A 576,716-nucleotide genomic window follows, 5' to 3' on the forward strand; every position below is an offset into this window, starting at 1 on the left:
TGACGAAATTCAAGTCATCTGCATACCTGTACAAAAGGAACAGCTGATACCACTAAATGTGTTTTTCAACTTGTCTGCATCAAAGGATGAAACTGATTCCAGCCAGCTTCAGCCATGGGCTTATCTATTCACTGCATGCAAATTCCCAAACAAAGGTTTTGGTAATATTCATGCAATATGAACCTGATATTCACAGTGCAGTAAATTTACTGCTGAATAACAGATGTTAAAAGGAAATTTAGGCATTAGGGTCTAAATCTGGATTTCCAGCCCCCCAAACTGGCCTGGGCTTTAAGTTAGTTAATGTATGATATACATTTGGCATGTGCTCAAGGCTTACTATGTGAAAGCCAACAATCTGTGTTAATCAAAAGACTGATGAATGGAAAAATGGTGTGCAATTTTAAACTGATGAAAATTGGGAGATCAATTTTGATGTCTGAAGTATAAATTTACTGTATTAAGGCAATGTAACACTGAACATGAAGGCATTATAAGGAACAATATGAAGGTATTCAGGTCATGGAGAGAATTGACAAGGCTGTACTTTTATTAATCACTATCCCATTAATCAAATTGCTACTCCATTAGTGAAATGGGGTTATAACAGGAAACAGTGACTCAAAACTAGCCATTTTCACTTTCTATTGTGGAGAGTCAATTTTTTGACAAATACAGACAAAGGCAATGTTTAGTAAAATCTTTCCATTTCTTGTTAGACACTAAGGCTTAACTATGAAACTTTGCATTATTTCACTCAACTTGTATATCCTAAAAAACACCAGCAAATTACTGTGTATTGCAGCTTATAGTAGGTTTGGAGTGGGGGACAAGGAGAGGGCAGATGGCTATGACCCTGAAAGTGTGAAGAAAAAATCCATTAGGGAATGTAATTTTCTATTCCAGCTGCTTTGTAATTATTCTAATGAGCAAGAAATCCAAATTACTTTATAGTATCTTGTGGATTCCTCATGCAAAAAATTCAATATTAACTATACAAGCAGTAATGACACTGAAAACATTTGATAACGAATTTAACAGCAGCTTCAGAAAGACGTTAGGTATCCTTGATTTGGCTTTTCTGCTGGTTTAGCAACAAAACTGTTATCAGTCAAATAAGCATAACTTTGCTAACTCACACATTTTTATACCCAGGATAGAAGTATATAGTGTAAGAACTTTTCAGGATAGCTCCAACATAACTATACCGATGTAAATACTAGTGTATTTGTATTTTTCAAAACTAAACAACATTCAATACAGGCAACAAGTAAATAAATTCATCCATTACACTGGGCTCAGTTTCTGTGATTTTGATAGTCTGAGAAAGAACAGGAGCTTTTAGTTTATGTAAGAGAATGTGTTCTTTTTTTGAGGGTTTCCTATGTAAAATAAATAAAAAAAAAAAATCCCAGGTGTCTACCATTTAAATTAGTGCAGTATATCACTCATCATTACAAGACTAATCATGTAGCATGATTTTATTGAGCCTTTTTCATTAGCTTTCCTTATAGTGGGATTATTCAACTAATCTGCTGGTAATTAACCTTTGTTTACCTTTGTAAAGTTCTGTATTAGAGCTCATGGCACAAGGATGTAGATATTATCTATCTCTAATTACAGAGTATCAGTGGATGAGCTATTGTATAGCAAATGTTAAGTGCAATAGGTATGCTGACTTCAATTTAGAGTTATCTCATCAGAAACAATAGCATTAAGTCAAGCTCCCAAAGAAATCATCCCAGAGTTATTAAAAAGAGTAGAATGAAAGAACCAGATTTTTGAAAGATTAACTTCTTTATGAGCAATCTTGAAGCTGTGAACTAGCAAAGCTAGAGGTTTTGGAACAGTTTAAATCATATCAGTGGGGCTGTAGGAAGCCAAACCAGGTGACAGCCTGAAACAATTTAGATATTAAGGGCCCTAATTAGATGAAAATTCCCTAATCTAGATGTTGTCCCTCTGTGCCGCTTGTCTGATCATCAGCAAGTGAATCACAGAATCAAACAGGTTGGAAAAGATGTCTAAGATCATCAGGTCCAACCATTACCCCAGGACTGCCAAGACCACCACTAAACTGTGTCACCAAGGACAGTGATTCCACTGCTTCCCTGGGCAGCCTGTTCCAATGCCTGATCACCTTCCCTGTGAAGAAATTTTTCCTAATACCCAATGCAAACCTCCCTTGGTGCAGCTTGAAGCTGTTACCTCTTGTAGTATCTCTTGTTACTTGTGAGACTGATCCCCACCTCACTACAGCCTCCTTTCAGGTAGCTGTAGAGAGCCATAATGTCCCCAGTGAGCCCTCTCTTCTCCAGGTTCTTTTCCACCAGGCAGCTTTCCAGCCACTCTTCCCCAAGCCTGTAGCATTGCATGGGGTTGTTATGGCACAAGTGCAGGACTCAGCACTTTGCCTTCTTGAACCTCAGACCACCACCCACAGCCCATTGATCCAGCCTGTCCAGATCCTTCTGCAGAGCCTGGTATCCTCCAAATAAATTATTTCATAAACCTCTGTAGCTGGAAAATAAATTCCTTTTTGTCATTTCTCTGGTTCATGGAATTATATTAAATTCTACAGAAAAACTAATCCAGCTGAAAATACTGAATTAAATATTTCCATCAGGGAAAAAATATCTTCATGATTTACATGATGTCACTTTGTGACAAATTAACAACACTACTTATCTTAAAGAACTTTTAGGTCTTTTACAGTTCTTATGGTGGTTTTGTTCCACAGTTTTATTTCCAGCTTCCATTTAAAATATGAAACTTATTTTTTATACATTTTTAAGTTAAGCTATTCTTGTTCTATAATAGTTACCCATGAAGATTAAAACAAACAAATAAAACACTAGAATTAGCATACACTGAGTGTCCACTGCTGTGATTTTATGCTTAATTAAAATAAATAAATAAATAAATATTTGCAGGTTAAGAAATACTTGTGAATTTGAATCCTTATAAGTATTTATAAGAAACAATATAGGTTGGGTTCCTTATACTGGAATCCACCAAGAGCTCCTCATATGAAGAAAGGGGCACCAGTATTGTTGGCAGAGTGGGAAAACCACATGTGAAACCAGTGAAATGACAGCCTCAGTTTGTTACCACTGGTTTCATGTAGCTAACTGAGGCTGTTGCGATCTATAACTTGGGAAAAGTCATACACAGGCTACAGCTGGCAGGGTTTATAACATGCCTGCACTGCCTTCAGGAAATCCAGGCAGAGCCTTAAAGGTCAAAGCTAAAGCCTTAAGGAGAACTCTCTGCTTCTGTGTGGATTCCATGCTGAACACCTGGATGCTGGGTCTGCAGTGACTTTACTCTGTATAAAGAAAAAATTTGTTCTAGTGAGGCTGACCAAGTTTTTTACATGGTGACTGTAAATCTAGAAGGTGATAGTCCTTTGAGAAGTCCCTATGTTAGGACTGTCCCACAGGTAAGGACAGCATGTCAGGAAGCCACTTTGTGTCATAGGAGTCTTCAGTCATGTGCTCTTCAGTGTTGGATGGTTGGTTGGGGGCCTCATGTTACAAAACAAGTTCATTAAAAATAAGACAGCTAGTTTTTCCTTGCCTTAACTTCTACCCTGAACAAACAATTTAAGTGTTGAAGATGAATACATAACATTATTACCAGAAAGTAGGATTGTACTTTAGCCCTGATTCAGGGATAAGATCTTACAGTCAGGCTATAAACAGAAAAGAGTAGCTGCGTTCACATGATGCAATGTTGTTTAATCATTGACCTTTGCAGCATATTGGCTGTTACATCACGAATTCTGTGACTGAGTCTGTTCTTTCCTAGTTGGGGAACAGAGAAGGGTGGGGGTAGGTATATTCAGAATCTCACTTAATCGTCCAAGAAATAATGAGGCTGCAGGACCGTGGAGTGCTGTTGGGAATCTCACACCCCTTTAGTCAGAATAATATAGCACAAAAGCAGTAAAGCTGTTTTTACTGCAAGGATGCTGGGTGAGTAGAAAAAGGCAATCTCACTGGGAAAATTACTGTTACTATTTCACTATGAGGAGATTGCCACCTTCAGAAGTGAAGTGTTTTCATAATAGTTTATGCCAAATTAATACCCGATTCACAGTGGTTTACAAGTATTAGTGACAGTTCTGAGAATTTGAAGGTGATAAAGTCATAAATGCTATACTATGATGATTGCAGAAATGGTTACCTGCTGTCACTGTAATGGCTGTTATCTAATCAGACACATAATTTGTTTGTGTGTATTAGGCCATTCTAAATCCATTAGGTTTACTGTGATTTACCATAATCTAATTAACCTATAACTTGACTCTTGACCTAGAAAATAATGGTAACTTTATGTACAGTGTAGTATAAATCCACTGTATTCAATAAGCATCTATTTGAAACAAAGTCTCTAAAACCAGAATAACTGAAAATGGATGCGTTTCTGCTGTTGGAAATTACTACATCTTATTGTAGTGGTTTAAGCCTAGCTGCAAACTCAACCACGCAGCTGCTCACTTGCTCTCCCCCGTTCTTCCTTCCCCTGCTCCCAGAGGGATGGGGAGGAGAATCGAAAGAATGTAACTCCCACGGGTTGAGATAAGAACAGCCCAGTAACTAAGGTATAACACAAACGACTGCTGCTACCACCAGTAATAACAATGATAAGGGAAATAACAAGGGAAGAGAATACAACCACTCACCACCCGCTGACTGATACCCATCCCGACCTGAGCAGTGATCTAGTCCTTCTGGGTAACTCCCCCCAGTTTGTATAGTGGGCATGACGTGCTGTGGTATGGAATGCCCCTTTGGCTAGTTTGGGTCAGGTGTCCTGTCTCTGCTTCCTCCCAGCTTCTCATGCCCCTCTTCACTGGCAGAGCATGAGACTGAAAAGTCTTTGATCAGAGTAAGCATTACTTAGCAACAACTGAAACATCAGTGTGTTATCATCAGCACTGTTCTTAGGCTAAAGTAAAAAACACAGCACTGTACCAGCTACTAGGAAAGAGAAAAACACCTGCTACAGCTGAACCCAGGCCATAGATACAGGAACTGTACAGGATTGGTTCTGGTCATGGTATAAATAGGTATACTAATTGAAACATACCTGTCTGGAAAATCTTAAACCAAACAATTACCTAGTACACCATGCAGTTCGCATTAATTCATTCCCTTTAGCTGAAAGCCAACCTGTGACAGATAACATCTCTTGTTTAATGATATCTCTCTTTTTTCTTTCCTAAACTTCATAATATTTTATGTTTATCCAGCTAGTTTACCAACATTTTAATCTGGGAAAAGATGAGTTTCCTACTTAAAATATTTCCTGTGGACCCAGCTGCATGCAGCGTTAAATGGAAACTTGCTTTCTTTATTACTCGGTAATGCTCTTGCATTTAAATTGCTGTGTTCTAGCTGTAGCCATGTGTTAGTATTGGTGAAGTGATTTTTTTTTTCTTTTTCAAGAAAATTCCTTTTAGCAGTAAAATAAAATAACAGCAAGCCATCTCATCCTGGTAATTAAGGTTCTTCTTATATTTCCACTGCTGAATGACTGCTACACATCTGAAAAAACATCTGAAAGTAAAGTTCTCTGTCCTTTTAAGTATCTTAATATACTTTTCTGATTTTCTCCAGTATGCCCTATTTTTCAAGGGATACCCAAGCAACAGTTACATCTCAGTTTTCAGACTAATGTTAATTATATCTGCAACTAAACCTATCGGTTATTTAAAAGGACAGAAATCTCACAGCTAGGGAAAAATACTGAACTGCAGCAGCATGAAAAGGCAAAGTTTGTGTTGCATTAAGTTGGAAAGCAATATTTATAAAATATGTATGTGAAAGGAGTTGATGGGTATCAAAGAATGTATAAACTATTGGTGTTTGTCCATGTAAAGATACATATTACAAAGTGTACCTTTATATGTTTTTATTGTGATTTATCACTGACTGAATAATCTACACTTTGCTAAATTCTGGATATTCTCCATACATCATAGTAAGCTCATAGCAAGATTTGACTGAGCTTTGGCTGCAACCAAAGCTATGAGAGGCTTTGACTAGGAATTTGACTTGTGACTCGGATTTTGACTTCTTTTGATTAGGAATTTGTTTGTAATCTTGTTTTTTGGTAGCAGCCTGAACAACCACCTTTCCTTGCAGTCATTCTTCAGATTAAAGCTTGATGACATTTCATGTCTCCTCTCCTTCCCTCTCCTAATTCAAGTTAATCAAGAAAGAGGGTGGGGACTCCTGTAATAACAGTCCTCTTCTTCTAATGTGACTGTATGGAACCTAACTCAACAAGTTCTTTGAGCTTCATACAATGACAAGTGAGCTCATGTCTGAATCTCATCATTAGTACTAGTTTCCACTTGGTTGGAATCACGAAAGATCCTTGAAATGACAAACTTTCTCATGATATCTTCTATCCCAAAGGTTCTGAAAGTGCTAAGAAGTAAATAAATCATCTTTAAAACCTTATATATCACTTGCAAATATGTATATGGATTGTATGTAGGCTTTTCCTGTGATTTCAGGATGTTCAATATGTTTCTTTCTTTCCTTTTCCCCAATGACTACCTATATTTGTGTCATATAGAAACATATTTAATTTATCTTGTGTCTACATTCTTTTACTGTTTGTATTAAAGGATCTGTTACATTATCAACATTACTGTTCTCTTATTATACCTAATTGGCCTTTTCTCACTCTCAAAGTTGTTCAATAATCCTTGTCAGTGTTTAAAACTTAGATTCTTTCAAGTATAACATTACATTGAACCAAACTGAAAAAAATGCATTATTTTTGACAACATAGTAAATATATTTCACAAGAAAAACTTCATAAAGTATCCAAGCTATGAAATAGAGCTCCTCTTTAGAAGCTGTTGGCTTTTTAAGCTACCCTTCAGTTAACTAAGAGAAAATATCTATGTCTGTCTCTCATGTGCAAGCAGAGAAGAACAGAAACAATTAAAGTTTGTAATAGTGTTACTCTGCATTGCTGAATCAGTCGGAATGACACTGAGAGCAATCATCAACTGCAGCATCCCCGTAAATGGCGTAAGAATTCATAAATTCAATAAAATCCAATGGATTTGGGAGCCAAAAAAGTTATAGGATAAAATTTTTAAAATCCCTTAGAATCCCAGAATTTTCTTTTCTGGAGGTGTTAATCACCTTTCTGCCTGTCCACAGGAGTGTTGTCCACCAGCACTTCAGTGAGAAATCTGCTCCATGAAGTGGCTTACACACACAGTACTTGAGTACAAATTAGTGCTGTACAATTTATGGTTAAATGAACATAAAGCAACAGAAAAGGAAACAGGCTAATTTTTGTACTTGGGAGATGCGATGCCCCTCATCTTTCAGTAGTAGCTTGGATTTCAAAGATATCCTTGTCAATAGCTTAGTCTAATAGACACTTGCAAGGAACTGAATGACTTGTTTATTGAAACTGAAAAGTATTCTTTTCAATAGTTTAAAGCAAAGCAAAAGCCTTGCCTGTATGTGAAAGCTGAATACCCCCTCAAAAGGAAAGCACTATCTGTTAATGAAAGGTGGCCCAGTGTACTTAAATGATTACTCAAGTATATATCCTGCCTGTTAGGCTAAAAGAAATTCAGGCCTGAGGAAAAGACTAGAAATCATTTGCCCAAATGGTTCTTTCTTTCCTCTTCTTCAAAATGTCTGCAATAAACTGATCATATAAACCATCCTTATACTCAGTGAAACAAAATGGGAACCCTAAGAGAGCTATTATTCCTGAAAGGTTTTACACACTAATCTTGGAATGCTATGAACCTCTTCCTGCAGGTTTCTGCTATTTTCCCTGATGAGACCCATGTGCCTCTCATCAGCAGATACAGCCTTTCTCCCCATGTTGGCTGTGTAGGACATCCTGCCATCAGATTGTATGAAACACCTGGAGCATGAACTCTCTGTGTGGAAGAGTGAAGTCTGAAATGACATTTATGTTTCTGGATGAGGAGGCTGAGTAGTAAGGTCACTGCATCAGCTTGCATTGTCCCAACACTAAACACTCTGTTTTCTTAAAGATGAATCAGAAGAAAGTCATATAATTCAGTTTTTTCTATAAATAACAAGAAGATATTAACAGATTCTAAGGCAGAATGAAATTACTAGGTAATTTGAAAGGTCATTAGTGAATGTCTTGGGCTTCTAAAAACTTTAGTGTTTAAAAATTACTTTGAATAACTTAAGGTGGAACTGTGAAGTCAAGCACACTTTATAAGATGAAACTAGTTCTTTATTCATGGTTGTCTTTTCTCAGGTGTCAGAGAAATCAACAGTTAATAAGAATTCTGCCTTGCCTTTTCTTGTTCTTTCCTCTGGCAAGTATTTTTCCATCAATCAAATAATTTGGGCAAAATGAATGGGAGAAACAAGGACCCTTTGGTCTGGTCGCTGGTAAATGCAAATGGATAAAATTGGTTATAGGCTTTCCTTAAGGGAGCAATGTGGTGAAAAATAGTGGACTATAACTGTTGCTATTACTGTACTATGACTGTTGCACTCATTAGAGGTGTAGACCATGTGTTTGCATACTCATAAAGAAGGGAAAAATTAATAGAGGCTTTCTACCTTCTATACAGGTACCAAACTCTCATATGGAAGAAAAACATTCCAATCTCGGGAAACTTTTTTTCTGATAAAAAACTTTTGGTAAATATTAACCAAATTCACAATCTTTTGATAATTTAATCAGTGATTTTGAACAAAGCTATTATTTAGCCTCTCTCAAATTAACCGACTGTAATAATATATCTTGTAAGTAGTACTGTCCCACTCAAAGAAAACTTGCCCACAGTAAAATTGATCTTAAACAGAAGTACACATGAAACAGTACAATTTTTATCCAAAGTATGTTGCATACATTAATGAAAAATGTATGAAATAGTGATATGTTAGCTGCAATAAATATTTAAGGTAATTGGTTTAGATTTAGGCATTTAGATTTTAGCATGCTATTAAAGGATTTTTATTATAGTGTCCTTCTAAAGCCATATCTGAATGTTATTTTATTACAGTAATAAAATATTATGTAAAAGCAATATACACAGCTAGAAGGTAAACAGGATTTTGCCAATTAGGTGAGCATATGATAACGTTATACATAACATTTCAATTTCTCATCTAAGTTTAGCATCAACAAATAATTAACATCTGTGCTAGATTCTCAGATCTTTCATAATGATGTTTCTTGGCTAAAACCTTGAATTTCCAATGCTGCTTATGAGTAAAGTGTATGCTATTACTCATGCGTAATTTTTTTTTTTATTGCTGTAAATGGGAATCTTTATAGTTGTTTCCAATAAGCCTCAAATTTGTGAACAACTGCTTTCAGGTTTCTGTTCCTGGAAACTTCAGAATCGTTTCTGTCTGAATAGGAACTTTCTAAACTTTCTCATGAAAAAATTACTAACAAAAATATATTTTGTAACATTAACACCCAATATTTCTGTAATAAAATAAGCTTTCTAGGTCATGGTACTGCTCTATGAATCATAGAGTAGTAGAATGGTTTGGATTGGAAAGGACCTTAAAGACCATCTAGTTCCAACCGCCACTACCATGGGCAAGGACACCTTCCACTAGACCAAGTTGCTCAAAGCCCCACCAAACCAGGCCTTGAACACTGTCAGGGTGATATCAAGATATTTTTCTGTTTAACTGTGAAGTTCATTGGGATAACTGAGTGTGTGTCTCTGAAAAAATGGGGGTGGCTGGCTAGTTTTAAGGGCAAGATCTGTGGCGTCCCTAGTTCACTGCCAAGGAAGTTTGTCACACAAATACTCCTTCTGCTTAAGAAAAAGGAGAGGAACTGAAACAGCCAATATAAGTTTCCACTGAAGTCCTGCTTTCAATGTGGCAGATGTGTGAGTTTTGATGTGCATTCCAGGCATAATTTAGTTTTCTTCCCAGAGTTAACCAACCCTGACTGCTGTTGTTACGTTTTATCATCAATAGATGAACTAGTGCCTTTTGGAGAACTGTGTCTTGCTCGGCAAAAACAAAGCAACATATTTAACTGATCTAGTGCCCATGTGTGACAAAAGTTTCATTCAAGTGTAATAAGATTTTTATTCTTAACTAAATCTCTCTTCAGTGCTCTCTGTTATATCAACATTCTGTAAAAGATGCTTCACAAGTTTTCATAAAATCATATGGGGAATTTAGTACCTTGGGATTTATAATGCGTTATTGCTGTTAATCAACAGCTTGTGAAAAAATAAAAAAGGAAGGCAAGGGACATTGTATGAGCTCCATGTAACCATTTAAATTCTCAGTCCTGGAAAAGAATGACTGGTGGTCAGCAGTCACTTAGGATGCAATATTAAGTATTATCTGACAAAAAATATCCTATGATAGTTCACGAATTATTTGGCTCAGAACTTCTGTTTGGAGATACATGTGCCAGTTCATTAGTAAAGGCAGGGTGATAGTACTGCCTTGCTATTCAATTGCAGGTACCATAAATACAATTACCATATCAGAGCATGTTAGCTGCTTCAATAATTTCATCATTATTTGGAGATGAGGACGTATAAATGACATGCTAGATACAACAAATCATGGTACATATAAAAAACTGTTTCATAGCTGATAATTTATTTGTTCACTGTTGTTGTATACTACTATTATGAAGAATTAAAAAAAAAAAAAAAAGGCACTGGTTCGAGCTGTAACCTACATAAGTAAGGTTTAAAGACCCGTCTTTAAAAAAATCTTATTCTGTTTTTCAAAATTCTGCCAATGAATTGAGCTAGCCAACGCAACTGACAGCCGTGAGATAGCGTTTTGGGTTTTTTTTAATACTGATCATGGCAGTTCTTCAAGGGTTAAAGAAAGAGATGCTGCAAATTCCTTCCATTCCTTGGCTCCATAATTCTTAAATGAAGATCATAAACAAACACCACCCTTTTTGCATACCATAAATACATAAAATAATCATAAAATTGAAATTTATAGTCAAATAGCACCAAAGATATGAACTTGTAACTAGAGTAAATAGTATTTGAGTATTTGAAGGTTGCACTGTTGCAGTTGTCTCCATACTTGGTCATTGCTTTATCATAAGTCTGCTGCTCTCACCCAAGTTTTGTGTGTGTTTCTTGGCACAAACAAAATTAATCACATCATGACAACAGTCATAAATATACTTGACCAGATATTATAATAGCTTAAGGAAGTATATTTGCTGTTTTCTATATAGTTTCTGTTCTAAAAAGTACCATTTTCATTTATGCACATTGTTGGTATCTTTAATATTATTTACCTTTATTTTAATCAGAAACAATTCTTAAGGTTTGACTTTCTTGTTTTTAATGTAACTTCTTGTTTATAATTTTATTGAGTAAAATTTGATGAATGCTGGTAATAATGCACTATCTCAATTGTGTCTTAGTATATCATCAGTGTTTGTTTTAGCAAATGAATACCAATCTACACATTTTGCATAACAACAGTTTAATATACAAAGAATCCCCATAGTTTATCTGTGGAAACTCTTCAGTAGCCTGTCTGAAGGATAAGAAGAAAGTTTTCACTCATACCTCTGATGTATTGTACTTTTCTTATTCTTAATAAATTTAATCTTTAACAGCTGACTATGCAAGTTTTTTTAGCAAGTAAAACGACATATTTTCTACAAAGTAATTTTTAGTTCCTGATATCAAAACCACTACGTCCCCTTTTAAATAGTGAGCTGTTCTGGAACAAAATTATATGAGATGACTCACTGCTAAATTTTATCTTCTCTGAGGTGGAGTGCCTTCAAAAAGGAGTAGCTGAGAAGGTGCAATTACACATACTTTATTTTTAACCCATTTTCTCTTAAGTTCTTTGCCCACACTTCTCTGCTCTGAGTAAGCACAGTCACTTTTATGACATAAAGCACAGCAGAATTACTAAGGGTTACATTGCACTGACTTTAGGGTTTTTTTTAGAAATCATCTACAACTTTGATCACTTTAGGATCTAAACGATAGAATATTTAAATGAGGCTTAGGAAAAAGTCTTAAAACAAAAGTCCTGTGAACAATATGGGTGAATGTTATGCTACATTGCCCAAATGCTAACTTTGTATCCTCTTGTTCAAGTAATGGTCTTGAGTTTGATTTATATGTCTGTTTTAATATTTTTGAGACACTATAAAAGGAGAAAGTGAAATTTGCATAGATAGTAGTATATGGTGAGTCTTTATATTCAAAGATTATTCCAGGCTTCTGGAGTATCAAATATTCATTTGCTTATTGATAATTTTCTCCTCAATAGCACAAAAACCCCACTACCCAAAACAAGTGGCCCTCTTTTGTCCTGTGTACCTACAGAGAGCAGGAAGATAAAATATTTACTTTCAAGAAAAGAAAATAGTGGGTTATTTGAACTAGTTGTGATACACTGAAAAACTGACTAAGTTGTCAGTGTGCATGCATGACTTCATACAAAGATAGAAACTGCCTCTTAAGTCCCTTTTCACATTTATAAAAATACAGTATGAAGTACCTGTAATAATTGCTGATGAAAGTGTCTTAATTCCTCTTGGGGAAATTGTGTGTCTTTTTCTCAATGTTTTCTACCTTATGAAGAATAAGTGAACAAAACTTTCAAAAATCTTCAGCTTCTGTTGATGCTTTAATATCACAGAAACTTGAAACAATTCATATGATATTCAATAAAAAAAGAGTTTTCTCCTTTCTCACAGTTGTAGGGTTTTTAACCTTTTTTTTCTCCCATTGGTTATGGAACATACATAATTCATGTATTGGATTTGTGCATGTAAGCCTTGAGGGCAAGGAAAGAGTGTTGTTCATATTAAAATAAAGTAAATTTAAATGCCATGCTTTCTCAGTTAAAGCTTCTCTTGCAGAGGAAGAAGTTACAGCTCCATCTTCCCTCATATTCTGGCTTCTCCTTAGTTTGGGAGGTTTAAGTGAAAAGATGTAAATTAATGAAAATGTAAGAATGTGCATGTTCTTTGGAGATGTTATTTTTGTCGTCTTTTTCAACTATGTGGTATGATTTAATGGCTTAAAGTTGAGTTAAGGAAATGGGGATTTCACTTGGTGGTTAATGACTTCTGAAACTGACTTGAACAAATCTTCTATGATGTCCTCATGACAACACTTGTCTTTAACTATGGGTAAAATTAGCAAGTGCTTTGGAAAGACTTAATTAGATCACTGACTGTGGCTGTGAATGGAACTTGATAGACTGTATTTTACAGGGATTTCTCCACTTATTGAAGGCTGGCCAAAAGACTGGCTCAGAATTGGAGACAGATAAGGCCAAAAGCAGGTGGTCAACAACATTAGTAGTTCTGCCTTTGCATAATTACTGAGAATACTGCAGTCACCAAAGTAGGTACAAAGACGAAATGCATCCCTGGTCTGAATGGTGGAGCTTGCAGACGTTGTCCTATCACCAGCAGAGCAGTGCAACCGTGGGAGATGTCTTCTTTTTCTGCTGGCAAAACAGTATTTAGAGATGTGTGGCTTCTATTCTAGCTCTGCAGTTGTGGGGAGGAATACCACTGAAATAGAATTCTGATGTCATACTAATAAAGAAAATTGTCCTTTTCATATCATCTGTATTCCATGATCTTATGTTATAAATCCTTTTTTTTTTTTTTTTTTCCTTGAAACTGTTCATATTACAGGCAGTGCAAGCCCTCTTTAGTTTTACGTTTGTGTCTTAGTCTGCAGCTGTACTGAAAAATCAGTATTCTAGAATGGAAAGTTTTCCTTTGTGGCACACTTTAACAGCTTGGTTCTTTTGTAAGCAAAAGTTTCCTATGTTATGAACAACATGTAACTGTAGATGAGCCATTACTAATTTTAATGAAGCTCACAACTATGTGGAATACCCAGTGGCACATTTCTTTGAGAATAATTTTTCTGGAAATACATTTTTTCATTGAGCTCTCAGCCAATGTGAAATAAGGTTTTACTGATTTACAATGACTGTGACCAGTTTAGAACATGGGTCTTTTATTTCAGGTGTGGTATAACTAACATTTTGAGAAGTTGCTAAGAATGCATGTTAAACTATTACTAGGACAAGAGTTTCTGTGCCAGGGGAGGTTTAGAGTGGATATTAGGAAAAAATTCTTCACTGGAAGCATAGTCAGGCATTGGACAGGCTGACCAGGGAAGCGATGGAGTTGCTGTACCTGGAAGTGTTCAAACACCATATAGAAATGGCCCATAGTGACATGGCTTATTGGTGGACTTGGCAGTCCTGGGGTAATGGTTGTACTTGATAATCATAAAGGTCTTTTCCAGCCAGCTGATTCTATGTTGGAGGGAAGGAAACTTACTGCATCAAAACATCGTTAATACAAAACACAGTCTTGCATTTGTTCAGAATTAACACGTGAAGAGAAGAAAAATGAAGTGCTCAGAATTTCTGAAGTTGAGCCAATCTGTGCTGGTAAAGCACATTCTGAAAAGATTCCAAACTGCTGCTCAGCTGTTTCTACAGCAGCTGGGCAAGAACAGTACATTGAATGCCCAGGTGAAACTGAGGAATGCTTGAATGGAAAAATGGGGTTGTGTTTTCTTTTCTTTCTCAAGTAATGTGTTTAGGAAGACTTCAGTTAGTGTTTATATTTCACCCTTGCCAAATATACAATAGAGCACTGTTGAGAGCCAAAGCAGTTAACTTTTAATCAGTGTTCTAGTCTTGGGACAAGAGTTTCAGTGAAATATACAGCAATGAAAACTAAGCTGAAGCTGCTTTGCCTTGTTGGAATGATGGAGAAGTATGTACTGGGAGGGTGTAGCTTAGACTGTCTGAAGAAAAAATGCCAAGGCTATGAATGGAGCTTCTGTGACTGTCTGACACTTTCAAAATCTGTGTTCAAAAGCACATTTAAGAATTCCACAGTAAGTAAAAAAGAAAATGCTTTAACAAATGAGAAGTAATTAATTCTTTTGAAAATGTACAACCTATGTTAGCAATGAAGATCCTTATAATTTGCCACTTGAATAACTTTGATTATATTTCTCTCAATCATGAAATGAAAAGAGAGTAAATTCCTTCAAGATTCCAAGAAGCAACTATTTAAATAACTCAGACTTACTTTTTGCTGAAATATTAAAAGCACAATTTTTTTCACTGCAATTTTTTTTAATCATCAATTTAGCTTAAAACGATTATAATTTTAATAATTAGATATTATAACTGATAGTGTGGAATGGATTGTGATAGAAAATTTGAAAACTGAAATTATGATCATTTGCAAAGTCCTTTGTATGCAAATCCTTGCCTATATGCAACATTGTATGCTCAGGCTTTGCAGGATCTGGCTGTTGAAATCACTGCTCTGGAAATGCGATAGCGACTTTCTTCCTAAAACTGTTAGATATTCCATGCATTTCTGGTAATGTTGTAAAGTCTTCCAAGAGAAATAGATAAATAAATAAATCATCCAACCTGACCTTGTTCCTGGGGAAAAAATATTTTGGGGAAAAAAATAAATAAAAATATTGAAGAACAAAGCAAACATTAAGTTTCTTGTAACAGTGATGAATTTATATGGTGGGACAAGATGTCCCTTTACTCCTGTGGTTCATAGTCGACCTCTGCTCTTTCTGTCTGTGTTACTTCCATGTAAGAATGATTTCTGCCTCATGAAAATATTTCTTGTAGACTAAATTCAGTTTAGACTCAATATTCTGATGCTGTTGTGTTCATTATAGAGTTTCTGAATGACAGTTTTGAAATGCTGCATATTTAGTGTTTAATGTGTTCTTAATTTTCAGTTGCTTAAAATTAGAATGTGAATTACTTTATATTCTATATGCATAGTAAGAACTATAGTAGGAACCAACACGTCATCTTTAATTGAAAACACACAGAAACACATGCATAGAAGACTGGAAGCAATATCTTAAAATAAGTAGGTTTTGACAGACTTAAAACCTTTCTGAGGAGCTTGATTGCCAGTGCTGTTGAAAACTGATAATCCTGTCAAACTAGTCTTTTCACTGTGTTTGGGAAATAGCCTAAAATTTGTGAACAGAATGCTTTGCTTCTGCCTAAATCATGTTTCAGTGAAACATTCTGAGAATGTGATGTATGTATATTTGGAGGGTTTTTTGTTTGTTTGGACTGTGTGGATAATGAAAATAAAGCAATTATCTGAAGATTATCTTCTTGTCCTTATCAGGACTTATAGGAACTACCAGCTAATAACCTCTGTCTCTTAAGTGAAGAGACTTGAAAGAAAAGTAGGAGGTCATCCTGGAAACTTGAGTTCTAGAGGAAATAGAAGTAGAGAGAAAAAGACAAAGATGTGACTATTGATGTTCTGAAGAATGTGACTGTGAAAGTGAGCCTGTAAAATGTGAAGTTTAGAAGTTTAAGGATGGGGAATTTCCTTTACTCATTCTCTGTTACTTACTTCTAATTGAAATAATTCCAGGTTAGACCAAAAGCACACATTCTTTCTCCCTCTCAACCCAGCGTTATGCCTTTTTAAAATTCCAGTAATCTGGAATCCTCGTAACCCCTATATTTGGGTTCACACGGGAAATTGTGGACCATATAGATGAGCTGGCAGGAAAAAACGCACGGCCTTTGTTCTGTTGAGGAGTTGTTGAAAAGTTATCACTTTTAAAAACTGTGGCTCTGATACATCACCATCTTCTCTCCTTTCAAGTTTCCAATGTGATGTAATTAGGATGTGCTTGTCAGCATGACTGGGCAAAAGCCTATACCACTGCATGATCCTTTTCCCTTGTGTTAAGTGCAATCAATAAAGAGCTTGTAGAAATGGTTGTGGACAGAAGTGCAAAGGGAAAGTATCAGTTCCTGAATATAATCGCTCAGTATTATGAGAAATTAAGTACAGTAAACCTCACAATCAAAGTAACCTGTTTCTTATTGCTTCTTAATATTAAAACATAATACACAAATAAACACATAACAACACAATACAAGCAATATAAACACATAAACACAATATAAGCAATATGCAAACTACAGTGCAAAAACCATAAAGGTATATTTAATATATTCTTTTTATCTAGACTTTCCACTGACATATATTGAACAAACAAGTTATTGTTTGTAAAACAAGCAGCAGGAATATTGAGACATCCCTGGATGCCTGCAGGAGCTGTACTGAAATTTTTTGCATGTAGCTGGCTGCTAAGAAGCCTTTCAAGTTCCCTGGGTCTTGTGGTTCTTGTGGAATAGTAGGGTGTTTTGGACCAGAAGGTGCTTGTTCTTTATGATCCTGATAAGAAAAACATTTTGGCTCTGTAAAGTACCGTTTAAACTGGTAGGTTTTTGAGCAAACACAGTAAAGAAAGAATAATATAGATAATTTTACATCCCTTTAGATACTGGAACCCTGAGTTATGCAACGTTGAGCAGTCTTGCTATCAGAGCACAGAACACTGTGCAGACTCCGTCCATAGAAAGATTTACCTCATTTTGATAATATTTGATTTACTTACAAGAAAGCAAATCTGTTCATCACTTCTACTTTCAGACACGGTGTTCATATAAGAACTTCTAGCTGTGTTTTCAGACAAAAGTACGGTCATGCAGCTCACATAATCATCTTTACCATGTGGGAGCTACCGGCAAACTCCTTTCACAAAGTGCTGGCCAACCTCCTCCTGCAGACAGGGGCTATGGACTGCACAACACAGCCTGAAGGCCCAGGCCCAGAGGTGCCCAGGTTAACTGCTGCATGGGTCATTAATTTCCTGATGTACAGTTGTCTCCGAGTTAGAATCACTGTAACATATTAGTGGGAATTATCACACCCAAACAGAAGATGTCGAATGAAAAAGAGGTTTGTGTTCAAGATAAAAGAATTCTGCTGTGGTGAAGAGTTACAGGGACTAAATCAGTTTTGTGATAAGTGAAACGATTGTCTGATTGCTAGACCAGAATTTATCAGGGAGGAACTGGAACAAAAAAGAAACTAAAAACTTTTTTCACGCTAATGCATACATGTGAATGCCTCTGGGAGTATAAACTTCCTGGCACTTCCGCATCTTAAGCTACTGGTCATTCTATTGCCCTATATTGTGGAAATAGCTATCGTATTATAGTAAAGTGTGAAATAAGATATGAGTGTGAGTATCAGTGCATCATGAATGTCAAAACTTGTAAGGGATCACTATAATTTAATTTTAGGCTATCTTTGTAGTTGGAATGAGATCAACCAGGACATAAACCTTGGTACGGCTGGCTGCACAGCCTAGTATTCTGATCTATCCAAGAGGTATAACCCAGTAATAAAGTTCTGAAGAATAAGGATGCTTTCCTACGAATGCTGATAAGCTGGTTTGGAAAGTCTCTGTTTTGTTCCAAGCTCTTGCTCACAGATCTGTTTAGGAGCTATGTTATTAGCTTTGTCCAGCAAAGCTCCTACTGCAGTCTCTTTAACAGCAAAGTCTGTAAACACTTGAAAATGTTAAAATTTCTTGTAAGCAGTTTCAGGTCCCTCAAGCACTTGCACAAGTTCCACTTGAGCGGTGCAATGTAACTTGTAATTTAAAATGCAATAAATGGACTTATTGCATGAACTTGCTAAATAAGTATCAAGATACATCAGTGCAAAATCTTAAAGAAACCAAAATCAAAACCACAGAAACAAACAACACTGTTGTTCTATTTCTTATTAGATTAATTAAAATGTGATCGCTTCCTACTGAACTGCTTAACTTTGAGGAAGAACTGCAGAACAGCTGCAAGCAGTAATTCCTAAACTTAACAGTCATACAATCCAGTAATAAACTATAAAACCACTTCTGAAAATAAAATCCAATCTATGGAATTTCAAATAAACCAAATAAAACAAAGTTTATCACCTGTCAGACATTGCTTTTAGAATGCTGACAGCTTGGGGTAATTTGTGAATTCTTGACAGAAATTATAAAGCAATTAATATTTCATTGCCCAAGTAAATGTTTAGTGGAACAGATGACAAAAGCAAAGAGTTTAAATAAACAGTAATCTTTTCTGTTATAATCATGCATATCACAATATAGTTTTGGACATAAGATCTCTGTTGTTACATCTGATGCAAGTAAATATCTCCGAAACGTTAAAATACAGCTGAGAAATTAGTTCAGATATGATGGAACGACAGAAGACATCTATATTTAATAATAATACCTAGGGGGTTTTCTATCTTAAACTGTCTAATAATTTGACAGGAAAAAGGCATTCAGTCATCCTTTCTTTATATGCGGTATCTAATCCATAATATCTTGCATAGCCTGCTTTTGTAACCTTCTAGACTTCTCAGACAGAGAGAAATACAAACATCAGAAGAAAGATTATAACTTGAATTTAGTGTTGTAGTTGGAGTGAATAAGGGTGTAAACATTGTAAAACGGAACAACAAGCAAAAGGCCCTGTTCCCCAAAGTACAATGTTCTTTCCTACTGCAGAAGCAATCTGAGTAAGAATCACCCACTTTACCACCAGGAAGGCAGTCTTTTTCTACTTTGTATGTGCAATAGCAAGGGATCACATACGAGAGGTGGAATAACTGGATAAAACTAATGCTTCTCTCTAGCAACTGCTCAAAGTGCTTTGGAGAAGAATTAGAAATTCCAGGAATTAATTCACACGAATACAGTTAATCCATCTGAAATAAAGAAAAAAAGAGTAGAGGCAAATATATTTTCAGAGCAATATCTATGCCTTTGTCTCTAGTGAAAGAACAGATAGCCTCAAAAAATATTTCAAGAGGTACAAACCAAGAGTCTTTAATGCGTTCAGGTTTAAGATTGTAACTTCAATACTTAATTACTATAAAAATAAAATAAATCTAGACTTTCAAAGTTTTGAAAGCAATGATGCCTTTTGCACAAATTCTACTACAGTAGCATATCATATCTTATTTTCTTAATTTACATGCAAGTTCTTAACACTGTCTGTATGAGCTATGCATTTAGAAAACCACTAGGTCTACTAAAACTCAGTTTTCTACTACACAGCTTAATAACTAAAGTCTTTGGGACCTGAAAAAGTTCCTGACGTAAACTTTTCTAGTTGTTTTTTTTTTTTTTTTTGCCTATACAGAGTAATGTGGCCTGATGATTTTGGCAAAACATCTTGTCTTATTTCAGTGTAACTGGTTTGTTTTTTTTTTTTCCTTATGGAACCTACTTGTGTCCTATTTTGTAGATCATATTCCACAGGAGTATTTCTGTCTGTTCCATTTGTAAATCCATCAAAACAGCCATTTTGTGATGACCTTTTACTACAAAGTTAAAGTTCAGTTTATTTGATCTGATAATTTGGTTTGATTTTATATTGTGTAGTTTCCACTGGTAGGTTAGTTTGAGCACTGATTTTTATCTCAAGAGTGTTATTTTTTAATTGACTGACTGTAGGCTAGATTATTATTATTATTATAACTTTTTTTTTAAAAACCCTGGATATATGATTTTTGGTCATCTGTCACAAAGTAGTTTTGTGTAAAGGCTACAGTCTTTGCTTTTCTGATATGATTTCTGTAGAGGGACCTTCCTGCTAACAGAAAGTCAAGCAGCATTATGTATTCTTGAGGGACCAGCTAAAATAAAAATTTCTTGATTAGCATTGTAACTAGAAATATATAAAAGTTACAATTGCAAATGTATTATCCATATATAGGAAATGGTATGTTTTGGGTTTGGGTTTTTTTTTTTTTTTCTTTTTCTTCTTTCTATAATGGTTTTTATTTGTATACAGTTTATAGTGTTAAAGTGTGCCTGCATCCTGGTTTAGGTTGAATCAGGAGTGTGCTTTTGAGCCCCTAGCCACCTAATATACTACACTTTGGTACATGCTGAGAAACAATCTTGGGGTGTGTCATGGTTTAAACCCAACCACAAACCTCATTCACTCACTCCCCCTCACTTCTTGCCCTCCCCCTGCTCCTGGGGGGACGGAGAGGAGAATTGAAAGAATGCAACTTCCACGGGTTGAGATAAGAACAGTTTAGTAACTAAGGTATAACACAAATCACTACTGCTACCACCAATAATAATAATGATAAAGGAAATAATAAGAGGAAAGAATACAACACCTCAACACCAGCCGACTGATAACTCGCCCCACTCCCCCCAGCCGAGCACCGACCGATACCTCGTCCAACCCTGCAGTCCCTAGCCCTTCTGGGTAACTCTCCGTTACATCCTGGGCATGACGTGCTGTGGTATGGAATACCTCTTTGGCTAGTTTGAGCCAGGTGTCTTGTCTCTGCTTCCTCCCAGCCTCCCCTCCTCCCTGGCAGAGCATGAGGCTCAGAAAGTCCTTGGCCAGACCAAACGTTTGAGCAGCAACTAAAAACATCAGCGTTATCAGCACTCTTCCCAGGCCAAAAAATGAAAACACAGCACTGCACTAGCTACTAAGAAGGAGAAAAATGACTGCTGCTGCTGAACCCAGGACAGGGTGTACAAACTGTTCAAATTAAACTAATCCAAAAGAGATATTTTCAGAGTGCATGTAGCATGTTCTCACAGCAAAAGCACGTTCAGTCAATGAAATGATCATAGTCTATGCATTTTGGAGGGGTTTATGTGAACATTCAATCCTCAACAGCTGTTCCTCTTTATGGATCCACTTCTCCTGGGATGACTTCATTGCTCTCTACTGCTTCCTGAGCAGGGGAAGTAAAGAAGGAGGTGCTGATCTCTTCTTTGTGATTTCTAGAGACAGGACACATGGGAATGGTTCAAAGCTGCACCAAGGGAGGTTTAGGCTTGATATTAGGAAGCATGTCTTTACCGAGAGGGTAGTTAAGCAATGGAAGAGGCTTCCTAGAGAGGTGTTCAGTGCCTCAAGCCTGTCAATGTTTAAGAGCATTTGGACAATATTTTTTATAATATGCTTTAACTTCTGGTCAGCCTTGAAGTGGTCAGGCAGTTGGACTACACAATCATTGGAGGTCCTTTCCAACTGAAAAATTCTAGTCTAGTCTAACCTAGCCTATTCATATATTCTTCTGCAACTTATTACTGTAGACACAAATATTCCTAAGAGCCTTCACTGGCTCTAAAACTAATTGACAGAATGGCTTGGGTCCTGGTCCACAATGTTGCCGTTTTTTATCATTCAAAACACAGTGACTGCCTGTAAACTATTTCTGCTGAATGCTAAATCATGTACAGGAATTTCTTGAAGACTGGTAGTTTATCTGGATAAAAACTGTCTGGAGCAATCCTAACAACAATATAGCTGATTAAGTTCAAACCATCTCAGCTTAAAATGGGCCTGAAATGTTTTCTGCGATGCTAATTTACTATTCCTAGCAAAGCTTTATTCAACTGTCGATGCACTGGATGGAACAATTCCACAAAGTTGTTCCTACTCTTAGGCACTCTATTTTGAGGCTGACTACTTATTTGTCAGTGTTAGTAGTGGGGATATAATTAAATGGCGCTGAGAACATGAGGAGGCACTGCGTCAGCAAGTCATAGTGGGTGTGAGAAACACACTGTATATCAGAGGGCAGAGCATGGGCCTCCATCATGGTACTGGTCTTCCAGCTCAGTGACTTGTGTCAGAAGAATGCCCATTTGTCAAAAAAAAAAAAAAAAAAAAGGATGCCAAATAATGCTCAGAGTCATATTTAGTTATGCAGTGATAGCACTTGCCTGAGCCTGAAGTCTTCAAGCTCTTGATCCAAGCTATGATGTAGTATGACTCTTGAGGGGGGAAGATCTCTGGTACATTTGAACAGCAAATGTGAAAGTATATACAGCTAGATATATTATACAGCATTCAGTCTTTTAACAATCATTGAAAGAAATGGATAACACAACACTAGATAAATTAATGGAATGTTATAATATGGCAGTTCTCAAATTTGCCTCTTTGTTCCTTTCCCTCTCCTTTACATAGTGCAATCTAAAGGAAAATGAAATCTCTGCAGTTCCATCCATACATTCCTTTCCCTTGCAGGGAAATGGATATTTGCAGTGGCCCTGCTCCTGTAAGTGATCCTAAATACTCATAGACAGCCATTGTTTTGTTGTATAAAAGCCACTGGCTGACTCATTCCCTTGGTTGTGTAACTACTGATTGGCATTTGTAGAGAAACCCTTTCAGCCAGCCTTCTGGCTTCCAGTTTGCCCCAGACAGAAAACCGCCTAGCTTAGGTCTGACCTACTTGTAACTGACAGCTTGCTCTTTGCATAGGCTTCTTTATTAAAACCAAAGGGTGCCCTCAGACCACCAAGAATTGAACTAACCCCTAAAGCTGTCTTAATATCACTGATGGACTTACAGGACAATTGGAGACATGTAGCATTTCTAAAGTATTTTGTAGGAGAGCAAACTGACCAACTCAAAAAGCCAATATAAATATAATAAATATTAATATGGGAACTAGTCTTTATGGAATAATATTCTCTGTAAGAACATCAATATAAAATATGTTGCTGTTTTTCTTTTAAACGCAACAAAGTTAGAAAATATCCGTAATTAACATGGATGATGTTTCTCCTCATAACCAAGACTTTAAGAGTTTTTATAGTACTGTTTTAAATAATCAAAATTGCTCATTTTCCTAATTTACTTTTGATTTTCATCCTGCATTAAAAAATACCAAATTTTATTATTTTTGTATTTTAATTGTTCATTTGTAGTTTTTTTTTAATTGCTATTGAAATAAAAAATAAAAAGAGATTCATCCTATCTGGCTACTATTATTTCTGGTATATTAGTAATGCTTTCATTTTTCTTTCTTGTCTTGTTTTTTTGGTTTGCCTTTTTTTTTTTTTTTTTTTTTGTCTTTTTTTCTCTGCAGCAACAACCTCTCTATACAATAATACCAAAAGAAAACCGAATGCATAAACAAAGCACTGTATAATGACTAGGTGCTATAGTGTAAGCATATTCTTATATGCCTAGATTTTGCACTGCATAATTTAAAGGACTTCTGAATGCAGATTGATTGGCATGATATTTCTTTTAGTCAGCTCAGCCCTTTTTATTAGTTTTATCCTATAATTCACTGTTAACAGTTGTGCATTCGTTCTGTCAAAAGCAAGATAAAAAAAAAACATTTTCTGTGATTTTTAAAGACTCCGTAAATTTGAGCACTGAGGTGTCTCACTTAATAGGTGGAGAGAAACTCTATTTTTCAGATACCATATCACACTCAGCACCCTATTCTCTGACTTCTTTTAAGGAGTATGTTAAGCTGTGTTATCTACGTCCAGTTTTAGAAGAGAGGGTTTGGTTTTTTTTTCAGATATTTCAGTAAATTTAGCTGGGAGAAGAAAGGATGAGAGAGATGCTTTGTCCTGGAAGTTATTAGGTTTTATGGTCCTACTATGGTAGGTTGGTTAATTAGTCTTGCACTCAGAAAGCCATGAAAGTCTTCTTTTGCCTGTTGACAAAACCTTGTTATGGAGAGTCCCACGTTACCAGGGAAACACAGAGTTAAATTATTTTTTTTTAGAGCACTCAGGAGTCTTTTAGACAGTGTAGATTTAGGCTTTGCTAAGTTATAACTCCTGCTCTGGTCATCTCTTAAAAGGATCAGTAAGGAGCAGGACACATACTAGCATTATGCTAAACTGGCTGAGAAGTGTTTCTTACTAATGCATAGTAGATGGCCTAATATGTGTGTTTAGTTAGAGACAATGAAAACTTGTGGGCATCCTGTGTGGTTGTGCGTCCTTGTTCCTGTAATGAGTAGAAGAACAAGAATTAGCAGAGACACTCCTGTGCTCAGTTTTATGAAGGTAACAGGGGGAGTAATCAAAGACAGCTTAAACCCACCATACAAGGAATCAGGAATGTTTTAGCTTTTAAAATGCTCCACCTTACAGCAGCAATGACAGGTGTACTGACGTCGGTTGAGGTGTGCGCGACTCCAGAGTTCATCAGCCATCCACTTTTCAACAGTTCTTTTGCCCAATGCATAGGGTGCAAACATCACATGGGCTTTTTAGGACTCTCAGCCAGTTAAGAAAAGAAATTTGTAGTGTTAACTTTCAATCACATGTTGATGATAGTAATGCCAGAAGCCAAGAAGCATATTTCTGTTACTGTTCTTCTAGAGTATTAAACTGTAAACAGCTTCAGAAATATTTATAATATCAATTTTGTTTTTCTTAATGAATTCTACTTGCTCTAAGTTTTGAGAGTGAAGAAATGGTTCTGTCTTTATTGTGCCATCTGTTCATGACAAGGGATGGAAATGATTTGAGAATGCTGAGCTTTTGTTGTAAAAGTGTCTACCTAATGTCACCTTGGGGAAAAATAATTTGAAAATACCCTTGAAGTTGGATGGATTAGAATTGTAACAAGGGGAAAGTTATGTGAGAGAGCTGACAGGCTGTTGACCTGCTTTGCTGAAATAACAGTGATAGGAGAAGCTATTTTCAGTGGTTAATTTAAGTTTTCTGACAAGTATGAAGAAATATAGATGTTGAAGGTCAAATTCTGCTAAAAAGTTCAGATATACTGTTTGTGTCCAGGCATCCACCAGCAACTAGAGATCAAACTCTAACGTCTTTCTCTGATTGACAACAGTTTCAGGCTAATAAAATTCCACTTATTTTCTACTTTATTTCTAGATTTGCACCTCAAAGGTATAGTCACCTAAGTGGGTGCAGAAGCTTTCTGCACTGTGCTGTGTTACAATATTACTAATGAGTTTTTTTGCTTGGCAGAAAAGTAATCTTATTCTTGTATTGCTTAACATCACCAATTAAAAATAATAATAATAAAAAATTCTATTCCCTTTATTTTTCGTGTTTTCTTTATAAATTCATTTTCTCTGATAATAACTTTTCCCCCTGTTGCCTCAAAAAGGGATAAGGAAAAAGTTCCCACTGGCATTTGTGAAGGTTTGGGGTTTTTTTTATTTTCATTTTTGTATCCCACACTTTGCACATCATCCTACTGGGCAAGGTCAGGTGCAGAACCTTGCAATCAGGTTGGATACTCAAGAATCTCATGCTTTTGCCTAGTCTTTCCTCTCTTTCCTGCCTTCTATTTATTACTTTCTTTTCAAGCTCTGATTGTGTAGCCTCCCATCCTCAGATTTCCTTTTTTATCAAAATCAACCTAAACTTTCAGATTAATTTCCTGAAAATGTTTCATTTCAAATTAATTTTCTGAAAATGTTTAATTTGGGATTTTTAATGTTACATTTGAAAGGAGGAGGTAACATTTGTTTACAAAACTCCTTCTTTGTTGGAGATACGAAACATACCAGAGAAGATCCAAATCTTCATCACTGCATATAAATACTGTAAATTCAGTTTTTCTCAATCTCTCCTTTTGTGTTTAATTTCCAAGAAAAACTGAAGATCTAAACCTTAAAGACCTGTGTGCTGTATCTTTCTATTTTTCTTCTTTTGTTAGATACAGTAGGTTTCAATTTCTTCACAATTTGAACCACCTCCAGGTGTTATTTGAGAGGGATCATATTCATTAAATAATTGTATAATACAATGCAGCTGAATTTAGGCAGATATGTATTGAATATTTCTGTTTGCCTTTCTCTGACTTGTTCGTTAGCAAGACCCTGACCAGTTTCGTAAGACTTCTTGAAGACCAGTAACTCTATTCAGCTGTAAATCTAAGCTTAAGAGATGCTGCTCAAGTTTCAAAGATAATTCTTCTCATTAAAAAAATAAATAAATAAATAAAAAGAAGGAATAAAAATCTGTGTGGGAAATAAGTTGGTTTGTTAATGGTGCAAAAGCATAAAACTCTGTGTGGATTAGAAAAGCGGACTGTATTCTCCTTTTTTAATTCAGGCCCACACATTTTTAATGTAGATGCATATATAAATTTATTTATATCAATTGGATATAGAGGTATGTTTTTAGAATTTCCTAGGGCCTCTCACATGTAGCTGTAGATGGATGAAAGAGAGTTCATGCTTAGGAGAAGATTGGAAAGCGGAAAAAATCTGCCAAGCATCCTGTGTCTGATATGTATTTCGTTCTTGTGAAATGCAGGCCTTAGAGATGAATGCCAAACAACCTTAGGCTTTTTTGGTCTTCCCTTTTTTCCTGGATTTGACCCTAAACTGTAAATTCCATCTTAAGACTGCCAAGACATTTGCAAATTCATGCCCAAAGGTATGTTATTAGCACTCCAGTCTTCATTTTATTTGTTACATGAGAATTGTTGAGCTTATATTCAGTCAGTACTGAATATTCAAAGAAAGCTGCCTCAAGCCTTCACAGATGTGAAAATAAATTGGGTTTAAAATACAATTATTTGTCCTAGGTAACAAACAACTACCTCTAAGCCTTTGTTTCCGAAGTTGGTTTTACCTTTTCACACTGGTTCAACTCTGTCAAGCAGAGTGAGCTTTTTTTTTATTCTTAGAAGGAAGATTGTACTGCAGGGCTCAATTACAGAACATCTTTGAGTCTCTAATTAAATTGTCTCTATTGTAATTGTATTACTTATGAAAATAAATCTTCCAAATGTCATCAGACATCTGTGAAAAGTTCAACATTTTATTAGGAGTTTAGCTGCAAATTATTAGAGATTCCTGACATTAGGAATTGCACAGGGCTTAGAACAGAGTAGGTTAAATGAGTACTGTTGTGCTATATTTGGTAGAGATTTATCACTGTATAACACTGCTGTATGATGTTTTTCTTTCCCATTCATTTCACTGTTAAAGATGGTTCATTTCAGAGGTGACTTTGTTATAGTTTATTGGGAAGACAGAAGGTAGCTGGGACACCTTAGTCTAGCTGAAGCAGACATGCTGCACCTGCAGTAGTACTCACTGATTTACATTTTTAGGATAGTAAAAGTTCTTGAAACAGAAAAAAAAAAACCAAACAATACAAAATCCAAGCCCATATGCACTGGATCAAAACAAAACACATTTAGCCAACTGATCCATCTCTGCTCCGGTCTATACCCTGTCTAGTAGAACTTTTGCACGATCTGGTAATTTGGGCTGAAGGTCTTCATTTGCAGAGAATTCTATGTATTGGGTAGCCATTAAAGTTTTTTCTGCCTTTCATTCCCTTCTTTTTTCCTCAATAAAAAAATTAATCTGTTTGAATTTTTAAACATGTATGCATTAAGTTTCAGCGCATATAGTGACGCACTGTAGCCCATCAACCACTTTTCAATCCTTTTGTTCCAAGGCATTTTTAACATGACTTTTACACTCCGCAAATTGATATTTCATTTCTGGGCTGGTCAAGAACTCTTTGCTGAGAATCTTCTAGTCCTAGTAATTTGTTGGTGTTCATTTTATGAGTTTGTTTTAAACACTTTTCTAATTACACTTCAATATGACACAGATCTGTTCAGCACCTCTGGAACTGAAATCTTCTGGCATGGGAATCTCCCCAGATTTCAGCACATCAAATAGACACATATTTCCCTTAGCATTCTGGTGTGGCTTTACCTCCTCTGAATGTTTTCTTTATACTTTGATAATCTATTGGTCCTCCAGACTCTTTTCTAGGCTTTCTTCTTGCAGTGCATTTAGAAAATGTTATCATTTCGAAGACTTTTGTGGAGGCTGTTCTCAGTTCTCTTTCTTTTTTGTAAGCTAACAGGGTCTCATTCATTTTTTCTTGTTGGAGTAGGGGAGGGGAGAAATTATGAATATTTTCTATACACATATACATATTTTCTATAGATGTGTGTGTAGCTACATATGAAAATATTTTTCCTCGCGGATGTTTTATAATTTCTAATAAGTTTTCTTATCTTGCTCACTGGTGATAGTGAAAGTTTTTGGTGTGAAATCTTTTTCTGATACATGCAGCATATTACCTCAGAGATTCCAGTTATCTGGGCATTCAGTTGTAAATATCTTTGCAGCTATACATTATACAATGTATATATTATTTTTTAATATATGTATATATATGTGTGTACATATATGTATATAGTATGTACAATAATATACATTATACATTGTATAACTTAGGGTCAAATCCAGTAAAAAGGGGCCTCATTGAGCATCTAGTCAGAAAGCCTGCAGAGCAGTAACAAATATTTCACTGAATTTTTTCAAAAAAATACAAATAATTCAAAGCACCCTGAAGCAATTATCTGATGCTTCTTCAGGAGTAATGACGTGTAGGCTCATCATCCTTTCAAGAGTCAGAGGAGTTGCTTCGGTGACGCCTGTTTCAGAGACAGGGAACTACATAAGATTTCAGAACCCTTCTGAAATGGAGGAGACAGACACAAGGATAAAATTCTGCCAGTCTGCTGTGGTGGTGCTCAGAAACATTTTATGCTACAAAGTTGTTAATTTGTGAAGAAGTTAAGATTACAAAATACAAATGCATCCTACCCTTAGACATCTGGTTGATTTGATAGTTTGTTGCTTACCAGTGGTAGCTGCCTGAAAAATTGTAGAAAGGAGAAATAGTTATTCCCTGTTTGAGAAGTGAGAACCTTTTGCCTTGTCAAGACATACCTCTGTAGACAGAAGACGTGCGTCTATAAATACTGTGTGTGTATGTAGTCATGCACCAGTGATCATCTCAAGCATTACAGCCATCTTTCTTGCACGGAATGGTTCATAGATTAAATATGAAATAACAGTATCCCTTTAGTTTATGCTGTCTATGGAAATTAAATTCAATGACTCCTGAAATCCTTTATTACCTGGATGAAAAAGCAGATAATATTATTGCATATGTAAATGTCTTTGATTAAACAGTAATGACACTAAAGAGACAGATATTATTTTTTTTTTTAATTCAGTTGCAGTTTATTATATAGGCATAACTTAAAAGTTTGAGCAAAGTGTAATAGATTTAAAGCCATCTGTCAAGACACAAAAAAAGATAATTCTATTTCTACTGGTATTTAATAGATTTTTGCTGGACTTTTTTCTCTATGCATCATATTTTCTCATGAAGTGGAATTTAGAAGTAACGTATTATTTATAAAAAAATCAACATTTGTTGCCCAAGGTGTGATACAAAACATTGGCCTTGTAGAAATAAGCTTACTTTCTTGTTTTTCTATTCTTCCTTCAATTTCACTCGTTGTCATTTGGTAACCAAAAAGATAATAATAGTCAGAATGGGATGTTTTTAATTTACTAAGCAGAAAGTGTAAGTATGGAAAGAAAACATAGAATATTTTTGGCTGAGTTTTTCAGTGAAGAGAGCATTATCTTGTTTTGCTGTGAAGTATTCCTGGGTTAATGCAGCTTTTTTCTTGGAGGCAAAGTGAGAGATTGAAACATTTCTGAAATGGGCATGAATTCTTGCTGTCCTGAGATTACAACAAGAGAAAAGAATCATTTGGGACTTTTGAAAAGATGATGAAGTCACTAAAAGTCTAATTCATGCAGAAGACCAGTCAGGAAAGGTACTATTAAATACTGCTTTAACAATGTGCTTATTCTTTTTGATTTTTATTTTTTTAAATTTGCTAATGGACCAAATGTAGATGTAAGTTGAGGTAATGAGTTCTTCAGGCTACTGAATTCTGTTTTGATTTGTTCCTGTTTTGACCAGTCAGTTATGGGTGCTCCTAAGTACTGTCTTGTTTTCTCTACTGAGTTTGTGAATTAAAAAAGAATCGTGTTTGCACTGACGGGACTGTTTCTCAAGATGTGATGGATACTAAGGTTGTAGGTGGTTTTAGAAAGGACTGGACAAATAAACTGAAAGAAAAATTCACCAAAACCTGTTTAGTACAAAGTCATTACAGAGTTTATCTGCTGATTGAGATACACATCATTGTATGAAGAGGGGGAGTATTGCTCTTCTGTGTTTTACACTCATGACTACATATGCAATTTGTGACCTCTAGAGACAAAAGAGTTTGATGGCTGGACTTTCTTTCATCTGTTAGGATTTGTATGTTTGATTGTTGATATCAATTATTTAGACACTTTTGTGAAAGTGTTTTTGAATTTCTATTACCTAATGGTGCTTTATCTTTAAGGTAGACATATGTTCCTTTATTTCTCTTGTGTCTTGTTAGTTTAGCTCATTGAAAAATTGGAAATAGATATAAAAACCAAACATAGCTTATATTAGCTAATTCAACTTTTCAATGTCTGTAGGAATAGTAACCATAGAAATGCCTCAGATTCCTGTGTTAGTGTAACACAGGAATATTGTACTTTTAAAAGAAAGCTGTGGGGAAAGTAAAAAAAATCAGAATTAGTTGCTGCTTTGAAAATGTAATCAGTCCACTTTTCCCTCTAGCAAGAGCAAGTCACTTCATATTTTGTATCTCCGTCAACTATAATTTTTCTTTGATTTTTTCCCCTAATTTTAATTTTACAAGAATTGTAGAACTAAATTAATTCCTGTTCCTGAGCTCTTTGCACCCAGATCCCATGCCTAAATCTAGGTTCATAATGCAATTTTAGAGCTGATGTAAAATACCTGAAAAATCTTGGCCAAAGCATTGCCATACTCTCCTCCCTTCAACCCTTGTTCATTCACATGTACTAGGTCCTAGACATATACAATGACGTACTTAAAATGCTTTATCTCAGTTGAAAATGTTTCAGAACTTCTTTTTTTTAAAGTTCCATTGAGCAGAATGAAGACAATCTTGGGGGGGGTGGGGGGGTGGGAGGGGGGTATTTTGTTTAATTTGGTTTGTTTGGGTTTTTTTAAAACATGTGTTTTCTGATGTAGGTTATACTTAAAAAACATAGTTGAAATTTTAGAGGGCATATAGAATATGTTAGCAGCATGAGCAACAAGACGGGGAATTTAGGGTCTGAATTCCTGTTTTCTAGCCTTTCTATCATCAAAGAAAATGTGGATTTTTTTCTGTTGTAATTTATTGAGATACAAATACTTTTACTTACTGTTAGCTATATTCTTATTTGTTATTTTCCTCAATTTTTTTTAGAATTGACACTATTACAGGAACAAGAAGTGGACAAGCAACTATCTCATTTCAAAGAAGTACTCTAACAGAAAAAAATCCTCCAATCTTCCATTGATTTTCATTGTTGCTTTGTACTTCCCTCTCCTCCCTCTCGATTCAAAGATGATATAAAATAGAGTAATCCATTACTTACTTCAGTCACAAATATTCATTGAAAGCTCAGGACTACTTCATGTTCAAAGACATATCTAATTACATTCTTACCCATATCTCCACAGATATCTATGGGAGATGTCTGTATACTGCTAATTATCTTGGGAAAAAAAAGGCCTAATAGTTCAATTCTTTACTTTGACTTATTTTTATATCCCATCGACTGTTATAATTCGAAGCTCCTACTGCTCTAATCTTCCTCTAAAACTGAACTGCATTTTGAATCTTCAATAGTTGATAAAATTATCAACTACATGCCTTGCTGTAACTTACAAAAAATGATCCCCTCATTCTGATGCAGAAGGATGATATAATCTCTCTTCAAAATATTTCAAGAATTCATGCCAACACCTGGCTTGGAATTGCAAGCAAGAATTTTGAGCACAGCAGCTGCCTTGCAAAGAATGCCAGGGATCCTCAAAGAACTAAAATTATTCAAAAGTGCATCTTTATTAATATTTCGATGTCTTAATCAGCAGTGACACGTCTCAATATGGTACTATTAAAAGCAGCAAAAACGTAGCTTTGAAAACCTTAGCTCCAACTTCAGACTTCATAATACTAGCTGAATGACCCTTTATAATGACTCAAACTCAAATAATCCCTTAAAATATAAAAATATTATCCTGTTTCTACAGGATGTAAATAGGCTTGCTTACAGGCTTGGGAGGTTTTGTTAGGTTTTTTTCTATACAGTGTTTTAGCAGTTTATTGGAATCTGTGTCTGTGGAGTCATTTACATTAAAGCATATTTGTTAAATTTATTGGTATCATCCAACAAATTCTGCTAATTGCTTACATTGTATTAAAAAAAAATAATTAAAAAATGCAATAGATACTTCATTGTTTTCTGGCCTAGTGCTTTTCCCATATAGTTAAAAAAGCAACGTCTAAGTAACGAAAAGCCAATCCCAGCCCAATTTGAATTAGACCCTTACGAATATTTTCATGTATAGATGAACAAAAAAATATCAGCCAGGTGATTTTGTGGGTATTCTCTTAGTGCCTTTGACCAATTAGGTCATTGATTCTAGCTTGTTTATTACATAATATTCAAGTAGGTCAGGTTCGTGTATACATAAGCTATCTGTACACAGCACATGCTGCCTGTTCCAACTGCGTGATGTTGAACATCTGGGCAGAGTAATTTTCTGCTAGTCTGTTGCACAACACATTCAGGAATGTTAAGTAGCAAATAAGCTCTGCCTCAGGATAGTGGTGCTAATGTAGATAATATTGGTGTGCCCAAAGGTATTAGCATGCTTTCTTAGACTCTGGTCCAATACATTTTTATTCATACGGGTAAAATTTTCTCAGTGAGGTATTCCTATGGTAATCAGCAACCCTCATGGCAGTAAAAAAAGTAGCAAAAACCCAACCAGTTATTTGCCACAAAAAATTCCTCCACTCAAAGTTCCTATAGTCAAGAAATGTTTTTTTTAGTGTGGCTCCCTAAGGATAGGAAGTTAAGTCTTGCAGAATCGTGCTTTCTCTTTCTTTCTGTGTGTCTGGGTATCTTCCTCCATACACTTTTGAGTCCATTCACTACTTTGGTTGAAATTAGCAAGAAAGGTAAAAGTTTCCTGACTATTTCAGGCTATATAGCCCTTATCGGCCCAGTAGAAAAGAGAGTAATGAGGCTGAGCTCATACTGAAATCTTAACTTCAATAAATACCAACAATCTACATAGGCAGGACACTGATAATGACCTACCATCATGAAAAGCCTTGCTTAGTATGTACTTAAATCACGTACAATCTAAAAAATTATTTCTAACATGGGAAACCAAGCATCATTATTTCTCTTGCTCACTGAACAACTCTGCTTGAAAAATGGTCACTATGTGAAATAAATTGTATGTTTCTAACTAGAAATACACTGAAAGAAATTTTATGTGTTTCAGTTCCACCAAAATTGCAAATATTCCTGTTTTCCAAAGCTTTATTTGGAAAAAAAACCCAACAAACTTAAGTAATGAGTAGCTGATAGCAGGTTCCTGGGAACTTCTGAACATCCCACTGGAGAAGATGATTCACAAACAAAAACCAAAGAAGTATTAAAACAGTCAGATTTAGTATATGAACTGCATGTTCCTGTAAAGTCAGATGAAAGGGGAAAACAGGAACTGAGCAAAGGTGATCTATTCCTTACTAGTGGAACTACCCTGTGATCCCAGTTACGTATGAGAAGTATGCCTGTGTAATTTGTTTTATCATTCTATCTGGTTCAGCAGGAACTAAACCACCTAAGAAAACAAAATAGAATTTCTGAACAATTTGTTCATTCTCATAATATTTAAATGTTTACTTTGTTCTTCATCTATTTTTTCTATAGTTTTCTTTGTCTTGCTTTCTTACATTCCTCTCTTCTCTCTCAGTTCTCTCCATGTGTTGCAGCAGTCAATTAGCCCTTGGCACTAAAAACCTGTCAAGCAATTTTTGAAATATGCAATTTCAGAAACAAGTTCTTAGGAGGTTGAAGGGAGGAGGAAGAAAATAACCCTTAGTCCTATGACTTCTTGTATCATCCTTACATAAACATTTGCTCTAAAAATTTTGTATCTTGAAAAGACTTATATGTAATGCCATATTTTTTTATTCCACTGTTCTCTACTGAATCTAAAAACGAATATACAAGATTCCCAAAACCAAACTTTTTTTTTTTTTCCAGAATATTCAAGCACTTATGAGTTAAAGAAAAAACAGTTGTAGATAACTATTTACGATCATGTTTTAATAAGGTACACTGTTTATGCCATAAATTGCAAACAAAACTCACAGAGTTTGTATGGATTATCTTCAGCAGAAAAATATGTGAATTATTAAAACAAGTCTTGGTTCCAGCTTCTATTTTGCAAAATATTCTCTCAGCACAACATATATATATATGTACATATGTGTCTATATGCCTATACACATGTATAACACACCCATGAACACATATGGAGACATGTATGAATGTATATGTAAAATAATACCACCTATGACGTTTATGGAACATATATCGTCAATGAGAAAACCTGGGTTCAAAAATAACTTGCAGGTTTGAGAATTTAGTTCACAAATTTGATTCAAAGATTGCACTTTGACTTGGGAGTTTGACTTTGTCCTTTAGAATGAGGTTTGCTCAAACTGGCCAATTCTGTGTGTTTTGTTTCTGTTTGTTTTTTTCCTAATTACACTTGATTTGGCTTAGTTGTTCTAAGTTAAGCTACACTATACTTAAATAGTACAGCAGGTGACCATTTACTTGGAGCTAGCTGAAAATCATTCTTACATCTGCTCTAACATATATATATATATTTAGTGAAGAATAAGAGTCTGATTATATCTTTGGATTGTCCTCATAGCACTTAACATTTTCTTGACAGGCTGAAACAGTGTCATTTGGAAGAAAATTTAGTAGCTACTGGAATTCTTTTGTTCCTACTCCATTATGCTATTCATTCTAAAATGTAGCTTATGTTGCTTTCATTCACAGTGGGCATGCAGTATCTCATTATGCCTAAGAATAACTTTGTTGTCCATATTTTTTAGCATTTGGATTTCAGAAACATTGAATCTTGCTTTTCATCCTTCTTTCAAAAAGATTTGGGAGAAGAAAAGAAGGAACACGGCTCCATCACTGCATTGACAGTGATTTTAGGAAAATAGATATTTCAGATGTGAAGGAAAGACACTATTCAGCTTTAGAGTTTAATTTCATTTCTCTAAAATAGAAAGAACAAAATAAAAACTATTAAAAACAAAAAAAAAAAAAAAGAAGAAAAAACCCCTAAAATCATTATTATCACAATACAATAGTTTTAAAAAGACCTTTAGAAGACTAATTCCAACATCAGATACTTTTGTGATCGTTTTATGGTCATAAACCATCTGTTTATTAGCTCCTTACATTTCCAACAATGCTGTCAGTGTCAGGAGTTTAGTTTGCCATCCGTCTGCCCTTAGTACATGGCTGTCTTTATTTGACCTGAAAAATAGTTTATATAAAGTATAAGAGGAACACTGTTCATGTGACTCAATGACTTATCTGTCAATTTAGTTGGTCATTGACTGGGAACTACTGGACAGAAGCGGAATCATGGGCATTACCTCAGACTTTAAAGATATTTGTTCTATGGAGTCTTTTGGGAATCTATGTTTTGTTTGTTGTTTTTTTTTTTTTATATATATATATCTATTTCAGTTTTCTATTCTATCACTTCTTCATTCTTCTCACTAGAGGGTTGCATCTTGTCTTTTTCCATTATTGCTGCAACACAGGTGTTTGGTTTGGTATTTTAATCCTCCTCAATCTAAATCTGCATCTCAGAATTCATTCCATCTTGGATTCAAATTAGTGTCTCACAATTAGTAACATAATTATAGATAACTCATCAATTTTTTGTAAAGCAAAACTTTTGTAATGAATCACCTCTATCACAGCATTAGGAGTTATCTTTCAGAAGTTTCCTGGTTTTGGAAAAAAAGTACTTTGCTGTCTCAGCTAGGCTTAGTTTCACAGTGTTTCAATTGCTTTATGTACAATAATAATTCAGTAGTTCATCTTTCTGCTGCTTCTTTCTTTCTCACATCCCACTATATCCATGCTTGAATCTATGCAGTGTGTCCTGTGAATTTTGCCTGTGAAATAGTTTTAACTGCTCCTGTTTTCTCACTACCAACATTATCTTTCTTGAGCCTCACTTTTTTCATAATTTCTGTCCCAGATACCTCTGTGGAAACCAGCTCTTATAGAACAGAATTTCAGCCTGGCCTCTAGTAAGAAGAGATTTATTAACAATGCAACTACCTATGTGAATTCAGTTAATGGTTGCAGCTCCAAGATTTTCAGAATCCCTAAGAGAGGCTCTTGCGAGTTCTGTTAAAGAGTCCACAGTGTCCTTTAAAACTTGATCAGCCAGTTGTAAGCCCCTCAAATAAGGACAGTCTCTTTCTGCACTTCAATCCTTCATCTAGTAACCACATGTGATTTATTTTAAGCTCTATGTATGTTATTGTCATGTAATTATCCCAGAAGAGTGGGATAGTTTAACTAGAAAACTATATATAATCATAGAATCATAGAATAGTTAGGATTGGAAAGGACCTCAAGATCATCTAGTTCCAACCCCCCTGCCATAGGCACAGACACCTCACACTAAACTATCCTACACAAGGCTTCATCCAACCTGGCCTTGAACACCGCCAGGGATGGAGCACTCACCACCTCACTGGGCAACCGATTCCAGTGTCTCACCACCCTAACAGGAAAGAATTTCCTCCTTATATCCAATCTAAACTTCCCCTGTTTAAGTTTTAACCCATTACCCCTTGTCCTGTCACTACAGTGCCTGATGAAGAGACCCTCCCCAGCATCCCTATAGGCCCCCTTCAGATACTGGAAGGCTGCTATTAGGTCCCCACGCAGCCTTCTCTTCTCCAGGCTGAACAGCCCCAACTTCCTCAGCCTGTCTTCATACGGGAGGTGCTCCAGTCCCCTGATCATCCTTGTGAAGAAGAGATTTTATTTTACAGCAAGTCCTACAGCATTTACAAGGAATAGAACAATGAGTTTATTCTGGTGATAATTAATGTATACTAGACTTTAATCTCATGGACACAGGACATAAAGACAGAGATTTTGACACCTTAGTGTCTTTAACTCTGTATGCATTTTCTAGTTCTAAGTGTACTGTCTATAGTGTGCAGGTGCTTGTGTGCAATGGTGAAGATACAGCCAGTGATGCATAAGTTCTAATTTTTTTTCCATCTACAGCTAGCTGTGGATGCGACAGTACAGTGGGGCCTGTGCTAGACATATAGTTTGCACGCATACTTGAAATTGAGCTAATTATATGCAGTTATTAAGCCTTAGTATTTGTGTACAGAGTACTCCTACACAATGAATCTAGTGTGTAGGCAAATGAGAAGTTTTCAGATAATCCTGGATTCTGAAGGTGTCTCTGAGTAGTACCTAAAAGTACAGTTCTGAGAGCTGAGTATTTTACATCCTGTATCAAAAGAAAAGGCTTTCTAAAACTTATAACGGTAACTACGGCTCAGCCACACTCAAATGCCTTTTCACTATTAAAAAGCACCTTCTTCAGAAAGTAAAGTGTGTGTGTTGGAGAGACTGTACTTCATTACAGTGTGTCAGTAAAGCAAGACTTCAAAATAAACAAACCATAGAAAAACAAACTATACACACCCTGCTGTCCATGCAGTGAAAACTTGTCCTAAAAATAATCCTGATCATTTTGTCCCTCCAGTTAGACTTATTCTCTTTTGCTCCTCTGCATCTTTGGAGTCAATCCTTAACAATTGCCTCTTATTCATGGGCATTCATAAAACTGATTGTAAGCTAGTTGATACTGACTGTATTCCTTATCTTAAATTCTGATGTCTGTTAGTAGATTCTAGAGTGAGCGCCAGGTGAGCAGAATACAGAAAAAGACATGAAGAGGGGTAGACACACAGAAGAGGAGTTTTGCTTGACTTATAGTAGTGCCAGACAAATATTTTTGTACAGAATTTAATGTCCCACTGGTGTAGGTAAGAAGGCAAAAATGAGCAATAATCAATTTTGATATTTATTACTGTGTATTTTGAGTTCCATTGCCTTGAGCATATTAAATCAGGGGCTCTGTTATTTTTCAGTATTTGTAGACTTGTAAAAGGAGCACAGAAAATGCACACAGCATACATATTTATACAGGTACAATTTGCAAGAATGTTTCATTAGCTAACTAGCTTAATTTTGTAAAGAAAACAGTGATCCTTTGGGGAATAGCAAATGAAAAAAAAATGTCTGTTTTCATTCTTGTGTTTTCCCATGTATGAAAATATTGTTTCTGAAAATAATTATTGAACAAGTAGGAAAGCAAGTTAAAACTCAGAATACTTATGCAAATATCAGTTGAAAAAGAAATCCTTAAAGTGAGCCGTGTGAACCACCTGAAGTGCTGAGAGAACTGAACTAACAGAATGAAACTCTTATTGAACACTTTTCAGCAAAACCAGACGAACATACTAGTCATTATGGTAATATTTATATTTCAGTACCTTGATAGTTTATTGCCAAGGAATTCAAGAATGACATTTTTCACTCACTATTTTTTCAGAGAATGTTATTAATCTTTTCTTAAATTAATATTTCTGTGCATTTAATGTAGTCATGTAACTTGAAAAAAAACAACAAACAACTTCAAAAGAGTGTAATTGGTTTAGTTGTTAAAACATTTAGTGGAAAAAAAGATAAGATCTCTTTAGTAGCCAGAACTTCTTTGAATTTGCATACGTCTATTTGGGAAGGATCCATGCTGATCATTGAGTCAAACTCTCTGCTCCTCACAGGACTACCTAAACCATATGACTAAGAGCATCACACAGATGCTTCTGACAGGCTTGTTGCTGTGACCATTTCCCTGGGGAGCCTGTTCCAATGAATGACTGCCTTCTCAGTGAAGAACTTTTTCTTAACGTCCAATCTGAACTTCCTCTAGCACAACTTCATTCCATTTTCTCGTGTCTGATAACCAAAGAGATCAACACCTCTCCCTCCACTGCCTCCTTTGAAGGAGTTGTAGGTTGCTATGAGGTCACGCCCCAGCCTTTTCTTCTACAACCTGAACAAACCTCAGCCACTTCTTGAAAGTCTTGCCCTCAAGACCTTTCATCATCTTGCTTTCATCTCTTCATTGCATTCCTTTATTGGTCTGTGAAAGCTACTGCTACCCAGAGATCAGTGATGATGATCAGGGAAACCATTGCTGCTGAGAACGCCTCACTCTTGCGAAAGAAAAGTTTTTGTCACGGTATTTCTATTTAAATTTTGGAGCAGATTACTTTCACTGTGTGACATAGAGTCTCTTCAAATGTATGAACAAAGTAACATATGTATACAGCAAAGAAAGCAATTGCACACTAGCTAAAGCAAGAAAAATAATAAATGTTTGGTAGAAAATGGTTTAAGTCATGTTGATGTTCTCAATTTGTATTATGAAACTATTTACTCTTATATGAAGTTAATTTTAATGTCTCCTCTTACCCCTCAATTATGTTACCCTTTTCAGACCTAATATGTAAATTTTTTTTACAGTAAATTGTGGAAAGTCACTTTGGAAGAGCTAGCTGTGGTACATTAGAAGAACACAGTATTAGTTGAAATGTTTTGAGGAAAGAACGTGACCAAAGAAACTATTTTTCTCTTTATACCATATTTTTCACTCCCTTTTCCTGCTACAGAGAAGTGACCAGTACAAGAAAAACTCATGGCAAAGAAATAGGGAGCACTGGAAGGAAAAGAAGCAGAAAGTAAAGATGAGGGGGAAAAAAAAAAAAAAAAAGAATGGAAGAATGTAGTGTTTTCCTGAGAATGCATTACTTCTCAAAGATGGACTATACCATTTATGACTGTCTAAGGTGACAAGGGATGCAGGTTTCAGCTGGGATCACTAAGAAGTTAGTGATTCCTGGAAGCCCTTTAAATCCAGGAATTACTCCAAGTTAATGGTGGATGAACAGCAGGCAGAATAGCTTTCCAGTGATGATTTATTTTATTGCTTAAGCTCTATGAATTTATTTCTTAAAAAACACATTGGTATTTTATTTGATTTAAATGACAGACATTGGCACTGATGGTGAGCATACAGAGCATTTGGACAAATTAGTAAAGAGGTTACTACATCCATATGTGTGTTGCTTCAGGGATTAGTTGAATCTATTCTATGATACAAATGCCTACATTTAAGTATCCCGCAGATTTGAAGAGATTTGTGGGAGTTGTCTATGTTTAGAAAGGACATTTATCAGAGGAATCAAAAACTGTAATAAACCAGCACATTTTAAATCTGAATCTGAATGCTTCTTTCAGTGGAATGTGACTCCAAAGAGCACGTATTGAGGCAAACTGAGATGCCATTTTCAGGACTAACATCTTAATAATTTATCTCTGCAGATTTGTAGCTATCAAAACTTTGCAAATTTTGAATTACTGGTCACAGTCTCCAATAGCTTTTGTCTCTTTTCAAAACTTTAGCATATTAATGCTCTTTTCCATGAATAACCATGTTTTAACTTTTTTGTTGAAAATGGTGATGTTCAAGAAAAATCTCAGAAGAGTACAGACGTGGATATTTTGCATTACAAAGTCCTCTTGTGGGTGATTTGATGCAATAGTTAAGCTATACCTAAGAAGAAGCAGCTGAGGGTATGTCAACATATTCATTTGTAAAATAAAGATGAATGTCAAGACTAACTGCGTAATATTTTCAAAGGGCTGTCCCAGTCAAAACCTAGCAGGTGCCTATGGATCTCAGCCCAGAAGAAATAGAGTTTCTGGGTATGGTGGTGGTTTGCCCTAAAGGGATAGAATTTCTAATGCTAGCCACTGAGATAAAACCAATAAAATCTATGGCTCTCTGTTTCAGAATCTGTCACTTGAATTTTTGGAAATTCTTTGAATTTTTGTATTTTCCACTAATTTCCTTTTGTCTTATTTTTAATTTTTTTCTTCCTTTTCTGTTTCTACAATTTTAATATATTTCAAATTTGTCAAAACTCAAACAAAGAAGATATTTCTACCAAAGTTTTCAGATTTTTGTCTTATGACCCTTTCAAGAACTAAATGAAAGTCCTTTAATTTGTATAAGTCCTTTCAGGACTTAGACTGGGTGTTGACTTCAAGAGTGATGGAGTCCAGTTTCCTGGAGATGGGTGAACAACTCCCTGACCCTGGGAAGTGATGAATGAATTCCTTGTTTTGTTTTGTTTGCATGCATGGCCTTTGCTTTACCTATTAAGCTGTCTTTATTTCAACCAATGAGATGATACCCTTTTACCCTTCCAGTTCTCTCTCCCATTCCACTGTGTGATAGCAAACAAGCAGCTGTGTGAGGCTTAGTTGCAGGCTGGGGTTAAACCACAATATGTGTTCATGGTAATGTCAAGTTTTTGTGTCTGAAATTCTGTAATTAATTTGTCTCATGTTACTAATTTCTGACTCTGCAATCGAATAGATAGCATTGTTTATACGCTTACACAATTTTGTCCTGCAAGTTCCAAATTTACAGTACTAGAAATAGGACAAGTATTCTTCAAATATGTATGCATGTCAACAATAGAGCTCGTGCAGCAAGTCCACTGTCAATTGATTTACTACTTAGACTCCACTAGAAAGTAGTTAGAAGAGCAGCCGCTATTGTATTGACCCGCTTGTAAGGTGGGCTGATGCCAGCCTTATGAAGTTCAGCCATGACAAGTGCAAGGTCCTACACCTGGGTCGGAGCAATCCCAGGCACAGCTACAGACTGGGCAGAGAACAGATTCAGAGCGGCCCTGCAGAGAAGGACTTGGGGGTGCTGGTCGATGAGAAAATGAACATGAGCCGGCTTCAGTGTGAGCTCGCAGCCCAGAAAGCCAACCGTATCCTGGGCTGCATCAAAAGGAGCGTGACCAACAGGTCGAAGGAGGTGATCCTGCCCCTCTACTCTGTTCTTGTGAGACCTCACCTGGAGTATTTATTGTGTGCAGTTCTGGTGTCCTCAACATAAAAAGGACATGGAACTGTTGGAACAAGTCCAGAGGAGGGCCACGAGGATGATCAGGGCACTGGAGCACCTCCCGTATGAAGACAGGCTGAGGAAGTTGGGGCTGTTCAGCCTGGAGAAGAGAAGGCTGCGTGGAGACCTCATAGCAGCCTTCCAGTATCTGAAGGGGGCCTATAGGGATGCTGGGGAGGGTCTCTTCATCAGGGACTGTAGTGACAGGACAAGGGGTAACGGGTTAAAACTTAAACAGGGGAAGTTTAGATTGGATATAAGGAGGAAATTCTTTCCTGTTGGGGTGGTGAGACACTGGAATCGGTTGCCCAGGGAGGCTGTGAGTGCTCCATCCCTGGCGGTGTTCAAGGCCAGGTTGGATGAAGCCTTGTGTAGGATGGTTTAGTGTGAGGTGTCTGTGCCTATGGCAGGGGGGTTGGAACTAGATGATCTTGAGGTCCTTTCCAACCTTAACTATTCTATGATTCTATGATTCTATGAGTTGATGCTGCAGACATAATGAACTTCTGCAGACATGCAGGTTAGAACTCCAGATGTCACAAACTTGTGACTGATTGTATAAGATGGCTAAATGATTAACTTGATGTTTGAATGCATTCAAAAACAGATAACTATGAAATCTGACAGTGTATTCAATGTAACATACACAAAATACACTAATGTGGCATTTAAATTGGTAAAATCTGTCAGTGTTATAAGGGAATGCTTTTCCATGTCTTCTACATCCTTCCACAACTAAGTTTCAAAGTCTTATTTTTCTCTGTGTGATCAAAGATCACTACTTTCCATGGCACCTACCGCATACACTTGATGCTTTCCTGTGAAAAGCCAATGGCAAATGCAGAATTGTCTAAACAAGATTAAAATTGGCTCAGTTCACCATGTAGTGTCAACGTTTCATTTAAAAAAATCGGTTTCACTTTTGAAGGAGATGATTTGAGAGCATCATTCTAGAGAAAACTTACGTAGTGGAAGAAAGTTTAAAACAGCTTTTCCTGTGTATCTACTCTATTGTATAAATCTAAAAATCAGACGGTGTGTCAATAGTAATATTGACATTTGCCAGTTGCTCTTTGATTTGAAGTTGTAATTACAGGCACAATGTATAAGCCTGTGACAGGAATTGTATATGATCTGAATCAAGATACTTAGGATTCTTATATATTCTTGCATCATGGAGAGACAGTGGTATTAAATTTTATGAGGAATTTAGAATTTTGCTGGTAAACAGCATTAGGATGTTGGCTGCTGATGCCTGAATTCAGTTATCACATGGTAAAGGTGATACTGTCTTTTAATAAAGTACGAGTAGATTATGAATAACCAGTGTGGAAAAAAAAAAAAAAAAAAAAACAACGGAGAAACAACTGGTTAATAGAAATGGGCCTAAATGCTATTTCACATTTCTCTCTCTTTCGTTTGAACTTTTGTGGAAGTGGTAATCAGTGCTATGAATGGATAGACATCTGGAATTGCTCCTCAAAAACATTTTGCTCAAACTGAGTGGGTTGCTTCTGTATTAGTGTTCGTTGAACAGTTTCGTTAGGCAGAGCACTGTATAAACCCAGCAGTGTCAAGAATTGCTGACATTGTTACAGCTCCCTTTGTGGCATTTCTTCAGTGATATCATTTCAGGGGTTTGGAGATGAAAAAATCATTAGATTTCTCATTTCTTTGAAAACCTAGCCTTCAAGAAATCTTTAAGAACCTTATTGCTTGACAATATGTTTTAAGAAAAAATATAAAGAGATGATAGGACTTCCAGAAGGATTCAAGAGAATGCTGAAAGAATTATTGAAAGAAAACTAAAAAATTAGATGAATAACAGTGTAATATTAGGAATGGATGTAGTCAGATTGCATATTAGTATTCACATGAAACACCTGGAAGGCTTCTGCTGCTGGCATCTTCTGAGCTGGCTTTGAGGGAGAATAGTGTAAAGTTTTCAGGTGTTCAGTGCTTTCCACTGTAGGTGCAGGAAGAGAGGTTTAATTAGAAGAACTTTGGTTTGCCCCACTATTTCTGCAGTAGTTCTTTGAAAGCAAACATAACTCCATCTGAACACAAAATCTCAAGCTATGAAACTGACATTAAGAAATATTAAAATTCTGTGGCGGGGACTGTGTGCTTTACATTATACAACAACACAATGAAACAGTAGAAAACTGAAAGTTGGAGGGTGGAGGGTTAATTTAGTTTGGGTTGGCTTGGCCTGGCTCAGCTTAGTTGTTTTGGGGGGTTGGAGTGTTTTTTGAGACTTTCCTTATTCAGTTAACTGCTTTTTGTTTGGTTGCTTGTTTTAGGAGAAGTTCTTCAAGGTAGGACTTGCTTGCATTTTCTTTGAGGTTTTTTTGGTGGAAAGAACAGAGCAAATTCTGATGAATTTGAAATCTTTACAACTTAGTAGAAAATAAAGGTACTCTTTGGGACTTGAAATCCATGAAATTTTAAAAAAAAAAAAAAAAAAAAGCACCCTCTGAGAGAAAATCAAATGGTAAGATTTAGTATAGAGAGCCCTTGTAGTATTTAACCTAACAATACTTTCATATAATGTAACTTTCCCCATGTCTGAGACAATGTCTCAGGTAATGCAAAAGAACTATAGTAAAGATGAATTTTATTGTTTACAGGAATGGAGTCAATAACCTTTGCACTTACATATGGCATGCTGTGCCCACCTCAATGATTTTTTTCTCATTTATAAATCTAAGAAATTTCTTTAGTTCAGCTTTGCTCCATGCCTGGCAAAGGCTTCGGAGATACCAATCTGTTTAATGAAACTATTGCCACTATTTGCAAAAGACTTTTTGAGGCTTTTGCTGCTGTTGTTTCACGTTTTAATTTTGTTTAGCCATGGGAAAGGCTCAGAACAGGAAGGGTCTTTTCCCTCTTGTAGCCTGCTCTGTTCCCTTATGTTTTTTTGCCAAATGCAATTCTCAGTCATTATTTCAAATCACTCAAAAAATCACCTGCAGACACACTATTCTCTGAGGCAGACTTCTTGGGGTTTTTTCTTACTTGCATTTTTTAGTTTCTGAGAATATTGGCAAGACTTTTGATTACAGTAATGAGTGGTTCCAGTCTTCCTACTGCTGGCTTTTGGTCTCAAGGGAGCATTCAGTTTTAAAAGTTACTTCTTGGTTTAATCTCTACAGGTTTCATCATTAACTCTCCTTTCAATCTCTCAGTACACACTTTTCAAAGAAGCCTGAATGCCTCTAAAAGTTCAGCTGCTAGTTACTTTGAGATATTTTTCATTTACACTTCTTCATTAACTCTCCAACTACCCACACACAGTTGCATTTTCAGGCATCTTGCCCAGAGACACCTTCATTTTATTTCTCCATCACTTTGACTTGGGTGCTTCATACCTCAGATAAAATCCACTCTGTACCTTTTTTTTTTCCCTTCCTTATTTTTACCCTCCCTTTATAGTGTCATTAGAGGTTTGCTTGTCATAAAGTTTGTTTGACACTGTTTACAAGAATCATGAGATTACAGATATATGTTTATGAAAATGAAAATTCTGTAGCTAATGATAACATTTGGACATTGGCTATAAAATGCCTTCAGTTTTTATTCTTCTAACCTGTACTTAAGGCTGTTTGGGGTTTGATTTTTCTTTAATTTGTGTTAGATTTATAGCCCTAGTCCTCAGTCTCTTCCAGGATGTGTACAGTACCACTGCCAAGTATGATCACTGTGGGCTTCCTGGGCTCTTTGTATCTGTTATCATTTGAGTATGAGTCAGCAATGGTTTTTGTTTGCCAACATGTCAAATGACCAGCTCAATATGTGAGGCTGCCTGATTCCTGATCTTGCTAAATACCTAGTCTTTCTCTGTGCCAGGACAATGTAAGAATGATGACAAAGTAGCTCACATTCTCACATGGAAGCCCTCCCTGGGCCCTGAGCTGGCTTCACTACCTGTAGGCTCTTATCCATCATTCAGCTGATGAAAATGGCTTAATTTAATCATATCTGATTTTGCTGAGAAATGTTTGGATTACTGAATTTTCTGTGTTTTTTTACTATTTGACTAATTTTTTTAAGTCATTAAAGACCATAATGCAGCTGAAGAGCTGAAAACAAATGGAAAAATACTTTTTAGTGTCTTAACTAGTTCTTAACTTATTCAGGTCTTGTATTCTGGCTAGGTATAGCTTTATATTTTGCTCAAATGGCATACAGATGAAGACAGGTGGAGCAGGAGCTATTTATTCAGGTTTCAGCAGTTTATTCTTTCGTTTATTCTCCAACACTGTGGAGCACTGGTGTTGCCACAAAGAGGCAACCTTAAGAGTCCCAGAGGCAGGGCTCTGAAGAGAGAACAGGAGTGATGCTGAGAGATGGCATCAGCAGCTGCTGGTGTCCTTGGGAAGCTGCCGCAGTTTGGCAGCTCCTTCCTTTGTCAGTCTGGAGGAGCACTTAGCCAGACACCCTGTAGGCTGCAGGATGGTTAGGTACAGTGGGCACATGGGGAGATAGTCACAAGGGTGAGAAAAGAGCTGTCTGGAAAAGAGCTGTCAAGATGAATAGATACAGGCAGCTAGGTCTGCCTGCAATAGTTATGTGTCCTTTTTATGTGTCTTCCTTCAGGAAAAGGTGCCTTCTTCAGAATTTTGACACCAGAAAACCAGATATATTAGCTCCAGGTAAAGCTTTCTGACTCCTACTCTTAAAATCTACTCTAAATGAAACTGTAGTTGCACGTTTTTATTTACCCATGAATCTTCCTTTGAGCTTCAGTGACACCAACAAAGAGTTTACTTTTGCCCTCATCTATATTGATGCGCTTCAGATAGTTCTTCAATTATATTAAATACTACACTTATCCTAGACCGTTTTGGTGTTCTGGCTGCCTTCAGGCTTCTATCAGACAACAGAGCAAATAAAGATGAATAAATAGGATTGATTGATAGTGAACATAACACAAAATATCACTTTTGTACTCTGGCACAGAAACTGAGCAATGCAAACACTACAAATAGGTGTTCAGCAAAGGCCCTCTTTGGGCTGGGATACAAGCTTTGTCACAAATTTGTTAAAAACACTACCATTAAAATAAAGTAACAGCGTCATCTTCAGCAATCTTCAAGATTATAATTTTGTGCACTGTAGTCTTTTGTGTCTGATTAAAAAAATCAAATTATCCTCTGGCATATGTATTTAATAAATAGAACACATTTGTTCCTGCTAGCAAAACCACTAGCAAATTACTATAACTTATACATATTTTGTTTTTTTATATTTTCTCACTTGTCTACATGGACAGCTTGCAACCCGCAGGATATTAAGAAGTTTTGGTTTGGATATTTATGACTTCCTTGGTGTGTAAATGGTAGGTATTATTTCTACACTTCTACTGATGGTTTAAGAGGAAAAAACAATTACAAGGATTTTTATCAGAGGCAAAAGAAACAAAACCAATTGAAACTTAATTTGATCTGGGTACCTAATTCTCTTTAAACTTCTTGGAAAATGGGATGCAGCAGGCACACCTCCATAGGGCCATAACTTCATTAATGCAGAAAAGTGTGTCCACCCACAACCTGAAATCCCAAAGGGCCCCACAGTCAAATATCTGCCAAATCAACCAGAGCATTGGATATGGAGTTCATGAAGGCTTAATGTTAAGGATGAGAGAGCAAATGGTATCCGATATGGCATGAAGTTAGAGTGGCAAAGGCAATATCTAATCCAGCATCAAGCATAACAAAAAAAGGTTGACCTTTCAATAATTTTTAATGTTTGAAGCAGATGGGAGGAAGGGATTGATGCAAACCCAGTGCTTTGTGTCCTGGGATTAAGCATTTGTGACCTAAAAGTACTAAAAGACTTAAGGCTGTATTTGCTGTATTATTGAACCATGTGCCTAGTCAGATTCAGGGGCAATATAAAAATAGGAGGACACCGCATATCCCAAAGAGTTTGAATCTTAAAGAACAGAGCAAACAAGCATGCATAGCAGAACACAAAGGAAACAATTTTCATGACAAGAATTGGGTATCAAAGAGCCATGTGGTGATACAGGTCGGATAGGTGACAGGTACACAGCCTGATACTCCAGACTTAATTCCTGTGGGGATTAATTGCAAGGTACATTGGGTTTGCATGGCAAGGTTTTGGTAGGAGGGGGGCTACAAGGCTGAATTCTGTGAGAAGCTACCAGAAATTTCCCCTATGTCTGATAGAACCAATGCCAGCTGGCTGCAAGGTGGATCCACCACTGGCCAAGGCTGAGCCCATCAGCTCAGCTCTGGGAAAATGTATTTATGAAGGAGGGAGAAAAAAATGTATGCAATGGCAACTTCTGCCAGAGATAATAGTGAATATGTGAGACCAACAGCCCTGCAGTCACCAAGGTCAGTGCAGAAGGAGGGGAGGAGGTGCTCCACGCACTGGAGCAGAGATTCCCTTGCAGCCTGTGGTGCAGACCATGGTGAGGCAGGCTATGTCCCTGCAGCCCATGGAGGTCCACAGTGAAGCAGATTCCACCTGCAACCTGGGGAGGACCCCACACAAAAGCAGGGGGATGCCCAAAGGACTCTGTGACCTCGTGGGAAGCCTGTGCTGGAGCAGGTTTGCTGCAGGACTTGTTGACCCCACAAGGAGCCCATGCTGGAGCAGCCTGATCCTGAAGGACTGCTGTTGACGCAGGAGTCATGGACAACGCAGAGACGATCAATGTGATCAAGCGATTGCCAAAGTTTATTGCGTTTACACTGGGTTATATACCAATCTCGTTCTTCCATCTTGTGTCATATCCTTAGATACAGCAATTCCATTGGCTAACATTCAAGGTTAACTTACGTCATAAGCTTAGCAACAACAATTCCATTGGCTAGCATTCTAATATTCAAAAGTTAACAATGTCGACTTGTTAAACACTGCTTGCCAACCACAACCTTTCAACATCTTAATTCTGCTGTTCCGCATCCTGCTTCTAACTATAAAACTATACAGCATCAACAATCTTATTTGCCTCCCCAGACGCTCTGGTTATGTTAAGGCCCAAGCTCTCTTTATTTCAATCAAAGGAGCATGAGTTCTGTCCAAGGTCTCTTGCCTCTGCTCACAACTATGACAAACCTGCCCACAGACTGCGCCCCATGGAAGGGACCCACACTGCAGCAGTCTGTTCCTGCACCCTGTGGGAGGGACCCATGAAAGACTGTATCCTGTGGGAAGGACCCCATGCCAGAGCTGGGGAAGAGTGTGAGGACTCCTCCCCAGTGGAGGAAGGAGCAGGAGAAACAATCTGTTATGAACTGATCACAACCTCTATTCCTCATCGCCCCTGCACTGCTGGTGGGGAGGAGGTAGAGAAAATCAGGAATAAAGTTAACCCCAGGAAGAACGGAGTGGTGGGGGGGGAAGGTGTTTTAAGATTTTATTTCTCTTTACACTACTCTGATTTGATAGGTAGTAAATTAAACTAATCTCCCCAAGTTAAGCCTGTTTTGCCCTGTGATGGTAATCAGTGAGCAATCTCTGCCTGTCCTTATCTCACTCGACTCACTATAGGCTTTTGCTGTAATTTTCTCTCTCCATCCAGCTGAGGAGGGAAGTGATAGAGCAGCTTTGGTGGGCACACGGCACCCAGCCAGGATCAACCCACCACAAGAGGCAAGTAATTAAGTAACTGCATGCATATGAGTGGAATGGCAAATCCCAGCAGCTAGAAGTGTTTCCTGAATCTACATCTGAGTAAGATTTGGATGTGCCTAATCTGCTTCAGTAAGCTTATCTAAATTAGAAAGTAGGACCCCAGGGCCCTCTGTACCAACCCCCAAAAACTGGTTAGATAACGGGCACTGTGCAATTCTGAAAATTGAAGCAAGGTCTCCTCTGAGAGGTTACCACTTGTTTGTCATTACTCACTGACAAAAGGTCAGTGTCTGGAGCATCTGATATGATATGATTAGGATTTTGAGGACCAAGGATAATTTCTATTACACACCATATTGCTCTCAGAAGCATCTTTGGAACAGAGAAGAACAATTTTCCCCAGATATATTAGAAAATACCTCTAATAGTCCAACATAGAGGGGTATTTAGTGTATCTGTCTAAATTTTTTCTTATTCCTTCTTAGAAAATTCTTGTGCATTCCATTTTCTTTCAATAGCTAAGGTTTGGTAACTCATTTACTTTCTGAAACTTTCCATATGATCTGCTACTGTTAGAAATTTGAGCCCTATAATCCTGACTCTCCATAACAAAGACCTTTGTTGTTTCTATCCTTTTAATAATGTAATGCCTAGCTAAAAATCGGTGTACTCCTGAAGAGGTAACTTTAACAATTCAAATTTAAACCACCATTCTCCAAACTGGCACTCATTATCTCTCTCTCCCTAGCTTCCAGATCTTCAGGTTCATAGCAAGAAAATCCTCTGACAGATGATCATCAGAATTGATACATACGATGTGGCTTCTTTTTTTCACTTCAAAGTCTAAATGTTTTAGTTTTCTTTAGTTGTGATGGCATCTAACAGTTACAAGTATTTTTCCGGACCCCTTTTATAGTACAATTACAAGTGAAAGCTTTTGTAGAGGAAGAATTCATCAGATAAGTATGTCAAGTACTACAGAACATGTAATGCAATCTAGACTTCTGGACAAAGAATGTAGCTGCTGAATTAGTAATGTTAGTCTCTTCCAAGTCTTCATCCAGAAAAGCTTTCCTAGGAAATTCTTATGCACATGGTAGAATTATATGATGTACCAAGGATAAAAAATGATACAATGTACTGGTTTTGGCTGGGGAAGAATCAATTCTCTTCATAACAGCTAGTATGAGGCTACGTTTTGGATTTGTGACCAAAACAGCGTTGGTAATATACCAGTGTTTGAGTTGTTGCTGAGCAGTGCTTGCACAGAGTCAAGGCCTTTTATATTTCCCACATTGTCTTGCCAGTGAGTATGCTGAGGGTGCACAAGAAGTTGTGAGGGGACACAGCCAGGACAGCTGATCCTAACTGACTGAAGGGCTATCCCATACCATGTGACTTCATGGAATCATAGAATAAGCTACTTGGGAAAAGACATTTAAAATCATAAAGTCCAACTGTTACCCCAGGGCTGCCAAGACCACCACTAAACCATGTCACTGAGGACCTCATCTACACAGTTTTTGAGCACTTTCAGGGGCAGTGATTCCAAAACTGCCCTGGGCAGCCTGTTCCAATACCTGATTACCCTCTCTGTGAACAAATTTTTCCTAATATCCAATCTAAACCTCTTGTAGCACAGCTCGGGGCGATTTCCTCTTGTCCTGTCATTTGTTACCTGGGAAAAGAGACCAACCCTCACCTCACTACAACCTCCTTTCAGGTTGTTGTAGAAGGCAGTCAGGTCTCCCCTGAGCCTTCTCTTCTCCAGACTAAACACCCCCGGTTCCCTCAGCCACTGCTCAACAGACTCGTGCTCCAGGCTCTTTACCAGCTTTCTTGCCCTTCTCTGAACCCAGTCCAACACAGTGTCTATCTTGTAGTGAGGGGCCCAGAACTGAAAACAGGATTTGAGGTGCGGCCAAGTACAGAGAGATGATCACTGCCATGGCCCTGCTGGCCAGACTGTTGCTGATACAAGACAGGACCTCACTGGCCTTCTTGGCTGCCTGGGTGCAAGCTGGCTCAGGCTCAGCAGCTGTCAGTCAGCACCCCCAGATCCTTTCCTGCCAAACAGCTTTCCTTCCAGCCACTTAATTTCATTGTTCATGCTGAACAATAAAAGCTGAGCAAGAAGGAGGAAGCAGGGGATGTTTGGAGTGATTGCATTTTGTCTTCCCAAGTAACTGTTACACATGATGGAGCCCTGTTTCCCGTAGATGGCTGAACACCTGCCTGCCCATGGGAAGTGGTGAATGGATTCCTTATTTTGCTTTGCTTGCGTGAGTGGCTTTTGCTTTACGTATTAAACTGCCTTTATCTCAACCTGAGAATTTTCTCACTTTTATCTTCCTGATTCTCTTCCCCATCCCACTGCAGAGGGAATGAGTGACTGGCTGTGTGGGGCTTAGCTATCTACCAGGGTTAACACACACAGACAGGAATAGATGGGAATTTTTCATTGGACCAGCTGAAATTGCTGGAAAAGGCACATAGTCCTACAGGACTTAAAACCTGTATTTGCATCTGAAATAGTTGTGGGGTTTTTTTTTTCTCTTCTTTGGAGTTTTTCAACTCTGATGTTGTTTGTTTCAGGTGACATCAGAAGCAGATAAATGCTCTTATGGGCTTTATTAGTCTCCCAGTCTACAGCAAACAGTATCTAAAGGGCTTTCTGCACTTGAGGTTATGGCTTTGATTACTAGCTCTTCATAGATTTTTTTTATATAAACTTCTCCAACTGCTTTTTAAACTCCTGTAGAGGTTTGTCATCCACATCCCTTTGTGTCAGAGTTCCACAGATTAGCTATGAGATAAGAAGCATTCATGTTTTGTTTGATGGGTTGTTTTTAGCTAGATTACTTTGACATCCCTAGTCTTTATTGGACTGCGCCTTCCTTTTTTATTTTCTGAATGTGACATATGATTTCACAGGGATTTTTTACCCCTTATTAGTTGTTTCTTTTCCTAAGCTGAGTAACTCTTGTGACTGCTGTTGATTATTCTAATTTTTCTCTTCTTCCCTTTTGAGTTGGTGGTGGGAGTAAAAGCAACTGCAAAGGACACCCAGGATAACTTTATACAATATTACATAATATCATAATATTTGCTGTATTGTTTTCCTTTTCCTCTTGTAGGCTTTTATTTTCTTTTTTACTGCTCCTGAGTATTGAGCTGACATTTTCATTGAACTATTTATTACAGGCCTACCCTAAAGATCTCATTCCTGCATGACAAAAGTAATCTCAGAGCTCATCACTTTGTATGTAAAATTAGGATTGTTTCTCCTCATGTGCACTACCGTGCATTTACTTATACTGATTTCATCTGCCATTTCATTATTAGGTTATTTCTTCTGCAGTTCAGTTGCACTTGTTTTTATTACCTTGAATAACTATCACCAGCAAATTTTGCCTTCTTACAGCTTCCACCTCCTTTTTTTTTCAGATTATTTGTGCAAATGTTGAACAGTCCTGAAACATCAAGGATCCTGTATCACTCCACTATATTTCTTAGCTAAATGGATTTAAATTTCAATAACTGAAACTACATTAGAATATTTATGTATTTTGCCATTGATTTTTTCCCCTTCTTTAATGATACTTATGCTGAATTTTATTGAGGTGGTCATGTATTTTTCAAACACAGAATTTTTAATAACCTTGAGCAGATATGATCATTCAAGGATGTAATTTGACAGACCTCCTTGAACCACGCTAGATTTTTTTTGTTTAGCTAGATTCTCAGTATTTTTTATAATTGTAGGGACAGGGACAGTTGTAGCTTCATGATTCTCCAGAGATTTTCTTGATGTGATACGATGGTAAGCAGTTATCAGCAATACAAATTCAGAAGCACATTTGGATAGATAGTACTAACATTCATTACGCATTCAGCTTCTATACTGTGTGGTTGTGGGGACAATTTTAGTGTTGGTAGTTTGATCCTAAAGGTCAGTGAAACCTTTAGAAAGACTTGAATGATCCTGATTTCAGAAACATGATGATACTTTGAGTAAGAAAATGTATCCCAATCTAGAGGTCTTAATTAATTAGTTGGACTTAGGAAATCAATTGAAACAGTATTTAGAATTTTAGATTCAGTTGTAAAATTGTTTCTCTAAAAATTGTTACATCAAGGGATGCATTTATGTACACATTTTTTTGCTGATCAGTCTTTCAGTATGTGGTCACTGTAATAATACAACTAGAGTTTACTTACCTATTGATTACTATATTTAGCCAGGCAATTTTGAAATCTCTGTTGCTAAGACAAATGATGAAGGACACTTGGAAGGATCCTTAGAAGGATACTTGGAAGCTTAAAAGGAAGATTCAGTTAAAAGCCCAGGAAAGAAGTGCAAAAACATAGTGGGGTAATAGAATGGTAAGGCTTAAGTGAAGGACTGTCCAAGGTCACAGAAGTAAGCTGGAAAGACAACAATAACTGAGGAAGTGGGCAAAGAAAGCATAATGAAATGCTGTCTTCTACTACACAAGAGGATCTGAACTAAGATCATTCTAGTACAGCTACTAAATACATAGGAGTGGTCTTGTGAAACTCTGGTTAATAAATGTGTGTACATGGATATGTGAGAAGTGTGTGTGTGTATTAAGCAACATCTCATCTGAAAGAAGCAAATTTGACCTGTCATTGAGGATGAGCAATGTAGCAGGCAGACTGAAAAGCACCGTTTCCATTTAGGGGCCAGGGATTTTGAATATAAAATTAAACCAAGGGTCCAAGGGAAGAAGTGCTGCAGGATGGTGAGACACAAGGAGTCTTAAAATATACAGGATTCTGGAAATCTGGCAAGTGCTTAAATATGCAGATCTTGAACAAATCTGTTACAAAAGATTATCTGAAAAGTCTCTTTTAGAAGTATTCAGTTTGGCTGTTTCTCCTATAGGCAAAAGTATGGAATAGGGCATATACTGACAATTTCAGCCAGTTTGGATCACAGTTCAGCACTCAGGGCTGTATTTCTGAATGACAGATGATTCATATTCTATAATTTCTTAGCATTTATACATCTGGGTTTCAGTGCAGCATTTGGCACTTTTGATTGCACCAGATTAGGCTGTTACATTATAGTTTGACTTAGAATGTTATTTTAACTATATATATATATATATTAAATACATTAAATTTGGCAGGTTCCCAAACCTTTACAGTAGCTTTTGTAAGACTTTTCTGTTTGCAAGTTGAACATGTTAGATAATATCTGGAAATGTTCATGACTCTTTTCTGTCTTCTTTTCAGGTTTTCCTTTTGTGTGTTTTTTTTTTTTTTGTTTTGTGTTGTTTTTGTTTTTGTTTTTAAATGTGGATTGCAGAACTTCATGTATTGTTGCAAAATACATACATCTAACCATTATTGCCTTCTCCATAGAGCCTCAGATCACATTTTGCAGCAGAATTTCATTTGTAGTTTGTGTCAACTTGTCTATATGCTGTACATTTGCTCTTTTTATGGTAAAGTCTTAATTCTGCCAATTATGAAGTCTGGTCCTCAGTATACAAATTTTCATTTTGCAAAGCTAAATTCATTTTAGTTTAATCAGTTCAACATACATCACTGTTTTCTTTTATTCCAGACATTGTTCTTTGGTGGGTTTTGGTGTAAAGGTTTGTTTGACTCTTGCTTAGATACATGCAATCAAAATAATAAAAAAGGCTCTGGTGCAGAAAACTGTATATTTTAATGACTAGCTTTTTTAGAAAAATGAAAAATAAATCAAGTGCATTTGCAAACCTTGTTTTGTTATTTTAAGGTTCAAAAAGTACATTCTCATAGCTGTGAATCACAAAAATCTTCAGGTTTCCACATAAACTTTCAGATTACCACATGAATCTTCAGGTTCCCAGAGAACATGGCAGCACAGTCAGCCTAACACACTGGAGGCACAATGAAACAAACAAACAAACAAATAAAACCTAACTGAAAAAAACAGTGGGTAAATGTGAGAATTAATTTATTTTCAAACTTGCTTTTGCAATGAAATACTTGATCACGGCTTTAAACTATTTTGTGCATTTCATTTTCACTAGCCTTTGGTAAACATAACAGTAAAATGAGAAACGTCCCTTTTTCTATTTTTGCTTGCCTTTCTCTTATTCATTCCTTTGCTGAGTGACAGTAGCAAAGCAAAATATAAAAAATAGTGCATAACTGAAGTAATTTTTTCACGCATGTGAAGAAATGATCATTTATTGCCAACACTATAGAATAAAAAATAAACTCCCCAAATGAGGTGTAACTTCAGCCAATTTGATCAAATATCATGTCTGAAGCAGTGGTGAGCATTAGATAGATTGGAAGGGAATTGCTTTGGACACTTTACCCTTGGCAAATCTATTTCTGTGTAATGTATTGGTTCAAAGACCTGTTCTGTTTTATTCCTCCTTTACTTGTCTCTGTATCCTCTATTTTGCCACCACTTTTATCAAAATGTGTCCATGTACTTTACAAAATGGTTTTGCTTAACCTCAAATCTAGTCTTTTTTTCAGAATAAATAACCATAAAAAGTGAAAGATGTTCACTGAATCACTGCATCTGTTGTGTATTGTAGTGATTTTCCCTGTAGTTTTTTGTAGTCCTCAGTGACATACTGTGGATTCCCTATCTGTTTCAACTTAAGTCTCCCTTAAAAATATTCCCTCACTAATACAGTTGGTTACACTTTTTCTCAGAGTAAGAGTTATCGTAGGAGGTGTCTTCAGGTGTCGTTAAATACAGATAGGTTTTTATCCACATACAAACATCCAGAACAAAAGGTATCTTATCAGGAGAGAAGTTCTTAGCAATTAAATTATCTACAGGAGTCTCTGGGTACCTGAGTAAACTTACCTGGGCCGGACTTTATAAATTCTATAATACAGGAGGGGTTTTATTATAATTATTCAGCAGAGCTTCTCTTTATTCGTGATAAAGGAAGATACTTCAGAAGCTTACATAAAATTTGCTTCCCAAGGTACATGGAGCCAAACCCTAAACATGAGCTAAGGAAAAAAGTTTTCCCTAATAATCTATATTGTGATGAACTTTACAAAAGCATTTTACAGGTAGGCAACTAGCAAGTCACTTTTCTGAGTAATACTTAGGGAGATGTTTTGCTTTTTTTTCAATGTCAAGTCTTCGCACAGTATCATCGGGGTGTTTTTTTTTTTTTCCTGTTTCTTTTTACTTTGAATTTTTAGAAATTTCAAAAGAATTTCTTTAAAATGTTAAATACATTTTTTGAAATGTTAAGTTGAGGTTTCATAGGGGACACCTGTGATGGATCATAGCCAACTTCATGCTGGGATAGTCGAAAACCTGATTAAATAAGGAAAGCATTGAAATTCTACTGAAATGGAATAGGAATAGTATACCTAAAAAAAATTTGAGCTATATTTTGTTAATCAGAATGGACAAGCAGTTTTATTGTCTGATTTTCCATCCATCCATATTACACAATATTATACTTGTTTTAATTATTTTTATTGCTTTGAAAAGTTGAAGACCCCAGTTGACAATGACAGTTGATGTTAAAGCTTGCCAAATAAAAAAGACATTTTGAAATTTCTTTTAGAACATCAGGTTTATCTTTCTGCTGTATGTTTTAATGACATTGAAAGGGTTTATTGAAATTTAATGCAAGGCCACTGTAATTTCTTTGTCTTTAAACAGCAATCTGTTTTCTTCTAGGTTCATCTTCAAATGTAGAATGCCACGTCTACCTTGTCACAATGATACAATGCAAAGTATGCACAAATTACATTAGGCCTAAGCATAAAACAATTCTACTACCTTCTATAAAACCAGCTGTTGGGTTATAATTCCTGTGTCATGACAATCTAATGTAATTTAGGGGACACATTTCTTTCAGAATAAAATGTCAAAATGAACTTAAAAACACACCAAGAGAGAACTTTGGGTACATTTGGTAGGCATTACTAGCCAATCCTTAAACTATTCAATGTATATCAAATTAAAATAGTCATTATTTTAAAGTTAGAATTGGGCTGGCATAGATTTTTTGCAGTAGAACACTTAGAAACAAGATATATTTAATGAATAAATGTCTGATATCTTTTTTTTTTGTATCAAAATTTCACTTCTGTGCTTTGCTCTTTTGCTTTCTTCTGCGAGATGTTTACTGGAGCCAACTTATCTAGAATTATGTATATATATATGAATAAATAATCAGCCTACTCTAGAACACAACTTCATCCTCAGTAGTTGCTTGAAGATAATAAGAAAGCAAGATGATTTTACTTTGGGACATTCTGTACCTATATATCCTAACAGGTAAATACATTTTTTTCTCATAGAATTTAATCAATAATAATGAAATTAAAGGAATTAGATGGATGAGCATATATATAGTTCCTTACTTAGTGTCTCAGTTTAATTAGCTTCTGGGTTCCGTCTGTGGTTACCAAAATTTTATTTTCTCTTTCCTTTTTCTCCCTCTACACATTTCTCACTTGGAAACTGGAATATCAAGATACCATATTTATACAAGCATAGAGTGAATGTTTATTGTAACTATTCATTATTATAAAAACAGTACCTTTCCACACAGGCAATACAATAAGAAAATCTGCCAATACTCTTTGCAATATTTAATTTAGAAGCCAAATATGCAACTGAATTGGGATCTCCCTTCTAAGGACCATTAATTGCTTTTGCCTTCAGGCTGTGCTGAAAGCTACAATTTTTAAGATGGCCAAGTCTCACAAGTACTCTTTTCCCTACTCATTGTAGATGAGAAGTAATGCTTTTTATTAAACTAAATAAAACAAACAGTAATATGATTAAAAAAATATTCAAAATTTATTCATTAATTGTGGGAATCGCTGGGAGACGAGCTCATCAGATGATGACCAACAAGTCTCGTTTATTGCTAAGCAGATGGATACTTATATACCTTGCTTGCATGTTTATAGTTTGGTTACAGAGAGATCATTGGCTTATAGATTTTACATGTTACAAGATCATTGGTTCGTAGCTTCTACATGTTACAAGATCATTGGTTTGCAGCTTCTACATGTTACAAGATCATTGGTTTATGATACAGTAACGGAGTTCAACAGAACAGGATACAAAATAGAACCAGGGACAAGGAGTCTGGTCAGTGAGATAAACATTAAGCAACTTGACAGTCACAAACTTAATTATCGTTCTGCTTCTGCCGCAGTCTATCTCCAGGGCGCGCTCATCTTGCTCCCTTGTACTTTTCCATCTGAGATCTGCACCAGCTGCAGTATGTCACCATGACCTTTATCTTTTAACCATTCAGCAACATAGCAACTCTCCACAATTAATATTCTTAAATTTTCTTAAAAACTATGTGTTGCAGTATTTATCTTAATTTTCCATCTATAGGCTTGTAAAAATGACCCACATTCAAAGTCATGAAAAAGACAAGAATTCTACAAGAATTTTGTAGAAGAATGACAACATAAATCTTTATAACAGGAAAGACCTTATTTATGAAATACTTCTCTTCTTTCCTGCTTATTTTTAAGACTTGACTGAACACTCACTTAAAATAAATTACCAATTCATTGAACAAAAGTTACTGTTATTTCTTGAATAATTTAATCAATAGTATTCAACCAGCTATAAAATTAGTCAATCAGCAAAATATTTGTCCATCTGTTCAATCTTATTTTTATTCTAATCTTAAGTAGTATGCAAAAAAATTTCATTAGTTTTAAATGTATTGGCATGCAGATGAAAGGAGCCTTTGATATAATTTTTTGAAGAAAAGAATGGATGTTCCTGATGATTGAACAGTTCTTTAACCTTAACATTGCTCAGGGTACTAATATTTCTCTGTTCAAATATAATCAGTTTGAACAAAACAAATTTATTCTTTTAAAGTAGAACTCCAAGTGAAACATGTTAACCTGAAGAAATATATATAGTTGGTACAAACTATGTTGCAAACCTTCAAATTTTTCAAAAACAGCTTGTTAGAGTTTATTGGAATTTGAAAACTACTTTAAATATGTTTGGGATAAGGATTGAAACATATCGAAAGAAAAAAATAGAAATTGTATGGTATCTTTATAGATAACAGGAAGAGTGAGGCACTGTTTTGCTTTTATCCTCACCCATGGTGCAAGCATTCGAGAGTTCCTGTTCAGGGAATTTTGGCACAAAGGTGGAAAGTTAAGTGTATTTTGGGTCAGATTTCTTTCATATATGAATATTAACGGGTATTTATGACAGCCAGCTGAACCTTCATGCCCTATGTGCTTATGCATTAGGTGAAAGAAAATCTTGTCATTGTTACATCAAGACCTGTATCAAAACCTAGGTCTCCTTTAGTCTGCTGTCTGAGGCTGGTTCTTGATCCAGATTTAGCTAACCATCCCACATGACAATAATAGGTTCATGTGCATCTTCTGTGAACCCAATGCCTGTGCTTGCATACCTATATATAGACAGGAGTACTTGATTTGATCACAACATTAAGCCTTGGTTTCTTTTGGGAAGTACTGTAGCTATATATACCATCTTTACTGAGTTCAAGAAAGATTTAGCCTTAGAAAGTGATTTTTGTAGAGAATGCAGGATAGAAATTATTCATGTTTCTATGAAAATAGATTCTTCTGCCTAATAAGGTTAGAAAGAACTCTGAACTTCTTCATCCTCTCACTGCATGCTTCATTCCTTTTCTTATAAAGTGAGAATAATGATTTCCTACCTTGTGCTCCATAAGAAATTAATGTTTGCAATACTGTATTATACCAGACACTGCAGTGGTATGGTCCATGTACTGGACCTTTCTCTCAACTCAAGATTACCAATACCAGAATCATAGCCCATATTTACTTTGCATGGAGGTACATGCTGCAGTGAACCTTAAAATCCCAGTCCATTAGCCACCCACTCAAGGGAAACATGCTAGCAATTCCTCTCAGCCTGATTTATTCTCAGTGAGACACTGGAGTGGGTGAGCTGAGCTGGATTCAACACCCAAACCCAATTCCTGCAGGTTGGGCTTAACCAAGGTGTCCTAGAAAGGACTAGTTCTTAGCCAGCCCTGTAATAAAAGCAAATAGAACAGGAAAGGCACACTTATCATTCCAGGTAAACTTTAATTTTTCCAGCTCAATGTCACTGCTGATGATCTCTTCAGCAGTCCTCTCCCCAGTTATTTTGTATTCTAACTGAATGGGCTTAGAAAATAACAATTTGTGGGACTGACACACATATATCTGCTAGTCACCAGCTCTGTTAATGCGCATTTCAAAAGCCTTGTCTGACCAGTGGTGACATATGGAGCTGCTCAGGGATGAATCACAAAGGAAACATATGGATTAAACATTTATGGCATTAAGATTCTTACTTAAGCAGAAGGTGGCTTGTGTAGGTCTATAAGGATGATTCACGGATAGTTACCCCTATGTTTTCTTGAGAATGAAAGGAAACTTCATTCTACTGAATGTCGTATTTGCAAGCTCACCACTGCTTCTATATGTGTTTAAAAAGTTCACAAAAAGATTGCTTGGCAGTGTGACCTGGCAATTAAAGTACGTGTTAGCTTGTATAGCTGATGGCATTCCTTCAAACCACACTGATCAGACCTCTTTTCTCTCTAGATGCAGAGCTACAAAAGCAATTTTATGCACAGAAAGGCTAAAGATATATGTACCTTCCCCGGGCTGTATTCTTATTACTGAAGTCATCCAGTCTCTGGCTATTCAATTTTTCAAAAAGGCTGCTTGGTACCTGTTTTTTTTAATGCAAAAAATTCGACTGCAAAATAAACTGAAGACTCTGCTTTCTCTGAGGATATTGAAAGCTGATGCATCAAACGAATGAAAACTCTTATAACTAAGGACAAGGTGGTTTTAGGTCCTCCCACCTACTCCCTGCTATCCAGTTGCTGTGGGAATGAAATAGCCAGTCCTGTAAGAATGGTTTTTAAGTCACTCTGAACAGGAATTATTATTTCTGCAAGGAAGCTCCTGGCATTAGACATTTTTGTAGTAAGAATGCATAAATTGAAAAGCTATTACCTTTCACCTTTGAGGAAAATCATAGCTGACCATGACAAACTGGTAAAATAGACATATTAAAAATAGGAATACAATGCACATGGTTAATTCTCAGCAAGAAATTCCATGAAACTTCTTTGCTTTGGCTTTGCACAATTTAGTTTAGAAACAAGACGAATATGGTCTAAGAGGTCTTTTTGGTTAACAGCTTCTCTACCATCTTTATATGCTGTCGAATTCACAGAAATACTTGTAAATTATTACTACTGGTCATACAGTGTTCTCCGTAGTGTATTATTTTCTTCTAAAGGTTAATATAATAGCAGTCCAATTTTAATGTTACTAAATCATCAAAATTGTAGCATAATAAAAAAAATTCACCAGCAGGTAGCTAGGAAAATGCAGCCCAGGTTCAGTGCTCTGCAGGTTTCTTTGTAAACAACTGTCAGGCACATAATGATGGCATTTAGCAAAGTTAGTTTGAAAAAAAGATAGAACAAAACAATACTTAATATTTTAAACAATAATACAGCCAAGAAGGCCTTTATGCAAAGATTTTAGTTAAGTATAGCTTGCAAAAAGGAAAAAGGTAAGTTAGGAAAATTTTGGCATTATAGGAAAACAATTCAAAGCCCTTAGTGTACAGTTAATCAATTAGGTCTGCATCTACATGAAAAATGCATGTGTAAAATCAGTGTGCCTGAGTCCACACTGTCACAGGATTAATTCTGAAATTTTCATATTTCTGAGTAGTTCTTGGATGTTTAAAATTAAGTCATTAAGCTGTAGGTGTCAAAAGCTACGTAAGTAGGGCTAAGCAACCTGTTATTTTATAAAACTGTGTAAACTTTGTAATTCATATAAGTTTATAAACTTTGAGATTTTATAAAAGTGTCTTGCACCTCTAGTTTTCTCTCTAAATTGAGAGGAACTCACTCTAAATCCAGAAATGAAGGAACAAGAAAGTGTCAGTAATAAGGACAAAAAAGTCTCAGAGTTGTGAATTACACAAGCAGCTCGTCTGCTTTTCACTATGCATCCACTCTTGACCACTGGTGCACATAGAATGTTGGGACAGGTGAATCTTCGTCCTGATTCTTCTTTTCTACTGCTCTTTGACAGTGAATATATCCTGATCTGCATACAACTGCCTTTGAATTTCTGTGGTTTTCAATGCCTTCTAGTAAAGAAAGATTTCCAACATGAGGTTCTTTAAATTCAGTATGAGCATTCACTTGAAAAATTTAGACCACTGGCTTACAATTGTTTGTAAACTCTTGAAAGCAGTCATAATTTTGGGATTACTCCCAAAGTAGTGCAAAAAAAAAAAACCCCGAAGCAAACAAAACAAAACAAGTGAATGGATGTTATCATATGACTGGCAAGGTATCCACTTTAGGAAATATGATCATATTAATAAGAACATTCATTCTGATTCTGTTCTACTTCTTCACAAATATGAAAGGCCCAGTCAGAACATGAAGCATATACGATGCTATCAAAGTGTTACGCAGCTAGCCACACTGCACTTTTTAATGAAAGGCAAGTCATAATTTAGTTCTATATTGATAAAAAGATTAAGAACTGTTGAGAATATGTTTATTTTGGTGTGAAACCATCACTCTTGTTGATCAAAATACAAGAATCCAGTTCTCCTTCCAGAAGGTCATGTCAACAATTGTAACTCTAAACCATGCTGTTCTGATGCACTTCTGCAATTAAAAATGAAAATTTATGTTCTCCAAATGGCATAATCATAAAAAGTCATTACCTAAAATAACAATAATAAAATAATGGATGAGAATAAAACTAGGAGTGCACTAAACATTATGAATGAATTTTCAGTTTGTTGGCTGTAAAAAAGTCTCTGAATCTTTCATTAAATATTACATCTATTTGTAAAATAATTTTGAAGAACTAGTATGAATTGTATTTTTTAGCAATATTTTCATGTGTCAGTCTATTTGAGTGCTATGTTGATTTTCATGTTCAAAACGGAAACAAAAACAGAACCATATGGAGCAGTAAACTATTGCAATTAAATAATCTGAGGGAACGTAGCCAGCCATCAAGAACTGTATATACAGATGCTGTTTGTGTGAATCATGAACACATTTTTCATCATTAAATGAGCACTTTTATGTGAAAAGACGCAAACAAACTACCTGGTGTTACTTCTATTCTCTCTCCAGCTACTTGTTATATTAAGCAAAAAGGGTAGCAGGGACATGCATTGCACAGTACTGTTAGCCACCTGCCATGTTCACATTTAAAGTAATCTTGCATTCTTTTTCAAAACGTTATAAGTGGACTGAAAAATAATCTAAGACATTAGGTTTTGTCCCATATTATTTAAAATTTTTATAAGTGTAATTCAGTGTTTTCTGAAATGCTGGTGCTAAAGTAACTTTATAATTTTATAAGAGAATACAGTGGTTAAACAAAGAGCTACTTATTAGTGTTTTGCAATATTGCCTTAGAGTTTGTTGTTTTATTTTTTAATGTCCAGGGGTACATGTCAACATTCAGCTCACTCCAGAATATACCTAGCAACTCATGGGACTTGGTTTTATAATGAACTGCTGTTTCGGCTGTGCATATTCCTCACTATATAGTAGTACTAGTGAAATCTGGATTCTGATTGATTCTTGTAACACGTTTAACTGATTCTTGGCAATGGAATCATGCAAAGCAGTTTGCATTAATTTGGCTAGTGTGGACTTGAAAAGAAGCTGGCTGCTGATCTCTTATTTTTGCCTGTATTCAGTCTTCAGATAATTATTTTTTCCTGTATATCCAGGGCAATCCATTCATACTGTGAAACACTTTGATTCTATAGTAATGAATGCTAAGCTTTAAACGTAGATGTTTAGTCTTGTATAGATAAAAGATGAATGAAAAGTAAAGTATTATCAACTGTTCATATCCTGGCTTAATTTGTTAGCTCAGAGTATGTAGACTAAAATCCTCTGGAATTAAAAGCCTAATACTTCACTTCTACTTATTATAAGGAATAGGCTGTTATTTTATATAGCTAGCTGCACCCTCAAGGCCATACCTGGCAATCAGTAATAAATAGCTAAACTCTTCTTTGAAAGGTTTACCTTCTAAATAAAAATATGAGAGGAGCAGAGTTTTGTCTGACATACAGCCTCCTGGGTGCCCCTGAAGAGCATAGTTCCACCAGAACCTTCAAGCAAACTTCCTCCCACATAAATTCTTTTCTGTTCTTTGAGCCATCCAAACATCTATGACTTCATCTCTCTATTCTCCTGAAATTTCAGTACCAAATTGCATGTTGATTATGGGGTCTACCTAGATGCTTACATTCTGGCTTCTTGGCTTTTCACTCTGAATTTGCATCCTCTCCAACGCAAATTCTGTACCTTCAAGAGTGAGGAATTCACTGACTCACCATCCTTACTGAAGTTCAGATCTGCAATTCCAAGGGACATTGTAGGATACAACCTTACTGGTCTACTGAAGCTATTACAGATCAATGTATTTCATCACTGTTAAAGTCTAAATTGTCATTTGGCTGAAAATCCTGTCTGCCCATATGGGAACAAGTTCTAAAGTTAATTTGGAATCCTCTCTTCCTGTGCCTTCCAAAAAGAGATCTATAAAGGAAATGTAAACAAATCATCCACATTTTTAGCTGTGTACTGTGCTTAGTCAGAATGGCCAAATAAAGACCAAATCTCTGAATTAGAATGGCCTCCTAAAGTAATCAAATAGATAGTGAAATATTTCTTTACTGAAAAGGAGTCATTGTGTGTTTAGTGTTAATCAATAACTGGGACACTATTGAGACCACTGAAGAGGTTTGCAGTCTTAGTAGATATGAGGTATGATTTGCAACAAGAGGCACAGTAAGTCTTCAGGCCTGGGAGAGTGTCTGAGCCCCAGGGCTTTTATTTGTTCAGATCCTGAGAAGGAGAATCCATGGCTCTTTATGTCAAGATGAAGGTAAAACTTGGGTCTAGTCATGTTTCTTGAAGCGGACACATATATGAAATGTCATAGGAAAAGAAATACAGTTTTGCTTTTCTGACTTCAAAAAGCCATGGTCCCTAAGCCCTAATGCCAGTCTTGCAGAAGTCATGAATGGTAAATTAGAAGCAAAACTGTCACCTAAGCCCCTCTTGAAATGCTCAGAAGTCCACAGCCCTGTGCTGCTCAACAGATCAATCTACCACTGTTAGGGCAGATATACTGCTTCTCAGGAGGTGAATAAATAGTAGTTCTGAAGGCTCAGCTATTCTTGGGGAACTTCTGTCTTCTTTACAACCTTCCAGAACCATTGAGGGCTGCTGCCCTCCCCTCTGGCAGGCTGTCTGAGGAAAAGCTTTTGGACCACTCCCCAGCTTGCTATGAAGGCAGAGAGCAGGGAGTCCTCACAGCAAGGGTCCACAGCAGGTCTGGCTCACCATGATACTACAATGTGTAAAGTATGACACATTGTACTGCCAGCCTCCTAAGTGTGTGACTTTATTTTCAAAAGCTACCAAACAGCTTAAACTGACCCACACCTATTACAAATAAGCGAGATTACAATCAAATGAAATTCAGTCAGACCTTTTGGGCTGCCACAGGAGAGCCCGGGTACTTCTTCATTTCTTTTCTGGTGCTGTTCCTTGATGCTGTTAAGGCAGGACCTGCTTTTGGAGCCATTCTGTGCTTCCTGCTCTCAGGGCCATGATGGCACCAACTCTTTTGGACTCAGGGGCACGACTACTTGTGATGATAGAACTCTGAAGTGGTGTAGTCATGGAACTTAGGACCAGATGAGGGAAAGCAAGGAATAGCCCTATGGGACATCCCCGTTTCAGCCATGAGCTGCTGTCATGCCCAGCCCTGGACCTTCTAGTGAGCATCTAAGGGTTGTGAATGCTCCATCTCTGGCGGTGTTCAAGGCCAGATTGGAAAGAGCCTTGGATGACATGGTCTGGAGTAAGGAGTCCCTGCCCATGGCAGGGGGATTGGAACTAGATGATCTCCAACCTGAACCATTGTATGATCTGTTTGTCTCTTCTTGTCTGGGTGCTCTGGGACTTCACCCATGTCAGAGAAGATTCTGTCACCCTTGGCTCTATCACACTTCCCCTCCGAAGTGCCTGGGGCTGGTGCTCCCTGACATCCCCTACCTATTGCAGTCTTCAGATAGTTTCAGTGCGTATTTTATCATTGATAAGTGCTAAATGCAACAAATTTGTTTGTTATTAGAAAGACAGGATCTTTTTCTCTTTAAATTTCCTGGAAACTTTCCCAAATGGATTGTTTTGGGACCTATGGTACTGACTGAATAGCTGTGCCTTCCATCGATCTTGTTAAATGCACAGCAGGTTGTGGTGTGCTGCATAGACGCTTTGGGGGAATTTTTATCCACGTTGCCAGCAGTAGTTCCGAGCTCTTGAACTTCTGGTCTTTCATATGTCATGCTATTATTTGAGCTACCTTTAAAGATGGTCCAAAGCTGTTCTTGGAAGACATTACTTCAGAAACATGCCCATGCTAAATGTAATAGGCAATTGCTTTAGTCAGTCCCACATGCAGACTACAAGCACAAGGGATGCAGCTTCCAGGCATTTCTGAAGGCCCCTGAAGACCTAATCATTCAATGGAATCATTCATCTGTCAGACTTGGGCAAGTACATTACAGACAGCTGACCTTATAGGATAACAGAACTGAGTCTGCAAAGAGAGAAGGTGAGAATTAAAAGAGTGATGAGACAGAGAATTGATGGGGATGGAATAGGCACATGAAAGTTTTGGGTTCTTTCTCTGACACTGCTGGCCAAGTGTTGAGTTCATAGTCATTCAAAAAGCCAAATCTGCCAGAGGAAGACCGAGGGTATCCTTCAGAAATCTTCCAGCACTGGAAGGCACTGCATCATGTGATAAACCTGCAGGTTTCTCGCTTGGTTTTCTAGCTAAGCATCTGTCATACACAGCTAGGCTTGAACAGAGAAACTACAACCAATATCATACATACTAATTTGATGTGACTAATACTTTAGTATATATGGAAAACATCACCTCTAAATAGTTACTGATGTATTGTTATTCTACAGGCATCTGTGAACTTTTGTGTCTGGAAATCTAATTTTTCATTTTGTTCTTCGAGTAAGAGTGACTGTTTTGTTCAGTTGGTTAAATTCTATTCTGTGTTTTGTTTTACAATTTCAGATGAAAATGGTCAGCCTTTTTTTTTTTTTTTTTTTCCACATAGACTGTATGGTGGTAATGGAGAGGGGAATTAATGACTTTTCTACATTAAGATTTGTGTGATGGAGTGGGGAGAAGGAAGCCACTATAATTGCTGTTCTTTATTGGCTGTAGCATTAAACAGCAGCAAGTGCTTTCCTTTCTTTACACTTGACTGAGTAGATAAGATTCATTGATCTGCTTTCCCTTCTTATTTTTCATTTGCTCTCAGCATCACAGAATGGAAAGGACATTAAGATCATCTAGTTCTAATCCCCCTGCTGTGGGCAGGGACACCTCACACTAGATGATGTCACCCAAGGCTTTGTCCAACCTGGCCTTGAACACCACCAGGGATGGAGCATTTACCACTTCTTTAGGCAACCCATTTCAGCGCCTCACCACCCACAAAGTAAAGAACTTTTTCCTTATATCTAACCTGAACTTCCCCTGTTTAAGTTTTACCCCATTACCCCTTGTCCTGTCACTACAGTCCCTAATGAAGAGTCCCTCCCCTGCATCCTCATAGGACCCCTTCAGATACTGGAAGGCTGCTATGAGGTCTCCACGCAGCCTTCTCCAGGCTGAACAGCCCCAGTTTTCTCAGCCTGTCTTCATACGGGAGGTGCTCCAGCCCCGTGATCATCCTCGTGGCCCTCCTCTGGACCTGCTCCAACAGTTCATGGCCTTCTTAAGTTGAGTACACCAGAACTGCACACAGTACACCAAGTGGTGTCTCATCAGAGCAGAGTAGAGGGGCAGAATCTCCTCCTTTGACCTGCTGGTCACTCTCCTTTTTATGCCTCTTCTATTTGTCTTCTTTTGTAAGGAGTTCAATTTTACTTTATGTTCAGAGATTACTTTTTCCTGACTAACTAAAGTTGAGTGAGGTCACTAGTCAAGTTCTATCTGCTATTGTATCGTCTGGAAAAGCACATTTCTCAGTTTTCCCTTTGTTTCTACTATCAGGTTTTACTCTGTGGTGAATATAGCTTTAGGAAATGGTTTGTTGCTTATTTCAAAAGTGTCTGGTGACAGGGAAAGCTTTCAGGGGTTTACAGAGATAACTTGGACCACTGTTGTACACTGTGGCTGCCCAGTTCCCAAAAAAAAGAAAACCAAATATTGTCCAAAAAATATCCTATTGAAGAGTGTTCTGAATAAAATACAGACATTTGCTAAACCTAGAGACAATGCCGGAGAGAACAAGTTTAATTTGGGGTCATATGTACTCCTGTCATGTTAAAAATGACCTTGTGTATCAAATATCTCAAAACTGGACTGCTCCTTTTGGACCTGCGGCGACAAATAAAGGAACTGTAAGCTTCAGAGTTTCATGAAATAATGTATGCGTGTATCCACTGAGAAACTCAAAGAGTCTTTTCAGTTTGAATGCACACGCTTTGATTCATATTTTCTGATGCCCTGCATGGTGTCTAATGTGAAATTTAACATGCATCTATTAAAAGGTAGTCTTTATTCAGTCCTAGTGCTTTTCAAGTAAATAATGCCTCAGGCTAGAATGACTGGAAAATCCATAATGAAGCTAGAGAGTCAGAGCTATGCTCCATGCCTCTGTAACCAGCCAAAGGTTACACATAAGAGTGTGATATCATTGACTGCTGAGAAAATTAATAGAATTGTGTCAAAAAAGGAATTTTTTGGGGTGCAGGCAAGACATATATATATATATACATAAAAATTAAAATAGATGGTTAGTGATAGCATCTGAAGTATATCTTTAAAAGTTCACATTTTATGTTAAACATTCTTTATTTCTTCTGTGTTCTGGTACAGTCTTTATCATTTATCTTTAAAAGGTATAAAAATAAAAAAATAATAAATATATCTGATGGAAGAAGGAGAAGAATGTAAGGCAGTGGGTGTGAGGCAAGAGAAAGGCTAGAGCAAGTTAGAGATATAATATGTAAGCTGATTTTATAGATTTATGAAGCTGCTTTCCTCCAAGCAACGCCCTGTTTGCTGTTTGGAGGAAAAATAGGTGATTGTATAAATAGAGTAAAGCTGTTTTCATAATTACAGATTAGTTGGTATTGCACACCTTAGCAAGCATCAAGTTTTCTTGTTATACAAGTTTCATTTCATGTCTGGTAACAGAAGAGCTGCTCTGAGGCGCACCAAATTAAGCTAGAAATAATATGAAATAGGCTACTCTTATTGCTCACATTATTATATTGTGTGCTTTTGTAAGTGACTTAAAACAGGAAACTCAAACCCCCCAAAAAATTTATGAGGAGGTTAGTAACTCCTTCTATTTGATCTTAAAAGTTGTGGGTGTATGGATTAAGCAAAGCTATTACTCCAGGAAACAACTATTTTTGTGAACAGTGTCAGAGAAAAAATGTCGATTAGAATTTCAACAATTAGTGCAAAGCTGAAACCACATTTGATCTTGCTTGTTTTCAATGTAAAAGTGATATTATTGAAGATTATACTAATATCTTACTATATTCATTGAGGAATTCATAGTTCTAAATCATGTTGAGATGTAGAGCTATATTAGTCTTCTTACTTACAGATAGTTCCCTTTAAAAACACAGATTCCAAGCCCTTATGTTATTATGTTAGTTTTGGGGATTTTAGGCATAAAAATGCATGGCCATATACACTTCACAAGTTCCTCTTTTCCCACATGACCCTCAGGAGGCATGTGCTGGTTGTCCTCTCTCCTACAAGTTCTGCTCTTTCAGCACAGTGCCCTTTCATTCCAGTTTTCCATGTTTCATTTCAGAGCTCACCCCTTTGCCAGTCTCCTCACTACCTCTACCCTATTTAGCTCCTGACTGCTGAGTCCTTTAAAATCACATGCCCTGAAATACTTTAAAGATCACTAATGAGATGTAAAAAGGAAAATTCACTATAGCTAGTCGATACACAATTTTTGCTCCACTTCACTGATATGAATTTAAATTTTTTTTTGACCTCTGGATCAGGTACACCCTCATTGGTTTAGCTGAGACTGCTGTCTTAGCTACAGAAGACTTACATTTCCTCATTTATTGTTCATGTTAGTTTTCCTCTGAGTGAAAAATAATAAACAAATAGAACTAAAAGAAGAAAGGCAATACAGATTGACCTGCAAAATAGCGACAAAGTCTAGCAATGTTTTCCTAAAATTATTTAAAATAGTCAAGCAAAATGATTGCTTTTTGACCTTAATTTCAGAGGCAGCTATTTGACACAGTTTACTTCCAATTTTTCAATAGACAAGAAACCCGACTATTCAGCTGGATAGCAACTTGCAAAGAGTAGTCTTTCACATGACAGCACATGACTATTTACAGCACAAGTATAATTATCAAACATCTGGTTTCCATAGAAACAGAAGGACATCCACTGTACAAAAATAAATTGCACATTCATTTCAAGGCTAAAGCATCTCTAATTAAGATTCAAGCTCCCAAAACTTGGACTAAATCAAATCAAAGTTGTAGTAATGAAGTACTATGTTTCAATAAAATGTCACCCCCAAAACATCTAAAAAGTGATGAGATTTTGATGTTTGCTTTCAGTAAGCATTTTACAGTCTTTAAATCAAAATGCAGGAGTAAATAAGTATGCAGCTAGAGAAAATTTCAGAAACTTTTCTTTTTGGTTCGCTAATGGACAATTCCCTGTGCATGGCAATTTGTGAGTTGTTTTCTAATTATCAGTCCTCTGTGGGGGATAAAAACTCAGAGAAAACCTTCATTTAAGGTCAATTTTAGGCAGTCATTATCCTGTTGCAAAATTACTGTTAAAGTATTTTTATCCAGGGTTGTTTTATTCTGAGACTGGAGATTCAGTGTTGGAACCGCTACTTTGCAGTAGCTTTACATCAGTGATTGCTGTAGGGTGTATAGCTGTAGAATACATTAAATGCAAATTCAGCAAGTCTGAATTCAGCAATTCTAAGCTCAGAAAAAGTAAAGCACAGACTTGATTTGCCCACGCTATTCTACTGGCATTAACTATTACTTTATTATACTAAATTATTGGATATGAAGGATTTAGTCCAAATAAACATCATTTAGGAAGTCATATTATATAATCAGAATAGTCAGAACTGATTCTTTTAAGATATATAATACAATTCTATTGTGCAAACAAAAACTGGCCTTTGTCAGAATGGCATCAGTTAGTTGTACAACTGTATTTAGGATTTCAGCACTTGGACTCATGTTTATATCCAATAAACTTATTTTACTTTTTGAGTAATACAAGTTGGTTTTGGTGGCAGTACTGTAGCAACAATAAAACTCCACTTCCTTATCCACCCTTCTCAGCCCAGAAAAATTGACAGGTTTTAAAATTTGCCCTGACTGTAATGATCACCTTAGTTAGCTGTTGTCTCCTGTTCAAGCTTTTGTGTGGGCATGGTGGGCCTGAATAGGGAGGGCAGGGTTTTGAAATGGGATGCTTCCATTTTGCATCAATAGCTTCAGATAATTTTATCTAATGAAATTTGCATGGAAGGGTAGCAGTAATAAAGGTCTTGAACTTTTAGTAATTTGCAGGCTGAAAACAACACCCTGAAAGGCATCCAGATACCAACTGAAAATGAAACAGTAGGTAGTAGAGTATTCTCCTTTTTATGCCAAAGGACAGCCATCTTTCACATCTGGTGAAGTAGATGGCAAAGGTCTAGTACTATAGGCTCCATAAGCAATTTTTACAAATTTGTGTTGGAAGGAAGAAAAATATAATTTATATAGCGGGAGCTGCAGCTGAAAAAAGAACTGTGGGTTTTTTGTGAAAAAAAAAAAAGAACTGTGGTTTCTCTACTAAACGGAAATACACCTTACCATGGGATACTGAGTTGAATCATAATTCAAGAAACTGTGTTGTGAATGAAAACTTTGCCTCTTGAAGTTTTGAATTGATTCAGAAACGATATTTCACTCAACAGTTCTACAAGAACTCCTCCAAAAGAAACAGACAAGCAAAAATTTGGACTCTGAGTACTGAGTAATGTATCCATCCATCCATCCATCCATCCATCCATCCATCCATCCATCCATCCATCCATCCATCCATCCATCCATCCATCCATCCACCAAGGCAGCTAGTAGCCCTGCCAGTCTTTTCTGATGTCTCTTCAGGGTGGTAACAGGTCCTGGCTTTGGCTGGGCTGAGTCTTAAGCAGCGATGTTCAACCCTGCTACAGTCTTCACTGTGTAGGGGTAAGCTGACAGTCCTCACAGTCCTTTCCAATGAAATAGATTTGTAGAGCTGAATGTCAGTTACCTAGCTCCTACAGCTGGTGATAAATATGGGGAGGGAGAAGCAGCAAAAATAGAGATTATTTAAAAGTCTAAAGTGTCCAGAAAAATGTCTTTCAGAGATACTCCAGACCTTTAAAATTCAGAAGTCTCAATCTTTTTGAGGGAGAATGAGGTAAATCAAAAAAGATGCAGAATTTGTTTGTCCTCATGACAATTTTAATGGAAATGGAAAAGGAAATTAACCCATTTTCTCATGAAATAAAGATTGTATTCAGTAAGTTGACTCCAAAATGCTGAAGCTTTTAAGTCAACCAAATTGAACTGAAAAGGAAGCAAAATGATTACGCTTTTGTTTATATGCTTCACACATTCTTTTTGACACCAGCATGACGTTCATGTTTTGCACTAGTCAGCGGCATGCTATTTACAGTGTGTTGTTCTTCTGTATGATACATAACAATTATACAAATCAGTAGTTAATGGTTTTCCATTTCTATAAATACTTCATAAAATTGCTTTATTAGGGTTAGGGTTATACTCTTGCTCAGTTGGGTTGTTTCTTACACTACAAGTTTTCCCTCTAGCAGATAGCTGCCCTGTAACTGTTATGTACTGATGAAGTGAGACACTAAAAATTGGATTTCCAGCCCTCTTGCATAATCAGTTCTCCAGGTCTCATTTTATAACAGGAATATTTTTTTAATCACTGATTTCTACTAGATATCAAAGCTTCTTTTTAATTTACTGATCCTAACTTAAAACCCTCTTTTTCTTGTTTTTGTTGTTGTTTCTAATGAGCTTGATGTTGCCAAGATTAAAAGAGGCTTGAAAAAAAAACAGCTTTAAAACAGCTTTGATCTCCTAAGGTGAAGCATATTTTTGTGCAAGATTTTTTCCTCTGAGGCATGATAACACTTGAATTGATCTGGAGGGGAAAAAAAGAAGTAAAACAGGTGGGTGAGAAAAGAAAGAGGAAAGAAATATTGGAACTCATAATGAAAATTAGACCTGCTTATGTTTGGTTTGCATTAACAGCCGTTTCCTACATTTTTAAAACTCAGGAATTCAGGACTCCATTGTTCTAAAATTTCTGAAGAAAAATGATGTCCTGAGCAATGGAATAAGAATTTAGCACACCAAGCTTTTTGTTCTCTTTGATATAAGAAAACACTCTTTTAATTGGGTTATTCTCAAAATTACAAATTGATTAAAAATGAAGAGAAAGAGATGAAATCTTACATTGGGTACATGTGCAAATAATTTCCTGGTTTGTCAGAGACTAGTTAAATGCTTTAATTAGTTTAAATAGTCTAATGCTAAATCTAAGAATGGGATTATAGGGATATAATTATAGGGATATGATTATAGCCATATAATCCCTAGGGATTGTATACATATGCACTATGATTAGTTTCTGTCCTAAAGAGTCTACCAGCAAAATTTAGCCAGGGAACAGAAAAAGCAGTCAAACAAACAAAACTGAATGGCAACCTGGCAAAGACAATCAAACTATCAAACTATCAGTTTTGGTGTAAGGAGTAGCATGAATCACAACATTCCTCTTTCAAGCCATTGTCAGTTGCTGTGTTTGCAATTTTGGGAAAAACAATATTTGAGAAAGGATTTTTAAAAAGTTGTTGGAGGGAGAAGGGTTGTTGGGTTTTTTGCTTGCTTGTTTACTTTGCTTTCTTAGGGAATTCTTCTCCTGCATGGAAGGTGATAATGGTTTACTTGCTTACAAAGGCAGAAAGACTTTGGATTGTGTTCATCACATATCACAGCTTTGCTTTCAGTGTTGGCAATTATTTATAAAGGCATAAATGGAATTAGACGTCTGACTGTCCTTTGTGCCTTTGGAAATCTCACCCCCCCATACATAATTCAGTGCATACCAATTAATTTTTCTCAGTTTGGTTTAAAGATATTGAAATAAAATTACTTTAGAAGGAAAGGGTTGTTAGTTTTTTAATTATTTTCCCTGTCAGATATTAAAATCATATCTTTCTTTCCTTACAGTGGACAAATAAAATTTTTATTTTAGTTCTGTGGCAAGTAGTGCTGTGCTGATATAATAGCAGTGCATTCTCCTTCTCAAGGGGAATCTAGATTCTCTTAGCAAAGTTTGGACCTGAAAAGTTAACACAGCTTTAATACATCTCACAGTTAAAGACGAATGCACTCCCAGCCTGCATTTAGAGCTTAGTAGCAAATGGGGTTTAAGCTTCTGTCATTGTCCCTTGCTTGGATAAGGTTGCTCCTGCTCTTTTCATGTGGCACAGTCCTTGTCAAGTTGCAGTCCTCTTAACATAGATTGGGAAATTGTCCAAGCTTGACCAATTCTGATGATTCATATTGAAATAAAACAAGATCTGATATATTTCCAGAAAGAAAAAATCATTGACAGAGAAGCAAATCAATGTACAAATATGTTACCAGGCTTCATGCTGTAGAGCCTAACTAAACCCAAGTCTGATAGGCAAGAAACATTTCCTCTCAAACCACCACTTCTGAAAATCACAGGTTTTAGGAGCCCGACTCATGACCCTTAAATGCCCAGAGCTGATGCTGCTGTGATTACTGACCTCAGGGCCTTCTTAATGCCTTCTGCATGCAGCAAGGAAAGAGGAGGCAGATGGCTGACAAGGACCATCATCGTTTGTTACTGCATGAACATGGAGGAAATCTCATTTGCCAGGAGGATCTGTAATTGGAAAATTTGCAGCAAGGGGAACAAAGGCTTTGGCTTTTCCTTCTTAAGGTACAGAGAGGTCTCAGGAAATTTCTTTGTGTGGAGATGCTGCTGATTAGAACTGTGTGTCAACACAGTGTTCAGCTGGGCTTGTGCCATCTCAGTTTCCCTAATTAAAAGAAGGTTGCGTTATCAGCAAAGAATTTATAAATGTGAAGACCAAGTTAAAGAAAGAAACAGAAGAATCAGACAAGTTATTAAAGATGTGAATACAGGTACAGGTTATGGCAGAAAGGTCAAAGGCTGAGGGATCCTCAAATGTAAAATTCTGCGAATGTAATGCTTTGCTGAGAATACCTTACCTGAGAATTGCTCATTTATCAGTGGGGCAAGCGGATATGTTTTAGCTTTATGCTGAATAAGCGTTTCTCTGTCTCTCTTAATCCAAATAAAAGCATAATTTAAAGATGAATCAGGCAAATATGTTGAAGAAATTTAATGCAACTGCCAAGTAGCAATTTAATTTTATAACAACCAGCAGAGAGCAGTGCTACTTTGCAGTCCAAATATGATCATATCAAAATCTTGAAAGCTTTTTCAGTAGAAACTTAGCAAATTCTATCTAGGCCTTTTATAAATATACATCTTCATACAAGTTATGATCTTATGTCAATTATGAACTTCTAGTTTTAGCAGGAGTAACTAGAAGCATTCTGGCAAGTATGGAAAAGGAAATAAGTGAAAGAAATTTAATTTCTGCTTGTAGAATTCTTTCTGCATAAGCCATATATTCAAATTTTCTCCTTATTAAATTATATGTTAAATATTTAACTGCTCAGGAAGACTTAAAAAAAAAAAAGAACAATCTACTGTCAATTTGAATTAACCAGTAAATAAGTAGGACAGGTATCATACATGCTTACTAGCACTACTAGTGACGTCTCATGATTTCTTAATGCCCCCACTATCTGGATGCAGTGAAGGTGTCCGAAGTTAAATCATGAAATAGAGAGAATGATGGCAGTTGGAAGAAGAAGAAAAATAATAAAAAAAAATACTAATTGAAATCTTTTTTCCTTCATTCTTGTGGCTTGTTATAGAGAAGGCAAATAAAGTTGATCAGACATCCATGTTACAACATGGCTTCTTTGAGATAGGTCATTCCAGAAAGATATGGATTATCTGAACAAAATTGTTCAAGGTGAAGAACAGAAGGTTTCACAAGAGCACAGATCTTCACAAGGTGCTTCATACAGAATCTAAACCTGAGCAGTACTGTAATTCTAGCCATCCTAAATGACCATAAATAACAGGTTGTGAAATTAATCTGACTGAGCAGATTAAAGGCACTATATATACCTAAAACTGACTGCAAGTAGCATTATTAATCATCTCTCCTTCTTGAGAGGTAAAATTCCCAGCTGAATATTAGATTCTTCTTTTTATTTCCTCCCTCACTATTTTTTTCTTAACTGTAGTCCCAATTTACAAAATATGAAGTGGATTAGAGTTTTTGAAGAGTGGATTAGAGGTTTTCTTAATTTTTCTAAGAATAGTATTAAAACATCTCTATGATCGTTAACCTGCTTTCACGCATTATTATTCATAGGACTCTTTAACTGTTGTGTATATTGTCTTCTTGGGCCATCCTGAGGTACCTGGGAGACTCTTCATCCCAAAAAAATATCTACCAGTAGACTGAATATTTTTATAGATCCCCAGTGACAACATAATTAATTATAAAAAGAATAAAAGGATAAGATGTCAAATTTGTATTGCAGCTCTCAATCGGACTCCTGACTGTGAAAGAGTAATGGAGAATCCTTTTGGCACGAAGGGAGGTACCCTAAATAGGCTGAAATCATCATTAGCACTTGTCACATTCAAACTTGCATGACTGCAGCATTCAAGTCAGTGCTGTGAACACAGAAAAAATCCAGTGATTCCTCTTTATTTTGCATGTCCTTAAAATAATTTAGTGTTTATGGTAATTTGTGGTATCCAGTGCAGCAAAAGGGAATACGCAGATGGCCATATTAACATAGCGTTGAAGGATTATCAAGCTATAAATTAACTAGGTGGCATCCCCACTGTAAAAGGAAGGCTAAGACCCCATCGAAATGGAGGCTATATTGTATATATAAAAAAAATTACATATAATATACATATATTATATATAATATGTAATATAATATAAGTAAAATATTTTATATAATATATATATATAGCCTATATATTTAGGCTATATATAGCCATATATATACGTATATATATACATATATATAGCTGATACAATTTATATATTATTTATATAATTTATAAATATATAAATTTATAATATAATATATAATATATTTATAATATATAAATTTATAAATAATTTATAAATTGATATAATTTATATAAAAATATAATTTTTTTATGAAAATAAATCTTGCCTTTTACTGGCCTTTCTCTAAGTTCAGGCCAAAATTTCTTTTATGCACCTGACTATAATTTAACTCTTCAGCAGAGGCATAATCGTACAGCTGAGCCTTACAGTAAGTAAATGCAAGGTTATAGCATATTTCCTATAACTAATGGATGTAGAACTAAGTTCTTAAGGGACTATCTACACGTACAAAGAGGACATTTGCATGAATGAATATCAAGCCTGTAATATTGTGCTTTTACATTGCTGTATGGTTAACAGTAGGTACTTAACATCTTATTAAGCACAAATCTTCCTTAAGAACTGAAAGGTGCTTCAGGGAGATGCATGCATTTATGCAATAGCAGCAGCTTTTTTGTCCTTCTGATCTGGTAAAGAGATGAATAATCTAGGTTGGAATAGCAAAAAAAGAATGGTACTTGTAAACAAGCATCTGGCAGTTATATAGTATAAAACATGATAATACACTGTAGATAGAAAATGGGCAAAGGAGGTATTTCTCAGTGCGTGATACATTCAATAGTACTGACTTGATAATAGTTAAAAAATACAAGTGTGAAGTACTTCAAAGAGAAACACATAGTATTTGGGTTAGACACCTATTGCCTGATGGTACGTGATCTTAAGTGCAACTAGAGAGATCTAAGCTCTGAACAGAGGAACTGTTAAATCATTTGCCATATGAGTTCTTTTGTCAGTTGACTGGCTGATACACAGTTGCATAACTCTCCTTTTTATCTGAAATTATCTCTGATACATTGATTCTAATGCTCTGTGTGTGTGTGTGAATATAGCTATATACAATGCTTTTCTGATCTGGACTGTGCAATGAAGTGCAAGTAATGATAGGAGCAAGAGAGAGAGGGTAAGCTGAGGTCAGTTGTAGTCACTGCCCTGCAGCTGCAAACCTTTTCAGAAAGGGAATGGATCAAGGAAGGTGATGAGTCATAACGATGTAATTTGTTAAAAAAAAAAAAAAAAAGGCAGCATCCTCAGAGATATTGACTCTGTTGTTAGAATCTTGTCAGTGAAATTTAAGCTGCATTCTGCAGCCTAAAACAGGTTTTATACTGAATTCTGCTCTTTGCCAACAAAGTAGACATGACGGCCCTACAGATGCCTTTTTCAAGTTTTAAAAATATCCTGCATTTATAAATCAAGTGAGATTTGTCCTCCTGACACATCTGCTTTAACCATCAGTCTATAGTTTCTATGATCCTTCTTCTGTTGTAAAACAAAATTCTCAGCAAGACTATCAACTTAGTTATGTCCCAGAACCTGCAGTGTGTCAGCTTTTATGTGAGCTGGTCAGAGGAACGTGCTCCATGTTTCCATAATGTCTGTGATGCTGGCATGGATTTGTACCTGCCATAGGGCAGAAGTCAAAGGTTAACTGCATAACACAAACTGTTTAGTTTCCTGGTTGTTTAGTCTTGTAGTCAATTACTTACCATGCAAAACTTAACCTATTTGAACCCTCCCCATACATTCTGATGACAGTTTCTGTGACCTTGTTGGAAAGACCTACACTTTTAAAATTTCCCTGGTGTGGTAAGGCAAGCAAGGCCTGTGGTAGGTCAGATTGCTTTTCCTGAATGTGTCTCACATTGCTGAATTTAGTGTTGTGTTTAACTATATTGTGTCTTTGCTGAAATCTTCTGAATTTGATGTAAAGGACTTTCTGAGAATCCTGCCACACAGAAAATATGGCATATGTGAATGAACAAAGAGCTCCCAGCTTCTCCTAGTGAGAAGAGGAAGCAGCAAGGACTTTTAATGGTTGCTGTAGCTCAGCTGGAACTCAACCTATTTGTCAGTGAAAGGAAACTCTCCAAATTATCACATTCTCTAGGAACTACTGCAGAAGGGCACTGAAATCAGAAGATGGCTGTAAGAAAATAGCCAAGAAGTAAACTGGAAGGTGATTTCCTCAGATTCATTGCCAGATAATCTGAAGACACCATCTCCCTCTATTTCAATTATTCTGTGGTACCATATGTTGATAAATAAACAGCAAGGCAGAAAATAATTTGACATTGACGGATGTGAAGAAGGGAAGGTTTTCAGTGGTTTTCTGATTTTTAATTTTTAAATCAAATTTTAAGACTTGGTTTCTCCAGAATTACTCTGTGAGATAGGAGTGGATTTTCTAAAGAACTTTGAAGTTGCAAGTATTAAACTGCATAGCATGCCTCTTACATGCCCATGGTGATTTAAATCCAGGTATTCCAGAGAGGTGGAAAGATTTGTAGCTTTGCTCAATATTGTTTTCTTGTTATTGAGACTAAAATTACCATAATTCTTGTGACATAGTAATTTTTTTTTCTTTACTGCTTTTTTTTCCAGTTGTCCATATTCTTCTGAAAATGATCTTGTGGGCCTGAAAGTTTTCGCACTTACAAGAGGTAGAGATAGTTTATTTTGAAAACATAAAATTTGATTACATCATGCAAACAGAATGTTTTCTTCAGTATTAAGCAAGGTCTTATGAAAAGGATCAGGATGTTGACACAGGTCATGGAGGTGACTTTCACTGAATGCAAAAAGTGAGAAATGTTTAAATGCTTTGAGGCAGTCAAGTTGAAACAGTCCGAATTGAGTTTGCACAGTACTCAGCTGCAATTCTTTTTTCTAGTTTGGAATGGCAGTTGTCCAGTTAAAGCAAACTGCATTTCAAATATATGTGACAAATCTCTGGGCTCAAGCTCTCTCAAATTTAGCTGCCTAAACTGTAGCTAGACTGAGCTAGTTAATTATTTTGGTTACTTATTTAGTTGAAGGAAAGAGGTATATTCTTCCAGAAGGCAGTTCATCTGGTCTATTTGAAGAAATTAGATGAATGATTTAGACTGGATGCCTACTATTTAGATACCTAAAGTTAGGCAAAGCAAATTCTATACAATGACAAAAGGAGAGGGAGGACACAATGCCCTGAGCCCTTAGCTCTGGAACGTGTGTGGGATTCGTTGGAAGCTGAGGTTCATCCTATATGTGGAGGTATCCTAAGGTATGCTGCAGGAGTCCCTCTTGCTATAATTCCAGGTTTTGAAATTCAAAATCATCAGATATACATATACATACCTAAATAGGGAAAAATATTCTATTGATTTTATTGTTTTTTAATTTGTATTATAAACAACTACTCTTGCAGAGTCATAGTAAAAAATCAGACTTTTCTAGTTACTCAGAAGAGTATTGATATGCATAAAGTTTACTGCTGACTCCTTTCTTGTGATTCTGCGATAAATATCACTTAGAATCATCAAATCAGCTAGGTTGGAAAAGACCTTTAAGATCATTAAGTCAAACCTTTACCCCAGGACTCCCAAGTCCACCACTAAACCATGCCACGGAGGACCTAATCTACACGGTTTTTGAACACTTCCAGGAATGGTGATTCCACCACTTCCTTCGGCAGCTTGTTCTGATGCCTGATCACCCTTTCAGTAAATAAATTTTTCCTGCTATCCAGTCTTATGCAACTTTAGGTGCAAATTTCACATACCTATTTGTTCAGAATGTTTCAGGCACAAAACAAAGGTTCTTAAACCCCTTCCTCCCATACTGAATTCAGTGACCGTTACTCACTCCATGGAAAAACTGCATGCTGTTTCTAGTTGAAAATTCATGCAAAAAGCTGCTAGTCCTAGGGGGAAAACAAACAAACATATAAACAAAGCCCCAAACCCCTGAGAAGTATAAGAGAAAGAAGTAACACAGAGCCTACACTGTATGCAAGCAGAATTCCTACAATAACTGAACTCTTCTGTTGAGAAACATCATTATTTCTTTCTCGACTTTTGATTATGCTAATGTGAACATAAAATTCAGCTTTGAAATGTGAAGCTGTAACTGAACCCACAGAAACACTCCTATCACTCATACTTCTCTTATTTTGAACAGCATATGAACACACAACTTGAACACTACATTTGTACAAGTGGTATTTTCTTACAAATCAGTTTTCCTTGAGGCTCAGACTGACTTCTTAAGGCAGCATTGATCAATCTAACAAAACTTTTGTTGACTTTGATAAATGTGAGAAAGGTAGCACAACAACTTTAGATTTTTGGGTTTTTTTAAGTGTTTGATATTGTAAATCACACCATACTATCAAATAAATAGTCGCTGCAGGGTAGTCATGGAAGTTATTTATGCTGGTTGAGGTCTTATCTATCTAGTGAGAAACAGACTGCAATATCAAGCTTTCTCACATAAGGTTTTGCTGTGGTGGGTAATTGCAGAACGCTGCTAGGAATGGGACAAACTCTTCTCAAGGCAACTTAAAAAAAGAGTAAGCTAGCATGATCCTACTCCCAGAAGGAAGAGGAGCTTTTTTGTACAGCCTCTTTCTCACCTGCTGGGTCTAACATCAGGAAAATCCCTTTAGCATCTACTTTATCTCCTGAAAACACTTTCTCTTTAGAAAAGACAAAGCCCGTTGCAAACCTTTGATCTTACTAGATTATTCTGTATAGAGTCAGTATGAATTCTAACACACAAAAATAACATTATTAATCCAACTTTATTTTGCAGCCAATGCTGAAGAACTCTCAGCAAGAAGCTATGGAATTGCACAGGTAAAGAGAATAGTGTGGCCTTTTATCACAGCACCAGATGACTGAAGTAGTTGAAATTTACCAACAGGACTATCAGAAAGGTTTTATATTACCTGGTTAAACATAGCCAGAAAAGAGATAAATAGATGTCAGGATAGTGAAAACACTAGGGTAAAAAGTCATTGTCATTGAGACTTCTGTTTATCGTGGACATCTGCAAAAGCAAAGCCTTCTGGTAGGATTCCTACTCTGCCTTTCTCTTCACCATACCTCTAGGTGTTACTAACTCATTCTATTTCTTTTCTGTGTCCTAAACCAGATTCCTTCGAACCTGTTCCTCTCATTTCTCCTCTTTACCCCCAAACAGAAAAATCCCTTGAGAGGTTGATTCACTTCTGTGTCCTTTAGTTTTGGCTGGTGGAGTCAGCTTCATTTTCACCATTGTAGGTTTGCACGGTAATTACAATAACCCTTTAGACAGATGTTTATCCTTGTATAATAAAATGCAGTAAGAACTTCTTTTTTGTTATAAAAGCATCTATCATCATGAGATTCTGAAGGGTCCAGTGGACAGTAATGAATTTGACAAAGAATTACAATGTGTTCAGAGCTAATCCTGGAGTAAAACATTTGGGAGAGTTTTTATTTTCCAAACACTGTTCACCCGAGAGCAATTCTTCAAGGTTGTGAGGACTGAGTTTGTAAGAGAATTTGGCCTTAATTGTTTTCATTTTATCAGTCAGCATATGAAAAATGTGCCCTGTCTACATGAGATAAACTAAACAGCTAAATAATTGAATTTGGCATGCTAGGAATAGAACTGAGATCACTAAACTACTTGATTCCTATGCTTTATTTCACTGCTAAGTCAAACAGCTAGTTTTCTGTCCAGATATGCATGAAAAGTTTTAAATTAAATTCCTGCTGGAATCCCTATTTTGATAAAAGATTACTTTAAAAAAATTATATATCAAAAGACGTGGAAATACATTTCAAAATAAGATGAATGAAGCTGACATCTACAAAACACTTTCTCCTTATTTGACTTCCTTTTAACAATTAAATCATAGTTAAAATGGTTAAAAGCTAAATAATCCTATTAGATAAAAATTAAATATTTGCATTTATTGAGATTTGAAAGTTCCTATGAATTAAAAATGGGGTGGTGTCGTGGTTTAAACCAATCCACACAGGTCGTCCACTCACCCCCCCCGACCCTCCCCACTCCCAGAGGGATGGGGAGGAGAATCAGGAGAATGTAACTCCCACAGGTTGAGATAAGAACAACCCAGTAACTAAGGTATAACACAAATCACTGCTGCTACCACCAATGATAATATTGATAAGAGAAAATAACAAGAGAATACGATACCACCGCCGAACGAGTTCGACTCCCCCGAAGAGAGAGAGTGTGCCCTTCTGGGTAACTCCCAGTTACCTCTCTGGGCAAGACGTGCTGTGGTATGGATTACCTCTTTGGCTAGTTTGGGTCAGGTGTCCTGTCTCTGCTTCCTCCCCTCGTTCCCGGCAGAGCATGAGACTCACAGAGTCCTTGGCCAGAATAAACATCACTTAACAACAATTAAAAACAATCGGTGTTATCAGCTCTCTGCGCAGGCTGAAAGTCAAAACACAGAGCTTGCACCAGTTACTAAGAAGGAGCAAAACGGCTCCTGGTAAACCCAGGACAGGTGGACTTTTAGGTTTTAATTTTTGATCTAATTCAAGTCAGGTGTTTTTTTTTTTTTTCTTTTAAATAACTTCTGCTGCACAATATAACCCTCCTATCTAATTCTACACAAACCCCTATATTAGCGATTAAAGTTTTAACAATTAACCTGCCATCCTTGTGTAATGTAGTAGGTATAGTATATTGTGTATGGTACTTAGAGTACTACAAATGAAACACTGTAATTAATTTTGTCAGTTCCACACCTTTCTCCAAACACCACTCATCCCCACCCATTCTTAGGTATATCTCATTTGTTGCTAGTAAGCTTAATAATGATATACCAGGATAAGAGGGGAATTAACTACCTGGGGGAGTGGCTCTATGTGTCCATGCTGTGCAAGGAGCTCTTGGTTTTAGGAGATTGCGTCTGTTCTTTTGAGAGGCACTGAAAATTGACAGCTAAAAGAAAAGGAGAGGTATGCAGACAACACCTGTGTGTCACCTCTGGAAACATTCAAGGCCAGGCTGGATGTGGTTCTGAGCATCCTGATCTAGTTGAAGATGTTCCTCCTCATTGCAGAGGGTGTGGATGAGATGACCTTTGAAGGTCCTTTTCAACCCAAACTATCCTGTGATTCTATGATTCTATGATGCTTCAGGGTGGGTGCCCATCTGTGTGACAGCTTTGTGCTTCTAAGGGGAGGTCTTGTAGATAAAGGGAGCCAAGCTGCAAATGAAAGATACAATGTCTGAGAGTAGACTACTACATCTCTAGCCAGTGTGATAGATCTTTCACCAAGGGTGTACAGCAGTAGGCTATCAAAAGAAGAAGCTGACAGTGAGAAATGCAAAGGTGCATGAAAGGATCCAGGAGTCATAATTTGAGCTCATTCCACTGACTTGGGGCAGTGTATGAATGATGCTCTGGACAGCTGTTTGGACTGCCCAATAGAACACCTAAGAGGATTTTAATGGTAGCATTCTCCAAAATGCTACCAGTTCCAGGGCATGGAGCATGAAAGGCAGACAAGGATCCAGAGTTGCAGTGCACAGATGAGACCATGTTGTACCAACAACAGACATTTCAGTACATTAGGAACTGGCAAACCTTTTGAGACAAAGGGAACCCATAAAGGAAAGACAGACTTTATTTTAATCAAGGCTGCTGGCTCTGAAAAATAAGGTCATACAGGATTATTTTAAGTAAGAACTGGGAAAATGTTGACAAGCATGGAGAAACACCTCCCTCAGCCTGATTCAATTTGGCAGGGTAACCTGGATGATATTCAGCTCACCTCTGAAAAAGCCAGAAGGGAAATAAACAGAAACAGGGAGGACAAGTTAGTTTGCCTTAAATGGCAGCTGACTAACATGGTAAAGCTAAGCCAAGGGCAAAACTAACAAATGCTAGAAGCCTAAAAAGTAAGATGAGGAAACAAGAAGTTTTGGTAATAACCATCAACCCTGATACAGTAGGCATCTCAGAGACCTGGTGAAAGGATAATTAAGGGGATATAGCATTGGCAGGCTACCACCTTTGAAGGATAATGGAATTAGATGTGCATGAAGGAAAATATATAAAATTTAATAGCATAAAAATATTGTGGGGAAAGAGAAGGGCTATGGAATTCTGTGTGGAAATTACATATTCTAATAATAACAAACAAATGGTACCAGGATGATACTCTGGACTCTTTGATCTGGAGGATGATAGTGCTTAAGTAATGTTGCAAATTTAAGATGGGTTGCAATAGCACGAGATTTTCAGTGTATATATACAGACTCTACAGAGGTAGAGATAAGAGGCAGAGGTAGAGATAAGAGGTAGAGATAAGACTGCTTCCTAGAACAACTAATCTTAGCACTCTCATGAAAGCTGCCATTTAGGCTTTGGTCCTGAGTACTGCACACAACCCAATTCAAATGCTATTAGTTGAAGAGCACTCTGCAACAGCAATCAGAATAAAATTAGGCTTAATATTGCAGTGGGAGAGAACAAGCCAAATAAGCCCCATATACAGACATTCAACTTCAGAAAAAGGAATTACATAAAAATGAAACAATTAGGAAAAATACCCCTAAAATGAATACTCAAAAAACCAAGAAGCCTGCAAGCAGCTTGAGGATGTTTGAAAATACTGTATTAGAAGCCCAGGTAAACTGCTCAGAAAAAGAAATCATAATGACCCAGTAAAAATCACTGTATAGCTAAATGGAAAACTTAAGGAGGGTACTGTACGGAAAGGATTGACTGTAAAAAACAGAAAAGTTGTCCAAACAAGGAGAGCAGTAAAATCTTGACATAACATATGTACACAGGAATTTATGGGAAAAATAAATTAATTTGTAAAAGATGCTCAGACTGATAATAAAGCGTCTTTAAACACCTCAGAATCTGGAAGGGTTAAGGTCACCTTTGAGGATAAGGCCACAGCAAAGAATATCAGATTTATTTTTTGTATAGATGTTTCTACTGCTAAAGATGTTGGGAAGTTTCCAACATCCAGTGCATCTTTTGTAGCGGGTCAGTTGGGAGCTATATCTACTTGAGCTAAGTATACAGGAAGTATTAGAAAACATAGAACAAGTTAGCTGTCAATAAGTCACCAGGATCAGCAGCCATTCATCCAAGAGCTATGAAGGAACTCAAATGTGAAATTGAAGAGCTGCTGGACAAAACGTGTAACCTATCACAGCAGCCACTGAGCCAGGGACCTGGAAGATTGCCACTGTAAGTCCCATCCACATAAAGGGCTCTGGAGAGGATCACTGAGGCTGTCTTTCATCTGTGGTAAGATGGAAGAGCCTATATTAAAGGATGACATTATCGAGCACATGGATAAACACAGCCCGTAAAGAAAGAATCAGCATGGCCTCTGGGAAGGGAAACCCTGCCTTGCTAACTTGTTCTGGGTACATGGTACATGGATATAGCTGCCAAGAAGGGAGCCAGTGTTTTCCTGACCTGAAAAAAAATCCAAGTGCAGGTCATGAGTGTTGCGGTTTAAACCAATCCACACAGCTCGTCCACTCACTCCCCCTCACTTTTCTCCCTCTTTCTTTCCACCCACCCCACCCCCACCCCTCCACCCCCCCACTCCTGGAGGGATGGGGAGGAGAATCAAGAGAATGTAACTCCCACAGGCTGAGGTAAGAACAGCCCAGTAACTAAGGTATAACACAAACCACTGCTGCTACCACCAATGGTAATAATGATAAGAGAAAATAACAAGAGAAGAGAATACAATACCAACACCAAACGAGTTCGACCCCCCCGAAGAGAGAGTGTGCCCTTCCAGGTAACTCCCAGTTACCTCCCTGGGCATGACGTGCTGTGGTATGGAATACCTCTTTGGCTAGCTTGGGTCAGGTGTCCTTTCTCTGCTTCCTCCCGGCCTCCCCTTGTCCCTGGCAGAACATGAGACTCACAAAGTCCTTAGCCAGAATAAACATTACCTAGCAACAACTAAAAATAATCGGTGTTATGAGCTCTGTTCCCAGGCTGGAAGTCAAAACACAGCACTGCACTAGCTACTAAGAAGGAGAAAAATGACTGCTACTGCTGAACCCAGGACAATGGGGAAAAGGCAGAGGCTGTTGGAGCAGTACCAGAAAATGGGCAGGACTGGGAGAATGACAGTGAGCTCATCTTCCTTGAAGTTAAGGCCCCAGAGCAGACTTGCCCACCCTCACACCTGCTCTGAAACCCTCACTTCCATTTTGCCCCAGTTATGATCAGGGGAGGGGGTTGTTGTAGAACTGTAAATGCCCAGGTAGAGCAGTAAGTCTGTGCCCTAGTAGAAATTTAGCATGTGGAACGGAGTTCACTTGTCCCCAGTCACCAGGCCAGACCTCTTGACTCATTTGCCCAGTAAAGGACCATCAAGTTGGTGACTTCACAGGTTTTCACATCCCCCCAGTCATATGTGTTTTTATCTAGATTTGTAAGCACCAACCTTCTTCCGCTAGAGCAAAAAAGACACCAGGTCAAGGGGCAGCCTTGACATTCTCCATGATGAAACGCAACAGTCTTGTTCAAGATCCTGCAGAACTTTACCAAGCCTTCTGCAATATAGTGCCTCTAAGAAGCCCCACAAAGCAGGAACTGATACAGATTCCTATAGGAGAGCTCCGATACTCCATGTTGAATGTTTTCTCTTTATTGAGGGACAAGAGACAAATGACAAATGACAGACTATGTGAAGGATGTTTTGGACCAGATAGAAGTTATCAAAGATGCTCTGTTATGGGACCACACTGCTCTGATCTGGTTGAATTCCACCCTCCAGCGTGGGCACCAACTACAGCAGATGGCCTTCCCTGGTTCTGTGCTATGGAAAGAAACTGGGAATATGTGCTCCAGGTCTTCCACAACAGGGCTACTATGGCTCTCCTACCCAATAAAGGGAGAATCCCACACATTGATAATTCATCCCAGATGCTGGCATGGTCCGTGCCGAACTTGTCCCAGAACATACACCAAAACTCTGCAATCAGATTCTCTGTTCACGAGGAAAAGCAACAAAGAGCTTCTGAGGACATGACCAGAGTGCACGTGAGATCCAACTGGTTCTGAACAAACAATGTGTTCCTTGGCACCCCTCTTCTTCCCTGAAGTATAAAAGTGCCTGCTATGGTCTTTGTGTCAGAAGAAATGGATCCCTGAACATACGGCAGCATCCTATACCCAGAAGCCTTTCAGGGTCTAAATTTGTTCCATATCTTCTCCACTCTCATGAGACCTCACCTGGAGTATTGTGTGCAGTTCTGGTGTCCTCAACATAAAAAGGACATGGAACTGCTGGAACAAGTCCAGAGGAGGGCCACGAGGATGATCAGGGGACTGGAGCACCTCCCATATGAAGACAGGCTGAGAAAGTTGGGGCTGTTCAGCCTGGAGAAGAGAAGGCTGTGTGGGGACCTCATAGCAGCCTTCCAGTATCTGAAGGGGGTTTATAAGGATACTGGGGAGGGACTCTTCTTCAGGGATTGTAGTGACAGGACAAGGGGTAATGGGTTGAAACTTAAAAAGGGGAAGTTTAGATTGGATATAAGGAGGAAATTCTTTCCTGTGAGGGTGGTGAGACATGGTTTAGTGTGAGGTGTCTCTGCCCATGGCAGGGGGGTTGGAACCAGATGATCTTAAGGTCCTTTCCAACCCTAACTGTTCTATGATTGTATGATTCTGATGTTCATTGAAAGGGTGTGGAGTGTTGCAGTGTGTGGCCAGGCACTTCTCTAGCTCTCCAGCTTCTTGCTCAGCTGTTCTGTCACTGTGTCTATCTGCTGCAGGCAATCTTCTTGTTAGTCATGTGTAGTTGCAGCAAAAGAGCATGGCATGTACCTTCCATATATTTCTACATCTCTGGGCTCAAGTCATTTGGGAGACATCCACACATTCCCAAAGAGTTTCTGCACTTACCACAGAACCTGGAAAAGAGTTTTTTATTTTATTTTGTTTTGAGCTTTCCATTCTTTATGTGCAACACCTTTTTAGGTTGACAGCTGGCAAACGGTCAACAAGCTTTTTGGCTATTTTGAGGAATGTGATGGGGTCAGACAAACACACCCAGTAATTTAAGCCTTTTTGTTCACCATCACATTGGATGAAATATGCCTTGATATTACCCAGTTACTTCAAGATCGCTAAGTATGACGAGGTTCAAATGAGAGTATTTATTTATATCAACCACAATTGGCAGTATGATTAAAGCATTTATGAAATACAAGAGCAAATACATTAAAGCCATGCATTAATCTATTACAGTGTGGTTAAATTTGAAATACATTTTTTTTCTTTCTCTTCCTCCTTCTTTCTTTTATTTTGCCCCCCTTCAGCTGACTTGCTCTTTTTATTAAGACTTTCTCATGAAGTCTTAACTTTCCTTAACCAAAGGTAAAACTCTACATGCTCTGCCTAGCAAGACAATGCTTAATAAGATGTATGAGCAATCTGAGTCTGCTGAAACACACACACACAAAAACATATTCTTCTCCCTAGAATCGTTACTTAATAAAGTGTATATCAAAAAGGTGAATAAAATTATGTCAATCTGAGCAGTCTCCAATTTTTGCCAATTGAGAGCAGGCAAGTTCTGTTTACCTGTGTCTGCCTGCATCAAATCAGTTAGTTTGAGTTAAGCTCTTTTCAAAGGGGGTTTGGAGGAATACTTACTGCTATGGGAAACGAACTGACGGAGTGAAGAAAGGGGTCCTTGAATTATTGCATAGTACACTGCAGTTTGGTGGATTGTTTGCTGGAGGAAAATATTCACTACCATTAAGCATTTTGTTGAATTTTAAGAATGATTGTTTCTTATCAGTTCCTTCTATTTTAAATCTAGTGTTTCTTTCCAATAGAAGAAATTCAGCATGAGTTTCAGCCTTGAACTTCTTTTAATTTCTAAGTATAGGTAGGAAGTTTTTAACAATTTGGGTGTCATATAATGGGCAACAATCTTGTACAATTATTGAAAAACAAAGTAGATCATTCACCTTAATGAAGACTTTAAAATATGGCAGGCAGTTTGTGCTCAGGATCAATTTACAGAAACACAGCATAGAATCTTAGAATCATGGAATGGTTTGGGATGGAAGAGACCTTTAAAGGTTACCTAGTCCACCCCCCTGCAAAATGATCAGGGATATCTTCAACCAGAGCAGGATTCTCAGAGCCCTGTTCAATCTGATCTGGAATGTTTCCAGGGATGGGGCATCTACCACGTCTCTGAGCAACGCATTCCAGTGTTTCACGACCCTCTTGGTGAAAAAATTCTTCTTTATATATAGTTTGATTCCACCCTCTTTTAGTTTAAAACCATTACCCCTAGTCCTATCACAACAGGACCCCTCTAGGTATTGGAAAGGCTACAATAAGTTCTCTCTGCAACCTTCTTTTCTACAGACTGAACAACCCCAGCTGCCTCAGTCTGTCTTCATAGGAGAAGTGCTTCAGCCCTCTGATCATCTTCGTGGCCCTCCTCTGGACACACTCCAACAGGTACGTGTCTTTCCAGTGCTGAGCACTCTAGAACAGGATGCAATATTCCAGGTGGGGTCTCATGAAAGCAGGGTACAGGGGCAGAATCACCTCCTTTGACCTTCTTCGTATGTAGCCTAGGATACAGATGGCTTTCTGGGCTGTAAGTGCACATTGCTGGCTCATGTGCAGTTGTCCATCCACCAGTATTCCCAAGTCCTTCTGGCAGGGCTGCTTTCAATGCCTTCATCCTCCATGTGTAGGACCTTGTACCTGGCCTTGTTGAACTTCATGAGGTTCACATGGGCCCAATTCACAAACTTGTCCAGACACTTCTGGATAGCATCCCCTCCCTTAGGCATGTCAAACATGTCACCCAGCATGGTTCCAAGATCAGTGTTTCTATGAAGCAGGCTTGTTTCTGAAAATCAGTCCCACATGATAGACACAATAAAGCAATCACTTGTCTTTCAAAAAATTGATTTTGAAATTCATGATTTCAAAAGAAAGGAAATTACTTGGATACTGAATTCCTTCCAGGATACAGAGAACATAAGTAATGAAACAATGTTCAGAAGAATTAATTTTTTCCTGGGTATTCATTTTGATTCTCACTAGAATCTAACATCTTGGCATGCTGAATACTGCCAGGGGCAGAGATTCTGGGGTAAACCACTCATGAATCATCCAGAAAAGCAATTGTTAGGGGAAAGACCCTGTAAAATGGGATTGCGGAACAATGAAATTAAATTGAATTTAAAATGGAACAAATGTGCTGTGAGAGAAATGAACTTAGCCTTCAACTATTAGAATTTAAGGGCCTCTCTTTTTATTATAAATATACTAGAGACAGAATATTGCTGGTGAAATTGCTCCCTGCAAACCAAAGCTTAAAGAATACGATCTGCAGGCAATCGTAAAGAATGAGTTGACCAGCATCATCTCCCTTACCTTGTTTATATGCTTGAGCACAAAATTCTAGACTTGAGCATAAAAGTCGGTAAGGTCAGTTTAAATGAAATCATAATGAAATTGACAGTTAATCAGAAACAAAACTGAGTGAAAGTCAGTATAAAAGTTTTATGTATGCAATAGGTTGTGAGTCCATATACTCCATGGAATGGAGTTAGAGATGTGTTTGCAGGATATGGGACAACAGAAATACAGAGGTACCAAACAAGGGTACAGATGTGTAGATGACTAAGTCAGAGATTACAGATATTGGCAAATCTAAGCATTTCCTAATTGCAACAGGAGATAAGTCAAAAAGCTGGAAAGCATGCAAGACGAAATCTTTAAATCATGTCACAGGCTGGCTGAGTGATCATCTTTCTATCTTAAACTGATGAAATGGAAGTTTTTTGAAATTGCTCCCAAAATGGCTACCCAGACTTCTGGGGGAAAAAAAAAGAAAAAAAAAAAACAGAAAAAAAGAGAGTTTATAAATGTGGATGAAGAAAGAACAGGAAATACATTCAAAAGCTGTCATTTACTTTGTTGCCTGGATACACTGTGAATCATCGGAAAACTTGGGAAACAGGCTTACAGGGAGTAGTACACTGTAAAGCACTTGTCCTTTATTCATGTTCATAATTTATATAAGTTGGTGCCTTTAGTTTTTTTTTTCTAGTACAGTTATTTAAAGATTGAGCTGCAGCTGGAAATAAGATGCAACTGTCTTAATGAAGTTCTCTTTCAGCATGGATTTAGAATTTGAATAGAGACAGAATTTACACAGATTTGCAGGGTCCTACTGTTAATTTCTATGTTATTCAGGATTATAAGAGTTATACACTTGCTTTGTAATGAATGTGAGATATTCTCAAATGACTTACAGATATTCTTCTGAAAAATTTGGTAGCTACTCTCCAGTAATAAGTGCATTAAAAACCTTAAGAAGAAAAAAAAAAGAGAAAGTATAGTGTAAAAAAATAATAAATATTTTAGCCAGCTACATTGCTGGTTTCATAAATAAATGGTTTCATACAATTTAAGTCTCAACATTGCAAAATTTTTCTTTACATAGGGAATGGTGAAGACTGTGGAGTATCTAGTAGGAAGCATTGGTGCAAAAGTCCTCTTGGCCACAATACTGATACAAGACGGGATGTTATTAGCCTGCTTGGCTGCCTGGGCACAAGCTGCTCATATTCAATGCCAGTTGATCAGCACCCCCAGGTCCTTTTCTAGACACTCCTCCCCAAGCCTATAGCATTGCATGGAGTTGTTGTGATGCTAGTGCTGGACCCAGCACTGAGCCTTGTTGACATATTAAAACTGGCCACAGCCCATCAATCCAGCCTGTCCAGATCCCTCTGTAGAACCTTCCTTCCCTGAAGCAGGTCAACATTTCTGACCAACTTGATGTCATCTGCAAACTTACCAAAGGGTGTGCTCAACACCTGCAACCTTTCTCTCACCCACTGACTAGGTCACCTTGTTATAAGAAGGTTAGGTTATTCAAGCAGCACCTGACTTCATAAGCTCATGCTGACTGTGTCTGATCACCTGGTTGTCCTGTATGTGCCACATGATGGCAATCAAGATGATCTGCTTCGTAACCATCCCCAGCACCAAGTTCAGACTGACAGGCCTGTAGTTCCCTGGATCCTCCTTCCGGCCCTTCCTGTAGATGCATGTCACATTTTCTAACCTCCAGTCAGCTGGGAGCTCCCTGCTTAGCCAGGACTGCTGATAAATGATTGGTAGTGGCTCAATCAGCAATTCCACCAGTACCCTTGGGTAGATCACATCCAGCTCCAGAGTCTTGCATGTGTCTAAGTGGTGCAGCAGGTTGCTGACCTTGGATTATGGGGGCTTTATTCTGCTCCACATCTCTGTCTTCTAGCTCAGGGGCTGGGTACCTGGAGAACAACTGGTTTTGCTATTAGAGACTGGGATAAAGAAGCCATAAACACCTATGCCTTTTCCTCACCCTTTGTCACTGTTTTCTCCTGCATCCCTTAAAGGATGGAGGCTCTCCTTAGCCCTCCTTTTTTGTTAATCTATTTATAGAAACATCTTTTACTGTCTTTTACAGCAGTACCCAGCTTAAGTTCTAGTTGGACTTTGGCCCTCCAATTTTCTCTCGGCATACCTCACAACACCCTTGTAGTCTCCCTGGACTTCTATAGCTCATAAACTCACCTTTTTCTCCTGAGTTCCAGCCAAAGCTCTCTGTTCAGCCAGGCCAGTGGTCTTCCTCACTGGCTTGTCTTTCAGCATATGGGAACAGTGTTCTCCTGCAACTTGAAGGTTTCCTTCTTGAAGAATGTCCAGCCTTCCTTTGCCTCCCAAGGGACGCTGTCAACCAGTCTTTTAAATAGGCCAAAATATGCTCTCTGCAAGTCCAAGGTAGCAGTTCTGCTGACCCCATTCCTCACCCGTCTGAGATTCAAAAACCCTTATTTCATGGTTGCTATGAGAAAGACAGCCTCCAACTATCACATCACCCACAAGTCCTTTTCTGCTCAACAACAGGTCCAGTGGAGTGCCTTCCCTAGTTGTCTCACTCACCAGCTGGGTCAGGAAGTTATCTCCCACACACTTCAGGAACCTCCTGAGCTGCTTTTCTTTGCTGTACTATGTTTCCAGCAGATATCTGGTAAGTTGAAGCCCCCATGAGAATAAGGGCTAGCAGTTGTGAGTTTTCTCCCAGCTATTTATAGAATATTTCATCTGCCTCTTCATCCTGGTTGGGTGAGCTATAGCAGACTCCCACCATGATAACCGCTTTGTTGGCCTTCCCCCTGATTCTTGCGTATAAACACACTCAACCCTATTATTGGCATCATTAAACTCCAGACAACCAAAACACTCTCTAATACACAGGACTACCCCACTGCCTCTCTCTCCTTGCCTGTCGTTTCTGAAGAGCTTATAGCCAGTGATGTAGCCTTTAGTTTATAGCCAGTTTATAGTGAGTGACATCTAACTTGTGTGATACAACTAATGATGCCACAAGTTTCAAGTACACTGTATCACATTGATAGATAACTAGAATGAAGGGTATATGTTCAAAGAGCCTTCATTTATGTATCTTTTTATTTATTTTTTTATTTATTTAAAATAAGATCTGGAAATTACAGGAACTTGTGAATCCTAAGTGATCATCCTTTTGTGAGAAAAGTGTAACAGATTTTTCATGTTATTTTGAGAATGCTTCAGTAATTCAGATGGAGAATCAGTAAAGGTTTGCTCCTGAGTAGAAGATCAGTTGGAGTAGGATATTTCACATCAGCCATCTAACCAGCAGCACAAAGGAAAGTGGTATAAGCAGCACTCACATTTATCTTTTCCACTGCCAGGCCTGTATGACCAGATGCATATTTACAGCCAGGTCAACTGATACAAAGGAGTGAAGATTTAGACTCATGCTTTGAGGACAATAATAATAATATGTTTTATTCACCCTGAAGAAAGGTAAACCAAAAGAGAATATAAAATGAATGCCCAATTATAATGGCATACTGCTATAGGTGAACTACTCATAAGCTATGTAAGTTGCTGCAAACAATTCAGTTGATCAAGCTGCATATTAATGACAAATAGTTTGTCAGCAATGTCAGAACCTTGGGCTCACATTTTTCACTAGGGATGCTCTTATATAGTAGATCTTCCTGGCTAAGAGGAAATGATAAATTTATTGTTCTCAGAATAGTGGCCAAAATATAAATTTGCATTCACTTAACCACAGCTAAATTAATGTATGTGTTCATTTTAAATGTCAGTTCAAGGAAGCATACCCTGGAATAAAAAGCACATAGTTGTGCCATGGAGACACTAATATTTATGCTTTATGAATGATGTCATTCTTAGAATTAAAAATTGGAAACTAGAATACTGTCTTGATTATTACTATCCTCAAAACAGAGCAGGAAGTTGTTAGGGCGGGAACCAGGGCAGGGAGACCTGAGTCTTCATCTGATGCTGCTGTTCACCTATCATGTGATAGCACTGATAAATTATTTAATATCTGCTTCTTTTATTCTATATTATATCTTCATGGGATGATTTCCTGTAGCAGTGTGCTCTGCTCTGGCTGAATCTGTTTCATTTCCTTTGCAGATGGCTCACTGCCATGGAAGATAATGGAAAAATGAAACTGCCAGGCTTCTACCTCCTGACAGTTTCAATAGAATTCAGGGGAAAAAATAGCAGAATTTAATCTTAAAGACTTTCATTATGATCTTTCAGCATGGTATAAACTGTAACAATTTGTCCCTCAAACAGTTTATTTTGACATTATGCTAATTATGCTTCACAAAAAATTTCCTTAAATCTTACACTGGCCTTAGAATGTGTTCAATGTTTTCATAATGTTATGGCATGGGAGAATTTTGGTCAGGGTAAGAAGAAGTAATTTGAGAAATAACAGTTGAATACCAGATTTAGATCAACAGGAGGTATTCATAGCTAGGACAGAAGGGTGATAAGAAAGAAAAAGCCAAGGTAAGTGGAGACAATTTTTATTATTTTTGTCAAATTTAGCTTCTGTTTCACATTAAAAACAAGAATTTATTTTAGCATTTTGCACTAGATCATCCCTCAAAATCAGTTAGGGTCTAAAATCCACCAGGTAAGGGACACCAATAATTCAAATAGTTTTAAGGGGAAATAGTAGGTAGTTTGATTCATAGAATCATAGAATAGTTTTGGTTGGACAGAGACAAGGCTGAGATGAGGATACAATTAATTAAATTTAATGAAAACCCTTAGAAAGTTAGAAAAGCCTGAGTGGGAAAACAAGCAAGCAAGCAAACAAACAAGCAAGCAAGCAAACAAACAAACAAACAAACAAACCCTAATAGAAATCAATCCTGTACATTTTCTTTTATAGCCGTTTAATAGTCAAGTCAAACAAACCACTTAAAGCCTTGAGCTGTGATCAGAGATTTACATACATGAAACAGATTACAGCAAAGAATTCAGGAATTTGACTCTGTAAATGCTGAGACTTCACATCCTTCATAACTCATCAGTCTCCTTTCATTATCCTTTCATAATAACTACATGCTTACAGAAGAAAACTTGGTCATCCCACTGTTCATTCAGTATGTGTGCTACAGCCTCTCCGGTCAGATTCTGTGTACTCTTCCTGTTTTGTAAACTCACTACCACCTTAGGACTCGCTTTTTGATTGGTTTTAGGCTTTATTGTAGCTCTAAATACCATTAATAACTAACAGGACCGTTAGGAACCATCTACACTTTACTGATATTGCAGTCTGAAATATTTCCTTATTTCAAGGCAATGCTGAAAAAAAAAAAAAAAAGTCAACTCTAACATTGGTTATCACTTCTACAAATGTGATTAATTTCCTAGTAGAATATCTGATATAAAAAAAAAACAAAACTTAAAATTCGTTGCTCTTAACTGGGATTGGAGACAGGATCCAAAATAGTGCTTCTGATTTCCCTAGCACTAAAGCTGTCACAAATAGAAACAGCTGTAAAACAGATTCTCATTAGCTACATCTCTCCCCACGGCTTAAGAGTTTGTCTTGTTTTATGGCCTGGGGAGCAGTAACTATTCAGGTCTGTACAGGTCACAGGAGGCCTCCCCTGCCATGGTTCTGTGGAACTGAACCATTGACTGAACAACCATTGAAGAGATGAACCAGCTGAGACAGTCACTGTGAACACCAAGTGACTATCTGCAGCAGGCTAAACAATTCCTCTGTAATGTTTCTGCTGCAGTCTGTGTCATGTTTTAACATAGAAACACACAAAATCCAAGTCGCCCAGTCCTTAGTAATATCGTGTGATAGAATCTATTGAAAAATAACCAAAATCATTAGTCATGACTGAGTATTTCTAGGATGACTTATAGAAGCCATGCAAGTTGCCTTGAACCTCCCCTACTTTGTAGCTCTGTTTAATCTTACAGTGAGGTTAAGGTGTTACACAAAAATTATCTGTTCAGTGCAAGCAGGCTTGTAACAGAACTCTTGAGATGTGACTGTTCTGAATCTGTCCATTGTCTCTAAGATTGGTCAGAAAGCTGAGATGGAATTCCACCTATCTTTTTTTCCCAGAGATGGGTGGGAGGAGTTGAGATAAGACTTCAGTATCCATTGCCTGGGAGAACAGCTTGAGGAGCTGAACTGGGACTCCACTATTCATTGCCTGAGGGATGAGTGGGAAAGAGCTAAGACTCTTCTGTCCATCACTTCGAGGATTGGTGTGAGGAATTGCTGTTCATTATCCCAAGAATTGCTGCAGACATGTCTGTGTGCAGACACACTGTCCTGTGTTCAGCAGTGGCAGTTATTTTTCTCCTTCTTAGTAGCTAGTGCAGTGCTGTGTTTTGATTTTTTGGCCTGGGAACAGTGCTGATAAGGCTGATGTTTTCAGTTGCTGCTCAAATGTTTGGTCTGGCCAAGGACTTTGTAAGCCCCATGCTCTGCCAGGGAGGAGGGAAAGCTGGGAGGAAGCAGAGACAGGACACCTGACCCAAACTGACCAAAGAGGTATTCCATACCACAGCACGTCATGCCCAGGATGTAACGGGGAGTTACCCGGAAGGGCTGGGGGACTGCAGGGTTGGACAAGGTATCATTCGGTGCTCGGCTGGGGGGGAGTGGCGTGAGTTATTGTTCTGCTGGTGTTGAGGTGTTGTATTCTTTCCTCTTGTTATTTCTTTTAGCATTATTATTATTGGTGGTAGCAGTACTGATTTGTGTTATATCTTAGTTACTAAACTGTTCTTATCTCAACCCGTGGGAGTTGAATTCTTTCGATTCTCCTTCCCATCCCCCCAGGAGCAGGGGAAGGGCAAGAAGAGGGGGGGAGTGAGTGGACGGGCTGTGTGGTTGGGTTTAAACCACGACACACACAAGTACAGTTGAAGAGCTGGCTGCAAGACCAGGGAAACTGGTCCACCAGGAGCATGTAATACGTGACATGAAGAACAGAGGTACTCCCCACAACTCGGTATAAAAGGGGGAAAAGGTAAGCATGAAAAGGAGCCATCACCATGAGGATGACTCCAGGACAACACTTCTGCGAGGACACTCTCCACCAATGAAATGACTACTACAGACCCTGAGGGACACCCTCCATGAGACAACGCCATGAGGGCAACTCCAAGAGACACACTCCACAGGGTACCTTCAAGGAGACGATTCCAGAAGAACGCCTCCACGAGGACACCCACCTCCGACGACTACTGTGGACTCCTGGGGGACACTCTGCTCCGATATCAGCTACGAACCCCTAAGGACTCCCACCACCTCTGACAACAGATCACCGGGACACTGGTGGATCCACAGTGGTGACACTCTCTCTCTGTACCCCGAATCCTTGCTTCATTTCCATCCTTTTTCCAACCTGTCCTATCGCTATCACCCTTATTACAATAATTTCTCTTTTTTATAATAATTGTCTTTTTGTAATAAACCAAATGATCAAGTACCAACGGTACTTGACCTTGTTTACATCTTAATTTCACTCTTGGGATCACAAAAAGAAACAGAGTCTGACATTGGAGTTTTCTTCAATTGGACCCTGACATGAGACAACCACACTAAAACTAGCAATGAATAACAAAACACTTGAGCCGAACTTTTGTTTTCTGACCCCAGAGCTTATAATTTATTTTCTCCAGTTATGAATAAATTATGATTTTTTTTTGTTTAGTTTAGACTTCAGGTCATATTTTGAAACAAGCAACAGCCAAAGCAATGCACTTTTATTGTCAGAAGCCATTTTTTCTCCTTTTAACTCCTTTTTCTTCCTTTCTTTTATGCAGAAAACATAACATTCTTTATGTTGATATGATCTGATTTCCAAACATCATTCAAATCCTATTTCATCTCAGTAGCAGATAAATAGATAATGTTCAACTTTTCACTTTGAGTGAATATTCTTAAAATAAATAACTTCCCTAACCAAATTGCTTGATTTGAGTTCTCCTAGTTGTAGCAGCACTTTTTCCTTTATAGAAGTGTAGAAAAATTCTACTGATTTTATTCAGATGCATAGTTGCTTAAACAGAAATAGGACAGTGAAACAGTATAGAGGACTTAGCCTATCCTTGGTTTTGTAATTATTATTTAATAGCCTACATTTCTTGTTGGCAATACAGAATCTTGGGTTGAAAATTGGCTACTTACAATGTAAATCTGAAATCTTTGTCATGTTCTCCCAGATATTGATAATTATTCCTGTGATAACACAGCCCCCTGCCACTTCCCCCCCCCCCCTTCTTTTTTTAGCATGTTGGCTAGTTTTTGAGGGGATAGTGTAATAGAATCAGAGAATCTCTTAGTTTGGAAAAGACTTTTCAGACCATAGAGTGCCACCCTTAACCTAACACTGCCAAATCCACCACAAAACCATGTCCCCAAGTGCCACATCTACCCATCTGTTAAATACCTCTAGGGATGGTGACTCCACTGCTTCCCTGGGAAGCCTCTTCAGTTTTGAACAAACTACTGTACGTAAGAGCCTTTGTGAATAATTTATCCATTTCTTCTCATTAGAAATGATCTGTGAGGTTAACATTTTATAAGTGTGTATGCCTTTTGCATTTCTTCAACATACAGTAATTAAAAAAAAAACAAAACAAGAACTTTTAGACCATTTATTTATTTTCTGTCATATTGTAACACTAAACAGAAAAGAAGAATACCTTACAGAAATGCTAAGGTTTCAAATTTTATTTGGATTTCTTTAGAGCAACTCCTAAAGAAAGTTTTCTCCTGAAACTTGGATATTGGGCTGGATGTACAGTGTAACAACCTGCATTATCTTTGACACTGAACCCACCTTAGGGGATTTACTGGTATGTGTTTTGACACCCTTTTCTATTTTTACATTTGTGTTTCCTTCTCATGCTGTGAGTTTTGGATTTGTCCTGACATGATACTGTACTATTAATAGCCAGAAAATTTGGAGAAGTGACATCACACAGTACAAAAAAGCTTTTTAAGTCTCGGAGAAGTATCCTGGCCATGGGGCTGTTTGCTCTTCTGAAATTATATTCTCCCCTTTTCCTTTTCTTCTACATAAAGTCCACCTTAGACCTGGGAGAACTCTTGCACAGAAACACTCTTGCACACTCTTGCAATTCTGTGCATAATTCCGGTTTTCTCAAAATAGTGCTTTCTCACAAAAAATGTGTAATTGAAAAAATCTTGAGTGGAGCTGGTCACATGACATAACCATTTTATCTCTTCCATCAGGGAAAAATCTTTCTTTTATGTATATACATTAATGTTAGAGTTCTTAATCACCGACTCCAAGAAACATTGATATTAATATAAAATTCTTAAAATGACCATGACTTTATGTTCACAGTAGGAATAGAACCAGTAATTTTTCTTTCAATACTGGTGTTACAACAAATTGTTTGTCTGCAGCAACTGGAAGCCCGTGAGTTCTTTTCTGAACAGTTTACAGTTAATATGTTTTCAATTTAGGTGCCCAATTCTGGTTTTTGTAGCTTTTCCCATGAGATCAGAAGCTAATTTTGGCTCACATGAATACATATCAAGATCCTTCAGCATTTTGCTCCTGTTTATGAAATAGTTGTCTGTTTTGTGAATGAAGTCTTCAGTTAGTCCTCGGAGAAAACAAAAGTAATGATTTTTGTACAATATGTTTGGGAGTAGAAGTTTTTTCTTCTTTACTTTCGTTTTTTCTTCTCTGCACAGATAATTCACAAATTACATTTTTTTCTTAGGATATTAATTGTCCTTTTCTCCTTACCGGGATATCTGAAAAAAAAAGAAAAAAATAAGTATAATCATTCCTTTGGTTCTGTCTAGAAATCAGTATGATCTTGAAAAGTTATTCACTTCATTTTCGTTTGCCATTTATGTAATTGTTCTTCAGCACTCTTTTAAGGAGAAAGCCCAACTAAAGAAACATTGACCAGCTGTATAATGTATTCTGAGTACAATCTTCCTGTTACAAATAATTGTAAAAATATTCAATAGCTTTAATTACTACTGAGAATGGTGAGCCAATTTCTCTCTGTAGAATTCAGGCTGGGCCAGCCACTATTTTTAGATCTCTTCTTGTATTTAGACAGTTGTACTCCCAGTGAGCACTCACATCTGTGTTTAATATGCAAGGCCAAGCCAACAAAGAACTATGCAAATGCCAACTGCTGTCCACTCAGTTTCCTTTTTTGTTTTATTTACTCAGTGGTTCAATTTTGCCTTCAAGGCTCTATTGACTAGTCTGAAATACAGACAGATTTCTAGAAGACACTACCCATTGGTGTCTGCGTGCTTTGATAGGGGAATGAATAATGATTAAACTGCCTTACATTAGAGCAAGCAGAATAACTGCCACTGGAAGAATTTAATCCTTCACTGCTTCAGCACTGGAAACTTGAGGATGAAGGGTGATCACCAACAAAGAGGAGATATCATGCAGAGGAAGATCAAAGTAGGAGGGTAGAAGAGTGGTAGTCAGTTTGCCTTCTGGCTAGCCACTGCAGAGCAGCCCATCTGGATGCCCACCTGAATTACCCTCAGAAAATTCGTAAACAAGGGGGAACTGGTCTATTAAGGAAGATCTTGTGTCCTTTTAGCCCCCTCTCTGTTCATCTAAAATCTTTGTCATGGATGATACTTACATTGAGAACTTGAGAAACAAACCTGGATTTAATACTATGCCACTTATTCACAAGTGCACAGCATATTTCCCTTGGGTGAGCACAATACAAACAAATAGGAAAAAAAGAAAAAGAAGACTGCTATAGCAAGTGATCCAAAGCCAACCATCAGGTACTGTCTTTCCACCAATGTCATCCCTTTCATCAAAGGTTTGTAATATCTAGTGGATAAATACCCTTATTGTTTTCCCACATTCAAGCTTCAAAAATGTGATCCTTTTTCAGAGTTGTACATGGCAGTTTTACATTCACAAGAAATCTTAGATTTGTGAAAAGTCTAGGAATCCTAGGATTACCCTCCTCCCTCCTTTTTTTTTTTTTTGTTATCTACTCCATAGAGAACAATGACTAAAAAATAAATATCATACTGACTTATTTTATTCCTCTATTTAATATTGTATAATGCTAGATAGTATTTCTCTGAATTTTTCTCTGAATTTCTAAATCTTCCCTGAAATGCTAAATTTTTGTACATTGGGTTTTGGGTTTTTTTTCTATTTGAAGTTTAACCTAAGAACAGAAAAATAGCTTTTACTTCTCTGATTCTCCAGAAAGAAGCCATAGGATATAAATGGTATTGAAGCAAAGTACCATAGAATAGAACTATTTCTTCACGAATCTGCGAACAAAAATAAAAGATATTATCAAAAGAAAACTGTTTTTTAAATCAAAATAAATATGCTAAGAATACCATCTTGCACAGTGACATTAGAAAAAGTGTAATTTATAATGTCCTAGGCTCAGCAGTAGCAGTAATTTTTTTCTCCTTCTTAGTAGCTGGTGCAGTGCTGTGGTTTTGACTTTCAGCCTGGGAACAGTGCTGATAACACCGATGTTTTTAGTTACTGCCCAAATGTTTAGTCTGACCAAGGACTTTCTGAGTCTCATGCTCTGCCAGGGAGGAGGGGAAGCCGGGAGGAAGCAGAGACAGGGCACCTGACCTAAACTAGCCAAAGATGTATTCCGTACCACAGCACGTCATGCCCACTATATAAACTGAGGGCAGTCACCCGCAAGGGCTAGATCACTGCCTGGTCGGGCTGGGTATCAGTCAGTGGGTGATGAGCAGTTGTATTCTCTTCCCTTGTTATTTCCCTTATCATTATTATTATTGGTGGCAGCAGTAGTGATTTGTGTTATACCTTAGTTACTGGGCTGTTCTTATCTCAGCCCGTGGGAGTTACATTCTTTAGATTCTCCTCCCTGTCCCTCTGGGAGTCTCTGGGGGAGGGGGGAGGAAGTCGGGGAGTGAGAGAGCTGGCTGCGTGGGCCTGAGTTACTGACTGCACTTAAACCACAACATATAATTATGAGCAAAAGAGGCACTACATTTCTGATAATGTTGTAGTTATTGGAAAGAATCACTGATTTCTTTAGGATTCAGTTAAACATGAAAAAGTAATACTGAATCACTGAGTTGAATTATTTTCTTACCACTGCAGTTTGAGAGCTACTGTTGGCACATCTAGTTGCTCTTCAGGACACTGCAAAAGACAAAATGCTTGCAAAACAAGTTAGTAGAGCAACAGTGCAGGTGAATGGCTAGACAATTCTCCCACTCAGATAACATAAATATCGACTTATTTGTTATTGAATGGAAGGAAGTTTTAGATTTACCTTCTGTCATGCCAGCACAGTGAAGATACCATGACAGCTAGTTTCCTGCAGATTCAAGGTAAATTTCTGAGGCAAGATCAGGGAGGCCAGGAACTGTGTCACATAGTAAAAACCATTTTTCACAGTTCCTCCTAAGTTGGTACTCCTCATGCATCGTCTGGGCAGCTCCTACTGTCATGTTGTAACTGTAAGAAAAGACACCCCCCCCCCCCAAAAAAAAAAAAAGGGAAGATGATTGACAGAGCAAAATAAAGGACATTCTGGCACAATATATTAAATGATTGTCATCAGGCTGTTTCCAGCTCAGTTTATCTTACTCTACTGTTGTACAGAGCAGTAATATTCGACAAAAATGAAAGACTGTCATGAAGTGCCAATCTGAAAAAAAGCAAAATCCAGTGCTCATGCTGTACTTTTCTAGCATGCAGGCTGGACGAAAAAATAGATCAAAGACTTATGAAGAGTACAACTATGGAAACTATAAGGCTTTTCATCAAAAAGCCCAAACTATTCTCATGTGTTGCATTACATTATGGATGATTCCTCATTTTAGTATTGAAAGATGAAGAAGCCAACTCAGTATATGGGACAGAGAGGAATGATGTAAAGACAAAGCCCAGCCAAAGGCTTAATATGCTGTCTTTCTGTTTCTGCTCAGCAAGGGAATAAAACATAACCAACAGCTTAAGAAAAAAGAAAGGCTGTGGTTGATGATTTGGCTAATACTAAATTTCTTACATACATTTAAGGGGGACTGGTGCTTTATTATAACTGTTCATTGTTGATTAGAAAAAGTGATAGCAGGAGTTACAGCTACTGCATAATACAGAGGACTTGAATATTGACCTACTATGCTACTTCATTCCATGGGGTGGTATTCTTCTCATCCAACATTAGCCAACTAAAAATTAGCTGCCTAATCTATACCAGAGGTGGGGGCTCCTTCTGTGGAGACAAATGAACCTCTTCAGTGTGATTTCTCTCATCCCTAGGTAGATATTCACAGTACATAAGATGAATTGTCCTTTGGAGATGTCTTATTCTCTTTGAATATATCTACATGATTATGATAGATCAAGCATTCCCATGTTAGGTGGATAAAGTTAGATATGACGAGATTCATGCTTACGCATTTGACAGTAATGGCATGTCTTCACTGCACAATGCAAATCCATGAAGGTGTATCTTACTAAAAGGCACTTTGGGAATGAAAGCAGAGAAATTTGTGAGGAATAATTCAGCCTGAGAAGAAGACTGATTTGTTCCAGAGAAGGAACTAAGCAGCCACTAATGCACAAATCTCTCCACACTCTCTGCAAGTCACAGCAGTTATGAAAGAATGGGAACAATATCTAATACCTGTGAGGTTTAAGAACATCAGAAGATCCTCTCTATATAAGTTATCATATAAATACATAATGCAGAATACTGGCAATATCTAAGGAGGCTCATTTTATTATTACAGTTCTTTTACCTCCACATTTGAAAAAATAAGTGGTCCTAATTTTTAGAACAGCATCCTACTCCCATGACACATGAACTGTCACTTTGCATTTGCTTAATAACAACTTACCTTTTGCAATAATAATTTACAGTAATTTAAATACAGTATAAAAGGTATCCACTTTGAACAAATTTGAGATGTCACTTTTGCCCAGATGCAAACAGTATTAAAATCTGATTATTTTTTCCTCCAACAATTTGGAATTGAGCTGTTTCTCCGTAAGTGGTGCGTACTCTGTGCATATCTGAACCTAGGGGCCTATGCTCTCTCAGAATATTTTTGGACTGTTATCCCCTTCCCGTAAAACATAAAACAGCAGGTTACTTCTAAAGAAAACTATGTAAGTCAATACTGATATTAGAGTATAAGAATCTCACAATAACGTAGGAACAGAATATATCACAGAAAACCAATAGAATAAGGAAGCTCTAGATATTGTTTATTCTGCACAGAAGACAAAGAAGATGCATTCCATAAAGCACATAAGAAAATTTCATATAACGAATAATATGTAACCAAATGTTGTCCACACACTGCAGTTTTAAAATGGACGTTTATTACAAGCATTTTAAGGATATATAGCTTTGCTTAAATTATACAACAGTGCGACATGAACAGGAAAATTTTTGCAGCATTTTTTGATCTATTATTTAAGAAATCTTGAAAATTCTCTTGTGATTGAAAGTTCATTGGAAAGGTTCTTTCCTTTCCGTTACCTATTTCATGCTGTTTTGACAGATCTTATATGCTCAGCAGTAGTACTGACTAAAACAAAGCTGTAGTTTTGTAAGCAGTAAGCTACTATTCAGATTAAAAGGAAAACCGAAACAGCACTAAGTGTGAGGAAGAATCAAGTTGTTCCAAAGACAATGTTTTATTGTGAAAGTTTTTATCCAAAATGTAGCACTCTTAAGGAATTTATCCCCTTTTTTCACATCTTTTCGGTGCATTCAGTATTCTCTGCATTAAGATCTTATAGTTCTGGCTTTCTCTAGTAATACTGTTGCATCTTTTCATACTTCTAGAAAAGCAAAGGTGCTTTCTCAAAAAATATGAAGGGTGGTTTGGACATTAATGTGTTTTTAAATTAATCTCACAATTTAGCTTTTATTGCTGTCATATTCCCAAGACTACTTTCGATAACCTGATACATTCTTAGGTCAAGTATGACTGGGGAAGCATCTATTTCAATGAATGAATTTAATAGGTAACCTTGGCAGAAGAAAGCTTATGATAAGCTGTCTTGGTTTAAGCCCAGCCAGCAACCCAGCACCACACAGCCACTCACTCACTCACCCCACTTCCTCCCCTTGCTCCCAGAGGGATGGGGAGGAAAATCGAAAGACTGTAACTCCCACGGGTTGAGATAAGAACAGTCCAGTAACTAAGGTATAACACAAACCACTGCTGCTACCACCAATAATAATAATGATAAGGGAAATTACAAGGGAAGAGAATACAACCGCTCATCACCCACTGACTGATACCCAGCCCGACCGGACAGTGATCTAGCCCTTCTGGGTAACTGCTCTCAGTTTATATACTGGGCATGACGTGCTGTGGTATGGAATACCTCTTTGGTTAGTTTGGGTCAGGTGCCCTGTCTCTGCTTCCTCCCGGCTTCCCCTCTTCCCTGGCAGAGCATGAGACTCAGAAAGTCCTTGGTCAGAGTAAACATTACTGAGCAGCAATGAAAAACAGCAGTGTTATCAGCGCTGTTCCCAGGCTGGAAGTCAAAACCACAGCACTGCACCAGCTACTAAGAAGGAGAAAAATGACTGCTACCGCTGAACCCAGGACATAAGACTTTTTTTTACTTTGTCAGTATACTTTTGATCAACAGAGGTGGATAATAGGTGTATTTTAAAAAAGGCTTTTACATAGACAAGCTGTGATCTGACAAAAAGTTTGTAATGTTTAGGGAAAAGCATACATACTATGTGACTTTTCTTCTTCAGCTGGCATGACTCCAAAGCAGCTCCAAAACTGACTTATAAGTCATTATCCTCATCTGCAGCTAATTAAGTATCATAGTTGCTTGTTTGTGAAGGGCCAGACATTTTCAGATTTGGAGAGGTGAGAAGAGAGAAGAGGTTTGAAGTGCTATGCTTGGCAATGTCTAAAAGGTCAAAGAAAAAATGATAACTTAAATCTTGGAATCAACTGTTTTGGTAAACTGGGAAAACATGTTTCCTTTGGCAAACTTGGAAAACATGTTTCCTGTCTGTTCTTAATGTGTCATGAAAAATAATAGTATTAGTGCCTGGAAAACTGGGTCACTGTTGTGGCTGTACTTAAACGCATGAAGACTTTACTCCAAAGTGAACAGTTTTTATTTCAGTCATGGTTCAAGCTTAAGCACTGAAGAATTAGAACACACAATTTTAAGTTTTGAGCTCTAGTTCAAGAGAACACTTTACTTTTGGCCAGTACTCAAATTTATACACTTTTCCAGAAATTCTTTCTTATTTGGACTGAAGGAATTAAGAATCTGCTACAACAACCTGAAAAAGATACTCACTGTAACAGGTGTGTAAATGATAATTACTTGATATTTACTTCCTTATTATCTGATCCAAACCTATAGAATTTAGGCCCTCGATGTTTCTGATGAATTGATGCCTACTGCTTAATGGATTTTTATAGCAGATACTCCAAAACTATCTTAGAAATACCAACCAAGATAAATGTTTACAAGTGGTAAGTTTGTGACTTGATATAGAACATGCAGCATTCAGGACCCTAATGAACTTTAATGGTTGGCTGAAATTCTGGGAATAATTGAAAAATTAAATATGTAAAATTAATCTCCTCTAAGAGGACTTTTCCCCTAAAGTTTTTTTGACAGAGTAGCACAAGTGTAGCTCTTCATTTGCTGTTTTGTTTACACCCACATTGTCCTATAATTGAAATAAAATTCTCTTACACAAAGGCAGTGCTTATTATGAGGTAATGTACTAGAGGCAATTAGCATCACAGGAGCTTTGTGCAGAGCATAATAGTTTTTTTAGTGTCATCCTGTTCATCATTGAATTAGGCAGCTAAAATACATATTTATGTAATTATCAATATTTAATTAAGCAAAAGTCTTTTCTATCTCTATTATAGCATAGCTTGAAAACAAGGAAACTTTAAGAAGGTATTGTCACTGTAATGTCCAAATGGCTGCTTTCTTATTTTGCAGAATGTCATAGCTCCCTCTTTTTCCCTTTAAAGTCAAACTGTATGCATGTGTTTATTTTTTCCATTAATTAAATATGTTTATGATGTCCAGATATGCATCTCCTAGCACTCCAACATCGAGTCCCTGACACTTCGTTCCTGAAAGCGTTATATGTGTAAGACAAGGGGAAATTGAGGAGAATAGGATTAACAACCATATTTAGCTTCAGCAATTTACTTTAATGGACTTATTCCTGTAACAGAATTAAAAATAAGGGCCCATAGACACATAGAATCTGGCAAAGAATATGTGGAAATTTCCTGTTCTCAATCATTTAATAAATTCAATTGAGCTGCTTGCCATAATTGATTTCTTCTCTGGTTTTCCGAATACTCTGCTTTACCCTTGGGGATAAGAGATGGTTCCTTTTGCATCATTCCTGGAAACACCATTTGTTATTTTTATCTATGGATTTATTAATGACACAGACACAAATTTGGAAGCCTTTCACATTTTGAAATTTCACCTCTGTTCTTCATTTCAGCCTGTCATCCAGTGAATTCATCAATGTCATTTATGGTCGTGAATTTTTATGGAAGCCCCAGGCACTGTCATTTTAAGACCAATTGAAATATATTCAACATATTTTTAAAAGTTGACTATGCTGCAGCTAAAAGCTTGAATTACCCTGACTCACCTGACTCACCTAAAGCTTTTAATAATTTATGTTTTAAAAGAGGTTGTTGATGCACTCTATTGAGTTTGACGCTAATGTGTTCGATAAAAAAATCACTCCGAGGATACGGCTTAAGTTTTCAAAGTTACCTCTGATTCTAGGTGTATAAATTAAATGGAAGTGGATAAATGCTTAGGTCAGCCAAGAACTGCACCTATTTCTCACCTGGAATAATCAGGCCAAGTCATGCAAAGACAGCCCCTATAAACTTAGACTAACAGTTAAACAAACCAACAAACCATAAACCTATGTTTTAAAATACAGGATGTAATTGCTACTTGGAACTACCACTCACAATATACTGGATAAGGATTTATTCTGCATTATTGGGCATTGAGGTGAATAACGAATAGTGAGGTAAATAGACAGGGTGCTTGGTAATCTTATCTAGGCTCCCCTTACCATGAAAGATTTGACCAGATGATTTTTTTAGGTCCCTTCCAAGCTTGGACTGTCCTATGAATAGTAGACTACAAGAGGTAGCTGTAGACTTCAGGAAATACCAGCCATACTCATGACAGACTCTCCACTATTTGCTATGTAATATATAATTGAGACCTAAAATCATGGCATGAATATTATGTGCATGGTCACCTTGGGGAATCAAAGACTAGAGAACAGTTTATGCTACTAAAGTGTCCCGATATTCTTTCTTGTTTTAGTACAGAGCTGTCTGAACAGGAACAGGAACAAGTGTATATTCATCTGCTTTAGTGAGATACTTGAATAAAATCACAACTTTTGAAAGAAGTGACTCAATGGCCTGAAGACACATTATTCCAGCCATAGTGAAATCTGTGGAAGAGAATGGCCTGTAAAAAGAGTAAAAAACTCTTTGAAGACCAAGACTTATTATTATCATTTAACATACTATCTTGAGACTCAAAGTTGTACAGTTTACTGGCTTCTGACCCAAATAATGGCTAACAAAGCTGTTTAAAATATTTTTACAGATGCCACTAGAGCATATTGTAGTCTGTCTTTTGAAGTCACATCCTAAAAAGCGTTCATATGTTCATACTCTCTCCAGGATCAGATCCTTAGTCAGGCTGTGTGGACTATGAAAATCTTGGTGGTAGGTCCTCTGTAAACTTCAAAGACTACTGTGTAAAACACAATTCTCTTTATCTCCGTGTTTTTTTTTTCAGTCTGAAATGTGCCAAACAATGCAAGACCCATGCCACCTTCCAAAACAGTAGGTTTTTATGCTGTGTACCAGAAAGATGTCCACATGGTGGGTGCTGCACAGGTGAGGCCTGGCACAGGAGCATGCAGGACTGCAGTGACGCACATCCTGCTGCTGTCATGTGGGGGGACAGCATAGGTTCATTCCACATGGACTCGGTCAGTGTTATTCAACTTGCCAGCTAGAAGGTACCTCTTGAATGAACCATACCCAGGCTTTGTTTTGGTAGGAACTGCTGTTTCCTTTCAAAAGAGGGATTGAACTAATGCTCATGTATCACAAATAACCTTGGGACAAGAACCTAAAAAAAGAGCTGGAGAGCTAAATAACTTGTAGTATGCATATGCCTTAGGCTGCTGGAAGCAGTGGAGATGATAGAAAATGTACCTTTTTCTCACTGTTCACTGACATAAGCCACTGTTCAAAAATACAAAAAGTGAACTACTGGCATCATCTATTCTGCAGCAATACAAGATAGCTTGAAAGAAGACCATGTCTCAGTTTTTAATTGCTCCAGAGTTCTTAGGCTCTGGCATTGTACAAATATAATGGTATGCTTTATTTTAAAGTCTCATATTTAACACAAAGATTAATACAAAATATACAGCTTCTATTCAGTCTGCAGATGAAAAAAGCATAGAAATACTTTCATGCGAAATTCTAGCACCTCCGGTCGTTCTGTTAGCTCTGCAGGTAGGCCAGAAGAGCATTTCTGCCTATTCTTGCTGGTTTTGTTAGGTAGGAAGGTGTCTTGCAGAATATTGTAATTTCAAAATCTAAGATGAGATAACTTAAAATTTGTAACATGAAATATAGAAAAAGTTGAATTTTAAAACACGGATGTCAGCCTCCAGAACCCAATCCAGGCTCACTGAAGTCCAAATGACTTCAGTTGGTTTGGACTATAACTGGCAGTTATTAACTTTCTGTAAAGGGGAAAAAATAAGTGTATGCTTATTTCTGCATTTCAATGTTTTCCTTTGTATTTATTACATAAGGTAATACCATAAGGTTTCAAGCAAAAAGGAAAGTGGTAAAAAGGGCCAAAGACTTATCTGAAATGAGGTGGTCTCATATGAAGCACCCCAAGGAGGAAAAAAAAGATCAGAAAAAGACAAATAGATGATGTGCAAATAAACAAAATGAGGAAAATAAGCATAAAATGAGGCATACGGCATATGGTCACTGTTCATGGTTGCTTCTTGTTTGTCTGGACTATTTCTAGGTGACTGACTGATCATAATTCCTGCTTTTCTTCTATGGTATTCTCAACAGAACATGACCTTACATCTTAGTCATGTTTGCTCTCATTCTTGATACTTTAGGTACAGAAGCATATTTGTATTTCAGTTCTTCAGAGAGTGTTTTAATTCCGCTCTTTCCTCTATCCTTTCAATGCACAAAAGCTCTTCTTGCCTTTCTTGGATAACACAACTTTGTGTTAAAAATAACAGCAATGACGCAGCCTATTTCCTGTTTGCTTGTTTGTAGAAGTCAAATTTTCTAATCAATCTGTTTGCTTAGGACTATTTTCAGAATACCTATTACCTTCATATCTAAACACTTTTATCTGAGCATCTATACACAGCAATAGATCAGATCCATACTTGCCAACAGAATTTCAAAATCCTCATGTCATAGAAATGCAAACTAGATACGTGACAAGAATTCCTAAATGTTTCTGGAAAAGGCACTGATTTTCACAGCTTCAGCATTTTTGTGAATTTGATTGGAAGGCCATGATAGATGTGAGCTATTTGCATTGTTAGCAGACAGTAACATGGAATATTACACAGATGATCACAATGAAATTGAATTTTCTAACAGCACATAAAATGTAACTGAGAATGCTACAAAGAAAAAAAAAATTGAAGAGAAATTTTTATAGAATCACTCTGGCAAGTGTTCCATTTCTAATACCTTTGATACAAGGACAATATCACTGTAATGCTACCGTACAGAGACATATAAATTACTATAAATCTTTGCTTTTACACATATAGGGGTAGTCTATGTGATATGGTATTTCATACTCTGGCTGCCTCCATTCCAGAAAACACTGACGTTCCATGTGCAACCCAGATGCTTTAGCTAAATACAATATCCTACCCCAGGATAAGATATCTTGCACAGGGACTCATTACCTTGACAGTTTAAAACTGCTAATAAAATTATTGCATAATGCAGAGAACAGGACATAACCTAAATCATGTTCAGATACTGCCTTCTAAACCTTGCTGTTGTCAGGATCATTTTGTCTTTCTCTGTGAAAGGCAATATTAGCTTGAGACGTGCATCCTAGCCTTCTCAGTGAATGTGTGGACTCCCTAGTACAGAGGGGATCATGGGCAGAGGAAGGGTTAGAGAACCTGCATCCTGCAGACTGTGTTCTACCCTGGAGTCAGGCAGGTCTAGCCTGACACTGGTGTGCCTTTTGTAGTCCTAATTGCTAGTTTCTCGAAAGAACAAACAAGATTTTGTAGCTAAATAAATATGTATGGAAACCCCTTTATGGCTTTGGATGACAAAAGCCATGAGTAAAATTCTCTTCCACAGATTAGTAACATCCATAGATACAAGCTGGAATTTTATTTTTCAGCATAAATGTTGTAGGACTGAGTCTGTTATTTCTAGCATTCCAGTGAACTGTTTTCTTATATTGGCATGAAACTAACTGTGCATTCACAACCCTCTATATTCATAGTTGTGAAAGGAAAAATAAAGAAGATTTGGTTTTGACTTCTTCAAATGTTTTATTTTTACAAATTGACAGTTTATCATACAACCTCAGATCACATCTCCCCCATGGTCTAAAGTTTTTCAGATCTGACATGGTACTTCCATTCTAAGAAAGTCCCTCAACACAGTCAGTGAGAGTGCTTCACCTTGCACTGTGCTTTTTCACATTCTTAGGCAATGTGAAAAATAAAGTTTTTTCCCATGCTTTAGATTTTGGAAACACAGGAAAAATCTCTTCTGCTTAGTTTTGATTATATTTTCCTGTCCTTCCACAGAGGGCATTCAAGAACTTTGTTTAAAAATATCACTCTATAACTAATTGATATGTTTAATAGCATGTTTATTTGTGTTCCCTTCTTAGTCTGAGCCCAGGGCAAAGAAATGGGAGGTGGACTTCTATGGTCTGGTGAATAGTAAGGTCTTTTATAGAATCATAGAATAGTTAGGGTTGGAAAGGACCTTAAGATCATCTAGTTCCAACCCCCTGCCATGGGCAGTGACACCTCCCACTAAACCATGCCACCCAAGGTTTTGTGCAACCTGGCCTTGAACACCGTCAGGGATGGAGCATTCACAACCTCCCTGGGCAACCCATATAGTTCCCATTACAACTGGGAAAACAGAGATTCAAATATTGCATAGAAAACAGTGAGTTACCCTTCCTGAAGTAATGGAGAAAATTGTTAACACAGTCTACTGCTGAGATGTTTTGCTTTCAGTTAGGTATGTGAAATGCAACTTCAGTTAAAGTAATCTGGCTTTTACTGTCAAGTAATTATTGCTCACCTAACCTTCTCACATTTGAGAAAAAATGTTATCTCCTACAATTTTCATTGGATGATTTTGTTTGGGTTTTCTTCTCCTCCCTAGGTATTTAAGTTCTTACTTGTCTTGCTATATCAACCTCTGTTATGATGTATATGCAAAAATTTAAAAAGTTGTTGGCAAGATGGATTGCTGCAAGGAATGGGTTTTCACATTGTAGGTACTTATGCATATTTAATCCAACTTTGCATTTGTTTTTCTGGGTTTATTTCATGCCAGAAATTCTAGTAAGTAACTGTGAGATAATTATATTCCGCTTTGAAATTGAACCATTATGTACCTTAAACAAGACTCAGCCTGATGGCAGTTTGCCATTTTTACTAGAAGCAAAGCAGCTATTGTACTTCCAAATCCTACAAATCTTGGGGTTTATCATTACCTTAATCATGTAAACAGCCATGGCTCAGAAATGGAGTGTATTTAAAATTCAGTTCTTGGTAGGTCTTCATAAAAATCCGAAGGAGGAAGATCCTATTGGAAGGCGTATCTTTTCACACCAAAGACAATTATATTTTCCTGTCAACCTCACTCCACGTGGTAGCTGGTACCTTCTGATTTCTTCTGTCCTTGTGCAAATAAGCTTATAGCCACTTCTGACTAATGCTATCTATTTCTCTTCGGGCATGCACTGGTTATTCATCATCTGTGAAAAAGCTTCCTGCCTTGAAGTTGAATTCTTAATGATTCATTTATCTGACAGTTCTACTGTTGGCTGTAACACAACTATTGACAAGTCCCCAAGGAAGAAATACTATTCATCTTCTTACTTTCACCAACATTTTCCCAGAGGCAATGGGTTCAAATCAAACTGTATTCTTCTCCGTTTACCTTTAATCTGAAGTACTCTCAAGCTGAGTATGACTGTAGAGGGATCAGAATCAAGACACAAGTCATTTACTGGATTCTAATCATTAACAATTTCCACAGCTGTCATACAGTACCTCAGGTTCAATTGGTTGTACTAATAAGAGGAGTATTTCTGTGCACTGAGATGCAGACTATTCTCTTGTAATTTAGGCAGCCTTCTGTAAGCAGCCTTATGGGTAACTACTCAGGGAATGCTACTTACTACAAAAGGTTTCCTCGAAATTAAAATAGTACATTTGAAATTGAAATAGTGCGTAAATTGCATTAATAAAGTCATAAACCACGCTTAGCCAAGCTGCTTTATGTCACTGGAGAAGTTTTAATCAATCAGATTGTGCTCTCTCGTTAATGTTGTTGCATTCAGAATTGTTCAGAGACCTGTCCTGAAACAGAAGATTGTTATTTCTTTTTACTTGCTATTATTACTGAACATGAATGGTCACAGCAGTTGTGTTTTTTGCGTAACCAGTAAACTGAGAAAAAAATCTCTTCCAGATTTAACATTTACATTTTTTGACTGATTATTTAACAAGGATGCAATGAGGAGGTAGTGTGTAGCTTAAGACCCATGCACATCAGGTCAAAAAAGATATTGAATACTGTTTGTAAAGACACGGCTAAAATCTAGAAAAAATATTGCAACAGTTGGGAGGCATTTTGACTTTCAAGTTTTAAATACATCGTATGTATGTTACTGGGCTGCGGAAACTCTGAAAATCAATTATTTTTAGCACATTAAGCAATATTACAGACTCTTCTGGGCACCACTGGGATTTGAAATTTACTAATTGTCATTCAGGAATGAGTTTACCACCCACTCTGTTGGCTGTATAAAAACTGAAGTACTGCTAGTGAGAAAACCAGTTGAAATTTGTAATCTGGTGAAATTGAAATGTAGTGTATGTGTATTACTTCTGCATTTCAAGTTTCTGCCTGGTTGATTTTTCCAAGTCCAAGCTTTAGCTGGTTGTAAATGGTCAAAATCAAAAAACTTATGGAAATAATACAAAATTTCATATATATGACATAACAAATACAGATCTTGGTTTTAAATCAGTCTGACGATTCTCAGAGCCTAAGGCAATTTGAGTACTTGTGGTTTGGAATAAGTATATTTTTTCTCAGTTAAACACTGTGAGTGTTCTTTCGATAATCTCTACTGTCATACGGAGAACTTGAGGCAGGTGTTAGCTGAAAAATTCCCACTGACTTCAGTGGGCATTAGGAGAGTCTCCAAGACTATGTTTGCACTGCAGGATCCCAAAGAACATCAGAGCCAGACCCAGAAGTGCACCATCACCTTATTTTCCTTCTTTCCCTCCCCTAGTCCTCATCTCCATGGGTAAGAAACTGGGTGATTAGACCAGGAGGAGCAGCATCACGCATCTGTGATTAGGGTGTTGAAGGACTGGGACCCCTGGCATGCCAGGATGCTTATCTGCTGTGCTGTCTAGACATAGCCTAAGTGCACTTGCTCCAACACTCTGACAGCAGTGCTGCAGAGACATTTTTCTTTCTTTAAGAAATAGAAACAGTAAAGCCCTGTAAATGCAACATCCATTTTACAAGGTTAAAACAGAAGGCAGTAAAAGCAAGAGTCAAGAGGTGGTTTATCTCATTTTCTGACAATAGAACTTCAGGATAATTCAGACATCTCATAATAGTACATGGAATATTTTTTTTCAAGGATCAAAAAGGTTTTATACATGTGCAGTGTTAATACATAATAATGCTTTTTTTTTTTTCATCTATGCGCATGAACATTATGTGTAGAGCTGCAGCTGTGTGTATAGTTATCTCTCTATGTATTTATGTGTGTGTGTGCGTCTTGGCTGGATTTTATGATAGAGATCAATACTACTCATTAGAAGAAGAATGTTTTCTTATAGCAGGTATATATTGTTTAAAGCTGCGAGCAAAATGCATAAAAAAGGCACACATTTTTCTCCTGATGATATTATTCACTTATTGCTCCTACTGCATCTACAGATACTGAATTATTTGTTTCATTATCTCTTTGTACTTCCTAATATACAAAATCCTTATCTACAGAGAGGTTTCAATCATATTCAAGTTCTTTCCAAAAAGACTTGTAACATGTTGGCAATTTTCCCATTTGTTGGACAACAGATATTACTGAAGACATCTGAATTAAGATTACTGTTTTAGGAAAAACAGTGGGACAACTGTAATTTTGTTAATATTTTGAAGCAATTAAATAAAGAGGTGAGATTCTTATGAACAGAACATGAAAATATAATTCTAGACTATTCTACATATCTTTTATCTAAAGATGAATAGATTCTGAATGACTTCTTAGGTTCTGAATGACTTCTTTGCCATGGTCTTCATTGGCAAAGGCTCTGACCATACCACCCAAGTCTTGGAAGGCAGACGCAGGGACTGTGAGAATGAAGACCTTGGGCCCACTGTAGGAGAGGATCTGGTTCGAGACCATCTTAAGAACCTGAATGTACACAAGTCCATGGGACCTGATGAAATCCATCTGCGGGTCCTGAAGGAGCTGGAAAATGAAGTTGCTAAGCCACTGGCCATCATATTTGAAAAATCATGGCAGTCAGGTGAAGTTCCGGTTGGACTAGATGATCTTTTTAGGTCCCTTCCAACCCTTGGGATTCTGTGATTCTGTGATTCCCGATGACTGGAAAAAGGGAAATATAACCCCCATTTTCAAGAAGGGGAAAATGGATGACCCAGGGAACTACAGACCAGTCAGTCTCACCTCTGTGCCTGGCAAAATCTTGGAGCACATTCTCCAGGAAGGCAAGCTAAGGCACACGAAAAACAAGAAGGTGCTTGGTGACAGCCAGCATGGCTTCACTAAGGGGAAATCCTGCCTGACCAATTTGGTGGCCTTCTATGGTGGGGCAACGGAACTGATGGATGTGGTAGAGCAGTTGATGTCGTCTACCTGGACTTGTGCAAAGCCTTTGACACTGTCCCACATGACATCCTTGTCTCTAAATAGGAAAGACATCAATTTGATAGGTGAACCACTCAGTGGATAAAGAACTGGCTGAATGGCCGCACACAAAGAGTTGTGGTCAATGGCTCAATGTCTGGCTGGAGACCAGTGACGAGTCGTGTCCCTCAGGGATCGGTGTTGGGACCGGTCTTCTTCAACATCTTTGTCCCTGACATAGACAGTGGGATTGAGTGCGCCCTCAGCAAGTTTGCTGATGACACCAAGCTGTGTGGATTGGTTGATATGCTGGAGGGAAGGGATGCCATGCAGAGGGACCTTGACACACTTGTGAGGTGGGCTGATGCCAGCCTTACGAAGTTTAATCATGACAAGTGCAAGGTCCTACACTTGGGTCGGAGCAATCCCAGGCACAGCTACAGGTTGGGCAGAGAAGAGATTCAGAGCAGCCCTGCAGAGAAGGACTTGGGGGTGCTGGTCAATGAGAAAATGAACATGAGGCAGCTTCAGTGTGCGCTCACAGCCCAGAAAGCCAACAGTATCCTGGGCTGCATCAAAAGGATCGTGACCAGCAGGTCGAAGGAGGTGATCCTCTGGTACACTAGTCCAGAGGAGGGCCACGAGGATGATCAGGGGACTGGAGCACCTCCTGTATGAAGACAGGCTGAGGAAGTTGGGGCTGTTCAGCCTGGGGAAGAGAAGGCTGTGTGGAGACCTCATAGCAGCCTTCCAGTATCTGAAGGGGGTTTATAAGGATACTGGGGAGGAGCTCTTTGCTAGGGATTGCAGTGACAAGACAAGTGTTAATGCGTTAGAACTTAAACAGGGGAAGTTTAGATTGGATATAAGGAAGAAGTTATTTACTGTAAGGGTGGCGAGGCACTGGAATGGGTTGCCCAGGGAAGCTGTGAGTGCTCCATCCCTGGCAGCGTTCAAAGCAAGGTTGGACAAAGCCTTGTGTGGGATGGTTTAGTGTGAGGTGTCCCTGCCCATGGCAGGGGGGTTGGAACTAGATGATCTTGAGGTCCTTTCCAACCCTATCTATTCTATGATTCCATGAATACCGACACTATGACTGTCTTACAGGTTTTGAAATTGAATAACAAGGCAGTTGTGGCAGTTGTGAGTGTTATTACCACAATGCTAGTAGCAATTTTCCTGTTTCTTGCTACAGGTATTTGCATTCCCTTCTCTGAGTCTGTCAAATATCAAGTTACTAAATGCACAATGATTATCATTAACAAGAAATCGGTGCTTAACTATATTTTCCAGTGTGTGGTCTGGGAGTACCTCACCTTCTAAGTTTAAGGAATTGCTGCAGCGATTGTGTTTCATACCAAAAATGAACAGGTAGTGCAACAGTCATATTCACTACCACAGGCAACTCAGTTTGTGTAGGTGTGTATAGCTAAGACATACAAATATTTTCCAGATCCTTAAGAATTAAAAGTGTTACAACATGCTAGACATCTGTCCATAATCCCACCACTGAAACTTATCAGTGTTTCCCACACAGAAGTCAATGAGCTAGGCCAGGAAATTACAGTGCCTGACACTATCTATGTTTCTATAAGAAAACATATTCACATATTATTTCCTTCACTCCCCCTGCTACTTGTTTTCCTTTTGTGTTCTCTTTTCCTGTTTTGTACTGATAGAATATAGCACAGTTTGTTGGTAGAAGGAGAACTTAAGCAGTAATATTTTACCATTCTAGCTACTAAGTCAGTAGTCTGATATAGGTCACTGATGCACAGGGCTTTCCATTTTCATTTTTGTCCACTGCTCATGGGAGAGACGTAAAGAGATTAAAGGGATAATGGGTCTGATGCAAAACCCTGTGTGAGTAATAGCAGGACTGACAACAATTCCGTTTCACAGCAAGTTCTGAGATTTGGGGATTTGCTTTCACCCACTTCAGAACAAGTGGGCATTTTTGCTAATTGAAATTCTTTTGAAATGCTCATTTTCACTATAAAATGTGATCTTTTTGAAACAGGAAGAAGTCTGTTGCTTGATAATCAGAGAAATGGTATGAGAATTAAGGGTTCCATGTTAATCTCCTCTTCCTGATAACATGTGACCAAGTTCTTTATTCCCAAATGAAATAGATCAGTAAACTAATATTTCTCTCATGCAAACCATCAGGAAATTATGTGTACATGGAAAAAAACTTCCATTGATTCTAGCAGTCTTCAAATCAAAGTGACAGGGACAAATATGGCTTCCTTCTTAATTTTCGGCATGTGAAAAAAAATATTAATGCAGCAATTTCTACATTGTAATCCATACATAGTTAGGAACAGAGTTCCTTTACTTTACCAAGACAGTAAAGTGTAAAGTGCTGTTACAGTACAACCACATCAAGTATTGTTTCTTTTAGTACTGCTTTTACTAAAGAGAACTCTCTAATAAACCAAATAATTGACTTTTCTGTAAAATTTCCTACTGACAAAAAGTCTTTCATAGCACTGACCTGGATAAACAAGGTTTTTCTTTGGTGGACTTGGTGGGATTGATTTATGAACTACACAGTAATAATGTTGAGAGATAGTCCAAAATGAATCTTCATAATCTGAAAGAATAAATTCTCATCTTTGACACACCCTTATGGACTAAACAAGTTGCTAGAAACAGTTAAAAACCTTATAACTGGATTTTTCAAAAGAATGAGCAATTTTGCCTCATTTCTGTTCAGATTTTGCTAAATCTTAAATTAAAGAAATCTTAATCCTGAGCTTATGCACCCTTCTGGGTGTATAATTCTTCACCCTTGCTGGGGGCTGCCTACCAGAGCCTGTGGGTAGGATTGCCATTAGCAAAGAAAATGCCTGTAAGAGCCATCAGACTAATTTAGTCTCTTTTTGCTTTTTTTCTTAGACAACTTTTTTTATCACAACTCCACATATTCTCAGCATTTCCAATTGGGTTTGTTCTATGTAGCATTTTGATTTTTTTAAATAACTTTTGTGCATAGATTTACAATCCATGATTATGTAAAATGATGCGGGTGCTTTGATCATTGAAACACAAAATCTTTTGTTCAGGTGTCTAATATGCCTTATATTGTGTACATTCTGTTAAGTAATGGTTTTATTATTCTCATGTGTATTAAATACACCTAGTGAGAATAACTCTAAAAATTTAGCATTCAGTATTTCACAGTTTCTTTACAACTACAATATTTTTCTCTATTCAGAAAAGTAGAGCCCTAACTGATTTTCAGGTATTCATACTATGTACAGGCATGCATGCACCCATTTCCTCATGACCCTCACCACCTGCTATTAAAAATATTACCATTATTATTCAGCAAGAGTGGACATGAGAGATTCACTGACTACAATATCAAAAGAAATCAGAGTGAAGACAGCATCTGAGCTGTTACTACCTGAGCAGTATGCAGCTTAGTGAATCCTGTAACGCAGGAAGAACCCAGGGTTGAAAGCTCTCAGTGTGTCTTGAGACTTTAAGCCCCATTATCTAAGAACTAGTGTTATTAAGCAGGCTTGGGGGAACACAGCTTCATGAAAGATCTTGGATTATTGCCCAGACTAGAGTATCAAGTTCAGGAGGATTGATGGGAATAAATCTAAGTATGCCAGACAGATGCAAAAGGTTTTCTAAGATCCTTTTTAGCTCCAAATGTCAGTCTTCAGAGTCTTTCCAGAGGATCTTCAAGTCAAAGTTGTAGTTTTAATAAAGTACTTAATCACAAGAGACCGGAGTATCTCCTAAGTGATTCTTCTCTGTGATCCTGGAGCATTAAACCATTCTGCGACCACAGGAAACCACAAGCAAAATCTGTATTTTAGACAAGAGAACCATAAAAGCCAGCCAGACCCGTCTGCCTGATGTACCAGGAAGAAGACAAAGAATACGTTATATACGTGGCAGTTCCTTGAACCTCTCTCTTTTTAGGAAAGAAGCTGTATAACAAGAACCGCCATATTTCAGCTTTGACATTTTTTTTTCCCCTCAGCGTTTCAGCATGTCAGACTGTGTCTCTTTCTCCACAAGAAGGCTTCAGGTTAATAGTCTTTTTCTCTTGGCCAGCATGCTAATGTAAAAACTCTAGGAAGTAGCCAGCGCAGGTGTTGAAAGTAAATGATTTATCTATAGGCAGCTGTATATCACGAGCTGCGGCACGTGATTGCTACAGCCTTCAGTTTGACACAAGGGCACAGGGAAGCTTCGATATATATCAGCACCCATCAATACTAGCTTGGATTCAGATGCCAATCAGTCAAAACAGCTTGAATGAGCAGTACATAGGCTGGTACATAGAATTTCTGTCTGGCAACAAGTCAGCTTGACAGAACTGTGTTTTGAAGTATCAAACTGATTATCAGAAAGGAAATACTTCTTTTTTTTCCACTGGTTTTGAATTACTTCTGATTTTACTATGCTAAATAAAAGAAGAAAACATTATAAAAGTTTCCACAGATGTGAAAGGAGCTTTTTCCAAATTTTTATTTCTCTGGAAAGATTTTGAGGTATCAACAACACAGCATTTCCTACCAAATAAAAATGAACTTTCTCCCCATTTCTGGTCTGATATTATCAATAATTTTTACAATGATTTAATTTCTAAAATGCATGTATTTAATATGTTTCAAACTCTGCTACCCTTTTATCAAGCTTTATGCAAATCTTGTAGTATTTTGTTTCTTTTAAGAGCTATTAATCAACAATGGAAAAAAAATGTTCACTCAACCTCAAATGTTAACTCAATATTTTCTTTATAAAATTAACTGAAGTACAGAGTTAACATTTTTTTAAAGCATTCATAATAATATTGACATAAAAACTAACTCACTATTTAGTACCAGTTGGAAAAAATGCCAGGAATTCATAGTAATTTCATAGCCACGCAACTCTACAGGTGATGGGTTTTGCTAAGGCTTTAATAAGTTTGTGATAGATCTGTGACTCATTTACACTTAGTCTCCCAGTAACATCTGCAGCGAAAAATATGGTTGCTTTGAGATGCATGTTTACCTTTTCTTTTAAGCTAAGACCCAAGTTGACAGCTAATTAACCTATAAAAACTACAGTGTCCAACTATTGCATAGGGACAAGCAGTTCGTTTTCATCATGAACAAGCTGCAATTAATACTTGCGCACATATTAAATTATGGTTATTTTCATCACATCTGCAGATCATATCAGATAATTTTGAGAGGTACTACTAAGGGAGAAATAGAATCAGAATACACTTGAGTCAATTTACTCTCCTGAAAACAATAAATAAATTAATTTGCTTTATGTAAATAATGCTTCATTTTTTTTTCTCAGTCAACCTTTAATTATGATAACACAAAGTCTACTAAAATAATTAAATATGTACAGAGGAGAATAAATGAATTGTTTTTACACAAATATTTGTAGCAAAAGAAAGAAAAGTATCTTTATGATATAATGAATAGCTAGTGGGCACAAACCAGGAAAATCTGCAAGTCAGCCAATTGAAATTCAAAAGGAAGCTAATCATCTGAACTCATCTTCCCAGTCACCCATGGCAGAAAATAGGATACATGTTATTTCTAGAGAAAAGGGAATATGAAATACTGCACCAAGATTTTAAGGCTATAACCCTGCAACACTTTTCTTGCAACATTTTTCCCCCAGGGAAACAAATATTAAGGAATTGCTAAAATGATTGGTTAAGTTTATATAGAAAACATCCATTTTGTTTCTTTCCTGTTTGTAAGCAGGGTAAAACTTTCCTACAGATGCCTGGGGTAGTGGAGCTCCCTCTAGGAAGTAGGAGGATAATGCAGGCAGCAAGACCAGAGCACTGGTACGGGACCAAGATGATGCAGATGTTATTCTTAGTTTTAGTAGGTCTCATCTATGACTTGGAAAAAAAAAAACCCACCAGATTTATTTCATCCTATATTTTAGTTCTGTAAAAAATTATTTCGGTGGTCTATATTTATAGAGAGATAATACTTGGAAGATTATTCCTGGAAAAGACAACTAGAGGTGGATAGTCAAAATTCATTCTTAGGTTTCAATGCTGCCAATTATGTCTTACAAGGAACACTTCAAAGGTACCATGTCCTTAGACAAAAATAAGAAATGTTTTGTACAAGAGTTTCTTATACTAATTAAAAAAATACCCATTTCATGATTTCTGAATGAGATGCTGTGGGTGATTTTTTATATCTGTGAGCAAAACAGTGCTGGAATTGCACGAGGGCTTACTTTGCCCTGGAATCAACAGCTCTTGGGAAATGCTGTATCAGAGCTGGAGCTTCAGCTCATTACCTTCATGTTTTTGTAATGAGTAATAATTTGGTACATGCATATATAGCACAGAAAGTCTTTGCAGTAGGAATGTCCTGCAATAGGTTTACTTGAGAAAAGTGGCAGGTCCTGCTTCACTGCAGTTACTGGTGAAGTGTATTTTCTATTTTCATCAACTGCAAGCCCTGAGGGCACTTAGAAGTGCCTTCATCCAGCCCCCCATGGGCCCCCACCCTTGCCCATGGGACCAGGACCATGTTTCAGCTCCACCTGGAGCCATCAGTCCCTGCTGTAGGACACATGCACACATTGAAGGCTTACCTACCTGCAGTTCTCTCATAACCACACCTGTGTCTGGCCATGGACTTCGCTGAATTGGACCCCCATCTGTGGTTTGTCTTCCCAGCTTTACCTTGGACCTGACTTTGTCACTATAGCATCCTAGTCCCCAAGAAGACATTGAGCCTCGCAGCAGCCTGACACCACCCAGGAAGATGCGCATCCTGGTAAGTCATGGCAAAAAAACCCTGGGGCAAACAATGACTTTTTGGACAGACAGCAAACCAAGATGATCTAAAGGCAGGGACAGGCTGTGCTGAGAAGAAAGGGCTATGAGTAAGAACCATGGTCATGTTCAGAAGATGTCACCGAAGTGTGGCTGGAGAAGCATGCAGTGGTGTTGGAAATCATTTCACAGCATCCATGGCTAGGAGAGTTGGGGGGAAGGTCCAAAACTTTGAGACTATCTATATGATGGAAGAGCAATGATGATTATTAAAAATCTGGCGCTTTTGGCTCATTAATGCAGAAATGAAGTGAGTTGCACAACTGTAGGCTGGGATCAGCTTCTCAAGAAACATCAGCAAGTGGTGATTAGCTCGAAGCCCAGAAGGTTTTCTGTAGAATAGGGGTAGGTCATGCACGCAAACCTAGTGCACTGTAGCAGAAAACTATCTAGATTTTAGAAGACTGTCAAACTAGGCCTGGTTCTTTCTTTTTCATGTGCATCACAGAGCATACATACACCTGTGATGTTCCTCACACCAAGAGGCACCTGCACCCTCTTTCTCTACAGTGAAGCAGCCATTCCTGGCATTTCCAGCAAAAGCTGAATTCATTCACAGAGCACCATGCTGCTGTTGTGGAACTGAGGAGGGAAATCCAAACTAAAGCAGCTGCCCTTTCTAGTGAAGGATTGGGGGGATGCTGTAGTGGCTTCAGGCGGCAAGGCTTGCCTCATTCCTCTTTAGGCAGAACCACCCACCGATTTCCTTGGCAGCCACAAAAGCAGCTCATTTTTAACCCCTGGCCCTGTCTGGGAGCTACGAGTGTGAAAAAATATTGAGCATCTGAAAGCATTTGCTGATTAAATAGTCATTGCTCCCTTCATCCTCCCACAGGCAGACACTTGGGCCAGGCTGAAGATGCCGGGTAGATCATGTCCTAATACCCATCTGTCAGGGATTATCTGTAACAAGCATAGTTTTGTACATAAGCCTTAATACCTCTTTGCAGAGTTGTTTCAACTCTGGGGCAAAACTGTGATTTTTATTCCACCCACAAAAACTGTTTCAAGTATATATTAATGCTCTTTAATGCCAGGAACATGGCAATCATTTTATGAACTATGGCTATATCCACATATAGTTCAAAATTTCAAAATGCTTTCATCAATTAAATAATTTGCATATTACATCCCATATTTGAATTCCACTGTGTCATCTTTTCACTACCTGTGAAGATAACAGAAATAAATTCTTTCACATTCTTTATAATCTTTCATCTTTATAGTTTTCTTATGGCAACTTATAGCTGCTACAGAGTGTAAATTAGTTATTCTCAAATAATACTTAGTTATACTCAAATAATACTTATTCGGCTCCCCCAAAAAAAACAGAAGTTTACAGAAGTTTTGAAGTTTACAATGTGTAAAATTGATTTCTAAATGCACAGAGGGTAATTTTTTCATCTTTTGGTGAAAAAATAGGATAATTGTGATAATGCAAAGAAAAATTTTGTTACTGTAGACAATACAGAAAAAAGTAGTTTATCATTTTCTTAGATCCTACTATTTATTGCATATGATTTTTTACTTGATTTTAATAAATTAATTACTAAGGCAGATAACATAGATAATTTCCCTGAAACTAGTTAAAAACCTTTGTTACAATTTTATCCAAACTCTCCTTTAGGTTAAAAATACCCATTAATGACATGCAAGCCAATTATAGACTCACATAAATAATAACAGCACTGAACATGGCATACAAGCTGAGTGTAAAATTTGTCATTAAGGAATGAATGTAAGACTATGAACTTCACAGTTTGCCTTTGAGATTCTCTGCTGTTTGGCTTCAATGTATGTGGGTTTAAATTCTCCAAGCTTTGAGATGATTTGAAAAGCTCAGGATTTCAAAGTAAAATTCACATAGAATTTACAGAATTGCTAATCTCCTGTTTACATGTGAAAAGGGGGATCTTAATGTATAAGCATATTTGGCTCCAGTCTGAACAAACTGCCATGTCTATCTTTGAGTCTATGTGCATGTGAGTTTTAAATGGATTGACAAGAGCTCTTGAGAAATAAATCATGGCACCAAGGAATATTATGGAATATAGCTGCAGCCTTTTTGGCCACCCACAGACTGTAAAAGACTATTTTTGTCGCCATCATTTCCCCAGTCAGATTTTCAGACTACAAGCCATGGTGACAAATGACACACTGTTATATGTAAGTATGTCAGGTACTGGAAAATCAAAGGGGTGTTTTCTGTTTGCTTGTTTGTAGGCTGGGGCTTTTTTTGTGTGTGCGCTTTTTGTTTGTTTGCTTGCTCGCTTGCTTGCTTTTGTTTGTTTTGGTTTGGTTTAGTTTAGACTAGCTGCGGGGAAACATGGAGGAATATGTTCATAGACTTTTCTGGACTTGGTTGTATGGATTATTACCAGTCTGTGAATGGAAACTAAAAACAATGCAAATTCATCAAAACCTGGGAATGAGCTCTGCATTTCTAACTCAGTATAGGGAATACCAAGGTGCTGACAGATGACCCTGTGACCTACTTATTATAAAGCATGTGACACCTGACCTTGAATGAGTTACATTTGCTATTCTAATTGCTACCTTTTCCAAGAGTGGATATTAAGAAGAGATTAATTCTATTCTCATAGAGTCAATGAAACATCCATCAGTGCTATATGTTTCACTTCAATTTGCTTGATAGTCTTCTTAAAAAGATCTTCTTACTGACTGATAATGTCTCTTTATTGAGCATTTTTATGTGAATAAACAAGACCCAGTACTTTGTAGGAATTAAAAGCACATCTAGAGATCTATTAAAGGCACTTTGTAATTAAAAAAAAAGAATGCTTGTAAATGAACATCAACCATGCCTGGTTTCAGGTACCGATTTTTATATGTAAAATAGGAGTATATATTGCCTTCATTTGCAGATTGAAGTGTGTTTCATGTTGTTGATGGCTTAGAACTGATAAAGTCCCATCAAGGAAAGAATAGGTAACAGTGGAGAGCCATGATGAAGTGTCAGGACCTGTGACATGAATGGAGAACCCACTGTTGCGGTAATGTTGGACAAAAAGGTTCTTCCCTCTACTCCCCAAAGCATTTGCAATAACTTTCTCATATATCCATCTTGTTCACTACTAGTAGTGGTTTCTTTCCTGTTGTCCTGGGTTCAGCAGTAGCAGTCATTTTTCTGCTTCTTAGTAGCTGGTGCAGTGCTGTGGTTTTGACTTTCAGCCTGGAAACAGCGCTGATAACACCGATGTTTTTCATTGCTGCTCAGTAATGTTTAGTCTGACCAAGGACTTTCTGAGCCTCATGCTCTGCCGGGGAGGAGGAAGCAGAGACAGGACACTTGACCCAAACTAACCAAAGAGGTATTCCATACCACAGCACGTCATGCCCACTATATAAACTGGAGGCAGTTACCCAGAAGGGCTAGTTCATTGCTCATGTTGGGCTGGGTGTCTGTCGGCGTTTGGTGAGTGGTTGTATTCTCTTCCCTTGTTATTTCCCTTATCATTATTAGCATTGGTGGTAGCAGCAGTGGTTTGTGTTATACCTTAGTTACTGGACTGTTCTTATATCAACCCGTGGGAATTACATTCTTTTGATTTTCCTCCCCATCCCTCTAGGAGCAGTGGGAGGAAGTGGGGTGTGTGTGAGCGAATGGCTGCATGGTTCTTGTTGCCAGCTGGGCTTAAACCACAACACCTATGCACTTTTCAAGCCATAGTTCTCTGCTCTTAGTTTCCCAGCTCTTTCACAGTGAGGCTTATGTGTGACAGACACACGCACCAGCATTCAGCTGCCAAATGTCAGAATTGCTGCCTGCAATCAAAGTGAACTATCCTTCAACTAGAAGAAAAGAGACTGAGTGCTGTAATAATTTTGCCAAGGGAAAAGAATACACATGACCCCTTGCAGATAGGTAGTCAATACAGTTTTACAAAGGATGTCACTTGCTCTCTTGTTGGGTGACATTCTTCCTTTCACTCTCATCTTTTTAAAATAATGCTATTTTATCTTCATGCTTAGCCTCAATTTCTTCCATTTTTTAATGGTGTTCCTCATTTGTCACTCCATCCTTGTTGGTGACTTTAGTGGTGCCAGTCTGCTGAAGATGCAGAACCTACAACAGAAGCCAACAAGCCATCAGCTTAATTATGCAAAATTTCTTATTTAGCATTGGCCATTCTACACAAAAACAATTCTGGCTCACACACTCTGACTTTAAATGTTGCTTCATGTTCTTAACTACATGCTAAGCTTACCTGAAATCTGTTTTCTGTATAAATCTTGTGTTTGTGCTGCTTGAGGCAAAAATACAACACTAAATTAAACTTCTAATCGTGTGTAGAACTGGCAGTCACACTTACTTCATAAAATCATGTGGCATCAGTTTGATAATGATTAAAAGTATTATGCACTGTTTTCACCTTTTTTTTTGGTAGAGTTCATCTTCAGCATTCTCTTACTGCTAACAAAACTTGTAAGTAACACATGCATTCTAATGAACATAAGAACACTTTGAAAGATCCTGACTTGAAAATTATAAAGTTGTAATAATTTATTTTTTCAGTTGTGTCAGGAGAACTGTCAGCTCAAACCATTCAATCTTGTGCTAGAACCACAATAGGGCAGATAACTTGGTTAGCTTGTAGCTATCAAGAGCTCTGTTAACATCAATCAGTATTAAGAAACAGGGAGAAATATGGATCTGTATTTCTAGATGAGAACTGAAGTACAAATCTATTCAATTAGGCATGAAACCTATCACTGCATATTCTCATGCATTTATCAACTCCACACTGTACTCTCCACAGCAACTCTATTATCTTTGCATTTAGCTTGCATGAACCTGTCCTTTTAAATCCTTTTCCCCTTTAATGGCTTGCTGCACGTTATTGAAGTTAGTATTTATAAAAGGAATTCATAAGGAACAGAAACATTTTCGTCTGCACCAGCTCGGTGGAAGAGGGCCCCTTAACTGTAAGACGCTTATGAAAATTACTTTTCATTTCAAGCTGACTAAACGAGTGGTGAGGAAAAGGGCTGACGGACGAGACACGGAAAAGCAAAGCTCAATCTCCTTTTACGGGTCTTTTAATTTTAATCCTCCGTGGTACACGCAGGTTGACTACAAAAAAACATTTCCAAGAGCTAAAACTGGCCCCAGAGGATGCGACAGAGGCCACGGCAGCTCCCCCCATCTCCCGTCCAACCGCAGCCCCCCGACGGGCCGGCTCTACCCGACACCGTGCCGTGGCACCAGCCCTGTTTCGTGCTGCACCCGCAGCTCCTCACAGCGGCGGCCCGGCCAGCCTCCCGGCCCAGCGCGGGGTCCCTGCGCCCGCACGCAGAGCGGAGGAGCGCCTCGCCGAGGGAACGGCCCCGCCGGCGGCTCCCCGCGGGCTCCATCCTTCTCCCTCTTCCCGCGGCAGTCGGTCACCACCTTCTTCCCCGCAGTCTGCGCGGAGCCGAGCTGGCGCCTGCCGGCCCCTGACCCCAGAGGAGAGCTGGCTGTCCCGAGGCAGCCGCCCCTCACCGGCCTCTGCATGTCGGCTCTGTGCACATATATAATGTATTTTATATATATATATATATATATGATATGTATACATATGTCTCTGTGTGTGTGCGTGTTTATCTCACCGAAACGTTACACCGTTACGCGCTGCTCCGCGGAAAGGGTGATGCCCGATGGGTGATGACCGGCGGAACGCTCCTAGGCGAGGATACGCGGGGGCTTTAGGGAGGCACATGGGAGCATCCCTCACCCCTTTTGCCCCATTTGGGCCCCCTCCTTGTCCGACGCAGCCCGTACGAGCGGAGCTCGCCGCGCTCCGGTAAGGGGCAGGGGCCGCAGAACCGCGGCCCAGGGAGACGGGACTTGGGGGGGGGGGGGGGGAGTTCGAAGGCGAGAAGCTCGCGCCCGAGCCGCAGGCTGTCAAAGTGGTAAAACCGGCACCGAATTTCTTCCGAGCATTTCTTCGGTGTGCGCCGTCCCTGCACCCAGTCTCGGCAAGGAGAACCGGCAGCCGGAGAAGTTGAGCGTAAAGGGAGGCTCTCTGAGGCGGAGGTGTGGGGGGGGGACGGACGGACGGACACAACTTTCCCGCTTAGATACGAAGAGAGCAAACAGCCGCAGCGCCCCAGGACCGTGGGACTGGGCTCCGCAGCCAAGCGGACTCCCTGCGGCCTAGGGGGACGCCGCCTACCCCCAGCGGGCCGGCGGCTCCAGCGGCTCCAGCGGCTCCAGCAGCGCCCAGGCCGGGAGCGCACCCCGACTGCCCGCCGGCAGCAGCCCCCTGCGGGGCGCAGCGCAGCGCAGCGCCCCGCCTCACCGACCGCTCGCCCCGCTCCGCCACGGGGGCCGGCCTGGGGGAGGGCTGCGCGTCACCGGATCCCGGGGCGGCTGCGGCGGGGCGGCGTTACGGAGCTCCCCGGGAGCAGCGAGCGGGGGGCAGGCGGGGGTCCCGGGCGGGGCCGGCATCCCCGCTGCTGGCTGCGGCCGCGGTGGCGGCGGCGCGCCGCCTCGCCTCCCCTCGCCTCGCCTGGCCGCTCCCCGCCGCGGAGGGGCGGCGCTGCCTCACCGCACTCCCCCGCCCGGCGCCCCCGCTCCGTCTCCGGGAAGGGCGCGGGGAGCCCTACGCTCCCCCTCGGCGCGGCGGCGGCTCGGGTGCGATGCCGTGTTAGCCGGAGACCGTCGGGAAGGGGCGCGAGTTGCCGGGGCTGCGGTGGCACTATGGGCACCGGGCTGGGGGCGGCGGCGGCCGCACTCGCTGAGCGCTCCGGCTGAGCCCGGCGATGTGCCGGCGCCTTGTGGAAATATTTGAGAAATAGCGCGGAGCGGTCCGAGGAGGACGAGCGCACGGCGATTCACCAGCTGAGAGGAGGTCGTCCGGCGGTGGTGCGCAAGCAAGTAAGTGCTCCTCTGCCTCTCTCCTTTCGCTGCATTACCTTCGTCGCGACTGACTTTTTAAATGCGGCTGCCGCTGGCCCGCTCCTGGTTTGGAGGCAGCGTGGTCGGCGGCACCAATGGCAGTTTTCAGGCGTTTGGGTGCGGAAGGCTGGTGGCTGGGATTGCGGGGAGCCCCGCTCCAACTCCGCCAGAGTCTGCCGCGGGCATCTCGCTGGTGCGGTGCTCCGGGGTGGTGGCCGGGAAGGAAGCGCCGTGTCCCAGTGCTTCCACTTGCAGCTGGGAGAGGTGATGCCTTCTAATAGGCGTTAATATAAAATGTCTTTCTCTTTGCGCTGAGATGTAACTGAATTGTAGGAGTCTCTTAATTGCTTTATATCAGTGCTTCTTGCAGGAGAGGCAGGGTGAATGTTAGCCTTTCCGACCCATTTGAAAGGATTACGCTAGTGAACCCATACTTTTGATTTTTATGCCTTTAACTTTCTTGTGCCCTACCTGGTGATTTCCTTTGAGATGCTGTTGCTGCGAGGCTATGGTTTGTCCAGCCTTGTTTGTTTGCTTAGTTTTAGCCTGTGGGTATTTATTGCTATACTTGATATTGCCATGAAACAAAAAGTTGACTATAATTTATTTCAGTATATGGAGCACAGGTTGCAGGCAGGGGACTAATTCTGCTCTCGGAGGAGCTCCACTTCAAAGGAGGAGGCCCATGGGGCTGTAATCTTCTTGCTAAAAACTCAGAGAGCTCAGAGCAGACCTGTCACAGTGCAAAGAATGAATTCTCCTGTTCAGCTTTCAGCACTGATAGCACATAAGCTAGGTAGCCTGCCTTGCCATATCTATGAAACACCTGTCTCTGGAACACAGGGGATAGAGATGTGAATTCTGGGCAGGTGTGTGAGAAGACAGAACTTCAGACAGCACTTAATTAAGTTTGCTCTTATTGATTTCTTTGGTGTCTCCTGTATGAGCCTGAAAACTACAATCTTTTACAGTGACCTTGATGTATGTTGTGTTCTAACATGAAAGCAGCACAGAATAAGAGCATTTACAGAGACCTATAGCTAAGCTCTGACATTACACTAGGAGCTCAGTCGACTAGTGGACATGAACGTGAACATAGGCTTTCCAGCAAATGTGGTCGTTTCAAGCAGGGGCACTGGGCATGGTGTGTGTGTGTGTGGGAAATAACGTGGGGAAATTACTTCCTGATAGTGATAAAAGTGTAAGTTGCAGTGTTGGGAGCATATGCTCCTACAGAACTGTCACTGTGCGTGAAATGTTTGTTGAGTTTTGGATATTTCAATTTCTAATCAATGAGGTCTTTAACGAAAGGGGTGTGTGGGTATGCGTGACAATCTCAGAGCTTCCCAGGTTAATGCACTTTGATTTGTCAGCAGCAAGAGATCTTTTTATGCACCCAAATACACATTTTTACGTAGATGCAATATTGGCATAATAAGATTAAAAGATGTTGGCATGTCAGTACAGTGTAGGTGTGACTAAGTCAGGTTTATAGCAGAAAGATAAAGTAAGCCTTTCCAGTAATGGTGGATGGGGATCACTGTGGGTAAGCTGGCTGAGGGGAGTGTCATTTGTTTCAGCACAGTTTACTGAGAGTGTTCCTGTGGTTCATATTTCTGATTCTCTGAAGATGCTGCGAAGCACAATTAGAGTCACTGTTGCTAGACAGTGGGATGCAAACTTATCCATTACTTAAAACACTCAGCTGCTTGTGTGTCATATAAAAAAAGTACAGCTTTTAGCAAAGTCTGCCTGTGGCTTTACTGTAGTAATTCCTTCTTTGGTTGCAGAGTGGCAGGCTTTCATTAGGCATGTGCAAGCGAGATGATAAAACACTGAAGCATGCACTGATCTGGAATTCATTCAGGCTATATATTACATTTGAGGTTTCCACAATTACCATAAGTAGCTGCTTATACCTGATTATATAAGTAAATGGGGTTTAAAAACTGTATTAGCTTTGTCACTTCTGAAGCCTGCTACAGAGCTGTTTTCTTCCTTTTCTTTTTAGTCCTTCAAACTAATCTAATGCTATACTTGCTCTTTGCCTGGAGAGGAAGAAAACATAATTTAATGATTTATCATTTGGCTTTTGCAGTATCTTATCCCATAGCTATGAGATAATCTAATGAAAGTCCCCATCACTGAACTAAAGAACATGGTGATCTAGATTTTCACTTACAGCCAGCTTTTCACTCTGTTACATGGCCGAAGAATCAAGTTTTCAGAGGGTCTGATAGAAAAAAAAGAAACATTTCTTTTCCTGTTAGAAACTTGAGAAGAGAAAGGTAATAACTGAGATCTTTAGGGATATAATTAAAATGACGACTTCTAAGATATTAATCAAAACTCTTTCTCTTCACATATTTTCTTTATCTTTTACATGGTACTTTTCAGAAAGCCTTTTTGCATATTTATTCTTTGGTTTAAAATCTGTGTCATTCTTAATTTTAAAAAATCAGGAGTGGCCATCATGAAGTTCATTGTAGGGCTGTTCTAGTATCCTCTTTAATGTTCGGTATCCCAGTTTGCTTATATCTTTTGAACGTGGATTTCTAAAGGACAATGTATGTGACTTCATAGCATGAAGCATGGTCTTAAAACTATGCAAATCTCTTTAATAGAGAAGATGTTGGCTTGATTCAGAAATTTCGGGGCAAGCTCAGAGACTGTTTCTTATCTGATTTTTTTCACATTTGCTCAGACATGCTGCTTGCCTGTCAGGCATAACTTTCATAAACTGACAGAAAGACCTGTAAGCAAAATTAAACATATCAACAGCTAAGCGTGGTTTTCATAGTTAGCCAAACTCAGTTGAGTGTGTAATTTCTATTTATTCATCTTAAATTCAATATTAAGACAAACAAACAAGAGCTGTAGTCTGCTCTGAGTTCTTCGCTCTGAAGTGCTCAAATAAGTACCATTTCTTCATGCTTGTAATTCAGCACTGGTCCTTGTGCCTGAGCTACTAGGAAAACTGTGATTTAGTCAGTATTTCTTACTGGTGGGCATTGCCAGGTCTGCTTGCATGCATTGTTTAAAGGTAAGGAGTTGTAGTGAATGATAAAAAATGTCAAATGGATTTCATATGTAGTCTTTCTTGGCCTTTCTCATGGCTGTGCGTTTGGTTCAGGTTTCCAGGGAGAGGACTGAATGTGAATGGCTGGAATCCCAGTTTGAGTCTGCTGCATCAAGATGTACCTCTGTCAGTATGCTGTGACATTGGCTTGGCATGATTACACAGCTGACCTTCTGTGTTTGCCCTGAGTTTTACCTACCATAACTGGAAGAGTCAGAAAGCCTTACTGTCACTGTGTCCAGCCTAAATTTTCTGCTCTCCTGTTGCAGATCAGAGGAAGGTGAGAAAGTATATGTTAAAAAACCCCACAAAACTAAAACAGATCATGCCTCAAAGATACAGCTCTAATCAACACGAGGGAATGCAGTGGAGACACAGCCAGTGAAATTCACATGTATATTTAATTATTCAAGGGAAAAATTATTGTCCATCTCAAGAGACTGATTTAGTGGATGATATGTCTGCTCCTTACCATATCCTACGTGATATGGTGACAAAGTTGTTTTCCATTGTGCACTTTAGATGTTGCTGTCACTGTTGTTTGGGTCTCTGAGCCTGATCTTCAGTAATTAGCTCAAGTTGGCCAAACGAGGTGGAACGTTCAGTTATGTGATGAGTTTGGAGGTGCAGCTGCCAAGGGCTGGGTTATTTCCTGGGGACTTGCTCTGTACAGTTTATTGAAGTATTGAATAAAGGGAAACTAATCAAGGAGAGTGTTTGGGATGAGTTTAATTCCATCATTTGTTCTTCAGTTTATGTTGGGTAGTGTTGGACCAAACCCTAAAAGTTCTTCACTGTGATACTAATGTGAGAGCAAGAGTAGATTAGAGTTGCATATCTATAATAATACTGCTGGAGAAGGTTAGCTGTGACACTCAGGTGTTCAGAATGACTGTAACAATAAGAGACGGAACAATAAGGTTTTGTGGAAGGCTGTGCTGTACCTTCTGCTGTGAAAAACAGGAGGTCCCCCATGGCAGGAGCTGAACACAGGATTCTGTGATTCTGTGACACATTGCCCTGAAGGAGGAAGTGGATGTTCCTGAAGTGGAACAGCCCTGGAGCAGAGCAGAAGTCCCACATTGGTGCTCGGAGGGTGCTTTTCAACAGCCACTGAAATTCCTGTGTGAGATGTGGTTGAGGTAAAGGCACTGATGTTTTACTGCTTTAATACTGGCACAAATACTGAGTTTGTGAAAGAACTCAGGGCTTCAGAGATGCTGAGTGCAGTTGATTGTTGGCTTAGTTGATTATTCTGCAGATAGTTATCATCTAGATCTCATCTCAAAAGTGTTGGATTTTTTTATTTTACTTTTTTCCCTATGAAGTATTTGTTACTTGCTGTTGGATTTGTGTGTTCCTTCCTTGGCTGGGTGACATTTTGGTTCAAAGGTGTGCTTTTAAAGCTGATGACATCAAGCACTTCTGAACTGTTTGGTGCTTGGAGCTCCTGAGATAATGTTATTGGTGGAGGAACAGTTTATTCGTTGATTTATTCTAAAGTCTGGGTTTGTTATATTTTTTTTTTTTTCATTTTCAGTGTAGTTTTTCAAATAGTGGGCAGTGTACTGGGCTTCCTGTTGAAGGTGGGAGAAATGACTCCTCAAGAAAATTTTATATTGCTTTTGGTCAAATTATTTAAGTAAACTTACAATTAACTGTGAGGAAAGGCTGTTTGAATAAAACCAAACATGCCTTTTTCCCTCCACTTATCGTATTAAATTTATTTAAAGGGATGCGGCTATCCATAAAGAAGTAAGAATGGGAGTACTGTTTATGACATTCATTTTTCTTCCCATTTCTTTCAAAAACTAAGGATACTTTGAAATTGTTCTGACAGATGCCAGAATCTGCTGAATGGTAGTAGTCCTACCCTCTGATTCTTTCTTGGTTTAAAGATCATTTTGCATTTTTATTGAATTTAGATTTAGTGTAAAAATGTCACTGATATCAACAGGTACAACACTATGATCTTGGAAATACTTTCAAAATTTTATATTCATACATAGTTTAGTTGTTAATATTTACCTTATTATAAAGATTTATTCCTAATTACAGAGATCTTTCTGAAATCCTTTTTATGAAATGCTTTGCTATTTCTAAATTTATCTTCATTCAAAATTATGTGAGATTGCTTGTTCTAATTTCTCTATATGGCAAAAGTTTTTGATTGACTATTTTAACAGTTGTGAATAATGAACTGTATGTTTCAGCTTCTGCAACACAAATGGACATTGATTTTCTTTGGCTTGCTTTTGACCCCTGAAGGAGTAAAGCCATTAGAATTATGCTTGTAAGAGAACTCTCTGCTCTCTCTCCTATCATTTTGTACATATTATAAGCAGCCTTTGAGAACTAATCTATGCTAATCAGGTTTTTTTCAAGTGAAAAAGGAGGGGAAAATCATCGGCTCTACAGTTGCCTCGCAGCTCTAGGTTTTATCAGACACAGCTGTCTGCCTGTGTCCATTACTGGTTGGTATCGCAGCTGTATGTTCCTGAATGCAGCAGAATTCACATACAATTCTTCACACAACTGTTTCAATCGGTTAGTAAATGGCAGACATTTATGTGGCAATATAAGGGTTTAGTCCATGCAGAGCAGTTGTCGCCATGTAACAAAACACACAATGATGCATGTGTAGAGCCCTTCAATGAAGACAGATTTTGAGTAAAAATGAGCACCAGATCTGTGTCTCTATGGGTTTTAGTGTTTGGAGTGCTTATATTCTCATTCTGTGGGTTATGTGGTTTGCTTTTATATGAAGCAACTTTATGAACACAGAATGTAATATATAATAAAAAGTAGTCTTTTCAAAATTGGCATTAGGCTTAAGCAAATTGGGGCTGCAATTGCAAGGAGCTGGAGTGGTTAACGTGTGATGAATGGAGCATGATTGGCTACTGCCAGGGGGGCAGTTAGTGGCAGGGCTCCCTGTACGCAAACTAAGCAACTCTATTAATGTAAGTGCAAAAATAGCTACTCTCTTGCTTTTCCAGCTGAAGCAACTTCTCTGTCAAAAACAGTGACATTCATGAAGGAATTTTACTGGAGGAAGCCTACTGTAACTGTGCTAGATGTTTCCAGGCAAAGTATATAGAAATCATGATAGCATCTGATGATTATCACCTCTCATTTTTACTTTGCTCACTGAGATTAGAAAGGACCTCCTGGATAATTGAATACACAAATAGAGAATTTCTTTCTACATCATGTCATTAGTCTTTCAGCTAGTTAATTCTTAAGTATCTGTAGTAACAATTCATCATATGCCTCTTTCCACAGGTTACTGTCTGTGCAGCTATGAGGTTGCCTGGACTATTTTCTTGGGATGTCTTAATTAAAATCGCTTACATTTCAGTGTATTAATCTGTTTTATACAGCATCTATCCTCTTCACTACATTATATAGCCTATGTAACCTACTAAGGGGCAGCTGATCTTACCGATCAGTAGTTACACATACTTTTATGTTGCTATGTTTTATGTTGTTATTATCCATGTTCTGTATGCTGTTTAAGTTTGCAAAGTTTTCTTGTTAGTTTAAAACACCCCTAAAGCTTCCTGTCTATGGGAGATGGACTGTATGAGTATTCACTGCATGCTTTGATTGATAAATCCAGTGTTAACAGTGATTTGATATTGCTATTTATCACTTTGCTCCTGCACAACATATCCCTTCAATATACCTCTTACTGCCTCTTTTTAACCTCTTAATGATATTACAATATTTCTTCCTGAAATGAAAATCTCGACATTAATTGCAAGCATTATTTTTCTCATGTAATATATTTTGCATTCAATTGTTTTCTCAAGCCTGAGACTCTATTTTTTTTTGTTCTGCTTCTGTGTGTCTATGTACAACATCTGTTAATCTTTATACACTCTTTAATATACACTGTTAATCTTTTTACAGTTTACAGGACTGAGTCCATTACTTTTCCTCTTTGAAATCAGGCTTGATTTTTACTTTTATAGTTAACTCTTTGCGATTATGTATTAGCTACAGTTGTCTAACTATAGCAAAGACATCCTTTTTTGTGAAAAAAGCATTTTGAGAAATGGAAAAAAATACTTGAAGACCTTGCCTTTCAGCAAATTACAAGAGCGTCATCCAGCATCTACTAAAATTAACTGAACCCTTCCTGTTAAGTTCGTACGTTGTATACACACCCATTTTTTTCAGTATTTACCAACATAAGTCTCACTATTTTTAAGTGTATTTTCAGGCATCAGCTGATTTTTGCCTGAAAGGCATCAGCTCATTTTTGCCTAAAAGTAGGAATTTGTCATGATACAATTTTATTGTTTTCTGCAAGGAAATAAGGGATTTAGGATATTGTTTTAACATATGGCAAAATAGATTTAGGGTAGAGGCTGTTACTCTGTAGACGTTATTTTGCCACATTTGGGGAAGAGTAGAAAGCCTGTTTGATCCAATCAGTCACTCTGTCATGGAATCAGAGAACCATAGAATGGTTTGGGTTGGAAGAGACCTTAAAGATCATTTAGTTCCAATCCCTCTGCTACGGGCAGGGACACCTTCTACTAGCCCAGGCTGCTCAAAGCGCCGTCTAACCTGGCCTTGAACACTTACAGGGATGGGGCATCTGCAACTTCCCTGGGCGACCTGTGCGCCAGTGTCTTACCACCCTCATCATGAAGCATTTCTTTCTAATATCTAATCTAATTCTCCCTCATTAAATTTAAAGCCATTCCCCCTTGTCCTATCCCTACATGGCCTTGTATTTTTTCTAGACCCCCTTTCAGGTACTGGAAGGCTGCTGTAAGGTCTCTCTGGAGACTTCTCTCCAGGCTGAACAAGCCAAACTCTCTCAGCCTAGCTTCATAGGAGAGGTGCTCCAGCCCTGAACTGAACACAGTACTCCAGCTGGGGTCTCACAAAAACAGGGTGGCAGAATCACATCCTTTGTGATTCTGAGCCATGCTCCTCTAGATGCAGCCCAGCATCGTGTTGGCTTTCTGGGCTGCAAGCACACAATGCTGGGTTCATGTTGAGCTTTTCATCTGCCAGCACCCCTAGGTCCTTCTCCTCAAGGCTGCTCTCAATCCAGTCTCTGCCCGGCCTGTGCTTGTATTTGGGGTTGCCCTGACCCAGGTGCAGGACTTTGCACTTGGCCTTGTTGATCTTCATGAGATTCGCACTGTTGTGTTTTTGCAGTATTGAATATTATCTTTAAAAACCCTGATAATATGTCAAAGTTCATGATAAAATAATTCCTGTATGACTACTGGTTTTTATCAAAAGTAAGATGGGAAATTCTGCAGAGCGGGAAAGATACTAACAAACACATGCATTAGTTGTATCGCTGTTTAAGGAAGAAGTCTGTTGTTTAGAGAGTGAAGGATCCCTCAGATTCTTGTTAGACAAGAGCAGCACATTTGGAGATGATGGTAAAACTCATGAAATGTTTTAAATATCAAAGAATCTGATCCTTGAATAAATACTTTGTTAAAATGGAGAGAAAAGAGAGTTCTGTCCAGTGTGGCTGAATGGCCAGTATAGGGGGAGCCAGTCCAGTTCTGAGGTCATTGGGCAATGGACCTGAATCTCTGCTGCCTCAGGCCTCCAGACTTTATATCTGAAATGTGTGGAAGAGAGTATAAGATGTCAGTATTGCAGCAGTGGAGAAAGACTCTTGTGGCATTTTTGTTAGCTCTTTATTTCAGCCTTGTGAAACCAGTATTTTCAAGACAGACTTCTTGTGTAGGTGCTGAATCCAGTTGAGTGATCTGGACAAGCTCCTGTGAAGCTTTTACATCTAGAAGAGTGGATTTAAGGAATTTACAGGCTGGTACAGCTTTCTGCTAAGCTCCTGACACCCAGTGGGATTTAGGGTTGCATGATGTAGTGTTTTAGGGGAAGAGTTTTTCTCTAGTTGATACAGACCAACACTTTTGCAGGAGGCAGTCCTCATAATATGGCACCTGCTTCACCACATTATATTATTTTCTAACGAACTTTTCTTGCCGTAGTGTTTTCCACTGTAGATTCAAACAGGAATGCATGCCTTCTGATGGTTTTATTATGTGTTTAGTTTCAGGAGATATTTATATTCTTAAACGTTATAGAGAAACACGATGCCTGTCTATACTAAAAAAGTGTGTCGGAGAAGAATCAAATATGTTGTCTACTGAGCAGCCTTAGGGAAAGGTTAACACCTGATCTGAAGTGCTTATTTGAGAAGTATTCTGAGACTTAGAGGGTGCTTTCTAGTACTGAAGGGACGAGCTACAATAACTTGTTGTTACAGAAGATCACAGGAACCTGCATATGGAGGTGAACATATCCGTATGTACTTCCTTAGGAGAAGATTTGTTGCAGCTAATGACCTTGGAAATTTTAATTTTTTTATGCAGGGAGAGACCCTACCTTTAATGGGAATTTATCACCCTAACTATGCGTACTGCGGTGGAGCCAGGAGTTATTCTCTGAATCTGAACACTGAGCCCATAAAGAAACCTATAAACATTTTTTCCCTACTTTTTTCTAAAGAGAATGAATTTAAATAAAACTTTCCTAATGTCGGTGAAATGTTTACCAAGTAGAGCAGAAGCTTTTAATGGCTTACAATGTGTTACGAAGAGCGTTAGCAAAGACCACTCAGCAGATAGAACGACAAGCCGTTAAAATGCCATATTTTAAGTTGTAAGTGTTGTAAGATGCAGATAAGAGGTTCATTCATATACAGTTGTTCATTAGAGAGAATGATAGTGGGTGTTTAAGGATACATATAGGGAATTCTGCTGTTTTGCCTCTGGATATTTTTTTGCTACTTTTTACTCTCAGGAATATGAAGTGACATAATGCTTTCCCCGGTACCTACTGCATGATAGTACTGACCACTATGTGTATACAGCAGTATGCCTTCTATATAGTTCTTTGATGACAGCAGGACTGTAAATCTGAGATCAGCAGTAACTGGGATCATAAACATCTAAATACACTGTATGAAAGAAGGAAGAAAAATACACTGGGTTTGCTTTTGCATTCTTTATGTTGCGATAGAAAGAAGATGTGTATGACCCTTGAAAAGAGGAAAAGGTGAATAGTTTCATTTCTAGACAAAGCAGAGAGAGAACTGTAACAATAAAAGCAAGATGTTTGGTGAGAGAACTGCTGTCTGTGTTCTTGAAGAGAAAGTGGTGCTTCCCAAGAATGCAGTTGTTCAATAATATTCAGAATTATGTCCTTGAAATAAAGACCTGCTGCTCATGTAGAAGAGTTCTGCCAGAAGTATGTTTGCTGTCCATATGAGAAATATCTGGGAAAGACTACATCTGTGTCACTGTTCCCCAAAAGTCCTGTAAGTTCCCTACATTTAAAGCAGGACCTCCTGTGCATCCTTAGACAGACCACTCACTTCTGCGGGTCCATTTGGGGATGTAGTTGAGATGCTCTGGTTCTTCAGGCTAGCTGAGATTGTCCTCTTAGTGCACAAGAAGCAAAATGGAAATTAGTGAGGTCCTCAGGTTGTCCCATGTTAGGCAAGATGCAAAAGCGGCATCATCAGGATTTCTCTTCTTTTTTTCTCTGCCTTACATGTATGTACATGTATCTCTGGCTCAAGATAAATGCTGCCATAAACTGGAATTCATACACATACACGTGTCCTTACAATAGACTCCACAGTGCTCAGAAGTCTGCGGAGACTAAGAGGAGTTATGGACCTCATTTCACAACTCTAATTTCCTTAGGAAAATTGTCTGGGCACCTTCCTTTCCAGCAGGTAAAGCTGGAACAAATGGCTGTAACCACCTCTAAAGGCAACTGTAAAAGTGTAAAATTGAGATTATGAGTTTTCTAAATACTAATTCTGCTTCAGAGAAAGTAGACGAAAAAGAGGCTGCTTTTATGGATCAGGTGCCAATATTACTGTAGTTACGAAGTGATACACAAGATTAACTTACAACAGAGTTGTGTTTTCTGGATGGCAAGAAGTATTTTAGATCATCTTACATATAGAATTTCTAGTGCGTTTATGGTGCTGGAAAAACCTCTGCATAAAAGCTCACAAAAAACACATAGTACTTTCAAGTTTTGCAATTACAGCTAAATGTCTCTTTCTGCAGGTTTATGGCATGTAAATAAATAGCTGGAGATGCTACTGCAGCAAAAGCTAGTCCTTTATTTTTAAAAATATACATCTGTAGTAGTAACCTATATTTATGAGTGTATAAACTGTCCTGTTCTGTTTTCAAAACCTATGGTTTTAGCCAAAACACCCATCTGTTTGTTTGTCAAAGCTTTTTGTTAGCTTAAAACGAAGGTATAATTACGGAAATACCATCTTTATTTGAAAGATTTTTTTAACACCCTCCATCTGAGATATACTCTTGTATTTAGAAATTATGAGAAACAGCATGAAAACATGCTTTAAAGTACCACAGAGTAACGCTAGACATAAAAATTACAGTCTCTTATACACACCAATTGTTTTCATAGTACTGGGGAACATTTGGGATGCAGATTAGGGACAGAGTTTGACCTTTTGAGTTTTTGACTATGCAAACAAGTTCAGCATAGTGAGTGCACATGTGAGATGCTCTCTCTATATATACCAGTAACACCTGTCTATTCAGCCTCTGATTTAGGATGAGGGTCCCTCTAGAATCTGCAAGTCAAATCTCCAGTGATGCTTAACTTGATGTGTTACATGCAACAGATATCTAAACTGAAGGATAATGCTACTCATAATCAGAAGACTCCTCAGATGTGTAGCTGCTGGGAGGGAGAAACTGTTGTTCTCTGTATAGATAAGTGGTTCTTGGGATAATCCTCACGGCAATCATACTGTTGCTTTCCCTAGCAGCCTGCATGCATTTGCTTGGAACAAGAGTGCAGGTGTTTTGTACAACCATGACAAGCAAGATGTGCGACTGAATCAGCTCTGCCTTCCTCAGGAACAGAGAGGACGTACTTCTACTACAAGCTCAGTTTTCATTTCTTTGGTTTACTGAAGTATGTAAGGCAGCTTCTGAAAGTGCGAAATGATTTACATGACGGTCCCTTCCATCTGAGTAGCTACCTGGTATCTGGGGCCTTGTTGGAGTGCTTCTGTTAAAAGAAGATAGAAGAGATATATTGGAGATTTTTATAGTGGCACCCTTTTTATTTACAAAGACTGGACAGTGAACCTGCTGTAGGTAGTTGCTTATGTCACCTTTAGGTGCCCCACAAAGCTTGCAGGAGAGTGTGCAATTAGTTGTGCTTACTATTGGATTCATAGTTCAGTGACTTGATGGAAACCTGTGAAATTTTTCAGCATAACAATCCTATAATGGCATGATACCGTGATGTAAAATTACATAATTCAAGCAAGAAGTGGTAAGTGGAGAATGTTTCTTTGTTGTTCATGTGTATAGCAGTGAGCACAGATAGCACCTTACTCTGAGGTACAAGGTGCGATCACGATAAAGGTAAAAGTGACTTGAGTTACAAAGACTGCTGTCATTTCATCTGTAAAACTTCAGGTATAATATCTGTTTCTATTTCTGGTTACTGACACATATGCACAGAGAATATATTTCTCTTAAATTGCCATAAGGCTTAATTTTTGCTTTTCTGACAACTTTTCCCCGAAGAGATGATAAAATTGGTAATCTGAGAGCAGCTCATTTTAACATTTTTGAGGATGGTCTCTAGCTAGAGCTTCACATTTATGATTTTCCCCTACATTATTTCTGTTTTATCTTTTACAGTGTATGTTTCTTGACAGTGTATGTTTCTAACATACACGTATATTGTGTGTTTGTAATAGATAAATGTCTATATTAAATAAGATATACTAAGTGCTTATTATCCTTATAGCCCTGTAAATTGAAAATCTGTAATAAAACCATCTTTGATTGTGGCAGTGACCACATTACGTAGCTAGATGTTCTTGAGGCATCTTTTACACCTACATACTCCCCACCTGCAGTACTGCATCCAGCTAAGGAGTCCTGGGTACAGGAAAGGTATGTTGGAGAGAGTCCAGAGGAGGGCTGCAGATATGATCAGAGGAGCACCTCTCCTGTGAGGAAAGGCTGAGAGAGTTGGAGCGGTTCAGCCTGGAGAAGACTCTGGGGAGACAGTATTGCAGCCTTCCCATTCTTAAGAGGGGCCTATAAGAAAGATGGGGAGAAATTTTTATCAGGGCCAGTTGTGATAGGACAAGGGGCAATGGTTTTAAACTAAAAGAGGGGAGATTCAGGCTGGATGTGAAGAAAAAAATGTTTACGATGAGGGTGGCAAATTACTGTCAAAGGTTACCCAAAGAGGTGGTAAATGCGCTACCCCTGGAGACATTCAGGGCCAGGCTGGATGTGGTTCTGGGCAACCTCATCTATTTGAAGATGTCCCTGCTCATTACAGGGGGGTTGGACTAGATGACCTTTGAAGGACCCTTCCAATCCAAACTATTCTATCATTCTATGATTCTGTGCTAAAGTACGTGATGGCCTGTGCTTGTACAGGGATTGACCTCTTTCAGATAATCTTTCTCATGCTATGCACTCTCCTCAAATCTATTCAGAACTATGTGAGGATCATTTTTCTAGCCTGTTAAAATCTTCTCTTTACCAGCCTCTGCTGGTTCTTCCTCCCTCACATCAAACTGAAGCTTTCTCTTTGTTTTTAAGGGTTTGCTTAGTAAAGCCAAGCATTAGGCGCTGTATTTAGCATCTTGTTGAGGTTTTTGTTCTTACCACCTGTCCACCACTGTCTGAATTGCTGTTCTGTCCCTGGAAATTTCCATAATACGTATTTTTTTCTTGTCTCATATGAAAGTAAAAATGCTTTGCTTGAAAATCTGCTTTTATAATGTTCAGTTAGCATCTTCTACTAGGATGCTTGCAGATGGTTTCCATCTGGAACTGATTTCAAACCTAAACGAGAAGTTTTTTCAGTGGCTCATTTTGAATAGTTTTGTATGAATAGTTTTATGTAATTCAGTGAGATCTTAATGCCTCATTCTTGAATAACTGAATTTTTGCCTCTTTTTGCTCCCATTTTTGTCCTGCTAATCCAATAATTGAATCTACTTAATGCATGCTCTTTTGTATATATCCTGGCACACAGCATGAAAACAGTATTTCTTATTTCAATAACTATTCTTGGCTGGTTAATTTAAAACTATTTAATATACATACCTTCAGTGAAATTGCAGATGCTTGATGTGAATCTTCTTAGACATCTGCCTTAAGGCAGTACATAACAGACAAGGGCAGATTACCTGGAAATTTACTTTCAGCTTCATAAAGCTTCCCTGTTTTGTTTATGGATGAGTCTTCAGCATTTGAAGGCAGTCGTGGCAATGGTTGTTGGATGCCTTGGACTTAAACTGTTTTACGTTTGCTCAGCAACAGAACTTTCAAAGTGTCCAGAGTTTAGTTTAAAAAGTACAGAAAAATGATGTAAGAACAAACAGCTTGATCAAGTGAAATTACACTTATCAATTTGAATGTACAGTGAATTAAAAAAAAAAAAACAGTGAATTATCCGAGAGAAGTGTTGCTCTTAAATCCAGATTGTGAGATGTGAAGTGTGGGGAGACCCTAAAAGAAGACGTGGATCCAGTGTGTGCTGCACTGGCTCCTGCCTGAGTCCCTGTTGTGCTCATAAAATGCTGCTTTGGGGAGTGAGCACTAAAGTGGACAAAGCTGTAAGGCTGCAAAGCTGACCTGCCTCCTTCTTTTGAAAACACATATTTTTGTTATACTGCATACTCTCTTCCTCAGAGTTTGTAGTCCAGAAATAACATAGCAAATGAGCATATGGCAAAGGAATAGTGAACACATTTTGACTGAAGACAACCTGAGCTATGGGGTTTGTGGGCTGATCAGAAGCTGTGTGAACAACTGATAGCTACACTGGTCTGTTAGGAGGGTTTTTTGGTGGGGTTTGTTTGTTTGGTTGGTTGTTTTTTTTTTCAAATTGTCTTATCTATAATTTAGTGGATTTTTGCTCAAAACTTATCTGTGTGTAATATTTTTTGTTATTGAAATTTAAGAAAAAAAAGTTAAGTTTTGTAAGTGATAGGACAATGGGTAATAGGATCAAACTTAAACAGGGGAAGTTCAGATTAGATGTAAGGAAGAAGTTCTTTACTGTGAGGGTAGTAAGGTTTGGCACAGGTTGCCCAAAGAAGTGGTAAGTGCTTCATTCCTGGCAGTGTTCAAGGCCAGGTTGGACAGAGCCTTGGGTGACATGGTTCAGTGTGAGGTATCCCTGCCCATGGCAGAAGGGTTGGAACTAGATGATCTTAAGGTCTTTTCCAACCCAAACAGTTCTGTGATTCTGTGACTTAACCATCTTTACTAAATGTTCATCTTTGGGCAAGGCCTGTAATGTATTAGGCATCTGCATGTAGAATTAATGTCAACTTCTGTGTAAATAGCATAGTAGTAACAGTGTAAAAGAGTCATCCCTTTACAAAAGAGAGAGAAGAACCATCCATCATGATCATGCCTGTCCCATGGCACCTTCTCATTGACTTAGTCTATAGGGTGAATCTGCAAGCAGGTATATTAGTTGCTGATGTGAGACATTAAACCACTTACAACTTACATTTTGCTATCCTAGCACACAATATGTGCTCATTAGCAAAGATTTCTAGTGCCATTGCCTTTCTCTTCCACAGTTGTCTTGTTATCATAAGGCAACAACTGTAGTTGATACTCAGACGGCCTCACTATTAGAGCCATGTTTGCTTAATAAGAAGTTATTGTTTCAGTACAGTATTTTGGCATAACATTGGGGATTGTGAAATGTTTTCTCTTTAAATGGGATAATCCCCTGTGGTCTTGCATGTATTGCATTTGTGTAAATAGCTTTCTGGTCCCACCCCTCTAGGACCTTGACTCCTCCACAGTAGTTGGAAATTCTGCAAGCAGTGCTTTCATTTGTCTTTACTTCATTTTGAGATGGTAGGTTATCTATCAAGCATAAAAGCTCAGATCCCTGGTGGGTGTGTTAATTGCCAGTAGGATTAATAATGGAAACTGTTTTATACAACTGTGTGTTTGCACAAAATTTTTACGAACCTGTTTTGCTGAAACTGAGTAAGGGGAAGACTGCAAAGTCATAAAGGCTTTTGCTGATGTTCAGAAATGCAGGTATTTCTCACCTGTTCACCCTTGTGTGAACATATACATGCAGCATGGTAACACAAACAACTTCAATTTCTTAGGCAATCAAATTGAAAAATAATGATAACTATGCCAACATGTCCTTTGGTTTTCTGTTGCTCTCTGGATGTTTTACATACTATGTTGTATTTCATAGAGTAGAACAATTGTGTATTTATGGAAAATGTATTGTGAGTCCTAGTTAAAGATTATTGTGGCCAAATTGGTAATTATGATACGACTGGGGAGTACAGTTTATTAACATGGTTGTGGTTATGAGACACAGGCTTCCATTAATTTGTCTTGAGTACTTTTAAATTTATGTCTGGGGAACTGTGAAATTTACTTTAGTGTTCAAAAAATGGTCTAAGAGAAGCTGTGATCTGTAGCAGTAGGCACTTTGCAAAGTAACTGAATGGATGAGACACTAAAAAGCTTCTGCCATGTAATTCTGGGCTCACAGATTAAAGCAGTTTAGAGTTTAGAAGCTGTAAACTTGAAAGCCCTAAAACCTGATTCAAATGCACAGGGATAAACTTCCAGAACTCCTATTTATGTTTAAATATTTATTACTATTTTAACTTTTTATTTCCTCTTGACATCTCTCTGTCTCCCATGCCAGATTTCCAGTCATTGAGAGAATAGTAAACACGTCTCTCTCGCAGGAAGAAGAGTTACTGTGTACTCTCGCATTCCTGTGGCAGTATCAAGGGGTAATATAGTGAAATAATTTTGGTTACTGATTGGAAATACAGATTTTTCCACTTTTGAGTTTTACTTCCCTCCCCACCCCTCCCAATAATATTTAACGTATTACAAGGATCTTTAGACAAATTATAGTTTATGTATTGCTCTTGCATTTTTTGGGAGAAGTTGTTCCTAGGGTTACTCAGATCCTCAAATATTCACGCAGTGCTTCTGAAAATTAAAGGTAGCATTCAGACTTGCATTTTAAACTGTGCAAACAAATTGCCTCTAGAACTGGGGAAGAAATATCCCACTGGTATCAAAACTGGCACAGCTTGTAAACTGGCTTCATGATCTCTGTTCAGACAAAAGGTGTAAAATGCGCTTGTCTAGCTGAGTGTGTTTTCTGTAAAAAGGACTAAAATTTCACAATGATAAATCCTAGTAAAATTGTGCTACTGGCAAAATACTAGTGCATGCATGCTACGGATCCCTGGAATACTGAGAGTCTTATGCTGAATCAGACTTCGGAATAGTGAAAAACATTTCTCATAGGAATTTTTTGCCAAATTAGTGCAAAACCAAGTGTGTGAGTATGATGCTTTTCATAAACTTTGCAAAGAAGGGGAATACCCAGATATATTTTACAAGTCAGGGTAAAGAGCAAAAAAAAAATCTGAAAGATATGAGATTTACCTTTGCTGTTTGAGTGCTCTGTAAGAACTGAATGCAGATCTGTAGCAGAAAATGTGAAAGGTAAAGAATGTGGTCACATGCAGTCTTTCCATGCATTCTAAGACTTCATATATTCCAAGACTTAATTAATCTTAAATGATAATTCTGAGCAAATAAAAGAATCAGTATGCAGAGAATCCTGTAAGCACATCCATGTAATTTAAACATTTTTTTTTGGGGGGGAGGAAGACTTTATTTTTCAGGTGCAATCCTAACACACTGGTGGATATATATTCCCTTTATGCCTTCACATATTAGTGACTTGTTTTGCTGTATATATTATTTTTCTTTCTTACATTTTTCATGTTCTAGCCACTCAGTGTGCTTTATACTCACGTAGAAAAAACCAGTAATTTTACTTTATCTGGTGGCATCAACCAAGTGAGTGAGAACTGTTATTCCACGCTAAAGTAACTTTCATTTACCCAAGGCTGACAAATCAGTACTTTAGAGTTGGAAAATAAGCAGACAAGTTTATTTAACAAATGAAAACGGTGAGGTATATCTAATGAATTTGGAGCTCAGTGAAAAAAGTTCATTGGGTCTAAAGCCAATATGGAATGTATAAAGTGCTGTGATATAATTTCCAGTGATAGCTTTATGAATAAAGGGATAGAACATGTTAACAATTATGCCAATGGCTAGGACTAAATTGAATTATATCTGCATTAACTGTGGTAACAGTTTTAATCGTTTTGCCCTTTTCCTTTTCCTTGCAATTGTTAGGAAATTTTTTTCTTTGAAAAGAAAATAAAGCAGATTATTACAAAGCAAACATAGTGTTCCATCTTTGACTATAGTGAACATTCATTGGTTAATGTGGGTAATTATCTTTTTGGTATATGACATTGGTCATTTTAAAAAATCCACGCTAAAACAGATTAAGATTGATCAAAGCCCTTCCCTGTTTTGTGGTGGGGTTTTTTGTTCTTCTTTTTTTTTTTTTTTGGTGTGTGTGTGTGTTGTATTTGTGTTTTTTTTTTTGTCGTCCACTGAAGGAATTTATTAGGATTCTTCATATGAGTTCGTGAGCATTAATTAGTATAGAAAGCAATGCCTTTATTAAGTGACATTAAGTTATCACACTGGAAAAGTAGTACTTAGCCCTCGTGTGGCCACAGTGTTCAGTGTCTGTGATATCAGATATGCTGCTCTGAACTATGGACCATTACAAATTGAGAGCAATCAGAATGGCATCCAAGACTAAAGTATCATAGAATCATGCAACTGCCCAGGTTGGGAGGGACTTTGAAAGATCATCTGGTCCAGCCTTTCAGAAAGTCATGATCTGTTTTATACCTGCTGTCAATTTTCCACGTAAGGACTGATAAAACATATTTCTAATTGATCTCATGACTGATTAGGCTGATTAAGCTTCTGTAATTGAGGAATGAAGCCTTAACTGTGAAAATGCCACCTAAAGCACTGGAACAATAAATGTGGATGAGCTGAATTTGCTTCCTAGAGTGAACTCCACACTTGCACTGTTCGTGCTAAACTGAAGGGGTTCTTCCACCTGACCATTACTTTCTGAACTGAAATCTTATGAGTGCATGCAATTATTCCTGAATAGTTTCAGATGCCCTGGAGTGCTTAGATTATAATTGACCACATCTATTATTTTTTTACTTCTAGTAGTACTTAATGTGTCATCATTTTCTTAGTTTTTCAGTTTTCCTTTTCTGGTGGTTATTTTATCAGCAGTGCCTAGTTTATCTATATTTACCGCACATTGTTTATATATAATTTAAAGACCTTTAACTACTTATTTCTCTTTATTTTGCATTCTGTCAACACAATTTATTATTTCTCTTTATTTTTCATTCTGTCAACACAATTTGTGCTTTTCTTGCCTTTTCTCATCTTCCCACCTGTAGATACGTTACTATTTTTTCTCTCTTAAACTTTCTTCGGTGTTATTGGTGCAACTGGTTTTACTTACGTCTTTTACTTCCTTTACCCATTTCTCACAACTTAATATTGTCTCTCTTCATACTGTTCTTTTTTTTTCCTCTTGGATGTTCACAGTCATGAAAATGATCATGGCTGAAAAAAGATTCTTTGGTATGTCATGGAATGGCAGTATTTCAGATGGTGATTTTGCAGATATAAGCGTGAAAGAGTGAGCAACAAACCTCATTAGAGAGCTTCATCCCATCAGAGAATATTGAGCAGCTGTTTTCAGCCTGACCACAGTGGAAAATAGAACCAGTCAATGAAAAATTATGTTTTGTAGACACTATGAATATCTTTACAGTGAGACAGTGAACAGTAGGAGCTAATGCATGACAGGCTTCCACCTTTGACAGCGGGTGTGTGCTTCTGGCACACTAAGTAGCTTCTGCCATCCAGGAAATTCTTTTATTGCCTGCAGATTTGGTAAGATCTTCTCCACTTTTCTGATCAGAAAGATGAACTTCATTTTGCTTCAGTGAACAGTGAGACTAAAAGGGCTAAGCCCTAATATGCTGTAATATGCTTATGTGTAATATGCTTAATAACTGTAAAGAAAACTTCCTTGTCCCAGCTAGGTCAGATAATCTCAGCCCATAGATCTTCTGGTATAATAAGCATTAAAACTCTGCTTTTAAGGTGCTTGTGAGCTTTAAAATGCGATTTTTAGAAAAATTATTTCAGATTCTCTTACTGTATCTCTCCAAGAAGGGATTTAGATCTATTTATTCAGTTCTCTTAATTACGATTGTTATTGTAATCAGTAAATTTTTACTGATATGACATTGATGACAGATGCGGTCATGAAGGGTCAGTGCAAGCACTAACTATTATAAAGAAATTGGGACATAAAGCTGCCACTTAGGCTGTATTTTAGGTAGGAACTTGTGTGTGGAGGAGGAGGAGGTGGTGGTGGTGGCTGTGTTGCTCTGAGTTTGCAGGCGAAAGAGCAGTGATACCAGGAGAGCAGCATGTGCTGACACTGTCCTTTCCTCCCAGCCACACCATGCAAACAGGAGGGAAGCCATCTGGTAGGAGCTGTGCTGGGAACACTGCAAGCAATGGTGCTGTTTGTGCGTGTGGCTGTGTTTCCCTCCACATCCAGCCAGCTCTAGCACAGAATGGAAAGTATCAGGGCACATAGCTGGTCCCAACTTCACTGCTGTCTGCCTGGCTTCCTTCCTCACCCAGGTAGTTGTACATAAGGATTGCCTCCTGCATACATTCATATGCACTGTTACTTGCTTAAGTGATTGTGCTGAGGTATAAATAGGTGGTGGTAGTGTGGTCTCTTTGTACAGTAAGCTAATAACCTTACCTCACAATTAACATTTATTTTTCTGTGCTTTTATCTTATTCTTTGGATTTCCTGGCTATACTGTATGTGGTCCATTCAAAACCTTGCCAATGCTACTAAAACAAAGATGATAAATTGTCCAATGCCCTTCTGTGTACTACTGTATGACATTCTGTTCTTCTAAATAATTTATTATCAGAGAAATTGCAATGAAAGTGTGACTCTGGCTTCTTTGAAATGTCCATCTTGACAATTTATGATCTTTCACAAAATATTCATCTTCTTTCTAAGAACAAAAACTAAGAGACAGATTTGATATTGTGTGGGTTCATGCTGCTTTTACATGTTCCTCAGCACAAAGAGATTTGAACCCAGCTAATCAAAGTTCAGTCAGCCCAGGTGACATGTTAGGATGCCTTCAGTTCTGAAAACAGCATGAAAGAGCTGGAGTACAGAGTACCTGAAGGAGGTTACCACTGCAGCTGTCTGAAAACTCAGTATGTTACAAAGAATATGCATTAGAACCTGGTTCATGTTGGTCCCTAATATTTCAGTGTCTCTACCAGAACTCCCTAGAGCCCATTTTAAATGTATTATGAATCTTTGTCAGTTGCTTTGAACATTGTAAGAGTTATTTTGGTTTCTACGGAGCAATGTAAAAAGATTAAGTTATGATTTCTTTAAAAGATAGTTTTGGCTAATCAATATATTCCTGTGTCTTTATCATAGAATTATAGAATGGTTTCCGTTAGAAGGGATCCTAAAGATCATCTAGTTCCACCGCCACTGCCATCAACTAGACTAGGTTGCTCAAAGCCCCATTCAGCCTGGCCTTGGGCACTTCCAGGGATGGGGCAGCCACAGCTTCTCGGCAACCTGTGCCAGTGTCTCACCATAGTGACAGTGAAGAATTTCTTCCTAATGTCTAATCTGAATGTACCCTCTTTCAATTTAAAGCCTTGTCCTAGCCCTACATGCCCCTGTGAAAAGGCTCTATCCAGCTTACTTGTAGGCCCCCTTTAGGTACTGGAAGGCTACTCTGAGGTCTCCCTGAAGCCTTCTCTTCTGCAGGCTGAACAAGCCCAACTCTCTGAGTCTTTCGGCATACACTTCAGCAGTTACTGCTAACACAACAGAGAACTTTGCATCAGTTTAATGAATGCAATATTAAAACACATATTTCAGTGGGTGTGAGCTATGTGCAGAATCAACTTCCATTTTTTACCTGCAGCTCAGGGAACACAGTGATTCCAAAAGCAAAATCCTGAATTTTGATGAAGCCAAACTATATTGAAAATTTGATGTGAGAGTCTCTTTAAGAAAAACCAAACAAACAAAGGAAACCAAACAAGACAGCAACTGCTCGTTGGCAACATGGACAGTGGGATTGAATGCACCCACTGCAAGTTTGCTGATGACACTAATCTGTGTGGTGTGGTTGATATGCTGGAGGGAAGAGGTACCATCCAGAGGGACCTTGACAGGCTCGAGATGTGTTCCTGTGTAAAACACAAAGATGATCAGAGAAGTGGAGCTTTATCCTGGAAAATCCTCTAAAATTCCAACATTTTATGGAATTACAACCTTGGCCTGGATATAGCATGAAATCATAGACCGTCTCATTGTCACTGATAAGCTCAACAGTGAGTCAGGACACAAAGCTGTGTTAATTGAGAGCTGTCTCTGTTAACTAACTTCATCACTGTTTTACTCGCTGGTACTGAGCAAATGCAGAGTGGTGATTCGACCCAGACAGTTTTCACTGCTGTACCTTTCCAGATCTCAGCGTTGTCTTTAGGCTTTTTTTCCGTTCTCCTTCTTTTCTCTCACCCCAGAGCTATTGCTCGGTTCACTTGGTTCAGGAACAGGTTGGATTTTTGAGCACGCTGTTCAGCCAGAGAAAATGTGCCCATGACCTGTTCAAGGAGTGTTCCTGCATGTCCTTTATGCCAGAGTGTTTTGTGATGTGTCAGTTCACCTAGAGCAGAAGATAAGGTAAAGCACCTTTAAAAAATGGAGCCTTTTAAAAAATTGAAATTATGTTAGCTTTAACAACGACTGAGCAGAACATAAAAGAGCATTTGCAGCTTCTGAAACTCAGATAACTTCAGGAATGAAATGAAATGTTGAAGTTATTTTCCTGCCTCTTTTGATATGTTTTGGCATATCAATAGATTTGTTCCTCAGCAAAACCCTTTACCTCGACACACTCTTATGCCTTTTGTATTTCTGTTTTTCTTCTTTTTAAATATATACCTTTACCTTGGCAACCAAAGCCTGTTTTTAAACAAAATGTGTTTCACTGTCATTCCCCCAGAAGTTTTACCCAACTGTAGCTACCTGTAGCTCTCCTGTGTGTGATGGGCTGCCCTCCCTCGCTCTGCAGACAAACCACGTTCTGAGTTTTGTATTTCGGATAAACTTCATTCTTCCATGAGCAGTCTCTCCCTGGTTGTTCATTGAAGCTGCTCGCTATACCTGTCCAGTCACAAATTTTTCCTCAAACATTGGATGATGGTGCTTGTCATCTATTGTTTGGGTGAAATTTAGCACTATGATGACACCACTTTTTATGTCACATATTTTCCTGTGGATGGTAGGCATTTTCATATTTCTCCTATCTTGAAATGTATATTAGCACTGCTTCTGACACCTGGGAAGTCAGAATATGGTTTTTGGCTGGTAGAAAAAGATAAAAATGCTGGATCTTGTTCACAAACCTCTCACAGAAATGCAGTGGCCCTTTCCAGCTTCTTTTGTCTATGTACTGGGGAAGAAGTGTAGGGAAGCAAAAGTTTTGGAAAGTTGCCTTGCTTGTAATACCATTTGCCGGAAATAAGGATACGTGTGATCTACTTTTTCTTTGTAGATGAACTTTTACAGTACACTTCTGTTCATACACCCTGCACTTCAGTTGTTGTGGGGTTTAGGTAGGGCAAGAAGTGATTTATTAGCTTTAGTATTGCTGTTTGTTGGTTTTTTAAATTCTCTTTTTTCTTTTTTTTTAGATGAAAAGGTAAAGTTACTAAGATTGCAACTTCCCGTTTTAAAACCAGTAAATATATTTATTCCTCCACTTTGGCCTCATATCTCACGGGGGTCCAATTGCAGCATTCACAGGATACGATAAAGGGTACTAACAAATGAATTGGGATTCTCAGATATTTGCAACATGATGAGTTGCTTGTGGCTGGCAAAATCAGGCATGGAGTCACAGAGTGAGTAGAAACAGCAAAATATAATATTGAACATCAGTGGCATACCCTGCACAAACACTGATCTGAATATCCCTTGGTGAGAAAGTAGCATTTGACTTTCTGATTCAAAAGTATATTTGAGCTAGCTTTTCTTATGTCATATTTGCATAAAAAATGTGGGTGCATTTGTGGGCCTGCTTTATACACACGTGCCATTTGGCTTGACATGGGATGTAAAATTGACTTCTTTATAACTGGCTGACATTTTGCCTTTTGCACACTTTTCATAGGGAATGGAGCAATTCAGATAAGTACTTTTGTATTAAAGAAAATGAGTTTGATCTAATACATGCCAACCCTCCCTTATTTTGATAGCTTTATCATCTAGAAATGAAAAATGCAGCTTAGGATCTCTGAAGTGAGCTCTCACTGAAAGTGAGAGCAAAGCCAGCGTCTTGTTGCTGTAGCCTTGTACAAACATTAAAGCAGGCTGCAGGCAGAAACAAAAGCGAAGTATGTGGACAGGATGGGTCAGTATCTGGTGAATGAAACACAGACATACACACAGTGAAGAAGAGGCTGAGTTGGGCTGGGTGATACGGGGAGAGCCAGGGTAGATCTCGCCAAATTCAGCAAGCAGGACTGGACCAGGAACTGGTGTCTAAATGTGTGCCCACAGTCATAAGGGAGGAGAATTGGCTTTTTGTAATTAATTGATCCAATACTTAGTCTGTCTCAGGTCCCTCCACTCTAAAATATTGACAGGTACCTTTAATTACTTCACACAAGTAGTAATTAGCCTCAGTTTCAGTGATGGTTCCTGAGGTATTTACTGCATATACTGTAAAGGCAGGTGAATTAAAAATATGGATGCTCCTTTTTGCAGTGGTATAGATGGTTTTGTATCTTTATTTAGTTCAGTGTATGTTTTTTATTTTAAATAGATTTCTGTATTTAAATAATGATATTAAAATCTGAAAAGCTGATTTTTTAAAACTCAATGGAACGGCATAGTTATGGTATTTTTCCCTATATCATACTGAAATGAAAACATTGCAGTAACTACAATTATTCCACAATTGAGCATTATAGGGAACAACAGTTTAATGTCCATTTAGAAAAGCTTTGTGTTACAGTAAGTGACTAATGCTGGAACTTGACTCGTTTCTGGTCAGTACATGGAGACTAGGAATCTCATTCAGAAATCCCCTGGAAAGTAATGTGCCAATTCAAGAAATAGAAATCAAATATATCTATCCACCAGCAGAGTTCTTCATAGTCATGAATTGATTTTAATGTCAGCTCCAATTTGTTCTTAGCTTTTTGAGGCATTTCCCAACAGAGAGAGCTTCAGTGATTTAGTTTTTGTTGTGAACTGAAGTGCTCAGTTTTTTCCCAGGTAACACTTATTCACTGTTCTTGAGATTTGCTTCCTACTGTTCTGAAACATGTTCTGTCTTTTGCTTTGGCTAGAAATGTTGCTCGGTTGAGTGGTGATTTTCTCTGGGAAAAAAGGAGGAGAGAAGAGTGTAGGATAGCTTTTCTGAAATCTTGCCAACCTGTTGCACAGAGGTCTGCATTTGGGCTATCTCTGGCCAGAGGAACCTCCTCCAGAAATGCTTTTGTGTACGTGTAGGTTTTACAGTTGATTTTACTATTTACTTTGCAGAAGTTTCTTTCTAGAATCACGCTTGTTCATTTTGCTTCCAGTAAACACTTCCTGCACACAAAAGCATACTTTGTAATGTATTTGCGATATTTGATTAATTAAACATTCAAAAACTCTAATAAATACTTGAATTTCTTCGCCTTGCTAGATCATGTATTTTAATAGAATTTCTTAGATATATCTTAGCCTCCCTGTTTAAAATTAAATATGTAGCTCTTTGCTTTGCAATTTAATATGTAGCCCTTAGCTTTTGCATCAGAGAGTTGTTTTCTCCCATGCCCTTTATTATATAATCTTTAAGTACCCTTACTTTATAGAGATTCAATTAAGTAATTCCTTTTTTATAATTAAATAATGAACCACCATAGTGATCAAGTAAACATTATCAGAAGTTATGCGTGAAATATCTTACTATGAGCCTGACACCAATTCAAAGACTGTATCTCAGGTAATCAAATTACCTTGACTATAATGGGTAATAATTTGATCCAGTCAAGGATGACTGTGATATGCTGCTAAAGCAGCTTAGTTGGGACGGCCTGTTTTCTTTAAGGCTCTAGTGGATAACCATGGTTATCAAAGGCACCACTTTTCTTAAAGCCATTAATTTCTTTATTGCAGTGATATTCCACAGAATGACAATACAGTAAACTGCCTTTCTCCTGCTTCTGAGATGTGATAGAAACTTATCCTTTATTTCAGAAGGAAGAGCAGATTCAGTTACCATCAAAATGACTTTGTGTTGCCTGCTGCCTGTGTTTAGTTGAACCTGAATACATTTCTAGTGAAGTAGCAAACATTTGATTTCAGCATCATGTGACTGCATAAACATCCTCATGACCATGAATTATTGGAATAAATTGAATATCTAGGGTTTCTGTGTGGGAATTAGCAGCGGAAGGGCGATATCTTTCAGACTAAGGATTCCTACTCATCACTGGAGTGCTTTGAGCATCCCTGTAGTACAAAATGCTCTTGCTGCCTCTCCTCCCAGATCTCAGTTCTGTTCCAGCGTAGGCACACATCGGAGGGGCTCATTTTCCCTATTACAAGGAGGTGCTCTTGTTGCTTCACTGCTGAATGAGGTTTCACTTTCATTTTTTTATTTCGTGACAAAGTTTGAAAGGGCTGAGCTGGAGCCATGACCTTCATTCTGCAGAATTTCTCTGAGCAGGGAAGGAAATCGGACCTGTCTTGCATGAAAATAAGTGTTAAGCCTTACAGACCGGCATTTTTTTGTCCACATCGCTTTGTAAGCTCCTGTCCTCCTTAGCTGCCAGGCTTAATCTGTCCTTACACTGTCTTCAGTTTTTCATATGCTTTGGAATAATTCTGTACATTACTATGTCTATTTGAAAGGCTTACATCTTCAAACTGCTTAATTTTTTTTTTTTTTTTTTTGGCTTGGCAAATAAGTTTCTAAACCTATAGAAATGGATTGCAGCCTGTATAAAGTAACTGCTTCCTATCCCATTCTACCCTTCACAACAGCAGAATTGCTGAAAGATGAGCATTACTGTCAAGCTTAGCTTTACTGTTTAGCCACGCAGCTGTTTTGAAAGTGTATTATACTTCAAAGGATTGTGATATTATTTGAAATATGCACTGCAGAAAAGAGATGAAACAAACCCTAATGTTTTCTGCTTATTTAAGGTATATAGCACTTCTAACTACCAAAAAAATGTTAGGGTTACATAGTAATGCAGAGAGCATGAGAAGCATGTAGGGCTGTGTTTTGACTTACAGAATGTGAGGAGTATCGATTGAGGACAAGATTACAGAGGAGCATTTACATTATTCAGCATGTAGTTGAAAGGAAGCACCACTGCAATTCCAGGGTGATGAAACACCCATGAGACCACTGCTGAGATTATGATACAAAAAGAGATTTTTGCAATGCTTTCAGTTTATAACTGGATTATGTTTTGAGATTCAGTGGTACATAAATAAGATCATGTAGGAAAGCTGTAACATTTGTGTCTTATCCAAAAGGACAGATATAACAAGGATAAAATACTGTTAGAGTAAATGTGCTTTTAGTTTAGTTTACTGTCTGTGCAACAGGCAAGTAAGATTTTTGAGTCACGTGAAAGTTTTTGCCTGAGTGTTTTGTTAGAATATTTGAAGAAAACACTTAGCTCTATGTTTCTTCAGGCAGTATCCTGATTGAGTAATGAATGAATTTAATGAGATTCATTTAGATATATGTTGAAATGGAGTTGTATGATTATCGGTTATTGACTATCATTTATGCTTTAGTAATGTTTTAAAATTCTCTGTTTCTGCTGATGGAAGATTATTTTGGCTTTTGATCAGATATGAAAACCTCTCTGAAATTATTTGCAGACTTACCCACTCTGTGCAGAAATATGTTGTTGTATGCTTCATGTTTGTAATGCAATAATTCCTGAAGAAAAATATTTTTAAGCGAATCATACATTAAAGATGGTTTACAGACTGTCTTAAAAAGCCTTTAAGCCCATTTAAAGAATATCCTGGTGGAGTAATATTTTTCTTGTCATATTTGTTGAGACTAGGGTGGTAACTGGTATTTGTTATTCAGTAGGACTGACAAATAATGATCTGTGATACATTTTTGTTATGTTCAGAGCAAGATTCTTGCTCAGTGGTTGTAGCTACAGTTTAATCAACAAAGAATATAAATTTTCTACTTTGACAGCCTAATGATGTAGGCAACTCTGAGGAATAAGTGGTCAATAAAGTGGTAAATGCTTACTGATCTTTCAAAGGAAAGTCTTGTGCCAGTGTATTAGGTAGGTTCTTATTCTACTGGTGCAACAGATACCTGAAATGCTAAGTAGCACAACCTGTTGGTTAAAAAAAAAAAGCAAGTTTAACCATGTAAATAAGGTTTTACTTTGCATAATACTTATAATCCAAAAGATTGGCCATACCACTTGAACTGTGATGTAGGTGAAATCATATTTTATTCATTAGTTTGTGTGTAGTATGTTCAGTTTGTGTTGTAAAAAGTATACATATACTGTAAAGGTACTTAAAGGTAGTTTTCTTATTTATTCCTTTTTTTTTTCTTTTTTTTTTTTTTGTAATTTAAATGAAAAAACAGTTTTTCCATTCTTGCATTTGAGTGTGGTTTGTTTTTTGTTTGTTTGGTGGTTTTTTGGGAGGGTGGCATTTCTTTTTTGGGTTTTTTTTTTTTTTGACATGCACAGCCTAAATATATTGCTCATCTACTTACCAAAAGCTGTGTGTATTTCCTTCCAGTATTGCTGAATAGGTAATTTGCCCATTCACTGTAAGAGAAGCATGGTGAATACTTTATCTTTTGTTTGTTTTTTTTAAGCAAGTGTGCAGGTCTGCCCCAGACAGAACAAGGAGGACTTTGGCTTCCAGTTTCTCAGGGTCCTTTTGTCATCTGAGGACATTTGGAAATAATGGAGTGTCATTTTGGGAACGACACTGTTATTTTTAGAATGGAGTCAAACAGAAACAAATAAAAGGTTTGTGAGAGTGTAACTTCTACCTAATAAATGTAACATAAAATGAGTTAGTGGTGGTGTCTTACAGTGCAGCAAAGACTGAGTGAAAATGAAATTAGTATGTGTAGTGCAAGAAAGGAGTGGGAATTATAACACGTACTAAGTGTCTTCCTGTATTTGAGGCCTGAAGAAGAAATGTTTGTCAGCAAGGGAAATAGTTAACACCTTATATTGCAACAGTTGTTTTTAATAGGAACATATTCCAGAAGGCTTAAGTTGACAAAGTCAAGGTGGTTTATTGATTATAGCAATTGTATGTAATGTATATGTTTTACCAGTCTTGGCAAGCTGTGCATCCACCAGTTTTGCCAGAGACCAGAATGCAGTCTCATACTGGTAGTATGCAGTTGCATACTACTCGCTTTGCTGAAAGAGTAAGTCAATGAACAATATTATCAATGCCCATTTTGTTGACTTGTCAAGAAACATGCAAAATATTTGCAGTTATTGCGTCAAATACAAAACCAAAACCATATTTATAGTCATTTTTATGTTATGTCACCATCTGGACCATATGTGATTTTAGGATTGCAGTAACACAATGCTTAGGATTTTACAGCTGGGCATTCGTGGAAATCTAATGCACAGTTTAAAGTAAGGCAGGAAAGAGGCCTTTACTCTGTCAGAAGCAAAATAATTTATTAATTATCACTCATCCAAATTTGTTCCTGATTCAGAAATTGTACAGTTTCCCACCATGAGTACTTTTGAATATAGTATTAAAGATATACACTTGGTAACATGTTTTTAATAATATGACTTTGGGGGGTATATAGTTGTCTAGACCAAGTCCTCTTCTCAGATGTAGCGTACAGTGTATAATATACAATATACAGTACTTAGTGTGCGGTTAAGTATAAGTCAATATAAGCAGGGCAGTTCAGAGCACCCAAATTAAACTCATCATCAATAAGCTCTGAAAAATTCTCTCTGTATCTGTTGCTCTTATAAAGCAGCTTGCAGAGTGTAGTGGTCTTGCTTACTCATGTTTCACATTGTGAATACTCTTGTATATGTTTTCTTGGAATGTGCTGCTGAATTAATCCAATATAGGTGACACAAGCTCAGGATCGTTGCGTCCCAGCTAGGAGGAAGTGCAGCATGAGGGCCAGGCGACCTCCTTGGATGGATAAGGAGCTGCTGAGGGAACTTCAAAGGAAAAAAGAGGCTTGTAAAAGGTGGAAACAAGGACAGGCGGCATGGGAAGAATACAGGGAGGTTGACCGGGAAGCTAGGGACCAGGTTAGGAAAGCTAAGGCCCAGTTAGAATTAAACTTGGCTAGGGATGTGAAAGATAACAGGAAGGGATTCTGTCGGTACGTAGCGAATAAAAGACAGACTAGGGACAAAATAGGCCCCCTCCGGAAGCTACTGGGGGAACTGGCTACCCTGGATTTGGAGAAGGCTGAAGTTCTTAATGACTTCTTTGCCTCAGTCTTCATTGGCAGAGGCTCTGACCGCACCACCCAAGTCTTGGAAGGCAGATGCAGGGACAGTGAAAATGAAGACCTTGGGCCCACTGTAGGAGAGGATCTGGTTCGAGACCATCTTAAGAACCTGAATGCACACAAGTCCATGGGACTTGATGAAATCCATCCATGGGTCCTGAAGGAGCTGGCGAATGAAGTTGCTAAGCCACACTGGCCATCATATTTGAAAAATCATGGCAGTCAGGTGAAGTTCCCGATGACTGGAAAAAAAGGAAATATAACCCCCATTTTCAAGAAGGGGAAAATGGATGACCCAGGGAACTACAGACCAGGCAGTCTCACCTCTGTGCCTGGCAAAATCTTGGAGCACATTCTCCTGGAAGGCATGCTAAGGCACATGAAAAACAACAAGGTGCTTGGTGACAGCCAGCATGGCTTCACTAAGGGGAAATCCTGCCTGACCAATTTGGTGGCCTTTTATGATGGGGCTACGGAACTGATAGATGGGGTAGAGCAGTTGACGTCATCTACTTGGACTTGTGCAAAACGTTCAACACTGTCCCACATGACATCCTTGTCTCTAAATTGGAAAGACATCAATTTGATAGGTGGACCACTCAGTGGATAGAGAACTGGCTGGATGGCTGCATGCAAACAGTTGTGGTCAATGGCAGGGGGGTTGGAACTAGATAATCTTAACGTCCTTTCCAACCCTAACTATTCTATGATTCTAGGATTGTGGTTTGACACCTGAAGTTAAATTTGGAACTTAAGTAGGAAGTGAACAGTTTTAAACCACACTGTGATTTCAGGTATCAAAATTCAGGGATTTTATATTGGGATAAAGTAAATGTCATTACAAATGTTATTTGACAAGTAATTGTGTGTAAAATAAATCAACAAAAGCTGTATTAGAAAGGATATAATAGCAATATGGGAAAATGACATAAAAGGAAACCCAAACCCACAGAAGAAGGGGAAAAATGCAGCTATGAGTGTTGTGGGGGTTTTTTGGATTTTTTTGTTGTTGTTTGTTTATTTGTTTTTGTTTTTTTCTGTTTGAAAAACAATGGAGAATTACAGTTTACTTAAACAAGCTTAAAAGTGTTTTGAACTAATCTGTTTTTAATGCAACCCAAGAAGAATGGCACTGGAAACAACAGGACATTGGAGCCACAATAAAAGACTGGAAGCCTACGAGGATGGAAGAAACAATGATGTGGTTGGTTGAGTAACCAAAAACTGGGTATTGTCATGTCAACCAGAACACATCAGGCAGTGTTCCAGTCTGGAATCTCTGCTTTAATCATACAGAATAATTAAAATTTGTGAAAGATCATATTTCAATCCATGTCTCCTTAAATAGTGATAACTAATTTGGGAAGATGCTCAACCCTCAAGTTTGAACACATGCATTTTTCAAGACAACAGTGCTAAACTGTAGGGCCAATTAAAACCTCACAAAATCAGTAAAACCCTCAAGCAATATTTTTTACATTTGCATGAACAACTATATATATGCATGACATACTCAATTTGCCTTAAGTTAATGATAGAATTGCTTCTACTACTGAGAAAAGGTTGAACTCTGCTCTGTCTACCTGTTTGCAATTGCTTGCTCCTTAATAATGCCAGTGACATTTCTGGGGCTACTATATGAAGAAATTATATTTCCTGAAACAGTTTGATGGCAGAAGCTCTAACTTCTTGGAACTCCATTAACTGAAAATCTGCTGCCCATGGTTTTTGCACAGTACCTTGAGGGCACCAGAAGCCTTTGCTGTGCATTTTCATGTTTATTGCTGGAAGGATGCTGTAAACACAGCTCAGAAAGACGGGCTCTGCTTCCTCTTCAGTGTTTTACCTCTAACATGTATGGTAGAGTATCTTTAGAAACATCTGAAAATTCAGAATGAAATAAGGATTACTTCCTGATAATGCATAACAGAAAGCAGTTTATACTTTTATACCTGGTACTTCTTAACTGTTTGAACATATGTTTGGTTTTGCAGAATCAGACCAGGCTATCTAAGCAAATTCAGTCTCCTTCTTGCTGGATATTGTTACTCTGGCGAAGCCCGTGTATGCCAAGTCCTTTTATGTATTTGCAATGGATAACTAATCAGTTTTATGTGCTCCCAATCTGTGAGAATACGATAGATAATGTACCTGCAAGCTCCCATTCAATTTTGTGAGCACAAGGGCTCTCAAATCTTTATACGGTTGATCACATTTCCATCCAGACTGCTGTGCAGGCCACCTGCCCCTTCTTTGCAAATACATTCCGGGAGAATTAGAGCAACTGACTCCTGAGGGATGTCTTTACTCTAGTTTATGGAGGGTTTAGTGAAGGTCAGCAGCTGGAAATAAGGAAAAACAGAGCAGCATAATATTACTTACCTGTCCATGAAGCACAAAGAGATTAATAGTGATTAAATAGATCACATGGGCCTGACCCACTGTGCAAGGAATCCTGTGACCATTCTCCAGCAGTGTAATTAATTTTAATGTTCTGTTCTTCATGCATATGTGAGAAAAGGAAAGCAGAAATGATGAACTGATGCCTATCCAGAGATTTGTTAACAAGTAAGAAGAGAAAGCTCATACTTTTAGAGCAGGTTAGAGCCAAGACCAGAACAGACAAGTTGATGAGGCATTGCTGTTAGACTAACAACCACCTTGTGAAATGTACACAGGCTCACCCTGCTTCCACCACAACATGTGCCAGCAATTGCCTCTATTTGATTGAGTTGCCAGCTGACCAGCATATTTGTTGACTCTGTAAAACTACTTCTCATTTTGGGCTGGTGACCATCTCTGTTCAGAAAAATGGACTTTTCTTAAGAGGAAATTTTGTGTTCTGATTAATTTACTATTTGATTTTCAGTGAGGATATTTCGATAATATGTTTCCAAAGGATTCTTTGGAAGTCCTTTCACGCTCAGTTGGGCATTGAGGCATGTGCGCAGCTTAAAATGTGAACAAACCCCTCCAAACTTCTACTGAATTACTGATTAAGAACTTTTATTATTGAGGTCTTATCAGAAGACAGGTTTGTGAAAATGGTGTGCTCAGACTTGAGCAAGATTATACTTGCAAAATAGTTTTTAAATTAATGGTAAATATTAAATTAATGAAATATTAAGTTTTTAATACTAATCAATATGAAATAATAGTTCTTTTTTCCATAGTTACCGTATGTCCTACAAACTTTGTTTTCATTTAATACACTTGAGGATTGCTTAGGATTGCTTAGGTAGCTAAGTGTGGTTGCAGTGACTTGAAACAGTATCTTCTAAAGATGCTTTCTTGAATCTGTGGACTCCCTGTGGTGGTGGTTTAAATTACTGTCCTGTTTTTTGTCTGGGATAGAGTTAATTTTCTTCTTGGTAGTTGGTACAGTACAACTGTGTTTTGGTTTTAGTATGAGAATAATGTTGCTAACATGTTGGTATTTTAGTTGTTGCTAAGTAGTGCTTACTCTGAATCAAGGATTTCCTAGTTCCTTGTGCTCTGCTGGTGACCAGGTGCACAAGAAGCTTGGAGGAAGCAGAGCCAGAACTGCTGACCCAGATAAGCCAAAGGGATGTTCCATACCACAGGAGGTCATGCTCAGTAAGCGTGCTGAGGGGAGTTGGCCGGGACCTACAGATTGCTGCATTGGTCAGTGAGTGTTGAGCAACCGTATTGTGTATCACTTGGCTTTTCAGAAATTTTTCTTTTCCTTCTATTTCTTTGTTCCTTGTTATTATTGTAATTGTTGCTATTATTTCTATTATTATTACTGTATTTTATTTCATTTAAATTATTAAACTATTCTTATCTCAACCTATAGGGTTTACTTTCTTCCATTTTTCTTCCCCATTCCATCTGGAAGGTGGGGTGGTGAGTAAGCAGCTGCATGGTACTTAGTAGTCTTCTGGGGTTAAACCATGGCAAGTAGGCTTTTATGTTCATTAGCAGCATTACGGGACATGAGAAAAGATTGTTTCGCAAAGACTTCACTTCTGAGTGACAGAACTGATTTTAGGTGGGAGGACTCAAGGAAATGAGATTGCGGGAGAAGATAATTTTTCTTTCAATTAAAGAACTGAGAACAATTTGCCGAAAATCCAACCAACCAAAAACTGAAAGATGATGTACAATTTCTCAGGTTTCTGTGGGGGAAACCATACATTAGAGCCCAGGCAGATTTATTTGCAGTTATATAATGATTTTATGGAGTTCAGTGAGTAGATAGGATCAAACTATAGAAATTTACATCAGTCAGTTATGGTATAGATATCCTTAGATTTGTAGTTTCTTGTCTTTATAGAATCATCGAATAGTTAGGGTTGGAAAGCACCTCCAGAACATCTAGTTCCAAGCCCCCTGCCATGGGCAGGGACGCCTCACACTAAACCATCCCCCCCAAACCATGCTCTGTCCAGCCTGGCCTTGAACACCACCAGGGATTCACAGCCTCCCTGGGCAACCCATTCCAGTGCCTCACTACCCTTACAGTAAAGAACTTCTTCCTTATATCCAGTCTAAACTTCCCCTGTTTAAGTTTTAATGCAGTAACCCTTGTCCTATCACTACAGTCCCTAGCAAAGAGCTCCTCCCCAGCATCCTTGTAGGCCCCTTCAGATACTGGAAGGCTGCTATGAGGTCTCCACACAGCCTTCTCTTCTCCAGGCTGAACAGCCCCAACTTCCTCAGCCTGTCTTCATACGGGAGGTGCTCCAGTCCCCTGATCATGCTCGTGGCCCTCCTCTGCACTTGTTCCAACAGTTCCATGTCCTTTTTATGTTGAGGACACCAGAACTGCACACAATACTCCAGGTGAGGTCTCACAAGAGCAGAGCAGAGGGGCAGGATCACCTCCTTTGACCTGCTGGTCACGCTCCTTTTGATGCAGCCCAGGATACGGTTGGCTTTCTGGGCTGCGAGTGCACACTGAAGCCGCCTCATGTTCATTTTCTCATCGACCAGCACCCCCAAGTCCTTCTCTGCAGGGCCGCTCTGAATCTCTTCTCTGCCCAATCTGTAACTGTGCCTGGGATTGCTCTGACCCAGGTGTAGGACCTTGCACTTGGCATGGTTGAACTTCACGAGGTTGGCATCAGCCCACCTCACAAGCGTGTCAAGGTCCCTCTGGATGTCATTCCTTCCCTCCAGTGTATCAACAGAACCACACAGCTTGGTGTCATTGGCAAACTTGCTGAGGGCACACTCAATCCCACTGTCCATGTCAGCGATGAAGACGTTGAAGAAGACCGGTCCCAACACCGATCCCTGAGGGAGACCACTCGTTACTGGTCTCCAGCCGGACATTGAGCCATTGACCACAACTGTTTGCGTGCGGCCGTCCAGCCAGTTCTTTATCCACCGAGTGGTCCACCTCTCAAATTGATGTCTCTCCAATTTAGAGACAAGGATGTCATGCGGGACAGTGTCGAACGCAACTACATTTATTTCCTGTTGTGTTGACTGGTTTTCAGTGTAATTAATACAAGTTATTTGATATTTATGTTTCTCACTTTCTTGACTGTTTTCAAGTTAGATTAATGTTATTTTGCTGTTCTGCAAGATATTTAGGGTTAAATTCTTTAAATAATGTCACATATTTGAGTCTTGTGATTATAGTGGTCATGCATGTACCTTGTTATGGCTATACTGCACAAGAAAGTATGAGAATATTTTAATATTTCCACTTTTTCTGGATTGTAAAATAGTGCATGTAGAGTACAGGAAATTGACATAATACTTGGCTTTCCATGTTTAGGCATCTTTACATAGTATCTTTGCTTTCCTGTCTCAGAAGAAGAGAATTTGCAGCAGAAGCCATGGATACGTTTCTGCAGTGTTGACAGTGTCAGTTTTTTTGTTCTACCCTGTATTTGCTTAATAAATATCTGTTATTTTTTGTATGCCTTTCTATATGTATAGGTGCATATATAAATGTAATTTTAAATATGTAGCAAAATATGTTTACAAAAGAACTTTCGTGATAAAAAATGTATTGAAATATATTTAAATTGTATTCCAGTCAGTGAAAATAGACTAAATTGTACAGCAAGTACCAAGTAGTATTAATTTTCAAATTACTATGCCCTTTGCATTTTTAAGTTCCTTTTTAAGTTCTTTCATGTTTTAGAATTGTAGATTAATGCGTATGGCTGTGTTATATTTAGCATTCTTTGTTCTTGGTGCTCACTTTTATGTAAGAAAGCAACTGAGTCAACTTAGTTTCACTGAGCCTTACTCTGTATTGAATATTACCATTACTGAGGAGCAGTTTGTTTTCCCTTTGAAGTTTGAAGTACAGTTTCAAACTTTTTTTTTTTTTACTTCTGTTTTATACCACTTTTAACTATCTGAAGGACTGAGTGTATTTTAGGAACACACTGAATTATATTGTGCTCTATTGTAATCCAAGATTACATTCGGCAGAATAGGCTATAAGTGCCTTCCATATTTCTGCTTTAATTGGCTCTCCTCTGAATGAATTCACTTGGTTTTGTGGTTTTTGGCACACAGCTGCAGCCTGTAGCTTGTGGGCTTCGAGGCTTAATGCCAAAGCCCTTCATAGTTAAATTGTGTTTAACGATGAGCTTCATCACCTCAGTGATGAAGTTCCCTGACACTGGATACTAAAGCCTGGGAAAACTGCTTTAGTTTGCCATTTACTGAGGAAGAGTTCTCATATTCCCTAGAAATCACTTCTACATATTTAACAGAGAACCCATGTTAAGGGAGTTGCTATCTTTTGGCTGATCTCAAGTGAGCCATTCGAGTTGAGGAGTTTATTCCATATGTGTTAAGTGTAGAGGTAACCTTTAGTGAAACACTGGTTAGTGGCTGTAACTCATATTAATAAGGTGGATCAGTAGGTTTTATTTGTCTGTTACTAGGTCTGAGTTAGCAGTTCAGTTGCTTCAGACTATTCTCCTCCACCTTGCATGTTGTACAGTCCTTAAAGGAATAGGGTGGTAGAATAAAGGTACATGTTAAAAGAGGAAATGTTTTAATCAGTTGTGTAAACTGGGAATGTAAATCCTAACATCCAATTCAAAATTATATTCTTCCTGCCAGATGAAGTGTAAGTTAACATTGAAGGTATTCGTGTGCCTGTCTTGCCACTCTTAAATCACTTTGAGCACCTATTTGTCATCCCTGAGTGAGGTGCTGTCATCACCTATTCAGAATACTTGCAAAGGTCTCAGTCATAACCATGGTGGGTGTCATTAGACCATGATGAGGCTCTTGGAGTTAAATTGGTACATCTAGACTTGTTCTGTTAGCTTGTTTCAGATTTAAGTTTGCTCAGCTCATTTGCACTAGGCATTCTTAGAGCTGTAACTGACATCAGTGTATGTTCTTGCCCATACTAGTATTAAATAAATATTTGCAAAGTCACTCCTATGTTGGTAAGCTTCTTGTAGGAGCTCCTTTCTGGTCTTTTGGCAGTGTTACAGCAGCTATTCATCATTGTCTTTAGGATTTCTGTCTTTGTTCTACTCAAATTTATTAACACTGTGCTATGATAGCCTATAATTTTAAGGGTTGACAGCATATCTAGATTTATATGTTCCCGTTTTCTTTGAGATATGTGGACTAGAAGAAACACCACACCGGATGCAGTGATCACTTAGAAGGTAGACAGGCTGAAGACTTAACTTACAGAGTTGTCCATTAAGTTTATATAAATAAATAATTAAAATATTTAATTTATTATTAACAAACAGTGCATTAATAAAGAACACATAATTGAACCATAAAATAATAATAAAATTATTTTTTAGCATTTAGTATTTATAGTTACATAATAATTTAAATATTTGTATTAAAATAATGCCACAATTTAAGTATATTAGTACTTTTATTAATTCAGTAGCTTCAATGCTTGTGGTGTATATGGCATCTAGACTGACTATATCACAGCCAGCAATGTTTTGGTGAACAAATTTGCATAAATATTATCAGGTAGAAAGTGCTTTCACTGAAAATGCCATTTTCAAAAGTGTAAAAATTGAAATGTTATTTGAAAATTTGATCAAAACTGCTTTTGCAATCCCCAGAATGTGCAAGAAGGTTATATTCTGTAAGAGGAAAAAAAAAAGAATCACTAAAGGTTTTGAGTATAATTTTCAGTATCCTAATATATGTAAGATATGTCTTACGTAAAATTGTAGATGATTTTTTTTACACAAATGACATGATCTGTAAATGGAAAAAGCTTCAGAATTATTACCCTGCTTTTTTTTTTTTCTTTGCCTTTGAAATTTTTTGATTTTCATTCCAGCTGTAGTTAACAACTCTTCCTAGCCCTTGATCTAGCCTCAGTGCTGTGCATAGTCACAAGGTGTGCAGCATTCAATGACATCAACAGGAACAATATGTGCACATTGTTGAATTGTTTGGAGTAAAGTAGTATCTTTTATGCCTTTTGTAAAGTCTCAGTAACATGACTGTAGTGCACAGCAGGTGTTCATACATACCTCTGCAGTGGAAATAAAAATGGATGAGAATTCCAATTTTGTTTTCAATCTGATTCTTTCTTTCTTAATTATTAATCATGTGGGTAAATCCCCAGATAGCCCTTTGAAAGTTCAGAGATGTGTTTTCTGTACCTAATCTGTTCCTGGATTTCACAGAGCTGAATTTTGATTCTGTCATGTGACATGTAATAAGGTAGTCTTACTTTGCAGGAACTTGTGCAAACACCCCGTTTCAGATAGGAAAATGTTGCTGGTAGTGTTTGATGACTTTGTTTACTGTATGGTGAGTTTCGTTGATGTTTGTTTAGTAGGAAAAAACAAATAGAAGTATACTAAGACATAGCAAAGACAATTTTAAATGGCTATTAAACAGGAAACAAAGAGTAAAGAAATATGTTGATGGAGATTTACTCTTATTTATCCATTGCCGAGAAGTAACCTTAAAAAAAGGTATATACAAAAATGCGTTTTGAATCGTTGTTACTTGCACTGAGTTTAGAAACATACATAGAAGTGCCCACTATACATGTACCACGGTACTGCAGCAATATTCATTAAAAATTATATACTTCATGTCTATAAATTTGAATTATAATCTGCTATAGAAAATCAGAATCATGATAGAACCACAGAATGATGTGGGTTGGAAGGGAACTTAAAGATCATATAGTTCCAACTGCCTGCCATAGGCAGGGACACCTTCCACTAGACCAGGTTGCTCAAAGCCTCATCCAACCTGGTCTTGAGTACTTCCAGGGATGGGGCATCCACAGCTTCTCTGGGCAACCTGTTCCAACTGCTAAGAAGTTCATGCAGTACAATACGATCCAACTTTGAGACTCAGTGAAGTCCATATCAGATACATCTGAGAACATCTGTGTGTTTTGGAAGGGTTTATAATTTCTCCAGCAAATCTTGATAATTTTTACTAAATTTGTCTTACTTTTAAAAATGTAAATGACATTCATTTCTGGGTAACATACTTTATACGCAATTCTGTTTGATCTTTTAAGAGAGTTTTTATTTTCCTGTGTCTTTTCCCTTGTGGTAATTATTAGCTAATTGATTTTCTCAACTGTAAATTTCTTTCATGATTGGTTTTCAACTAGGCCTGCTGTGCACGTGTTAAAAAATAAATAAATAAATAAATAATTTTGTGAGTTGCAAATGTAAACAGCACATAAGAGCATTTCCAATTACTTTGCAAACAGGTTTGGTTTCTGTAAATGTGTTTACTGTGCTGTAGTGATGTGAGAACTGCCTATTCTGAGCTATTATAACTAGAATACTCCTTGCAGCTGAAAATGTGTGGTTTATGCTTGTGTATATGTGTGGGAAAAAGAAGGGCTTGCTTTTCTCTTACCATTCTTACAAAGTCATACATGTTTCTGGGTCAAGCAAGATTTCCTTTTATTTTAGAAAATGACAAATTTCAGCAAGTCATTGCTTTGTAAGATCCAGCATTGTGTTTATGCAAGTCATTGGTGATGCAAGCTTGAGTCTTCATCTTCTAGTGGTTTGCTTGCTTGTTGTTTAAAAAACAAAATCACCCACAATTTTTTTTTTGTTAACTAATGAAACCTTTATTTAGAATCATAGAAATATGTCCACTTTTTAAAAAAGTTCATCCTTTTATGGATGAGTTTTACACTGGTGAATGCCTCATAAAAGGTTGGTTTTCTGTGTACTTTGTAATATAGTAGGGTATTTCTGAGAATAGTTGCTTCTTTCTAATTCTTTGTTGCTTCTTTCTAATTCTTTCTTGCTTCTTTCCAGGTGGATGAATTTCACTTTTCTTTGAGAATTGTACAAATCCTTCAAAAACTTTTATTATGGACCACAATATTAAAAGGTTTAATATAAAATGACTGTAACTATGTTGTGCAGTTGAGATGTGATTTGATGGCTGTTATGCTGTGAATGACTGCAGGTTTCCATATGCCTGTCTGTGGGGTAATAGGGCAGGAGATGCATGAGGACCTAGTTGTGGTTCCTCAACTTTGCCTGGAGTCCTTATATTGTCCTTGATAAGCACTGGCAGATGGGGATTGCTGGCTCTGAACTCTGTCACAGCCCTTAAGCTACATCTCCCCTTTTTTTTCTCCTGTTGCTCATCCTTCACTCTCCTCTTGTCTGCATACCAGAAGACATTCACTATTCAAGGGTCAAGAGTAGGTACTGAAACTTCCATTGCTGGTCCTGCACATGGTGGGGCTTCTCCTTGCAGGTCTATCCCCAGCACCACGAGTGAAACAGAGCATGAAGGGGACAGCTGCTACAACTGATCAAAGTAATGTGGTGAAAGATACTGGTGCCAAGAGAGGCATGATGACCTGTGAAGGAAATTTGGACAGAGGGGGAAGTCACTTAGAGAAAATGTGTTTTCCTTTAGAATCAAATTTAGATAGTCTGTCAGTATGCATGTGTATAACATGTATGCATTTTTAATATGGCTCCTAACTTTTCAGAAGAGTGTCCAACAGACTTGTGTGAAATTTAGGCAGAATTAAAATGGGCCAATTACTATGACAGCTTTTTTGGTGTAATTTTCTTAAGGGAGAGTCAGGCATCATAAAGTTCAGTGGTTTAGTTGCATGGAATAATGAAAAAAGAGTAGGTTGGAAGACAGCTCTGAAGATCATCTAATCTAACTTCCTGTTGGAAGCAGAGTTTTAGAATATTTTATCAATGCCCCTGTCAACCTAGGTCTTGAATATTTCCAGGCAGGAAGATTGCACCACTTTCCTGGCAACCTGTTTCCAATTTTCAGCTGTCCTCACAGTGGGGATTTATTTTTCCTCATATTAAGTTGGTATTTCCACTGATTCAATTTCTACCTGTTGCTTCTGGTTGTGTCATTATGCATCCTTACATAGAGTGTACCGCTGTATTCGCTGTCAAGAACTTTTTACGTATTAGAAGCCATCTTTTCTGTGAACAAACCCAGCTACTTTTATTATGTCATGTTCTTCAATGCTTTACTCATCTTAGAGACCGTTCACTTTTGTGGAGGACATTTGGTGACATCTCTAATCAATTTTCTCTCTTGAACTGGGATTACCAAAGTAAAACCAATGGAATATACTGAAAATGTGGACTACTAAATACTAAAGAAAATAAGAATATCTGTGGAGTCAAACAGGATAGGATGAGAAGAATTGACTTGCAATGTGGAATTAATGATATGTTGTCTTTCTGTTTTGGATGTAGTTCCCTTGTCCTCTTTCACCTGATGTGTGAATTACTGGATTTTTTTCCTATGCTTTTTAAGGATTCCAGTTAGGAAGGGTTTTTCTCAGTATTTCATGAAACCAGTGTTAGCAGATCCATTCCTACAGAGGGTGGTGATCTTTCTGTCCTTAAAACTGTATGAGTCATTGTGTTTTTATTAAACTAGCAATCATACATAATTCAAACAAGCCTGGCCCCATGTCACCAGAATGTGTGATTCATCATACTGATACTGCCTAAGCAGCCTTGAAGGACAGTGCATTGGAAGTTTAGTCCTTTCTGTTGTTCTTGGAGGACTCTGCTCTTGGAGTTCTTAATACCCATGAATTCATACTCTTATAGAAAAAATACATGAAATATATTTTGAACCTATCATCTGCAACCAAGTTTGCCTAATATGGCATTGAATAAGGTGAAAATATGACTAAGCAAGATGAAGCATGGTTATGCCAAGAATGTGTAGAAATGGGTGTTAAAGAAATGAAGATAATAATTAGTCTTGGTGAGGTGGGAATTAACAGATCCTGGGTTACTCGTGGAGCTGTACTGCTTCTCATTCCAATGCTTTGTGGTACTCTGTGTTCTCAGGGTGTACCAGCATGCTTTGTAGTAGCCTTTTTGCATAATTTGGATGGTATTAAGACCTCAAAAACTACCAGGAAGCAACATATTATCATATATACATTATCACCTGCCATTGCTCTACATATCTGTCCTTCGGTGATCTGTTGACAGTCCAGTATGTCCTTCTAATCTTTTCCTCTCCTGTGGCGTGAAACATGCAGTTCTGCATTGGGGCTGCAGTATTTTATGTGCTCTTTTGAATCTGCAGCCTGTATTTGGATGCCGATGTTTCTTAATTGCTAGTGGCTTATGACCCATATTCTGTGGCGTACTTAAAATGCAGCCAGCTCATAGTCTTTATTACTAGGTTACTTTTCAGAGCAAAAGAACTATAACAAAATAGTCTAAATATTTATTAGCATCCTGCTAGCAAAAGTAATGGTGGTGGCTTGTATAATTTAGAAATCTTAGTCTCTGTATGCTGTCATCTTGTTGCCTTTTGCTTGAAATGCTTTTAATGTCTTTGTGAGCTCCACTGGCCCTTTGTTGTTTGTGGGTAATCCTTAAGGAAAAAAACAAGACTTTGTCAGACAGACCTTGTCCTTGGTCTGTGTACTGTGCATTTTTCGTGGGACATGACAGATATTAGGTGAATGTCTAATGGTTAAAAACAAAAGCAAAAAGCACAGTCCCCTTATACAAGCAGGGAAACCAACAGAAGAGAAGAACTGAAATAATAAATGAACAGCCAGAGTTCTAATTTTTCAGACTGCTCTACATTAGTGTAGTGTTTTGTTCTAAATGAAAGCCACTGTAGAAATAATACACTAGCTCTTGTTTCTTTATTGTGTCATCCCTCCCCAGTATCTAGACAGTACTTGGTTTCTGTGTAGGTTTGCTTTCCTTTCTTATAATGATAGGTGAAAAAGGCTGAGGTGCATGAGTAATATGAGACATCAGACCCATGTGATCAGCCTCTCTGAATAGGCAGCCTGTGTTGCCTCTTCAGTGTTGAGAACTCTGCAAAGCTTGCCTTCCAGAAGCACACATCTTTAACACTGAGCTAATTCAGCAGTGAACATTTTCATATGAGTAACAAAAATGCAGAGAATATTTTCAGGGCTACCTCTGAATCCACCATAATATAGCACAGTATTCAGTCATTATATATCTTCCTTATTCAATATGCTTGCTTATTTGTTTAGATAAATCTGCCTGCCATCAGGACTTGATACTGTGTGTGGGGAAAAAAAAATAAAATCAAACATGTCTTGTGTCACCTTAATATCATTGGAAATTCCTGAAACACTAAGGGATATGCTAAACAGCAGCTTGTTTTTTGGAAGGGATCAGACATGAAAGTAGAGGGTAGGGATAATCTCTGGCCCTTCAGGCTTGGGGAAGAGCAGTTGATTAATTAATTAGTGCTGTGCTTCCTAGCAATACTTAGTCCTAGAAAATTGATTGGAAAGTCACTTGCACATAAACCCACCAGCATTTCATCTTACCCGTGTCTAAAACTGTTATATGTAGAAGTGGTACCTACCTCTCATAGCCTGGAATACACCCCAGTATGTTGTCTTCTAGCTGTGTGCTGGGACAAGTTCCAGGTATACATTGTGTTTTCCTTGTATGTTATGATTCCCTTTGAAGTCTGGCCTGCATCAAACAGGGAGGAAGCTAACAGAAAGGTACCAGGGTTATCTAGTAGCAGTAGTCTGCTTGTGCACCACAATTTATGTGTACATAATATTTGTAATCCATCTGTGATGGTGTAATAAGGTTGTTGTGGAACACAGCGATTATGCGGGACCCCAGGGAACTAGGGATCTGTGAAATTCATTTGTGCTCTTGGCAAGGTCACAGAGTAGATGAAGGGTACGGATTCAGAAAGCAAAGAGGCAGTTTGTGATGGGCAGGAAAGGCATGATCTGGTAACATTCAGGACTAGAAGAGTCCCACTTTAAAAAAAATGGACTGGGATAAACTTCTGGAGCAGTTTCATCTCGTACTCTTGTCAGGCATGTCAGTGGAGCTAAAATGAATGAGGTTTTCATGTAGTGAGCACTGTGTTCTTGCTGTGAAAGCTCTCTAGGCACTTTGGTGTTGGTCCCAGTGCTCTGAATACATATGCAGATAAATTTTCTGCAATCTGAATAGGATGTGGCAGTAATTTTTCCTTGTGTCTTTTGCTTGGCCTTTGGGTCTGTGGTTTCCTTTTCTTTTCTCTTTCACTTGATGCTGGATCCTGCAATACCACTCTCCTATGCCTCTGAAACAAGGACTAGCACTCTGGTTCCTCAGAGTTAGAGATGTATCCTTACCAAAAGGTCCATCTTTGAAAGAGATGGATATTTGAAAACAAAGTTATTTCTGTCTTAATTTTTCTGTGTGGCATCTACAATTTATTATTACTGCAAACACTACAAAACAGAAATCTTCAAGGTCACTGTTGTGCAGGAAGTTAGAGCAGGATTGTCGCTTACTATGGAGCAAGCAAAAGTTCCAGAAACTGACAGGAATATCTTAAGTTTGCATATCTAGTATGATGATTTTAATCCTTTTCTGCTTAGTTGTTAATTCTTCAGAAAAAAAAAATGCAATCAAAATAGGTACAACTTCTGAGCTTTGTTTCTGTATCTCTGTAAGTCTTTATGATCTGTATGGATTTCAGGGATAGATGTATTTACCATGTACTAATTTAGATTTCTGGTTTACACATGAGGTAGGCCATTATTGCATGGCTTTAATACTCAGTGATGATAACTTCACCCCATGTTGCTTTTTCAATTATTTTTCTGTGATACTTGGGTTGCACAGTGAGCCTATTTATTTTATGAAGTTTGGGAAATCAACCCACAACTTTTCAGAATTAATCTATTCCATTTTTTGACAGTCACTAATAATCTTGTGGATAGCTGTGATTGCTGTCTGTGGCATGTAGCAAGGTCTTGCTGAGTATAATAGAGTATAATGCCCAAGGACTTTTTCCATTTTATCTAAGCTTTGTAAGTATGTAAAAGAAATGAAAGGAGGATGGAGATCAATTACACGTATTAAAAATCAACCAAACAAATCCCAAACCCCAAACCAAACCAAAACCTCAACAAAGTTCCCCCCACCCCACCCCAAACAGAAAAAAAAGAAACAAATCCAAGCAGAGATTGCTTGATAATGTCAGTGTATTTTAAAATGACCTACAGGTGGTGTCTTGAATAAAGATATATAATTATTGAGAGACCTGTTGTCTCACTGGACAGCTTCATTCACCTTCTTTTATATATCTAGGAAAAAGTCCCAGTGCTACTTTTCCAGAAATATTGTTTTAAATCAAAATTTCTGGAAGTAATAAGTCATAATTCAGTCTTAGACAGACACAGTCAGGTATTTAAATACATGCACAGGGTAAAATAATTCAAAGTCACAGACTCCATCTCAAAATCATTGAGTAAACTAATGAAACTACACAGCTTTCTCTTTCTTAGACCATCCTATTTATCTGAACTCAAACAAAGCAAGAGTGAATATAAATATGAAGATAACTCATATTGCAGTAGAACTTCTGAAGGAGTTGGTTCAGATTTGTATGAGACGAGGGAGGACCACTGAATAAGGGTAACTTGGGAATATCTATGCTGTAGGAATTAAGAGTCTATGCTGTGCTTCAGGAATCACATCTAATCAGTCTATATGCAGGAAATACATTGCTTGTGAGTGAAGATGTCAGTGTGTGTGTGTGAAAAACAGTATGTGCTTCCATATAGCTGAATCTGGAAGTGCTGCCATATTAAAAAAAAACCCCAACAAAACCAACACCAAAAAAACACAAAATACCACCACCAAAACAACAAAAACCTCCACACATTGTCAATATGTGAAAGATGCAGCGTAACTTCTGTGCTAAAGATCTTCATCCTGCTGAATTGTCGCTTTCTCAATTACAGAGATTTTGGAGAAAAAACAAAACAGACATGAAACCAGGAAAAGTTTAAACATGGTTTCAGAACTTATTAAATGAGATATTGAAATATAATTTACACACATAGAAACTGAAGGAATAACTAACCATGGTTCTTAATGGGTACATAGACCATAGGTCTACTTACTTGATAATTTTTTGTTGGAAGAATGTCAGTGCCAGGGTTCCATTTAGAACAGTGGGCTCTTCCTGACTGCAGCTAATCAGGGATAGTGAAATAGAAAATGCAGCAAAATGTCTAATAGATTTTTGTGGCCTGAAAAAATCAGAGTTAAATATGTCAAATAGAAACCTTAACTTTGCAAGTTACTGTCTTAAAGCCTAAGGCTTATGGGGTGTTCAGAGGGTTGTAAGGTGTTAGAGATTTCTGCTATTATGTTTTCATTTTATGTGATGTGGCTCTAATTTATGAATTCTTGGGCATTAACAAGAACATAACTTTAATCCCATTTTGTTACTTTTCTTTACATTCATTCCATTATAGCAATGCTCCTTTGGTGCTAGAAACCTGTTATTTACTGATACATTTTATTTTTGTCATCCCTGGTTCTGTTATACAGTAGCTATATCATGAATCCTTAATTGACACCATATTGAGCTTAAAAGGCCTGACTAATTTAAGAAACAATTTTGCTTTCCATACAGTAGTGCTATGCATGAGAAGTCTGAAGATGGATTTGTTTACATTTTTTTTGAACATCCAGCTGTCATTTTTCTTCTCTTACTTTCCTTTAGATTTTTCAAGCATGTTTTAGTTGACAAGTGACCAGAGTTAAAGATATGTTGGATTTATCTTACCAGAAAGCTAATCTACAGAAGTGAGAAAAAATAATTAGTGTGTGTATACAATCCTATTACATAGGATAGGCATCAGAACAATATTGCTTAAAACTGGTCCATTACCTTCTCTGAGAAAGAGGAGATAAAAGCACCCTTGTGTCTCATTGTCTCTGCTCATGGTCATGCTTGCTTTGGTGCTTTAATATTTCATTAGTTGCTTTGTTTTTGTAGTGTGTTGTTTTAACTGTAAGGCATATCAGTTGTTCAGCCCACTGAGCACCCCATGGGAAAGTGGGGAACACAGTTGTTTGCTGTTATCACGATGTACTCAAACAAAGCAGGTTAAGCACATTGTGACTAGAAATTATACAGCAAAAACAAACAAGGAAGGAGTAAAAGACATTTAGATCTGTGCTTTGGCTACCTTGTTACTCCTTTAGGCATCTTGTTACTAAATCTAGGTGCCTTTAAATTTTGTAACCCAATTGCTTTGGTAACTAACTGAAAGTCATATGAACAAACCCGTTGTAGGTCACTGAGCATGAATGTTTTCAGTGGCCTTGCATAACTTCTGAAGAAAATCAGACTGTCCTGGACTCTGAAACAGGTACCTGTTTTTCTGGAATTTTATGTGGAATATGTACTGTACAAGTTTGCTCTTATAGATCACAGCCAGGCTTTTCAGGGGAAAGAGACTTGATCCTTTGCACCTTTGGAATTTCTTAGTGGTCAGGTGCTGTCTCCTGTTGTGACAAGAGGTTTTCTATTACTATGTACTTAACGAGTAACTCCTTTTTGTATAGTTGGTGTCCTGTTCTATGTTGTTTCATGCTGTCCAATATTAATCTCGGAGACATAACAAAAATACCCACCCCAAAACCATTTCTAGCTACAACCAGAGTTCCTGAATTGACCTTGCCCTGCCATTTTTGCTGGTAGTGGCACCTGCTCCCTGTATCTACCATCTGCCCTTTTGTGCAGTCATCTGCTTGTAATCCATTCAAGCATCATTTCGTTTGAAAAAGAAGAGCTTGTGCTAGAAGGGGCCTGCTGGAGCCAGAGTTAGATTATTCTAGGCAGGAAACCAGGGCTAAGAAAAGGATAGAGCTTCCATATTCAGGATGGATGAGGGCAGTGTAGCTTAGGCATGAAAGTAGGCTTAGCCATTACTTGTCCTTGATGTCAAACAGAGAAGACGCAGGTGCCCAGATTTTCCTGTCAGTCCACCAAGTGGTTTGGTGATGGGAGGAGGCAGTCTTTTATTAAACTTACCCAGTTTCTTTTCTCTCTCCTAATAGCTTGGAGTAGTGTGGTTTGTTTGTTTTGTGCTTTAGTTTCTTTTATCGTTAATCCTTTGTGTTCTTTTAAATATACCTGCCTGTAGGAAATGAAGATTTGTCACTTTATTGTCAGGGCCTGAATGAGGCTGCAGAATCTCCATAGGATGTGGCAAAACATTATCTAATTACAGATAAATATGACCCCAGTAACTAATGAAATTTTATGGAACAAAATTGTACTTAAACTTCATTATCTTTGAACCTGATATAAGTAATTGAATATCCTGATTCGCTTTTGTGAGGGTCTTACACTGCAGATAGGAGAAACTGTCAGTCTGCTCTAGAAGGGAATGCTTGTAATCTGAAATGTGCCTAATGTGGTTTAACTAGACTTAGATCATCTACAGTTCCATTTCCCATTCTGTGAACTGAAAGACAACTAGGCTGCTGTTTTAAAATACATGGTTTTTAGAAATATCTTGAAAGGATATAGGCTTTTAATGAAACTTAAAAAAAATTATTTATTCACCTATTTTCTTTTATTTATTATAGTCTGGCTTCAAACATTACTTTTCTACCTTGTGAAATTTCTTGTCTACCTTTGTAAACATCTTGAAATTATAAAGCATTTTTTAGGCCATCTTTAGAGTGGACCCACAGATGGCACGTCACTCAGGGATACAGAGAGACTGTCAAAGGGACATACGCATTTATTGCGAAGGAAGACCTACCTGTCTAGAAGGTACAAAAAATGCCTGTTAGCTTCCATTTCCTGAACAAACAAGCTTTATTAATAGCTGTTCCTGCTTGAGGTAATTCAAGAAGTTAAAATTTGGAGAAAAGTTGTATTCTTTGGAGTTTTGCAATAACATAAGCATCTTAGACCTCTGGTTCTGAATCCAGCAGATACCTAACACAGGAAAGTGTTCATGGCCACTGCAGTTTTTATTTCAACTATTTTGCTGTGTGCCTAGCATACTGACAGCCCTACCCCAACAGGATTGCACGACTGTGTGTTATATGCATCTTCTTTCATGTTCTTTACTGTCAGTGACGGTAATGCAAGATAAAAAATAGGCTTCAAAATCCATGCCAAAACCAAAGATACCCCAAAATTGATGTCTTGGCAGAAGGATTTATCCCTTATTTAGTCTACAGATGATGAGAAAAATCACTAAGGTGTATCAGCCAGTGTGTTAACTTGCAATGGACAAGGTGGCATATTTTACAGGCTAATTTCCATCTGAACTGCCCTCAAGAGCTCAATTTTCTTTCCACAAAGGAGCTACTGAAGGTGAAAACATCCCTCCAGGTGGTATTGTCTTGAGGTTTGTGAAGAACAGGTGTTTCATAAGAAAATACATATGATTTTACATTCACTGTGAAACTTTACATTTATCTTTAGCAAATGAGCAGTGATCAACATCTCACATATAATGCATTTTTTTTTCTTTTATTTTTCTTGCTTAAAATAAATTCTGAACAAGTTTTCCATATGTTCTCTGGAGGGTTATTAAAACCCGTTCTGACCACTGCTAAGGAAGCTGCATTTAAACCAACTGTAAATCAGATTTGGCTCTTGAGTGAGCAACTTTGACCATTCCGGATACATTGTATACTTAGAGCAGACAGGCATTAAACTGTGATTCAGCTGATTGTTGAGATAAGAAGATATATCACAGGAGGTGTGTTTTGAAAAGCAGAGATAAAACATAATTGTGATATCTCAATAAGCACAGGATCAGCTTAATGTGCTAAATACAAGAAAAATAAATTCTGCATCCCTAGGAAACTAATCAATAGTCTTGTATTGACTCTGGCTACCTAGCCAGAGACACAGCATGAAATGATCATGCTTTTATAATCCTTCTTTCATGGAATTTGTGAAATTTATTTGGGGATATATGTTGGCAGCTTAAGTACATACAAGCGGAGTCCTTGCTTCATCTGCCTCACTTCTGTTTCACCTTCCAAATGTGCCTGAAGTTCTTTATAGGTGCTGTCCAAATTCTTTTCCATTTTAAAATACACTGCAGCTTACATTTCACAATTTTCATATCTTCTCTTCCTTTTTTTTCTGTGTTGCATTTATCATATTATGTCAAAAAGGCATTAATAAGCTCTAAACAAACATTGAAGAAAAGATGGTACTGTGGCTGTCTTTTCCAAGCAATGCAGTAAGTCTGGTTTATAGTAGCTACATTTGTGATCCAAGACATCCATTAGTATTAAAATTGCCAACTTAAATCCCATTTTTTTCTCTGGAAATATTAATCCTGTTTCTAGGATTTTGCCTCTGTCTCCGGCTTTAAATAAAGGTGACCCACAGCTAATGAAAAGTATGCTGCTCACTGTCTGTCGGGTTATTCTTACCTCTAAGTAGTAGTGAGCCACGCAGAATGTAGGACTGTGGTGATGCATCTTGAAGGCTCGCATTCTGAGTGTCAAAATGGGAATACTTCTCAGTAACTCAGGTCATTTTTCTCTTTATAATGAAGTAGTGTTGCTGAATGAAAGCAGTTACACTTCTGCTGTGTATAGCTTTTATAGTTAAGACATTAAATGTTTTATCATTATTACAGATATAAGTTATATTAGGTGGAGCAAATTCATTAATTCCTTAAATAAATATATGTTTGTAGAAGAGAATTATGTTAAAAATATTTTTAGGGTAAGTATTCCATACAGAGAAATCCTGGTCAAGCTATTAATAGGAGTTGATTTTTATTCAATTTCAAGGGTGAAATACTCCATGCTAAATATTTGTGCAGTTTCTTAAGTATTTTCTCAGTTGTGTATTTCCTGCCAACCAACAAGCTAAGTTATGAATGAAGATAAAATATATTTTTATTCATTTGGTTAAACGGAAGTTCTACTTAGCTGGCTTATTTAAGGTGTTCAGCATGGTAATAGACTTACTTACATGCTGTAGATGGTGTATGTGAACTGTGTCTCATAAAATATGTGTTAGGAGGAGAAAAGGGAAGAAAGGGCAGAAATGAAGATTCTAAATGCATGTGTTCAGGTGCACAAGGTGAGAACAATTTGACAGGGTTTATATAAGGTCAATTAATTTCTTATTTGCTTAGAAACTTTCCATGATAAAATACAAGCAAACCTTTTAATTTGGTGGTTGGGTTTTGTTTTTTTGTTTAGGTTCCTAGTGTTCATGTAATGCTGTCGCTGTCTTTGGACGTGTTTTCTTTGCCAGATTAATAGTGGTTTTGCACGGTAATTTTTTGTTTATAAAATGTCCTGCCAGCATTTGCCAGATTAATTTTCTCTCTACTGTTATTTTTGTCAAAAGGTAATGATGAGCTATTGTTGTGGCTCTTCAAGTAGAGGTTTGCCTGGGATTTTGAGGCCCCACTTGGATTACCGTGTACAGTTCTGGTGTCCCCAACATAAGAAGGGCATAGAGCTGCTGGAGCAAGTCCAGAGGAGGGCCACAAGAATGATTTAAGGGGCTGGAGCACCTCCAATATGAAAACAGGCTGAGAAAATTGGTGCTGTTCAGCCTGGAGAAGAGAAGGCTGCATGGAGACCTCATAGCATCCTTCTAGAATCTGAAGGGGGCCTATAGGGATGCTGGAGAGGCACTTTTCATCAGAGATTGTAGTGGTAGGACAAGGGGAAATTGGTTTAAACTTAAATTGGTGAAGTTTAGGTTAGATATATGGAAGAAGTTCTTTCTTGTTAGGGTGGTGAGGCACTGGAATGGGTTGCCCAAAGCTGTGGTAAATGCTCCATCCCTGGCAGTGTTCAAGGCCGGGTTGGATAGAGCCTTGGATGACATGGTCTAGTGTGAGGGTATCTCTGCCCATGGAAAGGGGGTTTAAACTAAATGATCTTAAGGTCCTTTCCAACCCTAACCATTCTATGATTAGAAGCCCCAACAGCTGCAACACTAAGGATAAGGTAACTATCATCAGAATCCGATCCAGGATTTGTGACAAAGTAGATTCCTTTGAACCACCCTTCGTTCTTGTTGGCTTATTGAAAATCTTGGGCAAGCTAACCTTTTTTACTAGTCTGCAACTGGAATAGAAAACTCAGGCATGAAACAGAAAAATTTTCAGTCTTTAAAAGATTAATTTGCATCATGTAATATGTACTTAAAAGAATGTCTGTAGCTACTCAACTGTCCATAGGCCAGTGTAAAGAAGTGTCTGTGTCTGAAGAATAAGGAATTAACATCAGTAATTTTCCCAGTAATTTTTTTTTTTTTTTAATACCACCATACCCATCTGACATAGTGATTCTGTTTTTAGACGTTTTAAGAACTGCAAGGATCACCGTTGGTGACTTGTTTTACTTCAGCCTGACAACACTTCAGCATTTTTAGGCAAAGCTTCGTGCATCAGACAAGTAATGGCAGGTCAAGTAATGGTAGGTCAATAGGGAGTGCTCCTTTTGGAAAGACGTTAAATCTTGCTTTCAAGACTTAGAATGAAGACTCTATTACAGTCTTTATAAGTTGATAGTCATTTTCACAGTTCAGTCTATACAGCTTCATGGTTTGTTTGCATTTGTTTGACCTCAGTGTCCACACATTGGATCTTGTAACTATATTGGTTAGCAGGTAATGATTTACATTTAGAAAGTAAATTAGTCTCAATTGCACATTTGCTGGATGTACCTTATCTGCCTTCAGATGGCTCTGTATTGCATCATGAAATGGAGATACAGTTATCTGCAAATCACAGTTCTGTAATTTGCATGTTGTGACCTTATAATGTGCAATCACGTTGTGTGGCTGCTGTTTAGGAACAGCTGTTTGGGACCAATTCAATTTCTTTAAGTGAGATAGATTACAGAAACAGCTGGCTATCACATTATTAGAGATTAAGTCTTAAAGACCCTGCAATTAAAATAATTATGTTATTCTGGTTATAGAAATGCTGCTGGGGCTGTGGAGATTAGTCTTGTCCACAATGACTTTATATTTGGAAATTACTGACTTTTTAAAATGGAAAAATAAAAATATGTGATTCCAGTATAGCTTTTATAATAGAGTCATTAGTTTAAATATTTTTTTCTTCTTTGTTTGCCATTCCACCGAGGAGACTTGCCACTCCTGGAGCAGCTTTAAAAGTCTGTGCTGTGGGCAGGCGTAGAGCTATTGAGAATGGCTGTTCTCAATGTTTAGGAAGCTTTGTCTCTTCTCTGTTGCCACCGAAATGAGAGGAATGCAGTACAGAATTTGGATGATATCAAGAGGTTGTTGGCTTTATCTTCACCATCACATTTATTTTAATTGATGGCAGACCTCAGGCACTATCACCAAGATGACTGTGTCATGTGTAAACTTATCATTAAAGTTACATAATCATGCAGCCACCATCCTCTTTTTTCTACTCCTGGGGGTTGAGTCATCCCCAGAAATAACCCGAAGAGATCATGTATTTTGCATCCTTCCTATTCTTTGGGACAGCTGTGTTGCTCACTTTTCCACTTTAACTGAAAGTGTTAAAAGCACACCTCTCTATCAGAATAGCGGCTGCTTTCTTTCATTTCCCCGAGGAGCCTTGTGTTCAGTGCTACTTCTTGTTTTATTTTTGGTACAGCCCAGGGCAGTCTGGAGTGTGTTTTGGAGAGAGAAGGTGCAGTAAGATTGCTTTCTCTCTGGTTCCAGGTAGTGAATAAATTATGTGAGTGTTCCCTGGAGAGCAAAGCAGCATGGCCTGCCAGTGAGCTTCACATTGCCTGCGGGACCTTAGGAGTGAGACCAGATGGGCTGGGAACCTGCCCAAGCCCTGGCTAATGTGTGCTCTGCTCCCCACCAGCCTGCCCACTGCACCCTGTGCTCCCATCAGTGGCACCTGATGATCCTGCTCTGCGGCTGGGCCCTAAGGCAAGCCAGTGTTTGAGCCTATTTCTAACAGGTGAACTAGGCCTTTGGGTCTTATAGCCATACTTAGCACTTTGTGGAACAAAAGGAGAGAGATGAACTATTCATAGAGGTGAAAAATGCTAATTCTGTATTCTGACAAGAAAGGCTGGTTCTGCATGTACTGTAGCAGGCCCTCCTCAGTCACAAAAGATGCTGAAAATTGCTAAACTAGCATGATTTCTCATAGTTCTGAATTTTGGTGTAGGGATCTTATTAGCTAGTCTGGAAGGGGAAACAAAATTAATAAGGACAAAGGAAATTAATCTTTGCCTGTAAAAGACATGGCAAAGGCATTCTGCACAACCGTCATATGATTTTTCAGACACAACATGTCAGCCTTCATTGTGGCTGCATTACCAGAAATTCTTCAGCAGAGCTTCAGCTTGACTGTTCAGATTAGCGAGTGTTTGTAACTCTGAACCGTGTCAGAAATATGTGATCAATATTTAGCTAATGGAACTGTAATTCATCTGATGAAAGTAAAATGACAGGCAATGAAGGATATTTTACTACCTGAAATTACTGTTTCTTGCCATGCTAAGAATCAGTCTTCTCCCAAGGACCTTCTCAAAGGGCTCCCTGACATGACCTCTGGTTGCACCTGAGTTACCAAGATGCTTTTTTTTAAGATAGTGGTATTGGTATGTACACTGATGAATATGCAGAGAGCAGTGAGAAACATACCATCCCCAGGGCAGAGCCATGAACACTGATGATGGACTGGAGATGCATATGTCTGTACTCTGGCTACTCATTACTGCCCAGGTATTTCATTACTGCAGCAAACAAAGTTTTGAATGTGATGTATGCAAAGTAGGTAAAACAACCTTAATAGGTGTGACACTAAGTTGAATGACAGAACAACCAAAATTTCAGAAAGTGCAGCCAAAAAGTTTAGAGGCGGTATTTAATGATGGAGTCAAAACGCATGGTTTAAATGCACATTCCAGAAGTCACAAACAGTTACGTGAGGATGCAGTTATAAAGCTGTTCTTAAAATTCTGCTGCTATTTCTGCATATGGGGAACAGTTTTGCTCCAGTTAGGCCTAAATGAGGTAGACACCTAAGAGTATGATGAAAACTGTGGATATGTTCTGTAATTATTCAAAGACAGTGATGTTCGATAATTATAAACTGTGGAAAATATTTGGAGTGCTTTTGTGTGAGAAGCTCATAACATGACAGTCATTACCAAAGCCCACTTGAATGACTGTAGGACTGTGAACAGCCCATTTTCTGTCCTTCTAGGATACCTGTTTTCTTTATATATATTCACTCCTTTTGATTTTTGTGGGACTTGGAACCTGAACATCAAATATGGACTAAGCAGTGAAAAGTCTTGTATGCGGAAGGGCACAGGCATATCATTTACCGTGAGATGTTTCAAGGCCAGGTTGGATAAAGCCCTAGGTGGTATGGTTTAGTGTGAGATGTCCCTGCCCATGGCAGGGGGGTTGGAACTAGATGATCTTAAGGTCCTTTCCAACCCTAACTATTCTATGATTCTATGTTCAAAGGTTTGTTGGTAACTTCAACATGGATAAGCTCACATAACACATCTGTGCTGTACAGTGGGTTCATAGTGGATGAACTGGGGTTCCTGCAGCCCCCAACTGATGTATCTAAGTGTTATAACACAAAAAATTAGCCTGAGAATGGTATTGTCCTGCTGTAGCAAAGGACACTAAGTTCATTGTGTGTCTTTACCATTGTATTATGCTCCACAGTAGTATGGAGAAGCATTCTGTAAGATATAAGTAAATTAGATGTAGCAGGATCCTTAAAGGAGCTGCTAGTATGCCAATGTATCTACATAATAAACTAGATACATTTGTTTATTCAATATTGCTGCGTTTATTGCACTTAGATTTCTCCTTGCTGATGTATTAGTTGTTTTTTTTTTTTTTTTTTTTTAAGCTAGTGAGTATACAGATATTTACAGAAATGACTGAGTAAACGCAGATAATGGACAACATTTATACTGAGATTGATATTAAAACTGATGGGGCTATATGCTCTCTTCCTTTCCACCAGTCTGCCTCTTTCACCAGTGCTCCCAGTGGGTTTACAGTCAGTCATATGTCAGCCATTACTTACTCATCTCACCCACTCATCCACCTCTGTAATCATGCTCCAAATTCTGACCTGATGTGGCTTCATTCCCTCTGCAGGCAGGTATCTGGCTCCTGCTGCGGTCGTGTGTGTGCTGAACAGCCTGCTGGACCTCGTGGTGACCTCAGCAGTGGTGTCTTGTGTCTGTGAGCAGCATCTCCTGTCTGGTTTTCTGTTTCAGAATAAACCAAAGCTTAGATATGAACCTGAGCATATTTTTAGGCTCCCCCCAGAAGAATCTCATGACAAAAATTTCCATTTTGTCGTATATGTAGGTAGTTTTGAAAAAGAGGTGATGTCACTGTTGTTAACTGGTCTATTTCTGTAGGGAACATTGATGCAGGGATCTGATGAAAAGCTGGTTTTGATTATTTGGTAGTCTTTTGTGACACATGGACAGCTTGGTTTCAGAATGGGAATTGTGTCATCCCATCATCAGAAAAAGATTAACTAAAGCATGAGGTAGCAGCAGTGCCGTTAACCCAAAAATGTGGATATGTCCTCTCTGACTGGGTTCATCTGGTTACAGGCTTTGAGTTTATAGTCACTTTCATTTGTATTAGTTACTTTGTAAGTAGAGCTTTTATGTATTACTTTCCTTTTAGGCAGAAGTCTTTTCTCCGTCATTTAAAACTTGAATTCTCTTTTTCTCTGTGAACACTCAGGTGAGCTATTTTGCTCACATTTATGCCTTCATCTGGGACTTCATGGTGTTCTTGTAAACCTGAAACATTATTCTGGAGTATATTTATGCTAAAGGAAGGCTTGCTCGGAAATGTTCCGACAAATGACCTGTTGTCTTTGGCAAGCCTCAGTGAGAAAGGCTGTGAATGCCTTGTGTTGAGAGACTTCTTTCAAACAAATGTGTTAATCACTTGGCACTGCAAGATGTAATACTATTCATTTTTTGGCAGAACTCTCGTTAGATGGTCCTGGGGTTCAAAGAGTTTTCCTGCTTTAACACATTTAAGGTTTTGATGGGGTTTTTTTCACCTCAGATGTAAAGTCAGACATGATTTTTTTTTTCTACATAGTAGTTGAAAAAAGATCAGATAAGATTAAAAACATTTAATTGTGTTGCCAAACTTTAATTTTTAAATGTTGTATAAACTGCAATAATTAAAATGTTTTCAAATGAAAATTAACCTTTTTGGTTTAACCACTTAAACAGAACATTTTAACAAAACTTACCTTACCTTGAAGTCTGAAGGTTGATTGTGACAGACAGAACAGAGGATTCTCAAGAAGAGTTTTAGTTTAGACTGTTTGATTTTAAGTTAGAATAGTTTATGCAGAAAATTTCCAGTGATGTGGTACTAAGCAAGGCATAAGTAATTCTGGGTCACCAGGTTTGGCAGTATGACTCATGATGTATGGCAGTGATTTCAGAGAAGAGACTTGAGTCTGGAACCATAGCACAAGCTATGTAATTCCTTATTTATGTTTAGGAATAGGTTTACTTTTTACAACTTAAGTGAGAATAGGGTCAAGTAAAAATAAATAAAAAATCCTAAAGACTTTTAAAAAGGCATTTTAGAAATTATCACTGAGCAGTCTCTGAACCACTACAAATAATTCAACAGTATGAACACAAAAGTAATTTCTGTTAAAAATATTTCTGCTGTAGAATTCAGTAACCATAGTAATGATCAGAGTATAAATTCACTCTTCATAATACACTATACTGGCAGGTTCTTTATAGTAGATGTTGACAGCTGCTGTTGAAATACACTGAAGATAAGCACGGAGCTGGTGACGGTCGGTTATTCTATAGCTAATAAAATTGCCAAGTCACCCAAGTCTGCAGTATGACTCATTATGTACGGCAGTGATTTCAGAGAAGTCTTTTCAGCCTCCTCAAGACATGTCTGGAACCATAGCACAAGCCATGTAGATACAGAAGCAACATATGTCCAAGAGGAAAGCAGCAGGTTGCTATAGTGAATGTAAATGTTGAACTGGTGTTTATCTACTGCTAAACTGCTTTGATGTTTTTATTCATTATGGATGTTCTAAATATCATTCCATAAATAATCTCAGCATATTTTTTCTTTGTGTTCTTATTAAATCAGATTTTCAGGATTCTGTGGTTTTCAACCATTCTTTTGTATTGGGATGAATTCTTAGTGTATTTCTTTTTTTCCCCTGGCTAGGCTGTGTGATTTCCAGTATAGTTAACAATGCAGATCTTTATCCCTGATAGAAGAGAACACAGAACAGCTGTCAGCACATAGCTGGATCTGCACTCCCTGGTTCCTGGCAACACCAGAAGAACAAAGCTGATGAATTTATGCATGTTACTCTGATCCGGAGAAGGTTAAAAGTGCTACCAGTTATCGTGTTAGTAGCAGAAGCCAGAGTGATAAAAGAGTTGTCAAAGAAATTCCAAGGAATGAAATTTTTAACTTTGTTTTTCAGACTCAGATTTAAATTTCTGAATTGGGTCCCTGTTTTGACTTGGCCTTTGGAACAACCTCTCTCTTTCTATTTTACTGTACAGGGGAGCTAGAGCTGCAGGTTTTTCATATCCTGTAAACATGTTTTGCCTTTGAATTGTGGGTAGCCTGATGTGTACTGCTTTCAAGGTTCTCTGAAACATTCACAAACAAGGAAGAAAAATGTCTTGACTAGTGACTTGTGCCTGCACATGCTGCCTTCTTAAATTTTCATACTTTTCTGTCTCTATTATTGAGGTGTTTTACATAAAACTATTTGTGAAAATTGTTAATTATTGCACTAGGATAAAAGTAAGAAACAACCTTTTTCCTGTAGTTTTCTAAATCTAGTAATTTGTGTCTGCTGCTTCTCTAATGTGAATATTACAGCAAAAAACCCCAGAAATACCACTTCAGCTCTGAAATATTTGATCAGCTTCAGTTGTTCTCACAGCCTATATCTGTCTGCTTGGAAACTGATAACTAACATATTAAATACAAACACATATTCTATTCTTTAATATCCTTCATTAAGTCCTCTTTTTTTCAGTGTCTCTGTTTTGAAGTGGGGTTTTATTTTTTTAATTATTCTTATTATTTTGTTTAATATTTAACCTTGTTTGTTCTATGTCTCAAGAGCAAATCTAAATTTCATCTTGAGGCACTTGTCTGACAAGGCATTCATGTCCCAGTTTTTACTGGGCTGTCTTAAAAATCTTAGCTCCAAAGAATCCAAATGTTAACTACAGTTGGACTTTCTTTGTTTTGTTCTGGTATGGTCCTGAAGGCTTTCTGGCTTTGAGGGATTTGTCAGGTTAAGTATAGAAAGACTGATTGTTTTTCAGGCGTTATTTTGTGCTACTTCTGAAGACACTGTGGATGTTATTGTTTGTCAGCTATGTAAATGTTTTTGAAATCTCTCTTCATGTTGGCTTTAAGCAGCTACAGTAATAGGATGGAATGAGATAACATTAAGATGAGACATTAAAGCAGTAGAATATTAGAAGCAAGAATGAGTTTAAAGAAAAAGCTCAATGTCTTTTGGGATAATGCTCACCTTTTAAAATTTTACTTCGATTTTGTCACTTAAAACTGTTTGAATGTGCTGGCAACTAGAAGTTCCTTAAACTTCTAAGCCTGGTGAAATTATTGGAGACTGCTAGCTTAAAGAACTTGATTAAGAAAATCAATGATCATCTGCTGATGGTCAAAGAGATTTTATGATGCAGATGTTCTTTTTTTCACTGCCTTTCATTGTATCTCTGTTGTATTTCAAGAGAAGTGATGAAGAGATGGTAAAGAAGTTTTGGTCTATAGTGAACATCACTGTTTTTGGGAAACGGAAATCTCTGCTTTTAGTAATAGGGCGTTTGATGCTATGAATGCAAGTGGCACTCTTCAACATTACGAATGGGAATCTGTTGTGAATTACTCATATTTTATGTAGGTAATGTACATGTGAGCTAAATCGCATATCCTCAAAACTGGAACTTTACAGATTTTCAGATGAATGGGCACATAACTACATGAAATAAGTGTAAGAGAAAGACTGTACTATGGTGGAGAAAGCAGGCTACGATAGAAGTACAGGTGCTAAAATGGATAAACTCACCGCAGCATTTTATGTCCTACAGGCTCTTAACAAATACAGCGGCAAAAGAGAAGTAGCAAAAATTTTAATGCTGTAGATCGCGCTTTATAGGTGAAACCTGGAAATCATTCTCAACTTGGTCCCAAGTGAAATCTCTTATACTAATCCAAAGCAACAAAATATTCTGAGTTAACCAGCCTCTTCTGAAGATCTCTTTGTAGCAATCTGTCTCACAAGCCTTTTGTTTTGTCTTGATGCCACTAATGCTGAAAATGGGATGAGAACAGCTGTTATTTTGTATTTAAGCTTTTCATGTGTAGTCCCTAAGTGCAAGGGAAGATATGAATCTGAAAAAGGAAGAGATTGAGACTTCTCAGGAGATTTGTTTGAGCTCTGGGATTTGCTGATTAATAGATACAAACATAGTTGAAATTGTAAGCTATGTGAACTGATACTTTTAATATCTATTACGAGGCCCTTAAATTAACACTTCATAGAATCACAGAATCATAGAATAGTTAGGGTTGGAAAGGACCTCAAGATCATCTAGTTCCAATCCCCCTGCCATGGGCAGGGACACCTCACACTAAACCATCCCACACAAGGCTTCATCCAGCCTGGCATTGAACACTGCCAGGGATGGAGCACTCACAACCTCCCTGGGCAGCCGATTCCAGTGTCTCACCACCCTAACAGGAAAGAATTTCCTCCTTATATCCAATCTAAACTTTCCCTGTTTAAGTTTTAACCCGTTACCCCTTGTCCTGTTACTACAGTCCCTGACGAAGAGTCCCTCCCCATCATCCCTATAGGACCCCCTTCAGATACTGGAAGGCTGCTATTAGGTCCCCACGCAGCCTTCTCTTCTCCAGGCTGAACAGCCCCAACTTCCTCAGCCTGTCTTCATACGGGAGGTGCTCCAGTCCCCTGATCATCCTCGAGGCCCTCTTCTGGACTTGTTCCAGCAGTTCCATGTCCTTTTTACTTTGAGAACACCAGAACTGCACACAATACTCCAGGTGAGGTCTCACAAGAGCAGAGTAGAGGGGCAGGATCACCTCTTTCGACCTGCTGCTTCACATTTTTCATATGAGCAGCTTTGTACATAGAGTATCTGCCCCTATTTATAGTCTAATTTTTCATAGTGCTATTTAAGCCTCAGAACCCAAGCTAAAAGATTTTGAATTTTCTCCTCTGTTGAATGGTCATTTTGCCAGTGTTCTGCCATTAGCTGAATCCATGGCCCTTTCTTTTTCCAGAAGGAACTAATCTGCAGAATCTGTCACTCTTTGTTTTATTTGTAGATTTTATTGTTATTTTTTAATCAAAATATTTTCTTTCACTGATCCCCAATTCCTCTCAAAAACAGAGATCAAAGTCTGTTGAAGTACTGAATGAAGTTCTTCCTGTTTTTCAGACTGGCTTTCCTTTGGAAGCTCTAGCAGTATGGGTAAAACTTGCACCAAGGTAATCATAACTTTTGCATTTCTCATACTCTTCATGAATTCCTTCTTGAAATAGTTTTGCCAGGGTGATATATTAATTTTTGGTAGCAAATTCGTGGTTTGTGGGTGTTTATTTCTGTAGTCCAGCGAAACCATAACTTTTGTGTTCTTTTCAGTGTTAGAGAAAGGTAGAATTGATCAAAAGTCAGTGTGTAGAATATATCAATTCTGTCAAAAGGCTGAAAATTAAAATACCATTTCATTTGGTTTTGAGCAATCATTTTAAGTTTCATGTAATGGATTCCTGTCATGCCTGGAATTTTTCCTTGAATTTTTTCATTGTAATTAGCTTACGTTTCTGGCCAACCTAGGAAAAATAAATTAGTCAGATGAGTGTACCTGTGCTGATGAGTCAAGATTACTGTCTGGAATGTGTGCCCAGGAGAACAGGGAGGATAATGATGATCTCAAAGTGGATATGGGTGTGTTAGTAAACAACAAAACCTAACAACTTATCTCACATAAATCAAGAAAGAGCTGCCACACAGTGATAGACTTTTGGTTTTATGTGACTTGGGCAGAATTTACTTGAAGATATTAGTAGCAGTGTGCTCTTTATGCCTTTGTTATTTCTTTTATGGTATTTCATTCTTTACAGACTAGTGAAAATTGAAACCAAAAACATTATGTGTTGCTACAAATGATTGATTCCTCTGTCTTGACAACCCAGAAGTGATCATTTGTCAAATTCTATGACTCAAAGTGCAAAAAGTAGCTGAATTTGCAAGGCGCATTTTAATATAGCTGCATTTTGTGTGGAGCTCAGGTCACTTTAGATAATGCTTTTCTTTTTTGGTACTGAGTGAAAGATTCTGGTAAATTCTGTATTCACAAGGTATCATGATAAATAAGTTAATATACAGACATGAACATATGTGTGAATAGAACTGTAAGTGAGCTTCATGTCATATGCATAACAGGATTTTTAATAAGCAAATAAGAATGCAGATGGATTTCTGTTTTGGGTTTGTTTGGGGTTTTTTTGGTTATTCTACGAAAGAAACAATTTTGGAATTTCAGATTGTATGAATAGATAGGTTATCTCCTTTATTCATACACAGTCTGCAATTAATCCACACACGCTGAATTTCACTTTTCAGTAGTTAATTTTTTCACTGCAGACAGATGCATGTAAATGTAGTGAACGTTTTCCTCTTCCTAAAGTTAGTATCAGGAATGAAAATGATCTTTTCTTGCAATCACATCTTTTCTCTATGTAGGTAATCTCATTATGAAAGTATTTTCTAACAGCTGTGCATATTTTGATAATATAAGTAAAAGTGGTTTTGCTTTTCTCTTTGAATTGAGGTGTGGAATCTCCATGCTTAGAATTGTTCAAAACTTGACTGATCAAGGCTCTGAGCAAATCAGTTTAATGTTGAAGCCGGACCTGACATCATTTTTGTCCCAGCTTTGAGTGAGGGTTTACCAGACTATATATTAAAAAAGAAAAAGAGTCAGCAAAAAGCTTATACAAAACTTGAAAAGTTCCCCTGTGTTTACATGCAAAATATTTTTGCTTGTTTCATGGGGTTTTTTGTTTGTTTGTTGGGTTTTTTTGACAAATGAAAGAATGGGTTCAAAATGTACTGTAGAGGGAACAGAGTATTACATTTTGAAGTCAGTTGGTTTATGATACTTTACTGGAAAAATAAGTCTCTGGCCTTGACACTGCCTGAGCTTAATCTCTTAATCTCTTTGAAGCAAACTTAATTCTTGAAATTAAATCAGTCTTGATTTCCAGCTATTCAGCCATCCAGCATACCATGTAGAAACCTGTGTTGCACTTAGTATTTAATTTATCCCTATTTCTGTTATAATATACTAGAAACAAAGCTGTGAAAGAATGTGACTTGTCAAAGTAATATAAGAAGGCTCTGAAGAACAACTCTTAAATTTTATCTCAGTAAAATAATCTTTGTGGAGATCTGGTGATGCAGCTTGCTACATAGAAGCATAGAATACATTGACAACAGTTTTTGATGTTTTTGTGGTTAGAGCAAATATATAATACAGTCCAAACATATAACTGAAACTGGACAAGGCATTCTTGAAGCTCAGCCTTTTAATGACTTCAAAAGATGTGTACCAGTACAGGTTGGGGGTTGACCTGCTGGAAAGTAGCGAAGGGGAAAGGGACCTGGGGGTCCTGGTGGATAGGAGGATGACCATGAGCCAGCAATGTGCTCTTGTGGCTAAGAAGGCAAATGGCATCTTAGGGTGCATTAGAAAGGGAGTGGTTAGTAGGTCAAGAGAGGTTCTCCTCCCCCTCTACTCAGCCTTGGTGAGGCCACATCTGGAATATTGCGTCCAGTTCTGGGCCCCTCTGTTCAAGAAGGACAGGGAATTGCTTGAAGGAGTCCAGCGCAGAGCCACAAAGATGATTAAGGGAGTGGAACATCTCCCTTATGAGGAGAGGCTGAGGGAGCTGGGTCTCTTTAGCTTGGAGAAGAGGAGACTGAGGGGTGACCTCATCAATGTTTACAAATATGTGAAGGGTAGGTGTCAGGATGATGGAGCTAGGCTTTTTTCAGTGATATCCAGTGATAGGACAAGGGGCAATGGGTGTAAACTGGAACATAGGAAGTTCCACGTTAACATCAGGAAGAACTTCTTTACTGTAAGAGTGACAGAGCACTGGAACAGGTTGCCCAGGGGGGTTGTGGAGTCTCCTACACTGGAGATATTCAAGGCCCGCCTGGACAAGTTCCTGTGTGATGTACTGTAGGTTACCCTGCTCTTGCGGGGGGGTTGGACTAGATGATCTTTTGAGGTCCCTTCCAACCCTTGGGATTCTGTGATTCTGTGATTCTGTGCTAAGGTGGCTGTAGACAGGTGGTGAGAGACATACGTGATTTTATTCTTTAAAAGCTGTAGGGGAGCAGGAAAGTACCTAGATAGGGACAGCTTTAAAAAAGGAGGATCACAGAGCCAGAACTCTTTTTTTTGAAACAAGTGGTTAAAGGAAACATACTCTGTGGGAAAATGTCATCTGAGTGCTTATTGGCGTGGCCAATGTGTGTATTTTGAATCTTGGAGATCTAAACAGGCATAAGTTTACCTCCTGTGTCATTTAAATTAGATAAATGAGTCTCTGATGCAAGGAAGTAAGTGTTCCTGAGAGATGGAAGCCACAGAGGCAAAGACTCTGCAGAGGGTGATCTTCAGCTGACCCTTCTGGAAGCTGCTGTCATGACAAAGGAGGACAATAGATATATTGGAAGTATTCTCTTAAAGTGAAAAACTGAGTTACTAGATGCAGAAACTCATTTTTCCGCAGCTTGAGTTGGAGACATGAACTTATATATATTGTCACAATTTCCATGCTCACTTGAACTGTCAGCAAAGGTCAGCAGATAGCTGCGTATGCTTTCAAGGTTTTTAAAATAGCCATTAGTAAGGATATGAGTGCAGGTTCAAAGCAAAACTGAAACTAAGACATTGCATTCCAGTGTAGGATCTCTATGTTAACTAAACCTTTGCTTTTAGAAATATCTTCTTGATCAAAACCAGTGACCTTTGATTCCTCTTGCTGTCTTTCATCCTAAAATTGCCATTAATGTAGTTGTGGTTAACATCAATGCCACGTAACTTCACAATTCTTCTCAATAGGTGTGATATCTGAGTTTGTTCAGTGAAGTTAATGAGGTTTTCGTATACCTGTGCTTCTAGTTTAGACTTCCTGTAAGTTTTGTGGAAAATCTGTTTTATGCCTTTTTAGCAGTGGTGCCAGTAATGCAGTGGGAATTATGTGTATGCCTGTGGGGAGTGTGGAACCAACCTTGTATGTGAGGGGGACATGGTTTCATCTCCCTTCAGCACAGTAGAGTGATAGATTCAGGGTGGTTGAGCTGCAGCCTGCAAAAATCCATGCAGAACAGGGATTTCCAATGGAGAAGAAACAGATCGAGCTTGAGCTGGTCACATAATCAGAACACAATCTTCTCCTATTACTAGGAACTTGTTTTCAAGGTGGACCAGCTTTAAAAGCAAAAGTCCTAAAGATAAATGTAGCTGGGACTTGGTTGTGTAGTTTGGCTACACAAAAAGTAACAAGGAATGCAGGCCAGCAAGGGGCTATGTTTGAAAGTTGGCAAGGGGCTATGTTTGTACATAGGCTGCTGAGGCTTGCTTTAGGTGAAGTACCTTATGCTTTCTCTTCTGCTTCGCAAACTGACATATGTTTCAGCTTGGAATCCACGGGCAGGTGGTGCTATCAGCTGCAAAGGGCTGAAGCAGATTCCTAGGTCATAAGGAGGCTTTGGAGGTATATGTCTGAGACGTTTCTTAGTTTCTCTGAACATAGATCAAACAGTCCAGCAGTCCTTTTAGCCTTCATTACTGTCTTTACATTCATCTGAAGTATGATGTGCCTTATAAATTACTCTGAAGTATCTATTAAACTGGCAGGTAATGTTAGTTTCATAAGGCCATCTTGCAGCATTAAACTTAAAATTATCAGTATTTTGTGGTGGACATTATCAGATATGTCTAATACAATTTTTAATGCAGATTTGTCCAAAAGTAGAAGCGAGGATACTAATACCAACAATTCAATATTTATTGCTTAATGTTATATTAAAAATAGAGAAGATGCTGATTGGAAAGCTTTCAGTATTTAAAGAAACGACTTGAGTGCTGCATTTAGGCAGAATGAATAGTCAACACAGTCTGATTGAATTGAAGCCACTTTCCTTCCATGGTACAGGGTAGCTGTCTGTGCATATTGTCTCTGGTACAATTCTTAAAAAAGCTTTCTGTTAATGAAAACTTCTGAGCTTCTGATTCAGCATTTCACTTTCCCCTTAAAAATCCAGTATATTAATGTCTTAATGATAGAAAAGAATAATTAGTGGAAATGTCTTTGTGAACACTGGATAGTAAAGAATTAGAGAGTCCATTTGTTGCCGTTAGAGAGTCCATTTGTTACTTTCAATGGAGAGATGTGTTCAAGTTCCTACTTTTACATGGAGAATCCATAAAGTGCATGAAGGGCAATGCTTCAACACAGATACAGTGAATATACCTAATGGAAATGCCAAAACTACATTCAGGAGATGTCCTTAACGTAAAACTCTATCAGTGCAGTAAGTGAATACTGTAGGTTGTATCCACTTCATTGAACAGGAGGGAAAATTGCAGGAAAAAGCCATTGAGAAACTGGGTCAGTGAAGCCTTGTGAAGCTTAAAAATGAACAATAGAGCTGAATTAAAAAGGGTTTTAGTACTTAGTTTCAGATTCTAGTATTTGCATCTTAATTTCAAATTCAGTTCCTAATTTCTGATTAACTGACAACAGGAATGAAGAGATGGAGAGATTCACTGGAGAGAAAGATTTCTGAAATCGCTCTGAGGGCCTGGGACACCAGGGAGGGCACACTTTAAAAAGTACTCTCTTGAGACAACTGGGATTTTGATCATATCTTTTTAACTTTGAAGCTGTTAATCATAGTGGACTAAATGCTGGAATGGGAGAAGTAACTTGGAGGTATTTCAGCAGTTGAGGTAATTAGGAAGGAAATTACAGAAACGTCAAAACCAGTGGGTTATTTGCTGCTTTCTCTGCAGTCACATTTTGTGACAGAGCATGTCTTCATGTTTGTCCAACACACAGATATTGTTTTACCAATTTTCTTCTTAACTGATATTTAGGAAAACAGATACAGGCAGATAAAAGTTAGGTAAGAGTAAAGACTGCCAGAATAAGAAGAGGGGATGTTTTATTAGAAGAAACAAGAAGCTGTTTCAGTCATTAATTAGAGTGCCTGTGGGATCCTGAGTCAGAGATGTCTAGTTCTGAGGTTAGTGAGGGTGTCGGCTCAGGTCCCTGTGTATAGATGGGTCAGGAGCTGCTTTACTGTATTTGCTATTCTGCATTTTGGGTAGGATTTCTGTTTAAAGATATGTCAGGGAACTCCAGAGAAGCAGGATTTGAACAAAGTACTTTTGGAAAAAGAAAAAAATGACTGCATGCTTAGGAAGGGGATGAAAAAAAAAAAAAAAAAGTTCAAAAAAGAGGGAAAGCGTGCAGTTCTGAAACAATATTTTAATGAGAAAAGAAAAAAGCTTCAACTTTTTACCTGAGGTGGTGCCTGAGGTAATAAGAAGCTGGACTTAATCTGGCTCCCTTCCAGCACTGTGACCTTCACAACTTATGTGTGATGACGCGTTGTGCGCAATGAATCCCGGAGCGACCAAGTTGATAAAATAAGTCATTAGTACTTCCCTGCCTCCTCAAGGGCTGGAGAGCACTTGTGCCAGAGGAGAGCTGAGCTGTGGGAGCGTGGTGGTATGTGTCTGTGCTCCTGCCCACCGGTGGTCCTGGAGGCACCAGAAATGGTCTGTGAAAGGACAGGTAGTTTTTATTTGGGAATTTTTCTGTGCCAGGAGGCATAACCCTGACTGCAGAAGTGAGAGGCCTTTTAAAATCGTCCTTATTTAAAAAACTGCTGATTGAAACAATAAATTATGGTTTCATAAAACAGTCATGCTTTGTTTGCTACATGCTAAATATTTTACCTCTTTGCTGTCTTTGCAGCCTATCTGCCAGACAAGATGCTCGGAGGGTTCTGTGTTGCATTGTTTCTTTTCCTTAAAAAAGGGTGAAGTGCTGGTTTGTAGGGATGTAGATGTTGGAGCCATTGGAACTGCCATCTGAAGAGTTTGTGGGAGCAGTACTAAAGCTTTGGTACATGTGAAATAAAGATCCTCTTCTGCGATGTTTTTCCACCTTAGAGAAGATTGTAGGGCTTGCCTGGTTTGTTCTTTATTAACAAAGCTATGTTTTAACTTCTCATGTTTTACTGTGTCTGTTGTCCTGGACAACAATACCCATTTTTCACTTTAATGAGCACTGAAATTCCTGCTAGTTTTGTTTAAAATAAAGACAGTAATGAAAGTCTATTTCATTAAAAAGTGCAGATTCAATATGAGTCATTTTGTGTTTGCAAACTTGTTTCTTTGAGTGTGGATAGAACATTTCGTTCTTCACTGTTTTAATATAAATTTCTACTTCAGTTTTCTGAAGTTCTCTTTTATTTTTTTTATTTTTTCCTGTACTAAGTAGAAGATGTGTACAGTAACTTTTATAAACTATTTGGACTTTCTGCTTACAGTTCCACTATACATCCTGACATGCTTAGCCATAAATACATATTGTACATTCTAGTTTTCAAGAGAAGAAAAGTTAACTTTTAGGATGTTATGATACTCCATATATATACAGACTGGGTAGCCCTCCTCAACCTGATAATGCTGTTATGGTAATCTGATTATCAGGCTGCCAAGGGAAAAGAATCTTACTGAACTGTGTTACGTGGCAACTAACAAGTGAAAAACTTCAGGGGATTGAGTTGCTTTTACAATTACAGTGAATTAATTAATTGTAATTAATTACCTACATAATTGGGATTCACAGACATGATAGTAATACGGCTATTTGTAAAACATGCACACAAAGCAATGTTCTCTCAGAATCCATTTTGGTGTCTGGAAGTGATTTAGGTGGTATTATTGACATTGCATCCAGACTTGATTTCTGACTTTAATCTCCAGTGTCCTCAAAGTATTAAGAGTCTTGTTGAGACACTGTGATCTCTCACACTGTAAGATTAGTGAAAAGTCATCATGCTCATTTGGTATCTATATAAGGCCATAGATGCTTGTAGTTAGCTGAATATTTCCATGTTTCTAGAAATTATTTGAAGTTAGATAAACTGCAGATAGAGGGTATAAGTCTCTGTACCATCAACAATACATTTTAACTAGCTAGAATGTTCAGAATGGAGTAAACTATTGGGTTTTTAATTGTCGAAGGACTAAGGATAGAGTATTCAAACTGAGTTCATTAGATTTCAGACCTGTTATATGTAGACATAAACTCAACAGAGCTTAATTACAAAGGTTTTGACTGTGGTATGTCTCGCTGAGTTTGCTGGAAGATTTTGCAAGAGGGAAGTCATCCTTTAGGTTGTTGAGATTTTATGAAATCTTTTAGAATACCAGAAAATCAGAACACCAGAGAAATAGAGAAAGCTTTGGATGGACTGATTTGGACAATGACAGGTGAGAAGTCCTAAAAAAAAAAAAAGAAATCTGTTCAGTATCTGATTTCTAAAAAGTTTGTCTTTATAAATCCAATTAGAAAGTAGTCAGTGTTTTCATAAATGTATCTGCTGAGACTACAGTGTTTACAACAGTCTCTGTAGCTGCCTGTGAGGAAATGTGATGTTACTGCAGTGTAGTACAGAGTTGCATAGTGGTTTTACAAATCTAAACTCAATTATTACCAGAGTAATTCTGTACTTTCTGTCTACTGCTAACTGCTTAGTTACACCAAAGTAATAACTAGATATTACATGAGAGATTGAACATACTGAATGTACCTATTGATTCTATTAACAGGATATCAAAGTTTACTATAAAATTAAAATATAGTGGTGGCTAAGTAACTTTTTGAACAAATTTCTGTCTTTTGCCATTAATGATTACCTGATGATATTTTAATAGTAAATTATTAATGACAGCCATTTTTATTCTTGATTTTCTTTGTCATAGAATCACAGAATAGTTTGGGTTGAAAGAGACCTTTAAAGACTGTCTATTCCAACTGCCCCCTGTGATGGGCAGAGATACCTTCCACTAGACCAGGTTGCTCAAAGCCCCATCCAACTTGGTCTTGAGCACTGCCAGGGATGGGACAGCCACAGATTCTTTGGGCAGCCTGCACCGGTGTCTCACCATCCTCGCAGTAAAGAATTTCTTCTCTGTGTCCAATTTAAACCTACAATCCTTCATTCACCTCTGTGTCCAGTCTACCTCTACCACCCTTCATTGAGTGGGTTACTTGTGTCAGTCAGCTTGAAGCTGAATGCAGTCTTTCCTTCCCCTTGCACAGCCCCTGTTGTGAGACCTGCTGCATGCTTCCTGCACACGCACATCCCGAGGGTGCTGGGGGCCAAAATCCCCCTCAGACACCTCCAGAGACTTTGCAGGCCTCACACTCCTCTCAGCACACAGCAACTGCCACTGCTGTCGCTGCTGGCATTGGCTTCCTACTGCTTGTCAAACCGCCACTTTTCTCTGCTAACTGCATTGAACAGTGGGAAGTTTACAGTAAGATCCAGCTAAAAGAATGTAACTTCCAAAGTCAGCAATAACATGACAATGTTATTAATAACAACTCATTCCCGTAGGTGTTCCTGCCTCTTTTTCAATTACTTTAGCCAAGTGTTTGACAAAGAAAGAGAACTCTCAAAGTATGTTTATTTCCAGATTTATCAGGCAAAATCTTAATCATAACTGTATGCAATTCTCGTTTCTAAAAAAAAAAAAATATCTGAATCCTTGTGGGAAGGAATAAGTCACTGAAATAATAGCATCTTTTCTAATGAAGAATATTGGATATTTTGCGTTTTGAGAGCTGATGGCTCTCATATGTAATGAGTCATTTCTAGAGGGAAGTTACAGTGTTTAGGGTATTGTATTTTCAAGGAACTTTTTTCTTTCTTTTATTGTAAGAATACAGTAAGAAGGTTGTGAAGAAGCAACCAGTTTCTCCAAAGTCTGTAATCTAAAACTGTAATATAATGTTGCCATCTGTCATCTGAGGGTCTGTGAGCTTTGTGTACATTAAAGGTCATTTTTTGTATATATATTACATTTTTTTCCTTCCATTAAAACAAGCTTCCTAGGGTGAGATGAAATGTATTAAATTCTACTAGGTGAAGATCATGCTTCTGTACTAAGAATGAAGGATAAGAGAAGGTATCTAGTGTCTACAGAAAAAGTAAGAACTTAACAATGGGGGATTGTTGGCATCGAGCAATACCTATTGGAAGATTTTATCCCAAAATCTCAGTAGTACTTTTCTCATGTTTTAAAGATTAACCAACTCAAATCCCTGAATAGACTGGGCTTGATAACTTTTTTGAGCCATGTGAAATTGCTAAATTTTACCAGGTATTTTTTTCAAATAATTCTGTCAAAATGTAGAAAGAGCATTTTCTTGTATGTAATTCTAAGCTGATGTTGAATAAATAGGTTTATTTAAAATGAAAATTAGACTGTTATACCTGTTAATTCTATAAAATCTGCTGCTTTTGAAGTTTTCCCTGAGTGAAATCTTACCTCTTCCTAACACAGTATTTCTTTTAAGAGAGAAGTAATTTCATGTCAAGCAGGCTAAATGTGAACTACGTTGTTCTTTCTAACTGCCATGTTTGTCTAGGTTGCTTTCCATACTAGAAAAGTTTCTAACCTTAAAGCCTTTTCTAACCTGGACCTTTGAATGAGTAAATAGGGACAGAGAGTTAAATGTGCTTGTATGATCTTATCAAGTGTTTAACTGTATACACTTTGGGGTCTTTTAGGAAATGTTAAGTTATGTTAAACATTAAAGCTGGTGCAGTAGCTCCAAAACACTTTCCTAGGCGAGGTGGCTGAAGGAAGGAGAGCTGTGATGTGCTAAAGGGCTTTGCAGAGCCCTGTGCTCACGCCAGTACAGGCTGTAGGCTCGTGCCTAAAGCAGGTCCCGCTGCACTTGGGGTTTAGCTGGGTGCTTGTGAAACTGCCTAGATTTGTCTTTGCAGCTGAGGAGCCTCTCACTCATCAGGTAATGGTGACAGACAGTCTGACAAGATCTCGCTTATGTGAGTGAAGGGGGCTCTTCCTCTTGCTAAGCTCAGGCTCAGCAAGGAGCTGTGGTGGTCAAGGGTCTAGCAGGGAGTGAGGCACTTTGCTTGTTCAATGATAGGTGTGTTTTTCACATGTAAGAGGCAGCACTTAGGAGATCCTAATGAGCTGGGACTCAGCAAGAGCTTGTGTGAGTCAAGCGCTCTTGTTTGTTGCAGTGGCAGATGTTGCTTCTGCGAGCAGCAGGCATGATTACTGTCTGGATGGTCTTAAGATGTGACAAGTGTTATCTGGCTGGAAATTAGTCATGCTTGACCCCAAGCAAAAACAGAATAAAGCTTGTCAACATAGAAGGTAGCCTACAGATACATCAGCATGCTTGCCATCCAAAATCGCTCAGAGTTTTTATTAAAAATAGATGCGAATGAGAAGCAGTTCAGTTGCTTCGAATCCAGACTTACTTGCCTTTAATCGTAATCATCCTGTGGAAGAAATGGGAGGCTTAAGAATTTACTTCCATGTTTATTTATGAGAGAGGGTTTTTATTAGTTGGTTTGGCAAAATGAAAAAAGTTACAAATTCATCAAAACTCACCTGACTGTTTAGTTGAGGTTTACATTCTTCATCACGTTTTCTACTTCTTTTTTAGAGTCTCCTGAGAACTATATTTTACAACACATTAATTTTTACTGAGGAAAACCCCTATACCTAGTTCTAACTGCAATTAGTTTAACAAGGGAAACTCCATATTTTCCAAGTGGTATTGAAGATGCTGGGCACACATCTGAAGAAGCTGTTTGAGATGTGGTGTACTTGTTTCTGGTTATGTATTCATACCTGGAAGACAAAAATAATGGAGAAGTATGTGAATCAAGAATATGCAGTTTCTGTTATTCCTTCTAACTCTTACTGGAAGCCTTACTCTAGGAGCAGTTCAGGACTGGCATGCCATTTTGTAAGGTACTCTGAGCTCTGGCAAGCTTTCATGGCTAATGAGATGTTCAGTTCTGTTCAGTTGTTCCTGTTGCCCTGAGCTCCTAGTAGTCATATGGAAGACAAAGTCAAGTAAGCTCTGTTTTTAAACAAAAAAAACTCCCAAACAAATAAGGGCAGAGTGATGAAGAAGGAAGACAGGTTAATTAAAAAGGATGAGGAGCCTGCACAATAACAGGAGGAGTGATGTATTTTAGATCTTGTATTTCAAAGCTGGAAAAATGATAGTGCTCTTTCATTACTCCTCTTTAGCCAGACTGAGATGAAGATTCCATGTTTCCAGGCAAGGAGTAGGTGCTCGTGCTTTCAAGGCAGTTTTCTCTGTTCCATCAAGCCACGCCACAGTATTATATTTTCTCTGTCACCTCAAACTCTTCTTTTAAAGTTTCTAGAAGCCATAATGAAGGGAATAGTCTCTATGCTAAGAGTCAGATAGTGCTAGTGTTTTTCCCTGACCTCCTGATTTTATTCTCCTGTTTTTTTAAGAGATAATTTTAACAGTAGATCTTCAGTGGCAATATCAGAACCTTTATTTGGCTACTTCAGTTTGTCTGCCCTCTAGATAGACTTTTTGTTCTGCACCTGGTTTATCTTTGTACAGCATATATTATTTTGCACAGGACATCTCTCCTTCTAATGATCTGAAGAATAAGAAGGAAAAATGACTATCTCTTGTCATCAGAATAACAAATCTCAGTGTTTTTTTCTGAAGTATTTATATTTTCAAGTTCTGATGTGTCTGACATGAAATGGATATATAAAAGTATTATCAGTATTTGCATTCATCAGAATTATTTACTGGCAGAGAGGGAGACTGACTTCCCATTGGAAAATTGAAGCTTGAGAAAATGCATAGCTGGGAGCTGAATAATAGTAGAAATGCTTTTGTTGTCCTGTGTACCTAACACATTAAACTATAGTTATTGTGCTGCTCTCTGTTACTTTTAAATTAACACATATATATGTTGAAGAAGTTTGGCTTGCACTGAATAAGACAGCATAATGTAGGCTTATTTTAGAGAGAGATCAGAATGCCTTCCAAAACTGATGTTAATGTGGAGAATACTTGTTTTCTGGTTGTACTGACAATTTAATGTCATTTTACATATTCATCTGGTTGTATATATACATACGTGTATATCATGCTGATATGAATCACGATGATGAAAGATGATGAAAGAATATCAGTGACTTACCTTACTGTCTGTTACCCAACTTAGCAGTCAATCCTGCATGATACCTAAAAAAAATCTCCTGCAGTTAATCTCAGGATACCTATTTAAAGATAGTTTATTAAAAATTAACAAACTACTGGAAAATACATGAAAGACATGAGTCATTAGAGAGAGTACTGCAGTACATATTGAAGCTGACTTCTTATGTTTCTACTGCCTTTGATATGTGAAGGAAAGAAAATACATTTTCATCGTATGTCACTGTGGGAATAACTAAACCAGCTGTCCAGTGCTAGAGGAAATAAGATAATTATTTTGTGATGCTTGTCATAGCTAGCAGCAAGTGGATTACAGTGCACAAAAGCTGAAAGTAACTTCTTTAGGTGTAATGAAAATGCAAAAAAAGTCAGGCTCTCTGGGTTTAGTGATGGTTGAATCTCAAAAGACTCACAGTATTAGGGTTGGTTTTGTGCTTTTTGGTTTGTTTTCTTTTCTTGTTTTAAATCCTGTTCAGCTTCCCTGAACTTAGTTGAATGTGTCAAACTAATACACATTTCATACACAAATATATCTATTGGATTGATGAAAATAGAATTTATGAAAAAAAATAAAAGGACTTGTCATACTGTGGGAGGAAATATCTGGGAAAGGAAGAAAAGACTTCTTACTGAATATGTTTGCCTATAATTATGTCAGCCATAGAGGCAGTAACAGTAAATTGCTGTATCACATATTATAAGGGAATATGACAGGTCTGTGTGTAATAGAACCATCCAGGACAAGAGCAGTTTGGTTTGAGATCTCTAGACAGAATGGTGGGATGTTGGAAATGGCTGTGAAGTTTAGTACAACATCTTTTATGTAACAAAAAAGGTAACTTTTCCCCATCTATTTGTTTAATGTATCACAAGAATCTCAGAGAGATACAGACATGTATGACTCCCATACTGCTTTTGGCCTTACACAGAACCATGAAGAGAAGTCATTATGCTGTATTAAATGCCATAGCATGATAGACTCATATGCATCTGTAGGTTATCATAGTGGAGTGTGTAATTAAGCAACTGCCTAGGAGACTGAAAAATTATAAGGCATGTTTTTCTGTTGTAGAGGCTTCTTATAATGGAGCTTCTAAATACTGTATCTCCCCTTAGCATAAGACACGCGCACACACAGAGAAATAGGTGGCTGAGCTTATTAAAAAGAAGATAATGCAGTGAGTCAAGACCAGACTGTAGGCTAACACTTTGAAAAGTCTCTGGAGCACTGTCCCTGGATTTCAGTGTGGCACATACACTTCACCAGTGTGATTTCCTTCTGCAAGCCCCAGCAAAGATGCTATGATTGTTCAGAGAACAGTCATGGTCAAAAAGGCGAGATCTCAGAGACTAATACCTTAGAAGTACAATTTTTTGACCGAGTTGAAACTTCTTGACAAGAGCCTTAGGCTTTCTATTTCTGAGATACATGAAGACTGTAAACAACTTACATATGCTACTTGCTTGGTGCCAGATGCTTGCAGCCAGGTTAGTTGAGTCTTTAGAAGCTGTAGGGAAGAAAATGTACCCTGATTTGTTTATTTTATTTTTTTTTAATGGATTGTTACTTTGCACTGTGCTGTTGGAAGGCTGAAAAAAGAATCAGTCCATGTGAAGGATGTAAAAGGATACCAGCATGACCCATTAAACCTTGTTTCCCTTTGCTGTTTTTCAGTAATTGTGAAAAAAATATTTTAAAAAACACTATAAATTCCCTATTATTATGTATAGAAATTAATAATTATATATATATATATATATAAAGTGTCTATTTTCACCAAGTATGGTGGTAGGCTTTGAAAAATAAACATACACATTTGTAGTTGTGTTTCTCTTCAAAGCCTAGTTAGTGACAGGGCACAAACTGATGATGGTACTGTTTATCAGAATTTGATCTACAACTTTATATTGTAGCTATATTTTGAAAAACCTTGCTTTTTTTTTTTTCCCTGAAATCATCTAACCAGTGTACCCCATGACTACTACATGGTGCTTTCATACCAACAAAATAGACTGCTATAGACTGCATGGAAGGGTGCATAAAGTTGTACTTGAAAAGCACATATTGCATGTTTTTGTAAGGCAATACTTCACGTCTCATATATGTGAAATATTCTTATTTCTTTGAACCCTTTTTACTTAAATTTTTAGTAATTCACTTCAATGTAAGAAATACTAGTTGTCAGGAGTAAGGTATAGAAGAGTTATTGATAAATAAACGACTTCTAGCCTTAAATCCAGATTGTGCTTAGCACTTGCATTGGTATGAAGAAATAAGCAACTGTCTTCCTCCTGTGCCTTATGACAGCCTTGTGAGCCATCTGTGAAATCTGCTGGAAGATAACTTGGATATATCTTCCCTTGCATCAGTCCTGAAGATAGTCACTTCTAAGAAGTGGTTGTCTTTAAAGATCATTTATGTAATATAACTCAGCTTACTAAAATGTGATTGAAATATGAACCAGCCTGATGCATCATAGATTTGTAATTAAAATGCTGTCTAAATCAAGCCTCACATAAGTTAATTAGACATCTTTTATGTAGTGAGACTACATGTTTGACAACTTAAAGAATTATGAACGAATACCAGTCTTGCGAAGTGAAGAACGTAAATGAAGCTTGTAATTTTGGGGGTGGGGTGCTAGATCTTTCCTAAGATGTTACAATGGCATCACAACTTTTTAAAGTTAAGTTTCTTGTATATCTTTTTCCTTCTAATATATAGTTGATCTGCCAGCTCTGTAAATGACTGACTGCTGACAGATCTGTTGTAGGTCTGGTGTATGGTATTTTATTGGTTCTGGGTTATGATATTGCATATTTACGAGAGAAAGGGCACAAGTCTGATACTCTTGCTCTTGAACCCTCTCATACTTGGAACATCTCTGTCCTATTTGATTTATCTGGAAAGGTTTCTTTTACTGCAAAAGCAAAATGTTATCCTCAGTTTACTTGCCTGGTGATATGAACAAGTATGCTGATGTCAGTATGACCTGGTTCATCCATTTTATATTTTGGCTTTCATGAATTTAGCACATTATTCCAGTGAATATGAAATTCAAGAAATATGTATGATTCTTTAGGGTCTTAAAGAGTAAAGCATTTTGTAAAGATTAACAGATTGCTCAGTGCCAGTGGCCTGTGCTGCCTGAGTGGACCTGTCATGGTCTGCTTGCAGGGTTCCTACTGACTTTTTTGGCCAGAAGATTATCCTAGAATTGAAGAGTGTCAGTTATGTCATTGGGACTTCATTTTAGGTCTTAGTGGTCTTAGTGACGTGTAGAATTTTGGGATGTATTCTGCGGCATGTGGTGTGCCAGTGGAGATGGAGTAGTGCAATAGGTCTTAGGGGTGTGCCTCTGGGTGTATGTACTGAAATCAAGAGTCTGCCATTTGCACAGTTTTATCTGTGGGGAAACTGAACAGTAGTATTTAGTAAAATGAAAAAAAAACCCCAAAACTTAATGACTTAAAGGGCAGCTATTCTTCTTTTAGCTTCTAAATTGAGTGGAGTGTCTTCTCTCAGACGGTCCTCCCTAGTCTAGCACAGCAAAGGCATGCAGGAGGCATTGCTGGTGCCAGCTGTGACTCTGTGCCGTTCCTCGTATTTGAGGAAAAAGGAACAAAGTGTCCCAGCGAAATGCTCTGTTTGAGGAGGAGACTGGGAGAACTAAGACTGACATTGTAAGTCAAGCAACATTTAAAGCTTCACCTTTAACTTAATTTAGGTAATTAATTTAGTTACCATACTGTCATGTGTGGTTTGGTTTTGCTTGGTGGTTGTACTTATGTATGATTTAATGTTCACATAAATATTTCTCAGATACTGGTGCTAGTTAACTTACATTGATTCTCCAGTCTTCTTTTGTAAGAGTAAAACACCTTAAACAGAATGACAATTTTGCAGATATTCTCACAGTATCATCTGTGAAGATAGATAAAGAAAAAAAATTACAGGTTAATAATAATAAATAATCTATCGGAAGCACTCTCTTAAAAAAAAATCATTTGAGGTCATTAATTGTATTAACTACTTTCAGTATTAGGTTACCCATTTCAAGTTATGAATATTCATAATTCAGTTGTTTCACAGCTTGTATTCCATACGTTTTAATATTAGAGAAACACACGTGAATTAAATTTTGCCATTGTCACTGTTTTTTCTTATTGCTTTTGCAAATTGCAGATTGTAATGTTTCAAAAAAGTCATGGCAATAGAAGCAGTGAAGACAAGAAGTTTTGATTACTCGCATAATGATGCTTGATACATTTACAGACAAGATTACATGCTGGGGCTGCTTGCAGTTATTGCAATTTATACTCGGTATCTGAGGAGAGCTCTTTCAGCCTCATATACTATAATCTGTTGAGGCCGGTACACACTTCTGAGTACCACACTGCGTGAAAGACTGCTTGTTTGTGGGATAAATCATAATACTGCTTTGGGGGATAGTTTCTTAGCTTTTTTAGTTCTTCCTGAAAAGATTAGCCGCAGAGGCCTCAGAGGTATGTAGTAGGCTACAGTAAAATTTTAGTGATGATAAACTCTTTCAAGTACCTGGCTTCTGCGCCTTGCCCATTGCTAAATGCCATTCTGTGGTTCAAAAGGGTTACACTCAAAAATTACACTGTTAGTCACTGCTGCCTTTCTGTTTTCATTTCCTCTATTGTTTGGGCCATAGGCTGCTGTCAGGAATTATGGTTGGTTGTTTTTTTTTAAATCAAACTGAACAAACAAAATTCCCAATATATGTTGATACTGAAGGGAAGTAGTTGTGATTGGGGGACCTCGGGTCATAGTGGACTGTGGAGTTTCAAAAAATATTTTGCATCATCTGTTGTGTGAGGATACATAGCATATATGTTCAATTGACCCTTTGGACTAAACAGCTTTTGCAAAACTGATTAAGATGATTGCAAGAGGCCTGAGTTAGATGATCAAGACTGCCAATATCAATCTGCTGTTCCTAAATTTAGGATTTGAAAAACTGCAGCTTTGGTGTAATGTCTAGTGTCCATATGGAACAGGATATTATTTTCAATAGATTGCCCTCAAAGTGTTTTAAACAGCCTACATTTTGCAGTGTTGTCACTTAAATAAGAAATTAGGAGCATGAAAAAAACTTTCTTACATTTATGGGTAATGGATGCAAGTGATCTGGGATATATCATATTCCTACACACAAAAGCCTAAAGAAGAGCTTAATTTAAGGTTGTCACTGTGTTATAAGATACTGTCTTTCATAAAAGAACCACTGCTGCTTAAAACTATTATTTTTTGAATGGAGAAAATACCCTCCATGAGACTTCATCAGATGCTTAGAGAATTAAGGCATGAATTAAGCTGAACAAAGCTTCTGTGACATTTTTGTAAACAGTGGTTTTAATTCAGAATTTCTGAGCATTCCTAAAGTGTCCAATATTTCAGTATTTATAATCCTTCTAATCACTCCATCACTGCATCAAGTATCTGAAAAAAATGAAAAGGTGATGCGTTTACACTCCTTTCCTATCAACAGTAGTAAATCAACCTGAAAGCAAAGTAATTATAGTTCACAATATGTACAAATTATTAGGCTTATTAAAATGCATGAGTTTTGTAAGACAGCTATGTAAAAAAAAAATAAAAAAAATCCAGCTAATACTCATGACTTTGATGGTTGTCAGAATTACATTTGTTGTATTTTTGAAATTCATGTGCAGTTTATCAAATCATGGAATAGTCTGGGTTTGAAGGGACCTTAAAGATCAAATTTCAGCTTGCTTTCCTTTCAGTGACCTAGAGCCGAGACCTCCATAACCTTGGATTCAAGTATCTCCCAGATAAATATCAAATGCTATTATTTCACTTGTTGTTGCAATTAAAAGAGAGGGGTTTTCCTAACATTAGAGCAAGAGTACACTCCTTGCTTCTCTGTATAGCCATTATCAAGGTTTACCATTTTTCTAGTGTATGTCTGTAGAGGTAGCTGATAGGAAAAGAAAGCTATTTTTGTTCCTTATATTTTGGTGTCCTTCACTATGAAAGGCGAAGTGAAAGCTTGATCTCAATTTCCAGTTGTTTTGTTTTTTTTTGTGTGTGTTTATTTTTTTTTAAGTGCAGCTATAATGTATGCATTTACATCCAAATTCAACAGTCCTGTGTGATGAAGTCCTAGATACAATGCTAACCAAGGAAGTATAGGTATTTAAAGTTGGGTATTATTCTGGTGTGTTGTATGTTACCACTTATTTTATATGTAAATGCAAGCATTTTTTCCTCTTTTTAAGAGGCCTGCCTTTTAGAGGTAAGATGTTGAGAAACGTGGTAAAATAATTGCTTGCTTTCTTCAGTGCTAGGACTGTGTGGTTTGGCCTCCCATGCAAAGGACCAACCCTTGCTGTAGGGTTGTTGGCAGTGCCATAGGCCACAGAGGTGTGTAGAACAACTGACCAGTGGAATCTTCTGGATCCACCAGCTGTTGTCCTGTTGTCAAAATCTGACCCTACTGACACATGTGGTCTGTTCTGTCGTACATTCCTTCACTGGATTTTCTAATCTGGTCAGTTCTTTTCCTTCGCGCTTAGGCTTCGTGGTAGACTCTCCTTTGTTGTGCAGTTTAACAGGACTCGTGACTGCAGAATCCAGTTGTGCTACTTTTTAAAAATATTTTATTTTAATGGAAAAATAGACAATCCAGATGTGAATCTGTGTGATAAGCTTTAGTCTAGAATTTTCTTGCATTAACATGGAAGATAATTTAGCTAAATGGACTGTCATAAAGTGACAGTCTTTTCAATTCTATATATAACACTACTTTTATAATCATGTACCTGCTGCAAGTAAGACTGTTGCTGAAATTCTGCTTCAGCTAGCTAAATGGAAGGTAAAGTTAAACCTATGTTTCTAGAGTGGCCATTAGTAAGCAGTCTCCTGGAACATGCATACTGTTTTTCTCAGTTTTGCAAAGGTTATGTGTTACCTGCCCTAAATTGCTACGTATTTTGTGTCACAACAGTCAACGACTTCTTTTCTAGATTTTTCAAGTCACTGTACGTTTGCTTACTGTTGGAAAGGTGTTGTCACTTGCAATCCAGTAGTCATAGAAAGGTAGGATAAAAAGGCTTAGTTCTCTGAGTGAATGGGTGAAAGAATTTATGACCTTTGGTCTTTATTTGACAGAAATAAATCTGTGAGATTTGACATGTGTACATGCAGTTTGTAATGGTCTTATGTACCAGGAGTTAGGGTCAGTATGCCATTTACAGTGCTGGAATGAGGCTTCAAATGTGAGGTTGTGATAGAGTTTACAGACGCTGAGTCTAACATGCAGAAATAGGGAAGTGCAGCAGAAGCTTTAGCTTGACAGAGCTGATAATAACAGAGGCAAAGTTGTGAGCTAAATGTTCTGTGAAATATTGTGTATTTCACATTTAAACAGCCTGAAGAATTCTGTTTACTTCATATATTATTGTAAATGAATATTTTTGTTCAACCAGTAAGTACTGTTGGAAAAAAGAGCATGCCTTGAGGCACGCAGTCTTTCTTGCTAAGAAAGATGCAGCAAATTTCTAACGAAAATATGATAAAAACGATGGTTGTTATTTTAGTCTAACTATGTTAGTAGTTGGATAGCTTAGAGGAAATAGTGGTTATGATCTGCAAGCTGGAAATGGAGGTAACTGTGCCTTTGACTCACTGGGACAGAAACAGAAATAGTACCCAATAGGGTGAGCAGGGATATAAGACATTAGAAATCAATTTTGCTGTAGAATCAATGTCAAGACTTTTGTCAAAAAAAAAAAAAAAAAACCCCAAAACCAAAACCCAAAACATCCTACAAATCCTATCAAAGATCAAGAGAAACCACCATTGCCTTCCTTCCTGTGCTGGAATCACAGAATGATTTGTGTTGGAATGAGCCTTAAAGATCATCTAGTTCTTGGAACCTCCCCTGTCATGGGCAGGGACACCTTCCACTAGACCAGTTTCCTCAAAGCCCTGTCCAGCCTGGCCTTAGGGAAATCATTAGACAATTACATTTTGTAGGAAAGCTAAGCATGCCTAAAATTTCCTAGTTCCATATTTAAACGGAACGTACATTTCATATAAGCATTACTTTCCTTCACAAAAGGGGACTTATTATCTCTGAATTATTTTTAAAAGTTTTTTATGTAGTTGTTTATTTAGTTAAAGTCTGATGCAGTTAACTTTTCCATGTAGCAACTTCTAAGAGAATGTAGGTTAATATAGACTACTGAACCAACTGAACAGCTAGAAATCATTTGATCATCTATATGTGATTTTATAGTACTAGAATTATTATTTTCCTGTACCTGTGTTCAAAAAGACACAAAGATGCTTAGCCAACCGCTAGTATGTTCATCTGTGTTACTAGTAATCAAGTGACGGCAAAGACAAGAAACACATGCCTTCAGGATGTCATTATTTTCACTAGCTTGTTTGTTTGTTTTTTTTTTCCTGAAACGGTGCCTTTTATTAATGTCATGTTTAAAAATATTTTGTTCTTTCCATTTTGGTGAGCTGTATTTAGTGCAAAACAGTTGTGAGCAATAGAGAGAAAGTAACCTGATGTTGAAATTAAGTTCACAGAAGTATCAATATAAAATGCAAGTTTCAGGTTTTTAAATAGTGTTGACTTAATTATTTTAATATCGCAGTAGTTATATTATTTGCTGTATACTGCTGTATAGTAATTGCTTTAAAACATGGTAGTTACAAAATCTTTAAATGCAAGGATGTCTTTGCTGAATGGTCATAGCACTACTTGCAGTTCCCAAGTACAGAATAGACTGTTAAATTTCTAACTTACAGTTTACATTTTAAAACTAGTAATTTTTAAGATGAGAGCAATGTATTATATCCCAAGGAGTTTAAGGAGCTACTGCTTTTTACTTCAGAAGATGCTGCATTTATAAGCTGTATATAGTAGCAAACAGGGATGGAGCTGTTTAGTTTTTGGCATGTTCCCTAAAATACTTTGGCTTATGCAATTAACACTTTCTCAAACAGTATTTAGAGGCAGTTTAGGGACTAGCATAGGTCAGTTGCAGTTCTTGATAACTAGGATAGATAAGGACTCTCTGTTCTGAAATAGAGAGATTTTAACATTTTGCATGCAAGTCACGGCACTTGCTGTTAGTGGCACAAAATAAGTTTTGGCATATCTAGTTTAGCAGAATTCATGTAACCACAGTCCTAAACTGAAGTGCTTCCAGAATTACTTGTGTGCTTTTAGAAGAGGTTGAGAATAACAATGAACATAGAATTTCACCATACCACTTTACCAGATTTAACTGATAAATTGTAATTAGATATAAAGTGAAAAATTTGTGGAAGAAAAATGTTACCTCAGCTGTGGCCGCTCCCCCTTTCTCCCTCCTGTCATAATAGGAAAACAGAGGATTTCAAAGAAGTTTTCATTTTTAAGAGTCTTCATTGTTTTAGTAATCTTGGACACTTGAAAGATTGCTCACGAGACTTTCCATATACAGCAGTACATTCCAGTTCAAATGAACGTGAATGCTTGTAGGAAGAAAGAATAATAAAGAACAAAGCAGTAAAGCTCTGGAAGGGAGAAGAAAAAAGATTAAATGAAACAGAATTGCCTGGGGAGGTTGCTTTGTTGCTTTTCTTTTTCTGTGCCCAGAAAAATTAATCACTGTAAATTAAGTATTTCTTATTGTCCTTATCATTCCTGGGAGAAAAAAGTGCTATTTGAGTTGAAGCTCTGCAGAGGTAACAAAACTGAAGACTTCCTATCATTTGACGTATCTTAGCCAGGTTCCCATTATTCATGCCAGGCTTGCATTTGGAGCATCATAGCTTTTTCTACCCTATAATATAAAGTTTTTATTTGAATGACTGAAGGTTTTTTGTAAATTGCAGTAGATTGTTTAAATAAAGGAATATGATGTGAGCTCTGAAACTTTCCAACACTCTCTTCAGGAAAGGGAGAGTTGGAGACTGATGATAACATTTCATAATTCCATTAATTCTTCTGGAATAAACTAACACTCAAATAAAAACAAGCAGTAAAGTTGCAAGAGGACAAATAAAACTTGTGAATATAAATAAAACCTCTAATTTATTTTTGCACTTATAGCTGTTCCCTAGAAGTACTGCAGAGTTAAAACCCTCATCAATTACAGTTCACAGTTCACAAAGTAAGATCCAGTGGATTTAAGATTTAACCTGGTAAAAAAAATTCCATTTCTCTTGCGCATATGATAGCAAACGTCGTATAAGCAGAGCTGCTTTCATCTGAAGAACATCAAGAGTTTTACTCTCCTTCGTATCATTCACACCTGAGCCTATGCTAGGAGATATTTACCATGACCATAAGAGTTGGTTTGAAGGGGAGCTCCAGATCCTGTCTGTTTTTTTCAGAGTTTCAACTTTCAGGGTGTAAGTGGGTTTGCATATGTTCACCTGCAGTCCATATCCAGTGGTTCTAGAAAACAGTTATCTGAACCACAGCAACCAGTAATAGAGACAGAAAACTCATGACTTATGGAATTAATTTTGCTTAATCCATTTTTACACTTGCAATGTGATCTAGGATTCTATTTTTCATCACTGATCAAACCCATTCAGTAAATAATTATAAAGCAGAAACGAGTTTTGGTTTTTTGGGTTTTGATTTTTATTTTTTATTTTGGTTTTGTTTGTTTGTTTGTTTGTTCATTTTCCTAGAAAGCCAGATTTAATAATCTATTTTCATCACAAACTAACTAGTTAAATATAGAGACAGAGATGCTTAAAATAAAGACCATGTAGAAATGAGTGAATACTTTGTGAAAGATAAAAGTTAAATACTTGTTTATGCTGAATTGAATTGAACATAAGTTCCAAACATTAAAGTTGTTTAACAAATGAGTACTTTTTTTTGTGAAGAGGACTAAGTTAATAGTTTAAGAATTGAACTTTATTCTATTCCAGAGTGCCAAAGTGAAGGAAAAAAAAAATAAATCTTTCTTAACAATTTCTAGCAAAATTTTTTGTAGTGAAATGTTTGGAAACCATCCATGAGCTGTGTTAAATTTCTCACTTCTCTGAACTCCTTTTAACTCTACTAAAAAAAAAGTATCTAATAAAAATTAAAGAATAATGGAAGCTTAAGGATGAGAAACTTGAATGTCAAGGTCTACACAATACATTTACTAAGTTGAAACTAAGTTATACATGAAGTAATTATATTCTGTTTATGGGGCCTGATTGATTTTTAAAAAAGTCATAACCAAACATAATAGACTTTAGTGAAGTAAATCACATAGTCTGTAAGATAAATAAATTATAATATTGCTAAGAGATAAAAGTGCAGTAGAACCCTTGAAAGTTATATTTATTTTTTCGTTCCTCTCCACAATGATGCTACAGTGGAAAATCTTTATTTGTCCTTTGTTCACACAATCTAAGCACAAAAAAATGCATAGATGTGCGTAGAGATATTACAGAAAAGACATTCCTACTTTTTGTCTCCCCAGCTCCAGACGTGCAGGATCTGACTTTATCCAGTTTCATGTGTGTGAATTTCACAAAAGAAAGCTTAATTTATAAAAACGTGAAGCTAATTTCTGCTATTCAAGTCACAATGATAACTTGCCAGAGAAATGAGCTACCCGGTGTTGACCAAAGTGTAATTTTGATCATTTCAAGAGTAACAGTTGTTGATTGTTGTCCTGGATTCAGCAGTAGCAGTCATTTTTCTCCTTCTTAGTAGCTAGTGCAGTGCTATGTTTTCATTTTTTGGCCTGGGAAGAGAGCTGATAACGCTGATGTTTTTAGTTGCTGCTCAAATGTTTGGTCTGGCCAAGGACTTTGTGAGCCTCATGCTCTGCCAGGGAGGAGGGGGAAGCTGGGAGGAAGCAGAGACAGGACACCTGACCCAAACTGGCCAAAGAGGTATTCCATACCACAGCATGTCATGTCCAGGATATAATTGGGAGTTACCCGGAAGGGCTGGGACTGGAGGGTTGGAGGAGGTATCGGTTGGCGCTCAGCTGGGGGCAGTGGGGCGAGTTCTTGAGTTATTGATTGGCTGGTGTTGAGGTATTGTATTCTTTCCTCTTGTTATTTCCTTTATCATTATTATTGGTGGTAGCAGTAGTGATTTGTGTTATACCTTAGTTACTAAACTGTTCTTATCTCAACCCGTGGGAGTTGCATTCTTTTCGATTCTCCTCTCCGTCCCTCCAGGAGCAGGGGGAGGGCAAGAAGGGGGCGGAGTGAGTGGACGGGCTGTGTGGATCGGTTTAAACCACAATTGTATACATCAATCTATGTGTTGAACAACTTGCTAGAACTTCCTAGTCTGTCATGAGTTGCTGAGGTGAGTAGCTTGAGAGAGGATGCCTGCAACACCGGAGCGGAGAGGGGAGAGATCAGCGTCCAGGAGCCTCACCTCAGAGCGACAAGAGCCACTGAGGAGGGAGCCTCAAGTCTTCAACAGGACTTGCCCAGGACTCGGAAGCTCAGCTCCCGCGAGGGGCTGACTCACAGGGGGCGGAGCCAGGAGGAGTGGCACCAGCTGGGAGTGGCTAAAAAACCTTCCCAGGGAGCGCGGCGACCAGAGCCGGCAAACAGAGAGCGTCGAGGCAGAGGGTCGAGGCAGTTTGCGCGGCAGTTCGCGCGGGCAGGGGAGCGGGCAGGGAAGCGGGCAGGGAAGCATTCCATCCGCCTCATCGAGAGGACACACCTGGAGTACAGGAGGGGGAAGGAGTGCTGAGAGACGTAGACGGATTGATTGACCAGATAGATCATGGTTACAACACGATCGAAAGCTGTAGTGAGTACTAATGTGGGTATCCAGACTGAGCCTTCCTGCAGACATGCAGCTGTGCAGGTCTCTGGCTGCAGCGAATGCCTGAGCCTGGCACTTGTATTGGAGGGAGCCAGTGATACTGCTTGTGTTCGCTGTGAGCAAATAAATGACCTGCTCAGGCAGGTGGCTGAACTGAGGGAGGATGTTGAAAGGTTGAGAGCCATTAGAGAGTGTGAAAGTGAAATAGATTGGTGGAACCACACCCTAAGGCAAGGGCAGAGGGAAGTGGTTCAACAAGCTATGGATCCCCTTCCCTCCTACCATCAGACAGAAGGAGAGAGCTTAATGGACAAGGATGGATGGAGGGAGGTTCCTCCTCGGAGAGGTAAGCGAAAACCCTCACAATCCCTTCCTCCCTCCCAGTTGCCCTTGAATAACAGGTACGAGGTCTTGGAAATTCAGGGCCAGGTGAATGGAGATGGTGAGGCAAATCTATCTAGTGAGTCACCCAGGGCTAGTCACTCACCCACATACCTCAGAACTTCCCCAACCAAGAAGAAAAGAAGAGTAATTGTGGTGGGTGACTCCCTTCTGAGGGGAACAGAAGGGCCCATTTGTCGACCGGATCCACCCCACAGGGAGGTCTGCTGCCTGCCTGGGGCTCGGATTAGAGATGTTAAAAAGAAGCTCTCTGAACTGGTGCAGCCGTCTGACTACTACCCGCTGCTGGTTTTTCAGGTTGGCAGTGACGAAATTATTACGAGGAACGTAAGGGCAATGAAGAGAGACTACAGGGCCCTGGGACGGCTGGTTAAAAGGTCTGAAACGCAAGTGGTGTTTGCCTCCATACCTGTTGCAAGCGAGGGTGAAGGGATATATAAGAAGACTCTGCAGGTTAATGTATGGCTACGTGACTGGTGCCAAAGGCAGGGGTTTGGGGTTTTCAGTCACGGGCTGCTGTATGGGACACCTGGTTTGCTGGTGACAGGCGGGATACACCAGTCCCAGAGAAAAAAAAGGGTTTTGGGGCAGGAGTTAGCAGGGCTTATTGACAGGGCTTTAAACTAGTTAGGATGGGGGGAGGGGATTTAACTGGGCCTGTTGGGGACAAGCCCAAGAGGAACATGCTAGGGATTGAAGGATGGCGGGCTAAGGAGGACTATCAATCTCTTGTTTCACTTGTGGGAAAGGATAGCTTTTTAGACCCTGTCCCGCAGGGAAAAAAGGGTACTAGGACTGGCTCCCTGAAATGCCTGTACGCCAATGCACGCAGCATGGGGAATAAACAGGAGGAGTTAGAAGTCTGTGTGCAGGCTAAAGGTTATGATCTAGTGGCGATTACAGAGACATGGTGGGACAGTTCACATGACTGGAATGTGGTCATGGATGGCTATGTCCTTTTTAGGAAAGATAGGTCAGCGAAGCGAGGTGGTGGAGTTGCTCTTTACGTGAGAGAGCAACTAGAATGTATTGAGTTCTGTCCGGGGTCGGATGAGGAGCAAGTGGAATGTCTGTGGGTACGAATCAAGGGGCAGACTGGCACGGGTGATACAGTTGTGGGGGTCTATTACAGACCTCCTGATCAGGACGAAGGAGTTGATGAGGCTTTCTACAGGCAACTGGAAGTAGCCTCGCGACTACATGCCTTAGTCGTCGTGGGGGACTTTAACTACCCCGATATTTGCTGGAAGACTCACACAGCCAGTCATTCACAGTCTAGGAGGTTCCTCGAGTGCATTGATGATAATTTCTTAATGCAAATGGTGGACGTACCAACTAGGAGAGCAGCGCTGCTAGATTTAGTACTCGCCAACAAGGAGGGTTTGGTCGAAGTGGTGACGGTCAATGGCAGCCTTGGCTGCAGTGACCATGAGATGGTGGAGTTTAGGATCCTGTGTGGGAGGAATAGAATACCTAGCAAAGCCACAGTTCTGGATTTCCGAAGGGCCAACTTTGGCCTCTTCAGTCAACTGCTAAGGGAAGTCTCATGGGAAAGTGTGCTAGGCGGTAAAGGGGCTCAAGATAGTTGGTTAGCATTCAAGGACCGCTTCTTCCAAGCTCAGGATCTGAGCGTCCCAATGAGTAGGAAGTCAAGTAAGGGATCTAGGAGACCGGCGTGGTTAAACAAGGAGCTGCTGGGCAAACTCAAGTGGAAAAGGAGAATCTATGGATTATGGAAGGAGGGGCTGGCCGCTTGGGAGGAATATAGGACAGTTGTTAGAGGATGTAGGGAGGCAATTAGGACAGCTAAGGCCTCCTTGGAACTCAATCTTGCTAGTCGGGTTAAAGACAATAGAAAGGGCTTCTTCAAATACATAGCAAATAAAACTAACACAAGAGGCAATATAGGCCCACTGCTGAACGAAGTGGGTACCCTGGAGACAGAGGATATAAAGAAGGCAGAGGTGCTGAATGCCTTCTTTGCCTCTGTCTTTACTCCTGCAGACTCTCCCCGAGGGCCCCGGATTTCTATAGCCCCAGAAGGAGTCAGGACAAAGGAGGAGTTTGCTTTGGTAGATGAGGATTGGGTTAGGGATCAGCTATGCAAACTGGACATCTGTAAATCGATGGGTCCGGATGGAATGCACCCACGGGTGCTGAGGGAGCTGGCGGAGGTCATTCCTAGGCCACTCTCCATCATCTTTGGTAAGTCGTGGGAAACGGGCGAGGTGCCTGAGGATTGGCGGATGGCAAAGGTCACACCAGTCTTTAAGAAGGGCAAGAAGGAGGACCCGGGTAATTATAGACCGGTCAGCCTTACCTCCGTCCCTGGGAAGGTGATGGAACAACTTATTCTTGACTCCATCACTAGGCATATCAAGGATGAGGGGGTCATTAAGAACAGCCAACATGGTTTTATGAGGGGGAAGTCATGTATGACCAACCTTATAGCCTTCTATGAGGAAGTGACTAGGTGGAGGGATGATGGTAGAGTGGTAGATGTAGTTTTTCTTGATTTCAGTAAGGCATTTGATACTGTCTCCCACAGCATCCTCATAGATAAGCTAAAGAAGTGTGGGCTTGACGATCAAGTAGTGAGGTGGATCGAGAACTGGTTGAAAGGAAGAAGGCAGAGAGTTGTGGTCAGTGGCACAGAATCTAGCTGGAGGTCTGTGACTAGTGGAGTTCCTCAGGGGTCGGTGCTGGGACCGGTGCTGTTTAATATTTTCATCAATGACCTGGATGAGGGAACTGAGTGCACCCTCAGCAAGTTTGCTGATGACACAAAACTGGGAGGAGTGGCTGACACACCAGAGGACTGTGCTGCCATTCAGCGAGACCTGGACAGGCTGGAGAGTTGGGCGGGGAGAAACTTGATGAAATTTAACAAGGGCAAGTGTAGAGTCTTGCATCTGGGGAAGAACAACCCCATGTACCAGTACAGGTTGGGGGTTGACCTGCTGGAAAGTAGTGAAGGGGAAAGGGACCTGGGGGTCCTGGTGGATAGGAGGATGACCATGAGCCAGCAATGTGCTCTTGTGGCCAAGAAGGCAAATGGCATCTTAGGGTGCATTAGAAAGGGAGTGGTTAGTAGGTCAAGAGAGGTTCTCCTCCCCCTCTACTCAGCCTTGGTGAGGCCGCATCTGGAATATTGCGTCCAGTTCTGGGCCCCTCTGTTCAAGAAGGATAGGGAATTGCTTGAAGGAGTCCAGCGCAGAGCCACAAAGATGATTAAGGGAGTGGAACATCTCCCTTATGAGGAGAGGCTGAGGGAGCTGGGTCTCTTTAGCTTGCAAAAGAGGAGACTTGAGGGGTGACCTCATCAATGTTTACAAATATGTAAAGGGTAGGTGTCAGGATGATGGAGCTAGGCTTTTTTCAGTGATATCCAGTGATAGGACAAGGGGCAATGGGTGTAAACTGGAGCATAGGAAGTTCCACGTTAACATCAGGAAGAACGTCTTTACTGTAAGAGTGACAGAGCACTGGAACAGGTTGCCCAGGGGGGTTGTGGAGTCTCCTACACTGGAGATATTCAAGGCCCGCCTGGACAAGTTCCTGTGTGATGTACTGTAGGTTACCCTGCTCTTGCAGGGGGGTTGGACTAGATGATCTTTTTAGGTCCCTTCCAACCCTTGGGATTCTGTGATTCTGTCATTGTCCATTATGTACTGAATTTGTTGTTTCCTTCATGTCTTGAGGTATCGGATAGAACACTTCGCCATTACATCATATTGTGTCTTCGTTGATATCCATGAATAGTTAATACAGTAAGCTGAGTAAGCTGGACACAAATAAAGAGTCAGACTAGTTAACAGGTGTGTGGGTTTTTTTTAACTTTTTGCTCCAAAATGTTTTAGCAGAGGAAAGGAGCAACTTAGATTTTTTTCCCAGTTAGCTTCTTCACTAACCATATTTAAGATTAAGCTTTAAAAATAAGCTTTTAAGAATCCCAACACTGGAAAATCAAATTAGTACTACTGCAGTAAATACAAACATAATGCAAGTCTGATCTTTTTATAACCATGCAGACTGAATAGGTTGAGAAAGAAATAAGCCAGCACTGTGAATAAAGCAAGTGCTATCTACTAGCTTTGTTTATTATATTTGATTTAGATGCCTAAGCATTTTTAACTGTATTTTTACCTCTGAAAGTGTATAACTTAAATGCCTTTCTCTTGTGTTACCAGAGTCTTAACATGATTAGTACCTTATACACAGTGGGAATCTCAGGGTGTAAGTATCAAATAAAGAGTTTAGCTATTGAAGGCATCTGTTCCCACAGAAGAAATATTTCTATTACACTTAGAATGAATTGCCTGATGAACAATTCATGGTATGAAGATTTGGATACAAAGGGCCACTACCTTAGGGCCTCACCATTATTGGAATGTTTCACAGAATCACAGAATCACAGAATCCCAAGGGTTGGAAGGGACCTAAAAAGATCATCTAGTCCAACCCCCCTGCAAGAGCAGGGTAACCTACAGTACATCACACAGGAACTTGTCCAGGCGGGCCTTGAATATCTCCAGTGTAGGAGACTCCACAACCCCCCTGGGCAACCTGTTCCAGTGCTCTGTCACTCTTACAGTAAAGAAGTTCTTCCTGATGTTAACGTGGAACTTCCTATGTTCCAGTTTACACCCATTGCCCCTTGTCCTATCACTGGATATCACTGAAAAAAGCCTAGCTCCATCATCCTGACACCTACCCTTCACATATTTGTAAACATTGATGAGGTCACCCCTCAGTCTCCTCTTTTGCAAGCTAAAGAGACCCAGCTCCCTCAGCCTCTCCTCATAAGGGAGATGTTCCACTCCCTTAATCATCTTTGTGGCTCTGCGCTGGACTCCTTCAAGCAATTCCCTGTCCTTCTTGAACAGAGGGGCCCAGAACTGGACGCAATATTCCAGATGCGGCCTCACCAAGGCTGAGTAGAGGGGGAGGAGAACCTCTCTTGACCTACTAACCACTCCCTTTCTAATGCACCCTAAGATGCCATTTGCCTTCTTGGCCACAAGAGCACATTGCTGGCTCATGGTCATCCTCCTATCCACCAGGACCCCCAGGTCCCTTTCCCCTTCACTACTTTCCAGCAGGTCAACCCCCAACCTGTACTGGTACATGGGGTTGTTCTTCCCCAGATGCAAGACTCTACACTTGCCCTTGTTAAATTTCATCAAGTTTCTCCCCGCCCAACTCTCCAGCCTGTCCAGGTCTCGCTGAATGGCAGCACAGTCCTCTGGTGTGTCAGCCACTCCTCCCAGTATGTTTCATCATAAGCTGTGTGTTACATGGTGTGTAAAAAGACAAGGCTGAAACACTGATCTTGCAAACATACATTGTTGTGGTTTAAACCCAGCCACGCAGCTTGTTCACTCCCCCCCCCCCCACCCTTGCCCGCCCCCTGCTCCTGGAGGGATGGGGAGGAGAATCAAAAGAATGCAACTTCCAGGGGTTGAGATAAGAACAGCCCAGTAACTAAGGTATAACACAAATCACTACTGCTACCACCAATAATAATAATGATAAAGAAAATAACAAGGGAAGAGAATACAACACCTCACCACCCGCTGACTGATAACTCCCTCCCTGCCCCGACTGACTGACCACCAACCGACACCTAGTCCAACCTAGAGTAAGCCCTTCCGTGTAACTCTCCATTACATCCTGGGCATGACATGCTGTGGTATGGAATACCTCTTTGGCTAGCTTGGGTCAGGTGTCCTGTGTCTGCTTCCTCCTGGCTTTCCTTACTCCCTGGCAGAGCATGAGGCTCAGGAAGTCCTTGGTCAGAGTAAAACATTTGTGTTATCAGCTCTGCTCCCAGGCTGAAAGTCAAAACACAGTGCTGCACCAGCTACTAAAAAAAGAGAGAAAATGACTGCTACTGCTAAACCCAGGACATACATGTACTTAAAATTAAGTATTTCACTAATTCCGTTGAGCTTCAGATTCTTAAAGCTAAGCATGAAAGCATTGCAAGAACAAAACAGACTCTGTCTGAAAAGTACTGCATTTGAACTTTGAAAATGTTTCATATTTGTGTTTCACTACCTAAAACTTGAGTGATTGTGGTGTTTCCTGAAAGTTTTCTGCTTGTGCTTAAATTACATAAACAAAACAATGGGATACTGTAAATCATGTTTGGCCTTTCTATTTGCCATTTATAAATATCTGGTTTGCATTTGCCATAAGAACCATAGATTATAACCCAGGGCACAAAAGGAATTAGTGGAATCAAAACTCGCTTGTGTTGTAGAATCTCACTATCATGTTCCGTATGTCAGTTCTGCTTACTGATGAGTGCTGTGTGCTCTGTGCTTTTTTCCAGCAGATGGAAAGTCTTGTCCTACAGGTGATACTATTAGAGAGCAGGTGGAATTTTAGGTAGAATGTGAACGTAGGGAAGGTTTAGAAATTTAAATGATCAGCTGTGCCACCTCTGATATTGTCACAGTGCATGGATGGTACATTATTTTAAGAGCATTTTAGCATTAGAATTTACATATCTTTTCATTTTGTTGAGAAAGTTAGATAATAAGTAGAAATATTTAAGCACGTAAAGTGATGTGTGATCTAAACTACACAATTGTCCTTTATGGACAACTGGAGCCTGATTGTTCAGTGTGATAGTGTAGGTCCATCTTGCTTTTGTGGATTTTCAGAATTTATTTATCTGAGGAAAATCTCGGTTGACAAAGCCCAGTATTAAGTCTTGGTTATTATGATCAAGTCACAATAGAACTATGTAAAGAAATCACAGAAATTGTATTTCTGTAGAACAGAGAAAAAATAGAAGAATGAATTTTATGACTGCTGATGTTTCACGTAGCTTGGGAATGACTTGGAAGTAACATGTTACTGCTGCTTGTGTCACTACTCTTCTCACCTGATCCCTACTGAGCAGAATTCTTTGCTTAACATTTACAGTTTGCTCCAAGGATTCATTCACTTGATTATCTAAAGAATATAATTAGCTTTTCTTTCACATCACCTTACCATTTTAAATTCGTCCACCTGTCCGAAGCCCTCTCAGTATTTGCTGCTAATGTCCTAAGACAACAGACGTGGCACAGGTAAGGGTAAGAACTAGTTGTGGGGTAGAGGTGCCATTATGGGCTCTCCAAAGTAATCACTCATTGGTTCTTCAGGAATAAACCACTACAAATAATGTAGCAAGTCTTTATTCTAGATGCAGAGTAACTGGAGATGTAGAAGTGGGTGCAGAATCGACCATTATTTTTCATCACGCAGTTGCTGTTTGTTATCTTGTGGTGCTGCCTGCCCAGCTTCTGCAAGTGAGAGTATATGGTTTATCTTACACCCATGTAAAACAGAGCACTTGGATTCCAATACACTCATTTCCATGTTTAACTCTTGTCAGCACTGTGTTTTGCTTGGGATTGTGGGAAGCACTATGACTTGAGCGCTTTGACTGTGATCATGTACTTGACCGTCTTCCTCCTTTTCACTCATCCATTGTGATCAGAATCAGTGTATGCAACTTGCTGTTTGTACTGCAGTTAGAGTTTCTTCTACTACACTTTCTGCTGTTTTGAAACTGTAATCCCTCTGGACATCCTATGAAGCAGAAGTCTAATTCATCTGTTGGAGAGTTGTCTCTTGATTTTACAGTTTGTACTAGACAGCTACATTTTTGAAGTTGAGTGAAAATGCACATGCCACATTGGCTCATCTTAATCTTAGTGTGAGATTCATTTGGCTCGAGGTAATGCGTTTTTCAGAAGGGAAAAAAAACACCCCGACATTATTGATGTTTAGTCTACAATATGGAAGCTTGGAATGTGGAAGTCCTTGTAAGTGGCTTTTTAATGCCTGTTATGATTTCAAGGATAATGGTTTTTACAATGAAATAAAATTTTGTAGGAATTTTGAGCCTAAGACTTAGGACTTAAGGAAAATCATATATTTTTAGTCTCAATAACGAGAATGATCAAACAGTGATCTCAAAAACATTAAGATTACTTGTCAGATACTACAGAAAGAGTTGAACTGCTTAAGTTCAAAGAATTTTAAGAACATCTCCACAGGTTTATCATGTAAGTAACTCAGCATAGTCTTTTCAGTGAAATGAAGGTAGAGCAAATGTTTAAAAACTGAAATAATGTGAAATGAAATTTCTGACTGTGGGAATATAAAAAAAAAAAAAATACCGTTTTCTGAAGTACCAGCATCTATGTGAGTTTGATTTTTGCTACTTTCAGAAATTTTTAAGTATGTCAAATAGTGACAGGATTGGTTCTTCTAGCTTTATTAAGTGAAGTTTGTGACAGTTTTGTCACTTAAAAAAAGTTAGTGGGTTTAACAAGCAAGTTGATGAGAGTACCTGAACTATATCTGGAAATTTTTCTTGATCTACAGAATTCAATGGCAATACTTAAACCAGTATAGCAAAAATTCAGAATTTAATTGTACAGTGAGAATAAAATAAATGTGCACAAATCTCTTGTTAAAATTATGCTTTCCTCACTTCACATGGAATTTAGTTGTTTTGAAGCATGTTTTAATTTCCAGTTGGTAGGAAGTATAAGATGTATCCCTACAAGTACCTTCAAGAAGTATTTTTGTTCCTTTGGCTCATATCCCTTTGTTTCTTGCCCTAGTTAAGCTTATTCCCTTTACCAGCGATGTCAGTTGTCATGTTTTCTTCCTCCCTGTCCTTGCAAATAGGCCAGTTTATAACAATAGATATGCTGAGATTTTCCACAAAATCCTTTTTAAAATGCTCATGGACATTTATTGTTATGGGAATGTGAAGTAGAGCTTACTGAACTCCTGTCAAGTGTGTCATCTTCAAAATCACTACTTGAAATACTGGCCTTGTAAGAGACCACTCATTCTTAGCGGAGGAAGAAATGCTAATGCTGTGAAGGAAATAGAGAATGATACAAACAAAAACTGGGACAAGGATTGCTTTGTGACAGATGGAGGTGAAAATAATACATTTAATTTAAAGCCAAAATAAATAAATAAGAGAAAGTGACATGTGACCAAATGTTAAATCAGTCTGTGCTACTGGAAGCTCTTCTATAGTTCTGAACTATTTTTTGTTCTTTCATCTAACTATTTTTATCACATCTATGTGTTTATATCGTTATATTTTGAACTAAGAATCACCTTTTATAGGTTCAGAAATGACATATTATATGTTAGGTCGTGCCATAATCTGTATGATACATCTTAGTCGTGTCTTTAACTTTTCTTTAAATGCAGTCAAGAATTGGTAAGTGGATGGTAAAACCTCTGCAAATCTTTCAAGTAAATTATTTTAATAATCTGGAAAATACTTTTGGGTTTGAATCAGAACTCAAATTGTGGGAAAAATGCTGCAAAATATCAAAAATAGTATAAATTACAGCCTAGGTGAGCCCACAACAAAATGTGGTGGATGTTATTAAAATTATTATTATTTTCTTAAAGCCCCCCCTTGTAACTGGAAGGTTGAAAGAACCTAAATTATACACTGATTCTGTGCAAGAATGTTCTCCAAGTGCTTCTTTTTTGCAATAAGATATTGTTTCATGTTTTTAATTTGATTTTGCTCGCTGCTTTGCTTGTATGCTGTGCTTTTTGGTCTTGATACTTCATTCTTTTTGTTCTGTGTTTGCTTCTCATTCTTCTCTACAAAACAGATAGCATGGGATATAGAAAACAAACTGGAGAAAAATGAATACTCTGAATATTTGTCTTGAGTCACTGAGAAGCATGAAATTATATTCTCATTCATTTGCTTAATAAGAACTGAACAGAACAGAGTCTCATGTCCTCATATTTCTGATCAACACCAATGTTGCAGGTTATACGCAGCAGGAAATAATTCTGTGCACAGACTTTTCTCCTTTAACCTTACTTCAGTACCTTGATCTTTTATGTCTTTCAGGTTCATGTTATGGCAACTGGTCTCCCCAGGGGCTTGAATACAGGTGGCTGATAAGGTTGTATTAAAGGATGTAATCCTTACTTGTGGCTGTTTAGATCAGATACAAGGTCTAGCTTTCATTAGGGTACTGAACATATCAGCCTTGTAGCTACCTTTGGGATCACTTAAAAATGGTAAAGCTAAAATTTATGCTGTTGAGACAGGAAATGTCATGTCATAACTACCATTGCTGAATGTGAAATATCTTGGAAACATTGCTAAACCAGGACTGTACTGTCATAAAACCAAATTAAACCAAAATGCAAAACCTAACCCAACAGCCCCCACCCCAAAAAAAAACCAACAACCAACCAAAACCAAACCAAACCAAAAAAAAAAAAAACAAAAAAAAACCCCACAAACAAACAAAACAAAACAAAAAGAAAATAAAACAAGCAAACAAAACCTCCAACAAACCTGTGAAAGCAGGATCTTCAGGTACTTGAGGGTTACCCGAAATGACTGCCATGACTATATTATGCCATTAGGTTAAGACTTAGTATCTTTTTCCAGAGTATTTTATTAATTAAAGTCATGATAGTAGTCCACAAACCAAACTGAAACAAGAAGATGAATTTCTGTCCATCTGCTCCCAATATATTTCACTTCTGTAAATCTTTTCTGTGCGCATACACAGTACATATGAATAGCTGCATATATATATATACACACAGGCCCCAGTGCTATTGCTGTACAGCTGTTCAGTAACTAACACTTATTTGTATATGAAGAATTAGTTAGTTTATGAAGATATAGTTAGTTTAGTTGCATGCTGTACAATTATACAGCACTGTTCATTTTTTAGTGCATCTTAAATGGCATTATTCTGAGTTATACCCAAAAGGTGTGGTCAAAGAGGATTCATTTATTATGAAGATATCAAAGCTAGGTAGAATGAATCGCCCCTGGAGAAGATGATGCTTTTCTCTCAACTGAAGGGGAATCTAAGGCTATATGTCTTCTTTTTAGGTCGTTGAATCATGTTCAGTAAATTCCACCATATATGCACTGTATCAGTTTTCTTGCTGTTGTTCTGCTGGCTGTCTTCTGGTTAAAGACTCGTACATTTGTGTGTTTTTATCACTGAAATACAAAATTATCACTTCATCTTCTGAGAAGAAAGCATGACTTGTTGGTTAAGCAAGAGTGACAGCACTGTCACAGAAATGACTGAAATCTTCAGAAGGGAATCTGCTGGTGTAGAGTAAAACAGCTGAGATGGCAGTTGGGTATTTTGTCCTTCTGACTGAAGGAAAAGAATGGAAGATCATGAGAGTGACACATCTCTGTCAGTAGTGAGTTGCTCTGAAAAAGCAGAAGAAACATATTGTCACCTATCATGATTTCTGTGACTAGAAAGAATATCTTATGAAAGAAGATCTTTAAAACTGTGAACATTTCTCTTTTCCTTGATTTTGGTAGTGTTTTATTTAAATACAGTATTCTGCAGTACGTATGTTTCGTGGTGGAAAAGGATCATTCCTTATTTGAGAGATAAAATTTGGCCTTTTAAAAAGTCTGATTTTTCTCCTTCAGGCTGTCACTGGAGAACCTTTATCTGTAGTTGTGAGTAATGGGCAAGATTGATATATTATTTGATATATTTAGATTTTTTTGGGTAAGTAAAGACTTTGTTTTTAGAAAGTTCTTTTTAGAAAGAAGAAAAATATCAGAAATTATACGAAAGCTATTTCTTTTTAGAAATAATTAACTATTTATTTTCATCACTTGATGTGGATGGTAGAAGGGTGTATAAGACAAGGGAATCATTCAGTGATGTAGATAATAGTTTTTAATTGAAAAGACTCTCAAATCATCATAATTTAGCAGAGTTTGCTTTTCTTCTTTGGGAATTAAAAACAGCTTTCTTAAATCTTATCTGAATATATCATTTAACATTTCCATTGATTATAGTTATTCTAATACACCCTAAGGCAAGGGCAGAGGGAAGTGGTTCAACAAGCTATGGATCCCCTTCCCTCCTACCATCAGACAGAAGGAGAGAGCTTAATGGACAAGGATGGATGGAGGGAGGTTCCTCCTCGGAGAGGTAAGCGAAAACCCTCACAATCCCTTCCTCCCTCCCAGTTGCCCTTGAATAACAGGTACGAGGTCTTGGAAATTCAGGGCCAGGTGAATGGAGATGGTGAGGCAAATCTATCTAGTGAGTCACCCAGGGCTAGTCACTCACCCACATACCTCAGAACTTCCCCAACCAAGAAGAAAAGAAGAGTAATTGTGGTGGGTGACTCCCTTCTGAGGGGAACAGAAGGGCCCATTTGTCGACCGGATCCACCCCACAGGGAGGTCTGCTGCCTGCCTGGGGCTCGGATTAGAGATGTTAAAAAGAAGCTCTCTGAACTGGTGCAGCCGTCTGACTACTACCCGCTGCTGGTTTTTCAGGTTGGCAGTGACGAAATTATTACGAGGAACGTAAGGGCAATGAAGAGAGACTACAGGGCCCTGGGACGGCTGGTTAAAGGGTCTGGAGCGCAAGTGGTGTTTGCCTCCATACCTGTTGCAAGCGAGGGTGAAGGGATATATAAGAAGACTCTGCAGGTTAATGTATGGCTACGTGACTGGTGCCAAAGGCAGGGGTTTGGGTTTTTCAGTCACGGGCTGCTGTATGGGACACCTGGTTTGCTGGTGACAGGCGGGATACACCAGTCCCAGAGAAAAAAAAGGGTTTTGGGGCAGGAGTTAGCAGGGCTTATTGACAGGGCTTTAAACTAGTTATGAAGGGGGGAGGGGATTTAACTGGGCCTGTTGGGGACAAGCCCAAGAGGAACATGCTAGGGATTGAAGGATGGCGGGCTAAGGAGGACTATCAATCTCTTGTTTCACTTATGGGAAAGGATAGCTCTTTAGACCCTGTCCCGCAGGGGCAAAAGGGTACTAGGACTGGCTCCCTGAAATGCCTGTACACCAATGCACGCAGCATGGGGAATAAACAGGAGGAGTTAGAAGTCTGTGTGCGGGCTAAAGGTTATGATCTAGTGGCGATTACAGAGACATGGTGGGACAGTTCACATGACTGGAATGTGGTCATGGATGGCTATGTCCTTTTTAGGAAAGATAGGTCAGCAAAGCGAGGTGGTGGAGTTGCTCTTTACGTGAGAGAGCAACTAGAATGTATTGAGTTCTGTCCGGGGTCGGATGAGGAGCAAGTGGAATGTCTGTGGGTACGAATCAAGGGGCTGACTGGCACGGGTGATACAGTTGTGGGGGTCTATTACAGACCTCCTGATCAGGACGAAGGAGTTGATGAGGCTTTCTACAGGCAACTGGAAGTAGCCTCGCGACTACATGCCTTAGTCGTCGTGGGGGACTTTAATTACCCCGATATTTGCTGGAAGACTCACACAGCCAGTCATTCACAGTCTAGGAGGTTCCTCGAGTGCATTGATGATAATTTCTTAATGCAAATGGTGGACGTACCAACTAGGGGAGCAGCGCTGCTAGATTTAGTACTCGCCAACAAGGAGGGTTTGGTCGAAGTGGTGACGGTCATTGGCAGCCTTGGCTGCAGTGACCATGAGATGGTGGAGTTTAGGATCCTGTGTGGGAGGAATAGAATACCTAGCAAAGCCACAGTTCTGGATTTCCGAAGGGCCAACTTTGGCCTCTTCAGTCAACTGCTAAGGGAAGTCTCATGGGAAAGTGTGCTAGGCGGTAAAGGGGCTCAAGATAGTTGGTTAGCATTCAAGGACCGCTTCTTCCAAGCTCAGGATCGGAGCGTCCCAATGAGTAGGAAGTCAAGTAAGGGATCTAGGAGACCGGCGTGGTTAAACAAGGAGCTGCTGGGCAAACTCAAGTGGAAAAGGAGAATCTATGGATTATGGAAGGAGGGGCTGGCCGCTTGGGAGGAATATAGGACAGTTGTTAGAGGATGTAGGGAGGCAATTAGGACAGCTAAGGCCTCCTTGGAACTCAATCTTGCTAGTCGGGTGAAAGACAATAGAAAGGGCTTCTTCAAATACATAGCAAATAAAACTAACACAAGAGGCAATATAGGCCCACTGCTGAACGAAGTGGGTACCCTGGAGACAGAGGATATAAAGAAGGCAGAGGTGCTGAATGCCTTCTTTGCCTCTGTCTTTACTCCTGCAGACTCTCCCCGAGGGCCCCGGATTTCTATAGCCCCAGAAGGAGTCAGGACAAAGGAGGAGTTTGCTTTGGTAGATGAGGATTGGGTTAGGGATCAGCTATGCAAACTGGACATCTGTAAATCGATGGGTCCGGATGGAATGCACCCACGGGTGCTGAGGGAGCTGGCGGAGGTCATTCCTAGGCCACTCTCCATCATCTTTGGTAAGTCGTGGGAAACGGGCGAGGTGCCTGAGGATTGGCGGATGGCAAAGGTCACACCAGTCTTTAAGAAGGGCAAGAAGGAGGACCCGGGTAATTATAGACCGGTCAGCCTTACCTCCATCCCTGGAAAGGTGATGGAACAACTTATTCTTGACTCCATCACTAGGCATATCAAGGATGAGGGGGTCATTAAGAACAGCCAACATGGTTTTATGAGGGGGAAGTCATGTATGACCAACCTTATAGCCTTCTATGAGGAAGTGACTAGGTGGAGGGATGATGGTAGAGCGGTAGATGTAGTTTTTCTTGATTTCAGTAAGGCATTTGATACTGTCTCCCACAGCATCCTCATAGATAAGCTAAGGAAGTGTGGGCTTGATGATCAAGTAGTGAGGTGGATCGAGAACTGGTTGAAAGGAAGAAGGCAGAGAGTTGTGGTCAATGGCGCAGAATCTAGCTGGAGGTCTGTGACTAGTGGAGTTCCCCAGGGGTCGGTGCTGGGACCGGTGCTGTTTAATATTTTCATCAATGACCTGGATGAGGGAACTGAGTGCACCCTCAGCAAGTTTGCTGATGACACAAAACTGGGAGGAGTGGCTGACACACCAGAGGACTGTGCTGCCATTCAGCGAGACCTGGACAGGCTGGAGAGTTGGGCGGGGAGAAACTTGATGAAATTTAACAAGGGCAAGTGTAGAGTCTTGCATCTGGGGAAGAACAACCCCATGTACCAGTACAGGTTGGGGGTTGACCTGCTGGAAAGTAGTGAAGGGGAAAGGGACCTGGGGGTCCTGGTGGATAGGAGGATGACCATGAGCCAGCAATGTGCTCTTGCGGCCAAGAAGGCAAATGGCATCTTAGGGTGCATTAGAAAGGGAGTGGTTAGTAGGTCAAGAGAGGTTCTCCTCCCCCTCTACTCAGCCTTGGTGAGGCCGCATCTGGAATATTGCGTCCAGTTCTGGGCCCCTCTGTTCAAGAAGGATAGGGAATTGCTTGAAGGAGTCCAGCGCAGAGCCACAAAGATGATTAAGGGAGTGGAACATCTCCCTTATGAGGAGAGGCTGAGGGAGCTGGGTCTCTTTAGCTTGCAAAAGAGGAGACTGAGGGGTGACCTCATCAATGTTTACAAATATGTAAAGGGTAGGTGTCAGGATGATGGAGCTAGGCTTTTTTCAGTGATATCCAGTGATAGGACAAGGGGCAATGGGTGTAAACTGGAACATAGGAAGTTCCACGTTAATATCAGGAAGAACTTCTTTACTGTAAGAGTGACAGAGCACTGGAACAGGTTGCCCAGGGGGCTTGTGGAGTCTCCTACACTGGAGATATTCAAGGCCCGCCTGGACAAGTTCCTGTGTGATGTACTGTAGGTTACCCTGCTCTTGCAGGGGGGTTGGACTAGATGATCTTTTTAGGTCCCTTCCAACCCTTGGGATTCTGTGATTCTGTGATTCTGTACTTTATTTGCCTTGCACTAGTCTTATTAATCTGCAGTAAGTCATCTAGTATCCTTTTGTCTCTGATGTAGGATTATGCTGAAAATCTACTCTCCTTGCTGTAAGTCCAGTAGCAAAACCACTATTGAGTATATTCTGTTTGTATTTATTCCTTCTGGGAACCACCTATGCTATTCTATCTATCAACTAATGCATATGGTTGTATTTTCATTTGAGTTATTAATTCATTCCAAACTACATGTTTTTCCTTTCACCTTTAATGGTCTAGTTATCTGTGGTTTACAGCCATGGTCAAGATAATTACTTTGAGTCCCTGACATAAAGAGAAAAAGCCCTGTGCACTGCGGTGACCGTGCTTGTACTTATGTGTAAAGAGAGGGCTTAGATTTTTCTTACATGTTTGCTGACAATGTGACATTTAAAGATATGTCAGTGTATTGCAGTTATAAGGAGAAGTTTTCCATATCTTTTTCTTACTAGGATGTGCCTGTTCAGAGAAGAAACAATGCATCATCTGTTTTATTTTGCCTTTAAGCACTGTGTAGGAATTTACAGAACCTGTTCTCAGCTGGATCCATCCCCTATGTTAAACTCATTAACTATGATACAGTTAAAACAAGAATTCTAATGCAAAGTGAATGAAAGAGAATAGCAAAACACCAAGGCCTAGATTAATCCTCTCTAATGCTATATGTTTGACTGTGTTGTGTCTGGCATGCAGCCAGCTGTTCTAGTCTTCCTTGCAGTGGATGGAGAGAAAGCATCCTCTGTGGCAGTGAAGGTTTGGATAGGATTGACTGTGCCGCAGAAGTTCGTGTCTCTCCACCAACTGTAAAGGGAGAAGAAGGCAACATTCCTCTTATCCTGTGAGACAATGTGTCCACTAAGATTGCATAACCCTTGAAATCAGAATTCATCGCAAAGTGTAGTTTTAGTGGCCTTCTGTTGAGTCCATCTTCAAAACATATCTGCTATTCCTCCTCCATAACTAATATATCTGTGACTGTCGGTTCCTAGGTCAAGATAACATTAATTATAAATTGCTTTATCATAAAAAGTATCAGTGCCATCAGGTCAGTGGTGACAGAGATAATGGGAAGCAAATCTGTGTTATGGGAGCTGAGCTAATTATGGAGATCAGCAGTACTGTGTTCATGGCGATGTTAGTGGAAAAGTCTGCATTCCTAACAATAAAGTATTTTTTAAAATCAAGTGTTGAGTTCAAAAATCCCAAAGGAAAAAATGTTAACAAGTAGAATAACCTGCTTGAACATTCATACCACGCACCTATCATAATAAGTCAGTTATAGTCATTCCATCTTGGAAGTGAAATCTGAAATACATAGATAATAATGTTCTACACTCAACTAGTTTGTGTTAACCTATATTTACCCTATGTTTACTATAGATGTATATTAACTTGTTTTTATTATTGGCTGCTTTATTATTGCTACTGCATCAATACTGAGCTAATAAATTAATTTAAAAAATAGTGTAAAATAAACCTGTTAAACAGTGCAAAATATCTTTTCTCTTTTCTTTCACAAGTATCTTCTTGAATGACGGAATTCCTGCTCATAAGAGGAAATCAGGTGGTTTTTGTCTCTGTAGATCCAGAACAATTCATTAGCTGTGTGATCAGTCCATGACAGAAGCATGTTAACCTTGAGCACTAGACCAGAGTTATCTTGAAGGAAAATGCAACATATGGGAGGACATAAAAAAATTTGTGTTGTGGGAAATTCTTTTTATGGAATATAGTCTCTGTGAAAGCTGCCCAGAAAATTAGAAAATTGGAATTGATCCAAACTCGAATAGATTAATAAAAGCACTTCAACTAGCAAGAGAGTTGACAGACAAATTGCCATGTAGTTGCTACAATAAGAATAAAGCACCCAGTTCTCATCTTGCATATTCTAGCTGGCATATAGTTGTTTGAAAAACTGCTTAATAAAATTAAGTTGGGCTGTGCAGGTCTTGTATCTTGTTTAAATTCATTTTGATGGCCACATGGAGCAAGGAAAAAGTCAGTGCATGCCTTCTTTTCTGCTTAAACCTTAAAAATTAAGCCTGCTGCTGTGGTGCCTTATTTATACAACTGTTCCCTAGGTATTTTTCTGATATCCCACATATCCTGTAACTAGCTACCTGCTAGATTTAAATTAGTAACAGGATTTAAATTTCTGAAACAATTATCTAGCAATCTCTTCTGAAATGCAGAAAGTAAAATCTTGTTTTTCTTGAGTTTGTAGTAGACTCCAGCTAAATAAGTTGAATGGATATGTGTAGCTTGCGTTGCCTTGTGTACACATGGTCCTGGGTACAGGATGCTAGGAAACTGTTACTCTTTTGGGATCACAATTATTGACCAAAATGAATGCTTAAATATTGTTTGTAAAATTTAATGAGTGTATGAGCCTTTTTTGGATGGAGTATCTTTGCTGCGAGGAAGACTACATTGTATGAAGAGAGTTGGTATGAGGGAGGATCTCTCACCCTGGAACAAAAGTACTGTGGTAAAATCAGACTCTAGAGTTCAGGCATGACATTAAAGGACTAATAAAGGTATTATGGAAAGCTAGGTCTGTTTTTTGAAGCCAGGATAATTTACAACAGAATATCACAAATCAAACTGGGAAATACAAAGTGTTACTGGTAAGCAAAAATGTTTATGTGTCAGGAACTTGTTCAGTTATGAAGATACTTGTAATGATATGAGTGCAGAGATAAAAGCCATTATTTTCTCCATCCACCTCTGGGTATGATTTTTCAGAAACCTCTTGTGTATGGGGCCTGACAAGGATAGAATTAATTTTCTTCACAGGAGCCCGTATGGTGTTGTGTTTTAGATTTGTGACCAAAAGAATACTGAAAACACACTGATGTTTTAGCTATTGCAGAACAGCATCAAGGCCTTCTCTCTTTGTCACTATGCCCCACCCTCTCCTCCAATGAATAGCTAGGAGGTGGGCAGAGTGCTGGGAGGGCACACAACTGGTCAGATGACCTGAACTAACCAGTGAGATATTTCATGCCATATAGCATCATGCTCAGCAAGAAAAAGGGAAAAGAGGGGGTTTTAGTTTGCCATCTTTGTTCAGAATCTGTCTGGGCTTTGATCTACCCATAGGAGGTGGTGAGCCTTTGCATCACTTTTTTTTTTTGTTTTTTTTTTTTTTTTTTGTTGTTTTGTTTTGTTTCTCTCTTCTTCAATTTTTACTTCACAGTTTTTACCTCGATCCCCACATTTTTTTTCTTTTCCTTTCTTCTTCCTCTGTCTTACTGAGGGTGGGAGTAAGTGAGTGGCTGAGGGGTGGTTAGCTGCTTACTGGGGTTAACTCACAACATCTTGCTAGTCTAATAATTTGCTTGCCTCTCCCCCATTCCACATTCTGTTAAGACCTAGGGACTGTAGGGCTCAAAGGTACTGTGTGATATATATAATATTTATTACAAGTTTGGGAAATTTATCTCATTCTTACTCAGATTATAAATTATGTATCACTTGGCTTTACTCTTTACTCCCTGCTTGAAACCAAAGGGCTAAGCGGGGGATTGGTGTGTGCAACAGCCAAAAGAAGACTTAAGATTCAGAAAAGCATTATTTTTTTCTTTTCAATGCAACTTTACAAATAGACCATTGTTATAAGATTCTGTGCCTAAGCAGGATTAGAATTGGTAGGTTTTGTTTGCCCTGGCTGGAGTTTGGGATGTTCAGAGCGTGGAAAGATTACTGTTAAAAGTAGGGGAGAAGGTCCACAAATGGCAGAGGTTCTTTCTGAACATTTCCTGCAACAGCTGACAAAGCTTTAAGTTCCTTGTGCATCAGTTCCTTTCTGGGAGGCAGCTGGGTAACATCAGCTAATCTGTAAATGTTCCTCTTGTTGATTTCTTTGAAAGAGGAACCTGTTTTGACTAGCTTAGACTGTATGCACTGTGTTCAGAAATAAATGGTACTTGTGTTGAAGCCTCTGTTCCTATGTGTTTACCACCAGCAGTTACCTACTGTAAGACTTGGCAGAGGCCAAGTTACTTAGATGAATTGATAGTCCTTGGAGTAAAACCTACAAGGCTGAATTACGTTCAGGATCTGACACAAAAGAATGAGCAAAGGCCTGGGAAGAGGTCCGGGGAAGTCAGAAGAGCATATTGAAAGACACTGCTTGCCTATGAATATTGACTGTATGCATGATGTGTAGAATAACAATTGGCTCCAGTTCCTGAGGAACTTTGTATTGTCTTTGTATTGACTTTTCGAGTAATACAGCCAGACAACAAAAAGCTGTGGACCGTTTTCTCATGGGACCCAACATTTGCAGTTAAGACTGGTAACTGATTTTATATTCTTGGTTTAAGGGGGTACTGACAGAAAAACAGGTATTATAGTGTTTAGCATAAAGGAATGCTATTTTTTGAGTGTACAGTGTGTGGTGTAGTTTTATTTCTTCTAAGAAAAATACCAAATACTGATACCCTCAGACATGGAAAACATAATTCTTTTCATCACTAACAAGTTCACAAATCTAACATAGGTATTTGCAAATCTATCTCACTTTCTTCTGTGTGCTTCATAGTCCATGAGTGGGGACAGACCCATATAGGAGCTCTGTAGATGGATCTTTAACACTTAATGCTTCTGCTTGTTGCATACAGTAGTGCTGGTGGAAGGTGTCTGTCCCTTCTTATGTCCACCTGCCACCAACTCAATAAATAGACATTTGGCTGATTCTGCAACCTCTGTATGTTGTTTGGATCAAAGCTTTGGCTGAAAACTTTGATTGGATTTACTGTAGACACTAGGATATTGAGTTCTGTATTCTCCAGAAAGGCTGAATTTCATTACGTATCTTGCTTTACCTCACATTTGCTCAAGGGTGACATTTAAGCATGAAGTTATTTTTCTTATTTTTAAAATATGCAATGGATATGAAGCAAGGCTTGTGTGTACCCAAAAATCAGTTTCCTGAGATGTTTTGCTGGTTTAGAAACATGAAAGCAGTAGCATATTTTCTAAATATTAGTTTAAAATTATATTAAAGAACAAAGGTTGCTGTAACTTTAACTACCTGAAGTTAATTTCTTGCTAAGAATGCTAGCTATCTTCAGAAGTTTTCTGAGGGTGATGTTCAATTTTCTCAGCTGTGTTTCATTACAAGTTGTGACACCTTAACATAGGCATTCCTTTAAAAGAAAGGAACAATTAATTTTATAATGTATTTTATTAGCAGATTATTTGTTTTAATGAACTCCATATTAATATAGGATTTTTCTATAATGGTTTTGTTAATAGAAGTTGTAATAATGGAGGCAGCTGTAAATTAATCCCTCAATACAATCTTAGCAGTCTTGTTAATTTCCTAAATGTCTTTTTCCTCTTCTGTATTTCTTCTGTTACACTGACAAACACATTCTGTGATTTCACAATTCTGTTTCTTTCACTAATTAACATCCTTGGCCACCCAGGCATCTCTAATGTTAAACAAGAACTGAAATAGCCCTTGTTTTTACTGTTTTTTTTTCTTACTTCTGCATTTGGATATGCTGTAACTCACAGTATCTAGTGATAAAAAAAAAAAAAAAAACAACAGCAGAATAAGGAAATTAAAGGTAGAAGCTGTTCATGAAAGTATATGAAAACAGATAGCTATTTTTCTTGTCCTTGCCCTTTCCTTACACAAATGCTAAATGCATATAAAAGTGACAGGCTCATATGTATATGTAAAAATCTCATAATCTTCTGGGGCAGGAGAGTACAAATGTGAGGAATATAATTTATGTTTATAGAATCATAGAATCATAGAATAGTTAGGGTTGGAAAGGACCTTAAGATCATCTAGTTCCCCCTGCCATGGGACACCTGACACTAAACTGTGTCACCCAAGGCTCTGTCCAACCTGGCCTTGAACACTGCCAGGGATGAAGCATTCACAACTTCCCTGGGCAACCCATTCCAGTGCCTCACTGCCCTCACAGTAAAGACCTTCTTCCTTATATACAATCTAAACTTCCCTGTTTAAGTTTTAACTCATTACCCCTTGTCTGTCACTACAGTCCCTAATGAAGAGTCCCTCCCAAGCATCCTTACAGGCCCCCTTCAGACACTGGAAGGCTGCTGTGAGGTCTCCACGCAGCCTTCTCTTCTCCAGGCTGAACAGCCCCAACTTCCTCAGCCTGTCTTCATACAGGAGGTGCTCCAGTCCCCTGATCATCCTCGTGACACTCTTCTGCACTTGTTCCAACACTTCCATGTCCTTTTTATGTTGAGGACACCAGAACTGCACACAATACTCCAGGTGAGGTCTCACAAGAGCAGAATAGAGGGGCAGGATCACCTCCTTCGACCTGCTGGTCACGCTTCTTTTGATGCAGCCCAGGATACGGTTGGCTTTCTGGGCTGTGAGTGCACGCTGCTGGCTCATGTTCATTTTCTCATCGACCAGCACCCCCAAGTCCTTCTCTGCAGGGCTGCTCTGAATCTCTTCTCTGCCCAACCTGTAGCTGTGCCTGGGATTGCTCCAACCTAGGTGTTGGACTTTGCACTTGTCATGGTTAAACTTCATGAGGTTGGCATCAGCCCACCTCACAAGTGTGTCGAGGTCCCTCTGGCTGGCATCCCTTCCCTCCAGCATATCAACCGGACCACACAGCTTGGTGTCATCAGCAAACTTGCTGAGGGCACACTCAATCCCACTGTCTGTGTCAGTGACAAAGATGTTTAACAAGACCGGTCCCAACACCGATCCCTGAGGGACACCACTTTTTACTGGTACAAGTTAATAATCATCAGGATTTTCTTCTGTTATTTCCAGCATCTTTGGATTCCAAGAACCCGAGGGTAGATCAGATTTTGGTCATTTCTCTCTGACTCTTTCACATCTCTTCTTCAGCGTGGGTAGTTTTGGACTTTTATCTGAAGCTGCTGTCTTTGACAAAAACTTACAAGTCAAAGATTTTGTTAATTATTTGCTTAATGATATTGTGAATTGTGTCTAAGACTACTCTGGATGCACAGGTTGTGAGTTATTATTAGGTTTCGCCTGAGGTCTTCGAAATGATCACACTTCCTTTTTTTATATGGTTAAGATGATGGAGTTTATATTTTGGACAGGTTTCTGGCTAGTAGGGCATGAGCAGCACATACTATACTTTCCTTTGTGTTCTGCCTTGATTTATGTTGCATGCCATTGTTTTGGGTTTTTTTTTAATCCTTCTTGTGAAATAGGCATGTATTGTCTAGAATTGAGAAATGAGCCTGTCCAGACTGTAGATAGATATACACACACAGAAAAAGCTTAGAAGATGAAATTCAGAAATCCTTTCTGGTGTGTGACAGATATGAAATGTACCCCAGTTCTCCTCTCTGCTAGCTTGCTATTTGTACACAAAGAGCAAATGTTTAGTTATCTCAAAGGTCCACAGAAGGAGACAGGGTACTTATGATAAGTAAAACTGGATTTGGTGTAACGATTAATAAAACAAGAGACATGCAGTGGAACTTATTAGCCCAGAAGCTTAGCCTGACACATGGATTCTGTGCTTCTACTAAAAGGATACAAATGGTATAAAACTGAAGTGATTTAATGAGAAAAAGAATAATACTTTAGACTTCAGATGTCACCAAATCAGAAGTATCTCTGTCAATGTTTCATTACTTTGATTTATTAAAAGTGAAAAGTTTGAACCTCAGTATAACTTATGTTCACCATTTATTTATTTACCATTAGTCCCCTGGTTTCTTGGACATCCCAATGGAGAGACAGTTTTTAGTATCTAGAACACTTCTGAGAAGTTAATTAGAAACATAAATTTTCTGAAGTATTTTGAGGACAGAACATTTTCTTGGTCTAAATCTAAGTTATAATTGTCTAGATTTTATTCCAAATGCTTCTTTTTTATTAAACATGGATAAAATGCTTACTACAGATCAGTAACAGAGAATGAGAATGTCTATTTTCAAGAAAGACTGGGCAACTATGTTAAGAATCACATACGTTAAATTTGTTTCATGTCTTGCAGTTAAAAGAGTGATAAAGACTTATGGGCCTTGAAATCCTGTTAGTTTTAATAGAGGTTCACTGTTCTATCCAGACAGAATATGTTGTTACAAAAAGGAATAAAAGAAAGTTCACTTTGGTTTTTATTGTCTTGTAATTGCTTTCTGGGAACATAAAAGCATTTTACCCTACTTTTCCAATTCTGTTCTAAATAGTTTCATACAGTAAATATATCCACCATTACACTGTTGGAACTGAACAAAACTCGTAAAAAGATGGATGAACACACAACCTGATTGTATTTGTTCTTGCTGAATTGTCAATGGTAATTAAGGAAGTACACTAACATTTCATGTCTTTTTAAAAAAATCTCTGTTGGCTGCTATGGAGGACTGACTTTGACACTTTTATTGGTAGAAATGGTCAATGTACACATTGGAGTATTTGGATAAATAATGAATATTTTCTGTTGCAAAAAGATTTAACAGCTATTAACCATATTATGTTCACTACCAGGTCAACGGTACATTTCAACAATTTTTTGTCAAATTTGCTTGCAGAGGAAACTGATGCAGCTCGCATCTAAATAAGTACAAATTGCACTGATTTTTTGGTGGGTTTTTTTTCTTTTAATTAGTTACTGATTTTTTTCTACAGTTCTTGAGCAAATTTCTAGATTTGGGAACTAATGTAATTCCTTTTAAATAGGCACACGCAGTGCTTTTTTGTCCTGTGTGCATGGAAGAATTCTAAAAGCCTGCTCCCACCTACTGATCATTCTAAATGTTTCATTTATTATACTGTACGGTTTTGTATTGTATTGTGTTTTACTAGTGTTTTTCCAGCAGTGCTTTTAATATGAGCAGTTCAAGTAAAGTAAATTGATATTTTGTTCCTGATAGAAAAATATAGCAAATAATTAAATACAGCAGGCTTTGCATTGTTGTTCTTGCTGTGACAGTGGAAAGAGACCCTTTTCTGTCAGCAAAACAAGCTTATCAGACATTTAATTTTTCCTGCAGTTGTCTTCATGGCCTTTCCTATTAGTAGAGGTGACTTATTTATTCTATGGTTGTTATCATAATATTATGTGAATTTTCGTGAGGAAGGTATGCCTGTTCTGATTGGTCATGACTCCTATCAAAATCTTGACACCTGAATTTTGAAATTACTCACAGTCCCCAGGTTTAAAAAGACTCATTAATATTACCAGTTTAAAAGTATATGTGATATCTAGATACCTGAATGCCTACCATTTATTCAGGTGAAGAATTCAGAAAGCTACAGACCAATACTTCAGTCTGTTGAACATAAACTAATATGTCTGTAATATCAGGTAGGTATCTGCCACTTGTACTTAGCTTATACAGTTTGCATTTTTAAAACGTATATTATGCAGCATTACAGTTTGTAATTATGTTTGCTCAAAGGTCTGTGCAGCAGATCTTCCTTTTATTGCTTTTTTTTTAAAGTACACTCTACTATCATATTCTCTCTCTGAACAAATTAATGTTTGGCTCTTATTCAACAACACACCCATTTTCTGATGATAGATCAGGTCTGTTAGCAGTATCTTGGGGGTAGAATACTGGTACCGGTATTCTTAGAGGTAGAATCATAGATAGAATGGTTGGGATTGGAAGGGACATTAAAGATTTTTTGGTCGTTTCCTGATGAGGAGGGACACCTTCCACTAGATCAGGTTGCTCAAAGCTCCATCCATCAATGTGGTTTCTTCATTCAAATGTGGTTTCTTAATGTGAATAATCTAAAATTTTTCCAGTTGGAATTTCATATCCATAAAGATTCTTCCCTCCCCCCTGGCTTTTATTACCTCCCGTAGCCTTTGATTTCAACTGTTTTCTGCAAGCCTTTCTTTCTATCTTCACAATCCCTCAAGCTATACTGTTCCTTTTTCTTAATCTTTCCTTCCTGTTTAATTTTTATGCTTTTTGATTTATATTGCGAAGTATATTTATATTAATTTTTTTCCTTTTTTTTTTCTATGTTGTCTATGCTCTTCACCTAATAAAAGTGTTTTTTTTTCTTCTGTTCACATATTAACTTCATCCTCCCTCTTTGCCTTCAGATCTTTTTTGGTGTAAATAAAGGGTGCCTACACTGTTCCTCCATCACATCAGCCATGTTCCAGGATATATGGTTGCTGTAGGCTTTTTTTTTCCGAACTGCTTTTTCAGTTAGTCCCTTCCTATCTATCCATCCTCTCTTAGTTCTGTTCTCAGCCCTCCGTTCTGAAAGTTTCAGCTCACCAGTCTAACAAAAATACTGCTATTGAAAGTCATGTTCTTCTAACCACATACCTTCTCTCTTTAAATTCTTTTGTGTTCTTTTACCTTCAGAGTCAGATTTCTTCTCATTCCTTTCCAAACTGTACTTTCTGATCTGCTGACCTCAGCATCACGCTCCAAATACCTCCTAATTATGTGTTGCTTTGCTCTTGTTTTAGCTCCTTCTGTCATCCGGAAGGTTTGTCTCCATCAATTCTGCCCTTCATAACAGTGCCCCATTTTCTCTTGGTTAAGGGTGTTCCTATTTTCTGAGCACCTATTGTCAATCTTATAAAAACATCTCTCCTTAAGTCCCAATGCATCACAGAATACTTCTCTGATTTGTCTGTCTCTCCAGTGATAACTGTGCTCTTTTTTTACTGAAGTTTTACACCATACCTGATTTTATGAAAAATTCTCTGAAGAGCTGATTGTAAAGTGCCATGTAAAAATGCAGTGTTACAGAAAGGATGATTAATATTATTATGAATTAATATTATTTCAGACAAATTTAGAAATCCTTCTAAAATACTTATGCTTTGTGCTTCTCATCTCATCACTTTTGGCTCTCACCTTGTAATGTACTTTCCGCTTCACTAAAAGTATGATAATGAGGCATGCATAATTGAAATGAAAATCTCTTCAGAACCCCTTCTGATTGAATATGTTGAGAATCATAATCAAGCACTCCCGAAGATACAGAAAACTATGCATATTTATGCACAGCAAAAGTCTGGGCTCTGCATGAGTTGCTTAGTTGGCTGACATACTGTCCTTTGAATTATTCTAATTACAAAAAAATATCAGGGGTACACTAATGGGCAGTAAAAGAAATCAGTGATCTTGCATATGCACAACAAAAGAGGTCTATATATGAAGTACTTAATTGAGAGTGGTACTTCTGGATGCATCTTGTGTACAGAAGTGGTTTAAGGAGCAGAAAATCCATAACAACAAGAAATCTGTATGTATCTGACACAGCCCAATTTTCTTTAGAGATGCATTTTTCCCTGTTACTGTAAATACTTATGCTCTTAACTTGAATTTTGAAGCAATTATTTCCTGACTTTTGGGATAGTGATACATGACCCTCAACATTTCAATTCTGATCATGAATCTTTCTTCTGACAAATTTGTTTTGTTCAGGAGGATTCTTCTGAACAGTGAATTTCTTTCTTGGAATTGTGGATATTATTAAGTTCTATAATGCACGCCATGCTTTGAATGAATAATTACATATGTAGATAGTGACATATAAACGTGTTTAAAATATTAATGCAAGAAAGCCAATGTCTGAAAAGTTAGGAAATGGCAGCAGTAAAATTCTCTATGCAACCTTAGCGCAATTTCTAATCCTTGTTTGGGTGAATAATATGTCTAACTGCACAATGATCTATTAAAAAAGTGCCTCAGTGAATGCATAAGGTAGAGAGAGTACTGACAAAACATGTAGGAATGCAACATATCCTTCTCACATAGTGTCATTGTGCCTTATTTATTTTGACCAAGCAAGACTTTTTTAATGAATACTGTCATTAGATGGTTTTTTGCACTCCTATGATAGTTTCAAGATGCTTTATTATATTAACAGGTTTCTTTTTATAACACAAATAGATATTATTTAATATGTTAGATATTTTCCCTTTCATATACATGTTAAAGTCACAGGGAAAATGATCAAGGCCAAAATTATCAAAGCTTTTTAGACTATTTTGATGCTGTAATACATTATTTCTTAAGAACAGGCCTCTGTTACTAGTTAAGTAAACGAAGTACTAGCAGGATTCCAGGGGGTTGAATCATATTATGAGACTATTATGGTAACAGTAGAAACATATCGAAAACTGCAGGTGATACCTGTGCTTTATGTTTCTTGTCCATCACCCTGCAGGGACTGCATGGTCATGCCAAGAAAAGAATCCAGTATTTCAGAGTAGCTTTTAACTGACTTAACTGCAGCGCTGCCCATTGCTGCCTTGCCATGCTCAGCTGTGACTGTGAAATTCACCCTGAGGGCACAGTCTGGCCAGTGCAACAGGTGAAACAGAAGGTCTGTGAGGAGAAAAATGGTATATGAAAACACACAGTTAAGCACATAGTAATATATGTATAACAGGAACTTGAAGTAATGTGTCATGGTGACTCAGTATTACTGTTCACTGACTCTGGAGTACTTGACTGCAGCTGTAATTTATGTGCTTTTTATGTTTAGGATTTTTTTGTTTGCTTGTTTTTCATGTGTATTTAATGTGCTTTTTTTCTAGCATGCTTTGGGTTAGTGCTTGTTATGTTTTGGTTTTATTTTCCTCTGAAGAAGCTGAAAAGAGATTGAATCAAATGTTCCTATTCCCAGTTTGGTTAGGTGTTTTCAAATATTGCACAGCACAATCCTTAGTGGTTGAAAGTAATAGTTTAAATGAAAGAGTTGCAAGCCTTGTTTTCTCGATAGAGACTTGTCTCTGGTCGAGAACAGAAGCATACTTTTCCAGACTGATTTTGCAGCTTTTTGCTAGATAGCATGAAAACCATAAAGACTCAACATTGGTTGTTTTTGAGCTTGTAGAGCCACATCCTCAAGGTTACAGACTTTTTTTGCCTATTGTCTACTGCTGTTTTGTTCCATCTTTTCCTATCACCACCTGCCTAGATCACATCTTTTCATCAAACACTTCGGGCAGCAGCAGAATGAATATAAGAAGGAAGGCTGTTTAAATCTATCTATCTATCTATCTATCTATCTATCTATCTATCTATCTATCCATCCATCCATCCATCTGTTTCACTGTGGATCAAGGAGACTTAAGAGTGGATAAAGGAGCCTTAAGAAATAATTCTAGGGACAACTCTTAACAACTCCTGCAGCCATAGGATGCCATTCTTGGGTACATAAAAAGTCTAGCAACATGAAAAAGCTGTAATGGATCTACCATGCATCATAAAGTTGAAATCTTCAAAGATTAGAAGTGCAGTGAAGTGTTGAAGGGTAAGGAGAATAAGTCGTATGAAAAGTGGCTGAGGGAACTGGGGTTGTTTAGCCTGGAGAGAAGGAGGCTCAGGGAAGACCTGACCACTTTCTACAAATACCTGAAAGGAGGTTGTGGTGAGGTGGGTGTTGATTTCTTATCCCAAGACAAGAGGTAACAGCCTCAAGTTGTGCCAAAGAAGGTTTAGACTGGATATTAGAAAAACATTCTTCATCAAAAGGGTAGTCAGGCATTGGGACAGGCTGCCCAGGGAAGTCTCCATTCCAGGAGGTATTTGAAAGACCCATAGATGTGGCCCTTAGGGACATGGTTTAATGGCGGATTTGGCAGTGATAGGTTAATGGTAGGACTCAGTGATCTTAAAGGTCTTTCCAACTTAACTCTATGATTCTAAGGCGTAGCCTTACATATGAGTGCTACATATGTCTAATAAAATAAATTGAAGACTTGTACCCTGCTTAATTAGGTCAGTTTCCTATGGCAATACCTGAAGAAGTATTTCTCACTTCAAAACTAATTTCCTGCTTAATTCACAGTGTTCCTGGGTGTTAAGATGCAAGATCTAAGTTTCTAAGAAAGTTTTTTTAACATGGGAGAAACAGTTTTCTTTCCTCACTTAAACTCTTAGAAAGAATTAATTTTTTTATAGCTAAAACTTTCCAATAGAAAAAACAAAGGAATATCCAAAAAGACCCACTACATTTTCTGTCTGCAGTATTTTCTGTGTTAAAATGAGTGCAGAATGCGCTGCACTAAAATGGTATTCTGAGTTAACTTGGATTTAATATAAATCCTTCTGTTATAGGCAGACTTTTAAGCTAAGGACTGCAGGTCTGGACATCATCCAACTTTTGCAGTTAATTATGGCTGTAGACAGTGTTCTAAATTTTGAATCTCAGTCATATCTGTGGTGCTGCTTCTTCAGTGTCTAAAAGAGGTTTGGCTATTAATGGAAGTCTGTTGGCTGAGATTCTATCCAGAAAGCCTGAAATTACATCTGTGAGCTGAAGGATTAATTTCAAGAAATGGGGGACTATTGGATATGTTTGGTATCTGTTCCACGTGAAGTCAGTTGTAAGACTGTCAGCTTTCCTTATGGTCAGCTATGACCTGAGGTACTTGTAAAAATGAAAATACATTCCATACATCTCTTGGCTTCTTTTTACAGTTCTGTTACCAGTCTTTAAGAATGATTTGTACAATGCCACCAGTTGTAGAAGTTCTCTTCCCGTTTTTGTCTTCTCACATATAGCACACCATATTGTTTTCTGTGTCAGACCATGGGACATTCTTAGCTATCCCTTTCAGCCTCTGAGTTGCTTTCAGTCTTCATGAGAGTCCTAGTTTGCGAAGTCATGCCCAGAACATTTAATGTTGAATTATGCTTTCAAATTAACATTAATATGGCTTTTGTCCAAGTTTTTTTATATAGCATTGTGCAATATTCAGTAGTACATTAAAGCATTTGCTAACCTTTGTATGTAAGTTTTGTGTAAAGGAATATTCGTAATGAGAAATAATTAAAAATCATAAAATTAGGTGTGGAAAAATCATATAAGCAGTGCTATAAAGTAATCATACGAAGAAACATGTAATGCTGCCATGTGCCTTCTCAAATTTATCTGACACAGTAAATTGAGAGTTTAAGTTCAAAAGCATGTCTTTTAAGATAATTGTTAGAAACTTTTAGCCCCAAAAATGTAAAATATTTTACTATTTCATCTGCAGTACAATGTTCGACTTGTTACACACCAAAGTATTTTGTTCTGCTCTACCTGATACTTAGTAGTGCCAAATTGCTTATGCAACTCACTTCTACCAGCAAATCACTGTTTTTTTCCAGCTGAGGCAAAAGAACTTGCCTTTTAGGTTGGACTTCTCTCCAGCCTTAGATGTTTTCACCCACAGAAAGTGCAGGACTGGACTTCTAAATTCTCTTGGTCTTTATTGTGCATTTAGTAGTTGTTTTCTTTCAGTTATGATTACTAAAGTTATGGTAGAAATAAGTTTTTAAGGAGAAATACTATAAGCCATACTTTTATATGAAAAAGGACCTAAAAATCAGCAGATTATTATGGACCAAATCAAGAATTGCCATTTTTTCCTCTCAAATACCCTTCAACACTAAGAGTACTGTATTTTTCAGTTCAAGATTCTGATTAATTGAAATTGTTAGGAAGTGGAAGGAGAATCACAGCAGAAAAGCAAAGCTCAGGAAGATTAGTTACAAGGAAAGTGGGTCAAATTAGAGTATTACATTTTGTGTGAAAGGAAAAGATGTTAGAAATCAAGAAACATATCTGACCAAGTTTGAAGACTGGTCACTCTTAAGGTAGAATACTGGGAAAGCTGAAAGCAAAAGGATGAAATATGAGCATTCAGATAATGGAAGATATTTTTAAGGCTAAAAATCACAGAATCACAGAATCCCAAGGGTTGGAAGGGACCTCAAAAGATCATCTAGTCCAGCCCCCCCGCAAGAGCAGGGTAACCTACAGTACATCACACAGGAACTTGTCCAGGCGGGCCTTGAATATCTCCAGTGTAGGAGACTCCACAACCCCCCTGGGCAACCTGTTCCAGTGCTCTGTCACTCTTACAGTAAAGAAGTTCTTCCTGATGTTAACGTGGAACTTCCTATGTTCCAGTTTACACCCATTGCCCCTTGTCCTATCACTGGATATCACTGAAAAAAGCCTAGCTCCATCATCCTGACACCCACCCTTTACATATTTGTAAACATTGATGAGGTCACCCCTCAGTCTCCTCTTCTCCAAGCTAAAGAGACCCAGCTCCCTCAGCCTCTCCTCATAAGGGAGATGTTCCACTCCCTTAATCATCTTTGTGGCTCTGCGCTGGACTCCTTCAAGCAATTCCCTGTCCTTCTTGAACAGAGGGGCCCAGAAAGGATAAAATAAGCCATACTGTTATTATCCATGAGGAAGAAAGACAAAATATTTATTTAATACCTTTGGGAGGTTTTATAGATCTCAGTTTTTTGCTTTAGGAAGCCTTATGTTACTGAAGTGTAAGGTGGAAGAATGTTATTTGTAATTCTTACCTTGAAAAAGAAAAGTTCTTTTAGGAAAGTGAAAATGTAAAGCATTCAGTGTCCATTATGTTTCTGCCCTGCATGAGCCTTTGCTGTGTTGGTCTGGAAGATAAATGTGATCAGCTAAAAGGCCATTTCTTCATTGTAGGATTCTGTTTGGAAACGCCCTGATGGTTATGCTTATTTCTGTGCCATCCATGTTTAGGAATCTTAGGAAAGACTAACAAAATAAATCAAAACAATATGCTGGAAACCTGTGGTAATGTAGTTGAGATGAAAAAAAAGGCTAGTTCAGTAAGTGACTATCTGCCAGGTATGGAATCCTAATGTTGTGCCTATACAGTGTTTTAATTTTTGTTCTGTTGTTTCGTTGAGTTTTGCTTTGCGGTTGTTGGTTGATAGGTTGGTGCTTATGGTTGGTTTGCTTTAGTAGGGTTTGATTTTGTGGTTTGTTTTAAACTCTAATGGGTTAGAAAGCACTTGACTGAGTACCTGGGCTTTGCATTTCTTTTATATCTGTGAAATACTTGTATATGTTTAAGTAGCTGATGTCTTGTAGGTCTGTAAGATGTAGAGAAGGATGAAAATAAAAGGTGGCCTTTTAGGATATCGGGTAGGAAAAAAAAAAGTGAAAAGGTTGTTTTTTTCAGTTGTTAATGTCAATCAAGTAAACAATAGCTATCCTGAAGTAAACCATAATTTCTGCTCTCGGAAAAGATTCCTGCCAATGCCCAGTAGCTGATTCTTTACAGGTACTCTGTAGCAGGTAGTGCCCAATGACAGAGAAAACTGCAAACTAAATATCATATTACAAGGTAATATGGTTTCTTTTGAATCAATAAATTAACTGAAACCATTGGGGTTAAAATTTTTTGAAGCAAAGCTTATAGAATTCTTTCTGAGCTAGTTAAGCAGAAAATCATTTTATTGACCTCTTCGTCCATTCCTCTTCCTCTGGGGTCACACACTTTGTTCCAGTTTATCTCTTAATGCTGCTGTCTTTGCATTTTCCATTTAGTTCATTCCTTTTGATTTGCCTCTTATGTTTTTAGCAGAACTCTATTCTCATTTACTGAGTTTTCACCTAAAATCTCCTTCAAAACTCACAGCTTTTGGGTTTACGCTAAGCTCCTGAGTTGACTGGACTGAGTAAAAGAACCTCTAGTGCATAAGCTAGAATTCCTAGGAGCACAATAGCTGCCACCATCCAATATCTGCCCAACTGAAAATACACAAACCTAAAAATTTTCATAAAGCAGCAGACTTGGAAGAAATTCAGATTGCAAGGCAGGAGCCAAGTAGAGATATAGCACTGCAACCAGACAGTGAGTTGGAGGAAAATGATTCCCAGGATTAGCAAGTTGCAGGATTTATACTTATTGAACTGTTAAAAACCAACGAAGGAGGAAAATGAGAGCTGTCAACAGCTGCAGGGCATGAGAAGTGTGAGAAAATGAGAGGTGCTTGCAGATGGAATGGCTAAAACAATGACATTTTGGAGTGGAAAAGGTTGGAAGCATTCTTTTTTCATTATTTTTATTAGACAAACTCTGCTTTGAAAATTGAAATAAAGCAATCAAGAAAAACTGAGAGTCTGGTGTCTTATGAAAAGTCAACTAAAGATTCCTGTAGCTCATGTGTCAAACTTGACATATTTCTTGCTAAATTGGTAGAAAAAAATATTACCTAGATGACTAGCTTTATAGTGATCCCTGTGTCTATAAGAGGAAAAGTTTGGCAAGGGAGGAAGTGCTTATATGTAAAATGAGGCTTGGGCTTTGTAGTCCACCCCAAATTCATTTGCAAATAAAGAAAACAAAATCCTGTTCAAGAAGTGAAGTGAAAATGAGCTGCATTAGCAAATGATGACCTATGCAGTTATTCAGTGGGCTTTACAAATCTCATCAAGGAGTGCTTGCATACTTGCATTAACTCTTAATAGACAAGCTATTATAAATATGCAATCTGTGATAATCTCTTGCCGCACGTTAGTAACTGGAGTAAGTGATTGTGGATGTGTAGGTGAGTACTTTGTATTTTGGTTCTGTCGCTTGTTTGCAAGTAGTTTAATTAGCAAAAGAAGTTATGTCTTCTGAGGAAATAGGAGTATTGCTATCTTGATGAAAGCATTTTGAACTCCTTAAATATTCTTAATAGTTTTTATTCTTATTTTCTTTCCTATTGCATTGACTTAAAAAAAAAAAAAAGATAATGTTACAACAGTGTAGTAGTTCTCACCTTCTACATAAGTTATTATTTTTTTCTCCACTGCTGGTTTACCAGCCAAGGTTTCTGGACAGAATTTATGTGCTGGACAATGAATACGTTGTAATTGACTCAGTTTGAACATATATATTTTACGTATGTATACATACCGTACAGAAAACCTTGAGACCCTTAATTTGCTGAAATAAACTATACAATTGTTAGGACCTTGCCTGTTAGCCCTTGAGAGTGAGCAACTTCTGTTGCTATTTGAACTAGCTGTCCAGAAACTCCCAAAAGATGACCTGAATTTTCCAGCTTCCTGGAAGGAAAAAAATATAAATCTGCAAAACCATTTTTAATGCTTTACTGGAAATAGAAAGTGCTGCAAAGAATTAGTGACTCCAAAAACAAAAGCAGCAACCTGTGCCTCTCAACAGCTTCATAAAACTTTGAGATGGAATGTAATAGAGTGTCCTGGTTTCATCTGGGATAGAGTTAACTGAAAAGGTCTTCGTTTAGAGTAAGCAGTACTTTAGTAACAACTAAAACATGATTTTTTTAATCAACATTATTTTCATACTAAATTCAAAACACAGCACTGTACCAGCTACTAAGAAAAAAGATACCTCTGTCCCAGACGATACCAGGACTTAGAGAAAAGACAGAAATGGCAATGAAAGTGAGTGAATGAGTATCATCTGTGAGGCAAAACAAATCTCTGGCAGCATATACTGTTAGGATAGCCATTTTGAGGTGGATTCAGGATTGATGTGTAGCTGCTAATGAAATGGACATACTTGTTGAAGAGCCATGGACATAATGTAGAAGGCAGACTGTTATCAGATTTACTATAAATTCAATAGTTTCAGATCTATAAAATGAATATTAGGGAAGTTTTTTCTGTGAATGTTTTAATTATCCATTGCTACGTAGGTGGACATTTAAATTCTAATATGTAGAATTCAGCTATACAGTTATTGGTACAATTTGTACAGTAGTCTAAATTGTTCACGATGTGGAAAAGTTGAGATAGTATCTGAGACCCAATTTAAATATCTGCTTTGAGCTTCAGATTCTTAAGTTCTGCAAGATTAAACAGTATTCAGGAGTACCATAACAAAGCAAATTGTAAGAATAAAGGCTGAAATTAACTTGAAACATGAATAAAAATTCAGACGTAGGAAAGATAAAACCAAACTCCACTCACACTTAGAAATTAGTTGGATGAAAGAGAGGCTATAAGAGAATACATTCAAACCTGATTTAAGTAGAATTATTGCAGTTTGCACTGAAAAACTTACGTAACTGTGCTTGTTGCAGTCTTTGCAAAAATAATTGTACTGTCTAAATTAAAGTCATTAATCAAAGATTAATTATGTATCATCAGATAATCTGCTGCTAGAAGTGTATGAATTTATTGTTCACCATGGATTCTTGCTAAAACATTTTTCCTTTCTTGTATTATAAAATAGCTGAAAAGTTGTGATTTGCTGATCCCTGAGATTTAAGTTCTTTTTATTTTACCTCCTAGGTGAAGATTTTTTATTTTTTTAACCATCTAATACATATGTGTGAGAATTAGAATATATTCTAGAATTTTTTAAACTTATTTATGACTTTGCTTGGTTTTGATTTTTTTTGGGGGGGAGGATGTTGAAAAAAGGACACAAGCAATAGTTAAATGTTTGGATATTATCTTTTTTTTATGCATTCCATTCATTATAATTTGAATTTTCTTTCTATTTGCCCATTCAGTCTTCTTGAGCCCTTGCAGGTGAGTGGAAGAAAAGCATACATTACATTTCAGCAGTAGGCTACTCCTTATCAGTTATGTATTCTTCTGAATTTTAATCTTTTATTTATAAGCAAGTCTAGCAACATCACTAGGGCTATGGAGGACTGACATTTCCTACATTAAGACTTTGTCTTTTGTTCCTCAGGAACTAATCTTGCAAAACTAAGCATGTAACTATGTAATTAAAAGCTGTATCACAAAGCATTGGCAAAAGACTGCATTGTGATAAAGCAAGCAGTCTCAGTTCTAACACTTTCACATTTTCGAGGAATAGTTCTGAAACCTTCACAGCATTCTTCTAGTTTTGTTAAGCTGCTTAACTATAAACCTGTTCATTGGCCATCAATATTAATTTAGCATAAATGCTCCAAGTTGGCATTCACTCCTTCACTAAAAAAAAAAAAAAAAAAGGTTCACTTGCAGAGAGAGGAGGAGGAGGAACTGTTCTTTCCCATATCTACACTTCAGCTCATGCGTATGCATAGATTCATAAAATATAACAAAGTAAGTGGGGCATTTGTACCTATACTCAATATGTACCTATATATATATATTTATATATATACCTATACCTATGCTATATATTTACAATTTTAATGATCAATGTCTACACAGGTATATCAGATTACTGTGAAAAAAATGTTCATATTCTTTGTGTTGTCTCCCATCAGGAGAGTGTATTTTCTTTGAGTGTATTTTCTTTGTAGTATTAAGTGCCTTCCATTATTTTTTACTAGGCTAGTCAGTGTTTCTTTTTTAAATTAGAGAAGAAAGGAAAAGGTCAAGTTTAAAGGTGGATTCCACATTATTTCTTAGTGCAGGCTCAAGTATAGAATCATAGAACTATAGAATGGTTTGATTTGTAAGGAACCTTAAAGATCATCTCTAGTTCCAGCCCTCTTGCCATGGGCAGGGACACCTCACACTAGACCAGGTTGCTCAAAGCCCCATCCAGCCTAGCCTTGACTGCTGTCAGGGACGGGGCATCTACAACTTCTCTGGGCAACCTGTGCCAGTGTCTCACCACCTCATAGAAAAAAAATTTCCTCCTTATATGTAATCTAAATCTACACTCATTTAAAAACCTTACTCTTATGTAGTCACTACAGCCCCTGGTAAGAAGCCTCTCTTCATCTCTACTGACTCCATTGCAGAGGAGCTAAACCTAAGATCTTCTATCCCATACTCTCTTGGAGACACATCCAGTTGTTGGCAAGAAGACAGTTTATTGGGCTAGTTCCTAAAGCTGCCAAACACTATGTACACTGTAGGTTAAATGTGCCCAGGTTTCAGGCATTCTGTAGTTATCCTGTTGATTCACTGTTATCATTAAAACATGTTTAAGGCTGAATCTTCACTAAACAGTAGCAGAATACTGCTAATGTTCTTAAGTGTTGCTCTTAAACAGTGTTTTTTTTTTTTTCAATACTCTCTTATTTTTAAATGAATTGGAAATTGCAAAATACTTTGATACTGGAGAACCTCAGTAAGTAATGTGCATGTGCAGAAAGAATGAACTTTCTTGTACTCTGCAGCTGTAGGTTGCGTATTTGTTTTGTTTTCATTTATTCTGAAAGGTCTTATACCAGAACTCATCTAATGTGGCAATTTCTGTTTCTAGTTTCCCAATGGTTCTTTATGTATCCAATGATAGACATCTGTGGAAGGCAAGATTACTCAGGAAGGAAGGAGCTTAAAAAAGGCTCTTGAAACCTGGTGTGATCTTCATGCATTCTAAATAGCTGATTTCTTGAGTCATTTCACAGTGGTTGTGAATGTTTCTGACTATGCTGTTGAGTTAAGGGAATGCATCAGACAGCTTTCTCTTGCAGTATATAAAAAGCTAACATCAAACAGAAATTCTTCCTGACAAAAGCTGTAGCTTGTGTCAGGAGTGAAAATGAAATGCAGGATGGATAATCCAATCCAAAATGACACTTTAGCTTTGAGGACACACTACTTTTTATTGTTCAATCTGTGATTAAAAGCCAGGTAATATCTCAATGTCCCAGCAGACAAATGAAAATACAAAATATGTGTGTTTTACAAGCAAGTGGTAATTTAATTTTTAAATTACCAAATTTTGTGTGGTCAGGAAAAAGGAAAAGATGACAGTCATAAGCCCTGATTTTGAGAATTGTAACTGGGCATAATGTTCATTCTCAAATTTACCTAATAACTTAGAAGACAGTAGAGAAGGCAGAGACGTACCACTGTCTGTAAAATGAACACATGATAAGAATTATTTAACTGATGAGTTCATTAAGTTTCACTAATTTTGATAAAGTAGCAGCAAGTGTTGTAAAGTTAAGAAAAAAAGAACACTGGCTCTTTGGGTAAAACTCAAGTGAGCATTTCTTTAAAATATAATATATTTATGTATGTTTTACAAATGCATAATAACAAAATAGGTAAGTGGAAGCTGTATTTCCTCCTTATTTCCGTCACTCACTTTTCTTTCTCGTATAAAGTAAGAATTTGTTCCAGTTTAAATGAATGCAATTTTTTAAAAAAATCAGACAGAAGTAGTTAGTCTCAGATGTTTTCATCTCGTTAAATACAAGGTTGAAAAGGATGTTTAAAAATTCTTTACACTTTTTAATATCAATAAATATTGTCTTTTATGCAGAAATAAGTATTAAATGTTTTAACTTTCTGATAAAAATGGCTGTATTTGCAAAAATGACCAGGAATTAATTCTGCCCCACTGTGATCAGCAGCAACAGTGACTCCTGGGGATTTCAGAGATTTAAAAATCCCACAGCTAGAGCTGTCCTACAGTATGTCCTACTGCTACTAAAATAGCTGAGAAAGCAGCGCTCTGTTTCGAGTTTTCCAGAGTTTTCCTAGCATAGCACTTTTTTTAGTCTTCTGCTTTTTTTCTAAAAAATATCTTACGTTCCACTCATATGGATAGCCTGTATAAGCAATGACTGTAGAATAGTTTTGATTGGAGTGTCTCTTCTCTTAATATTTGCATGATTTGTAGCTGTACATGTGAAAAGTAGAGTGAATTCCGTCATACCCAAAGTAGAACATGGTTTTCATTTGTTGCGTTTATGGCTATTCTGGCTTGGTAGCCTTAGTTTTACATTTCTGCACACAAGTCCCTCAAGTATTAAATACTTAAATTAAATAATTATTAAATGCTGTATTGTGCAAGCCATGCAGGTTTGGTTTGAGGATGTTGACAATGGGCCAGATCTAAAGCTGGAATGGAAGGCTGGCTTTAGGCCAAATTCTCTTCCATAGCTTAATGGAAACTGAACTGATGACTTTCTGCTACTGTTTTAGAGCTTGATTGCTAATAACCAAACAATCCTGTGGGAACACCTTCAATAGCAGAATTGGAGTAGAATGGAGTAAAATATGTATTTAGGACATAAAGATGTAGTAATCAATACGGCTTAATTAGCCTTACACCTCCTTTATGCAATTAGTGTTATTAGCTCAGTGTTGCCATCAGGTTTAGTGAATAAAATGCCATATGTTATAGAATGGCTCAAGCTTCTCTAGTGCTGGTCTTCTTGTAGCAACCAGTGATCACCATCTTAAAATGGACAAGTGGTACTTCCTTACTTCTTAGGTACATTGTCAAGATTATAAAAACACCCAAAAGATCACAGCTTCAATAGCTGTGGTAAAATAAATAAAGCTGGAGCTCCCTCAGCCCAAAAGTAATCTGTGGGTTACATTGTTTTGACTTTCAGTGACTTCACCGCTGAAGATGACCTCTGAGTCCATCGGTCATAAAATGGTGCAAAGCTTTCCATTTCTTGTAGCAGAAATTTTGCACAAATTGTCTGGGGCTTGTCATAGGTGAATGTCAAGGATTCTTTAGTGCATTGTTTCATTGTCTTCTAGCATATTCTAGTGATCATGTTCTTAAAAATTCTGAACATTTTTATGAGAAAAAATAAGATTACAATTGTTTATTCTCTTATGAGCAATGCACATTGAATGAAATCAATGGCAAGAAGAGTGCCCTGCTGGAACTATAGTTACTTTTGTTAAGTTTGTGGTTTCATTTTCACCTATGGGATTCACATTTCCAAAAAACACAAGTAATAGCATTCAGTAAAGTTGTTCTTAAATGTTGGCAGCATTTGCATTATGCATTCTGTGGATTAGATAACAGAAAAATGCATTTTAATTTGGGAACATTTATATATTTAAATATTATGGGAAAGGTTTTGTTAAAATTCTGATTTTATTTCTGTTTTATTTGTTGCTGTTACACAAGAGAGTGTTTTCTACACCGACTAGTGTTTGCAAATTCATTAATAAACAGTATGGACAAAGGCAACACATTGTGTTCCTTAGCTTCTCTTTATTCCTTCTCAATTTTTCAGAGATTACAATTTATTATAGCTAGTACTCTAATTTTTATCTATCTGGATGTATTTAGAGGGTAGAAGAGAAATGCACAAGAGGTACTAGTTATGTATGTATAGGCATCCATGCTTCGATTTTTCATTCCTGTGCTTAGATTTTAGACAAATCTTGTACATCAAGAGGAATATGGGAGAGGTAGAAATTCTAACTGGATTTTACTTCAGTTCTTTATCTTCCTCATAAAACAGTGTTAGTGAGAATTATGCTGTTACCAAAAGATTAAAAAAAAAAGTGTAAGAAGATACAGTGATCTGGCCTCCCTGCAATGGTATGCTCTCTATGTCAGATTTTCATGCAACTTTAAGTATGTTATGAGGCAAACCCCCCAGTTTTTGTATCTCTCAGGTGTGGCTTTCCCACTTGCATTTCACAAACCTGCTGTGAAAGTTATATGAGTTTTGATATCATATATAGTGCCATGACTCTTAATGGTTAGGTGACCAGATAACAGGGTGAGCTTCAAGGCTTTAAGGCATCCAAAGGGTACCCTAGAATGAGACAGTCATGCACGAGAAAGCTACTTGAGTGCGTAAGTTCCTTTTAACTTGAATACCTAAGCAGTTAGGAAGGAATTTGGTGGCTGAGAAAATACAAGCATTGAGGTCATGCCTATAAAGATGTGGGGTTCTTTGTTTTTTATTCTATTTTTCACTTAGAAATGAATGAGCTTGTATTGCACTGGTTCATTTTGTTTCTCTTATTTAAACAAAGTACCTTAAAATCCTTATCTAGGAATAAAGTTTATACCCTTCATCAGTGGAATTATTTATTCAGAAAGGTACTAGTGAATAAAGAAGTATCTCTTGCACTAGATGATTTAAGTTAGGCAAGAGAGTTAAAATGGGCCGAGTGGAAATAGCAATAATATATTAAAAGCAAAGCAGTTGAGTCCATTCAGGCAGCTTCAAGTGTGTGGATAAAGCTGTGTTTATGAATTAGATCTGCATGTTTCAGTATTATTATTTCATGTATTGCGAGGAAAGTGATTGCACTGCCTTTAGTTAGTATAGGTTTTGATTAATTAAACCAAAGGGATTCCAAAAATCCAATTTTCTTCTCACGGTTTTGTAGTTTGATTTTTATACTTGTTTGTTTTAATAGATGAAAGTTTCTGTAGTTGGTTTTACAATCAGACTGAGATTATTATTACATTGTGCAGTGGAATGAGAGTGCAGTACCTAAGCCACTTATATCCCCTAAGAAAATTTTAAGTTAGTTCAGTACTGCATGTTAAGGTTTGAATCTTCAATGTTTCAGGAGAATGGTTGTTTATTTAAGAACAGTTTTAATGAGATTTAAAAACCCCCCTACAATTACATTCTGGTTTATTTGAAAAAAGTTCACATTTTTTGCCAGTTCAAATGTCAGTGAGTTCCTTCAGTTTAAGTACTTTTATTTCGACAAAGTTAAGTTATTTGCCTTGGTTATTTCAACTATACTTCAAACTAACATAGCCCAGCAAGTATTTAAGTCATGAAGGATTTATGTAATTCAGTCTACAGGAAAATACCTAATCATAGAATCATAGGATAGTTAGGGTTGGAAAGGACCTCAAGATCATCTAGTTCTGAACCACACACTGTTTTGCTCATTACTCAGGACTGGCTATGGCTGCCAGTCATTCTTTGCAGTAACTTCCCAGTGATACATATTGTTATTACTGTCTGAGAAGGTGTCTCCAAAGTGTCAATGAACATGTCTTGCAAGTTCTGGAATTTCACTGTTAATGAATGCCAAGTAACACTCAACTTTTTGTAAGTAGATGTAGGTAAAGGTGCATTGTGAGAAACCTTACACTGTTCAAGCAGGAGACAGAAAGCTCACTTTACGCACTATAAGGAAAACTTAGTGAAGAAAACTTGAACATTTTGTTCAAAATTCTATCTAAGCAACATGGACTTAAAATTAGTATTCCAGATGTTGCAGTTTTATTGTGCATTGAAGTAGTCCCAAATACACTGTAGATAGAAAAATGTGCAGTGTTATGTTGGTGTTGTACAAGCTGGGCAGCCACAGGCTGGATGCCGTTAATGCTCAGTTAATGCCGGATGCCGTTTTGGCAGTCTCTGTAGTTCCATGAACTGTTTAGCTTTAATACTTAAAAGGTTATATCTACATTTACTCATTGTGATTGCTGTGTCTGGAGAGCTATCCTAAGAGTAAATACAGCTTTTGATATACCTTCTGTAATCAGCTCAGTTCTCTGCTGTGCTTACACTGGTATCAGGCCAAATATTGCTAAATAAGAAAACAGTAGAAGGTGTGCTTAAACAACTAAATCACATGGTTGTCTGTTAGCTAATTATATAATTACTAAGTATGAGGATAGCAGAAAGTTACATTAAAATAGTGATAGGGCTGTGTTATTTTGTAATACTCATGCTGGACAACAGAAAAAAGTTGCTCGGATACAAAGAGGAAATCAAAGACTTTCATGAATGGGTTGCCTTCCCTTTAAGTGTTTAGCTCTGAATTCTCCCCAGATTCTCTAGGCTATTTGCCATGTGCTGTGCCACTCTGTTCATATCTCTGGATACATACCTTAAAACTGTTATTCATCATTTCTACTTGCGTGTGCAACATTCTTCTGGTCTTTCTCTTCATGCTTCAAATCCTTAAGGAAAATGTTTTTTTTTCAGTTCTTGTGTTATTAGTTTCTCATGGCCACAGTTTAACTTCCCCTTCTTATTTGGAAATTTTTTAAGGCCTCTCTGTGGGTCAGTGCACTTTGAATCCATGTGGGTTCCGGTAACTATCTCTGGTGCCAGTCTCTCTCTGGCAAAACGCAATATAAAAATGGTCATTTGCTTTGGAAAGAAATGGTGAGCTCAAAATCAGTCTAGAAAAGTAAAAAATAAACAAAAGAATACACTATGTGTAACTGCACATGCTGTGGTGAGTGCAAGCCAAGGTAATGTGTTTGAAAGCCAAAGCATTTGGAAGCAGCAGCAGGCGCCCTAGCGGCTTATGTGACTTCCCAAGAGCTTGTAACTGCTAGCAGAATGTGCACAGCATGGGCAAGCAGGAGGACTAGTTCAGGAGAATTAGTCTCAGAAGGAATGAACAACTTTGCTGGAGACAACGAGTGCTTGTAAGAAACTTGGAAGCTTTGTTAGTTCTACTTCTGAAAGAAGTGCATAAAACAATGTGGTGCCAACAACAGTGGTATTAGTGTCAAAAAAGTCAGTAACTTCAGCAGTTAGGTGAAGGCAGGGCTTACAGGGACAATGTCGTTCATGCTGACTATTCCGATAAACTAGACATCTTTGTCTGTCAGCACCCAATGAGCTGGCTAGCTATCCATTCCTACCATGCAACAGAAAGGTGCCTGTGTTATAACAGTGTTATCCATTGTTTGATTGAATGAAATCACTTCAACTGTGTTATATATGTTCCCCTGATAAAGGGAAGTAGTCATCAGAAATGACTAAGTGTGAACACATAATGGCACGTAAAAACACCATCCTTTAGGAGAAGGGAAAGATCTCGAGATCAGTGAACAAAAATTTGGAAACATCTGGATCTTTGAGGGTCAGGATCCCAAAAATGTTCCTTGCCTCTAAGATGTTGAAAACGCGATGAATTTACTAACTGCTCTAGGAAAAATGGAGAGACCAGAAGAACTTCTCACAGTACTCTGAAGGAATTACACTGCTGTTTGAAAGAGAACCTTTTCATTATTTGTGTCTAACTGAAACATTTTCAGAAACAGCAGGTGATATTTTTCTATGCTCGGTAAGCAGGATTCTGGCAGTTGATCACAGAAACCAGGGCAGAGTATTGAGCCTTCTGTTGCTGAGGTGAGCAGCAGGGAGTGCTCTGGTGCAGTGCACAGAGGAGTTTCTCAAACCAAGGGAACTTCAGAAGGAGCTGAGAGAGCTGTCAGGAGCCTGTGGCTTGTGCCACAGAGGCTGATGACCTGGTCTGAACACACAGACTGAAGGAATAGGGTGTGACATTGGTAAGAAGTTCCTGTTTAGCTCCACAGGCATATCTCCCCACCTCCTGCCCCACCTCCCCGGGTGCCCTCACATATAGGATAGGAGGCTCTGCAAATGGAACTAAACCATAACAAGGTTGGTGGTTCATCTAACTTGGAGGTATCACTGAGGTTAAGTCGGTCTATGCCCTGCTTCAAAACTGCGTGCAAAAATTAAAAAAAAGACGGGTCATTGTCATAGGAGACCCCTGAAGAGAACAGAAAGCTCGGTATGCAGACTGGGCTCACTTCTTAGGGAAGTCTGCTGCCTCCCTGGGGTCCAAGGATGTGAAGAGAATGGTTCCTACCCTGGCTGGGCCTAGGCAGTGGTGAAGTCACAACAAGAAGTCCAAGGACATTCAAGAGACTTCAGGGCCTTAGGACAACTGATTAAGGTATCAGCAACACAAGTAGTGTTCTTTGTCCTTCCAGTTACAGGGGATGATGAGATAAAAATGGGAATAGTTAGCAGATCAATACCTGACTCTGAGCCTGTTGTCACTGGCAGAAATTATGTTTTTTATCATGACACCAGGCCTGCTGACAGCCCTTCTAAGTGTATAAAAAAATCCAGAAAAAAAGCAGGCTTTCTAACAATGTCCTGTTGACCCTTATTTCAAAATTGAGCCAGAAGAGGCAGATGTGGAAAGAAGGATGGTTTAAATGGTATTTATCAGTTTGTAGCTGGCTTTTCCATACGACAGAGGTCTGAATTATTGTCTCAATCAGAGATGCTTATTAAACAGCCAGTTCATTCTGCATTCATCCCTCGGAGCCAAATCCAGCTCTCATGGATTAGGACCTTCTGCTTTGCATCCAGACAGTCTAAGCCATCCACAGATTAGGACACTATGGCCTAAACTCTTAATCCTTTTCTCCTACATGCCGAGGATGTAATTCCTTACCTTGAAATTCCTGTTTATTTTTCATAACTTCTTTGACTAGATCCTCTGTAATTACTTTTTATTACTGTGCCTAAAGGAGAGACAGGCAAGAGACTGTGTGAACTCTTAGTCCCTAAACCTTTATTTTCCTGTCCTTTCCTTTGATGTTTTGAATGTTTTAATTATAGGGACGTTAGGGTCTGAAATGTGTAATGTACAAACAGCCCTATATACTGGCTGGGTCTGTATGTCTTTTTCTGTGACAGTTTGGTATACATGACAGCCAGTGGAGATTTGATATGTCAGCAAGATACCTAAGTTCAGAATGCAGAAAATCACTCTTCATTGTTCAGCAATTTTGTACTTCATCAGTACAGTAACTGACAGCTGTGGTATTCTTACTTCAGCCTAGCTTCACTAATCCCCCCCCAAACTAGCTAGAGCTTGTCTCTACAGAAGTTATTTAGGCAGAAAAGTCCATTCTCTTTTATAGTTTTTGTTTGTTTATTCTTTAATCCCTGCCTGCCTTTCATGTTATCAGCCGAGAAATTACCTTTTCTGATACTTGCTTCTGCAGTTCCCTTGGCCTTTGTTTCAGGCTAGAGACTGTTTTTCGACATAGACAGAAATGCTCCTCTGCTTGCTAATGTATGGTCACAAAGTAGTAGTAGTAGTTCATCTAAGCAGTATATAAGTAAAGGAGACCTATTAGAAACAGAGGAATTTGTCATGGCATGAGATGGCAGTGAAACCTTCCTATTATGTTGGTTTACCTTGTATCTATATCTGCAAATATTTTGTTTGGTTCACATTTTGGCTCTTCTTCTAATTCTTATGAAGTTGTGAATGTCAGTTCAGTCACTTCCTTGTCTTTCCATCTTATGTTGTAGTAAGCACAATATGATTGTGATTCAAGTGCATGCACATCTTCGCTGAGTGTCTAAGGACATAAATAGGACAAGGGTGGTAAGTAATATCCATAGTCAAAGAAACTAGATGAATTCCTAGGTATACAATCCCCTTTTCATTTTAAGCTGAAAAAGTACAAATATAGAGGGGGCAGGGGATGCAGGGAAAACTCTGGTCATTTGCAACCATGAAGTGCATGTATCAGGTATGGGATGTGGTGGAAGTGGTCTAAAATTTTTTTATTGTGTCATGGTAGCATCAGAATAACTTTCTGGTTTGTGTCAGATCATATATTGTTTGTTATCTTGTCTTCTCCCTAGGAGGAGAAGTACATACAGTGAAGTAGGCGTTTTGTGCTTGAAGTTTTCTCTTTATAGTATATTTGTATTTCTGTACATTTATGGCAGAAAAAGTCTAAACACCACTGCCCTTAATTCCTTGATATACTAGGGCATGCTGATGCTCTCAAAAGCTTTGGATTGGCATTGTGGACAAAGATTACAGTTCTCCAGAGAGGTTATTTTGGTTTAGAAGGTGAAGTAATCTGTTTCAGTCCTTATCTGGTGCTTTAGGAAACTTCAATTGATCTGAATCCAAGTGTGGAGATCCCAACAGAAAGATGAGAGCAAAGAACTTGAGTTTGATGCTGTACACTGGAAAATCAGTATATAGAACTTATGTTTGATAAGGTAGCTTAGTCAAGCTACATGTGTGTCCTGGGTTCAGCAGTAGCAGTCATTTTTCTCCTTGTTAGTAGCTGGTGCAGTGCTGTGGTTTTGATTTTCAGCCTGGGAACAGCATCTTTCATGAGACTTTCTGAGTCTCATGCTCTGCCAGGGAGGAGGGGAAGCCGCAAGGAAGCAGAGACAGGACGCCTGACCCAAACTAGCCAAAGAGGTATTCCATACCACAGCACATCATGCCCACTATATAAGCTGGGGGCAGTTACCCAGAAGGGTTAGATCACTGCTTGGCTTGGGCTGTGTGTCAGTCGGCAGGTGGTGAGCGGTTATATTCTCTTCCCTTGTTATGTCCCTTATCATTATTATTATTGGTGGTAGCAGTAGTGATTTGTGTTATACCTTAGTTACTGGACTGTTCATATCTCAACCCATGGGAGATACATTCTATGGATTCTCCTCCCCATCCCTCCAGGAGCTGGGAGGGGAGGAAGCGGGGAGAGTGAGCAAGTGGCTACGTGGTTCTGAATTACTGGCTGGGCTTAAACCACAACAATGTGTAATTCTCTAGTAGCTTTCTGTATTTATTAGCGAGTTTCCTAGGTACTCAGATACTTCCAGTATCTTCAGGTTTACTGCAATTCTGTAACTGAACTGTAAGATGATAAAGAGGTGAGTAACAGATAAGATTAGTATAAATGGGGGAAAATCTCTTAGTCAGGAGGGAGTACAAATCACTTTCAAAGTAATATGTGAAAGCTGAGCTCTAGCAGAAAAAAAAAAAAGTACTTTTGAGCTAAAGATGGAATACTATTTGTCATTCTGGCTTTTTAAATCAAGGAAATTTTACTATGAGGTAGGTTGGGTTTTGTTGTTTGGGTTTTGGTTTTTTGGGGGGGAAGGAGAGGGGAGGAGAATTAAATTTTGTTTTCAGTTTTGGATGCTTATTCTTCATCAGTAGCCTGATTTCTTCAAAACACTTGGACAGGTTTGGTGGCACCATAGTGGTTTTATTGAGTAGGTAGGACAGTGTTGTTTCCATGTTATTAGCACTTGAGACTGTGCTGTTGCAGTACTTCTTCTGGAAGTGGCCTTTAATTTTTGAGAAGGTTGAAAAAAATAGTTGCATATGAGGGAGATCACAAATAAGAGGCCTTTTAAGCAGTTCCCCTGATACCTGTCTGCATCCGTCACACACTACAACCTTACCTTATGGTCAACTTCACTGAAGCCTGCAGAGAAGAATGGAACAAGAGGATGGCCATTTGCCCTTTATTTGCTAAAAGGAGAATGTCCCTGAAGAATCTGAAAATCACTTTTAGCTACCTCTGACCTAATATTCCATCTCTAGCATACAATTTTTTTCTGCCAGCCCCAGGTGTGTGCATGTCTCCAAATGATTCTTCATCAGCCGTGCACACACACACTGAACTTTTACCTTGCACTGCCTTTCTAAATACTTCTGAAATCTTACCTGCTGAGTGGAGGTAAAAGTGTATCTTGCTATTAGCAGTTTAAGATTTCAAACTGTGCCTGTCACAAGCACTTGTGTCTGACTTTTGAAGATTGTAATTTGAAAGTTTCAATGAAACTTTTCCTGTTTATAGGAAGTCTAAAATGAGTTGTGCTTTCCCATTTAAAACCTTAACAAAACAACAGAGAATTTGTAACATGAATTGCTAGTTTCCGAAGGTTCCATTTAATACTAGTAATGTCATTCTAAAGCCTGCACAACTCAGCTAAAGAGAAGCTATTTACTGCATACTGCTGTGATCCCGGTGGCAAGTTCCCGCTGAGAGATGTGTTTACACATATTCCAAAGTCCCAGTTTTCTTCTATTTGTACAACACAATTTTTAACAGTCCTCAGTTCTTTCTAACAAAAAGAGTGATGATTTACTATAAAAGCAATAAATTCCACAGTCTAAAATAATGCTCTGCAGCAAGATTAAAGAGTGGGCCTGACCACGCACACCATCTCTGTGCCACAAACCAGAGTTTTTATTGATTGGAATGATGTGATAAGATAAATACGCTCCAATAATAGAGGGTAAAAGTCTTAGTTTGAGATAAGACAGCAACAACATTGAATACCAGTTCCCAGATACACATATGCATGCACATATGTATATCTTAAAGATGGGAGCAAATTTATTTTGTATAGTTGCTAGTAAAGTGTCTTGAAGAGAAACAATCAGCTCCTGCCACTTGTCCCTTCTTTGGGATTTACCTTTCTCTGAAGACTCTGCCCCTTTGCTCCTGTCTCCTCATGTTCTGTTAGTCCTATTGATCCTGCTAACAATTCAGCTTCAGGGTGCTGAAGATCACATTTCCTCCCAGCAGAAGAGATGGGGAAATGCAGCACTGGGAGAGAAATCCTCCAGAAAAAAAAGCTTACTGTGTAAAAGGAAATCTCTATCTAATGAGTTGCTAAAATTCCAGTTGTGGTGCTTTCAGGCCACACCACCCTTCCTTCTTGGGACTGCTGCCTATGTCTGCTGAGCTTCAAGCTTATCAGGGTACCCTGGGCAGAATGAACAGTTTGTCCTTGAAGAGCTCCTCAGCTGGATAGCCTGCACACATGAGCCATCTGCGTGCCTGTGGCTGTGGTCTGTCCTCCTGCATACCCAAGTGCGCAGCTGTGGAGTGAAGGAGAGCAGCGGGGAGGTAACCTCAGCTACAAGGTAGGTGTGAAGACAATAGCAGGTAGCTAGGAAAGACAAAAATAAGCCTGAAGCTGCGTGATAAAGGATGAGGAGGAGGTCTTTGGGGTCTTTTAAAACCTACCTAGAAATGGGTTTCTAATAAGTGACTTACATTTTAAAGACTGTAGCCATAAGGTGAAGGACTGAACATTTAAGTGGACACTTTCGTTATGGAAGGACTAATATTACTGAGAGGTTCCCATACATAGATTTTATCTCTCTTTTTTTAAGAAATGGGTATAAGTTAATAAGGGGAAAAAGAAAAAAATCTCAAATTACAAATAGAGATATTTATTTTACTCCTGTTGTCAGATATTTCAAAGGTTTGATTGCACACTTACCTTTAAGTCTGATCATTCTTTGACATTGGGGTAAATTGTAAAATGTTTTTTCGTTTGTTTGTTTGTTTTTTTATAACAAGGAAAATGCTTATAATTTCGGGAACCCATATTTTATCACACTGATAGAGAATGTATATATGTGTAGGCATAATATACTAGAATAAATTATGGCCTATTTTATATGCTGCTGTGTGTGTTTATTTTGCTACTTATTTGCTTGGATGGGAAGATAATGAATCCTTATGCATACACAATGTTTCTGTTGTAATTATTTGTAATTTAGATTAGAATAAGGTAGTAGAGAGGCACATAGGAAGCCTTGAAAATATTTACACATCCTTCACTTTAAAGTTTTAAATTAAAGAGAGTATTTGCAGTTAATGAACAGCCTTGATAATTAAGATCAGCCAATACCTCTAAAGAGATTCTAGTATTGTCTTCTTGAATCTAGCCTGATCACCTGGCTTTTGTTTTCTGACTTGTCCATCCTTTATAAACTAAAATATGTTTTAAGAAAGATACTGAATGAAGTCTAATTAACAGATATCATCACTTACAGAGAATAATTCACCAATATTAACTATATCATCTGAACTGAACATAAGAGCTTGTTTCTGCCCTCTGAGAGCAAAAGTACCTTAGAGAACAGAGACTTTCCAGGAGTGCTCAAGTTAAAGGTAACCTTTGTGTAGATGTCAGCTCTGGAAGGAATGGAATATATCAGATGTAAAAGATGAATCCAAAGGATGAGATGATTAATGGGATTTCTGGACCACAGAGTGTGTTGAGAAGGTTTTTTTCCCTGTCTTGTGCCCTAAAATATTTTGTAATTTTAAAGATTAATTCTGAAGGGATTAGGGACTGTTTTGTGCTTTGTCTACATTAAAGCTAAGGTTGCTGTGAAAAAATACTTATTGCCTGCTATTCTCCAGGGTATGGAAAAGACATTCACTTTTTATTTTCTTAATTTATAGTTTTTAGTAAGACTCATAGTCATAAAAAAAAAGATCCATTAAACCAAATACAGGTTTCCTGAAACAAAATAGATTTCAAGTTGTATCAAGACTGTGCTTGGGTGTTTCTGTTCTGTTTTGTTTTGTTTTTCTTGGGCATCTTAATATTTATCTGTGTGCTCATCTGGCTTTGCTATAGAAGTCTGACTGTGTTAAAAAGTTCTGTAAACTGGGTTCAAGATAGATATGCCCAGCTTGTTAACAGTTTATTGGCTGTGCTCTTTGGATGGCTATGTAGCTTGGTATACACCGTGATTCGGGCAGGGAGGAGATATGTGTGTCTAGATACAGCTATTTGTGTGTGTATGTATGTATGACCTAGGGTAGACATATGGCTTGATTCATTGTTTTGTCAATTACCATCACAAGTTCAGAGCTGCTGAAAGGTGGACATATGTTTGCACAGATACTATGTTTAAAGGCCAATAGCACCATTAATGTGGAAAATAAGAATCAATATTTATCTAATGACATGCCTGTCAGATAGAATTATAAATGAAGTATCTCTGTCACCAATCACAGGTATAACTTTAAAATTTCGATCATATCTGTAGGAAAATAAAATTTATTTATAATTAGTCTGGACATTGAAAAGGTCTTAGAAAAAGGATGAGAAATGTCAGTACATATTTTTAATGTTCATTATTACCCATTTGTGGTAATTTATTCTGTTTAATTTAAATGTCTCGTTTTCCTGCTATATCGACTGCCTTCCATGTATTCTGGTTATTTTCTTTGTGAAGGAGGATAACAATGTAGTAAAGGGCCATCTGACATTGCCTGTGCTTGTTAGTTGAAGATTTTATGCAAATCTGCTAATAAAAAAACACTGAAGATGCTGGGATAAAGCTGATGCTTTTCTTCTGACTGGCTATATGTGTGTATTAGCCTTCTAGATGCTCATATTGATTGCGTATGAGCAAAGTGTAGGATTGAATTTTTGTTGGTAGTGTATGTCTGTCAGCTAACTGACAGCAAAGCTTTCTGTGGTTATCAAGACAGCTAGAGAATATTCTTCCAGAGAAGTTTATCACAATTGTACAATATTGCTGGAATTCTAAAACATGCAACCAGGCAGTTCGGCTTATAGGAGAAAGAAAAGATGTAATGCTGATGAAATAAAGCATTGCATATGTTCTGTTCTTCTGTATTGTATCTGTGCCTACTAATCTGCTTATTTGCATTAACTTATTATCATCAGAGCATAATGACTGTACTGGCAAGGTTTATTTATCTGAGAATCTTTCCAAACTTCCTCTTCATAGTGGTTTGACATCCTCTATTCAATTAACAGGTAAAAATAAAGAAACAGTAGGTCACTGTGCAAATAATTTAGATTTTTATCATTATTCAAAATAGTCACTGGACCAATACTGAAGAGTAGACACAGCTTCCATCTCGTAGCTGCCTACATGATGTGAACACCCTGTAGAGCAGGATACTTAGGAAATGAAGAGGAGCAGCCAGGTGAAAGTGGTTAGGCCTACTCCATTTGCAGACTAATTGCATTCTTTGTGGGATGCCTTGGGTTCTTTCCAGATGATTAAACCCACAGCTGGGTATTGTTGTAGAAATCTTCTATTTTTGGGAGTAACAAGGTTTAGATTTTTTTTTTTTTTTTTTAATGAAAAGTATATTCTTATCACTTCTGTTACTGATGTTCTCCATGTGCAAGCACTGCTGATACTATAGTCTAGCTGTGGACTTCATAGTTCAGAAAGCATCCGCCACGTTCAGTATCTAAAGTCTTAAGGTCTTGGCTTTCTGTATCATAGGTTTTGGTATGTCCCAGTAATAAGCTCCTACTGTTTTGTTCTGGTTTGGCTTTCAGTATACCTTAAAAAATACAGCACTTAACAATCCCATTTAAAATATAAAGGATTTAAAAACCAGGGAACTTCTGTTCTGCCAGTATCTGAGGCTCCTTTTCAAATTACCTTCTGATATGTGCTTTGCTGACATGTACTTTGCTCCTCAGTTCCCTGGATAGAAGCACCTGTTTAGAATTCCATACAGCCAAATGTCTTTTGCATGTAAACATGGTTTCAGGCTGAAAGGGGAAAGACAGAGGGAGAGGAGCATCTACCTCTGTTGAGGAACGGGGAGCTGGTCAAGATGCGTGTCTGGGATCACCCATTGCCTCAAGCAGGGCTTAGTGATTGTGAAATCTCAAGCAGGAGAGATTGTTGCCAGCCCATGGTCTTGTAACAGAGGTGAAGAATAGGCTGAGTGATCAGAATCCATGTTTTGTATGATGTCACTTTTAATTGATTTTAGTGAAGTTAGCACGTATATCGTGTATGTTTAGAGTGTCAAACATTTTAAAGTGTATCTCTGTAACCAGGTAGGCTATATAAATATTCCATTATGAGAGGGGTTTTTTTGTGGCTGAAGACAAAAATCTTTCTTGGTCTGGTCAATTTAAGCAAACATTTATCTCCTTTGAATAAAAGCATGATACCTTTTACACCAGGTAATTCAGGCTAAAGCTTTATTCTGCTTTATTTTTGTTTTTTTTTTAAGTGCTCTGTAGTATTCAATTTTGATTATGCTGTTGCTGCAGGACTGCGACAATAATTTCCTAAAAAGTCTCTGTGAATAATATGAGTCTATCTTTGTATTCTGAGGCAGGAATATTTTAAAGTATTTATTACTTTTGACAGAGAATATATCAAAGAAATGGCATGCTTAAGGTGTGTGTTTAGGTGAATAAAGCAGCTGAGTCAAAAGTTATTTTTGTAAGATTGGCTCCCTCTATTCCTCCTGTCATACTACACACTAATAGAATTCCTCCTCCACTTTATTACATTTTCCCATCTCAGTCTGGACTTCTAAACATCTAAGCATGTATTTGTTACAAATAAGACAGGTCTCTAGCTTCAGTCTTTTCTTAACTATGTTCATGTTACTTAAGATCTCAGCTAGAAATAAGAAATATGAGGTTTTTTAACCATTATCAGGAGCCAAGATCTGTAACTTTCTTTTTGTTGTGAAGTTACTCAAGATCTACTGTTGTGGGTTTTTTTTCTTTTTTATTAGTATGTTACATTACTAAGAATTTCTTGTTCTGCATTTTTATATTACTTCATATTCTGTTTTGGTTTGTATTTAATGCATATAAACATATTCCAATTTGGAATAAATTATTTCATAATCCATATTATGTTAATGATTTACTAATTATTTGTATCTTCCATAATAGTTTCCTATTATCTTTCTTCTTGATCATCAAGCTGTTGTAAGTGTCCATCATTTTTATTTCTTCACATTCTCTATCAAAATTTCTTTCTCAATATAATAATGAAGCATTTATTTTCATTCCTTGCTCTTTTTTGTCTTTTTCCATGTCCCGTAGTATTCAGATCTTATCTCTCTTATTGGCATGCAACTGTCATGATACTTAAAAACTGCCTTTATTTTTATGTACCTTTTTTTTTTTTTACCTTAAAAATTATTTTCATTCTCAAGAATGTCCATTGTCCTTCAGTTGATTATATCAGAAAATATTTTGTTAGGCTAGCTGTTTGTTTTATTACTCTTGTTATTGACACCTAATGAATGTATCTTTCTTTCACCATTTTTAAATGTCCACAGTAATTTTAAAGTCTTCCTATGAGCTCTGTGTAGTGCAGACAAAACTATTAAGGCTTAGCTGCAATCCACTGTATCTATTTCAAATGCTCGTTCTTTCCATAGAAACCGAGTTTGAATGATTCTCACTAGCTTTAATTTTAAATCATTCAAATTTGGAATAAATAAAATAATTTTTTTCTTCCAAGGAAATAGGTTACAGTTTGGAAATGACAGTAGCTTTCTATAGTAATGTCTGCTTTTTTACGAGTTAAAAAGCTTCTCACAGTATGGGGTAGATTTTACAGCCGAATCATAAAAACCTGTCCTGTGACTTACAGAGTCCACACAGGTAGCTGTCATCTGAGAGCTACTGTCTGTCTGGATCTTGCAAGCAACCTTGCTTGCTGGATTCAGGAGAGTTGTGTATATAAACTCGGAGAATATTTGCTAATCCTGGTTAAATAGGGTTCTGAGCGCAGAACCTGGGCAAACATTCAGGCACTTACCTGCTCCTGCTGACAGAGTCTGGAGTTAGCTGAAGATGTATTTTGGGTATTTCGTTAAAAATTTAGATCTAAATGTTTTCATTTAAGGCGTTATCACAGAATCACAGAATCCCAAGGGCTGGAAGGGACCTCAAAAGATCATCCAGTCCAACCCCCATGCAAGAGCAGGGTAACCTAGAGTACATCACACAGGAACTTGTCCAGGCGGACCTTGAATATCTCCAACGTAGGAGACTCCACAACCCCCCTGGGCAACCTGTTCCAGTGCTCTGTCACTCTCACAGTAAAAAAGTTTTTCCTGATGTTCAGATGGAACCTCCTATGCTCCAGTTTACACCCATTGCCCCTTGTCCTGTCACTGGACATCACTGAAAAAAAACCTAGCTCCATCATCCTGACACCTACCCTTTACATATTTGTAAACACTGATGAGGTCACCCCTCAGTCTCCTCTTCTCCAAGCTAAAGAGACCCAGCTCCCTCAGCCTCTCCTCATAAGGGAGGTGTTCCACTCCTTTAATCATCTTTGTGGTGTTTCTGAGCCTATATCCAGTTAAAAAACAAGTGGTCTATCTTTTGTTTCCTTATTAGTGGAATAAAAAATAAACAGATAAGTGTAATTCCTGGGTAAGAGCATATCCATGTTATCTTTTACAAGAAGACCCAGTGTAACATTGGCAAGTTTATTGACATGAGCCATCTTTAGACTGAGAATTGTGCAGCTTTGCTCGCAATGTCATTCTGCAAAGCACAGTTACAGGCGCTCCTGTCTGAAGCTGGGCCATGTCTGGCTGCCTTAGATTACAGATATGCTGCTGTCCTGTCCAGCCAAATTGCAGATACAACTCCTCAGACTTTTACACTCATCAAGAGTTAAAGGTTTGGCCTAGGATTTGTTTCAGCTGTTTCTACAAAATCACACTCATTAGTTTCATCTCCCTTATGTGTTGTTCCTGAGATTAAATTTCAGGAAAGAACCTTATAGAGAATATTGATAGAGGAAACATTTGCATCACTATCAAAATCTATGTCTGTAATGTTCAGCCTACCAGAGAATGAGGATTTCTCACAATTTTCTTATATATGCTGTGATGGTTTTTTTTTTTAATCTTTCTTAAATATATGGAAATTCTAGTTATAAAGGGTGAACCACAGCTCCCTATTGCATGGATGCAACAGGAAAAAAAACACCAGGCATCCCTGAAGATGTGCAGAAAATTATCTAGTCTACTTTAGTTGGATTTATTATTAGAGAATTAAACTCTATTAAGTATATATGAATTGAAGAGTGGCAGGATTTAGGTAGATGGTGTTGTGTCCCCAAGGTTTTTATGGTCAGACAGGCAGTGGGATTCAGACCAATTTGTATTAAGCTCCCTGTCATTCTTCCTGAGAGTTAACATCAGAATTGCTCTGAAACAACCAAGAGTCTTTTGAATGGAGGAGCTATGTTGAGTAAAGCAGATTGATATTAAAATGTCTGCAATTCAATTTGCTTTCAGACTAATGTTTTCCCTGAGGATATTTTCAACTTTAAGGGCAATAAAATCATAAGCTTAGATTTGACAGCTTGGAAATTACATAGAAGATGATTCCTTGTAGAGTAGTCTGTTTTTTCAACTAACAAATCATATCAATTTGCCTGTAGGTTGCTATCTAGATCTGGAAACCCAAAATCTGCCATTTCTTTTACCTGCATTTTGTTCTTTAACTCACTGAATTTGCCTTGTCCCCTGACAGTTCTCACTGTTTAGTGTGCCTTGCCTGAAAAAATTCTGTTCACTCTCCAACTTCTGAACATGGAATTTCAGATGAGGCAGCTTCTCAGAAGGGTGATTGTGAAACAGTGCCAGATCCCTTTACTTATCTGTTTCCTTTTCTCAATCCTGCTTTTGATTTTTTGTGCTGTACTTAAAAAAGGGAAGTAGTAGGGAGAGATGTGTGAGTTAAAAAATGAAATGTCTGTGTAAGTGGTAGGGTAGCTGAATAAGCTGGCTGTCATCCCAATGACACTTAGCTGATTCTGCTTCCAAGATCTTAAGAGTGCTACTTGACAACAAAATAATGACTCATTAATAAGTGAAGTATAGCTTTAAATGTCACTGGTTATTTTTGTACTGTAAAGTGTGCTGGTTTGGCTGGGATAGAGTTAATTTTCTTCATAGTAGCTGGTATGGGATATGTTTTGGATTCGTGCTGGAAACAGTGTTTATAATTCAGGGGATGTTTTCCTTACTGCTTGGCAGTGCTTCCACAGAGTCAAGGCCTTTTCTGCTCCTCACAACACCCCACTAGAGAGTGGGCTGGGGGTGCACGAGAAGCTGGGAAGGGACACAACCAGGACAGATGACTGCGACTGAACAAAGTGATATTCCATACTGTATGGCATCATGCTCAGCATATAAAGCTGGGGGAAGAAGGAAAAAGGGGGAGGATATTTGGGGTGATGGTGTTTGTCTTCCCAAGTCACCCTTACATGAGATGAAGCCCTCCTTTCCTGGAGATGACTGAACACCTGCCTGCTGATGGGAAGTGGCAAATTAATTCCTTGTTTCATTTTGCTTCCATGCACAGATTTTGCTTTACCTATTCAGCTGTCTTTATCTTAACCTAGGAGTTTTCTCACTTTTACTCTTCCGATTCTCTCCCTCATCCTGACACAGGGAAAATGAGTGAGTGGCTGAGTGGGGCTTAGTTGCCCTCTGGGATTACACCACAAGCTAATGGTATTCATATATGTGAATTCACAAATCTTGACCAAGATAGTCTGGTAATACTGGATATTGGTATAGATTATATGTAGGGGAGAAATGTTGCTGTTTGTTTGAAAGATCTTTTGGAAACTGTTGGTCAGAGTCCCAGTCACAGTAAAAATCCAGTGGAGACTGCATATCTGCATTGCTTTTTCTGCTGTATTTTGTAAGCTCTTAGTCAGGAGCATACACCTCTATTTCCTTCTCTGTTGAGAATTTCTGTGTAGTTTATTTGTGTATAAATTATTGTATATGCAGGATAGGGACATACTATGGGGTTTTATACACACAATGTTGAAGGTAGTTCTAAGTTTTCCATTTTCTTGAGTGTGAGAAGCATGCCCACTTAAAAGCACTTTCCTAGTTCCTGTGTATTTCTTGGTTTACATCTGTCTCTGCACACCAGTACAGTCTCAGATCAGACAGCTTACTTCTGACTCATGATTTAGATACATTTATGGGTAAAGAAACTACCCAAAACTTTTTACTCTTATGGAGTAGAGAGAAACAGCTTTCTGCCTCAGCAACTGCTTATGCATATTTATTGAACAGCTTCTTTGAGGCTGTTATCATGAGCTTGCTTATCAGTGAAAATGACTTGAAGTAGTCTCAGATCTCAATATCTGTGATTCCAATTAGGAATTTAATAAATGCTGAAGCTGTCTAAATCTTTCATTTATTCATAATGCAGCATGACAATAAACAGCTGATGACAGTGGAGAAATTCAACAGGAACCTACTGTCTAGATTAATTTCTTCTTTTTTTTTTTTTTTTGTTAGCTTGTAGAGCCTGCATCTGTGACCATGACACGCTCAACTTCAGAGAACTCATTATTATTTCCATTGTGCTCTAGCAGTTTTCATCATTCACAGTCAGAGGTGTGCAGCTGATGTTAAAGAATTTCCATGCTCAAGGGAGGGATAAACACTTATTATTTCATGCCCCAATAGGAGAGCCAGGTCTTCTTAAGCAGAAAAGTAAAAATATGACAGCGTTAGGGATGTACATTTTCCAGTGTTTTATCTTTGTACAGAAGGAGGAAATAAGTGTTTTCTTACTTTGAAGTAAAAATATATGACTGACTAACCTTGGGTATTTATGTTATTAAAAAGTTTGGTAGTGAACTGTGAGAAATACAGAATTTAGTTTTATGTCTAGACTTCCCAAAATTGATTGGTAGCGAGGTTTCTATTCTTGGTCACTGATTATACTCTTCCCCTTTAGTGAATTTCTGCCTTTCTTTTTAAATAAAAGAAGAAAAAGGTAAATGTGTTGTTTTTCATGATCTTTTTCTATAGGTGCAGTTTTTCAATGAAACATCATGACTGGAAATAATCCAGGCAGGCTGGTTTTGGAGGTTACATGTTTTTCAGGGAAGATCATAATTAAGAGATACCAGATTCACAGTTTTATGATTTTTATTTATTTTCCCTTTAAGCAGTTCTGTCTTTTTCAGGTTATGTGAACGTTCTGTCTAAATCAGTAAATCAGAGAAATTTATGATGGTGAATGTGAATTGAGATTCCTATATATCAAAACAGAAATTTGCTGTGTCACCATCACTAATGAAACACTGGCGATGAAACAAATAATTTGTACATTTGGAATTTCTCACGAAGCAATGTTTTCACACATTTTCCCTTCAGTGCTTTTTTTTATCAGTGAATGATTGCCAACTCTCCAGCAAAACTTCTGCAGATCCAGCAATGGAATTTTTTTTTCTGAATCACAGTAAGAATTACTTCTGCTGGAGTTCAGCCCTGATATATTCACACAAAAGGTGTATGCCCCATGAAAATCGTGTTTCAAGGGTGAATCTTACTCTTCTGGGTAACATTTACATCTTGCAGCTAGCAAACTATTTGTCCTCAAGTCTCCTTGTGCATTCGAATCATGGCACTGAGGTTTTCATGGAAACCTACCAATTTTATGAAGACTAAGGATTTTGCTAAACGTACATTTTATAATGTTATTTAAGCAAAAGACAAGAGGAAAAGGTTTAATGAAATGTTTTATCACTGCAAAAATAATTAGAAATGCAGTTCTGGTTTAAATGAAATGAGGTTAAACTTGTATGCACAATTGTACACAGAGTACATTAAAATTTTTCATGTAATTAAGGTATCACAGTTATATTTGCGGGGAATATAATGCTGGATTTGGTTTTTGTTGCTGCAGATAAAAAATTTTATATTTAAGGAAGTTGAAATTTAATTTACCTGAAATTATCTCTTAGAAATGGGACTATTCTAGGAAAAAAGTGTTGGAACGAACTTTTAGAGTTCATGCTGTCCAATCCTTCCATACAGTGTGAGATGAGCTGTACTTAAGCCAATCTTAGAATATCTATATTTAATTAGTTCTTAGGAAAAAAACAACTAGAAAAAAACAACAACAACAACAAAACACCTCTTGTGACAGAAGCTTCCTTTGGCAGTTAATTTCCGTGAACTGCTTAAGGGTTTCTACTACTGGGAAATTCTTCTTAGTGTGTAACCTAAATCTTCCTCACTGTGATTGAATCCTATTACTTCTTGGCCTATGCACAACAAACACGGACAGCAGTTTGTTTCTATTCTCTGTTCTTTTTATAGGTACATATATACATATACATAGAAGTATATGGCTGCATGTGTTGTTTTTTCTCAGTCTTCTCTATTCTGGGCTAAAATAACTTAAATTCCCGCAGTCTATAGGCCGTATTTTTTGGATGTGTGATTGTTCCTACTGCTGTCCCCTGAACTGTCTCCATCTGTTGTGTGTTTGTTTTTTTGATATATTGTACCCAAAACTATAAACAGTAGACTACAGGTGGTTCTTGTAGTGCTTGAGCAGATTGGATGGAGCAAATGCTCTTTTATTGTAGTTATCTCAAGCCATCCTCCATTGGCAATGTAAGTTAGGGAAAACTTCCTTCAACTGCTTGACAGGACCTTCTGTTTCTGAAATTAAAATGAAGTCTTTACCAGTAACTTGTGCTGAAGAACATTAGAGTCACACTACAGTCTCTGGAGTAAAGAAGTTCCGTACAGAATAACTAACAGTAGTGTCAACAATAGTTCAGATATTGCATAGATCTGAAGGTTGCAATGTCGAAGAAACAAAAAAATCAAAACACAACATTTTGGTACAGCACATTGGGAACAGCTCTTTTTCTGTAAAGTACATTGTTCTCAAAACTAGTTTACTAATCTGGTCAAGCCAACTCTTAGTATGTTATTACAAATTAGTGGAAAATACAGTGAGATGCCTTTGAAGGTAAGAGGCAAGGTAATGGAAATATGTCATCAGCTTTTGGCTTTTCCTGCTGTATCTTTAGATCAGTTCACTGTTGTGGTTGATACTGTCAATTTATCGTGATACTGATACACGCAACAGTAAGAAGTATTTATTCACCTTTCAGTGAATGGATGGCTTAATCATGCATATCATCGTATAACTGGGAGTACACCTTAATAACTTTGGCACATAAAATGCATATCCCTTTGGCTTTACTGTATGTTTTCATTTCTTTGGTAGGCTACTTCATATGCATAAATATACTCTGCTCTAAGGGCAAACTTTTTTTTTTTTATATCTTGCTTATATTTCTCAAAGACAAATTATGTCATTGAGGAATATACAAACTTAATGAGATTTTCTGAAAGGTTAATTTAAAGTCCAGCATTAAAATTTTGATTTTGGAGTCTGGTTTTTTTGCTCTGATTTTTGTTGAATTTGGAAACCCAGAGCACTAATTTAAGCTGCAGAAGTCCACTCTGTTTCACATTTCCTGCTTATTGAAAAATCTAGTTGCTTTTATATGTCCAATATATTCAAAAATAGGAACATATAATTTGCACATATTGCTTAGTAGTGATGGCACTAATGCATATTATATGCAGTGGCAGACAGCAGTGTTAAAAACTGAAACATGTAGGAAAGCTACAATAAAACAAAGAAAGAGGACACTTTAATTTCATTTTTAGTTCAGCGCTTTAAAGATGACAGGCAGTTGTATGAAAGTACAAATCACCACTAGGTTTATGCTAGTATTTCATAAGTCCTATCAAAACCTGCGGCCCAGTTAATTAATTGCTTTTATATAGTGTGAATGAGTTTTGAAGCACTTTGCAAAAACAAAAGGCTGTCAGAAATTAAATTCTGAATAAGAAATAAATATTGAGTCTATTATGTTGGTTTCTCTATTTGTTGTGGAAAACCTCAATGAATTCTGCTGATATTACTGATAGTTGAATGCAATGAATGGTAACACCTACATTTTGGGATTGCATATCTTGTTTAACTATTGTTTTATACCTGCTAAAAGATAAATACAATAAAATAGTGTTGATAAATTTTTATATTTACAGTATTTTAGATCTTTGCCCTTGTTAAAGCTCTTTCCATCAATAGTGGCTGCAGCACTGCAATGTGAAGAGATGTCAGATATTGCTCCCATAAGGTTTTAGAAAAGACTAGAGGTTCAACCATGAGTTTGTCCTTATTACCTGGAGAAAGAGGTGCCCACTGGAAAGATCACAAGGAAGTTAATAACCATTTAATAAGCGGGAACTGTGGCTGTTAATAATTCATTAATGATTTCCTGAAAAAGAAGACCAAAACACACCTGGAGTGGGATCTTTTCCTTCCTGAAAAATGAAATAAAGAGGCAAAGCCTTAGGGAACATTCAAAAAAGCTCAGCAAAAACAAACAAACAAAAAAAAAAACCCACCAAAAAACACCCCCAAAAAAACCCACGCAGAAACTTTTTAGTAGATTTGGAAAGAATGTGGTCCCAGGTACCTTTCTATAAATAAGAGTGAGACCATTCTATTGTTTAGGTGACTATTTTAGGGCCAAAATATATCCCTTTATCCATCAAATCATTGCTCTGCTGCTGTCATAGAAGTACCTGTACTGACTTTAAGAAGTCTTTGAAAACATGGTGAACAGGAGAGGCCCTCATGCAGCTCGAAAAAACAGATTATGGCACTGAAGTGAAATTAAAAGATACTGCTTTGGTGCCTATGGATTGATAATCATAGGCTAAATCTAATTTGAGATAACAATGATATGAGTGATCAAATTTGAGAAAATTATTCTTTTCTCTTTCAGACTTTTAGCATGTTTACTATCAATTTCCACAGTAATTTCTTTGTCTGCTATGATTGAGGCAGATTGACCTTCTATGCCACATCTCTGTTAATGAGTTTATTGCTTACTTATTACTGAAGTAAACAGAGTGACTAAGATGCAAATATCACAAAAGATTAAGAGAGTTAGTTCTAAAGCATTGTTTGCTGATCCAACTCTTGCTTAAGCTACCGTAATTATTTGGTCTCCAAAACTGAAATAGAAAGACAGGTAGGAAGAATTGGGGTTTGCCATTAATATTAACATATAGCTTCATACATATCAGAGAGCTTGCCCCAGAATGAACTTTGTAGTACAGATGATAAAACATAACTGATAAAGGTCCTTGAACATTTTTTTCAATTCACATTTATTTTTAAAAAATAGGCATGGTCTCCTTTTAATATGTTTAGTTTAGTAGTAAATTTGCAACTGAGCTTGGTGCCATAAATTTCAAAAATAAATAAAAACTATTCAGTCTCAAAAATAAGCATATACAAGATTATAAATTGAAATAAAACCCTATAAAACAGCATTGTAGTGCAGTTGAATCATCATTAATGGCTACAAAAAAGCAAAATATTGGCTTTTTCACTTGATATAATGTGTTCATTTTTGCTATTTCTTAATTTCGTAATCTTAATTTGTGCCTATTTAATAAAAAAAAAGATAATTTTATAGCATGTTGGGTTAATATTGCTACATATTACCATTATATTAGTCATAATGAATGATAGTTTCTTTTGAAAATCAGAACATGTTATTTCTGCTTAAGCATTTTGGTGAGCGAGGCTCTTTTGATGGGTTGTAACAGATGCCTGTTCAATTACTATGAAAAGAAGTGTCATTACTGTCAATTACGTAAGTGAAAACATTAGTTATATTTACTGTGATATACTTTGTAGAAGGTAGATTGTCAGGCTAGTGGAATGTTGGTCTCCCAGTGAAGGACAAATACAGAAAACTCTTCTCCTAACAGCTGTCCCTGTTCTTACAACATGTTCTCACAACTGTGGTGTAAGTGAAACTGAGGGGGGCTTTAGTATCATGGCTGTACTATTGTGTAAAATGCCATGTTACAGAATCAGGGGTTAGGGGGTGAGACCTTAGTTCTATCAGTTATTATAGCTTTAAAGATCCTAATGGGTATGTGAAAATACAGTGAGGGTCGACACCTTCCTGTTAACCAGGATTAACTTGCTGAGAAATGTGAAGCTCTTGGTGTCTTTCAAGATAATGGCAAAATTTCCACTGAGGTCATCAGAAAGAAAACTTCATCTGTGAAACTCTGAAAAAATAAAGCAGAACTAGGAATTGTAAAATATTCTTGGTGTCTCGTAGATTTGTGCAGAATTCATAAAAGAACAAATTTGAGAACAAATAAAATATAAGAGAAGTCAATTAACTGTTGCCACTTGTAGGTTACCTGGGGTTTCTCTCAGATATCTGATATATGGCTATAGATTTTGTCTTCATTGTTTAACTTCATCTGATTTTGTAAAATGGACAGAAAAATTATGCAATATGGTCATTCCCAAAATCATATTCTTTTAAAGGATTAAATAGCCTGTGATGTGTAATATGTATCTAATTCATTCCATATTCGGAGTAAATCTTATTACTTATGAACATTTGAATATATGAAAATAAATGCCTGCCTAGTCTTCTGAATATTAGTGTTAGACACTGCAATATAACATTTTAAAACAGCAAATGTTTTCAGCTACATTACTGTTAAAGACAGAGTGACTTTATTCTTCATGCTGAATGCTGTGTTTTATGCTAAACTTTAATATACAGCATATATTTATAAACCAATATTAACACTGAGTTTTAGTTTTACTGTGTTTGGTCATCATTTTCCCTTACCCAGTGAAATTGGTCAGTGTTATTTGAGTTGCTTCACATGTAGGTTTTCATTTGTAAAAGCATTTTTCTTCATGTTGCTGATGCAAAGTCATATGTCAGTTTTTCCATAGAAATAACATTTCATCCAGTCACCTGTGCAACAGTTGGCTGTACAATCATTGCCTTTCAATGAGAAAGTCTCACCCCATTCAGTTGCATGACACCATGTATAGTGATTATCTTTCACTTCAGGGCAACTGTTTCTGTGGTGTGTGAGGGAAAGGGCAATGTGCTTGTGTAAATTAATCTAACTGAACATTTGGAAAGGAAATGAAATTATTATGTAGCATTTATATTACTCTATTGCTGAAGGCACTGAGCCTTCCTCCATAATTGTAGCCATAATTCCATCTGCAGTAATATTTTAATTTTTATGGCATATACGATACCCTCAGTGAAAAGGAGAACTATTAAAAATATGTTTTTGCAGCAAGCTACATGATGTATAGCATAGTAAAAAAAAAAAAAAAAAAAAAAAGTTTGTACTTACTAAATGCAATTTAAATGCTATTTATTTCTTTATTGAGTAAGGAAGGAGTAGCTAACTTTTTACAGTTTCTGACAGCCAGCATAAAGAAAAATTCATTCAGTAAGAAAACTGTACAAACACATATCTTTAAGTGGTCTGATTGGGTGCTACTGCCCAGAACAATATGGATCTGTCTGTTGAGTCTTACCAGCTCACGCTTGTACCTCTGCACAAAATAGGTAGTGTTAATGCATCCTTCACAGACAGAAGGAAAAAGATGGTTTCAGTGCGACAAATGAGTGGTCATTCTGTGCTTTCATATAGTCTTTGGTCATCCCTCTTTAAGTACCTTCTTTCACCCTCTTAGTTTGAACATCCTCTGTATTAATTTGAATATGTGGAAAGGAGGTGATTGTTGAAGTGGCACACAACTTTATGCTAAGCTCTGGATTGTCAAGTTTCCTGCATTGTCCATGTGCTGAGGAGTTAGGGTGGTTTGGGTTGGAAGGTTAGAGGACAGTGAAAGACAAATGAGGGTCATTCTGCGTGTGGTTTATAGCCATATTCTCACCCCAAGTTTACTATTAAAACCCAACTGAATTAATGTATTTTCATTAATAAAAAGGTTGGCTGAACCTGAATCAAATCCTGCTGTGCTTAATTTCCTTTACTAATTCCCTTTTATCTACAAGAGATAAAAGTTAAAAGATTATTGTTAATCTTAAATGAGCTATTTGAGTGATAGTTGGAGAGCTGGAGGCCTTTTGCTTGTGGTTGGGTAACTCTGAGTTACCATTAGGACACTGAAAACAATAGTATATTATCTGCGTTACCTATTTCTGACTTGCATCAAAATGTGTTGCTCATTCTGACGTTATTCAGTGCAGTTATGTCCTGAGATACATCTGCACCTGCTTTTCATGCCTTTCTGAATGGGGATTTTGGGTCTAAATGTTACATGCAGATAGGAGTTTCTGTTTATTTATTTGGAATTTATTTAGTGAAGGAATAATGGACAGAAAAAGAAAAATATTCTTCTATAGCATATTAACTGAGATTAGAGCTCTTCACTCACTGAACCCCGCAGCCGACACTGAAAAATGTTTTGAACAATAATTTCCTTGTTAAACTATATATATATTTGCATTTCTTCTTAATTTTCTTTCCATAATCAGCTCAATTATCAAGAGAATCCATAAGAAAATCTGTGATGTTTCTTACTGGCTTTTGCAAAATGCTTTTAATATCCAGTAGCTATATATATTTTGTTCAATTCATATGCCATGCTACCATTAGAAGGCAGTTTCGGAGTCTCTGAATGGTCTTGCAGTACTTAATTTCAGCCTGGATTGCCAGGGTAAAACACAGTATAAGTGCCTGCTGAATGTGACTGCTATCAATTGTTCTTTTCACCTGAGGATCAGGCAGAGACAGTTAGACCTTGTACTACTTATTGCTGTAGAGCAGAAGTGTGGATCTCTAACATGCTGACATGTTTAACATTTCAGCAGTTCAGATCTTCTCTCTGGAATTCTAATTTTGCTTCAGCAGACTAGTCTTGCCATGGGTAGGTGAAATGCGAAAGAAGTAGTAGAGGAAAAAAAGAGAGAGTATTAGTCAGTGCTCTAGTTTAATGGGCCCCTAATTTTTCATCTCAAATAGCTCATTTCTGAGAATCTTTGCTCCATATTTTAGAACAGTATCTTTGAAGGTTTCTACCTGGGAGGTTACAGAGCACAGAGTATAGAGGGGGTAAAGTCTCACTTTATAACTGACTTAATGAGAGCAGTTTTTCAAATCTGGTGCATTATATAAACCACAGTCAGCTTACTGCATCATTTGTCAGTATAATAGGTGAAGGACAGATAGCTACAAATACCTACAAAGCATTACCCGGTTTATTGTGCATCCTTTTCAAATAAAGGTTGTAAAAATGAAGACTTTGGAGAAGTGCCTGAATTCTAATAGAGGTAATATAAGCTGATTGCACATTTAAGTAATGATGTCATAATAATAAAAAAATAATCTATGAGCAGTAGATTTCATCCTGGACACAGCTCATCCATCAAATGAGTTGCATATTGAGAAATATGTTCTTTTTATGAATTTACACAGCAGACTGCATTGTATCACATCTTGCCGTTTTCCCTTCTCTGAAACAGAACTTTTCAGCATTTTACAGGACAGTTCTCTAAGTTTTTTCCACTTAGACTTGGTCAAAGTTAGGTTGCATTGCTCTGCAAGTATATATATATATATATATAGATAGATAGATTATTATTTTATTTTTTTCTATTAAGATTTGGGAAAGACACACCAATTCAAGTGTCACTGTTTTCTGGTTTTGAATTCCCTTCTGATTTTGGTAGATGATTCTTGTATCTGGAATGTTAAAAGGGAGAAGAAAAAAATTACATGTTTAGGAAGCTCTTTGCGTATACAAGAGTAAATGACCTGTAATTACCCAAAAGTTTATAAATGTGATACTTCATCTTAAAAACTTAGAAGTGAGAAAACTGTAGGACTTGAAGCTAGAATATTACAACAAACTCTTTCAGTTGAAGCTTTTGAATATTTGTGTGCTGTAAGGTATTTCTAATACTGCAGTCTTAGATTGGATGCTCTTAAACCTTAACAAGTACACTGCAATCAGTTTTGCATAGCTTTCAGTCATAAATAGTCAGAATTTGAGTTTAGGAGGACCTCCAGCAGAAATTGAAACCAAGACCTAATATAACTTGTAAAAAGAGAAGCAGTGAGACATAAAACTTTTAAAAGAATAATAAGGATAATATTGGCAGGTTGTGGAGGCGGAAGGATGTCACAAGCAAAAAGGTTAGAAGTGAAAGGGACAGAGTCATGAATCCTGCGTTGCCAGTTACAGTGCAAAGAAGATTTTGAAGTGGAATATCACAACTTTGGAAAGACATAAGGAAATCCCTATATCCAGTTCACTTCTGCTTGTTTACAACAGGCATTGAACAAACTGTCACCCAAATTTCTGCTAATGACAGAGTTACGTAGTTAAAGAATTGTAGGTCTGCAGTGATGAATATTAGAAGATGGGAACAAAAGCCACAGACATGGCCTGGTAAGTCTTCCAACTCTGAGATCTCATTATCTCCAGAATATAGAACGAGGAATGGGCCTACACCATATAGTTTCTGGGAAATTATCTAAATGAACAGGTATATTACACTCTTATTAGTTCATAGAATCATAGAATACTTAGGGTTGGAAAGGACCTTAAAGATCATCTAGTTCCAACCCCCCCTGCCATGGGCAGGGACACCCCACAGTAAACCATGCTACCCAAGCCTTTGTCCAGCCTGGCCTTGAACACTGCCAGGGATGGAGCATGCACAACCTCCCTCAGTTTTTGTAGGTTTCTGAACAAGAGACTTGAAATTTGTGAGGCAAATGAAAAAGTTGGCTACAAGCTTTGAAGAAAAAGTAAAATAAAAGAGTTTTGCCATGTAAACCGTTTGAAAGTCCAAGTGGTAAATAACCACCCCATGTTCTTATTCTCTACAACCTGATCTTAAGCTTCCATTAAAAACCTGAGAAAATATTACTCGTGGAAAGAGATCTCAGAACAGAAGTTGTATCTTTTCTTCCTGTGTTTTTGCCTAACCATGACCTTCCTTGCCTAATGCTGTGCAGAGCTGGTGTTGGGTTGACATATCTGGGGGATGCCACAGCTGCTTCCCCAGGAAATGTATAAACTTCATTAGAAGCCATATCAGAGCAGGCTTCTTGGAAGGAGTGGTGGGAGATACGCGTATGCAGTGAAGGTGATCTGATATTTTTGCAAGAAAATGTGTTTTTGTATTGTCTGTTGCAAGGTTGGTATCTTGAAGGTTTACAGCAAACTAGTCCAGGGAAAGAGGAATTACTAAGGCAGCTGAGTTTTGTCAAAAAGACTGAAAAAGACTGAAAAATCCCATGATGCTAGAACTCTGTTCAGCGAAAGACTTATTTTTAGCCTGTTACTTAGAATTTGTACTGATGGGATAGTTCTTTGACCATGCATGCCACTATACTGTGTGCACTGCTGCTGTTGTTTTTATTGGAGTAATATTTTTTACATTATTATTTGCACCCATATAGAAAGTTCCCATAAAAGAAGACCACAGACATTGTCTTTGTCCCTTCTGAAGACAAGCGGTACACTAGGTAAGTGTAATTTGGCAGCCTAAGAGAGCACATACACTCCAGCAGTCTTTTGGGGAATGTCTTAAAATACAGGCTTTGTCTTCCTTCTCTGTTTCCATGAAGGAGAACAAGAAAGTTCATTTGATTGGCAAATATTAAACCATTTATGAGGGGTTCACTGCTGTTCTAGGGTCCTCTTAAAAATCTTATATATAACACTACTACAATCGAGAAGGTGGTTCCTACTGTTTTCTCCTACGTTATACTGCAAGTTAATGGTAGCAGATTTATTGATTGATATAAATTGATTTCTCTAAGACAGTCTCTTTTAAAAGTCAGAGGAGGTAGTAGAAGACCACGAGACTGCATATAATGACAGGCTTTTTTTTTTTAAATCTTTTGATCTATTAACATGTCATCTCAAAGGAAATAAAATTAAGTAATGAAGGTTTTTACTCCTGTGTTCTTAACAGATGTGTCCTCTTTCTTCAGTTTCTTCCACAACATGATTGTAAGAATCCGAAAGAACTGTGGACTCAGTGTATATTGTCGTGGTATAAACAAAGTCAGCCATAAATCATGTAGTCTCTCTCTCACTCCCCCCCACTCTGCTTGCCCTCCCCCTACTCTCCGAGGGACAGAGAGGAGAATCAAAAGGAAGGCAACTCCCACAGGTTGAGATAAGAACAGTTTAGTAACTAAGGTATAACACAAATCACTGCTGCTACCACCAATAATAATAATGATAAGGGAAGTAACAAGGGAAGAGAATACAACACCTCAATACCAGCCAATCAATAAGTCGCCCCACCCCATCCAACCGAGCACCGACTGATACCTCCTCCAACCCTGCAGTGAACTAGCCCTTCCAGCTAACTCTCTGTTACATCCTGGGCATGACGTGCTGTGGTATGGGATACCTCTTTGGCCAGTTTGGGTCAGGTGTCCTGTCTCTGCTTCCTCCCAGCTTTCCCTCCTCCCTGGCAGATCATGAGGCTCAGAAAGTCCTTGGTCAGACTAAAACATTCGTGTTATCAGCTCTGTTCCCAGGCCGAAAGTCAAAACACAGTGCTGCACCAGCTACTAAAAAAGAGAGAAAATGACTGCTACTGCTGAACCCTGGACAATATTTACTACTTGTCAGTTCTTATGATCTTTCCAGAATCATACTATGATTCAGGAAAATCTATTGAATCTATTCTATGATTCTATGCTCATGTTCAAGTGGTAGCTTACAAATTCTCATGGCAATACTTCCGAACTCTCATGATATTTTATAGGTTGACTGTTAATGACTGTTAAAACTGCTGCTATTTTTAGGGAGGGAAAATAAAAAAAAAAAAAAAACTGTTTTAAAGAAACTGGAATATTTCTTATTGGGCGAGCCATTGTTTTAAACACACTTATGGCTGTTAAAACCATGAAGAAATGCAAGAATGTGGAAACTGTGCTGTTGCTATGAGAGGTAGTATCATCAGTTCACTAAAGAAATTGCAATTTTCAAAGGAGAAGCCTTTCCCAAAGAGTGAAACACTCTCTAATAACTTCTTTAGCATTCTAGTTTTCACTGAATTTTTGAATCAGGCTCAGTCAGTTATGCTCTATCAATAATTCTTGTAAACTATGATCAAGTATCACAGACAAGCATAGAACACCACTTCTGAAGCTAGAACCATCAATATCAATATTTATACTGACAATGTTTTTTTCTTACATAGTTTCAAGCTCACATAAAGCTGCTTGATACCAAGATTTCTTAGTCTAACTCGCACTTTGGCATGTTCATTAACTGGCAAAAGAACATACTTTGGGGATTCTGAGCATCAGAGTTCTTGACATGAATTTTCCAGAACTTCTGCTATGCCATCATTTCTCATTGTCCTGTATATACCACAGATTTAACTTGTCTGCCGTTTACTCTCACTATGTCCTTGTAGCTTGCCCTGATGGCATTGCTGTCACTTACACTGAAAGTAGGAGACCAGTTTTTTTCCCTGGGCTATGTGGATGTCAACAGTTTCTAAAAATAGTCATGTATTTTGTTCTGCTGCATGGTCTTAATTTAGCTGAGTTTCCTGCCTTAATCATTCCTTTGTGACAGGTTTGCCAAATCCCATATCCTCAAGCATTTTGCGCAGCTCCACAACACCCATATTAATTTCCTGCATCAGTGTGTTGTGCTAACATTTACTTAAATTGCTTTAATTCAGTGTGTCACTGGACTTCTGTACAGAGGTTGTTTTCTTTACATATCTCTCTTTCACTTGAAGATTTCTAAAATGATAAAGAATGTTTTTAAGCAGCTGTGACTCAGTTGGTATGCAAAGCTGCACTTCAGTAATTTGTTTTCAATAGGCATGTCACAAGCAATGAACTTTGATAGTTCTGATAATCTCATGAAAAGACTTTTTAAAGTACAACATGGTTACCATAATCATTCAGAAAAGGAAAGTATCTCTTAATGCATCTCTGACCCTCTCTTCTCAACGGTACTGCTTATAGTCACCTTATTCCAAAGGTTTACATGACTTATGTTTCTCCAGGTTTAACCTTTTTTTCCCCAGGTCTGCTGAGGGTGGAGGAGGGAAGAAAACCCAACAAAATTTAAAGTTAGTTTTTTCATATACCTAAAATACTTTCAGCTTACCAGTCATAGTTAGAATGTGGAATACTGTTGGTGAAAAAAAAAAAAATACAGTTTCTCTTAGTAGGTATGGATTTGATCAAGCTGACTTCTGTATACAGTTTTAAAAAATAATATGTAATAGGGAAATGCAAATGATTTTTTAAAAAACATGTTCCACTTTTCTTTCACTGCCCTTCTTATAAACAATCTCTTCCCTCTTCTCTAATGTTTTTCTCTCCCCTTTTTATGCTTTTTGTGCTTTTTACATCAGTCTTCTCAGACTGGCACTGTGTTACATTTAATAACACAAAAACTTTGTGGACAGTTTGAGAATTTTGTTTCCTACTTCCATTACCCTGGGGAAAAATTGTGCTGAAAAAGAGCCCCATACCTCCCTCTGGTTCCATATCCCCACAGGGATAGGATGGAGTCTTTAAACTGTAATCTTTCTATTCCTCAAAATAGATTTTAAAGTGAGTAAAGGAATTGTAACCTGAACTCTGTATTCTCCCCTACTCTCTTGGCTGAGAGTCGTGGAAAGTAAAAAAGACGAGCAAAACTCCTGCTTTACTTCAGTGACTGTGTTTGAAGTGCAGATGGCTTTTGTACTGTTTAGTGTACCAATATAGATGCACACCACTGTATCTGTGGGTTTTGGAGCCATCAGTATAATTATTTAAACTTGTGTCCCATTTGATTTGAAGACTTATGTTTAAAATCTTTCAGGTAAGTTAAAAAGTTAGAAAATACTTGAATTAAGCATAGCTATGCAAACTGAAGCCATCATCCTTTTGTGTATACACTATGACTTGGTTTCAGTTACACAATCACAATCTAAATTTTCCACTGGAACCTACTTGAAAAATAAAACAGAAAAAGTAACCCATAATGAGCTATCTTCTGGTACTTTCACAGGTAGGCTTGTAAGCTTTAGAGCTGTCATTTGAGCTCTAGCTGCAATGTTCTGGCACTTCTTGGGGGTTTCCAAAAGATGAAGCTCCTAGTTTACAATTATCATTATCAATAAAAATGGCTTCTGGCTTTGAGGGTAGCTGAGTAAGACAGCCTACATCCCTGGTATTCAGCTGCCGTGTCCTCTGAAGTCAAGTGACTGTCACGTAATTGTCTATTGAGAATAATCCTTATACTAACTACTGAATCATGTAGTCTGTTGTTTTGGAGAGTACTAGTTGGCACGAGCTAAATCTGTACTTAATAGCTTAACGGTATATACATTAAATTTGCTGGCATTGCTTAATTTAGTATTCTTATTCTATGACTCTATGATTCTATGATTCTAAACCAGGTGTATGCTACTATGCCTGTGGAATTTTGGTGTGATTTTGGGGTACATTTCCCTGAGGGCCAGTGCTCTGTGGTGGTTACAGACCTTCATTTTCACTCTCCTCAAGGCTGTCTCTTTCTTCCTCATCCCTCAACTTGCCCATCACCCAAACACTTCCTCAGTTTGGCCTACCCTGTCTCCTTTCTGCTGATCTATTAAGTTTCAGATTCCATTCAACATTCTTTTCATTCTATTACTGGTAACACTTTTTCAACATGACTTTCAGCATCTTCCAGTCTGCTTGACTGTACACTTCAATTTTCTCATTATCTTCTTTCATTTACATTTAGTGACTCTCACCTGCATTTAGTGGAGTGTGAAAGACAATCATAGAAGAAGTTACTGATATTAGTCCCACCCATATTATATTGCATTGTGAGTGTGTCCAAGACTTTTACAGACAAAGAAAAATTTCTCATGAGTTTCAGGTTTTGACATCCTGACTCTCAATTAGCTCATGAATACATTAAGTAAAATCTAAACCGAGAAGCAGTCAATTACGTAGAAAAGGACATGACCAAAATGGGTAATTCCACACAGTGACTGATTTAATAGGAACGGCACCTATAGCTGCCCACCCATGTCTGCCCTGCCTGGGTATCATTAAGTGGTGTCTCAGTGTTCCTGGACCAGCATATTTTACCACTAGCCTGAATCAACCTCAGTTTTTAGAAGTGGAGCAGGCTGTAGTTGGTGTTTGTTAGCAATTTATTACTACACCCCTATGGCAGGATTAACAACCTGCAAGAAAGGCTGTATGGACAGCTAAGATGACATTTTTCACCAACCCAGTCCAGTTCAGTTCCATCCAGATTTTCAGTGAGGGGTGCTGCTCTCATAGGGATATTTTCTGATTAGCATTGTTTCTCACTGGCTACTTAACTTTGTTTATTTTAATTTTACAGTACTTTAAGTGCTGTTTTCCTGTGTGGCATATTTTGCATATCTCAAGTTATCTTTTTATGCATTTTGACAATGTACTACTGGAGGAACAGTTTGACAATAAATAAACCTGACTTGATGATATTACAGCAGTACTGCTACAGATTCCCATTTTCTGGATTCCAGAGAAGTTAAAGAAGCTTTTGCTGCAATCATATAAAAACTCAAATGGAAGATCTAATTATGTTGATTAATTTTGAGCCAACTTGTTGGTGTTTGTTTTCTGTAACTACTGAATTCTTCTGCATGGAAGTATTTGCTTTGAAAAAACATAAATGTGGTGAAGGCCAGGCAAACCATCATCATGATATATCTCTGATGGCTAGAATTTCCTAATTAAGGCACAGGATTATTCCTTCTTCCTTCACTGGCAACTATCTGAAATGGATTGTTTTTTATTTTTTTTTAACTTAACCTGAAGAAAGTTGGTGTTTGATGGTAAACTTTAGAAGTGACTTTGCAGATAAGGCAACACTGTAGCAGCAACTGCAATAAAGGTGCTCTCTGTCATAGTTATGCTGTCCCAGAGATCACAAAGAAATGCATGTTTTTTAATGGTGACCACTGGAAGTCTGTGCATGCTTCTTGTCATAGGAATTCTTCTTAGCAGGAAGGTTGCTGTTGATCACAGGACCTGGTAGTAGGAACTAACTTGCAGTTTAGACTTCAGTCTAAAGCTATTAAATGGTTACTTGATCACATTAATTTAAATACTTTTATAAATTAATTTTTCAATTTATTAATTTTTGTGATTAACTTGATTATTTATGAAACATCCATAAATTAATATTTTAGAAAAGGAAGGAAAAAAAAAAGCCATGAAGAAAATCAGTGACATTAAAGGATCAATGACCTGACACAATAAACAGCTCATCTACAGCACAGAGATGCCTTAGTCCACTTTAAATGTTCACACCTATGGACATAATAGGAAAGCATTTAAAATACTTCCACTGCTCTATTGCAAACCAATTACAAATGTATTACATTGTGAAACATAACTTGTTAATATTAAATATAACAGTGTTTTGATTTTGTGACTGTAGACTAGGAATGTTCTTTTTAATAATATGAGTCATTTCACAGAAACAAATGATAAAATAGTAAGGAAATAATAGTAAAGGAAGGTCAAATTCAAATATTTGTTTGGTTATGAATTTTCAAATGAAACTAGGATTTTATTTATGTCTTGGGGCAATTTAAAATGACTTGTCATTTTGTTTTCATTGAAGTTAATGAAACTTCTGAATTTCTCGGAGATTAGACTTTGTCATTTCTTTCAGTTATGCTTATCTTGTTAGTTCAAGCTCTATCACGTTTCTAATTCAAACCAGCATATGAGTGGAAATGTTGTCATATCAATTGAAAAATCCTCATTTGCTTTTTCCTTGGTATACAGGAAACATTTCAGTCAAATAATGAAATGGAAATACGTGCTACGATATACACTTGTAAATTGGAAGAAAAACATGTTCATATTCATTTAATCCAATGAACATCTTCTGTATTAGGTCTCATGTCATGTCCCTTCTTTATTTAATCTTGGCTTAATTTTTGTTGCTAACTTTACGTTATTATTTTGATTATTTTAAGCATAAAAACAAACACTGCCCAGTGAACATGGCATGCACAAGTATCAACAGCAATTAATTTAAAACTTTTTTTAAAGTCAATAGGGATACACTTGCCTACAGAAATTGAGGGAAAGTCCTGTTAGCAGTGGGGAAATATAAATTATGTGCTGGTATTGCATTCATGGTTTTTTAGTCTGAATCTGAAATGAAAGAGCTAGGATTAGTGGGGATTGTGTGACTGGGTTTTCTGATAATGGAATCCATTTCCTAAAGAAATATATTTAGCCAAACAATTTCACTAAGTGTGTTTTAACACTCCTTTATTATATATGCCACATACATTTTCTTTGTGGATATATAAAACTCAAAAATATTGTGTATGCTTATTTCATTTAGTGGTCATACTGATTTTTTACACTTCCCTATTTGTGAATCGATTTATATTAGTTTGCATTAATCCATACTGTTCTGGTCACATAGGAAAATTTTAGAAACTTTTATAACTATTAAAATATATATAAATTTAGTTATTACCACATGATTCTGAAGTCTAGTTTCTCTGGACTTTACATGGCTAAATGTGTGTTTTATTATATTGTCTGTTGAATAAATCATAGAGTCATAAAAAGGTTTGGGCTGGAAAGGACCTTTCCTTGGGCTGGAACTGGATCCCTCCATGGCAGGAGGGACACCTTCCACTAGATCAAGCTGCTCAAAGCCCCGTCCAACCTGGCCTTGAACATTGCTAGGGTTGAAGCAGCCACAGCTTCTCTGGGCAACCTATGCCAGTGTATCACCACCCTCATCATAATGAAGTTCTTCCTTATGTCTAATCTAAATGTCCCCTCGGTCAGTTCAAAAACCATTCCCCCCTACCCTGTCACACTACATGCCCTCGTAAAAAGTCCCTCTCCAGATTTCCTGTAGTCTCCCTTAAGGTACTGGAAGACTTATAAGGCCTCTCTTGAAATTTTTCTCCTCCAGGCTGAACAAGCCCCACTCTCCCAGCTTGTCTTCACTAGAGAGGTGCTCCAGCCCTCTAATCATCTTTGTGGCCCTCCTCTGGACTTGCTCGAGCAGGTCCACATGCCTCTTGTGTTGGGGGCCCTACAGCTGATTAGCATTACTCCAGGTGGAAGAGCAGAATAGAAGGGGAAAATCTCCTCCCTCAACGTGCTGGCCATGTTTCTTTTGATGCAGCCTAGGAAATGATTGGCTTTCTGGGCTACAAGCACACATTTCTGGGTCCTGTTTAGTTTCTCCTCAACCAGTGCCTGCCCCCAAGTCCTTCTTCTCAGGACTGCTTTAAAGACAGTCTCCACCCAGCTTGTATTTGTGCTTGTGATTGCCCTGACCCAGGTACACTTGGCTTTGTTGAACTTCATGATGTTTGCACTGGCCCAGCTCTAGAGCCCGTCCAGGTCCTTGGATGGCATCTCTTCCCTTCAGCATGTCAACCGCATCACACACTGTGTCGGCAGCAAAACTGCTGAGGGTGCAGTCAATCCCACTGTCCATGTCCAAAGATGTTGAACGATCCCAATATTGACCCCTTGGGTCAATGTTCAAAGTTGGAGGTAGGACAAATACAAACTTACATTAAACTGATTTTGCCATTAAGTATTATCTTACCCACATGTTAATTTGGAAAAGCATGCTAAGCATTTGAAGAAGTGGAAGCATTCCTGTCTTTAGCTTACTTGGGTATTTAAGCATTTCCCAAATTAAAGTGTCCGGAGTGTTTACAACTATTAATTTATTTTGTAACCTCTTGTAGGAGATTGATACAATATTGTTTAGGTTATTTTAAAACTTAAGTGTAATCAAAAGATGCAACATGATGTGGAAGGTCTCTTTCCAAGCTATTAGCATTCGGCATAATGCCAGAGGCATGAAATTTATATTTGACTGGGAAACAATTGCCTAGGCAGAGGAATGTCAGTATCTCTTTTATAAGGAAATTCTGTGTTGAGAGATAATGGAGAGAAAAACTGTACTGCAGTGCCAGATAATCAGGAAAGAACTTCTGTTCATCTTTGCTACAAGGCACTTTTAGGCAAACCTGAGACATAGTCTAAATCATGACACAGTTCATGCAGCCTCCAGAGCAGTTAAGAATGAAGAGACATTTAGTCCCTGCTTGGGCTCTGACATCTGCACTGCCTCTTTGGAATTAAGTACATAATTATATTTAGACATGTCTAGTGAATCACTAAAAGGTAACACTGGAAAAGCGAGACACAAGGTTTAGTTTTTTTTAGCAACATTCCAGGCTTTGACCCAAAGCGAAACTTTTTTATTCCAGTTTGCCACAGAGCATTTCACATAAAGACATGCACTGACAGACCATTGACATTTAACCTCACCTTATTCAGATGATTCACCTGTAACACTTCATTTTCCCCCTTGAAAGACTGCATGTTGCATTGTTCTTTTTTATTTTGCTGTTTTCATCAGCGGTTTTTGCCAAGCCAGAACAGACTGGTTTATTTGTTAGCTCAGTTTGCGGGTGTTTGTTCTGGGGGGCGCTAGATAGTTGTTAGCCCAAAGAGTACCAGATAAACAAACAGAAGCCCAAGATACGTTCGTTTAGTTAATACTGCCTTGTGGCTCACTGATTCTTGTAAAAAAAAATGTTTATACAGTGAATTCTCAGTTGGGCTCGCTGATTAGAAATGCAACTAACAGAATAAATTATGATTGGTAGGTAAATATCATTCTTGTTTTAACCAAGGTAAAATGAATTAAACATTAAAAGCCTTGTCAGCTACTAATTGCTGCTTCAGTTCTTTTGAAGTATTAGCTTTGCCAAGAGCTGGACATTTTGTTAAATAGGTTTGTCGGGTGAGTATTTTCCTCACTGCTGCTGAAGTACACAGCTTTGCTGAGTTCAAAGTTCATCTCAGTCCTTGAATTATCAGGTAGATTGAAGTACGTGCAGCTTAGGGGCCACCAGCTCTATAAGCATCTTTCAACTTAATTTATTAAAGCTGTAATTCTCTGAAATGTATATAGAGATGCCCCTTCATGTATTGAGCTGTATGAGAGAAGTATGAGGCTGTGTTTGGATCTAGAGACTGTTCCCAACTCACTCGGAAATTTTTCACCAGATGAGTCCAATATGTTACTATCATAAATTATTAAAAATCATTATGTTAACTGAACATAAGTAACTCAGTGTTCAAATGAAATATAATTCAGCTGTTCTGAAACCAGTAACTGAATAGAGTTTTATTAATCTAAACTGCTCCTTTGATTTACTGTGCTGTCTGCATGCCTCTGACTACTCTTGCAGTACTAAACACTCTGTGATAAGCCAGATGGAATGAATATGCCTTCATGGAATTTGCATTTAGAGCAATGCCTCTTTCTTCCCCAATATATTTTTCTTTTCCTTAAAGCACAAAGGACCAGCTATGGTACACCTAAGGATAATTTCTAAGCCTTCTTTTCCTATTTACAATATAAAATGTTTTGGGTTTTTTTGTTGGAGTTTTTTTGTTTTGGTTTTGGGTTTGGTTTATTTCTTAATTATTGCTAAAATACCCAAAACACAAACAGCCCTTGCAGAGTAAAAAATGTGTGTATTTCATTTCCTAACATGCACAGAAATGACAGATATTACTTCCTTCAGACTTGTCCAAAATGTAGGACATTAAAGATCTTCGTGAAAACAGGGACAAAAGAATTACTTGAAAAAGCAAACATGAAGTTTAGTACTGAACTTGATTACAATTAGTTGCAGGTCTGATATTTCTGCCTCTGAAACATGGTTTTAGTCCATTACCCAGTTACCAACTGGGACAGTTCTCAGACAATAAGAATTTATTGTGATCTATCTCTCGCAAGTAAGAAGTATAGAAGCTTGCAGTGATACCATATGCTGAATTGAACTGCATTAGATAATACATAATTTTTCCATGAACTTTCATACAGTATTGTGTTCTTACTTTGTATCAGTAACCTTGAGAATGTAGTGTTTCCTGCTATTCCTGCTATTCCTACTATTCCTACTGTATTCCTGCTGTTGCTTCAATAGTATTTTATTTGGCTTGTGGTATTGCCAACACTTTGCAAAGTGTCTCTTATTACTGTTTTGTGCACATGAATTTTGTTGCTGTTGTTTGTTTTGGTTTGGTTTTTTTTGTTTGCAATCTTATTAAGTATACTGGAGTATTCAGTCATGGAAGGAGTTTGTGAAATTACATCTATTATACCACTTGAATATGACCTGATTTATTATAAGAAGACCAGAGCATAGCTCAAGTGCTCAGTGCATTATCCTGAATGAAGCTTTGTCTCTGAGGGCTGCCATATACTTAAACTTTACTGTTTTATTTTAGCCATTGATTTCCCTTCAGAACACAAATGCCATAATAATATTGCTCAGTAAATTTTTTTGCAGTATTGAATAGCTGCTTGTTCTGCCAAAGGAGTGTCAAATTCTGTTACCAACCTGTCTATGTTACATCCTTTGCATCTGTCAGCAGAGATGAACTAAATAAGTTTGGTAACTCAGTTTTGGAGGAAGTGCAGATTGCAAATCAAGTCAAAAGGAAGGAAGCAACTTTCCTGAGCTTGCTTGTTTATGTATCATGATTGCAGTGGTTCCCAACACTTTCAGAGGGAGCCTCACTGAAGCCGTTCTTTCTCTTTGCATGCAGCTCAGGCCTTCCCCTCTGCTTGCACACCTTTTCTGTCCTGATGTTGCTCTTTCCTCTGCACCTCCTCCCTTCAAAACCACAGGCAGCTCCCTTCTCCCTTTCTGGTCCCAAAGACACCTAAGGGTAAAGGAAGAAAAAAACCCAACAAAAGTATATGAAAAAAGAATGCTGCATCTGAAGGGGGCTTTAAACTGGTAACCAGTGCACTGTCTACGTGAGACTGAAGGAAGCTCCTAGGAGAGCTGGAAAGGTCCTCAGGTGAAAGTGGTGGTGGTTTGGAGATAAGGGGCTTTCATAGGTTAGGCAGAGGGTGATGAGTGATATCTGTCAGCAGTGGCTTTCACAGTTTATCGCTTTACAAATGTTTTATTTTCAGAATTACTTAGTTTTAGATTTTCTACCCTTTTTTAATGTATTACAGGAGGAGACAGTTACTAATCCTTGGGGCATTTTACCAGCATAAGATCACAGAATTTCTGCATGATTCATGATATGTATTCCTGTAACTTAATCATCTAGAGTGTTTATTTGGTATGTAAATGCTGGAAACAGTGATGTTTCTGAGCTGATTTATGAGGTAATGCACTTTGAAAGCAAACCATCTATATGCTGTGTCTAAAATATCAAGTGTTATAAAATTGCTGATAGTCAGAAAAAGAGCAGTGATAGTGGGCTTAAGTTCTCTGTGTGCAGCTGCAGACAATATTGGTAGGAAATAGAGGAATGTAGAAGCAGAGCCAGCTATACTGCAAAGATTAGTAACTGAGTTGCCGAATGCCTGAGTGTGATTTTTTGTTGAGAATTATGTAGTCCAAGGTTTACATTTTAGACAATATTTTTAATAGTAAAAGCTGTTGTTACAGACAATGAAAAATTGCCTGTAACCAGCTTTCCCAGAGAAAACTGTGAAAAAGCTTTCTGTGAGAACCAGAGAAGTTATTTAGGTAGGAGATGGTTCTCAGGAGAGAATTTGTTGTATAATTTATTTCACCTATTTTTTGGTGCTTTTTAAAGGATTAAAAAAGAGGGTTTAAAGGGGTTTCTAACAAAGAATTTTGTATTCACATGAAACTTCATACTTCCAAGATTGTTAAATTGTTACCTGAGCAGAATTAGAAGCTCTTTTAGATTTTGAGCTGTGTGTACAATTGGCTATAATCCTGTGAAGCCTAGTTGTTCTTGGCTATTCTATATGGTAATACAGTTATTTCCAAAATAAATAAATACATTTGTAATAAATAAAACCAACAAAAAGAAGAAAATTGAGAAAATGGAGTAATACTGAGTTGTAGAAATTACCTGGATTACATATGATCAAAGAGTAGCTGTAAAAGAACCAAAGAGGCACTGTCATTGACTGTGGAACCAAAGTTGCCCAAACCCAAGCTTTTTAGAACTTTATTAATAAAAGGCAGAACATAACATAAATGAAAACACTTTTAATGGCACTAGGAATTCTGACCTGACATAACCAGGGCCTGAGAAAGGAGGACACTGTGCAGTACTTCAGTTTGTATTTTAAAGATACGTGCTTTTATAGTCCCACAAGGCTAAAAAGTCCTCAGAGGACATTTTGTTAAGGTGACTATAGCTTCTTTCCCACTAGAGTTTACTCAGCACCTGGAAATAGAGTTCATAAAAATTACAAGGAACCATACTTCATTGCACAAAGACTATCTTACCAGAGGGAAAATCTTCAAGATTGTAGTAGCAACCTTGTTTTTTATGAACACCTTGAGAGCAGAATTACAGGTTGTAGTTCTTTATTGCATCTTGGTGCACTTTTGAATCTGATAAATGAAGGAATGATGATGGGTCCATTTTAAATTCCTGCTTTGTAACCTATCCAGCCTAGGCTAGCTCTGCTGTGACCCAAGCAAACCTCAGTAAGTACAGAACATTAACCTCGTATGTGTGCTTGGGTTTAATGAAACTGCATCCATGGCAGCAAAACAAATGAGGATGTTTTAGTATTATTATTGATACCTACATTTTGTAGGTATAGTTTTTATATTTTGTTTTAAACTTAGGCTAATGGGGCAATTTTTGTGTGGGAGCTTTTAATACTATATTTATGCAAATAATTGTAAACACATAATTAACACAGAATAGCAGTAAAATGCTTGATGGGGACAAATTTGGTACAGGTTCAATTTGCTAGCCATTGAATGCAATTACTCTTTTGCCCAGAAGTGTTTACTGGAAATGTTATTGGGTGATGCATGATTGTTTCTATTGCAGAACCAACAGCAGGACACTGTTATTATCCTCTGATAACAGCCTGTTCCAGTGGCTTCATACCATTAATAAATGCATGCATAAGTGTGCGCTGGGATGAATAGACTTTCAGTAAAGGCCAGGCAAAGTAATAATCACAGGATTTGGCGTGACATTTTTCCAGCATTCACACATATTCTTGACTTTCTAACATTTGTTTTTTCAATTCATAAATATTTCTGCAAACTAGGCACACTTAAATGACACTGACTTACTTGGAGACCTTAAGTGTATTAATAAAATGTGAGACAAAAGTTATTGATGCATGATGGGTTTTAATTAGGGGAAGAAAAAACAACCAACAGTCTTTTAGAAGAGAAAGCGTGTTTTGAAGAGCAACATTTAATTGGCTCAATTTCTGTTACTTTCCAGTATACTCTTAATATTTTTGTTTTGTTTTGTTTTGTTTTGTGGGGAGGGGGGCAAAAAATAAAAGTAACCAAAAAAAATTATTTATGCTTGAAATAAGAAAAGTAAGTTTGAATGCCCTGTGGAGAGGAGAAGGTTGTGGGAACATAAGCATTCATTTTATTATATTGTATGAAATCAGGTTGTGTACTTTGTAAGAAACAGGAGCAACTTCTAATACCTCACACTTCCTAATCCTGTTGCAACTTTGATTATTTCTCTTTTTAAGCAATGACTATAACTGGACCTAACAAAGAGAAGTGCAGTCGCTCAGCTCAGACAGGTAACTTTTATGTTTTGCAGTATCTTTTTTATTCTAATGAAATCTTTCTCTCCATTTTAGACAAATATCACTTGCTGTGTCATAGCACATGGATTTCAGGACCACCTGTGAAGAGGTAGGATCAGATGTTTTTCTTTTTGAACGATAGTAGAATCAAATTCCATGAACTTTTAATCCTTTTTATATGCAAAATCCTTTTTTCCTCCCCTTTTTATGAAATGAGAGGAATTATATAATCAGATACAAGTTATTCAGCTGATCACTTTATGGTGGCAGACAGACTTTGTAGTAGAAGATGAAAGAATTTGCCCAGGTGTATTCATCCCTAGCCCTCACCTCTGCCTATTCCAATTTGCCTCTGTAGGCACAATGTAGGCGCAGGTAGCTATGTTTTGTGTGATCTTTGCTCTTCATGCAGTGTTTATATCTGAAAACATCAGTGGAATCAGAAATCTGTCTGGCGCTGTAAAGGTTGGGGAAAAAGTTGAATAGGGAAAGAGGCAAAGATGATCAATATGAAAAGCAATTCCATTCTGATTTTATGAGGTAAGAGGGTTATTTTTGCTTATAGTTTCATAATGTCAGTGCAAAGTACTTCTTTCCTCCTTCCACTAAGTTTGCCTTAAAGTAAATGAGACATATTTGTAGACATTGAAAAGAGCATCTTATTTACTCAATGATTGTCTATGAACAATGTTTGTAATGCAGTTTCACATCAGCAGTTGAGACACAGTGAGTACTGTTTATACCAAATTGTGAAATGATGTCAGTGCAGTATTGTGATTAAAAAGGCCTGTACACTGAAAATTGCAAACAATATTTAGGAAGTTATGACTGAGAGCAAGAAAAATGGCCATATCTGTAAGCATTACCACGATCCCATGAAAAAAAATGAAGTGGAAGGATGGGAACAGCACTAGAACCAAGAACTAACTGCAGCTTAAAGCCAGTTTCGACCTGAGAATCAATTGGTATAAATTAGGGGGGAACAGAAAATAAACAGGCTAAAGAACATTAAATCATGACAACATTCTGAGAGGAGTAGTATGGTCAAAACCTAATATGACAGTTAAGTTTACCTTTGGGAAAGAATGCAATGATAGTTGTCCAGGATGCTATGTATCAGGCTTTAAGATCTTAGAAGATTCATGCCCAGTCCAAGTATATCCCAGATTATTTGCTGGCAAAAAAGCATTTTTACTAGTTTTGAGGCTTTGTTTGGGTTTTAGAAGAGAACATTTTCAGTTGGAAGGGACTTTCAATGATCAACTAGTCCAATGGCCTGACCAAAAGTTAAAACATTTTTAAGGGCACGTTGATTTTTTTTTAAATAATATATTATCATTTACTTATTAATGCATTTATTGATGAAGAGGCAGATACATATTATTTTCATTGTATTTTTATGTCATTATTTAAACTGTACACTAGTATTAATTATTTAGTGGCAATTAAGTTACCTCTGTGCCAAGCAGCATTGATGACAAGAACAGCCACAGAAAAATGACCTAGCATATGAGCTCTATCTTAGCCTTTACAGTACAGTACAATAAGTTAATTGAGAAATCTGTTTTATTATGTATCTGGTTTCTAATGGGGGCATTGATTTCAAATTTAGCTCTTTAAAAATCAGCTGCTTTCTTGGACTTTCCATGATAGACAAGAAAAGGAAAAGGTGACTGCACCCATCCTAAGAAAGTTCTGTGGCCTGGAGATCCAAACGAAGCTCCTTTCGCTTTTAGATTAATAAACTTAAATGCAGTGGATTCAGCCCTAGTTTATCTCCTTTGTGTAAAATAAGTCTTCTGCCGCAGAATCAGTGCTGTCACTTCCAAGAAATTCTGGAAACTGTGATCTACATCTTTCCTCTCAGTCTAATCAAAGTTAATAAAATAAAGACTTTCAACCTACTTTCATCAAATGCCTGTGTCTAAATAAACCATCATCAGCCTTATGCTTACATATAGCATAGTTTTTAACTAAAACCTCAACACTATCATTGAAAAGCATCATCTACTTTGGTTTTTGTTCAGGGAAAAAACATACTGAGCTGAATCTGAAAGCCCAAGAAGAGGAGTAGCTGCAGCTCCGTGACCCAGGTCCAACCAGTAGTGTGGGTGAACAAGTATCCCCAGTAGGCACATGCATACAGAGGTGTCCTCAACATAAAAAGGACATGGAACTGTTGGAACAAGTCCAGAGGAGGGCCACGAGGATGATCAGGGGATTGGAGCACCTCCCGTATGAAGATAGGTTGAGGAAGTTGGAGCTGTTCAGCCTGGAGAAGAGAAGGCTGCGTGGAGACCTCGTAGCAGCCTTCCAGTACCTGAAGGGGGCCTATAGGGATGCTGGGGAAGGTCTCTTTGTCAGGAACTGTAGTGACAGGACAAGGGGTAATGGGTTAAAACTTAAACAGGGGAAGTTTAGATTAGATATAAGGAGGAAATTCTTTCCTGTTAGGGTGGTGAGGCACTGGAATCGGTTGCCCAGGGAGGTTGTGAGTGCTCCATCCCTGGCAGTGTTCAAGGCCAGGTTGGATGAAGCCTTGGGTGGGATGGTTTAGTGTGAGGTGTCCCTGCCTATCACAGAATCACAGAATCCCAAGGGTTGGAAGGGACCTAAAAAGATCATCTAGTCCAACCCCCCTGCAAGAGCAGGGTAACCTACAGTACATCACACAGGAACTTGTCCAGGCGGGCCTTGAATATCTCCAGTGTAGGAGACTCCACAACCCCCCTGGGCAACCTGTTCCAGTGCTCTGTCACGATCTTGAGGTCCTATCCAACCCTAACTATTCTATGATTCTATTCTATGATTCTATATGTGCTTATGTACATATGTACTTACGTACATGACATACGCATATCACAGACTGACACACAGAACACTCACAGAGACGCAGACAGCGCCAACAGGGAAAATACCTGGTATCTAATGATAGGAAAGTTATAGTTATTTTTTTCTTGTGGCTTATCTGCTTGCTAGTTGTGGGAAAATTTGCATTATTTTATAATTAATTATTCTGGATTCCATGTTCTTTTCCCTCACCGATCAGCAAATGTATCCATTGCGCTGGTTCTTGTACTTACTCAACAATTTCTAAACTATAAGACTATCTGGCTCCTCTTTTAGCCTTTATCCTGAGCTTTCTGAACTTTACAAGAGCATGAATCATAGAGTCACTGGGCTCTTTAAACTCTCTCCCGTACTCACTTGACCTTCTGTATTCTGAAAACTCTCTCTTGAAAGATAACCTCAGTCTCTGACATAATACTGTCCTCTGCTGTGAAAGTACCCTTCTGATGAAAGTGAGGACTTGGGATTGTTATAATGCACGAGAACATTCTCCCTTCAGACACTCTTCTTCTTTTTCTTTTTTTTTCTTTCTTTTCTTTTTTTTTTAAGCTGATATTTTATACTTTATGAATATACTGCATGTGCAGCTTTCTAACGTTTCTTACTTCCTAACTTTTGAAATCTCATACTTTACTTCTATTATCTTGCCTTTTTTTACCTAATATAACTTCAAACTTGTTTAAATTAATAAATGCCCCATTCATTTTAATGCTTATTATCTATTAATTTGTCTCTATAGTACTGTCCATTTTTTCTTTGCGGGATTAGTTTGAATTGGTAAACTGTCCTCTGCTTTATGTATCCTGTGAATGATCTTGTAGACTTCACACACTTTAAAGTTTGATACATTCTGTTTTTCAGAGGTATAGTTGCCTCTGTTTCAACATCCATCCTGTATTGTTTTGGGTTTTTTTTGCCTGCCATAGAATGTGTTATATTTTTAAGCAGTATTTTTACTTCGTTGTAACTTTCTTTCATAGATCTTGTTATTTACTATTTTGGACTGTTTCTACTTACCTTTATGCTGTTTTCTGATTTACACATTTCACCCTAGGCTGATGATTTCCTTTGTTTATAAATCCTGTCAAATGGCAGTTATGGGATTTCTAATCCCTTGGGTTTGGGGAATTTTTCTTAAATCTAGCTTCCACTCATAATTTAATGCCAAAATCACAAGATGGAAAATTACTGGCAATTTATAGTGCCTGTGAAAATGTAATGTAATAGATGAATTAAATTTTAAGAAACGTGCATGTTCTTACAATAACTTTCAGTTTTATGTTATCTGATTAGTTTTATGTTATCTTATCTCTTATATCTGTAATGATATAATCTAGTCCCAGTATAGTGTGCTTATTGGCAATTCAAACATCAAAACTTCTTTCCTGATAGTGTCAGAAAATAAGAATTTTTGCTCTAAGAAAGTACTTTAGTTCGGTAAGAAGCTCGCATATATACATATTTATATAAATATATATTCTCCAAATGTCTAATTTACATATTGAATTAATCAGACTGTATGAAACAAGGAAATTCTCTGAGAGAAAAGCACTTGCAAAGAATGCTGTAGCCAAATACTTACCTGGCAAATCAAAGAAAATGCAGATTAAGCCCAAATTCAACATTTTCCTGCTATTCTTTGAGTTGGAGTGTAAAATCGATGTGCAGGACTGGACTTGCTATCCTCTGAATTGGAAAATGTTAGTATCTGATACAATAGGCTCTGAATGACAAGCTGAACACATCCCTGTGTATCTGGGCTGCATTCCAGTATTTTACAATAAAAGTGCTTTTAGATTGCGCCAGCAGCACCTCCACAGAATGAGTAGCTGGACCATTTAAAAAAGATCCTTTGTGTAGTTCTGACACATATTCCTACCTCATGTATTTGTTACCATTGCCGTCTTCTACCTCTGATCAATTTCCCATTTATTATTATACTTACAATTATAAAGCAGTGAGAAGCATATCTCCAACTGCTCAGGGGTTAGCCTCAGTTCAGCTAAGCATCCAAAAGTGTTGGTACTCATCTGGAGTGAGCTACATACATATTTAAGGCATTTTCTGCAGCCCATTCTCCTTACTGATATCATATTCTTGATAGTAGAAATAAATTTCAGGGCTTAAAACTAAATTGCAGAGGTTTCATTCATTTTAGGCACTAAAAACTTGAGGTCACCTTTCATAGAAAATGCATTACTTTTGTCTTCCTTTCTTCCACTAGTTTATGGGCTAGCCTATTCTGAGGCATCTGTTGAAGTCTTCCTACTAATGTGAAGCTAGAATAAGCAAAGCTAATAAAATTATTTTATTATTGCAAGGCAGAAGAAATAGAAAAAATAGCATAAACATAAATACATAGTCATGTACTGAAAACTAGTGAAGACTATTTAAAATTGCCTGAAATACTGAAAAAGTCTCCTCCAGAACAAAACATAGAAAAAGTTTTAGAAATTACATACATGACAAGGAAAACCACGAATAGGGAAAAAAGTAAACAAAACATTTTCAACAGAAAACCTGCCAGTAGCCTTATTTAGGCCAGATAAATTAAAAACTATTTATGTTGGAAGTCCTACAGAAAATTTGCTTTGAAATCAGTATGTAATTTTAAGATGTTTCTCATGCAGGATTAAGTTTTGCATATGCTTGGTAGAGACTGCTGCTAGCATAAATGTATAAATCATAGTTTTCCTGTGAAGTTATTTATTAAATATTTGGAAAGGCCATATACATTGCACAATGCTGTTTGTGATGTGTGTTTCTAAATTTCTTTAAGGACAGTTATTAGGGCCAGATCTTATACACAGCCAATATGGACAATGTGCTGTAAAGCAGGGTATAATAGGAAAAGATTTTTAAATGGCCTTTTTTTCACTGCCTTGTTGCTAATAATGAGTGTGACCATATACTTTATAGAAGCAGTCTGCCTTGAGGGCTCTGGCAACGTGTACTGTTCTCTGATAGTGATCTGAAGCAGAAAGTTCATCACAGACTGGTGTGGCAAAGCAACAAGGGATCAGTTTTCAGCCCCTTTTATATTAGTTCAGGAACAGTAAGCAGTTTCTAAACTCCTGCCAAGAACATCAGCTCTTGCCATATCAGTGTTCTTGTCTAACAGCTTAAAAGGGTGTAGGCTAAGATGTCAGAGACAGCACTGTGCAGGTGCAACATTCACTGCATCTGTCGCTCAGGTACTGCTGCCTTCCTTCATCACTACTTTTGCATGAAGTCACTGACTCCTCTCCCACATGAAAACTCATTCTTTCAACACTGTGTATTGCTTCCATATTCGTTCCCTAGACTACTGCATTCACTTCATAAAGATGTGGAACTTAAAACACCCAGTTTTCTTACCCTCACTACAACAGGTGACAAACTCTATAGATAGGAAGAAGAAAGTAAGATGGTGTAAATTTAAGTAGGGCAATGTTGCTGGTGATTTTGTGTCAGTCAGTCAAGGTGCATTGGCTAAACAAGCTGTTATCAGCTGAACTATGCTTCTGTATCCGTATCTGCTATAAGGTGATGCAGTTTATCATACATTTGAACACAAGAAGTTGCCTTGCATGATCTCACACTGACAGTTACAGTAGCTTGGCTGACATGCTGTATGCTGGTTTATTGCTGTAGGTCAGGGGTAGGGCAGAGCCCTCTGCCAGTGAAATATAAAAGGCTTGAAAGGAAAATTTTGGCACACGCTGCCATGGAATCTCTTAAAAATTAGTAATGGGAACAAAAGCTAACATCAGCTACAACCCACAATCCCCCACCTCATCCACACACACACAGGCACACCATCTAAGATTTTCAAATATAAGAAATGGCAAGGGTGTAGGCTGGACAGATGATCTCTCTCCAACGAGAATAATTTTGCCGGGGCTACATGGATGAAAAATGTTGATATGCACAGTAATCTATATGAAAGCATATAAACAGGATGCCTTCCCTAAGTTCCAGCTCTGGATAAGGATGCAGGAGCTCTTATCTTTATCTTATTCAGTTTCCTGGATGCTTTGAATGGAGTGGGGGAAAGAACAGAAAGGACATTTCAGAAGACAAAAATGAAACAATGAAATAACTAAATTCCAGTCATCCTTCTCAAGGACTTCTCTTGAGCTTAGCTAATGAAACTGAACTACATTCTTCTCCTTCACATGGTTGTTAATGCTGCTCTCAGGTAGGAGAGGGAAGAAGGTAGTATAATTGCAGATTTAATTTTGAACTGTATCGTAAAACAGCTTTTATAAAGGCCAACAATAGTAAAGTGGTTCATTACATTTTAGAGTGTCTGATGTAAATAAGATCCCTGAGTGTGTGCAGTCAGTCTTTCCAAGGGCCAAAATATTTTGCTGTTCCCAAGCTTGGTTTCCTTGTTCAGACTAAATAAGTTCAGCCTACATGCATTTAGAAACTGACTGGAATTTTAATTTTATTCTAATGGCTAATTGTGTCTGCTATGGTTCTGTTCCTCTGATTCCCACAATGAACCCCCTCAGCTTTTGCAGAAAGACTCTGTGGAGATTTTATAGGGTTATTGACCAAATCGGGAGCATGCAGTCAAGTACAGCAGAGTTACTATTATCAGGGTACTAGAAGCAGAATTTATTTGGTTTCCAGTTACCCAGGAAGGAGGAAAGTCATGTCTGCAGACTTTTCTGCAGGAGAAATGCATTTTGTAAGTGGTAGATGTTTGTAGGCTACTCCCCTTTTTTTGAACATAGTTATTTTCAGCTTGCTTTGTTCAGCTTCTGTTGTCACTTTGTGCTTACTTCACAACTCCATGGAAAGAGGAGTTGTCTTAGTTTCTAAAGGAAAAGTTACAAGGAGAGGACCATGGGAATTTAACTATTTTATATTCTCTTTTTATTTTCTTTTTTTAATGTTGTAATATTCTATGTATGATGTGAGAGGGAATTTTTCAGTGGTGCTGAAAACCTAACAGATTTGATTTGCCTCTCCATGTCAATTTCTATCTTGTCCTATTTGAAAAAGACACCTAAATATTCAAACAAGGCTGTATGATGTTTTCTGTCCAGGGCTTCTACTGACCAAAGTGTGAGTTCAGAGTATGGAACTCTTAGTTCTTTTTTGCACTTAGTTAATAGAATAAAAATGTCAGACCAACTTTCAAAGTTATGACTGAGTTATACACATTTCCTATTGGTGTCCAAGGGAAAGCAACTTCCTAAGTTTGAGTGTTGAGCATTGAGCAGAAGTGACAGAACATTGTATAGAGCTATTTAAAGGTTGTCCTCGACCTTTCCACCTCTTTCAAAGCCTTTTGAAACCAACTTAAGCCTTTATTCTGAGAATTGCCCACTGTCAGTTCCATATTTGTGTTTCTTCTGTCCATGCTTTGGATGTAAGGTATCAGAGCACATTATGGGGAGATCTTCCAAATCCGCTTTTAAACTCTTGTCTGAGAAAAAGCCCTTAGATTCCGCCAGGTCAGCCTTGGTAGTTAAAGTTCACAGCAAGACTTTTGTTTCCTTGATCTCCTCTCAAAACAGTTTTTTACAGACAGTGAATTGAAATGTGACCTGAATGAAGGCAAAATTTTATTGACATTGAGATGAAGATTTTAAATGCTTTTGTATCTGAATTTTCTGCTGAGATACCTACATGCATACATGCATATCTCTGTATCTATGCAAATAAGTATAGGTATCACATACTGTTAGATTACCAGTGGTAAGGTTGAATTTTTAAATTGTAAGCAATTTTCTCATACCAAAACCACTCTACCAACATGACTTTTGTCAGTTATGAAATGTTATAAAGAATGCCAGTTCAACACAGCCTTAAGGGAAAAATTATTACATATTGGAAGTACTTACACTTGCAGGCTTTTTCACTGTTCAAACTACTGCCGCCAAAAGTAGTAGAAATAGGTACTACCACAAAGAAACTGCAAAATTGTTGGCAAGTCACTTGTTCTATATTGAAGAATCCTACAGAATTCGTGATCTAACAATAGAGTTCAAAAGTTGAGTAAGAAGTAAGTTACTACAGGCAGTTGCATTCTTTGATCTCTTTTATTCTTATCTTCTGCATCTTCATTTGAAGACGAACGTTAAAGCATAAGTTAGTATGCTCCCAGATCATGAAAAGCCCACACAGGTTCATGTAGGCTGTTAGTGCTCGCATCTGGCTAGTTTGGAGGTGTTATTGTTCATATATCTGTGTCAAAATTGGTGTAATATGTGGAACATCAGCCTTGATTTCATATCCAAGTGAGGTGCCATCATTTAATACAAAGATGGAAAGTAAGAACACAGCTGCTCTGAAGCGATTTGAAAGGAATTTCACAAATTCATCATGGTCAGAATAGCACCTTATTTTTGTAAAATCTCTCTTTGCTATTGCTTCTGTAACCATCGTTTTCCTGTAGTCTGAGCACAGTAAATAAATACAGTGATTACTGGTTACAATTTTGCATATTTGCTGCCATTTTGTAACTGTACCTATCTCCAAGCTGTTCTGTTTCAAAATACCACTTCTGGCAATGCAAACTCTAACATAAAACTTTTTTTCTTTATTCCTTCCTTCAAAGACAAAGACAGGGATTTGTTTGCTGCAGGATGGTAACCAGGAGCCTTTCAAAGTGCGACTGCACTTAGCCAAAGATATTTTGATGATCCAGGAGCAGGATGTGATCTGTGTGTCTGGTGAGCCTTTCTATTCTGGTGTAAGTAGTTTTTATTTTTTCTTGAAGATGTACTTTATGCAAAGCAGAAATACTCTATATGTATGTGTGCGTGTGTATGCCCACACACATACGTATGCATTCACTCCCACAGTTTGATATTTCATTTTATACTGTTAACAGTAAGTGTGTTTTAATACATCATCTTTTGAGAGTAAATCTTAGCAATACTCATCTAAGAAGCAGCAATAAGATAATGAATAAGTTATAGGCATGACAACAGTATTGTTTTTCTGCACTCACCCTTGAATATTGGAGCCACTGAGTGCAATAGGAATGACACAAGCAGTGATTTTTACAGTGAGTACAGACACCTCAATGTACTTGCATCTCCAAGTACTGTCAGTGGACATGATACAACAGTTGATGTGTAACTTTCATGGCAAGCCTTTGCTGGTACAGGTATTATCTGCTGTCCTCCTTTGCTATGGTTGCTTCATACTGTAGTGCAACACCGGACTTCAAGCATGCTGCTAATTCATGCTGCCAGGGATACTAGTTTTACCAGCACATTATCTAAAAAAAAGATGGACTTCAGCTCAAAGAGTGTAATAGTGTGATTTATGCATTACTGGTTTTGTGTGATGTGTCAGCTTTCTTATTTAAGCACCATATTGAATTTTGTGGATAAGAAACTGAGCTTTTTAGACAATTATTTGGAAGATGTGTAAAATGCAATATAGAATAATATTGTAGGATTTGGAACTATTATAATACTAAGTTTTCATTAAATTCTAGAAGATCACTAAATATGATAGCAGCTATTTACTTTTCATTTCTGTAGACATTTTTATAGGTACTGTAATTGTATCTTATAGAGATGTTCTTAAGATCTATGGGAAACTATCATAAACATTCTGCTCTCCCTTTGAGCTAAATGAAATTATCATAGGGTTTTGTGTTAAATCTTGTGATGCATAGTAGTCAGGTATCTGTTTATGTTAATATTATATGACTGTTACTATGTCTGTTTTATTAATTAATTGCTGTTGCAATATCCCTGTATCTCTAAATACAAGTGTAATAAAAAGGTACAAAGCAGAAACCAGAAATAAATTGGTAGAATATTAGTTGTGCTAACAGTGTGGAAAATTTACAAGAGAATCCATCTCACTGTTATGAACATCTTGAGGTGAGTGGTTCTGAGTTTTTCTCTGAAACAAGAGTATCACACTGTCTACACTGTCTCCATACAGGCTGGGTTTATTTGCATGACAAATCTGACATTAGCTTTTGACAGTTTCATGCTGTATAAATGCAGTTTTCTAAGACAGGTCTGTGTGCTTTATATGGAATATAGATGTTCCTTTTATCAATCAGCTCCTCAACACAGAGGACACCTAGCAGCTCAGATAAAAAGAAATTATGTGTTCGAGCTCAGGCTATAGTTGTTCAATTAGCAAAACACTGTGGCACCATTACTCCACCAACCCCATTATGGCATTATTTATTAAACATTTTATTGCTCAAAAATATTACTTTCATTTTTGTGCTGTAATACCTATTACTTCTACTGAAGCTGTTATTTAAATGTCTTAATGAAATGCATGTTTGTTATTTTTCCATTTCATGAAAAGGATTTCTCTTACAGTTTTGCCCTCTTTAGTTTTTCAGTGGCACTATGGGAAACAGTGGATGATTTGCCTTATCAGTTACTCCTCCCCACCACACTGATATCAGTCAGTTATTGTGGTATGCATTCAATATGCAAATAAGATAAGGAGAGTGTATCTTTTTTCTGGAAGTGTCTTTTTGATTTCTGAGCACTTCACCCTGATTTCCTCTGGTCTTGAATTCGTAGGTTCATTGAAGCTATGGATGATTGGCATTTCACAGTTAACTGTCCTTTTGTCACAGGTCATTTAAATCATCTGGAATCATGTGCTTTGATTCTATAGCTTGATCAAACAGGTCACACAGGCTTTTTTTTCCCCCTCATTTTTATTCCTGATGTGTTAGTTTTCTTATTTGCTTGTTTTCTTATTTTTTACTTTGCTTCATTGATTTTGTTCTTTCTGTCATTCTAGATCACTGACCACATCTATTTTTCTTTTACATGCATGCTACACAGCAAGAGCAAGTGCTTTCATTAGCAACAAAGGCATTGATTGACTCATAGAATAAACTCTGAAGAATAAACAAAAAATTTGTAACTGAAGACCAATATCATTCTTACATATTACAGAGAATAGCTACAGGAAAAAGTTTTTTAATCTGTTCTAATAAATAATCTTCAAGTAATTTGATTATAAGGATTTACTTAATCAGTTCTGCACTGGTAAGGAACGAAAAGCTATTACTGTGTTTCTAGTTCAAAACAGTGTCTCTTCTGTTTGTTGGGTCTGAGTCAATTTGCATGCTTCTCTGTGTAGGACAGACTTTAAACAGATACTTAACGTTCCAGCAGTATCCTGATCTGCATCCTGAGGAGCCGTCTAAATGAAATCAATAGCTCCTTAGGAATGAGGTGCTGCTTAATGTGAGTATATGGGAAAAGGACCTAGTTCTTAATTTAGAACACTTCCCTTTTGGTGGAAAACAGTTCTTGTTTTCCGAAACTACACAGGTGCAAAGGAACCTTGTCTCTTCTTTCATTGTATACAGTTTGGAGTAATAAAATAAAAAGTCTAAACTATTACAAGCAACATAAACAGTGCTAACCACTAAAAAAATAAAAAATAAAAAATATGTTTTTCTAGTAGGCTGAACAAAATGCTAGTGCAGCAAGTGTACCTTTGTCAATTCTATAAAGCTTCAAAGATTGTTCAAATTACCATGGATTAGATCTAAATTTGAGCATCAGTTGCATCAGTAAGTATTACAGAGATTTTTTATTTTGTTTTTGACTGCTAAGAATTTGGCATCCTTGTCTCTAAATAGGAGAGGCATTGGTTTGACAGATGGACCGCTTGGTGGATAAGGAATTGGCTGGATGGTTGCACTCAGAGTTTTGGTCAATGGTTTGATGTCCAAGTGGATACCAGTGAAAAGTGGTGCTCCTCAGGGGTCAGTGTTGGGACTGGTCCTGTTCCACGTCTTTGTTGGCTACATGGACAGTGGGATCAAGTGCACCCTCAGCAACTTTGCCAGCAACACCAAGCTGTGTGGTGCTGTTGACATGCTGGAGGGGAGGGATGTCATCCAGAAGGACCTGGACAGGCTCTAGAGTTGGGCCAGTACAAACATCATGAAGTTCAACAAGGCAAATTGCAAGGTCCTACACCTGGGTTGGGGCAATCCCAAGCACCGATACAGGCTGGGTGTAGACTGTCTTTAAAGCGGCACCGAGGATGTGGACCTGCTCAAGCAAGTCTAGAGGAGGGCCACAAAGATGTTCAGATGGCTGGAGCGCCTCTCCTAGGAAGACAGGCTGAGAGAGCTGGGCTTGTTCGACCTAGAGAAGTCTTGGGAGAGACCTTGTAACAGTCTTCCAATGCCTACAAGGGGGCCTTGCAGGAAGTCTGGAGAGGGACTTTCTATAAGGGCATGTAGTGTGATAGGGCAAGGGGGAATGGTTTTGAACTGACAGAGGGGACATTTAGATTAGACATTAGGAAGAATTTCTTTATGATGAGGGTGGTGAGGCACTGGCATAGGTTGCGCAGAGAAGCTGTGGCTACCCCATCCCTGGAAGTGTTCAGGGCCAGGTTAGACAGGGCTTTGAGCAACCTGGTCTAATTGAGGGTGTCCCTTTAAGCTTTAAGGTCCATTCCAACCCAAACCATTCTATGAGTCTGCGGTCATAAATCTCTGTGACAGTCTATTATATTATGGGATAGAGCAGTAAGTTTTTTTCACTTTTTTAATCAAAAAGAAATGCTCTGGAAACAACGGAATTAAACCATGTGGCAACTTCATTAGCATTGATGGCAGAGATATAGAAGATCTTTATTTTATATTTCCTGTTAAAAATACTTCTTGAATGACATGAAATTATATTCACAAAAATTTGCTTTATAAGCTGTTCCAGGTGACAATGTGCAATAAAGGATCTCCCAGCATTTTTTAGATATGTGGGCCAACAGCCTGGACTAACAAGGTTAGCCTAATACCAACCTTGCTGAAAATTATGATGGGAGGGGTGATAATCTAAGACATGGCATGTCTGATCTGAAATATGAATCTTCAATAGTTTTACCCCTAGGAAAATGTTAATCTTTGCAATTCCAGAATCAGTGTTATTGTTTTAGAGTTAATCCTCACGATTCCTATCACCTTTCATGAGCATCTGAAATTCAATTAAGATGATTATTGTGTTTCATCAAGTAGTTAATCTGGTTTTTTTTTTCTTTTCTTTAATAGGCTTTATTTCTTTGCTAATTGTACTCAGATTTTTTGCTAACAGAGTATATGTGAGATATGTAAACTAAGGATATGACAGCGTACCATCTGACAAGATGGTTTATTGAAATCAGCTACTGGTTTGGTATAAGACTGAAAATAAACTGTGATCAGCTGGCAAATCGCCAAGTTCAGCTACCAGGAGAATTTACATCTTTTAAAAATTTTCTTAAAGGCTCTGTTAAAGAGCCATGGATTTTCCGGAAAGTTGCTAACTCACGTGATGGTAACATGAAAGTGATACTTTTGAGTAATGTAGTTTCATGCTGCTGTCTAGTAACGCATTATTTAATTAAACATGAATAATTTCTTTAATATTTTTTAAAATTAAGGATCTTTTGTGGAGATCGATGTGAAGATTGTTCATAATTACAATAATAAAATGTGAACGTACATGTATCTTTTAATTTATAGAGCAACGGCTCTCAGAGTAGTATGGCATTTGTCCAGGGATTTAACTGAGATTAATACAAATATATCTGAATGTAGCCTATGGACTGTAGCTGAGTTTTTGATAAAGAAGAGAACACCTTTTCCAAGATCAGAAAGTAACACTGACTTAAATTGTTGGACTTTAGCCAGACCTGATTCCTGGCATTATTAATCACGCAGTCATTCTTCTTTTCTTGTAAAGATAAGAACATGTTATTTCTTACTTTTAAAATTGTCCTTTTGCTATTGTGAGATCAACTGTGTTAAAAGATTTATAACTCTATGCAAAGCCCATTATGGTATTACAAAAAAGTACATTCAATTAGAGATAGTTTTCAACTCATAAATTTCGCACAGTAACATGTTTTTCTTGATTTTTAAAATGTAAATCATAGAAGTACTATTAATTTTTAAGTATCAGTTTAAATTCAGAGTATATTACTTTACTGTCACTTGTTTGAGCAGTCAGATTAAGTTATAACATTTCCCATGCTTGCACATTTTAGTTTTGGAGACCTCCTGAGAGTGAGTTTTAAAGCTGTTACGTTGGATCCGCCTCTTTTGAAAGCTTAAAATTTTCTTTTCATGTATTTTGGTGTACGTAAAAGAAGCTCAAATAGAATTATCAATGTTAATGACTAGAAAAAATGTCTAAAAAGTTAAAAGCTCAAAATAGTAAACATATGAGTTTATTTTCTCTATTGTATTTATTTCTGTGTTTGTTTAGTATTTCGATTCTGTTGTGTGATTGAATAGTATGAATGATGCCAAAGTGAAACTACCTGTCCTGGAGAGGATTGCAAATATGTGAACACATAGGTCACCTTTCAAGCACTTTCCATTCTTGTTACCTTCAAAAAGCTACCAGTAAGGATGGTGATATTTTTTTAGCATGTTGGTATCTGTCAGCTATTCAGTGGAGTGAATCCATTTTTTTACAGAAGTCCTCAAATATCTATCAGATGGTGGTAACTTTTTTTTCCCCTGGCAATCTGGACAGCTTTTAAAAGTGACAGCCTGACAGATGTAAATGTGCTTATTTAAGGACAACCTAAGCCAGCTTATTTTTCTGCAGTTACTTAAAAATAAAAAGCATAACCATCTACTGAGGCTCAAACACAGGACTGCCATTTGTAAAGCCAAATATGAAAGAGCAGAATAGCTTATTCTCATTGGAAGAAGGCTTCCCCCCCCACCCCCCCCCCCCAAAAAAAAAAAAAAGGGAGAGAAAAGATAGTGCATACCAGAAAACACTCAGAAACCCCAAATCATTGGTCAATGGCAGTATATGATATGAGGCAGTAGCTGGAAACTACAATTATCACAGAACTACTTACTGTAGTTCTGTGATATTCCTACCAAGCCTAGTAGGAATTCAGATCCATACTGACTCTAGGTTTCTGTGTTTTGGTGGGTTTTTTTGTTTGGTTGGGTATTTTTTTCTCTTTTATTTCTATAATAAGAAATGCAGTACTTTTGAAATAAATTAATTTTAGGAGTAGAATTTTTATAAGTAAATATTCAGGTAAATGTTTCTGCTTTTAGACATATGCTGGGAACATTTTGAATTAAGAGCAAGCTAAGGGTGGAGTGCTTTGTTTGTTCAAGTAAGTGTTAACAGCCTACACAACACAGCTGTGTTTACCATCCTCAGTCTCCAGCATAGTTGCAGAGGATGAGGGTTTCCAATTGACCAGCATTTCTCCACCATCCCTTACTGCCAGCTTTCTCCAGTTGCACGAGGAACTGAAATAATGAGATAAGCTTCGAATGTCACACAACAGAAGTTGTTAGCAGATGAGCAAGTGTGCTGGCAAACCTTCTTAACACTATTAATTCAAATTGGAAGTGTGACTGACCTGTGTCCTGTGTCCTTTACACTCAGAATGAGCGCAAAGTTTGACTGCTCATGTCAGTTAATCCAAAGAAATGCCATTTAGAAAAAGCAGAGCATTACCAAAATGAGGATATTAAATCTCCCTTCTTGAAAATGTGTGAAAAACAATTTACGAAAAATAAATTCTCATGACATTTTCTTATTTCAGAATGTAGGTGATTACTAATAGCTAATAAACTACATGAGGTGATGGCCTTGAAGATACTATGGTATCAAATATAAACAGGTTGATCTATGAAGTTGCTGCCAATGTATTGATTATATATTTATATCTCATTATTACATTTTTAAAACTATAAAGCTCTAATTTTTTCCCCTGCATTTTCCCATGTCACCGTGCTATTGTAGATGCCTCTCTGTATCTATTCCTCTTTTCGCACCTGCTGTTTCATTCCACACCCATGCAGCTTTTTTCTATGTTCTTCCATATGTATTACACCCTAGTGTCTGTTCTGTCTGCTGTGACAAAGAGAGGTCGTCTTTTCTGTCTGGACCTAGACAAATTAATTCTTCATACCTTTACTCTTGCAAGATGAATAACCAGACACACCAGTGTCCCAATTTAATGTAATATTTATATCCTAGTGAAAAGGTTGAGTAATCAAATATTGAAGTTTCACACACTGTTAACTCAGTTTTATGAAGAGATTTGAAGTTTCTGCATCCTTCTGTTCAACTGTTATTTGATGGCTTTCACAGAGACAGATTATTAGATCTAATGTAATTACTGTTTTGTGTTATACAAAATAAATAATGTCATAGTGTTACTAATTATTCATTATTGCTAGTCAGTTAAGCAATTATAAACTTCTTTTTACATCACATGCGAGTCAGAATAAAACATTTGAATCTTTCTGTGCCCTAAGATTTAATTGTTAAAATAACGATAACTCTTGACTAAATGTAAATAATTAATGAGTACATAGGATTCTGTGGTTTTGTTTCCTATTTACTGTTGCTGTGCTCACAGAGTCACACAATTATTCGTCACTTGTAATCTCATTTAAAATTTTGTTCATGATCTCTAGAAGATTCTGTGGATTTTAAGGAGAAATTTTAATACTTCTTTAATTAAAGCCTAAAAAAACATTGCTTCTATTTTAGTGCAAAGCTCTAAGGAAGAATTTTTTTTGGGCAAAAGTCTTAGTTCTCCTTTCCAGTCAATGAACATATGTGTGGATGAGGAATTTTCTGAGTTAGAGGCATGGAAAATGCTGACAGCTTGGCAGCAGCTTTGAATTTTTCAATAAAATGATAACTACTTTTGTTCTGTTCCAGGAAGCAGCTTCTAAAACACTGCTCTGAATCTTGCATTTAAAGATCCTAGGAGCTCTAACTTTCCCTCTGTTTGGTGTAATGTAGATAACAAATGTGATAATGGAATAGCAAGCTCACAGGATATTTTGTGTAGTTTTAGTATTGAACTAAGTAGCTTTTAATCAGAATCAAGTTTTAATTTGTAAACTTGAAGGTGAAGTTACTCTTGGAATTTGCAAAACCATTGCAAACTCAAGCATAGAATATTATCCTGTGTCAATAGAAGGGAAAGTGAAACGAGGTAAAATGTTAATAGACAATCTACAGCTGACAGAGATTTTTAGTTAGATTATATTTTAAGTGGATAGTTGGAATCTGTGGAGCATAGCTATCATAAATCTGAACCATAAATGATCAATCATCCGGATATTTAGAGCACTTTACTGGTACAAAATGTGCTGCCTTCAAGAGCTGTTGCCATATTTCATTATGTCCTGGGTTCAGCAGTAGCAGTCAATTTCCTCCTTCTTAGTAGCTGGTGCAGTGCTGCATTTTTTACTTTCATCCTGGGAATAACGCTGATAATACTGATGCTTTTAGTTGTTGCTGAGTAATGTTGACTCTGACCAAGGACTTTCTGAGTGTCATGCTCTGACGGGGAGGAAGGGAAGTAGGGAGGAAGCAGAGACAGGGCACCTGACCCAAACTAGCCAAAGAGGTATTCCATACCACAGCATGTCATGCCCATTATATAAACTGGGGGAAGTTACCTGAAAGGGCTAGATTAATAGTTGTAAAGCCTTTTAAGAACTTAAAGCCATTAGGCCAGTGAAAAGCATTTTATTATTGTCACTGCTTATTTGAAATACTAAATAAAGAAATCAGAACAAAATAATTTGCTCCAGTTTTCTGGTCAAACTTCTTTATTTTAGTAATAATTCTATTAAAGATATTATTTTGCATTAAAATATAGTGCAAGGTTTATTCAGGTCATTTTGATTGAAGATGGCGCTGAAAATGAAACTTGGTTTGGGAATTTTTTCCAAGTCACATGCAAAAAGTCACATGCAAGTCATGCAAGTCACAAAGAAAATCTTAGTTGGATATAGAGTTTTCTGGCAAACCATTGCAAAGCTGGTATCTACCATCAAAATACTTATTCAGGTTACTTTGCAGATCTAAGGAGAGGGGTTTGTTGACATTCTGTCTCTCTACTGAATGGAGTACATAGATGGTGAAGATTATCACCTATCTTGGGCTCCTGCTTTGACTGACCTGCACTGAATATATTTATTTTTATTTATGGATTACAGTTTTTACAGGTTTATGAAAAGTGTGATGCTTCTGGGCAGTTCTGGAAAAGCTTTTTCACTATATTGCTGATGTAAGATTTGCAATTGCAGACTAGGTGACTACTGCTAGTTTACTGATGAAATATAGATCTCATGTAATTCTGATGTGTATTTTTGAAGATCATTAATTTGCATGTGTGTAATTGCTAGCTATTATGCTATGAAGCATATGTAAGTCTTTACATTAAAGATACGCCAAAGTCATTCTTTATCATGAGAATGAGAAGTGTGTTGAGTTAGCCTAGGTTAAATGCAGTGCAGTGCCTTCATTGCGCATAATCACTGAAGTGGCTGTAGTTTGCAGTATGTTTTTAAAGTTCAATTCAGTTCAGTATCAGACATGAAATATTTAATATCTCCTAGAAGAGATCCTAGAAAAAAATACTAGATGAAACTCTCTTGACAAATTATGTTGTGCGTGAAAATTACAGTTGCTTGATTTTTTTTCTGTTCCCTTTGCTTACTCTTACTGATTTGTTTATTTAGTAGTCACCTATGCTAATGAAGTATTTCTGAAGCATGCATTTCTTCGTCTTAAAGAGTAATTCTCAATTCCAGTGGAAAATGTTTTTAGTTTCCTGTTAGACAGCACTGGTAATCTCACATAAGACTGCAAATCGAGAGTTTTCAGGGCTAGTTTGACTCTGCCTTCACTTAAGTGATAACCAGAAATTATATTTTATTGACGCTTTTACACTGGTTTTTGAAAAGAAAAAAAAAAAGAGAATAGAAATATTCTGCAGGACAGCTTTTTGTCAGGCTTTTTTAAAGCATAGCTCCAGTTTAGAATATATTCATATGTCACTATTTAAACTTTAGTACTCACATATGGGCTCCAAATTTTACTGAAGATTTATGTTTTTCACTAAGCATACCACTTAATTTGAAATTTAATTGTAAAGGGTGATACTCTTTATTTCACTCATGGTTAATCTAGTACATCAAGCCAGTTTATTATTCAGCGTCTTCTTAGGTAATGCAAATATTTTCTATTTGATTTGACATGTATAAAAAAAATACTAGAATGCCTTTAGTAGAATGTGGAAGTCAAGCTTCTGTTCTTAAACTAGGTGTTCAACACAAGCTGGAGCTGAAAATGAGGTGGAGTTAACAGCAAAAATACAGTTGCCACTGGAGCCACAGCTGAGCCTTTCATGTTCTTCTGTGTAAACTCAGCCTAGACCATACATCGGGCTGTGGCTTATATTGGTTTATCCTGAGTGTACTGCCTGCAGCATTACCTCTGGCTGAAACCTCCTGGCAGACTAAAGGTTTTATAAGTACAATTAGTGGCCTGAAGTGAAATAACTTTGTGGACTGAACCCAGTTTCTGGGAACTTCGTTATAAAAATTCCTTCCTAGATGGTGTGAATTGAGAGCTGTGGAGAATCTTCTGGTCCTTCTGCACAACGCAGAAGCATACGGATGAAACAGGATCATCATATATTCCTCTATTGCTATGCTATGCATTCATTAGTGGGTAACAAATATCATAGAATCATAGAATCATAGAATAGTTAGGGTTGGAAAGGACCTCAAGATCATCTAGTTCCACCCCCCCCTGCCATGGGCAGGGACACCTCACACTAAACCATCACACCCAAGGCTTCATCCAGCCTGGCCTTGAACATATATAAAAGTGTATTTTTTCATGCATTTCAAATGTAAATAAAAATATTGAAACATTGAGCCATTTAACAACAAAATTATATACCTCTTTCTTAGAGTAAACATTTGCAAGCTTTAGACTAAATAAATAAATCAAAAGTCTCATTTTAGGGAACCCATTTTCTCTTGCCACTCAAAACACAGACCTAGTTTATGCTTGCTGTGTCTGCAGTTACTCAATTCATCAACAAATTTGAGAAAGAAAGAAAGCAAGCAACTGATTTCCCCTCAAATTCAGGTTTCCAAAACTCTTATGCGGTAGCCTGACATGCTTTCTTTTCTTTTCTGTATATGAATTAAGGACAAAATACCTGCATAGATATTCCATCCTTTCTGTTACTGGTATGTTTCTGATGAGAGACATTCAAATCTGACTGACACTGGCTGATTATTCTGAAATAGATGAATATATATGCATAAAATATATATTCAGACTTACGTTATGCAATATATAATTTATAAGATCTAGACCACATATAGAGGACATTAAAAACTCCATATATTCCATGTATTTTTATATGGGTATATGGAATATCTGCTACTAAGGCTTTTTGCTGCTAACCAAATAGACTAATTCTAAATGATCTTTGGAAATCAAGTCAACAAGACAAAATAGAGAATCAAAAAGTCTTTTTTGTAAATGTTCATATCTAAGAGATACACTAGCCTACAGTTTTTGCAAAAGAGTATTTATAGTGAGCAATAAAAGTGAAAAAAATAGGCTGCTTTAAATAACTCTGCCTGTAACAACATCCTTTGAATCATTGCGTATGATTTTTAAACCATAGCTATGACATCAACAGTGGCTGTGATTGTATTAGTTTTTTTAATTTGTATCAAGGCTGTGCTTTGAAATGATTTTCTGGATGATGTGCACTTATGTGTTGGTTCACATCACTGAGCGGTCTTGGATTACACAAGGTGTATTCCTTTTGGATTAGACTAAATTGGAAAATGTCCTACAGGAGTGCAGTTTGTGTACTTCAGCATGTATTGTTCAGTCTGCATATGGGACCAATTACGGACTAGGCAAGGTTAAGACCTCTGAAATGCATGTGTTGTGCACTAACTGTTAAAACGTTACAGTTCTGTTCTTATTGCATTGCAGTAATTGCTAATATGGTATAAATTGAACAAATAAATTTTAGCCTGAGACAGAACCTCAGCTTTTTTTTCAGACTTTGTCTTTTGTCTTTGCGGCATAGGTTCATGGGATTTTCGCATGTGAAATTCACAAGTTTATTAAAAAAAAAAAAATCAATGTAGGGGGAAAGCACAGGAACAACTTATCAAAGTGTGAATGCAGATGTGGCAGAAAACATTAAATCAAACTTTTTTCTTTTTTCAGGAAAGAACAGTAACAATTAGGAGACAGACTATAGGAGGATTTGGATTAAGTATAAAGGTAGGATGGGGTTTCGGGGTTCTTTTTTTCTATTACTCCCTGTTACACAAAAAGTGTCCTTGTATATAGTTAATGTTACTTTTAATGAGGACAAACTATATTTTAGAGGACTAGAAACAAGAGAACAATCATATTATAGGACATAAGCTACTGTCCAGTAGGTAAGCCAGCAGCTACACTGCCCTATGGACTAGAAGGCAATGTAAAGATCATTCTCTTAAGATTTAAGCTGAGCAACTCTAATAAAATTTGATAGGAGAGTTGAAAAGTGTTTGCAACTACACAGACTGTACTTTTGTTCACAACAGCACTCTAATTCAAATGGTTATTAATGAATGCTAAATTACACTAGCAGACACATGGAACAGCCAGTAAGTTCATCATCAATTCTCCTGCAAAGGATATCACATTAATTCACTGCAATTCATTAGTAGGACAGAGTGTTACTGCTTTTTCATATTTATTTTGCTGTAGATTAACCAAAGGTAGAATTTATCAGGCTACATGTTTTTGCTTTCTTCAGCAAGGCTTAGGAACATATATATGTGTAGCTGATCCTTTTTTGAGGGAGGTGGGAAGGGTTAATAATTTTTGTCATCAAAATCTATGCTTTTGAAAACCTGTCATAGTTTAAGCCCTTTCCATAGTTTTGAATCTCAGTGTAGACAACACAACATTAATTCTATCTTCTAGACACAGCAGTCCTCAGTCTTAAGATAGCAATATTTCACATGAATGCAAAGAGGCTTAAATTACGCATACAAAGTGAATGTATAGACTTTCCTGTGAACATCTGCTAGTGCTGACCTTGTAAAAAGAGACTCAAAAGAGGGATTAATGTGCATTTGTGTTGTCCTTGATAAGAATATTGCTGAATAGAAATGCTAGTTATTAAAATATGTCTTGGTACACTTGCCGTTATCTTCTTTACCCACTGAAGACCTCTAATCAAGGAAAACTAATTGCTATTTTGTGGCCAAAGTTTCTCACAAGTTTAGTCAACATTTCACAAGTTATTTTCCTCTAATATAAGTTACATTTCACTGAATAGTGATGAAGTAATGAATATCAGTGTAAAATGACATATAGTCTGAATGAGGTTTGATTTAGCTGGTGCCAAGAAATAACTGGTTACAGTAAGGACTTTTGAGGTTTGGAGAGCAAATCTCATTAAGAGTCACCAAAATTAATTTCTTAGGCATACATTACAGTGGATTAACTTTTAGAATTAAAATTGCTAAGCAATTCAATATTATTATTATTTAAGTATCAGGTACATTTGTATAAAATAAAATATCACTGAGAAATATAAATTAAATAGTGAATGTGCAGTGGTCTTTCTTAAATTAGTGGAGTGAGATATTCTAAAATTTTTAGAGCAAGATGTCCATTGTTCTGCAGAAAATCCTTGGAAGTTGCAAAACTATTTAAAAGTGCCAAAACAGATTGTTATTTCAGCCCAGACAGGAAAACAAATCTTGTTTCCACAGGGAAACAAAACAAAACAAAACTCCTATATCGAGTGTACTAGAAGAGCTGCAATAGAATTTACAAATAAAGGCTCTAAATTTAAATTACTTATTTTATTGCATATATATTTTGATCAGTATTACTCTTAAGTAGTGGAAAGGTGAAGCTACCTAAATTCAGAGTTGAATAGATTATTTCTTTTAAATTTTTGGAATAACTAACAATAAGGTTATGGAATCCCTTCAACAAATATATTAAATAGAGAAGATATCTCTTTCAGCAAAGGAAACAAACTTACTCAGGTGATGTAGAATAGGTAGTGAAAATGGCAAGTAGAATTCTATGTGTATTAAACAGTATTATTTGTTTCTTTTTAGAAAACCAATAAACATGGAACCTCTTTTGCTAGATCCCATTTTTAGTAATCCTATACTCTCAAAACCAACGATTGACAAGCAATTGGATAGTCAACACAATCTAAACACAATAATTAATATAATCTGCTACTATAATTTTAAGATAGAAGTAAGAAACAACTTGGAATTTAAAGTAATGTTCTTTGTAGTTTGGTAAGCAAACTTTATGAAGACGTAATGAAATGGACTTTTTAGGTATGTCATGAAATGTCAATCTAAAGTCCAAATATTCTAAAGAGTGCTAGTTTTCTTTTTTAAAAGGTACCAATCATGGTATGCTTCCTTTTGCAGATGAGTAACAGTTTGTTTCTTTGTTTTTTGTTTTTTTTTTTTGAAGATACTTAAACTTTAATAATGGACTTACATTTATTATTAGTTTTAAATAGAAAAGTAACTATTTTTTTTAGAAGTGGGAGACTTTTCCTCCTTGTTTCAGTAACTTGGTTTCCCACAAAACCACATATTCTTGTTGTCTTGCTACTCTATGGTTACTTGAAGATGGGGGTTATCTGAGGACTTACTTTATTGAAGTGGTGTGTATCAGGGGATGCAGTTTATCTGATGTGTGAGTTATAGCAGTACAGCGATTAGTGCCACTTACTTTAAAATATTTGTGTTTCAATATGATTTTTTCTAGTTTTGGCATTCAGCTTTTTAAAAAAATCTCCTTCTGAGATTGATTTACACAAGATCTGAACTTAAGCCCTTTAAAATATTGCTTATAATCCACTCTTTGAAGGTGTGAAAGAACAAAAGAAAACCCATTTTTTTATTTTGCTGTTCTTTATTTTACTGAAATTAATTGTAAAAGTGCAATTGAATTTGAAGCAGAACTGATCTGGTTTACACTCTTCAGAAGGAATTATTTTCTAATTTCTGAAGCCCCTTTAGAACTCTCAGTAATAAACCTCTCTGTGTGAATGAATAGTCATGGAGTTAGATGTAGAAATTGTGTAGTGTAGTGTTTCAGTCATTTATCACATCTCCGACACGTTTGTGATTTGACACAAGCTGCTAAGTATGACGTCTGAAAGAACATCATGTTTCTCAGTAATTGGAGTGTAGAGTTCTTGTGGAAATAGACAATAAAATTGATAGTTCATTAAATAAATTAAGGTTTGCAGTTACAGTCTGACTTCTGGCTACCAGGACACTGTACACTGCCATTTTCCTGACTGTGTTGTTTGTTCTTTTTAAATGATGAATAGCATTGCACGTCTGCAGAGATTCAGTATGACTTTCAAAATCTGACTCAATCAAAAAAACTCTTAAAGCAAGCATATTCACTTGTCCTGCTCACACTTACGTATATACTTAGATGATTCTTTTTCTCTTCATTCTGTGATATTTTTTCATTAACACATTTTCTCTGTGTTTCAAATCGAAACAATAAAAAAATAAAATAAAAAGGCTAGAAAGCTTTAATTAAATAGATGAATCATCTAGCTTTTAGTTTAAAAAAATATCTTTTCATCTTTAAAGGCTTGTGTACATGATTCCTGGCACAGTTTTAGCTTATACTAACTAATATTCTTTTAGACAGCCTTTGAACACAGTTCAGAGCTTTACATGGACTACTTCCAATAGGCAACATGTATAATGTCGCCATTTTTCAGTCGGGAAGATTATCCTCATAGACATTAGCCATATTGTGCCAATAGACCTTAAAGCTTTTTTTGTTAGTTCAATAAATGTTGCCTTTTAGTATGAAATAAAAATGTCACCTACATTGTCTGCAGATGCTGAAGTCCAACAATTGCTGTAAGGCTTTATAGACTCCCTCTGCTTAGAAAAACAAAATAGTAATTTTCTTATTATACTTGGAGCCAAACACAAAGCCAGCATTTGTCAGTAAAAGTTGCTAGCTTTAGTTCCATATTTTTCAATACTAAAATTTCAGAAAAAAACCCTCATGTGTAAAAAACTGGCTTAAGAAAAAATCTTTAGAACTATATCATGCAACACTTTGAGAGGAAATGTGGGTAACCTTCCATCAGTAATGGCCAACATCCAGGACAGTGACCTTCAAACAGCTGTCAGTGATTAGAGCTTCCTCTTCCTTTTCTATCAGGACCACCTCCACAGGTGTGTAGCTACCTTTTTTTCAAGCTCATCCATGCCTGCTTAGGGAGAAATGACAAAGAAAATTTGCATCACAAAGGTGATTAGATTGAGTGTTAGAGTCTGTTAGAGGTCTGAGCCCTTAAGACTTCAGCACCATTACTCAGCATTACTTGACTTCTGGTCTGAGATCTTAACTACATTTCCACATTTAGAGGGATGGAAAATTTAAAACACTGGAAAAGATCCATTGTCTAGATAGGTGGTCAACTATTTTCTCTGAAAGAGAAGAGTAAGCAAATACTTAACCAGGATTCCTAGGAAAAACAACAGTGTGGCAGACTGTAATTTCTGAGGATCTGAATTTGTACAGGTTACATTCAGGCTTACATGTTGATATTCTTTACAGAGGAAAGAAGTATTTGTGTCTTTGTGTGTATATGCCTTTCTCTTCCTTTGAGTTTCCTTTTTGTTTAAGGTTTGTTTTTAATACATTATTCTTAAGCACCATAAATGTTTCCAGTCCCTACAGGATAAATTGAATGAAGCAGCAGCAGTGAATTGCTGCTGAACTGTTGAATTACTGTCTAGCTTTCCTTTATTTACCCCGATTTATTGAATACCTACTGTTCCATTTCGTAATGTTTCCTTTTTGATTCCTTGTTACTTATTCCACTGCTTTGCTCACTCTTTGTGCTGGTGTAGGAGGGACATAAACAAACAAAGGCTACCTTTGAGATGAAAAGTCCAAACTTGCTTTTCTTGGGCTTTTGTTTACCTGTTTCTTGCCAGCATGAAAACTGATCACAGCATGGCTGCCATTGTAGTGCAATGTCCATTTTGCTTTTTGCAGGACACAATTTCATACATTAATCTCTCCAGAATTCACAGGAGCTAACATTCTTTTTCTTCAAGTCTTGTAGAGGTTTGAACAACATTCAAATCACTTCCTGAGCTGACGATAGCAACTGAGAACTTCTTTATGAGAGGCAATAAGGAATTAAACAAACAAAAAAAAAAAAAAACCCCATAAAATCCGAAACTTGATTGGGATTGTTTGTTTAGTTTTGGGTTTGGGTTGGTTTTGATTTTGCTTTTGGGTTTTTTTTTTAAGAAAGAGGAAATGCAGAATAATTATTTTCTTAGTCTCTCTGAAACCAGCAGGTAGAGAAAGGGTAAATGTAATTTTAAGTAAAGAGATGTTCCTAGTGACTGACAAAATTGCCATTTATTCTGTTTTCAGGGTGGAGCAGAACATAATATTCCAGTGGTCATTTCTAAGATTTCCAAAGAACAAAGAGGTGGGTGTCAGATTAGTACACTGTGTTTTGATGTGCTCCTTATAACCCAGTGCATTAAGTCTTGAGACTCTCCAGGAAGTGTTAAACAGATGCTTTATCTCTCCATGTTATTATGGTCTCCATCCTCAGAACTGTTCTCTGAAAAATTACATAATTTATATTTGGAATGTTTTGTAAACAGTCTTCTACATGATTTATTTATTTTTTTTTAAGATTTCTTGTAAGGCATTATTTTTAAGGAGAGAAATAATAAGTTATATAGAGAATAAAAATGCTTAACAGGTTTAACTTTTGTGGCTTTTATTTCCAAGTGATTATTGCCAGGAAGCTGTAGCAGATCAAATATTTGCCCATTAAAGCATGGTAACACAAGAAGAGAATTCATGTCTTTTTATACTGGTTAGTAGGGTAGTACTTGGACAGAGGTATGTAATGACAGAACCTTGATAATACTCGTGTGTTGTTATTAGATGTGCTGTGTTAAGCCTTTGCAGCAACTCCTACCTAGAAAAACTGGTGCTGCATAAAGATGTATTTTTAATGCAAGCAGAACTGATGCTGAATTGGTTTTGAAGTATTCTTTTTGACTGGAAATGTTTTGAAATTACTGGAATGATATACTATGTACTAGGAAGACAGATAATGGTTAAATGACTCATGATGTGTGCAGTGATAAGAGATGAAGGTTGTGAAACAGTACTAGCATTGGGTATTTAATGCCTGTATTAAGTTTGTGTATATCAGTGTACATTTGTATAAGGTCAGAAGTGCAAACTTGGAAGCATTTCCTTCCATCTGTTATGCAGTAATTTTAGGATCCTGATTCTGCACAATTAAAACGTGCCAGGATAAAAAAAAAATCATATTTACCCAAACAGAGAAAGAGAGGTACAGAGGGATCAGGATACTGAGAACTGAAAGCCAGACCTGAAAGGCAGATGTGAAAGTTGTATGTAGGGAGGCTATAGAGCAGCGTGGAATGAGCCCCTAAGGAAGGCGGTAAGGTTAACTTTAAGAAGTTATACTTGTGACTCTGTGTTTTCCAGTATACATATCAGAATGTAATACATAATAGCGTGGCATATATTACGTACACTAGCTATTAAAATGCTATTAAGAACTGCAGAAAAATAAAAAATTTAATTGAGCACACAAAAGTCCACACTTTTTTGGTCATTTTTCTGCTGCAATCACTGAGAGTTTTCTCTTAACCTCAATACCTGTCTAGATATAATCTCCATTACTGCTTTTCATAAAAATACTGCTGACTTTTAGAGCTAGTTTTGAGGGACATTTCTTGTGCAACTGTCTTGTGATATCATGCCATGCATCTGTACTAGGATACAGACACAGAAAATGCTGTTTAACCCAGAAGCTGTACCTCAAAATTCTGGAGGCTTGGTTCTGCCGTCCTCCCTATTGACTCCAGCTCTTTCTTTGGACCTTTAAAAAAGAATGTGATATTTGATCCAATTATTAAAACTAGTAATGCACGTAAGGAGCTTAGGCTAGCAGATTAGGTTGTGTGTTAGTACACGTAAGCCCAGTGTCTGACAAATACTGAGATATGCATTTAAGAAAAAATAAATAAAATAAATTAAAATGTCAATCCTCCAATAATTTAAGCATCCTTCATTACATGTATCTAACAACAACAGTCCTTCAAACACATATTGGAATATTATAATTTATGTCAATATTGATTCCAGTTTTACCACTCGAGTAACTACAAGTAAAGTCTTTTCTAAAAAGTGTCTTCTGTGATGTTTTGGGATAGTATAGATAGATAGTCCCATACAATCCCTTAACATTCCTTAGTTCTCATGTTAGGGGTTATTTATTTCTATATAGACACTTAAATAATCTTGTTATATTTCTTGTGTATTTATACAGTATATTTGCATTAGATAGCTCTGTAACACAACACAATATTTAAAAATTGCAACTTTAAAATTAGATTTTATAAATTCCCTTGTGATTTATAAAGTATAGATTTGTTTTAAAAATAAAACTCAGTTTGACTGGTGATTTTGTACAATACACTGATTGTCTAGCTCTTCAGCATACAAAGTGTTATCCATCATAAATCTCCATAGAGTTTACCAAAGATGCAGGCTCTAAGGTGCCTTTGGTAAAAGCTTACAAGTTAAATTTGTCATTCATATGTAGCTCTGGAGTCTCCCTGTTGCATTTTCCTTGGAGTCTATGAGAAACGGTCTCTCACAGGCAAATAGGACCTAGTCCTGCAGTCATTTTCTATTAGGAAAAGTATGCCATACCTCACCATAACGGCCTGAAATGTGTTAATGACTGATGGAATATGTTTCATAGTCTTATATTGGGCTGGGTAACACTGATATGCCAGTATTTTGGGATTTAAAAAAAACCAACAAACATCCAAATAATTTATTTGGGAGTTGATTGTTGGGTGTTTTATTAGGGTTTTGTTTAAATTTTTAAAAGATTATGTAAAAACATTAAATAGGAATATATGTACACAAAATGTAGGATATTTTCTACAAAATGAGTAAAAAATATGCTTTCTGTTTTCAGCTGAACTTTCAGGTTTGCTTTTTATAGGAGATGCAATTCTACAGGTGAGTAAAATTGCAAGTTCTTTTGTTTATATTTTTCTAGAAAAGTGAAATGAAATGTATACTTATGAAATGTAGAGTAAGTCTTCTCTTTATCTTTTTAATAACAGATTAATGGAATTAATGTGAGAAAATGCAGACATGAAGAAGTGGTGAGCATTTCGGGTTTTTTTGTCTACCTTTTTTCTTCTGTAGTGATTGAGATGGTAGTGAACACTGATTGCAGTCTGCTGATATCAGTTGTACTATTGTTATTTCTAAACAAATATGTCTGTACCTTCTAGCATGGCAAGAAGCTAAGCTCTTAATGCAATCTTTTCTTCCTAAGTTTGATGTAATTGCTGCTCTCAGATAGGCTTTTCTACATTAAAGGGGTTATTTTATTATGCAGATTTTAGCTATACATATTCCAACATTTCTTCTTCCGGCTTATAGCTATCAAATTTCAGGAGTGCTACACCTTTCTGATTGTGTGTGGTCATTTTAATTTCAAAAGCTGTAAATTACACTATGTTGGAGATTTGCAGATTGGTTGGTTTTAATGCCAGTTAAAAATTGAAACAAAACAATTTATCTGCCTTTAATTCTCTCGCTGTTACTTATGAGGGTGTTCTCGTCCTTCCGTTAAGCAGATATGAATATGGGTTTAAAATAACAGTGCATTAAGGAGGTTCCTTCTAGAGGAGCCGTGTGTGTGTGAGAGCTATGGTAGAATGATTCCCTTGGTAAGTCAGGTTTGCTAAAAGTATCATGTACATTTGTTATATTTGACTCTTTTTTAGTGCTTTCAGAAGTAGGAAGACCTGTATATCAGGAGAGTGCCAGAAATTAGAATATTACAAAAGAAATTATATTTAAATTCTGTGTAGTTCCATAGAATTTGTACCTATATTTTAAAAATAATGTAGTAATGATTCATTTGAAAGTTTACTTTTCTAAAATTCACTTTGCCGATAAATTATTCTGGATTTCATACAGCATTCCGTTATACACCAGATCATTGAACATATGGCATTCAGGTATAAATATTAATAAAGATGAAGTCCTGATGAGCAAGTTAGTGCTGGCTGAAAGAGTAGATCACTGCACTATTCCTCAGAGTGCTTCTGTTGGAAATTTGTGCTACAAATCATGCTTCATTCTTCAGAGCCTTCATCATACCACCTTCCATATAAACTGGCTAATAGTAATATTTATAGTACTTTTACGTTTTGGCTGTGCAACAGTGATCATCTTTTAATCTTTTATAAGCTTACCACAGTTATTTGGTTAATCTCTCAATGGGATTTCAATAGGCTGTTGACATTTCAAGGCATGAGAAAAAATAAAGTGTAGACTTGCTCACTAAAAGGCATATTGAAAACTGGTAAGAACACCAGGATCTTTTTTTTTTTTTTATGAGACAATCTCTGAACCATTACAATTATACATAAATCTGTTGGCTATTTATGATCAGATTGAAGAGATTTTGGAAAAGCCAAAAGGTGCATATTGACAGAGTAGCAAGAGCCATCATGTTACATTTTGGTTTGTACCTTGTTTGTCCAACATAATCTGCTTCTCAAACTCCATATAGATAATTTTCTCTGAATAATAAAAAAAAAAAGTGTATCTTACCAGTTTTGAATGTGAATTTGTTTATGTGCAAGTATTTTAGGAGTTTAAAAAGAAGATAAATTAAATCTTTATTCTAAGAATAAGTTTTAGGAATTAATAGTAAATATTGAGCAATATTTAAATAAGATAAAATGTCCATACAGCGTTTTATAAACTCAAATACACAGAGGAGTTAGAAATATAAAAGAAATATAAAAAGCAAAGTGAGTGAACTCTGATAATCTGGGGTTTTTTTAGAAACATTCACTATCATAAATTGCATATTTGTGGAGTGCATTTGTTGCAAAGCCAGCTATAGTAATGATAGATGTGGTTATTCCTTGTGCAGTAATCCATGGGTTTAGTCATAGCACTGAGTAAAGGGTAAGTACATGAACTGGTCTGCCTGCAGGAGTTAGGTGGGATTTTGTCTGCAGCATGCCCTTTGCAGTTTGAGTTGTTCTGACACTTCTCTCTTGTAGGGTCTTTGTCAAATACAGGATCTGTAACTCTAATCTGAAGGTAATAGAGAAAATAGGATTCTTATGGAGCATACTTGCTCACAGCAGGGAGATGAACATTAGTGGAAACTTGATTTTCAATCCTTATTGCATGTAGGTATATTTCAAACGGCAATGTAAGGTACATGAGCTCAGAGGTTTGTTTCTTTCTGATTTCTTTCTGTAACTAATTAAGACCTGGTGGGTAACATACATGAGAATATATTAGTGGTCTGGGTTGTCTTAATGTCTTGGTCATTGTAAACCAGCATGGAATTTTTTTTTTCAGTGTGTAAATCTGAAGATGCCTGTAGAAAATTCAGACTTGTATCTATCTGCAGTGTGCATCAAAATCAAAAACATCTTGTTGCTTGCAGAAACTTTTTAAGCATATGTCATATCTTCATAGCATGAAAAGACCTGTGGCATAATCACTGCAGCCTGTTGTTTTATACTGATGTTTAGTTGGCCCTGGTATGTCACCATGATTCACTGATGCATATAAATTTATTTGAATTTCAAAATTAAGTAGTTGTATCAAATTAGTGCCATGTTTCATAGCAGGGAGAATCTTTCCCCAGTATGGAGTGAACTTGGTTGGCTTAACACTCCTGGGCACTCCTTTGTTGTCTTTATTGTCTTCCATTGGTTGTTAGATCTGATGATATAGTGTTCAGTGATGAACAGATCTTGTTACTAAAGAACTACATATAATCGCCTGAATCTCACAAGGAGACAGGTAGGCAGATCAGATAGACAGATAAGACAACTTTAAGACTGGATAGGTAGGTTTTAGTCAATTCTTACTGTTCCTCTACACCATTCCTTCTGATTTTTCTTTTTTCTTTTTGTACCTTTAGTTGAATCATTTAATTTTGAACTTCAGTTTCTGGTTCTAGAGGTGAGATGTTATTCATATTGTGAAAGCACATTACGAGCTTTTATCAAAGGCCGAATGTCAGTTTGTTGTCATGGCTCGTAAAGACTCCCATTGGAGTACAGCATAACACTGCTTCAGTCTTAGTTCTGTCCTATGGTAAAATAAATACATGCTCTCTGTGTTAACATATCATCATGGAAGGAGCTTGAGGAAAAAAAAAATAAATAATCTAGCAGTTCTCTTAAAAAATATCTCTCAAAATCATACTGGTAATTTGACTCCAAACATGCAGTATGAACTTGAATGTACAGGTAAGAAGAATCCATTATATCTGTTAATGCTCTTTCTACTCTGTATTTATTAATTTTTCTTTTCCCAGTAGACTGTCCTTTACATTTTACAGCAAGACTTTTTCTACACTAAAATTGTGCTGTTTGGTGACAGTGATAACAGCAACCTGCAAATACGGATTATCACCTTCTTATAGTATGTGGCAGAGATTCTGTACTGTATAACTCATACCACAGCCATCTAATCCTTTCCCCTCTAGACTGAATGATGACTTTAAGTACTGGAGCTGTTTAGACAACATTTCTAAGAGAAGACTATAATCAATCTGAAGTTTGTAACTTTTGAATTTTAAAGTGAAATGTAATTTTCTTTTTTTTTTTTTTTTTTTTAAATCCTGTATTTCCTTCATAAGAAGAGGCCAAGTTGTTACTTTTTCCATACAGCTTCTCTTTGCTATTTGAGACTTAGGTAAAAAAAAAAAAAAGTGCTAATGTCACATTAACTGCCCTGCACAATTGATGAAAACATCTGTTATTGAACATCTTTAGTGTTCATTAAATATGGATCTGATAATAATGTGTCAAATATTTCAGCATTAATTTGAAAGAAGAGCCAATCAAGTAGAAAAGAATTTACCATGTGTAGTTTACTGTTTTTTCCTGTGAGGTAGAAATTCTTTGGATTATGTTATATCCTAGAGCAGCGTTTTTAACGTGTATTCCGATGCTTTTCTAATCTGATTTTAGCTATGTTTTTTTTTTTTTTTTAATTTAGATTTTTTTTATTTCTTTTTACCAAACTCAGTAAACACTTGAATTTATTCAAGTCCTATGATGTTAGACTTTTAAAATACTTTCATGTCTTGCTTGGCTTCCTTATTTATATTTTAATTTCTTTTTCTCAAGATACCTGTAGCTATGTTAGTAATTTTAAAACTACTCATCACTGCTACCAACTTTTAATAGTCGAACATGCCAGCATGACTAATACCATGCCTTATGACTAATGTTGTTATTTCCTTATTACATAGTTATGGTCCTCAAATCACCAGTTATGGTGCAGCATCCTTCGGATAACTGCCATTGGTTCCTCCTTTGTCATGCAGTAGTGGATTTCAAGTGTGTACCACCAGACATGCTTTGTTTGTGACCTTGTTTACATTGTTATTTTAGTATAATGACTCAGGTTTCATTGCTTCTTTGGGAAGCAAATAGAAATATTTTCATATTTGCTTGTACATCTGTGTGTTTCACCCTCCAGGACTTTTTGAAAGATTTCATTATTCATAGCATCTTCCACTTGTGGAGCTGTATCTCAATTTGACTTTGGTACAGGGACTCATTTTTTTCTTTGCTGTGCATAGATGCAATACTTCACAATAATTAAAAAATAAGAAAATGGGGCTGGCTTTCTAATACAGCACCAGAGTCCTAGTGATTTTTATTGTTTCTGTGTGGTTTATATTAGAAAAAGCACAGTCCACTTCAGCTACGGGTTTGAAGGGTTCTTTTTCGTTGCACTAAATAGTCCATGATAATCTAGTAAGAGTAGACAAGAATGGCATAAAAAGCATAAAAAGCCTCCAAAAGGCAGCAGTAATAAGCATACAAAAAATGCTCCACTTTAATATAGTGTCATGGTTTAAGCCCAGGCTGTAAGTCAGAACCACACAGCCCTCTCAGTCACTCCTCCCGCTTTCTTCCCTCCACCTCCTCCCCCCGGCTCCTGGAGAGGCGGGGAGGAGAATTGAAAGAATGCAACTCCCAGGGGTTGAGATAAGAACAGCCCAGTAACTAAGGCATAAAACAAACCACTGCTGCTACTACCAATAGTAATAATGATAAGCGAAATAACAAGGGAAGAGAATACAATACCGCCCATGGATATGCAGCCCTATTGAGCAGTGAGTAAGTCCTTCCGGGTAACTCCCAGATTACATCCTGGGCATGAAGTGCTGTGGTATGGAATACCTCTTTGGCTAGTTTGGGTCAGGTGTCCTGTCTCTGCTTCCTCCCAGCCTCCCTTCCTCCCTGGCAGAGCATGAGGCTCAGAAAGTCCTTGACCAGACTGAAACATTTGGGCAGTAACTAAAAACATCGGTATTATCAGCGTTATTCCCAGGATGAAAGTCAAAATCGCAGCACTGCACCAGCTACTAAGAAGGAGGAAATTGACTGCTACTGCTGAACCCAGGGCATGTAGGAAACCTGAAACTTCCTACAGGCATGAAAATTATCTTTCCTAACCACTATTAAACAAAAATTCATTTACCTTTAAAGACTAGAAAATGCTACCTGACTGGCAACAACTGTATTTTCTTTAAATAGATAACAACCATGTGATATAGACTGAAAGCAAATACTCACTTATAAAAAGCAACCTCTCTATTTCTTATAGTTTGATGTGGGCCCAAGGGAGCATATTGGACAAAATAGAGCATGCGTACTTATTTAGCTAGCCAGAAGGAGTCAGAAAAAACAGGTGTGCTCAAAGAAGTGCAAATGTGCACACACAGAGTCTTCTGACATTTTTCCAGCAGTTACGGTACCTGATTTAACTCTTCAGAGTTGTCATTGTTTTGGCTATAGTAAACTCAGATGGGTGCCAGGAAGAAACCTTTTATCCAGGGGTTATCTAAATCTGTACATATTTTTAGGTCTTTTTTCTTCAATGGGTCTTTGTCTTTTGACAGTTTATTCAGTGGAGGAGGAAGAGGAAAGGAGAATGGACTTTATATATTTTTCAATAGTATCCAGTGTTGGACTGTTCCAGCCAGATACATGGAGGTTTCCAGATGGCCCACCCCATACTTCTCAACCACTAGTATGGTACAGTATGGTACTGGTGTTGGTATCTGTTTGTTAGCACTGGGCCTATTTCTAGTTGTATACTTTTTTCCTTTTGCCCTGACAGTACCAGTGTCTTTCTACAAGTTCAGTTTGGTACTACATATTTCCCATCAGCTATTTTGCAAGACTGTGGCCAGTATAACAGCTTGCAGTAGTAACAGATTCACAGATATCAAGAAAAATTCTGGTGCATGTGTGATCACAGAGGGAAGAAAGTCTTCATTAAAAATAACAAAGGTTGCCCGTTCTTTAGATTTCAGTGCAGAGACCAGCAGGAGTTGTTGCCTCCATGTGCTGTTAAAACTTTTCTGATCAAAATGGGAAATAGTCACTGCTAAGGCTGACATGGCATTACCAAGATAATTACATCTATCTTTAAATGAGGTCTAGCAAATGTACATGGCTCTGTTTCACTTCACATGCCCTTGTCAAGCCAGTACTGATTCAGAGGATTTCAAAGGTCCTAATTATGCTAACCCATTAAAAGGAAATGCTCTACATGAAAAAAACCTTCCATATTTGAATATTGTGGTGTGCTTTAGAAAGTACTGAGGATATTTCTGGATTCTCTGAAATACTGAAATGCCTTTGCTTCTTATACTATTCTGAGAATAATTTATTTACATAAACGGAATAACAGACATGTTTCACAAAATCTTCACCACATCTCAGTCATCTTAAGATTTTTTGACATATTTTGTTCAGTCATGTTTACATGAAAAATCTAATAAAAAACACATTCAAAATCCCCTGTGTTCTTCAGGTCATAATGTACAATTTCTGAATCACTGATTCCAGTGAGAAATGTTGGTGAGAGATAGCATTTGCCATAATGAATGCTAACAGATAAAATATTTAATTTAAACATCTTTCATCCTGAAAGATTACAAGGTTTTACAGACTGTATAAAGCATCTTTCCATCAATCGATAAGTGAAGCTTTAGAGTAAAATGAATCCCCTGCACAACAATATCAACAACAAATCTGTGAGACAAAGTATTATTTTCTTTTTCCAATTGAAACACTGGGAGCTTTTGACTTTGGCAATACCACAACAGTTAAATTTTTACTTTGAATTCTATGACTACAGCTTTCAATATCCCAGAAGATATCAAACCCATAATATCTATATCTCAACAGAAAACTGTTTTCTAAATGAGAGTGCGTTTTTTGAATCATCTTTCTGTATAAAATTTTTTTTAGGTAGGTTTGAGATACATAGTTTCTGTTTTGCATATTTTCTGAATTTTTGTAGAAACTGACAGCAGGCAGAATATTGTAAAACCGGAACTATTAAGGTTTGAGGGACCTAGACTTTCTAAAAGTGAAGCCTGTAGTTTGTGAATCGTGATGCTGTGACATATTCACCTAGCAGCAATGCAACAGAATTTTACAAAGCATTTTGGTTTTCTTTAATTGTTGATGTTGCAATTTTTGCTTCAGAAAACACATCCACTATATATAATAGTCTATAAATTGTGGGGTTTATAAGATTTTATAGTCTCAAATGGTAATCAACTGCTGGCAAGAATGGATTTCCATGGGGTTATTGCCCAATTAGGAAAATAAGAAAAGGTAAAATAAGGGTTGCAATGGGATATGTAGCCTGATCATTTTGGATGAACATATCAGATTTATGCTTAACTTCGAAAGTCATGAAGACTTCATGCTAAAAACTTACTAAACCTGTAATTCAACGCATTTTCATCATTGTGCTGACATACAAATTAGCTGGGGTTTTGTTTTGGGGTTTTTTTTATATATTTTAGTTCCATGGAATTATATGTTAATCTCATTTCTTTCCAAAATATCTGTAAATGTCCTCCAGTTAACTAATATCCACTGTGAGTACTTCCAAACTCAGTTTTGCCAAGACCCTTAAAATTTAGATGATGATGTAAATGATTCTAAAAATGTTGAGGTAATATTATTTGTGGTAATATTATGTGTTCATGTTGCAGGATAACTATGTTGGATTTCAGTCCAACAAACTATATATGTATTTGCCTAAAAGTATGAATTTAAGGATTTTATTAAATTGAGGGCTTTCTTTTTTACAAATACTTATGGAGAGCAAGCTAATTTTCTCAGCTTCGGCTAGATGCAGAAAGTCTGCCATCGAAAGTATGTTCTTATGCATTTCTCAACTGAAAACTTTTACCACAGAGCACACTCCCGGTAGTGTTAAAATATCTTTCTCAGAGATTAGATCCTTAGCTTCCAAGAATTTTAGCAGAGTTAACTGCATATATTGATGTAAAGCGTTACTTCAAATACAGATTTGTCCAAGAATTATTCTTTATGTCATTGTGAAGTAGATAATATTTAGAACTGAACAAATGGGAATAGGCTTGTACATTAATATTTATTCAAATTTAGACTTAAAATTTTATTTCAAACTCTTTAACAGCATTTTGTATTAATTTTTCATGAGCATTTATATGCTGGTTGTTGATTAGTGTGACTATTCATGAAAAGTAAATGTTAAGGTCATATTTGCGAACAGCAAATTTTATATTGAATATGTAAATGTGAAATTTGCCACTAGCTGTGTGTATGACCCCAGCCTTGCACTGGGATTAATGTGAGCAAACTCTTATTCTGGACTGATCTTTCTTTTTCTCCCACAACCAGGGCTCTGCCTAGACAAAATATTAAAGTCATGTTTTCAACAATCTTAGACATATCTCTCTTTATAAAAGATTTAAAAAATTAAGAATTTGCTTCAAAATGCTGTATGAACTGGATGACTTTCACTCTGCAAGCACAAGGAACAGGAACACAATAGCTGACATGTAGTTTAGTAATGTATACTCATTTTGAAAATTACTAATGATCTTTTCAGAAATTGTATGCAGATAAAACTGTACATCTTTAGTAAATGTGTCAGAAATTTCATATAGAATATAACTGTAAGAGCACTTACTCTCATAAATTTGAAGTGTGGAAGCAGTTTTAAGTAGTGGTGGATTCTTACACATTTAATAGATAAGCAGGCAACATCATTGTTTTGTTAATGATCAGGACTAGAAAACTCAGGCCCTTTAAGTTCATTGCTTTAACAAGAACAAAAAAAGTGCAATACAAACAATTATGAAAAGAAAGAACCCCAAATCTTTTAAAACAAATAAATTGATAGGAATTATTTCCTTCTGTCAAGGAGTGCACATCACCTGCAAAATCTGGAGACCTTAATTCCAGCTTATTGTCTAATTTCTGTTACAGTGTACTAGAAAAAAATGTTTCCACTTTCAACTTTGCTTTGATTTTTTACTCTCACTTTTTTATTTAAAAGTTAGTTTCGGAAAGGTGAAATCTTCTATCTGAAGCTTTCTGGCTTTAGCATAATGTCTTCTGGCAGCAGAATAAAAATATCTGTTCATAAAAGGATTTTTACTGATTTTTATTCCAAGTTTAGCTGGGTACTCTAGGAATCAAGCAGATAAATTTGGAATGATTTTGTTTGTTCTGTAAATATAGCTGATGTTATTTTTATTTTTCTTCATGTAATGTGGATAATGTACTTTTCCATTATGCTGTATATTTTATGCAAGTTTTGTATAGGGGATGGAGACTTCTAAGTCATTCTATTGAAGTTTTCCTGTCTAGTTGCTGCGTCTGTTGGTTTTGAGAGGCAATACACATCATTTTTCTTCAATTCAGCTTATGAATTTGGAATCTGTTTTTTTCTCATACACACCTAGATAGCTCATACACTATACTTACTTTTTTATAGAATAATGCATGTATTATCATGAATTGTATACCATAATACCTGCAAGCCACAAGCAAAATGTTAATATTCTACATAAGAAATACTGATAACTGCTGTTTTGGTTTTCCCATTTTGTTTATTAGTAATAATAAACTCTGGCCTATAGCCAGCACTGAATGTTTTTGTGGCAGATCTTATCACCAGAAAGTGTCATTCCAGAATAACCTGTTTTTTTGCAAATTACTCGATCACAATCAAAACCTTGCTTAAAAGTGTGTCAGGGAAATCTGTGATGGAGTATTTAGTATGGTGTATATTATAGTATACTAGTCCATAAATAATTGTTATTTTTTTTTTAGTCCAAAGAATGACTGATGAAATTTTTCTTTTCATTTGAAGATGGTTTTATCCATCTTTGCTATCTGAATAACAATACCAAGAACTGGTTGGTACTCTACAGAGAATTAAGACATTATGGTTCTGGCTTATTCTTGCTGCATTACATCATATTGGACCAAAGCCCAATGATATTTTTGTGAGTAATAAAGATAAAATTCACGAGGGTGTTGTATCGATATGATGAGTAGGAGAAATTTCTACATATTACCTGCAAATTAAAATATGGCCTAGGTTTTGCTTAAAAGTCCTTGAAATTTTATGTAATGGATCCTTGAATGTAAATGTGCAAAGTGTCTGCAGGTTGCTTAAATTCTGCAGGTACTGGCACCTTTTTTTAAATATCCTCCTTAACATGCAGTGTAAAGTAAAAAGATATCACCACAATCTCAGCATCGCCTGCTATCACAGTTGGTTTCTGATTATTATGAAGTTCAAAAACCTTGTGACTTAAATACGATATCTTCTGTAGACTGGTGGGATAGCCGATCATTCATCTGGCTGTACACGCCAGTGCACACAAGTTGCTATGCAACCTTTTCGCCAACCTGTGTAGAAAATAGTAGATTCTATTCCCACAGAATCCCAAGGGTTGGAAGGGACCTCAAAAGATCATCTAGTCCAACCCCCCCGCAAGAGCAGGGTAACCTACAGTACATCACACAGGAACTTGTCCAGGCGGGCCTTGAATATCTCCAGTGTAGGAGGCTCCACAACCCCCCTGGGCAACCTGTTCCAGTGCTCTGTCACTCTTACAGTAAAGAAGTTCTTCCTGATGTTAACGTGGAACTTCCTATGCTCCAGTTTACACCCATTGCCCCTTGTCCTATCACTGGATATCACTGAAAAAAGCCTAGCTCCATCATCCTGACACCTACCCTTTACATATTTGTAAACATTGATGAGGTCACCCCTCAGTATTATAATGGTGTAAATTGTTCTTCCATTTCAGTAGGAGTTTTGTTTTGTTTATTAAGAGGATCACACATTTTTCCCAAAGCAGCTTCAGTCAATATTTGATTTGACAATGCCAATGAAATTGATCCCCAAAAATATCCAGTTCCTGTGTAAATTTATGAGCTATCATACCAGTGGGAGGTTTACCCAAATATGGTAGAAGATGAAACATACATGTTAATACAACTGGTTGAAAACAGACTTATGATTATGACTAATGGCAGGGTTGAGTAGTTTACCTAAATACATGGTGGTGATTTTATCCACCTCATGGAGTTGTAATTTACAACTAGAAAACTATCTTAAAGTTTTGTGTTGTCCAAAAGAATTACAGTTTCCTATTACATATCCTTAAAAAAATTGTGGAATAAATGCAGTTTAGTTTCAGCCATGCTAGGAACAGGTCTACTGGTATTTCTAAGGTTTTATTAAGGCATTTGCCTCATTTCTGTTAGCCAGTTGTTTTGGAGCTCATTAAACATATAATTACAAAATATATGTTCATGAATTAGCTCAGGAAGAGAGTAGGTGCCCAGCAGCTAGATACATAATAATGTTCATAAAGTGGAACTGCTGTGAGAGTTTAGAGGATTTTAAGACTGTGTAACTACACAGATCATTGTTGTGATTTAAACCCAGTCAGACACACAGTTTCCACTCCCCCCCCACTTTTTCTTTCCTTCTGCCTCCCCCCCACCCCCCCCCCACCCCGGAGGGATGAGGAGGAGAATCGAAAGAATGTAATTCCCACGGGTTGAGATAAGAACAGTCCAGTAACTAAGGTATAACACAAATCACTACTGCTACCACCAATGATAATAATGATAAGAGAAATAACAAGGGAAGAGAATATTATACCACCTGCCGAAACGAGCCCAACCCATAAGAGAGCGAATGCCTTCCGGGTAACTCCCAGTTACCTCCCTGGGCATGACGTGCTGTGGTATGGAATACCTCTTTGGCTAGCTTGGGTCAGGTGTCTTGCCTCTGCTTCCTCCCGGCCTCCCCTTCTCCCTGGCAGAGCATGAGACTCACAAAGTCCTTGGTCAGAGTACACGTTACTTAGCAACAGCTAAAAACATTGGTGTTATCAGCTCTGTTCCCAGGCTGAAAATCAAAACACAATGCTACACCAGCTACTAAGAAGGAGAAAAATTGGCCAGTACTGCTAAACCCAGGACAATCATTTAGTGTAGCTGAGTAATTCTACAAAAGCAGAGCCCTGCATGGGGTAGGTAAAGTAAAAACAAAGATAAGCAGTTCTGAACTCTGGCATGTACTCAGTACATGCAGATAGACTGAAAAAGCTCATGAAACTTGGGATGAGTTTGGGTTGTAGTCATCTGGTTCTTTGATTTTTTTGTGAGTTTACATATGTATTTTCTTGTTGTCATAAACTGCATATCACATAGAGCTGAATGGCTAATAAATGGATCTTTGTGTATTTATTTCCTTCTATGGATCACAGTCCCATACCATAGTAGTACATGGTATATAGGTTCGAAACAGCAGCAAGACCCATTGTCTGGAATTAGAATCAATGTTTGCCTTAGAATCAACAGTCTGAAGCTCAGCTGGAATGAATCGAACAATATAGTGATAGATCATGGTAAAAAATGTATTAGAGTTGGAATCTATAGAAGGAATTAACATTTTTAATTTTTTACAGTATGGTATGAAATGTTTCAATTCAGGGACCTATGGTGTCCCCTCTGACCTATGGTGAAGGACTCCAAGGTAAGGTGTTCCCAGTTTTGATAGGCTTAACAAGTTCTAGTCCCTTGCTTTTCATAGTTTCTGTATTGGAGCAATGGCCTTGTAATGATTTAGTATGAACTGTGATGACCACTGAGTGAAGTCTGCAGTGAAACAGAATTCAAAATTAGGGTACATGACCTAAGAATGCAAATTAAGCACTTACAGCAGTATTTTTTTTTTATGGGTGATATTTATTAATGATGGTAAGATTCATGAAAGAAAAACAGGAAAATGCTGCAGACTATTCCTTTCATATTTTTTCCCCTCAGGTGTTTGCTTTGATACCTTTTGCTGAGGCACTTAATATATTACTTTTGAAAAGATAAACATGCAACTACACAATAATTGCACTCTACTGCTATTCTGATTGAAAGATTATTAAACATGTTAGTTGATTATGGAGTTGATTAAACAGTTGATTATGGAGCATAAAAAAAATTAAAGATTTTCAGAAAGGTGTTATCAGATCTTTTAAACAAAGTCACTTGTAAGTACTCTGCTCCACAAGTGTTATACTTAAAAGTTTAAAAACAGGGTTTTTTTTTCCAACTTGACTGTAAATATATCACTGAACAGACAACATCATCTTTTTACCTTGGAACTGCATTGAAGAAAGAACTGAGGAGTCTGTGTCCTCTGTGTGACCTATATTTGGTCCTCTGTTGCCTGAATGGATTTTATTTTTCTTTTTTGTACAAGTGAATTATATTTCCAATTTGTTATTTGTGAAATTAATCTCTTTCTACTGCCTTCTAACACTTATTCTTGTTGCTTACATCTGATTAATTTATTCATTTCCTATTAAGGAAACTGTGCAGATGTCTCTTTGTGTCAGCTAATATAAATGTCCTGCTTTGCCTATAGGCTTGAAACATGATAAATTCTATCTATTTTTAAAGGCGGATACTTAGTTTTCATACTAATGATTTATACAGGAGTCATGAGGTTGTGTGTTCCAGTACCTCTATGTCTAAAGCTCATGAGCTTGTGAAAGGAGGTAGGGCAAGGATCAACAAATGAAACCTGAATACAGCTATAAGATAACTTATGTTGTTGGTCATCTGAGAAATCATCTGATAGTGTAACTTAAAACGAGTGCTGTCACTTGGAATCAGGAATAATTTTGTCTCTAAGTGATCAGTCTTATGGGACTTGTCAAAAATATCAAACTCTGTATATCTGTGTATGTTGCTCTGAAATGATCTTCTGTGTAGTGCCTTAGTAGCTAGAGTATTCACTGAGTAAATGTTAACTTGGTTCAATTCCTGTGTCATCTTAAGAAGCTGCAAACTTCTATCTGCCACTTTTCAGAATAATTGCTCAGTTGTAGCCTCAGTAGGGAACCTTTGCTGCAACTGCTTATCTTACTGCATCCCCTTGCACTTTTTTAAAACAGTGCCAGTAGTAAAATACATGCAGAAGAAGGATCTGAATAGAAAGGCATGTCTTGTGCCCCATTTTGACCCACATTTCCTTTTGCCTTATTTGAGGAAGGTCACAGTTCTAGTATGCAGTCCATTTGTATCTAAATATATAAGACTCGTTCTGGAACCAGGCAGCAAAAATTTAAAACTTACAACTATGGTAGTGTCAAACAATGGTCTGAGGTATACGTTGAGTTGTGCAGCCTGAGTAGGAACTGGTGTCATAAAATGACATTTCTAGTTTGCTCTGTATATCAGAATGAGAAATTTTCTGAAGGAAATAAGCTTTGATAGGTTTTATTGTTTTATTTGTTAATTAACTTTCATTGTTGGTAAATACTGTGATGAATATCAGATCATCGGAATTAAAAACTCCCCATGGAGTTATGTGTTTTTAATGCAAATATTCTGTATGAACTATGTGGCTTTTACTGAATAAAACAGTTAATTTTAAAAATAAAAATAATTCAAGACAGTTGTGTGCATGCATTGAACCTGCTAGCTTTGGGCTTTTAAGTGATTGTACCAAAATCTACCAATGAATTTGCTAGTAATGCACTGTATAACTGCACAGTGGCTAGGAAGGTATCTTCTGCCTTTTTTTTTTTTTTTACTTTCCTCCTCCCTCCCCCCTCCCAGATGTTTATAATTCAATGTAGTCATCAAATAACTGAATTTTCCTTTAAAGCTAAAGAGTGGAATTTGCTTCAGTTCAGAACACAGGTCTTGGGGACTATATAATCTTCTGGTTTAAATCTTTGCCACTTCATTGGTGGGTAAATTTCACTGGTAATTTAATAAGGGATTTACAATCTTATTCAGGAAAGAATGCTTACTGAAGTCAAAGGGACTTCATGCCTCAGTGCGTTCCTGAATATATTGAGAGAGACTTCAACATATGCTCAAGTGTTTTCTTGAAGTAGGACTTTAAAAGGTTTTGTAAAATTAAAAGGCAATATAATTGTAGACATTATTAAAAATTCAGACTAGTGTTATTATTACATAGAGGTTTTATTCAGCAGTATCACACATCACCAATAAAATTAGCTTCTTTAAATGGCCCCATTGAAGTCATTACAGTAATTTAATGGAAATATAGACAGTGTTGCTTTAGAAACACTGGCTCTTCTAATTTTATTGTTTCACATAGCTACTGGTTGAGACAAGCAAAACCGTTATTTTTGCCTGTCTCACTTCACTCATGAGTATCCTAACTTTATGTAGGGGTATTTGTGGTAGATGTAAATTGTTTCTTGATCCCACTGGTAGTAAGCTTATGCTTTGCATAAGGAAATTTATTGGCAGTATTTAGTGTTTTGTTTGTGTAGTTCTTTTGACATCAACTCATTCTACATTAAATACATAAACCTGATTTCTAAAACAGCAGCAGGGATTTAATACAGAGGCATAATGTTGATGGGATGTTAAGACTTCAGTGTCACAGCTTCTTCCTGCTTCAGAGATGACTTCAGTAGACACTGAGCACCAACAAATCAATAGCTAGTATTGCTCTCTAAATGAAATTAAAAAATCTAAATCAAGTAGTAACAGCAATACTGAATAGCTTTATATTTTTTAGTGCATACAACATCTGCATCAACACATTGCTAACTACAACTACTAAAGTTAACTACTATTCTGAAATAAAACCCTGATATAGTAAGTTGAATTCATTGCTTAAAATCTAACATTTTGTAAACGATCTTGAAAACATTAAAAATCTAGGGCTTCATAGGAAATAAACCCCATACATCATGAATGGTCAGTGCAGCCCCTGGGAATAAAATGGATTATTACTTTTCAGTGGTACAGAAAAAAAAAGCAGATCTTCTTAATGGTGCCTGGTCATGCATTTTCTGCAATCTGGGTTGCAGTGCTTTAGAAATTTTTAGGTCAAGTGCATAGACATACGGATCTCTTCCAAAGGGAGTTTTTCCATTGCTTATGGTGGAGAGATATAATCTTATTAGACTTCGGAAGTGTTAGGTCCACTACTGAGTTAAACTTTTTCCAGGCAAATATTCTGTGGATTTAGCACTATCTCCGCCAAATTCTTCATATATGATGGGGGATCTTTTAAATCTTTTTATTTTGTGTAAATTTAGAACTGCCTTCTCTATTACCACTAATGAATGTAAGATCTCTTACTTATTTAGCTACAATTCATTCATACTGAATTTTTTTACCATTTATACACAGTGGGGGTTGTATTTTAAAATAAAGCAATTCATTGTGGACTAGTCACTCATAAAATAAATAGCTAACTTTAATGATGAAAAATGGTATTTGTATTCTACCCAATGCTGGAATATTTTCTGCAAGGGATAGGATCTTCATGGAAATCAGTGGTCAATCAACAATTGTATGCAGTATCCCTAGTAAAATTCCTTTTTGGAAGGTCCAGACAGTTCTTTAGAATAAAAACTGGTGCTGGAATAATATTAGTACGCTTTTTCCAGTGACCTGTTGTTGCTTTTAACTACTGAAAAAAATGTAGTGCCACTTTAATACTACTGTTCAAACTTCAGTGAATCAAGATCTCCACAGTACTCTATTTTGCTCTTTAAAATGCACCTTATCCCTGAATGGGGAGAAAAAAACCCTAAACTAAAACCCATGGGTTTTTTTCTAATTTGTGGACTAACATATTAGGAATTCGATGTAATTATATTAAAAGATGGAAGTAGACATAGCAAAATGAGAAGAAATTTTAGAGTCTTCTAAATTACAATTTTTTTAGGAGAGCCTCATTGTTTACAGGAAGTAGAAAATAGTCCATAGCTTTTTAGTCATGTCATTTTTATCATGCATACAATATATGATGGTGCTGGCAAAAAAAAAATAAATCTGGAGTTAGTTACACTGTTCGGCCTAGCTCTAAGGTTTTCTTTTATGTCAGAAAACATGCTGTAACTCTGAAAAATATGTATAAAGGATTTAGATACTCTATTTCCATCTTGTCTTTAAAAGTAACCTTCAAATATTTCTAGAATTACCACTGCCAGGAATAACACACATATGTTGTCAATGATAGTGCTTGATTGACAAGGTATTGGCAATGTACAATAAATGAGGGAGCTCTTTTCCAAGTAAGAGAGCAGGATGACTGAGTAGATATCTATCCATTTCTTTATCTAAAAAATTATATCATGACTGATCTTGAGTTTCTTCAGTATGTTCCTGGGTTACCTTCAGTTATAAAAGCTCATTACTACTTTGCTAGTGCTACCAATTTTCAGGACTGCATGGATATACTTGTCCAGATGAACTAGTTTTTCATGAATGCACATTTTCCAAGCCTGAGGAAACATATACTTTCACACAGTCATCATTTTACTAAAATTGCTTTATAAAGTTGAGCTAAACTGATGTTAGGCAATAAGGAAGAGAGAAAAAATAATTCATATGCCAGTAATCTGAATATTGGTAGAATTCCACTCATGTTTGTAAAACTAGAAATTCGTACTGTATTCCAGACAAATTGTTTGACTTCATGTTTTCAAGTGGTTTGGGGTTGTTTTTTTTTTTCTCATAGACATAACCCTCAATGACAATTTGTCACATTACTTTGGGCTGTTATATTTTTTTGTAAAAGATAGCAATATGCCATTTATGAACAAGAGCTGTTCTGGTATACCACTAAAAATATTCCTCACTAAAAGCAGATTTCTTATTGTATCTTGTTCTCTTTCTGCACAGAGGAATGGCGGTATGGCATGGTGTACACATTGAATGAGGACACAAAGTAAATTATTCCTAAAAGGCATATTTGATTTAAAGCAGTTCGGTAATTATTAATTTCTTGCATAAAATAAAAACAAGAAATATAAAATAACAGTAAAGCTTTTAACTGAAAGCTACAAAAAAACCCCAATAAATTTAATTAACAATCCCATTTTCTTCAGCTAGCCTTATTTCACAGAATGTCTTTGTCAATGACTAGGAAGTAAGTGAAATGGAATTGATAGGTCACCTCCTCTTTGTTGTAATTATTACCTAGTAGTTTTCTTTTTTAATCTTTTATATCTCTTTAGTCTTTATTCTATATGTCAAAATGGATTATATGTTTCATACACTTTAAAATGCACTTCAGTGAAATAAGCATTACTAATATCAACTAAAATATGTAGCAACTTAAATTCTTCATCCTATGAGATAAAGAGATGTGAGAGAGAGAGGTGTGAGAAAAAACGTCACATTAGACTACTTATGGCAACTTCTAGCCTTTACAGGACAATACGTTGTCAAATGAAATCATACATGTTTGTGGCTTATTTTACTCTTGGAAGATGAACGATTCAGGGGCAGAGTTTACTGTCTCAGCTTGTTTCACAGATGATATCCACTTCTGAGGTATCTTAAAAGGTGACTTCATAAATTAAAGTTGTAAATGCTGTAACTTTTCCACTTATTTCTTCCCCATTCCTGAGTGAAAAGAAATAATTTTTAAAAGTTAGAGGTATAGTGTTCCTGCAGTTTGTCTGTCCACATTTGTCCTTCCAATAGAGAATGCATGCCTGTAAGTTTCTGCTTTGGCTATGACTACTCTGAACTGTGTGACTGCTACATAGAGAGGAGATGAATTTTCTGTGAAGGCTGAGAATAAAATAGGGTTTCTCTGGTGGAATTCAGGACTTTGCAGTCTTGATCTACTGTTCTGCAGATTTCAAGTAATCTTCTTTCTATGAAATATGTACACTTAGGAATTCTAAAGTATAAAACACATCAGAACTGGGAAATGCTCATCGAAGAGGCTCTTGTTAGAGATTAAGTTTTTGGCATATAGTTTAAGTTAATGATTTTTTTTTTTTGCTGTATGTTTGTTTGTTTGCACACATACATATAAATACACACTACATTGCAAATTGTGCCGTGACAACCACTATGCTTTTTTAAACAATAGAAAGCCTAAAAATTTCAGAGTGTATTTCAGATACTGGATCCAATATTCTGTCATCATATTGTTACCGCTCTGTAGTAACCAGTGTGGAGGAGGAAGTGTTGTGTTTGCATGTTTAAAGGCAAAGTTGACATTTTTTCTTGAAGAATTTATTTAAGTTAACTTAATGTAATGCAGTGATTCCATGTGTAAGCATCAAACCATTTAGTTATATGCATAAATGTATACCTAATGTATAGTTATATGCATTTGTAACTAAATCTGTAGGATAGGTTGTTGCTAGGAATAGATTAAAGAATAGCAATCCTCCATAAGTTATTTACAAAGCTTTCTCACAAGGAGCATCATCACAGAATGGTTACATGTGTGTTACCCAGCTACTATGAAAACACAGTAGAAAGGGAGCAGATCTATGCTACTTTAAAACATTAATCTAATATGTCACTGTGTAGCTGGCTGTATGCACAGTACAAGCACAGTCACACAGATAGAGACATGGTTCTGTCTTTGTAAGCCCAAATTAAATCAGCCCTTGAAGAGTTTTGAAGTTACACAGCCAGAACACGAAATGGTTGTTCTGTGAATCAGAGTTGTGTGACCTGATGCTTCTTGGCTCACATGTTCACATGTTATAAACTGATTCCTTCACTGTAAGTATAGCATTTTTGCTTAGTTGCTGTTGTGCCTCCTTTGTGCCACTCTGGAGAAGTGCCTGGGGTTCCCTTTCTCTGCAGTATGTCTTGAGGGATCTATGAGCTGTAGCACACAAAAGCTAAAGGCATGAACGAGAGCTGCAGGAGCAATTGTGGGAGAGTAAAGGAAGGCTAAAAGCAGTCACAGGTGGATAGGTGATTTATGCATTCCTGTGTCCAAAATGCAAGCTGCCCTTTGGCAAAATCTAAGCTTGTGCTTATCTAAGACTTAAGGTTTAAAATAGGTACTTTTCCTCTGTGGCTGTAAGGAAGATTAGGTCACTGATCTATGCTAGAGCGCTTCAACTAAATTTGACTCTGGCTGTTGGAAAGACTTAATCAGAGGATTATGGCACAACTGTGGAAACTGCTGCTATTGTTTTGGTTGGGGACTTATGAGACAACCTGGGGGGAGGGGTGGTGTGTTTTTAATTTTTTTTATACGTACAAGCTAGTGTGGCTGATGCTAGATCTGAAAGAAGAAGGAGGTTCACATCTGAACAGTTTAGGGAGCAAGCTGTGCAATAGTGCAAAAGCCAGTGCTACTGTAGGCGGCAAGTGGCCCCCCACTGCTCCTACCTGCACACTACCTGCATGTGTGTCTAGAAGCTCAACTGACAAGTATATAGCAAACTTTAAATCTTGCTTTCTTTTTTAAAAAAATGTCATTGCAATCAATGACTAAGCAGTTAGGTTCTGGTACGTGAAAGCTATGTGGCACTGCTTGCATTTGCTGATGCATTTTGGTCATACATATTTCATGGTGCCCTATCTGTATTTCTCTTCCAGGTTCAGGTCCTTCGCAACGCAGGGGAAGAAGTGACCCTAACTGTGTCCTTTCTGAAAAGAGCACCTGCTTTTCTCAAACTGCCACTGAATGAAGATTGTGCATGTGAGCCTTTATTAATTAGCCAAAAGAAAACTCAATTCACTGTTCATGAATGCTTGCAGCTTGCAAAACTACTGTGCATTGAGGGTGATTTACAGAAGCTTTTTTGGTCAGCACTACTGCCTGAATATGAGCTGCTCGTATTGCCAGGTCTTACAGTAACATTCACCTCAAGCAAAAAATTGCTATCTTTGCTTGAAAAACAAATCACAAAGTGTTTGACTGGTGTGAATCAGCAGAGTTGCAGGTAAAACAGTGGAATTACATTAGTTTACAGTATGATACAGAGACATATTAGTCTGAAATAATTATGTCTTGTAAATGTGACAGTGAGATTGTGTGTGCATGTTTAGATGGCTTAACTTTCCCATTTAAAATTCAGAGGCTTTGGTGGAGGTGTCTGTCTACCTAAGAATAAATTACTCTGGGATGATAAGTATTTTGTGTAAGTCCAACTTAGTTTTAGTCAACTAGCCCCATGAGAGAGATAGGGAGACAGCTGTCTTCCTTTAATTATATTAAATTGTAAGTGTGGGTGCATAATTATAGACAATTGCAGCATACCCAAGCATATTTATATGTCAACCTGTGCCTTTTGTCACCACTGTTTTCCTTCTGCCTCTTGCTCCTAAGAGGGTAAAATTAATTGCTTATTTTTTAAGCAGTAAAACAACAGGTATTTTGTTTCAATACTTTCAGCCTTTTTTAGTAATAATTAAATAGTCTATTATGAAATAATATTTTATACAATAATTTGTTGAAATACTCTATTTATCTTTCGCCTGTGTATTAAAATTTAGTGGGACAAGAAAAGATTCAGAACACCTTAATCTTTCATAACAGTACATTTGTTCCTTTTATGAAAGGTTGTGGTACCACAGAGTACCTGGAGTAGTGCACAGAAACATGCATTTACATCAATCCTATCATGTTATTTTTGGGCTTTAGCGTATAGTTTCCTAAAATGTTACAAGGAGGGTTAGAACTGTAAACATCATCAAGACTAACAAAAGCATTGTCGCAACTAGTTCCTTCAAGTGAAAACTGAGCAAGGGGATACACACTTACTGTTTTTTATCAAATTTGCAAAAAGCAGTGTTTTTTTTTTTTTCTTGCTAAACAGACTATGAACTCTCTTAAGCAACGCACCAGGAGAGGCTTTCTTGAGCTTCTCTACTTAGCTGATGAAAGCTACTCATGCAAACCAGAGGACTGATACCGGCTGAATGGAGAAAGTACATGAATGTTAGATATGACAGATCTAATGGGGGGAGGGTATATACACACATACAGACATACACAAATTTGAATTCTAACATTATAAATTAATTAAGATTTTTTTGTCAATTCATATTTGTATTAGGTGCCCCCAGCGACCAAAGCAGTGGCACATCCTCTCCCCTATGTGACAGTGGTTTGCATCTCAACTACCACCCCAACAACACGGTAAGAGCATTAATTTTTTTTTTTTGTTGGAATTAAATAGGAAATTAATTATACTGTAATACCTAAGTGGAAATACCTAATAAAGGACAGCAACATGAGAGGAGCTCTAGTTAACATTGGAGATAGAGAGTTCCATAGAGGGCGAAAGAAGTTGCCAGACATTATGGCTGGGAATTAAACTATGACAAATCATATCAGCTGAGATTGTGCCTTGATAGATATGATTACTATTTTTATCTGGGCAGTAGGGATTTTGCAGAAGTTTTTTTCTTCAAGATTATTTCCACAGCATAGGAATTAAAATTATAAAAATGAAAATTAACTATTTAAAGAAAGGCAGAAAGTTTTTTTCAGGATGGTTTTCTATATTAGGTGCATGGGTTTGCTGATTTTTAAGTTCAGAGTATTTTGCTTCTAGTAATTTACACTTCAAATCTTGCCAAAGAATGATGGCATTCTAGAACAAAGTCTCTCTAGGTCTAAATGCTACAGATGTCTGATCAGATTTTTATTAAAAGATGCCTTTGGAGTGCAATGAGGGGCTTTAAACAATTTTCTTAGCCAGGAAATACAAAAATTCCATCATTTTATGTAGTTCTTAAGGGGATTTTGCTGTGCATCTGTCTTTATGATAGGTGAAAACATATGTAATATCTGGTGTAAATAGGTAAAACATGTAGTTTTGACTAAACAATTTTCATTACATTTTAAATCCCATGCACAATTACCGGGTTTTGAGGTGATTTGTTAAAATAGACAGGTATGTAAATGTCTACAGGGCTGCAGGGAACGACTGAGTTATGGTTGTGTAGTGAATAATTTAGTGATCACCTTTATTCAGGGCACAGATATAAGGCTAGTAGCTCATGATGAGATGCATAGCAAATGTTCACTTTTATTCATAACTAGTCATTTAAAAAAGAAGACACAGTCTGTTTTCGCTAGGGTTTTAGAATACTGTTCCTCACACTTCATCTAAGCGTATTGATGTTGAGGTTTATACATATTTATTTTATTTGTGGGAAGTTCAGAATGTCTGAACTGATGATCTGGGGAAAGCGGAACACTGCCAAATGAAATATAAAGCCTCTGAAGTCTATCTCTCTCTTTCCAAATCTGCTGAGTACTTATAATGAAGCCCAAAACTGATAAGGACCTTTTAATTTTTTTTCAGGATACATTATCATGTTCTTCATGGCCAGCATCCCCAGGACTTAGGTGGGAAAAAAGGTGGTGTGATCTCCGATTAATTCCACTTCTTCATTCAAGATTTTCCCAGTACCTTCCAGGATCAGATTTGTGCAGGTAAAGTCGAGAAAGTTGAGACAACTTGACTTCTTGGTTGACATATAAAAGCTATAGGGACTTGCCTTGTTAGAGGAATGGCGTTATTAATTCTACCACAGCTGTCAGAGACATGATATATTGGAGCTTTCATAAAGGTCTATTTAGGTGCACTTTCACCCATATTCTGCTTTGACATCAACCAGAAGGAGGGGAGGAGACATGATCTTCCCACTTGCACCTAGTTGTCAGGCGCATTTCTCAGTTTGAGATTGCACACATAGATTGTCATATTTAATAACTGCTAATGCTCCTGTTCTGAAAAGCTTCTTTCTTAGCTGTTGTTTTCTAATACCTTTGGTTTTGCAATGCACTGAGCTCAATTTTTTCAGGCTCATTTTTTCTCATTGACCTCTGCAATGTGATTTTATTTTTAAAATTTCCTTCCTTCTGTTTGTCTTAAGTGTTTTGCCTGATAACTTCATTGGGTGAAATAATCCTGTTGTTTGGGAGCAGCAAGGGCTGGCTGCCCCATGGGGAAGGTGAGCCAAGAGCTGACAAGGCTGGACAAGGAAGTGTGCCATACAGACAAGGGCCCTGTCCCACTTCCCTCAGTGGAGAAGCAGAGCAAGCCTAGGGGTGGTCTTCAGATGAGTCCATCATGGCAAGGTAGGGCCCAGGTCAGGCTGGAAATTCAGCCTACATGTCAGGTCTGAATCAGTGGGATACATGACCAGGCACAGGCATCGGTGAAACCAAACTCAGGCAAGGACCAAAGGCAAAAACCTGAGCTGACAAGCAACTCCCAAGTGAGTAGGGCCCCCTACTCAAGCTGTTCCACAGCAGCCTGATCCCACATCTCACAGCTACGTCATAGCAGAATTAGCCTCAAGCATAGGCTGCTGCTCGCCCAGGAGGGGGAAGAGGGTGGACTCTGGGCCCTAACTCTTGTACCAGTGGAAATGCTAAATAATTATTCTTGATTTATGTTCTCATAAATTCAGATTACTGTCTTCTGTCTCTGAAATTTGAAGGATCACTGTTGTTATTTATTTCTAGGGAAACCCTTTCATAGATCTGAGTATCCTTCTTATTCTCTGTGTTTCTTTCATAATTCTAATATATTTTCTATATGACAAAGTGATCTGGAATGCAAGGAGGGTCTCTCCTGGTTTATATTAAGACATAATGCTGTTTTGCATATTTTTCTCTGTTCTTATCTAATACTTTGTAATAGCCTTTTGTAATACTTTGTAATAACCTTTTGACTGTTACTGAGCACTAAGGTGGTGTTTTTCAGAGAAATGTTTGTTGTAACTCTTGCATTTCTTTCATCAATGTTTATAGCTACAGTAGAGTCCTTTGTTACTAACATATAGCTAAGGTTTTTTTTCCCATATGTGTTACTTTACATTTGTTAACATCTAATCTCATTGCCATTTTGCCTCCCAGTCACTGGGAAAGCTGTGCAAAGCTGATAGTCAGGTTCACAAATATGGCATCACTCTGATGGATGCCAGGTGCCCACCAAGCTGCTTTATCACTCCCCAACTCAGCAGGACACAGGGGAAGAAGGGTGATTGAAAAAAACTCGGGTCAAGATAAAGGCAGTTGTATAAAGCGGAAGCTGCACACAGAAGCAAACAAAAGATTTATTATTTACTTCCCATCAACAGGTTATGTCCCGCCACTTCCAGGAAGTAGTGTTTCAGTGCACATAGTGGTTAAACTTGTTAAAAGTTTTAAGTACCTAGGTATTTTATGTATATATAAGAATGCAGTTGCAGCACAAAAAAATTCAATGAGTTACAGCATGTAAGTCATTAACTGGAGGACAGCTGTGTACAGTTATAGAGCATGTGTCTCTATTACTACTGCTTCTAACTAATCAGAAACATTAACTCCTAAAATAAGCACAAAGGACTTACTTGTGAAGCTGTGAAGCCTTACTAGCTGAAATAAACTCTGGCTTTCCCAAGTAGCCTTCATGTCTTCCAGCTTAGATGTGTGAGTCTGGGAAGAATAGTGTGTTATGCTATACCCTCGTGGCACATCAGGCACTAGCAGTTTAAAATTTCCTGTTCTTCCAGTCAAACACATGAAAAATTATCAAATTAATACAGAAAAACTTTGTTACTATTTCTGGAAAGACTGTTTCATGGAGGAGCCTTCCTGATATCTTTTCTCTGTTTCTATGCTTACCCTTCCATGTGTCTCTATGGGTCTTACAGTCAACTGTTATCATCTACCCCAGGGGGTGGGTTAATGAACCCCACCCCTGAAACTGGGGGAAGAGGACTATTCTTCAACCTCAGTTTGGGGTTTGCATAGCTTTAATTTTACCGTTTCTTATCACAGCATGCTTCCTTCTTATTCATTCTCACAAACATTTGGAAGTTGGACAAAACCTTCCCATAGCCTCAGTTGATTCTAAGGGCTGTTGTTTCTTAGAACTACCTAGATCTGACAGCATTTTCCTATTCACAGAGCTGAAATTAAAGTGGGTTGGGGAATAGTTGTTTTACCAGTAGATAATTCTGAAGCTTAAAACAGCCTGCAGCTTTTGACTAGTAATAGCAAAATCGTATTTACTTGACTTCATGATCCTTTTTCTCATTAATAACAGTGGCGAGCTTGGGGAGGTGTAAACCAAAGGCTACGACGGTGTGTTGGTTGAACTGAAAGGGAACAGGTTGTATTCACCATGGAAGCAGGAGGTTTTTTATTAAATTCTGTGAAAACCTTTAGCTCAATGTTTAACAGTGGTTGAAATAAAAATAATTAAGAGCATGAAGCATAAGTGGCCCAAAATTGTGACAGTCAAATCTGAGATCTGTTCTGCTGTACACTTCAGATAAGATACTAAATTGAATAGAACTACTGACATAGAAAACTAGAGCATACTCAACTGTCATAGTTCTAGGGTCTTAAAATTCAGTCTTCTGCATCAATAAAACATGAGCTTAAAGTGCGCATTATAGAACTTGTATTTTACAGAGAAAGATTTTAGGTAGTAATGATATCCCTGAGATTCGGATTTCCAGAAAATAAATTTGAAAGTATATTCCTACAAAACAAAATACCTAAATCATACTTAAACCTTGAATAACTACTCTGATAATTTTTCTTCTTGTGTCCTTCTGTGCTGTCTAACAGGAGGACGTAAGAGTACTTAAAGAAAAAAAAAAGTATAAATATAAGAGAGGGAGTAGGGTTTCCTTAAAAAAAGCATAAACCAAACATTTTAGGTTGCTATCAAGAAGTTAATAGGAGTGTTTTAAATTACTGGAATATTTTAAATTGTTAATCCATCTCAAAATGTGTTATGAGAGAAAGGTAGATAATTTTTAAAAGAGACTGCTATATAGAACAACATTAATGATAGGATATTGGAAATTAGAAAGCAACATGAAATGGAAGCTAATTCATTAAATTTTCTGTGGTTACTATTTACAAAGCTCTTTTCACTATAAAAAGCCGAATAACTTTACATTTCAGAGTTTGTCTGTACTTATTGATACTTGAGCAAGAACACTCTGGATGAATGTGTTGGGGTTTTTCTATGTGCATAGATCAAATACCTAGGGAACAGTAGGAATAGTCTGATGCCCTGAATGCATCAGATTCAATGTGTGTAGTGTGAGGGAAATTTGTTCATCAGGATTGAATCTGGAACAGGGTTTCTTTGCTCGTGCAAGTTAGCGTCACACATTAATAGATTACTTGGATTCCTACTTTGCTTTACAATAGACTGAGTAGAAAGAAGGGGAGTCCTGAAATTAACGGTGTTTTTCTTGAAAGAGATAGTCAACAAATTTGAGCATCATGCTATGTTCTTCATGTAAGGACTTAGAATTTTGTTCTTGAAGAATTTACCATTTATATTTATAGCCATTTAAAATAAGGATATAGCAAATAAATGCTAGCTATGTTATCTGAAGATGCTTTAACTAAACCTTTCTCAAAAACTTTATCTGACATAAGTACATGTCCATGTCAATTACATGACCACTGAGAACTACTTCTTTCAATGACACAATGACTTGTGTCATTGAAAGAAGTAGCTCTCAGTTTGTACCTTTGGGAATTTAACAAAAAGTCACTACGCATGTGAAAAGGCAACTAAACTGAAAAGTTAGCTGATGGATTTAGATAAACCACTGGTCTCTGCATGATCGTGTTAGGATATGCAAGTCTAATCCTCCTGTAAGAGCTAGTTCTCATGATGAAAATTTCAAAGCAATGGGGTGGGTCTAGTTCATTTTTAATGCTTCTCCTGACCAAAAGATAAGCCTGTACTTGACATGGATGCAGCAAAGATCTTTATGGTAGAGATAGCTATTAGCTGTACATTTTATACAACTAGAATATAATTTCAAAAGGCAGAAAAAAGCCACCAAACTTTGCTGAATGGATATCTGTCTTGACATTTCAGAAACTGTCATAAGTGTCACTCAGTTTTACCCTGAAGATAATGCTCACTTTGCTTGAGCTGTTTTTAAAGAATCCGAACTATGTACTTAATTTTAAACCATTAATTGATCATTAACAGGTAGGTTTGTAGCAGTGTGCCAGAGGTAGAACTTGGTATTTTCTGTACGTTTAGTATCTCTTACTCTGGGATATGGATTAATATTGAAGTTTTTTGGTTCTGAAGCCAGATACCTGTGAGCCTTCCAAAGGCTGTTAGCGAAGAAGCCTATTTACTAAAGAAATTAGGTCTGCTACTCCTTTAGCGTCTGAAAGTTTTCTCTCATTCTGTAATTGCTCAGCACTCAGCTGTGGAAAGTCAGTCTATAAGGCTTGACAGATTATTGCATACATGTCCAGATTGGTGCTGGGGTAGAAGCACCCAGGTGTCAACTGCTTTTGTCATTGAATGTCTCTTGGCATTTAAGTGTATTTTGGTAATGATCCTATATTCAGAAATACAATTGGAAAAGTCACTAATGCAACCTGATTAATTTTTAATTCTACAGCTTTTCTATCAGTAGTTTAGAGAAGGAACAAAATTCTATAACCAAGAGCAGCCAACAAGGGATGCCCAGAAAGTACCCTTACTGTATTTAAACAATGTATTAGAAAAATGAAACAAAAGTTGTTGAGAAAAAGGTACCGGTAATTCCTGAATTTTGCAAATGGTTGTCTAGAGTGTGTAATGCGTACTTTCCGTCTCTGTGGTCTGCAGTATTAGAGCACTGACTTTTTGGCATGTATCGGCTATTTCACTTGTTTGTCCTCTGAAGTCATGCAGTGTTGGTCAAGGTTCTGTGGAGCTAGTCCATGGATTTTTTTATAGCTTCATGGAACCTTAATATAGACTGAGTTGACCTTTTAGCATAATCATTTTAATATGTCAGTATTTATAAAACAGAAAAACCAGCGATTTATCAGTGTTCAGTGGCTGACCTTCGTTGTAATTGAAAGAAAAGCATTTCTACAAGCATTGTTAAGATGATATGCTAGAACAGATGAAATTTTCTTCTGACCTAATCTATTATGATATGTCTATAGGCAAAATGCATTCCAAGTAATTGCTGTGGATGGGGTTTGCAGTGGAATAATTCAATGTCTCTCTGCTGAAGACTGTATTGACTGGCTACAAGCAATAGCAAGTAATATTTCCAACCTCACAAAGCACAATGTAAGTATGGATCCAAGTAAGCCAGAAGGTTTCCCAATCATACTTGATCATAACTGTCATAAAAGCCTAATGGGTTCACACAGAGAATTATCTGCATATAAACAGTGCCTGAGGCTGTTTGAGAGAAGTCAACTCAAGTTTGTCATCAAATCAGACTTTGTGAGAAACCATTGAATGGGAAAATATTCTTCCCTAAAGTCATGTAGTTCACTTTATCACTATCAGAGTTATTCGCTTCTTAGCAATACCAGCTAGGATTAGAAACAAAGACCAGACACACAGGAGAAAGCCAGGTGTGATGGGTAAGCACATATAAAAAAAAATAAGATCTCTACTTTCTTGATAGTTTGAGAAAGCACATCTATATAAAGACTGGTATAATTAGATCTGAATTAGATATTAGGTCTGTTTAGGTATTGTTTAACACAAGGATAATTGCAAGGTGCTTCTGTGTTATAGACACAGATTCGTTATCAGCAAAGGTTAAAAGCATTTGTGATTCATGCACTGTGCTTTTATGATCTGATCTTGTTGGATAGGTGTCTCTTTTTATTGAAGCAAGAATAAATGCTACACAAAAGTTTTACCAAACTACTAGTAAGTTCAATTGAAAGGTCATTTGGAACTGCCTGGGATGTGTTTGTATTTAATAAATGACATGTAGTTTTTCCTACAGAAGTCTATATGATATCTTTCCTGATTTTCCGCAAAAAATACGGAACACAAGGGTAATTCCATTATTCTGAAATGAATTATAACAAGGAAGCACTAAAGAATTTAATTTGCATTCTCTCAGATTTTCTTAAATCTGCTTTAGACTCCCAAACCTGCCTCTGAATTTGCTTTTGTTTCAAATACAGGGAAAGCATTGAAGGAAGTTATAGTTCTTCGAGATTTATATTCAAGATGCAAATCTATGTTCCATCTGGCAACAATATGTAAAAGTCATTGTATTATAAAAACGTGACAGACATGAATTCATCCACCATCTGCAAGCTTCCATGCAGTACAAGCCAACTTTATGGCTATTTATTCATCCTTACAGTTCTGTTGCTGTAGAGAACCTTTCTTGTCTCAGTAAGCTTCCTGGCAATTGAGGGTGCTGTTTTTCTCTCTTTTCATCTTTATTTCAGACTATTAATGTTTTTTACTACCTAAAGCAGTGTATTTGTTTACTCACAATGATACATCGATGCGTCTGAATTTTACTTGAGAATGCTTTATGTAGCTCTGATGAGACTGTAATTATGGTTGCTTGGTGTAGTTTGAATTTTGATAATGCACTGTTGTTATATAATGTATTTTCAGTGGTTTAAAAATGAACAGAGTTTATAATTCTATATTAGTTTCAGTAAAATACAGAAACAATCTATCTGATTCTATGATAAGATGAAGATAGTAAATGATACAACTGTTATGCCAATCTTCATATTTGCTTTATCCGAAAGACATACTGTAAAGTACTCTGTGACAGTTAAGGCTTATGACAGTTATCCATTAATCTATTTTTAAAACTGCCCTAATTGTTCATAGCCCATATGAATTTATGGAGACCAGTGAGACTCTCTTTTCTGTAATATACTGTATTTTAAATTGTCAGTTGCCAGAAAGAATTAGTTATTTGACAGCATATGTGATAAGTGAGTGTAAGAAACATTAGGCACACAGAGCGGAAAAACCCAAACTGTTGCTCAGAACAATGATTAGATGTGATTAGAGGTCCCCATATTTTCTTTCTTTACAAGATGGTTATTGACATATACATACTGTTGATGTTAGTGTTTTTTCCTTTAAGAGAGGCATTTACTGACAGTATCCCTTGCTGTGGCATCCAGTACCAAAGAAACAAAGAGAGCATAGGACTTTATTTGAAATTTTGAGCAACTTGGCTGATTTTTAGTTTCAATTAACTTCTTATTTCTGTCTAGAGGTTATGAAAAGCAATTTGTTTAATTTAAACACCATTTAGCTGATGGAAATGTTAACTTTCATGCTCTTTCTCACATCTTTCTTTTGAAAAAGAAGGAAGCAGTTGAAAACAAGACTATAAAAACTAAATTGCTTCTGAAAGCATTTCCTTTACCAGTGTATCAAGTTAGGGCTGTGTAGATTTGGGTGGAATTTATCTTGCCTAGCTTTAGATGCCTTAAAGCAGAATGTCCAAAGAGTGATCCGTATGATTTACTTTCGACATCTCTATTATGATGAGATTAATTCCCTGAGGACATTGCTTTCTTTCCTTTGACTGGTAAGGGACCCTAGGGTGGTGAGTTCAGACTCAGCACCTAAAGATGTGTATATCACACTTCTGTCACACCTGCCTTTGAGGGGCCAGAGAGAGTTTCTCCAAATAAATCTGCCAAATAGATGTCTGGATAATTTGAAAAAAAACATGCTAGTTTCAACCAGAAAATCTGATTTATTTTACTTTTTCACACACAAGCTGGCTGAAAAAATGATCTGATGGTTCAAGACCCACAAGTGTGTGGGGGAATAACATAGCTTTCTGTCCCTGTGGTCCTGTATCTATCTTACAGTTCTGAGTCCCTGGTTCCAAAATTTCATGTTTGAGTCTACAGTTCAATTAATTTTTTATTAAGTATAATATCAAAATCTCTTCTGTCATGATCTAATATGTCTCAAAAGGCTGTGTGACTCACTCTCAGAATCATCAGCATAGCCAGTATCTAGCAGAGAGCAAGGAGATAACAAAAATGAAGGAGTAGAAGCAAAACCAAAATCTTGACATCATTATCTTTCTTTCATAGGCAGTGTTGCTAACTGAATATACATGATGAAAGCTGGAATATGGTGCCTGCAAGCAAACACCTTTTGCCTGCAGTGGTTAAACTATCAATCATTGTACACTGTGAGAAAAAGACTTGTATTATGATGCAACAAAATAGTTACAATTTTAATGCAGAGATATATGAAATTACCTCCTGACTATTAAATAAGAGATTAACTAAAAATATGAATATGCTAACCGAATTAGTGACTTCAAAGTTTCATCAAATACAGACTCCAGGTATGCACTCTTTTTCTCCATATTCAGTAAATTTAAACTAGTGTCCTCTAGCATTTCTAGAATACTGAGAGTAATACCGCTAATTTGCTTTTCTTTAGCACTCCAGAAACCATGGAGAACTTATATATGAGATGAAATGCACCCCTTTATAATTACAAAACATGAATTGACTTGGTATGTAACCAAAATGTATACTGTAGAAATGCATTGTTGAAAGTGACTTAATATCACACTTTAATTCATGATGTGATGAATCCATCATGTGCTGAATTTTGGGTAACTGTAAACGGATTCTGTAAGTCAGTAGTAAAGGAAGAGAAAAAAAGTACAAAACAGGAGAAAAAAACCCTACAAGTGTAATAATATGATCTGTTCCACTTGTGGGAAGAATAAAATATCACAGGACTACTGCAGTGTTTAGTAAGTTACTGAAATAAATTAGTTGTACATGTCTCATTTTTTCTGGTAGATGCTTCCACCAGTAAGAACATGCTGTGGAATGTTTTATTACATGAATAAATCAATGTCACTTACGTGAACAGATTTCACATTTTAATTTTTTTAGCTGAAATACCATGGCAAACCACCAGGGTGCTCTGATCTTAGTCATTTTGGAGTTTTGAGGGATTTTGTGCTCTTAGATGCCCTGCAAATTGTGTATTACAATAATATTTAATTTTTTGTTGGTTACTGAGCATGTTTGGATCAAATCCCAAAAGGTCAATGTTATTATCAAACCTCATACAGTGGTATATTCTGTAGTAGTGCAAAGGACAAATAGTGGCTATAATTCAGAAGTTGAAAGCCTTGTAAAATGAAGGCCAAAACAACAGAGGATTATAGGAAGTCTTCCAAATTTTACTAATAGAATAGTTTTTACAGATGCCATTTATTTTTTTCCAAGACAGAACTACTCAGATAAATTGGGTGTTGTCAAATAAATTTATGTTCAAGTGGTTTTTAGGCTGTGTTAGGCATACAGGTGTTTACAGAATCCTGACATTTCAGGTTTTTGTTCTGAAACCCATTCTCAGCTTTGTAAAAGGAAGTCTACAGAGGTAGTCATTCCAGTGCTGATATTTAGCTTTCCGAAGGAAAATTTGAAACTCAGAGCTCAATACACTTGTAACATCCTGCACCCCCACCCCCTTTTTTTTTTTTTTTTTTTTTTTTTATTCTGTAGTTCTCTTAAGGCACATAGCTCTAAATGAATAAATGTAGTGAATGCAGTATCAAAATTTCAAAACTAAAATCCTATTTTTCCTCCCTTTTTTAACACGGGATATTACCAGACTGACATTTTTGAACACATCTGTTTCTATGTCACTCGTGTCAAGTATTACATGTGGCCTTGTCTCATATTTACTTACATTTTGGGCAGTTTGATGCACGTATTATTTTACTAGTTGCCTGTATCTTCTTGACTGAGGAACTGTCAGGTGTTTTATATCCTCTTGGGTATACTGATTTAGCTGTAAAGAAAAAGTTAGGTTTTGCCAAACTGTGTAGTTGTTGCTTCAGTATGTTTCATCTGCACTATTATAATGTATCTGAGTTTAAAGAATAATGTCTATCATGTGACAGGTCAGGAAAAAAGCACAAGAAAAGACTATTTATTTGAGAAATATTGCTTCTAGAATAGCTACATTATCTGGGAAATTTGTAGCGAGAAACTTCTGTCTTCCTAGTTGGAGCTGTTGTTATGACACATTATGATGATAGTACTCAGCAAGACATGCAGCCTTGCAGTCTTGATTTGGAATATACGTTGTAAACTTCAATTAGTCATGATAGCTTTTCAAATTAAACAAAACTGACTTTCTGTAGCAAACTTCTCCCCACCATTAAATCTTTTAATGCTGCCTGTAAAAATATCTTTCCAGGTTTGCTGTATGTAGTATCACAAGTCTTGCAGTGGTCAGTAATATCCAAGAAAATTATTACCATCTTTATTATGATAAATTACCACTATATAGCACTAAAATACAATTTAAGAGAAACAATGTCCTTAAGAGAGAATGAAATCAAAAGCCCTTTGTAATATTCTTCAAACAGAAGAATCACAATTTGCCTGTTAAATGTAAGCCTTAAAAATGAAAGCCATGTTATTGCAGAGAAAGTATTTTTGTAGTTTTATATACGATGCTGTCATACACTAAAGAATACCTCAACTTTATGTGATTCATCCAATTTTGTATGTAGTCAAATTAAATTGTAGCCTTGTACTGGCATTTAAGTAAAGACGAAACATCAGAATAGTCAATATGTACTTTAATTTGTGTAGGATTTATATTAAGCTCTAAGACTTTCTTTCTTCCTTCATTCCATTATTATTGAAGGTTTAAGTTGACACACTATAATAAAGACTATAATCTGTTTAGTTACTAGACACTTTGCAGGGATGCCATACTTGCTCTTAACATCCCACCACTGTAAAAGGTAGCAAGGAGCCTGTAATTAAGAAAAAAAAATAATCTCTTAATGGATTTAAAGTGGCAAAGAAGTGATGACGAGAATAAGGGAAGTAGGAGCAGTCTGACTGGGAACACAGGTAAGCCACTCTGGTTTTTGCAGAGAGTAACACAAAGAAAAAGAAAGTACTTATAAATTGCCCTTTCCTGCCAAAATGCCAAGCTGCCCTTTCAGTAGCAGCTGGAGATTTCCAGCTACTTTAACCTAGGGTTTTTTTGTGCAGTAAACTGTTCAATATTCTACAGTCAGTTTACTTTAAATGAGAGCATGTTGAAAGTGGCTGTTGAATAACAAACTGTTGTTGATAAAATAGCAACTGGGAACTGGGAGGCTAGACAATCACCTCTCTTTTTGTCTTCCTCCTCTTTGCTGTCTTAAAAATCCCAAAACCAAACAGGAATATTATTTGTATTTTAAAGCAAGGGTGTATTGTTTTCACATCCCTTTCCTCTTACACACTTTTACGATATATTTTTAAAAGGTGGTTACATCAGAAGTTCTGCCTTTCTTCCACAACCAATTAGAAAAAAAAAAAAGGAATAAAAGAAGTTGAAATGCACTCAAAAAGCAATAGAACACCTCAGGGTATACATTATTAATAGGCTAATGTGTTGAAAGTACTTTCTCCATTTGATAGTCTTGCTTCATAAAGTGCTGTAGATATCCAGCACATTCAGATAATGCACAGTTTATATTCACCTGAGGAAGAGAATGGACTCAGAGGGGAGACAGATGGGTGGTGGAGAAGACAGGAATTTCAGTCATTCCAGGACAATTTTAAGAGGTTGGGGCAAACAAGCCCAGTTGATGGGAAAATAGGCAAAACAACAAATGACCACTAGGCAGAATGTGCTGCAGAGGAAATGAGCCCCAAATACTCTGAACTTGCTATTTCTATGCTAAGAAAAGGTCTTATGAAACAGTGACAAGTTTCCTATCTCCTAATAATACCTCACATTCTTAAGTGAAAATTCTGAGAAGTCTGAAATTACAGATGTGCCCGTGTAGGCATCAACATGATTGCAGCATTGGTTTGTTTGTTTTCAACACTTTGTTTATTCCAGAAAATGAGATAATTACATCTCATCAAAGGCTGTCGTTGAGGTCCTGAAGTCAAACTTAAGAACTAAGAATGAAGCACCTTGTCTCATTCTCATTTCTCAATGCGTGGTATTTATGACTTGCCACTCTGAAGAATTATTCATTTCCTTTGTTTATTTTTACCTTTTTGAACTGCTTACCATTATGCTATGAGAGATGTCTGTTTGGGGTTTTAGAGGTTGTTTAGGGGGCGGGTTGAGGGGGGACTTGGTTGTTTTTTTGGTTTTTTTTTATTGTTTCAAAATTTTTTGAGCAATTCCACAGGAATTGCAGTACAGTAAAATGAAAGGAATTTTTTTTTTACTGCATTTGTAAAATCACTTGAGACAACTTTGGCCTTAAATAACCCTAACTGGCTTAGAAAGTATCTTAAAGCACAGCTGTCATTGACTTATTTGCAATTACCTGATTTTTCCACCCTTTCTGATTTTGTATGTAGCTGCCTTAAACATAAGGGGGGGTTTGCTTTTCTGTATTTCTCCTGATTCTTCAGTACGGATAACTTTGAACTCTGCCAGTTCAAAGATGCAGTGTTCTTCATGGAATTCTGAATTTAATCAGGGTTATTTCACCTTTGGGAAAGAACAGTGTGAAATCACAGAATTAAACCCTATCATTAAGTCTAAAGGAAAAAAATAGAAGTAAACTGCTTTACAGTTACGTATGTGTCTGTATATATGTACATATACATACAAATATGCACACACAGAATAAGATTTAGTAGGTATTAAGTGTTAAGAAGTATATTAAATCTGTAAAATGTATAAAGCAATTTTTTTGTTGCTTCATTTCTGTCTGAAATCAAACCTGCAATCTTATGCTCTATAGAATAATGTCTCAGAAGGTATTAATCACATAGATTTGATTGATATTAAAATTACTACACATTTTTATACTTGATGCAGGTAATCAATTCTTTATTCTCCAATTTTGCTTTTTTTATGAGACAATTATCATTTATGCCTGGGTAGTCTGTCAAGAGAGCGCTTTATAACTAAGGTGTACATACTGGGTTCCTAAATTCTATTTGATATGAGATCCCCTGTGATAGGAAAAGTAGTCACTAACTTTTAGATATGGAGAATGAGGAAATACAAAATAATACTGGGGAGGAGGCAACCAGGTAGTTATAGAAAGCCTCTTCATCTCGTCTGTAACTACTGAATGTTTCACTACCATAAAATACAATATAAAATGCAGCTAAGGAAGGAATTGATGCTGGTTAATCCTTAAACTGACTTTTAGCTCTATTAGAACAAAGATCATGTAAGATCAATGAAGATACACAATTTAGCTCTTTTAACATGATAAATTCCAGTTTTATTCATGAGGTTACTTTTCAAATATCATAAAAAAACCCTTACTTCCATTTCAAATTACTGATTTGAAAATTATTCCATTGTTCTTCAAGTGTGATACATAAAAAAATCAGTAAAAAGTATTTTTGTACCCCACTGTGTCAGTAATACAATGACCATTTGAATAACAGGATAAAGTGGGGCTTTTTCATTACAACAAATTATACAGAAGTAGATTTGAATATGTGCAACTAATCTATATGGAGGTGATTTATTTGCGGGTTTCATAGGTTTCCAGTTTACACAGACAAGGGGTCTTAATAAAAAATCAGGATAAAAATGTCCAGTTTCTGAACTATTTATAAGTCTGTTGGTTAATGATCAGCCAAAATTCCAGCAGTTTTCTCCAGGGAAGAATATGTTACCTGCCTTGCAGAAAATACTGTTTTCATTGTGTTTATTTCCTAAGGTAATTTTATAAGGTAATAAAAAGGATGAAAAACTTTCTATCGAATCTCAATATGTTGCAGCTTCTCACATAATTCCTCCAATTTAACATTGTCAAATGGGTTCTAGCAGTTCTTCACTGGTATCTGATTGCCAAGCAACTAAACGTATCTTTATGTAACTACATTTTTTGTAAAAAATGTAGGAATTTAATCTAATTTATCTAAATTAAGTAACCTCATAGAAATGTTAGGTACTTGTCCCTGAAGAGGCAAGATCCTGTCACCCAAACACCCCAGAAAGTCAAGGGATAGAAAAAATGTCTTTAAGACTTGAAGAAAGTGAACCAGTCTTCATATCTTAGGGACTTACTTCTATCCCATTAACTATATAAAGAATGCAGATATCTCCAGAGGGTAATTCAGTCTGCTTGAATTAAGTACCTACCTCTCCCACTTCTAATATGAAATGGCAAGAGGGTACTTTAGCATAATAGCCTACAGGTTGAAAGAGTTACCCTGACATGAGAGACAGGAGCTTTCCACGCTACTTTGTAGGCGTGGTACCATCTGTCTCACCCCTGGCCAAAGGATGTCCAGAGACAGAGAACGGCTGAGGCTCTGCTCAGAGTCCAGAGACTGTTCTCTTTGCTATTCCTTGAGCCACATGTAGAATTCACACCAGTACTGTTTAACAGGAGGTAGGGCTCTCATCCAGGCTATCCAGTAGGATTCATCTATTTGACGTATTGGTTAAGTGCAGCAGATACGTGCTTATCTCCTGCAGCCTGAGTATGTCCCATAGCATCAGTGGGTACTCTGGTGTTAGCTATCATGACCAAATTGGACACAAACACTTCACTCCTTATACTACATGTTCTTATTTTTGCAGATCTTTTTACCCAACTCAGTTCACAAATCCCATAAAGTACCAATCCCCCAAACAGTTTTTTTAGCACAATGGAAAGGTGGAGAACATAGGGGTGTATGTATAGGCAGGAAGAGTCCACACATCTGCAGTCGTTTGCCATGATAGAGAAAGATCAGCAGAAAACAAGCACCATGTAGATATCTTCAACTGAGCAACTAGGGATTTTCTATACTTATGAATGTTGTAGTCAGATAAGTCTTCTTTACCCTTTTCCCTTCTTTTGTCTAAGATCTTCCTTTGCAATCCACAAAAGTTTCAAAAGCTAACAAGAATGTCTCTCAGATTTTGAGATCAAATTAAAATCCATTCTTTTGAGGTGCTCTCACTTCACAGAAGATGTTCCCCACCACTTTGGAGTGCTGAAGCTTCTTAATTTGTGCTATTATTACTGCAAAACTATCCCACATTGCTTTGGGGAAGTCAGGTTGATGCAAAATGTTCTGTTTTTTCTTGATGAGCAATGGACCTGGTCCTTGTAAATGTGTGTAAATGAACATATTGTTTTCCTTTTCCTATTTGCCTTCCCATTCATTGTGACTGCTGCTGTACCTTCCCAGATGCAGATGTACCTGGGGAAAATAATAGCCTTATTATTCTATAGAGTAAATGCAAGTTTTACTGGGCATTTCTAGATATGCTTAATATTCCTTCACTGGAATACCAGTCTATAGCTGCTATGTAGATTTGGAAGAAATCCTAGCATCTATTGTGTTGCTTTACCATTCTATTCAAAAAGAAGAAAAGATTCCTTTCCTCATACATGCATTATGGGAAAGATAAGCTGAGGATTCTCATTCATGGAGGAGGAGGGAGGTAATTAAAACATTATGGAAGCAAAATGATCTAATACTCTAAACCTTCTTAGAAGGGACAATAAATGAGAAGTTTAATCCTCCAAACTTTCAGTAAGGCTTATTTTGTTGGAAAATATCCATGGTATTGTGACTACCATTTTAATCATGACCATTCATGAAGAAAGGTACTTCCAAAGAGAAGAAAGGAATTGACATTCAGGCATGTGTTTTACTGTTTCATAAATCTTGCCATACTAATGTTATTAGTCACTTCCATGAAGTATTCTGAGTTTTCACAAACTTTCTTTCTCTTTGTGTTTTCCTGAGATACTCCAGATGTCTGCAAAATAACACTTGAAGTTTATTATTTTAAGAGGAGTCATGGAAATGCAAATGTTAATATTAAGCAAATCTTGAAGGACACAAGCTTTATAATCATTAACTATTATACAAGTAAGCAATTACTACATAGATGTTTGGGCTTTCAGCAGTGAGCAGCGTAATTCAACTCTACATGATTTTATATGATCCACTTTTTAGAGGGTATATTATTTTTACCACTTTTTTTTTGCGAGGCAGAAAAATGCTGTCCACTCATAAACTTATATTTTAATAATGTGTGCATTCTATTTAAATATTTGCCTCATTTTGTAATGGTAGAAATATTAATTTTAAAGAGGTGGGGTTTTTTTTATTTTACATCATGAATAAGGTGTTTCACAAGAATAAATATGTCCTCAGGCTGACACAATCCATGGAGTTGTGGAGCTAACCATTCTTTTTTCAGCTTCTCTTTAAATAATTGAGAAATCATAGTCTGTATGCATGTTTAACATCAGAATTATTTTCTTTTCCACTAGTTTAGCATAAATGGATCTTGATATTGCTAGATAAACATAATCTACAAAATTTAAATACTATAGCAAACAAAATTCTGAAAGGCTCTTGACAAGCTGTTTCAAACAGATTATTTTTAAAGTTCTTTGTCTAATGAGATAGCCAGTATACCTCTCCTGACTATTTAGCAAAGTATTCATGCACCTTAATTAAGCTAGCTACTCCTGCTGAAGTGATATGGAGATTAGCACAGTCATTTACCAAGCAGTAACCATAAATAGCATTTTCATCTCAGAATGTAATGAGCAGGTCAAGAAAACATAGTATGCAATATGAATGAAAACAAAGTAGTTTCTTAGGTTTGGATGGCAGCTAGAACTCTCTGGGGCTTGCAGATGGTTCTACCAGTAAATTAAGTTGCCATTTACATAGCTGGATACACTGCAGGCCAAATCTAGTTGACCGTAATTATAGTTGTCTGACCTCTATTTAGCCTTCTGATACAAACCTCTCTTCCCATTACCTTTGTAAGTTCTTAGAACAAATCACAACAAATCACAGGTTATGCATTTGTTTTTTCCTTTGTTTTTTAGGGTGTTTTTAAACCCTGAAGACAGACTTACAGAAACTTCCCACTTGCTCCTGGTTATACCATTCAGTCTTTACAATGGAGTGATTTAGAAGGCAGTTTTCATCTTGACCAGGTTGTCAGCAAATAATAAATAAACTCACTGCATTAATAGCCTATGTAGCTTCAATTGTCAGGTTTTTATCTGATCAGAACTACAACTCTGAGGCATGTTGGGTTGGGGGTGGAGTTGTGTTGGATTTGAATAGACATGGATTTGAAGAAACCTTTAGCTCCAAAAACATTAGCCTTTCATCTTAAAAAAAAAAAAAAGAATAAATCTTACATTGTTTGCATGTTGGTATTTTTTGTCCTGAGCATTAGAAGACAAGAAAAGTTATTACTAATCATGGGATTATTTTCAACTCTTTTTATCACTGTCATCAGCTTCTTAGCAGTTCTCTATATTTGTCTTTGTTCTGTTTACTAGTCTACTGGAAAAAAAAAAAGTTCCAAGAAAGGCCTTGGCTAAATGATGAACTCTTAATTAACCTAAATCAGAGGAAAGAAATAGCAGAATAGAATTCAATATCAAGGTTTGGCTCAGGAAGTATCACATGAGCATGTAGAACCATAAAGATGGTAGGACTAGAGATTTCCTCAGTAATAATGAAAAGGAATGGGTTTGACATACACCAGTGATAATAGGGAGGCCAAGAAAAGGGTTGGTTTACTGCATATTGAAGAGAAAATTATTGGTAGACAGTGTCAAGAAGGTGAAAGTATTGAGTGTTCTTTTGGATCAGAATTTATTTAAAAGGTGAGTTGTAAACAGATGATTGTCACCATTTATGTGACAGTCTTGAGTAATGTTGGAATATGTTAAGAGACTAGACAGGACGACATTACATTAATGAGAAGAGTTTTAAATCGACACATCCATTTGCTGAATACAGGAATATTCTAGATTAAATGAATATTAAGTAGAAATAGTAAATTCTCTGTGGCTTAGAACACCCAGTAAATATGGTTTCAGGGTTAAAAACTATCTTTGCATAGCTATGACTTTATTTCATTACTATTTTATTAATTTATGACCAGCTAAAAATTAAATCTTTTGCAAATTGTATGTGTTAATACCCACCTAATTACTGCTAAGAACAGTTAGTATTCATAGCGAAAAAATAATTCTGAATTTGATATAGGAATTGCTGCCTTCATTTATCTTTGGGATATTTTCTTCTTTTGCTTTGAGCTTATGCTCTCACAGCAGCCTATTTTTTTATGAATAGACATGATATTATTCAGCTTCTTAGTTGCTTTGTTCAGTTTTAAATTCTCCAAATAACACATTGTGTTGATATATATTACTATTTTAAGTGTTATTGTAATAATGTCAAGTTTGTATAGCTAATTTCTACATCATGACAATATATAACAATGTAACTGTGTACAATTTTACTCATTGTGCATCATCTATTTTTGTTGCAACTTGACGTGCGCATTTCACTTGTTGTAAATTTTAGCTTTTGTGTTCTTATACCCATTACACTGTCTTCATTGTTCATTATACCTTTGATGAATAATGTATTTCCTTATATTTCTTTTAACTATACCACTGTAATAATTTTCTGAGCATATGTGTGCCATTCCTTTTTGTTTCAGGAAAGATAATCTCTATGACTGATAACTAAAACTTTAGTAATGAGAGAAGGTATTGTGGGAAAAGTAATGATTTGTTTAATTTCTTCAAATAATTTGAGTGTTATATGGATGGTTCTTCCTTTGATACTGATTTTTTATTGCTAAAACTTAGAGAATATGACACATGTTGATACCTTGAAAAGATGAAATGTTATTATTTGCATTTATTAGCTTATAATGCCATGTTTTCCTTTGGACTGCAAGAACTATTGATATAGCAAAAATCTATACTTCTGACTAAACAATCTCTTTTACTGCTGAAATGCAGTTAGACAGTGATTTGCTGTTCTGAAATTTATTGACACAGATGCATTTTCAATTAAAGATCTTAAAAATGCTTCTTGAACTTTTATTCCATGTGAGAACTCTCACTCATGCAGCAACATGTCATGTTTAAAGGAATTTGAAATTTGTTTTACCTTTTTTTTTTTTGTTTTCTGTTGAAAAATTACTTTCAAAGATTAGATCTAGCCCAGTGTAATCCAGTGAAATCCAATAAAAGTTCATAGTTTCCTTACAGGCAAGTCTGAAACGCACATTAAAGCAAAACTCATCTTTAAATTTACTTGTAGTAAATTTAGTGCTCGTCTTAGTCATTCTTATTGCCAAGAAATTGGTAATTCATGAGAGGAAAATTCTCTTGATGCTGAATTATATTCAAAACTCTTTCTTTTTCAGGATTACAAGGTCATATCTAAGGCAAGAAAAATATATAATCGATTACTACAATGCCAATGAACATTATTATGGTCAAAATTTAAATAGTTTTCAAATGTAGCTCAGTATTTACCATCTTAAAAAAAAAAAAAAAAAGGGTTTCTTCAAAAAACTGTACCATACCCTTTTTGGTACTTTGATATACTCTACCCCTTGGCCTGCTTTTCAGCCATGGTCCCACATATATTTAGGTCTTTGCACTTGTGTATGACCGTTGTGCTCAGAATTTGAGCATTCCTTTTCAGAAATACCAGAAAATACTTGAGAAAACCCATATTTATGAGGATTTTTCTTGATATTTTAATAATGAATTCTTAGTGATGAGGTGAAATTTGAGATAAGTAGAAGGAACTGCATTCTTTAGAAGGGAACTAAATTCAAGACTTTTCAAGTTAATGGCTCAGCAGCTTCTTAAGAGAAAAAAGGTTAAGAAGTGTCAGGTTTTTCCTACTTATGGCAAAGCAGAAGGTTTATTGCAGAAGAGTTTCTCATTGAGAATCCGCTCAGAGCCTAGCTAAAATACAGTGCTAGAGTGAGTCTGTGATTGACCTGAATGCAGAGTATAGTAAGCCTCAGTGTGTGTAAGGAGGAGGGACTAGATGCATTTTACAAAATATGAGTACATGACCTCTAAATATAAAAGTACTGTGAAGTAATTTTAAGTGTTTCAAGTGAAATAAAAGATACTAGTTGTACAGATGAATTGTGAGCCTTGAGAAGAAACAAGTAATGAAAAAGCCTGAGGTTTTTATGACTAACTCACAGTGACATGAAAATATTCATTTTTTATCATAAAATTTGGAAACTGTGTTAATACCTAGTTCATTATTATGTGAACCTAATGCCTCAACAGCTATTTCGTCTTGTGTCAAAGGAAGTATTGAGTAATGTAATATGGGGTTTTTTTTATTTTTTAATTTTTCTTCAGCTTATAGGCAGGTTTTTTTTGTCTGGTGCTGTCAGCCAAATTGTCTCATAAATATTGCTGTTCTTCCTGAGAGCTCCAAGAGAAAAAAAAATATATAATTCTTTTAGACAGAAGAAGTGAAATGTGACACAATACAGCAAAGACTAGGTGTTCCTATAGTTTTATTTTTAATCCACTCACAGAAACTTGGGTTGGTAGTGGGGTGGTGGAAATTATAATACCTGTAAAGACTACAGAAAACCTCTTTAGCTTCATTGCCTCAGGTAAAGGAATTTGTCTATGCCACTGGCACCCAGCCAATTTATTGAACTTTGCCATCAGGAATTCATTTAGACAGATGTACTATGGTATAAATATTAAATGTGTTTTTAAAATCACTAGCTACATTTCTGTGGGGCATTAGGTTCTGTCAAGAGGGTTAATTGTCTCGTGTTATAAGCAATTGTGTAAAATGTATCATTTTGTCTGCCGTTTTACTACCCCCTTTGTCATATTAAATACCAGAGTATGAACTGCAAATTTTCTCACTACTGAAATGAGGAGTCCTGAAATAATGCAAACTTGGCAAACTGTGAACTCTTCATGGGAAAGGTCAGAAGCCTGCTGATAGACTGAAAGCATAGGAACAAAACAGGTTTAGCTGCAGTCTTCAGCTATCTGCCTCTCATTCTGTTTCAGCCAAGTCAGAGTGAAAAGACCAGGTTGGCAGGAGGGTCACCTAAAAGACAAAGAGCCATATGACTAATGTGGTATTGGAGGGTGTGGATAGGATGATAGGCAACTAGCCAGGAAGATCCACAATTGCACCTAGTGAGAGCAGAGAAAACCTGGCTAAGAGGTTTCTGCTTACAGGTCTTCATAGGGAAATGGTCCCTACTCAGACAGTGATGCATTACAGTGCTGCTCTCAGTAATACAAAATTTTCAAGCCTAATGAGAGTGGATTAAAAATAAAATTAATACCTGGCAGGCTGGAAAAGCTGTGAGATTAATGATCACCCTTCCCACGAGGAAGAGATGTATTGTCCATGAGTGACTCACTCCTGCAATGAAAAATTCCATCTACTGAATGGATGTAATATTATGGGAAGCCTCTGTCTTCCAGGAGCTTAAATCTGAGGGATGTTGCTAAAGCCATCTAGCCAAATGACAATTATCTGGGACTGCTCATTCGTGCAGCCATGACCATTTTCAGTGTGACTGTAAGCGGATCAAAAGTGACTATGAGACTCATGGAGGAAGGCTGAGGGGTCAGAGCTGTTGTAATGTGCTAGTCCATCCTCCTCATCATGCAGGAAAAATGCTTGTATGCAGAAGCAGTGTCAGCAAAGAGGGCTTTGGCTTCTTTGACAATAGCATGAACTTGCAAGGAAATACAGGGTGAAATAGGACTGCTTAGCCTGAAGAAAAGAATAATTTTTCAACTTTAGAAAAGCTGCACAAAAACCAAGACATCCCCTCTTTGTTTCTATAATGGGTTACCTGAGAAGTAATTGGCTTAAAATGCAACCAGAAAGAGTCTGTTTTGATACAAGGAAAATTTCCAGTGCTAAGTGGAGCTGTACTTGATAATAAACTGACTCACAAGGCATTGAGAGGGCCATTGTGCAGGACTGTACAAATGGGTTGGGCAGACAGCTTTATCTTTCGAGTTCCTTTTCAGCCACGTTTCTATTCTTTTGCATTATCACAGTTTGAATATATTCATATCAGTGCTTGAAACTGCATTCAGAAATAGTCAGATAAGTCAGACTGTGGTTACCGTTACACTTAAGCTCTTCCTCCATTTATTTTTTGGCATTTTTTGAAAACTTCCAAAAGTAAACACAATATCCTAGGTATTATGTTGTCTAAATGTTATTTTGTAATTAAACTGTAAGTGAAAAGAAAAATTGAAATTGGAGTTATTTACATTATTTTATTTTTTTGAGAAATAATAAAGTATAAAATCTGATGTTTTAAACCAGGAGAGACATCTAGGTTAATTTTTAAGAATTTAATAATGTGGTTCCTGCTGGAAGAATGATATGGGGTTGCTTATTCTGCAGTAATAATTGGTGGACAGAGGGGTTAAGAGCTGCAGACCTGTTAGTAAACCATCTAAACCAGATAATCAACCATCTGATTGATTATTTGTGTTTAGATAAGTATTCCTATTGAAACCCATCCTTGTTAAATACCAATCTCGTCAACTCACATGCAGTGTCACACTAATGCTTGGTACATCCAGTAAATATTCATTTTTAGATTTTATTTTTCCTTCTTGACTTTAACTCCTTTATTAGCTGCTATAAATTACCAAAATCTTTGCATCAATACTTTCCAAATGATAAAAACACCCAGCCTTGGTTTTGTCTATATGTATATTGTCTTGTTTCTCATTGTCCAAGTTTCATAAGAAGCACAATTATGTTAAATAAATGTCAGTCTTGTGTACTACATTTTCCCTTGTAAAATATATCAGCTTTGAAAAAGATTAATACATCTCAAAAAAAAAACCACAACCCAACTTCAGACTAGATCAATGCTATTCCTTAACTGTATTTAGCACACTGAAGTATAATAACTTAAGCATACTATTTAAAACTAACTCGTAGTGAACTTTGGAAGTTTAGGATCCCATAGTAAGTCAGTGATAGCCTGTGGCAATGAATTATAGATTTCTAATGCCAAACATGATCTTCCAACTATTAAACTTGTTTCCTGTTATGTCTTTTAGCAGTGAAGGTTTTGAAGGTTTAGAATTTCTTTTATTTTTCAACACAAGTCCTAATCACTGTTGCAGAGAAGAAGAAAATAGCAACAGCTAGGTAAAGCATTATTGAAAAATAGGATTTAATTTCAACAAATTTTTCCTTGAATATTTACAATTCAGAGAAAAAGAATAAAATATGTATTCCAGATGCATCTTATAGCTTCTAGAGTCTAATATGTCCAACTATAGAAGATATATAGAGTGTATATTTAAAGTATTTTGAGTACAGGTGATATAGAATTAATTTAAAAAGTTTAGCTAGAGGAATCTGGAAGTTATATTTCAGTAGAAGTCCTCAATATCTTCAAAGGAAGACTGTATTGAGAGATGCTGGGTACACTGCATCTTTACTCAGGAATCTATTTATATTTTTTTAACAAGAATTAAAATGGATATGAATGCTGATGAAGTATTCAGATGGATTCCTATTGCAAACTGCTTTTCTTTGGTGGATAGTAAAATTGTTTTAAGTTGCAAATTTACGAGGTACTCAACAGGAATACATTTCACTATTTTGTGAATAGATGTGTTACTGATTATTAGCTACAGCAGCTTTTTTTACTCTTAGTGTGACTGATACTGCAGTAATAATATTCCAATGAGCAACCACTATTGTGATATAAACCACAATTAACCAGTTGTATTTCATTATCGGAAGCAATGCTTCTTGTATCTCCTTCTGCGTTTGTTTTTCTTTTTAATATGTATTTTTTCAATTCGCATTGTTCACAGTCTTTCTACTAAATCTTCAGTAGAGAGAGAAGTATGTTTCTCACTTTCAGATGGAACCATAATAGTTTTCCTAGGGACTGGATATCAGTTGTTACCATTGTCGCTAATAATATGCATGTTGCTGCTGGTATTTTAATTATGGAGATTCATTGTTGTGAAACTGTGATGTTTGTAGCACAAGTATCTTCTTTAAAGAAGCACAGGAGCAATATTATCATTGAGGTAATGTCCAAACCTAGGAATAGGTGTTAAATATTGCAGCATTAAGTGAAGTCATATATCTGCCAAGTCAACCTTTATTATTGTTATTATTTTTAATTTAAGTAAAAATAATTCCAGTCCTATTGCTGGAACATCACAAATATGTGAAGACTAGGTTTTGTGCTTTTGTCCTTAGGGCTAGCACTATACTTTCATATAATAGTCACAAATCTGGTATTTCTTTGTAATATCCGTTACTGCTGTGCTGATAGCATTCAGTGCATCACTAAATTCTTTTGTGTGAGAAAGGAAGTGAAAGAGGTTTGATGGTATGCAGGTTTTCAATCACAGTTCAGATGGCCATTTGTCCTTCAACACTGCTCTTACATGCCATACATTGATAATAACTGTCAATATACAAATCTTGATTTTTTTCCATGCAGCAGTTCAAGACTTCTTTAGGAAAAAATTGTATTCAGCCAATTTGGTTTTTTTTTGGGGAACATTCCTCAGTCTTAGTAGCCATCTTTTGTTGTCTCCAAAAGAATTTATCAAATACCTGCCTGTATGAGAGCTCATCAAAACATGTGAGCTCTCTGTATACTTTGTACATCTGGCTAATACAAGGCCAGTCAGTACAAGAATTCAAAAAGAAGTTTGAAGAGTTACAGGAGTGCTTTCCAGATGAGACCTCAAAACTATCTCTGGCCTTTCTTCCTCTGGTTGTAAGTAGGATTCAAAGGAAAGCTTTTGGTTTCTGGATGTATTGAGATGATCCATGAAAATTTTAAGTGCTAACATTGAACCAGAACAAAGATGTGTCTAGTGGTAGCAAAAGTATAATTATATTTCCCTTTGCCTTTCTAGCCAGCTGCTACTTTAGGACTTCTTCAGTCAGATGATTAGGGACTTCCTGAATTATGCCTACTGTGTCTTAATTGTGTATACTCTTTACAAGTATTTGGTCTATTTTTGTATTTTTTTATTTTTTTTTTTTACTCTTTAGAGACATTTTACAACAGTTGCTGTAGGAGCTGAAATGTATATCATCTTGCTTCTCACTTTTGTTGTTCTCATCTAGAAACCTTGGTGAGAATGATTCAGCCTATAGGTATCTATAGGAACAGACTCCAAAGCAGAGGTCAAGTTTATGCTTATACATTAGTCAGTGTTGTATCAAACGTCTTCTCTGTATGAATGTTCATATATTCTGGTTTTCCCTTTTCTTCTTTCAAGAAACTTTATGCTGAGTGCATTTGCAATCCAGTGCGTCTAGCTTTAAGAAAAATCCAAGTTAGGCATGAAAATACCAGAAATCATGACAATAGTCCTAATATTTCCAGCCTTTGAACCATTTAGCTGGTAAAATGTGATCAACAGAAAATAGTGAATGGCGTCATCCCTAGTAGGTCAGGAAGTAACACAATTGTTTCACAAAGTAGTTTCTATGCTGCCATATTTTCCAGAACACATTGACAGATCACTTTGCAAATTATAGCTCATATGGATTTTCAGCCTAAGATCTGCTACAGCTTGTAAAACCAACACCAAGAATTCCTTCATTCACTCTATAGGCAGTTGTACATCTATTTGAATGCATCCACCAAGGTATAATGTATTTTCTGTGAACTGTTGTATGCTTATTTCAAATTTTCTCTGATTCCCTGTTTTTTTCTATGCACATATACTCTTGGATAACAAAATACCACCTTACCACAATTTATCTGTCACACTCAGCAGGCAAAACCTACAAGGAGACAAAATAAGAGTAACCAACTAATAATTGTTTCTTACTTATTCATTAACATAAGATTATCACAGCATGGATTCATGGTTTTTTCCAAAGTGCTCCAAATAGTAATGAACTTGCTACCTTTCACTTAACATCCCAATGGCAGGAACTGCATTAATGTACAAGACAAAGAACTATTTAATGAATCTACATACTTGTCAAGCTATTTTATTTTAATTAGCTGTTTGTGAATGTAAATCAGCAGCTATGTAATGAAAAAATAAAATAAAAAATAAAAGATTAAGAAGCCTTTATAGTGAAATCCAGCTATATGGCTAACATAGATAAAATAATAAAGAGTTCTTTTATAATTTGAAAACTTAAGATAAGGAAGGAGACCTGCAAAGTTACATGTCAACTACAGGCTGCAAGAAAAAGATCAAATCATATGTGAAAATGTGGGAGAGTCTGATCTACTGTGTAAGTCAACAAAATACGGAGCAGGAGCTGTCAGCTTATTCCAAATGATGTTTTTCAGTCTTGGCTGTTCTGTAGGTTTTCTAAAGGAATAGCCTCTGTCAAGCAGTAATACCTACTATGTTATTGCTTCTTGCAGAGGAGCAGTTGTGATACCTGAGACACACTGTCATTAATCTAATGTGATCTTTCGCAGTATCACATTAGAACTGTGAGCCTCTCATTCACAGTTCAGTATTTTAAGGAGATACAATTAAAGCTTGGGGCACAGAGTTTTCAAACATATGACTGCTTCTATTTAAATTCTTAAGAATTTGAAAAAACTAGAATCAGTGCCCTTATGTTTAGATCATACTGCCCTTGAGAGTCCTTACGGTGGTATGTGCTCACTGAAAGCCACATTTTCTCATCATCTCATGAGGATCCTGTGATTACATTGGAATAGCAAATTTCATTAAAATAAATAGGTAAAAAAGGTCAAACAAACCCTTAATAAATAGCAGTTTTGAGATTACACTTTAAAATCCTATTATGGAAACTGAAAATAGTTATCACAAAGTTATTTGCTCAAAGAAGGTCTGAAATATTATCTCTCAGAGGAGTGAACAATTCAGTTAAGTTTCAACTGAATGTCAACGTTTAAAATCCAGGTTTTGTGAGCTTAATCAGCTGCATTGCAGAGTAGGGTACAAGTCACACTAAAGGATAATAGCACGGAAGGGTATTCTTATGTATTACTGCTTCTCTGACACAAATAAAAACATAGTAAAATAAAATAAAATTATAAATTTTTGCAATCCTTGCACACACCTTAAGCCAATGCCAGTTCATCTGCTCACCCTGCTGTAGAATGATGTGTTTCATGTTCTCATTTGTTTCTTCTACAGAGCAGGCACAGCCATCACTGTGAAAACTATCCATCTGTGGTGGCAACATCTAGTGCACACAATTAACTGAATTTGGCCATGGTGCGTTCTTGATGTCTCACTTCATATTGTCTCGTTGTCCAGTATTCTTCATGGCTATGGTGTCCTAATATATTTGGCCAGGTGAATTTTTGAGACATATCTAGTCATGTATGTTCATACCCTTATCACAGTTAGATACAGAATCATAAAATCAACTAGGTTGAAAAAGACCATCAAGTCCAGTCTTTACCCCAGGACTTCCAAGTACATCACTAAACCATGTCAAAAAAACAGGCATGTTATCATGTCAAAACCATTTCAAAACCATGTCAAAATTCTCTTATGATAGCTTCTGCTAAAATATATTCTTACGTTATTAGTCTCAGATCAACATCACTTGCCCATGTCAGATGCAATATATTGCAGAGACCTTATTTTTGGTGCCTACTTCCTCCTTCTGCATTCAGGTGATTACCAAACTACTTTCTCCATGGTGTTCTTGGATGTTTGTTTTTTTTTCCTAATCTGCATTCACAAAAGATCAACCAGAATAGAATTTCACCCCTCAGCTCCTGTTTTTGAACATGAAGTAGAAGCAGGTAGTTCTTGATAGACACAGTTCAGCTTCCATCATGCTTCTTGTGTCCTTGACTTTAGAAGAAAAACAATTTGTTTACTAACTTCTTTTATTTCCTTTTGTACCACTCCTGATTTTTATTGCTTGGATAAATACATCTTTCTAAAGAATATTCACAGAGCACCTGCCTTTCTTTCTTACTGTAGTATCTGTCAGATTGTTAAATATTGTGTATATATGCTTGCAAAGTATCATATCGGTGTGCTCTTATGAAAACAAACGTTATTCATATGCATTAGTTACATAACATTGTGTGCTCTGATTGTGCTTAATGACTGAGAGTATTACAATGAGTTCAGTAACGGTATGGAAGACTGAAGGAACATTTCTCCTTTAGCTAATATATCAAGTAACAGAACATTTTTCTCTTTCTAGTTGTGAAAAATGTTTCTCTTTAGGTTTTTATTCTTAAGGATTGGTGAATCTGGATCATTTGTAGATTAAATTTTACTCTATTTTGTAACATGCTGGGAAGAACAATGTTGGCTACTGTTTTCCTTTCTGTATTCTCAAACACTGTGTCATAATCTTGAAGAATCTTGACTTCTGCTCCCTTATTGTAGAACTTTCTTGGGGTTTTTTTATGCAACGTCCAGTGTTACTGCATGTGAATGATAAACATTTACAATCTTCCTAAAACTAATCACACTTAATGTTTTTCAGTTCCAGATAGAACTGAACACCTGTAATGCAGTTTGCAAACTATACTGCAATTAAAAATAATGAATTTCAAGAAATTATCACCATATTACCTGAAAAAGAAACATGATTAGTTTAATTCATCAAAGTAACAACAGTTAGAACAATGTAGGTGTTTTGACCATGGTTAAAAAAAAAATAAATAAAAAAATCTGAGAAATGAGAAAATTAAGTTTACGTTATGCATTTAAACATTTCCCAGGAACATTTAAAAGTACACTGGGCTCCTAATGTACTTTTTTTCTGTTAAAAAAAAAAATAATCTCAATACATGAAGTAAACAAAAATGCTACCAAAGTATTTAATATGTAACTCTAACTTGCCACTAAAAAGGTGTTTCCAGTATTTCATTTAGCATAGTAAATGTTCCTTCATAATGCAATTTTTTCATGGTACTGGCTGCGGTCTTTGCTTAAACTAGAAGAAAATACACAGTTTTGACAACAATTTTAATAGCGCCTACTAACGCAAACAGGGATTTGTCATGCTGGAGTATTTCATGTCGGATTTAGGAATAAATCCCCAAAGTCTTGAAATCTTTATTTTTCTGACAAAAACTTGTGGTTTGCCTTCACCTTTTCTTTTAAGAACTAACATAAGGTAATTGTTACCTTCTGAAGTGTGGACTGATTTTATTTTAATATTTTGTCCACTGAATGTCCTAGCTCCTCCAGTGTTTCCCCTTAGCTTACATCGACTGAAGTTGATGTACATGCAAGAAGGGAGAAATGTTGTTTAGATGCTTTTTATTCAGGGTACGTTTGAAAACCAACTGAAAATGCTTGCCAGTATGTTCTTGTCAGTGAAAGTTATCCTTTGATAGTGAAATTGTGGAATGTCAGCGACAGACTTGATATTTGCATGAAGAATGCAAATTGTTTATCACTGCAGCAATGTCTACAAAACATGGTGCACGGGGTTGTTTAGAAATGATGTTCTAAACACTGGAGGAAATTCAGTGCTGATTCTTCTTTTCATCTGAAAAGATGCCATACCTTTGATTGAAACAGTGTAAATGCTACTAGTTTCAGGGCTTTCAGAGCTGTACAAGTGATTCATAGTTGACAATGCCTTTGTTTTAAAGTTGTGGTTTACTCATTTACCCATAGAATCACAGAATAGCTAGGGTTGGAAAGGACTTTAAGATCACCTAGTTCCAACCATCCTACCATGGGCAGGGACACCTCCTACTAAACTATGTTATCCAAGGCTCTGTCCAGCCTGGCCTTGAACACTGGCAGGGATGGAGCATCCACAACTTCCTTGGACATCCCATTCCAGTGCCTCACCACCCTCGCAGGAAAGAATTTCTTCCTTATATATAGCCTGAACTTCCTCTGTGTAAGTTTTAACCCGTTACCCCTTGTCCTATCACTGCAGTCCCTAATGAAGAGTCCCTCTCCAGCATCCCTATAGGCCCCCTTCAGTTACTGGAAGGCTGCTATGAGGTCTCCACTCAGCCTTCTCTTCTCCAGGCTGAACAGCCCCAACTTTCTCATCCTGTATTCATACAGGAGGTGCTCCAGTCCCCTGATCATCCTTGTGGCTCTCCTCTCGGTTCCAACAGTTCCATGAACTGTACACAGTACTCCAAGTGATGTCTCACAAGAGCAGAGTAGAGGGGTAGGATCACCTCCTTCGACCTGCTGGTCATGCTCCTTTTGATGCAGCCCAGGATACGGTTGGCTTTCTGGGTTGTGAGCGCACACTGCTGGCTCATGTTCAGTTTCTCATCAACCACCACCCCCAAGCCCTTCTCCGCAGGACTACTCTGAATAAAATAATAGCTACAAAAACAACTGTGAAAAGTTAACATAAGGAGCAAAAAGTAAATTCTAGGTATTAAGTGTCTGTCATAAATGCACATGGATTTACTAGGCTTTCTCAAAAGCTTTCAGAGCATATGGTTAAAATAAAGAACATTTTAATGGCAAGAATGGGTACGTTCCACACTTAATTCTGCTTGTATTGGACAGTTCTGTGTCAGGAAGCTGTTAATCTTTATTTAGATGGAGTCAGTGATCTATAGGGCTAAATACAAACTTCTGATCAATCAGGTGTCTCATGCTGTTTTTTTCTTTTTACCAAGGGGTATTGTTGAATGTTTAAAGAAAAAAAATTACTTGAACAATTATCAAAACTGATTTTGCACACTTGATTTTCACCTAGGATAAGAAGGGTAAAGTAAGGGATGTTTCAAAAGGTATTCCGGCCCAATTTTCCCTAACTTTTTAAGGAAAGGAATTTGCTTAAAGCTTGATGACTTTGGTAGATGGCAGTAAGTTGTTCTGAGTTACTTATATAATTGAATACTCCAATTTAAGTTACAGCTTCCAGCACCCTTCCAACACTAACAATTCTGTGATTCTTATCAGATAAAAGCAAAAGATGTGGCATTATAGAAGTCATAAATAATTTTGTATGTATTCTCCTTTCCAGTATTCTGAACAGTGGAATGAACTACATAATGACCAAAATGTCCCATTATACACGAGCTTGTCAAAGTTTTCAACCTCTTTAAGGCAGATTTTATTCTTTTTCTTTTTGTACATAATTAGGAAGGAAGTATCTGGTATATGTCTCTAAAATCCAATGGTGTTTATTTTTGTTTAGTTGGTTTTTATGTAATGACTGAGTATTAATCTATTTCTTTATTCATTTTTATAGATTAAAAAAATCAACAGGAATTTTCCCGTAAACCAGCAGGTAAGAAAAAGAAAATTGGAGTTTGTTTTATTTATAATTCTCATTTCAACTGTATTTAATTGTGTGGTAGCTGTGCATTATTTTAGCTCAAGAATTCTCAATAGATTTTCTTTAGGGAGTACCTTGCTGCCTCAGAATAGGTAACTTTTTCTGAAGTCAAAGGAAACTGGAGTGTTTGCTGAAAGTAAGATCATGCCTAATCTTTTAAAATTAACCTGTTCAATGCATGTATGCACATACATACATGTATATATAATTTTCTTCAGATTGCATCTTACTCATTTTACTATAAACGGGGGAATGTGGTTGTTATGCTTTACAGAATTATCTGTTAACATTCTAAAAATGCATGAATTCTGTTGTCCAAATGAAGGCATAAAAAAGTATTTGCATAGGGTTATGGAGCAGGCTAGTGGCAGAACTTGGGGAAACTGAATCAACTGACAGTCTCAAAGTTCTTTCATTGGCAGTCTCATATTACTTGGTTGGTTAATGTCTTTCTCACACTTAGATATTAGTATCAAAATCAAATCTATATAGTACATATAGTATCAAATACCTATCAAAATTAGCATCAAAAATGCATGTGAACCCTTTGATTTTACACCTTTGTCTATGTAAACAAAATTTTCCATAGAATTTTCCATCATCAGTGGCAACATTTCAAGTTAATCTTTCGATTGCTGTCTTCATCCTACTATGCTAAAAAAAAAAAAAAGGTATACTTAAATTCACTTAATACCCATGGGTTTCTTTATGAGCACTAGCAGGGCAATTGAAGGTTATTTTCACTTAGAATTTACATATATGTATGTGTGTGTGTTCATTTACATATATATAGCCAAATAAAAATGATATGCATGCATAGGTATCTCTCTATATATGTGGATTTTAATTAGTTGTTAAATATAACACGGTGAAGGCAGTTGTCAAACTAGAGTCAACAAACCAATCCAGTTAGTTAGAATTCCTTTACGAATACATTCTTGATTTGGAGAAGCAGATATCAGCACAGACATACACATTAGCATTACAATAAGGAAACAAATGAACCTTCATAGGTGTGGAAGCTACTGTAGCACTGGCAGTGTTATCCAAATGTCTCAATGTTGCAATAGGTTAAAGAGAGAAGAGAGAAAGTGATTAGGAAACTTTCTGACTGTATGTAATATAGCATCTTCTCTTTAAGACAGTAATTATGAATGTAGGTCTGTCTGGAAAATTATTAGAAAAATAAGATACATTTACTGAAAATTAAATGTTCAAAGATCATGAGTATTACTAAGAAGGTGATATGGACAGCATGAAGCAATAATTTCTGAGAATGGTGTTAATACATTTAATAGCAGTGGAAAGATAATGCAAACAATGCTGGAAAAGGACCACAAAGACAACATACTGAGACAACATACTGTTGAAGAAGATTGTGAGAGAATAGGCAAATAAAGTTTCCCCTTTCTGAGCTGACAGTAATGAAGAAAATCACTAGACAGTGGCAAAAAAAAAAAAAAAATTAGAAATTGGTTGTGTATTCTATACTGGTGCTTATTCACAGGCTACACATAGTGCCATCCAAGAGAATATCATCATGTTGAGAAAAAAAAAAATCATTTGCTACTGAAAACATAATGTGCATTTTAAATATGCACTAAAAAGACTACTACATTATAAACAAAATTTCCATAATTCCAGATGAAAAACAATAAAGGCCTCATAGCAGAGAGGCACAAAGTATGGAATATTTCAAGGGTTCAGGTAGAGGCTTCTCTATTTGATCAGCAAAGGGAAAGGAAACTCATGTTTCCTTTTCTTGGAACTCATCTCTGCTGTTCAGCTGTTATGCTGATTACAGCAAATGTCATGTCCCACAAGAGCCATCGTTAAGCAGTTGAGTTCTGAAAGGTGGCATCAGCTTTCCCACTAACCCTTTCCAAATGGCAAGAAAATACACCCAACCTTAATAAACTGTGGTGGTGTATTGAGGACAAGCGCTGCCCATTCCTTTTCAATTCAGTCTTCACATTAGCCATCGTGAGTTTGTGAATGTGCTGATCTCAGCTGAAAATTGGCTTGATAGCATCTAAGAAAATCAGTATTATATAGTTTTTCTTACAAAAATCTTCTGATTCTTCTCAGGGCAGGAAACCAAATGTATTACCTCCAGTTACTGGAGATTTTACTACGCACTATGACCGTCATTTGCTATTTGGGTTATATTGAGATTTGACATTTACTGATTGCCAAGCTAGCAGGATGAATTGGTTACATCTGGTTTAGGTGTGCAGTGGAATTGAAAGTTTAGATCTAAATCTTATTCTTGCCTTCAATTCACCTCCTGTCCCTAGGTGTGCAAGTAGCTACAATGTTTCTAAATTGCTGTTGGGAAAGTAGTACATTTCTGATTGCACTTTAAGCTTCCTTTACTCGAAAGCTAGCAGTGCAAAGCAGATTCAGTACCTGTCAAACCTAAAGACCTGTTTTTCCATTTTATTGGATTATGGCTGTGTTCACATATATGTTCACAAATGCAGCAAATAATAGCCTTTCGTTTCTGTACTGCACAAACAAATGCTGAGTCTGAAGGTTTCGCATGAAACAGAGATTAGAATATCTGGGCAGAGCAGTGTATTTAAAATGTTATTTTCCCACACTGTATGTTTTGTCTCTATTAAGATGAATTCAAAGGCCCTTCACCTTTAATCAATGTTGAATTCATAAAAAAAAAGGATAATGGGGAAGAATGCTATAATCTTTTAAATTGAGCACTGTTTCTCTTCTGTCTGCTGGCAACATGAGCATTTTTGAAAGATTTGCCTTGTCTCTGCAGAAGATAAGATATTCTTGTTAAATAATTTTAATTTTCATTTTTTAGGAGGAAACTTTCCCTCTAGAATTTTCCTGCATTTATGGAAAAAGAATTGGTAGCTGTCCTCTTGAAAGTTAACAGTTTATAGTGAGAATTATATGAGAATGAGACAGGGTCTGTTTTCCTCTCCACAACTTTGTTTAACTCAGTTTTAAAACAATATCATGGCATAATGGACTGATGCCACACTAAGGCAAGTAAATGGAATATAATTATGCGTGTGAGACTCCACAGCACTTGATTGTCATGAATCCCAGTGTTTTGCAGGCATATTTACATCTTGATGACATTCACAAATACACATGGATATGCCCATTTTCTCTTGGTTTCAGTAGAATTTAATAAGAGCAACTACATGCGGTTGTACCAGATCAGCAACATATCACCTCATATTTTGCCTTACTAGGCTACAGTTCAGCTCGATTAAACTTATGCAGTTAGAACAATCTTAATTTAAAATCACTTCTAAAACTTCTGCTTAGTGAGTTTACTTAATAAAACCTAATTTGTAAACAATGTATAAAAGTGAATACATGCAAATGTCAGTGTCTGGCTTACCTGTCACTCAAACCACTATCTTTTGCTGAATCTCTAAACGCTTAAAAAAGTGAATGCATTGGTCAGGTGGACTGATAGGACCATACCTGTTGTTAACATCTGTTTGAAACACCACCGTTTTTTTTTCAATTGCAGGGTAAGTTTCAAGATGACATTGCTATTGTATTAATATTTTTAAATTGGGATGATTGGAATGATTAAATAGGGTGTTGTACTAAAGGTGACAAGTACTCAAAATAAATGAAGTCATTCTACACATCTCTGCACATACGTTAAGGACAGAGTTCTGTTCCACCTCCTGACATGTATTTTGTTGGGGGGTGGGGGGAGGTTATGGGTTTGGGTGGGTTTTTTTTATTATTTTTCTCTCCTGAAATTTGCATGACTGTTGAATTTTTTTTTATTTTTTTTTTTAATATGCCTTTACTATAGATCTTCAGAGTAGCCATTCTGCTGCTCTTGACTGACAATTATTGAACTTTCAGGTCCTATGACACATCTGCTCTATCAATATCTGTTGTCACAGTAAGGATTTGATCGGGTTTATTTTGAAGGAAATTCTCTAGAATTAAGCTTCTATTGTTAAATGTTTATAGAATCACACAGGGAGAGCTGAGTTCTTGCTGTTAAATTAAGCAGAATTGCACGATAGGGTGTAAATCGTGCTGTGCTAATTCCCCACTCCGTATTGTCAGCCATCTATACCACTCGGCATGGATTATTACTCCATAACATAAACCCTTAAAAGGCTTATGTAGCTTATTAATACTCTATTGAGCTTTCTGTAAAATAAAAGTAATATATATCTCTCTCTATATAAATATGTTTCTTTGGTTGTCATGAAGACATTTCACTAACCAGTTTCTTAATTATTTTAGATGCTTCTGAGGCACTCTCTATTATAAAAAACTATGCTTCCTATAGCCAAAAAAAAGTATTTTTCTTCCCTTTACATTGTAGACCAGAATAGCTTTTGAACTTCAGGACATAAAAATCTTGGAAGGGCAATACACACCATAGATTGCTAGAGATTTTAGACTGAGGAAACCATGTTGACTTTTGAGAGGAAGGTCAGACTGCTTCCTGAAGATAGTGGATTACCTGAGGAGCTAGATGGCATTTGTGTTGTGAGTCACTGGATGCAGTTATTAGATAGCCATGATTATGTCCTAGGGCTGCATTCCCTGTAGTTCATGAAAGGATGGAAGTAATTTGGACACTCACTGGAAATTCAGATGATAGAAAAGAGTGATTAGATCAAGTTCTTACTTAAATCTCAAATTTTAAGTCTCAAGCTGTGTATCAAATAATTTCTACATATCCAGCAAATTCAATTTTGCCTCAAGTATGGAGTTCATCCTCATTTGCATATTATTCTCATTTATCTTCTGGTATTTTTTTCTTATTAGTATAGGAAGTATTAGTTATCTATTTTTTGTCTCTGCAATATTAATGTCACTACCTGAAAATTGCTTTCAGTTAAGGTATTTTTTGCCTGACCAAATTTAGAGACCACATCCTTGTAGATCTGTGGCCAAATTTTAGTCAATACAGGGATGAATGTTCTGTATCCTTCATCAAAGATTTTAATAGGGCAGATGAAGGGGGGGGGGGGTGTCTAAATGCTTTGCTTCTACTGTAGGAATTTAAAATTTAGTGAAATGAACAAACATTTTCCATAACTAGATGTTACTAAGTGGAATACTAAATTGATAAACAGATAAGGAAATGCTACTTATTTTCTCATTCTGAAAGAAGTGTTACTAGGTATTGTACATATTTTAGTGACCTTTCAAAGGTAGATTACAGGCAGGATTTAGGAATCTGTGGGGAAGTGGTGCTATGCGTTATCTGTTACCCACCTGGTTCCTGAAGAATTGTGAAACATCAGGGTAAGATCCAAAACAGCTGGTGAGTTGTCCTACCGTGTACATCTCACATGGATAAACCTGATAGCCCTTCTGTCTTTGTGGCTTAGGGGTCTGAGTCAAAGGTCAGGTTCGAAGCTCATAATGCTTCCACAAAGACTAATGAATTGAGGGAATTTTTTGCACTAAATACCTAGCTAGCTGGATAGGTATTTAGACAAGACAGATAAATAGATAAATATATATACTTTATGAAAGAATATATTTATGCCTGGTTTTGAGTGGCAGTCGTAGCTTAAATATATTCAACCAGCATGTGGACAGCTTGATCTACTGCTTTCCAGATTAACGTGCTCTTTTGTCTAGCTTTAGTCTCTTCTCAGATTTTAAATCAGGCTCTTTCTGATCCCACAGGTGTTGTGTGTCTTCCAGCAGGAGCTGTATGCCTTGGATTTTATCTTGATAGTTAGGTTAGAAGATGAAAAATACAAGTTTGACACACTGAATTTGCAAGTGCTGTAATTGCTACCTTGCCATAATAAGGGCTTTCCCCTCACTTGCTACTTTTTGCAAGTCATCTTAACATTTTGCCATAAACCTGACCCTGCCTGTAGGTGGGGATTGTTCCAAACTAGACACCCCACCCCCCCACACCCATTTTAGAAGAATCATTACTTTCTGATTTGTCATAAAGCTTTAATATGGACAAAATTTAACAAATACAGCTCATCCCAGAAGCATAATTCTGTATCTATCTGTGATGAGGTTAGACAGTGAGAAATCACTGAATTTAAACAGCAGTTGAAGGTATTGCTTTTGTTACATCATTTTATCCCTGTGTTCTGTTCATATGCATGACATAATTAAATTTGGATCTGATATTTTGCCACTTACCAAAGAACTTAAGACATGTACCGTGAATAGGACACTTAAAGGGGTAGTTGTGATTTAAAAGACAGAATTGGAGTGGAGTTGTATATTTATGATGTCTGGGACTGTGAACATAAGTAGCAAATGTTTTTATTTTTTTATTCCAATAGAATAAATTCTTGCATCGTTTTTATGTATTTTATTGTTGGACAGGATTTTTACCTACTATCCAAACAGACCAACAAAGCAGGAGGACAGGAAATAAATTCCAGCATCCTTGTTTAGAAATAGATGCCTTGAATGATGCTTATGTCCTATACCACTCTGCTCTGACAAGTTCCTGAAACGTGGTAATTAAGAGAAGAAATAAGAAAAGGAGAGGAATTGAATCACAATGTCCACAAAATCTATAGATCATGTTTTAGGCTTAGGGTTGTTTTTTTGTTTGTTTGTTTGTTTGTTCAGGTTTTGTGTTTTTTTGGGGAGGGTGGGCGTTCTTTACAGTTATACTTAGAAAGAATAGGTATGAGGAAGACTTTGTTCTTTCCTCTAACCTCACCTTAAATCCAGAATCATTAATATCCATGGCTTACTAGATAAGCATTTGTTCTGTCTGGCTATTTTGGAATTTTTATTGAAGGCTGAGGCTAGAAATAAAAATACTGAACATTGTAGTTCTTTATTATAATGTCTCTTTCATTGCATCAAGTGAATGTAAAAGTTCCCAAAAATAATATTAATTTAGTAGATTAGAATGAAGGTGTTCAGTAAGCCTATGCACACAGCATTCCTTGGGGAATTGTGTCATCTAAATAAATTAATTGGAATCAATGAAGCATGTACTTTAACTGTAGATCTTCTATTGAAGAAGCATATGGGACTCAAAAGGCTGAAAGAAAATATTTTTAATTACAGTTTACTTCAAGAGAAGCAGTGAATAGGTATTTCATTTTTTTATCATTCAGTTGTTTTACATCTATGCAGGTGATTGGTGCTTTGTATTATACCCTGTGAAAAGGAAAAATATGTAGTTTCTTGAAGTTCTAGTAACAGTGGCTAAACATAATTCTGTGGACCATAGATAAGGATCTTTTCCCTTTCATCACAATAATAGTCCATGGTACCAATGATACCGTTGCTACCTTAATTTCAGAAAATAGTTGCTGTATGAAATAACGCAGTTTATGAGTTACCTACAAGTGAAGAAGGAAAAGCAGAAACAAAATCCAAGAAGTGTTAATCACTGAAAATTTCTGAAGAAAATCGGACAATAAAATTAATGGAAAAAATATTAAAAAATGTAGTAAACTGCAAATTCAGAAACATCTGCTAGAAAATCATAGTATGAGGACACTTTTATTTTTTTGCCCTTTTAAACAGTTACATTTCCTGGAAGGAGGCACTGTTTAGTGCTCGGTATCTGTTATATCTTGTGCGCATTAGAGAACTTTTGCATTCAGTCTTACTGTTTTGGGAAACAAGTTATGAAATCCATCATAATTTATGACACAGGAAATAGAAATTTGACAGCAGTGAACAGATAAACTATCCTCAGGAGCTGAGAGCTTTAACAATATTTATCTACTTATTTATTTATTAAATAATAAATCTTTTGCTTCTTGTAGTATCTCTCAGTAACGTTGGGGTTAGAATTAGAAAAAACGTCCATATTTACTTACAAAGAATGATTCTGGAAAATGGTGCAGGTCTGGGGAGGTCAAAAGGCCTGAAGAAGTATATAGGCAATGCTGTGGCCAGGAACTTCTGGCCAAGGTCTAGACAGACATCCATCTTCTTTCGCTAAAACAGGTCTCTACTTGATAGATCTGGTGGTGTGTAAGTGCCGAGTGTTCAGAGTCATTCAATCCAACTGGCATGCTAAGAGTACCCTGAAGTTCAGCAGGATTAAGATTCAACAGTACGCATCTTCTAGCTACTTTCTTTAAATATACAGCTAGAAGTCATACCACTCACCATGATTTGTTTAAAAACCTACTATTTATGGTACTTGCTTAATAGAAGCAATAGTCATTAGTCGCTCCAACATACTGCTCCCGCGAAGCTGCCCTCACTGTGGTAGGTGAGATTAATATGGCGTCCTCTCCTTCCCCTCCTGTTGAAGTAGGCTGCCATTCAAAATCAACCCCAGACAGTGGGAAAGAAGAGTATGCGAATAGGATCCAGACCTCTGAGACTATGCAAAAAGGCCTTGAAGAAAAGATCTCTCTTTGAAAGGAGAGGCTTCCAGCTAGATATTAGTTATGAGTTTACATCAATCAGTTGTTTAATAATGTTACTGTAGGCCATTATCTGGTCTTCACAGGGCCTTGAACTATTCCATCAGGATCTCTCCCTCAGCCATACAGATGGCACCCACAGCAGATTTTTTATGTTGACTTACATGTGGGTGAAGGAGTCTGCCTGTCCTTCTGTAGAACCACTTAGTATGTAAGTAGTAATTGTGTTTTCTGAGAGCTCTGAGAAAACCTGAAGAACACTAAGCTTGATAATCAGATGGGACAAAAAATAATTGTTTCTCAGTATAAAGAGGAAAAGATGTTTTCCAAATATATATAGTAATATTTTTATAGTAGCTATTTCAAATAATAGCTATTTTCATCCATTTATAAGTATTGCCATTTAAATGACTAAGAATGGAATCGAAAAATTTCACTCCCTAATAATTGTCCCCCAGAATTATTCCCTAGAATTCTGTTGTTGGTTTCAGTATTTAAATATAATATTTTAAGTCTAAACAGGCTTTTGTATGCTTACATATATATCTGCACTGCTAATTTTTTTAATAGTTCAAACTGAAATCTCACAAAGGTATAAAAAGGCTTTGAAGTCAGATCTTGTGAATTCATTTTTACCAAAAAAGGGATTTCTGACAGATATGTTTACTTTGCTGTGCAAGCAGCAACACAAGAGATTTAAAAGCCAGCTTTAAGCATGCACTATTTGCAGTTTTATTTCGGCTTTGTGAACACTTTGAAGTGTAAACATCTAATTCTACAGAAATGTAATTCTAATGTTATGCAAACTCAAAGCATGTGTTACTAAAATTGATTTCAAACAAGTCTAACCTATTACCCATCATCTGTATTTTCTGTATACGTAGTCATTTGGAGTTTTTCCTCTTTTATTGTTACCTTCGCCTTTGGATAGAGCGCAGTAAGCAGATATCTAGTGGGCTTTCAGGATATGAGCACAGCCACTACATGAGTACTGTGATCTCACAGAGACAGACAGCCTAAACTGCACTAGTCCTATCCAAGCTGTTTACCAGTCCTTTCCTGAGAAACAGAAATGGAAATCAAAGCAACATCTGGAATCAGTCATTGAAAACTAATTGAAAACTACTTCTGGGGTGAGTTAAGAATGATAATACATGTTTCTGTAAGTGCTTCACTCACCCTGGTACCTGAGGAGGATAATTATGTCAGTTGTTTGCTGAGTGGCACCATCAAAAATCTGAAAGACACTGTCTAGTGACTTATAATACTCTTGATTTTTTCCTTCATTCGGCATGTTTCAGTAGTCTAACCTGAGGTGACAAAGATGAACGTGTCACACTGTACATCAGAAAGGAGAAACCATGCCCTCCAGCTCGATTATCTGAAATATTTTTTGACCCATTTATATTTTAGAGCCTAAGAAATATATTACATTTATACTGTGTACATTTATAAAAGCAGGAAAAAAGTCATTAATCAAAAGATAAATCCTAAACACAGTCAAGCTACTAGGCTTTAGAATAGATGATGTTTACTTTCTTGCCACCTGAGTGTTGAGCTTTCTGTATTGCACTTTTATCTGTTTAAACCCTGAAAAACCTCAGAATTTTTATCCTGGATGAAAATTTATAGCCCTCCTTGTGCCTGCTTGTAAATTCAGTAGGTGAAAAATGGACAGGCAGGAATTCGAATATAGCCATATAGCAAAGATATTTTTTTTTCCCAGTAAAAAACAAAACAAAACCAACAAAGCAGAATCCTCCTGGTTGTAGTTACACAACAGCAAAAGGAGAGGTAATAATAACTGTGATATATAGTCATTTTAGTCAGGATGTGAGTGATACCTGCCGATTATCAAAGAGTTTGCTGAAAGTTGCTCTGTTAAATGCCAAAGAAGGTCTGAAGATTCTCATGTAGGCTGTAAAATGCTTGTGATGGCAGCGGGACTGTGTCCTCAGTGATAAACCTGGTAGCCAAATGAATTTAGCACATCCCAAGGATGTGCTAAATTGCATTGAAGGTAAGTTATGTGGCAAGTAGACAAGAGAAATATCTACAAGAAGAAAAGAGGCTTATTAAAGTGAGGAATGCAGATTGCTCCTGATAATACAGGATGTATTTTTTCATTATCTTCCTACCATACCTATTAATCAGGAAAACATCGACTCAATCCCATATAAAATGAGCTCACCTCTTGTGCGATTCAGGGGGTTTACCACTGCCTCACTACTGTAGTTGATTTTTTATTTTTTTTTAACTACCTAGCCAATATTCTGCAAGCCAAGACTAGCATGGGATAAGTTTCTACTGTTTCACTACTTAGAGTACTGCATACATTCTGGTGTCCCCAACATAAGGACATAGAGGTCCACTAGGATGGTAAGGTGGATAGAGCACCTCTCATACAAAGGCAGGCTAAGAAAATTGGGGCTGTTCAGCCAGGGGAAAAGAAGGCTGTGTGGAGACCTTATAGGAGCTTTTTAGTGTCTGAAGGGGACCTACAAGGATGCTGGAGAGGGACTCTTACCAGGGACTGTAGTGATAGGAAAAGAGGTAATGGGTTAAAACTTAAACAGGGGGAGGTTTAGATATAAGGAAGAACTTTACTGTGAGGATGGTGAGGCACTGGAATTGGTTGCCCAAGGAAGTTGTGAATTCTCCTGGCAGTGTTCAAGGCCAGGTTGGAGAGAGCCTTGGGTGACATGATTTAGTGTGAGGGTGTGGAACTAGAAAAATCTTAAGGTCCTTTCCAACCCAAACCATTCTATGATTCCTTCTAGTAATTTCACACACAAACTCCCCAAACTAATATAGATTGATATCTAATACTGCAGTTTGCATCCAAATATATCTTTGTAAAAACAGCTGCATGAGTTCTTTCTTGGATTAAGTCTTAACATAGGAATGCTATGCATTCTAAATGCTAATCACCCCTATTAAAATGAATTAATTCAAATTGTAATGAATTTTAAATACATGTAATTGTTCATTGACTTGAATAATTTAAGGCAGGCAAACCCCACCAACTTTTAATGTTGGCACTTTGACAAAGGCACATAGTTGCCCAATAAATGTTCACACTGACTTTGTCTTTATTCAAATTAGCAGGTACTTAGAAGTCTTAAATAAGTAAAATGAGTGATTTGTGATAAACTGTAGTTGTTAACATGTAACTCTGGATGGAAGACTGAATGGATGAGGCAAAATACTTCTCTGGATTAGTAGATTATAACAAGAAGATTGCAAGAAAAATGAAAAAGCAAAACACAGATCTTTGCCTGTTTAGAAAGCTCTCCTGTATCCACAAGTAGCCATCACTTTTCAAATCTGTGAAGAAAGTGAAGGCATGAAGCAGTCAATATAGTCCTGATTTCTAACAAGATCTGATAGATTTCACCAGTCAGGTGTTAAGATTTCTCATGGAAGGATGTTGGATGTGACGTAAACTGTAATGCAGGTTTTTCAAACAGTGTCATTAATGTTGGAGAGTTATCTACAGAGGTGCAGGCAAGTTTTGTTATCCTAAACAACTGTTTTCACTCTGATTATGATATCGTATGCTAAGAAAGCAAGTGTACCCTGTGTTTAGTCTTTGATATCAGTTTTCAGTTATCGGGAGCATAAGGAAAAACTCATCTTCGATAACTAAGTATTTTCTTTTCTCTCTGGTACTCTTTACTTTAAGACCCTGAAATATTTCCTTATTTTTGCTCAACCGTTTAAAAAACAGAACAGGACAAAACCAAATGGAAAACCTATACTTAGCCTTGGTCTGGCAACAAGATGACAACACAAGTTGTTTTCCAGAAGGAAATTAATCTACATGCGCTACAATAAATGTGTTAGCTTATATCTCCTATAATAATTTTATAATCTCCAATAATAAGTTAAATACTTAGATATTGAATCACCTATTACAGGTAAGTGGGTCAAAAATACGAAAATCATCTTTGTCAGTGATAGCCCTAAAGCACATAGAATAGAAAGAGAAAAGAAACCAGAGGAAAACAGAGAGAAAACTGTTTTGCAAGCTGGTTTTATATATTCATAATTTTTCTTATTTCACAGAATCACAGAATAGTTGAGGCAATAAGAAACCTCTGGAGGTTATTTTGCCCAAACCCTCTGGTCAAGCAAGATCACCTACAGAGGGTTGCGCAGGACAATGGCCATCCATAACTCAAACAAAAAAAATCAAATTTCTAAATTTTGCAGTTATCTGCTATTAATAATTTCATGGCATTAGTTTCTAGAAAATACTGGCCATTACTGATGTTTATTTTTCACAAAACATAGTGAAACAAGCGAGGTTTTAAATTATTTAAAATCTAATCTGAAATATATGTAAAATAACCTTTCATAGCCATTTGTCTTCTGTTTCTCTGAGATTATTTTTCATATAGATACTGCCTTGGTTTAGTGGAATTTGTGAAGATAGAAAGCAATTCACAGGAATTAAAAAAAAAACAACCAGTATGGAAAGATTACCTGGCTCTTCACCAGGCACCTCAACCTGAGAAGAAGGATAATAGGCATTTTGATTATAGATACAATACAGAAACATTTTTCTAGCATTCACTCAAAAGTATGTATGATTAGTTTGGCTGTCGACTTTGAAAAAAACTCCTTCTCAGCATAAAAACCCTAAGGCTTTTATAAACAGAACTGGTTTTGCCAGTGATTGCATTACAATCACACTTTTAGTTGGTTTTAGTGTGGTTTTATTATTTTTCTGCTAACAATTGACTGCAACGAATGTTGAGACTATAATACAGAAAAAACAATATTAAAACCGGGGTAGAGAGCATTATCTTAGTTTCTCATCCCTCATAATTTTTCCCCTGTGTTGTTTGACATATTCAGTTGCCTTCAGGCTCCATGTTTATCCTGTTGCCCTACAGCTCTGTTTCTCATGAGTGTGAATATGAGATTTCCAAGATAAAAAGCTGTCAGTGCCTCTGTTCTGATCTTTGATTCACCTCACTCATTTAATGCCACATACATCTTGTTTCATTTTGTGTAAATTTTCTTGTATTTTTGTCTTGCTGTTCTTCCTAAAATCTAACAAAATTTGTATAAAAACTTTGGAGAAGCCTCTCTGAAAGTCAAGGCTATTTAAATCATTTTAGCAATCTGTGAGACAGATATTAAATATGGGAATTTATGGCAATTTATCTTGCTTGATTAGGATGTCTCTGTACCTACTGAATTAGGAGATTATGAATTTTTGACTGAAGAAAGTGTCCTGTTTCATTTGTCATTTAGATATAGATTTTTTTTAAACTGTACAAGATTTAACTCATAAACTGTAACTTATTTAATCTTTGTTACTGAATCAGCAGCCATTAAGTTAACTAATTTGTGTCACCATTTGATTTTGCTTCTTCAGGTAAGTTAGAAACCAGGACTGCAAAAAGTATCTTTTAAGGGGAATGCTATCACAAGTAAAATCTGTTTTCGCCACCACCTCCACCTTTGTGGGTAATTGTCAGCAGTTTATAGGGACTCATATAAATTATTTTACAATTAAAAACCTAAACTGTATTTTAAACTTACAAAGGGGCATGCTATGCATAGCTGTGATTCACATTTCATTCATCATATATATGTGGTTTTAAACATTTCAGATAGAATCTCATGACACTTTATATTTTGGGTCAGATCCACATGTACGGCATTAAAATATGTTCCAAAACTCACAAGTTTTGGAAACTTGTGAAATTTCATCTTCATCCACTATTTCAATACATACTTACACGTGAAGTTTGGAAAGTTAAGATCACTTTCCAAAGAAATAATTTTCTTTATGTTGTTTATAGTCAAAGCTTTTTTGGAAGTCAAAATATTTACCAGTAACTTAAATGTCTCAAGAATGTGGCCTCTATTTTAACTCTTAAGTGAATGCTTTTGAGGAGTTTCAAAGCTTCATTATGTAAAAGTCATAATATATTTTTTTTAGAATTTCACGTGTTCAGTTTGTTTAGATAAACTGAGACCACTTTAGGAACCCATAAATAAAACACTTATCAAGTATTTGTTTAGTTTTACCCTGTTTTCCAGAGGTTATTTTAGTCCATACATGCGAATATGCACATGTACTCAAACAACTTTGTAAGTGTTCCTAATTATACAGCCTTTGCTTAACAGTTCTTCTGTATGTTTAATAGTAGGTATTTAATCTGAAGAAGAAATGCTTTTTTTGGTAATGAAGTCTTGGTACAGCAGGTTGTCTGAAAAATCAATCTTATTTCTCCTCATGATCTACAGAGACAAGGGAGAAATATCTAAAGGAGTAATTGCCTTAAATTTCATGGCTGCTTTAATATTAAGGCAATCAAATTTGAAATATCAATACATCTGCACAGCTTGAGTGGCTTGTAGGAGTCATAGGAGATGTAGAAATGAGAAATGTGAAAAAAATGCTAACTGAAAACAGATCGCATGCAGTGCTAGAGTGATATTAAATAATATCAGGCAAGATGATATCTTACTGCGTGTCTGATTTTAATGAAACAGATCAAGATGGAACCAAATCAATTCAGTTTAATTAACTTAAAAGCATAAATGTCTCAATTCGTAGAAAGTAGAGATCATTCATTCTCTTTCAGTTACAGGAAGGGAAATGTGCCAAACTTTTGTACATTTGTTTTATACTCATTTTACTCTTGTGCGTAGCCCCTTTCAGTCATGAAGCTCTACAGATTCCTATGGAGCCAGAGTGATGAGGATCCATACTTGTCCTATATTGAATAGCACACGAAAGCACAGAAAAAAGGGAAACTGGAATACATGTTAAATTGAAATAATTTAAAACTTCTCTTACTGTACCAGTTAGTTGGTTTGGGTTTTGTTTTTTGTTTTGTTGTTGTTTTTGCTGACTATATCTTCAGGAATGAATGAGTTTCAAAGAAAGTGGCTTTTTGGTTGTTACATGACAATATAGTGTTGAGTACTCTGCTTGATTCTTGATTATTGTACAGATCTGTCTTCTTTCTGAGTTTTATACACTTGTTTAATCACCAGACAAGCAGATATTTAAACACTTGTTATTAATTAGACCTAAGAGTATATTCATAGAATCATAGAATCATAGAATAGTTAGGGTTGGAAAGGACCTCAAGATCATCTAGTTCCAACCCCCCTGCCATGGGCAGGGACAACTCACACTAAGTCGTCTTACCCAAGGCTTTGTCCAGCCTGGCCTTGAACACTGCCAGAGATGGACCACTCACAACCTCCCTGGGCAACTGATTCCAGTACCTCACCACCCTAACAGGAAAGAATTTCCTCCTTATATCCAATCTAAACTTCCCCTGTTTAAGTTTTAACCCATTACCTCTTGTCCTGTCACTACAGTCCCTGACGAAGAGTCCCTCCCCAGCATCCCTATAGGCCCCATTCAGATACTGGAAGGCTGCTATGAGGTCCCCACACAGCCTTCTCTTCTCCAGGCTGAACAGCTCCAACTTCCTCAACCTATCTTCATACGGGAGGTGCTCCAGTCCCCTGATCATCCTCGTGGCCCTCCTCTGGACTTGCTCCAACAGTTCCATGTCCTTTTTATGTTCAGGACACCAGAACTGCACACAATACTCCAGGTGAGGTCTCACAAGAGCAGAGTAGAGGGGCAGGATCACCTCCTTTGACCTGGTGGTCACGCTCCTTTTGATGCAGCCCAGGATACGGTTGGCTTTCTGGGCTGCAAGCGCACACTGAAGCCGGCTCATGTGCATTTTCTCATCGACCAGCACCCCCAAGCCCTTCTCAGCAGGGCTGCTCTGAATCTCTTCTCTGCCCAACCTGTAGCCGTGCCTGGGATTGCTCTGACCCAGGTGTAGGACCTTGCACTTGTCATGGTTCATAACTTCATGAGGTTGGCATCAGCCCACCTCACAAGCGTGTTGAGGTCCCTCTGAATGGCATCCCTTCCCTCCAGTGTATCAACCGAACCACACAGCTTGGTGTCATCGGCAGACTTGCTGAGGGCACACTCAATCCCACTGTCTGTGTCAGCGACAAAGATGTTAAACAAGACCAGTGGCAACACCGATCCCTGAGGGACACCACTCGTTACTGGTCTTCAGAAAAAGTATTAAAAGTGTTAAAGTGTTAAATAAAAAAAAATAGTATTAAAGAAAAATAAATAAAAATAAACAAAGAAAGAAAAATAAATAAAATAAAATAAATAAAAAGAAATAGCATTAAAGAAAAAGTATTACAGTGTTAGTGTTTGCTTTTGGCAAAATAATTAAAAGTTGAGGTTTCTGTGTAAGTGTTAGATGAATGAGCCTTCTCCCTGTCTATGTTTATAGGCCATAAAATATCTCATAAACTGTGATGGAATGTAGTAGTTCATATATGGGGATTTGAAAAAGCCATTAATTGTTAGAATTGTTACAATGCGTGTCACAGTAGATCTAACATAATAAAAGAAAAAAACCCTACAGAACCCCCACAAACAAAACAAACAAAAGCATTTTTCCATGAAAACCTGTTGATGAAAATCCTTTTCCTAACAGTAATGAAATAAACTTGTGTAAAGCACTTTTTAAAAAGTATGTAGCATACAAAATCTGAAAGGCTAAAACATGCAGTACAAACATTCATTTTAGGTACATTTATACCATTTAGGTACCCTTATACCATTTATGCCAACTTACTAACTCATTGACTGTTAATATGGTTGTAGTTATTTTTTCCAAAACTTTTTTCCTTATATGTTCATTACTGACTTTTAGAGACAGAGAATGCCCTATGCCTAGTTAATTTAGACATCAGTTTCACAAAGGGATTTAAAAATAAATTTATTCCATTAGCAGCACTGCATGAAATATGGGTTGATTTATTTTCCATAAGTAGCGTACCATTGCACACTGGAAATTTTATTTTATTACTAATGGAATGATTATAAATCAGAAGTTGCATGATGTGTCTACTCCCTGTTCAGATATTCTCCAGAATTTGGCTTAGTGGTGACTCATACTGTTTCTCTTTAAGGATTTGATTTTAAATTACTCCAACTTAATAGATGGATAGGTAGGGAATTAAATCCTTAAATGGGTTTGAGTAAGTTCTAGTTCATGCATCTCTGTCAGATGATCTTCAAATAGTGGGAAAAGTCAACAGCATTCTGGTTATTTCTTAGCTGTAGATGAAGTCTGTTCAAAATAGTGTCTGGAAGCAGTCTTAATTTGCTATTCCTGAGCAAGGAGGTTTAAAACGCCTACACAGGGGTTTTCCAGAAGGAAAAAACCAAAGCTTGTCATTTTTTGGAAATAAAAATTTGTCAGGTCACATTGTTTAATGCATAATTGTGAATTTTTATGTGGAGACATTGCCATGTAACAACAGCTACTTAATTTTGTATTCCTTGTGGTGGTTCCTTACACTTCACTTGCATTAAATTCCTCTGACATAATCTGGCAGCAAGTATGTAGAATTACTTCAGGGAGCTTTTAATAATGTAATAGACCTTTAATATCCCCTGAGTACGTGGTTTAGCTTTTTTATTGTTGCTAGTACAATAAATATTTGTTCTGATGTTTTTAGATTGTCATAACACGCATCCTTTATACAAATATCTGATTGTAAGCAAACTGCCAGTACACCATATTTTATCAGTGGCTCTAGGTTAGTAGCTATGTAAGATTCGACAGACATCAGCTTACTTTTGTGGAATATTTGCAATTCATTTGAAGAAAATGTCTGAGACAATTGTCAACGCTATTGATTTTTCTGTCAGATAGTCTACATGGGCTGGACGGAAGAACGGGAACAAGACTCCCTTCAGGATCGAATGTACACACCAAAGTTTCTAGCACTGAGGGGATCTTCCCTGTATAAATTTATAGCACCTCCAGTAAGTATATTTCTCATGCTTAGTGGGAATATGTTTTATTAAGTAAAATAACTTTGTGTAATACATGCAAGGCTTTCACAATGAAAACCACTCACTGAGCTAACAAGATTGCAACTTACAGCACTAAAACGTTCCAGGGTATGCGGTATAGAAGTGATAGAAAATAGCGGTTTATCAGATGATTGGGCATCTAGCAAGAATTTCTTTTCCCCCACTTACCTAAGCACTTAGAAAAATGCAACAGCTATCTACTTGTGCTAAAAAGGGGCTATTCATTTTCCTTTGGCAGGCAGAACAGTCCTGAAGTAAGATGGTTAGATTTAAATTGAACTATCATTCTAGTCAAACTTCTGAGATTTGGGGAAATATCCAAGATTTTTGCATCTGTGGAAACAATATCTCTGTATTCAGATTTCATCTGAAATGTTACTTTTATGCTGCTTGGAAGCACCAAAAAGAAGGTAGGGAAGCAAATGAAATTGTTTAGATTAAATATATTAATTAGAATCTGACTGGAAACACTGGGCAAAATTTTAGCTTATATTTTGTCTTAGACTCAGCGCTTACTTTCACTGTTTGTGGTACATCTAAACCACAGTAAACAGAGGAACCCTCTAGCTAACTTGTGAGCAAGTAGTGAAGGAGCCAGTAGCAGTACCATACCAGCAACAGGGAGTCATGTGGCTTCGTTTTGTTTGTTGGGTGACCTTTCTGACTGCTGCTAAACCCTGTGTTGCCAGATCCAGGCTGTACCCCTTCCTGCCTGAATCAGAAACATAGCATAGTTTGGCTTGGAAGGGACCTTTAAAGGTCATTTAGTCTAACCTCTGTTGCAATGAGAAGGGGCATCTTCAAGTAGAGCAGGTTGCTCAGGGCCCTGTTGAACCTGACGTTGACTGTCTCCAGGGATGGGGCATCTACCACCTTTCTAGGCAACCTGTTCCTGAGATAGTTCAAAGCCAGTTTGCAAGTCTGTGCATTGTTCATCAGTCACTATTCATGTTTGTTTAGCACAGTGTTTAAAAACGTGAAGGACAAGAGAGACAGAAGTATGAACTGAAAACTTCATGTGTTCAGTGTTGGTACACTAATTCACTAGTGGTTCACTGGATTTTGGCTCTCGCATGGCTAGTAATGAGGGGTTGGCTTTTGTTGGTGGATTTTATTCAGGATTGGATTAAAATGTCAAATTATGCTGCCAAGCACCTTAATTCAAAAGCAACTCTCCTGGCTTTGGCAGACCTGCCTGAGCATTTGCTGCCCATTTCGAATAAAGCCACCTCCATTCTAGACACTGGATAGAAGCAGAAACAATGCTGAGACCTCCAGTTCAAAACTAAAGAGGAAGATTCATTTGTAGGCACTACAGAAGGAATTACAAGCCTCTTTACTGAGGATTCAATCGTAAGTTTCTAGGAATAATATACTGCTGGTGGGTAAACGGATAACAGGTCATGATTAAAGGATGTTGGAGGAACATGTTCATATTAGGACTGTGAGCCATAGTGATGTGATTTAGGACAATTTTGACAAGCTACTGTTGTATGAGACAAGCCACTGATCCTTGGAGCCTTTATAGGTCTTGTTTCAGTTGAGCTGCAAGCTCGACATGATTTTGTTTTGCAAGATTCTGGTTCTTATTTCAAAATAGACAGGTGAAGCATAGAGAAAAATATGTTCTCTGCACGGAGTAGGAGGGAAGCAAAATGACAAGCATGCCTTTTAAAGGACAAAAAGAAGAGTTCCTGTCGACCTACCTTAAAAACATCTAATGTATATAATGATTGCATACTTACATGCCCAGCAAGATTATGTTTTTATCAAACTTCAGTAAGCCTTTTAAAAGGACTTACAAAATCCTGTTTTTTTATGCACACTTGAACACATGCAGCTATGTTCATTATTCTGCAGGTATATATATTCATCTCTTCCAGGGATTACAAAAGATTAAGAACACACTTACAATGCCACAGTTTTAGACCTTTTTTCTGTGAGATGCGTAAAGTGTAGTTATAAAAACAGTTTTAAGTATATTTGCAGTGTAAATTACTTGTATTTAGTTGTTTTCTGAACACAGAAGTGCTACCAACTTTTGAACCAGAAAATAAAATTAGTGTTTCCCTAGTCTCTGCCAAAGTCTAATGCATTAGGGAAGCACATTTTAAACAGTGTGTATCATCAGCCTTCTTCTGCCCCATTTTTTTATCTGTTTGATCATTAGTACTTCTAGTTTCCAAGTCTGGTGGGTTTCACTTTCTTACACTTCATAGTTGGAAATCTCACAGAGAATGAACTTTAATTGACAAAGAGCTGCCAACACCTTTTGCTACTCAAGCTTTTAAGTTAAAATATTAAAAATGAACAGGTCAAGCAATTTCTATGGGTTTCTTAATTCTACAGTTGCTTTTGCTCTGCACATGCCTTTATATAGAAAAAGGATTTTGTTTTTTTTTTACCTGAAAAGAAGTCCCTTTATAAGTACAAACGGAAGTAGAAAACATGCAGAGAAGGGAGAACTCTGATATTTTTCCCCAAAATCTGGAACCTACAGTAGTCTTTTGAACATAACTCTGAATTACTTTGTGCTTCAGAAGCAGTAGTAACAACTTTTCCTGATGGGGTAATATGACTTCAGCTTGTGTGGCTGGTGTTTTGGGCTCAGTGGAGCTGTAGCAAGACTCCTCTCCTCATTTCTCTGTCCATGGTGAGAAATTCGATTTTTTTTTTTTTTTTCCACAGCATAAAGAGCAGACCCTTCCTTCCTTCCTTCCTCCCTTCCTCCCTTCCTCCCTTCCTCCCTTCCTCCCTCCCTCCCTCCCTCCTTTCCTCCTTCCCTCCTTCCCTCCCTCCCTCCCTCCCTCAGAAGCATTTTATACATTATCACATCTCCCAACTGCTTCTTAAACTCTTAATTAGTCTATTGTTTTCTATTTAAATAAAAGATAAGTTGGTCTCATCCATCTTTTTCAAAGAACTTTATATTTTTGGATCTTGAAAACCAAATAAACTTCTGACTTCAATGGCCTCTTCATCCTGCTTAACAGTTGTTATTAACAGTTGATATAACTGTCTTCCTTTGGAGCTGGGGCACTATTCAAAACTTCTATTAAGATTTTATTTCTTTCATATGTAGCCTCAATTTGCATTCTGTTTTGTGTTTTCTTGTGTCTTCTGAGATTGTGAATAATTCTCGCCCTTCATTCTCACAGTTTCCTTGGAAAGTTATTTATAGATTTCTGTGATATCAGCTTGACTCTTCCCTTATGGAATATATTCATCCATCCCTTTCTGTCTTATTTAAATCTTAACCTTTACTCTTGCTTGTATTGAACTCCTTATGCAATTTTTTTGTGTGTGTGTGTAAAATAGTTGCTTAAAATTAATACTGATGAAACCAATTGTCAAATCATAAGACAAAGGAGAAATTGACTATTCCTCAAATCTTAGTTTGTTAAATTTTAGGTCTCAGCATAAAAAAGGGAAACGTAAATTTGCCTCTTGTTTCTTATATATTTTTCTCCCTGGATTTCAAAGCATGTGGGGTAAGTGTCTTGGACATTTCAAGGTTGGAAACTTTGGTTTATGGATTTGCAAAAGAATATAGGTGACGAAGCAAATTGTTGCACACAGTTATGTGGAGGGAATTGGTGAAAATATGCCTTCTTATTGTCAAGGCTCTATGAGAGGAATTCAAGCTCTGCATCTTCTCAGATTCTCAATGCAACCCACACCACTTCCCAGGGGGAGCTTCATAATTCAGCATAGAGCAGCCTGCATGCAAAGACACTGGAGACAGGAGAACAAGGAGACAGATAGGATGACTCCTAAGTGCTGCCTGGATTGAAAAATCTGTTCCCCACTAGTTACTGCCCTGAGGCAATGCTTGATCTTTCTGTGTACATTATACTGGATGTAAATGGTTTAGGGATAGATTTTTTTTTTATATATACAACATTAATTCTAAAGTAAGCAAAAATACTTTACTTCCCTTTTTTGTTTGTTTTGTTTGTTGTTTTTTTTCTAAGGTCACAACCTGGGATTGGACACGAGCTGAGAAAACATTTTCAGTTTATGAGATAATGTGCAAAATTCTCAAGGTATGTTGTGAAAGTATAAAGTAAATTATCACTTTGTCAGACCAGTTGAAAATCCAAAGTACAACACTGCAACTGGAAACTGCATCTGACCACCTTACAGAAAGAGATCCATTTTTTCCTTTTGAAGTCAGTATTAGAAGTCTGGTGTCAGTACATACAGAGACAAATGCGAAGGCACAGCAAAATTTGAAATAAACTGATTTTGGCTAGGAAACTATTTTATTTCTCCACAATGCTGTATATGTTTTATAGCTTCAGTTTAATGTCACATTTAACCAGTATCATTTACCAGTTTCATTTTCTAAGTGAGAAGCTAAAGAAGTAGGGATCAATTTCATTGCTTTTAAATTTCACTGAGAGCAGTTTTTAGAGTATGCAGTGCCATTCTGAAAGTTTTTTATATTTTTTGCATTTTCTTCAGCCTTTCTTTTACTTTTCCATTTTCTTCACCCTTAACTTTAATAAATGGGAAGAGATAATAAAATACATTTAGAAAGTTAACGCTATGAGTAGCAAATTGAATAGGGTCATATTGCACATTATATTCAATTTTTAATTCTGAGTACATTCAGAATTAATATATATATGTTTTTCTCTGTCTTAAATGAAAACCAGTTTTCCAGATGCTCAGCATTTCTTAATCTAAAACTTGAGGAGAAGAAAAGGAAATTAAAAAGAAATGAAAACAATGTCTCTTTCCATTCATCTGAAGTGCTTTCTTGTGTATGTCGGGTTTGGGGTTTGGAGGTCAAAATTATGTAAAAGGTAATTCAGTCTTTGGGGAGTTTCATCTAGGCAGAGAAAAAAGAAAGTATGAAAAATCATATTTTAAAGAAGTATTTCCCATTGGGAAGGACTAAACATATCCAGACATATATTGTACATTCTTAGTTTTTATAGGTCACACAGATGTACTATACTTTCCTTAGGGAGGCAGATTACAGATGGAACATCTCAATAACATTCAGAAACTTTTTACATCAGAGACACCAAAAATAAGAAACCAAATTTATATTGTGAAAAAAAAAAAAAAAACAACAAAACAACAAACCCTCTCTGCTAGCAGTCTGGAACAGATAAGTAAAAGGATTTCTTTTACTGCTGTGTTGACCATGAGGTCTGGAATCTTTGTCAAGGAGAACATCCTAAATGCAACACGTTCCAGTGCTGTGTTACATCCTTTAACTCCCAAGTGTGTGCAAACATTGACTCTTTAGTAGTGGTCATGTAGGGAGAGAATAAACAGGAAAACATTGAAGACATTTCACTGAGGGTGTAATATGAGCAACTCTTAGAGCATGGTCAGGCTTTGAGAGAGATGAAAAATCTCACTTGTGACATGCTTTTTTTCTTTTTTTTCTGGTAACCTCTGTAAGCACCAAGCTACCTCTTCTCTGAGCAGTAATCCTGTTGGAGACAGGGCAGCTGTTCCTTGTGACTCATTGCCATACAGTTTTCTCTAATTTAAACTTGCTTCTTTTCATTTCTTCTGCCATCTTCCTTCATTGATACTCTTCTCATTCACTCATTTTCGCTTACTTTTCTCTTCAACCCCTCCTTTATCCCCTATTCTTGTATACCAGTGCAGGGATTTTTTTCTCTTTTCAGCTGTGTAGCAAAAGTAAATTGCAGCCAAGGAATAAGTCCAAAAAGCAGTAAAACTTGAACAAATGCCTTCCTAGCACTGTTGTGTGGAAGCACAGAAAGGGGTACAAAGATGTTTTTTTCTTATCATCCATCTCTCCAACGTTTTTGGGAAGAGGTGTAGAACCTTCATTCTCAGTCTGTGTTAAAAGAGGATATCCCACCAAAAAGGCAATTCCTGTTTAAGTGCTAAAGGAATAAAATTTCTGAGTTTCTTTGTAACATTATTCATATTCTATTATTCCTTTATTTCTGTAATCGTGGTCAAGCTTATAAAGTGTTGAAATGTTTCAGACGGGTTCTGTAGCTGACTAAAACCTGTAAATAATAAAAAATGGAAGTAGAAAAGCCATTACAATCATGTTACAGCTTCTGATATTGGAATATTAATCTTCACCATATTCTAGTTTTGTACAGCAGGTACTATAGAACTTAACCTTGGTTTCAATAAATATAAAAGCAAGTAAACCCAAGAAAAACAGCTTCCCATTACTGCTACTACATTGATCCACTGTAGAAACTCAAGGTTTCGTTCAGCTTTTATTCCAGCATCATAAATGTCTCGGTTTTAACATTATGTTTGCAGACACAAGCCCTATGGATACTACTGCAGCAGAGGCAACTTAGAAAAAGTTACACTGGTGCCTTGTGATCATCTTCAAACTTCTTCCCTTCTATAGTACCTCAGATGATACTTTCACTGTAAATCTGTTTTCCTTAGAGAAAGAGTTGAATGGCAAAAGGGCAGGCTAACAGGGTTTGAAGCAATTATATTCTCAGAGATTGATAGTTAGCATGATAGTTCAGGAAACCTTATGAAAAAATGAAGAAACTTTGGCTCTTTTACCACAGTGTTCCCTCTCCTGCACTTCCTGTTCTTCCATGGCAGAGACAGAGTTCCTGTCATTGTTTTCATGAAAATTGAGAAGATAAATCTATTTCTTGTTTCTGCTCCAAAAGTGAAAATCACATGTCATTGGGCAGAGATAAATCCAGGAAGACAGAAATACCTGTTTGCAGGTATTAGTTACCACTAATTCAATATTTTATTTTAGATAGTAAAAACAAATAAAAAACACCCAAACCCTGACACACACATTCATACATTACCAAAAGTGGCTTATAAAGAAAGGTTCTGTAGAAAAGTTTTTGAAATAGCACAGTGTAAATATATGTATTTGTAAGTATAAAGCACTTCATTGTCATGATTTTTGTATTGGAATAATATTTTTGACATGCAAAGTAAGTAAAGCAGGCTGAGTACAAAAATCACATTTTAATTACATAGGATTAAATTATTCATTGTGAAGTAATGGCAAACAGCAGTGGACTATGTTTGATATAAAAGGACATTTATAGAGATGCAAATAACATAAGGCCTGGGGGGTGTAAATGCATAAATTGGTAAGCATACAAAGTAATTCATTAAAAATTCAATAGGCCTGTTGATTATGGGGTGGAAGTACCGTAACAGAGAGGAAATACAAGATTCTGAAGAATTCTTTAACTTAAAAAAGAAACTGGTAGAAAGAACGAGGAAGTAGAAATCATTCAGGCAAGTTCAAATTGGGAAGAAGTTAGAAATTGTACAAGCTCTGATTAATCAGTGGAAGGTACTGGTAAGAGACGCTGATAGCTTTTAAACCACTTTCTTTTTTTACCACCAGTTTTATTCAAATTGATGATAGTGGGACAGTGACACTAGCATGTGGATGAAAATTTGTGATCCATGTTAAGCAATTTTTCAGGCAAGATACTGTAACAATACCACTTCTGACATTAACATGCATCTATGAGTCATTTTCAACAGAATTGGTGGTAGAATTTACTATGAATAAATATTTTTAATTTATTCTCGAAGAAGCTTGTTTCAACCTATCCTCTATCTCGAGGGGAAAAGCCTTGTTAAGAGCCGACTAATTCCAGTGTTAATATTGTTCAAATCTTCAACACTCCAAGAAAGCAGTTACTTAAATCGCCAGCTTCAGAAATGGGCAGATGACCTTGTCCTGCATATGTCTTTTTGGTACCTCTTATATTTTTGATATGCAGTTTTAATGTGTATATTTTGAGTTTGTGTGCATCTGAATGCATGTGTAAGTGTATAATCTAGCAAGATGTAAGTATCTTTGATAAATTAGTAAATAAATATTTAAGCAATTTTTCTGAGTGTGGGGTAGAAAAATATTTGTAAGATTTTTCAGGTAAATTATGAAGCACAATATAAAAGATTGCACTTTTCTGCAAGCAAGTTTGCTTTGTTTGCTTGAGTTGTGAAGTTTTTCAGCTTTATCCAAGCGTCTCCTTTTAATTGTGAGAAAATGCTTTCTGTTGTTCAGTCACCTGTCCTCTACCTTTTGTGTGTCATGCAAAATATTTGGAGATTTGCAGTAAAGAGCACACTTCATTCAGCATAAACCAGGAAACATATTCAGGTATTAGATCAGTTCTGAAATTAAATGTGAAGGTAACTGTGAAAGGAAGTCTATGCCAGCAATATGTGAGGATGGTGAATCATTGATGTTTATAGATGGCATCATTTGCATCGGTCAGCTACAATTTTCTTACTACATTAACCAGGACCAACTTGGTGTCTCAGGAGACTTGTGTTTCCTTCCTTATTTAGCTATTAGTGTGTGTAAAATCCCCAAACACAGTAATGTTAATTTTCCTGTTTGGTTTCCTGTAATTTTGTTGTCCGTTACCAGTAAGTCAAAGTATGGGAAAAGAATGATATATAAAGCATGGGAAACTTCTGAAAATGTTTATATATTCAGATAAATTCTAAAATTAATGCCAACAGACACATAAACATATAAAGTGAAGGTATAGAACATATTTTGAGGTCTATTATTAATATAGTTTGCTCAATGGCTGAGACTTGCATCTTGATGTGATTCCACTAAAGTACTTTACACATGCTCAAAACTGCTTAGGAGGCATAAGTAATGAATCCCTTTTTTGAACAGGTTAATGCTGCATCCAGGTAAAATTAGATTTTTAACCAGTATTTAGCTGTGTGCCAGGTCTTGGGAAAAGTGCCAAGTTCAGTTCTAAGCAGCTGAAGTTTGGTATCTCTCCTATTCTAAATTTAAGAACATTTGTTTCCAAAGCAAAGAGGATCTGCTCTCACTCTAAGTAGATTTACATTTGTTTCATAAAAAAATTGTAAAAGTCCTGAATTATCTCCATGTCCACTGGCATGAAGACCATCATTAAGTTGGCTTCAGTTACATGATAAAGAAAAACTTCTTGGGTGCTAGTGTTATTCAGTACTAAAATAGAGCTCCTGTGGAGGCCATTGAATTTCCATCTCTGGATCTTTGTAAGCATAAGCTGGCGTGCCTTGCATGGAGATAAGCAATAGATGACCACACCTCCAACCTGCTCATTCATATTATCTGTGATTCTGTATGTAATGTTATTTCATTTCTCTTCAGCATGTACACAGTAATGCAATCCCTATTCTGTGGTGTGTTAATTTGGATAAATGTAATGTGTTCTGTATGTTAAAGGTGTTATGTTCCTGCAACTGTATAGCAGCATGCAAGAGTCTTTTTTGAAGACAAAAAGCCAGTGTTACTAGATACATGCCAACTGCAATTGTATAAAGGGTTGTTAACTTTTTATTTGATTCAGAAAAAGGAGGAAAAACAATATTTGAAATGTAAAGTTATTAAGCAAGGCTTTTCCTGTTTAACTTTAGAGGTGTGTTGGTTTTTTTTATTTCAAAACAAACAAACAAAAACCCTCACTTTTTGGACTTTTTTTTTTTTTTTTTTTAAATGCAATTAGGTTATGATACTGTCACCTTTCAGGTAAAAACAAGTCTGGACTGAGGGCTGCCAATCTAAGAGTCTGATCCTGCTTCCTGGAAGTAATAAGAAGAAAAACACAAAGGGGAAAATAAAAAGAGCAACAGATACTGAAAATATATGTTTAAATGATTCCTGCAGTCTCAGTTGGTTGAAGGCATCAGATTTTCCTTCTCCTAAGAAATTGCTTGCTTATTTAAGTCTGAAACGGACAGTGGTGTTGCAACATCATTGAGAGGCAAAACCAAATTCAACTTTTAACATAAGGCATGATGAAAAGGAACAGAAATAAGGTGTGAAGTATAAATACTGAATGAGGGTACTTGGGAAGGACAAGTTTATTTCTTGACATCCCCCATGTTAAATATTTATCCAAAGTTTGAGGTTTTCATTCACTGACTTAGTCTAATCAGAGCATTTCTCAAGATTGGAGTGATGCCATATTTCTGTATTTTACACACTAGTATGTATTGATACATCAATTTGGGTAGATTTTTGTGTAGCATTTTTCTCTAATTTATCAACTTGCTCTTATTTTTTTGGTCACATTCACTAATTATTTGGGTTTTTTTCCTGTCTTTCTTTCTGACTATTGCAATAATTAAATTTAGCATAAGATGTTGCAGTTTCATTGCATAAAGAATTTAGGACTATAGGCTTTCATGTAACAGTGGTCACATATTTTTTTCACTGGATCTGTGTCCCATTCCTTAGATAAAATAAACTCAGGAACAACTGTACAAAATTCACATGGGTGTATTCTCTTCACAGTGGAGGTCTACATATTACTTACTCTCAAGTCAGACCAACACTGAATACAGAAATATTAATTTCCGAACAATTTTTTACCTTGTTGTTTCATAATAGGATCTTCTTTTCCATAGGCACTTTTGAATTTTTTTTCAGAGCACTGTCACCAAGTACATGTAAAGTATAATTTTTTACACATTTGCTGGTACAAATTTGCTGACATATTGATATCCAACACAAATGCTTTCACTTTGCTACCCTAATCTGTTCTCAGCTTGCCATAATGTATTGACAAGCACTTTGAGTAAGGAACTCTATTGAAAGAAAAAGAAAAAAAAAAACCAAACCAAACAGTATGCAGTCATGTAAGTAATGCTTTTGTTATTATGAATAATCAATTTGGTGAGTGATTTTACAGACTTTATTTTATCAGAATTAATTCTTATCCTTCCAATATGTGTCCTCCATGAAGATGACCTTTAAAAGCCCTTTCCCTACCTTTAAAGCAAATGCATCTAAAGATGAATGCCCCACAAAAATTTCACCATGTGAGAATTACAAGAACTTTTCTGCCACATAATTTGTCTGCTAACTTACGGTTTTGAGTCAGATCCTCTTTTCTTGTTCTTGAAGAGGTAACTAGCCTCTAGCATATCGTGTTCTCATTTCCCATGGCTAGTAGCATAACATCCCCTAACAGCTGGGAAAAGTAGTTAGGTAAGGTTCTTCTCTTACAGAATGGGAATGGAGCATGTTTAACATGAAAAGTTCAAAATGGTATCAGCCAAATTTTGCCAAGAACATCTAAATTTTTCAGTAGGGCTTAACTTGTATTTTTTTTTTTTCAATGGCAGGAAAAGTTTACTCCCATCCAAAAAGCAATTTCAGGGGCGGTTCTGTTTGTTGGTTTGTTTCCTTGCTTTTAATGTGGACAAAATTATTTCAATCGTTTTCCTAATTTATTTCACATAACGGATTCAGCAGTTTTAACTTTATAGTAAAAAAAATAGTGAAAATAAAAAAAAAAATATTCTCAGTCAGGAAAATAACATAGAAAAATCCCCAGCTGCCAGTATTTAAATCTGAGAAAGTTGTAAGCAAGAGCTCAGAATGAAAAGACAGAATCACTCTTTACCATTACTATCTGTTAGCATTATGCTTACTCTTCTGAGTAAACTTAATTTCCACCAAATAATGCCTCAAAGTTTGGAAAGGTACAAAACCCTTAATCACTGTCCAGAGAGATGATGAACACACTTTTTAATCTCTGTAATTATTAGTCTCAGATTTCCCCTATAGCAGAAAATAACCACCAGTACTTCTCTGGAAGGTATTAGAGTAATTTCTTTTTGAAAAAGTTTAGTCTGTTTTATGAAAATAATGAAAATTTTCCTCTTCTGGCATAAACACATTTCTGAGTGGGGTCATTAAGAAATAGGTACGACTATGGCACTAGCTCAGGAGAAACTTGCATTCAGATTTTTGTTCTCATTCAGATGAAGTTCTTTGATACTGCATCAACTTTTAGTCAGGCAGAATAGCAAATTAATTTTCCTATTCAGACAGAATAGGAAAGTAATTCAAGCTTACTCCTGGACCTCATAGATTACAGGGAATGAACATTTCTATTTCTCTCAAGCAGTCAGACAGATCTTTCTAATGTAAATTTAATTGAAACTGAAATTCATCCTTTTATCCTGTAATTACAATTATTTTTCCCCTTGAGAAAACATATTTTCATAAAATTTGCACATTGAAAAATATTCTGTCCAGTTTTAGCTTAGTTGGCATTCTGTTTTTATTTAAATGCAGGTATATGTATATATGTACACACACGTGTGTGCAATTTCAACTTTTTGTGTGTGTGGTTTTTTAACATCAAAATTGAGAAATATCTACATAGGATGAGATATTTACAAACTCATGCATGCCTGCATGGGTCATTTTTAATTCATTACTTGATTAATGAGGATGTGTTGGAGAAGCAGCATCTTTTTTCCACTTTGGAGTGAATCTGTTCCCTGCTGCCTGTAAATGTTAATAGAACCATCTCCATAGCAACTAATGGCAATGCTAAAGAAAAGTGTTACCAAAGTTTCAGATAAAGAAGTAGATCATTAGTATTCTTTAGAAAGAAGGATGCTCATGGAGAAGGATGTTTATGTAGATGGAGCTGGTAAATGAAAGGATACACAAACAGTAACATAATCAAGGCACTGATGCCAGCAAAGTGTAAAGGCATGATGCGATTAGTTTTCACAGCTGCCTTGGAGTTATTGGAGTCTTGAGCTAATGGGAGAATGCTTTTTATCTTCAGAGAATTTAAGTGCTAGGTTTGAAATTCAGTTATGATTGGATGGATTTCTTTTTGCAGGACTGTCCAAGTCAAAAAAAGAAAAGAGGTTTTGTTTGTTTTCTTATTTGTATATTATTAAAAATCGCTAGAATTTCCATCACAATCATGAATATTTACGTAATTTTAACAGCTGAAATAAAATTATCTCAAAAGTCAAGATCTATTATGTCCATTTAGGAATGCAATTCTGATTAGGATGATTTTGAACATCTTACATGAATTGTTGTTCATGTCAAAAACTGCTCTCCAGTGTCACTAATATTTACAGTTTCATCACCAAATTAGTCTTTATATTACATAGAACTTTACAGGTAAGCTAGTTTCCAGACAGTTCTTGAGCACATCCTGGGTAAAAGTCATGCCATGATCGTGAAACTGGTAGATTTAGCTTTGTTTCCTATTGCACAGACCTTTGTAACACAACTCAACTCTCACTAGCTATAATAAAAGTTGCGTCTTAGTGCTCTTAAATAATAACCAAAATATGAGTGCATTAATCATACATAAAATGAAAAGACATAAGTAATCAAAAAGGAGAAGCAGTACTTCTGGAGAGGGCAGGCTTTCAAAAGGGAAAAGATTACTTCTTCAGAAGAGAAGGCAATGTCACTACTTAATGATAAAGAAGCATTCTGCCTTAATCTGAAAGGACCTGCCTAATGAGCCATGCTTTGTTCCCTTAGACAAATTTATTACTCTCACTTAACATGGACATCATTATTAATTAGGCAAGCAGGAGTCATACCATCCTGTCAGCAGAGACGCTGGATTACCCTGAAGTTGGGTGTAAGCCGAGGACTTTCCTCACAGCCCATCCTTCTGCAGGACTACTTCCAGTAGGGAATTAGCATAATGCTACAAGTTTTGTAACTGTTCCTCTTAAGAGAACCTCTAATAATTCACAGTGAGAACATCAGGGGTAAATGGTATACCTAGTCATTAAAGTATGAAAGAGTTCTTAAAAAATCAACATGAAATTGGCTCATATTCATCATTGGCTAGTAAGTAATTATAAAAAAAAAAAAAGAGGGTCTTAGCAGATTCTTAAAAGGTTAGACTAACATTTTATATTTTAGATGAAATAATCATGTGTTAAAAGTTAATGAAGATTCCTGCTTAATCCATACCTAGTTTTGAGACTCCTGACAAGTTTATCTTAAATTTGCAGAGGCTTTTGGACAATTCTCAGTTGGATTCCTAAGAAAAAAGTTTGTTTTAAATTCCTGCCTTCACAAAAACATTTGGAAAGCTATCATTAATTTTGCCTATGCATTGTTTCCTGCAGTTATCCACATACAAATAGAAACATGGTTAGGTCTATAAATTTGGAATACAGATTTCACTTTGTAAAAGCCTGAAAACAAATGAAAAACTAAAGAAACATAAAAGGAGCACAAGCAGTACTAAACAGAACCTTGCACCTATTTATTTTTGCTAGTAGAAAGACCACTAAGAAAGAAAGGAATACCTTATGTGTGATTACTTTTTTGTGGAAAATTATTATTTCTGAGGAATTGATGAATTGTTTTTCATTCCAAATAAGAACTTCACAAACTGTAAATTCTGATAATAAATGAGTACATTATGTGTGTGTCACAGTATGATGCAGTAGGTGAAATATTATAAAAATTTTATATGTAAACCACTGAAGTGAAATGCTACCTAGTATTGATTATATCTTTTCTAAAACAATGTTCTCATTTATCATAAATAGCAAAACGAAGGATTAATATTGTGGATTCCATTTATCACTTCTCTCTCTTTTCATCCTCTAGGTTTGATGTAATGCTTAGTAAAATCTAATACAATTATTGCTAGCCGTGTTGATAAAATGCACAAGCTTTTATTTAATCACTTAAAAAACTTTTCTGAGATTGTTGTATTTTTCAAGTATATTTTAACAGAGATCAATCTCACTAAAACTTTTTAACATTTAATTTTTCAAAGTCTACACAAGAACTGATTCCTTTTTCATACCCAGTGTATTCTTCTCAATAGGAAAAAAAGCCTGTAAGAATGGGAAAGTCTAACAATGTAATTTAAGAACATCAAACCTCAACTGCACCCAGCTAAAGAGATATGGATTCTGGAATCAAGCACTGCACTAAACTTCCTCCCATTTAAAAAATGGGATATTACTTCAGTTGCTTTAATGGCAGTGATTCCTGTGATGCCACATAGTGCTGTAGTCTTGTTTCAAATAAAGTTTAAGAGTTTGCATTAGTAATAATTAATTGCTCTCTACTGACTGTTGTAAAGAATAGATGAAGATGAGTTTAAAATATTTTTAATTTCTTCTGAGGTTGTAGCCATGAAGAAGTAAAACTTTCCTTGGGAAAGTTATGTACCTGACACACAGACTCCACACTGAATAGTCCATTCAGTTATTGAACAACAGGCCCATTCCCTCAGGTGTAGCTCTGGAGATGTAATGAGTTTTAAGACCGTGCTTAAGACCTGTTAGACAAGAAGTGCTGTTACACTACACAAAGTAGCTTTTCCTCCCCGAAGGAGTGAGGGTCAGTCAGTACTTCTACTCATCCAGTTCCTGCTGATGGGGTTTGTATAGTCAGACACTAGATTATACTTTTTATGTTGCTACACAAGATTAAACCACAAGATTAAACATTTGTCATAGTGGTACTGCTATATGAGCTTTGAGGCTGAGTATGCGTTAGAGCTTAGGTGCCTTTAGCAACAACAGAGACATTATGACCTCTTTATTTGAATGCTGTCAATACTGTGAGCAGAATTGACATTTTAGTTTTAGAGGAAAGGCAGGCAAGGAGAGGAAAAAAACAGACAAAACTATTTATCATAGGACATAGGTTATTTTTTTGCTACATCTATCCGCTTAAAGTACAGAGCCCTCTGCACACTTGGAAAAAAAATCTGCAAAAATGTTAATTTCTTGGAAATGCCTTTTTTAAGATCTAACAGCCTATGTGCATTCTGATTTTTTTGATCCATAACTTAATGCTATAGAGCTAATAGGCTTAGGCCTTAATAGAAGTAATGAAAGATACTGTTTCAAAGTGACTGGTCTTCTTAAAATCTGAGCAACTGTTTTTCATTGTCGTGGTTGTAGAGAGAGGGTATATTGCCTCCATAGGTGATTCTTCTAGAAACTGTAAAGCAGTTTTGAAACAGGAAAATTTATGAATATGTTCTGTACTGGCTTTATTGAGCAGATCTGTCACATGTCTACTGAATGAAAAGAAAAATGGTGCTTACTCAACTATTGCCTACTTAAATATTTCCATTCTTAGTCAGTTTAACTTCCTGGTTCTCTGCACCAGAGAGCTCCCTTGAACAATGTAAGGTGGTCTTCTGTCATGTTCTTTACCTTTCTGAATATAGGTGTCCTGTTCATTGAAATGTCAATGTTTAGACCAAACCCCTAATTTTCAGTTCCTCAGTTCTTAGTAGTTTTTTACAGTGTTATATCATTAAAAATGCCATTTTAAAATGCTAGGTTTCAGGCATAGATATTTGCAATTAAAAATATTAATTGATGTATGCCAGATTATATAACTTCAGGTTTTCATCAGGACAGTGATTTACTGGACCGGCGGAAATATTGCTTCAGTGTCCAGTCTGAATCTGGAGAAGATCTTTACTTTTCTGTGGAACTAGAGCCTGACCTTACACTATGGGAAAAAGCCTTCCAAACAGCAACTTTTTTAGAAGTTGAACGTATACAGGTGAGAGCAAACTGTCTTGATAATTGCCTTTTGGTACATTGACATATAGGTATATATGAAATGGTGGTGCAGTTTAAGAAATTCTCTGACCTCCTGCAGCTCTCAAATTGTTCTATGTACATAATTACAGAAACCCCCTTTTTGTGTTCCTAGAAAGCTTGCAATCTAGCATTCAGAAGAGATCACCTCAAATACAGTTATTGAGTTATTCTGACTAGGTGATATGTATTTATTAACTAAAGTTCACAGAAGAAACAAAACAATCTATAGATCAGGGACATAAACAACTATTTAGATATTATATACTAACATGCTATTTTATTAGTTATTGGATAATGCAAGAGAATCTTGCAGGAATTAAATTGTCCTTGTAATAATCATGAATGAGAGTACACTGGATAAGAGTACTTACTGGATACAAGCAAGAACAAAATTGTACCTCAGGTACGTTATTCTTTTTTCACACAACTTACGTTTCTTGCGTATTTACTCAATTGCCAGATGACAGAGCAGAGATAGATGACATTTCTGTACAGATTATTAGTGAATTTTTATAGTGAAATTGCATATGAGAGTGTTTAAAGATAACACAGTTTTTTTCACATAACCAAAAAGTCATGTTTGGTTTGTGGTTTGTTGGGGTTTTTTTTTAAATTTAAAATAGAAGGAAAAAAATACCCACCAGAATTAGAATTCAGCTCATCCTAGTTGTTATATTGATGTTCTAATCATAAAAAATACATGTTCTTGGAATAGCTTTAGTTGACAACACACCTACAGAAGTCGTATTAGCTTATTAGCTGTGCAAGTACTGGCTAATGCTCAGTTTCCCTGCATGCATTTTCTACATCTCCTGGGAATGCAAGCGCTGACAGTTTACTTACGTGTTGGCCTTTTTCTGACCTATAAACCAACACATTCAGATAGACTAAATTAGTATATACTAATGATTATGCATTTTGCAAAATTACCTTGCTGTCAAAAATACATAATACTTTTTCTGGAAGAACATTGAAACAGGTTCAACTTTTATCTTCAAATTTATGCACTCTGCTGCCTTTTACAGGAGCTATTCATACCTTTTTAACTCTGTTGTGCTGGAAATATAAGTGTAGTTTTTCTGCATAAAAACTATATGTCCTCTGCTATGAAATATTTGAGGCACTTTGTCTTTCTTGTATAACTGGCTGTAACAGTTTGTTGAAGCACTACTTTACTTTTCAAGTAAAAGAACATATGAGAATTTTCTTGAATAACTTTTAGCCTAGGAGCCACTTCATATTTGTTCTACTCTAATATTGATTCATACTTTAGCATTCCCAGTTTACATTTTTCTCTTGGGTTTTAGAATTGCATTTATTCAAAATTTCTCCTATGTCTCCAAAAAGAATTTCCTTAATAATCTTAACCTGAGATTAATCTTAACCTTTCCACCCTTTTTTTCACTCAACCGATGTTCAGAGTAGCAATTATGAACTCAAAGTAATGGTTTCCTGAGATTGATTGATCATAGCAAATTTGTGAAGATGGTCAAACAGGCTTCTCATGATAGACTATTATTGTGGAACTCACATATACTGTTTCAGCTTTTTTCTTTATTTTATTGCCTCTCTATATCTCAGTTTTGAAGAAAAATAGAATATTAAATTTCAATATAACTGGCCTTGGCCTTTTAATTTTTTTTTCAGCAATCTAAAACTGCTTTCATCCACCAATTTTCAGATTCAGGTAAAATCTGGTTTTACTAAGGAGTGGTATAATTCATCTCCAACAAGTTCTTACATTGCTTTTTGAGAAAAGAAAAGGTGACAGGTTCAAAATCAAAGTATCCACTGTACATTTTTACTAAAATCATGTTATATGCACTCATATGATTATTCATATTTCACATGAATGATGATCCAGCTGTGTGCAGGTTTTTCTCTACTCTGAAATCACATCATTTTGAAAATGTAACTGCAGTTTAAAACTGGCATTTAAAATTATTCAAATGTGTTGTGTACTATTCCATAATCATAGAAATAATAACAGGGTTAGTCAATGAGTATAAATTGGCATTAACCTCCACAAGAGGTTAATCAGGACCCTATTCGGATGTAATTCTAAAGAATACATAACAAATTAAAGTCTTTTTAAAGTACTATAAATACGTAATAAATTCTGTTTAAGCCCAAATCATAGTTTCTGCCAGAGTTACATGTAAAACAAAAATTAGGCAGGTGTTGGTTTGGTTGTTTTGTTGGGGTTTTTTCTGTTTTTTAAGAAAGAAATATGTTAAAGGAGAGGTAGTCAAGCTGAAGATATTCAGCAGTAATATGTGGTATGATATCGTACTGCTGCCATTGTGATGTTTCGGTCACTCTTTAGTTTAAAGTAGTAAGAGATGCTAACCCTTTGTCAGAATTGGTTATTAAAATTAAAAAGAAAAGGATTTGGAATGGAGTTCCTTCTTCCTTGCTGGCTCACAACACTGTTGTATGAAGTATCCGAGATTATTCTAGCTTGAATAATGATGCACAATTATATGTGATTGTCAGGTTTACTTTATGTTCCTGCTACTTTATGCAAAACATTTTCACCTCTTCCATCATGAATTTTCCTGCTTATTTGCATTGTGGTTGTTTGTTCCCTAATATAAGGGTTATTGTGTAAGCTGGTTTGTATTACAGTACTTCGGCATTCATCTCTGCTGAAGTTGAATCTGACTTTGAAACTCTGAATTAAATCTTGGCCCCATAGTATGGTTTCCCTTATCTTCAGAGATAATTTCACACAAGGTTTAAAACACAGGATTCTTTCCATAATTTAAACTGTGTGTATTGAGGGAGTAGAATCTAAGGAACAACTTTGGGTTGCTTCCTTCAGCCTCCCGCCTGACCCACTGAATTATTCATAAACCCAATTTAAGAGTCTATATTCTGTGCAGGAACAAGAAATCAGTGCTGAAAGATCTTCTGCTTCTTCTGGGATGGGAATGCTTCAGTTCTGATATGGTTTTCATGCCCTGTGTGAGAAATCAGCAACCGAAGCCTAACATCCACAGTATATATTATTAAGTCACTTTTAATAATTTAAAGTGTTTGTTAAATGTATATGAAATTTTAAAGTCTCCTGGGAAGAATTTCTGTATTTTTGCTTTCTCCAAATGTCTGAATTGAAAGACAAGTTAAAGAAAACAAAGATGAGAAAAATCTCAACAGTTAATGAGTGTCTGAAAGTTTACATTCCTACTCTGACCTGTGACCAGAATCATGCAAGTGCACACAACACATACATAAAGCAAGGGACATTCTTCCCCAAATAAACTGAAATCTTGCTGTCCAGAAATACTTTTATTGTTGTCACAATTTTACTTCTCTGCATTATTTTGAACGTCATGCAGTGCGTGGTCAAAAGGTATAGACTGGTCTTATATGTAGGTAAAGAATAAATAAAGAATCAACTACTACCAGTGGTCTGCACGTTACAGTGGAGTTTCTTCCTACTGGTAACCACATTGAGCTAAACTAGATGATATTTCTCTACAGACTGTGCACTGCCTTTTAGAGAAAGACCCTCCAGTCTGGGAAGCAGGTTGCTTTTAAGTGCAGCATTGGACCAAGACTGATACGTCCTGTTTCTCATAAATCTTTACTTCTCAGTGAGGCTAATTAGCCCAGGCATGGTGCTGTACTTAGGCAGAGGTAGCTGTGGAAGCTCAGCATGGTGCTGCAGTGCACATTGTAGGCTGACCGGCAGTGTAGAGGTGAGAGGTTAGATGAGTTAAGATGGCAATACATATTTTAAACCTGATATACTATCTCCTTGCCAAATTTTAATTCTCAGTAAAGGCTTTATGTCTGGTTTAGGTATTTTCAAGATCTATAAATAAAAGAGTAGTTTGTGTCTTGTAGGAAGTTAGTAGGATAATTCTACAAAACTGTATTTTTTGTTTTTCATGCAAAGCATGAAGATTTTTGCATCCATGAAATCATTAAGTAATAAGTCACTGTGAAAGTGTAGTTCTTGCACTCTTTTTTTTTTACTAATGAGGTGTTGCCAAAGGCAATATCCCCTCCTTTTCTAGCAATATTGATTTACAATCAGCTTACATATTCATAGTAGTTTTATTGTACAGCAGCTGCTAATAGAAACACAAATACTGTATGACTGCAATACCGTAAAGCTGAATCATTAATTTAATCATTAAAAATTTGCAGGGTTTATCTATTAATAAGTACAATGACTAAGTGCTTCTTTATAAATTAAGATTTTATACATGTACTGAAGTACATGAAGTTCTTTCAGTTTTGGAAGCTACAGGAACAGACCAGTCGCTGCATTTGACCTCAACAACAGCAGCAGGAAACCTTTCATTTACTGATGAACAGTTATAGCTTTTGAACACCTTTGGTGGATCACACAGTAACATAGGATTTATGGTTACTCAGCAATAATGCAAAATCATCTTGTAAGGCACATGTCATGGATTGGTTTCACTTCTGAATTATAAATGGACATGCTTTGCCAATATACTGGGTTATAATGCTGCACTTCTGCCCGAGTGGTAACCAACAGAAAGTGTCCTTCAGCTTCAGTGATGGATACCACTGTGTTTGAAACCTAGATTCTAGAGCTCCAAGGTGTGTGCACAAAGATTAACCAACAACTGTTTGCATGGTTGAGACCTGTTTTGATCAGTGTAGTTGAGGCCTGTTTTGATCAGTGAAAGCAATTTGTACAAACATTTCAGTTCCAGAAAATAAATATATATTGAAGTGTAAGAGCATCAAATTTAAAATAACCAGAGAATCTATATAGCTATGAACTGCTACATTTTCCTTTATTACAATGTCTATTTCAATTCTTAGAAGCTACTAATGAGCCTTTCAGCTTCTTCTATTCTGGGAAAGACCATTTAGAATTCAAAGAGCCCACCTAAAGAATACATAAGTAAAGGCATGCGATTTATCCTTACTAATCAAAATGCCAAAAATAGCAATACATACTTTTGTAACACTGATATTTTAATAACTTACATTTTCCCCATGTCTACAGTTTATATTTTGGTTCTTTGACACATTATAGATCATGGAAGTGTTTTTAGTGTCCACAGCAGCATTTGAAGAATGTAACTACATTTCATTTAATCTGGAGGGTAAAATTTCCATAAAACAAGAATAGCTTCTTTGAAGAATTTGCATCAGGTTTAAAAATGTTTTTTATTGTTTACATAATTTGTGTTGAAAAAATAAAAGTTTGTCATTTTATACTTTAAATCAGCACAGTAATAGTCATCTTGGAAATTAAAATAGATGTCTCGCAGCATGTATTAAAGTGTTACGGATGTTATAGAACAAAATAGATGCATAGCAGACAATGATAAATTCAGGATTTCAGAGTTTCTCATAGGAACCTTTGACATATTTTGGTCCACCAGCTGAAGCAGAAAAGGTATTTCATATTATTACATCAGTTGCTACATTGTATGAAATACTGCCTTTTTCAGAGATATTTAGCAGAACACAAAAACAAAATAAAGAGCGTACCAAAGAGATATTTTACAAATGCATTTATTTCCTCTTAAAATGCTGAAAGGCATATATTAATATCAGAGGAAGTTACTGGGTACCAAAACAAATAAGAGAGTTCAAAAATAACGAAACTTCCCTTTTACCTATTGTCATTGATAAGCCACAGAAGCTATTCTGATTCTCTTTTTTTTTTTTTTTCCCCTAATGGAATCAAAGCCTCTTTTTTACAATACTTAGAAAACTTAATCACTGATATCAAATCCTTTGATTTGAAATAAATTAGCAATAAATTTATTTATACACAAATAATTTATTTCTGGTAATAATTCTGATCTATGTAAGCATTAGAATAAGGAAACAGAAAAACTGGTCCTGGAAAGAATTTCAAGAGGTGTATTCTGTGGTAAACACCTTCTCTGACTTTTCTTTTACAGTGCAAGACATATGCCTGTGTTTTGGAAAGCCATCTTATGGGACTTACCATTGACTTTAGCATGGGCTTTGTCTGTTTTGATGCTGCCACAAAGGTAAAGTTCTAAGTCTTTTTTCCATCACATGATTATTCCTTGTTATTTTTTTTATATTGTGGGATAAGTAGTACTTCCTTAAATTGCACTTGGTTTTATTATTGTAAGAGATCGTCTCTTGTCAAATCTCTTTGTTTTAGTTTAAACATGGGGGTGATTTTAAAATTATGCGAGAAGTTGTATTCTGTTATGTGCTTCTTATTGGAAAGTCAATACCACTGTCAATTGGAAACAAGCATCAAGTCTTTATTATTTCATTTCACTTGAAAGCCCAGACTGATTAATTTTTAGGTTTCTTTCACTCATGCATCCTTTGTTTTGAGAGAAAATAATCCCAGTTTCAAGCTGGTCTGTGAGCTTTGACAAGAATCTTCCTTTCTCTTCTCCTGTTTCATGGGTGGGAGTGTGTGTTATTACAGCAGTTTTCAGTTTATGTTTTACATATTTCTGTTCAGGTGTCTGTAAAAAGAGAAATCAGCCATGGTGTCTATGACTTATGCTTTTATCATCAGTCTTAAAAAAACTCAGTACAACTGATGAAATAGTTTGCGGTATCAAGTGAGTAATAGAGCATCAATTTCCAGATTATATTAGTGCAAGTCCAAATCTCAGTAAAATCATTGGGAGCCTAGGTATGTTTGCATTTGCACTAACTGCTAATAAGTACCAAGATGTAAGCAAGCTTTATTGCTATTGCTTGACACTGCTGTTATGGGAGAGCATTGACTGAGCATTGGAATAGGTTTCCCAGAGAGGTTGGGGTGTCTTTTTCCCTGGAGATATTTGAGAACCATCTGACCACAATCCAGAGTAATGTGCTCTAGGTGACCCTGCTTGAGAAGGAGGAGGTTGGTCTAGACCACCCCTGTGGATCCTTCTAGCCTCAACCAGTCTGCAATTCTGTGATTCTGTGTTTCTGTGAAGGTGAAATATTTTTTTTCTAAGTTCCACTTCTCTTCAACCATCAATTGCTAAAAATGTCCTTTTCTTTACAGAATATGATCCTATCCTTTCCCCTAAGTCAACCTTTCCAACCACATTACTCCATTAATCAAAACCCTTTAATTTTTCCTTCTCCATTTTACTGCTTGTTTTCACAAGGTGTAGTAAATTTGAAATTCCAATAAGTCATTGTACCTTTCTATTTGTAGAAAAAAATATGAAACCAACATCTTGGTTAATAATATTGCTTATAAAACAGATTCTTCTGTGTGTCTACCACATTTTGATGAGTACCTAAATATGAAAACCATTACCTACTCTCCATCATTTTACAGAAAGTTAAAGGTTTTGATTCTCTTCGCCAAAAATTTATTCAGATATCTTCATTAAAATGGTGGCCGGTTTAGGTTATGTCTGTGCTAGTTGTGTTCTTCAACAATATTGCTATATGCACATGAACTGAATCATAAACTAGACATGTTTAGTTACATAAGCTAATAACATTATTTCTTCACTTAACAAAGGAGTGCATATGAAGCAGAAGTTTAAAATCTCTTTTCCAAGACAGATCTGAGAAAACAAAGAATAATGGAAAAAAGTTTGCAGGACAAGGAAAATATGAATAAAATTTAAATTAATTTACCTATATCCTATTAATATTTAGATATACATTTGTTCATTAAGAGTGTACAAAAGTCACACAAATTAACAAACTCCATGTAAAAACAAAGCTTCTATTTAAAATATCACATTGTTCATGAAAAAAATCCGCATCTAATTTTTTATAAGTTGTATGAATTTTTACAATCAATATTTGAAAATTCAATGCAAACTATTATATTTCCACTTCAATGATGGGTCATCCACAACTTCTTGGGGTAACCTGTTCCAGCAACTTACCACACTCATCATAAAAATACTCTTCCTTATGTCCAATTTAAACCTACCCTCTTTTAGTTTAAAAAACATTACCCTTTACCCTGTCAATGTAGGCCTTGGTAAAAAGTCTCTCTCCATTTCTTATAAGCCCTCTTTAAGTGTTGAAAGTATGCAGTGAAGTATTCCTGGAGTCTTGACTTCTCCAGGCTGAACAAGCCCAACCCTCTCAGCCTGTCTTCACAAGAGAAGAGCTCATCCCTGTGATCATCTTCATGGCCCTCCTGTGGACCTACTCCAGCAGGTCCATGTCTTTCTTGCACACATTCACATCTATTATTTTGACACTACACATACCAAATTCAACCCCTCTTTTTTTGGGTAAAGCTTAACTGAAAGCCATTTTTTATAGACTTCATAGTTCAATATCAGATAATTCATTCATTCCATCTCTCAGTTCTCACAGAATAACACCGCAGGTGCAAAATCTTCTAATGAATTCAAAGGTGGTCTTGGACAAGTACTTGGAGGACAGATCTAATGAATATAATTGGATACTTTTTATGATTATTTAATTATGGCATTCTCATGTTTCCCAGAACACAAAGCACAAGTAATAGTTTCTGAGGACACCTGAGAAGTTATGTCTTATATTTTGATGCAGTGGGATCTTCAGTAAATCTTCAAGCAGTTTCTATTTTATACATAACAATGTGCTCATGGTATTTTAAGTTTTCTTTCTTAATCACTACTGAACTGACTGAATTATTTTCAATGGTGAATATTCACCAGTAAAATGGAGTGAAGCCAAGTTCTGCAACTAATGATTTTACCAGCTGTTAAGCTATTCCAATATTTAAGCAATGAATCAATATTTAAATTGTTTTTCCCCTCTTACATTTCAAGTTAATAGATTTTTTTTTTTCCAGAGTGCATGACAAATTGCAGTCAAAATTTTACAAATGTTCTGAAACCAATGCTCATGAATGAGATTATATAGGGTAATGAAAGTTATGGTTTTCAGTCAAAAAAAAAGTGCAACCCTGTGTGGCTTGTTTTCTTGTTTACTGTCATTTAATCTTCATATAATAGATGACGATGTTAAGTCAAAATTAGTGGTTAAAATCTGTCATCTGCGCTAAATGTATTCAAAGTCAAACGATTTATAGTTCGATAAAAACATTGTTTCTGTGTCTGCACAGACCTATGATAAATATAAGTACACGAGGTAGTAGGGCTCTTCAGAACAAATCTGTATTGTGATGTGTTTATAACAGCACTGGCATAAATCATACCAGTTTCTGCTGCATGTCTGCTGCTATCTCTTTCTCAATTTTTGACTGATTGATAGCTTGTAGAGCTAGCAGGTTTTTTATCATTTAGAGCATTTGGTATGCTGCTTTATAATAAACTGTTGTGATTTCCTGAAAGGAGAATTAATAGTTTTTAAGATTGCCTAGTTAAATCAAAGTCTTACAACATTTCAGTAAATAATTTCTGAATTCAGTTAAACAGTCTGTAAACTACCAAATGTAATTACAGACACAAAAGAATTTCTCTCCCTTCACATTAAAAATAGAAACATATACTTGTGCTCTTATTCTTCTGTACCACTCTCTAAAGCCAAAGCGCCAGTGCAAGATGTTATCCCTTTTTTCAAATAATGAAATATAGTTTGAAAGAGAACTGCAACATAAAAGGCAATCAGACCTAAAGAATACACTGTGAACAATAAATAGTATTGCAAATATCTTTAATTTGGTTTTCATACCAAAAGTCTACGAAATAACACAAAACATAATATGTATCTTAATTTCTTTAGGAGCACACTCCATGTTTTCTAGGGATACTTACCTTATTGTCTGTCTCTTCATGCAGATAATAAACATACAGCATATTGAAATAAAACAGTATGTAAAAACCCCTTGATATCCAAAGTTCAGTAATAGAGAAGGCCAAAAGAAACCAAGTTCACTTCAAGGTCAAGATTTATTAATGTTACTCTTATGAACAAGTATTTATTCTATGCTTAGAAATCAAAATGCTGACCAAATAGCTACTGTAACTGTAATAGGGGCTGTTAAGCATAGTTCTTGCAGTCTTACATACTGTGGCTAGAAAGAAAAAAATGCTGGTTGGTCAACCTTCAGTACTAAACAAACTACAAACTTTTAATATTTGGCTTAACTTTAGTAACAGACAAGAACAGTTATTTTATTAGGGCTGACTTTATTGCTTTTTTTGCTTTCTCTCATTTTTGTTTTTTATTCTCTGTGACCTCCCCTGTCTTTCCCTTTACAGTTATAAAGCCACAGCAGTTGACAAAGGAAATTACCTTGGACCATAATTCTTTTCTGGTAAGACACTCTCCAGAGACTGGTAACACAGTAGAACTGAGCATGGACAAGATCTTAATCCTACTCAGTTTCCTGCTGCTGCTACCAGTATGGAGAAAGTGTCACTTTGCAAGAATGTAATCTTTCTCAATTAGGTATGAGACGAACAACCAAATTAAGGCATATACTAGGTGCCTAGTGACCCAGCTACTTTTGTTCTTGAAAACAATTCTTGTGAATGCTCCATCCCTGGTGGTGTTCAAGGCCAGGTTGGACAGAGCCTTGGGTGGCATTGCTTAGTGGGAGATGTCCCTGCCCATGGCAGGGGTGTTGGACCCAGATGATCTCAAGGTCCTTTCCAACCCTAACTATTCTATGATTCTATGATTCTAAAATAAGGACCTACAAGTACTCAATATAAAAAACTTCCTTAAAAGCTAAACAGAAGAATAATATAGTCAAAGTATCATAAAAACAAAACAAAACAAACAAAAAAAACAGCAGTGCTGGAAAAGTACAGCTACAGCTTTTTGAAGATGCAGTGGAAAAGACAACAAAGGGATTTGCTAAAACTGATATTTGAAAAGTGACTTCTGACATCCTTTTCTTAATAAAGATGGTTATTTACTCCACCATTTACAGTTAGTCTGAGATGTATCTGTCTAAACATTAAAAAGCACTGATTGTCTCTTTCTTTTTTTTTCCAAGCATCCTACTGAAGGCCAAACTTCTTTTGCTATTATGTAATAAAATGTGTATTATTCATGTCAATGGTTAGTGCAGAGAATACCTGCATTTGGTGATGTGCACTGGCAGTTGAAATGCTGTTGCAGTGTGTGGTGCAAAAACTATTTCACAAGTTCATTAAGTGTAAATGTCCTTTTTCATGAACAGAATTGGTCCAGAACACATAATCCAAAATAGAGGATGAAAGACTGTTTAATAATTAATTGAATGTAGATCATCTATGAAGCCGTAGGACACAAATTAATTCTGTTCTGGCTGAAGACTCATATGTTGAAAAAAATGCAGCTTTTTCATTCCTAGTGATAATGCAAAATTCCTTGTACATCTTTGCTAAATTTTGTAGCTATCACTGAGACATGGAGTAGTCAGACATTCATATTTCTATGCATATTCATTAGTTTATGGTAAGTAAAAATACAGACACCCCAATTTATTCTGTGTTTGTTTGGTAATCCAGTCTCTGTTAAGGGTAAATCAAGCCCCATGACTGAAAACAAAACAAAAACCCTAACCAATACTCCTGATCATACCCTACATTACGATAATTATGGTGCATTCCCACTTTTTTGATACCATTTTCTAGATAGGAAGTAATTTTGTTTGATGCCATCTCATCAAAATTGTATATAGTTTATTCCGGGATTCTGAAGTGATGGGAATGAGTAGCAAACTGACGTACAATATGAATGTGAAAATATTTTCTAAGGTCCCTTGCAGAATGTGTTCTAGATTTACCACTACTGCTAAGAATAGGAGCAACATAGTTTTCTTCATTTGTGTGACTATAGGGAACATTAGCAAGTTATTACAGGTGCTGAAGTCAATAGCTTTTCTTCCATGTGCCATTTATGTATTGCATTTATGTCCCATCTATAAAATAAAAATATGCAGGCAGAGAGAATCCATGGGTAATTATAGCAAAATAATACTAGCAGAAGACAATAGGCAGTAATTTGGTTACAAAGACTAGAACAAATGAGTCCTGGATGATTAGTTATAAACAAAATATTTCTCATTAAGAAGTATTGGTGGAATATCTTGGTCCCAAATATGTCAAAGGAAAAAAATCCATTTAATTGCAGTGAAGACAGAATTTCAATTCTTTATGATTTCTGATTAAGAGAAGTCTTAAATCTAATTTATCAGGTTGTCTGCACTGTTTGTTTGCATTTCATTCTGGTATTCTTTGAAATTAATGTTACTAAATGATATAAAATGTAAAAAGCAGTTTAAGCAATCTACAAATAATAATTGGGAAGAAGATTTGTATCTTATTGGTTGTTTTAATATTATGCATGATACATACAGTATTTGCTCAGTGAGATTGTATTCTTACAGTGCATTTCTTAAAAGATTAATTAACTATGTCAGATTTTCCATGATCACACTGGATGTATCCAAATGGTGAAGCTGTTGATATTTCCAGCCTATGCTATTTTACCTTGGTCCCCAATTTCTAAATAGGTCTTCATTAAGTTATTCACAAGTTTTGTCTTTACTTGTGGATTGAGAGTTCCCTTTTAAAGGCAATAAGTAATGCCTACTGAGTTTTTGTCTTGGTCTTCCATCAAGGCATCATAAAGTTGTGTGCCTCAACTTGAGAAGTGTCTCAGGATTCTCATGAGTGGTTGATGCCAGCATCAGCCACAGAGTTTTTGCATTTGGTTGCAATTTTTGCTTTAAAAGGAATTACCACCTGGTCCCTGGTCCATCTGTCAATTCTACTTTAGGGTCAACAAAAATTTAGTGCTTCCTAAAAATGCATATATATAGTCCTGTAAAATATTCTCAGTGGTGCAGGTTATGCACAGTTATTGATGATTAATAACGAAAGCAATTGAAGAGAACGGGCTGCTTTTATTTTGTGTGGAAGATAACTTCCTTCTGCAAGTAATAGAGGAGCCGACAAGGAGAGGTGCCATGCTTGACCTTGTGCTCACCAACAGGGAAGGGCTTGTTGAGAATGTGGTACTCCAGGGCAGCCTTGGATGCAGCGATCACGAGATGGTTGAATTTGAGATCCCCAGGACAGTGAGAAGAGCGTGCAGCAAGCTCACTGCCCTGGACTTCAAAAGAGCAGACTTTGGCCTCTTCAGGAGCCTGCTTAGTAAGGTTCCATGGGATATAGCCCTGGAGGGCAGGGGGGCCCAAGACTGTTGGTTGATATTCAAGGATCACCTGCTACAAGCTCAGGAGTGCTGCATCCCAACTAGAAGGAAGTGCAGCAGGAGGGCCAGGAGACCTCCTTGGATGGATAAGGAGATGCTGAGGAAAATTCAGAGGAAAAAAGAGGCTTATAAAAAATGGAAGCAAGGACAGGCAGCCTGGGCAGAGTATAGGGATGTTGTCCGGAAAGCTAGGGACCAGGTTAGGAAGGCTATGGCCCAGTTAGAATTAAACCTAGCCAGGGATGTTAAGGATAATAGTAAGGGATTCTACAGGTACGTAGCAAACAAAAAACAGACTAGGGATAAAATAGGCCCCCTGAGGAAGCTTTCGGGAGAACTGGCTACCCTGGATTTGGAGAAGGCTGAGGTTCTGAATGACTTCTTCGCCTCGGTCTTCACTGCCAAAGGCTCTGACCATACCACCCAATTCTTAGAAGATAGATGCAGGGACTGTGAGAATGAAGACCCTGGGCCCACTGTAGGAGAGGATCTGGTTCGAGACCATCTTAAAAATCTGAACGCACACAAATCCGTGGGACCTGATGGAATCCATCTGCGGGTCCTGAAGGAGCTGGCGAATGAAGTTGCTAAGCCACACTGGCCATCATATTTGAAAAATCATGGCAGTCAGGTGAAGTTCCCGACAACTGGAAAAAGGGAAATGTAACCCCCATTTTCAAGAAGGGGAAAATGGAAGACCCGGGGAATTACAGACCAGTCAGTCTCACCTCTGTGCATGGTAAAATCTTGGAGCACATTCTCCTGGACAGCATGCTAAGGCACATGAAGAACAACACGGTGCTCGGTGACAGCCAGCATGGCTTCACTAAGGGGAAATCCTGCCGGACCAATTTGGTGGCCTTCTATAATGGGACTACAGAACTGATGGATAAGGGTAAAGCAGTTGATGTCGTCTACCTGGACTTGTGCAAAGCGTTTGACACTGTCCCACATGACATCCTTCTCTCTAAATTGGAGAGATATCAATTTGATGGATGGACCACTCGGTGGATAAAGAACTGGCTGGACGGCCGCACACAAAGAGTTGTGGTCAATGGCTCGATGTCCGGCTGGAGACCAGTAACGAGTGGTGTCCCTCAGGGATCGGTGTTGGGACCGGTCTTGTTTAACATCTTCGTCGCTGGCATAGACAGTGAGATTGAGTGCGCCCTCAGCAAGTTTGCCAGTGACACCAAGCTGTGTGGTTCGGTTGATACGCTGGAGGGAAGGGATGCCATCCAGAGGGACCTTGACACGCTTGTGAGGTGGGCTGATGCCAACCTTATGAAGTTCAACCACGACAAGTGCAAGGTCCTACACCTGGGTCAGAGCAATCCCAGGCACGGCTACAGGTTGGGCAGAGAAGAGATTCAGAGCAGCCCTGCAGAGAAGGACTTGGGGGTGCTGGTCGATGAGAAAATGCACATGAGCCGGCTTCAGTGTGCGCTCTCAGCCCAGAAAGCCAACCGTATCCTGGGCTGCATCAAAAGGAGTGTGACCAGCAGGTCAAAGGAGGTGATCCTGCCCCTCTACTCTGCCCTTGTGAGACCTCACTTGGAGTATTGTGTGCAGTTCTGGTGTCCTCAACATAAAAAGGACGTGGAACTGCTGGAACAAGTCCAGAGGAGGGCCACGAGGATGATCAGGGCACTGGAGCACCTCCAGTATGAAGACAGGCTGAGGAAGTTGGGGCTGTTCAGCCTGGAGAAGAGAAGGCTGCATGGAGACCTCATAGCAGCCTTCCAGTACCTGAAGGGGGCCTATAGGGATGCTGGGGAGGGACTCTTCGTCAGGGACTGTAGTGACAGGACAAGGGGTAACGGGTTAAAACTTAAACAGGGGAAGTTTAAATTGGATATAAGGAGGAAATTCTTTCCTGTTAGGGTGGTGAGACACTGGAATGGGTTGCCCAGGGAGGTTGTGAGTGCTCCATCCCTGGCAGTGTTCAAGGCCAGGTTGGATGAAGCCTTGTGTGGGATGGTTTAGTGTGAGGTGTCCCTGCCCATGGCAGGGGTGTTGGAACTAGATGATCTTGAGGTCCTTTCCAACCCTAACTATTCCATGATTCTATGATTCTATTAACTAAAAGAAGCACCATGTTAATGGATTACAGAGTGTTGACCTGCACCTTCAAGCCAGTAAGAACATCTGCTTATATTTTATAATTCATAAAAACCGATTTAGGAATAACTTATATGGCACACACATTTAGGTTGTTTTGGCAATTTGTGAGAAAGCCAACATGTTTTTACAAATGTACATATTGTTTAGAAGTCAATCTTTACATATATATATATATTTGTACAAAATTTTATCAGCCTATATTAACTCTCTGAGGCAAGCATTAAACAAATGGTTCTTAGGAACTGTGATGTTCAAAAACATAAGAAATTCATTCACTTGGCTTTGACAGTGGTACAGATCAGTATCCCCAAGGGTGCCTATTCCCAATGAAGAAGAATTAGCCTTTAAAATTAGAATTCAGAACAGTCACCACAGCAAGCACTGCAATACTCTGTCATGCATTTACTTACGTGCTGTAGCTACACGTATCTGTGAAACTGGGTACTTTGGTGGGTAGGTCTTGCTTCTCTTTTCTACTTGAGGTATTCTTTGAATAAAATAGTTATTGAAAAAGAGTGTCTGGGTTTTGTTCATTGCTGATGCATTTTGCGGTAGCGAATATTAAAAGAAAAAAAAAACCCTGAACACACAAAACAATGAAACGAAGTGTTGCAAATTAGTGGTTTAGGGTCACTCAAAGAATCACCATCAGAGGCATTAGCAAAAGTGGTTTTCATATGAATTTGTGAAAGGTGACTTGACAAAGTTAAATGTCAAGGTTCATTCCATTACTTATTACATGGATGAAACATACAAAAGAAAACTGAGTTAGGATTGAGCTAGAAGATTTACACAGAGACCCGCACATTAAGTCACAAGATTCAGAGTAGAACCCCTTGCTTTCTAAACTCCCAATGGTGCTAAGGGTGCAGCTAGGCCTGATCCTAGTCTCAGATTTGGCCAGTAGTTTATGTCTACAGCAACTAACTACATGGTCTTCATTAGTATTGATTTAGCATGCTATCAGCAACTTGGTGAGGATCTGTTGCAAATAAGGGGTCTTTCCCTTGGGAAAGAAAGGATTTCTCAGTCTCAGATAAGGAATCTCAAAGCTTGAGAGGCATCCCAGCTCAGGGGGAGATCACCACCATGCAGCCATGCTGCCTAGCAGGGCGAGCTCAAAGAAGGCTCACTTATGTTGTCGTACTCGTGGGATAAAGTGGTTGGCTCATGTCACATTGCATGTAATGGGAAAGGTACGCATAAGGCTCTCTGTAACCACAACTTTGCTTCTTGATAGATGAGTCTTGAAAAAAACCCCCCTCTATCCCTGTGTTAATTGCATGATTGGTGTGCCAAACTCATATGTATTAATGCTCACTGTCACTCTGCTCTTTTATGGGTTTCCTGGAGGAGTTCTTCTTTCCTGGACTGACTATGGCTTAGGCATTTATCTCCTTTGGAGCCTGTACCAAAATGCTGCTGGTTTGGTTAAGGGGCTTTAGTGTATTCACTGCAGTAACCCAAGGATCCTCAAGGTAGTGTATTTTAAGAGAATGATCTGACTGGTAATATCTTTATAATCTTGTACATCTTCTGCAGTTCTGGCTACATAGGGGAGCACTTCAGCTTCTTTGGTTGGAGACAAGGAATTAAACGTATCTTACTGGGCATATAACTAACTAATTCACCCAGTTTTAGCTATCTGCGGTTGGACATCTAGATTAACCTTGTTGCTAGACTTTTCATGCTGTGTGGTACATCAAGGTGTAGACACATCCAGTGTATCAGAGTGAACCAGCATTCATCCCAGTTCAAACAAGGATGAAGGAATTATTAAGAAATTGTCTAGAACTAAAGAAGCAGCCAGAAAGAAGTAACCAGGAATACTTTGTATTCCTGACTTAAGAACTTATAACTCACAAAATTTCCCCACTTTTATTTTTGCAAAAAGAACCCTCCTCCATGCGTATATCTGTGGGGAAAAAATGTGCAACTTGTTGAAGATCACTCAAGAGAAACATTTCATTTTTCTTTTGAGAATCATTTCATGCATTCTCAATGGCATTTTAATTCCTTATGCTATAGATAAAGAGTGTTTAATAGTCTGTGCAAAGTATGCTGTTGAACTGTCAGTTCTCCAAACTTGTTTTGATATCCTGATGGAAGAAGTGCTGTCTTGTTGGGATTAGTCTCAAAACCGATTTTGTCCCCTGCCCACTACAGAACTGATTTTGCAATGTACTCAAGTAAGAGCCGTTGCTCAGTAGGGCTCTCCAAACTGATGTTATGCATAAACTGAAGTGTGTTCTTGAGTCATGCCTGTCGTTTAGTGTAACTGTCATTCTCTTTCCTCTGAGTGGGAATGAAGCAAGTGGCAAAACTTCATGGTAAATGCCAAAGTACTGCAGTTCTGTACAACCCTGATCTTCACTTGAGCTTAATCTGATTGGGAATGACAGGTACCCTGGTATTTTGCCTGCCCATCTAAAGGTCCTTGTTACTATTGTGCCTCTCCTGGCCTCCCTATACATCATCAGAGAAAGATGAAAGCTTGCTTCTTTGATTGTGCTCCTGAGATAAAGAGAACATCAATGGCCTTTACATTTATCATGTAGGAAATTACATGCTTAAATAGATTTGGTTTTCATTCAGAAAGCAATGATCTTTCAACTAGATTTGTTGAGCTACATAGGTCTGTGAAAAAAGGAGTTTACGATGTATATAGGAAGTATGGCCACCTGAACGGTATACTGGTTTGGTTGGTTTTATTTTTTTTACCTTGCTATCTACGGGACATAAGTAAACATCATTGATCAAAAAAGATGAAAGGAATTGCACCCACTAGGGGATGAGGGAAGCTATTCTATGTTCTGTAGCACAGCTTGGTGGGCTCAGGAGGACAGCTTTTGAAACAAATATGATACTTTTATATGAATTGCCAAATTCCTCGGGTTTATCTGGAACAGAATGTCCTTAACTGTTTATGGTAGATAGGAGCTCACCTGTCATACACACACAGAAAATGAAAGTGGTGCTGAGATTATGGCTTTTTAATCTGAAAGAGGCAAATAAATGGAGAGAATTTTGGAAAAAAAAATTCTCAGACTTGCTTTGTTTACTGTGCACAGTTAAGTTACTGTCCTTTGTTTTTTTTTCCCCTTCAAGTTACTAAGGCAAACATATCTAACTTTATTTAGCTTTGTGCAGGTTAGAGATTTTTACCAGTCATTAATTTAAAACGATGACCACATTCTGAAGTAAAGGGACCTGCATAGATTTAGGATACTTGAAAAATTTTACCTCCCTCATATTGTTTAAGTACATACTAAATCATTTATCAATATAGACAAAGGGGGCAGATGGGAAGTGTCACCCTATACCACTGAGAGGAATTAATTTACAAATACTCAGACAAAAGAAAATGGAGCAGCACTTCCCGTCTTAAGTTTCTGTGTTGTCCAATCCATGTGAAATTAATGTGTCCTCAAAGTATCAGCACATGAATGCAGATGACTTTATAACTATGTGAAATACTACTAAAATCACAATGAAAAATGTTAGGGCTTCAAAATATCTGGAGGGTGGGGATATCTTTAAATGAGGCTGAAAAGACAATTAAAAAAATAGCTCTTTTCTACTTTTAAGCAAAGTAGTTTGAAAAGTTGGGTTTTTTTTCTACATAAATCCACATTAGGTATAAAAAAGAAAGATGCATTTCTAGACAGCTGTAAATTTTATTAATTGCATGTTTATTCTGTAGTGCAATCTGTTTTTCTTTTCAGCAAGATGCAATGTAATTCATAATATAACTACATGAAATGCCACTGATATGCTCAGAATTAATGAATTGGTCATTCCTGAATTCCTGATTAGAGCTCTCATAAGTAAACTCAAAATGAGTTCTCATTACAGAGTTTCCTTTTGTCATTTTATAATTTAAAGATGGATATTTGTTTTTAATTTCAAATTCCCTGTATGTTAAAACAACCAGGTTTTTTAATATGGAAAGAAAAAGAGAGGACTTCTGTGGCATTTTATCACTTCAGATGGAATGGGGAACCCACAGATCATCAGTGGGAAAAAATCTTTGGAGTGTGGCATGACAATGAATTTACTAATCCTCTCTTTTTTGTTTAATCAGGGTTAAATATAGATAAAGGAATTTCAGAGTAAATCACAGAATCACAGAATCCCAAGGGTTGGAAGGGACCTCAAAAGATCATCTAGTCCAACCCCCCTGCAAGAGCAGGGTAACCTACAGTACATCACACAGGAACTTGTCCAGGCGGGCCTTGAATATCTCCAGTGTAGGAGACTCCACAACCTCCCTGGGCAACCTGTTCCAGGGCTCTGTCACTCTTACAGTAAAGAAGTTCTTCCTGATGTTAACTTGGAACTTCCAGTTTACACCCATTGCCCCTTGTCCTATCACTGGATATCACTGAAAAAAGCCTAGCTCCATCATCCTGACACCCACCCTTTACATATTTGTGAACACTGATGAGGTCACCCCTCAGTCTCCTCCAAGCTAAAGAGACCCAGCTCCCTCAGCCTCTCCTCATAAGGGAGATGTTCCACTCCCTTAATCATCTTTGTGGCTCTGCGCTGGACTCTTTCAAGCAATTCCCTGTCCTTCTTGAACAGAGGGGCCCAGAACTGGACACAATATTCCAGATGCGGCCTCACCAAGGCTGAGTAGAGGGGGAGGAGAACCTCTCTTGACCTACTAACCACACCCTTTCTAATGCACCCTAAGATGCCATTTGCCTTCTTGGCCACAAGAGCACATTGCTGGCTCATGGTCATCCTCCTATCCACCAGGACCCCCAGGTCCCTTTCCCCTTCACTACTTTCCAGCAGGTCAACCCCCAACCTGTACTGGTACATGGGGTTGTTCTTCCCCAGATGCAAGACACTACACTTGCCCTTGTTGAATTTCATCAAGTTTCTCCCCGCCCAACTCTCCAGCCTGTCCAGGTCTCGCTGAATGGCAAAACAGCCTTCTGGTGTGTCAGCCACTCCTCCCAGTTTTGTGTCATCAGCAAACTTGCTGAGGGTGCACTCAGTTCCCTCATCCAGGTCATTGATGAAAATATTAAACAGCACCGGTCCCAGCACCGACCCCTGAGGAACTCCACTAGTCACAGACCTCCAGCTAGATTCTGCGCCATTGACCACAACTCTCTGCCTTCTTCCTTTCAACCAGTTCTTGATCCACCTCACTACTTGATCATCAAGCCCACACTTCCTTAGCTTATCTATGAGGATGCTGTGAGAGACAGTATCAGATGCCTTACTGAAATCAAGAAAAACCACATCTACCGCTCTACCATCATCCTTCCACCTAGTCACTTCCTCATAGCAGGCTATAAGGTTGGTCAAACATGACTTCCCCCTCATAAAACCATGTTGGCTGTTCTTAATGACCCCCTCATCCTTGATATGCCTAGAGATGGAGTCAAGAATAAGTTGTTCCATCACCTTTCCAGGGATGGAGGTAAGGCTGACCGGTCTATAATTACCCGGGTCCTCCTTCTTGCCCCTCTTAAAGACTGGTGTGACCTTTGCCATCCGCCAATCCTCAGGCACCTCGCCCGTTTCCCACGACTTACCAAAGATGATGGAGAGTGGCCTAGCAATGACCTCCGCCAGCTCCCTCAGCACCCGTGGGTGCATTCCATCCGGACCCATCGATTTACAGATGTCCAGATTGCATAGCTGATCCCTAACCCAATCCACATCTACCAAAGCAAACTCCTCCTTTGTCCTGACTCCTTCTGGGGCTATAGAAATCCGGGGCCCTCGGGGAGAGTCTGCAGGAGTAAAGACAGAGGCAAAGAAGGCATTCAGCACCTCTGCCTTCTTTATATCTGTCTCCAGGGCACCCACCTCGTTCAGCAGTGGGCCTATATTGCCTCTTGTGTTAGTTTTATTTGCTATGTACTTGAAGAAGCCCTTTCTATTGTCCTTAACCCGACTAGCAAGATTAAGTTCCAAGGAGGCCTTAGCTGTCCTAATTGCCTCCCTGCATCCTCTAACAACTGTCCTGTATTCCTCCCAAGTGGCCAGCCCCTCCTTCCATAATCCATAGATTCTCTTTTTCCACTTGAGTTTGCCCAGCAGCTCCTTGTTTAACCATGCTGGTCTCCTATATCCCTTACTTGATTTCCTACTCATTGGGACGCTCTGATCCCGAGCTTGGAAGAAGTGGTCCTTGAATGCTGACCAACTATCTTGAGCCCCTTTACCGCCTAATACCCTTTCCCATGAGACTTCCCTTAGCAGTTGATTGAAGAGGCCAAAGTTGGCCCTTCGGAAATCCAGAACTGTGGCTTTGCTAGGTATTCTATTCCTCCCACACAGGATCCTAAACTCCACTATCTCATGGTCACTGCAGCCAAGGCTGCCATTGACCATCACCACTTCGACCAAACCCTCCTTGTTGGCGAGTACTAAATCTAGCAGCGCTGCTCCCCTAGTTGGTATGTCCACCATTTGCATTATGAAGTTATCATCAATGCACTGGAGGAAGCTCCTAGACTGTGAATGATTGGCTGTGTGAGTCTTCTAGCAAATATCGGGGTCGTTAAAATCCCCCACGACGACTAAGGCATGTAGTCGCAAGGCTACTTCCAGTTGCCTGTAGAAAGCCTCATCAACTCCTTCTTCCTGATCAGGAGGTCTATAATAGACCCCCACAACTGTATCACCCGTGCCAGTCTGCCCCTTGATTCGTACCCACAGACATTCCACTTGCTCCTCATCCGACCCCGGACAGAACTCAATACGTTCTAGTTGCGCTCTCACATAAAGAGCAACTCCACCACCTCGCTTTGCTGACTTATCTTTCCTAAAAAGGACATAGCCATCCATGACCACATTCCAGTCATGTGAACTGTCCCACCATGTCTCTGTAATTGCCACTAGATCATAACCTTTAGCCCGCACACAGACTTCTAACTCCTCCTGTTTATTCCCCATGCTGTGTGCATTGGTGTACAGGCATTTCAGGGAGCCAGTCCTAGTACCCTTTTTCCCCTGCGGGACAGGATCTAAAAAACTATCCTTTCCCACAAGTGAAACAAGAGATTGATAGTCCTCCTTAGCCCGCCATCCTTCAATCCCTAGCATGTTCCTCTTGGGCTTGTCCCCAGCAAGCCCAGTTAAATCCCCTCCCCCCTTCATATCTAGTTTAATGCCCTGTCAATAAGCCCTGCTAACTCCTGCCCCAACACCCTTTTTCCTCTCTGGGACTGGTGTATCCCACCTGCCACCAGCAAACCAGGTGTCTCATACAGCAGCCCATGATTGAAAAACCCAAAACCCTGCCTTTGGCACCAGTCACATAGCCATTTCAAAAATGTAGTCTTGACAGATCTGAATCACACACTGACAAAATGTAGTACATCCATATGTGTACATATAGTACATAGGAACATCAGACCACATAACACTAAACTGATTTAATTATGTACCATAGAAGGGTTAAAGTTCCCTTGGAAGGAGGCTATTTCTAATACAATTTTCAATGATAACTACACTAAACTGCTTGTGTATGGGTTTTTTATGTTTCTTTTTTTTTTTTTTTCCCCTAGGCTGTACTTTGGAGGTACAAGTTTTCCCAGCTCAAGGGTTCTTCAGATGATGGGAAGAGCAAAATCAAATTTTTGTTCCAAAACCAAGATACTAAACAAATTGAAGCAAAGGTAAAAATAATGTATTGTGAGTTTTGTACATTAAAAGCAGTTATCAAAGCATCTAGGGGAATGCAGTAGTAAATTCAACTTAATTACTTAGTTTACTAATTACTAAATCAAAGCAAACTTGATGAATACAAAGAAGACTAAAGAAATTCCAGGAAAAGAAAGCTGAACCAATTGCTTGGATTTTTGCTAGTTGAAAGTCTTTTGAAAGGTGTAATTACATTAAAAAATTATAAAACCCAGAACTTGCTATGTATGCATTTAGGCACATTTACCGACTCTCCTCTTTATCATTTTGACAAAGCTGGCTGAGAATTTGACCCTATTTTTCACTCTATATTTTTATCATGAAGAAATGGTGCAAAATATATCCTCAAGTCAACCTAGGGACAAAACCCAGCAAAGATCTAAAATCTGCTTTTATTTCACAGGAGAAAAAAAAAGTGTGGATTAAACACATACTCCCTTACAAGACTGAAGCTTTATGTCTGTGTCTAATTGAAAGTCAGTAAAGTTGTAATTTCAGTTGTGCTTTTGTTGCAAGAGCTAATTCATGAAAACAGTAACCCTGAGAGGCTTAGTTCATAGAATCATAGAATAGTTAGGGTTGGAAAGGACCTCAAGATCATCCAGTTCCAACCCCCTACCATGTGCAGGGACACCTCACACTAAACCATGCCACACAAGGCTCTCTCCAACCTGGCCTTGAAAATCGCCAGAGATGGAGCATTCACAACTTCCCTGGACATCCCGTTCCAGTACCTCACCACCCTTACAGTAAAGAACTTCCTTATATACAACCTAAACTTTCCCTGTTTAAGTTTCAACCCATTCCCCTTGTCTTATCACTACAGTCCCTAATGAAGAGTCCCTCTCCAGCATCTTTGTAGGCCCCCTTCAGGTACTGGAAGGCTGCTATGAGGTCTCCACACAGCCTTCTCTTCTCCAGGCTGAACAGCCCCAACTTTCTCAGCCTATCTTCATACAGGAGGTGCTCCAGTCCCCTGATCATCCTCGTGGCCATCCTCTGCACTTGTTCCAGCAGTTCCACGTCCTTTTTATGTTGAGGACACCAGAACTGCACACAATACTCCAGATGAGGTCTCACAAGAGCAGAGTAGAGGGGCAGGATCACCTCCTTTGACCTGCTGGTCACGCTCCTTTTGATGCAGCCCAGGATGCGGTTGGCTTTCTGGGCTGCGAGCGCACACTGCCGGCTCATGTTCATTTTCTCATCGACCAGCACCCCCAAGTCCTTCTCTGCAGGGCCGCTCTGAATCTCTTCTCTGCCCAATCTGTAGCTGTGCCTGGGATTGCTCTGACCCAGGTGTAGGACCTTGCACTTGTCGTGGTTGAACTTCATAAGGTTGGCATCAGCCCACCTCACAAGCGTGTCAAGGTCCCACTGGATGGCATCCCTTCCCTCCAGCGTATCAACCGAACCACACAGCTTGGTGTCACTGGCAAACTTGCTGAGGGCGCACTCAATCCCACTGTCCATGTCAGTGACAAAGATGTTGAACAAGACCGGTCCCAACACCGATCCCTGAGGGACACCGCTTGTTACTGGTCTCCAGCCAAACATTGAGCCATTGACCACAACCCTTTGCATGTGACCATCCAGCCAGTTCTTTATCCATCGAGTGGTCCATCCATCAAATTGATATCTCTCCAATTTAGAGAGAAGGATGTCATGTGGGACAGTGTCAAACACTTTGCACAAGTCCAGGTAGACGGCGTCAGCTGCTCTACCCTTGTCCATCAGTTCTGTAGTCCCATTATAGAAGGCCACCAAATTGGTCCGGCAGGATTTCCCCTTAGTGAAGCCATGCTGGCTGTCACCAAGCACCTTGTTGTTTTTCATGTGCCTTAGCATGCCTTCCAGGAGAATGTGCTCCAAGATTTTACCAGGCACAGAGGTGAGACTGACTGGTCTGTAATTCCCCGGGTCTTCCATTTTCCCCTTCTTGAAAATGGGGGTTATATTTCCCTTTTTCCAGTTGTCAGGAACTTCACCTGACTGCCATGATTTTTCAAATATGATGGCCAGTGGCTTAGCAACTTCATTCGCCAGCTCCTTCAGGACCCGCAGATGGATTCCATCAGGTCCCATGGACTTGTGCACGTTCAGATTTTTAAGATGGTCTCGAACCAGATCCTCTCCTACAGTGGGCCCAAGGTCTTCATTCTCACAGTCCCTGCGTCTGCCTTCCAAGACTTGGGTGGTGTGGTCAGAGCCTTTGGCAGTGAAGACCGAGGCAAAGAAGTCATTCAGAACCTCAGCCTTCTCTAAATACAGGGTAGCCACCTCTCCTGATAGCTTCCAGAGACGGCCTACATTGTCACTAGTCTGTGCTTTATTTGCTGCGAACCTATAGAATCCCTTCCTGTTATCCTTAACATCCCTAGCCAAGTTTAATTCTATTTATTTATTCTATGTAGTTTGATTTATGTCTTTTGAGAATAGGGCATTTACATTCCCAGTGTGTGTGAGGAAAAGTGATCTCCCAAGTTATTTGAAAACTAGAACTGCCTTAGAGTTTGTATCAAAAGTCTTTTAGACTAGGGTCCCAATTTTTATATTAATCTAAAGACTAGTTTTTTGGCCATCTTTAAGCCTTGCTTTTGAAGCATCTGCTATGCCATTTTTCCTGATCATGTCAGAGAGAAAATTGCAGAATGAATGTGGTAGCTATGTGGTTCCATGAGCCAAAAGGAAATTAGTAAATAAGTTGCTGGCAAAAAGGGCTAAATATGTACAGCATGATAGAGTATGTAATAAGAAAAAAGGCATTGTGTCTGAGGCAGTTGTGAGTTTGAATGCAAATAGCTGCATTAAGCTCTTTATTATAAACACAGTCTTTCACGTTGATCAATTTAGAAATAAAAAAATTTACTTTTCTTTCATTTCCTTGATGATCAGAGAATACCAGTTATATCATGATCAGAAAAAGGTAATGTTGTCTTTGGAAGGTGCTACAGCATTTATAGTGAGCACTTTATCCATTCCAATTTGTTCATATATGAATATGTTGCTTAGTCTAAGAAATACAAATACCTTTGGCTATAAAATGAATGTCATGCTTGGGTCATATTTTTCAACTTTGGTTAGTTTAAAATTCTATGGATTGGCCCATTCAGTATCCTTTAAGCCTTTCTTGTATTTAAAGCACTATTCAGCATCAGAAAAGGTGTAACAATCTAGACTCTATTTTTTGGACTCTAGTAGCATTACAGAGTTAGAGGTATAACTATTTGCAGAACTCTTGAGTCATTAGGATATGTTAATCAGATTTGCAGAAATGCTTGTAATGCCAGATTTCATGCATACGGTATGCAGGCTACATTTGGAATCAGATGATGGGAATTCTGTAAAACATCTGTTAAAGGTTGTGATGAATATTCATGGACACAGTTATCATCACCTGTTAAATTCATCTCTGTGCTTCAAATGGCCTGGGGACTGACTGCTGTAAGGGGAAATACAGTGTAGCATTTTCTTTACATAAAGATAATTTTTGCCAGTTCCGTTACGCAGGGAATATCAGCATATAGTGAGATGAGAGCTCACAGCTGAGAAAGAAACCAAAACACTGAAAAGTTATTTCCCCAGCATATAAGGGCTCTTCCGTTCTGCATTCCCAAACAGGAATGTGGAAGCAGAGCATGGCAGGGAACACTGATACAGCTTAACAAAGTCACTGGAACAGAAGGTTCTTTTTTCCCTCCTCATGGTTAACACTAACCTACTCTGTGCCGAACCTGGTATGGTGTATGCATACCTGATCTGAGACTCCTTCTTGTCTTGCCTCCAAGATCTGTTTTCCTCCAGCTCCAAATTTCAGCTATAGTACTGACAGAATGTGTTAATGTATATAATGTGCTATAATTCAGTTACCCCCTGCAAACGTAAGGTGTTCTGGCATTTTTTGTTGTTTGGGGATATTTTTAAACAATTTTGCTTTTGTCATTGTCTGCAGTTTTCTGAGTATGAGCAGTGTGCCCAGGTGGCCAAGACCAATAACACCCTGGCTTGTATCAGAAATATTGTAGCCAGCAGGACTTGTGATCATCCCCCCCCTGCACTTGGCACTGGTGAGGCTGCAGCTGGAATGCTGTGTTCAGCTCTGGGCCCCCCACTGCAAGACAGACTCTGAGGGGCTGGAGCATATCCAGTGTCCAAAGAAGATCAGCAAAGCTGGTGAAGGGCCTGGAGCAGAAGTCTGATGAGAAGCAGCCAAGGGAACTGAGGTTGTTTAGTCTAGAGAAAAGGAGGCTCAGGGGAGACCTTACTGCTCTCTACAACTACCTGAAAGGAGGTTGTAGTGAGGTAGGTGGCCATCTGTTTTCCCAAGTAACAAGAGGAAATTACTTCAAGTTACATTGGGGAGGTTTAGATTGGATATTAGGAAAAAAATCTTCACCAAAAGAGTTGTCAAGCACTGGGAGAGGCTGCCTAGTGAAGTGGTGGTGTCGCCATCCCTGAACGTGATGGGGACACATAGATGTGGCACTTAGACTTGGTAGTGCTAGGTTAACAGTTGGACTTGATGATCTTAAAGGTCTTTTCCAAATGAAATAATTCTATGATTCTACATAATTCTTTCCTGTACAAATATGAATTATCAAAATCCGAATGCTTCCTGTCTTCTTTCATTTACAATGCTGTGCATCTCATGCCATCCCAGTAGTGTTGATATGGCATGTTGTATTCGTGTGATAATATCCTTTAGCTTTAAAACATTTATTATCTAGAGAATTAAGAGTATCAGAGTGCTTAGATATTGAATATTGATCCAAAAGTTATTATTCTGGAAAACCATTCAGATTTGTATGTGGACATTGCTTGAAAAAACAAACAAACAAAACCAAACCAAAACAAAACAAAAAACCAAAAAGGTTATGGAACAGCATTTTAGATTTTAGCCTTTCTGTCTTCACAATTATGCAGCAGCTACTCCATATTCTGGTGGAATATACAGAGATATCACTGTTAATTTTAGAATATAGGAAAAATACTTTATGAGAACAAATGCAGAACCACGTTCATTCGTCAGTCAGCTTCTTTTTTGTTTTTGAGAAACACACTTGCCACCAGAGTTTAGCTAATGTTTATATAATGCTGTCAACATTTTTACAGCATGTTTCATGCCTGACTTAGCAAGACTCAAAATGGCATGCTCTGAGACACACAGCATGTGCTATGGATTTGGTTACAGTTTAACCGGGCATACTTCTTTTCCACTTGGAAATAATTTAAGATATTTAAATGTTTGCATTATTCTGTCATTGTTAAAAATACTGCTTTTTACTAGAGACTTTGTACTGATGCTTCTGTTTGGCTTCTCTGTAAATAATAGCATGTTACTATAAATATATATAATGTAGTGTAAAAGAAGTGTCTCCTCATAGATTTAAGCACTTCCAGTCTGAAAAATCTGAACAGTAATTACCATAGGTCACACCAGTTGGTCCATGGCAGGGTGTCTGGGTGCAAAGACTTAACTTTGAAGGTCTCTGAGGCAAAGTCTGTGTGGTTTCCGAGAAGAAAATCACTTAGGGGCAACATTAATCACCGATACCCCTCAGACAATCCAATCTGTAGGTTATTTCCCAGCTGTCACTCAGCAGGAAATATTGCACAAGTTTGCACAGTCAGACAGAATTTTTCTGATTAAGAGCTACAAAATAGAGCTGTTGGTTTGGCAGAATGTGGAACCTACATGTCTCCATTGTTCTTACTGAACTGTTGGGTTGAAAAAACAAGGACAGAAAGGCAAAGCTTTCTCCTTGTCTATAAGACACAAAGGGATTCACTTAGACACCTTCCTGTCTAGTTACCTATTTCCCTATTTGTTTAGCTACAGTTTAATGATGCAATAATATCTTTCCAGTATCACAGCAGCTTCCAGATGCTAACACAATCTTAAAAATGTAATAAACTCAGAGTCCTTTGCTGTTCTGTTTCACCTGGCTAACTATTGGATCACTGCAATGGAAGCTGCTTTATATTTTTCTGAGAAATATGAACAGTATTTTAAATGTGTGACAGATCCTGTTTCTTTATATATATATGCTTCCAAACATAGGAGTATGTCATATATATAAAAATCAGTATCAGTGCTGTTTTTCTTATTACATGCAATTTCCATTTGAATTTTCTAAGTAAATAAACACACCAGTTAGTAATTTCTGTGAACTAGGAGTTGCTGTGCCTTGTAAAACATATATATAACTCAAAAGCTATACTTTGGTCTCTGTTTTCACCTTTCTGAACTTGCAGGACTTTTACACATCTCAACAGTTTCGACAGGAAAACTCAGGCAAGGTCACACAGTTGTCCTGCATCAGGTTAGCTTTTGTTCAGAAATTAGCTGAACTCCTAAGCTGAGTGTTACAAAACTGAAATGAATTAAAAAATCAGCACATCAAGATGAAGATCCAGTCAATTTTCTTTGCCTATACGAATATGGAGAATTGAAGGGGGCAGAAATAAAGTATTAGCAAAGGAAGAAGTGTAACTTCAAGGATTTATCATTAATACTTATTAATTAATACTACCTTAATAGTAATTAATGTCAGTTAATTCATACTTGAAATTATCTTGTATGGAAGTCTAATCTAAAATAAGACAAATAGCCTAAATTACTGCTGTTGTGAAGGAAACGTCCACTTTCAGGTGTTGCCAGGTGTCTTAATAGATGCTTGCACCATTTTCTAGACTGACATTTCCGCTTATTTCAAGTATATTCTCTAAAATAAATTTTAATTTAATTGAAAGTTTTGTTGCATGTGTCATTACCCTAGATGATTACTTTCATGTATCAGTGTCTTCTGGTGAAAGCATTTTTCCCCAAGTCCTGCACAATTACAGCACATCAGTTCCTGCATTGTCTAACATTAGCTAGCGTATAGACATCAATGTTTTAATGAGAAAATATCACCCTTTTGTGGACAATTTATGTTAGGTATGGACATAAAAATGTAATATGATAAGCATTAAGAATTAAGGAGACTGACAGATTAGAAACCATAAGAAGATGTACACAGTTCATCTGCTTTTCTGAAAGTGATCCATTGTATAGAACTACTTACTCAATTGTTATTCAGTAGCTTATTTTAAATGTACTTCAAGTTTAGAATATCATCTTTAAATGGGTTTTAAGTGCACCTCCTTAGGATTTTTACAGAGGTATTTCTCAATTGCAGTGACTGCATTCTGAGTTCAGATTTCTGACCTGGGTAGGTTTGTGTGATTCAGTTTTTAGTTTGTACGTGTTCATGTCCCTCTTGTGTTGTTCACAGTACTCCAGTTGGAGTCTCAAGAAAGCGGAGTAGAGGGAGAATCACCTCCTTTAACCTGCTGGCCTTGCTCCCTTTGATGCAGCCCAGCATACAATTGGCTGTCTGGGCTGCAAATGCACAGTGCTGACTGATGTCAAGCTTTTCAACCAATACCAAATCCTTCTCCTCAGGGCTGCTCTCAATCCATTCTCCACCCAGTCTGTGCTTGACCTTGCGCTTGGCCTTGCTGAATTTCGTGAGGTTTGCTTTGGCCCAAGCCTGTCAAGGTTCCTCTTGATGTCATCTCTTCCCTCCAGTGTGTTGACCGCATCGCACAGCTTGGTGTCATTGGGAACCTAATCTGAATTTGGTGTGCAATACACGGAATCCTGCCTAGAAGAAAGTGTATTGAGACAAGAGGATAAACAGATGACAAAGTATATACAGAAACAACCAGGGGTGGTTAAGCACGCACAAAAGCTTGTGGGTTCCCCTCCATTTGTAGAGTAGACCCAAGGGCAGCTGTTCCAGCAGAGGTGAGGGGATGTTTCATCTGTTAGCAGCTCTACATGAAGTCTTATCTGTACATAAAGCTTTCTTGTGATTAGGCTAATCTGCCAGAAAAGTCTTGTTCCTGATAGATCTTGTTCCCGTCAATCAGGCTCCTGTGAATTGAACTACAGCTGTTAATCAGTCCTGTATGTGCTCACCACGTGCCAGTCAGCCTACTGTACTTCACATTGACTGAATTTCGAGTTAAATATGCATGCCTACATTGAAATGGGAATAATGTTTCAGGGCAAATAGTAATCCATTATTTGATGATTTCTCAGAGTTCATCTTTGCAGTCGAAGTAATTTCTGCACTGTGTTACTAACAGTAATCCAGTGGGACATTCAGAGGCTGTTCTGTTGCCTCACTTGTTTTTCTTGAAGGTCCATTGAGCACTGCATCTTTCCAATGTGTTGCTGCTGCAGAAACACCTGTGATAACTCTTGGTAATTATTGTTCTAATGCACTGTGAAAATTCAGTGTCCAATAGGTATAATTATTATAGTAAGAACTCTCAGCTAATAGGGTTACCTAATTGACTCAAACAATTCTCAAACTGTAATATTTAATAGGCTTATCCTGTTGAGACGTAGGGGGAAATGCAGTCTTTCTACATGTAACACTTGGAATTGATACTATGAATGTTTCACTTTTCCACTAAATATTTATTCTCTCATCTTCAGCTTCATTTTTATAAAGAAGGGTAATATTATATTAATTAAAAACTGCTAACTGAAAAGTAATTTAATTTTAATGACTGATAGTTCTTATTGTGAAATAGCTTCTATAATTCTTTGTTTCTTCATTTTGGATTTCCATTATATTCCTATTTATGATAAATTTTCTTATTTTGAAATTTAAGGAACTAAATAAAACTTTGGCATAGTGATAAAATTGCCCTTCTTCCAGTGTTTGAAAATCAGAAAGTCTCTAAACAGATTTTTTTTTTAAATGGGCACAGATGGCAGGTTTGTGAAACTTGGCATAAACTTTATCTTCTTTACTGAGAATTGGTAGTTAAGGGATTTTAAAGAATCTCATGGGACGTTTAAAGAAGACATTTTTAAAGAAGCTCATGGAAAGCTCATTTCTGAGCATGTCCGAAGGACATCTGCTTATTTTGCAAGAGAGCTGAGCAAAGCTCTACCCATTCAGTACATTACTGGACACTCTGTACCTGCAGCTGTCTGCTTTCAGGCAGTTGTGAACATCTCTGTGAATTACATGAAGCAATATCTCCCTGGAAATCTCAAGAGGCAGAAAATCGCAGGTTAATGTCATCTGGAGAGATTTAGCTATTTTTTTGTTGAATTTACAACATTATCAATATTCTTTAAATAAAAAAAAAAGTAAAACCCTGAGCTCTTTACAGCCTGGAAGCAGCAATGCTGGACAGAAAGACAAATAGAATATACCACAGATATCTATTACTGTCTTCATCTTAAAGTGAAGGAATCCATATAGGCAGTGAATGAAAGTAGAAAGATGGCAACTCTGCACTACCAACCTTACACTTAAATGCAAATACTTCAGTATTTGCTTTCAAATAAACCAGATATTTATTGGTTAAATGCCAACTCCAAAAAAAAATCATGGTGAAGACAAATAACCTAAAAAAGACTGATCAGTTTGACTGACTGTAAAGTCAATTAAACACAAAGGAGCAAATTAATATATGTTAAATATATATATATATATTATTTATGTCCTCTAAATGTGGTGTCTGAAAGGGTCCCACCTAGTCTAATCACATGCTTTGGTGCTTTAGAGATGTAGATTAAAGTAGAAAAAGAAGCAATTGTCTAGTATTGCTAATAAATTTAAAACATGGAGTCTGTTCCTTTTATCAGTCCAGTTACATGTTACTGTTGAGAGGGTTACTTCTCAGTGAAAACAGATCACTATACATGAATAGCACTGTGTGAACACAGCACTTTTTGAAAACTTGTCTTTTTTTGAGGGGGAGGGAGCATAGGTAAGGTAGTACCTACCAGTGTGAAGTGACATGATGACATGATGTGGAACTCGACATTATTGGTCTTTGTGGGTACATTGCATATACAGTAGCAATCCAGAGATGTGTAGATTTATGGTGCAGTCCAATTTTTATCTAAATTAACCTGCAAAAGTGCCAGATTTGCATTAACCTGAGGGAAAACAAATAAGTAGCATCACTTTCCTTCCCCTTTAGCTGGTAGGATCGCCTATCTCTATGGAAGCCCTTCTTAACTTAGAAATTCGTCCATGTTAACTTCCAAACAATTACTTACTGAATGGGGATTGCTCAGTGTCCAAGCCCCTGTAATGGAGAACTGTCAGGCACATTAGGAGAATTACATTAAGCTATTAAAATCATTGCTCTTTGAATACTGGTTCATTCCTGGGTATATGTTTGTGAGGTGTTCTTTCTTTTTTTTCATGATTAATCTTTTTGTTTTCACTTCCAGGAGCTGGAATTTTCCAACCTGTTTGCAGTTCTTCACTGTATCCACTCATTCTTTGCAGCCAAAGTGGCTTGTTTGGACCCATTGTATGTAGGCAGTCAAGCCACAGCTTCTGCTGCTCCCACAACTTCTGGTACTGGCAAATTAAAGTATACTACTTGACTTCTTACATGACAGCACTGCCACTTAACAACAAGATATAACAATGTATATTCATAAGATGTAGACCTTTGGTGAACCATGTACATGGAAACCAATCCTGGAGGCAAGACATCTTGCAGCATCAGCAGATAAATGGTCATGTGGGATCATAGATCCATCTCTGTTCTGCAAGACATCAGTATATAACCCTAGTCGAAACCCCAGAATAGGACAGTTATGCTTTTAGTATGATCTATTTGTACTTACATAGTGCTTTAAGCAACACTGGAAACAAAGGAATAAATGATGAAATGAAGCACTTCGGTATTTAATAAAATTTTCAAATTGCTGTAATAATACACAAATAGAATTGTCATTTTCCTGGTTTCAGATGTTTTTTATGACAATATACTAAACTCTGAGTATGAACTTAATACCCTATCATTATAAATGACGTAAGAGCAAGCAACAAGCATATAGTACATGGTGACAAGGAGATAAGCATGAAAAGGCATTTATGTAAGTATCTCCTCAAACAAGAAAGCACTTTAAGCACTGTTGTAAATCCATATTTGTGTCCATACATGGAGTCATGCTACTTTTTTCTGTTTTGTACTTTTAGTCTTAACAGTATCAGCAACAAAGATACAGCCATATTGGAGTGATAGATTAAAAAACGAGTAAGCCAAGCCACAAAAAGCAAAATACCTTTCCACAAGTAAGTCCCTCTTCTTCAAGTAAAAATAATGTGATAAGAATTCAATTTGAATAACAAAGTAAGTGCAAGTGTGTAAAATATCATGTCTGCTATTTACTTCCTCCTTTTTTTTTTTTTGTCAAGAATGAAATTCTGTAAATCTTGTAGTCTTTGTTCACAATAATTAACTATTGAATTTGTTTCAGAGACAATCCATCTGATACATGTTTCCATGTTTAACCTTGTTTTCACATCATAAGTAGAACCTCTGATCCCCTCAGACTGTCAACGAAAGAGATACTCTACATTACGCTTGAAAAATGAGTCCACCCTTTGAATGTTTTATTTTTTATGTATTGTTAGTAAAAGACAGGAATAAACTAAAAAACCTGTAAAGAACAGGTGACAGTGCATAATGTTACGTCACTCTGGACCAGACCACTTACCAGTTCCAGAATATCATTTAATGATGAAATCTGACAGAGTTGATAAATTTTTATTAGTAACATTATTTAAATATAATTTTGCAAAATAATTTTATTTTGTGCTATTACACACATAAGTGAAGATGGAAAAATGGTGGGAGAATGTGTGGGATATAGCTGAAGCAATGGAAAAGGTGATGTATTTCTTTTGCCAGACATGATATGAGAACCTAAAAAACTGCAAGAGGAACCATTAGTGCAGCTACAGTACGTGCATAAATATGCATAACATTTTAAATAATACTTGGTGGGGTTTCTGTTTATTATATTGAAATCAAAACTTTTTTTCCTTTTTTTCTTCTCCCCCACACACCTTAGATTTGTTGTAAAAGCACATAGAAGGAAAGGGTTATGAGCACCATCTGCCTTGCTTAACAGAAAGGCTAATTCTGTCACATCTCTTTCTATGTAATAAGGTAATTAAAACTTCAAAAGTGAAGCCAGAAAATAGCCTTTTCAAAATTGGAACAATTAAAAATGCAAGGCAGGGACAAAAGATGAATGAACTGTAGGGGAAAATCGTATTTCCTTTGCTTTGCTTTGCATTAGAAGTACTTGGATTTATGTGTGTGAGAGTATCCTTGCCTTGAAGTATGGCTACTAGTTCCAAATGATCTGAAATTATATTTTCTGGGGACTCTCTTTATCACTTTCAAATGGCCTTCACCGCACGCTTGCTTCTTACTAGTAAACCTCTAAGGGTTACACATTTATTTTCCGTGCTAAATACAGTGGAAGGATGCCGTAATACAGCTATCAAATGCTTTAAGAGTCAAAACCACAACATTTTCATACTCATCATTGTGTCTTTGTTTATATGAATTGTCCCTAATTGAGGGGGTCACATCCTGGTCTCTGAATGACGCATGAAACTACCATGGCTGTCCATCAGATCTTGAGTTTTCTCCGAAATACGAACCCCAGATATATTGAATCCAAAGCTATGGCAGTCTGAGGGGTTAAACAATGGTAACTCAGGCACTAACATTGTCAAGAAAGTATGTACTAGAAACACAAATTTTGACAGAGCGCTGACAACACTGAAAACAGAACCCAATACCTGTTAATGACAGTAGTTCTTCTCTGTGCTCCCAAATCATCTCCTTCCTTTCCTTGCATTGCTGTGGCATTTAGCTATCAGAGTGTTGGCATGTGCTGACACTTCAGTAAATGCTGTGCTTGTAAGAACAGAATCTAGAACTAATCAGCTGTCAGCTGAATGTTTTTCTTTCAACTGTTGATGTTCCTTCCGTGCACAGTTGTACCACTGAAAGTGAGAGTTCTTAAGGGACATTTCTTAACATGCTTAAATTAACATAACATTTACCCATACCAGTATTTATGTCATTCCAGATTGCTGCACATTAAGGGATTCTGTGATATGAAAGACTCTTCCTCTCATTTCTAAAAAAAATGCTTCTTCTGCAGAACTGAGCTAATGACATGAGCTTTTGGGACTTCACCAGGGTATCCTAAAGATCTCTGTCAAGTACTCTGTAGAACTGCTGTATTCATCAGTGAGACTTTTGTAACTGGGCATTAAATACACCACATGTAAAGTACAAACTGTACTGTAAATTGATTTTGGTTTCCTAAATCCCTGTATTTCAAGGAGCTAAATTGGTGAGGCTTTATCAACATTTTTGTTTTCAAGAAAATAAAAGTAATGTTGTGAGAATGCAAAACACAATAGGCTTGACTGCAGGTCAGCATTGGTTTGTAAATGCAGGAGGGATTTGTGAGCTGACTTCACAGAATATTCAGAGGTGACTCTGCATCCAGGCTTGCCCTTTAAGAGGAATTTGGTCATAAATTCAGTCCAAAGAGGAAAAATTTTAGACTCTGCATTATAACTAATCCTGAAATAGCAAAATGTAATTTACAAATTTATTAAATGAGTGTATTTTTCATTTAAAGACCTCCAGGAGATTCCCATTTAAACCATAATGAACTTAATATGTGTATGTCAAAATCCAGGCTTTATGTTGCAGTCTCTCATTTCATACATAATGCATATTGAATAGAGGTATTCTGTAAGTCAAGAACCCAGTGAAAAAGAAACCCCACAATTATAATGAGCTACTAGCTTTTGTTAAAAATCTAAGCAATTAAGAAAAAAATATTTCACAAACTCAGAAACCCAACCAACCCATATCGTAAAACATGATTTGTCCTCTTTATGTCATGATATTCTTAAATAAGTTTAATAAAAACAAGTCTTTATAGTACTGTGCCTACTGAAGTGATGTCATATAGTATACCAAAAATATGTACTCTTAAGTATAACTTAAGATAACTTGATTTGTTTTATCATGGAAATTTTAGATGATCTGACCTTCATAGAACTCACAATATGCTAAATTATGGTGTTAACATCATTTTATTATGAAAGTGTTACCGATTTGAATACATTATTCTGGATTTCATCACTGAATGAATACTTTTCGTTTCTTATATCTGTTTAAAAATACAGTTCTCAATTTCCAAAAGAGCTTTGCATACCAGTAGCATGAAGGCACCTTTGAAATAAAAATTAGCATATTTTTAGATGTTGGTCATTTTATTTTGTTAAGTGCAGCAAGAAGTTTGTGGAGACAAACTAGTTGTAAGAAGTGGGTTATTTTTTAAAACCAATAATTTGAAGTTTTGTCTATTCAAACTAGAATTCATAAGAATGCAAACCAATAATATATAGTACCAATGTGCTTTGAGATGACAACGGGAAATATTATTTTCCAAATTAGTCCTTGATTCCAAAAAATATATTTATTTACTTTGTGCTTGTAGACTTTATCAGAATATTTCAAAGTGGGCAGTTAAACACAAGTCAGTAGTTGTCAATACTGCAGCCTGTTATGTTAAATGTGATTTTTGTTTGTTCAATGCCTTAAGATGTTTCTTACACCAAACAAAATGTTAAAAAGGCTAAAGATCTTGTGAATGTACAGTTTCCACCCTTAGAAATTCAGCAGCTTTGCTACATATTGTCCCAGTACCCTCAAATATTCCCTATGCCAAAAGTAAAGACCAGTTTTTGTTCTACTTGGTAAATAAATACCAGGGAACCTTTTGGAAAATGTGATTTTATTAATATTAAACACTAATCCTTTCATTGCACTTTCCATTTCCTTATAGGCTCTGGTCTCTGAAAAAGTTTATTGTCTGAAAAAAGTTAAGCTGATTTTAAAATGTTCAACCTCAGGCAATTATGAGTCCATACCTTGGACTCACCTGTTCTGTGTGATGGGGAGCATAAGAGACTCACTGAAGCTCCTGAAATTTAAGTACCTGTCTTAGATGCCTAAGGCAGGACTTGAGGCTCTCAAAAGGGAAGTGCAAGGCAAAAATGTAGCTTAGGATCTCTGAGGGTGCATGCATGTGTCTCTCTCTAAGGAGCTAACGGTGCTTCTACGTGCTTCATTTTGTCAGGAATGTACTTTTGAAGCCAGGCTCCTGCCTGCTGCCACTCACTGTGCTATTCTTTGTATCGCAGAGCAGTCTTTAAGCATGTGAACTGGGTTTTTAGGATGAAACTAGACGACCATCACACCTATAGAAGTTCCATGTCCTGATGTGTTTTCAGGCCATGTAGGCCACCTGTTCGAGTCCAGAGAAAAAAACCCTCTGACATGCAAACAGCGAAGGTGCCAGTTTCTAGTGCCAGCTGTTTCTCTCTCCTCAGTGGCTGCTGCTGGTGCACTGTGGGTGCTTGAAAGACCCTAGAAACCTGAGCACCACTGTGTAGCCTGCCAGAGCTTAGTGCCTGAAGGGGGATGCTGCAGCAAGAGGAAAGTGAAGCTGAAGAAGGCTGGTGGGTGTCCAGGCCAGGTTATTCTCCATCACCTTCTTTCCCTCACTACACCAGGACAGTAATGACGGTCAGCAGGCCACCCCATGCTAGTTAGCCCTCTCCCTGTTGCATATTTCCCCCTGTTTACCACAAATACATGCCTGAATATTTGCTCTGAGGTCCCAAGCATAATTCCATGTCCCCTCACCCCCTTTGCTCAGACAGACAGCAAAACTCTGCTCTCGGCTATGTGACAGACTCTCTAAACCTCTTAAACAGCCAGAGGACAGTACTAAGGATTATGGCAAGGGCATCCATGTACCAGTAAGAGTGCTTCAATGTGTGACTAACATTCAGGTTAAAGCAAATAAAGTCATATCTGAGCTTAAGTGCTTTCCTCACCTGGAGGGTTCTTAAGTGCAATTTTAATGCTTTCCTGGAATATCTCTACTTGCTTGGCTGCATTTTCAGGAAGTTTAGCAGAAACAGCAGTTCATATTCTGTTAGAATCACAGAGAAAAGCATAGGAATACTGGAGCTAAATTTCTGTTTGGATTCTGTATATTATTACAGTACATTGCGTAGCCTGTTAAAATACATTGAAAAATGTAAAACCTAGTCAGTTTTCACCATGGCATACATGCCTTCCATATTCAACAACTTTCTCCACAAGAATCCCAACTATATATTACAGAAACTCTTGTATTATTCAGTATATACTAATATATAATGCATAGTGTGTATGTGCGTATGTGTGTGTGTGTGTATGTATATATTAGTATATACTAATGGAAGATACTCAGTATATATTAATGAAAGCTACGTATTAGGCACAAGTATAAAACAGAAGCATAAATCCATGAAGCTTTACATTTAAAAACTGAATCTTATAATACTATAAAGAAAAATATGTATATTAGTTAAAGAAATGGCTATTTTTGCAGGATATGCACAATCTGGATATACCATAATAAACCGATAAACATTAATCAATTTACTATTTCGTACCTCCAGAAGCTTTGATTTTTAAATTAGTCTTATCCCTTTAGCATATTTGCAAAATATGTCATAAGTTTTAATTTGTTATGGATACAAATAACTGAAAAATGTAATAGAAAGTGCTATATATTTTATAATTATTAAAATTTAAAAAATATTCAAATTATTTATTTCATTTTTAGTTATGGTTTTGTGGTTGTTTGTAATATGTATTTGTGGCAAGCATAAGTCACCTAGTTGTTTAAGCTCATTAATGTACCACTAATAAAATGCTATCTTCTGTTTTGGTTTTGTTATGCTTCTTTTTGTAATGGAACATAACAGAAAAAAATAGAAAATAAATACTTTTTTAAGTAACCTTTTGCATTCAGTCATACAGTGTATGAGTTTTATATTATTGACAGCCAAGTCCATTGAAAGCCAGGTCTGAGAGATCAAGAAAATAATTGAAGAACCTGGGATGGTAAAGTTATTTCCCAACACTGTGTTCAACTGTTATTTAATAGAAATTATGATGATTACTTTCTTCTATGATCATTTCCACAAGGCATGTCACCCACTGAATATCAACTAGGATTTTGGAAATATCCGCCTCTTTGCTGGCTCGGAAGCTCACCTGCAACCGGATTATTGTACCGCACGAGTACCAGATTAATTTCTCACTGACACTTAATTGCTTACGGTTGCTCAGAGTGAACTTGGTCCTGATATTGCAGTGTTTGAGGGTATTTAGGGGTACATCTTTGCAATCAAATAAGAATCAAATGGTATTACAACTATTAGAACAAAACCAACTTATTTTATCTTTTTGCCTCACTGAGGGAAGAGATGCTAGAAGATATGCTGTAAATCAAAAGATAAATTTAACTTGTTACTAGAAGAAATATGGGGGAAAAAAAACTGATTTCAGAAAGAGCCAATGAACTTCAGAACATTTACACTTGCATCACTGGTATGGTAAAAAGGAAATACTGCTTGGCCCAAGTGATTATGGTTACAGTTATGTACAGTCTGGAGATGACTTAAAACTCAAGAGGCCATACACAGAGATTTATTATTTTTCCTAAAGCACACAGCATAGAAGCAGTAGCATCTGGAAGAAAGTATGTGTCAGGACCGCCTGGTTTGGCCTTGCAGAATTGTGATACACTAGTGGTTTACCTGATGTCTATTTTTCCGGGCTACTTAACGTGCAACCTGAACCTTTTTCAGACATTTTTGCTGTGGGGTAGAGGGCTAGAAAGATTTTTTTTCTAGATGCTTAGATTGTCACATGAAGATATCTCTTGAAACTAGGTGTTTAAAAGAGGCAGAAAAAGACACCATTGAGTACCATGAGCTTCAGTGAAAAAATCGAGAAACTTCTTATGCAGCCAGATCCAAACTCTCACCTTTTTCTTTTGAACAGATATAAAATCCTTTTAGCTAGATGTCTTTTTTGTTTGTTTTTTTTTTTTGGTTTTTTGTGGTTTTTTTTCTTTTTCCTATTTTTCTTCAAGTGGCTAGTGAGGGAAGACAAAGGTCTCAAAGGTCAAAAACCTTCACTAAAGCAAGGAAGAGAGGCAGTGGTGTGGTTGGCTGTGGTCTTTGCACTGCAATACCACTGAGTGCAGCAAAAGCTCAGATCAGGGCAACATCACGAACAACTTATGTTCTGCTCATATCAGAAGACAAATATTTGAAAGAAGCACAAAATTAAGGTCTCCCATCATTTCATAAGAAACAGGAGCTCAGAGTATGGTTAACATGGAAACTCAAAGGCAAAGAGAACTCATACCTGGGTGGTTTATGTGGATGGATGCAGTTTCACAGGGGTATGCATGAGACTCCCTCCTGATAAAGAGGTCAAGGGCCCCAGCCCTAGTGTTATATAACAATGGTCTGAACTGTTCAAGAGGGTGAGGGGAAACTGGTGACCTACTGTGAAGTCTTGTTAAATGGTAGGAAAATGTTAAGAATATAAATTTAGGAAGAATATCATGAGTCACTGAATCTTATCCAGCTTCCTCAGGCAGTCAAATCATATAACCCCTATCACCATATAAAGACCTTTCACAAATGTTTAAACTTAATTTTGAAAGTAATTAAGCTTTTTGGCCCTCTTCCTTTTATTGGAAAGCCTTCTGGAATCTCACAGCTCTGATGGTTTCAAACTGTCTCCTAATTTCCAGCCTAAACCTGTCTGTAACTAGTTTATATCTATTTGATTTTATGCCAGCGTTATCCCCTAACTTAAATATTTTTTCTCACCCCTAGTGTCAGTTCCCCCTTTCCCCTCTTCTCCTAGATATATTTAGAGCAAGTAATCATATGCCCTGTCAGCTTTAATTTTGCCCGAATGCACAAACCAAGCTCATATAGAAGATGCCTATGCAGTGCAGCGAAATATGGTGCAGACATTCCTGAGCTGCTGCTGACTGTAGCTGATATGTCTACCTGTTGTGCTGCAGCAATACCAGCTCAGGGCCAGAAGCAGCTCATCCACTTTAATGCAGTTTAAGATAATAAATACAGCCCATCAGCACCACACTGTGATACACTGCTTCTGGAGCAGATCAAGCCCATGGCAGCTAAGGACTTTGTGCCATGTTCTTCATTGCTCAGTGCAGACATTTGCTAATCTGGTTTCCTGACTTGTTTCCCTACCATCGTAATGGGATGCAGTCTTACTCTAAATCTACGCCAGTTTGACTTTTCTCCCTGACTGTGACTACTTCTGAACATTATATCTCTCTCCGGATATGATCTCCCTTATGTCCTGCCCTGTGGCCATATTTGTCGACTGTCTGCAAAGACTGTGACTGGTTGCATGAGTTATTTCCATGGCCACATCACACTGGTGACTCACAGGCGTTTTGTGAAAAGCTAGTATATCATGGACCTATGTATTCCAGTCATGGGATGAGCTCTCAGCTCATCAGTAATGAGGGTGGGGTATAGGAACAAGCCAGTTTATCACTCAGAAGATAAACTAGGAGTCTTTATCTTCCACCTTCTCCCCCCATTATGGGGAAGAGGATGCAGGGAGAAATGAGCCATTATTTTAAGAGTTAGCTTTCAGTGAGACAGCTCCAAGGGTTGTGAGTGTAATGCAGATTTGGATGCAAATATTTTTTTTTAGGAGACAGGTTAGAGAATTTATATGCCAGTCCTCCCCTTTCCACATCTTCTGGCTTCCAGACATGACTGAATAGAAGAAAAAAAAAAAAAAAAACCAAAGCCTTTTAAAGGGCAAAGGAAAAAGAATGAAAGGCTTATAGGAAATCTTTCCTTTATGGTCTTCCAGAGGTAAAATGTCTCCAGCATTTATCAAGTCTTGTTCCATCTTTGCAATCAGGCAACTTCTGAGTGACTAATATTTTTTTTTCAACCCCTGCAGTTGAATTATGTTCAGGCAGCCTTGGTTGGGACAGAACTCCAATGCCAAAATCAGAACTAAATTCCATATATTTATTTCTGTTTGGGCCAGACAAATCATGTTTTTCAAAGCCCGTTCTCACTTTAGGTGAGCAGTGGTTTTTTTGGAACACAAATACACAACAAAGAATTTTAAAAGTTTCACTGGGTGGATTTCTGTATTTTTTGTTCTGTTTTCTTTTTAAACACAAGCAGATGAAGCTCATTGAATTGATTGATAGCACATTTTTTAAAATGCCTGAAAAGAAGGCTTTTATGCATTTTCTTTATCAAGTCATCCTTTTTATGAGCACCCTAAGCAGCAAAAATTTTGCTGATGTTCACAGTATTTTTGTAAATGTGTTTCTAGATGTATGGCCAGATAATGACAATAAAAGGCTTAGTGCAAGTTATGCAGTAAATATTCCCTTAGCTTTTCCCTTATGGCCCTGTATAACTTTTCTGCATGCCTTTTTTCCTCTTTGGGTAGATCAGCTCTCTCTTTGCTGTTGTAGCTTAAATTGGAGTAGAAGCTAAATTAAGCAGGGAAATGCTTAGAAAGCACATAGGAAAAAGAAACAATCAGGGAACATGAAGGGATAACATTAACTGGGGAACTGTTGACTCCCTTTGTGGGATGATGACAATTTCCTAGATAATAGCAAAAGTAAAGGCAAAAAAGTTTTCTGTTCACTGCTTTGTTTTTGCAAGCCAAAAGCAGTGAATAGAAATGGTGAAATATTCTGGTGACTTGCATGTAAGCTGGAGGTGACTGGCAATTACATTTAAGAGGGATGTAAAAAAGGGATTGCAGCACCATGTCTTTAAATTTTATGGGAAGTTTGAGCCTTTAAAGTTGGCAGAGAAAACATTAATAATGAATAATATTCTCTCATGCTTCAATGAGCATATTAGGGAAAGAAATAACAATTGTACTACAAATACAGATCCTGTTCTTTCTGTGGATAACCTAACACAAATTTCTTAACTATGTTCTAATTTTGTGGCCATGTTTTTTTTCCTAACATGAAATGCACTAGTCTCGGAGTCACTTTCTTGGAGTGGAAGAATATTTTCAGTTTTTTTTGTAAGACCATATCCCACTGCGTTTTCTAACATTTCCATTTCTTCTCCTATGATCCTGTGCTTGCTGAGGTAGCCTAACATAATTCTTAAACCAGAGTGCTTTTATTCTGATATTACCAAAATGCTTTATAAAAAGTAGGGGTTATAAGTTATCATACAATTTACATGCTTGTTTTCTTATTTCCTGTTTTCCAAATAACAATCAGATATGGCTTTAATGGATGCACTGAGGGACCTGGACAAGCTGAAGAATTGGACCCATGTGAACCTCATGAGGTTCAATAAGGCCAAATGCAAGGTCCTGCACCTAGGTTTGGTCAATCACCTCCATCAGTACAGACTCTGGGATGAATGGATTGAGAGTGAAGTGCTTGTGGATACTGGTAGATGAAAAATGGGGTGTGAGCCAGCAATGTGTGCTTGCAGCCTATATAGCCAACTGTATCCTGGGCTGCATCACTAGAAGCATGATCAGCAGCCTGATGGAGGTGATTCTCTCCCTCTACTTCTCAGCAGAGCCTGTTGCGAGAGACAAGGGGTTTTGAACTAAAAGAAGGTAGGTTTAGACTAGATATAAGGAAGAATTTTTTTTTATAATAAGGGTGGTGAAACACTGGAACAGGTTGCCCAGAGAGGTGGTCCCTGGGAACAGTCAAAATCAGGCTGGATAGGATGCTGAGCAACCTGATCTAGTTGAAGATGTCCCCGACTGTTGCAAGATGGGTGGACTAGATGACCTTTAAAGGTTCCTTCCAACCCAAACTGTTGATTCTATGATTCTATGACAATGTCGCTGTTGGTCATAAGAAGTCCTAACTAATCCACACATACTGTTACTTTTCTGTATGTATCTGGGCAGATTCTTTCCAGTCTGGATATCAAGTCATAGCCCTTTGAATGAGACACAAAGACACAAAGGTGTCTTCATTGTTTCATTTGTGTTGGCAGACTTTTATCCCCTCTCAGGCCAAACCAATTCCATAAGTTGACAGAGGCCAGAGGCATCAAATCTAATAGTTCTGGCATTATCTCTTAATGACCCTTTTGTGGGCTATTGTGAGTCATCTCCTATTTTCTCCTCAACCCATTTCAGACAGTTCCAAGTAATAGGCACTTAAGTAAAAATATTTGTATAAAATCCACTAGGTCAGCCTACAGCATTATCAAATTATTTCAGAGTAGCTCTAGGTGAGTCACACCAACAACAATGCAATGATGAGTCCTGCAGAAATCAATAGCTCTCTGCATCTGCTCAGCGATCTGTATAAATTGTCATTGTAGACTCTAGAACTGGGGGCAAAATTAAAAGTTCATCAATCTTTTAGAGGTCAGTGAGAGTCAAGCAAGAATAGCTGCTGTAGTGCAAGGTTTTAAAAGATTGTTAGCATGCAGCAGTATCTGCCTCTACAAACAAGATGGATTTCTATCCAAGGGACCATTTAAAGAGTGGTCAAAAGAAGGGTTTGGATCCCTGTTTTCTCATAATATTTAACTGTAGATTTTGAAACCAACAAAACTTCAAGAATACGTTAAACTTGCTGCTTCTCAGACAAAGAGAAAGGGCTTCCTGGGGTGTGGAAGAAAGACTCCCATGTTGTAAAAAGCAGTTATTTACTTCTGCCTATTGTTCTTTTCAGTATGCATATTGCCAAATAAACCTCTGTAATGCTGTGAGTACTCACCGTACTATTATGCTAAAAGATATTGTATTGTACCATGGCATCTTATATTACCATGATTTTCAGGACATATACAACATCATATATAATAACAACAATGTGGAATGATAGCAACTGTTGAAGTTTCATATTGTCTTTAAGTGTGTATCAGTGGCAAACAGTGTAAATGAGCAAGAAAATTTCTGTAGTCTTCACCAAGGTTATAAAAGTTGACCCAGAAGACAGGATCCTGAACTCAGGATTTCAGCTTCTGCTTGAGAAAAGTGTGTGGGACTATAAGCCATGAATCAATTGGATTTCAATGTGGGAGAAAATCAATTTAATTAGCTAAGTATGTCATGGGATCATATAGTGGTAACATAGGAATAAAAATGATGTATTAATCTGTAAGTGGATTCATTAACAGAAAATGCTAGAGGACCACATTTTTAGCAGTAAAAGAGATTTTGCCAATTTGGTAAGATAGTGCTACAAAAGTACTTATTTCTTCTTCACTTTTTTTTTTTAAGTTTAATTTTAGTAAATAGCAGCATGTCTATACCATAGAATATAACGGTAATAGTTTGACATATTCACATCATACCCATCTTTGCAAGCAAGCCAGAAATTTAATGTGAATTCGTATACTGTCATGCCCCCCTTGTAAAAGGGGAATATGACAAATGTTATGACTTCAGTGGAATACAATTCCCTTCAAGTTTTCAGTACTTTGGATAAGTGTATCTGCTTTTTTAGACCTTTATTATGAAGTGATAGAGAAAACACTCAGGGTAGTCAGACAACAAATAGAAAGTTTCTCAGCAGAATTGATGCTGGTGATGTAAGTGAAGTGATGCTAGGGAATATTGTGGGCACTAGATCTGAATTGTTTTCACTATTCGATCATTACAGTCTTATACTCCTACTTATGTTGTTCAATTATTAAAACAAACCCTGGCACATATGTAGCCCAGGCAGTCTCCAGAGCAATTTGAGGTAGGATCACAGAGTAAGCACTGAGCGGAACTATTTGCCATAAGGGGATGGAAAGTTGTCCTCTTCTGCAGGGTTGGAGAGTGCAGCACTATGTGTGAGGGCTATTCCATGCCAGCTTATTTCAGTGCCAGAAAACTGTATTGGGCATGTTTAATTTAGTAGGATAGATGTAGCCTTGGGGGCCTTTTCCTGTGTATTAACAGAAAATCACTTCAGAAATCAAAGGCTTAATTAGAACCAAGGCATTAGTTTAATTTATCCTTGTCTACAGACATTTTAATGTGTTTACATGGTAAACCAGTAGCTGCCTGGTCGTTGTTTTGCATTTATAATATGACTGTTACTGTCAGGCCTTACAACATGTCTGCTATTATGAAAAAAATGGGTCAGATGTTTCTTATGGGGAATCATACAAGTTTTGAGTTTTCTCTCTCCTGCTGCTTAAGGGGCACAGAAATACTATAGCCATTCAGATATGTCAAATGTGCTTGAAAACAAAGAGTACGAAGAGAAGGAAGGGACCCAGGACTTAAAAGGGTCTGTTTCACCCTTCTGGAAGATGGCGCTGCCAATATAGTCTGCTTGGGAACAGATAAAGCCTGCTGTCCCAGTGGAACAGAAGATAAATAGCACTGCAGATGGCTCTGATAACTGCTACCTTACCAGACTTGGAATATGAGAGAAAAATAATGCAATCATGGTGTAATTTATATACAGAATTGTTTCCTGGTCCCACTGGATTATTATCAAAGTATTTTCTCATCTAAGGAGATAAGTCCATTTAGTGGAAATATAAAGCAAAACTAAATCACAATAGATTTCTTCAGAATATAAAGTGACCTTATGGCACTTGTAATAGAAATAGAACTGTTGCCATCAACTATACTGTAAATCTTCTCTCAATAAATTTGTTAAAAATATGCAATAATTGAACAGCTTTCTGAAAGACAACTAATGAGTACAACTAGGAAAGAAAAGCAAATGGTGGTCAAATGCAGCCACGTGTTTCCAGCAGATGATAAACTATTTCTTCCTAATGAGGAAGCTATTAAGCTTTCTCAAGTAAACTGCTGCAATATAATGTTTAGATCCATATATTTATATATCTATTTATCTGGATAAATATATATCCATATATTTAAAATGTATTCACCTGAAATAAACACTGAAGATATCACAGGCAAAACCATGTCAGTTACGGTCATGGTCACGCAAGATAAGCAAATACATCTTAGGAAATTCTGTACATAAACTGGTTTGAAAATCTTTAATACAGTTATCAAAAACTTGAAAGCAGCTGGTAATTAAGAGTTCTCTGATCTCTAACAAATTTTAATATATTGACATCTACCACCATCTTTTGTTTCCATTTAGAGTATATATTGCAGCCTTCTGGAAGCTTAATGTGGAAGGAGAGCTAGTTCCTAGATCTCCTACTCATGCCACTGTCTTACGATGTGTCACAGACCATTTTTGTTTGAGAGTGCCTGAGAACAGCTCTAACAGGCATGCAGTTAAATTTGTATGTCAAGTTTCTCGAAATCTGAGCAGCAAGTTATAAGCTCCAAGCTATCATTTTTAACTAATGACTACTTTTGGGGTGTTGGAAGCACATCTGAAGGGGAACAATTATTCAAATGAATAGCAGTCTATTCACGATTGAAATCTTAAATCAGCACAAGTGAAAAATAAACCAGCGTGTGTTATGAGGAGAGAGTGCACTAGTAATTCTGACTTAACTTTGAAAGTTTGGTTCAGAGTTTATGAACTCAGCTACTTTCAAGCACTGTTTTGCCTTTTGATTTCTACTTGCTTTCTGGGGAAGAGGTACAGAGTACTTCGTGGAAAAACATAAACTTAAAAAAATAAAATTAAAACCAATGGGCTAGGGAAATTAGGCTTTTGCACAGTAGATGGTTTTTAAAGGTTTATGGTTCCCACAATAGGTTTGAGCTCTCAGTAGCTCTTCTAGGGTGCTCCTGTAACTAGTCCCCAGTGACAGCAAGAGTGGAAGCATTAAAGGAGAATGGCTTTTGGCAGCAGCAGCCTACTGGGACTTTTCTTTTCCATGGCAGAGCCATAGTGCTGTGCATGCCAACAAGTTGAAGCAGACAAAATAATTTTCTGACACTCTCCAATCCAAAGCCTCTTTTGATGCTCCCTACGACTAGCTAATAAATACCAAGTAATGGGAATGCAACATGTCCTAATTTACTATTCCTTTTCCCTACCTTTTTATGGCAGATTGAAAAGCAGTGAGTGATGGTTAGTAAAGAGTCCATGCTCACTTAGAGACTGACAGCTGGAAAGTCAGATTGTCTGCCATAACTGTAGGAGATCATTTATTCATTAGTATTCTTCATTAATAAGTTTGGGGTTTTTTTTATTTATTTCTCCTTTCTTTTCCTAAGCCAGTTTGCTTGGGAACTAAACCACACCTTCTTCAATTATGGCACTGGATTAGGAGCAGCTAGGATAGCAAATCCTAAGTGTTTGGGCTGTGAAATAAAAGAGGCTAGGCAGAAGTAAGTAAATTTGCCTGAATTTCCATTTTCTGCAATGTAGTGTAATTTGTGCTCTGAATTAAACAATAGTTGTACTTTCCTATTGTCTTATCTGCCTTAAGGATACAATAGCCTTTATCTGGTTTTGCCCTGAATACCTTGTCTGCAGCCTGTATGTGAACAGTACTATGACAGTTTCATTAGTGAGGATTTTACTGATAATTTTAAGGTGTTTAATGGTATCATGGTGGTACTATTAATGGAAAAGGTGAACCTCCTGTAAGAAACCATCACAGAACTTTCCTATACATTGCCAGTATCAAAGAAATAATAGAGCAGGAAAAAAAGAAGGTAGAAAATGTATTTTACAAATATCTGAAGATAATTTATGTGAAAAGAAAAAATAAAATCAGTTCACACTGGATTGTCACAAAAAAATTCAGTTTCTGTCAATGGTCATAGTTTGACACAGGTGACAGACACAAAAAGCTTGACATCTGTTTAAGTCCTGGTTTATAAACAAACTACCAGACAAGTATATCTGTAACTCCATTTTGAGACAGACTCTGACATTGAAACATGGAACTTCATATATTCCTTAAACTATGTCAATGTCTAACCTATCTTTGAAACATGTTACATCCTTGGCCTCAATGTTACATGTTCCAGCTCGTCCTGTTGTGCAATTATTCATAGTTCAGACTTCTAAAAAAAAGGCATAACTTGGTGCATTTCAGTCTCTTTGATTGCTCCTATTTGTTTACATTGTAAGACAGATTGAAAATTCCTGAATAACTTCTCTACTACATACTGCTTTATATATTTTCAACTTTTTTCCTTTTTCTTCATTACCTTTATAGGTAGCAACCACAAGTTCCCATACCTCAAAAACTAAGGAAAACAACCTTTGAAAACCCAACAAAAGACACCTGTTAAGAGAGCGATACTGATATTGTATTATTAAGTACACTAAAATTTTGATCTCTTTAATTGTATTATCATCCACTCTTTTTTCACAGAGGTCTCCTGTCTTATTCAGAGCACAAGATAAACAGTACTCAATGAATAACTATTCAATATTTAGTTTTTACTCATCATTCAAAATCAGGTCTATACTTTATTTACTGCATGCTCTTAAAATCCACTCTGAAGAGAGAATTTTTAAATCTCCTGGGTCTTCCTATGGTACTCATCATTGTATCTGAACACTGCTGAAATAGCAACAGATTTGTTTTCACAAGCTACTGAAAGACCATTAGGTATTTTGCTTATTTGCAGTCAGTGAATTGAAGACAGAACGATCAGAAGCAAAAATTGACCACTCACATTCAGTGTCAGACTTTCAGGACAGTTTAATAGTCTCCAAATCTACAAGTGTTGAGGTCACAACTCTCTTGCAACAGTCACAAGTATGCACACTTGAAAACAAGCCACTCAAGCCTAGTAAAGCTGGAAATGAGTTGCACATAATACAAAAATGGGTTGCATCAATTTTAGTAGCTTCAAAGGAGTGGTATCAAGGACAGAAAAAAACCCAATTCTTTAGTCACAGTTCATTTACTTCAAATATAAGACCATCATTTCTTTACTAGCAAGGTTATCTCATTTGTGCCATTTCTTTCATGTCTACAGCAAAAGAGGCATCAACTTTGCAGACAGTTAAATTATCTTAACACCACCGTTCTCCTGTCAAAGGGTGAAGCATAGGAGAAAGCTCAATAAAAGTAAGATCTTGACTGCGCCTGTTCAACTCTAACTTATTAGATAATTCTGGTACATGCTGGGAAAACACAGTTAGCAGAAGTAACCATCATGGGAGAGAGTCCCCCTGAAAAGTTCCCCTGAAAAGCTGGGTTATATCTGCTCTGCTTTAACGGTTTAGATTTTCACAGAAAAGAAACAAAGAATCACAGATGAACTCTGACTTTAAATCTATCTAACACCTTTAGGGCAAGATGTGAAGCGACAGTGAGCCAGGTAACAGCAGTTCATTGGCTTTAGGTACAAAGAAAATCAAAGAGTTTGGCCTGGGGTGACAAGACGAAAAAATATTGTAATAAAAAGCACTTTTTTTTCCTGACATTAATTATTCGGAGTACAGTTCTGAAAAAGATATCCTCCTCTCAGTCTCGTCTCCCACAGCAATACTGTCTGGCCTGATACAAGTAGTTAAGAGTTCTTACCATAGCTTGATGTAGCTGCATTAAAGCTTTGTCTGTATTATTCTCTGACCTATTAATTTTGCTAATTTTTTTCTTTTTTTTTTTTTTTTTTTTAGTTTTTATTTAAACTGCATCCTGCATTTCTCATGTAGTTGTCTATTGCAGTATCTAAGATTAGTCCTTAAAAATTATTTTAGGAAAACCTTCTCAAAGAGAATATCATCTTTTCTCTGCTCTGAAGTCCTTTGCTGGCAAGTTGACTGCCCAGAAGGCATTTCTTTCTTCTTTGCTAATAGATGCAAAGGCTCTGACTATGAAACCCCAGATCCCCTTGGTCTCCCTTACAGCTGTATATTATTAGAACATGCATTCCCATGTCTTGATCATTCTTCTGCTTTGTCCCAAAGCTTTTATTTTTTACTAGCTGGCAAAATTTTTGAATCAGTATCCATTTACCTGGAAATAACTAAAATAATTCCCATCCTAAGCAATATATATTAGTGAGGTCTCATTTGGCTTTTTTTTTTTGCTTTTCTTTCTTCTTCCTTTTTTTTTTTTTTTCTTTTCTCTTTTAACATCTCTGGAATCACTGAAAATTATATGCTGTTATATAAAGAAATCCTAAAATTAGTGACAGTATTTTAACATTTAAACTGTCAGCAGCCACTTCATGAGCAGCTGGTGTGGAAATGGAAACCTCTGAGAGGGCACTGAGGAGAACAACTGAAGGGGATGCAATTACTAACATCCATTATTACCAATAGAGTGTACAACAGGGACATATAGATTTGAACATCTTCATGACATGCAAAGTCTTGAATACTAATCTTCCTTGAAATACTGAAAACAGAAAAGCACCATTAATTCCAGGGTATGAATCTCAGTATCACTAAATTGTCTAATTCAGACATTTTGGGAAACCCTTTGGTTTGGCATTTGGAGTGCAAATAGATCCCTATTGTCCAGGATATGCTCAGGATCCTTGAATTTTTAGCACATATTCAAGCTGTGGGATTCACCAAGGCTTCTCAGCTTCCAGGAGAGGATACCAGAATTCAGGTGTAGCTTAATTATACCCAGACTGTATAATGTGACTGGCCAAGATGTGTCATGGCTCTCCATCTGTTCCCACCTTCTCCTTGCCTGATGTCCTAGCTTACACTGGAAGTAAATCAAAATATGTCAGGAAAAGAATGATGTTCTAGCAGGTTCCTGGCCAAGGTAATAAGAGAACAGGAATTGAACGTCCCACTTAAACAACAGCGTTAAGTACATTTGAGTGGAGAAATTAGGTTGATAACTTCACATTTAGCATTCCACTTGGCATCAGAGCACTTTGCCAAACTGAATCTGTGCAGTTGCAGCAATGAGCAATTGGGTGTTCTGTTCTCTCAGTTGCCCTGGCACCAAGCTGAAGTCCCCCAGGCTCTTCTCTTATATGTAAGAGCATGTAAATAAGGTTAAACTGTGAAGATTTTCATGTTATTCTTTATTCAGACTTAAATATAGTATATCATTGCCATATTAATTTCTGCATGAATAGAAAGACACAAAAAGAAAACCTCCCAGGACATTGTGGGCAAAATATACATCTTAAGAGGTAGCAAGGGGGAATTCTTGGACAAAACTAAAATTTCTCAAGATGTCTGTTCTTGAGGAATGGGTTTGTGATTACCTGCATTTCTTTCTATGTCCTTAAACATTATCTTCGTTTCCATGGAAACCAAAAGAAAGCAGAAGCACCAGGTAAGTTTGATAGATGGGGAGAAAGCTATTTGTGTAGTAGCTATGTAACTTCAGTAGAAGGAAAGCATCAAGCAAGCAAGCAAGAAATTAATTAACTGTATAATGGCAGACAATGATGACCCTAAAATGTTACCCAGAAGACAATCCTGCCCAGTGAGAGCAAGAAAAAGTCATTGTGACAATAGGAGTATAATCTGTATGGGATTGTGAGTGTTCAGTCCAGATTTAATGGAACTTAATTCTGGAAACTGAAGTATCACCTCTTTTTCCGCAGTTGTGTTTGTTGTTGTGGAACCTACTTGCACAGTCATAGCTCAGGAGCTGCATTACTTATTTAGAGGTATTACTGTAATATGTCATACAATTCACAGAATCACAGAATCCCAAGGGTTGGAAGGGACCTCAAAAGATCATCTAGTCCAACCCCCCTGCAAGAGCAGGGTAACCTACAGTACATCACACAGGAACTTGTCCAGGCGGGCCTTGAATATCTCCAGTGTAGGAGACTCCACAACCCCCCTGGGCAACCTGTTCCAGTGCTCTGTCACTCTTACAGTAAAGAAGTTCTTCCTGATGTTAACGTGGAACTTCATACCCATTGTATTCCTGATCCAGAAGGCAGACCTCACCATACAGAAGCTCTGAATTCTAATTTAGCCGGTGAGTTGCTGAACAGGAATCAGCTTCCTCTTAGTTTTGGGTCTGTCTTGTCCCACAGCAAGAGTTTTATTCCAAGTTTCTCATCACCATGAACTTATCTATGCGCACTCCTACATCCACATATTGTTTTGCAGTCCTTCAGTCACTCATTAGTCTCACAGATGCCACTCTCTCCCATTGTTACTACAGAAGATGAAGCAAATGAATATATGGAAATAATAACACATATTAAAACTTTTGAGGATTCAAGTGTTTGATTCAGCAGTGGCAGCTCTCGCTGACATTCTCCTGTAGCTCATGGTATCCCAGTACATAGATGTTTTGAAAGATGACAAAGAGCAGTGTTTAATTTGGTAGATCCTGTTGAGATAGCTGGTAGTGATATAATAAATGCATGTCAATAAGCATCATGAGGGCTAAAATGGGACACTGACCACACTTGATACTTAAGAAGCTCTTTCCAACTTTCCCCTGAGGCAGATATTTATTCCTAGAATTAGTGTAAATTAGAGTAAATTTATGCTCTTGGTAAAGCCTAGCTGATCTGTCAAGTTGCTTTCAAATGTACATGGCTATGCTAAATGGCTTTTGCACTTGGACAAGCAGAGCACATGGAAATTCCATGCACATGGAGTACACGGGTTAGGTTTCTGAAAAGAGTTGATCTTTTTCTTTACAAAAACCTAACAAATTGTTACAGGCAAACTGTTGTAGTCTTGAACAGTAAGTGCCCTTCAGATGCTTCTCAAGAGCTCTAGCAAGTACGTGATCATCTATCTTTAATTAATTCATTTCATTAATGAGTGAAAAGCTGCATTTTAAGTTAAAATGTACCACAAAGTTATTTTTTTTTTTTTTTAATTACTGACTTTTGTAGCAGAATTAATAATATTTTCTGCTCAACTTTTCTCAGCCAAAAATGATATTGTTGCTTAGAATTTTTATTTTATTTTTTTTAGTTTTTATTTACTGCTGCCCAGGTGGCATCCTCATCTTACTCCATACATAAAACCACATACTTTGTGTACTAAAAATAGATTTTCATCCTGGATATTGCAACTGACAGTTTACAAGGGCAAATATTTCGTAACATGCAAGAAATTACCCTTTCTTTGAAAATGAAATGCAATTCTCAGTCAGTAGAGCTGAAACTGAAAAGTAAAAACCCTGGAAAACTGTATTTTGCAACAGTTTATTTCAGTGTTACATTCTTCAACAATGAAAGTGAAGTTATCAGAATAACATCTTATATCTGTACAATTTGTTCTCCTTGACAAGTACTTTCCACACCCCTGGAATGTATTTTGCAGTAATTACATTACTTATTCTCAAATAATTTTTCATTGTCAAATATACTAAAAAATTATAAACAATGGTTTCCGGCATTAGCCCTTCTAGCTCAAAATTTTAATTGAATTATAGAATCATAGAATCATAGAATAGTTAGGGTTGGAAAGGACCTCAAGATCATCTAGTTTCAACCCCCCTGCCATAGGCAGGGACACCTCACACTAAACCATCTCACCCAAGGCTTCGTCCAACCTGGCCTTGAACACTGCCAGGGATGGAGCATTCACAACCTCCCTTGGCAACCTGTTCCAGTGCCTCACCACCCTAACAGGAAAGAACTTCCTCCTTATATCCAATCTAAACTTCCCCTGTTTAGGCGGAAATTAGCTGATGAAAATGCCATTCCATATATCTATTTGGCAAAAATTCTTCCTTTGTTTGCGTAGCAGAGTTGAGAATATTGGTAAAAAATTATATACCCTGTTTGCCCCAATTGTGAGCTTAAACAAAGGAATAATAGAATCAGAAATATGTGCATTTAAGAATTAAATGCAATAACTGTCATGATATCTAACACTGGGCTTTTAGCTATTCTGGATATACACACCCTTTTGAGTTACTCAGCTGCTGAAGCATAGTCAGGTGTAGAGTCATGGGACTGTAGAAAGGAAAACTAAAGTCACTGCGTGATAGGAGAAAGTAAAGACAGGTTCCTTTCTCTGGATCTTAAATTATACAATTTTACAGTAGACATCAAATAAACAATAAAAAATAATCCTGGAAGCAGATCTGGAATTTCTGTATCTCATTTTGAGTAAAAGATCTAACAGTGAAGCTGTAACTGGTTTTTTCCTTGGATTTTTTGGTGGGTTTTTTTTTTCCTCTCTGCTTCCATCACTCGCTTGCTAAGCACAATGACAGCCTCAATAGAAAAATGTCCCTTTTTTCATCTAAGAGTAGCTTTAAAGGAATTCCCTAAAGAAATCAAAGCTGTAAGTTCAGATTTACCTGGGCAGACACAGAACCTTAATTCAGAACATCCAATTTACTGGACAAGCAAATGTTCTTGGCCAGCAGAAAACTATACAAGGTATTTTCTTCACTTCTGTTTTCAGTTCAACTAGTCTAGAATTATAGATCAGGCCTATTCACAAAACTGTATTGTGAAGTCATTTAATCTGGATAGTCATCCTAGAGTTGTGAGATTGTGTGTTCAGAATCTGTAGTAGAAAAAATGAAAATACTCAAAAATACACAAAGAAGCTTTTTATGCAAATAGCATGCAGACACCTAAATAGAATTTTCCTGATCAGTGTCCCTAATCAAAGATAAACAAAAGACAGATGAGAAGCACTTCAAATAACTAATTGTTCATTTGAATCAGAAGTGCATGTGATATAACATCCCTTTATAGTAGTATAGAATATCGTTTTCCCAATGAAGACACCAATGAAGTGTCTAAAAATGACTTGCTGTAAAGACCATTCAGCTAGTTCGGGACACAAACCTGAGACAAGGAATCCTGAGTAAAAGTGATTATGAAATAATAGATGACATAATCTTTAAGAAAGAAAAATGTAATATCGGGGAAATGAAAAAACAATAGATTTCAGGAAGGCAGAAATAATAAACTTCGAAAAATGGCAGTCTCTCAGTTGAAAATTTATTCAAAGGGAAAAAAGACAACTGGCAGGTTCTTACTGAAATGATAGTAAGGTCATAAGTTCACACAATTCCAATATAGAAGAAAAACAGAAAAGTAGATAGGAGGTGAACTGGACTAAATCATGAGTTCTTCTTTGACTTCAGAGAAAGAAGATCTTCAAGAAGTAAGATGCAGGGATCATAAAGTTGGTTGTTACAATCAAATATGAATATACAGCATGAGAATACAGAGAAAAAAATAAAGTACTTGGGTGTTCATGATCATAAGTTAATGGGAATAGTTAGTGGGAATGGTATGCTAGCTACAGGTGATACGTACAGGTGATACCTGATATTTAATGAACTTTTTTACATTAATATTTAATAAAATCATCCGTTTTGATCACTTGACTTATAAATTCTCACAATAAGGGTAAGAGCTCGGCCTTCAGTAGAGACTGTATGGCATACTGTGTGTAGATAAGATGCTTTTAAACCAAGTAGGCTAGAAGAATTTCATCATAGAATATGTAAAAAATAGCTTCTGAATTAGAATACTTATGGGTTATCTTTGAGATCTCACACAAATCAGGCACCAAGAGAATGGAAGAGCATTGCTTTCTTTATTTGAGAAGAGGAAAAGGAGGATATATGAGCCAGCCAACATTCAGTACTCCTACAAATGATAAAAAACCCCTATTTCTATGTCCCTGGAAGGGAGGAAGGAAATGACTAACATCCAAAATATATTTGTCAAGAGCAACATGTGTCAAACAGATTTAATTTCTTCCTGTGACAGAGCAGCAGAACTCACGAGCAGGGAATAGCAAGTAGATGTCAGGTACCTTGAATTTAGTAGAGCTCTTAACACAGTTTCATGACATCATCATAAGCAAGCCATTTGGTCTATAGAAAAAATATTGAAAAACTCTTCTAAGAGAAGCACAAAATCACAGACTGAGGTTGGAAGTGGCTTCTTGAGGTGATTTAGTCCCTTCCTCATGCCCTGCCCCCTGCCACTCTCACTCCATGCTGAAGCAGGATCAAGAGGAACAGATTGTCCAGGACCATGTTCAGTTAAATTTTGAGTATCTACAGAGATCGAGACTATGAGCTCTCATAGATGGTGTTACTCACCTCACTCATAAGAGAGAGGCAACTATATACTTCGGTGATATAAGCCAGTGAATTAACAAAGTTCAATGGTAAACATGACAGTGGTTTAACTGGCTTTGATGGCAAGGTACACTACATTATTTACTGCATAAAGGACACAGTCAGACAAAACTGTCGAGGAGGCCCTTCTGTTGAGTCATGATATTCACAGAGGACCCCCTTGCTTTCAAAACTCCTCAGAGGAGAGTCTAGGTGCAGCTGGACCCAGACTTGATCAGCAGTTAATGTCTAAAGGATTATATATGTGCTCAATAAATCCTTTATATCTCTTATTTAAGATTTCAAAGTTTAGCATGCTATTAATCACTTACCAAGAATCTGTTGCATCAAGGAGTTTCTCAGCTTCGAGGAATAACCTCGAGAGGCATCCTTACATAAGGAAAGAGCCTGGCTTGCAGCCTACTGCCATGCAGGAGAGCTCAACGAGCCCTGGGGTTGCCCACTATTTATAAGGTAAGATAATTGACTTGGCATATTTGCATACCAGCAAGACATCTGGATCACTGTTCCACTTGTGGTTGTAGTTTGGGGGAGGCGGGGAGCACACAGCCACAACCTCACTAGGAAACCTTCTCCAGTGACTGATCTCCCTCACAGTAAAAAAGTTTCTTCTTTCATTCAGATGGAGTTTCATGTCTTTTGATTTGTACTTATTCCATCTTGTCCTGTCAATGCCACTGAAGAGTCTGATTCCCTCTTCATTTCCATCACATCTATAAACACAATAACCTCCGCCTGAGCCTTCCCTTATACAGGCTGTCAAAACAATGTGAAAACCAAAGATGCCTTCAAGAACCTGTGAATGTGGAGTAGAGATTGCATATTGCCTTTATTTCTGCTTCATGGCATTTTTGTTCATAATTTTGACAGCTTTTCATCTGCTTACCTGTACGCAGGTTAATTTTCTCTAAAATGCTAGTATAATTTCAAGAGCCCATGGGCTAACGTGGGAACCAGAGAACTGGGTCCTCTAAAGCACACTAGGGCATGTCTAGCAATGTTGTGTCCTATTTTGGTATATGAGAAATCTTTGGGTTTGGGTCAGTAGTCTTTCAGAATCGGTGTTAAAGCTTGAACTTCTCTGTGCAGAAGGGAGAGCTGTATATATTGTATGCAGAGTGCGAAATCCTAATGACAGTCTTCAGGGTGCCAAGGATTAGTTCATTTCTTCGAGGTTTTTTTTTTTATTTTATTTCAGTGATGTGCTGTTAGGTAACTTTGAATGGCTGGTTTTAACTATTGTTCAGATGAATATATAAAAAAGTATAGCTACAAACTGCATGTTTTTGTTATTACAAGGCTTTTGCCCTAGTTTCTCAGATTTCATCTCCACATGGAGTCATATACAACCAAGTTCTGAGATCCTGTGATAATCACTGCAAAACAAATCTCAGTTAAGGCAAAGGAAAGAAGAAAGAAACAGGCAGAACAGTAGTTGATGGAAACTTTCCTGTCCTTATCAGTCAATTTCTGTACTATTCCATTGCCTGTAAATATTAAGTCTGCATGCACTTGAGGCAGTACTTAATTCTCTTCTTACCCAATGTGTATTCAAAAGTACATTTTGAGATTTACCATTCCACTGTGTAGAATCCCATCAGATATTTACAGATGTTTCCTAACATCTTCCTTTTATTCTACAAAATTAGTATGTGCTCAGACTATCCAAAACAAGTCCTTTTTACTTGGAATTACAAAACCAATTTCTTTGGACTGTTCTTACAAAGCACTAGTAAAGTCCAGGCACGTAAGTGATTAATTCTTGTGGTACAAACAGAAGTACTGAAAAGTGGCTTTTTATTTCACCATATTTCTTCCATGTGCCCCAACCATTCCAGAACCAGTTTCAAATCTACTCCAACCCACATATAATGTTACTAGAAGTGTATTCAGAATACGTATAGCATGATCTCTTGGAGCCAAATGCACTTTCTGTGATAGAGGATGCAAATTTATTAAAAAAGGAGAGAACACATTTTCTTGGAGATTAGAAGAATTCAGGATTAAGGTGTGCAGGTCAAGTTTCTAAAAGCTTTTATTGGCAAAATGTTTCTTAGAACCATTTTCAGACATTATTTAAGCACTTGGTTATCTGTATCTCATTGAAAATTAATGGAAACTAAGAGTCAAAGGACAACAACTGAAATGCAAATATCACTTAAATGAATTTCAAAAGTTTTATCTTGCTACTTCGTCTGTCATTTTAAAAATGTAGTTGAGGGATTATAGGGATTATATTAATTTATAATAGAGATTATAAATTAAGTTCAGTGAATCTTTAAAAAATGGATCATTTTTCCATCTGTGCTTGAGTACTATAGTGTACTCAGTATTTAATATGGTCTCATATTAATATGGTATTCGGTATTTAATAGAGTCTGTGAAAAAAATTAGTTTCAGCCTGTTTAGCGTCATATCACAACACAATATCAACTGTCTAATTTCTGAACTATGCTATTACTTTTAACAAATTCTATGTTTTACTCATTTTCTTATTTTCTAGGTTTATAGATTACCTTTTCCCATAAGAGGCACTTTTTTTTTGAGAGTGACATTGATGTCATCAAAATATGCTTCATTGGAATGCATAATGATTCAACTCTAAGATTAGACTTGAAAAACATTCAGTTTTAAGATTTATATTATTCTTGTTGCACTAGTGAAAGACTACAGGAGAGAAAAGGTTTATGTACACTTAGACTTTTATTTTCTCAAATGCTGGATTTCAAACAGAAATTATCAAATGCTACTAAGCAACATAAATATTTCATGAAAATGTACCACCTGTTGGATATGTGTATTTGCTTTCAGGAAGTCAAAACTGAATAAAACATTCACATTAAATTCCAGACATATGCTGATAACATCCCAATCAACTCAGCCTCTCAGTTCACTCAAAGCAAAGATAAAACAAATGATACAAAAAAGATATGTTGAAAACCTGGCTTCTCAGACATATCATGTGCAAAGAAGCCTGTTTTTTTGAAAAAGCATGCTGCAAAAATGTGTCGTGCTTGCTCAAAAGTTTCAAAAATGGCCACATGCACAGACCCCCATTCATATTCATTCCCATCCTTGGAACAGATGATTTCCAGGTTCTATTTGTTTCCATGTAGCATTTGAGGAAAATGGTCTTTAGTACCTCTGTGCGTATAAGTACTGCACACTTGCTTCTAGAGTGCTGATAAGTTTTCAAAGTCCTGACTTATGTATTTCTGTTAGAAAATTTTTGAGTCTTGACAAAATACTGTGCCATGTAGGCATTGCCTTGATTTTCAAGACTGTATTGTCTTTGATAGCATGCTGCTTTTCTGATGACACAAATCATTGAAACTGAATTCAACATTACCGATATTACTGACACTACGGAAGACCTTCCACAAGCTCCTACTTATTTTCAGAAAACTGTTTTTCAAATGAGGAGGGCAATAAGTAATAACTTGTCCTTAAATGGGTTCTTATTAAAAAGTGAGTAGATCTGTGAACATGCACTGGGTGAGATTATAAACTGTGTAATAGTTGTAGCTAAATGCATAACTACAGTTGAACTTTACTGACCTATCAGACACTGTTGCATGTTCACCAAATTGATATTGACTAATTTAATGTCTGTAGCCATCAGACTGATTATATTTATAGACATTTTCACTGTTGTTTTGCTATGAGTGTAACTCAGCATAATTTTGTAGGATGCCATTCTTATTTTATTATAGTGTAGTTTCAGCCTTCAGAGCTCATGCAGGATATATAAAAAGTTTTAAGAAAAATGTACATATGAAAAAAATACACTGATTATTTCAGTTTTTAATAATTGAAGACTTGTTATTTTTGTACTAGTAATTTTTCTAGGGTCCTATTTCTCCCATCTATATTATCAAACATTGCCTTTATATCCTCCCCTTCCATTAGACTTTACTGATTAACATTACCCCTCAGTGCACAGTTCTTCAAAAAAAATATATTAAGATTTCTTAAATATAGAGATTCATTAAATAGAAAAACACAGGTGGTTCTTTGTGTTTATTACTAAGCAAACCCAAGTAGTTTATTTACTATTTCATACAGAACAGAAGCCGACTTTCCTGATTAATCAGAGGGGAAAGATGATAAATCTCCTGAAAATAGCTACAATACGTTAGTTTTTCCTTAAAATAACCAGTAGTGGCTGCTGTGTTTTCCATTCACAGTAGACAGACACGTGCTTACAGGCCAGATTACTGCTATTTTGTATCAAATGAAACAACAAAGAAGGAATGAATAAATTTGTAAGGAAGACACCTCCAAGAGCACTTAGGCAGAGTGTCTTTGGTCCATTAGATTAGTAGCCTTTCCAAAAACTAAAACCTGGCAGACAGTCTAGATTTGATCTGCAGGTTCAAAAGATAAGGTTTATATTGCTCTAAAGCAATATAAAGTGCTGAACAAGATGATTAGTATTCATCAGACTTATTCATCAGTCTATTCATTCTAATAACAATATAATTTAGCATGTTATAAGGGAATTTGAGGCTCTACCGTTAATAAACTCAGTCTTCCTTGGTAAAGAAATAAAAGTCCAAAAGAAGACAATCAACCAGTGGCAGGTAATTAAAAGTTATTTTATTCCTTTCATTAAATTTAAAAGAAACAATGGCATGACATCTACACAAAGAATCTGGACATCCTGACACTTAACTGAATTTATAGTACAGTGATGCTCACAGTGACATTACCAGAGATGAAAATAGCTTCTACAAAAGAAAAGTTTTTAAATGCAAGCTTAGAGGAAGGGTGCTTGGCAGATAGCATATGAACAGTCTCCTCCTCAAAAGTCAGAAGGAGACATGAATAAAGAAAAGCAAAGCAATAATGTAGGTAGGTTGTAGAGAACATTTGGACTGTGACAGTCATGGAAGGAAATGAAAGCAGAGATATAAACCATGTGAAAATTTTAAACATGAGGATGTCCTAGAATCCCAAATGCATTTCACTGAGGGAACAGCCATCCATGATGAGATTTTTAGGAGGAATAATGGAGCTAAAAAAGGAAGAGAGGTTATGCAGCATTTTTAGAACAGAAGTTGACACTTTACTTGAGGAGAGGAATGACTCATCCCTAACATGGATTTTAATCCATTCTACAACTGGCATAGAGATTTAAACCTTAAACTGCATTCAACTGAAGTTAGAAGCAACTTGGCGTAACACATATACTTATTCACCATGTGGAAGAATATTCCATCAGAATTAACAAGCAAACTCTTGCCTGTTTCCCTTGGCTATTTTACTTAGAGGACTCATCTATTTCAAAATATGCAGAAAAACCCATGGGTAAAACTAAGCATTACTGAACACTTGCTTTTTAATGTTCTGATTTCCTATTTTGCTCTGCACTGCGAAGAATTCCAATTACTTCTGACCTCAAGTGCACCCTCAGAATTTATCAACATCGGAGAATTGAACTGCGCCCTTTGGAATGGGTCTTGGATCCTCAGTATATAGCTGTGCTACATTAGATGATTCAAGATTAGCACTATGATAGATTACATGATATTTCATCTGACTGTATTACGAGACTCCTCCATAAAGCAATCCTCAGGGATTGTTTCATCATCTGAATTACACTACCACATCATCTCTGTGCAGTTCTGGTCATCACGGTTGTTCTAATTATATTTTTCTTTTAATGTGATTGATGCAGATTCACCAAATCGTATAACAAATAGGTGTCACAATTTATGTTTTTGAAGGCATAGATCAGCAGTGAATCAAATGTGATGTTAAAATGTCCAGCTAATAGATTGCCCTATTTAAGTGTACATGCAATAGCAGGCTTATTTTGTAAGTATCCTTGAGTGAGGACATACGTGTTTTGGATTTGAAGATGTTGATGACTTTTCAGGCAGCTAAATTTACATAAGATCATAAAAATTTACATAAGATCATGAAATTCACATAAGATCATAATCATATGCAGACCATCTCCACCCATGGAGTCAAAGCTCCCATAGGCCACAAAGTTTCTATCAAATTTTGATTCTGCTCATGACATTTTTCTGAGTTTTACTATTCAACAAATTTGTCTCACTTGTACTGTATCCGGAAAGGAAGGCTGATTAACTTTCTGTTCAAGTCTCTGCAACTTCATCACTCAAACAGATCAGAATAACTTTTTTGAGTAAAGGAATGCCCTGATGATTATCATATGGCGACTGATTTTATTTCCCTGCTCGCAGATAGAAACCAGTAACGTCTTTGAAATCTTTTTCCTAGCTTTCCAAGTAAAGATTATCAAGTTTTCTTACCAGTTTGTGCAAATCACATGCTTTGGCATTTGCTATGTTTTAGCTTTCACATCTGCAGAGTTACTCATTGATCTTGAAAACTGATCAATTATTGCAAAGAGTTTGTAATTATCTTGCACTCACTGTATATCAAATGACCATTGTGTTTATTAATAACTGACCCATTTTACCAGAATCGTTGTGTGACAGGTAATAGAAGTCACTTAATTACATTGTAGCAAGAATTTTACTGACTACTTTCAATTCATCAGAAACAAATTAAAGTTTTTCAGCAACAGCTGAAAGCTGGAGCTTTACAATTTTTACCAGTTTTCTTTCCCAGAATTTGATTGCCCATTATTTGGAATAAAGATGCTTTGCTTCTCCTGCAGACAAGTTGTTTTTCGTTTGCTTAAATTGTTTAAGCTTTCCCAATACTGAACAGACAATCTTAAGACTGGGTGGTAACTATGAATTTTCTGTGCAAAGGTGCAGCTATGGACCCTGTTTCTGCAAAGAGTTGCATACATATTAACTTTTAAACAAGTTGAGCAGTCCCATTGCCAATTTCAGTTTACGTAGGTGATTGTAATTGAAGCCATTTTCTGATAGATATTTCCTCTATTGATGGGGATGAAGAGATGAGGCAGGACAAAGAGGCCCCTAGAGTTTCCCAATAGCTGTACATATTTAAAAAAATAAATAAAAAAAAATGCAAACATCTTAAATTTATATCACTGCATGAATATTTTCTGTTTATTTTCAAATCCACCCTTCAATAATTGCAATCACCTTTGGGGCAAAAAGGCAAAAAGAAGCATACATTCAAATTCCTTCTTCAAAACACGGTTTATCTCAAACTTAACAGTAAGGATTTGTAGCAGTGTGTGTGGAAGTAACATAAAATAAAGTGATATATGATAAAGAGTATTTTATTTTCATGAAGGCTGTATTTATTACCAAACTTTCTCTGACTTTTATGGAATAACCTCTTGCTGTGCATCTTAATTTTAAAGGGAAATCTTGTCCTGAGGCATAATCTTCAGCAAAAAGCTCCAGCAGGCTGTGACTGGTGGGTACATCTTTGAATTCATAATCCCTTCTTTGCATCTTTGTTGCCAAGAGAGGGACCTCTTGGGGATCTGTAACATTGTGCCACTTATCCAAATATCAGCTATATGATGGAGAAATGGAAGCAAATTAAGCAGTGAATGACTGTTTATTCTTATGTGTCTGATACCATTCTTTGGTCACCCCAAGATCTCTTTCTGCTATGTTCTGCATTATTGATACAGCTGTTGTATTTCACCAGGTAAACAGTAAATTGTGTCTTACTTCTTTTCTCTGTTTTGTTTTTTGTTTTTGTTTGTTTCGGGTTTTTTTTCCTCCACACAAGGAATATACACTTAACATTTCTTGGTATTTTGACTCAATTTCACTCAATTTCAATATGTAATGTCCTTAAAATGTTGGCTTTTGCTATCAGGACTACCTGTTTGAGGCTTTTGTTGCTGTTGTTAAGGATTTCCTTTTAAATTGCTGGGTTTGTTGCTTTTTTATGCTGAGATTGTAAAACAAGTAAACAAATGGCAAATGAAACATTTAATGGTATTGCCACAGTTAGAAAGACCAAGCTGGTAAGAAGTATCTTTCTATTAAAAAAAGAAAAAAAAAAAAAAAAAGCTGATACAGTTGTAAAAGCAGACAACTTTCTGGCACACTAACGAAATTCAACAGGTCTGGCAGAGACAGATCAAATCAGTAGCTATGTATAAGTTGAGGACAATAACCTTAACTTTGGGAAAGGAAATTATTCAGCCTCTATACAGCAAAGACAGAGAGGGGCTGGCGTCTCCTTGACAACCAGGAGTGAGTTATCAGAGGTGGAGAAGTATTTTTGTGAAAAATTTTCTTTCACTAGTAACTGTGTTGTCTAACTTCTACAGATTTATTGTGGTGCACAGCAGTTTCACTGATACAGTCTATGTGTATTAATTTGCCTTTCTGAAAGAGTATGGTTATGCAGGATCCATGAAAATTAGTCAAGGCATCCTGTCATACACACATTCTCCCCAGCCGCTGCCACAGATGAATTCATGCAATCAATTTATAAAGAACAGAAACACACAAATAGCAATCAGAGTATGTTTTTCATGTAACAGCTATGCTATCTGAATCTTCAAAATTTGACTCTTTGAGGGATATCTGCAGAGCAGCTTCTACAGATGAGACAGAGTAAAATTCCATTAACTGCTAAAAAACTGTGGACATAAGTTAGATGATGATGAGACTAGGGATATCAAAAGACCACAACAGTCTTCTTGTTTCTCACCAACTGCTGAAAGTTCATTCTCTCACAAATGCAAAGTGCTTGTATAACCCCCTACCGACCTTATCATCTCTTTGCTTGTTTGTATCCCATTATACCATGCTATTGCTAACTGGAAATGTATAATATGTCAACATAATACATAGGTTATGTTTCTCAACATGGTTTTGTGTTGCCTTGATTATTTCTCTTCCTATCAGAACCAGGAAATGAAATCAGTCATCATAAATATTTGTCCATTTATCCAACCTTGGATAAATGGATGATTTAGTGTGAGGTGTCTCTGCCCATAGCAGGGGGGTTGGAACTAGATAATCTTGAGGTCCTTTCCAACCCTAAGTATTCTATGATTCTTCTATGATTCTATACCAATTGCTCACTTAAAGAAACTATTTCTTAATACAAACCTTACTCTGGTTTGTATTTTTAATATATATATATATAAAATATATAATATATATTAATAGATAATACAAAACTTACCCTGGTTATGTTTTTATTATATCCAAGCACAGAGTCAATTTACTTAAATATTTGCAACTAAAATATTAGTGTGGACCTACAGATCGAAATACTTTTTACAAAATAAAGTATTTAGTTAAACCTTGAAAATGTAGATAAAGGAAGTTTGTGGGTTTTGCTTCATCATGCAGAAAAGCTTTTCCAAGAGATAAAAAATTCTGGTTTCTGTTTCCTGTCAGAGAATAAGGAAAAGCCACAGAATCTGCATTAAAATGAAGGCAGAAATTTTAAACTATGAGGTGATGGTTTCTGGTAATTTAACTGAAATTTTATTAGAATTTTAATGCTTATGATTAATCATTTTTGATATTCAGAAATTTATACTCAAAACATAACTAAAACTGTGAAGGACATAGTTTGTCATAGATTTAAATGCAAGCATACCTTATAAAATTATGGTTAATTAAGATTAAACAAGATTAACTCCCCTCTGTCGCAAACAATCTTTTTAAGGGGAATTCTATTTTTCTGTCCTACCGAGGGCTATTGCATTTGCTAATACAGTTGCAGCATGCTTTAATTTTTATATTCATTTGCTTCATGCTATAATTAAAACTTAAGTTTTATTAACAGTGTATCTTTTATAACACCGGATGACTTGCTAATAGTGATGCATAAAGCCTGGAAAATCTGGATGAGTAAGACATTTCTAAATATTTCTGAAATTTCCAGCAGACTGACTGCGTGACAGAGCAGTAAAGGGTGAATTTTTAAAGTAATCCACACAGATTAGAAAAAAACCTCTTGTATATTAGATATGCTGAAAATTATAAGCTATAAATAAGTTAGTACTACTTCAAGAACATCTTGCAGGTCTTGTGAATAGTGTGATGAAAACAGTTGGCTCAATAATCAGCTTAACTCAAAAGAATGTGAATGGTAGGAATTGCTTCATATGAAAAAAGAAGGAAAATGCCATAACACTGTTATATACACTTAGATTATATCCAGTCTTGAATATATGTGTTCTGTTCCTTGATCTCAAAAGATGAAAAGGTTATAAAGGCTGATTGAGGAAGTGAGGTGGCATCTGTACTAGGAGATCTTGAATAGACTATGACACTTTATCTCAGAAGAGAAACGACCAGGAGAAGGCATTATGGAGGTTTTATGTGGTGGGATGAAAACAAATAGAGAATGAACATTTTTTTCTAACTGTACAAGAGCACACCAAATAAAATGATCAGGCAGCATATTGGAAACACAGTTTTTCAAGCAGCAAGCAGCCAACAGCTGAAGTCCTTGCTGAGATGTTTATAATCCAAAAGCATAAAAAAGTTCTTGAAAGATTAGATAAATACATTAAAGAAATACCCCTAGAAAGTGCTATTAAACACAAATTTTGTGGCTGAGACAGTCCCTAAGCTGCAAATTGCCAGAATTTTTCATTGCTCTGCTGTTAGAAGGAGGTTTTCCCTAAGCATTGCTGAATCCATTCATAGGCAGGATTCTGAGAAAGACGGATCTTTAATCTGACCTAAGGCACCTATATATGTTTACTTACACTGTTCTGAAAAACTCCAACTCAATTTGAAATCTTGATTCCAGCAAGTACTTTGATGTGCTGCCAAGCTCTAAACACTCTGCTGAAGCATTACCTTCCACAGTAATACTTCACCTTTTGTGCAGCATAGTATACTCTCCTTTTCCATCTCTTATTTTTGATTGAGACACAGCTTACGCTAAAGGAGAGGTTACGGCTCCATTATCACTAGGGTCAGTTTTATTTAAATGGCAACACTGAACCATGACAGGCAAATAGTATGTTGTAACTGGGTCCTTCTACTCAGTAGGATATGCACTTCAGTTGAAACCTACCAGTAAGTGTCATCATATCAAATAAGAAACCATGACATCTAGCAGCCACCCTTATTAAATGCAAAAAAAAAAAAAAAAAAAAAAAAAAGACATCAAAAGTAAGTGGACAGCTTTTCCACTGCAGGATTTAATAAAGTAAGTGCTATTGAATGAAGGGGGAGGGGGGGTGTAGGGCGGGGAAGCTGTCAATAGATGTCTTTTCATATATATATATATAAAGAACATACTTTGCAGAGGGAGACTGAGTTACAAATTAAATGTACTTACTTAGAAAACAGTATTCCACTAACTTCTAGCACAAGATGACTGAAGCAGATGTCTCAAAGTTCATCTGGGTGTTTTTAGTTAATGGATGAAGAGATCCTTCCTGATCTGCCCCAGAGGTCACAATTACATTTGTTCACCACTTAGACTTCTTTGTCTTTACCTGAAAGATAGTGTGCCACTTCAGTCCTTTCCCCTTTTTCTTTCGGCCAGAATCTCTACCTTTGTTTCCAACAAACCAAGCTCAGCATTTTTCCCTAATTGTAGCCCAAGTAACACTTTCTGATACTCAAGACTTTTAAATACCAGGGCAAGTGGTACAACAGAAATTGTTGTGCAAGGAGCCATAAAGCTTACTGTAGAGGCCAGATGGATAGAGATAAGATATTTTTAATAAACCTGTGAGTTTAATAAACTCAGTACTCACAGTGGTAGTGAGTAGTGCTGTTACAGTGTTTAATATGCTTCCATCTGAACTGAGTCAGAAAGTGCCACTGGCCAGGTACTGTCCACTTTTGGGTGAGAAAGTGCATTTTGGTAGATGTCTCTCTGATTTGACAGAGATCATTCACAGGGTCTTGGGACAATTGCTTGTGCTCAAATCAATCACTGCAGGCTATGTCATGTAAGTGAAAATAAATAATTGAAGAGGGAAAGGGAGCTAAGTGCTGGGAACTGGAATGCAAATCCCTGAGTTTGTCGCTTCTGAAGCAACAGACGGATTTTTGGAGATATTGATACTTTTCACAGCTTGTCCAGTGTATGAATTATTTCAGAAGTTTAGCTTAATATGTCAATGGGGACCATTACAAATGAAGTTACAGTATTTAGGACATAATTTTTATGTGGAGGAAGTGACACTATCACAACAAATCATAACACCAAAGGATCACACTGTCACAGAGAAAAGAGGAAAAAATCTAGCTTTCCACCTTCTGTGCAGTGGCAATGACAGTCTTCATTTAAACACTAAGCAAGACTTCTACCAAAGCCTAGGTAAACAAATAAGACTAAAAATGAAGAAGGTATCTAAATATGTCCATCAGAAGAAAAAAAAAAAAAAAAAGTGTTTTTCATCACCACGAATCAAATAAATTAATGAGCATACTGAAACTTCAGGCTACCTCTAAAGATTGCCTTTACTTCCAGAGGAGTAAATTTAATTCTGTGATCTATAGCACATAAATGTCAGAGTTTAAACTCACATTTGCATTTGGCAAAGGACAGGTTAGTGAAAGCCATGTAGTCACTGAACATGGCTGCAGTCATGAGCAGCAAATCATTAAAACAGGAGTAGTCCATAGATTGTCATTGTCTGCCCACAGCCTGTGAAGTAACACAATCCAGGTAAGTTCTGAAGGCTGTTCACAGAGCTAGTGTATAATCCTAATCAGATAGACAGTGATTCAGTGGTTCTATAAAAGAATTTGGCAACACCAGGAGGACTGGGGAAATGCACAGACACACATACAGAACTAGGGCTGACAAGAGTTATGAAGACCTTCCTTTAGCACTTTGTAATGCTTATCCTTTTAACTATTGACAACCAAGTTGAAGACGTGATGGTTCTTTGAGCTATGGCACAAAACCTGCTTTATTTATGACAAAAATTCAGCAAGCCTTTTTTTTTAAAGGGGGGTGTGGAGATGGGGGAGAGGATGTCCTGTGGGTTTTTTTTTCATATTGAGATTATACTCTGGGGGGGACAAATGGCATGGGATTGATTCTGTCTCTTTTATTATTAATTGAAAATGATGAAAAAACAATCCCCAAATTCAACACAAGATATTATAGGGAGGACTGTGATCCCTCTGCCTCAGAGAAGGAGAAATACAGTAAAAAAACCCTGAAGGGATTGGTGCTTTTGGAAAGAGCAAGCTCATAGTACGTTTTGGAATAAAAATCAGAAGCATTAAGATGTCCTTCTGCTGTGAGCAAGGGCTCTGCCATGCAGCAACAAGCAAAGAGCTTCAAGTAACTGATATGTTTTACTGGTACATAAGGAAGAGCATTGTACTAATCAGGTACTTTTCTATGAAGTATATCCCTTTCCTTCCTAACAGCTGACAATCGTGCTGCCATCTGGTGGCTCCTATTTAATGCAGCTGCCTTGGATTAAACTTCATTAAGAATCAGAGTGACTTATTCAAAAGCAAACATCCCTTATTGGGCACCTATTTGCAAGCTGTTTCAAGCAAGGAATTCAAGCATTAGTGGCTAGTGAGTGGATGCTTTTGCAAGCAACAGTTGACTGATTTCCTTATGGTTCATTTTGGCATCTACATAAGAGGATATGCTGTGGTATCATTTCTATAATTTTATGAATTTTATGAAAGTGAAGGGTGAAAAAAGCACGGCTTTAAAACGTTTAACTCTCTGCAACTGAAAAAAATAGTCTTTGCAATTGAAATAAAAAATCTATAGCTTTTGCACTCTATCAAATCTGATTTTCATAAGACCTCATTATTCCAATAGATACTTACACAGAACTTAATTTAAGTGAGCAGAATTAATCTGCTACAAACTGAAAAGAACATCCTATAAATCAGGCTATACTTGCTTTATCCTGACTAAAGGTGGAAAAGAAATTACTGGTTTAATGTGAAACTTTCCTTTGAAAATAGGTGAAGATTAATTTTACATTTGCATTTTACAAGTGCGTACTGCTCAAGCAGTTTGCTCACGCAAGACAAAGCTCTAATACATTGAATGTTACTGTGAAATCGACACCAATTGCTAATTTTGCTGGAAGTTGAGAAACAGCACTCTTCAAGTTTCCTGGGCTAATTTCATCCAAGAGTGAAACACCCTACCACTACTGTTACATCATTTATGAAAGCAGACTTTAACAAGGTAGACTATTATTACAGTATGTTGTTCAAGTCTGAGATTTTAAAACAACTTTACTTCCCAACTCTTTCTTTCTATCCCCTTATAAAGCTGTGAACATCAGCATGCATCCAGCTGCCAACCACATTCAACTACTAATTACAGCAGAAGTTAATTTTCTGTGTGACGCTGGGGCAAATTAATGCACAAAGCTTTCATTCTACCTTGTTATTTTGTTTTGACTACTATGCATTTTTGTTTACATTACTACCAACCTCAAATGTCTTTCTAATATATTTCATGTTGACACAGAATGGCAGTCTGTACAAATTGCAGTTTCAGCTGACTGGTTGCAAAATGATTGTCAATAAATTAAATCTATAGCTACTGAAATAAAGTTCCAGCAGCATGAAAAATAACATACTTTCCCTGTTGCTTTTTAAAGATTTAAATACTATTACCTATGAACATAAACCAGTTGTGAAGGACTATAAAGCTTTAGTGTCATTTGTGTTTGTTGGTGTTTTTTTTTTTTTTGTGTTTTGGGTTTGGGTTTTTTTTGTTTGGTTGGTTGGTTGGTTTGTTTTGGGGTTTTTTGCTTTTTCTTTATTTGTAGATATTGTAATTTTACTCAGGAAACATTGAACAATGTTTTCTTTTCCACTCACAGAAAAGTTTCTGATCAGGTACTAAACTGAGTATAACACTAATGAAGAGGTAACTACGTCAGCAGCAATTTCTGTACAGTTACACCAATGGAACCAGAGACACCCCTGTGAATGGTATCGCATAAGTTAAACTTTCTGAACAATTTCCTTGATTTCAAAGTAGATAATATCAGAGCTTAAGTTTGTATTTTTAATTTACTCTGAACTAATATCTATAGTGCAAATGGAAGCATATTCTGACATCATTGCCTACCATAAAGCTTTCTCTTTGATTTTAACTTCCTTTTAAGACTTCTGTTTACTCTCTCCTTCCGTAAGGCTCAGTATCTGTCTCCTTCCCTTCACTGTACCTCCTACAATCATAAATTCAGTGAAACAAATATAAACGGAAATTAAAAAAGTGACAGAGAACACTCCCCCCCCCCCCCCCCCCCCCGGAAGAATTGGTTTATTTAAAGTAGTACTTTTTGTTTGGTTGTTTTGGTTTGTTTTTTTTTTTTTTCATATTGGAGGTTGTGATTTGGTGCACTAAGGCAGTTGATTAACCAAGGGTTAACCATTAATGGTTAGCTGTTGAGATCTTTATGTGCCACTGGGACCAAATAACATTTTCTTTGATATTGCAGAAGAAAGTATTGCTTTACTCACATTCTCATCAGCTCCCCATATAGCTCTTGCTCTGATTCTCTTTGAGTTGAAGTTGCCCTAGTGTGCTCTAATGTTATTTGTGTAAACCACCGCTTTGATTTTCCAAGACATCGAACCTCGTGGAAAAATGTGCATTTAAGTACCAAACATCACCACTGGCAGTGGCTCACCAATGCTTGTGCAGCGTGGTTTGTAGTGTTAGCTGCAGTCAGTGTAACAGATTGGCAGGGATTAGGGACACTGAACCTGTCACCATATCCCATACTCTCTGCTATAGAAGGAATGAGTGTAAATATAAGAAAAGAACTGTTTAAGATTTTATATCTTGAGTCCAACTTTAGGCTGGGAACACAGCATTAACAGAAGCTTTTCCTCATTAACGCTTTACTTCTGCAGGTACTAAGGCAGCTTGCCCAGGGGGCTTATAGTAAATAACAGACAGAACAGTTGTGTGGCTCATAAGGATAGAAGAAATGAATATTACAGCCCAGCAGCTGAAAAACTGGGACATGGCCTGGCAAGAGTGCTGCTCATTATGTGACTGGCTGTTGGCTGCCTTCAATCTTGGTCCATCTGTTCTTCCTTCATCTTCTCATGAGCTCCACACCTCCCACTGTCTTCAATGGCAGTTGATTATGGACTATTGGGGGCAATGCGGTTTAAAAGAGACTGTGTAACATTTGATGCCAGAATCCGAGATTCATTTAATACATATTGCAGTGGTGATATTTTTGTAAAATTGGTAAGAAATTGGATGGCCTATTTCTTTGAAGTGCTCAGTATGACTTCCAGTTATATGCACACACACTCTATGTTTTTATTTATTATATCCTCATCGAGAAAACAAAAGATCTACAAGTAATTCAGAAAGTCAGCCTCTTGTATTCAGCTGCTGATCATTTCAGATAGATCATGGCCTCATATATAACCAACAATAAAAATGAATGGCTGTTACAAAGACATAAAATATTCCAGCATCTTCCTTTTTGTTTTTGCTTTCATTAGATAAAGAAAAAAGTTACAGTTATGATAAAGGACTCTATTTACTTCTCACTAGGACTGAAACATGTTATAAAGTCTATTTTTTCAGATTTTATTCAGACTGAAGAAGGCAAAAAACTCCACAAAAATAAAAACCTTGTGTTTCTTGTCAAATTTCTGCAGGTAAAGTTACATTCCTGCTCTTCTGATTGTTTTTCAGGCTTATAGCTAGGAAACGTGAATAAAAATTAAAAATGTAAGAAAAGTGCCTTTGAACATGTCTAATCAGTGTTAAATTTATGTCTGTTTACCTTTTCTTTTTTTATGCTTATGAAGGCTTTTGAATCATTTGTTTCATAAACATTCGTTTAAAGATAGAATTTGTTTGAGATCAGTTATTCATTATTAAAAGATGTTACCTTAAAATCTTACCTCACTAGTAGTCTTTGGGCATTTTCCTACTGAGATCTTCTTAAATCTTCTTACAGGGCTTTCTAAAGAAGTGCTGAGCTGTGGTGGAGTTGATTTTCAGCCTGTGCTGAAAATGAGAGTGAGTACTATGAGTAAGACACCTGTGATTGGGGTCATCAGTATAATTATTTTATCAACATAATTAAGTCTCAATCAATTGCAGTCACTAAGCACTGTAGTAAACACTGCAGTACGAATAACTGCTGAAAGTAATTTAGGTAATGCTTTTTGCTAAATTCTACTTCTACTATCAGCTGCTCTAATAAAAAGATATTTTCCTGAGAGACCTTGCAATGAAAACTGGTTTATTCTTTCAGCTCCTCAAATAAAGTAAAATTAAACCTTACCTATGGCTAGACAAGCTTCTAGAGTGCTCATAAAACATTTATTGCTTGTGTTTACACTAAAAGTCAATAAAAAAAACAAGCATACTTGGTGCATGAAAATGAGAATTAACTTCTCTATCTCACATTTTTTCGAGTGTTTGTTTCAGAGACTGCCATGCAAACACATCTCTTTTCAATCCTTCTTTCATATGCCTGCATGAAGCTGATCAGAAAGTTGAAATTCAGCCTGCAAGAATGTCTCACAGCAGGAAGAATTTAACGTTTGATCTTTTCCTTTTTTCCATGCTGTGAGGAATTTGTTTCATTTGCAAAGTAAAAAGTTATTTAAATAGTGAAAATCTGTATTTAACCTCAGAGAAAAAAGAACCCAAAATGTCAAAAAAACAACCAAACAAAAAGCCCCAAGCAATTTTGAAATTTAGTGAAAAAAGAGAAAAGATTTACTTTTTTTTAAAACAATACTGTCGTGTGTCCCCCCCCCCCCCCCCATTTTCTGTTTTTATAAGACTGTTTTCACTAAATAAAGAATTATAACAGGTTGGACACATGGATAGAAGGTCCTTTATGTATCTTTATGGAGATATCACCTTTTCATCTTCAAAGTTACATTTTCAGAATATATGTAAATTTTGGCTATACACACATATAGAGAGAGAGATAAGGGTGAAAGATCGTTGGTAAATATCATTCTAATTTCATTATTTTTGTATTTTTAATTATATGTTACATTTTTCCTATCAAATGTTAAATTAAAGTGCTCTGTTTTGCCTTTCAGGGAAATTAGTTCATGCATTCATGTCATTCAACATCAATCTAAGAGGAGAGGAGGGGACTCTGTTCTGCTCTAGTGAAAATATCATGTGTTAACAGAGCTAGTGTTTCATTTCCAAAATTCTGTTTCGTTTGACTTGAAAAAGCAGATGTTTTATATGGTGCTATTAGCTTTATGTTTCTGCATTGTGACTCACTACCTGAAAGAAAAACGTGCATCCTTGTATATTAGCCAATATATATATCTGCATATATATATATATACACAATGTGTGTATATATAAATATATAATACATATATGTATCAGTTTTTTCACATCATCGTTTATACATCATCATTTATGCATCATTTATACATCACTGTTTTTTCACTTACCTGGTGAGGCGGGAGGGGTGAGCCCCAAGGAGGGCTCTCGCTTCTGGCGCCAAGTGCCCAGCACGTGTTGAGCGCAACCCACTCCAGGGACAGCAGCAATTGGGGAGTTTGACTGGGGCGGCACACCTGTCAAAGCGTAACGCAGGTGTCCTAAGGAGAGCTCAGGGAGGACAGAAACCTCCTGTGGAGCAGAAGGGCAAAAGCTCGCTTGATCTTGATTTTCGGTACAAATACAGACTGTAGCGGAGCCTCATGATCCTTCTGGCTTTTTGGGTTTTAAGCAGAAAGTGTCAGAAAAGTTACCACAGGGATAACTGGCTTGTGGCAGCCAAGCGTTCATAGCGACTCTGTCTTTTGATCCTTCAATGTCGCCTCTTCCTATCATCGTAAAGCAGAATTCGCCAAGCGTTGGATTGTTCACTCACTAATAGGGAATGCGAGCTGGGTTTAGACTGTCGTGAGCAGGTTAATTTTACCTTACTGATGATGTGTTGTTGCAATTGTAATCCTGCTCATTAGCCTTTGGGCAATCATCCTAGGAGAAGTAAAAATAACTTCAAAGCCAGGCAGATGGAGCTCGTATAGCCCTGTAAGGCCATCCATCTAAAAGAAGGATACTCTAACCAAACCTACGACCTGAGGACTTTGCTGTCATCATCCAAGCTCGCTAGGCCCTGGCAGATAAACCTCAGGTGTAAAGGGTGGGGCCAGTTCCATGCACACTGTGTCTCACCTAAAAAATTCACTGCGCAGGCCCGAAGGGTTTACACCCACTTGCAAGGCCCTGTACCATCAGGCGAGGAATGAAACGGCAGGTGATAAGGTGCACTGGAAGGCGCAGTCCCAACCCTGCATGCAGGCAGTTCAGGACATCAATCACTCGAGACTGCAGTAAGTGTGGGTAAAGCCCTTCCCAAATCTTCATTCGCAAAGCCAAGCCATTAATATATACATATGCCGGTATTTAAGTTATTAAATTGAATATGGTTGCAGACAATTAAAACCAATAAATGTGGCAGGACGGCATTCTTAACACTGTAAGTGCAGTTTTCACAGCTGGGGTAGAAGTATGTGTCAGGGATTACATGTCCTCCTTTCTTTTTTGCACCTTTCTTCTGCAGCTGAGTTTCTTCTACCTCAGAGCCAAAAACATGGGTTGAAGAAATTCGAAGGTGCATTCTATGACTGAAAACGAAGAGCTGTTCTGTTCTACAAGAGTATTAAGTTGCTCAGTCATAGCAAATAACAGATTTTTTGCCACCTGCAAGAAACAAAACTGGTTTTATTGACTAGAACTCTTCAGAATGAAACATCAGAGAAATGCATGTGAAAGGAGACTCCAGGTTGTAGATAGCAAGGCAGAAATTAACAGGAAAATAATCTGCTTCTTTATAATTCCCTTTTGGTGTATTTGATGAGTTAGAAGAACTCTCCTTCCTTTCTTCTCTCAATTATGTCAAGGGGATGTGATATTAATTGAAAATTCTTTTTTCCTCTCAGGTATCCAAGCGTTCGTATGGCAGGATTAGTCCTTCCTGTTAATTTGACTGCTAATAAGAAGTTGCAATTTTTATTTACTGTTCAGTTTAATAATTAATTTCTCCCATCTGCTATTTGACAGCAGTTGACCATACTGAGATGGGAATCACAAATATTAAAGGATGATGGATTTGTGCCAATTTATGTCAGAGTAAAATTCATCCTGTGCTCAAGCGCTATCCCATTTTTGCTGGAAGTACTATTACCCTGTGTAAACAGTAGAAAGTAGGACGCGTTCCAGACTCATCAAGAATTACTGAAAGTAATGCTGAAAATCAACCCTAATGGAGTTCAGTGCAGGAATAATTTACCCTACCAATTTTTTCATGAAAGAAAAAGTTAGATGGCTGCTTTGTATGTTCATACTCTGAATAACCTTTTCCTTAGTGTTAATTGTAAAGAGGCTCATCTCTACTGAAAGAAGAAAATAGGTCAGTTGAACAGAGAACAATATATCTGCCCTAGGGAAAATGTACATGTATGGCTTTATAGATAGATACAGGCTATAAGTACAGATACAGGTTCACCACCATATCTATAAAGATATACAGACACAGAGGCATACATATATATGTGTATATATATACATATATATACATGCATACATATATATACATATATATACACACATATATATGCATGTGCACACATACCAAAATTATACACACTTAGTTCTGCCAAGGAATAAGGTAACTTATTTTTCTCTTTGAACATCTGGGGTAGCTTGTAAATTATGAGAAAACACTACTTCAGTTAATAAGAGATGTTCTTTTTCAGAATGATGTTACTTTCAAATTCAAAACTGAATTTGACTTTGCCAAAAGGCAAATGAAATAATACAATATGCTAGTTTTCTCACTAATCACACGGTGTAAACATATTGATGTTAGCAACACCAACATAAGAAAAAAATACATGAAATCAAAGACTAAACTGATATTCATATTTACATGTACTCAGAAGTAGAAAATTCATTAATCTTGGATGAATACAGCTCTTTGTAAATAATCTTTGTACAAAGAATTTTCATTTTGAGTAACTAATCTGAATAGGACTCAGAATCAAAGACCAAAAAAAAAAATTATTTCTCACTGACTGCCTTTTCTGAATCATCAGAAAATGTAAACTAACTTGGATGGAATGTTATTTTATAGTTGTCTTTTGCATTTCAGAAAACTGAGTACTTTGATATTCAATGTTTATGCTTTTATTTCCAAATAGCAACTTAACTCTTCCCCCCACCATACACCCCACCAAAAAAAAAAAAAAAAAGAAGAGGGAGTAAGGAAGAATATAACAAATTTTGTTCACAGAAGAAATAGTAAGACCAAACAGGAATTGTACTGGATACTCTGAATGTATTATTAGTACACTCACCATAAATAGCTTCTTAATTTTTATTCAGTCAATGTCATAATTATTTCAGGGGAAAATCTGTTTTACTGTATAAAGATCAATTTTTTGTTCTTAACATTATTGTGCAATTACCTATAGTTTTAGAATAATACTGAGCTCTAGAAAGTATTTTACAGAGCAAGTATTACACTGAACAAGTTGTGTTGTGAGTACGTCTTTGGGAAACATGTAATTTGGGGTATAGTGGTGTTACTGAACTAGACTTTGGGGTTCTTCCTAGTCCCTCAGAACCAAAGTCAGTTGTATAAAGAAACAACTTTTCTGTGTGTAGATAAAATAGCGAAAACGCTGGTTGTCCATCTTGAAATTGGAGTAAACCATCCTTTGAATTTGCCATGAAAAGAAATCAAATTTTAAGAAAAAAAAAACCCTAAAATTAAACTAAAACTAAACTAAACTTAAACTAAAATTAAACACCTCTCTGTAAATCCTTGAAATTTAAAATCTTATGATAGATGATACAGCCAAAGTCCCTTACTTTTGACCTCTGTTTGCAATGAATCTAATTTTTATTAATATGCAAAAACTAAAATATAAAATATATAGGTATTTTTAATAAATTACATTTTAAATCTTCATTTTATAAATACAATTATATTTTTTCAGTCACATAGTTGGTGAGAAACATAAAAAAAATCAGAGTTTACTTGACACTAGAAGTTGGATACAGGCTTCTTTTAGAGCAGTTTCATAAAATCTTATGTTGGGCAAGTGTTTGTCAATGTAATTTTTCAGCTCTTCTCTGTTCTTCCCTACAAAGGAGGGTTTGCATGTCCCAGACGTATCACTGCAAAACCCAGGGTGAATGCGTACTAGACTTCGGTGGGGAGAAGAGCCACAGCAGTGTGTTTGTCTACTTTTTCTAGTTACAATGTAATATTTGCCACCAGCATGAAGTAGTTTCAAAGGAAAGTATCTCGTGCTTATAATATTCTAGTTCCTGCAAGTCTAGAAACCGTTTTCATTTATCTTGATAACTGATCAGTTTAACATACAAAGCTGAAAGTGTTAACTGCTACCATTACACATGCAATGCTCGACCATAAATAGGTCTTTTCTGTCCCGTATTAGGCACAAACCAGTTCCAAGATAAATAGAAACACATATTTAATTGAGGTAGGTTAATAATTACAAATAGATTATATAAAATATATGCTTCTGTGTAAAAAAATACATATTTATGTTTATGTTAGGTGATCCTGACCCTCTACTCTGCTCTCGTGAGACCTCACTTGGAGTATTGTGTGCAGTTCTGGTGTCCTCAGCATAAAAAGGACATGGAACTGTTGGAACAAGTTCAGAGGAGGGCCACGAGGATGGTCAGGGGACTGGAGCACCTCCCATATGAAGGCAGGCTGAGAAAGCTGGGGCTGTTCAGCCTGGAGAAGAGAAGGCTGTGTGGAGACCTCATAGCAGCCTTCCAATATCTGAAGGGGGCCTATAGGGATACTGGGGAGGGACTCTTCACCAGGGACTGTAGTGATAGGAAAGGAAAAGGGAAGGGAAACGGGAAAGGAAAAGGGAAGAATAGTTCAGTTGGAAGAGTCCTACAACAATCATCTAGTCCAACTGCCTTACCACTTCAGGGCTGACTAAAAGTTAAAGCATGTTACTGAGGGCCAATGCCTCTTAAACATTTGGAGCACCAGCCATCTCTCAGGGAAGCCTCTTCCAGTCTTTGACCACCCTCTTAGTAAAGACATGCTTCCTAATCTCCAGGGACAGGACGTCTATGATGGGTATTGCAGACAGTAGCAGGGTTGCAGCTTGGTTCTACAGTGAAATTCTGAATTACTCTGAGAGAATAAAACAGTAAGGTTCTTTTTGTATTTGATTATTTAAAATAATTAAAATCTCTATTTATGCAAATTAGTTTTTACCCGCCCATTTGCCAGGGGAGTTTATTGTGAAATGCATTCATATGTTTGGTTTAGTTATAAGAAGTAAAACACAATCATACAACTAATTTAACCTTTTTAAATAGGAAAGGAATCATGCCAGGGTTAGTGGCTCGTTTTCCTGACGAGGAAAATCTGTTCATTTGTCTAGATGTGACCTAGTAATTCAGATGATGCTACAACATTGATCATTCCCCATTAATACCTCTGACTAAATTTATTTTAATAATTTATTATTTCAAGGCTGCTGTACAATGGGCTTTGCTGACCCCATCTAAGGGTGACTTCAGTTAAAAGGATTTTTTTAAAATAATTATTAGAGTTTTCAGTTGCATACTGTGCCTTGAAAGCCTGAACTCTAGTGAAAATATGCAGCTGCTTGTTGTTCTAAAAGACATTTGCAAACTAGGACATGAAATCAGATACACAGGAGTACAATAAGATTTCTCTGAATCTACATAGGTCACTGGGATTTTATGAGGAATTTCTGTGAATATATTTATTTATATGAACCTGTCCATCTGGAGAGGCTATAAGCCTTCCTCTTTTTCATTAAAAATACATAAGCAGTTTTAGCTGATTTCAGTACTGCTGGGGAAGAAGTTTACATGAACCAAGCAGTATCTCATGTATAACCTTTTTCTTACACAGCTCTCAGCACAGCTGCTTATATAACATTTCATAATGTCACAGGAGTCAATTGCTCTTTTTTAAAAATGATAATCAGGATGACTTCTAATCTCATCTCCTTGCATGTATTCATCCACTCACATTATTTCCATCTGCTGTTATGGTCCATTCTCCATTCTAAGGCAATATGGTGATATTTCTCAGTAATCTTGCAAGAGCAGGAATAAAGAAATTTGCACTGTAGTTTAATTTGGGCTTCCTGCTGCTCATCTTGTGCTCTTTACACGTGCAAAGCTCCTGATAGTCAGGAGAAGTTTAAATGTCCAAGGAATGGAAATTAGACTTTTTGTCTGTGTGCAGCTAGTGGAGTTTGACCATCTTGTGACAGCTCCAGAATGCTGGATGCAGTTTCCTCATTAGTTGTTTGTGTTTGGAGTTCTACATTTACAATTATTTTGTATGGATTGCTGTTCTCCTGATTGAATTGTATGCACTGGAACACATTGGAAAGTTTAGAAATGAATGAAAAAGGGAAACAATCATTACATATGCTTCATTTTTTTTTCATAATGAATGTGGTGGAGATTATATGGAGATCACTGCTAAGAAAAGCCTCCTACAAATACCTGAAACAAGAGAGTAACACTATGCATTAAGCTACTGAGCCTTCCAAGGAGTCAGGTCTTCAAAGTAAAAAACAAAAAAAAGAACTAGTAGAGAAAGAAGCCTTGTATGGATCGCTTTACAGAAAAAGACAATGAAGGAATCAGGATTTTATGTGATTTTAACCTCAGACATTCCTCTTTTACTGCAATTTCATATACAATATTAGAGTTTTCAGTTGATATCTAGAATTTTTTTGCTTTTCAGATCTCATTTTTTTCCAGTTTAGTAAAAAGGTTTAAAATGCTTATTTTGAATTGTTCTTCACATACTTTAGCCACTAGACATAATAACTGTTCAGAATTCAATCACTATTCAATGTGAAAGCAACTTGAAATAGACAAAGTTCATTGACTTTAAAGGAGCCAAGAGAAAAATTAAGAAAAGATTTTTAAAGTTAATCTTATAGCAGCTATTTTGATCAAGGACAGTGTTTTTACATAATGAGGAGTGAATATTGCTGAGAAATGGTTGAAAGGCTTCCTGTCCTGGGTCACCACTAGTAAAGGAAGTGATCTAGGGAGTTAATAACCAGAAGGAAAATGAAGATTTTGAGATTTTTACATAATTAAATACAGAGATATCAAAATCTTACAGTAATTTACTGTAATTCACTATTGCAATTCACTACCAATTTGCAATTGCTTTTTTTTTTTTTTTTAACACTAAAAGCCCATATGCTGAACTAATAGTTTCCTGCAGACATTCTGTTTTGTCTCACTCCATTACTCAGTTCCCTGCTCAGTGTTCAGCTTGTCCTACTGAGTCACTAACTGCCAAAGGTATAGACAGTTTTAGACATAAATTAATTAGTTTGACTTAGTTTAATACTTGATTTTATTTCTCTTCTTTGTTGTTATAAGGTAGGAATGAAGCAATCTTTTAAAAACCCTAAAGGCCCATCTGCAGTGTTGAGTTACTGGTCATATTTCACACTTATGCTTCATAGTGAACTGTTTAAGTTCAAGAGATTGTATTACTGGATAAGTCAGAGATTGAAGAACTGTTTGTGAACAATTTGTAATATTACACAATCAATATTTCAAAAGCACTCATAAAGTTGTGCCAACTATGCAATATTCTTCATATTCTAACCTCATTTTCTCATCTAAAAATTGATTAAACGAGCAAACTCTCAGATTCTGGGAACCCAACATTATAAGGACATCTGCCCCTTCCTGTTTATTAAGATTGAATATCTCACAAGCAAATGCGGTATTTGAGAGCATGTATAACATTAAGGATTTTAAGTATTATCACTTGTTCCTTTGGATTTGTTTTATTCTGTGTTTAAATAGTACATTTTCCCAGAGAAATCTGGAAAAAGAAAGGTATTCATACAAGCGCTTGTTTGCATAGACATCATGCATTGGAGTAAAGGTCACGGGATTTCAAATTCTAACGCTACAGTAAAGTTCAACGACAGAATAGGTCAATTTAAGCTTAAGTCAGGCAAAAAGTTCTCATCTGTGCACAAGCAATATATTTTTTATTTTTGGTCAAGTATTAAACACTACCAGTAGAAATCAATGGCTTCAGAAAGTCATTAAAATAAGGATAAGTAAATATTTAAGGTCCTTCAATATCTATAGGCATTATTCCCTAATGTCGCATTTAACATTGTCTGCAAAAACTTAAGTACAGTTTTTAAAAACATGGATGCAATTTTCAATAACAAGTAGAATCATGCTAGTCCATCTTTTGTTCAGATTGGTGCTATTGTAAACACAGACTAGAAAACAAACCTCAGAACTTTCAGTCATAGAATAGAAAATATGCTCTACAAGACTGAAAATCTGTATAACTAAAATACGTTACTAAAAACCCAAGACTTGATTGGAGAAAATGCCAATGTACACCTGGGGGTGACTAGTACTAGTTTCTGAAGGCTTTCGGTTCATAGAATCATAGAATCATAAAACAGCCCAGGTTGGAAGTGACCTTGTAAGTCATCTAGTCCAACCTGTCATGGGAAAGGGACCTAGATAAAATAATCTAGCACCCTATGCAGTCACATCTTGCAACCTCTACCACATCCCTGGGGACATTGTTCCAGTGAATGATTGTTCTTACTGTAAAAAAACTTCTTTGTTATGTCGAGATGAAACCTCCTCCCTTGTAACTTGTATCCATTGCCCCTTGTATTCTCCATGCATCTTCTTATGAAGAGAAAACCTCCTTCTTCGTACCTGTACTTTAAGTACCGGAATATTGCAGCAAGATCCACTCTGAACCTTCTCTTGTCCAGGGAAAAGAGACCATGTCCTTCAGTCTTTCCTCGTAGGGGGGGTTCTTCATCCTTTGGTCATCACTTTGAACCTCCTTTGGGCCCTCTCAGGTCTGTCTAAATCTGTCTGGAATTGTGGGAACCCGAACTGGGCACAGTACTGCAGGTGCAACTTGACAAGTGATGAGTAGAGTAGAAAGATAACATGTCTATCTCTGCTGATAATGCCCTGCACATGCAGGGTAGGTTACAACTTGCCTTTGTTGCTGCAACAGTGGATTGCTGCAGGGGGGTTGGAACTAGATGATCTTAAGATCCTTTCCAACAGTAACCATTCTATGATTCTATGACTCATGTTCAGTTTATTGTCCACCAAGATCCCAATGTTTTTATCAGAAAGTCTTCTCCCCACTCACACATATCCTGCTCTGTACTGGGTTTTTTGGTTATTCTGACCCAGGTGAAGTACATTGCATTTGTCTTTGTTCAACTTCATACTGTAATCCACTCTTCCAGCCTGTCCCAGTCTCTGTAAAATGGCTTGCTTTTCTGACATGCTCACCTCACTACATCAGTCTCTAATGGGCTGATCTTGGCTGACAGGTGCCCACCAAAGCCACCCTATTTCTCCCCTTCCTCAGCAGGGCATGAGAGAGAAACTATAACTAAAGGACAGGGAAAGATCATCATGGGCAAAACTTGTGTACCACTGTGCTGGGTGCAACAAACCTCCAGGTAACTGAGGTCACCCATGAGTAAGAAGTAAGGTTTCATTGGCCTTGTAATCCTGTCTGGGTGGTCAGTAAGAGATACCTAACAAAATATCATCTTTGTTAACAATCCTTTTAATTTTGATCAAAAGGCATTCCGTAGAGCATTTGTGATATCCATAGGTCACCTACATACACTCTTTTTTACATAACACCTCCTCTTCTTCTCTATCTTTCAAAGTTTGTAGCTCATTGTCATGTGAGTTGTCCCACCAAGTTTCTGCGATTCCTATGACATCATAACAGACTGGGGATGGAGCTCCAATTCTTCCTGTTTGATGCCCAGACAACATCTTTTGGTGTACATACACCTAAGGTGGCTATTCTTAGGGTTCTTGCCTTTGGAGAAAGTTGGGAAGCAATTCTCACTACTCTGGTCAGTGCACACATCCACCTAGTTCCTTAGGAATATGCAGATGTCACAGCTTTGGACACTACCCCTGAGATTTTTAGTTCAAATGATTTACTACTTCAGCCAGTTCTGACTACGAAAGTTATCTGACAATTTTGAAAGGTGTTCATACACACCATTAAAATTACTGCTTTGGTGGTGTATATTGATGTCTGCAAAATTATCACTTCAGTGCTTTAAAATCTGAAACTTTACTGTTGGTGCTTCCTAACTGCCACATCCTTTTTAGAATTTCTTGACAGATTTTTATTATTGTAATTGACATGAACAAAACTGCAAATGAAAATGCCAAACAATTTATTAACTGTGTCCTATCTCAAATATGTGACTTTTCACTTTTTTCAAAAGTAAAGCTTCTAGAGTATAGCATTGATAACAGTATCAATGCATGTGGACTTGTTCCATTATATTGTTGTCATTTTATATTTGTCATATTATTGTTGTCATATTTATTTTAACCTATGTAGGCTATATTGAATGTAGCAACAATTATTTCCCTAAATCAGACTAGCATCACTCATTTTCCTCAGTGTTCCTTAAAATAACATGTTCTGACTGAATGTGCAAAAAGATTATTAATGGCAAATTGGAAGACTTTCATTTTACAGTGACCACTCTTAATTCAGCCCTAAAAAGTAAAAAAAAAAAAAAAAAACAACCAAAAAACAACCAAACAAAAAATAAACCAACTACATACTGTGCTTGATATACTACAAAAGGCCAGATTCTGAAATAAATCAAAACATTATAAATCAAAGTAGTTTAAATGAAGTCAGGAGACTAGCATAATTTTTAAGCTGGCAAGAATGAGAAGATTGAAGCCTTTCAAGAAATATTTCAATTTTATATACATTTAGAAGGAAAACTGTGAGATAGTCATGAATCATGAATGTAAATAGGTTTGTGGCCTTCATTTTAAAACTTCAAGGTAGCATATTCACCTTAAATATATCAGCACACAAAGTGACTATCACAACACTTGGAGCATTGCAATGAGTCTTAAGCTGCTTTTCAATACCCTAAGGACCAGCACCATTTTCAGCTAACCTTCTGCTTAATGTTTTTGCATCATCTGTGACAGCTTTTGGAAAGTTATGATACATCATAAATGTACTTCTGCCTACAAGGCATGACTGACCTCAAAATCCTTAGGTAAATGAGTTTTTTGCAAACCTTTGGGGATTCACAGAGTCAAGATTCCATTCAAAGCTGTAACAGCTAAAAATTTGCTGCTCTAATAGTAAAATTTAGCTTTTTTGTACTCATATGGATCCCAAACTTAAGTTTTATGACAAACAAAAACCCTGAGTTTTCTGATAACTGCCACAAGAGTATATAACAAATTCTCTCTTGCTACATTGGTCATACATCATACAGTCCAGAGTGAAAAAAGAGTTACAAGCTGTCTTCAGTCTTCTAGAACTGTAAATAAAATGCACATTCACATCATTATTATCACACAGCGCTCCAAGTAGCCTTGTGGATGGGGACATGGAAGGGTTGGCTTCTTCTGTCATTCTTCCACAATCCAAAGGACTTTCAGGCAAAAAACAGTTGTCCCATGTCATCCCTCTCTCATTCACCCTCTCTCCAACGGTCCAAGTTGTTGAGTTCTGTGTTTCTTGTTCTCACCAGAAACTTTATCACACTCTTAACAAAATAAGAATAATAAAAAAGGATGTCTTCCTCAAATGCACACATTTTCTTAAAGTTGTCATTCTGATAAATCATATAAATACATGTGTATATATATGTCCTCAAATAAACTGTTCTTTGTTTGAAAGCTTCCATAAATTTAAACAATTTCTAAGCCAATAGTATAGCTAAGAGAAAGTTGACTTATTTTTTTGTATTTATAAGTCATAGCATTTAGGCTTTTGGAAATTTAGGCTTTTGGAAATAACAGTGCCTCAGTCACCCTTTGTGAGAGCCCTGCTTGAACTTCATTGATCTGTGTTTTATAGCAGGTCAGATTAGATGCTTATAGTTCTCTTTTATGACCTTCTAACAAAGGAAGGAATTGCTTTGTGCTTTATTCTATGTCTCTGCTGGGATCCTTTCATAGGAAAACTGTGAAAAGTGATTTCTATGAACATAGAGGGAGTTCACCTGTCTGTGTGCTTGAGCTGCAGGGTACAAGTTTTGTGGCAGAAGAATAAACTAGAGTTGATCAGAATGGGACCAAAACGTCTCCCATTGCATTTGACTTCCCCCAAGCACTGAAGTATAATCTCTTTTTCCATTATACGTTAATCCCCTTTGCAGGCCTGAACAAGTTAAAATCATTTCAGTGACTGGTTAGATTCATAAAACACTTTTTCTTCTTTTTTTTTGTTCATGGAATACATATTAAGTGTTAAGTACAGGATAGGGCCAGAATTCCAAATTATCCCTCAATAATTAGGATATTTCTGTTATTTATTATATTCACTAATTATTTGAACAAGAACAACCAATAAAACTGAATTAGCTGATGTTTTGCAATAAGGAGTCATAATTATTCTTCATAACTTAGTTCTATAGATATTGCTTTTAAAAAGCTGTTTGATAACCTTCCTTACACTTTGATTATGGCTACATCACTGCTTGTAACTACACACATAATGGGTTTGACATTTTCTCTCAGATTTTGCCATCACAGTTTTAAGTAGAGACCAAAAGGACAGAAAACTTCTCCACACAGCAAAAGCTGTATGGAGCAGATACTCTGAGGAGCTCCCTGAGAGGAGACAATCAACTTTCTAGGCTAGTTATCTTCAGAATAGAATTATTTCCCCTAATTCAAAGTTCATTGAAAGGGGGTTTTCCAATTTATTCCGATAAGATTTGCACCAGGTTTTAAATCAAGGTATTATAAAAGCCATTGGGAAGACAAAAAAAAAAAAAAAAAAAAAAAGAAAAGCAAGCCTCATTTTTACCTTCAGTATAGATTAAAAAAATAAAAAAATGCAAACCCTTATGTCACAACAATTTCAGCAGGTTCTCTTACTCACTGCCTTTTTTCAAGTTTCAGCTTTCATAGAACCACTAGGTACAAAAGTGTTTAAAGAAGATATCTTCTGTGCTTTGGGAGAAAAAGGAGATGAGTTTTAATATGCAACAAAAGTCACCTACAGACCACCCATTTTCTCTTTTTGAATTCAGCTTTACTTGATTGATTTAGCTCTATCAAACTGGAAGATTTTCTTGTGTTCTCTGGCATATAGTAGCCTAAAATTTTCATGTTTGCTGTTTGCAACAGTAGTTACTGGTATTTAATAAACTTGACAAGGAAGTTATTATAATGCAGACAAATGATGTTTTCCAGCCCAAACCCTTCCGTGATTTTATTATTCTATGATAGTCAGCCAAAGCAAAACTACATATGCTCCACATGACTTAAGGAACATGTGTGTTACACTAATATTAACTGAACCTCAGCCAAGCACAAACTCAAATTCCACAGAAAGAAGTATGGTCTTGAAAGAGAGAAAGGGTTATATGTTAAATGCAAATGGCTTAGGAGGCTGGACCAAAAAGGTATATTTTGGGGGAATGTGTTTATAAAATCAAGGCCATTGTAGGCTTTAACTCATATGATCTGAATGGGGCCTACAAGAATACTGAAGAGGGGCTCTTCGTTAGGGACTGTAGGGATAGGACAAGGGGCAATGGGTTTAAACTGAAACAAGGGAGATTTACATCAGATATGAAGAAGTTCTTTACTGTGAGGGTGGTGAGACACCAGAACAGGTTGCTCAAAGAAGTGGTAAATGCTCTATCCCTGACACTGTCCAAGGCCAGGCTCAACAGAGCCTTGGGTAAGGTGGTCTAGTGTGAGGTGCCACTGCTCATGACAGTGGAGTTGGAGCTAGATGACCTCAAGGTCCTTTCCAACCTTAACTATTCTATTATTCTATATTGCCTCAGCTCTGTTCTTTCTGTGTGTCGTCTTTTTTTTTATTATTGGCTTATTTTTAATGGCAGATTTTCTATTTTATATTAAAAATAAAAAAAAAAAAAAACAACTACTGATTTCTTCCTAGCCTTTCTGCTCCTTTCTTCTCTTAAAAAAACTGGCTTATTTTCACTCAGGCCTTAGGATACTTAATGAGAATATTTCTGGTAACATTTTCTCTAGGCCCATCTAGTATGAGTGGCAGGAAGACTATCAATCATCCATGCACTTAAATAAAGTGACAGCTGTACATCATTGGGAGCTGATGCAGCCCATCAGTCTATGAGAATACAGCACTTGACAACCAGAGTTTCCAGATATATTCGCAAAGCGATTTCTGCTCTCTGTTATTCCAAACAGATTCAAGGGTTTACCAGAAGGTAACCTGAAAATTCCTCAATTATCAAGAAATTTGACATAGCAAGGTTGTAAAAACTGAGACAGTGAAGATTTCCTTTTTCAATCATAAACTAAACAACTGGCTTATGACTTAGCCCCTCTGACAAACTGCCTCTGGCTATGATGGTATTTCTGCTATGTCCTCTCAAGGATATCTGTGACACTGCGATGTAGTAACCACTGCACATAGATATTAACCTTCCCTGTAACTTTAAAACCAGTAGACCAAAACCTTCTGTCTGAGACTCGTATTGATTGCAGTCAAAGTCAAGGCATTTTTTGAGTTTTGCTCTTGAAGAGTGACTGTTTTTATGAGGAAAGACGTTAAGACACTGATCAGAAAAGGTCAGTGTCGTGGTTTAAACAAAGTCAGCCATAAATCACGCAGTCTCTCTCTCACTCCCCCCCTTCTTGACCTCCCCCTACTCCCGGAGGGACGGAGAGGAGAATCGAAAAGAATGCAACTCCCATGGGTTGAGATAAGAACAGTTTAGTAACTAAGGTATAACACAAATCACTACTGCTGCCACCAATAATAATAATGAAGGAAGTAACAAGGGAAGAGAATACAACACCTCACCACCAGCCAACCCAAAACTCATCCCATCCCACCCGATCAGGCACCGACCGATACCTAGTCAAACCCTGCAGTGAACTAGCCCTTCCGGGTAACTCTCTGTTACATCCTGGGCATGACGTGCTGTGGTATGGAATACCTCTTTGGCTAGTTTGGGTCAGGTGCCCTGTCTCTGCTTCCTCCCAGCTTCCCCTCCTTGGCAGAGCATGAGACTCAGAAAGTCCTTGGTCAGACTAAAACATTCATGTTATCAGCTCTGTTCCCAGGCCGAAAGTCAAAACACAGTGCTGTACCAGCTACTAAGAAGGAGAAAACTGACTGCTACTGCTGATCCCAGGACAGTCAGTTAAAATTATTATTTAAAACTATGTCACCAAATGAGCATAAATAAGTAACATTTATATTTTTTCTTAATATGCTTTGGAAGTCTCTGATCAAAATTATACATAACCAGACGTATATTCTGTCACATAAATAGTCAAGAAAAATACAATGATTGTTAAAATCAGATACATGCATATTTAATCAATGCTAATTATTAAATTTTATTCTGAGTACATTATGAATAGGACCAGTAATGCAGGTGCACAGGCATCTCATAGTTCAATATGATTTAATTACTGAACAACACTAAAGAGGTATCTTCCCAATTCAGTGTTCTTGTCAGTAAAAATACTCATCTATGACTTTGAATTTAATTGAGTTGTCAGCAGCAATATATCGAATCACTGATATATGTGAAGCACCTCCACATTCAGGTAATTTTGCTGATTGGTCCAACATTTTGTGGTCATGAATACAGAGTGAATGAAACTGCAGTAGGAGATGAATGTGCATATGCCTTCTGCTGACTCTCCAGGTACACTTTCAGTAGTATTTTTCACATCTTAACTTCACTAACTTCTCACTAACTTAATAGGAAAACACAGAAATTGAATCAATTGGTACATCAAGGAAATTTCAGAATTTGGACATACTGATACTAAAAAAAAGGAAGATAAATCACATAAGTATACAGCTGACCCTACTGTTATGTGACCAGATCGTCACTACAGGATACAACAAAATCTCCTAAAACCAGAGTTAGCTAATGAGAAAAAGATGCAGTCCTTCCGAATCCGATCAGCCTTTCAGATCTCTGGAAATATTTGCAATGGTTTAGTCATATTTGGGAAATAATAGATAATTGGAAAACAGCCTAATTAAAAAAAAAAAAAAGAAAAAGAAAAAGAATCTATCAGCCCACAAAAAATGTATCAATGACATATTTCCTTTTAGGCTAAAATATATATCTGAGGATTATTTTTTTTTTGTCATTTACTAAGCATAATTCCTTGCTCCATGAAATTAAAACGGGTTTGTTTCCAGTTATACCATAGTTCCTCCCCAGTCTTCGATCATTAAATCGTCAATCAGAGTGACTGTGAGAAACATTTTTATCTAGAAAATTCCAAGGTAATTGCATTTGTCACATTAATATCTTTGGATCTCAATCATAGTGATAGGACTCACATTAGTCTTTCTAATTTCCATTAAAGGATAATGTTTGCAGGCTAAACTAATGGAGAGGCTTACTTTACTTTATCACATGACTTTTTCCATGCCACATTGTGACTGTAAGTGGAAAAGCCACAATTTGCTTCCCCAAAATGATATCTGGAACTTTCATTTTAAAAGCAAAAATCAGGCTTCAAAATTGATGTAAAAAACCTCAGTCTAACATGACTACTGGATGTGCCTATCACTGGGAGAATTATATCTACCTTCACCACACCAAGCATTATAAAACGGAAAAAGTAATATTCATTATTGTGGATTTATTTTATTAAACGCAGAATAAATTAATATTGATATTTCTTCATAGAATGAACAATAACACAGAGCTTTAATGCTGTTTGCTAACTCTTGGAGAGTGCCCAAGGGGAAAGTTCATGGGAGCAGTTCTCACACAGCAAAATAGAGTGCCAAAATCTGGTTTAGCAGCTGACCTTCTCCGTGTTCAGCAGGAAACAAATGTGCTGACCTTGCAGCTGCTTGGAACATGTCTATTTGCCACTTTGCTTGCTTTGTAGGAGATTTTCAGTCTTTCAAATCCTTCTCTATTTATGTTACCACCTGATCCTGTGGCCTAAACACTTCCACATATGACCACTTTGCCCAGTAAGAAGTGTAACAATCCATGCCAAGGTAGGTGCTTGACCTAATCACCCATCTGGCAGAGCGCTGGCAGGTGCCTGGATTCAGACATGTAGTGGTTCATGCAGAATGGATCTGGTTTCCTCTGTGTTGTCACAGATCTCTCTGTTCCTTGTCGATGTCTTTTCAAATTTAAAGGTACTGGCTTCAGACAGAATTATTACTAGGAAAAGGGGTGAGCATTTACTGATTCATAGGTATAGAAGCTTGGACTACAGATACCCCAGATTTTGCAAACTGTTGCAAATAACTGAATGAAGATATCAATAGTAGCAGAAAGGAATGAGGTCACACCATTGTTCCTTCAGGTCTCTACCATCAGAACACTTATTAGCCAAAAGCATTTTATGACAATTCCAGAAGCAGATAGAGAATGTAATATTCCAAGACAAATCAGTCTTTCCCAGCATGGGAATACTGCCATTTGAGAACAAAATAAAAACTGCGTCACCTGTTGAAGTCATCACTACAGATATCTGGCATTAAAATAAAATATTCTTCCTATGTAACCAAACCAATTGGCCATCTCAGCTAACAAATCAGATAAAAAATGTGGGCCATGGCCTCAGAGTAAGGCAGCACAACTCCAATGAATAAGCCAATTTGGACCATCTGAGGCTAGTGTTCTGTTCAGCTGAAATTGTTTGCTTGATTAATGGACCAACTGTCTAGCTCTTATCTAACCTGAACTGCAACCAGAGTCTCTTTTGTTGTCAAATGCCAGCATGTAGTCCACAACAACGAGTATCTGTAATTTAATATAAAATGAGCTGAGAGACAGTACCATGATTTTTGCTTCCTTGATACATGACTGAACTGTGCAATTCAATGCAAGGTCTATTTTCTGAGTTTTAAATAATATAGAAACACTAGTCCAAGGAGAAGGAAGTGAAAGAACTATGTAATCTGTTAGCCACATCTGTGCTTGGACCACTAACAGAAAATAGAGGAGCAAAACGCTATTGCTAAGTGCAACACTAGTTGAATGGGGAGGTCAGGGAGATGAAAGGTAATTTTGGTGGTGTATATTTCTAAATTAATGCAACTACAAATTCTACTATAAGGTATAAAGAAATTTACGTACACTTGAGTAACTGTTCATAATAATAGATTTGTAGATTGCTAGTTTTTGTGTGACAATATGAATTTTTGCCCCCATATTTCCTCCTGGTGCTGACTAGTGCTAATAGTTATGCAGTAGTTTAAATGTATTACAGCTGTTTTCACTGTCTATTAAGGTAGTTACTGACTATTTAAATGCATGTCAGATGAAATCCACTTTTGAATAGCAACATCATAAAAGGGGTTCATTTCTAAGCAACACCATCTTTCCCAAGCATTGCACAGCACCATACGAACGACTTCTTAGCTCTTTTGTAGGTACCCCTGGAATTTGTCAGGAGATTCAGACAATATGACTGTGTAAAAATTCAACCCAGATCATCACCAGGACTGCAAGTGAGGATTGCATTGCTTTGCAGAATTTGTTCCAGATCCCAGTTTATATAAAGTATGAGTTTCTTCTGTACTCAGTTACCACCTAGTATTTTTTCATTCACCTGTCTCACTGCTAATTAAAGCATATTTTAACAGAGAGTTCCTACCAGCAGAATTACTTCAACAGATGTGTATTACTTGCATTTGTTGAGTTTGAATGGTCCAACATTTCCAGAAGTACAGGTACAGGTAACCTCAGGAACATTCCATGGCTATGTAAGGGCAGATTAGTCCAGGTTAATCAGCTTAATGGATGTCTCACTCTATGGCTGAGACAGATTTTGAGTCTATCATGAAAATTATTTTAATGTAAAATGCCTCATTTGAGGATTTTTGTTACAATATTCTGAATTAATTTCAGGGAGTCACACAGAACAATAGGATTAATGGGCAGACAGGACAGACAGCAGTGATTCAGGCAGAGCACATTTAGGCATGCATAAAGGCCTGTTCACACGTGACCTGTCCCTCTTATCACCGTAGCCCTCTGTTTTCCCATACTTGTTCCTCCCCAAGCCATTTTTATCCCTTCCTTTCCTGATCTTTCATTCTTCCCATAAACATTCCATAACAAGACCTGTGCAACTGGCAAGTGCCTTTCCTCTGCACCCCATGATGCATCTGGTAGCCCTGGTGGTGAGGACATGGGGAGAGCCGAAAATTCTCTTTTGATAGCCCTGGGAGCAGCTTGCTCAGGCCAGGCTGGATGGGGCTGTGAGTAACCTCGTCTAGTGGAAGGTATACCTACCCATGGCAGGGGGGTTAGAACTAGATCAGCTTTAAGGTCCCTTCCAACCCAAACCATTCCATGGTTCTAGGATTTATTTGGGTTCCTCCATCTTCTCGCACCCCAATCTTCTTTTTAAAGTTTAATACTCCTATCAGGGCATCATATAATCTCAACATGTTTTAAGAAATGGCCTGAAATTTACTAAGATTTCAGAGGTTTAAGTATATTTAGATACTTAAAATTGTTTGCATTTTCCAACTATGAAGTCTAGCACAAGACTCAGACAATTGTGTCTCCAGGTTAGCAATCCATGTAAAGTTCACTGGTGTGAACAATATATCTCCTTAATTTATTGTGCGTTCACTTCCAAATTACCCAAGTTAAGTTACAGCTGGTTTAGAAAAATATTCAGTCGTCAAATTTGAATTTGGAACATCATTAGTCTTCTTATTCTCCCTCTGACAAGCATTTGTAAAATATGAATAAACTGGTTTTTATGAAGTGTGTATTTATTTATGGTTTTGAGATATAGGGAATAAGTAGTCTGTATTCTCTTTGTTTTCTCATAGGTATTGAGTATTTAGCTTTAGTCAAGCTGTTTCCCGAATCAAGCAGCTATCAAGCAGTTACATTACAAAAAAGAAAGCTTAGTTTCTCAGATAATAATCCAATTTAAGCAACCGGGGTAGATAAGTATAAATTTCAGCAAAATCAAATAGAATCATAGAATCATAGAATAGTTAGGGTTGGAAAGGACCTCAAGATCATCTAGTTCCAACCCCCCTGCCATGGGCAGGGACACCTCACACTAAACCATCCCACGCAAGGCTTCATCCAACCTGGCCTTGAACACCTCCAGGGATGGAGCACTCACAACCTCCCTGGGCAACCAACTCCAGTGTCTCACCACCCCAACAGGAAAGAATTTCCTCCTTAAATCCAATCTAAACTTTCCCTGTTTAAGTTTTAACCTGTTACCCCTTGTCCTGTCACTACAGTCCCTGACGAATAGTCCCTCCCCAGCATCCCTATAGGCCCCCTTCAGATACTGGAAGGATGCTATTAGGTCCCCACACAGCCTTCTCTTCTCCAGGCTGAACAACCCCAACTTCCTCAGCCTATCTTCATACAGGAGGTGCTCCAGTGCCCTGATCATCCTCGTGGCCCTCCTCTGGACTTGTTCCAGTCTGTAGCTGTGCCTGGGATTGCTCCGACACAGGTGTAGGACCTTGCACTTGGCATGGTTGAACTTCATAAGGCTGGCATCAGTCCACCTCACAAGCGTGTCGAGGTCCCTCTGGATGGCATCCCTTCCCTCCAGCATATCAACTGGACCACACAGCTTGGTGTCATCGGCAAACTTGCTGAGGGCACACTCAATCCCACTGTCCATGTCAGCGACGAAGATGTTGAAGAAGACCGGTCCCAACACCGATCCCTGAGGGACACCACTCGTTACCGGTCTCCAGCCGGACATCGAGCCATTGACCACAACTCTGTGTGCGGCCATCCAGCCAGTTCTTTATCTGTCAAGTGGTCCATCCATCAAATTGATATCTCTCCAATTTAGAGACAAGGATATCATGTGGGACAGTGTCAAACGCTTTGCACAAGTCCAGGTAAATGACATCAACTGCTTTACCCTCATCCATCAATTCTGTAGCCCCATCATAGAAGGCCACCAAATTGGTCAGGCAGGATTTCCCCTTAGTGAAGCCATGCTGGCTGTCACCAAGCACCTTCTTGTTTTTCATGTGCCTTAGCATGCCATCCAGGAGAATCTGCTCCAAGATTTTACCATGCACAGAGGTGAGACTGACTGGTCTGTAATTCCCCGGGTCTTCCATTTTCCCCTTCTTGAAAATGGGGGTTATATTTCTCTTTTTCCAGTTGTCAGGAACTTCACCTGACTGCCATGATTTTTCAAATATGATGGCCAGTGGCTTAGCAACTTCATTTGTCAGCTCTTTCAGGACCCGCAGATGGATTCCATCAGGTCCCACGGACTTGTGCATGTTCAGATTTTTAAGATGGTCTCGAACCAGATCCTCTCCTACAGTGGGCCCAAGGTCTTCATTCTCACAGTCCCTGCGTCTACCTTCTAAGACTTGCCTGGTGCAGTCAGAGCCTTTGCCAGTGAAGACCGAGGCAAAGAAGTCATTCAGAACCTCAGCCTTCTCCAAATCCTGTGTAGCCAGTTCTCCCGAAAGCTTCCTCAGGGGGCCTGTTTTGTCCCTAGTCTGTTTTTTGTTTGCTACGTACCTGTAGAATCCCTTCCTGTTCTCCTTAACATCCCTGGCTAGGTTTAATTCTAACTGGGCCTTAGCCTTCCTAACCTGGTCCCTAGCTTCCCGGACAACATCCCTGTACTCTTCCCAGGCCACCTGTGCTTGCTTCCATTTTTTATAAGCCTCTTTTTTTCTTTTGAATTTTCCTCAGCAGCTCCTTATCCATCCAAAGAGGTCTCCTGGCCCTTCTGCCGCACTTCCTTCTATTTGGGATGCAGCACTCCTGGGCTTGTAGCAGGTGATCCTTGAATATCAACCAACAGTCTTGGGCCCCCCTACCCTCCAGGGCTATATCCCATGGAACCTTACGAAGCAGGTTTCTGAAGAGGCCAAATTCTGCTCTTTTGAAGTCCAGGGCAGTGAGCTTGCTACACGCTCTTCTCACTGTCCTGGGGATCTCAAATTCGACCATCTCGTGATCACTGCATCCAAGGCTGCCCTGGAGTACCACTTTCTCAACAAGCCCTTCCCTGTTGGTGAGCACAAGGTCAAGCATGGCACCTCTCCTTGTCGGCTCCTCTATTACTTGCAGAAGGAAGTTGTCTTCCACACAATCGAGGAACCTCCTGGATTGCTTGTGCCGTGCAGTGCCATCGTTCCAACAGATGTCAGGGTGGTTGAAATCCCCCATGAGAACAAAGGCCTGCGAGCGTGAGGCTTTTCCTATCTGTCTGTAGAGTGCTTCATCCAAAGGTTCTACTTGATCAGGCAGTCTGTAACAGATCCCCACAGTAATGTTGCCCACGGCTGTTTTCCCTTTAACCCTGACCCACAAACTCTCTGTAAGCTGCTCACCTGTCCCCAGACAGAGTTCCATACTCTCCAGCCTATACCTAACATAAAGGGCAACTCCCTCTCCCCTCCTGCCGGGCCTATCTTTTCTAAAGAGCCTGTAACCTTCCATTCCAACACTCCAGTCATAGGAGCCATCCCACCATGTTTCTGTGATGCCTATTATATCATACCCCCGTAGATGTGTACACATCTCTAATTCCTCTTGTTTGTTCCCCATGCTATGGGCGTTTGTATAGAGGCATCTGAGACGAGCTCCAATTGAAGCCAGCTCGTTGGCTGGAGCAGCCGGAATATATGTACATTGTTCCGAGCATTTATTATAGGTGTTGGCAACTGACTGGGTGTGTTGGGATGGAATGATGCCCCCCTCCCCCAAAACATCTAGTTTAAAGCCTCCTTGACCAGTCTGGCAAGCCTCCTACCAAAACTGTTCTTCCCCTTCTTTACCAGAGCAGCTCCACCAGCCCCCAGTAGACCTGGCCTACTAACTTCAGTCCTATGTTCAAGACACCCAAACCCCTGACTATGACACCATCCTTTTAACCATCTATTGACCTGGCCAATCCTCCTAGCTTTTTCTTGGTCCTCCCCTGTGTCCTGGAGATTTGACGAAAAGGCTATCTGAGCACCGGAGCCCCTAACCACCTCTCCCAGGGCTCTGTAGTCTTTCTCTATGGTCCCCAGTCTACTACTACCTATATCCCTAGCACCCACATGGATCACCAGGAGCGGGTAATAGTCCGTGATACTTACCAGAGCAGGTAGCCTCTCTGTAACATCCCTGATCCGTGCCCCTGGTAGGCAGCACACTTCCCTCAAGATGGGGTCAGGTCGACAGACGAGTGCTTCCGTCCCTTTCAAAATAGAGTCCCCTATTACTATGACACGCTGCTTTTTTTTTTTGTAGTGCCAGTAGAGATCTTTACCTGTGCATAATCCGGCTGTTTGTGGTGCAAGCGCGTTTCCTCGTTAGTCTCCTGCAGGACAGGAAAGCGGTTCTGCGTGGGGACAACAGATTTAGGAGGAAGCCCCTTGCCTTTAATTGTCCTTTTCCTCCTTCTTTTGTTATTTTTCTTTGTCGCTAATTCCCAACTTCCCGGGTTGGTGGCCTTCTTCTTTCCTTCATGAGCTGGAGGGGAAGCTTGAGGCCCCTGCACAGTAGGGGGCTGGAGCAAGCAGCTCTGCTTCCTCTCAGCTACCCTGACATCTTGAAGCCCGTTAATAGCATTCCACAGCTCAGCCACCTGCTGCAGGAGGGCCTCCATCAGGGAGCACCGACTGCAGCCCTGCCCATCGTGCACCTTTCCCTCACAAGCCCAGTGCAGGCACCCTCTACACCCCGAGCTCTGCACTGCAGCCTCCCCTGTCATCTGCTCTGTCTAGGTGCCTACGCTGCCACCGCCGGGGCAGCCAGAGCAGAGCTCCCAGAGCGGGCCCTGGCCATACGACGGGTGCTCACCATCCCGCTCGCCTGCCCGCGCGAACTGTTGCGCTCCTGGTCGCTCGCGCTCCCTGGGGCAGGTTTTTACCCACTCAGGGTTGGTGCTGTGGCTCCTGGCTCCGCCCCCTGTGAGTCAGCAGCTTGCGTCAGCGGAGCTGCCGGCTCCTGGGCAGGTCCTGTCGAGGACTTGAAGCTCCCTTGGTAGCTCTGGCTGCTCTGAGTTGAGGCTCCTGGACGCTGATCTCTCCCCCGCTCTGGTGTTGAAGGCATCCTCTCTTGAGCTACTCACCTCAGCAATTCAATTCTCAGTAAAACCCCAAGAGTTGAAAACCCTGTCATACCTAGGTAATCAAAATCTTACTCATGGTGCTTTCTTAACATTTTCCATGCTAGTTTCACTGAAGAAAAGCATTTCATGGTACAGTACAACTGTATTGTACCATCCAGATTCCTTAAAGAAACTGCACCACATTGTGATAGGATGAGGGGTGATAGCTGGGAGTGTTGATCATCTGAAGGATGATCAGAGATGAAGGCTCTGCAGAGGGATCTGGACAGGCTGGATCGATAGGCTACGACCAATGGGATGAGGTTCAACAAGGCAAAGTGCCAGATCCTGCATTTGGGCCACAACAACCTGATGCAATGTTACAGGCTTGGGGAAGAGTGGCTGGAAAGCTACATTAGATATAAAGGAAGAAATAGAAATTAGAGATTAGGAAGGAATTCTTCACTATGAGGCTGGTGAGGCCCTGGTACTGGTTGCCCAGAGAAGTTGTGGTTGCTCCATCCCTGGCAGTCTTCAAGGCCAGACTGAATGGAGCTTTGAGCAACCTGGTTTAGTGGAAGGTGTTCCTGCTCCCTGACAGAGCAGTCAAAACTAGATGATCTTCCCTTACAATTCAAACCCATAGTATGATTAAATAACTATAGCAATATTTAAAATGTTTAGAGCCCAGTATGCTGCCATCTGGTCAGGGCAACTAGGATGGTGACGGACCTGAAAGATGACACTTTTTCCTCACCCACTTCTACCGGGAATTGCAGATGGATGAAAGTATGACTTTTATGAAATCAAAATAATGAAAAAAGATGAACTCTGACAAGTTGTCTAATATTATTTCTGTAGTTATGTCAAATTAACATGGTATTCTTACTGGACTCAAAGACAGTGACGTGGTGCTATATAGCCCATCTAACCCTCATTCCCAAAGGAGATGCTCAACAAACTTATCCCTCAAATTATGTACCTACATGCACCTTGTGTGGACTTGCAGCAGAGGAAAAGCCCCTAACACTTTTGAACAAAAAAGTCTTAACCCAAGAATCACTTTAGAGAGAAAGGCAGTGACCAGTTTGGGAAATTTTGTAAATCTTGTCTACCTTAGTTATCTCAAGGATTTCACTCATATTTTGACTGTTCAGCAAACTTTTAAAAGTAGGGGACTTAAAGTGCCAAGACGTTACTTGGGCATATGAATTTGAACATATATTACAATCTTACTGTTTAGTGCAGTAGCTAAATGAAAAAGAGTCTTTTATGTTGCTCAAATATCTAATATAGAGAAAAGAGGCTTCAGATTACTCAAACCTCCTTATTTTTATAAATTAAATATATTTTTTTCAATCCTTTGTCAAAATGGTGATCTACAGTGTTATCATTAATGATTAAAAACACACTTGTCAAATAGGAAAAAAATATGCTTTGTTTAGTATATTATTCTTTCATCTTCATTTGCTCATGTCATTTAATGAGAATAAATCCTGAGCTACTTAAAGAGTGGCTGAATTCTAATTGCAAGTAAAAAGGCATTCATTCTTTTAAGATAGCAAACATGCTCATAGCCTTATACTTTTATTAGTAAAGTTGATTTTTTAGAAAGCTTAAACATAGTCAAAGCCAGACAATACAAGGGCTTTTGCAGCTAAGACTACTACCAACCATTTCTTCTGAAAAGCTGCAGAAAGTATTAATCTCTTTTAATCCAAATTCCCGCCAAAACCTCAAAGTCTTTCACTGAAACACTCTCAAGCCCCAAATTAAAAAAAATCAGGAAATATGAAGAGACCAGCCATGAGGTATTTGAGATGAATACGTGGGACTTACTGAATGACACAATGGCTCCCGAATTTCAAAGATGGTAAATGTGAAATGATACTCATAGGAAAATACAGTCCTGACTTTACATACACAATGCTGGGCTCTTATCAGATGATCGTCATACAGACTGATATCTTGGATTGTCTCAGAGATTTTGATAGAGACACCAGACCAGTAGAAGTCTCAAAAGGGCTTATACAGACAAGAATGGAGAACAGAACAATGCTATTTTACACAGACAGGAATGGCGAACAAAAGAGATAATGTTATGTTGCAGTATGAATATGTAGCTAGTTTGTGCAGTTTTGACCCTCTTGTCTCAAGATAATTTTGAGATTTCTAGTCTGGCTAGGAAAGGCTCAAGAAAGGACAGGAAAATCAAAAACAACCTCAGAATGGGCAGTGACTGAGAAGTCTAGGCTGGAAGAGAGACAATTGAAGGTGTATAGAATACAGTCCAGTAAAACTGTAAAGAGTGGAAATGGGAAATCATCATTCAGTGCCTCTCGAGTTCCTAGCTCTTAATAGGTCATCAAACAGAAGTATTAGATGACAGGTTGAAAATAAATGATGTCGATTCTTTGCACACACCAAAGCTGGTCTGTGAAGATCCTTGCTGCAAGAGAATGTGAATAAACCAAATTAATGCAGGTTATTTGATGAAAAAATATCACTGTTAGTTTAGAGAATTCCTGGGCCATAAATCATTGGAGGAGTGGGAAATATTCTGAGGAAATACCACTATATGCTGCCCTCTTTCCTAGTCATATGATTAAGGTACAATCCCAGAAAAGATACAAGGTATTAAATAAATTTTTGTTCTCATTCCAAGACATTGCTTTTATGTTCCATTGAAATCACAGCATTATGAGATGACAGTGCTAGGCTCTTTACTGACATGTACGACAGAAGAATTAGAAGCATTTGTCATGCATTGATACAGGGGAAATTTCTTACTGGATATAATGAAAAAGGGGGGCACCAATAGGATAATTAAGCATTGACTATTCTATGATTCTATGAACTAGCTTGCCCAGAGAGTCTGTGAAATGTCCATCCCTGGGGATTTTCAAGAACCAGAGGGACAATGCTGTAAACAGCCTAGTGTGAATTCAATATAGACCCTGTTTTGAGCAGTGGTGTTGGACTAGAAGCCTCCTAATATCCCATTCAGCTTCAATGATTCTGTGATTCTATGAAATGCTGAGAAATCCATGTTAGTGTTTTTGTTTATTGAGCTCAGAAGGTACATTTATCTTTTACTTTAGTTTAGGATGCAGGGCAAAAGGTGGAACTGACAAATAGAAAATGAAACATCTGCCAAAATGGGTGATTCTGTCCAACTAAGAACCCAGCAGAGGGGCTCTCCAAGAGAAGAGAGGCAATACTGGACAATAAGATGTGTAGACTTGTTACAGCTGCTAAGGAAAACAGCTATGAAATTTGCATTTGATCTGACAAGCAAACTGCGCTATGTCCAGACCAGCAAGCGCCAAAAACAACTAAATTTAAATACAGATTAAATATAAAAAATGTTATTCCTATTTAAAATGCAGCACAACTGAGAACAGGAGCAGACCTACAGTTTCCTATGAATTTCATCTCAGTGTTGACAGTTTTCAAACCGTTGTTCTTGGTCAGCATATCAAAATTAAAGGACATATGCTTACTCACTTTTAATTGTCAAGGCTAAATGACCCTGCCATTTTGTACAACATTATTTTTTAGTGTTCATCAGCTGTTCAGTTGAAATGCAGCTTACAAAATTTATTTCAGTAAAATAAGAAATAGGTTTGCTTTCTCAAATGTATTATTTAGTCGAAAATCACTACAATGATGTGTCTGTATAGTTAACCACGTTTTATGAGTGAAATGAGATTTACAAGTCATGTAGCAACAGAAACGTTTCATCATTCTTTGTCTTGTGGCACTTAAAAAGATAGAGGGGTGTGTTCCTTTAATATATGTCTAGTTATAAGCTTGTAAAAGTTTCTTTGGTTGAAGGTCAGGAGCAAGCTTCATTATATGATAGCTAGCTTGTGTTATTTATCTTGAAAGTTTGCTTCACAAAGCCAGTAAATAAAAACCTGGTAAACTCTTCAGAGTAATTTAGATTTCAATATTGTACAGTAAAAAGAAATATTTCTTTGCAATACTTGATATCCCATCCTTTTCTGTTTTATAACTGCATAATGCTTTTACATGGCACATAGAATTGAGTTATTGATAGTCTGTGGCTACATGAATAATGATTAATAATGTACAAAATTTTCTGCCCTACTGAATTTTGTTTGATGAAAAACTGCTCCCATGGGGCTCCACGTGACTTCAATGGAATCATGTAATAATAAAAAAAATACAAAACAGCAGGTTCACTTTCACTGGACAGCTTCTTATACAGTGCTTAAGCTATCCAGTCCACATGTATACAGCAGTCCCCAACACTCCCAAGTAAACATCCTCAGCACTTCCTACTCTGTCTCCTTGGCAACATCTCTCTTGTACTCTGCCCTTGCTAAAGCCATTGTTGCTTTCTTTGTTTCTTACTGTGTTGGAAAAGAAGTAGCAGCAGTGATAAGATTTAGATCATTAAGCAAGACATTCTTAATAATGCCTTCAATAACTTAGATTTTCATGTAAGATATATCTACTTAGTAAAAATGGGAGCTTAAAAGAGGAATTGTACTATTTTTTTCTGCCATGATCTCTGGATAATACTTATTTCTTTGCAAGATAAGTTCCTTTCAGGGGTAAACAGCTGTTTGCAGCTGTAGCGAAACCCTATTTAAACACCATGCATTAAGAAGTCTCATGTAGATTATATACAGGTCTTCAGTTTGAAAATGTTAATCTGGCATTTTAGGATTCTATTATTATTTCACTTTGTCATTTAAAATAGAATTTTTATATATTTTTTCTTAATGAATTTTGTTCAAAAAGCCATTAGAGAATTTTTGAAAATACTCCATTCAGGGTAGCCAAAGTAATGAATCCAACATAAAAGAGCATATGACCTCTCCTTATATGGCTTGGTAAACCTTCCTTCCAGATCTAACATGTCTACAATTTCCTTCAAGTTAAGTAAAAAAAAAAAAAACCCTCTCAAATTAAATACAGAATTTTCATAAATGCCTCATTCATGCAACAATACCTGGATTACAGTGGTATTTTATGCAAACTGCTGTCAGACAGCTTGACAAGACACTACTACCTCCTAACAAAGTAGATAAACTGGAAAGTCACAACTGATCAATCAATTTCTATTAAATGATGCATGATCACAAGTTTTTATTTACATCCATGTTACCAGGGAATTAACTGCATGATCAGCTCAGAAAATGTTAGTGCTGCTTCAGGGGTGTTAGCCTGGGATCAGATAAGGATATTATGCATGGGCGACTTTGAGGACAGCTCGCAGAAAGTATCTGATCCCAATTAATTTGACAGTATAGATACTTATCTGAATTAATGAAGATCTGGATGTCCTAGTGAATTGAAAAAATTGGATAGGTGCCTTTTCTTCCACCAACATTTTCAGAGGACAGAAAAATATCTCCAGGTAATATTTCTACTACTACCATACACATTTTCATGAAAATATTTCTGTTTTAAAAACCCTTGTTTTCTGAGAATTTACTGGAAATTATATCACCAAAAGAATTCCTAACTGTGTCTACTTGCAAATTTTAATTTAAAATATGATCTGCCCAACGATAAAGACAGTGTTATCACAGAAACTGCCCTGAAATAGTAGTAATGCCTTGTACTTTGCATTTTCCTTAAATCTACTTTTAAAAATACAGTAGCAATTGAAATTATTAGTCTATGATATCAGTGGTAAGTTACTTATAATTTCTGCCTAGTACAGTAATTTATAAGTAAGAATTCCCATGAGTTTATCAACTATGATAGTTACTTTAATATACAAAATATTTACATTGCCCTAGCTGAATACACAGTGCTGATCTGCTAGAGTTTGGCAGTGCTTATCTGTCAGATTGTAGAGCATTATTTGGCAAAAAAAAAAAAAACAATTTACTGTTGAGGATCACAGCATCATAAGGAAGAGATGACGGATACCTGCTCAAAAATGAACAAATAACTGTATATTTTTATTGTTGAATTTACAGCACTACCCAGGGTATGAGCAGGGTATTTTTCCATGGTATGCTCTCCTGGCATACTGCCTGTATGTATGCCCTCTGAAGAAATTTATGCTTTCTGCCACCCTAGGTTTCATTGCTGCCTAAGGTCTGCTTTTGAGTAAAAACTCCCAGAAGCTGGGTGTTAATATGTCTTCAAAGCAAGCATGCCTTTAAGATGTCATGGAGTCATCATAATAAAATCATAGAACAATTGGGGTTGGAAGAGACCTTAATTCCCACCCAATAGCAAGGACACCTTCCATTAAACTGGGTTGCTCAAAGTCTCATCCAGCCTGGCCTCGAACACTACCAGGTATGGGGCATCCACAAGTTGTCAGGGCAACCTGTTCCAGTGTCTCACCACCCTTAGAGAATCTTTTCCTAATATCTAATCTAAATCCACCCTCTTTCCTTTTAAAGCCATTGTCCCTTGTCCTGTTACTATATGCCTTTGAAATGCTTTCTTAAACAACTGCATTTATTCTTTCACAGTCCCTTTTGATATAATGTGTTTGTCATCAGTGTACTGCTCAACCAAAATCCCCCACTGTTCTGAATGAGCCTTCACGGGCAAGCATTCCAGATGCTACACAACTTTTTACTGGTCATCTGGCATCATGTCTGACAGAATAGATTTAGTTGTGATCTTCACTGGAGTACTTCCAGCTTATTAGTAAAATTTTCATACAAGATAAAATTTTCGCATTTCTGAAAAGCATGATAAGCCCAAAAAGGTTTTATTTGTTTTATTTGATAGAAAGTTAGATACTATCTTTTTTTTTTTTTTTTTTCCCTAAACCAAACAAGGCAAATTCTAGTCTTCTAGGAGTTACTTCATCAAGTTTGCTGTTAGAATTATTCAAAATTTTTCAAGGTGAATTAGTGTATGAACAAACAGAACTCAAGTTCTATGAATGCATTTGGAAGAGGTAATGAGCTGTCCGCCAGGGGCTGATTCATAGCTTCAATGTGTGTTAGTCCAAAGCTGAATGCAAACAAGCAATTCAGTCTACTGAAAAGCTCATAGATCTTTCTTGCTTTGAGAAGGCTCAGTGTTTAATATTTTGAATCAAGAATCTTGAAGAGTCAATTGGGTGACTATAGACATTTATTTAAAAAAAAAAAAATTAAATCCCTAAAGAAACATATTTGGTTGGGGACATAGAAAGTCTCATCTTTCAAAATCAGAGAAGGGATTCCTATTGTGATATATTTTTTGCCCTTGTGTATACTGATAATCATTTAATGTTAAAATTCCTGCAAGAGTAATCTTAATCTTAAATATGATAAAAACTGATGCAAACACAGTGTACAAATTTCAACAGGCATATCAAGCAAGCCTAAGTGACTTTCACAGATACTATTGCATCATTTAGTTCATATATGGTAAGACACACTGTCCATCATCAATGGTCTGAATGTAAGACCAAGCACTGACTTAACACCTTCGCAATTCTGTCCTTGATACCCATTCATCATAAAATACATTAATACATAAAATACTTGATGTTGGGCCCGGGGCAAGAGCCTAGGGTGCTTGTCATCTGCAGTTCTTCAGCTCTGTGCCTACCAACACAAATTTCTCCTCTTGTATAATTTGAATCTATGGCAACATTTTCTGTGCAAAAACATTGCCAGGATCTTTGCATTACCAGGCCAAGTCTGCAAACCTGTTCAAACGGTTTTGGTTTGATTTTTTTGCCTTTTTGCCTGTTTTCATGGATTTTTGACAAGGTTGATAGTTTGTGTATTGACACACAGAACACACATTAACAGCCAGATCTGGCTGTTCTTCACCAGCTTTGACTAGGAGTATCAGAAACTGGCAACAGTAACACTCAACTTCATACACAGTTCTCTGTAGTTTTCTGAGCTTTAGCCTATATTGGCACTTGCATGTTAGTCAGGTGTAATTTTAAGGGCATTAAAAAAAAAAGAAAAAAGTGTGATTCAGCCAACCTGGGACTTTGATATCCTGGGATGTCCAAGAAAGTTCTGTAGCCACATGATGTAATAAATAAGGTGGCAGTGATAAAGTCTTATTTCATATAAAATTCCCTTTTCATTCAGTTCTGAGTAATCAACAATTAATGCAGTATCCATTTACATTTGTAAATGTAAATCTTGGGACAGAAGAGAGCTGTCAAAAGTCAACCCACCCTTAACTTTTCAGATTGCTAGCATAAATAGAGACATGAATATCTTAGAATGGGAATCATTTTACTTCTCCTTGAACCTGTAAAAAAGAATAGCACGATAGTGATTATCTGCATGCCCCTGTATAAGTAATATCTTGTAAATGAATGGTGAAAGCAGGGCTGGCAGAGTTTAAACGGGGGGAGAAAAGGTGATTTGTTTCTAACTTTTGTACCAGAAGGTCATGATGCATATCAGAACTATGTAGGACCTCAAGTAGAACTATGCAGCTGCTTTAAGGCTGGTTTGTGTGATTTCTCCAGCTATTTTTCTGAAGAGTTTAAGTCATCTGTAGATAAAATCTGAGTTGAATGAGTGCAAATTTTTTCCTTCATGCACATTCTAGGGTGTATTAGCACACCAGTGATGCTTATATTACATTTTATGCAATTTCTAACCTTTAAAGGCTAACAGAAGAGATTTATATGGTATAACAGCAGGGTCTTTTAGTCCCATAGTTATGTCCTGATGTTCTCAAAAAAAGTAGGGTAGAGCTTAAAGTTCAGTGTTAGTCTTCTAAAATTTCCTTTTGTCTAACACAAGAAGCAAGAGTAGTAGGTAACTTCAGTAGCTAGAGTGACTTTTGGCTGTGCAGTGAGCTGTATATTGACTTAAAGTGATCTGCATATCCCCAGTCTGGAAATATGGAATACACAAAGGATGCAATTTTAAATGCTTTTGAAGAGCCTTTTACTGAAAGATGTGGTCATAAAGCAAGGCCATTTTTGATGGAGTCATGGGGAGCAGATGTGACCTTAATGAAGGATTTTAGTAGAAAGTGAGACATGCTGAGGTCATGTCGACAAATTGGTTGGTTCCAGATCCAGATTTGATCAAAATAATAATCATTTTACACAGTTTTAATTAAATATTGAAATGTTGCATTAAAATCTAGATAAAAAAGTAATTATGTAAGTGGACAAAAGCAGGTATTAAGAACTCCAAGCACACTACCCAACAGACTGATTCAAATCATTAACTGCTAGTAAAGGAAGAATTTTGGCAAAGCTTATGGCATAACAACCAAAATTAAAAGCTAAACCTACCGTAGAGTAAAAAAAGACCATGTTTTTATAGCTGCAACATAATGTGTTCTGAGTTCAGGGTTCACAACAGGTGTTTCCAGTCACAATGGTTTTCTTTTAGTGAAGTATCTGCAAATATATTATATGCATAGGCACAACTAAGCAGCAGCTAAACTTTAGGTGTTGCATTGTCTAAAAGTATCTTCCTCCATATTAATATTTATCAAGAAAAAAAAATTAGGATGTATTCTTCTTGAGGGGATAATAAATAATCTTACCCAAATGCAGTCAGGTACAGAAACAAATTATCTTTAAGACCTCTAGAAATCCCTAGAATAACAAATTAGCAAATAATTATATAGTGAAGGCTTGTAATAGGTCTTAAAGTGCTTAAATCAGTCATTCATTCACTATTAAAGGGGCTAGTCTTACTGGTAAGGCATCAGTACATCACAAAATTAGGTTCCAAGCTTCTCTTGAAATTTATACTAGGAAACATTGAACTTCTATGGGAGAGGGAAAGTATCAATTTTCAGAGAGGGCAAATAAAGTGGGAACCAGAACCAGTGAATTCTGTGGAGCGCTGTCAGGTTTTTCAAATGAGATTCACTGAAATATAAAATTTGCAATTAATCCCACATTTTCAACAATACAGGAGAAGAAATTGATCCGGGTTTTTTTTGAGTTCAAATTCAGATTACCATAATAACAATCAGCAGGTACTTTAAAATATAGATTTAGCTCACAGTGAAGCAGAAAAAAATACATTACAGTTATGGAAGTGTCACTGGGTGACACTATTATTTACTACTATATTTCAGATTATTTCAATGAAACAAAGACAAAACTAGGAAAACATAGAATCATAGAATAGAATCATAGAATAGTTAGGGTTGGAAAGGACGTCAAGATGATCTAGTTCCAACACCCCTGCCATGGGCAGGGACAACTCACACTAAACCATCTCATCCAAGGATACGTCCAACCTGGCCTTGAACACTGCCAGGGATGGAGCACTCACAACCTCCCTGGGCAACCCATTCCAGTGTCTCAGCACCCTCACAGGAAAGAATTTCTTCCTTATATCCAATCTAAACTTCCCCTGTTTAAGTTTTCACCCATTACCCCTTGTCCTGTCACCACAGTCCCTAATGAAGAGTCCCTCCCCAGCATCCCTATAGGCCCCCTTCAAATACTGGAAGGCTGCTATGAGGTCTCCATGCAGCCTTCTATTCTCCAGGCTGAACAGCCCCAGCTTTCTCAGCCTATCTTCATACGGGAGGTGCTCCAGTGCCCTGATCATCCTCGTGGCCCTCCTCTGGACTTGTTCCAGCAGTTCCATGTCCTTTTTATGTTGAGGACACCAGAACTGCACACAATACTCCAGGTGAGGTCTCACGAGAGCAGAGTAGAGGGGCAGGATCACCTCCTTCGACCTGCTGGTCACGCTTTCTTTGATGCAGCCCAGGATACGGTTGGCTTTCATGTTCATTTTCTGCCTCATGTTCATTTTCTCATCGACCAGCACCCCCAAGTCCTTCTCTGCAGGGCTGCTCTGAATCTCTTCTTTGCCCAATCTTTAGCTGTGCCTGGGAATGCTCCGACCCAGGTGTAGGACCTTGCACTTGGCATGGTTCATAACTTCATAAGGTTGGCATCAGCCCACCTCACAAGTGTGTCAAGGTCCCTCTGGATGTCATCCCTTCCCTGCAGCGTATCAAGCAAACCACACAGCTTGGTGTCATCGGCAAACTTGCTGAGGGTGCATTCAATCCCACTGTCCATGTCAGCGACAAAGATGTTGAAGAAGACCGGTCCCAACACCGATCCCTGAGGGACACCACTTGTTACTGGTCTCCAGCTGGACATCGAGCCATTGACCACAACTCTTTGTGTGCGACCATCCAGCCAGTTCTTTATCTACCGAGTGGTCCATCCATCAAATTGATGTCTCTCCAATTTAGAGAGAAGGATGCTGTCCAGGAGAATCTGCTCCAAGATTTTGCCATGCATAGAGGCAAGACTGACTGGTCTGTAATTTCCCGGGTCTTCCATTTTCCCCTTCTTGAAAACGGGAGTTATATTTCCCTTTTCCAGTCGTTGGGAACTTCACCTGACTGCCATGATTTTTCAAATATGATGGCCAGTGACTTACCAACTTCATTTGCCATCTCCTTCAGGACCCGCGGATGGATTTCATCATGTCCCATGGACTTGTGCATGTTCAGATTTTTAAGATGTTCTTGAACCAAGTCCTCTCCTACAGTGGGCCCAAGGTCTTCATTCTCACAGTCCCTGTGTCAACCTTGCAAGACATGGCTGGTGCGGTCGGAGCCTTTGCTAGTGAAGACCGAGGCAAAGAAGTCATTCAGAACCTCAGCCTTCTCCAAATCCTGTGTAGCCAGTTCTCCCAAAAGCTTCCTCAGGGGGCCTGTTTTGTCCCTAGTCTGTTTTTTATTTGCTACATACCTGTAGAATCCCTTCCTGTTATCCCTAACATCCCTGGCCAAGTTTAATTCTAACTGGGCCTTAGCCCTCCTAACCTGGTCCCTACCTTCCTGAACAACATCCCTGTATTCTTCCCAAGCCGCCTGTCCTTGCTTCCACTTTTTATAAGCCTCTTTATTCCTTTGAATTTTCCTCAGCAGCTCCTTATCCATCCAAGGAGGTCTCCTGGCCCTCCTGCTGCACTTCCTTCTAGCTGGGATACAACACTCCTGAGCTTGTAGTAGGTGATGGTTGAATATCAGCCAAGAGTCTTGGGCCCCCCTGCCCCCCCAGGGCTCTATCTCATGGAACCTAACTAAGCAGGTTCCTGAAGAGGCCAAAGTCTGCTCTTTTGAAGTCCAGGGCAGACAAATATAGTAAACGAAATGGCTGATGAAAGTGAGGTTCTTTTCAAATAAAGTGTGTACAGAATAGAGGAATTTGATCTTTCCTTGATAACCAGTAAAAAGTTTTGAAGCAAAGTACTTCCCCCAGTGATGGGACTAAATTCCTAAGAAAAGACACTGCACCAATGTTCTCTTTCTACATGCAAGGTGGCAAGGCATAAAGTCAAATGAGTCTGCATCAAGAAAGTCTCAAATAATAAGCCTAGAGCCTCAGTTGAGCTAGCCTGGAATTAATGGTACAGGTTCACTTTCTTTGTTTCATACCATGCACTGAGGCAGTGCTGGTTTGCAGAGCACAGGCTGCTTATGTGGAATCACAAGGCAGAGGAGCCACAGCACTTCACAATGTAAGAATGACTTAACATAACAGTGGAAAGAATATGGTGGTATCCTCCTGGGTAGACACACAGTTGAGGAGACTGATAACAGAAAATGAATTGGATTTTCTGCTGATCTGTTTTACTGATAATTCTGTTTTGTTCCCATGAAAAGAAAACCTACAGGCTCATAGATATTTCCTGCTGCTCTGCAGAGCTGCAGCAGTGCAGCCACCCAGTACCACTCTTAGTTATCCCCATTCAGCTCCTGAATACCTATTGATAATGCTAACATTAATTTCACCATGTAAAGAACACTGCTATATTTCCTTATGTCTACTTTTGACTTCTAATTTTTCAATAAAAATTTAGCACTGTTGTTGTAAGGCAGAAAAATTCGTAAATATATGTCTACTTTTCTTTGTATCATTTGTAAATCTGGAATTAGAGTAATTCCAGACAATGAAAATTTGATTTTTTTTTTTTTTTTATTTAAAGCATTAAAATCTATGCTTTTAGGGTGAAAATCATTTGATAACTTTCTCATCACTAACTGCAGAGCTAACACTAACCACTTCTTTGGTGGCAGCTTCATTTTCTTTTCTGAAAGACAGAACGATTTCAATATTGTTTTCATCTCCTGAAATGAAATGGGAATATCCTGAGATAAAGAATTTTATTTTTGTCTTTCACTAGGTCTTCCTTTAAAAACCGGTTTGAAACACAAGTTTAACTATGGCTTCAATCCCAATAATTATATGCATCAGCTAGCTTTTTGTTTCTTATCATCTACTATATATGTAAGAGGTGAGTTAATCTTAATTACAGAAAAATAATCTCACTGCTAAATTTGTTGCAGTTTTGAGCATGATGACTGACTGATCTTATCTTAATATATTCTTCCAACACTTTTCAAAAGGAAAGTTTAGACTCAAATTTTGCCTATAAAAGGTCTCCTCACTGCTGTAATTTCAAATCTAGCTGAGTGGTCTTACAGAATGTGTATTTTTTCTCTCTTTCAGATGTGGTAAATACTTAGTGTCAAATAGATTAAAATATAAAGATGGCATCCTGAAAGAAATACTCTCATAAAGCTGCTTCTCTTCTTTTTGTCTAGAGAGAATAAGGAAATCTGTAATTCCACTGAAATAACTTAAACAGAACATTCAGAAAGATAGAATTTAAAATTACAGATTATAATTGGCTTTCTTAAAGTCAAAAACCATGCTGATTTGGTAACACAGATGATTAAGTGCAAGTGCACAGAATGAACTAATCAGTTGACAAAGTTTTAACCATTAAAAAAAAATTAATAATAACACATTATAAGACAATAAGTACACAACACTGCTAATTTTGAATGTTCCTGAAATAAGAGATTCACATATGGGAGCAGAACCATTTCCATATCAGTCAAGTGAACTTCTCCAAAAAGAATCCTTACAAGGTTACAGGGTTATCCCACTGGACCTGTGACGAATAAGTGCTAGCTAATTTCTCTTTTTAGTCTTCAACTAGTCATGCTTAGTCTTTCTAGTTTGGAAAGCTACATGTTGAGAAAAAGGAGCTATCTATTACAGCTTGCAATTAGATCAGATTTTGGCATGCACCAATGAGTAATTCTGTATGCTCATATGATTACCAATATTTCCAGATACCCCACAAGTAATATTGTAAAAAAACAGAAGAGTATTTCAGAGCCAGAATTTCCTACCACTGGAACAAGACCTCTGACCTGTGACACGGTGCTAAGGGCCACTCTGAGAAGACTCGTCTAGGACATACCATGTGATAGTTAAAATTGTCTGGGTACCTAGAGGTTGCACATCTTAATAATAGTTCTTCAAAAGTTTTTCATTCCCTGTAACTGAAGCACAAGCTGATTGGTACACAGACTTTTTAATAAATTTTGCATTTAAAACAAAGTATTTTCCCAACAGACCCACTACTATAGTGTTCTTTCTTTGCATGCTTTACAGTTAAATAGTTAGGAAAAATCTTTAAAATCAAACGTACTTATACTAACACAAATCCCGTCCCATCCATCCTGCCTCCTAGAAATAAGAAAGGACTATCTCAACAATAAGAACACAGTGTGAGGTACAAAAAAGGTGAACAAATGGCACAAGAAATTCTCTATTCTGTTTGCTGTAGAGTTGTATTGCACAGAAGTGCAATATAGATCTCACTGACTGCACAAACCATTTCTGTTACTATATGTTTTTTTCTCTAGTGTAGATACCACAGCTGTTTTGCTCTAATGAATTAGAAATAATTAAAGGTCTTAACATATTCACCTTTACAAAAAAACACTGATGCTTATAACCTGGGATAAGTTCAGTATCCTAGGAATGCATCAAATTGGACAAAATAAATCCGCATTATTTTCAAATGACATTTAAACCTTGGCATGCAACATCATTATAGTAAAATACAAAGGTCTGCGTATATAGATAAATACTCATAGACCTTCCATGAACTCACTTTTCTATATTATAAACCAGCAACAACCTCCTACAGAAACAGAGAAATTCAGCTACGTATCCTGTACTTGCAAATATGCAATCAGAAGTATGTAAAGCTCTTGCACCACCTGTTTTGGAAAAGAATGGACACTTGTTTGCCACCAGTTGGCTGAATAGATGTCTTCATTCTGTTTTATGACAGGCCCTATGAAACCAGTATTGTCACTCAAACATTACGTAATACTGAAATGAATTTCCATCTCATACTCTTGAAATGCTCAGATACAGTCCTAGGCCACTTATTCCTCCTAATTTTGTCTAATAGGCCGAGACCTGACAACTTTAGTTATAGCAGTTGGTACTTTGGGATAATTCATATTTTATCATTTTTACTTCAGAAGGGAAGCGGAGTTTAATCAGCTGGAATCTGAGTTTTCATATCCTCTGAGAAGTTCATTGTACTCCTCAATGATTCAGGTTTGGACTCATATTTTATCTTAAGTTCATTATTCATTTCAGAAGACAAGGCAAATTCTATGGTCTTAATTCAATCAGCTGCTGTTAGCCTGTTCTGCCAAGTTGTGTTACATAACCACACTTTTGGAGCTATCTATTGAGATTTCTATTTTAGACTGGAAGAATGACAGTCAGTCCTAAAGACACACATATGGTACTTTTTGGTTCCTTCTTTCTCTGACCTCTGCTGTCTTTCGCACAGCTGAAAATCCCACAAAGGGGATTCTGTATGAAGCCAAGTAAGGAAGAACCTGCTCAGTGTGAGATCTCTCTTAATATTTGAAGTAATCATTTAAAATTCTTTTAATATTTTTGCTTTTAATTTATGTTAAATCCAGTAAACCAAACTCCAGTGCTTTCTTTCTCCAAACATGCCTGTACTTTCCTGAGTTTCATGTCCCATCTGTTTCCCTGAACTACCGTGACCCTATCTTTATTCCATTCAGAACAAAGGAAATAAGATTAAGAGAGTGGCAAAATTGTTTCCAAGAGAGGCAGAATAAAAACACGTTTGCTTACAGAAAGCTGGTGCAGAGAATTCCTGAGCTACCAACTAAACTTTGAGCCTCTCCAGGATAATTGTATCTATCTCTGTAGTGGTGATGCCAGAACAAAAGCCACATGTATACTCACAGAAGACATTTACCAATAAAAATAAGAAAGGAATAGTGTGGAAATAAAAGGAAAATTTAGTTTGGAAGTCAGAGCTGGATCACTTACAGTGTTTTCCATATCCCAACCTCCTCCTTCAAAAGCAGAAATAATTCTTCCTCATTATCACAAACCTTTTAGACAACAGAAGACAGCTTCTTTTGTGTTTAGTTCTGAGTGAAACCAGTAGGATTTCTTCTGTGGTCTTCAATAGGAATAGGGTTAGTGGTGTACAGAGTTACCTTGTGTGCTGTGAAACTTCTTAGGATATTGAAATTTATTTGGATATTTTTAAATAACATCTGCAGAATCTTTGTTCTCTTTATATATCTTGGTTGTAAGCTTATTTTAGATCAAGGACAGCAGCTAATCTCTGGTGTCTATATGGTTTATAGAAGGATTTCTAATATAGTTAATTTCATCATAAGTGGATAAAGATGGTTTCTTGCCTTTTAAGCTTAGAATATTATAGATTTTTATCACAATTCTTGTAGTCATTTGCTAGGTTTCTGCCAAAAGTTTGCCTTTCTAGAAACATGAATCTAACACTCTCTGTAACTGCCAAGTCTGCTCCCCAGTATAAAAGTTGTTGGAAATCTTCAGGATTTTCTTTAATAAATTTTGCTTAAAATGTTGGTTTTAGTAAAGACTTCAATAGATCTTATTCTATACATGTTGCCGGTTTCAAAGAGGTGAAATGTTTTTCTATATTAAATCCCTCCATGTTAGCATATCAGAGATTGTCAAATTCAATAAGCAAAAAATGTAATAATTTTCATTATTAATACACCACCAGCAATTAAATAGGTTGCTTTATGATAACTAAGAAGCGCATATCCCTACTATATCTATCAATGTTTCTACCAACATTGATTAAATAACAGTAAATTAGGGGATTATATTATGTAGTTTGACAATAAAAAGCTAATAAAGCTTAAGAACAAAAGTATCTTCATTTTATGTGATTCTTTTTTTTTCCTGTTCTCCAAATTCTCTTTTGTTGTTTCACAGTTAGACTGAATGAAACAACGTAGAAATGATCACAAATTATTACTTTCCTTAGAAGTTTTCTCACAATTATCTACTAAAAATCCTGACAGAACAGTCACGATAAAAGTTACTTTAACTAAATAAGTATAATTAAATGGATGAGTAGATTCTTAATTTTTTGAAAGGTAAAACTCTTCACATGAGGAAGAAAAAACAAAAGCACAGCAAAATTTGTGTTAGATTATTCTGCTGTTAATATTTATCCATATTCGGATCATTGTATTCAGAATCAAGGATACAAATTTGGTTAGTTGGATGCTGACATGAAGGAAATAATTCTTTCATACCTTAGTAATACTGTATATGCAAAAGTTGGTTTTTTTTGTTCATTAAATAATAAAAATAATTAAAAAAATATCAGGGAACTTGGTATTACAAGTAAAACCTTGTTTTCAAGAGCTTAATTTGTTGCTAAAAATGTATATATCCTCACTCTGTGTATTTCCTAAAAAGACTTATGCTGTGTTTAATTCCTGGCTTCTGTTCAACACGGTTCAGTTTAACTTCCTTTAATTCAGGTCAGAACGTACTTATCCTGATATACTTTGGTATGAGCAAAAAGAAATTATGTCTTTATTGTTTTCTTTTTAATAACTCCCAGTACAGTAATTGCACTTTAAAGCATGGACCTTCATGTGGAGATATATGCTGCATTAAAATATCATGAGAATACTGTAAGGGCTCACAGGCCATTCTCGTTTTCTCAGAATATGATATATTCTCCTTTTATGTTTGAAATATGAAATTACCATAAAAAGAGACTGAGAGCTACTGGTTTAAATATCCAGTGTTGTAGACGTTTGGAATCATGCTATAAATTCACCTCAGTATTAATATTTCTATTCCATCCTTCCCACTATATATTTAAAAGTTGTTGTGGAAACAAGGTGTTTTATTCATTAAATTTAGATACATATCTTTTCTATTTTACTGATCCCTCAAGTACTTCTTCTGAGATGTCTCATCTAAGCACAGATCTAATTATGACTTTAAGATATGCAATATATGAGACTCAGCCATTTAAAATGAATGCCATTTAATAGAACACTTACTCTCTTATTAACAGAGATAAATATGCATAATGCTAAGTGTTTTGTATTCAGGTTATATACTCAGAATTTGTCCCTAAAGGCTGCCCTTAATAGAAGTTCTTTTTGGATCAGCAGTGTTCCAGATAAAAGCAAGATAATAAGTTGACTTTTGCACTTTTTTGTCTTCTCATTCTGTGACATTTCTGCCCCAAAAGTTCTTGTATATTTTATTTTTCAGACTTCAGCAAGGCTGTCTTGAAACTAGTGCTAATCTGTTAAGTAAAATGGAATAAAGTCCTTAGGACTGATCTGTTCAGTTTATTAGTATAGCTTTCTATAATGTTCACTACCACAGCAGGTAGTATGCATTTCTGAAAAGTAATTTAATGTCTGCTTTTGAGGTCTTGCAGTTTCTATGTGTAATATAATTCTGCTCATCATCTATACTGGGTGAAAATGCTTATTGTCTATTTTCGATAATAAAGAACTAGGTAAGGTATCATAGACAAGTAACCATAAAGTCCCATGTAAAGGCCTGGGAAAAAAGATTTAGAAAGACAGTTTTTCCATTGTAGGTCCCTATACGCCTACTCCAGTATAAAAATAAAGCATGGATTGGAAAAGGCCAGCTCTCCTGGCTGTCTTGTAATTTCACAGGTGCTGAGCTCCAGATCCCGCTGCTGCCTGCCAGTCCACACATCTGCACAGCAAGATGTATAAATGACCTCACGACTGCAAGGACCTCCCCAGCCTGCACTTGTACTTAGTGACTTGCACTATGCATAGAAAATAGCATCACAGAGATGCCAACACAGGAAGCTCTATAGGTTCAAGGTTATCAAAGATCTAAGAAGGTCTACCCTAGCTTCCCAAAGGCAGTACAAAGCACAGATTCTCTTCTGGTAGCATTTAATACCTCCGCTCTGTTTGGTTTTTGGTGTTTTGTTTTGTTTTGTTGTTTTTTTTCCTTCAGAGCTTTCTTCTTTGATGTTTGTCTCAGAGACATGACACCTATTTCATCCTTGATTTTGCATTTGGATTTAATGGCAAATTTCTTGATGCTGGACAATGTTAATTTTGAATAGTGCCAAAAAATAGCTTATCTAGGTAATCTATAAGTAGACATCAATGAGATTTAAGCAAATAGAGTAACTTACTGAAAAGCCCAGTTTCAGTTTGTAAACCCCTTTTAGTTTTTATTCTGCATCTACATTTTGGATTTCTGCCTGCATTGAAGATGAGATTTGGTCTTTTTAAACAGGCATGAAACTATGATCTTTTTTATCTTTTCGTAAGCACAGAAGGATAAAAATCCTTTCCTAGAAAAACATGTCTGGAATAAGATTCAATTTCTAATAAGAGATACGTCAGAAAGGTCAGTAAGAAAGATGGCAAAACTGTAAAGTTACTACAATAATAAAGCTAACTTTGAAGCCCTCATGTTCAGCATACCTTTAGTGTCAGTTGATCAATCAAATTGTCATTACCACATCAATAATCTTATATCACAACCTAAACAATTGATAGGAATTATTAAGATTCTTTTTAATAGTATGGCTTGATAATACCTATCAGTCCTTTCATCTGCCTTCATACTTTGATTATTTGAAAGAAAAAAGTGGCACTCAAAAATGCCTGCTCCAGGTATACTTGGCAAATGCTGTTAATGTTTGCTTTATAACATTGTAAAATACACTTTCTAGGGTAGCAGAGAAATTGTTCTTAAATTACTGCCCAATAATAAGAATTTTGTTCTTTCTCCCTCACTCTCTGATTCGAAAAGTATCTTTAGAAATCAGAGCATCAGAGAAGTTCCATTCCAAGCCCAGGTTTTATGAATGTTAACCACAGATTAATATCTACTGATTTTGGTTTAATCACTCTAGACAAGTTCAGCTTAGATTATCCTTACCTGTCCACTCTGAGAATCTTACAGCCAATGCCAAATCCATTCTCTTTGCTTTAATTGTGTGCATGTTGGTCCCTCTACTTTAAGAACAGTTAAAAAGCGTAATAACAATAGAATGGAAAAAAAGTTTGTAACAAATGACGCCCAGCCTTGAGAATGGATTTGTGCATCTGAAGAGCCTACAAAGAGTGGTATTGACTGTGAGAGTGGCATGAAAGGCAGGGTGAAAAGGTCTGTGTATTTTGCAAGGGTTCTTATCCATCATATCACTTCTTCTGAGGAAGATGACAATTTCTCTTCTATCAGTCATAGTACCTGAACCTGTCTGATTGCTACCTGTGACCTTCCACCTGATGGACTTAAAAGAATTTTGAATCTACTTAGTACCTGTTTATTATGGATGTGCAGGTAGTGTCATTAGGTGCTATTAACATCCCATTAAATCACTAGCATAACCATCACACAGCTGAGAACTCTGTTCCAGTATTCAAAACCAGAATGTTCATGCAAAAAAGTTTTATGTACTGCACGTTATTTAGCCATACTCTTGGGGGATGGACATCATTTTGGGTACACATAACACATCTGCTGAAGTAACTGGGAACTGTGCACACATAAGAGACAGGAGTAATAGGTCTTCAAGACTTTTCCCTGTATGACAAACAGTTTCAGCTTCCTATTAAAATTCCTGAAAAAAGGATTTCATTAGTGTTTGCTTGTAGAGATTAAAAGTGATAAAGAGATATGTAATGTTACTTTACATATATATGAAAATATACACAGATATGCATGTGTGCGTGTGTGTGTCTATTATGGCATCTTTTTAGATATAAATCCTTAACGTATGAGTGCAAAAATAGATCTGTCTGATTCTTTGTTTTATTTAATTTTCTATTAGTTTGTAAATAATAAATAATTTTTACTTTGGGAAATATTATAATCAGTGCTGTATTCATTTATTCATAGGTCTCTTACGTATTTTGGTACTGTGATTTATTTTGTTTTGTTCTGCCTTATTGCTGTGATCACCTGGAAAAAAAAAAACACACAATATTTGGAGTAAAAAAAAATAGAGGAATTAATGTTTAATGCTGGCATATTACCGTTTAATATGTCTTGGTTCTTAAACTCAAAACTAGTGAATGGTGAGATGGAATTGAAAATAAAATTGAAATATCTTTTGAATTATTACATCATGAAATTTCACATTATTTTCACCTCTTGCACTAAGAATCTTGGCAAGTTTAAAACCTTTATGAAATAGGTATTTAAAAAGATTGCTTTAACTGCCTTTGGCAGACAGTCAAGTTTTGCTTCTACTTTAGCATTTGTCCTTCTGTTAAGGATATATTTTTATGCTAGAATTATTTTTTCTTTTTGAAGAAGCAAGTTTCAGATAATATTGTTCTAAAATACTCCATCCCAAACTAAATGCCTTTTTCTTAATTATTTTCCTACATTACTCTAAAAATTATTTGTTTCTTTACTATGAAGGAGAAATTAAAATGTGAATAAAAGACAATGACTTGCTGAGTGAAATAGTAGATGTGTTTGGCTAGAAAATATTTTATTATACATAGGTTAAAATGTAGCTGATAAGAAATTTATCTTCTGCAGCACACAGAAAAGCCAGCTTGAACTGTCTTATGATGCATCACATGTTTAAACACACACATTTATATATACACACATATTTAGGAAAGGAGCAGATACCATGATAGAAATAGATACTTCTTATAAGGCGTAAAATTGCAGAAATCAGCCTTCAGCATCAAAGGCCTTATTTGTTTTTCATAGTGAATTTTTTCATCCTTCTAACCTAAGTGGAGCACAATGAATTCTTCCTTTGTTTGACTTTTAAAGGGTAATAACTTTTAGTTTAGGGTGTAGTAATATGCCTTGTCAAGAGCTTTGTGATGTACCAGGGCTAATGTGATTCATTTTTTTTTTACCAACTGGTATTTTGGAATGCCAACATCAGATAGATACACATTTATAGTGTTTGATACCTTGAAAAAAAATCAGATGCTTCAACATTTGAACTCTAGTGTTCTGTCTTCTGAATCTCTTAGGACTGTAATATAAAACAAGTACACTTGAAGTGGTTAGTTGCATTAAAACTTATGTTTATGTACAGGTTATTTGTGTACAGGAGAGGAAGGAGAGGAGGAGCACAAGAAAGAATTTTAGGTTTCATGTTAGCATCATCTGAAGTAACGCATGCTCACAAATGCACTTCTCTCCATTTTGATAGCTCTGTATTCTTACTGAGTCAACCAATTGTAAAATTCAGCGAGCAGCTTGATACTTGAAAGGCTCTTGGGGCTTAACTAAATTCACTAAGCTTTTGGTACATTAAAGAGGCAATCAGATACTTTTACAAAAGCACAGGTGAAAAAGAAGCACAGATGCATATTGCCACAAGGCTGTATTTATTGAGTCCAATCTTGAACTGTGTGACATCCCTGAAAACATAAGTAGAAATGATTTTAGATAAAGATCCCAGTGGCTAACTTGCTTTAATTAAAGATGTTTCAAAAGATAGAAGAGAAACGTGCTATGTGAAGTGTCAGGTAATTGCTTCAAAAGCAAACTTGCAAATGTTTCTAATAGCCTGACTAAAGTAGAATAAACAATTATTCACTGGATCTTAATTGATTTCAATATTTATTACTTTTACAAGTGTGATTTGGCAGTATGTGAAGTTTATTCTAGACTGTTAGTTTTAATTATTTCAATCTGAAATAAGGTATATACAAAAGTAGCAAAGATCACTAATGTTTTTCAGAAACAAAAAGGTTCTAAAACTAACATGTTTCATGCTGGTTATAAAATGTTTAAGGAACAGATTAAAAAAAGCTAGCAAAAATAACACTAAGAGCAATAAATATGTGATCTTTAGAATATGGTTATACAAATGTTTGCAAGGCTGCAATGAAATGCCAGTCCTGAAAGGCTGAGAGCTTCGCAGAAGGGCATATGTACTCAGGGAGATATTGATCATCTAGCTGTAACAATTTGAGATGCTACTTTACACTGTGTGCTCATTCCACTGCTGGATGCTCTTGCCCGTAGCAGTATTGGAAAAGAGGAATACATGTCCTCGCCACTGACGTTCCTAAAAGGCATTCTCTGGAACAGCAGGAAAAAAACACCCTAAAATAATTGCAATCAGCATCATGAAAGCAGATCATGTGATAGCCACAATTCTGAGTTTAAGATAAGACTATGGGTAAACTGAGGTGGGGTGCTGAGTGAGGGAAGTGATAAATGAAGTGTTTTTTTCCTTGAAGAATGGACAAGGCTGTAAGTACAGGTTCCCCTAGTGGCATACTAATGAAAAGGGCACCAAGACTGATTCATATTTACTATAAGCTCTACCATGCCAGGCACAAATGACTGTACAGAAAATAAGGGAAGATCAAACCAATCAGGAGAGTATACAAACTTATAAGAGCATTTAGGTTCAATGATATGAAGAGCTGAGACTCAGTTTGAAGTACAACAGGCGAAAGAGAGAAAATATAGTGAAAATATTTTATAAATAGCTTAAAAGAAGAAGCAAGAAAAGTTAAGTCCTCTGACTTCTTCTTAGGGACAGAACACGGACAATGAAAAGGCAAATGTTTGTAAGATCTTTTTGAGTCATTCAGTGTTGGAATACCAGACAATAAATCCATAAGTAAATGAATATGAACCTAAGGTTAGAATAAAAGTTAAAAAACCAGTCTAGTTTAATGGAATTTGCCTTTGGTTGTTCTGTGAATTGGATTAACCTGTGGAACTGTCAGGGGTTCCCTTGGAGCCTCTACAGGACAGGTGAGGTTGCAGAAGGGTAAAAAGACTGAGCAAACTTAGTACTATTTATTAAAAAATTGCTCAGAGATCATAGGTTACTTAGATTAGCTTCAGTTCTTAAAGTATTCAGAAGTACTGTTAAGAATCTACCATAAAAAAGCAGCCAAATGGTATTCATGTCTCATTAAATTAGAAAAAAATTACATATTATACACTTTAGTATATTTTATCATTCTGTGATGATTTTTTTTTCAGTTACGAATATGTGGCATTACAACAAAGTGATTTGCCCAAGTGATAGGAAATGGCAGATTCAGGGAGTAATTACCAATAATCAGTTATCAAAGTGGAATATGTCAGATCCCTTGTAGCCTTCTGCAGAAAACACAAGAACCGAAGCTTGTCTTTCACTTTAGGATTTACAAAAGATGCTTAATTTAAACAAAAGGACAAAATTCCTTGCTGTATTTTAAATTATCTGGTTCTGGTATTACTCAGCGCTGTATGTATTGCTAATTTTCAGGATGGAATGAGGAAAAGAAAAGTTGTAAGCACACTGAGTGACAGAATAAGAATGTAAATAAAATTTCTTAATGGGATACTTCCAGAGGGTCACAATAACTAGTGAATATCTAACTTCTGGACAATTGTGTCTGTGCATGAAATTGTATTAAGTAGAAGTATATTTTCATGCATCCTGCTGCTAAAGATTCATTTAGAACCCACTTCAGTGTTTCATGATGAAAAACAATGATGTCTGCAGTTTCAAGATCATGTATCTTCAAACATTTTCTTTGGATCTTAATTTACTTTAAAATATTTTGCGTAAGTGTCAGGTAATTCATGCAACTCTTCTAGAAAATTTGCAGTAACTTATAGTTAGAAAAAACAGTTTAAGAACTCTGCAGACTCCTGTTAAACATTCTTGTTAAATATTTACAAATTGCTTCAAATCAGAGTTCTGTAAAATGTTTTTCCTGTTAGCACAAAAGTTTGTGTACATTACAAATGCAGACCAGATGCCAAAGTGGCACTTAACAAGGTCTTTCATCTAAATAAGAGTTAGCGTAAGGCACTAAGTTCTACTCCTGACTTTAAAGTAAATGTTTTAAATGCTTACCTATGCCCACCAAACAATATCTAAAGGCAGCAATTTTCATTGCTTTTAGCTACCTCAAATATTTTTAATGACCACATGCAAAAATGGTATCACATCAGTCACACTAAATGCTCACCCTTTTTCAGCTGAATAGCATTTTTAGACCAAGTATCTAACTACAGGCTAGTAAATCTTTTCCAGGACCTTAGTTTCTTTGAATTTAAATACACATTTAACAAAAATGTCAGTAGGTTCCTTAGCGTGTGATCTGTTCTCATCTTTCGTATGGCAGTTAGCTATAACCATCTCCTGTCAGGTATGAGAGTCTTCCCTTCATATGTGATCTTTCCACTTGTGAAAGAAAGAGCACTTTCAGATAACAGAACTAGTAAGGATTTTCAGATATGCAAGGTAGACATCTTTCAGTTTTTAGGCCCAGATCCTTTCTGCAAAGCTTGGAGGAAAAAACAAAGCTTTTATACTTCTTCAGGTGTCTTGCACAGGTCAGCTTAAGTGGCAAAAGACTATTTCTACCTATTATCTTGCATGGATTCTCTGTCTTTTCTTTCTACTTTGTTATGTAGCAGACAATTTTCCTCCTATTGCAACTTTTCACCATAGCTTAAAATCTCAACAGCTCCTTCTGAGACTGCTCCTGAGGTAATCTGTTACAGCACTTGTTTCTAATTATCTTAGTCATATCAAGGAGAGATTAGAGTTTTCTTTAACCTTTCTTAGGCTCCTGCCAGGTGGCTCATATATGTTATCACAGTGAGCTCTCTGAGACTGTATGAGTCTCTTCCTTGGTAGCTGCTGTGAAAAATAACATCTGGAATCAGCTGTGTTAAAAGTTGCTTGGAGTGAAAAGAGTTTGCTAAAATGAAGTGTGAAAGATGGAGAAAAAAGCTTTTAAACCAAAAAGAACAGGATTCATTAAACTTCAGAGAGGTTTATAATTTGAAGCGTAGCTCCTTTCCTGTTTCCTCCTTGCTTTGAAAAGGAAGTAGGAATTTACTCCTTGCTTATATGGACAAGTCATTACAGAATTTTTGCCACTGAAACAGGCTACACCACAGACTGTATTATTAGGCATATCGAAGAAGAGCAATGCTATGTCTCATTCTCAGTATCGTTTTTCTATTTCTGAAGTAGTGGTGATCATAATACATCAATTTATTTTCCTGTATCAGATTCTGAAGTCTGAGTGGATTGAATGAAGGCATGAAAGGTGTAGAGTATGAAAGAATAAGAAGAATACGGATGTAAACTCATATCTATTGTGGGTTGGTTTTGGTTTTGGTCCTGTTGTCATAGATAGAGTTAGTCATAGCCGTGACTGACAGGTAAGCAATGGAGTGAACATAAGTGAATCAGCTCCTCCTACTCCCGTTCCTCACAGATATATTCCCCTACAGCTGAATCCCATATCATGACAGAAACACAGTATTTCACTTATACTGAGCTCAGTCAGCTCAGATATAGTTTGGTCCAGGGGGAATGAATATGATACAATAAGAAAGATTACAGTCTATGACAAAGAAGAGAGTTACACTTTAGCCCAAAATTTTCAAAGCTATTCTGAAGCTTAGTGCCTACTGTATCTACCATGCAATAAAGAGAATGGATTTTCAGAATATTGAGTGATGAAACTCACTGCAGTCAGTGGGAAAACCAAGCATCTGCTCTTCTACTGATAATGTTACTGACTGCGTATCTTAAGTACAGTGCTGCCTTTAGGATGTAACTAGTGTTTCCATTAATAGCATGGAAATTACTTGCTTTTGTGACTACGAAAACAGAGGAGAAAACTTCCTTTTACGCCAAACAAGAAATTGTTCTTGAGAATACTTCAGACTTCCACAGTATGTTTAGTAAGTGGATAATAGTCTCTAACTATTGTGGATAATAGTCTCTTTTAGTCTAATAGATCTTCCTAACAATCTCATTAGTCTGTTACAGGCTGAAGTAATTCTAAATCTTGCATACCTAATATTAGCAGCATAATAAATATAACTATGTTCTTGTACATATTTATGAATATCTCTTTCATTCTGACCATATTATTTGATAAATTATGTTTATCAGAGATTCAAGTTTTTTTAAAAAAGTTGAATAAAAACACTACAGCAATTGATATTAGCTCATGCTGTGAGTTTCTGGGATCATTAAATCATTACATGATTTTTTATGTAAGACTTTATGGTTTAGTTTATTAGGACTGACAAAAACATTTGGAATGATGTTAATTAGATTTTGCAGCTTTCCCTGCACTAGGTTCAGCTCTGTTCTGTGTTATATCTTAGACTATGACTTATAGTACTACTTTGAGAAAATGATATTTGCTACTTTAAACTTGATGTCTCTATGTAATCCATTCTAAAACCTACCCTGTCATAACAACATATTGGTTCAGAACAGTGGCTGAAGAGTAAGTGCATAAACATTTCTTCTGGTAATTTCTTGGAATAAGATACATTGAATGTAATTTAAAAAAATGAAACACATGATCAATGCTGTCACGTGAAATACATACAGACTATGAATCTCACATTTACACACCAGTGAACTTGAGTGGATTGCATTATTCAACATGTCAGATGGAAACAATCATGCAGCCAACTCTTTTTCATACCCTGCAACAAGTTTTACATGTCAGCTTTAAAGGAGTCTAATCAACTGTGTAGGAGGTAACTTTCAATGTTGCAAAGTTTCACCTCATCATAATCTGTGTATCATTTCAACTATCATTATTATTTCATAGGCTTCATTACCTGGACCTAGCAGTGCTGAGCAGTTTTTATCTTCTCATTTGATCAGAATGACTACATTATAGTGTTAGTTGAGTACTTTTTAAGTCTTTCAGTGATAAGAATCAAGATGTTGGTCATTGATAATATCTTTAACTTCCTACTGGCTCCTCAGACAATATGACCATATATACACATATATTGAGATGAAGAGGACCAAATAAGAATAAAATTACATGTAAGTTAAAAACCTAAAACAAAACAAAGAAGCAACCAATACTGGTAATCCAAATAGTTTTTTAGTCTTAGCTGACTCAATAAATTCATGAATCCTTTGAATAACACTACAACTCGTCCACCTCTCACTTCTCTTGGGTTTTGCCTCTCTTGGGTTTTGCTTTTGGTTTAGGAGCAGCAACTTGGTAGCACAGTGTTTCATGCGTAGGCTTTGATAGTTGTATCTTGATGTAAAATAGGCAAGTAATTTTAGGTACAGGAAATTACTCTAATTACTCAAACTGGGCATTGGCCAGTATGGTGGGTTAATCTTGAATAAGGACCAAACTCTTCTCTCAGTCCCACTTCTCAATAAGACCAATTGCTTGTCAAATACTGTATTGGAAAAATAAGACTCAACTTGAGTAAAACAAATTTATTTCCTATGAAAACATCAAAGCAACACCTTTCCTTCCCCTTTTCCCAAGATCAGCTTCACTCAGAACTCATCTACTGCCCCATCGTTGAGTGGTGTAGGGTCAGGGTGGGTTTTGGTCCACACAGCAGCTTGTCTCCTGCGCCTGCCTCCTCATACTTTCTACCTTCTCCACTGTATGTTTTTTCTTCCCCTCCTTGTCTTACTTTTCCTCACAGGATTGTTTCTCACTCTTTTTGTTCGTTGGTTGTTTTTTTTTCCTCTCCATCTCCCCAATATTTTCTGCCCTTTTTTGAATATATTTTCCCAGAGACACTGTCATGTTGGCTGCTGGGCTCAGCTTTGCCCTGGGGTGGGTCTGTTGGAACCAGCTGTGTCTGGCACAGGGCAGCCCCTACTTCTCCTCCTGGAGACCACCCCTGCAGCACCCTGCTACCAGCACCTGGGCACCAGCACAGCCATAAACCATTGATACTTCAGAACCTGTGACTCTTGAAAAAAGTGGGTTTGTGGTTTGTTTATGCACAGATAAGCATGTTCAGCATCTTCTCTGAATAAAAGTTATGTCTTAAAAGCTATATTTTATAGCCTACAAGAAAATAAATTCCTTTTTAGGCAGGTAAAATAATCAATAAAACCTTTTCTGTTTACTGTTGTATTGTGCTCGTACTTTACATTTTATATGAAGAGCGTCCTGATATTAATCTCCTGAAATAAACATGTATAATTTAACCACCTTTCTTGTCTGCAACAAAAATCTGATTATTTTTTATTTCACAGTAATGTCTTTACATGAATAATAGCAGCCTTTTGGCCTGCCAATACTCTTAATCTCCATTTTTCTTAATAGCAAATAGTATGAGCCTCCTGACAAGTAGATGATGAAATTAAGGATACATTTCTTCAATACAGTCTGTGTTTTTTTTCATAGTAGGCATGCACATTTTATGTCACTGAAGATTAAGTATTATAGTCTCTTCTAATGACATTTGTAGCTAAGCACATTAATATTAAAGGTCAGTGTCCCTTTAAGTGGATCGATGAGAAACTTGTCATTATAATATATTATCATGGCTTCTTAGCATACCAGGTTTTGTAGGGCTTGATTATATGTTGTGTTTCTCTTTCTCATTCTTCCACTATATAGTAAAGAGAGCAGAAAGCAAGACAACAACTATTCTCAGAACAGAAGACACAATTGTGGTGTTCAGCTCCATGGAATGAATGCACTGGACTTTATCATGTTTCAGAGGTATGTAGGAGAGACAAAATAAATATAGTTCCTTGACTGAGGCATCCTGAACCTGCATGATTAGTAAGGAGGAAACAAGGGAAGTATTTGTTAAATATTATCTTTTTTTTTTTTTTTTTTTTTTTTCTAACCATAAGGATACCCAAAGTGGTTGTGGAACTTCCATTTTTGGAGGTATTCAAAACAGGATCAAGATTTAGGTTCCTTGAGGAACCTGATCTAACTTTAAAGCTAGATCTAACTGTAAAACTGGTCTTGGTTTGACAAGTGGATTGCACCAGAGGACCTCCAGAAATCCCTACCAATCTAAATTAATTTTTGAGACTATGATTTTAAGAGATTATGTCCTAGAGATGGTTGTGTTAACATATGCTACTACCATGTAACAGAGAAAAAAAGTGACTTACTACCAAAAGCACTTAAATAGTTGCATGAGAAAAATCAAAGAACACAGGCAAAACTGGCTAAATGTTTCATCTAAAAGCCTTACAGTATGTCTTATTGTGTCAGCCTTATATAGCAGCAACATGTAGTAGTTTTCCAACTCTTTTCTACAGCTTTAAAAGGCTTCTCCAAAACAGAATATTGTTTTGTTCATTTTTACTTCCTCTGTAATTAAGGATTAAGTGGAGGAGTTCAATTAACCTCATTATTTTGCTTTTAGTCTGAAACCTATAGTTCCTGATAATAACTAGAGAACAGTTTCTTCAAACAGCTTGTAAAGTCCAGTGTATTTTCTTTTAATTGGTAAGATGCAGAAAAAATATTTTAACAAACTGCTGATACTAGTGTAATTATCAAACATGCGTGTAGTTGTATCCCCTGTGTTGTGGGGCAAAATGTCTTGAGCATCATCAATGGGAGCACCTGTTATTCTATCAACCTGAAGAACATCTGAAACACTTAGTAAGATCATTACCTGAGGTCCAAAAAATCTGTCCTGGTTCTTCAAAAAGTCACATAAAATGCATTGTAACTGGGTCACATAGCTCTGCACTGGAAGCCAAAATATATAGGATTAGGATGTCATGACCATGATCTTATCACAATGTGTGTGGCTAGGCAAAGCAAATCATTCCGAAAGCAATGCTTGTAAGAAGCCTTGCACAGGATATGGGAAGGTGTAGGACCCATCACTTTGCAGGGTCAAGGCCTAGGTGGGCAGGAAGTGGTCAGCAGTGATGAGACACACCTGGTTTTGACGAAAACTGATTTCCTCTGGTAAAGACTGTCCTGATGGTTCAAAAGCAGAGAAGCCTATCACTTGAGTTTTGTGACACAGGCACTTTTTTACAGCAAGCACATAGGAGACAAAATTCAAGTTAAGCTCTCTTTTTCTGAGAAGTACTGATTATTCTATAGAAAGATGGATTACTCTCAGCAATTATTGATGAAAAAGGGATTGGCCATTGATAGTGATAACAGTGAGAAACAAAATCAATTGGCCAGTACTGCTAAATCACACCATTAAAATTACTTTTACTGTGAATATATGTGACAGCTAATTTTGATAATCTTTTTATCAATTTTTTTCATTGGTTTTACGAATTGCATGTGATGAATAAAAAGATGAAAAGAAACAAGGAACATAACATAGCATAACATTCAGTGTTTCAGGAAACACTGAATGTTATGCTATGTTATGTTCCTTGTTTCTTTCAGGAAACACTGAAATCTGTTTCTATGTTATGCTATGTTCCTTGTTTCTTTCAGGAAACACTGAAATCAGAATAGATGGTAGAAAGGAGCAGGTAAGGATAGTGGTGCCCATCTAGTTTTTACGACTATAACTTATTTCACTGATAAAACCATATAGCATGAACAGGCCTCAGCCTTTTTTTTTTATCAGCACATTTCCCCCATGCTCTCCAATGCCTAGGACAATATTATTACTTTTTCACTGTGTTTTGAGAATAGAAAATGAGTCAAATGTCCTTCTTCTTGTCCTTCTTCTTGTCCGTATCCTGTGCTGCATCAAAAGGAGTATGACCAGCAAGTCAAAGGAGATGATCCTGCCGCTCTGCTCTTGTGAGACCTCACTTGGAGTACTGTGTGCAGTTCTGGTGTCCTCAACATAAAAAGGACATGGAACTGCTGGAACAAGTCCAGAGGAGGGCCACGAGGATGATCAGGGGACTGGAGCACCTCCTGTATGAAGATAGGCTGAGAAAGTTGAGGCTGCTCAGCCTGGAGAAGAGAAGGCTGCGTGGAGACCTCATAGCAGCCTTCAAGTATGTGAAGGGAGCCTATAGGGATGCTGTGGAGGGACTCTTCGTCAGGGACTGTAGTGACAGGACAAGGGGTAACGGGTTCAAACTTAAACAGGGGAAGTTTAGATTGCATATAAGGAAGAAATTCTTTCCTGTAAGGGCGGCGAGGCACTGGAATGGGTTGCCCAGGGAAGTTGTGAATGCTTCATCTCTGGCAGTGTTCAAGGCCAGGTAGGATAGAGCCTTGGGTGACATGGCTTAGTGTGAGGTGTCCCTGCCCATGGCAGGGGGATTGGAACTAGATGATCTTAAGGTCCTTTCGAACCTTAATTATTCTATGATTCTTCTTCTTCTTCCTTCCCTTTCCATTTTTTTTTCCATGTATTTTTAAGGCCACAAGCACAGACCTTTAGTATTTTTGGCTTAAAAGCCCATTAAGAACTAATATCTACAGAATATGTTAGTCAAAACAAAAGGTATTTTTCAAGAGGTAAATGTAGATGCTTGTCAGTCTGTTCCAGTAATTCTTTTGTCAAGACTCCCAGCAGATTCTTGGAAACTGCTTAAACAAGAATAAGCCTTACACCAATATATGGCTACACAAATAGAGAGTGATGGCTTTGGGATCATATGGACAGCCCATAGTATCATGGTGATGCACACTATCAGTTACATTGAGACACAAAACGACAGTGACATGCCATAAATCCATGTTCACTTTAGAGGAAATTCACAAAGATAACTCATTGCTAGTGTTGCTTTTTATAATTTGTAATTCTCTGATGTATAAGTGAATGAAGAATTTGTCAGGAGAAAAGTTAATTTGACATCAGAAGGAATAACAGCAAAATCAACAGAATAACTTTCCAGGACAACACAGATGACTGATTATGTGCTATTTATTATCCACTCTTCATTTAATTGAGATTTATTCTTTTAAATATTGCTGCCAGGCTTGTATCCAGTCATAATCCATAAATTGCTGATCACAAAAGTTAGATTTAGTCTTTCAAATATTACAGGTTTTGGTTTTACCACTTTTGAGAAATTTCATTTGGGGATTTTCATGTTACATTAACATACTCAAGAATCTTGTAGTCTTTCTGAATGGTCTGAAGTATAAATGGACAATTCTGTTATCATTACACACAAATCACGTCCCTGTTGTCAATAGAATGTGTCATGTCCTCTCCCTTCTTTAAAATCTCTACTGCTGACACCACAAGGATGGATTGTGCTGGTCTGCCTTTGATTTAAGGCTGATTATAAAATAATCAACAGCTCTTTTAATCAGAAGATATGAGATGCAGAATAACCTGATTCTGATCATGAAAGTATTCTAGTTAGATTGTGGTACTATTTTAGAGGGATTTTTTTGTGCCACATCACTTTTTGTGAATGATACTCTTCTGTCCTGTAATCTATGGAACCATTAACAGTTCTAAAGAACCATTAAAGATATAAGATAAAATATAACCTAACAAAAATCCTCACTTTGCAACTACTGTGTTTTAGAATTCAGTAAAAACAAATGATCTAATCAGCACTTGTGCATAACCAACATGAATAAATTTGAGTATTAGCTCCTGCTATCTACTTTGCATTTCCATTTTCTCTTCTTTTCTGCTTTCTAATCCTACTACAGTTCGCTTTCATTTTTAAATAAGGTTGAGAGATTAAAAACACTAACTACTCCTTTGGTGGCACCATCTTTCTTCTTTTCTGTAAAACTGTGTCTCAATATTATTTTTTATTTCCTGAAATGAAATGGGAATATCCTGAGATAAAGACTTTTCTTTTTCTCTTTCATTTACAAATAATTTCTGCATTTTAGAAGTTCCCTCTTCTCCAGGTTATTTTTTCCCCCATTTTTTTTTTTTTTTTTTTTTTTGTATTTTAAGATATAATGGATTGATGAATCAGAAGATCCCAGTAGGAATCACATTACATTGAGGAAAGATCTATAGCTATCCCAATGCCTTCAGTTTAGAAGTTTTCAAATATAAAAATCAAACAGCAAGAATGTATTGCGACTTCAATATTCCCTGATGGTTTCATAGTGTCTAGAACCAGGCATACTAATGCTCTTAATGTTGATATTTAACTTGTGTTGAGCTTTTGAAGCTCTCATTAGAGCTGCGGAAAGTAAATAACAGAATATTTTTAACAGATGTGCATGTTGATGCTCAATGATCACACTAATGAGAACATACAATTTACAGGACGGAAGTGTATTGTATTGTCTAACATGGTTTTCACAAAAAATAAGATCAGAATATCATGGGGGTTTACATACTTGATCTCCAGGGGTACCTGCTAAAATATGTGAACAAGAACTTAGAATGTCACTGCTTTAGCAAATAAAGAATGCAGAAAAACAAAACAGTGGTAAAAGTCATTGTGGAAGCCAGGGTCTCGGGCAGGGGATAGGAAGGGAAAGGGAGGAGAGAGAAGGGGAAGGGAGAGAAGTTAATATTCATGATTAATAAAAAACAGACTAGGGACAACATAGGCTCCCTGGGGAAGCTTTCAGGAGAACTGGCTACACAGGATTTGGAGAAGGCTGAGGTTCTCAATGACTTCTTTGCCTTGGTCTTCACTGGCAAAGGTTCTGACCGCACCAGGCAAGTCTTAGAAGGTAGACGCAGGGACTGTAAGAATGAAGACCTTGGACTCACTGTAGGAGAGGACCTGGTTCGAGACCATCTTCAAAATCTGAATGTGCACAAGCCCAAGGACCTGATGAAATCAATCTGTGGGTCCTGAAGGAGCTGGAAATTGAAGTTGCTAAGCCACTGGCCATCATATTTGAAAAATCATGGCAGTCAGGTGAAGTTCCCGACAACTGGAAAAAGGGAAATATAACCCCCATTTTCAAGAAGGGGAAAATAGAAGACCCAGGGAATTACAGACCAGTCAGTCTCAGTTCTGTGCCTGGCAAAATCTTGGAGCAGATTCTCCTGGAAGGCATACTAAGGCACATGAAAAACAACAAGGTGCTTGGTGACAGCCAGCATGGCTTCACTAAGGGGAAATCCTGCCTGACCAATTTCGTGGCCTTCTATGATGGGGCTACAGAACTGATGGACACAGGTAAAGCAGCTGATGTCATCTACCTGGACTAGTGCACAGCGTTTGACACTGTCCCACATGACATCCTTCTCTCTAAATTGGAGAGATATCAATTTGATGGATGGACCACTCGGTGGATAAAGAACTGGCTGGATGGTCACACACAAAGAGTTGTGATCAATGGCTCGATGTCCAGCTGGAGACCAGTAACAAGTGGTGTCCCTCGGGGATCGGTGTTGGGACTGGTCTTGTTTAACATGTTTGTCAGTGACATGGACAGTGGGATTGAGTGCGCCCTCAGCAAGTTTGCTGATGACACCAAGCTGTGTGGTTCGCTTGATACGCTGCAGGGAAGGGATGCCATCCAGAGGGACCTCGACACGCTTGTGAGGTGGGCTGATGCCAACCTCAGGAAGTTTAACCATGCCAAGTGCAAGGTCCTACACCTGGGTCAGAGCATTCCCAGACACAGCTACAGACTGGGCAAAGAAGAGATTCAGAGCTGCCCTGCGGAGAAGGACTTGGTGCTGGTCGATGAGAAAATGAACACGAGGCAGCTTTAGTTGCGCTTGCAGCCCAGAAAGGCAACCGTATCCTGGGCTGCATCAAAAGGAGCGTGACCAGCAGGTCAAAGGAGGTGATCCTGCCCCTCTACTCTGCTCTCATGTGACCTCACCTGGAGTATTGTGTGCAGTTCTGGTGTCCTCAACATAAAAAGGACATGGAACTGTTGGAACAAGTCCAGAGGAGGGCCAGGAGGATGATCAGAGGACTGGAGCACATCCTGTATGAAGACAGGCTGAGAAAGTTGGGGCTGTTCGGCCTGGAGAAGAGAAGGCTGCATGGAGACCTCATAGCAGCCTTCCAGTATGTGAAGGGGGCCTATAGGGATGCTGTGGAGGGACTCTTCATTAGGGACTGTAGTGACAGGACAAGGGGTAATGGGTTAAAACTTAAACAAGGGAAGTTTAGATTGGATATAAGGAGGAAGTTCTTTCCCATTAGGGTGGTGAGGCACTTCAATGTGTTGCCCAGGGAGGCTGTGAATGCTTCATCCCTGGCAGTGTTCAAGGCCAGGTTGGACGAACCCTTGCGTGACATGGTTTAGTGTGAGGTGTCCCTGCCAATGGTGGGGGGTTTGGAACTAGATGATCTTGAGGTCCTTTCCAACCATAACTATTTTATGATTCTATTCTATGATTCTATGAGGGTTTCAATGAGGCTAGTTGGTTTTATTTAAAATATCTTCTGTCACTAAATTACATTTTATTAGGATGTGTAAAATCTGAAACAGCACTTACAGGTCCTATAATAGGTACTACATGAAGAATTAAGAGTTTATTCTAGTCTTATATAGTTTTATTAATAATGCATTTTGCTTAAGCAAGGAACTTGAAGGAGCAGGTAATATAGAATCATAGATTCATAGAATAGTTAGGGTTGGAAAGAACCTTAAGATCATCTAGTTTCAACCCCTGCCATGGGCAGGGACACCTCACACTAAGCCGTGTCACCCAAGACTCCATCCAAGCTGGCCTTGAACACTGCCAAAGATGGAGCATTCACAACTTCTTTGAAGAACCCATTCCTCTGAGGGTGCCTCACCACCCTCACGGTAAGGAATTTCCTTATATCTAACCTAAACTTCCCCTATTTAAGTTTGAACCTGTTACCCCTTGTCCTATCACTACAGTTCCTAATGAAGAGTCCCTCCCCAGCATCCTTATAGGCACCCTTCACATACTGGAAGGCTGCTATGATGTCTCCGCGCAGCCTTCTCTTCTCCAGGCTGAGCACCCCCAACTTCCTGAGCCTTCCCAACTTCCTCAGCCCCAACTTCCTCAGAAAAAAAAAAAAATACGGGAGGTGCTCCAGTCCTCTGATCATCCTCGTGGCCCTTCTCTGGACTTGCTCTAACAGCTCCATGTCCTTTTTATGTTGAGGACACCAGAACTGCACACAATACTCCAAGTGAGGTCTCACAGGAGCAGAGCAGAGGGGCAGGATCACCTCCTTTGACCTGCTGGTCACATTCTTTTTGATGCACCTTAGGAAACGGCTGGTTTCTGGGCTGTGAGCGCACACTGAAGCCGGCTCATGTTGCGTTTCTCATTGACCAACACCTCCAAGTCCTTCTCCGCAGGGCTGCTCTGAATCTCTTCTCTGCACAACCTCTATCTGTGCCTGGGATTGCCCCGACCCAGGTGTAGGACCCTGTACTTGGCCTGGTTGAACTTCATATGGTTAGCATGTAAAATACTGATATCATCAGGGAAATTATTTCTATATTACAGAAAACATTCTTACTTTTGTTTATTAACAAGTTTATTTTTTGGCCTAGAAGATGTTTTTTCAAAGTTGTTCTTAGTTTTAAAATATATCTAATTTAGAAGGTGTAGAATGCAACAGTGATACATAAGGGCATCCAGGAAGGATAAAGCAAAATTAAAACAAAGAGACAAGGAGTTAACCTGAATAAAAATCAGGCAATACAAGAGAGGCTTTCCATTGTCTTTTAAAACTATGACTTAACAAAATTCATTTGTTCTAATGAAATTCACTTTCCACCCCAAGTTCACACCCTGGATTTGACATTTAATTTTACAAGTTTAGAGTACATATGTAAAATCTCTGTGCACATAAATATTTGTTTGTTTGTTTGTGACCTTTTTTACACATATATCTAGGTTTATTACAGTTCTTCTGGTTGCATTTATTTCCAAATACAAAGTGTTGCACCCAAGCTAATGTGCTAAATTCTGTAATGCAATATCAGGAAAAAATCCCCTAAAATGTATCAGTCCATATTTAGTGGAAGCACTGCTCGTTCCTTTTATTCCAAGTGCTAGTATCTGATGTGGAACATTTGGTGTTTATATGAAACTCTCAGTTAGTAAATATTAGGAATTTAATGAGGGCATTGTAAAATGAGTGTTTGTTGTAATGCATAAATTACACAAATGTAACATTTTGTCTTTAGAAGACTTCGGTAAGAGAAACCAGGAAGGCAAATAGAATCATTAATTTAAAAATGCTATTGGATGAAGGAGGAAGCAATGACCTACACATTCACATTACAATGTGTTGTTCTCATCACCTAGGGCATGTAATGTAGTTAAGCGCATAATTAGTCATCTCACCTTGGCTGAGGACAGTCAACATGTAAACTAGTTTACTTGCCTGCTATTTTCTTACAGGCAGGGTAGCCAACTGTAAGAAGAAGGAAGAGAATGAATTAAAGAACTTGCCAGGGCATGCTAAATTAGGGAAACTAAACAGCCAGAATCCTAAATTGGTTGCCAGCATTTCTTTATGAGAGGAAGAAAGCCTTATGTAAGAAAGAAAAAAAAAAAATACAGCTGCCTCCAGGGATTTTTTTAAATCCCTGTCCTGATAGAATGCAGGGAAGGATTTTTTTACTTTTTTTTATTCTTTCTGTTTGTTTCATGGTGGGTCTGAGAGGTCTGACTTATTTCCCATTACATGTGGGAGTTCTCAGGAGCAGACAGGGAAATCATTCACTGAGCTAGAGGAATGTAGCTGTAGGTAATTAGCTGAAATTGCCAAAAGATGGATAAGGTTCTTGGCAAGAAACAGGAACAGGAACACAGTAAGATTTCGGAATCACCAAGTATCGTGAGCACAGCTTTATGCAAAACAACATGAAGCAGCTTCTGAGGAGTTAAATCCTCAGTTAGAAATATTTTCTTCTCGCCTGTTTTTCACTTCCACATTCTCCACCTTTTGTACTACTAAAGTGTAATTTACTTTATATAATAGTAAAGGTTTGAAGCATTGAGTTTTTTGTTTTGTTTTTTAAATTCTGTATTTGTACCTTAATACAGTTGCCATTTAGAGAAATAAAAGGTGATATCAATTTTGAGAGTGGAAAATCTAAGAGGCAGAACAATACTTTAATGGAAAAACTACAGATTGATATAGTGCAGAAAAATAATGTCACATTCTAAAATGAAACTCTGACTAGAGATTAATGTATCAGGCACTAAAACACAGGAAAGTCACACAAAAATAAAAGTTGAGAGGGGAACTAACAAAAGAAACTTAACTAGAAAAGTATACATAAGAGATGGGATCACATCTGTAATGTAATTGCCGGCACTGACCACTGTGTGTAGGAAAGGAGGAAAGACAACACAGGAATGAACCCTGGTCCATTAAGTAGCTGTCCAAACAGTGGATTTGACCATAAAATTATCTGATTAAATAGATATTCCCATGAAATTTAGGTTCCAGGGAAGAGTGAAAATTAGACAAAAAGTAGTCCTATCTATGACCAATCTACAAAAGTCTATAGTTATATGAAATCTATTCTCTCTGGTAAGGAAAATGGAATTTCAAAATTTCATGATCTTATTAAATAGTTTTTACAGAAGTTCTAATGAAAGGCTTTGGTGCAAACTATCACTACTCTGACTGTGATCTGAGGGATGAATGGGCATCATGTAGCTGAGGCTTGACATGGTGCATTTCATCCCAGAAAACATAAAAATTACATTACATCAATTTGCATGAAGGAAGGCAAAGAAGGAATATGGTTTGTTCTTGCTAAAAACGAGACTTTATTTTAGGCTATCTGAATCTCCGAAAACCCTGACAAGAAGAAAGGGATAAAAAAGATTTTTTTACACTGAAGAGTACTTAGCAAAACAAATTTGTAGTCCTAGGAGTTCTTTTGACTATTACAGTCCAGACACTGTCTAAGTAAATGAGTCTTTTTTATTCTTAGATATGTAGGGAATAAATTAATGGTCTAATTACTTTTGTAAAAACCCTTGAGGAAAAGCATTATTAACAATATTGATGCAAGGTTTCTTTCCAGCACTATCTGTTTTACAAAGTATCTGGGATGAAGTCCTGGTTTATGAACAGTATTTCAAAAATTCTTAAATATGGTCAGAGAACTTTAATTCTTAAAGCTTGTTTTGAAATTGATATCTGGAGGCACCTTATTTCAGGTACAATGGAGATGCTGGCAGTCCTTTTATATAGTTTTGTGCTTATTGTTCCATACCTTCTATTTCTGCCTAGCAATATTATGCTTGATTTAGGCTGTTATTAATGATTTGGCAAAAAAAAAAAGCTAAGTGTTGTGTGAGGTATTATTTCTCCCTGTATTGACTCTGCACTGACAAATTTGATAGGTGAAAGGATTCTGCCAGTGAATTATGCTGTAAGCAATCCCATTTGCCATCTTCTGGTCCTTTTAAAAACAGTTTAACTTGCATAAGATAGTGAGTCACTATATCAACTTCCCCTTGTATTTACACTAGCAGCAACAGCTTCCCTTCTTCGAAGGCGGTCTCGAACCTCTAAGTTCTCCACAAGGGATGCCTTCTTTTTGTAATGGAAACTAAACATCTTCTATACTCATATGCGTTAACATATATCATATGTTAAAGCAAAGCGGATTATGGGGTTCCAGACTTCCTCCTCACCTAAATTACGTCTGTGATAGTCACAGGAGGTGGCAGACCAATTTTCACAATACCACCCCCCCATCCCCCCCAAAATAAAAGGTCCCTGGGTAGGGTGAGAACTCCTAATTTTAAGAAGAAAGATGATGGCTGACACAAATCAGTTGTCCCGAAAGACAAAAATCTCTCAAAATTTATAAGAAAGTTGACACATTAAATTATTACTTGTCATTCTTTTATATCACTTACAGCTGTAAGCATGCAAGTTACATGAAAATTTTAAACATGAATAATTCTATCCCATATTTCTAAGTATAATATTTGTTTTAGGAAGAAAGAATATTCTAGAAGTTATGGCTGGTTATCATGGTAGCTATAAAGTTTGTAATAGGTACATGGATGGAATTCTAAATTTTATCCATGATAAGGCTGAAATACCATCTTGCAGTATTTATATCAATACAATATTTATGTTGTTACTTAATCATTACAATTTTAATTTTAAATTATTAGTGAACATAAGTGAGAGCAGGCTTCAATTCTCCAGTCACACACCACTGAGTATCATCTCATATGGAGGATAGTGTGAAAAAAAAATATTCTCATAATAGGTTAGAGGCATGTATTTTATGTTCCTTGCAGTAGAATAAGTAGTATGTTTTAACTGAAAAAATGTTGATATAAGAGTAATGCTAAAAAATGGTATGTTCTGATTCAAAATAATTACAAAATTTTAGTGTTGGTTGAACCAGCACAAATGACAAATAGATTGATCCTGAATAGATGCTTTTTCAAGGAAACAAACACTTCAACATCTAATGACCATATTAAAATCAATTTCAGTTCTTCACCTTCTGTGGGCTCAATTCACTAAAAGAAAGACAGTGATATATATTCAAGATGATGAACATTTATAGTATATTTAATCTTTGTTAATCAAAGTAAAAGGTAACAATGATCATGATACTATTTAAAGATTAATAAAACTAGGCTTCTACTAAGTTTTAGTTTATTATTCAGGTGAAAATTGCCAGATATTAAAGTTAACCTGAAGTTACATCTCTTCTGGATAAAGATATAAATGTAAAAACTTTCCAGTCACAGCTACAGGTTGGGCAGAGAAGAGATTCAGAACAACCCTTCAGAGAAGGACTTGGGGGTGCTGGTCAATGAGAAAATGAACATGAGCTGGCAGTGTGCTCTTGCAGCCCAGAAAGCCAACCGTATCCTGGGCTGCATCAAAAGGAGCGTGACCAGCAGGTCAAAGGAGGTGATCCTGCCCCTCTACTTTGCTCCCGTGAGACCTCACCTGGAGTACTGTGTGCAGTTCTGGTGTCCTCAACACAAAAAGGACATGGAAGTGTTGGAACAAGTCCAGAGGAGGGCCAGGAGGATGATCAGGGGACTGGAGCACCTCCTGTATGAAGACAGGCTGAGAAAGTTGGGGCTGTTCGGCCTGGAGAAGAGAAGGCTGCATGGATGGCATGGTTTGGTGTAGGGTGTCCCTGCCTATGGTGGGGGGGTTGGAACTAGATGATCTTAAGGTCTTTTCCAACCCGAACTATTCTATTGTTCTATGATTCTATAGCAACAGACTATAAGATTGTCAAACCAAAACTGGCAGTAATAGTTTCTCAGTATGAAATATGGTGTAGTTAATCAAGCTAATAAAAGTCACACTTAAGGAAGCAGGGTAAGCAACATTAGTGTTAACGTTTCAGTTAAGATAAATTTAACAACAGGAAAAGACTAAAAGGGAGCTTCACATATTTATTTCCAACCCTTTGTGGTTTGTTAAAATTGAAAATATTGAATCATGACATTATAGCGATATAATTTTTAGAACTATAGATGTTGAAAAATGGGTAATATTTACTTAAGAAAATACTTTTTGTGTGATATATCCTCTTGTTACGACTTTTGCTTAGCAATGAAAAGTAGCCGAAATTTCAAAATTCTCAACACCTGTATGAAAATATAAAGTCGTGATTATGAGGACAATGGTGGTATTATACCATACTGCATCAGTACCTCACATGACTGGATGTAGTGCAATGAATAAATAAATTTTGACATTTTCACGGTACAATATGTTAATAGCCAAAGATGAATATGTTGTAACAAAATATGCACAATGGTGGAGATCATCAAAATGACAGATTCTAGCCATTGTCATGATATTCTGACTCACGTTGTAAAGTTCAGTCACTTGCACTGAGTTCAGGGCTCCTGTTGTTTCACAGAAATGAAGCATCACAGAATAGCTAATCCTGTGTGGCAAACTGCCAGGTTTCAGGCTGTACCTCTGACATTAATTATTGCCATTATCTCAGAAAGAAAATGACCTTAGCACCCCAGCTAGGACTGAGCAAGGATTAGATATGTCCCATTCCAAGGTTACAATTAGTACGGTTATTAGCAGGGTAATGCCTCAGGGAGCCGAGGTGGGTAATTTTGCATTACTGGAGAGAAGTATGAGATTTCCTACTGTGGAATCACACTGTCTCGGACAGCACTAACTAACATTTTTAATAAGGTTGTATAATGAAAATTTGCACTTCAAACTGATTTTCGAAGTTCCTTAGTCCAAAGCCACCTCCCTTCAGCAGCAATTAACTGTGATTATCCTTTCCAGTGGCATGGTAACATCATACAGAGTCAGTAGCTGATTATTAGATGTTACAGGAAAACACAACTAGATATGAAATTTTAATATTGCCACATACAGGTTATTAATTATTAATTCTTGTCTGCATCACTTTTCTATGTTTTAATAGGCATTTTTCAAAGTTCCAAACTGTGTAATGTGTTTGATAGTTAAACTCAATCATCATTCACCTATCTTAAAGTGTTACTGAAGTCTAGTTTCCTTGAGTTTCCAAATACTTTTGTACATGATTTAGAAGTTGAAGAAAATGTTTGCCTGGTACTTTGCCAGTTTAATAATCTTGAAGAAATTTTTCATTTTTGAGAGGAAACAATTATGAGGTTCAAGTTTATGTTAAAAAGATACAGTCTGAATAAAAGAGTTTGAAAATGGTAAGTTCTTTTTTTCTGTCTTGAAAGCTACAGTTTGGACAATTATTGTCACAAGACACTAGTTTCCCCATAGATGTCAAAACCCAATCAAGATCTTTAAAAGTGACGGGAAATGAAGAAGAGGGTTTTGATTAAAGGAGACATAGAGAGACAGACATTGAAACATCCCTATATCTCTATTTTCCACTCCACACACAGAAAGGTGATATAACACTTTTTTAATTATCTCCCTCCTTTGCCAATTCAAAGCACAGCTAATTACTTTGCTTCATGATTAAAGTCCCTGAATTAACAATCTTAAGTGGTTAAACTTCAAACTTCCAGCCTGCAAATCTAATAGAAAAAATAAAAATAAAAACAACCAAAACCCAAAAACCGAACCAAAATAAATCCCAAACATGGTGAAGTTCCTACTTGTAAAGTTAGGAAAAGCATGATTGATTTGACATGGTGTTTTCCAAAATAGATTCTGCTTTATCTAGCTCTTCATGATGCAATTTTTGGCATCTTGTTATTTAAAAATAAGGTTTTATCTGTCTTAGCCCTTGGTCTTTGTATTCTTTCTCAACTGTTTTTAAGAAATCAACATCTCTTCTCACACATATGCACTGAATAAGAACTTATACTGAAGTCTTAATGTTACACAACAAAGAAAAAAGGAGATGATACTTAAAATTCGGACTACTTCTTAAGTAGCAGCTTATTTTACTCTCTAAAGTACAGCAGTAAGTGTTTATTTCCACTTAACAGTCAATATTTACATTTGGTCACCAAATAGGGAATCTGGTTTATTTAACTTAAAAAAAAAAAGTAAAATTATTTACTATAAAAATACCTGAAGCTATCATGTTTCACTGAGATTTAAAAAGGGGAGAAACTTTGAAAATACTATTAAATTGGTCCACAACCAGTTGTCTTGTAGCAGGCACATTATTTAGTGAAAAGTTTGCAGTATGCAGGTAACTTTGTGCGGGGAGGGGGAAGGCTGTGATTTTTGTTTGCTGTGGGTTTTGTTTGTTTTCTTGTTTGTTTTTTTCTTTCAAGGATTAATAATATGTTGGGAATTTGGAAAATTAATTTTGTAGTGAACAATAGTATTTAAAAAGGTTATATGAACTGCCAAAATTAAATTCTTCTAATTATCGTGATTTTTATCAAGGTTTTGGAAAAGAACATTGTAGTGTCTAGATTATTCTTCTCAACAGGCAGAGTTAAAATTCAGTTATTTATTTAGCTTTATCTTTTGAAGAGCTGAAATGTAAAAAGGTCCTTATGCATCCTCTGGCAAAGGCTGGAATTTTCTCATAGCTATGACTGAAATGTTTTGACTGTCTCCAGAGTATGTTACATATTTAGTATAGATCACACACGTTTCAAACTTCTCTGTTAATCTAACCACCAACTTGTATCAGTTTATTTGCTTTAGGTCGGTAGGATGAGCAATAATGAAATCTATATGCGTGTTCAAATAAAGAGTTAAAGACTTATTTTGATCTCCAAAATTTGAAAAATCTGATGTCAATATTTGGGTCCTGATCAAAGCATTGAAATACAAACTAACATGTGCTACAATTGCATGAGCTTCTGGACTCCATATAAGATGAATCCAGAACCTAACTATAAAATTGAATGGAAATTAGAATGGCAGACAATAGAACTTAGAATGCTTTTTGATTTTTTTTTGGTTAAACATAATTGTAGCAGAATGGAATTTATGATGGATATCAGCTGTGTTCTTATAACTGCAAATAATTCAATCATCTAACATTGCATGTCTTTCAGAAGTAGACGCTGCTGACAGAGTTAGCCTCGCTTTCAGCATGATCTGGTCATGGAGAGGAACTTGCACGAAGACATCTAGAGGTCTTCTCATGCCGCTGGGAATTTTATTGTTCCCTTCAGCACTACCACCTTGAAGTTTTGTATGTGTTCTACCAATCTGCCTGATCAAGAAACACATTTATGGTGACAGTCATCACGCAAAATGTTTGTTGATGAATGATACTATTGAGAGTACTTACACCTTCTCCATCTGTGTTGATGTTTTCATTCATTTAGTAGGAATTTTAAATGGTACTTGAAAATTGTAAACTGCAATACTTACTACAGACTGAAATGTTTTATAGTTATTGTCTGTATTTCTATAACCACAACTAAATAGAAATCTTATTGCTAGCTTGTGCTTTTTCTACATCCTAGGAATTCCCTTACCAGAATTGAACTAAGGCTGTATCGCAGAGGATATTTAATCTTTTGTGCTGATTATATGGGAAACATTAGCTATGTTTATTGCTGCTGACATATGTTTAGGTACACATTAATTTAAATTTTATATTCTTATAACAAATACAGATGTGTTTACTTTTTAACAAATGCAATTCTTGAAAAAATATACTGGTCTGTTTCTGTCTGTCACAATTACCACTGATAAACTGGTAACTGGCCCAGGAGAAAGTCACAGGCTTCATTCCGTATCAACCTTATTTCATCACACAAAAGAAATTACAACCAAGGAAGCTCAGTCAAGGTACTCTCACTCTCCACAAAAATCAGAATATTTATATTTAAATAAAGTTCATTAAGTACCCTGCTTTAGACCAAGAGAAGCCCTATGCTCAACTGCTTTCCCTTCTTGGAGTTTAAAGATGTAATAAAGATATAATTAGATGGATTTAACAAATTGCTCCATTTTGTCACATAGTTTAGGCTTCAAATGCCTATTATAATATACACAACTCAAAAAACAGCAGATGCGTTGTTGCACAGCTGAAGTTTTAGGTGATAAGCAAATGCAGTTAGCTACCCAGAACCATGGGGAGCTGTTGTTCAGTTCACAATCAGAGTACTACATGCAGAAACAACAGCATATGTAGTTTTAAGTACAAATAAATGACGTACAAGAAAAAATTTACAGCTCCGTCATGCAGAGCAAAGATAACTGTGATGCCTTTTGTATGGCTGAGAACTAGTTAACACTGCGTAAACATAAGCATGCATTAGTTCACAGTGTCTAAATCACAAGAATCTTAGTAATGTTCAACCATTGCCTCAATTATCCACTTCTATGTTTTTCATAATATTTCCCTAAATCATATAATATTTCTAATGTTAATATCATTACAACAATCAGTGGTTTTCCAAATTTAAGTTACTGCTGTACATTGCCAGTCCAGTGTTGTTCATTCACTATTGACATCAAATTCGTCAAATAGATGGTTCAGTTACATGTTTTTTCAATGTATTCCTTGGTGCATGGCAATAATTAATTTAAAGAAAAACAGTTTGTTTTGTTTTTTTTTCTAATGGAAATAAATTATCCTGGAATGTGGATTTACACTGCTGAATCTTACATAACAATAAAAGAAGAGTTAGAAATTTTTATTTTACAACATTTATAGCTTTTAACATTTAACATTTTAATTTGTAATGTCAGCTATGCGAAAATAACTCAGCAGTTATTCGTTAATAGGGAAATATTTTCTATACTCTGTTTATATTTTTATACATTGAAAAGAAATACTTAGAAAAGAAAAAAAAAAAAAAAAGGAATTATATTGCAGAAAAAAAAAAAAAAGTTGATAATATGAAACATTCCAGGTAGTCTATATGGTGTGAATAAGTCAAGGTAAAATTATACCCCAAGTTAAACTGATGTGTACTTTGTCATTGACTTCAGTATAACTGAGATTTAACCTTCAGAATAAATAAAAGTTTTACTTCAGAGGCTGGAATATGATCTCCTTAAAAGGAAGATTATTAAAGTCTGTGATTTTGGCTGGGGATTTTTTGGTTGGTTGGTGGTTTTGGAGGGGTTGGTTGTTTGGTTGGGTTTTTGGTTTTTTTTTTTGGTTTTGTTTGGTTTGGGGTTTTTTTAATTATATAGGTTGCTAATGCAATCATACCTCAAATATTTGCATGAGATTTTAGTCTCCACTGAAAAAGGGTCATCAAAGACTCAAACTTCTGAAGCAATAAAGATAGATGGCTGCACTTCCCACGCTAAACGAATGAACGTGTTCACAGAGATCTATAAGAAACTAATGGTGATATGCAACAGAATTACATAGTAACATGCACATTTACAGATTACAAAAAAAAAAAAAAAAAAAAAGAGTGTAATCTGGCTAAGAAAAAGAGCAAAAATGTTTAATAGCTGAATAAGGCAGATTAAATAAAATTTCATTCTATGTGTTTTGTGGGTCAGGGAAGTGTAGAAGGCCTCTTTTTTTCTGAGGTGGCTATTGGAGTGCTCCTCCTCTCACAAGTAGGAAAATTTCTTTATCAATTCCCTACAGCAGACTATGACTAATTTCAGCATCAGATAACAAGAATCATTGTAATTCAGGAATTATCAAACCCCCAACAGAAGCCAATAGAGTTTTTCTGATGGTATATCGATATATGCTAAATCCATGGAAGATTGCCTAGTCAGCTTCACTTCCTGCTCGTTGGAACATAAACATAGGCTTGAAGAAGTCAAGCCTTTTGTTTACAGTGTGTATGCAGACCTAATTCTCAAATCTGTAAAGCTCTTTACATACAATTCTCTCCTCCTGATCTATCAACTATTATTTTGTTTTCTGAGCAGCAGGAAAGGAGTAGCAAGGCATTATGAAGAATTTTAGAAGGCAATTTGTGTGTGTGTGTGAATATATTGCAAAGTCTCAAGCAAATGACTTTTTAAATTTTAAATTTAATTTGGAAGGCATGTAGCTCTGTTAGCATTTTCTGAAACTGAAATGTGTATGTCTGAAACTGCACACAGAAAATGCTTGAAGTCAAGGTAATTCTCATCTTGGGTATAGTATAAATACATTTTTAGGGGATTTGTATTTTTGCACAGCCACTTCATAATTTCTGAAACATCAGTATTACCATGTAGGTATAAATAGAGTAGATCAGAGGCTGTCAGAGAGTGCAGGGAAAATTCAGGGATTGTAGGGAGTCATCCATATTGCCCCTCAGCCTATCAGTCTGTCTAGTCTGTCTCAATTTAAAAAATGAGTGAATTAGCTTAAGTAACCAAATATGTAGTACCTAGAAATACTAATGTGGTCACTTAGAGCAGGTGGTTGTCGTTTTCCAACTGAGGCACTAGGTGTCTACCAAAAGGAGCTCTACTTCACTGCTCTTTCTTTAAGAGCTTGCTCTGATCTCTGTAACATTTGTACTGGAAAAAAAAACACTGTTAAGAAAGTTGTGAAATGGGGCTTAAATGTGTCGGAATATCCTATCAATATTCTTCCTTATTCCAGGGAATTACATCTGAGCTTTATCTGAATGAAACTGTCTTCCTAAGCTGAAACCTTTGAAGATCCTCAAGTCTGGATTTCTTTGATTTTTGTTATATAGTGTCAATTACCCATTTCAGGACTTTTGTAGAAAGGGAGGAAAAAAGGAAATAGAAGAAAAGAGGAATTTGATATTTTCCAACCCTTCTTCATATTTCTCACCATCTTTCCATAGACAGGGAAACAAAATAAACATATGATAAATGTATACATATGAGCATAGTGAGCATGGATAGGCAATCTGAACAGAGAAAAAAAAAATCAATATTTGTTAAATACAGTAAAAGATATACACAAAAATTAAAAGTAAGAAAATCCTACAACAGAATCATCATTAAAATAGCTTTATTTGAATGTTGTTATCCTGTATTGTAACGACTGCATCTCAATATGCTCGACTTATATACATAAAATTGGAAAAAAATACTAATTATGAACCAAGTTCTAAATATTAGACAATCTGAAAATGGCACAGAGCTACAGTTTCCAACCTGTTTTGAAGGCCCGATATTTATACAACCAATTGTGCTTTCTTCTTCAATTAATTTCCACTGCTCACTGTATTTGCTTAAGCAGCTTATTGGACAAATCAGCTAGATAAACTGCAAACAGGTGAGGAGAGTGTAAGGTATCCACTTTCAAAGAAAACTGATGTACAGTTCCAAGCTGGAAGAGATGCTTATGTTTATTAGAATGTCGATCATTAATTCTGGTTTACAAGTGCATGAAATATATGTAATTTCTCAAAATGGAGGAGAAAGTAGTCCTTTTATGCAATTATCTTTTATAAAGGCCTTTACATGGCAATTCACCCCTTTTTTTGCTTTGGCAACTACTTACGAAATACTCGTGAAAGTCATCTCAGTTCATACAACTGAAATTTTGTGTCAAAAAAAAGTAATTTTAACACTTACTGAGGTAGAAGAGAGAGTGTGCACACCTATGGCAAGGCCCCTAAACCCCTTAGATTTTATAGGTGTGTGCATTAGAACATGTACTCCTTCCTTTCCCATCTTCCCCCTCATGACAGTACTTTTTCTAATATTATTGTACAGCTTTATACATGGAAAGTTTTGACATTTTAGATGGAATGGCATAACACAGAGTAAGCATCCTCTCAGTCTTCATTACCTTTAACAAAGATTTTGTATTCTGTTATCTGCAAAGCAGGTTATTTTCTGCTTTACACTTTTTGTCTAAAGGAAGAGAAGTATGTATTCTAATACAATTATTCTATAAAAACTGAAATCTTACAGCTAGCTTTCAGACTAGATGGAGGAAGCCTTAGCAAAGAAACAGAAATCATTCAGAACTGCACTGTTTTCCAGCACCTTGGCCCTCAGTTCTAATACTGGACTACCTGCATTCTTAAAGGTTTTAGAATTTGCATGAAACTCCAAGATATTTCACAAATATAAAGACAAAAAAAAAAAAAAAAAGAAAACCTAGAAGTTGTACATGCCACATTCCCAAAGTGTTTCTACTTAAACACCCAACTTAAAGAACCTGAATAACCTTAAAAGAGCCCCTTAAGATTTTCTATTCAAATTTCAACTCATTTTGTATTCATTATAGCTACAAAATGTGATCAAAAATATTTCCTTTGTGTTGTTTTAGTCTTCCCTTAGGTCATTAATAATGTCTCAGAATTATATAAGCTCACATTCATTTGCTCAAATAAAGGAAGGAGAATATTAAATAAAATAAAAGGAACAAACCCCTCCCAACCGTCTGAAAAGATAAAGAAAAAAAAAAGGTAGACTTAATTAAACCAGCAGCAGGTCCTTACTGCAGGATTTGGGTTTTCTACCTATCTGTTTTTTAACCATTTTTGGGGAGTGTTCAGTTTTAGTGTTTGAAGCCTCTTGAGAATTTCTTCTCAACCTCTCAATTACTGCTTGAGAACAATAGCTGAACATGACATCAATGAGAGAGCTGGCTTATTTTGCGCCTTTGGGATAATTTTAAACCAGAAACTGCTGCATAATGTTCACTTGTAGGCTGCAGAAAATGGTTATGAGTACATTTTCCCATCAGACACATGGAGTTCTGCAAGGGAACACAGGGAAAGAGCATCCCTGCAGACGCTGAGAGCCCAGCTTTAGTGCAGCACTGGACAGACCCAGGATGGGTCTTCCCATGGCACGCTGCGCAGATCTTGTCCGTGCAGAGGTTCTGCCTCCCTCCCGCACCATGGTGCTTTTTACCTTGTATAAAAACCAAAACTATGTATCCTCTCTCACCACCCTGGAGCCCTTCTTCTGTCACAGTATCCAGAGATGGAACAAGGTGCCCCTGAACATTCCCCACAGGTTGTCGCAGTTTAGATTCAGAAGGTAACTCAGCACCCGGCACCTATTCACTCACTCACCCTCTCCTCTGCCCCCTTCTGGGCGGGACCGCGAGGACAATTGAAAGAATGTAAACCGCATGGGTTGAGATAACAATTTAATAACTAAAATAAAATATAGTGATAATAGAATACTAATAATAAAATAATAGGAAACAATAAAAGAAGAAATGAAAGTTCAGAAAACACAAGTGATGCACAGTACAACTGCTCACCACCTGCTGACCAATACCTAGCCCAACCCAAGCAGCGATCAATCCCTTTTGGGTCACTACCCTCATTTATATACTGGGCATGATGTGCTGTGGTATGGAATACCCCTTTGGCTAGTTTGGGTCAGGTGTCCTGCCTCTACTTCCTCCCAGCTTCTTGTGCCCCTTTTCACTGGCAGAGCATGACAGTCTGAGAAGTCCTTGACTGGGTAAGTGCTACCTAGCAACAACTAAAACATCCGTGTGTTATCAGCACTGTTCTCAGTCTAAAGCCAAAACGCGGCACTGCCAGCTATTAGCAAGAAGAAAAATAACTGTTACAGAAAAACATGACACAGGGTCACTAACCCCTTGAATACAATGTTTTCACAAAGGCTCCCAGTACAGGTGGATTGAAACACTGCTTATTTTCAAAGCTGTTGCAAACCCAGAGGTTCAGCTAATCTGTGTTCCATCTGGAACATCTGTACATTAATCTGAAGTATACAAGTATCTGATCAGTAGTAGCAGGTGGAAAAAATAAACCAGCGAAATTATAATGTGATGGTACTAATGTATTGCTTGCTTAAAGGAAAAGAAAACCTTCAATATAAACCAAGACAAGAATATTTAGTAGGCATATAAATACAGAAAGGTGCAGAAGAATTCTGGAAAATGAATGCTGTGTTAAAATGCATGAAAATCCAGACCATTTACTCATAAAGAATTAGAATTCAACCACTATTAGTTGGTCACAGCTTCAGCAATGTGTGAAACAACTTCAGATCAAATTTCAATCAGCAAGACAACAGCTTGAAGTCAAGCTTCCAGTTTTAGAAGATTAGAAGTCTTTCTATCTTCATTCTTTTTTCCTTCACTGTACACGTATTGAGGTTGTACATGTATAAAGCTGTAAGTGCATATTTGGTACAAGTGATCATTTTCTTATTCACTAAATGTGCTGCGATGACATGGCAAGGACTGAACAAAACAAAACACAAAACAAACAAACAAACAAAAACCAAACAAAAAACCAAACAAAATATATTTTTTTTGTAATGAACATTCCCTCTGTGCCTTGTGCCATTTTACAGCAATTTAGCAACTGCTTTTCTGAAAAGCCCTTCAGAAGTACTTCTGAAGGTTTATGGGTAAATCAAAGCTACGGCTCTGGAATTTATATATCCTACCAAATTTATGTTTTTTTCCTACCTCTCTAGGAAGTAAAAAAACCCACCTTTGTCTTTGTGGATTTTGAAAGATTCATACATTGCGTCTGTTTGGAATAACTTTATCTCATATTCTACCACTTGTAGAATTTATGTGAGGAAAACCTTTATAATAGGTGTGGTACATTTTTCAACTTTAGTTACACATGATGTCCCAGCATAGACAAAACTGCCTACATTATTCCTGACAGTTCATGAATTAAAAGTTTATAAAGGTTTTATTACAGGTTTCATATATTTGAAAAGCCTCATTCTATTTTCATATTCTTGTATGAAATATGGATGAATAAATCATATGGGGTTGTAGTGAAGTTTGGCAGACAATAACAGGAAGATTCTTAGTAACAGTGGTCACATAACTAATAGCAATTTGCAGAGGTAAAACACAAGTATACTTTAACAAACAACTGATGTCGTTACATCTCAGTTCTGACCTTCAGTGAGCACTGGTGGCATTTTTTAAAATGCTTAGAACATTTTATTA

General features: G+C 37.2%; 1 protein-coding gene and 1 long non-coding RNA gene across 9 annotated transcripts; both read left to right on the plus strand.

The window, feature by feature from the left end:
• Positions 1 to 101,640: 101,640 nt before the first annotated feature.
• Positions 101,641 to 131,540, plus strand: LOC136008666 (uncharacterized). Its single transcript, XR_010610186.1, has 3 exons — positions 101,641 to 101,727; positions 125,809 to 125,908; positions 131,058 to 131,540. It is a non-coding gene; the product is annotated as an uncharacterized LOC136008666 (long non-coding RNA).
• A 934-nt stretch (positions 131,541 to 132,474) lies between these two features.
• SNTG1 (syntrophin gamma 1) lies at positions 132,475 to 463,904 on the plus strand. Of its 8 annotated transcripts, XR_010610185.1 has the most exons (19): positions 132,475 to 132,847; positions 305,063 to 305,117; positions 314,415 to 314,549; positions 326,863 to 326,919; positions 332,110 to 332,167; positions 334,721 to 334,764; positions 334,872 to 334,913; positions 355,509 to 355,611; positions 356,972 to 357,054; positions 358,229 to 358,359; positions 363,853 to 363,982; positions 389,614 to 389,652; positions 407,794 to 407,910; positions 411,936 to 412,007; positions 424,124 to 424,276; positions 430,224 to 430,316; positions 447,048 to 447,158; positions 457,439 to 458,294; positions 460,112 to 463,904. XR_010610185.1 is itself a non-coding variant. In XM_065668239.1 (18 exons), the coding sequence occupies exons 2-18, from the start codon at positions 305,091 to 305,093 to the stop codon at positions 457,595 to 457,597; spliced, it is 1,554 nt and encodes a 517-aa protein (XP_065524311.1). In that variant the 5' UTR covers positions 132,475 to 132,847; positions 305,063 to 305,090; the 3' UTR covers positions 457,598 to 463,904. The 8 variants fall into 8 exon arrangements, 7 of the variants coding, with proteins under 7 accessions (XP_065524311.1, XP_065524315.1, XP_065524316.1 ...); XM_065668239.1 differs by having other exon boundaries at positions 457,439 to 463,904; XM_065668242.1 differs by lacking the exon at positions 132,475 to 132,847 and adding an exon at positions 195,330 to 195,382 and having other exon boundaries at positions 457,439 to 463,904.
• The last annotated feature ends 112,812 nt before the right edge of the window (positions 463,905 to 576,716 follow it).

Source organism: Lathamus discolor, chromosome 2, assembly GCF_037157495.1.
Source record: "Lathamus discolor isolate bLatDis1 chromosome 2, bLatDis1.hap1, whole genome shotgun sequence".
Lineage (NCBI taxonomy): Eukaryota > Metazoa > Chordata > Aves > Psittaciformes > Psittacidae > Lathamus > Lathamus discolor.

Excerpts from the sequence above, each read along its gene's own strand:
- SNTG1 (XM_065668239.1), top strand. The coding sequence starts at position 305,091 with ATGGATTTCAGGACCACCTGTGAAGAG. Across the intron at positions 412,008-424,123 it reads TAATGTGCAAAATTCTCAAG|GACAGTGATTTACTGGACCG; the intron begins GTATGTTGTGAA and ends GGTTTTCATCAG. Across the intron at positions 430,317-447,047 it reads GTTTTGATGCTGCCACAAAG|GCTGTACTTTGGAGGTACAA; the intron begins GTAAAGTTCTAA and ends TTTTTCCCCTAG.